The sequence below is a fragment of the Lucilia sericata genome, unplaced genomic scaffold (assembly GCF_015586225.1).
Source record: "Lucilia sericata isolate MDLA Ls3-8-SP2 unplaced genomic scaffold, ASM1558622v1 Contig000127F_arrow, whole genome shotgun sequence".
Taxonomy (NCBI): Eukaryota; Metazoa; Arthropoda; class Insecta; order Diptera; family Calliphoridae; genus Lucilia; species Lucilia sericata.
In genome coordinates, this window is record NW_023994159.1 from 1 (window position 1) to 576,716 (window position 576,716).

At 30.0% G+C, this 576,716-nt stretch overlaps 9 protein-coding genes, 1 long non-coding RNA gene and 4 other non-coding genes across 23 annotated transcripts; 4 read left to right on the top strand and 10 right to left on the bottom strand.

Annotated features, from left to right (window-relative positions):
* Positions 1-18: 18 nt before the first annotated feature.
* Positions 19-366,486, bottom strand: LOC119600907 (collagen alpha-1(XVIII) chain-like; the record flags this gene model as incomplete). The annotated part of the gene is made up of 11 exons (XM_037951492.1): positions 366,418-366,486; positions 365,723-366,127; positions 308,025-308,185; positions 256,483-256,571; positions 235,886-236,424; positions 32,695-32,772; positions 24,866-24,919; positions 24,739-24,783; positions 10,746-10,809; positions 7,992-8,149; positions 19-33 (listed from the first exon to the last, which is right to left on the bottom strand). Coding segments are annotated over exons 3-11 (1,074 nt in total), but the record flags the coding sequence as incomplete, so codon positions are not given.
* LOC119600909 lies at positions 130,864-131,964 on the top strand. The gene is made up of 4 exons (XR_005231168.1): positions 130,864-130,999; positions 131,060-131,104; positions 131,537-131,633; positions 131,702-131,964. It is a non-coding gene; the product is annotated as an uncharacterized LOC119600909 (long non-coding RNA).
* Positions 366,487-399,804: 33,318 nt separating the features above from the next.
* LOC119600908 (esterase B1-like) lies at positions 399,805-402,448 on the top strand. The gene is made up of 6 exons (XM_037951493.1): positions 399,805-399,944; positions 400,361-400,679; positions 400,737-400,887; positions 400,985-401,536; positions 401,610-401,779; positions 401,833-402,448. The coding sequence occupies exons 1-6, from the start codon at positions 399,898-399,900 to the stop codon at positions 402,352-402,354; spliced, it is 1,761 nt and encodes a 586-aa protein (XP_037807421.1). The 5' UTR covers positions 399,805-399,897; the 3' UTR covers positions 402,355-402,448.
* A 9,501-nt stretch (positions 402,449-411,949) lies between these two features.
* Positions 411,950-412,021, top strand: Trnaq-cug. Its single transcript has one exon. It is a non-coding gene; the product is annotated as a tRNA-Gln (tRNA).
* A 105-nt stretch (positions 412,022-412,126) lies between these two features.
* Positions 412,127-412,198, bottom strand: Trnaq-cug. Its single transcript has one exon. It is a non-coding gene; the product is annotated as a tRNA-Gln (tRNA).
* A 285-nt stretch (positions 412,199-412,483) lies between these two features.
* Positions 412,484-412,555, bottom strand: Trnaq-uug. The gene has a single exon. It is a non-coding gene; the product is annotated as a tRNA-Gln (tRNA).
* Positions 412,556-422,454: 9,899 nt separating this feature from the next.
* Trnaq-cug lies at positions 422,455-422,526 on the bottom strand. The gene has a single exon. It is a non-coding gene; the product is annotated as a tRNA-Gln (tRNA).
* A 265-nt stretch (positions 422,527-422,791) lies between these two features.
* On the bottom strand, positions 422,792-456,508 carry LOC119600906 (dynein heavy chain, cytoplasmic). 4 transcript variants are annotated; one of them, XM_037951487.1, is made up of 20 exons: positions 456,127-456,508; positions 447,908-448,482; positions 446,814-447,848; positions 446,329-446,732; positions 446,156-446,261; positions 442,665-442,820; positions 441,679-442,603; positions 441,055-441,619; positions 439,489-440,878; positions 439,305-439,427; positions 438,196-439,248; positions 437,918-437,944; positions 436,932-437,710; positions 436,495-436,868; positions 434,959-436,342; positions 434,059-434,783; positions 428,378-428,576; positions 427,732-427,849; positions 423,884-427,491; positions 422,792-423,175 (listed from the first exon to the last, which is right to left on the bottom strand). In XM_037951487.1, the coding sequence occupies exons 1-20, from the start codon at positions 456,368-456,370 to the stop codon at positions 423,010-423,012; spliced, it is 13,956 nt and encodes a 4,651-aa protein (XP_037807415.1). In that variant the 5' UTR covers positions 456,371-456,508; the 3' UTR covers positions 422,792-423,009. The 4 variants fall into 4 exon arrangements, with proteins under 4 accessions (XP_037807415.1, XP_037807416.1, XP_037807417.1 ...); XM_037951488.1 differs by lacking the exon at positions 428,378-428,576 and adding an exon at positions 433,714-433,909; XM_037951489.1 differs by lacking the exon at positions 437,918-437,944.
* A 1,790-nt stretch (positions 456,509-458,298) lies between these two features.
* LOC119600910 (probable leucine--tRNA ligase, mitochondrial) lies at positions 458,299-461,351 on the top strand. Its single transcript, XM_037951494.1, has 4 exons — positions 458,299-458,479; positions 458,546-460,346; positions 460,424-460,665; positions 460,731-461,351. The coding sequence occupies exons 1-4, from the start codon at positions 458,390-458,392 to the stop codon at positions 461,214-461,216; spliced, it is 2,619 nt and encodes an 872-aa protein (XP_037807422.1). The 5' UTR covers positions 458,299-458,389; the 3' UTR covers positions 461,217-461,351.
* A 4,824-nt stretch (positions 461,352-466,175) lies between these two features.
* On the bottom strand, positions 466,176-473,584 carry LOC119600912. Its single transcript, XM_037951497.1, is given in 8 exon segments — positions 466,176-466,256; positions 466,258-466,337; positions 466,340-466,414; positions 466,511-467,350; positions 467,615-467,909; positions 468,313-470,002; positions 470,078-470,786; positions 473,266-473,584. Coding segments are annotated over 8 exon segments (4,089 nt in total).
* Positions 473,585-482,262: 8,678 nt separating this feature from the next.
* Positions 482,263-490,906, bottom strand: LOC119600915 (hybrid signal transduction histidine kinase G). 7 transcript variants are annotated; one of them, XM_037951503.1, is made up of 3 exons: positions 490,609-490,906; positions 487,751-488,136; positions 482,263-482,677 (listed from the first exon to the last, which is right to left on the bottom strand). In XM_037951503.1, exons 2-3 carry the CDS (start codon positions 488,039-488,041, stop codon positions 482,471-482,473), a joined length of 498 nt encoding a protein of 165 aa, XP_037807431.1. In that variant the 5' UTR covers positions 488,042-488,136; positions 490,609-490,906; the 3' UTR covers positions 482,263-482,470. The 7 variants fall into 7 exon arrangements, with proteins under 7 accessions (XP_037807431.1, XP_037807430.1, XP_037807429.1 ...); XM_037951502.1 differs by having other exon boundaries at positions 487,751-488,166; XM_037951501.1 differs by having other exon boundaries at positions 487,751-488,178.
* Positions 490,907-504,055: 13,149 nt separating this feature from the next.
* Positions 504,056-549,301, bottom strand: LOC119600911 (ammonium transporter Rh type B). The gene is made up of 8 exons (XM_037951496.1): positions 548,587-549,301; positions 536,633-536,801; positions 531,826-531,991; positions 531,493-531,754; positions 514,257-514,447; positions 506,363-506,560; positions 504,814-504,907; positions 504,056-504,476 (listed from the first exon to the last, which is right to left on the bottom strand). The coding sequence occupies exons 1-8, from the start codon at positions 548,762-548,764 to the stop codon at positions 504,376-504,378; spliced, it is 1,359 nt and encodes a 452-aa protein (XP_037807424.1). The 5' UTR covers positions 548,765-549,301; the 3' UTR covers positions 504,056-504,375.
* Positions 549,302-564,789: 15,488 nt separating this feature from the next.
* On the bottom strand, positions 564,790-571,755 carry LOC119600914. The gene is made up of 3 exons (XM_037951499.1): positions 571,590-571,755; positions 568,372-568,455; positions 564,790-565,072 (listed from the first exon to the last, which is right to left on the bottom strand). Exons 1-3 carry the CDS (start codon positions 571,633-571,635, stop codon positions 564,906-564,908), a joined length of 297 nt encoding a protein of 98 aa, XP_037807427.1. The 5' UTR covers positions 571,636-571,755; the 3' UTR covers positions 564,790-564,905.
* Positions 571,650-574,641, bottom strand: LOC119600913 (titin). The gene is made up of 2 exons (XM_037951498.1): positions 574,565-574,641; positions 571,650-574,463 (listed from the first exon to the last, which is right to left on the bottom strand). Exons 1-2 carry the CDS (start codon positions 574,565-574,567, stop codon positions 572,025-572,027), a joined length of 2,442 nt encoding a protein of 813 aa, XP_037807426.1. The 5' UTR covers positions 574,568-574,641; the 3' UTR covers positions 571,650-572,024.
* Positions 574,642-576,716: the final 2,075 nt, after the last annotated feature.

The following is a 576,716-nucleotide window of genomic DNA, read 5'->3' on the forward strand; positions in this document are numbered from 1 at the left end:
CAGACGCATTGCATGTACATTGCCAGTGTATTTCTGTAAATGAAAAGAAGAACAAAAAATTGTAATAAAAGTTAATTTAATAAAAGGGTTAATACCGGTATTTGGGTACCTTTTTAGTACCTTCTATTTTTAAAGTAGTAATCATAACAATATAATTATATATTGGGTAAAGAAATTTTGACATTTAAGGAAAATGTTTTGACACAAATTTTAAAAATAATTCATTTAGCTACAGTGTCATTTGTAATTCTGTTGCTAAGGCCTAGAAAGTTTGGTACTTTTTCAAAATATATTTTTTTTTAACAGATTGGTATCGTTTAACTTTTATCATTGTTATAAAAATTTAAAAATTAATTTACTTTAAAAATCAAATCCTCGAATAAGTCTGTTCCTATGTGTAAAGGGGAAGTGGTACTTTTTTCATAGTACTTTCAACAGACTATAATAATTTAATCCTTGAATCAAAATTTTTCGAATTTCAACAAAATATATGAATGTTTAATGTACATGGTTTGATTAAATAGAATCATAAAGATGAAATTATATGGTACTTTTTCGTTATTCAGATGGTACGTAATGGATATTCTTGAACATGGTAAAAATATTTTGATTTTCTAGAAACCTAAAAGGGTCAAATAAGAATCTCTAAGAGAACTTGTTGGTACTTTTTCGTTCAAATGGTACTTTTTGATTTTCTTTTAATATGACACCAAAATGAAACCAAATGGCCATCATTGAGTAAGAGTTCTATTTAGGTAAAATTTTTGTTCTTCAAATTGTACTTTTCAATATTATAAAGATGTACAGTTCTGATGAAATTCTGATGAAATGATAATTAATAAGAAATGCATATTTTGGTACTTTTTTGGTCGAGAATTGTACTTTAAAATTTATCACAAAACAAGTATGAGAATACAGACGGGCGTGGCATACCTCATGGACCTACACCAGTTACGAATAATAAATGTGTTTTGTTTTTCATAATCAGGCATTTATCTTGAAATTATAGTTGGTTAGTTAGTTAGTTAATTAGTTTAGTTAGTTAGTTAGTTTAGTTAGTTAGTTAGTTAGTTAGTTAGTTAGTTAGGTAGGTAGTTAGTAGTTTAGTTAGTTAGTTAGTTAGTTAGTTAGTTAGTTAGTTAGTTAGTTAGTTAGTTAGTAGTTAGTTAGTTAGTTAGTTAGTTAGTTTAGTTAGTTAGTTAGTTAGTAGTTAGTTAGTTAGGTAGGTAGTTAGTTTTAGTTAGTTAGTAGTTAGGTAGTTAGTTAGTTAGTTAGTTGTTAGTTAGTAGTAGTTAGTTAGTTAGTTAGTTAGTTAGTTTAGTTAGTTAGTAGTTAGTTAGTTAGTTAGTTAGTTAGTTGTTAGTAGTTAGTTAGTTAGTTAGTTAGTTAGGTTAGTTAGTTAGTTATAGTTAGTTAGTTTTAGTTAGTTGTTAGTTATTTAGTTAGTTAGTTAGTTAGTTAGTTAGTTAGTTAGTTAGTTAGTTAGTTAGTTAGTTATTAGTTAGTAGTTAGTTAGTTAGTTAGTTAGTTAGGGGCTTAATCGATATCTGGCGAAATTCTATATTCTGCTGAACTATTTTTCTGTTTCAAAATTACTTTCTATATATAGAGAAATTTACAAATTTCAAACTTTACCAACAACATGTAAAACCATTACAAATTTTAGGAAAAACTAAACATGGTAAAACCAAACAATTTATTAAAAAAAATTTTGAGGCATATTTATAAACAAAATTTGAACAGATTACTTCAGCCATGGTATAATTTCGAAATGTTATTTAAACATTTGTCAGATAATTATTTCCATATATCAAAACTAAATGAACACAGAAGTATTAAAAAAACACATTGACATCAAACAAGAATGACATTTGAAGTTTGTTTTTTATTCACAAACAAAACCAAAAATTAAAAACATTCGTAAACCACTTTATGTTTTTTAACTTCAATTAGTAAAGCCACACACTACATCCTTTCAGTCTATTAGTCTATTTATTTTTCAAAAACTTTTACAAAACAATTTTAGACATGACACATTTTTTCTCTTATTTTGTTAAATTTAAACAAAATAAAACAGCAACAACAAAAAAAAAAAGCAAAATGACACTTTTGGAAAACATAGAAGAGACAAAAATGTATAACATTTACATTTCATGGAACGGAAGTGCTAATTTTAGCATATAGCAATCACATTACCACTACTAATGGAAAATGTAATTAAGCTGAGGTTCGTAGATGTTTTGTTTAATTTCCAAATAATAATTAAAAATAAATTATTGAAAATCATTTAAAATTTTTTTGATAAAAACATTTTCCTAAAATTTTATAATTAATTTTGGGGAAAATTACTTAAACAATAAGCAGAAAGGCAATATTTTCTAAAGCCTGCTGCTAAAAATAAATTTAAATTTAATTGTTACTAAACAACTACGTGTTGTAATTGATGTTTTAAATTTAAACATAATTTTAAAATATAAATTGTGCCTTTTTTTAAATAAATATTTTATTTATTCATGTCATGCCTGTTGTAAAAACTGCATGAAGTAACTCTGCTTGTTGGTTTAGTTAGCCTGCCTGCCTGCCATCTATTGTAATTATCGCTGTAGTCTAAAATCGTTTTCTAAACATCAATTCATTAATATTAAATAAATACATTGTCATGTCGTTGTTGTTGTTACTACATACACTAATAAATAGCTGCTTTAATAAAAATTTATGTTTCAGGATTTTGGTTTTAAGTTGTAAATACACGCCTCGCACCTAGTTCCCTTAGTAAATCTAGCTAAAGCTGTGGTAATTTGCTTTTATAAATCCTCTATAAATTGGGTGTCAGCGTTACGATGTGTGTTGTTAGTAATGTAAACGTGTTAATGAAATGTTTTAGAAATGTGCAGAAAAAAACGTACAATATTGTATTGAAAAAAGTATGTATGTATGTTTCAAATACAACAAACTAACTAAAGAAATCAGGTTGTTTTAAAAAATAGTAGAATATGGATGATTCCATTAGATGGATATGGAGTTTTTCAAGTGAAAATTTTCTAGAGAATTTTAGATTCTGGAGAAAATACCACATGAAACCCATTTTTTAGTGAAAACGCGATTTTCTGGCAACAATACGATTCCATTTCAAACTGATCATTATCATTTCAATCATTTTCAAATGGATCTGTTGCATTGAGTACAAGTTCCCTATGATGTTGAGTGCATATTTCAGCAGTTTGTAATTTGGAATACTTTTTGTTCCAACAAAAACGCACTATCTCCATAAGGCCGTTGATATATGACATTAATGTCGATTTAACTGTTTGGACCAGCTTATTTACCACCTCTAACGATTCGGGTTAGGGAATCCCTAATTATTCAAAAAATATGAAATCTCCATACGTAAATACAAAACATAAAAATAAATAAATGAATAAATGCTGACCTAAACACGATTACAAATGCATACACATATAAACAGCACACAAACATATACATATAATGATTTACACTCCACATGTGTTGGTAGTTAGTTGCAGTACCTACGTACTACCACAAACTAACTAACCTACCTCTAAAGTACTACACCTATGTATATATATTCAGTATACATATAGATATATGTATGTACTTAAGTGTGTGTGTCCTTAAGCCCACTTGAATAAATTGCTCTATAATCCTAACATATTATAGTGAATATAAACACACAACAGCACATAAACATGGTTTTAAATGTATTTGTACGAACAAATACACAAATACATAAACATATGTACATTCTAACATATACATAAATTGTATGTGAATTTAACAATTCATCTACTATAAATGGTCGTATTTATGTGTATGTGCACCTTGTTATGTTAAGCATCATTTGTACGTATTTATACTGAAACACAACAGGAGTATAAACAACAGTAGTAGCAGCAGCAGCAGCAACAACTAGTATAACGCAGCAACAACAACACTACAAAACTACAGTTTATGGTACTACTATTTCTAGTTTGTTTGTTAAAGTAAACATTAGCTCTTCAAACTATAGACTTCAAACCATTTTAACTCTGTAGGTTGCACATATTCCCATATACAACAACACAAGCATAAACCACTTGCACAAAACAAACTAAACAATAAATAACAAACAATAATTTAAAACTGATGTGTTGTAACGGTTGTTGTCGCTATTTGCTGTAGCTGTTACTACTGCTATTGGTAGTACTTTAGCATCATAGTTGGCGACATGAAAATAATATATAAAAACTACTAAAACATTAATTCTGATACATATAAATGTTGGTATGTAAGTATAAATAACGTTAGTGAAAATCCGTTAGTTCTTACACTTGTTATCTGGGGAAATCAGGTATTTGCTTCCGGCCATATGTCTGTCTAAACGCGTCAACAATACATGTGTTTACCCAAAACATACATAAGTACATATGTATGTATATACTGACACAAACCCACATACATACATTTAATGCGATCCGCTGGTAGTGCACTATGGTTTGGAAATTGTATTTATTTATGCCATGGCACTAATACCACAAGTATACAGAGGCTTATGTCTAGTCTATGTCTAGTCTATGTCTAGTCTATGTCTAGTCTATGTCTAGTCTATGTCTAGTCTATGTCTAGTCTATGTCTAGTCTATGTCTGTCTATGTCTAGTCTATGTCTAGTCTGTATAGTCTATGTCTAGTCTATGTCTAGTCTATGTCTAGTCTAGTCTAGTCTAGTCTATGTCTAGTCTATGTCTAGTCTATGTCTAGTCTATGTCTAGTCTATGTCTAGTCTATGTCTAGTCTATGTCTAGTCTATGTCTAGTCTATGTCTAGTCTATGTCTAGTCTATGTCTAGTCTATGTCTAGTCTATGTCTAGTCTATGTCTAGTCTATGTCTAGTCTATGTCTAGTCTATGTCTAGTCTATGTCTAGTCTATGTCTAGTCTATGTCTAGTCTATGTCTAGTCTATGTCTAGTCTATGTCTAGTCTATGTCTAGTCTATGTCTAGTCTATGTCTAGTCTATGTCTAGTCTATGTCTAGTCTATGTCTAGTCTATGTCTAGTCTATGTCTAGTCTATGTCTAGTCTATGTCTAGTCTATGTCTAGTCTATGTCTAGTCTATGTCTAGTCTATGTCTAGTCTATGTCTAGTCTATGTCTAGTCTATGTCTAGTCTATGTCTAGTCTATGTCTAGTCTATGTCTAGTCTATGTCTAGTCTATGTCTAGTCTATGTCTAGTCTATGTCTAGTCTATGTCTAGTCTATGTCTAGTCTATGTCTAGTCTATGTCTAGTCTATGTCTAGTCTATGTCTAGTCTATGTCTAGTCTATGTCTAGTCTATGTCTAGTCTATGTCTAGTCTATGTCTAGTCTATGTCTAGTCTATGTCTAGTCTATGTCTAGTCTATGTCTAGTCTATGTCTAGTCTATGTCTAGTCTATGTCTAGTCTATGTCTAGTCTATGTCTAGTCTATGTCTAGTCTATGTCTAGTCTATGTCTAGTCTATGTCTAGTCTATGTCTAGTCTATGTCTAGTCTAGTATAGTCTATGTAGTCTATGTCTAGTCTATGTCTAGTCTATGTCTAGTCTATGTCTAGTCTATGTCTAGTCTATGTCTAGTCTATGTCTAGTCTATGTCTAGTCTATGTCTAGTCTATGTCTAGTCTATGTCTAGTCTATGTCTAGTCTATGTCTAGTCTATGTCTAGTCTATGTCTAGTCTATGTCTAGTCTATGTCTAGTCTATGTCTAGTCTATGTCTAGTCTATGTCTAGTCTATGTCTAGTCTATGTCTAGTCTATGTCTAGTCTATGTCTAGTCTATGTCTAGTCTATGTCTAGTCTATGTCTAGTCTATGTCTAGTCTATGTCTAGTCTATGTCTAGTCTATGTCTAGTCTATGTCTAGTCTATGTCTAGTCTATGTCTAGTCTATGTCTAGTCTATGTCTAGTCTATGTCTAGTCTATGTCTAGTCTATGTCTAGTCTATGTCTAGTCTATGTCTAGTCTATGTCTAGTCTATGTCTAGTCTATGTCTAGTCTATGTCTAGTCTATGTCTAGTCTATGTCTAGTCTATGTCTAGTCTATGTCTAGTCTATGTCTAGTCTATGTCTAGTCTATGTCTAGTCTATGTCTAGTCTATGTCTAGTCTATGTCTAGTCTATGTCTAGTCTATGTCTAGTCTATGTCTAGTCTATGTCTAGTCTATGTCTAGTCTATGTCTAGTCTATGTCTAGTCTATGTCTAGTCTATGTCTAGTCTATGTCTAGTCTATGTCTAGTCTATGTCTAGTCTATGTCTAGTCTATGTCTAGTCTATGTCTAGTCTATGTCTAGTCTATGTAATTTTCTCTATATTTACCCATAGTGCACAACAACTTTCCTACAACTATAAAAAATCATGTAAGCTCTATAAATTACCAACACTTTTCTCTAACTAATACTAACAATGCACCCGCTGGAATTCCACGAAAACAAACACACATACATAAACACCTGATTAGAAATATGTTATTGTGAGGGTGTATATATTAATATGTATGTCTCTACATAACTATATATTTAACAAAAGTATGTTTAAATTATATGGTTGTATTATATTTGTTTTTCGCTAAATTCCCATTTATAGTTTTATTTTTCCCGAGTTAAAAAACTAAATTTGTATTTACAGACACAGATAGATTGTTGTTGGTATTTATGTTTTAGTGTTTGTTGCATTTTAATAACATCATCACTAATACAATAAACAAATTTAATAGAATTTTAGTTTCACCAAGCGGAAATGAAATAAATACACACACACACTCTTACTTTAGTTGAAACTGAAGAGTTGTTTGTGAGAGGAGTAAGAGTTAGGAGAAAAGACTAAATTGTATATATTGATTGCATTAATTTAACGTATAAATAATTTTAGTTTTTCTCTGTATTTTTGTTGGTTTTTAATATTTGTTGTTGAAAATGTTTTACAAATACATTAAATATGGGTGTGCATTTGTTATATGCTCTCTTTATTATTATATGTTATTTCATTTATAATTGAAAATTAACTTTTTTGCTATGTTTTATATGTGAATTATAAAATAAATCAATTTTCGAAATTAAAATTTTTGTTGTATGTAGTAAGTATGTACGAAATCCCTTTGTTAATGTATCTGTTTTTTGTTAGTTTGTAAATTAAACAGAATTGGAATGTTTTGTATATGCATGTGTGTATATTTATAGTATTTAGTTTAAGCTGTTTGTAATTCATTTATGATTTTACAAATATCCGTTCATGTTTCATTTTATTTTCAAAAACTATTTTATTATGTTGTATTTCAATTTTAGTTCGACAATTGTTTAGTAAACTTTAATTGATCTATATTAGTTGAGTGTTTTGTTGTGTTGTAAATATACAGAGATTTATTTAATTTTAAAATTTATTTTATAGATTTAAAGGTAAATTACATAGAAAAATATTGATGAAATATGTGTTAATACAGAGGAAATATTTTAATTTTAAGCGAAATTTCATGTTTGGAATGAATTAGTTAATTATAATTTAAAAATGTGGCAAATATGTTATCTTTTATAACTAATAAGTTTGTACAGACTGGAAGTATGATTAATAAATATTTAATATATATACATTGAGTATACGCAACCGAACCCTTTGAAAATGTTGAAGTTCAACAGAACAAAAGTTTAAATTTATAAATTTAATATTTTTCTATCTGCAGTTTGGCAACAAGTTGTGCCTTGTTTCTAAATCAATTCTCTTACTCTTGTCTATATGAAAAGTGAGTATGATTAACATATATCTTAAAAATATAACGTATACGCAACCGAACTAATTTGATTAGGACATTTGCAATGAAATTTAAAATATGAAATCAATAATCAATTATAATTGATTTTGAATTTCTTTTCTTGAGGAATATATCAGAAAACCAATTTATTTTAACAAAAATTTTATAAAAAAATCTTAAATTTATGTAAAAGTAAGTCAAAATTTTTACTTACCGCCTCAGGATTGCTAGCAAAATCAATAAAGGGAGGAAATGAACCTGGATCACCTTTAGGACCAGCAGGACCTGGTGGTCCAGGAGGACCACGTATACTATCACCAGGAGGACCTTTAGGGCCACGTTCACCTTTCTCGCCTTTGATGGTACGATATGCTAAAAAAAGAACAGAAAAATATATTGAATCAATTTTGAAATAGGAAAAGCTTTTAACATAACAAAATAAAATCTTCAAGAATACATCAATTAAAACTAAAAGACCATTTAAACACATTTGATAACTTATTATCGATTTTCTTTAATTTTCACTCCCTTTACTACAAATTCTTTAATAACTTCCTAACCTAAATAGGTGTTGGCTAGTACAAATAAACTATCTAACAAATAATTATCAAACACAATAAAAAACTCACAGAAAAAACGATTAATTTATTTCTTAAAACTTACAAAGCAAACCCCTGAGGTATTAACCAGGATATTTTCAACAAACAATTATTGCTGTGACACATCAATGACATGTCATTTGCAAGTTTTTTACAAAAACAAAATGAATGTTTTTATAAAAGACCAAACAGTTTTTGTATACTTAAAGATAACACATTCCCATCCAACCCCACTCAGAACTAAATTCCAAAAGTCCCCACAGAGTGTGCCTAGCACAAATGAAAATATATTTTTTCCTCATTTTAAAACTTTAAAGGGTCATCTTTATGTACATTTACCTAGATACTTACTAACACTCCTCATACATCGTTTGCATGTTTATTTGTATGCAAATCTATACATTGCGTTGCAAGTTTATGGATTTTTTTTGCTTTGGAATATTTCATAGCAATTTTTCAACTATACACACAAAATAATTACGTTTTTTGTTATAATAGTGTGTATATACAATGTACATATTATCTCTGTATGTAATATCACTAAATTTTATTCAATGTATGTGTTTACAAAATGCAAATCATAGCAATAACATATAATCGTTATAAATGCTGTCCTAGAATGTAAATAAATTTACTGGAAAAGGGTTCAGTAAAAATTTGGAATCAGGGGAATTGCCAATAACATATTACTTTGGATCTGATGTATCATACCTACTAAAACTAGAACTGAACTAAAACTGAACTAGCGTAAACTTGAACTAAATTAGATCTGAAGTAGAAATGAACTAGAACTGAACTAGAACTAAATTAGATCTGAAGTAGAAATGAACTAGAACTGAACTAGAACTGAACTAGAACTGAACTAGAACTGAACTAGAACTGAACTAGAACTGAACTAGAACTGAACTAGAACTGAACTAGAACTGAACTAGAACTGAACTAGAACTGAACTAGAACTGAACTAGAACTGAACTAGAACTGAACTAGAACTGAACTAGAACTGAACTAGAACTGAACTAGAACTGAACTAGAACTGAACTAGAACTGAACTAGAACTGAACTAGAACTGAACTAGAACTGAACTAGAACTGAACTAGAACTGAACTAGAACTGAACTAGAACTGAACTAGAACTGAACTAGAACTGAACTAGAACTGAACTAGAACTGAACTAGAACTGAACTAGAACTGAACTAGAACTGAACTAGAACTGAACTAGAACTGAACTAGAACTGAACTAGAACTGAACTAGAACTGAACTAGAACTGAACTAGAACTGAACTAGAACTGAACTAGAACTGAACTAGAACTGAACTAGAACTGAACTAGAACTGAACTAGAACTGAACTAGAACTGAACTAGAACTGAACTAGAACTGAACTAGAACTGAACTAGAACTGAACTAGAACTGAACTAGAACTGAACTAGAACTGAACTAGAACTGAACTAGAACTGAACTAGAACTGAACTAGAACTGAACTAGAACTGAACTAGAACTGAACTAGAACTGAACTAGAACTGAACTAGAACTGAACTAGAACTGAACTAGAACTGAACTAGAACTGAACTAGAACTGAACTAGAACTGAACTAGAACTGAACTAGAACTGAACTAGAACTGAACTAGAACTGACTACTGAACTAGAACTGAACTAGAACTGAACTACTGCTAGAACTACTAGAACTGTTCTAGTCACAGAACTCCTGATTTTAAATTTGCACCGTTTTGTATATTTGAACCCTGGTGCTGATATTTATAAGAATTAATATCGATGTGTTTAATTCTGAAATAATCACGCACAACAATATATTTGCAGTCGATTTAAAAATACTGTTTATAACATAAAAAATATATGAAATATTTACTTTAAACCAGTTATTTTTTTTTTTTTTTTTTTTTTTAATTTGTTTTAACAATTTTGATCTTGTGGGTTCTAAGCAAACCTATCATGTACATATATAGTTAGTAGGTATGTAGAATTTTGATGTGATGTAAATGATTGTGACCCTATCATATCAATAGTTTGTGGTGGAGGGTGTAACAATTTTCAGTACCTTTTGTTTTGAAATAACATTACAAATTTTTGTAAAAAAGTGAAATATTTTGCCTGAACAATTTTTAGTGAACTTTTCTAAAAAAAATTTAATTAATTTTTTTTTAAAGAATTTGGTAATAATAATGTTCTGGTGAAACAGTTGCACAAAATTTTCAAGTGAATTTGCTTTAAACATATACATTTTAACCTATTCCAGCATTTATTTTTTTATGAAACTGTTTTGGTAAATTAAACTTATTTTATAAACGTTTAATGAATTTCTGCTATTTACAGCATTTCTGCTTATTAATTGTTAATATTAAAAAAATACTTACGTCTTTCATGTGGGTATTGTGACTGTGGTGGCGGCATACCACTGCCATCGTAAATGCTTGTGGCCTGTAAATAAAAAGTTGATATAAAATAATTATTAAATTGAAAAACTTTTAAACTGTAGATAAAATTGTGTTTATATGAAATAAAAATTGATTTTATTTCAAAAAATGTTTTAATATTTTTTCAAAAAAATTTTTCAAAATAGTAAAATGTGATGCATACAAAGTTATAATCAAAATTATGACCTTTGTTATTTGCATTATTTTATTTTTAATTCTATTAAGTTTTTTGCTTAAAACTTCCTTAATGAAACTTTAAATAAACTTATATAATAATTTACGAAAATTTGAAAACTTTTCTATTAGTTTGTTTCCCTATTGGTCAAATAACTAAAAACACTTAATTGATGTTGCTGTAACATTAACAAGAGGTCAATAACTTGGCATAAAATAAATATAAATATTTTATTTTCATGTAAGTTCCTGTATAAAATGTAAACTTATACATATAAACAATTTTGTTTTCAAAGTACTAGAAAAATCCATTATTAAAACTTGGACAAGTTAAAGTACTCACTGTGTAACCACCAATCAATAATAAAAAAAAATAATAAAAATATATAAATAAATATAAAAACTAAAATGCAAAATAGCAGTTGTGTAAAAATATAATAACAACAGCAACAAAAAAAAACTATTTTATTATAAACAAATACAAATATAAATAAATATCAAAGTGTATCTGTTAGTAGATGTGTATGTACGTTCGTTTGCTACATATTTCTATATGTAGATGACGGCAACAAACTCAATTCAAACTCAAAATGCCAATAAAATCACTTATGCAAAAGTCGGTAAATCCTCAAATGACAGCACAATGGTTTTACTACAGCAATATTTCACATAATACAAAATGCCACAAAACTATCATTAGAGAATATAACAGTTACTGTTAGAGTAATAGGAAAACGAAGAGAGGAAAAAAGGGGGTTAGCAAAGGAGAGAGAGAGTGAGAGATGTATTGCGGAAAAAACTAAACTTTATTTGAAAGTGTGTGAGTGAAAGCTATAAATGTATTTGTATTCGATAGCATATTGAATGGATATTAAAATTACCTCCAGTGATTGAAAATATAAAATCTATGAAAATAGTAAAACAAACACTTAAAAACTCAGTCATACATGGTTATAGTAGATAGTTATACATATATGTATTTGGAAACAAGTGTATGCTCTGATGCACAGACGCAGATATATATTAAAATAGAAGGGAGGGTTAAAAAATTAAATATATTTCAATCAATATTCACAAACCCATATATAAGTCCAGAATAAAAATTCTCTGTTTAAGAGACATTTTTGGAAGATCTTAAATTGTTACTTAACACTAATTTAAAATCCAGTATATGGTCTGATATGCAGTAGAGAACATGGGTTGATCTACAGTCCTGTCCAGAGTCCATATACTAATCTATACTTCCGAATATTATATGATCTATAGTCAAGACATTGAGTGATCTACAGTCCAGAAAATAAAAACATAAAAAAAAGTTCAGACAATAAACTAATCGATTCTTTGTCGGGACTGTAGAATTATCTGCAGGGGATACTATATTATCCAGTATATAGACTGATCTATAAAGATTTATCTATAGAACAGATTATGGATTGAACTAAATACCTGCCTGTAAACTTTTATATTGACTAGAATTTTAGAACAGACTAAATACTGATCTATGTATACTGATCTGTATTCAATACTATAGATTGATCTATAGTCTTAACTGGATTGATCGGTAGCGTAAACTAAACTGATTTATAGATAAGGTTATAGATCGAACTTTAGTCCATATTATAGACTGATTTTTAGCCCGGACTAAACCCTGATATATAGTCCAGTCTATAGACTAGTATATAGACCCCACAATAGACTGATCCGCAATACAGATTATATGATCCGTTATCCTACAGTGATCTATAATCGAAATTAATAAATAAATAAACAAATAAAATAATCTTTAATCTAGAAATACAGATCAGATTAAACCCTGATCTATGTACACTCCATTTAGCAGACTAAACTGTCACCCTGATCTACAGTGATATGTATTCGAGACTATAAACTAATCTATAATTAAAACTAGACTGTCTGTATGATACAGATCTATAGATGAGGCTATAGATCGATCCTTAGTCCAGATAATAGACTGATTTATAGTTCGGACTGATCGATTATACAGACTATATACTAATATAAGGTACCGACAATAGAATGATCTACACTACAGAATATTGAGTGATCTTTAATACAGATTATAGATTGATCTATATTGCAGATTATAGTAACTGATCTGTTATATAGATCAATGATCTACAGTGATCTTTATTCTAGGCTATAGACTAATCTACAAATTATTGAGTGATCTATAGTAGTGACTGATCAGTCATCCTATCAGAGTGATCTACTATAGACTATCATCTGTAGTTTAATTTAGACTGATCTATAGATAATGCTAAAGACCAATCCTTAGTACAGATAGTCAAAACAATATACTGCTATATAGTGCCGACAATAGATATACAGATTATTAAGTGAACCATAATACATAATATAGAGTAATCTACAATACAAATAAAAGAGTGATCTATGGTCCAGTTTAAAGACTAATCTATATTTCAGAATATAGATTGATTATAGAGGGGACTCTGGACTAATCAATATTCCTGACTTTGTACTGAACTACAGTACAGACTATAGAGTGTTCCGTTGTGCAGACTGTAAACCGATCTTATGTCCAGATAATATGTTTATCTGTAGTCAAAAGCTTCGACTAATCTATAGCCCGTTCTATACTGATCTATATTTGAGACTATAGACTTATATGTACTTCAGGTTATAGACTGATTTATAGTATAGACTAAAATCTGTTTTAAAGTTGAGATTAGGGCATAATATATACACGAGACTACAATCTATAGATGAGAATATAGATTGGTTAATAACCCAGACCTTAGACTGTTCTAAAGAATGATCCAAAATCCAGATTATAAGTTGCTCTTAAAATATTTTAAAGTAATTATTGTTATACCCACCATCTAAAAGATGGGCGGTATATTGATTTTATCATTCCGTTTGTAACACTTTGAAATATTGGTTGTAGAACCACAAAAGTATATATATTCTGGATCCTTATTAAATTTTAAGACGATCTAGCCATGCCCGTCCGTCTGTCCGTCCGTCTATCTGTTGTAGACACGATAGCGCCTAAACAAAGAAGCTAGAGAGCTGAAATTTTGCACAAATACTTTTCATTGTTAGGCACTCTTTGGTATCGGTCCACGATTTGACCTAGCCCTCATATAAGAAAATGACTAAAACGCAGATAACTGGCTTAGAAAAGCTCGTATAGCAAAAAAATTCGACATAAGCAAGTTTTATGGGAACCAAAATATTTCTGTAAAATTTTATGAGGATCAATCGATTATTGACCCTATCGCCCCATATAAAGATTCCATCAGAATATCACTTTAACGTCCAAAACTCGACTAAAAAAACCATTATAGCCATTAAATTCGACATGAACAAGACTAATGGAAAGCTAAATCAGTCTGTCTAACTTTATGAGGATTGGTCACTAATTGACCCTATCCCCCCATTAAGGTCCCCTTCAGAAAATGACTACAACGCTCATAACTCCGTTCAAAATGCCAGTATAAAAACGAAATTTTACATTAACAAGTTATTATGGGATCTTAAATATCCCCGCTTAATTTTATAAGAATCGCACCATAATTGACCCTACCCTCCATATAAGGCCCTCATCAGCAAATGACTTTAACGCTCATAACTTGTAAAACAACTCCAGTATACCAATTTGATGGTGGGTATATAAGATACGGTATAGCCGAATATACACTCTTACTTGTTTTTAATTTAAAATTGTATTGTAACTAAACATTGTTCTTGTTCATATTTAAAATAATTTACAGACTTCCGCTTCTATATAAAACTCTGTTCATACATAGATATTTAGATATCTTTGAAATGCTCCTTCAAACATTACAGTTGAATACAATTCAAGTGTAGTTATATATTTATTTATATTTTCATTCTCTGTATTTTGTATGTGAAAGTTTAAACATGTATATAGAGTTAAAAATTTACACATACTGTTGTATTATGTTGAGATTTTTATTATATTTACTTAAAATTCCTCTTACACTGCATCATGAACAATATTGTGTAAAACTATTTGCATCACATTATTGATGCAATAGTACAAACAAGAATCATGGTTTTTCTGCTACAGTTGGAGGAGATATGTACATGTATGCCCTTTAGTTGTGAATGTGTCAATATGACTAATTTAAGCCATTTAGCAGGCTTGGGGGGTAATGACTACATTTTCAATTACAATTACATTTGAAGTAATTGTAATTGAAGCATTACCAATTACAATTACATGTAATTGTAATTGAAGCATTATCAATTACAATTACATGTAATTGTAATTGAAGCATTACCAATTACAATTACATGTAATTGTAATTGAATTTTTGCCAATTACAATTACTTGTAATTGAAGAAATTCCAATTACAATTACTTGTAATTGTGAATTTTGTTCCTTATAATTATATGTAATTTGTAATTAGTAATACCTAAATTACAATTACAAGTAATTACAAGTAATTGTAATTGAAAATTTCAATTACAAATACAAGTAATTGTAATTGGCAAACTTCAATAACAATTACAAATAATTGTAATTAGTTATTTGTCAATTACACATTACAAGTAATTGGAAAAATTTCAATTACAATTACAAGTAATTGTAATTGGTTATTTTTCAATTACACATTACAAGTAATTGTAATTGACCTTGTAATTAATTACTTTGTGTAATCATTACCCCCCATGCCTGCCATTTAGTTTTTTTTTCAAAATTATATAAACCTTATGTTAATTTGTGCTGCCATGGCAACTTTAGTCTCTTTATTAACCCTTTGTAGTGCACTAGGTAGTCAATGAGAAAATGAGAAAAGTTAAATTTCAAGTTTTATAGTATCAAACCGCCACTTAATCAGTCCCGTGTAGTGAATAGATTGTTAGAAAGTAATGAGTAAGTTGCAAAGAAAGCAATTTAAGGAGTTAGAGAATAGTCTATTTTTAATAGATAAAATACTATAAAAAGTTTGAGATCACATCAGCCTTTAAAATTGTTTACAAAAAATAACACCATGAAATTTTATTCTTACTAATTAATTTCGATCACATTTAAATAACAAATGCTGATAATTTATCATCAATAAAATATCGTCCGAAAAAAATAAACTTTGCAATTTTAATAAATGCATCTAAAAAAGTCAAATAAAACAATATTTATAGATTGAGTACATTGTCTATATGAAAAGTTATTTTTTTTACACATAGAATACGTCTGTATTTATTAAAAGTTTTTTATTAAAATATTTTTCATTTTTTTTCACAAAAAAAAGGGGAAAACATGCCTCAATATATAAACAAAAAAACAATGCCATGGACATACTGAAAAAAAAAATAAAACTCCAACATATTTTATTGTGAATATGGATATTGTTTAAATGTTTATGGGCCAGTGTGTAGAGAATGAGAAATATGTTTAAAAAAAAATTGTAATAAAAACAAGTAAGAAATTATAGTCGGCCGATCATATAATACCCTACACCTTTGACAAAAATATAATGTGATTTATTTGCCATAATAAAGCATTTAAATTGAATTTTACCTTGCCTCAGATATACATTAAGCCGTTTATTGTTGAATAAAATTGTGGACATTTAAGTGAAATTTTGATGGGGGCTTTTCATAGGGGCTAGGGTCATATGAGGACCTATTATTATGGAATTCGTGAGGGTCATCAAATCTTGTATAGAACTTGGTTTTTGCAGCTTTTTTTCGAGATATGAGTATATTAAACATAATTATGAACTTAAAAGCCCTATTCGGCGGGTTCAGTTGTATGGGGGCTAGGTGAAATAATGGACCGATGTAAACTATTTTCAACTGGCTTCGTTTACGGTACTATAAAAGATCATGTGCAAAATTTCATTGAATTATCTCCAAAATTGCGACTTGTAGTTTGATTACAAGGTTACAAGCCCTATTGGGGGGTTCAGTTGTATGGGGGCTAGGTGAAATAATGGAACGATCTTAACTATTTTCAATAGGCTTCGTCCCTGGGACAATAGAAGATCATGTACCAAATTTCATTGAATTATCTTCAAAATTGCGACCTGTAGTTTGATTACAAGGTTTACATGGACGGACAGACAGACAGACAGACAGACAGACAGACAGACGGACGGACGGACGGACAGACATAGCTAAATCGACTCAGAAAATGATTCTGAGCCGATTGGTATACATTAAAGTGGGTATAGGACCAATATTATTGTGCGTTACAAACATCAACACAAACCCAATATACCCTCCCCACTGAAGTGGTATAGGGTATAAAAACATCAATAGAAGCAATAAAACTGTAGAAAATTATACCAACTATAGAGAATTTTATATTTTTTATTTAAATTATAGCCATTTTGATAAATGGTTCCGTTATAAGAATGAAAAGATATATAAATGAACGTGATTGTTTTTTATGTTTTAGTGTTTTTTTGTAAAAAAAAACTTATTTTTTAATGGTGTTTAAGTTTAAGCTTATTCGATTAGGGGAAGATAGATATATTTCGTAATTGAATTGAACTTGTTTTAATATAATCGGAAAGATCCTCTCGACATTAATGATCAAGTTATACTCATTTTACATCAATACTGAATGGACATTAATATGAATATCAAGATGATTTTCATAAACAGCTTTTGCAAGACGGACGAGCAGAAACTGCTCACGATCCACAAGAATCAGTTACTTGACTAGTTTTATGTCGGTAGCATTTTCATGGTTAATATTACATTCGTTGCATTATTATTTTGCACTCAATTTAATTATTCAACTCAGACCTCTGACTTATAGCTATATATTGATATAAACAAGCAATAAATAAAGCAAACAAAATATTTATTAAAAAAAAAAACTTTTATCAAAGGTCATGGGCTTAAAAATTCATCAACAAATTGTTGATATTTCAATATAAACTTTATAAAAATAAAACAAAGATCACACAAAGGTATGTGACCTAGCAAAACATAAAGTGTCAAACGGAAATATTGAATTTTTCTGAACTTCCGCTCAGCAGCAGGATGGTTGAAACAACAGCATACCCTTCATCTGTAGCAGTGAAGGGATACACACATACTATCATATTAATGCTTGTGTGTTGCAACAGCAGTAAACAAAGTTGTTGTCGAAGAGTGAGAAGACACTTTTTAAACTTGATTTCATTTAGGAAAAAGCATTGAACGTATCGTTTTATTTTTAATACCACATAGTATGAAAGTCCCTCTAGGAAAACACTATAGTATTGCTTATAAACGTATACAACAAGTTTAAAGGAAATGGTCATGGCTGCCTCATAGTTAGTAAAAATAATACCTTATTTTTTCCATATAATATTCGTGTGTCAATAACATAAATTTTTCATATAAAGACCCTGCTGATTTTTTTATTAAACTATATAACTTTATCTGATGTTTATCCCAATCTTAAATACCTTTAGTTTATTTTATTGAACACAAAAATACAAAAATATTTAATCACTTTTATTTACAAGTATTTCCAATGAAAACAAACAAGAAACAAAAAAACACATACATATAACATCAAACAAAGTTTATGAAGAAAAAATTGGATAAACTTGAGAAAATCAAGAGAATATTTAACTTGTTGTAGTCGAAAAAAAAACATAAACTTATTTGTAAGAAAAGAAACATGTCAAAAAAACATGTCACCACTTACAAGGTTGTTTTGTTTTCACATCGTTTTTGTTTTTCTTAAATACAAATGTAGACGATTGCCTTTTAAAGAGAGAACACGAAAGAGTTGAGATATATATTTAACAGGGGCTAAACATAAATAACAACTCTCATAAAGAATATAAAATTGACTGAAATTTTTAAATTGCATTGGCACTTAAACTTCCATTAAGTGAAAAGGAGAGTAGTTTCATGAATTACGTAACATATCCTAGGTAATCTATGTAGTAGGTAGGTTGTAATTTGTATAGCTCACATAACCTGGTTGGTGTGTTACTACTACTAACTACTAACTAACTAACTAACTAACTAACTAACTAACTAACTAACTAACTAACTAACTAACTAACTAACTAACTACTAACTAACTAACTAACTAACTAACTAACTAACTACTAACTAACTAACTAACTAACTAACTAACTAACTAACTAACTAACTAACTACTAACTAACTAACTAACTAACTAACTAACTAACTAACTAACTAACTAACTAACTAACTAACTAACTAACTAACTAACTAACTAACTAACTACTACTAACTAACTAACTAACTAACTAACTAACTAACTAACTAACTAACTACTACTAACTAACTAACTAACTAACTAACTAACTAACTAACTAACTAACATAACTAACTAACTAACTAACCTAACTAACTAACTAACTAACTAACTAACTAACTAACTAACTAACTAACTAACTACTAACTAACTAACTAACTAACTAACTAACTAACTAACTAACTAACTACTAACTACTAACTAACTAACTAACTAACTAACTAACTAACTAACTAACTAACTAACTAACTAACTAACTAACTAACTAACTAACTAACTAACTAACTAACTAACTAACTAACTAACTAACTAACTAACTAACTAACTACTAAACTACTAACTAACTAACTAACTAACTAACTAACTAACTAACTAACTAACTAACTAACTAACTAACTAACTAACTACTAACTACTAACTAACTACTAACTAACTAACTAACTAACTAACTAACTAACTAACTAACTAACTAACTAACTAATAACTAACTAACTAACTAACGTAACTAACTACTACGAACTAACTACTAACTAACTAACTAACTAACTAACTAAGTAAGTAACTAACTAACTAAGTAAGTAAGTAACTAACTAACTAACTAACTAAGACTAACTAACTAACTACTAACTACTAACTAACTAACTAACTAACTTAACTAACTAACTAACTAACTAACTAACTAACTAAAGTAACTAACTAACTAACTAACTACTAACTACTAACTAACTACTAACTAACTAACTAACTAACTAACTAACTACTAACTAACTAACTAACTACGAACTAACTAACTAACTAACTAACTAACTAACTACTAACTAACTAAATAACTAACTAACTAACTAACTAACTAACTAACTAACTAACTAATTAACTAACTAACTAACTAACTAACTAACTAACTAACTAACTAACTAACTACTAACTAACTAACTAACTTAACTATACTATCTATCTAACTTTCTATCTATCTATCTATCTTATCTATCTATCTATCTACGATCGATCTATCTATCTATCTATCTATCTATCTATCTATCTATCTATCTATCTATCTATCTATCTATCTATCTATCTATCTATCTATCTATCTATCTATCTATCTATCTATCTATCTATCTATCTATCTATCTATCTATCTATATATCTATCTATCTATCTATCTATCTATCTATCTATCTATCTATCTATCTATCTATCTATCTACTATCTATCTATCTATCTATCTATCTATCTATCTATCTATCTATCTATCTATCTATCTATCTATCTATCTATCTATCTATCTATCTATCTATCTATCTATCTATCTATCTATCTATCTATCTATCTATCTATCTATCTATCTGTCTGTCTATCTATCTATCTATCTATCTATCTATCTATCTATCTATCTATCTGTCTGTCTATCTATCTATAAACACCACGCCACGTTTTGCGTCACTCAAGTGAAAGTAGCTAAATTAAAATACTTCGTTAAAACTACTTTAGGTACAATCCTTAACTACATAAGTTATTATGATTCCAATTTAAAAACAACAATGTATATTTTTTAAGGACAAACTTACAGAATTTTAATAATTAACAAATTCCTTTTGAAATCAAATTTAATATAATTCAAGTTTTTATAAAAGGTAAAACTTTCAAAAAATGACTAACATAACAGATTATTATTAATTGGATATGAAAATCAAAGTACAAGATAAATATATCAAGTACCACCCTAATACTTATTCCCCACACACACTTGCTTATGCATCTTTTGGTAAGTGTGTAAAAAGTTGAATTTTTTCTCTTTGCACACTCGTCTACAGAAAACACAAAAGTCAACCACAATGAAACTGTCAGTGCGTTGGGAAAAAATATATAATAAAGTTACAGAAAACAACAACAATAAAATACTATAAAAACATGTAGGAAAATTTTTGGTAGAGAAAAAATATTTTATTTAAGTTTTATTTGATAAAATGAAATGAGCATATTAAGGATTCATAAATGGGAAAGTTAAGGACGATTTTTAATGGAGCTACTTAGTAGTATTCGGGGATTTTTTTTGCACTGTTATTAGGCTATTGCCATGTTAAATGAATAATAAAAAGTGTTAAAATTATTACCTGTCCCTAGGCCTTGGTCAACAAACTTTAGCATGATACATTCTATAACAATTCTATTCAATTTATAGGTTACTGATATTGTGTAGTAAACTGCAATGTTTTGCTTTAAAAGCCTTTTTACTCTAAAAGATACCATTATCATCTTAAAATGTCATTGTTTGTAGTGATCTTTTTCTAAGGGCCTTGTAAACTGTTGGCAGTTTCTGATTAATATTTAAAGTCAAACAAAACATGTCAGATATTGTACGCACTTGAAATCTTTTGTAATGTCGAAGAATGTTTTATGTTTGAAAAAATATTTTACAATTTATATTTATTAAAAACTTTATAAAACATGAAACTTAAAATAAAACAGCAGAGACCATATGCTTCTCAAAATTACAAGTGTGTACATATACATACTTGCAATAAAAGCAAACACTAAAGTCAAACGTTCAGTTGTGTTGTGCCGAATCAAATAAACTCTTCAATAACTACAAGAAAAATACATTTAATCATATTTTTTATAAATTCTAGAGATAAAATATCTATTAGAATAAAAATCTTTGATGCCCTTGCAAACAAAATAAGTTTTATTTTTTAATACAAGCATTAATTTGAAAAGATTTGTAGAAAAATATGGATAATTTTTAAGTAAACATTTTATTTTTAAGTGAAAATTAAAATTTTTAGTGAAAGTTTGAGTTTTTAGTACAAATTTTAATTTTTAGTGAAAATTTTAATTATTAGTAAAAATTTTAATTTTTATTGAATATTTTATTTTTTAGTGAAAATTTTAATTTTTAGTGAAACTTTGAATTTTTAGAGAAAATTTAAATTTTTTGTGAAAAATTTTAATTTTTAGTGAAAAATTAGAATTTTTAGTGAAAATTTGAATTTTTAGTGAATATTTGGATTTTTAGTGAATATTTGAATTTTTAGTGAAAATCTTAATTTTTAGAGAAAATCTTGATTTTTAGTGATAATTTAAATTTTTAGTGAATATTTGAATTTTTAGTGAAAATCTTAATTTTTTGAGAAAATCTTAATTTTTTGAGAAAATCTTAATTTTTAGTGAAAAATTAGAATTTTTAGTGAAAATTTGAATTTTTAGTGAAACTTGGAATTTTTAGTGAAAATTTAAATTTTAGTGAATATTTAATTTTAGTGAATGTTTGATTTTTTAGTGAAAATTAAAATTTTTAGTGAAAATTTTATTTTTTTTTTTTTGAGAAAATCTTAATTTTTAGTGAAATTTTATATTTTGGTGAAAATTTTAATTTTAGTGAAAATTTAAATTTTAGTGAAAATTTAATTTTATGAAAATTTAATTTTTAGTGAACATTTTAATATTTTAGTGAAAATTTTAATATTTTAGTGAAATTTTAATATTTTAGTGAAAATTTTAATTATTAGTGAAAATTTTAATTTTTAGTGAAAATCAAAATTTTAGTAAAAATTGAATTTTTTGAGAAAATTTTGAATTTTTAGAGAAAATTTTAAATTTTAGTGAAAATTTAAATTTTTTAGTTTTTTTTGTAAAAACCTTAATGTTTAGTGAACATTGTTAGAGAATATTTACATTTTTGTGAAAATTTTTAGTGCATTATTACTATATCACATCCGAAGATATACCCTGCTTTCGGACCTGTAAGGGTTCTATGAAGGTACTACAAACTAATGTTCAGAAACCCAGTTTCCTGGAAGTAGTTCCTTAAAATTTTCTAATCAGCGTTTCTGAGGCTCAAAAGATATTTGGACCTAATATCGGGAAAAGTGTGGCAATGACACTTCAGTTGTGGTTCTACCCACAGTATCATTATTTCCCGTGATCGTAGGATTCTGTCTCGTCCATGTTTTGCATTCATCTGCTTAATTTACTCGAGTTCCCTTCAGTTTGTATTCTCTCTTTTGTTGCCGATTATTTATGAGAGTCCTGGTATACCTATTATTCAACGATAGACAGTATTTGGTTGAGGGACTTCTACGCTCCAAGACGTTCTTAGATTATATACATATGTATCTAATATTTTAACCTCTGCCCTGCCATATATAATTCCAATAGATTTTACATACGTTTCAAGGACTTTTTCCTCCCTAAGCCCGATGTCTCCCAGTTTAGAGGCAAATGTGCAGCAATGTAATTAATTTTGGGATCAAAGTTTCTGACAAATTCTATATCTAATGGCCTCTCCCCTTTAGAAAATGACTTCAATGTCCATAATTGAGTTAAAAATAATAGCATAATGACAAAGATCGACATTTCGAACGAACATTTCGATCGAACTTCATGAGGATGGGACTATTACTGAGGATTATATGTGGGTCAGTCCATTGCTAATGTTATGATATTAAGATTAAATTCAGTAAAATTTTTCATTTTACGAAATAAATCACGGTTGTATACATTTAATTCACATTTTGAAGAGGACTTTGTATAGGGGCTAGGGTCAAATGAGGCCCTCTCACCAAAATGATATCAGGGTCATCAAGGCTAGTATAAAACTTGGTTTTGCAGCTTCTTATCGAGATACGAGTATTAATATACATAACTATGAACTTAAAAGCCTTTTTCCGGGGGTTTAGTTGTATGTGGGCTAGATGAAATAATGAACCGATGTTAACCATTTTCAATAGGCCAAATTTCATTGAATTATTTTCAAAATTGCGACCTGTTGTTTGATTACAAGGTTTACAAGCCCTATTTGGGGGTTCAGTTGAACAGGGGCTAGGTGAAATAATGGACCGATCATAACCATTTTCAATAGGCTTTGTTCCTGAGACAATAGAAGATCATGTACCAAATTTCATTGAATTATCCTCGAAATTGCGACCTATAGTTTGATTACAAGGTTTACGTGGATGACAGTCAGACAGAGACGGACATAGCTAAATCTAAGCCGATTGGTATACTTTAAGGTGGGTATAGGACCAATATTATTGTGCGTTACAAACATCAGCACAAACCCAATATACCCTCCCCACTAAAGTGGTGTAGGGTATAAACACTTTTACCTGATTGCATTGAATTAATTCTGTTTAATTTTGTTTTACAGGCTACTTTAGAATGTTTGGCCTTAATATAAAATTTATGCCACAAATTGAAAAAAGGAGACAAATATTTTATTAATTGACATGTATATATACATGACAGCACAAAGATCAAATAAAAATTCACACAATTTTTGGAAACCAAATGTAAAACATTTCTCAGTAAATTCTGAGAAATTATATAAAAATATCAAACAAGAAAAGAGATGAACTAAAACAGTATTTTGGAACATAGTTTCAGCTTTTCCAAGAATTTAAAAGGTCTCAAAGAAAACGAACAATTCAAATAAAATTTAAAAAAAAATAATATGCATATGTATGTTTTTTGTTAGAAAAATTAAAATAATTTCTATTTTATATTTTACTTACATCGTCCCAATTAAAAGTGTCGCCGGAAGCATCTTCAGAGGAAAACTGTTACAATAGGGACCATAAAAGAACAGAAATTAAAAAAATAATAAAATAAAAATTTAAATAAAGAAAAATAAAAACATACCAGACCAGAACCACCTACATCGAAATCAATTTCATTATAATCAAAGGGTAAATCCTAAAAAAAATAATAAATAAAATAAAAAAAAATAAATTAATAAAAAATAAAATAAATCATAAAATTAAAATAAAATAAACACAAAAATAAAAAATTAAACTGTAAATAGGAAAAAATTAAGAAAATTCATAATAAAGTCATTAATAAACTACTTCTGTGTAATGCAAAAGGTAAGTGATGATACTAAGTCACTGTAATGCTGACGGTATGTACTAGTCATTGATAAGTAAGTTCTTGAGTAAGTACAAGCCATTACTATGATTATGATGGGTCAGTAAAGTAAACTGATCTTTACGGATTAAGTGAGTAAGTCACCATAGCCAATTCGTAAAGTGGTCGCTAATACAAATCTCCAGGAAAAACTTACATTGAAAAGTAATGAGTTAAAATGCTAATAATACCTTTTTTCACTACTTTATTAAGTCATTATTTTAGCACGATGATGTCATTGTAGGCAAGTACTTCCACGCTTGCTTACAAATAGGGAGTTAAAGAAGTACTTTCATTTTCTCTTATAAGGAAGTTGTTTAGTAAGTAAAGTACTTCTATATCAGATTTTAAGAAAGTCATTACTAGAGTACTTCTAGGTAATACAGACGGTAAGTAGTAGGCATTGAAAAGTAAGTGGTTATGGAAGTACATTACATAATGTATGTCCAATAACAAATAATTGTTACAAATTATCATAAATTGTTTTTGTATTTCAATACAAATTTGAAATATTTTTGTGAAAATTAGTAACAATTAGTAACAACTTTTAGTTATTGAACAGACCCATAGTTTTAGCAATACGTTTTAAATTTTAATAATTTCCACTTCACAAATACATACTAAATTTCCTTTTAAAAAAATCGATTACTATTGCTAGTATGGCTTTACATCAAAAATTTTCAATTTTCAAAAAAACTTCCATAGTCCACTAAAAATAGAATTTCTAAAAATTCCCTAAAAGTTATTGACATTTCTCTGAAAGAAATGTATTGACGGACGAGCACTTTACTTTAAAGAAAAAAAGCAACTGACGTTTTTAGATTGAGTATGTGAATGTGTGTATAAGTGTGTTTGGCAACCTAAAACACTTGACATGAGAAAGTCATTACAAAAAAAACCTAAGAATGGCTGGACATAGAACAATATTGAGAATGGGGGGAAAAAAGAGGCAAAATAAAGTGTGTAATATGAAACACTATTATATGAACATATAATGGTAAAAACCATTTGACGGTTTATGTGTGGTACATGATCATAGTTAATTTTCATCATCATCATCACCATCAACCAATGTCGTTAACACAGCTCGGTCGTATAGTCGTTATGGTCACTATACTATTTCATTTTTTATTAGTTTTATGTATGAAGGACGCTGAAAAAAAAAATAAATAATAATAAAAAAAGCTTATGTTCCACACTTTGTAGTTAGTACACGAGTAGAAAGAAATAGAAAGTTGTATATGAAAGCTAGTGTTTTATATAGACGAGCATAAGGTTGCTTAAATACAAACTGACTTTTTGTTTAATTTTTGGCTGGTATGTGAAAGGGGGACTGGTCTACCTAAGTAAGTGGATACATTGTAAATGGCTTGTAGTGACTTATAGAATTAATCATAAGGATATTTTGTTCCTACAAAAACTATTCGTTTTTGTCTTAACAATTGTAGGGAGATTTTAGTTAAAAACCCTAAGAACAGAATTAATCTACAAAATTCATTTTTAAGTAGTTTTAAAAACTTATTATATTTTAGACAGAAGCTGTTGAATACTAAAAATATATTATTTATTTTAGAACATTTTTGAATTATCACTCTTTGATGTAAAATGTTTAAATCATTTAGTTAGCACTTGTAGTTAAAAAGGCAAACATTTGGTTTCAGCTGTAATAAAATACGTTTAACTGCATTTTTATTTATAACACAGGAAAATTACCTCAAATAACCCAGCGAGTAATTTAGCATTATTACTATAAGTAATTACAATTTAAAATATATGAGAATTTTAAGTGATTAACTCCTCGAAATATGCTATATAAACAAAAACAAGTAAGAAGTCTAGATTCGCCTTTGACGAAACTTATGTACGCTACACCTAGTGTGCTTAAAAAATGTTAATTTTATAAAATTTCAATTCATTTCATTTTACCCGACTTTCCCATTGTTTGTTGTTGTTGCTGTTATGCCGAAGCATGCAAAACTTTGTCTTTTATAATGAAAGAGGTTGCCTCGGATTTATACTCATACCTCCGTTATTTATGGACGGATGTTGCTGATTTTAAATAGGAAACTTCTCGAAAGCATGCTTGACAGAATTATTGATCCGAAGTTACATATTTTGAGTCTTCAGAATATTGATTTCAATTGACACACTGCCGGACGGACAGACAGACGGACATGACCTAATCGGCTGTATTGTAGAAATTATAAAGGGAATGAGATACTTACATACACTCTTCACGAGAAGAATATAAGAAACTCAGTTATGACTTTCACTAACTAACTAACTAACTAACTAACTAACTAACTAACTAACTAACTAACTAACTAACTAACTAACTAACTAACTAACTAACTAACTAACTAACTAACTAACTAACTAACTAACTAACTAACTAACTAACTAACTAACTAACTAACTAACTAACTAACTAACTAACTAACTAACTAACTAACTAACTAACTAACTAACTAACTAACTAACTAACTAACTAACTAACTAACTAACTAACTAACTAACTAACTAACTAACTAACTAACTAACTAACTAACTAACTAACTAACTAACTAACTAACTAACTAACTAACTAACTAACTAACTAACTAACTAACTAACTAACTAACTACTAACTAACTAACTAACTAACTAACTAACTAACTAACTAACTAACTAACTAACTAACTAACTAACTAACTAACTAACTAACTAACTAACTAACTAACTAACTAACTACTAACTAACTAACTAACTAACTAACTACTAACTAACTAACTAACTAACTAACTAACTAACTAACTAAACTAACTAACTAACTAACTAACTAACTAACTAACTAACTAACTAACTAACTACTACTAACTAACTAACTAACTAACTAACTAACTAACTAACTAACTACTAACTAACTAACTACTAACTAACTAACTAACTACTAACTAACTAACTAACTAACTAACTACTAACTAACTAACTAACTACTAACTAACTACTAACTACTAACTAAACTAACTAACTAACTAACTAACTAACTAACTAACTAACTAACTAACTAACTAACTAACTAACTAACTAACTAACTAACTAACTAACTAACTATCAACTAACTAACTACTAACTAACTAACTAACTAAACTAACTAACTAACTAACTAAACTAACTAACTAACTAACTAACTAACTAACTAACTAACTTGGAGGAAAACTGAATTTTTTGTAAAAAATTTCATTTTAAGAGAATTTTGGCAAAAAATTTCATTTTAAGAGAATTTTTAGTAAAAAAAATTCATTTTTACTAAAAATTGGATTTTTTTAGTGAAAAATTAATTTTTAGTGAAAAATTTAATTTTTAGTGGAAAAGTGAATTGAATTTTTAGTAAAAAATGTAATTTTTGATGAAAATTTTAACTGGTAATTTAAATTATTTTTAAAAAAAGTTTTTTTTTGGTGAAAAATTAAATTGAATGAAAATATAAATTTTAATGAAAAATAAAATTTTTAGTTTGAGAACTCTGGCGGTTACAGTTTCACAGAGGTACGAATTTAGTTATTTACTTTATGTGGGTCCACCCATATTGCCTCAATATGTTAATATTACCCGTGAAAAATTTGAGGACTTTAGCAGTTATGGCTTCCCAGATAATTTTATATAGAAGGTGCCAAGCCAAGTATTGCTTGTCAGCCTATTTTGATCTAAAATATTATTATATGTTAAAGTTGCCGATCTTTTAATAGATAAATTTACGATTTATTTATGTTGGCATAGTAGTGGTCAAGGTTACAAACTCTCCTCTAATTAAACTAATTCCAACAAAAGTAACCAGTTGACCACCATAATAATATTTCTATGTTTATTGGGTATTTTATTTTAGTCCAGTAACAGGGGGAAAATTGAGAACTATTTGTAAACAACATTAAATTCACTTAAAACGTCTACTGACACGTTTATACATTTATATATTTTTTATATAAACTACATATATATTTACAAATTATAACCGCAGCACATACGATTACAGACATATAAGACCATATGTCTATTTGTATGTCGATTTACACGTTTTCCCCGTTTTTTTTTGTCGGTATGTCTGTATAACTAAAAGTATTCAACCACTTGTATAATACTTACAATTTATAGCAATAATTGTATAAAACGCCTATTATGGATATGAAAATGAAAGAAAATAAAACACACAACGAAAGCGACAAAAAACAAGAAAATGAGGACATTACTGATGAGGATGTTGATGCTGTTATAAACAATTTTTATCCTTTTAACTTTTTCACATATTTTTTTTTTATATATGTCTCTTTTTTTTGTATACCTTGTATAGTTTTTTTTTCTGGGCAAATAACAACAATCATTAGTCGCAGTAAAGTGTAAAGGGGGAGTGAGAAAATAAAAAAGGAAAAATATAATGTCCTTTTTTACTTGTATTTCTACAAAAATAATAAGTATAAAAACAAACTCAGGTATTAGTTTTGTTGGGGATGTAAAAACTAAATACAGATACATAGTATACATTTAGATTTGTAGGTAAAAATGTAATATATAGGAACAGTGGTGTCAAACGCTTAGCTCCCAAAGTATAACTTCTATTATCAAAAGGATAACTTTTTAGATTTGAAATTCTCTTGCAGCATACATATCAAAACATCTAGTACTTTTTTAACCATCTCCTTCCTTCTATCAATCCCACTGTTTTAAACACTATTAAATTACAATTTTAATCACTCTCCCTATATCTACATTAATTTCTTTTTATTTATTACCTTTCAGAACCACTGTCTGTGTTGTCGTTGTTAACAAAAACAAACGTAGGTGTGCTTAACCGTTTCCTTTCTTTTGATGTTTAAAAGGATGTCCGTCTCTCTCACTCTGTGTGTGTATTTGTTAGTGTCTCAATGTGTCTATGTTTGTAAATAGTTGTATTTGTTATAATTTATTGCTACAGACATGAAAAGGGATGTCGGTTGTTAAAAACTATATAGTATTTACGCAAACACAAATGAGAAAACAAATAATAGAAATTAAATAAAAGTGTCTTGTTAAAACAATTCCTTTTAAGTGTATTAAATTATGTCTAGTATTAGACAGGAAAATAAGTAAATAATGGCGACACTTTAATAGAAATTTAATCAAAATAAAAGTATTTCGAGAAAATTAATCAGAACTTTATATTTTGTTTTTTTATTTACAAATACTGTTGTTCCCTTAATATTAATAAATTTTCTAGAGGACAGCAAAAACATGCTTTAAATCCGCTTTTTGTACTACTGATTTAAAGTTAATTTTTAACTTAAAATATTTTGCCAAATTTAGCATCCGCTCAATAAAATGTTAAAAATTTAAATTTACTATACAAACATGGTATAATTTGACCTTATTCCAGTTAAAATCAGGTTCGACAGATTAACATGAATTAACAAACAGAAACCAAGAATGTTGTAAAAAATACGAAAATCATTTTAGTTCATGCTCATTTTTTCCTATTACTTTTTAATTAAAACTTAAACTATACATATGCACAATGTTTAATTAAGGAGGCCTTTATTAGTACAAATTCCACTAAAATTGAAACTGACTCAGTTCTAGTGAGTTTTAGTTCAGTTCTAGTTCAGTTCTAGTTCAGTTCTAGTTCAGTTCTAGTTCAGTTCTAGTTCAGTTCTAGTTCAGTTCTAGTTCAGTTCTAGTTCAGTTCTAGTTCAGTTCTAGTTCAGTTCTAGTCAGTTCTAGTTCAGTTCTAGTTCAGTTCTAGTTCAGTTCTAGTTCAGTTCTAGTTCAGTTCTAGTTCAGTTCTAGTTCAGTTTCTAGTTCAGTTCAGTTCGTCTAGTTCAGTTCTAGTTCAGTTCTAGTTCAGTTCTAGTTCAGTTAGTTCTAGTTCAGTTCTAGTTCAGTTCTAGTTCAGTTCTAGTTATTCTAGTTCAGTTCTAGTTCAGTTCTAGTTCAGTTCTAGTTCAGTTCTAGTTCAGTTCTAGTTCAGTTCTAGTTCAGTTCTAGTTCAGTTTCTAGTTCAGTTCTAGTTCAGTTCTAGTTCAGTTCTAGTTCAGTTCTAGTTCAGTTCTAGTTCAGTTCTAGTTCAGTTCTAGTTCAGTTCTAGAATTCAGTTCTAGTTCAGTTCTAGTTCAGTCTAGTTCAGTTCTAGTTCAGTTCTAGTTCAGTTCTAGTTCAGTTCTAGTTCAGTCTAGTTCAGTTCTAGTTCAGTTCTAGTTCAGTTCTAGTTCAGTTCTAGTTCAGTTTCTAGTTCAGTTCTAGTTCAGTTTCTAGTTCAGTTCTAGTTCAGTTCTAGTTCAGTTCTAGTTCAGTTCTAGTTCAGTTCTAGTTCAGTTCTAGTTCAGTTCTAGTTCAGTTCTAGTTCAGTTCTAGTTCAGTTCTAGTTCAGTTCTAGTTCAGTTCTAGTTCAGTTCTAGTTCAGTTCTAGTTTCAGTTCTAGTTCAGTTCTAGTTCAGTTCTAGTTCAGTTCTAGTTCAGTTCTAGTTCAGTTCTAGTTCAGTTCTAGTTCAGTTCTAGTTCAGTTCTAGTTCAGTTCTAGTTCAGTTCTAGTTCAGTTCTAGTTCAGTTCTAGTTCAGTTCTAGTTCAGTTCTAGTTCAGTTCTAGTTCAGTTCTAGTTCAGTTCTAGTTCAGTTCTAGTTCAGTTCTAGTTCAGTTCTAGTTCAGTTCTAGTTCAGTTCTAGTTCAGTTCTAGTTCAGTTCTAGTTCAGTTCTACTTCAGTTCTAGTTCAGTTCTATTTTAGTTCCAATTCCGTTCTAGTTCAGTTCATTTTGCTTTTTAGTCAATTAGTAAAATGTATTATACGTTTGGGCCACCCTAATATAAATAAATATATGAAAAATTTTCTGTTTCAAAAAGTATGTTGTGACCATGATAATGGTTTCATTGTCTGTTAATAATGGATCTAAGGGGTATTTCATTGCGAATAATAAAAAATTGTATATATTTTTTATAAAGCAGAATAAAGTGGAGACTGGAAACTTTTCCGAAATAAATTCTTAGCTCAAAAATCTCTTCAGTTTTTCTTATCTATGAAATACCCCATTTAACCATATTACGATTATACCCAAAAAAAGGAAACACATACTATGCTACTCAATATTAAGTTCTGTTTTTTTTTTTTGTAATTACAACTACTTTCATTATTTAATCACAGCTAAATGGTAACACTGATAGTGGCATTTGTATATGTAAATAAGTATATGTAAATTTTCACATATACAAACACATTATCATTGCCTTGTGAATTATTAATATCCTGGTTAGTTTTACATACAATGCGCTCCATTACACATATACAATAACACTTTCACACAAATATTAAAACCACAGTCATTATTGTTTTTCGTTCGTTTTTTCTCATTTGCTTTGCATTTTTCCACATAAATATTTGCTGATTTTAATATAAAATTGAAAAATATTTACAGTACAAAATTTGTTTTCCAGTAATTTAATAATTACCAATTTAAGCTTTAATTGTTTATAGTTAATTTTTAAATTCTTCCGTTGAACTTTTTTAAGGTTAAGAGCTTTGTTTTCGAATTTTCATTTAATTAGCCAGAATTGTTTTAAACTTACCGTATTTTTGGGAGGTGGAATACATGTTATGTCTAGAGCTTCTGGATTGCCATAAACATTAAGTTTTTGCAAATAACCCTGTTTGTTAGAAATTAAAAGAATAATAGATTTTTTAATAAAAAGTAACTTAAAAACAAATAATGAAAAACCAAACCGTTACGATAGAGGCTGCTGCGAAAATCTTATCATAAGATTTTTTAGGTAATTTAAAACAAATTTTCAACCCTCCTTTTCAGTTTAAATTATATTCAGTTTAAAACTCATTTGAAATGTTTTTGTTTAAGAAAATAAATAAATTCATAATCGTCTTCCTTAATCACTCACACCATTTTAGTTTCGGCTGTCTTAGAAACTTATTATTTCTTTTCACAGAAATAAACGTTGTGTAAATAAAGTATAATAAGTAATTTATATTTACTTTTAGAAACATTTAATGTTTTAGAAACTGAAAAGTTTTGGAGAAAAAGAGTTTAATTAAACCTTGACACATACCAAGTATTCTACACTCAAACGTTTATATAAATATTAAACAATAAATAAAGACAAATGTTGAACAAAAAGTTGTATATTTGTGTAAGAGATATTACATTCATTTCTAAGAAATTTAGAATTTAAGAAATTTAAATAAGAATTTTTCATTAAGTAAAACCAAGAATTTATCTCCTACAACTAAAAAGAGCTTCTTAGATGCTGTTATATAAGTGGTCAATTGTAAGCGACATAATACAGTTTTTAATTGGTTTAAGATAACACACATAAAGGAAACTCGTTAAACTATAGCTTCCTTTAGAGAGAGTGTTTTGCTTTTTTCTCTCTTTCTCTAGCTGAGACTAAAATGTTTATTTTCTTTCCAAAATTTATTTAAAATAATTCAAATTCCAAAAATTTTATAAATTTTCCTACAAATTTTTATCAAAACTAAAATTTTTTGATTTCATTTCTTTTTAGTTTTATTTTTAATCATTATAATTTTTCATTTTTACTTCATTCAACAGCACAACAAAACTGTCAACAAAAATTAAATAAATGACAATGTTTTCTCACTAAACTGTATAAGAGGGTGAAGAGAAGTTTTACGACGAAACCGAGTGCTAATGTTTGTATATGAATACTGATGATAATGGCAAAAATTTTGCAACTACTATAAAGAAAATTTTCCATAGAAAAGTCAGGTCGACCTAATAAATTCCTCTATAGGGGATCTTAAAGCTACTAAAGGTTTAAAAGGTAATTTTTAAAATTAACACTATAGCATATTTTAATTATATTTTCTGAAACTTATCCTAAATTTTATTTAATATTTGTTCGAAGAAAGTTGATATTCTATAAAGATAAAGATATTCTTAAAGTTACAAACCCTTTGTTGGACCAAAGTCTACCATTACGTTAGCTACCTATTTTTGGAGTATGCATGCCGAAGAAAAAACAAACTCATCAACAACCTTGTCATTTACACTGTAACGTTGTTTTTCATCATGTTTTTGAACTGAAACTACTATAAGTTGGAGCAAGGAGAAGAATTAAAAAGTCAACAAAATTTTAATGAACTATTAAATTATAACAATCCAACGTTAAATGAACGTCCAATTTTAATGAAAATTAAAATATGTACAAAAAACAAAAAGTAGTAGACTTTGGAAAACAAATTTCCTAATGCCAGAAACTCTTAAAGATATTCTATCTTGTTACATAAAAGAAAATTTTAAAAGTTAAAAATTTTATCGTTATAATCACATATAGATAAATATTCTATAAAAGCTACATATTCTATACTCCAGACTATAGTCCAGTCCAGTCCAGTCTCTCAATCACAAGACTATAGGATAGCATATAATCAAAACTATTGCAAAAGAAAGTTATTACTGGAGTTGACAGCCGATACTTTCCGGCCATACCGGTACATAGAACCAGCTGTCAGGGACCAGGAGACAAAACTGACGAGTAATTCCAGTCTGCACTGTCCGCACCAGAAGCAACGTTGGGGCATTGCATTCATGATACACAACACTGGGCTGTATAGAGCTCTTTCCCTCGATCTCAATGCTAGAGACGATTACTTTGAAGTTCAAGGTATTGCAGGCAGATCGGGGTAAACCGACCTAGAGCTCTATAATGTCTATATTCCCCCAGTTGCTGTTGCTGGAGTTGAAAGGCCTTGGACGATAATTACGGGTAATTCCGGTACGTAGAACCAGCTGTTGTGGTCCAGGAGACAAAACTGGCGAGTAATTCTAGTCTGCACTGTTGTCACGGATACAACGTTTTCCGAAAAGTCCGCACCAGAAGCAATATTGGGGCATTGCATTCATGATACACATGACAGTTTAGTATAGAGCTCTTTCCCAATACCTTGAAGTTCAGGGTATGGCAGTCATATCAGGGTAAACCGACCAAGAGCTCTATAATGTCTTTATTCCGCCAGTAGCCAGTTGTCCATCAGGCACCGTCCCGACATTAGGACCCTGTTAGACGGTGATATGCGTCTGATCCTTGGGAACTTCAACGCGCACCATTAGCTCTTGCACTCTAGCATAGGGAAGACCAGAGAGCCGAGTTACTAGCAGTCTATACCTCAAGACTATAGGATAGCATATACTATCGGGGTACAGGAGACAACACTGACAAGTAATTCCAGTCTGCGGTGTTGTAACTGATACAACGTTTTCCGAAAAGACCGCACCAGAAGTTACGTTAGGGCATTGCATTCATCATACACAACACAGTACGGTATAGAGCTCTTGAAGTTCAAGCTATTGCAGTCAGTTTGGGGTAAACCGACATAGAGCTCTATAATGCCTATATTCAGAAAGTAGCCAGTTGTCCATCAGGCCAATGTCCCGACATTAGGACCCTATTAGAATGCGATATAAGTCTGATCGTTGGGGACTTCAACGCGCACCATCAGCTCTTGCAATCTAACCTAGGGAAAGACCAGAGAGCCGAGTTACTGGCAGTCTATACCTCAAGGCTATAGGATAGCATATACAGTCGGGGTCCAGGAAACAAGCCTGACAAGTAATTCCAGTCTGCACTGTTGTAACAACGTTTTCCAAAAAGACCGAACCAGAAGTTACGGTGGGGCATTGCATTCATCATACAAAACACAGTGCAGTAAAGAGCTCTTTACATCGATCTCAATGCTAGAGACCAATACCTTGAAGTTCAAGGTATTGCAGTCAGATCGGGGAAAACCGACCTAGAGCTCTATAATGTCTATATTCCGCCAGTAGCCAGTTGCACCGTCCAGGCACCGTCCTGACATTAGGACCCTATTAGACGTCGATATGCGTCTGATCCTTAAGGACTTCAACGCGCACCATCAGCTCTGCCACTCTAGCCTACTTTAGTAATTCAGTTACTGTTCAATCTAACTACCATTTTATGAATACCTAAAACTAAAACATTAACTAGTTATATGTCATCATGTTGTTTTTGCGCTGCCATACAAAAACACTATACAGCAGCACTGCTACTTTTTTCCGAAAAACTGTGCAATTTTCAAAAGGAAGTTTTGCAATATTAATTCTATCTGTTGTTGTTTTTTTTTTTTTTTTTTTTTTAAGCTTTAAATTTTATACATATTTGTTGTTGTTTACATTACTATAACCAAAAGCATATATAACCAAAAAAAATTTAGCTACTCATCATCATGCAGTTTGATAAATGTTTCTAATGAAATTCTATGCACAAGACCAAAAATATTTGAAAACTGCTGTAAGTAGTATAGTTCAGTCACTCAACCTCTACCCGTTTTGGAAAGAATGACAGCATGTAATTTTCATTTTTAGTTATTTTTTCACTACTTTTCATTTTTATATGTTAGTAGTTATAAAAAAAACTATTTCTTTATTACCAACAATTTTAAATAAAATTTGTAGTAAAAAAAATAGTTGGCAACTGAAAAAAACAGCTTTGATTATTTTTTTATGTTGTTGATAAATAATCGTTTTCTTTGTCATAAATTGTTTATAACATAATCATCACACACTATGTGACAGGCAAAATATTACTTTAACGTTATACTGTGATGATGTGCATTAAAAAAATATGTAGTGAAAATTTTTATGGCAAAAATTCTATTAATTTTTTAATGAAAATGTGGTGATTTATGAACACAAAAAATTTAATGTTTATGTTTGTTTTATTAAGCATTTATTACCATTAGTTAGTGATTTGATGGGAAATCGTGCTGGTTGTGTAAAGGTAATTAATGTGAAATATGAATATAACTATTTTATAGGTATTCCTATTAAAAAAAATTTTATATTTGAAAAAAACTTTTTGCTATAATTTACTTTTTTATGGTATTTAATATCTAGTTTTTCTTTTAACATGTTAATTAAAAAGATAAATTTAACAAATTCATGATAATTTTCACAATAAAAACGTAAGTTAAAAAACGTACATACGTATACTTAATATATATAGCTTTTTAAAACTCATACGTACAGGTTTCTAAGGTAACACAAATATCACAAAAAAAAGAGAACCAGTACGTATGAGTGTTAAAATTATAATTGCAATAAGTATACGTACCAAGCTACTCATAAAGAAAGTAAATTTTTTATAAAAATTGCCTTAAAGTTTCTGAAAATTCGTATCTTTTTTTTCAAACTTACTAAGAATTGAAATAAATTTATTGTTGTCATTTTTCTCCTTTTTATAACTATCAATATGCATCCTACTTCCACACCTTTAGTTTTAAATCATTTGTTTATATTTGCACTTTAGCATTTACAAGCATCAAAGCTTTTTTTCCATTTGTTTTAATAGAACGACAACAATAAAGAGTTTTCCAACAGAATGTTGAAAAGAACGATTAAATCATTTGCAAATCCTTAACAATTTAATACAAATGTCAGCATCAAACAAACAAATTGAAACATAGACAAAGAAATCATACAAAACTACACAGCTATAGCAGTCAAGCAGCCAACCGACCGACCAACCAACTATCATTTATTCACTCAAAAACATTTATTCATGCTAAAATAAAGACACAAGCAGAGACAACGCACGGCCAGTGATGGCCAAAGTGATATAAGTCAGATTATATTAATTTAAAAAAAAAAATGGTGTAACTATCGTAAAACAGAAAAAATTAAAAATTTTACTTTAGATTCGGTATCTTCAGTAGTAGTTCATTTCTAGATCAGATCTAGTTCAGTTCTAGTTCAGTTCTAGTTCAGTTCTAGTTCAGTTCTAGTTCAGTTCTAGTTCAGTTCTAGTTCAGTTCTAGTTCAGTTCTAGTTCAGTTCTAGTTCAGTTCTAGTTCAGTTCTAGTTCAGTTCTAGTTCAGTTCTAGTTCAGTTCTAGTTCAGTTCTAGTTCAGTTCTAGTTCAGTTCTAGTTCAGTTCTAGTTCAGTTCTAGTTCAGTTCTAGTTCAGTTCTAGTTCAGTTCTAGTTCAGTTCTAGTTCAGTTCTAGTTCAGTTCTAGTTCAGTTCTAGTTCAGTTCTAGTTCAGTTCTAGTTCAGTTCTAGTTCAGTTCTAGTTCAGTTCTAGTTCAGTTCTAGTTCAGTTCTAGTTCAGTTCTAGTTCAGTTCTAGTTCAGTTCTAGTTCAGTTCTAGTTCAGTTCTAGTTCAGTTCTAGTTCAGTTCTAGTTCAGTTCTAGTTCAGTTCTAGTTCAGTTCTAGTTCAGTTCTAGTTCAGTTCTAGTTCAGTTCTAGTTCAGTTCTAGTTCAGTTCTAGTTCAGTTCTAGTTCAGTTCTAGTTCAGTTCTAGTTCAGTTCTAGTTCAGTTCTAGTTCATTCTAGTTCAATTTTAGTTCAGTTCTAGTTCAGTTCTAGTTCAGTTCTAGTTCAGTTCTAGTTCAGTTCTAGTTCAGTTCTAGTTCAGTTCTAGTTCAGTTCTAGTTCAGTTCTAGTTCAGTTCTAGTTCAGTTCTAGTTCAGTTCTAGTTCAGTTCTAGTTCAGTTCTAGTTCAGTTCTAGTTCAATTCTAGTTCAGTTCTAGTTCAGTTCTAGTTCAGTTCTAGTTCAGTTCTAGTTCAGTTCTAGTTCAGTTCTAGTTCAGTTCTAGTTCAGTTCTAGTTAAGTTCTAGTTCAGTTCTAGTTCAGTTCTAGTTCAATTCTAGTTCAGTTCTAGTTTAGTTCTACTTCAGGAATTAATATATATATTTCCCGACTTGTTTCATTTTCCCGACCACTGGCACACATTTGTCTCCAAACTATTGCATTTGTATGTGTTAATAGAATTGTTTTATTTGCAAATGTATGCGAGACCTTTTTTGTGAGACTAAGACTTCATTGTTCCAAATAATTCTATATAAACAGAACACAGTCCATTGATAATGACAGTTTCATGTCAGTTTTGTGGTTGGGTTTCATTTTAAAATTTTTTATTTAACTCATTTTTATTTTTCAATTTTCTATAAAGTTTATTTCTCATATTATTTGTCAGTGGTCACTTTAGAAACACATTGTATTGTACAAATAACTTCACGACGTCTATTATGTGAATTTTTATAAACATTTGTATATAAAATATAAAACTTTTTTTTTGCAACAAATATTTTTTGACAAATATTGAATGAATGTCAGAAATTTTGAAGTATTTTCATAGTACTTATTATATAAGTAAAAGTTAATATGTTTGTATATGTATGTGTAACTTGTATAATTTAAATATGTGTGTTTTATTTGTCTGCTTTTATTTGGAATATTTCAATAACCTCATTGATGCTACTGATAAGTATGTGCTTGTTTCTTTTTTGTTTAGTTTTTCTTTTAATATTTCTCTTTTCAAAAAGGTTTCAAGTCGGACAATTTTAATATGCTAACATATGGCCTTAACCATATTATTAACATCTAAAATATTTTAAATGAAAATACTAGGAATTTTTTTTTTGCTTTGTAATAATGTTTTTTTTTTTATAAAGAATTTTTAAGTTATTTCTATTATTTTTGTTTTAAAGTAACAATTTTAAAGATTTTATATCAAAAACACATGCTAAGACTTCATAAAAGTTGTTTAACACATAAGAAGTACACATTTCAAAAAATAATACTCTATTGTTATGCCTGAAACATACAACATACATATGTATGTTTTAGACTTTTGCTTTTCATATAGAAATATTCAATTTCCTGTCAAGGCCATTTATAACTAGTACAAAAGTCCACTGCATTCTCTAGCTTACCACACAGACTTACAGCAGCATCTATCGATTTTTCTTTAATCCTATATTTTATGACCAAAAAATATTTTCACTTGTTGACTTCATAACAACAACAAAATTCTAACAATGTTATTAACATGGCCTATAACAATAGCCAAGCAACACCAATTTAAGAAAATAACTAAACAAACAACAAACTTGAAAAATACAGTATTTGTTGTAAAACAAAAGTAAGTGTAGAAAAAAATACAAAAAGGAAAAGTATCACAAAAAAAAAAAAAAAAATAAAAAAAAAACTAAATAATAAAAAACAATTTCACACTACAAAATTCTAATTTAGCCTTTCTTTACACCAAGTACACACACACACACACTTTCTGTGACTATTTACGTACTTGTACTTTTAGTCATTTGTAGTACTTGTTCATTACAACATTGTTAGTTTATCGTTTGGCCCTAGAGACATTTTATAACTATTGCCAAACAATTTTAGTCCACTTAAAACAAAAAGAGCCTAAAGGCCTAAATGACTACCAAAACAAAAATTTGTTTTATTATTGTTAAACAAAACAAGAAATAATAGAAAGGAAAGACTTTTTGTAACAAAAATTTACACTGAAGAAAAGTAAATTTAGTTTACCCAACTCCCCTAAATATTGTTGAGAATTTAGCCAAAAAGTTTTAGTGAAACTTTAACTAAAGCTCTTTCTGTAGTCTCTACTTTGATGACACTTGACACACAAAGCCTTAATAACGCTTTAATTAATGTTTAATAGTGTTTGTCAAACTTTAATAAGAAGACGCAATTTCGTAGTTAAAGCTTTAATCTTAAATCGTTTTGTAGTCTTTCAGTCTTATAAAACCAGCTGAAAGTTCCATAAACTCACTTCTGGCTGCAAGAAACTTATTCTCTAAATTAAGCTTTCAACTTTTGTTTAAAACAATTTTATTTTCTAAATACATATGTATATGAAAATTGTTTTCTTTCGGTGCATTAAGAATTTTTCATTATTTACTTTTCATTTCATTATTTGTTTTATTATTTTCTTGTTTCACTCTTTACAGGCTCCTTATCTTGGCCTTGTTTTCAAAAGTTTCTTCGTAACAATAGAAGTTTAAAAAAAAAATCAAGACAAAACAAGCAACAATTTCGTGCGACAATTTCAAAAGAATACAAAAATATAAAATAACAAGATTGCTAAGGTGTTATGGCCAAAATTTGGGTAGCTTTACTTATAGCTTTTCGAAATATTTAAATTCTTCGTTTCTTTAAAGAAGTTATTTAAAACTTTTACATTTGCTGTTTAAAGTAGGATTAAAGTTCTCTGAAAAACAATTTTCCCTGCTACTTCTTGATTTAATTTTATGGGCAAGAGTAAGAAAATATGGATAGTCAAAGGTAACAGGGGTTGAAATTTTATAAATAGAATTTTAAATATAATTTTGGAAAAAATGGAAAGTTTTGCTTTTTGACCCAACCTCCGTTTTCTTGATGGAGTTACAAATATAAGGGTAAATGAAAATTAAATGTGAAATAATGAAGTTAGAGGTAAATTTCAGGTGAGATAATTTTGTTTAAACTGTTAACATTGTATTTAGCACAAAGTTTTAAATTATAAGATTTCAGGGAATTGGAACTGAACTAGAACTGAACTAGATCTGAACTAGAACTGAACTAGAACAGAACTAGAACAGAACTAGAACTGAACTAGAACTGAACTAGAACTGAACTAGAACTGAACTAGAACTGAACTAGAACTGAACTAGAACTGAACTAGAACTGAACTAGAACTGAACTAGAACTGAACTAGAACTGAACTAGAACTGAACTAGAACTGAACTAGAACTGAACTAGAACTGAACTAGAACTGAACTAGAACTGAACTAGAACTGAACTAGAACTGAACTAGAACTGAACTAGAACTGAACTAGAACTGAACTAGAACTGAACTAGAACTGAACGTGAACTGAACTAGAACTGAACTAGAACTGAACAAGAACTGTACTAGAACTGAACTAGAACTGAACTAGAACTGAACTAGAACTGAACTAGAACTGAACTAGAACTGAACTAGAACTGAACTAGAACTGAACTAGAACTGAACTAGAACTGAACTAGAACTGAACTAGAACTGAACTAGAACTGAACTAGAACTGAACTAGAACTGAACTAGAACTGAACTAGAACTGAACTAGAACTGAACTAGAACTGAACTAGAACTGAACTAGAACTGAACTAGAACTGAACTAGAACTGAACTAGAACTGAACTAGAACTGAACTAGAACTGAACTAGAACTGAACTAGAACTGAACTAGAACTGAACTAGAACTGAACTAGAACTGAACTAGAACTGAACTAGAACTGAACTAGAACTGAACTAGAACTGAACTAGAACTGAACTAGAACTGAACTAGAACTGAACTAGAACTAGAACTGAACTAGAACTAGAACTGAACTAGAACTAGAACTGAACTAGAACTAGAACTGAACTAGAACTAGAACTGAACTAGAACTAGAACTGAACTAGAACTGAACTAGAACTGAACTAGAACTGAACTAGAACTGAACTAGAACTGAACTAGAACTGAACTAGAACTGAACTAGACCTGAACTAGAACTGAACTAGAACTGAACTAGAACTGAACTAGAACTGAACTAGAACTGAAACTAGAACTGAACTAGAACTGAACTAGAACTGAACTAAAACTGAACTAGAACTGAACTAGAACTGAACTAGAACTGAACTAGAACTGAACTAGAACTGAACTAGAACTGAACTAGAACTGAACTAGAACTGAACTAGAACTGAACTAGAACTGAACTAGAAACTGAACTATAACTGGAACTAGAACTGAACTAGAACGGAACTAGAACTGAACTAGAAAAACTGACTAGAACTGAACTAGAACTGAACTAGAAACTGAACTAGAACTGAATAGAACTGGATAACTAGAAACTGAACTAGAAATGAAACTAGAACTGAACTAGAACTGAACTAGAAATAGAACTGAAACTGAACCTAGAACTGAACGAACTAAAAACTGAACTAGAACTGAACTAGAACTGAAACTAGAACTGAACTAGAAACTGAACTAGAACTGAATGACTAAGAACTGAACTAGAAACTGAACTAGAACTGAAACTAGAACTGAACTAGAACTGAACTAGAACTGAACGAGAACTGAACTAGAACTGAACTAGAACTGAACTAGAACTGAACTAGAACTGAACTAGAACTGAACTAGAACTGAACTAGAACTGAACTAGAACTGAACTAGAACTGAACTAGCTGAAAAACTGAACTAGAACTGAACTAGAACTGAACTAGAACTGAACTAGAACTGAACTAGAACTGAACTAGAACTGAACTAGAACTGAACTAGAACTGAACTAGAACTGAACTAGAACTGAACAACTAGAACTGAACTAGAACTGAACTAGAACTGAACTAGAACTGAACTAGAACTGAACTAGAACTGAACTAGAACTGAACTAGAACTGAACTAGAACTGAACTAGAACTGAACTAGAACTGAACTAGAACTGAACTAGAACTGAACTAGAACTGAACTAGAACTGAACTAGAACTGAACTAGAACTGAACTAGAACTAAACTAGAACTGAACTAGAACTGAACTAGAACTGAACTAGAACTGAACTAGAACTAGACTAGAACTGAACTAATATAAAACTGGACCATAAATATGAAAAGTAAAGTGTTTAAAGAGCTATACCTTTAGACAATAATTTGTATTGAAATATGAGAAGAGTGTAATCCAAAAACCTTTTAAGATCTTCTAGTGACTAACATCCTTCGAATCTGCTTTTATTTTTATCTCATTTGTATGCTTCTTATGTTATAAATAGTTACCAGCTTGTTAAATTAAGCCACATTTTTATGTTTATATGTGAAAGCGAAAAAAGTAGCTTTTACTTTTTACTAAACTAGAACTGAACTAGAACTGAACTAGAACTGAACTAGAACTGAACTAGAACTGAACTAGAACTAGACTAGAACTGAACTAATATAAAACTGGACCATAAATATGAAAAGTAAAGTGTTTAAAGAGCTATACCTTTATAACATTAATTTGTATTGAAATATGAGAAGAGTGTAATCCAAAAACCTTTTAAGATCTTCTAGTAACTAACATCCTTCGAATCTGCTTTTATTTTTAGCTCATTTGTATGCTTCTTATGTTATAAATAGTTACCAGCTTGTTAAATTAAGCCACATTTTTATGTTTATATGTGAAAGCGAAAAAAGTAGCTTTTTACTGACAATATTGTAAAAAATCTTTATTAGCTCCATAGGTATTATACACCTTATTCATCCATTCATATATTTTATGACAATCATAAAAAAATTATACACTATTTCAATATGAACAACTTTTGTCATATAATAATAATAGTGGGTTGTAGTACAAACAGTAATAATTCATAATTTGTGACTTATAACTCATAAAAATATAAAATCAAATAAAATGACACAAGTTTTTTTTATAACCCTCTATATATACATATATAGTTGAAGAAAAATGTAAAAAAGATAAACTATAAAACATCTATATTGTTATCTAGTCTATTGTAGGTTTTTTTTTTATGAGCCAAAGCTCCTTCAGCGCCCCTGACCTTTTTTTATGTAGTTGTTATTAAATTTATTAAATTAAAGATCATTGCCATCATCTTGATTATCATCATCATCAACATTACTTACTATTTCTGTTATGATTATTATTAACATCATAAATAGCATAATTTTATTACAAGTTATTTGTCAATATTCAATACAGATAAATTTTTTTGGTCTTTGGGTCTTGCTTTCAATCTAAATCAATAGAAAACATGCTTTGATAGATTTCAGGCAATTTACAGAGAATTTGATTTCGTTATTTTTGTAGTATGTTTTTTTTTTTTTTTTCTTTTTTTTCATTTTGATTCCTCACGGCGGGTGACTAAACAAAAAAATCTGTAGAAGAAAAATGAGTTTTGAAGGTTATGAACGGCAATAGTGGAATTTGTAAAGTAGCTACATTAGGAAAGTTAAAATTAATCATATCAAAAAATAGGTCTGAGAAAAGTTTTTGTAGTCCAAATTCCCTAACAAGTAGTTTTGTTATCAATCATATTCCTTAGTAAAACCAAGCAAATCACAATTGGGAAAATTCCATATATATATTCCGTTTAAAACTAATCCCTTAACCTGTCCTAAATACCTACCATAAATTCCCAATAGAAAGTGAAACCCTCACCTAGTCATCCAAACACAAAACAACATTCCCCAAATTACATACCCAACAGAAAAATGAAAAATTGTCTTTACAAAAAAAAAAAAAAAAAATGATTTTATGGTCTCACGTACATTTATGATGCGTTTAAGCAGGGGTTGGGTCAACAAAAAAAAACATACAAAACAAATGGAATATAAATAAATAGAGAAAAAAATAGCATAGAAAACAAGAAAAATGTTGGCTATAAAACTTATGAATGATTTTTCTATTGAGAAAGCTTTTTGGCGTGGTTGCTTAAACAAACATGAGGCTAGAAAATAAAAAGGGCAAAATGACAATTTATGCCCAAAAACCGTCATTTTGTCTTTTGTTATATTTTTTATGCTCTATTATGATCTTAAGGCCAAACAAAAATGAAGAACATAAAAGCGTTGAAGGGTATATGACAATAAAGCAAAGGCGGCAATACAATGATAAATCATCCCTTTTTTAGATAGGTAAGGGGTTAACGGGGGGTTTTTGGTTAAACTAACTAGAAAACATTAAATTTCTGTTTGTAATGAATTTAAAAAGAAAATCAATTTTAAAATTGAAATTTATACTTTGAAAAGAAATAATAATAAGGAAATTAAATGCTTTAAAGGAAAGTTGAAAAAAAAAAACAATTAAAAGAGTAAAACACGATTTTTGTTGAACTTTTTTTAAGATTTATAAATCGCCTGTGGAAGCTTTTAAAAATACCTTTCATTTGTTACACGTATTGTCTTTTACTTATATCCACAAAGATTTTATTAATGGAAGCTTTTACAGTCTAAATAAATCTTCACTTTACTTTAAGCTTTTTTAATCCAGAATAAGCTTTCATCGTAGGTAGTCTTTGTTTACTAAAAAGCATTAATTATTAAGCCATGTAGTCGAGGTAATGCGTTCATTTTGAGTGTAATAAGTAAAGCTTTCATTGTAGATCTTCTTTCTCTATACAAAACTTTCATTGTTAGCTTTTCTTTAAACCGTAAGATATGCTCCAATGCTTCAAGCGTAAGATATTTTTTAAGTTAAAATTAAACATCAACAATATGATCTTTTGTAGTCGAAGTAAATCGTAAGTTTTTTGCAGTCAAAGAACTATAAAGCTTTTATTGTAGTTATTGTAGAATTCTAAATAAATCGTTAATTAGTAAATGTTGTAGTCTTAGTAAAGCTTTTATTGTTAGAACTTTTTAATCAAGTATTTGAAGTAGATATTTTTCCCCTATTTAAAGCTTTAATTGTAAGTTTTTAGTTAGTGTAAAAAAGCTCCATCCTTAAAACTTTCCTTATTGAAATAAATATATCAATTATAGATCCTTTTGCAGTCCAAATAAAGCATTAATCGTAAGCTTTAACATAGTCATAGTAAAGAATTAATCGAATTTATTTTTGTTATCAATTTAAAGCTTTTAATGCTATAGCTTTTGAAGTCAAACTAAAGCTATGTTCGTCTTTTTGTAGTGCAAATAAAGCTTTACGTAAGTTGTTTTGTATTTTAAGCAAATCTTTTTTCGAAATTAGGCTTTTTATGAATGTAAAGCTTTCAACCGTAAGTCATTTTGTATTCTAATTATAGTTTTCGTAAAAATTAAGCTTTTGAAGTAAGTAAAGCTTTCATTGTAAGCACTTTTGTAGTATACGTAATTTTTACTCTTCATAAAGTTTAAGTAGTCTAAACAAAGTTTAAACCGAAAGACTTTATTAATCTAAACAAAGCTTTTATGTAAAAGTTTCCATTATAAGTTTTTTTACTGTGAAAAAGCTTTGAGCTTACATTTTCTTCATTTTGTATTCTAATTAAAGCTTTCGTCAAAATGGAGCTTTTGGCCAAAGTAAAGCTTTCATTTTAAGCACTTTTTTAGTATACTTAAAACTTTTGCCTTTGGTAATTTTTACACTTCATAAAGTTTAAGTAGTCTAAATAAAGTTTAAACCAAAAGTCTTCCATAATCTAAGTAAAGCTTTCATTTTAAGCACTTTTGTAGTAAAAGTAAAACTTTTTTCTCAGGTAATTTTTACGCTTCATAAAGTTTAATTAGTCTAAATTAAGTTTAAACCGAAAGTCTTCCATAATCTAAGCAAAGCTTTCATGTAAAAGTTTCCATGATTAGTTATTTTATTGTCAAAAAGCTTTGAGCTTAAATTTTCGTTTTCGTTTTGTATTCTAATGAAAGCTTTCGTCAAAATGAAACTTTTGACGTAAGTAAAGCTTTCATTTTAAGCACTTTTGTAGTAAACGTAAAACTTTTGTATTAGGTAATTTTTACTCTGCATAAAGTTTAATTAGTCTAAAAAAATTTAAACCGAAAGTCTTCATTAATCTAAGCAAAGCTTTTATGTAAAAGTTTCCATACTTTATTGTCAAAAAGATTTAAGCTTAAATTTTCTTATAATTAATGGAAAGCTCTCAACAAAAATCAGTAAGTGGTACATAAATAAAGCTTTAATTGTAAGAACTTTGTAGTCTAAAATTTATTTTACTTGTAAAAGTATAGATTTTATTATTGCAGTCAAAATTAAGCTTTAATTGCAGTTTAGTTACAAAGTGAAATTAAAGTCTTTAACAGAAGTACTTGATAGTTAATGTGAAGCTTTCATATTTCGTTTAATTTTAGTCTCTGTAAATGATAAATTTTAGTATTTTTGCAAAGAATATAAAGCTTTAAATGCGAGCTTTATCAAAAGCCATCAATTCTCTAAAGCGGTTTCGTCAAATGGCAAAAGGACATGTTTTAAAAGTCTACAAATATCCAGAAATTTTAAAAAATCAACTACAAATTGCTAAAGCTCTTGTATAATAAAAATACTATTTATCGGTATTTGCCAATTGGTCAAAGTTTCAGTTAATATCATTTTCATTTATTGCCTTAATCAGCATTTTACCCATTTAAACCTTAAGAACTAAAAATAAATCTTTTTATTTCTTTAAACAATTTCCTCTAAATCAAATATACTATTATTCTTATCACGTGATGTTGAAAGCTTAACTTAAATTTTATTTCCGCCTGGAAACTTACAACCGAAACAAGTTAGAAAAGTTTTTACTTTTTTTTTTACTAAATATTTCTTTTAGCAAAACAGACTTAAGCAGACAAACTATAAAGACATTTCAAGAATACTTATAACGTCAAAGACTCAATGTAGTCTGAGTGTGTGTGTGTGTGTGATATGACTTGTTTTGAAGTTTTCTTTTTTTACGCATAAATCCTTTTTTAAAGCTGTTTTCTTTGTAAACTTAAAGTTTAAGACAAACAATTTTAGTTTCGGAAAACAAACTAGCAGAAAAAAACCCTGTTACAGTTATTGGCTTAAAGAGAAAGTAACTTTTTTGAATAACTTTAGGCTTTTTTATGGAAAAAAAGGCTTTTTGGAACACTTTTGTTTGGTTCCTTTAAAACTATTAAATGGAAAAATGTATCACATTTTAATAGAAAGAAATAATTTAATAACTAAATTTATTATAACGTTTTAAATCCTCTTTAACAATTTCCTTTAATTTCTGAAATTTTTTAAATTTTTTTTACAAACAGTTCGTGTTAAAACTTAGAAGACATAAAACAAAAAAGAAATAAAATTGTTGGTGCGTTGTCAACAATGTTGACGTGTCGTATTTATGTCACTGTTGATTTCCGTTTGGACTGCAATTGCCAATGGTTTTTCACTGTCTAACTGCCTCTCTCCTACTCTCTCTCTCTCTACTGCTTAGTCACTTGTTTACTTTTTGTTACACTTCCGGTAAACATGAATAAAATGCTGGAATAAGAGTGTATGTGTGTCTAAAAAGTGTATATTTTCTTTATTTATATAGAAAAACTAACTAACTGTAAATAGTGAAAAACTACACATACTAAAGCAAAAGTGGAGTAATACATATACACATATATTCAGCGTTATATATTAAAAAAAATCACAAGTACTTTTATGAAAGTACAGGTATACGACATACATATTTTCAACTTTGAATCAAGAAATAAAGACAAATGGTTTGGTTTCCGTACAATAGATGAAAAAGAAAAAACAACAACAAGAACACTTTTATAAAAACAGCAAAATATCCTAATAGTAGTGTTAGCTTTATGTGCAAATCTGAAGGAGTATGAAGCAGGCAGCAGTTGCAAGATGGAAAAAAAAACTAATGTAGCATATCCATCAAAATGTCGTAAAAATTAAATCATGTACAATCAACACACGTTTCTATAGCTAAACACATGAACCTACACCCACTTGTTTCCATAAAAAACAGGTAGTAGTAGATAGATAGATATGTTTACCTTTGCTATAGTATGACTACAAATACATTCCATACTCTTGAATTCATGTTTTAGACTTAAACATGATTCGAAAATGTGGTAAAACAACAACCGGAAGTAAGTCATTGAAAGATAACCTGACATGTCACTCCATATACTACTACTACTACCACATTGGGTATATGTTAGATGATTCAAACTGCTGAGGTAAACTGAAAAATAAAATCCATAAAATTGCTTGATAGGGATGTAGGAAGTACAAATCCAAGAAGAAGAAAAAAACAATATTATTGAACATGATGTGAAAAAAATAAACAAACATTGAAGAACACAACTGGCAGCAAGACAAATGTAATGAAAAATATGACTAGAAGGCATATATGTACTACATACCTACAGTGATATTGAACAAACTAGATGATATAGAAAATTTTGCTGGAAGTTATGAACATATTCCTCTAAAATCTGTGTTTATTTAAAGGTATTTAGGAACTTAAGCTTTGAAGCAATTGTAGTTGTGTGTTAATTAGTGGTTATTTGAAAGCATTTCCTTAGATTAGCTTCTGTTTGAGAGGAAGATAGTGAATCCATTTAAATGTTTATTCCTATTAGCTTTACTACAAACTAAACAGATATCACAAACTGGTTATTATATTGAGAAAAAAATCTCTTTTAGTTTCTGTAACGTAAACTATAGAATGTTTGGCTGAGTGAGGGATGATCATTGGATAATATACTCCTTATATACAAAAGTATGTAAGAATAAAAATCATCAACTTGGCTTTAAGTAAAGCTTTCAGTGAAATACACTTTGCAGCACAAGTTAAGCTTCAATCGTAGGTCTGTTTGAAGTTTAAGTGAAGTTTTTATGGTAAGTTTTCTAACTTTAATTAAAGTTTTGTTGGATGTTTTTTTAGCATTCTAAGCTTTCAATATAGGCCATTTAAGTCTAGGCCATTTAGGTCTAAACAAAGCATTCATTGTCTGAACTTTTGAAGTCTATGTAAAACTTTTTTGCAGTCTGAAAAGATAGAAAACTTTATACATACAACAATTAAATAGTAGTCTAAACAAAGCTTCGTAAGTCTGTAAGAAGTTTAAGTGAAGTTTTAATCGTAAGTTTTCTCAACTCTAAGCTTTCAACATAAGACATTAAAGTAGTAGTCTAAATAAAGCAAACAATGAAGAACTTTAAAAGTCTGAGAAAAACTCATGCTGGAATCATTTTTGCCGTCTGAAAATATTCAACATTAAACTTTCTACATAAACCAGTTAAGTGCTTAGTTAAGCTTAAAAGTTTTCATCGTATTATTCTTAAGTAAAGCTTTTTTTTAATAATTATAGAAATTATTAATTGTAAGTAGAGAGCATGTTAGTAGTTAAAGTAAAGCTATCAACTTTTCATAACAATGAACTGCAACGATCTCCGAGAAGAATTGCACCTTATAATGTAGGGACTTCCTTCATCCCAAATCTTTTATCATAAGCCTTTTCGAAATCTAAGTAAAGCTTTCATTATTAGATTTTTTATAGGTTTAGCAAAGCTTTCGTTGCTTTATTTTTAGGACCTTTTTATTGATCTTTAATCTAAATTAAGCTTTCATCAGCTTTTCACCACAATAATTTAGAACTATCTCCGAGTAGCATTGCACCTTATGAAGTATAACACTTCTTTCTTTATGAAAATCATTTATCATTAGTATTTATTCTAGTAAAGCTTTCATGATTAGATTTTTTAAAAGTTTAGCAAAGCTTTCGTTATAATTTTTTTTTACTTTATGCAAAGCTCTTGTTGTAAGTATTTTTGTAGTTAAAATAATGGTTGTAGTATAAGTCTGTTTGTGGGTGAAATAAAGCTTTATTTTTAAGCTCTTCTGTAGTTCAAGACAATCGAAGTCTTTTTGTGTTCTAAATAAAGCTTTAAAGTTTTGTGATGGAAGTAAAGCATCAGTTATGGATTTTTTTGTGTTGCAGTTGCAGCTACTGCTAGGCATTGTACTTAATTACTTATCCTAAAAAATCAATATTTAAAAATATTTGTAGAAAATTTAATTTCATTCCATAATAAATACATACAGACGTACATATATACATACACAATATGGTGCCACTAATAGACATACAGATAATCAGACGGACAGGTAGACAGACGGACTTAGAAAGACTTACTTATCATATCTCGGACATCGGACGGACATCGCTTAATGGACTTCTCACTTTAAAATATATATAGATAGACAGACGGATAGATGTATGGATAGACATACATACTTTATTTTAAAAATTATGTTCAAAATATTAAATCTCTCTTTTATGGCCAGAAGATTAATTCATTAACTTCAAAAATATTCTACTAAAGCCGATTTCAATAACATACTTTACTATATGAAGAACAACCTGACCAAAACGAAAAAAGTAGTATATAGTACATATATATACTACTACACAGAGGGAAAAAACTAGTAGAAAAGTACCGAAATTTATACAATCCGTTGTCAAAAGTAGGCTTACCACGTTTGTTAACATTTCGACAATGGATGTGTATAAAATTTATATAACACCCAGTTATCATTTTTACAACCAAAGTTGTAATTTTGACAATGCATCGTTGTCATTGCAACATTGCATTGTTGTCATTCGATTACGCTTTGTGTCATTTCGACAATGCAACGTTCTGTTTGTCAACATAGCGTTGTCACATATTATTATTTATGGTTTGGTTTATATATATATTTATATTTTTTTTTATTGATTTGACAACTATCCGTACATACTTTGACAACGGATGTTATTAAAAAATTATAAACACTTTGGTGTCAATTTGGTACCAGATGGGTATAACTTTAAAATGCCTTTTTTCTTTTAATGTACTCATACATATGACATATGTGTATGTAATATATGTTTGTATGTGTGAAAATAAAGGAATTTTTTATTTTATATGATAAAATATAAAATAATAAGATTGCTACTTTGCAGATTAAAATGTTCAGTTTTATTTTATTTTTTTTACTGATATAGATTGCATTTAAAAGGTTTTCATTTCAAAACACACAAAAACTGATATAAAACCTATATAAGCTATTTATATGCCCTCAGATTTTTTTTCATTTTGTTGCCATTAAAGAACACAAAAAAAGAAGAAACTAATGATACACACATTGAAGTAAGAAAAAGAGTAAAATAAAACAGTGTCATTTTATTTTTATTTATATTTTTGTCAGTTGAAATCTAGAAACGAAGTAAAAAAGAATTAAATGTTGTTTTTGATGTTTATGTTTGTTAAAGATGTTATCCTTTTTGCAACTGTTTTGCTATAGAAGTTGGTGTGAAAAGAGTCGTTGTTTTTGATAATAGCTGAGTAATCGTTTGTATGTATGGATGCTAGAAAGCTTGGGTATTTAGGTAGTTTCTTTTGACGCTAAAACAATAAACTTTCTTTTCAAAGGAATGTTGTTTTTTTCCTGAGTAACATTATTTCGGTAAATGCTACTTTATCATTTTAATGTTTTAGCAAGATTACTTAGTATATATAGGCTGGAAACAAGTAGCTAATTTGAAAATTTAATAAACAATTTAAAATAATTTTCAAAATTGTTGTATATCTCGGAAAATATGAGTAATAACTCAAAATTGACCTACATTGTCCTAGATTCCATTCACAGTTAACTTGCCCCAATATACTTTTTAATATCCCTTAAATTTTCAATTCACCCACGTTGCTTGTTTTTGCCATATTAACTTTTAATGTGTATACATTTCTATTTTATGCCCAAATAAAACTCATATGCTTTTCGCCTAACAAAACAAAAAAAAAAAACCTAAAAGAAATATAATCTTTAAAATTCCAGTAAAAATAAAAGACAATGAGCTAAAATACAAAAAAAAAGGAAATCTTATCATTTGTTGTCTAACGTATTTTAGAGCCTAAATAAACACTAGCAGCTAGAAAAATCAACAATTATTTTTCCTTTTTAACTTTTCTAGAGATCCTTTAACACACAACAAACACTTACACTACCATAAGTATTTACATCCTTGTTTCTTTTCGCATACACGATAAGCTTTGATGTTTATTTAAGCTTTAACGTTTCAACCGCGCCATATTAAACGCGCCGCATTAAGTGCTTGGTATTCAATGAAAGTGATAAAAAAATCTTTATAGAAAAACGTTTTCTCTTTAATGTTTTTGAAATTTAATATTATGTTTTACACTTCCTTGCTACACAGAAAACTATTATATCTCTAGCATCTATGACGAATGCCGCCTACAAATAGGCAACATAGCAGTAACAAGATATTTCTAAAGAAGTTGGAGGTCAAATTAGTTCAAATAGAAAGCAATATATTATGTTAAGAGAATGGTGGTGAAATGACAAGGAATGAATGATAAAGGAAAGAGAGATTTTTTGGTTTAGATCTATTTGTAATTAGTTGAGGAGGTAAAAGAGAGATTGAGGGTTAGTAAATGTGTGTAAAAAAGATGTATGTAACGAGATTGTAGTTTAAACCATAGCTGAGACTAGAGTTCAGACTATAGACAAGACTATAGACCAAACTTTAGGCGAGACAATAGTTAAGACTATAGTCCAGACAATATTTCTGACTTTAGTCCAGGCAAAACTACAGCACAGAATACAATCAAGAGTACAGTAGCCGATACAACGGCCAAATATCTAGGCTATAGCTCCAACTTTAGTCCAGACAATAGTTGAGACTACAGTCAACCTTAGTTTAAATTATAGTCGAAACTTTAGCCCAGATTATAGCAGAGCCTATTGTTCTGACTATAGTGGAGACTATAATCAATATTGCAGCTCCGATTGCTACCAATAGTTTAGGCAATATAGTCCAGATTTTAGCAGAGTATAATTGGAACAGCTATACTCCAGACTGTAGTCAATTATAGACTAGACAATAGTCTTAACTAATTCAGAATATAATCGATAGTATAGTTCAGTCTATATCAAAGACTATAGTCCAGAATATTGTTGAGGCTACCTTACAGTTCTTATCCCATGTTATGGACCGGCTCTCGAAAGTCCACACTTTTCTCGAAACCATAGAAAATACTATAGTAATACTGCTGAGTATAAACCTGACTATTGACCAATTCAAAGTCCACGTTATAGTTATACTATAGTCTTAAACCAAAGTCATAGACCAGACTATACTTCAAACTCGAGGTCAGACTATAGTTTAGTCTATAGAACAGACAATAGTTTAGACTATAGAAAAGTCTGTAGTGCAGACTATTGCCCAAACTATAGACTTGTCAATAGTGCAGTGCATTGAAGTCTATAGTCCAGATAATAGTTCAAATTATAGAAAAGTGCAGTCTATTGCCCAGACTATAGACTTGTCAATAGTGCAGACTATATTAAAGGCTATAGAAGAGACTATAGAGCATACTATAAACCAGATTATAGACCAGATAATAGAAAAACTATAATTCAGACTACGGACCTGAGTATAGGCAGCAATTTAGTTTAGACTATAGACCCGGCTCAGTTCAAAGTCTTTATAGTCACTTTATTTTCAAAATAAAAGTGAAGTTTAGATGTCAGATTGAAATACAATTTATAGTATACACTGTAGTCTAGTTTTGTTTCGGTAATCAAATAAAATTGATTTCATTGAAACACAAATTCATCGAAATGAATGAATTCTATACCAACTTTCCTCCTTAAACCGTTATAATATTCATAGCCATTCCTTCAAGGACATTTTCATACTAATAACCTTTAAACTAAAACTAAAATTCTCGTAAATCTTTTTCACACCTTTAGCAAACAAAAAACAAAGAAAATTTTTTCTTATTCACTCAATAACAAATAATAATTAATACTCTTTCTTTCGAAATTATTAACTAATAAATTCATTTATTCAATACCAAAACCTTTCAAATACAAATCAATAAGATAAATACCACCGAATAACAAAAAAATTAATATTAAACTAATGACCTCCTTAGAACACAACTACAAAAAATACTCGTCTAACGCCTGAAGAAATGCATGTTTTTTTTGTCTTTATAAAAATAAATCTATTACTAATCATTTAATGACAATTTATTATTAGTTATAATTATTAATAATTTTTTTTGTTTGTGTTTCAATAAAAGACTTTTGTTTTTTTTTTTTCGTTTTCATAGATAAACTAAATTAATAATTTTCTTGCTGCTTTTTTGGAAATTATTTTTTCTCTAGTCTTAGTTCATTTTATTATCATAGTTCTTTGTTCTTTTATTAATAGCTTTTAATTCATATAATAGAGTTAATTAGAAATTTTTGTCATGTTTTATTAATTAGTATTATACTATTGAATTTAGTAGTTTTGGTTTCTTTTTCGCTTTTATAGTTTTGCTTAAAATATAATGATTTGTATTATTAAGCTAAAAATTAATTAGTTATCTCAAATACATTCTCATTATCCGTGTCTAAAGAAGTAATGCAGAATAATTATTAATATGATAATTAACTATTGGTAATTATAGCTGCTGGTTAATAATAGACAATATATGTATGTAAGACTTGGATACGACCGATTATCATAATGAATTCACGACTGTCTACATAAGTAACATACATATGATACGCCTAAAACTATCCATTTTTTTCTAATAATAAGTTCTTGAAATATTTTCGAAAAATATTGAGCTATAGCCTGGACTACTGTGTAGACTATTTTCTGGACTACAGTAACCACTACGGTCACTATTAGACTGCAATTTGAGCAACAGCCTTAAGTATTGTGTGAAATTTATTTGGAACTATTGTCGGTCTGTAGTTTAAACAATTGTCTGGGATATTGTTTAACTAAAATCTGAACAATAGTCAAGTATATGCTCTGAACTGAATTCATACAATTTGCTCTGAACTTCAATTTAAACAAAAGACTGAACTATAGTCTTGACTACATTCCGATTGTTTAGGCTACAGGTTTGACTATATTCGGAAAAAAGTTTATTGTATCTAAACAAGAGAATGGATTATTGTTGAGACCCTAGTCTGGAATATGATCTAGTCAATAACCTTGAGTATAATCTAAACAAGAGTCTAGAATATTGACTGGACTATAATCTAAGCAATAGTATCGACTATGAACTAGACAATTGTATGTTATATAGTACTGCTATATTGTAACCTAGACTATTGACAGAATTACAGTACAGAACTATTGTCTGGACTAAAATGTGAACAATAGTCCGGACTAGGCAAGGAAAACTCAGTACTTTTAACTTCGAAAAATACTGCAGAACTTTCAAGACATTTAGGTCTAGTCTATAGTCAAGTCTATAGTCTAGTCTACAGTCTAGTATATAGTCTACTATATAGTCTAGTCTATAGTCTAGTCTATAGTCTAGTCTATAGTCTAGTCTATAGTCTAGTCTATAGTCTAGTCTATAGTCTAGTCTATAGTCTAGTCTATAGTCTAGTCTATAGTCTAGTCTATAGTCTAGTCTATAGTCTAGTCTATAGTCTAGTCTATAGTCTAGTCTATAGTCTAGTCTATAGTCTAGTCTATAGTCTAGTCTATAGTCTAGTCTATAGTCTAGTCTATAGTCTAGTCTATAGTCTAGTCTAGTCTCTATAGTCTAGTCTATAGTCTAGTCTATAGTCTAGTCTATAGTCTAGTCTATAGTCTAGTCTATAGTCTAGTCTATAGTCTAGTCTATAGTCTAGTCTATAGTCTAGTCTATAGTCTAGTCTATAGTCTAGTCTATAGTCTAGTCTATAGTCTAGTCTATAGTCTAGTCTATAGTCTAGTCTATAGTATAGTCTATAAGTCTAGTCTATAGTCTAGTCTATAGTCTAGTCTATAGTCTAGTCTATAGTCCTAGTTCTATAGTCTAGTCTATAGTCTAGTCTATAGTCTAGTCTATAGTCTAGTCTATAGTCTAGTCTATAGTCTAGTCTATAGTCTAGTCTATAGTCTAGTCTATAGGCTAGTCTATAGGTCTAGTCTATAGTCTAGTCTATAGTCTAGTCTATAGTCTAGTCTAGAGTCTAGTCTATAGTCTAGTCTATAGTCTAGTCTATAGGCCTAGTCTATGTCTGTCTAGTCTATAGTCTAGTCTATAGTCTAGTCTATAGTCTAGTCTATAGTCTAGTCTATAGTCTAGTCTATAGTCTAGTCTATAGTCTAGTCTATAGTCTAGTCTATAGTCTAGTCTTATGTCTAGTCTATAGTCTAGTCTATAGTCTAGTCTATAGTCTAGCTATAGTCTAGTCTTATAGTCTAGTCTATAGTCTAGTCTATAGTCTAGTCTATAGTCTAGTCTATAGTCTAGTCTAGTCTAGTCTATAGTTAGTCTATAGTCTAGTCTATAGTCTAGTCTATAGTCTAGTCTATAGTCTAGTCTATAGTTTAGTCTAGTCTATAGTCTATAGTCTATAGTCTAGTCTATAGTCGAGTCTATAGTCGAGTCTATAGTCGAGTCTATAGTCTAGTCTAGTCTATACTCGAGTCTATAGTCTAGTCTATAGTCTAGTCTATAGTCTAGTCTATAGTCTAGTCTATAGTCTAGTCTATAGTCTAGTCTATGGTCTAGTCTATAGTCTGGTCTATAGTATAGTCTATAGTCTAGTATATAGTCTAGTCTATAGTCTAGTCTATAGTTTAGTTTTATAGTCTAGTCTATAGTCTAGTCTATAGTCTGGTCTATAGTCTGGTCTATAGTCTGGTCTATAGTCTAGCATATTGTCTAGTCTATAGTCTAGTCTATAGTCTAGTCTACAGTCTAGTCTATAGTCTTGTCTATAGTCTAGTCTATAGTCTAGTCTATAGTCTGGTCTATAGTCTAGTCTATAGTCTAGTCTATAGTCTAGTCTATAGTCTAGTCTATAGTCTAGTCTATAGTCTAGCGTATAGTCTAGTCTATAGTCTAGTCTATAGTCTAGTCTATAGTCTAGTCTATAGTCTAGTCTATAGTCTAGTCTATAGTCTAGTCTATAGTCTAGTCTATAGTCTAGTCTATAGTCTAGTCTATAGTCTAGTCTATAGTCTAGTCTATAGTCTAGTCTATAGTCTAGTCTATAGTCTAGTCTATAGTCTAGTCTATAGTCTAGTCTATAGTCTAGTCTATAGTCTAGTCTATAGTTTGGTCTATAGTCTAGTCTATAGTGTAGTTCATAGTCTATAGTCTAGTCTATAGTCTAGTCTATAGTCTAGTCTATAGTCTAGTCTATAGTCTAGTCTATAGTCTAGTCTATAGTCTAGTCTATAGTCTAGTCTATAGTCTAGTCTATAGTCTAGTCTATAGTCTAGTCTATATTCTAATCTATAATCTAGTCTATAGTCTAGTCTATAGTCTAGTCTATAGTCTAGTCTATAGTCTAGTCTATAGTCTAGTCTATAGTCTAGTCTATAGTCTAGTCTATAGTCTAGTCTATAGTCTAGTGTATAGTCTAGTCTATATTCTAGTCTATAGTCTAGTCTATAGTCTAGTCTATAGTCTAGTCTATAGTCTAGTCTATAGTCTAGTCTATACTTTAGTCTATAGTCTATTCTATACTCTTGTCTAGAGTATAATTTACAGTCTAGTCTATAGTCTATTACTTACTTATTTAGTGCAAAAAAAAAAACTACTCTATCCAGCATTTTGCAATTTAACATTCATATAGTAAAATATTTAAATATTTCTATATATTTTATTAACAAACTAACAGTGTTAATAAAAAAATTTAATACTTAATTATAGAAATCTACGCATATACGCGCTCTTCATTTTATTTCTTTTACTCCAACATTTGTTCACTTAAACGCTAAAACGTTATAAAAATATTAACAACCAGTACCGTTTTTTGAAAACAGGTGTTTGACCAACCCAAGCGAACCCCACCTATGTTGAAAATGGCTGCCATGTTCAAACATAAAAATTTAATATATTTTGTTGTAGTTGTGTTTTTTTATTTAACATTTCATTTGGATTTCATAAAAACCTGTGTTAACACTTAATCCTTTTACGAGTTTCAATTGGTAAAATGAATTTCTAGTTTGTTCCAACGAATACTGTTTTATTTTTCCTCAATTTTCTCTTTTTGGCATCAGATAACATGGAATTGTATGAGATGTTTTCGCTGCTATTTAAAAAATGAAATGTATTTGAAACATATGTTGTTGAAAATACATAATAAAAAAAAATCCATATATTTTGTTCATAGAGTTCACAGGTAAAATTTCAGCCATGTTTTAGTTTTGAATTAGAGCCAAAATTTGAAAAATATAGAAATGAAAAAACAAAAACTAGATTATTATTGAAATAAAAACGTTGTGTTGACTCAATGAAATTAAAAAAGGAAGAAACAGTAAGAACAGCTGAAAATTAAATCTGTTTCTATAGGATTCATAGAAACTGTAGTTTATATAGTGACAAATTTCATATTACATTTTTTGTTGTTTTTAAGCAAACTGCTTTTTATTTTATTTTCAAACTTTAGAAAACCTTATTAAATATGACCTTATAATTTTATTTGATGAAAGGGCAAATCCTTTGGGAGATTTCAAAAAGATTACATTTGAAAAAAGTAAAATCCTTTATCCAAAAGCTGGACAATTAAGCACAATATTGAATGAGGAATCTGCGAAAAATTTTTCATATACTAAATAAAAAGTACACATAAAAATTCTTCAATGTTAAAGTCTTCCAAAAAATTTTTTCCTTCCTTTTAATTACATCGTATTTGTGGTATTTTAATTGCTGGTTTAATACGAGAATTAACTAGCTATTTTTTCATTTTGTTTCACACTGTTATTAACACTTTAGCAAATTAAGGCGAACGTGAAAATCATCTCCCAAAAAAAACTATTAGAAAAACCAAACCTCACTGTTGAAATTCCCATTTAAATGACTCAACTTAACGCTCAATTTTAAAACCTTTCAATAACAAAAAAAAAAAAAAAAAACATCACCAAACAGTGAAATGGTAATTTACATTGGAAACTATAAGCCAAAAGTCATTAAAAACTACGACTACTTATAACTGCTACTAGAACTGATGCTGCCATCATACTACTACTTCTTGTAGTAAAAAAAAGGAATCCCAACCCAACAAATAGTAAAATAAACAGAAATCATGGATAGAAAAAAATTGTATTTTGCAATCATTCTCTTATATTTTTTGGCTTAAACCGCTTTTCGTGCATTGTGCCAAAGGAAGAATGCCATAAAAAAACACCAGAATCGAATGGTGGAGTATTTTAAAAGCTCGTAAATTTTTATTGTCAAACTATTTTAAAGCAATTAACAGTTATAAGGAGTTAAAGCACTGTAAATTATAGAGAGACTATAAAATAAAAGGGGTAATATGAAAAAAAAGCGAAATAGCACAAGAGTAATTGTGCGTGTTAAAAAATACAGGAAACAGAAAACTTTAATAAATGAACGAATTTCAAGTATACTTCAAGGGTTAACAGATTCCTCGAACAAAAAATTGATTACTAAACTGATTTTTAATCACCAAACATAGAAAACACAATAATCTAAAAATACTTGTGACACATGTACTAGAACTGAACTAGAACTGAACTAGAACTGAACTAGAACTGAACTAGAACTGAACTAGAACTGAACTAGAAACTGAACTAGAACTGAACTAGAACTGAACTAGAACTGAACTAGAACTGAACTAGAACTGAACTAGAACTGAACTAGAACTGAACTAGAACTGAACTAGAACTGAACTAGAACTGAACTAGAACTGAACTAGAACTGAACTAGAACTGAACTAGAACTGAACTAGAACTGAACTAGAACTGAACTAGAACTGAACTAGGAACTATGAACTGAAATAGAAACTGAACTAGAACTGAACTAGAACTGAACTAGAACTGAACTAGAACTGAACTAGAACTGAACTAGAACTGACTAGAACTGAACTAGAACTGAAACTAGAACTGAACTAGAACTGAAACTAGAACTGAACTAGAACTGAACTAGAACTGAACTAGAACTGAACTAGAACTGAACTAGAACTGAACTAGAACTGAACTAGAACTGAACTAGAACTGAACTAGAATTGAACTAGAACTGAACTAGAACTGAACTAGAAACTGAACTAGACTGAACTAGAACTGAACTAGAACTGAACTAGAACTGAACTAGAAATGACTAGAACTGAACTAGAACGAACTAGAACTGAACTAGAAACTGACTAGAACTGAACTAACTAGAACTGAACTAGAACTGAACTAGAACTGAACTAGAACTGAACTAGAACTGAACTAGAACTGAACTAGAACTGAACTAGAACTGAACTAGAACTGAACTAGAACTGAACTAGAACTGAACTAGAACTGAACTAGAACTGAACTAGAACTGAACTAGAACTGAACTAGAACTGAACTAGAACTGAACTAGAACTGAACTAGAACTGAACTAGAACTGAACTAGAACTGAACTAGAACTGAACTAGAACTGAACTAGAACTGAACTAGAACTGAACTAGAACTGAACTAGTACTGAACTCGAACTGAACTAGAACTGAACTAGAACTGAACTAGAACTGAACTAGAACTAGAACTGAACTAGAACTAGAACTGAACAAGTAAGAGTGTTATATTCGGCCATGCCGAATCTTATATACCCACCATCAAATCATCCTTATAAATAAACTTTGATATTATCGATCTATGTTGAATCATATGTCGATATTATTATGAACATCAGGGAAATATTTGGAAGAGGGAATTTAATAAAGGCTTAAGCATGGACCGTGCTCTTCCGAATTAAAAATATTAATTTTGTTTGATCCAATATTTATAACCATAAACTCATACAAAACTTGTTTATGTGAAATTTCATCGCTGTAGTCGCATTTGAGCGTTACAGCCAGTAACGAGCGTAGAATTTCACTGCTGTAATAGCATTTTTGAGTCAGTAATGAGCGTTAAAGTAATTTTCTGAAGGGGACCTTATAGGGGGTATGATCAATTTCAGACTGATTCTCATAAAATTTAGTGAGAGATTGTAGCTAATACGAAAATTGTTCATGTCGTACTCAGTACTCGCAGTTTTAAGCTAGTAATGAGCTTTAAAGTAATTTTCTGAAGGGGACCTTAAAAGGGGGATAGGGCTAATTAAGGACCGATCCTTATAAAATTTGACAAAGAACTTTTGGCTCACACAAAACTAGTTTGTACCTTAAAGTCATTTTCTGAAAGAGACCTTATATGGGGGGTAGGGTCAATTATGGACCCACCCTCATAAAATTTAAGAAAATGATTTTAGTTCCTATAAAAATTTTTTATGTCGAATTTTATTGCTATATATATGCATATATGTTTCTTAAGGTCAGATATGAGCATTAAAGTCATTTTCTGAAGGGGACCTTGTATTGGGGGTAGGGTCAATTATAAACCGATCCTTATAAAATTTTACGAAGAGATTTAAATTCTTATAAAACATGTTTGTGCCGAATTTCATCGCTATTGATGCTTTTCTTAGCCAGTCATGGGCGATAAAGTCATTTTCTGAAGGGGACTTTATATGGGAGGTAGGGTCAATTATGGACCGATTCTTATAAAATTATATGAAGAGATTTATGTTCCCATAAAACATGTTTGTGCCGAATTTCACCGCTATTGATGCTTCTCTTAGCCAGTTATGGGCGATAAAGTCATTTTCTGAAGGGGACTTTATATGGGTGGTAGGGTCAATTATGGGCCTATCCTTATAAATTTTTACAAAGAGATTTATGTTCCCATAGAACATGTCTGTGCCGAATTTCACCGCTATTGATGCTTCTCTTAGGCAGTTATGGGCGATAAAGTCATTTTCTGAAGGGGACTTTATATGGGTGGTAGGGTCAATTATGGACCGATCCTTATAAAATTCTACGAAGAGATTTATGTTCCCATAAAACATATTTGTGATAAATTTCACCGCTATTGGTTCTTCCCTTAGCAAGTTATGAGCGATAAAGTCATTTTCTGAAGGGGGCCTTATATGGGGGCTAGGCGAAATTGTGGACCGATATTGCCCATTTTCAATACCAAACAAACTGAATCAACTAGAAGTATCTGTGCAAAATTTCAGCTCGCTAGCTGCTTCCATTTGGACTCTATCGTGTTTTCAACAGACAGACAGACAGACGGACAGACGGACGGACATGGCTAGATCGTCTTAGAATCTTATAAGGACCCAGAATATATATACTTTTATGGGTCTTAGACGAATATTTCAATGTGTTACAAACGGAATGACAAAAACAATATACCCCCCATCTTTTTTGATGGTGGGTATAACTAGAACTGAACTAGAACTGAACTAGAACTGAACTAGAACTGAACTAGAACTGAACTAGAACTGAACTAGAACTGAACTAGAACTGAACTAGAACTGAACTAGAACTGAACTAGAACTGAACTAGAACTGAACTAGAACTGAACTAGAACTGAACTAGAACTGAACTAGAACTGAACTAGAACTGAACTAGAACTGAACTAGAACTGAACTAGAACTGAACTAGAACTGAACTAAACTGAACTAGAACTGAACTAGAACTGAACTAGAACTGAACTAGAACTGAACTAGAACTGAACTAGAACTGAACTAGAACTGAACTAGAACTGAACTAGAACTGAACTAGAACTGAACTAGAACTGAACTAGAACTGAACTAGAACTGAACTAGAACTGAACTAGAACTGAACTAGAACTGAACTAGAACTGAACTAGAACTGAACTAGAACTGAACTAGAACTGAACTAGAACTGAACTAGAACTGAACTAGAACTGAACTAAACTAGAACTAGAACTGAACTAGAACTGAACTAGAACTGAACTAGAACTGAACTAGAACTGAACTAAAACTGAACTAAACTGAACTAGAACTGAACTAGAACTGAACTAGAACTGAACTAGAACTGAACTAACTGAACTAACTGAACTAGAACTGAACTAGAACTGAACTGAACTTGAACTAGAACTAGAACGGAACTGAACTGAACTAGAACTAGAACTGAACTGGTTGGTATAACTAACTTGCTTTGCCTTTTTGTCACGTAGCGCAAATACAAATACATACACAATTTCGCAGTTTGGTTTTCACCAACAGCAACACCCTTATTTACACTCAAACTCCCAGGTATAGGTAATTAAGTTTAGAGGTGTAAGAGTATCTACGTTTTTGAAAGAACGAAAAAATTGGTTTAGAAAATTGGCTTTAAAATGCAGGTTATTAAGCCATTAAAAAAGGAACGTAAAACCGGAAGCTACGTACACACTATGTAGACAATCGAGCACTTTGAAGCAAGTGTATAAGTAAATGTTGTAAAAATGTTGAAAATGCTAAAGTTTAAACATTATTGCAGAGTTTTAAATATTTAATGATAATGATTAAGTAGTTTTTGCTTTTGTTAGAATAACTACTTACAAAATGTAAGTCAAATTAACAGAATGAAGTATTGACAATATTACAATATGATTATGTAAAATTAATGTTTTACAGCAAATGCTTTAAATAATTTAAGTTGAAATCGAAATATGACACATGCAACAAACTATAAGAGATTTTAATTTTAATATATTTAAAAAAGTGTCCCATTAATACCAATCTATACTTTAACAAGTAAGAAATTATAGTCGGGCGAGGCCGACCTTATAATACCCTACACCTTTGACAAAAATATAATGTGATTTATTTGCCATAATAAAGCATTTAAATTGAATTGCACCTTGCCTCAGATATACATACTTAAGCCGTTTATTGTTGAATAAAATTGTGGACATTTAAGTGAAATTTTGATGGGGGCTTTTCATAGGGGCTAGGGTCATATGAGGACCTATTATTATGGAATTCGTGAGGGTCATCAAATCTTGTATAGAACTTGGTTTTTGCAGCTTTTTGTCGAGATATGAGTATATTAAACATAATTGTGAACTTAAAAGCCCTATTCGGCGGGTTCAGTTGTATGGGGGCTAGGTGAAATAATGGACCGATGTTAACCATTTTCAATAGGCTTCATCTACGATACCATAAAAGATCATGTGCCAAATTTCATTGAATTATCTTCAAAATTGCGACCTGTAGTTTGATTACAAGGTTTACATGGACGGACAGACAGACAGACAGACAGATAGACAGACGGACGGACAGACGGACGGACATAGCTAAATCGACTCAGAAAATGATTCTGAGCCGATTGGTATACTTTAAGGTGGGTATATTAAGGTGGGTATATTATTCCAAAATAATCTTGTGTTTTCATAAACACTTGATAATCTTCTTGTTATTAGTGTTGTTGTTGATATTTTGTTGACAATGCTTTGTTTTTGTAAATGGTTCAATAAATTTTATTTATTTTTAATTCGCTTCTCTTGCTCTCTAGCATTGTTGTTTTTTTTTTTATCAAACAACAATGTGCGAGTATAAATATGTTTGAGCGAGGCATGTATGCAAATTTTTATTTACTTATTGCTGGTATTGTAATCTTCATTACAATTGTAATTTGTCTCATCTGATTGTTATATATTTTTAAATTGTCTCAGTATTTTGGTTATTTATTTTCCTCATTTAATGTTTTTATAATTAGTATCAATTTTATGTTTTTGTGTTTTCGAATCATTCTCTGTTTATTATTTAATATGATTAAATTAATATTTAAAAAGATTTTTTTTTTTTTTGAAATTATAAGAAAAACAAATTGATAAACAAATTAACTAATAAAAACTATTTTTATTTTTAAAGAAATCAGCACTCGTAAGAAAATTTTAATAATTCCTAAAAGATCAGAGATTATTTGAGAACATTTCCGAATTTTTCGAAACCAAAATATTAATACCACTTAAAAGATCAGGGTTCACTCACTTCAAATATAAAATTATAATATTTATTTATTATGCTAATATAATGTTTATCGCCACCTCTTTATCAATTGTTAATATGTACACCGACCCACTTCAAAAACGTTTTTAACCGCGCAACATTTACCGACAGACTGGTAATGCAAATTAGATATTTAGCATTTGATACTCATTGATTGATATTCTCTTATTTTGTCGTAGTTCTCTTTTCACTAAGTAAAGTGTTTTTGTTATCTAGTGATAAACAAAAGTTAAATGTGTTGGATACTACGAGAATAGCGATTAATTTCTCTCGCTTTATGTATATTAAATCAAACTGAATCAAAAATTTATAAAATCAATTAAATCAGAAAACAGAATTGATTGAAATTAAAAGCGATTTTTTTTTGTGAAAAATTTATTTTCGATGAAAAAGATATATTTTTCTAATCAAAATATTTATAATTTTTTTTTTAATTGTAGTTCATTTCTAGTTCAGTTCTAGTTAAGTTTTAGTTCAGTTCTAGTTCAGTTCTAGTTCAGTTCTAGTTAAATTCTAGTTCAATTCTAGTTCAGTTCTAGTTGAGTCTAGTTCAGTTCTAGTTCTGTTCTAGTTCAGTTCTAGTTCAGTTCTAGTTCAGTTTCTAGTTCAGTTCTAGTTCAGTTCTAGTTCAGTTCTAGTTCAGTTCTAGTTCAGTTCTAGTTCAGTTCTAGTTCAGTTCTAGTTCAGTTCTAGTTCAGTTCTAGTTCAGTTCTAGTTCAGTTCTAGCATTCAGTTCTAGTTCAGTTCTAGTTCAGTTCTAGTTCAGTTCTAGTTCAGTTCTAGTTCAGTTCTAGTTCAGTTCTAGTTCAGTTCTAGTTCAGTTCTAGTTCAGTTCTAGTTCAGTCTCTAGTTCAGTTCTAGTTCAGTTCTAGTTCAGTTCTAGTTCAGTTCTAGTTCAGTTCTAGTTCAGTTCTAGTTCAGTTCTAGTTCAGTTCTAGTTCAGTTCTAGTTCAGTTCTAGTTCAGTTCTAGTTCAGTTCTAGTTCAGTTCTAGTTCAGTTCTAGTTCAGTTCTAGTTCAGTTCTAGTTCAGTTCTAGTTCAGTTCTAGTTCAGTTCTAGTTCAGTTCTAGTTCAGTTCTAGTTCAGTTCTAGTTCAGTTCTAGTTCAGTTCTAGTTCAGTTCTAGTTCAGTTCTAGTTCAGTTCTAGTTCAGTTCTAGTTCAGTTCAGTTCAGTTCTAGTTCAGTTCTAGTTCAGTTCTAGTTCAGTTCTAGTTCAGTTCTAGTTCAGTTCTAGTTCAGTTCTAGTTCAGTTCTAGTTCAGTTCTAGTTCAGTTCTAGTTCAGTTCTAGTTCAGTTCTAGTTCAGTTCTAGTTCAGTTCTAGTTCAGTTCTAGTTCAGTTCTAGTTCAGTTCTAGGTCAGTTCTAGTTCAGTTCTAGTTCATCAGTCGAAAGTTAATTTAATTTTTTTACGCTTCAGCTACTTTTTTTATAATTTCCATCGTCATAATAATGCTTGGAAAATCTTGAGTGTTTTCGAAATACGTATAAAATATGCTTTTGTATAAGGAAATTATTTATTTTCTTTTGAAACTGGCGCAAAACAAAAGAACTTATTTTATATTTTAACTCTTTTTATTTAATATTTCCACTACAAACTACGTGGAAAAAATGCAGCAGAAAACTGCAATTATTTACGTAATTGCATTTTGTTTTAAGAAAAATACAAAAATATAATAAACTACTATTTCGTTAAAAAAATCTATGGAACAATAAGAACTAAGTAAATAAAAAGATTTTTTGTATTTCATTTTGATGTTGCAGTTTCTTGAGTTTAAAAAACTTAATTCCAAGAGGTGGAAACAAAAGAACTCGTTTATTATCGGGCATTACAAAAAAATATAATTTTGTTTTAGTATTTTCTTTATTCTGTAGAAAATAGAAACAAAATATTTATTTTATTATTTTAGTTTTACTTTTAAGAGCAAAGTAAATAACAATTGTTGTCACGTTTTGTTTAACGAAAATATTAAATTATTTATTTAAGTAAGAGGTTAATTTGAAAAAATTATAAGAATTATAAGTACTTAAGTATTTTGGTTCTCTAGCACTAAAAATTGGATCAGAAGTCAATTCTGTTCCCATTGACCTCTAACAAGATTACCACAAATAACAATATATATGCTTTCTTAACTTTTAAATCAAATTCCCTTTATTTTTAATGCAGCTATAATTTGAGTAAACTACATTAGTAACTCCTGCCACTGACCATTCAGTTATTATTGTTTGATTTTAATTTTTAATTAAGCTGATTCTTTTTCTTTTGCTGTTTATTTTATTCATTATAATTTTTCTACTCTAATATAGTCTTAGTGCCTGAGTTGTTTTAGTTTCCACTACACCGAACAAATAAGTTAAATTAAACCAAATATTTTTTCAACGAATACACTCATTCACTCACCCATGCACTGCCCCTTAACAACCAGCCCTTTAGTTAGTTACTTACAAATACTACTATTTGCTTTTCATCTCTAAAAATAATAGAAAAGTTAAAATGTTGGAATACAAAAAGGAAAAACTATTACTATAAAACAAGGAAAACTTATCAGTTCTTTTTTCAGCTGATTTTCTCAAGTTTTTGTTGTTTTAATTTTCCCCTATTGTTTAAACATTTTGTGTCTGTATTGGCGTTCCGTTTTATTGTTAAAAAAAACAGCAGTAGTAGTTAGTGCAACTCCCTTAATTCTTTTGGGTAAATGATAGTTACTATGAGCTTTTGATTGGTTTTAGATCTCTTGTATATTTATACCCCTTAGTATTGTATTCTGTGAAACGTCTGTAGTTTTTACTTCTCTATTTCTACGTTACTTTTTCATTCTTTTTGATTTTCTTTACTTTTCCATGTGTAATACAATGAGTTCAATGCAGCAATAATAATAACTTTTAGATAAACTTAGACAAGAAGTTCAAGATTTTTCACACAACTCAATGTTTTGTAACGAGAAAAAAGTTGAAGAAAAAATCCTTGCAAAGAAAATATAAAAAAACTGTTAAAAAGTCAAGTATAATTTGGAAACTTACACCTGCATTAGTTCATATAAAACAGTAGTAAACAAATTAAAAAAATTGATGCAAAAACTTTGAAATAAATGAAGCCAAGAACTATTGAAAGTTACTTTATTTGTTTTTTTTTTTCTTTTTGTGTAAAATTCAAGCGTTTTTATTACGCATATTTAGTATGAATATAAATAGTTTAAGATTATTTAAAAAAAAAATTTATCGTGAATATTATCTAGTTGGCGAAAAACAAATTTTCTGAAAAAGGCATTTTGGTAGCAAATAGAACTGAACTAGAACTAGAAATGAGTTACAACAGAACTAGAACTGAACTAGAACTGAACTAGAACTGAACTAGAACTGAACTGAACTACAAGAACTGAACAAGAACTGAACTAGAACTAAACTAGAACTGAACTAGAACTGAAGTAGAACTGAACTAGAACTGATCTAGAACTGATCTAGAGCTGAACTAGAGCTGAACTAGAACTGAACTAGAACTGAAACTAGAATTGAACTAGAACTGAACTAGAACTGAACTAGAACTGAACTAGAACTGAACTAGATCTGAACTAGAACTGAACTAGAACTGAACTAGAACTGAACGAGAACTGAACTAGAACTTGAACTAGAACTGAACTAGAACTGAACTAGAACTGAACTAGAACTGAACTAGAACTGAACTAGAACTGAACTAGAACTGAACTTAGAACTGAACTAGAACTGAACTAGAACTGAACTAGAACTGAACTAGACTGAAACTAGAACTGACTAGAACTAACTAGAAACTGAACTAGAACTGAACTAGAACTGAACTAGAACTGAACTAGAACTGAACTAGAACTGAACTGAACTGAACTAGAACTGACTGAACTAGAACTGAACTAGAACTGAACTAGAACTGAACTAGAACTGAACTAGAACTGAACTAGAACTGAACTAGAACTGAACTAGAACTGAACTAGAACTGAACTAGAACTGAACTAGAACTGAACTAGAACTGAACTAGAACTGAACTAGAACTGAACTAGAACTGAACTAGAACTGAACTAGAACTGAACTAGAACTGAACTAGAACTGAACTAGAAGAACTGAACTAGAACTGAACTAGAACTGAACTAGAACTGAACTAGAACTGAACTAGAACTGAACTGAACTAGAACTGAACTAGAACTGAACTAGAACTGAACTAGAACTGAACTAGAACTGAACTAGAACTGAACTAGAACTGAACTAGAACTGAACTAGAACTGAACTAGAACTGAACTAGAACTGAACTAGAACTGAACTAGAACTGAACTAGAACTGAACTAGAACTGAACTAGAACTGAACTGAACTGAACTAGAACTGAACTAGAACTGAACTAGAACTGAACTAGAACTGCACTAGAACTACTAGAACTGAACTAGAAGCTGAACTAGAACTGAACTAGAACTGAACTAGAACTGAACTAGAACTGAACTAGAACTGAACTAGAACTGAACTAGAACTGAACTAGAACTGAACTAGAACTGAACTAGAACTGAACTAGAACTGAACTAGAACTGAACTAGAACTGAACTAGAACTGAACTAGAACTGAACTAGAACTGAACTAGAACGGAACTAGAACTGAACTAGAACTGAACTAGAACTGAACTAGAACTGAACTAGAACTGAACTAGAACTGAACTAGAACTGAACTAGAACTGAACTAGAACTGAACTAGAACTGACTAGAACTGAACTAGAACTGAACTAAAGAACTGACTAGAACTGAACTAGAACTGAACTAGAACTGAACTAGAACTGAACTAGAACTGAACTAGAACTGAACTAGAACTGAACTAGAACTGAACTAGAACTGAACTAGAACTGAACTAGAACTGAACTAGAACTGAACTAGAACTGAACTAGAACTGAACTAGAACTGAACTAGAACTGAACTAGAACTGAACTAGAACTGAACTAGAACTGAACTAGAACTGACTAGAACTGAACTAGAACTGAACTAGAACTGAACTAGAACTGAGCTAGATATGAACTAGAACTGTACTAGAACTGAACTAGGACTGAACTATAACTGAACTTGAACTAGAACTGAAATAGAACGGAACTAGAATTTTATAAAATTTTTGATTTTTTATGTTGGATTTTTAAAAATTATTATGTTTTTAAATTAACTAGTGTTTTATTCAAAAGCCAGAAAAAGTTGTGCCTCTTTGATACAAAAAAAATTAATGAGCAAATGTTTCACTATGAAAAACACATAACCTTAAATCATAAGAAAATTTATTAATATTAATCATACGCTCCCAGTATATTAAATACATAGTATTTAGTATTTGATATTAATCATATGCGCTCCCTTTTTGTGCAATCATAAATTATTCCCCTTAGACTAGATTTAGCTAGAGATCATTATCATTAATTTGTAACAAATTATTATAATAAAGAGGAGAAAATTTATGTGGCGCTTTATTTCGAAATCAAATTATTCGTGTTTAATATACAATCAGATTATGGAAAAAATAACTCGAATACAATGTATTCAAATGCATTATTTAGAAAAGCGATTATAATCAAAACCACTTTAAAATTTTATTTATTTGCCTGTTAAAATTGCTGCTGTGTATTTTGTTTTGTTTCTTCTATTTTATAAAATTTAGAAATATTTATTATAAATCACGCTTTGTTTTTTTTTTCTCGTAGTATTAAATGCCCATGAATTTTATTAAATGTTGCTGTTTAAATACCATTAAATATATTTTAAACTTAGTGTAATGAGAGTAAAAGGTAGACAGTCAGGCAGCAGTTTTATTATATAAGGGGACTCATGTGTGGAGTAAATGTTAGAAGGCGGGGATACAGTAAAGTAAAAAATAGCCGAACAGACAAACTTGAACGTAGTTTTATCTGTTTGAGATTATTTTTTACGCTTTCGTTCAAATAATTTTTTCATTCAAAGATTTTTTTGAAAAAAAAAAAATCGTATTTTTACTTTTTTGCTTTACTGTTGTTTTTTGTTTTTGAGGCTCCTATTTGGTGCGTGTGTAAATATGTATTTAAATTCAAATTTTCAATTTATTAACATCACACACATGTGCGTGAGCATTTTCTCCTGGCAAAACAATTCAATTTTCTTAAATGTTTATATTGTATTTGCAAATTGTTTTATGCAGCAAAATTTATTTGATTTTTGCAAAATATGTTAATGTCGTGCTTCTTTTTGTTCATACATTTATTTGGTTAAATTTAGCAAAAATTTCATTTTTAATATTAAATTTGCTTGTAGAAAAATGTTGTGATATTTTTACCATTACATATTTTGTTAAGGCTTTAGCAATAAATTAAATGAACAGGTGATATATATATTTTTTTAATTTTAAAGATGAAATTTTATCCTATTTATTTCGGCGACTATTTGAAAGATACAAATTTAAAAACTCTATTCACTTCTAGTTCAGTTCTAGTTCAGTTCTAGTTCAGTTCAGTTCTAGTTCAGTTCTAGTTCAGTTCTAGTTCAGTTCTAGTTCGTTCTAGTTCAGTTCTAGTTCAGTTCTAGTTCAGTTCTAATTCAGTTCTAGTTCAGTTTAGTTCAGTTCTAGTTCAGTTCTAGTTCAGTTCTAGTTCAGTTCTAGTTCAGTTCTAGTTCAGTTCTAGTTCAGTTCTAGTTCAGTTCTAGTTCAGTTCTAGTTCAGTTCTAGTTCAGTTCTAGTTCAGTTCTAGTCAGTTCTAGTTCAGTTCTAGTTCAGTTCTAGTTCAGTTCTAGTTCAGTTCTAGTTCAGTTCTAGTTCAGTTCTAGTTCAGTTCTAGTTCAGTTCTAGTTCAGTTCTAGTTCAGTTCTAGTTCAGTTCTAGTTCAGTTCTAGTTCAGTTCTAGTTCAGTTCTAGTTCAGTTCTAGTTCAGTTCTAGTTCAGTTCTAGTTCAGTTCTAGTTCAGTTCTAGTTCAGTTCTAGTTCAGTTCTAGTTCAGTTCTAGTTCAGTTCTAGTTCAGTTCTAGTTCAGTTCTAGTTCAGTTCTAGTTCAGTTCTAGTTCAGTTCTAGTTCAGTTCTAGTTCAGTTCTAGTTCAGTTCTAGTTCAGTTCTAGTTCAGTTCTAGTTCAGTTTCTTTCAGTTCTAGTTCAGTTCTAGTTCAGTTCTAGTTCAGTTCTAGTTCAGTTCTAGTTCAGTTCTAGTTCAGTTCTAGTTCCGTTCTAGTTCAGTTCTAGTTCAGTTCTAGTTCAGTTCTAGTTCAGTTCTAGTTCAGTTCTAGTTCAGTTCTAGTTCAGTTCTAGTTCAGTTCTAGTTCAGTTCTAGTTCAGTTCTAGTTCAGTTCTAGTTCAGTTCTAGTTCAGTTCAAGTTCAGTTCTAGTTCAGTTCTAGTTCAGCTCTAGTTCAGCTCTAGTTCAGCTCTAGTTCAGTTCTAGTTCAGTTCTAGTTCAGTTCTAGTTCAGTTCTAGTTCAGTTCTAGTTCAGTTCTAGTTCAGTTCTAGTTCTAGTTCAGTTCTAGTTCAGTTCTAGTTCAGTTCTAGTTCAGTATAGTTCAGTTCTAGTTCAGTTCTAGTTCAGTTCTAGTTCAGTTCTAGTTCAGTTCTAGTTCAGTTCTAGTTCAGTTCTAGTTCAGTTCTAGTTCAGTTCTAGTTCAGTTCTAGTTCAGTTCTAGTTCAGTTCTAGTTCAGTTCTAGTTAGTTCAGTTCTAGTTCAGTTCTAGTTCAGTTCTAGTTCAGTTCTAGTTCAGTTCTAGTTCAGTTCTAGTTCAGTTCTAGTTCAGTTCTAGTTCAGTTCTAGTTCAGTTCTAGTTCAGTTCTAGTTCAGTTCTAGTTCAGTTCTAGTTCAGTTCTAGTTCAGTTCTAGTTCAGTTCTAGTTCAGTTCTAGTTCAGTTCTAGTTCAGTTCTAGTTCAGTTCTAGTTCAGTTCTAGTTCAGTTCTAGTTCAGTTCTAGTTCAGTTCTAGTTCAGTTCTAGTTCTAGTTCTGGTTCAGTTCTAGTTCAGTTCTAGTTTAGTTCTAGTTCAGTTCTAGTTCAGTTCGGTTCAGTTCTAGTTCAGTTCTAGTTCAGCTCTAGTTCAGCTCTAGTTCAGTTCTAGTTCAGTTCTAGTTCAGTTCTACATAGTTCAGTTCTAGTTCAGTTCTACATAGTTCAGTTCTAGTTCAGTTCTAGTTCAGTTCTAGTTCAGTTCTAGTTCAGTTCTAGTCAGTTCTAGTTCAGTTCTAGTTCAGTTCTAGTTCAGTCTAGTTCAGTTCTAGTTCAGTTCTAGTTCAGTTCTAGTTCAGTTCAGTTCTAGTAGTTCTAGTTCAGTTCTAGTTCAGTAGTTCAGTTCTAGTTCAGTTCTAGTTCAGTTCTAGTTCAGTTTCTAGTTCAGTTCTAGTTCAGTTTCTAGTTCAGTTCTAGTTCAGTTCTAGTTCAGTTCTAGTTCAGTTCTAGTCAGTTCTAGTTCAGTTCTAGTTCAGTTCTAGTTCAGTTCTAGTTCAGTTCTAGTTCAGTTCTAGTTCAGTTCTAGTTCAGTTCTAGTTCAGTTCTAGTTCAGTTCTAGTTCAGTTTGTTCAGTTCTAGTTCAGTTCTAGTTCAGTTCTAGTTCAGTTCAGTTCTAGTTCAGTTCTAGTTCAGTTCTAGTTCAGTTCTAGTTCAGTTCTAGTTCAGTTCTAGTTCAGTTCTAGTTCAGTTCTAGTTCAGTTCTAGTTCAGTTCTAGTTCAGTTCTAGTTCAGTTCTAGTTCAGTTCTAGTTCAGTTCTAGTTCAGTTCTAGTTCAGTTCTAGTTCAGTTCTAGTTCAGTTCTAGTTCAGTTCTACTTCAGTTCTAGTTCAGTTCTAGTTCAGTTCTAGTTCAGTTCTAGTTCAGTTCTAGTTCAGTTCCAGTTCACTTCTAGTTCAGTTCTAGTTCAGCTCTAGTGCAGTTCAAGTTCACTTCTAGTTCAGTTCTAGTTCACTTCTAGTTCAGTTCTAGTACACTTCTAGTTCAGTTCTAGTTCAGTCCTATTTCAGTTTAGTTCTGGTTGTTTTTAGTAAATTTGATTTGTATCAGAAAGTAAGTATAAAATGTTTTCTTTTTGTTCGCTTCATAACTTTGTAAGTTTTTTAAATTATATCCTTCATGTTATCCCTAGATACTAACTGGTCGCAAATTATGCATGTGTAAATTTTAAATCACTTTTGTACCCAGTATTATATGAATTGCTATTACTCCTTATAATTTGTCGCTATTTTTTTTTTTAATTTTATAATAACAGTTAATTTAAAAAATATCTAAACGGCCATTTCACGTAGCTTTAACGTTACATACTGCAGTGACACTTGTCCATCATTCGTGGCATTTACACATTTCGATTCGAACCATTCATGTGTATTTTCTAAACATATGCCTTATATTACACTAAAATGCCTTAAGTTAAAATTATTCATTCAATTTCCTAAAGTGATTTTATTCCCGCTTTCAACTAAAATAGAAATGTCAACTCTTTGCTATTTGTATACATGCATCTGTACTTAAGTGTATTCAACCATGATCCACTCCATGGACTGTGAATGTCACACGGCACTTTGGTTGTATTATTATTGAATTGTGTGTGTTGTGTATGTGTGTATTAGGTGAAACCTCTTAATATTCAAAATGGATACCTAATTTATAATCAAATGTTTAGGTTTGAATGACCGTTATGTTATAGGTCTGTATATTATTAGTTGTGTATTAGTATGAGTGTGTGTGGTAACAAATAACACTTATATAAAATAATTGTTTGCCACCGTTAGAGGTGGTGACTTGTAATTACAGCTCTTTGCCATCGCCGTATATAATGCATCACTTATTATAACAATTTCTCTAATCATGTATGCAAAAACCGTAACTATTTACAGTGCAGTACAATTTTTATAGATTAGGGGGAATGCTTTTTAATTTATTTTTGAATTTCAATTGGGAATATGAATTTGATCTAAAAGTTTTTCTAATTCATGTTTGTTTGCAAAAGATTACTAATTGAAAGATAACCGACTTCTCTAAGTTGACACATCGAAAAACTCTGAGAACATATTTGATATTTCTACTACATTGAATTGTCTATTTTAAATTCCAAAAAAAGCACAAAAAATCATCTGGTTTTTAACATTTATTTTTTTATATAACAAGCTTCTGCTAAATTAGCGCATGGTTGTGTATCTGGTGGTGGTTTACATTTTTTAACAAAATTTTTTATAATTTCTGCATGCTCTTTATAATTTTTTGTATATACCACATATTGTATGTGAATTCTTTTAAACAAATAGCTGAATAGTCTATCATGTACATATGTACGTATATACTATTATATATAATTTATAGCTACACATATATATATATTCCCTTGCAATTGGGGGTCCCGGATTTTTTTTAAAAGTCTGTTGATTACGTATGTTCGTTTTCAGTTCTAGTTCAGTTCTAGTTCAGTTCTAGTTCAGTTCTAGTTCAGTTCTAGTTCAGTTCTAGTTTAGTTCTAGTTCAGTTTAGTTCAGTTCTAGTTCAGTTCTGTTCAGTTCTAGTTCAGTTTCTAGTTCAGTTCTAGTTCAGTTCTAGTTCAGTTCTAGTTCAGTTCTAGTCAGTTCTAGTTCAGTTCTAGTTCTAGTTCTTATAGTTCAGTTCTAGTTGAGTTCTAGTTCAGTTCCTAGTTTCAGTTCTAGTTCAGTTCTAGTAGTTCTGTCAGTCGTTCATCTAGTTCAGTTCTAATTCAGTTCTAGTTCAGTTCTAGTTCAGTTCTAGTTCAGTTCTAGTTCAGTTCTAGTTCAGTTCTAGTTCAGTTCTAGTTCAGTTCTAGTTAGTTCTAGTTCAGTTCTAGTTCAGTTCTAGTTCAGTTCTAAGTTCAGTTCTAGTTCAGTTCTAGTTCAGTTCTAGTTCAGTTCTAGTTCAGTTCTAGTTCAGTTCTAGTTCAGTTCTAGTTCAGTTCTAGTTCAGTTCTAGTTCAGTTCTAGTTCAGTTCTAGTTCAGTTCTAGTTAGTTCTAGTTCAGTTCTAGTTCAGTTCTAGTTCAGTTCTAGTTCAGTTCTAGTTCAGTTCTAGTTCAGTTCTAGTTCAGTTCTAGTTCAGTTCTAGTTCAGTTCTAGTTCAGTTCTAGTCTAGTTCAGTTCTAGTTAGTTCTAGTTCAGTTCTAGTTCAGTTCTACTTCAGTTCTAGTTCAGTTCTAGTTCAGTTCTAGTTCAGTTCTAGTTCAGTTCTAGTTCAGTTCTAGTTCAGTTCTAGTTCAGTTCTAGTTCAGTTCTAGTTCAGTTCTAGTTCAGTTCTAGTTCAGTTCTAGTTCAGTTCTAGTTCAGTTCTAGTTCAGTTCTAGTTCAGTTCTAGTTCAGTTCTAGTTCAGTTCTAGTTCAGTTCTAGTTCAGTTCTAGTTCAGTTCTAGTTCAGTTCTAGTTCAGTTCTAGTTCAGTTAGTTCTAGTTCAGTTCTAGTTCAGTTCTAGTTCAGTTCTAGTTCAGTTCTAGTTCAGTTCTAGTTCAGTTATAGTTCAGTTCTAGTTCAGTTCTAGTTCAGTTCTAGTTCAGTTCTAGTTCAGTTCTAGTTCAGTTCTAGTTCAGTTCTAGTTCAGTTCTAGTTTCAGTTCAAATTCAGTTCTAGTTCAGTTCTAGCTCAGTTCTAGTTCAGTTCAAATTCAGTTCTAGTTCAGGTCTATTTCAGTTCTAATGCGTCAAATAATACGAATAGATTGAACTATAAGTCATAAAAGTACTGAGAAGTTTAGAATAAATTCTATCTGGAAAGGATAAATCAGCCACCTTTATAACTATATGGTTGTATGTACCCAGTCCTATCGGTTTGTGGTATTCTATGGAAATATATTGAATTGGTCAGTGCTGGTAGCCACCACGGTTGGATTGGTATGTGTGGCGGTAAGAAATTTTTTGTTTGAGTTTATATTTTATACAGATCGCTCGTTTACTGCAAGACTGGCATAAATTATTTTTTTCTTGAAAACGTCAAAACTAAAACCCAAAATTTCACGTATATTTTATAAGTAAAATTTATATCATGTTATGAGACAATAGCAAAATAATATAAAACAATTAATTCAATGCATTTAATTACTCAAAACGAAGTTTTTTGATTTATGGCGGTTTTGTAGTAAATGAGCGATATGTGTATGGACATATGTATGATGGCATTTAGGTTTTTGTTTTTGGTGTTAGCATGTTTACTAATTTTATGTTATTTTCAATTTTTTTTAAAATACCATTTAGGCTTTAGTTTTATTTTGTTTATAACTCTGCATTTTGTAGAACAGGAAATTTATGGTAATTTTCAAATGACTGCAGTTACAGTTATGATGGTGGTATAGCTAAGGAAATAGTTGTAGGTTGGTTGGATAAAACAATACCTTTGCATTTATATATAGAAATTAAGAAGATTGGCAATTAGATAAGTAAATGTTTGGGGCAGGTAACGTAAATAAGTAATAATTCGTTAAGAAAATTAAAAATTTCAGTAATTACCAAGTTAATGAATGTGTTGACACATAAGAAAAAAAAATTCAATAATTTGGATTTACAGTGGTTTGTAAAGTATAATATTTGAAAAATACTTACAAACAAAGCTGCTAACTTATTCTGTCTAACAAACTCCGTTTAACCAATTTTCTTAACATCATCCTTAGCATGTTACATATATGGATTTCTTTCCTTACATCCTTTAAGTGTTAATCTAACTATTAGCACTCTTTGTTAGAATCCGGAACAAAAAATAAAAATAATTAAGTAAATGAAACCTAAGATAGAACTCTTGCAAACATATTGTTTAAAAACATTTCAAAATAGAGAAATAATTAAATGCAATACATACATACATTTCAACATTCTAAATGAAATTTCAAACTATTTTTCTTTATTCTCTTCACTTGACTTTATTGCCCTTAAAGTATGCTACAGATATAAAAGATATATTTCAAATATTATTGTTCAAGTATTTTTTTTGTTGAAAAAGAAAATGCTTGAAACGAAACTTAGAAAATGAATGTCTAGAAAATAGAAAAGAAATGTAATACAAAACAATAATTACTAGGACTTAACAATTCCTTTCACTTCAAGACTCCCTTAAAACCACAGCAAGCAAAAAAACCTGAGAATATTTCACAAACAATTGCCATTGCATACCAGTTTCATTTTGCAATAGCAATTGATCACCCCCACTGCTATATTACATGTTGCAAGGGATTAAAATAGACACCAATTAAGTAACCGATAGAGCTTAAGAAACTAAAGTTAAGTTATTTGTGGCTTCTTAAAAAAAAATAGCTTTTTATAGTTTTCTTGGGTTTAATTTTTTTGCATTTTTTGCTTTAAGAAGATTAAGGTTTTTGGGTTTCTTTAGTTTGGCGGAAAATAGAAGGACGGAGAAGGGAGAGGGGGGGCAACAAAGGGGAAAGAGGAGGGGGAGGGGGAACAAGAGGAGAAGGAAGGGAAGCACGGGAAGAGACGAGGGGAAGGAAAAGGAGGCAAGAAGAGCGCAGGACGCGGACAGGAGACGAGAGGAAAGGAGGACCGAACCACGAACGAACGAACGAACAACGAACGAACGAACGAACGAACGAACGAACAACGAACGAAGAGACGAACGAACAAAACGAACGAACGAACGAACGAAAACGAACGAACGAACGAAACGAACGAACGAACGAACGAACGAACGAACGAAAAACGAACGAACGAACGAACGAACGAACGAACGAACGAACGAACGAACGAACGAACGAACGAACAAACGAACGAACAACGAACGAACGAACGAACGAAAAGAAAACGAACGAACGAAGAAACGAACGAACGAACGAACAAAAACGAACGAACGAACGAACGAACGAAAGAACGAACGAAGAACGAACGAACGAACGAACGAACGAACGAACGAACGAACGAACGAACGAACGAACAGAACGAACGAACGAACGAACGAAACGAAACGAACGAACGAACGAACGAAACGAACGAACGAACGAACGAACGAACGAACGAACGAAACGAACGAACGAAGAACGAACTAACGAACTAACGAAAACGAACGAACGAACGAACTAACGAAAGAACGAACGAACTAACGAACTAACTAACGAACTAACTAACTAACGAACGACTAACAACTAACTAACTAACGAACTAACTACTAACTAACTAACTAACTAACTACTAACCGAACTAACTTTTTTTCAAAAAATATTATTTTTCATTAAAAATCATTAAATTAAAAAAAAAAGATTTTTTGAAAAAAAATTTTAAGTTTTTTAAAAAATTTAAATTTTATTTTTGGAAAAAATTGGAGTTTAAGTGAAAAATCAGATTTTTAGTGAAAAATCAGATTTTAGTGAAAAATCAGATTTTTAGTGAAAAATCAGATTTTTAGTGAAAAATCAGATTTTTAGTGAAAAATCAGATTTTTAGTGAAAAATCAGATTTTTAGTGAAAAATCAGATTTTTAGTGAAAAATCAGATTTTTAGTGAAAAATCAGATTTTTAGCGAAAAATCAGATTTTTAGTGAAAAATCAGATTTTTTAGTGAAAAATCAGATTTTTTAGTGAAAAATCAGATTTTTAGTGAAAAAATCAGATTTTTAGTGAAAAAACAGATTTTTTAATAAAATTTTTAATGAATAATCAGATTTTCAGTGTAAAATATTATTTTTTTGGAAATATTTATTGTTAGTGAAAATTTTAGTAAAAAAATAAATTTTTGTAAAAAAGGTGAACTTTTGTGAAAAATAAAATTTTTGTTTGAAAATTCTTTTTAAATTATTTTTTTCAATTTTTTCTAATTTAAATTTTCCTTTAAATGTGTCTTTTAAAAATTATTGTAAATATATTAAATTTAAATAATCTCACATATCTTGATATTTTTCCTACACAACTTATACAAATTCTAAATAAAATTATTATTAATCTTAATAATTTAGCCTCCAGTGCGTATGATTGATATGTATTATGGTTTATTTATATTTTGCTCAATTATTAACTTAATTTCTGTACGATTTAAAAAGTTATTTTTGTTAATAATACTCCATGCCAAAAGATGATTTTTAAACTTTCAAATTTAACTTTAATTGAAATAAGTATGTGTTTTTATAAAATTTTAATAATTTGTCATACTGTACGTATGATTGATAACAATTTTAACTTAATTCAGGGCATTTTGATTTGTAGATACGATTTGAATAACAAACTTCTAAATTTTATTTTAATACAACTTAATTTTTGAAAAAAAAAATATTGCTAGGTCCTGTGTTTCATTTTATCCTTAAAATTGTTTTAAACACTATGATCGTTCTCCTTATTGTTCCTATTTTTAATTTTTTTAATTAGTACAAAACTCTATATATTGAACTTACAGGAAGTTATTGAAAATTTTACTTAAAAAATTTTTTTATTGCTGTTGCTGTTAGAAGTTGTTGTTGGATATTTCCTAAGCACCATAAAACAAAATGTTTATATCCGCTTTAAAGTAAGAAAAACAACAACAACTAAAATCCTTTTAAAACAGTAAACCTCTCTTTAACCACACAACAAATTGCCTTAAAAGATTGCAGTTGGTTGATGTTTTTTTGTTGGTGTTTTCCGTTATAGGTTTTAATGTTTTTTTTTGGATGCATAGAACTTATTTTGAAGTGTAGAGTGTGTGTAAATCTGAACATTTGTGTTGTTATGGTTGTGGTTGTTGTAGTTGTTTCCTTGATATTCAACAAAATGCTCAAATACTTGACTACCACTTGGAAACACATGCACGAACTGACGTCTATAATTAACAGCAATTGCTTTACGATAACATGACATGCAACAATATTATATGATGGTATGTATGTTTTGTTGTTCCAATAAACACATACTCAGACATACACTCATATATATATATATACTCTTAAGCCTGTGTTACACACATATCATACAAACCAACATGTCTGCTTAAATAAGAAGGAAAAAACCAAACAATAATATAGAGAGAGCAAAATAAAACATGAAGAAAATATGTTTATATATTTGTTAGAGTTTGTATTGTATGAAGAAAGAGAGCTATTGAATACGTTGTTGTAGTGCAAAAGTATACATGAATAACCATCATCATCTCCAGCACCTTTTTGTTATAAGTACTACAACAAAATCAACAACAAAAATGCAGCAGCAGCAACAGCAAAAATAACAATATAAAAACAAACTATAAAAAAGTAATTTCGACTTTAGTTACATTATGAAGAAAGAGAATAAGCAGAAATCATAAAGAAACAAATGTAGGAAGTGATCCTTATAATGACACATTAATCATCTTAACAGATCGCTCATGAATCAGATAAAGAGCTAGTCGAACTGTGCCTTTTAATACAGGCTAATCATTTTGCATTGAACGTATGATTAATATTAATGTCAACGTATGATTAATTTTATTTGCTTTTGATAATTATAATTATTTGAAAAAAATTCTCAGTTTTTCTAATTGAATTTACTACTTTAAATACTGAACTTTTCACAACTCTTCGACACAAGTAACCTTACAAAAAAAACTTTCCTATAAGTTTGTTTGTTTAAATGAAAATGTGCGGAAATTTTAAACGTTTCAGCAAAAAAAAAAACAGAACCCAAAACGTGGAGAAGGAAAACAAAATCATAACGCACGACTGCATACACTACACTTTACAAACTTATGGCAACATAACTACATGCAACATTATTCACATACGACAATATCAGTAGCGGCGGCAACGAAAATTGTGGCAGTAGCAATAAAAACATTGCATTTACCAAACAAAACAAAAACAGAGAAAAAACAACAAAAAGAAAAACAGTGTTATATAGCGGGAAAAAATTAAACTTTTTCACCATTCAATTTATGTTTTTGTTGTAGTAGTTGTTGCTGTTGCAAAACATAAAAACAACACATGAAAAGTAATATTAAAACTTACTTGCTGTTGTTGCCTTTTGTTTATTGTACAAAAAATATGAAAAACCACTCAAACTATGTTTGGAAAGTGTTGAATATTCAATACAGAAACAAATAAACAGAATTGTAATAGACGACAAAAGCAAGGAGGAGACTCTTGGCATAGAGACTGACTGCTTAAAAAATAATGAGCGTATGTTGATAAAGAAGAAGCAAGTGAACTAGAAGTGAACTTAATTAGAGGAAGAGCTGAATTAGAATTAAACTAGAACTGAATTAGAACTGAATAGAACTGAACTGGAACTGAACTGGAACTGAACTGGAACTGAACTGGAACTGAACTGGAACTGAACTGGAACTGAACTGGAACTGAACTGGAACTGAACTAGAACTGAACTAGAACTGAACTAGAACTGAACTAGAACTGAACTAGAACTGAACTAGAATGAACGAACTAGAACTGAACTAGAACTGAACTAGAACTGAACTAGAACTGAACTAGAACTGAACTAGAACTGAACTAGAACTGAACAGAACTGAATGAACTAGAACTGAACTAGAACTGAACTAGAACTGAACTAGAACTGAACTAGAACTGAACTAGAACTGAACTAGAACTGAACTAGAACTGAACTAGAACTGAACTAGAACTGAACTAGAACTGAACTAGAACTGAACTAGAAACTGAACTAGAACTGAACTAGAACTGAACTAGAACTGAACTAGAAACACTAGAACTGAACTAGAAATGAACTAGAACTGAACTAGAACTGAACTAGAACTGAACTAGAACTGAACTAGAATGAACTAGAACTGAACTAGAATGAACTAGAACTGAAACTAGAACTGAACTAGAAGAACGAACTAGAACTGAACTAGAACTGAACTAGAACTGAACTGAACTAGAACTGAACTAGAATGAACTAGAACTGAACTAGAACTGAACTAGAACTGAACTAGAACTGAACTAGAACTGAACTAGAACTGAACTAGAACTGAACTAGAACTGAACTAGAACTGAACTAGAACTGAACTAGAACTGAACTAGAACTGAACTAGAACTGAACTAGAACTGAACTAGAACTGAACGAAACTGAACTAGAACTGAACTAGAACTGAACTAGAACTAGAACTGAACTAGAACTGAACTAGAACTGAACTAGAACTGAACTAGAACTGAACTAGAACTGAACTAGAACTGAACTAGAACTGAACTAGAACTGAACTAGAACTGAACTAGAACTGAACTAAACTGAACTAGAACTGAACTAGAACTGAACTAGAACTGAACTAGAACTGAACTAGAACTGAACTAGAACAACTAGAACTGAACTAGAACTGAACTAGAACTGAACTAGAACTGAACTAGAACTGAACTAGAACTAGAACTGAACTAGAACTGAACTAGAACTGAACTAGAACTGAACTAGAACTGAACTAGAACTGAACTAGAACTGAACTAGAACTGAACTAGAACTGAACTAGAACTGAACTAGAACTGAACTAGAACTGAAGAACTAGAACTGAACTAGAACTGAACTAGAACTGAACTAGAACTGAACTAGAACTGAACTAGAACTGACTAGAACTGAACTAGAACTGAACTAGAACTGAACTAGAACTGAACTAGAACTGAACTAGAACTGAACTAGAACTGAACTAGAACTGAACTAGAACTGAACTAGAACTGAACTAGAACTGAACTAGAACTGAACTAGAACTGAACTAGAACTGAACTAGAACTGAACTAGAACTGAACTAAACTGAACTAGAACTGAACTAGAACTGAACTAGAACTGAACTAGAACTGAACTAGAACATTTGCATTTTTTTCTACGAAATATTTTTTAATATTTAAAATAATCCTTAAAAAAACACAACCAAAAGTCATCAACAAAATATTAAATATGAAATGAAATAACAGGAAAATATTATTTCCGCAACAACTGAATTTCATTTCCGTTTGTAGTTTCTGTACAGAAACAATAACAACAAAACATATATTAAACCAGCATTATATAGAAGTAAAACTGTGTATTGTGCAGCCAGGAACGTTTGTGTTTCTGAGTTGATTGGGGGTTTGGGGTTAAAGTCACAAAATTCATAAAAAAAACTAAAATTAAAATGAAAAAATAATGAACGTAATAAAATGTTTTAATTGGTAAAGAAAACTGCAAATAGGTTACAACATAATATGGAGCATTTTTATATTATTTGGTCGTAGCATTATTATTTTTAAGAAATATATGTACATTAGTTATATTCCATTTCAAAATATCCAAAACAGCAGTTTCATTATTCATTTACTTTTAGGAAAATCAGAAGAAAATTTAATTTCTAAATTATTTATTAAATATTAAAGTGAAATTGCGTTTTTTATTATTAATAATAATCTTTTACCTTTATTTACGTCCAATCATTATGCCCATTTAAGTATAAATCTTTCCCACAACCAATACACTCTCTATGATAATCATTAATTACAAATCAAATAACTATGACTAATCACTAAATAGATTATTTTAATAATTATTGACAATAACATAAACACATACGATGAAGTAAATAGTAGAGAAATATAATTATAATAATAAACTAAAATATAAAATATAATATAGAGAGATATTGTCAGCTAGGTATGTAGGCTGTAGACTTCTACACTATCTACAATTAAACCTACACAAATATTTGTATATAAATACATATGTCTGTAGATAATACCACTTGTTACCTCTCCAATACCTGCGAGGTGTTATTAGCTCGTGCTAAACATGCAATGTAAGTTGTGTTATAGTTCCGTTTTAGTTCTAGTTCAGTTCTAGTTCAGTTCTAGTTCAGTTCTAGTTCAGTTCTAGTTCAGTTCTAGTTCAGTTCTAGTTCAGTTCAGTTCTAGTTCAGTTCTAGTTCAGTTCTAGTTCAGTTCTAGTTCAGTTCTAGTTCAGTTCTAGTTCAGTTCTAGTTCAGTTCTAGTTCAGTTCTAGTTCAGTTCTAGTTCATTCTAGTTCAGTTCTAGTTCAGTTCTAGTTCAGTTTAGTTCAGTTCTAGTTCAGTTCTAGTTCAGTTCTAGTTCAGTTCTAGTTCAGTTCTAGTCAGTTCTAGTTCAGTTCTAGTTCTTCTAGTTCAGTTCTAGTTCAGTTCTAGTTCAGTTCTAGTTCAGTTCTAGTTCAGTTCTAGTTCATTAGTTCTTCTCAGTTCTAGTTCAGTTCTAGTTCAGTTCTAGTTCAGTTCTAGTCAGTTCTAGTTCAGTTCTAGTTCAGTTCTAGTTCAGTTCTAGTTCAGTTCTAGTTCAGTTCTAGTTCAGTTCTAGTTCAGTTTAGTTCAGTTTCTAGTTCAGTTCTAGTTCAGTTCTAGTTCAGTTCTAGTTCAGTTCTAGTTCAGTTCTAGTTCAGTTCTAGTTCAGTTCTAGTTCAGTTCTAGTTCAGTTCTAGTTCAGTTTAGTTCAGTTCTAGTTCAGTTCTAGTTCAGTTCTAGTTCAGTTCTAGTTCAGTTCTAGTTCAGTTCTAGTTCAGTTCTAGTTCAGTTCTAGTTCAGTTCTAGTTCAGTTCTAGTTCAGTTCTAGTTCAGTTCTAGTTCAGTTCTAGTTCAGTTCTAGTTCAGTTCTAGTTCAGTTCTAGTTCAGTTCTAGTTCAGTTCTAGTTCAGTTCTAGTTCAGTTCTAGTTCAGTTCTAGTTCAGTTCTAGTTCAGTTCTAGTTCAGTTCTAGTTCAGTTCTAGTTCAGTTCTAGTTCAGTTCTAGTTCAGTTCTAGTTCAGTTCTAGTTTTGTTCTAGTTTAGTTCTAATTAAGTACTAGTTAAGTTCTAGTTTAGTTCTAGTTAAGTTCTAGTTAGTTCCAGTTCAGTTCTAGTTCAGTTCTAGTTCAGTTCTAGTTCAGTTCTAGTTCAGTTCTAGTTCAGTTCTAGTTCAGTTCTAGTTCAGTTCTAGTTCAGTTCTAGTTCAGTTCTAGTTCAGTTCTAGTTCAGTTCTAGTTCAGTTCTAGTTCAGTTCTAGTTCAGTCTAGTTCAGTTCTAGTTCAGTTCTAGTTCAGTTCTAGTTCAGTTCTAGTTCAGTTCTAGTTCAGTTCTAGTTCAGTTCTAGTTCAGTTCTAGTTCAGTTCTAGTTCAGTTCTAGTTCAGTTCTAGTTCAGTTCTAGTTCAGTTCTAGTTCAGTTCTAGTTCAGTTCTAGTTCAGTTCTAGTTCAGTTCTAGTTCAGTTCTAGTTCAGTTCTAGTTCAGTTCTAGTTCAGTTCTAGTTCAGTTCTAGTCAGTTCTAGTTCAGTTCTAGTTCAGTTCTAGTTCAGTTCTAGTTCAGTTCTAGTTCAGTTCTAGTTCAGTTCTAGTTCAGTTCTAGTTCAGTTCTAGTTCAGTTCTAGTTCAGTTCTAGTTCGTTCAGTTCTAGTTCTAGTTCAGTTCTAGTTCAGTTCTAGTTCAGTTCTAGTTCAGTTCTAGTTCAGTTCTAGTTCAGTTCTAGTTCAGTTCTAGTTCAGTTCTAGTTCAGTTCTAGTTCAGTTCTAGTTCAGTTCTAGTTCAGTTCTAGTTCAGTTCTAGTTCAGTTCTAGTTCAGTTCTAGTTCAGTTCTAGTTCAGTTCTAGTTCAGTTCTAGTTCAGTTCTAGTTCAGTTCTAGTTCAGTTCTAGTTCAGTTCTAGTTCAGTTCAGTTCTAGTTCAGTTCAGTTCTAGTAGTTCAGTTCTAGTTCAGTTCTAGTTCAGTTCTAGTTCAGTTCTAGTTCAGTTCTAGTTCAGTTCTAGTTCAGTTCTAGTTCAGTTCTAGTTCAGTTCTAGTTCAGTTCTAGTTCAGTTCTAGTTCAGTTCTAGTTCAGTTCTAGTTCAGTTCTAGTTCAGTTCTAGTTCAGTTCTTTTTTGTTCTAGTTCAGTTCTAGTTCAGTTCTAGTTCAGTTCTAGTTCAGTTCTAGTTCAGTTCTAGTAGTTCTAGTTCAGTTCTAGTTCAGTTCTAGTTCAGTTCTAGTTCAGTTCTAGTTCAGTTCTAGTTCAGTTCTAGTTCAGTTCTAGTTCAGTTCTAGTTCAGTTTAGTTCAGTTCTAGTTCAGTTCTAGTTCAGTTCTACTTCAGTTCTAGTTCAGTTCTAGTTCAGTTCTAGTTCAGTTTCTAGTTCAGTTCTAGTTCAGTTCTAGTTCAGTTCTAATTCAGTTCTAGTTTCGTTCTAGTTCAGTTATAATTCAGTTCTAGTTTCGTTCTAGTTCATTTCTAGTCACACACATTCACAGAACCATACATGCGTCATAATTGCAAGGCAACAACAACTTTAATTACTATATGCTAATAATTATTAGAAAATTATTTAAAATTTACATTTAAAGAAAAAAAATCATGTAAACTTATTATGTACTTGTTTCTTAAAGCGACATGTGTACGTATACTTATAACACATATGTTTAAAAAATACTCATACGCACTGGTGTGTCTGTAGAAAAACGCATTAAGCTTAATAATTCATATATCATGTCAACACTATATACTTAATATTAAATAAAATATGAAATGAAGACAATGAAAAATGCCAAAATACAAGACAATACAACATTGAAAAAATAAAACTGTTGTCATACTTTTGTCTCATTAATTTGCTTTACATTCTTTACTTATTTTTATACTTCTTTTTGCTTTTCTTTCTTTCAAATAAAAAATAACCAAAAATTAAATATAAGTATATAAAGGAGAAAATGTTATATTCATGTGAATTTCATATTTAATTATTGTTTGACATTTAAGCAATTGCTCGTAGGAACATACATACATACATATGTATGTATGAACCAAAAAATGTCACCAACAAGTTTAACAAGTAAAATAAAGTAACCAACAAAAAGACATGTTTAATCATCATAATTCCTGCTTTAAGTTAATTGTCCTTTAAGCTTTCAAACACCCACCCATCCTCACAGACATAATTATGACAGCAAACAAAAGTAATAACTGAAGCATACAAACAGAACTCTCAAACCTAAATTTGTTTTCATACACAATAAACGTATATAGGAAGCTACACACATCTATCTGAATGTATGTATGTCAACAATAACTACTCGTTTAGGGTTTTTGTTTCTTTTTAATTTTTTTAATGTTACGTTTACCAACAAACAAAAAATTAATGTTTTTTGTTCTTTTTTATATGGGATTATAAATGTGCTTTTTCATTATTCCTTTTACTAATAAAAGACTCATTTAGTGAAAATTTTTACACAGGAAGAAACCAAAAGAATTTTTTAACAAATGAAGAATACAATGTGAACAGATATTACGCTATTTGCAAACAATTCAAATGGTGACAATAAGGCGGAACTAGATGAACTAGAACTGAACTAGAACTGAACTACTGAACTAGAACTGAACTAGAACTGAACTAGAACTGAACTAGAACTGACTAGAACTGAACTAGAACTGAACTAGAACTGAACTAGAACTGAACTAGAACTGAACTAGAACTGAACTAGAACTGAACTAGAACTGAACTAGAACTGAACTAGAACTGAACTAGAACTGAACTAGAACTGAACTAGAACTGAACTAGAACTGAACTAGAACTGAACTAGAACTGAACTAGAACTGAACTAGAACTGAACTAGAACTGAACTAGAACTGAACTAGAACTGAACTAGAACTGAACTAGAACTGAACTAGAACTGAACTAGAACTGAACTAGAACTGAACTAGAACTGAACTAGAACTGAACTAGAACTGAAATAGAACTGAAGTACAACTTTTTAAATATCACACTTTTATTTAAGAACAAAAAAAATTTTCAAAATAAAAATAATTGAAATAGAGACGGAGAAAAAATAGGAAATTAATATTACGGTTTTCTTTTGTGTTTGAAAGTTTGTTTGGTTTCTTTGTTGGCAAGTATGAGAATTACTTTGTGTGTGTGTGTTTTTTCTTTCTTTTTTATTTTTGGTTTTGTCATCATGCTTTTTGTGTAATATAGTCATGATCATTACTTTATATTCTCACACACTCATAGTTACGCATCTTATTTATATATAGACCAGGATAAGTATATAATTATACATATGTACATGTATGTAATTATACATATTTTCGCACATACATACATATGTTTGCAAGGTTATATGTGTTAGATATTATTTGCATACATATGAATAGCATATAAAAGAATATACATAGTTCCATATGCTGATTTATGATTTGTGAAGAAAATTCGCTGGAAAATTTATTTTCGTTACACTTACAGGGATATTGATTGTTTAATAGTGATAAATATTAAAATATATAGATAAAATTAAATTTGTGTGATCATGAAATACACACACTCTTATACAAAGTTATTATTATGTGCTCGTATTGTTTTATGCCAATATGCAAACACCCTATTATTACAGAATATAAGGTTTAATGAAACACCAACTTATCTACTTAAAATCTAGAAACTATAAACAAAAGCCCTTTTACTAAAAAGCAAGTGGGAAGCAATAAGCTACAATATTAAGTCCTAAGTATTTAATAAGACATAAATTAAGTAGTTTGTGCTCAAAATTCTGGCGCAAAGTAATTGACTCGAAAAAGGATTTTAGAACAAAATAGTAGCAATTAGTCAAGTGCAAATTGAAAAATACAACTACATATAACAAAAAAATTTCAGGAAGTTTGTAAATGTGAAATATTAGAGGGAAAATGAAATCAATTTATTTACAGGTGAAATTTAAAACTGATTTGAAATACAACTTGTTGGCATTTCATTTCAATTTACTTTTTTATTACTTAAGTTCCATGTCTCTATTATTATGTTAAAAAAATTAAAAAAAAAATAAAAATTATTATATTATATGCTTAAGCATTTTTTTCAACTTTTAGCCATATTATCCCTGTATATAAGTTTTCATATTTTGTTTTTTAAAGTACTTAAGTTTTTCTCTAATGATGTAATAACTTGTTTACATTATTGTTTTTTCATTGCATGAATTTTTCCGTTTCATTCTTGTATTATAAACAATTTTGTTTTCCGTACAATAATTTTGCTTATCATCCTGGATAACTATGTATTATTTACGAAAAATTTTTTTCTTTAACAAGTAGAAGAAAAAGTTCTAGTTCAGTTCTAGTTCAGTTCTAGTTCAGTTCTAGTTCAGTTCTAGTTCAGTTCTAGTTCAGTTCTAGTTCAGTCTAGTCAGTTCTAGTTCGTTCTAGTTCAGTTCTAGTTCAGTTCTAGTTCCGTTCTAGTTCAGTTCTAGTTCAGTTCAGTTCAGTTCTAGTTCAGTTCTAGTTCAGTTCTAGTTCAGTTCTAGTTCAGTTCTAGTTCAGTTCTAGTTCAGTTCTAGTTCAGTTCTAGTTCAGTTCTAGTTCAGTTCTAGTTCAGTTCTAGTTCAGTTCTAGTTCAGTTCTAGTTCGTTCTAGTTTCAGTTCTAGTTCAGTTCTAGTTTCAGTTCTAGTTCAGTTCTAGTTCAGTTCTAGTTCAGTTTCTAGTTCAGTTCTAGTTCAGTTCTAGTTAAGTTCTAGTTCAGTTCTAGTTCAGTTCTAGTTCAGTTCTAGTTCAGTTCTAGTCAGTTCTAGTTCAGTTCTAGTTCAGTTCTAGTTCAGTTCTAGTCAGTTCTAGTTCAGTTCTAGTTTCAGTTCTAGTTCAGTTCTAGTTCAGTTCTAGTTCAGTTCTCGTTCATTTCTAGTTCAGTTCTAGTTCAGTTCTAGTTCAGTTCTAGTTCAGTTCTAGTTCAGTTCTAGTCAGTTCTAGTTCAGTTCTAGTTCAGTTCTAGTTCAGTTCTAGTTCAGTTCTAGTTCAGTTCTAGTTCAGTTCAGTTCAGTTCTAGTTCAGTTCTAGTTCAGTTCTAGTTCAGTCTAGTTCAGTTCTAGTTCAGTTCTAGTTCAGTGTCTAGTAGTTCTAGTTCAGTTCTAGTTCAGTTCTAGTTCAGTTCTAGTTCAGTTCTAGTTCAGTTCTAGTTCAGTTCTAGTTCAGTTCTAGTTCAAGTTCTAGTTACATTCTAGTTCAGTTCTAGTCAGTTCTAGTTCAGTTCTTGCTCAGTTCCAGTTCAGCCTTGTTATCGGTTGCCTTAAAAATTTCAACTAAAGCTGAATTTTAAAAATCAATTTATTCTTATTTCCTTTAATATAAACGTGTAGTTTTAAATATGCTTGTGTGCAAAAAACACTTGATTGAAAATCTACATTTTTGTGTATTTCTTTAATGAAAGCAACATGTCAAATGCATACTTGTTGTCATGTTTCTTTTTTTTCTAATGGTTTACCTTAAAATGAAATTTTTCTAAATATAAAAATTCGTCATCGATAACTTGATATATTCCTCACAAAATATTAACAGTGGAAGAGAAATATTCCGTTTAATTTTTGTTGGCCACATTGTCAAACGTCGTCAATGTTTTGAATACAACAATCGATTGCTTTAAAATGTTAAATTAAAATAACAAAAAAGCATTAGATCGCCTGCACTTTTGAGTAAAGTTCATGTTTTATTGTATTTTGTAAGCGCACACATACATATGCAGCAAATAACAACAATTTGACGGACAAGCGAAACAACCGACAAATTTGAATGAATAGACAAACAATGGATTTGAATTTATTTTTCAAAAGAGAAACACTAAACAATAATTTGCATACAACAGCAGTGGCCAGCAACATATTTTTGTTTAGTTTTACAATTTGGCTGAATTTGTAAATTTTTGATGAATGGCTAGAAAAGCATGAACAAAAGACTGAAATACATTGTTTTGAAAAAGCTTTTGGAAATACATATATGTAGATTCATTCAACATTTTAACAAAAATATTAATTAAACCTCAATGTAGAATTTAATGTGAAATATTCTAGTGCCACGAAAAATATGTATCTTTAGCCTGTTGTCTGTCTGAGTATTTGTTTAAAATAAAATTTTGAAAATGTCCTGTGAGCTTTAAACACATTCCTTCTTGCTGTATTTTAAAATATTATCATTGACATCATGCAGACAACATTTCAATTAAGAGTTCCTGTAAATTATTTTCTCAAACTAAAATTCTTGATTTATTTTAAATACATAAACAGGTAAAATTTAAGTACTGTATATATGCATGTATATGGTACGTATTACTCTACTCACATTTTAATAGTAATATATACCGGAAACACTAGTTTAACGGAAAATTCCTAAAAAAAAATATCTCTTGAGATCAAATTGCTGCATTTTTGTTTTTAAGAAAGAGTTCCTACTAAGTAAGAAAATATTTCTTATACTGGAATTTTTGTATTTTCTGTAAACTTAAAAACAAAAGAGGAAATACTTTATACTGTTAACATATTTACTAAATCTACACAAGATTTTTTTGCAAGTCTTATACTATACACTAGGGATACATAATGGTACAAGGAAACTAAAAACACATTTTCATACATACACATGTAAGTGTGTATAGATGTCTGAAAGTCTGAGAAAATCCTTTATATACAATACATTTACTATGCTTCATGATTGCATTAAAAATCTTCTACACTTATTCTCTATCTTTATTTGGAGCTTGGGATGAAATTTTTGTTGTTTTAAAAGATTTCCTTTTTTATTTTATTTTATCTGCGTGCCACTTTTAGTTGAGGCAATAGTTGCTGGCAACACTTACAATCGTAATGTAAGAAAATATTTTTGGTATGAGTCAAGGAAGAAAAAAAAAATAGAGAGAATAAATGTTATAAAAATAAAAAATATATTAAACTGCTTTAAAATTTTCAGGTAAGACATAAAAAAACTAATATATAAAATTTAATTGTTTACTGGGACATTTTCAGTTCAGTTCTAGTTCAGTTCTAGTTCTGTTCTAGTTCAGTTCTAGTTCTGTTCTAGTTCTGTTTTAGTTCTGTTTTAGTTCTGTTCTAGTTCTGTTCTAGTTCTGTCTAGTTCTGTTCTAGTTCTGTTCTAGTTCTGTTCTAGTTCTGTTCTAGTTCTGTTCTAGTTCTGTTCTAGTTCAGTTCTAGTTCTGTTTTAGTTCTGTTTTAGTTCTGTACTAGTTCTGTTCTAGTTCTGCTCTAGTTCTGTTCTAGTTCTGTTCTAGTTCTGTTCTAGTTCTGTTCTAGTTCTGTTCCAGTTCTGTTCTAGTTCTGTTCTAGTTCTGTTCTAGTTCTGTTCTAGTTCTGTTCTAGTTCTGTTCTAGTTCTGTTCTAGTTCTGTTCTAGTTCAGTTCTAGTTCTGTTCTAGTTCTGTTCTAGTTCTGTTTAAGTTCTGTTTAAGTTCTGTTTAAGTTCTGTTTAAGTTCTGTTATGTTCTGTTTAAGTTCTGTTTAAGTTCTGTTCTAGGTCTGTTCTAGTTCTGTTCTAGTTCTGTTCTAGTCTGTTCTAGTTCTGTTCTAGTTCTGTTCTAGTTCTGTTCTAGTTCTGTTCTAGTTCTGTTCTAGTTCTGTTCTAGTTCTGTTCTAGTTCTGTTCTAGTTCTGTCTGTTCTAGTTCTGTTCTAGTTCTGTTCTAGTTCTGTTCTAGTTCTGTTCTAGTTCTGTTCTAGTTCTGTTCTAGTTCTGTTCTAGTTCTGTTCTAGTTCTGTTCTAGTTCTGTTCTAGTTCTGTTCTAGTTCTGTTCTAGTTCAGTTCTAGTTCTGTTCTAGTTCTGTTCTAGTTCTGTCCTAGTTCTGTTCTAGTTCTGTTCTAGTTCTGTTCTAGTTCTGTTCTAGCTCTGTTCTAGTTCTGTTCTAGTTCTGTTCTAGTTCTGTTCTAGTTCTGTTCTAGTTCTGTTCTAGTTCAGTTCTAGTTCAGTTCTAGTTCTGTTCTAGTTCTGTTCTAGTTCTGTTCTAGTTCTGTTCTAGTTCTAGTTCTAGTTCTGTTCTAGTTCTGTTCTAGTTCTTTTCTAGTTCTGTTCTAGTTCCGTTCTAGGTCTGTTCTAGTTCTGTTCTAGTTCTGTTCTAGTTCTGTTCTAGTTCTGTTCTAGTTCTGTTCTAGTTCTGTTCTAGTTCTGTTCTAGTTCTGTTCTAGTTCTGTTCTAGTTCTGTTCTAGTTCTGTTCTAGTTCTGTTCTAGTTCTGTTCTAGTTCACTTCTAGTTCAGGTCTAGCTCAGTTTTAGTTCTGTTCTTGCGTGCCTTAGTATAGGTTAACCATTTTATAAACTGTATTTTTTTGTTATATTTTAAATCAATACATTTGTTCTTATCTGTCTATAAGCTCGTTTGTACATTTGAGCAAAAAGATTTCGGGAAAATTGTTAGTGCTGTCAGTTACTTACAAAGTTAAATTGCTGTCAAAGTAGAAACGAGAACGTATGAAAAAAAGCAAAGAACAGATAAAATCAATGTTTGTTGTATGTGTGTATACGAATTTTTATTGCATCAATAACAAAAGTTAATTGAATTCCTTTTTTACATTTTTTTTTCATTCCCCAGAGATTAACAATTATCAATGCATAAATAATGGAGTAAAGTTCGATAAACAATTTAAAATAAAAATTTTAAAAATTGAAAAAATTAATAAAATGTTACAAAATTTCAATTGAAAGTTTTATTTTGTTCACACCAACCACATTGCTGGCTCTTGACTTTTTACCCTCATTTCAATAATACTTTCTACTTATAAATAAATGGCAACAAAAGTATACACTTTTTAAGGGGGATTAAAAATCATTTGAAAATGTTAAATGTTTAAATAACAATGTGTTTTATTTTCAACAGACAAAACAGCACGAAGAAAATTAAAATCCCACGTTAATGTTAAAGGTGTTGTAGCAACAACTAAATTTAATTAACTATTCCTTGTAAAAGTTCTAAGAGAATGCTAGAGACAAAAAATAAAGTTTCTTTCTGCACTTAAATTAATTAAAATTATTTGTTAGTTGTTTTTTTATTTCGCTCTACACTCTTATTACATTCATATATATGAATATTATTCTAGGTATTAACACTTTTTTTAGTAGAACATTGTTAAGAAAAAAAACTTAACATAGCTGCTTTAATAGTTTAATTAACACCAAAAAAGCTTTTAGTAACTTGTGTACTAGTTATTTAATTAAGCTTTAATTCCAAAAAAAAAAAAAAAAAAATGATTCATTACTTAAATAAAGAACTCGGATAACTGTATTAGATTAATATAAAATTATATCAATAAAATCTTGAAGACATATATGGAGTAAATAATAGGTAAATATTATTACGTGACAACAAATTTCAAGAACAGAACTCTAGTTAACTGAACTATAGCTGAACTAGAACTGAACTAGAACTGAAGTAAAACTGAACTAGAAATGAAGTAAAACTGAACTAGAACTGAAGTAAAACTGAACTAGAACTTAACTAGAACTGACTAGAACTGAACTAGAACTGAACTAGAACTGAACTAGAACTGAACTAGAACTGAACTAGAACTGAACTAGAACTGAACTAGAACTGAACTAGAACTGAACTGAACTAGAACTGAACTAGAAGGAACTGAACTGAACTAGAACTGAACTAGAACTGAACTAGAACTGAACTAGAACTGAACTAGAACTGAACTAGAACTGAACTAGAACTGAACTAGAACTGAACTAGAACTGAACTAGAACTGAACTAGAACTGAACTAGAACTGAACTAGAACTAAACTAGAACTGAACTAGAACTGAACTAGAACTGAACTAGAACTGAACTAGAACTGAACTAGAACTGAACTAGAACTGAACTAAACTGAACTAGAACTGAACTAAAACTGAACTAGAACTGAACTAGAACTGAACTAGAACTGAACTAGAACTGAACTAGAACTGAACTAGAACTGAACTAGAACTGAACTAGAACTGAACTAGAACTGAACTAGAACTGAACTAGAACTGAACTAGAACTGAACTAGAACTGAACTAGAACTGAACTAGAACTGAACTAGAACTGAACTAGAACTGAACTAGAACTGAACTAGAACTGAACTAGAACTGAACTAGAACTGAACTAGAACTGAACTAGAACTGAAACTAGAACTGAACTAGAACTGAACTAAGAACTAGAACTGAACTAGAACTGAACTAGAACTGAACTAGAACTGAACTAGAACTGAACTAGAACTGAACTAGAACTGAACTAGAACTGAACTAGAACTGAACTAGAACTGAACTAGAACTGAACTAGAACTGAACTAGAACTGAACTAGAACTGAACTAGAACTGAACTAGAACTGAACTAGAACTGAACTAGAACTGAACTAGAACTGAACTAGAACTGAACTAGAACTGAACTAGAACTGAACTAGAACTGAACTAGAACTGAACTAGAACTGAACTAGAACTGAACTAGAACTGAACTAGAACTGAACTAGAACTGAACTAGAACTGAACTAGAACTGAACTAGAACTGAACTAGAACTGAACTAGAACTGAACTAGAACTGAACTAGAACTGAACTAGAACTGAACTAGAACTGAACTAGAACTGAACTAGAACTGAACTAGAACTGAACTAGAACTGAACTAGAACTGAACTAGAACTAGAACTAACTAGAACCCTGACTAAACTAGAACTGAACTAGAACTGAACTAGAACTGAACTAGAACTGAACTAGAACTGAACTAGACTGAACTAGAACTGAACTAGAACTGAACTAGAACTGAACTAGAACTGAACTAGAACTGAACTAGAACTGAACTAGAACTGAACTAGAACTGAACTAGAACTGAACTAGAACTGAACTAGAACTGAACTAGAACTGAACTAGAACTGAACTAGAACTGAACTAGAACTGAACTAGAACTGAACTAGAACTGAACTAGAACTGAACTAGAACTGAACTAGAACTGAACTAGAACTGAACTAGAACTGAACTAGAACTGAACTAGAACTGAACTAGAACTGAACTAGAACTGAACTAGAACTGAACTAGAACTGAACTAGAACTGAACTAGAACTGAACTAGAACTGAACTAGAACTGAACTAGAACTGAACTAGAACTGAACTAGAACTGAACTAGAACTGAACTAGAACTGAACTAGAACTGAACTAGAACTGAACTAGAACTGAACTAGAACTGAACTAGAATGAACTAGAACTGAACTAGAACTGAACTAGAACTGAACTAGAACTGAACTAGAACTGAACTAGAACTGAACTAGAACTGAACTAGAACTGAACTAGAACTGAACTAGAACTGACTGAACTGAACTAAGAACTGAACTAGAACTGAACTAGAACTGAACTAGAACTGAACTAGAACTGAACTAGAACTGAACTAGAACTGAACTAGAACTGAACTAGAACTGAACTAGAACTGAACTAGAACTGAACTAGAACTGAACTAGAACTGAAACTAGAACTGAACTAGAACTGAACTAGAACTGAACTAGAACTGAACTAGAATGAACTGAAACTAGAACTTAACTAGAACTGAACTAGAACTGAACTAGAACTGAACTAGAATGAACTAGAACTGACTAGAACTGAACTAGAACTGAACTAAACTGAACTAGAACTAGCTAAACTTAATAGAACTGAACTAGAACTGAACTAGACTGAACTAGAAGAACTGAACTAGAGCTGAACTGGAACTGAACTAGAAATTTATATTTAATCCGAAAACAGATTTTTCACAAAAAAACTTTAGTTAATTTAAATACGTTTTAAGCCTTTAACTACTTTAGTTTTCATTGTAACGCACTGCTATCAACTTCCCTAGCTTTCTCCGAAATACTAATTTGTAAGCTAAAAATGCAATTGTTAATGATGATATTTGATTCTGATGAAATTGTATTATTACTCTTACTTATGTATTTAACAACTACAGGCACAGACATCGAATACATAGCTAGAAACGAACATAATTTAATGAAATTGCCCTGCGGGTTCCGTCTTGCTGCGGTCCTACCGTGGCTACTGTTACTGCACTAGCTCTTTATACAACACAGATAAAAGTATTAAAATGACTGCTCTAAAGATTAGAAGTTGGAAAAAAGAATACCGATACCATTTTATAAAACTATTGGGAAATGAAATTGCTTAATATGTAGAAATTATAGTTACAAACGGTAATGTATACATACGTGTGTAAATGATGGAGCAAGAGAAAAAAAGATTTATATAAATCTGATTAAAAATTAAGAGGATTTTCTAGGTACATGTTTTTTTTTTGTCTTTTTCCTACAATTTCGTAAAATAAGTTTGAAATGCGAGTTTATATGATGTATATAACTGTCTGTCTGTCTGTCTAACTAACTATCTATCTTCCTTCCTGACTAACTGTCTATTAGTCTGTCAGCTAATTAGGAATGTTGCAGTTAAAATAATTCTAGTACTAGTGAAGTGAAGTCATAGAAAAAACGTGTGAGTATGTTTGTGTGTAAGTAGTATGAAGGTATATGTGTTTTTCTTAATGAAGTAGGAGGTACAGAATAAAAAGAAGATTTTAATAAACTTAAACGTTAAGTTATGGCAAAATTAAGCTGAAATTTAAATGCTACTAGCAAATTTTAATTGATAGCATTTAAAATGAGTTCTAAAGAATATTTTTTTTTTGGAATTTATGTTTTAAACTGCAATAATTGGTGAATAATTGGCAAAGTCATAAAATACTTTTCCTAGTTTTTCATATATTTTGTGACAGAAAAAGTATTCCCTGAAAGTAGTTATAACCATAGAAAAATAAAAAAATACCTTTTCTATGGTTATAATGTTAATACTTAAAAGCCTAAAAGCTTTTTATAGAATTCTTTTGAAATAAATGTTCGTTTATTAAGGAAGTTTAAGCAATTAGAAAATATTTTCTAAATTTAAATAGCTTTATTAAAAGAAAGCTTTTTAAATGAAAACGCCATTTATATAATAAATTTTATAGCAAATTAAACTTTTTACCTCCCCCAACGATTTGCCAATGATTAAGAAATAAAAACACGTTTAATCATTTGATATGGTGTTAATTTAAACAAAAAAGACCCTTAAATCACACCTGATTTGAAACAGAGAAAAAAATTAAATGAAATGCGAGCGAAAAAAAGCAATGAAATTATAGAAAGAAAACTACACCTGGTATTTATTTTCATGTTTAAATGAAATACATTTAAAAATGAAATACATACACATGTATAAGAAAACATTAGGGTGTTTTCATTAGAGATTCACAATTTGAAAAATCCTATACAAAATTCAGAAAAACTAACCCCCTTACATGAACCACTGTAAGTTGCATTACTATTATACCTTTGAAAATCATGTACAGCAAGAATGTACAGGAAATAGTACACGCAACACAGAAAAAATAAGTTTAAATAAATACAAAAAATTCAATTTGTATTTGGCTACACAAATACACAAACAAAGGTACTTAAAAAAAATTAAAAATAAAAACAACATCTGAATAGCATATAAGGAAAGAGGGATTGAGCAACATAAAGGAAACTGAAAAAATACCAACACACTTTAACTACATTTAACACGCACAAAACAGCAGGACAAAAACAACAACAACATTATTTTGTAATTTTAGAGGTGGATACTAAGAGGCAAACAAAACCTCTAACAATTCAACAAACGTTTTGGCATTTTAGAATGTTAAGCGGTATTTCTGTTACCCAGTTTTTTCCCCAGTTTTCGCGAAAACAACAACAACAATAATTCCCCCAAAAATATCAAATCATATAAACATAAAACAGTCGTCGCAGCCGCTTGGCAAAAGTAAAAAGAAAGCAACACACCAAAAAAAAAAATAACGGAATTTACTCATATCCGTTTCCGTTTCCGCGGTTTTCAATTATTTTCTTTATTTTCATATTATACTGTTTTGTAAGGTTTCTCTTTTATGGCAAAACTGCTAAATTGATTTTCCAAATTTTGTGTGTAAAGTTTGAAAAGCTGTAATTTTATAAAATGAAATAAAGAAAAAAAAACAAAGAAAATTTTGAAATATTGAAACAACTAACAGTTTATATACACATACATAGATGTAAGTGGTGTGGAAATTATAGCCTCGAGTACAAAAGATTATAATGAAATTGAATTTGTAATGGATGTTAATTTTTGTGTAAGAAATATAAAATGTTTTTAGTTTTTTTTTTTTTTTTTTTTTTTGTTTCGGTATGAACGGAAACGTGTGGCAGATGCACTTACATAAAATCTTTAAATTTTAAATAATTTACAAAGTTTTTTTGTAAAGAATATGAGACTGTGAAGGCGTTTTCTTGGGAACATCTTTCTATGAAAAAGATCAGTAGACAACGATCTCTTCAATGAAAAAATATTATCGAAGTCTGACTATCTTTCCTTTCCCGAGTAGACGATCTGTGCTATGAAGATGATCATCTGAGTCTGACGATCTTTTAAAAGAAAAACTTCATGATATTTAATTTTAAAAAAAAGGAGTAAGTAAACATATACAATCTTTCTATGAAACTCTACTGGTGTACGATCGTTTCAATAAAAAAGTATTATCGGAGTCTGACTATCTTTCCCACCCGAGTAGACAATCTTTTCTATAAAGATGATCATCACAGTCTGACGATTTTTTCAAAGAAAAACTTCATAAGAGTCCCATGGTATTTAATATGAAAAAAGTCATCTGAGTTTGATCATCAGATTCTATGATTTGTTTTGTAAAATAAATATGTCAAGAAATATATGGGAACCTACGATATTTTCATAGAAAAATTTTATCAAAACCTGAAGATATTTCGTCATCAAAAACGTATGATCTTTCCTATGTAGAATATTGGTAAAATGTCTGTCTATATTTCCCATAAAAAAGTTAATCAGTTTCTGACGATCTTTTATATGAATATCATCGAAATCTTGTGATCCTTTCTATGTAAAAGATCATTAGATTTTGAGGATCTTTTCAAAGTAAAAAATCATTAAACTCTGACAATCTTTTCCATGAAGAAAATTGGCAGAATTTAGCTTTTTTTATGAAAACAACTATCAGAATCTAACGATCTTTCCTACGAAAAATATCATCCGATATTTTATATCAAAAAGTATATGGGTGTCTTATGAATTTTTCATCGAAAAATGTAATCAGAACCTGAAGATCTTTTATTATCAAAAACTGACAATCTTTCCTATATAGAAGATTGGTAGAATGTAACTTTTTTATGAAAAATACTATTAAAATCTAACGATCTTTCCTATGAAAAGGATCAAAAAGATCATGGGTATCGGTAAACATTTCTATAAAAAATATCATCAGAACTCTATGATCCTTTTTATGTAACATATCTTCAATATTTGATAATAGTTCATATGAAAAAGAATAGCAGAATCTGAAGAACTTTTCTTCTAATAGAAAATAAAAAGAAGATCTAATCATCTGACGATCTTTTCTATAAAAAATGACATTTTAATCTGGTAATTCATTTCAAAATGATCATCGGTTTCGAACAACCTTTTTTGGACAAAGATCATCAATGTCTAAGGATATTTTCTCTGGAACGTTCGTTTTCATCAAAATTTTTAGACGAAATTTTCTATGAAGAATATCATTAGAATCCAACGATCTTTCCTATTAACAAAATTCTCTGACGATCTATTACTTGAAGAAAATCAGCGGAATCTGAAATTATGAAAAAGATAATCGAAATCTGACTATTATTTAGTTCTAACGATCTTTGTTGTGAAAACAAGTCATCAAATTCTGACAACATGTTTTATGAATTAATATATGTTGCATATTTTAAGGCTTCAAAGTTTCTAAAAAGATCATCACTGTCAAAGGATATTTTCTCTGAAGAAGAGTAAGTGAAACCGAAGATCTTTTTCATATAAAAGATCATCATACTTAGACGATACTTTCTATAAAAAATATCATCCGATTCAGACAATCTTTCCTATAAACGAAATTCTGAAATCTCTTACGTGAAGACGATCAACGGAATCTAACGATATTGAAAAGATCATCGGAGTTTGACGATCTTCTGATTCTGACAATATTTTCGATAAAAAAGATCACTTAGTTCTCATGATCTTTGTTGTGAAAACAAGCCATCAGATTCTGACATGTTTTATGAATTTAATATATGTTGCATATTTTAAGGTTTCAATGTTTCTACGAAAAAGATCATTAGTGTCTGAGAATATTTTCTCTGAAGAAAATGATAATATTTTTCATCTAGAAGATCATGAGGTTTCAACAACATTTTCTATGAAAACCATCATCAGATTCAGATAATCTTTTTTAATAACAAAATTCTCAGAATCAGACGATCACTTAAATGAAGAAGATCAATGGAATCTGACGATATGGAAAAGATCATCGAAGTCTGACTATCTACAGATTCTGACAATATTTTCCATAAAAAAAGATAATTTAGTTCTCACGATCTTTGTTGTGAAAACAAGATTTAAGATTGTGATCTATGAATTTCATATGTGTTGCATATTTTCAGGCTTTAAAGTTCAAAACAATAATAATTAAGTCATATAATACCACAAACACTTAAGAAAAAATTATAATTTATACAATTTCTTCTCAAATATCAATAAAATATGAAAAAGAAAAACAATTTATTCATACAATTCAGACACAAGAAATAAAATACAAATGAAAATAGCAAAGAATATATAAATAAAAATAAAAAACTCTGTTATCTGCTTAACAAATAACCGAGAAATCTATAAGTATTAAAAACAACAAGAAGCAAAGAAAAAGTATAATCATAAATTTTAAATTTGAACGATGAAGAAAATAAATACAAAATGAATTATTGATTACTTTTTGTTTAAGAAAATGTTTATGTTTTATTTTTTATATTAAAAAAGAAAAGCCACAGAAAGAAAATTATTCACACAGCTGACAAAATGGCAAACCTTTGAAAAAGGAAAAATTCCAAGGATTTTTTTTAAAGGAATTTCATTAACATTTAAAACTTCATGCATGCCTTTATCTATAGCTACATATATATACATATGTATGTATGTATGTATGTATGTATGTATTAACGTAGGTGTTTCCTGTCTATATAACCACATCATTATTTAAAATGTATTTTTATTCTTCTGCTTCAAACAATTTCAAATTGATTAAAGCAAAATGTTTGTTTTTTTTTCTCTCTTTTCATTTTATTATAATGAATTTTTTATAACAAACACCTTCGAAAATTTCTTTTCTAAATCATTTAATAATCTTGATTGAATGCTTATTAAACTTCCAGCTAATCAAGAAGAGAAAAAAAGATTGTTTTAGGAAAATATTTCTAAAAACCACTTTACCCTCAGAACAGTAACTTAGTGGGTTTGAAACAAAGCTGAAAATAAAGGTTAGTAGTCTAATATTATGCATGATTTGTTTTTATTGCCACAGGAATTTTTCCATCAACATTGTTGTGAGGCAGTGCAGCCAAAGTTATTAGCATAAAATTAAATGTATTTTATATATTTATACATATTTTTATCATTTGTAAACTTTTATTTTTAGATAAAAGTTCTGTCAGAGAACAAAAAAAATCTTACAAGAGCCTCTTTCTTTGGAAAGAAATTGATTTTTTTTTATAAATTTTCAATTACTTTTTATAAGATTGTTTAAGAAAATTTTATTTTTTATTTAAATTTTATTAGGATATATTTAGGTGTGTTACTTAATATGTTGTTTGTTTTGTTTTTAAATAATTTAAATACTATAAAAAAATTTGTTTAAATTTAAAGCTGGGGAAGGAGAAATTTTTAAAGTTAAACATTTTTATTAAAAATCCAAATTTTTACTGAACATTTTTACTGAAATTGAATATATTTCCAAAATATCGAAATGTCTTTTATAAAGCTTCACTTTACTTTCACTTTTTTAGAAATAAATTTGAAGGCTTTTGATATCAAAGAAGATTATCAGACTCAGATATATTTTTCCATTAATATAATCATCAGAATCTAATGATTTTTTTTATAAAAAAAGATCATTAGATCACCTTAAGGAAAGATCATCAAACCATCAAAAACTTAATCAGACTTTGAAGACCTTTTCATGAAAATAAATATAAAATGACTTTTACTATGAATAACGATTATAGGGCTCTGATGAAATACCTTTTGATAAAAGATCATCAGACTGAGCAAACTTTTCCATGATCATCAGATTCTAATGTCTTTTTCTTAATAAAAATCATAAGATTCTAATGATCTTTTCTATGAAATGGATGAGTCTGAAGATTTATAAAAAGATCTTCAGAATATTAAAGCCTTCTCATAAAAGAGTTTATCTGAAGCTTTTTCCTGTAAAAAAGATCATCAGCTTTAAGCGAACTTTTCTATGAAAATGATCAACAATTCAGATTTATTTTTTTATATGAAATAAAGTCTGACGATCCTTTCCACAAATTTAGGGTTTTTTTCATCAGATTTTTAAGATAGTTTTGATGAAGCAGATCATCAGCTTTAAGCGATCTTATCTATGGAAATGATCAACAATTCAGACGATATTTAAAAAAAAAAAAATTTACGATATTTTCTGCAAATTCAGTGAACTTCAGATTGTTACGATCAGTTGAAAGTTCAACAATGGACGATGACAAAAAGTCTGATGATCTTTTCTAAAAATTCAGATGATCTTTCTATAAATTGTTACGGTCTTTTCTATAAGAATCAGATTCTTCCCATCTTCTCTATAGAAATGTCATCTTAGGGCGACCTTTTCTACAGTTGAAACGATTTTTTCAACGAAAAAAGTGTGACGAGATTTTCTATAAATTCAGATGATTTTTAGATTGTTACGATCTTTAGACGACGATTTTTTTTCTATGAAAAAAGTCTGACGAGATTTTCTACAAATTTAGATGATCATCAGATTGTTACGATCTTTTGACAACGATTTTTTTCTATGAAAAAATTCTGACGAGATTTTCTACAAATTCAGATAATCAATCTGATGATTGATGAAAAAGATCATGGGCAAACTTTTCTATGAAAATTATCAACAATTCAGTCACATTTTTCCATGAAAAAGTCTGACAATAATTTCTACAAATTCAGATGATCTTCTCATCACTGATGGATTGTTACGATTATTTCTGTAGACAAAATTTTTCGATGAAGAAGATCATCAGCTTTTGACGACCTTTTATATGAAAATGATCAATATATTAGACGAATTTTGGCATAAAATTTCTGACGATATTTTCTACAAATGTGCAGGTAATCATCAGATTTTTACGATATTTTCTGTAGAAGACAAATTTTCGATAAAAAAGATCATCAGACTTGGGCGGACCTTTTCAAAGAAAAATTCGCAATTCTGACGATTTTTTTGATGATCTTTCCTACAAGTTCGGAAAATATTTTCATCGGATTCTAACGATCTTTTCTATAGAAAAAATCATCGTATTTTGACGATCTTTTGACGAAAATGATCATCAGGCTCAGATTATCGAATTTTATATCTACAAAGAGCAACATTGGTTTCTAATGATGTTTTCTATGACAAAAATAATTGTTAATCTATTTTATTTTAAATTATCATCGCAAAAGTACTGGAAGCTTCCTAACTAAGTTATGTTGCCTACTTTAAGGCTTAATTTCTTATTAGAATATGTTGTATATTTCAAGGATTTAAAAAAATAATAATATTTTAGTCTTTTAATGCCACAAACATATTAATTTGATTTTTCAACGAAAAACTTATTTTTCACGGAAAAACAGTTTTTTTGACTAAAAATTATTCGTTTCATGTTAAAACTTTTTTTTCGCTGAAAACTGTTTTTTTTTCAATGAAAACTATTTTTAACTATAAAACCAGGATTTTACTGAAAAACTTTTTATTTTTGTTAGGTTTGTCCGTTTAATTACTTTTAACTAAACATTTTCCTTATTAAATTTCAAAAAAATTATTTATTAAATTTTAATTTCTGCAAAAACAAAGTTCAGAACTTTACACAAATTTAACAAACATAAATTTTATTTAAAGTTAATATTATCTTAATGTTTTTGTGTGTATTTTATTTAACCCTATTTTTTTCTTTCTTTCAGTTTTGATTTGTGGCCTAGAGACCAAAAAAGCAATGGGCAGTAGAATGTAAGTGATAAAACCACAATAATAACTTTGTTAAACAATTAATAATCTTGAAATATTTACACACAATGCATAAACATTTACATAATTTAATATTAAACTCAATGCATAAATTTATATTACAGCAAAACTATAAATATGAACAATAGGCTAGCGCATATAAAGTAAATTTGTAACCAATCAGGGAATGATTTGTTTTTATTTCGGTTTGTGTATAATCTATTTGTAGGGGCAGTTTTAATATTGAAATATTTATTATGGAAATAATTTTACATTAATATTTATATAACATTTAAACTTGCATTTTACTCATTTTATGTTATCAATTTTTATACATAAAAATATTTGTGTAAAGAATTTTCATATTTATGTATTAATTACAGAGTTATAGACCAAAATATGTACATGTATTAGTGTCAATGTGTATATCATTATTTTATATATAATCGTTATGTTAGAAAATAATTTGAAAAGTTTTTCCAACTAATTGTTTCATAAATTCGATTACACACATACATATACTTACAAAATGTTGCCAACTATTATTGAATTAATATTGATATTTTCATCATGTCTAACATAAATATATGGACAAAATTAATAACAATTTGTAAGGGAATGTTTCATTAGTAGAATAATGATAGAGAAAAAGTAAACTGTTGCTTTTCTTCTTCTCACCAAACGCTTTAGGTATATTGGGAATCTCTCAAAGATTTCTTCTAAAAATCGTTAACAAATGCCTAAAACTATACAGCTATTAATGCAGCTTATAACGAATATATATAAATTAATCTCTTGGAATATTCTAGAAGAAAATTTAATTTATAGATATTTCAACTTTTTAACTTTAACCGATATCATCGCTATATTATATCGTATCGAAATTGTTTAATATTTAGGACGCGAATATAGCTCCTAGAATATTCTTGAAAAATCTTGAAAAGAATTCACCCTAAAGTAGGCTTCAATAAATAATTTAAGAAAAAACAAACACACTCCTGGAATATTCTCGAAAAAATATAAATTAATCTTTTGGAATATTCTAGAAGAAAATTTAATCTAAAGGTTTTTCAACTTTTTTACTTTAAGTAAATAAGCATGATATCGCGCTTCCTGTCTGAAAACCTGCTTTGATTCGCAGTTAGAACAGCACAATCCTTGAGATAAGTGTACTTTGGTTTCTGACCCATTAACTACAATACAATTCTACAAAATATCTAAATATAAAATACACCATATGTATATAAATTATGTCTGAAATTTATAAAAATCTAAACATAAAAGCAGAAATACAAATGAATATATTCGCCAAACGTTTGCCATATAATTTACAATCGTTAGTATAAGATATCTTCTAACAGGATTTGACTTCATTTTCACTCTCAATACAATTACTAAAACAATATCCTTTTCTCTTAAACACAATTAGTTTTTAAATACATTAATCTAACAAAAACTTAATCAACAATTCATACCTTTAATTAATAATACTATTTATTTATATATGCAAATATATTTCTATATATACATACATACATACATATCTGTTACAACGACTAAATTATACATTGTGGGTTTTTTGTGTAAGTGCTGTGCCGGTAAGCGAGTAAATAAGTACTTACAAACATAAGCTTATTCAGCTACACATACAGGTAAAGACCTGCTCAAATTCCTTTTTAGTCCACACTCCCACAATATATGTATATTTTATATTAAACTATAAATAATTTTATGTGAAAAATAATATATGTAAGTACCTACATGTAAAATGTAATAACAATCATTAAAGATTTATGTCATACTTAGTATTTACAAGAGATGTTAAATATATAAATACACAAACGAATATTTGTTTATTAAACATTAGGAGAAACAAATAATAAAATATCAAATTCTTTGACTCGAACAAAAGTCTGTTTCTGTAGCTGTAGTTGATAATTAAGAGTCATCCTAATGTTCAAAAATAGATGGGTTATTGAACAAATTCCTTATGCGTTCTTGATATATTTCTTATAAGGAATTTTTATATGTTTATGTTATTGTGTATTCGAATAACATTTGTTACCAGTGATTTATAGATATTTTAAATTAAAGCTTTTTTCGCAAGACAAAAGTATTGAAAGTTAAGAAACAATAACAATTTTTTTTTAAATTTAACTAAAAATATTTTCATGATAACTTATACAAACGCTTTAAAGTATGCAACAATTGTACTCAAATATCATAAACACCGATTCGTCGATGATTAGCTCTTGGAGTATTCTTCAAGAGTATTAACTTAATAAATTTTTTGAAAATTTAAACATTGTAAAGAAGCTCAGTTTTTCACTATAAAACTGCCTTTTTACAGAACAAACTGAACAACAACAAACTGAACTAGAACTGAACTAGAACTGAACTAGAACTGAACTAGAACTGAACTAGAACTGAACTAGAACTGAACTAGAACTGAACTAGAACTGAACTAGAACTGAACTAGAACTGAACTAGAACTGAACTAGAACTGAACTAGAACTGAACTAGAACTGAACTAGAACTGAACTAGAACTGAACTAGAACTGAACTAGAACTGAACTAGAACTGAACTAGAACTGAACTAGAACTGAACTAGAACTGAACTGAACTAGAACTGAACTAGAACTGAACTAGAACTGAACTAGAACTGAACTAGAACTGAACTAGAACTGAACTAGAACTGAACTAGAACTGAACTAGAACTGAACTAGAACTGAACTAAAACTGAGCTAGACCTGAACTACTACTAGATCTGAACTTTTTCCAATTTTCTGAAAAGCTCTATTTAAAAAGTTTAATTTTTATTACTCTTTTTAAATAAGTTTTTTCATATTTCATCTGTTAAACCAGTATTTCAACACTTAAATTATTGAATTTTTTCTTAGAAGTTAACATTTGAATTTTTAGAATTTATCAGCTTGAAAACAACATTTTAATTGCTATGTTGTTGTTGCTCTTTATTTTATAGAAAACATAAATTTCGATAACTATTTGTAGATTAACAACAATACAAAGACTTAAGGCAAAAACTACGAAGGTAAATTTTGTAATATTAAATCTTTAAGTTTAAACAGTGTGAAAGGAAATTGTGGAAACAAAATTGCAAAGATGTCAGTATGTTTGTTTAATGCACAGTATTAAATTTATTTAATATGTTGCAAAGAGGAAAGCTAATTCATAATATTAGATTAATATTTCTTATATTATGAAATTCTGACAACCCTTGTCATACATATTTACTTAAAAACAACTTAACAATTAATTTCTTCAATAGAACCCAACTCAATCCAATGACGATTGTTTTCTTTAAATATTTTGTTTAAAAATTAATAACTTAAAAGGCAACAAATATTTAAAGTCCTAGTAAATATTTGCATTTAGTTTTCACTTCCTCTGCTTTGTTTTGTTATTATTTGGGACTCACTGTATCCTAAACAAATAAAATCTTTTAGAATTTACAAAGAAGCACACACTCAAACCCAAACAAATAAGCAAAACATTTACTTATGCACAGTTACTTGTAAAATATTTAATAGAAATATAGTTTGTTATTGTTTATGGTTTATATTGTTGTAAATATAAATAAAAATTATAAAATTGTAACAATTTCATTGTGTTGGAAATAACTACATATATGAGAGAGAATGTATATGTATTCTAAAGAAAATAATAATTGAATCTCATACATACACACAGGCATACATATAACAACATTTTGGTTCATATGTTTACATCAACACCTACATACATATTATACACACATGCATACGTAAGTAAACATTGCTTTAAAAGTAAATAAAACAATTTATTTTCTAAAAACAAAACCAACCCAACACCCATACAAAAATATACATATGTATATTTTCTATTTCTATACCAGCAATTGGTATATTTTGGCAATGTAAACATGAAGACTTGCAAAAAACAAAATTTTAATATTACTTAAAGAGTTTAGTTTGAATAGAATTTTCTAATAAAATTTTTAAATTTATTTTTTAACTTAAATATTTGTTTAGTTATTCTAGTTTAAGTAAAAGGATCAAAACATTTTGATCAGTTTATCTTGCAAAGAAAGCTTTTATAATTAAAATAGTAGTGTAAATGTTAAACTTAAATAAAATTTTAACCAAAAATTTTAGTTCCTGTAGTAAAAATTATTAACAAAAAATTAAAAAAGAACTGAATTAGTTTTCAGTTCAGTTCTAGTTCAGTTCTAGTTCAGTTCTAAGTCAGTTCCAGTTCTAATCTAATTTTACTTATAAATAGTTTGAAATCTTTTTTATTATTCGTTAAAAACCTATTTTTTAACCTTAAATTTTCTTTAAAAAATAATTTTTCACAAGGTTTTAAAAACTGAGTTTTCGTTGAAAAACTGTTTCACCGAATGATTTTCATTTTTACTAAAAACCTTTTAAAGAGAAGCAATTAGCGCAAAAGTCAATCACCTGATTTTACATTTAACTTTATAAATTATGCACGTATTTGTATACATTTTTGTGTTTTTGCATATTAAACTATAATAACCTGAAGCAACAATAATTAAATAATCCGAAAACCAAATGGAACCAATATAAATGTGTGGGTGTGTTTGAGAAAGCAAGATGTGGTTGTGTGTTTGAATGTTTGTGTTTGTTTTAATATTAAATTTCAAAATAACAAAGAGCCGCGAAATGCTACTTTTTTATAAATTTGCCAATAACTGTTTTTGAGTTGTTGCCAAAAACCGCACACAGACACAGTTATCCAAACTCACACTCCACAGCCACAGTCATAACAATGCTACACAAAGAAAAACAAATGTATAATTTTAAATAGTAAATTTTGGTTTAAGTACTTAAAATTTAGTATAATAATTGTATTCATTTATTTACATTAAATTGAAAACTTCTATTGATTTAGTTTGTTGCAACCGAAATTATGCAACTTTTCTCTGTGTAGTCTCTATATGCACAAAAATGTAGCAACAAATATATGAACTTCATTTGTAACAGCTTATAAAAAAAAAAAAAAACAAAAATTAAATAAAAAGAGAACAATAAAAGAGAATGTGGTACATTGATGATTGGGGAATTAATTAAAATCTACAAAAAAAATAGAAAAGTGAATTATAATTAAAACACAATAATCAATAACAAAAAAACTAGAGAGAATTTTAATGGGTGATGTAGAAATAAATTAAAAAAAAAATTTCCCGGGAAAGAAAGAGCTGAAAAGTTTGATATGAGTGTAGACAACTGGTAGGCAGAGTGAAGTAAAAATTTAATTAATTGATTGTTCGATACAATGAAAATTACATGAACGAGAGGTGATTTACCAAACAATAAGAACACTTTAGCAAAGAGTAAAATTCAGTTAATTGTATTCTAGTACAAGTTAGTAAATAAATAACTATTATAATATTATACGAAAATGTTTGGATTTTATGTGTAAATTAATTAATTTTAATTTCTTAATTATTCTTAATAATTAGTAATTTACCATTTTCTTGATTTTCCTTATAATGCGCGAATATTGGAATATTTAACTAGTTTTGGTTCCAAAATCATTGTGGTTACTTAACATACTTATATGTAATTTTATAAATCCAGGCTTAGTAAATTTACTATATTAATATAATTTCATTTTAGTGTTTCTTGTACAAAATTTTTTGTTTAATATTATAAAAAATGCATTAGCACAATTCAACCACAAAAATTTATTATTGTACATTTTCATTATTTATACAAAATTATATACACATAATGGATTTTAATACAGTTAACTATGCCCTTTATTTAAATGTAGTAAAAAAATAGTTGGTAATGTTGCACTAAAACTGAAATAACTAGAACTGAACTAGAACTGAACTAGAACTGAACTAGAACTGAACTAGAACTGAACTAGAACTGAACTAGAACTGAACTAGAACTGAACTAGAACTGAACTAGAAACTAGAACTGAACTAGAACTGAACTAGAACTGAACTAGAACTGAACTAGAACTGAACTAGAACTGAACTAGAACTGAACTAGAACTGAACTAGAACTGAACTAGAACTGAACTAGAACTGAACTAGAACTGAACTAGAACTGAACTAGAACTGAACTAGAACTGAACTAGAACTGAAACTAGAACTGAACTAGAACTGAACTAGAACTGAACTAGAACTGAACTAGAACTGAACTAGAACTGAACTAGAACTGAACTAGAACTGAACTAGAACTGAACTAGAACTGAACTAGAACTGAACTAGAACTTAATTAGAACTGAACTAGAACTGAACTAGAACTGAACTAGAACTGAACTAGAACTGAACTAGAACTGAACTAGAACTGAACTAGAACTGAACTAGAACTGAACTAGAACTGAACTAGAACTGAACTAGAACTGAACTAGAACTGAACTAGAACTGAACTAGAACTGAACTAGAACTGAACTAGAACTGAACTAGAACTGAACTAGAACTGAACTAGAACTGAACTAGAACTGAACTAGAACTGAACTAGAACTGAACTAGAACTGAACTAGAACTGAACTAGAACTGAACTAGAACTGAACTAGAACTGAACTAGAACTGAACTAGAACTGAACTAGAACTGAACTAGAACTGAACTAGAACTGAACTAGAACTGAACTAGAACTGAACTAGAACTGAACTAGAACTGAACTAGAACTGAACTAGAACTGAACTAGAACTGAACTAGAACTGAACTAGAACTGAACTAGAACTGAACTAGAACTGAACTAGAACTGAACTAGAACTGAACTAGAACTGAACTAGAACTGAACTAGAACTGAACTAGAACTGAACTAGAACTGAACTAGAACTGAACTAGAACTGAACTAGAACTGAACTAGAACTGAACTAGAACTGAACTGAATTTTATCTGTGAAAAGAGATTGGTTTTTGTTATAAATCAGTTTTTGCTGTAGGGTGTACTAAAAACCCCAATAGGTGATATGTGTATGTATATAAAGTCTTTCAAACTAGAACTGAACTAGAACTGAACTAGAACTGAACTAGAACTGAACTAGAACTGAACTAGAACTGAACTAGAACTGAACTAGAACTGAACTAGAACTGAACTAGAACTGAACTAGAACTGAACTGAATTTTATCTGTGAAAAGAGATTGGTTTTTGTTATAAATCAGTTTTTGCTGTAGGGTGTACTAAAAACCCCAATAGGTGATATGTGTATGTATATAAAGTCTTTCAAAAATTTAATTTATATTTTTACATTATTATTATTAGCATAAATTAATAATTATTTTATAATATACAGCAAAACTAAACCACACACATATACATTATATTTGCCAGGACATTAATATTTAATACAACAAAAGAATTTATAATTATAACAAATCTCATTTATAAATATTTATACGTAAAATATTTAGCAAAAATTGTTTTTGGAAGCAGAGTAAAATATTGTATGTGTGATTATAAAATATTAATAAATATTAAAACCAAAATAAGCTTAAAAATTATATACAAAATCTACATAATCTATTAACTCTATAGAGCAAGCAGAGGAATTTTGAAAACATAGAGAGATAAAGAGATTGGCTACGAAAACTATTTAATAAATATTGACTTTTTTAGAAAATAATTAAATTATAAAATAGTTGATGTTATACACCATGCTGAAGTGGTTTAAAACTCATTTTTTGGCTCAAAATTGTTTAACGTTGTACAGTGGGTGTGATTAAAACATTTCCATGAAAGCTAAAGACAGAACTGGTGCATTTGCATTTTTATTCGTAGCACTACTGTGCACACCTCTGAAGAAACAGATAACTATTCATTATTTTAAATTATCATCTTCGTCATTGCTTGGGAAAATGTTAAGAAGATATGTATGCTATACAAACGTATTGTGCAATTTACGTACTGCAGGCTGACAGGAGCAAATGTAAAAGTTATATAAAAAAAACTTTCTGTAGTTGAGAATTGTATTATGAAACTACTTTCGCGATTTCCGTTTTAACAATTGAAGTATTTACGTATAAGCTTACAACAGCAGGTGTTGTTACTACTTACTTGTAAACGCACTCATAAGTGAATGGCATAAGATGAAGTTATATTAGGGTAGTACATTTTTTTTTAATTTTAGTTTAATTTTAAATAAGCATGAATGAATACCTTAACCCCTTATAGCGGCGCTATAGAATAGCAAATTTTCAAAAAAAAAAAAACGAACCACCTTATTATACAGACTCCTGGAAACAAGTAAGAAATACATGCAAATTAAGCCAACGAAATGTGAACATAGCTAAAGTATTGAAAAAGAAGAAAATGTAAAACTTACATTAACATTTTTCTATAATCTCCTGTACAACAACTTTGCTACTTAACAGTAACAGCGAAATTTTCATAAAACCAATTTCAAAACCTTTTGCAGTAAAAAATTTGCAAAATAAGGAAATTTTGAGAAATTACCAAATTATTAACAAAAAAATGTTTTTCTTTTTTCTTGACGAATCGGTTAAATGGGTTAAAACTTTTTTATAAAAAGTATTTTACTTTCAACTGTATTACAATACGCATATCATCTACATACTTTTTTACTACTTATAGTATTTTGAAATGTTTTTTTGTTGTTTATAATGTATGTGTGTTTATCCCAGTTTTCTGCAGAAAAAAACACATTGTAGGGAAGAAATGTCTTTATTCAAATTCTTTATTGTTCCTTTTCTATTAATCTTAGCAAAAAAGGAGCTAAAAGAAATTGTTGGAAATAATTATTTTATGTAAAAATATTGGCAAATAAAACTTGTTGTTCAAAATAAATAACTACTATTCCAAGAAGAGGTATGATTTCTGAATTTAGCGGAAACAGATTTTAAATGAAAGTTCCGTTTTTCAGTGGAAATTCAGTTTTTAAGTGAAAAAAAAAAATTTTTAATGAAAAATTAGTTTCAGAGTAAAAAATCTATTTTCAGTGATTTTTTTTTTTTAAATTTCAGTTTTTCATTGGAACACCACTTCTTTAGTTTTTCATTGAATATTCAGTTTTCACAAGAAAATCTCTTTTTCAATGACAACTACACAAAATCAGATTTTTATTCAAAATATATTTTTGCTCTGGTATTTAAAACAAGTTTTCAGTGGAAAAACGGACATTTAAATAAATTTTACAACAAAAATTTGGAAACGTACAACTAAATTTAAATGATTTATTAAAAAAAAATATGATCTTACTCATTGAATTATTCTCTTTCTTTTTCCCTTCTTTAAAATCCTCAATTTTCAAGTCCAGTTTCTCTGTCTAATTCTCTCTATCTTCAGCCATCTCACTATGTTTTTATATGGACAAAACTTTATTGTTGCTTTTATTTTTTTCCCTGCTAATTAGTATTCTTAATTACAACTTTAGAAAACTTACTTGTTTTTATTTTGTTGTTTTATTTCATATATATTATTTTCTTTTCTAGTTAAAAGAAAATAAAAAAAATAAAAAAAAAACAAACTACACTAAAAATTAAGTTGATAATTACGTTGTTTATACGAAAACAAAATAAACAAGTAAGAGTGTTATATTCGGCCATGCCGAATCTTATATACCCACCATCAAATCATCCTTAAAAATAAACTTTGATATTATCGATCTATGTTGAATCATATGTCGATATTAATATGAACATCGGGGAAATATTTGGTAGAGGGAATTTAATAAGGGCTTAAGCATGGACCGTGTTCTTCCGAATTAAAAATATTAATTTTGTTTGATCTAATATTTATAACCATAAACTGTATTTTTGTAAGAGTGGTTATATGGAGGGTAGAGTCAATTATGGACCTATCCTTGTCGGTTTATACAATAATTATTTGTATCTAATGTAGCTGTACTTGTATCTTTAATTCAGTCATGAGGTTTAAAATATTTATCTGAAGGGAACCGAAAATGTGTATTTGATTACTTATTCTCATCAAATTCAGTTGAAAACTTCCAGTCCTAAAAAACTACCGTAATTTGGAATTTGGCCTATCCTTATAAAATTTTACAAATAGATTTAGGTTCTCATAGAACATGTTTTTGCCAAATTTCACCGCAATTGATGCTTTTCTTAGCCAGTTATGGGCGATAAAGTCATCTTCTGAAGGGGACTTTATATGGGGGGTAGGGTCTATTATGGGCCTATCCTTATAAAATTTTACAAAGAGATTTATGTTCCCATAAAACATGCTTTTGCCGAATTTCACCGCTATTGATGCTTCTCTTAGCCAGTTATGGGCCATAAAGTCATTTTCTGAAGGGGACTTTATATGGGGGGTAGGGTCAATTATGGACCGATCCTTATAAAATTCTACGAAGAGATTAAGGTTCCCATAAAACATGTTTGTGCCGAATTTCACCGCAATTGATGCTTCTCTTAGCCAGTTATGGGCGATAAAGTCATTTTCTGAAGGGGGCTTTATATGGGGGGTACGGTCAATTATGGGCCTATCCTTATAAAATTTTACAAAGAGATTTATGTTCCCATAAAACATGTTTGTGCCGAATTTCACTGCTATTAACGCTTCTCTTATCCAGTTATGGGCGATAAAGTCTTTTTCTGAAGGGGGCTTTATATGGGGGGTAGGGTCAATTATGGACCGATCCTTATAAAATTCTACGAAGAGATTTATGTTCCCATAAAACACGTTTGTACCGAATTTTACCGCTATTGATGCTTCTCTTAGCCAGTTATGGGCGATAAAGTAATTTTCTGAAGGGGACTTTATATGGGGGGTAGGGTCAATTATGGACCGATCCTTATAAAATTCTACGAAGAGATTAAGGTTCCCATAAAACATGTTTGTGCCGAATTTCACCGCAATTGATGCTTCTCTTAGCCAGTTATGGGCGATAAAGTCATTTTCTGAAGGGGGCTTTATATGGGGGGTAGGGTCAATTATGGGCCTATCCTTATAAAATTTTACAAAGAGATTTATGTTCCCATAAAACATGTTTGTGCCGAATTTCACTGCTATTAACGCTTCTCTTATCCAGTTATGGGCGATAAAGTCTTTTTCTGAAGGGGACTTTATATGGGGGGTAGGGTCAATTATGGACCGATCCTTATAAAATACTACGAAGAGATTTGTGTTCCCATAAAACATGTTTGTGCCGAATTTCAGCGCTATTGATGCTTCCCTTAGCATGTTATGAGCGATAAAGTAATTTTCTGAAGGGGGCCTTATATGGGGGCTAGGCGAAATCGTGGACCGATGTTGCCCATTTTCAATACCAAACAAACTGCATCAACTAGAAGTATCTGTGCAAAATTTCAGCTCGCTAGCTACTTCCGTTTGGACTCTATCGTGTTTTCAACAGACAGACAGACAGACGGACAGACGGACGGACATGGCTAGATCGTCTTAGAATCTAATAAGGACCCAGAATATATATACTTTTATGGGTCTTAGACGAATATTTCAATGTGTTACAAACGGAATGACAAAAACAATATACCCCCCATCTTTTTTGATGGTGGGTATAAAAAAATCAGATATTACCAAAAAAAAACTATCTAAAATGTTTATATAGAATAACAACGAACGTAAATTAAGTTAAAAAAAAATAAAACTTGTATATGTTTTGTTTAACGATAAGTTCAGCGAGTTTTATAGTTACAACGCAGTTTTTTGCCAGGCTATATATGTATATAAATGTTAATAAAGTTATTGCAATAGTAGAGGCAAAAATATGTAATAGTTTAAACAATAAACTAAAACTTTATTTATTCAGAAATATATTATTAAAAATAATAAATATGAATAGTATATATGTTACTTAATAAAAAACAACTTTTTCTAAGAAGAACTTTAATATTTTATTTAAATATTTAACCTTTAATTTACTATAAATATTATAATTCTAAATTAAAGAATCTCACAAAAACGAACGTATTACGTATGATTGTTATTATATAAATCATACGCCCCACGAACATTATTAAAAAAATATATTTTGGGCATTTGTAAAAGGAACGCTTAGCGTATGATTTATATTAAATAAATCATACGCCCCATGCTGAGAAATGTTATATTTGAGGGGCTGAACTGAACTAGAATTGAACTAGAACTGAACTAGAACTGAACTAGAACTGAACTAGAACTGAACCAGAACTGAACTAGAACAGAACTGAACTAGAACTGAACTAGAACTGAACTAGAACTGAACTAGAACTGAACTAGAACTGAACTAGAACTGAACTAGAACTGAACTAGAACTGAACTAGAACTGAACTAGAACTGAACTAGAAACTGAACTAGAACTGAACTAGAACTTAAACTACTAGAACTGAACTAGAACTGAACTAGAACTGAACTAGAACTGAACTAGAACTGAACTAGAACTGAACTAGAACTGAACTAGAACTGACTAGAACTGAACTAGAACTGAACTAGAACTGAACTAGACTGAACTAGAACTGAACTAGAACTGAACTAGAACTGAACTAGAACTGAACTAGAACTGAACTAGAACTGAACTAGAACTGAACTAGAACTGAACTAGAACTGAACTAGAACTGAACTAGAACTGAACTAGAACGAACTAGAACTGAACTAGAACTGAACTAGAACTGAACTAGCTAGAACTGAACTAGAACTGAACTAGAACTGAACTAGAACTGAACTAGAACTGAACTAGAACTGAACTAGAACTGAACTAGAACTGAACTAGAACTGAACTAGAACTGAACTAGAACTGAAGTAGAACTGAACTAGAACTGAACTAGAACTGAACTAGAACTGAACTAGAAACTGAACTAGAACTGAAACTAGAACTGAACTAGAAACTGAACTAGAACTGAACTAGAACTGAACTAGAACTGAACTAGAACTGAACTAGAACTGAACTAGAACTGAACTAGAACTGAACTAGAACTGAACTAGAACTGAACTAGAACTGAACTAGAACTGAACTAGAACTGAACTAGAACTGAACTAGAACTGAACTAGAACTGAACTAGAACTGAACTAGAACTGAACTAGAACTGAACTAGAACTGAACTAGAACTGAACTAGAACTGAACTAGAACTGAACTAGAACTGAACTAGAACTGAACTAGAACTGAACTAGAACTGAACTAGAACGGAACTAGAACTGAACTAGAAACTAGAACCTAGAACTGAACTAGAACTGAACTAGAAACTGAACTAGAACTGAACTAGAACTGAACTAGAACTGAAACTAGAACTGAACATATAACTGAACTAGAACTGACTAGAACTGAACTAGAACCTGAACTAGAACGGAACTAAACTGGAACAGAACGAACTAGAACTGAACTAAAACTGAACTAGAACTGACGAAACGGAAACTAGAACTGAAACTAGAACTGAACTAGAACTGCACTAGAACTGAACTAGAACTGAACTAAACTTGAACTAACTGAACTAGAAATGAACTAGACTGAACTAGAACTGAACTAGAACTGAACTAGAAACTGAACTAGAACTGAACTAGAACGGAACTAGAACTGAACTAGAACTGAACTAAGAACTGAAACTGAGCGAACTAGAACTAGAACTGAACTAGAACTGAACTAGAACTGAACTAGAACTGAACTAGAACTGAACTAGAACTGAACTAGAACTGAACTAGAACTGAACTAGAACTGAACTAGAACTGAACTAGAAACTGAACTAGAACTGAACTAGAAACTGAACTAGAACTGAACTAGAACTGAACTAGAACTGAACTAGAACTGAACTAGAACTGAACTAGAGCTGAACTAGAACTGAACTACTGAACTAAACTAGAATTTAGCTCGACAATAGTACCACAAATTCCTTTAATATTAAATACACGTATTTAAGCCAAAAATATATGTATAAACAAAATTGTTAATTTTCACCTTAATGTTAATGCCAGTCTTTTGCAGTTGTGATTTCGTGTTATATTTTTTATTTATTCTTATTGAAATAAAAAAAAACAAATTTTCTTTAGCTTATTAAAAATTCGCAGAAAAAAGGTGAGCTGTAAAAAAAACAACCAGCCCCCTTTTGCAAAGGAAAAGGAAATGGAGCAAAAGTCGTCTAGACTAATTAAAGAACACAAACATCATGCTCATTGCAAAAGTTATAAATATATTTATATAAAGTATATATTTTTTTTGATAAATAGGTTCTGGCAGAAAGAGTTGTTAAGGAGTAGAATAAGAAAACAATACGTACATATTTATAAATATAATAATAATTATCATACGCCGCCGCATATAATAGTTTAATTGTGCAAAGCTTAAAAAATTGTCTATTTTTAAAGCATTTAGTTTAATTTATAACTTTTTGATTTTATACTCAAGAATTTACATTATTTTGTCTGTGGTATTTATTACCTCTAAAGCAAAAAACTGTTACAGTTTTATTTCAGTATTTAAAGGCAGATATAAATATTTTCCTTTGAATTTCTTTTTCTGCAGATTCTACAATTTGCTATCGTAACTGAGTTCATTGTTTGTGAATTGCAGTTTAACTTAAGAATTTATTTGTGTATATATGTATATATGTAGTTACCGAGTTAAAGATGAAATTAAATTTAAAATACTTTTCTTTTTTTCTCTTATTCCATGAAATGCACATAAAGAGCAGCATTTGCTTGCAGCACGAGGACATGAACTTTGTATTTGCATTAAAGAGGAAAAATATGAGTATTTTTCCAGGAAATGAGAGTAGTGTAAGATCAAGCGATTATTCGAAAAAGTAATTCTGAAATTATCAATTTAAGTATCTAGCTTTATTCAAAATATAGAATGTAAATACTCCTTAACCTATTTTCCAACTTTCAAAATTTCTACACATTTTTAGTTTTTTTTCTCCGTTAAACATTTTCTTCTTGATAAAGAAATTTATGGGGAAAAATGTAACTTATACCTTTTACTATATACACATAAAATGAAAATATTTGAGGTAGATTTAAGCAGTAGAAAAAAACGTAAAACATTCCCACATCAGTATAAATCCTTAAGTTTTATTTTCTCTCTCTCAAGCACCAAGAAGAAAATGCATATCTTTTTTCCTAGTCAAGGTTACGAATTTAAGTTAAAACATTAAAAATAATATTATGCTAGAGTAGAAAAAAAGTTAAGCTAAAAATGCTCTCTAAAGAAAATTGCTGAACAAATATTTGTAGGATTTTTATATTTTTTTTATTTTTTGTTAAATATTTTCTTGTTAACATACATAAATATAGACCTTGACTTAAATAAGAATGTATAAATTTTGTTTTTAGGATTATTAGTACAAAAAAGGAAAAAAAATTGAAATTTTAAAAAATTCTTCCAAAAGTATTTAATGAACTTTTGTTTAAACAACATGTAAAGCATACATTCCAAAACTAGACTATAGACTAGTCTATTCTATAGTCTAGTCCATAGTCTAGTCTATAGTCTAGTCTATAGTCTAGCCTATAGTCTAGGCTATAGTCTAGTCCATAGTCTAGTCAATAGTCTAGTCTATAGTCTAGTCCATAGTCTAGTCTGTAGTCTAGTCTATAGTCTAGTCCATAGTCTAGTCTATAGTCTAGTCAATAGTCCAGTCTATAGTCTAGTCTATAGTCTAGTCTATAGTTTGGTCTATAGTCTAGTCTATAGTCTAGTCTATAGTCTAGTCTATAGTCTAGTCTATAGTCTAGTCTATAGTCTATAGAATAGACTATAGACTAGTCTATAGTCTAATCTATAGTCTAATCTATAGTCTAGTCTATAGTCTAGTCTATAGTCTAGTCTATAGTCTAGTCTATATTCTAGTCTATAGTCTAGTCTATAGTCTAGTCTATAGTCTATAGTCTAGTCTATAGTCTATAGAATAGACTATAGACTAGTCTATAGTCTAATCTATATAGACTAGTCTATAGTCTAATCTATAGTCTAGTCTATAGTCTAGTCTAGTCTAGTCTATAGTCTAATCTATAGTCTAGTCTATAGTCTAGTCTATAGTCTAGTCTATAGTCTATAGAATAGACTATAGACTAGTCTATAGTCTACTATAGTCTAGTCTATAGTCTAGTCTATAGTCTAGTCTATAGTCTAGTCTATAGTCTAGTCTATAGTCTAGTCTATAGTCTAGTCTAGTCTAGTCTATAGTCTAGTCTATAGTCTAGTCTATAGTCTAGTCTATAGTCTAGTCTATAGTCTAGTCTATAGTCTAGTCTATAGTCTAGTCTATAGTCTAGTCTATAGTCTAGTCTATAGTCTAGTCTATAGTCTAGTCTATAGTCTAGTCTATAGTCTAGTCTATAGTCTAGTCTATAGTCTAGTCTATAGTCTAGTCTATAGTCTAGTCTATAGTCTAGTCTATAGTCTAGTCTAGTCTATAGTCTAGTCTATAGTCTAGTCTATAGTCTAGTCTATAGTCTAGTCTATAGTCTAGTCTATAGTCTAGTCTATAGTCTAGTCTATAGTCTAGTCTATAGTCTAGTCTATAGTCTAGTCTATAGTCTAGTCTATAGTCTAGTCTATAGTCTAGTCTATAGTCTAGTCTATAGTCTAGTCTATAGTCTAGTCTATAGTCTAGTCTATAGTCTAGTCTATAGTCTAGTCTATAGTCTAGTCTATAGTCTAGTCTATAGTCTAGTCTAGTAGCTATAGTATCTAGTCTAGTCTATAGTCTAGTCTATAGTCTAGTCTATAGTCTAGTCTATATTCTAGTCTATAGTCTAGTCTATAGTCTAGTCTATAGTCTATAGTCTAGTCTATAGTCTAGTCTATAGTCTATAGAATAGACTATAGACTAGTCTATATAGACTAGTCTATAGTCTAATCTATAGTCTAGTCTATAGTCTAGTCTAGTCTAGTCTATAGTCTAATCTATAGTCTAGTCTACAGTCTAGTCTATAGTCTAGTCTATAGTCTATAGAATAGACTATAGACTAGTCTATAGTCTAATCTATAGTCTAGTCTATAGTCTAGTCTATAGTCTAGTCTATAGTCTAGTCTATAGTCTAGTCTATAGTCTAGTCTATAGACTAGTCTATAGTCTAGTCTATAGACTAGTCTATAGTCTAGTCTATAGTCTAGTCTATAGTCTAGTCTATAGTCTAGTCTATAGTCTAGTCTATAGTCTAGTCTATAGTCTAGTCTATAGTCTAGTCTATAGTCTAGTCTATAGTCTAGTCTATAGTCTAGTCTATAGTCTAGTCTATAGTCTAGTCTATAGTCCTAGTCTATAGTCTAGTCTATAGTCTAGTCTATAGTCTAGTCTATAGTCTAGTCTATAGTCTAGTCTATAGTCTAGTCTATAGTCTAGTCTATAGTCTAGTCTATAGTCTAGTCTATAGTCTAGTCTATAGTCTAGTCTATAGTCTAGTCTATAGGCTAGTCTATAGTCTAGTCTATAGTCTAGTCTATAGTCTAGTCTATAGTCTAGTCTATAGTCTAGTCTATAGTCTAGTCTATAGTCTAGTCTATAGTCTAGTCTATAGTCTAGTCTATAGTTAGTCTATAGTCTAGTCTATAGTCTAGTCTATAGTCTAGTCTAGTCTAGTCTAGTCTATAGTCTAGTCTAGTCCTATAGTCTAGTCTATAGTCTAGTCTATAGTCTAGTCTATAGTCTAGTCTATAGTCTAGTCTATAGTCTAGTCTATAGTCTAGTCTATAGTCTAGTCTATAGTCTAGTCTATAGTCTAGTCTATAGTCTAGTCTATTAGTCTATAGTCTAGTCTATAGTCTAGTCTATAGTCTAGTCTATAGTCTAGTCTATAGTCTAGTCTATAGTCTAGTCTATAGTCTAGTCTATAGTCTAGTCTATAGTCTAGTCTATAGTCTAGTCTATAGTCTAGTCTATAGTCTAGTCTATAGTCTAGTCTATAGTCTAGTCTATAGTCTAGTCTATAGTCTAGTCTAGTCATAGTCTAGTCTATAGTCTAGTCTATAGTCTAGTCTATAGTCTAGTCTATAGTCTAGTCTATAGTCTAGTCTATAGTCTAGTCTATAGTCTAGTCTATAGTCTAGTCTATAGTCTAGTCTATAGTCTAGTCTATAGTCTAGTCTATAGTCAGTCTATTAGTCCTAGTCCTATAGTCTAGTCTATAGTCTAGTCTATAGTCTAGTCTATAGTCTAGTCTATAGTCTAGTCTATAGTCTAGTCTATAGTCTAGTCTATAGTCTATAGTCTGTCATCTTGTATATAGTCTAGTATGTGGTCTAGTCTATAATATAGTATATGGTTTAGTGTATAACCTAGTATATACATAGTCTAAGCTGTTTTCTTTCTTATAGGCTAACTTCACTCTTCAACTTTAACCTCTATTTTAACCTGAAAGCTAATCTACTGACAAGCTTTCTAAGAAAATAACATTATGTTGACAATCTCTTCATTTCAATGAACTTTCTATTTGAAAAATTCCGCTAAATATTTTAATAATTTGCTGTTTTTCTACCTCTTGTAATGTAATAAATAATTTTATATTTAAAACTTTACATTAGTTTTGTAAAAGAAATGTCAACATTATATCTAAACAAAAACAACAATAGGAACTGGAATAACAATGACATCTGCAACATGCAACATTGTTAAGAAACAAACAAAAAAACACACACACTTTATGGCTCCTCAACAGTTTGCAGCCACTTCTTGGAGTGCTGCTAGCAAAAGGAGTTTGCTATAAAAAAAAAAATAAATAAATAAATGAATAGTACAAAAAGGATAAAAGAAACAGAAGTTGTAGTTTTAGTAGAAGTTTGCTTAAGTGGCACACTTTAAACGATGCCAATTTCCGTGTTTATTTAAGAATTTATACATATTTTATCATAAGAATTTAGTTGGAGCTTAGACAAAATATAACGAAGCAAAGGGAAGAAGAAGTAAAGAACATTTGAATTTAGGAATAATTTTATTGTTAGTTGAGCTGCATTCTTTAGCATTTGACAAGTTTAAGGATATAAAATATAAGACTAATTACATTATTTACTTATGTAGAGTTAGATCGAAGCTTATGAGTTTTATCTGTGAAAATAACATATGAATTACTTAAGGGTGTGAAGTTAAATTCGTCGGCCAGATACGTCCCACACCACATATGTCAAATACGTTCCACATACTTTCAATTTGTCTTTTAATTAAAAATTTCAATATTTGCTAAATAAATTTTCCATTTAAAAAAATTTGAAAAATTCCTTATGAAAATAAGGATAAGTGTATAGTTCAATTAAAATTATGATTATATATGAATAAATAAACAATTATTTCTATTAAAATTCATTTTACTTCTACATTTGCAATTTTACTCAATGTTATTACATAAAAGAAAAATATAAGAAAAACAAATTTGTACTAAATACCATAATGTTATACAATTTTGCTACAAGCTTTATTGAAATTACTTAATTATACTTTCAAATTAAACTTAATCTTAGCAAAAAAACATTATATTTCATAAATTCATATGAAAAAAGAAAAAAAACACTCACACATACAGAAATAAATACATATACATACATTTACACAGCCCTGAGGTTCGGATCTGATTACAGAATTAGAAAATTAGATATGTATTTTAGCAAGTATTCAGTTCAGGTAAGGAATTTTAGCTTCTTGTTATAGTTGGAAAACTTATTCGGCAAACGATTACTTGTAATGAGTTAAATAACTGCTTACTATGGTACAATGAAAAAAGTAATAATTTAACTTGTAGATTCAATAGATTTGCTCCTTTTTTAATAAATATAGCCTAAATATAGATTTAAGTGTTGCTTATTTTCTTCCCAGTACTAACAAGAATAAAAATATATAAACTTGATCCAACCTAAGCACTCTGGGAATGATACACATAGACTTCTTTCAAAACTGTAGGGTACTGGCAAACAATATACATAGAAACTAAAATTACATTTGTAATTTTAGCATATACCCCATGTAAACAAACCCACACATATACAAACATGTACACATATACAATTTTCAATGTATATTTGTCTAATCAGTATGTTTTTGTACTCACATATACAAAAATCTACACAAAATAGAAAAAAAAAAAGTTTTTAACAAAAATCCTTCTTATTTCATTGTATGAATAAAAATTGAATATTTTTGTTGGACAAATAGTATTTTGCAGTAGATGTATATGAATACTAATCATTGTTGCTTTGTAAGAAAAGGACATCCATACACACACACACATATATATACACACTCAAACAAATATCCAGAGGTATATACACAAATTTCCATATAATGAGTTGTAGTGGACATGTATGTATGTTGTATGGAAAAAGTTTAACATCAAATGCCGTTTAATGAAAAATCTGAGATGAAGACATGTTTAATTTTAATTAAAACACATACTAGTATACAAAAACATACATAGACAAACAAACTAAGTGAAATTTATTAGACAATGATGGATTGTGTGTAGATACTATTGTTGGTCAGTGGGAAAAACAAGAATAGATTTAATGTATAAAATGTTTCCAAAAACTTTTCTAACTATTAAGTAATAGTTTTAAGGATTTGTTTTTATCTGTCCATCACAGAGGGTTAAAAAGAGGGTTTCCTCTATCATAAGTAAATTGAATACTATTAAAGGTATTTTTAGACTACAATACTGAGTATTAATACTTGTCAAAAATGTTTGTATCATAATACAATTTACTAGTCTAAATATAATTTGTAATTTGATTTTCAAAAATATTACTGATTTTTTTGGCATACGGTCGGTATTCATAAATTTTTTAAAACAATTCAAAAACTTTTTTTTTTCAAACGTATTCGGTATGTATTTTATAAATACAATAAAAAACAAACAAAAAGTGTAAAATACATTAAAAATAAGAACGAAAAGTGCATAAATAATTAAAAATTGGATAAAAAATATTACAAATATTATAGTGTAAACATAAAATGTATTTTTCGGATTGATGTTTTGAAAATGCGAATTATTTTCATAATATTTTTAATTTGAAGTGTGTTAATACTCAGTATTGTAGTCTGAAAATACCTTTAATAAATAACATTTAGCTTCAAAATATTTTAGAATTCATTAGAAAGCTTTTATTTTCAAGAATATTCCAAGAATTTGTTTATTTAATGTCTATATTTAGGCTTAGTTTGTATAACAAGGCATACTTTAAGGCTGTAATGAAAATAAATACAAAGGGAATTAGGCTAGTTTTGGAATTACTTGAAGTAGTACTACTATATATCTCCACGTATTACAAAACATTAAAAAATTCCATTTCGAATAACTTTGTACAAATCATTTCACTCATTAATAATCTTTACACACATTCCTAAATCTCAAACATAACAAACTTATACCGAAATTAAAATAAATATAATTCCTACAATCAGTGATACCTAAATACTTTGGCAGTAAAAGTGTAATTACAAACTTTTACAACTAATTCATATTAGTCAAACAGACAAAATTCTTCTACCACCTACTACACAACATTAACAACATACTCCTACCACCTTCTCCACCATCAAGCAGACAGCCAACACTTTATCCCAACTACAGCGTTACATCAAAAACATTTTAATGTTTTTAAGCTATTTACAAATTATCTTTTAATTGAGTGTAAATATTTAGCAAGAACATGCGTTGAGTCAGAGAGAGAGAAAGAGACAAGACAAAATGAATCAAAAAAGCAAGAAATAAAAAGCAAAAAAAAAAATTACACAAATTACGCCCAAAAAAATTCTAATTGTTTTCATCTTACATATGTTCTGTATGCCTTTGGGAGTTATGTAGAAGAGTTTGGGACTTCTTAAGTAAAATGCAAAATGGTAATAAACACTTGGAAAGAAACACTCAAACACATAGAAATATAGACATTTGAAAATATTTAGACAAAATTGGAGACATACATACATAAGTCTTTACATGTATGTATGTTTGTATGTATATATAAAGGAAGTAAGTTTTTATGTGCATATTATATCTAAGTCTGGATATGTGTGTTTGTGTTCACAATCATCTTTTCATTAAGTCATAGTCTTAAAAACTCACAAGTTTTACTAATTCACACTCACGTAAAATACTTGTAAAAGTAAGAGTAAAAAACAACAACAGCAACAAAAACGTTTCATTTCATTTATGATGTTGATAATGATGCGACTGTTTGCATATATGAATACTTATGCTATTTACTCTTACTACATCTGAGCCTCCTGCGCCAAAGATATAAAATATAATCTTAGCCTATAGTCAAGGCAATATAATATACAAGATTATACTATAGACGTAGTCCATTCCAGTCTAGTCAATAATGTAGCCAATTGTCTAGTCAATAGTCTAGTAGAGTAAATAGTCTAGGCCATAGTCTAGTTTATAGAGTAGCCTGTAATATAGTCTATGGTTTACAGTCATGGTTATAGTATAGTCTGTAGCTTAGTCCATAGTCTGGATTATAGCCCAGATAATTGTGTGTTGTGGAGTAGAGTTGATCGTTTAGTTTGTAGTCTAGATTTAGTTTAAAGTTCAGTTTATAGTTATAGACTAGTCAATGTATAGTATGTAGTGTAATATATAGATCTGATGGAGGCATAGGTGTATTTCACCATCAACTAACTAACTACTAACTAACTAACTAACTAACTACTAACTAACTAACTAACTAACTAACTAACTAACTAACTAACTAACTAACTAACTAACTAACTAACTAACTAACTAACTAACTAACTAACTAACTAACTAACTAACTAACTAACTAACTAACTAACTAACTAACTAACTAACTAACTAACTAACTAACTAACTAACTAACTAACTAACTAACTAACTAACTAACTAACTAACTAACTAACTAACTAACTAACTAACTAACTAACTAACTAACTAACTAACTAACTAACTACGACTAACTAACTAACTAACTAACTAACTAACTAACTAACTAACTAACTAACTAACTAACTAACTAACTAACTAACTAACTAACTAACTACTAACTAACTAACTAACTAACTAACTAACTAACTAACTAACTAACTAACTAACTAACTAACTAACTAACTACTAACTAACTAACTAACTAACTAACTAACTAACTAACTAACTAACTTCTAACTAACTAACTAACTAACTTTCTAACTAACTAACTAACTTACTAACTAGTTTAGTCTATAGTGTAGTCTATAGCGTAGTCTATAGTGTAGTCTATAGTATAGTCTATAGTGTAGTCTATAGTGTAGTCTATAGTGTAGTCTATAGTGTAGTCTATAGTGTAGTCTATAGTGTAGTCTATAGTGTAGTCTATAGTGTAGTCTATAGTGTAGTCTATAGTGTAGTCTATAGTGTAGTCTATAGTGTAGTCTATAGTGTAGTCTATAGTGTAGTCTATAGTGTAGTCTATAGTCTAGATTATAGTCTAGTCTATAGTCTAGGCTATAGTCTAGTCAATAGTCTAGTCTAGTAGTCTATAGTCTAGTCTATAGTCTAGTCTATAGTCTAGTCTATAGTCTAGTCTATAGTCTAGTCTATAGTCTAGTCTATAGTCTAGTCTATAGTCTAGTCTATAGTCTAGTCTTAGTCTAGTCTATAGTCTAGTCTATAGTCTAGTCTATAGTCTAGTCTATAGTCTAGTCTATAGTCTAGTCTAGTCTAGTCTATAGTCTAGTCTATAGTCTAGTCTATAGTCTAGTCTATAGTCTAGTCTATAGTCTAGTCTATAGTCTAGTCTATAGTCTAGTCTATAGTCTAGTCTATAGTCTAGTCTATAGTCTAGTCTATAGTCTAGTCTATAATCTAGTTTATATTCTAGTCCATCGACTATAGTCTACTCTATAGTCTAGTCTACAGTACAGTCCATAGTAGAATTTATAGTTCAGTCGAAGGTCATATCTTGGCCTTTTGAAGACTCTATAGTCTGGTTTATATTCTTATCTACATTTTGGTCCATATTGTGGAATATAATCTACACTTAAAAAAGTTTTACATTAACTGATTGTAGTTTATCCAAAAAGTTTTCTGTAAAGTTAAAAATCAATGAAAATTCATTTATTTTATTGAAAATAATATTTTTTAACCTTTTGGATATGTTGTTTAAACAACAAACTACAGAAAAAAATGTTTTTTTCTTTACAGTTAATATTATTGGTAATTGTTTTTGTTTTTAAAAAATTAAAAAAAAACATTTCCGGTAAAAGTTTTAAATGCCAAAGAAAATAATACAATAATTTTAAAAAACACAATTTGTTATTTTTTTATATAAAATACAGATTTATGTATATTTTAAATTGGCGTAATAATAGCGATATAAATGGTAAGTTAGCATTAAGAGTGCATTTTATTAAAAATATTTTATAAAAAACGCCTGTTTTAGTTTCATCAAAGTCGTGAGTTCCTTATAATTGCATGTTATTTAAAGGTAAGATTTCTACATACTAATTCTTAATCCAATTAGAATATCTTAAGATTTTATTATACCCTGGACTATTTTACTGAAAAGTGTTAATGTTGGTGTTGATGTTTGCAATGCATCGACGTGGATTGTTTACTACATTCGTCCATCCGTCCGTCCGAGTGTCTATGTCACAAGATATTTTTATAAAATTTGCCAAAAGAGGTTTTCTTTGGTGTAAGGACTAAGATTATAAAAACTGTTTAAAATCGGGCTACCATCTCCATAAAAAGTCGTCCGAAACTGGAAATTAGAATTAACAATTTGACCCTCATAAAATCTGCAAAAATAAATTTATATAACCAGAACCAATCGGCTTCATTTAGTCGATCTAGACCGGTTATGCTTTTTTAAAACTTTGTTAATAGTACATTTTGATAAATATTCTTTATTTTTTAGATCTAGAAATCTTCTATATTCCTTTTTAAAATACAAGGTGAATGTCCAAAAACTTGCTGCCAAATATAGAGGCTGGTGCATTGACAGCTATTAAATCGTAAGTATGCATTTGTCACAAATTTTACATAATATACATATTTTATAAAAAAAATTTCTTCTTTTTAGTTTCTTCAGATTCTTGTGCTATTTGTGTGCAATTTCACGTTGTTCAAGTACTAGAACTATCAATGGCCAAAAACTTGCTGTTAAAACGTTTCGGGATATCGGAGTAATAATATCATTTTAATCGATTTTTTTAAATTGTTATTAGTCATTTGATGTGTTACCATATTGTATGTAAATCTGTTATATTTATCATAATAATCGATTTTCTAAATAGTTAAGATATTTCTTATATCACTATAATTAAATAAATACATATGTGCATAAATCCAAAAAAAAAGCAGTTAGTTTAACTTTACTGGGAGTTTGTTTTTTGTCATTAAAAACAACAGAAAATACAGTAGAAATTACTTTTTTGTAGGTAATTTTTTGTAAGTTAAAATAACTGAAATTTTTTTCATTTTTACTGTTTTTGTAGGTAAAAAATTGTATGTTGAAATTACTGAAAAAAACATTTCTTTCTACATAATTTGTTAGTTATAAAAATAACATTCAAAAATAATTGAAAAATTCTTTTGATTTAAATGAAAAGTTTGTAGTCCGTTTTTTAAATGATATTTCATTTGTTTAAAATGGCTTTTCAGTTGAATTTACGTACAAAATATTTTGAGTGTATGTATATATTTTTCTTATAATTTGCAAACACATCATAAGATGCTTATGTTTTCCTATTAACTTTTTTTCTTCTTTCCAACATCATAACATATTTTCATTTTATTGTGGCAATTTAGAAGAAACATTTTAATAATAAAGTTATGATGTTTTATTTCTTTACATTCTAACAGACATACATATGTAAATAAAAGTGTAAAAATTTGCCTTTCATTACAGGCAAATATATACAGAATTGTAAACTTTGATGTAAAAGTTTTTCGCTTTACAAAGTTGTTATTTAAATTGTTATATGTTTAAAAATGTTATTTATAATAGAAAACTTTTCAGAAATACATACATATTTCTGGAAATATGTGAGAATATAGCAAAAAAATTTTTACTTAAGATTGGTATAAGTCTGATAGCTGGAAATATGACACTTTATACTAGGTTGATTGGTAAAATCTGTGGATATTTAAAAGAGTCATAGTGATCCAAAAACGATTTGCAATGTTGAGGTAAGGAAAGGGTTTGATCACTAGTAAGTCAAGTTATTTACTACATTTTCAGCTTTCTATTACCTCAAACAGTTGTATAAATAATTGTTTTTCTACACACATTTGCTGCAATTTATATACACATATGTAGATATGTGTGTAACACGAAATAAATTCTCTAACCATACTTTGTTGGTTTCTACTTCATCTGCTCTTAATACATAAAATACTTTGGACACTTAAAACCATAAAACCTTACATTTCCTAATACTTTTTGATTATAAAGCTTTTTTTGTTTTTTTAATGCCACACTTCCTTTCTTTTGCTCTCATTCAGAGCATTTTAGTATTTTGATTTTATTTTATATAATTTTTGCCCTCTCCTCAGGCTTTTCCGTTTGGTTTACACGCAATTCTGTAGAGGGACCATTAAACTACATTAAGAGAAAAAATAGTGTCACATTGAAACCTTTCATTTCATTCCCAAATCACCAAAACAATTGTAATATACTACATTCAGATTCTTAAAACCAAAGTTAAACTACAGCAAAATATAGTACATATTTTAACAATACATTGCTATGTATAGTTATTTTGTATGTAAAAGTAGGGAATACTTTTAGTAGAGTTTAGATTTAGTATTATTTTACATTTTGTTTTTCGCACCCTCTTCTGTTCTTATTTTTTTGTTTCGGTTTAAATCTATTATTTTTACCGATTTGCTGTTGATTTTTTTTCTAGTTGCTTTCATTTAGCTTAATGTAACTATTGGTGCAAGTAATAAAATTGCATTAGATTTGAGTAGTAGTTCTTTTGTTTGCTTTTTAACACTTATATTTAATCTTTTTGTTATTTTCAATTTTCATGCAATTTGAAAATCTCTAATGAAAAATTGAAATCCCCCCCAAAAAAAAAAAAAGAAAAATAGTGGAAAAAAGAACTTAAATAAAAAGAGGTTAAACAACGTATCACAATACTAAAGGAAACAAAGTGTATAAAATACCATTAAACTTCAAAATATATAGAGGAAAAAAATTATACACTTTCACCTGCAGATGTAAAATTTCGAAAAAATTTAGAATTTTTTTATTGAAGGAAGTTATAAAAACTTAATGTTTTGTAAATATGCAATGTTGTGAAAAAACACCAAATATGTTGTGTTGTTTTTTTGTAATGGCATGTCTGCATTTGTATTTGTTAAAAATGCATTGGTATGTATTTAAACATTTGCCGCATACGTGTAAAACATAAAATTTGTGGTTAAACTTAAATTGTTGACATACATATGAACATATAAACTTAAACAGTTATTTAAAATGTAAAGCCTACTTTTGGGTATAATTACAGTTATTAAATTTGTGGTAAAATTTGACAGGATAAATAAGTAATACTATAAACTTTTTACAAAAGTATATTACATATTTACATACTTTTTGGAATCTTATTTTTAATGCACAAAATTTTATTGGAGTTATTAAAGTGTAAGGATTTCTTAAAAAATAACGTAAACCATTAGGAGAATATATTTTTAAAATGGCTGCATACTTTTAGGAGTTGGCTTTCCAAATATCACTAGCCTATTTTAGGCCCTCAAAACGGCAGACAGGTTATAGAATAGACTACAGACTAGACTATAGACTAGACTATAGACTAGACTATAGACTAGACTATATACTAGACTATAGACTAGACTATAGACTAGACGATAGACTAGACTATAGACTAGACTATAGACTAGACTATAGACTAGACTATAGACTAGACTATAGACTAGACTATAGACTAGACTATAGACTAGACTATAGACTAGACTATAGACTAGACTATAGACTAGACTATAGACTAGACTATAGACTAGACTATAGACTAGACTATAGACTAGACTATAGACTAGACTATAGACTAGACTATAGACTAGACTATAGACTAGACTATAGACTAGACTAAGACTAGACTATAGACTAGACTATAGACTAGACTATAGACTAGACTATAGACTAGACTATAGACTAGACTATAGACTAGACTATAGACTAGACTATAGACTAGACTATAGACTAGACTATAGACTAGACTATAGACTAGACTATAGACTAGACTATAGTAGACTAGACTATAGACTAGACTATAGACTAGACTATAGACTAGACTATAGACTAGACTATAGACTAGACTATAACTAGACTATAGACTACTAGACTAGACTATAGACTAGACTATAGACTAGACTATAGACTAGACTATAGACTAGACTAGACTAGACTATAGACTAGACTATAGACTAGACTATAGACTAGACTATAGACTAGACTATAGACTAGACTACAGACTAGACTATAGACTAGTCTAGAAGACTAAACTCTTGCAACATGAACTATATTCCAGTGAATTGTCTGAACTCTAGTCTATTATACAGTCTGCTCATTTAGGAAGAATTTTCCTAAATTCTATAACCTACTTTTAGGCTCTTAAATAGCTACAAAATTTCCAAATTAATATCTTTCTAAAATTTCCAACAATTCCCATTTACTTTAATTATATTAATTACAACAAATGTACATTTTCTTTTCTAGCAAGTCGTAGTTACTAAAGAAAAAAACTTAATTAAACAAAATGCTTGTAAATGTAAATGGCACTTTAAGTAACCACAAAAATTTCGCGCTAATAAAAATTTAGGTCAAACTGAGAGAACAAATTCTTGTAATACTTTCACAATACAATAAACACAAAATAGCAAAATGAAAAGTAAAACCAAATAAATGTGTATAAAAAATTGTTACAGAAATAAATAAAACTTTAGAAATGAAAATTCTAAATAAAAAAAAAACCAAAAAATTCAAGATGTGCTATTTTTTAGACTTGGTCCTTGCAACACATCCATACTATTTTAACATGCGTCACTTCAATAGCATTTGAATTGGAAATAAAACAACAAAAAAATTAAAAAAAAACAAGATAAGAATTAAAACCGTAACAGAAACTAATATAAGCAGACATGCATATTAACAGTGGAATCATTAAAAAGAGGACAACTCGTTTCTGAAAAAAAGGAAGAAATATACAAATATTGCTATTTGGTTACCACTGTATGTAAGTTGAAATTATTTTTTTTTCCTACAATAGGCTTAGACATATTGCAAGAGTATTTGTTTTTTATGCTTCTATATAGTTGTTAGAAAAGTTTTCCTTTTATAAAATAGTAAAAAGGGAGGAAAACTCTCACTCATATAACAAACAAAAAATTTAAACAATGTTGTTTAAAACACAATGAATTTATACATACTTACATACATACGCAAATACCAACACATTTACTCTTACTGAAACTGCCACATAGACAGACAAAAAGACAGACAGATACTGACAGTATGTAGAAAAATAAAAAACAAGAACCAAGAGAAAGTAAAAAACAATGTTCTGCTCTAAATCTAGAACAACATGCCGACAGTAGTTACGAACAACTGAAGGATTTAGAGGACGAAAAATACAAATAAAACAGCAGCAGCAACAAAAAACCCAACAAAACAAAAATTTAAAGGAAAAAAAAAAAAAACAATTGGAAAATACAATTTTGGTCAACCATACGGATTTATAATAAAATGTTTAGCTCGTTTCAGTTTTTTTCACATTGTTGCTATTGACCGGCTTTGCTGTTTGTTTGTCTGTCTATGTGACTAGCTAAACTCAACGACTGTTCTAGCTTGGTTTGGCTTGACTTGGCAGCATTGGTTAGGTTCGGTTTTTGGAATTGTTTTGTTGTTTAATGACAACACAAAATTCTATTTGGTTGGCCCTTAGAGAATACAATTTATTTTTTTTAGAATTTTACCTTTATCTACACACATACCAAAAAAATAGAATTATTTGTATATAAAGTGAATTTTTATTTTTCGAAAAAATTTTGTTCGTTATTTTTTTGTTCGGAATTCTATAAATGTGGTTAAGTATGTTTATAAACGGTTAAATAAAGTTGATTTTTAGATATGGCAAGAAAATTGTTGTTAACTAAAGTTGAGTTTATTAAATTATGCAGAAAAAAAGAGACAGAATACTTTATAAATATTTATTGTTTTGCAATTGTAAGAGTTTAAAAAGTGAAAGTTTTTGAAGGTTAATAAAGCGATATTGTTTAAAAAAAAACAGGTAAGCAATTGAAGCATAAATGTGTCACTGTATGAAACCATAAGAACTGAACTAGAACTAGAACTGAACAAAAACTGAACTAGAACTGAACTAGAACTGAACTAAAACTGAACTAGAACTGAACTAGAACTGAACTAGAACTGAACTAGAACTGAACTAGAACTGAAACTAGAACTGAACTAGAACCTGAACTAGAATGAACTAGAACTGAACTAGAACTGAACTAGAACTGCACTAGAACTGAACTAGACCTGAACTAGAACTGAACTAGAACTGAACTAGAACTGAACAGAACTGAACTAGAACGAACTAGAACTGAACTAGAACTTGAACTAGAAACTAGAAACTGACTAGAATGAACTAGAACTGAACTAGAACTGAACTAGAACTGAACTAGAACTGAACTAGAACTGAACTAGAACTGAACTAGAACTGAACTAGAACTGAACTAGAACTGAACTAGAACTGAACTAGAACTGAACTAGAACTGAACTAGAACTGAACTAGAACTGAACTAGAACTGAACTAGAACTGAACTAAAACTGAACTAGAACTCAACTAGAACTGAACTAGAACTGAACTAGAACTGAACTAGAACTGAACTAGAACTGAACTAGAACTGAACTAGAACTGAACTAGAACTGAACTAGAACTGAACTAGAACTGAACAAGAACTGAACTAGAACTGAACTAGAACTGAACTAGAACTGAACTAGAACTGAACTAGAACTGAACTAGAACTGAACTAGAACTGAACTAGAACTGAACTAGAACTGAACTAGAACTGAACTAGAACTGAACTAGAACTGAACTAGAACTGAACTAGAACTGAACTAGAACTGAACTAGAACTGAACTAGAACTGAACTAGAACTGAACTAGAACTGAACTAGAACTGAACTAGAAACTGAACTAGAACTGAACTAGAACTGAACTAGAACTGAACTAGAACTGAACTAGAACTGAACTAGAACTGAACTAGAACTGAACTAGAACTGAACTAGAACTGAACTAGAACTGAACTAGAACTGAACTAGAACTGAACTAGAACTGAACTAGAACTGAACTAGAACTGAACTAGAACTGAACTAGAACTGAACTAGAACTGAACTAGAACTGAACTAGAAATGAACTAGAACTGAACTAGAACTGAACTAGAACTGAACTAGAACTGAACTAGAACTGAACTAGAACTGAACTAGAACTGAACTAGAACTGAACTAGAACTGAACTAGAACTGAACTAGAACTGAACTAGAACTGAACTAGAAACTGAACTAGAACTGAACTAGAACTGAACTAGAACTGAACTAGAACTGAACTAGAACTGAACTAGAACTGAACTAGAACTGAACTAGAACTGAACTAGAACTGAACTAGAACTGAACTAGAACTGAACTAGAACTGAACTAGAACTGAACTAGAACTGAACTAGAACTGAACTAGAACTGAACTAGAACTGAACTAGAACTGAACTAGAACTGAACTAGAACTGAACTAGAACTGAACTAGAACTGAACTAGAACTGAACTAGAACTGAACTAGAACTGAACTAGAACTGAACTAGAACTGAACTAGAACTGAACTAGAACTGAACTAGAACTGAAACTAGAACTGAACTAGAACTGAACTAGAACTGAACTAGAACTGAACTAGAACTGAACTAGAACTGAACTAGAACTGAACTAGAACTGAACTAGAACTGAACTAGAACTGAACTAGAACTGAACTAGAACTGAACTAGAACTGAACTAGAACTGAACTAGAACTGAACTAGAACTGAACTAGAACTGAACTAGAACTGAACTAGAACTGAACTAGAACTGAACTAGAACTGAACTAGAACTGAACTAGAACTGAACTAGAACTGAACTAGAACTGAACTAGAACTGAACTAGAACTGAACTAGAACTGAACTAGAACTGAACTAGAACTGAACTAGAACTGAACTAGAACTGAACTAGAACTGAACTAGAACTGAACTACAACTGAACTAGAACTGAACTACTGAACTAGAACTGAACTAGAACTGAACTAGAACTGAACTACAACTGAACTAGAACTGAACTAGAACTGAACTAGAACTGAACTAGAAGAACTAGAACTGAACTAGAACTGAACTAGAACTGAACTAGAACTGAACTAGAACTGAACTAGAACTGAACTAGAACTGAACTAGAACTGAAAGAGAACTGAACTGAATTGAACTGAACTAGAACTGAACTAGAAACTGAACTAGAACTGAACTAGAACTGAACTAGAACTGAACTAGAACTGAACTAGAACTGAACTAGAACTGAACTAGAACTGAACTAGAACTGAACTAGAACTGAACTACAACTGAACTAGAACTGAACTACAACTGAACTAGAACTGAACTAGAACTGAACTGAAACTAGAACTGAACTAGAACTGAACTAGAACTGAACTACAACTGAACTAGAACTGAACTACAACTGAACTAGAACTGAACTAGACTGAACTACAACTGAACTAGAACTGAACTACAACTGAACTAGAACTGAACTAGAAGAACTACTAGAACTGAACTAGAACTGAACTAGAACTGAATACAAGAACTAGAACTGAACGAGAAACTGAACTAGAACTGAACTAGAACTGAACTAGAACTGAACTAGAACTGAACTAGAACTGAACTAGAACTGAACTAGAACTGAACTAGAACTGAACTAGAACTGAACTAGAACTGAACTAGAACTGAACTAGAACTGAACTAGAACTGAACTACAACTGAACTAGAACTGAACTACAACTGAACTAGAACTGAACTAGAACTGAACTACAACTGAACTAGAACTGAACTACAACTGAACTAGAACTGAACTAGAACTGAACTACAACTGAACTAGAACTGAACTAGAACTGAACTAGAACTGAACTAGAACTGAACTAGAACTGAACTAGAACTGAACTAGAACTGAACTAGAACTGAACTAGAACTGAACTAGAACTGAACTAGAACTGAACTAGAACGAATTTGAATCCATGTGTATACAATTCATGAAATTTTCCAATAAAAATATACTTGTTAAATCTTCCTTTTCCAAAATACCACCAAATTACAACCCCTTTGCATTGCAATTCTAAATAAAAGAAAACTCCCAACAAATCCACAAAACTCAACATTTTTACCCCAACAACAACTCAAACACAACACCTGCGTAATTACAAAACCTCATCATCTAAAAAGCGTTGATTGTTTAAATATCACAAACAAGAGAGAGTAAATTAAGAATGAAACGAAATTTAAAACATCTTACGCGTACAAAATCTCATTTTGCCTGCTGGGTACAATTAATTTATTTATTTGCATGTATTTTTGCTTTTGTTGCACTGTTTATATTTATTTTAGTTGGTTGTTGTTACTGTTGCCGTTTTCCGTGTGTTTTATCATTTTCTTATTCAAAACGAAATCTTAAACAAATAATACAAAATAATACTTTTAATCGAAAAAGTTTTGCATTACAGGAGAAAAAGTTTTACATTAAAGGTTTGCACAACACAAAAACTAAATAAAATACTAAATAGAAATAAAAATAAAAATAAACAAAAAGAAAAATATGCATGAGAAACTGAATAAAATACAAATAAAAAAAATACAAACAGCAAATAAAAAGTTAGTTGTCAGTATTTAAGGCAAATAGGTCGAATAGACTGGGGGAACTACAAGAAGAGTTATTTGTATAAATAAAGGGATACCTTAAAACTTAAGGTTTTAAATCTCTTAAAAAATTTTAAAAAAATTAAAGAAACAATTTTCAATAAATTTTCTTTTTATAGAAAATTTTTAACAAATTTTCCTGTTATAGGAAATTTTTAATAAATTTTCTTTATTTAGAGCATTATAAGTGCATTTTTGCCGATTGCAATTGTTTTGCTAACTTTATCATCTAGTTTTTGTTGCCTCTCCTATAATAAAGCTGTGTTCGGTAACAAATGATGCCACTGTCAGTTTTCTGAAAGAATGTAGAATTAAACAGCAACAAAAACTGGGAGAGAAAAAAACATCCACGTCAACAACAAGAGGTGCTTATTGTCACTTAAAACTTGTACAAGTTGTTGGTGGTGTTAACAAAACAAACATGCAACCAACAAAAAAAATACAGATAAATTTTATTAAAGAAAAAAACTTTAAAAAATGCAATAGGAATTCAACAAACAAGAAAAAACATTTTAAGCTTATTTTTCAAACAGAAAACTAACTTCATAAGTATTAAAAACTAAAGGTGTCATAGCAAAATTGTGTTTGTCATACTCCCCCCGCCCTTTTCCATGAAATCGAAAAGACATAAAATACTTAAAAATATATCTGGAAAAAAGCCACATATTATTTACATACAGCAGTAAAATTTGTTTAAAAAAGGATTTAAAGAAAGAAAAAGTGTTAAGTAAATGCAAAACTTAAATAAAAACCATAGAAAGCTTGAAAAAAACACAAATAATATTCTACAAATGTTAAAGATAAAAGGGGAAAGAAAAAAAATATTTAAGATCGCTTAAACAACCAAGGTATGGGTGAAGGTAAAACTGCTTAAAGGTTTCTTTGCTCACACACACAGTCACAAACACACACAAAGAAGCATAATAAACGGATGAAAAATTATATTTTTTTCCATTGCCAAATGCAATCCAATGCACTTTTCAACAAAGACACCAACCGCAAGAGAAAGAATGAAAAAATGGGAAAATGTTGTTGACAGTATTATGCCTAGAAGTATGTTGAAGGATTTTTAGTGTTGTATTACAAATACTACAGGGACACGAATGATAATAGAGATTTGTAAGAAAAGAATGTAACAGATTTTATTTAAAAAATTAATTTTAATAAAAATATTAATAAATTTTCTTTTAATAAGAAATTTTCGATTAATTTTTTATAGGAAATTTTCTTTTTATAGAAAATTTTTGTATGAATTATCTTTTTATAGGAAATTTTCGATAAATTTTCTTTATATAGGAAATTTTCGATGAATTTTCCTTCTATAGGAAACTTTCGATGAATTTTCTTTTTATGGGAAATTTTCGAAAAATTTTCTTTTTATAGCAAATTTTCCGATAAATTTTCTTTTTATAGGAAATTTTCCGATAAATTTTCTTTTTATAGCAAATTTTCCGATAAATTTTCTTTTTATAGGAAGTTTTCCGATAAATTTTCTTTTTATAGGAAATTTTCCATCAATTTTCTTTTTATAGGAAATTTTCCATCAATTTTCTTTTTATAGGAAATTTTCGATAAATTTTCTTTCTATAGGAAATTTTCGATAAATTTTCTTTTTATAGAAAACTTTCGATAAATTTTCTTTTTATAGAAAACTTTCGATAAATTTTCTTTTTATAGAAAACTTTCGATAAATTTTCTTTTTATAGAAAACTTTCGATAAATTTTCTTTTTATAAGAAATTTTCGATAAATTTTCTTTCTATAGGAAATTTTCGATAATTTTCTTTTTATAGGAAATTTTCGATAAATTTTCTTTTTATAGGAAATTTTCGATAAATTTTCTTTCTATAGAAAACTTTCGATAAATTTTCTTTTTTTATAAGAAATTTTTGATAAATTTTCTTTTTATAGGAAATTTTTTATAAATTTTTATTTTTATAGGAAATTTTTATAGGATATTTCCGATAAAGTTTCTTTCTATAGGAAATTTTCGATAAATTTTCTTTTTATAGGAAATTTTCGATAAATTTTCTTTCTATAGGAAATTTTCGATAATTTTCTTTTTATAGGAAATTTTCGATAACTTTTCTTTTTATAGGAATTTTTCGATATATTTTCTTTTTATAGGAAATTTTCGATAAATTTTCTTTTTTTAGAAAATTTTCGATAAATTTTCTTTTTATAGGAAATTTTCGATAAATATTCTTTTTATAGGAAATTTTCGATAAATATTCTTTTTATAGGAAATTTTCGATAAATTTTCTTTTTATAGGAAATTCTCGATAAATTTTCGATAAATTTTCTTTTTATAGGAAATTTTCGATAAATTTTCTTTCTATAGAAAACTTTCGATAAATTTTCTTTTTATAAGAAATTTTTGATAAATTTTCTTTTTATAGGAAATTTTTTATAAATTTTTATTTTTATAGGAAATTTTTATAGGATATTTCCGATAAAGTTTCTTTCTATAGGAAATTTTCGATAAATTTTCTTTTTATAGGAAATTTTCGATAAATTTTCTTTCTATAGGAAATTTTCGATAATTTTCTTTTTATAGGAAATTTTCGATAACTTTTCTTTTTATAGGAATTTTTCGATATATTTTCTTTTTATAGGAAATTTTCGATAAATTTTCTTTTTTTAGAAAATTTTCGATAAATTTTCTTTTTATAGGAAATTTTCGATAAATATTCTTTTTATAGGAAATTTTCGATAAATTTTCTTTTTATAGGAAATTTTCGATAAATTTTCTTTCTATAGGAAATTTTCGATAAATTTCTTTTTTATAAAAAATGTTCACAAAATTTCCTTTTTATAAAAAATGTTCACAAAATTTCCTTTTTATAAAAAATTTTCACAAAATTTCCTTTTTATAGAAAATTTTCACATTTTTCCTTTTTATAGAAAGTTTTCACAAAATTTCCTTTTTTAGAAAATTTTCACAAAATTTCCTTTTTTAGAAAATTTTCACAAAATTCCCTTTTTATAGAAAATTTTCACTAAATTTTCTTTTTATAGAAAATTTTCAATAAATTTTCTTTTTATAGAAAATTTTCAATAAATTTTCTTTTTATAGAAAATTTTCACTAAATTTTCTTTTTATAGAAAATTTTCACTAAATTTTCTTTTTATAGAAAATTTTCACTAAATTTTCTTTTTATAGAAAATTTTCACTAAATTTTCTTTTTATAGAAAATTTTCACTAAATTTTCTTTTTATAGAAAATTTTCACTAAATTTTCTTTTTATAGAAAATTTTCACTAAATTTTCTTTTTATAGAAAATTTTCACTAAATTTTCTTTTTATAGAAAATTTTCACTAAATTTTCTTTTTATAGAAAATTTTCACTAAATTTTCTTTTTATAGAAAATGTTCACTAAATTTTCTTTTTATAGAAAATTTTCACTAAATTTTCTTTTATAGAAAATTTTCACTAAATTTTCTTTTTATAGAAAATTTTCACTAAATTTTCTTCTTATAGAAAATTTTCACTAAATTTTCTTTTTATAGAAAATTTTCACTAAATTTTCTTTTTATAGAAAATTTTCACTAAATTTTCTTTTTATAGAAAATGTTCACTAAATTTTCTTTTTATAGAAAATGTTCACTAAATTTTCTTCTTATAGAAAATGTTCACTAAATTTTCTTTTTATAGAAAATGTTTACTAAATTTTCTTTTTATAGAAAATGTTTACTAAATTTTCTTTTTATAGAAAATTTTCACAAAATTTCCATTTTAAAGAAATTTTTCACAAAATTTCCTTTTTAAAGAAAATTTTCACAAAATTTCCTTTTTATACAAAATTTTCACAAAATTTCCTTTTTATAAAAAACTTTCACAAAATTTCCATTTTATAGAATATTTTCACTAAATTTAATTTTTATAGAAATTTTTCACAAAATTTCCTTTTTATAAAAAATTTTCACAAAATTTCCTTTTTATGGAAAATTTTCACAAAATTTCCTTTTTATAAAAAACTTTCACAAAATTTCCTTTTTATACAAAATTTTCACAAAATTTCCTTTTTATAGAAAATTTTCACAAAATTTCCTTTTTATAGAAAATGTTCATAAAATTTTATTTTCCAAAATATAACAGTTTAATGCCCATAATCTCATTCTCCGGTTATCGTTTAACTGGTAGATATTCCGCGGGTTAAAATATATTTTGTATGAAAACTGTCAAAATATCGTTTCGGTAAAAAATAACAAGACATTGAGAAAATGGGGGTTAATATTTAAAAAAATCTTTTTTTTTTTTTAATTTCGTTACAATAAACAATTTTAAAGCAAAACATTAACCCTTACTTGATCACACAAAAAATCCCTTAAATACTTATCAAACTATAGCTTACAAAATAAATCCTCGTACTAAATACTTACAACAATTTTATACAATTCCTGTTTAAATCCATTTGTTTTATAAAATCACTTCATTTACAATTTGTCAAACAAACGGTTCGTTAAGACCAATGAACAGATTTTCCTCTCTCGTATTTATTTTTTGTTAACAATTTAGATCATATAGCTTTTGCACATAATGTTTTTTAGTTTTATTTTTTTATTAGAAACGCTGGATGTCTATACCTGGAAAACAGATACTACATCAAGCGTTTTAAACGTATTTGTTTACATTTTACCCCCTTATTTAGTTTTTGTTTTCCACAGCGGGTTTTATTTTCATTTTCAAACTTTATCCGGGATTTATGTGTCTGTCTAGAAAAAAATGTATAGGGGAGAGGATTGGCGGTTTTGTGTAAACGGGAAATGAGAAGTTTAGCTGGTTACTAACAACAACAAAAAAAGTATAAATACATAAATGAAAAAAAGTAAATAAAATTCATAAGAAATTTTGCCTAAAGGTGTTTAAGTTTTGTAAGTCATTCGTTGTTATTGTATTTGTAGTTGTTATTTGCTGCGTTGTAGTTGTTGTTTTTATTTAAAACAGCGGAAATCAGAAGTCTGTTCTTGTAACAGTGAGAGACAAACAACTGGCAAATAACTGCCTGTTCACACAACCCGGTTGGTGTTCAGTTATTTTTTATTCTTCCCCTAAGTTTTCTTTGCTTTTTAGCTTGTTTGTGTGTGTTTCTATGTAGTTGTTGTTAACATACAGCAGGAAGGTGACAATTTTTAAAGTTTATTCACATTTTAGTTTTATAATTTATCTTTGCAAATATGAAATATGATATGCAAGTTTAATATTACTAACTGTTAGGAAAAATTGTCAATACTTAGGGTGAAATGAATAGAGAAAAATATGATAACAGCAGCGAAAAATTATCTCTCGAAAACTGCTTCGGCTTACTTTATATTAAAAACGATATCTTCATTCTAGAGAAGAAATCGGCAAAGAGCTCTCTCGCTTCTGTAGTTGACTATAATCAAGAGGTATCAAACAGTACCTCGACATTCTTGAAATAATACCGTGAGTAAACTTTCAATTCAATAATTGTTTTTCCCTGATGATCATCCTTTAACCTCAACTTAATATGCTCTCCATATTTTTGAGCAGATGTTGGCAAAGAGCTCTTTCGTTAGCTATCTTATAAAGTTAACATTCATTGTGTTCTACAGATGACTCAAGATGACTCTCAACTCCATGGTGAAGACGACTCTAAACTTTAAGGTAGACATTGAGACAATAGTATTCTCACTCTCATAGTCTAATTTCTATACCTGTGAAAAAGTTGAATAAGTGACCAGCAAAAAATCGGTCATTAAACATATTCTTTGAAGATTGCTTTTTAAATTATTCAATAGCAATCTTTGCTCTCAATTTCAACGTAGTTGCACATGTCGTTGTGGTATTCGTTAAAATAAACCAACAAAGAGATCTTCATAATTGTGACTCAGTTAGACTGTTTATATTCGAATAGAAGTCTCTTTAAAAAATGGGAAGGGTAACCATTCAAGATCATTTTAAGATCAAAATTTGCTCAATCAAAATGCATAGAGAGTCATTTGCACACCTATACAGAATGTTCTGGTACTCTTTATAAAAAAAAGAGAGAGAGAAACAAAACTTTCAATCAGTCACTTTTAACTCATGCAGAAGGCTATGGAGAAACATTCGCACACATGTGAAATGGGTGAGGATCTTTATTTCCTCTTGAATAGCAGAACTTTTGTACTTGTCTGGTACTTTAAAAAAAAAACAATACAGAGAGAAACAAACTCTCAATCAGACTCTTTATACTTATGCGGAAGGCTCTGGTGCTCTTTGAAAAAGAGAGAGAGAGATAGAATCAAAACTCTAAAGTCTTTTGGGTGTAACAGACATCTTTGAAATGGGTGAGGATCAAAACTTTATTGCCTCGTGAATATCAGAACTTTTGTACTTGTCTGGTTACTCTTTATAAAAAAACCAAGACAAAGAGAAACAAGCTCTCAATCAGACTCTTTATACTTACGCAGAAGGCTCTGGTGCTCTTTGAAAAAAGGGGATTAACCATTCTCTAGACTCTTTTTTCGTAAGAGAGAAATTTAAAATAAAAATTGACTCAATCAGATCACTTGTGCAGAATGCTCTCTCTTTCTAAAGATAGAGAGAGAAACTCTCTAGTCTCTTGGATATGTCAGACTTCTTTGAAATGGATGAGGATCAAAACTTTATTGGCTCTTGGATATTTATGACACATTCAGAGCTCTTGTACTTGTGCAGAATGCTCTTTGGAATGTATTTTGGATGAGTCAGACTTCTTTGAAGTGTTTGAGGATCAAAACTTTATTGGCTCTTGGATATGACTTGATCATAACTCATGCCCATGTGCAGAATGTTTTGACCAATTTTATACATTTAGCTTTTGAAAGAAATTTTATCGAATATAGATTCCTAAATGGATGAACATACAGTTGTAGTCTATATATTCTAAACTTCCAGTAACTTCCACCTTCTACGCCTAAATAACCAATTACGGAGCTAGTTATCTGACAATTTATTACATTACAAATTACGAATACTTTTTACAAGACTAATTCGTAACCTTATTCAAATAGCAGCGTATAAAATCCGAGTTTTCTCTTTTTTCATCTATTTACATACATTTTAGAATTGTGTTCGCATAGTTTTTGTGTATGACTTGGTATTTATATTGGTTGGAGTACAAAAACAAAAGTTTTGCAACATAAAGTATAAAGCTTGGCATGTCATTTGTTTTAAAATACAATCACACACACATATATATACCCATATCATAAGTATAAACATAAAAACATACTTTATACATAAAAATATATATATATTTTTCAATAAGTCTATGTTAAAGTATTTGTAAGTATATGTGTGGTACCTTGCATGTTTAATACAATGTTTAAATAAAAATGTCTATAAAATGCAAGAAAATTCTATTATTCTTTATATTTTCAACTTCTTGCCTTTTATTTTGTCAACACGAATACATGCAATTTAAACATTTATTATATGTTTACATTTCATTAAAAAAGTAAAAAGTTGAGAAAAATAAATAAATAGAATTATTGTCACATGTTGTGTGCTTATCAATATGTTAACCCATTTCCGTTTCCAGGAAACAAACTTTAAAATATCGAAAAGTGTTAGAAGTTATACATGAATTTTGATAAATATGTAAGAAAAAAAACACTAATAATAACATTAATTAGTAACAATTATAAGAAAAAGGTGAGGTCAATTCCTTTAAGGTAGCCAAATTTTTAACCTTAAAAAAGGGGTTAAACAAAATTTTTAGTATTTAGTATGTGTTGCCTATTTTTAGGCCTGGCTATGCTTAACATATTAAAATTTCCTAAAATACATGTGTTAAACATGTAGTAGTATATTGTAAATATGTTTTTTTTGCTTATAATATTGTTAGTTTTTGCTACTCCCCCTTCACAACTCGTATTTCATATTTTATATTCCTCTCCAATTTCATTATATGTGTCGTTTTTTTTCTCTACTTTTTACTGTTACTAAAATTTCATTATGTCTTTTTCATATATTCATTTTATACAAATGTTTATACATTTTACGTGAGAATTTTAACAATTGTTTAAGATGCATGTCTGTCTACCTATGACAGGATATGGTTTTTCAAAATAAAACTCTAGCTGGTTATACAGCAAAATAGCAAAAATGTATGTGAATTTTGTAAATGTAAATGTATAAAACATATGAATGAATTTAACAATAGTTAACATGTAAATTATTTGGTTAACCAATATGTAGACATTTATATATGGAACAATGATGATGGAGATGGAACATGGCAGGAGGTATACACACATACATATGTACGATAGAATGCAAAAATTACAACTAAAACTTAATTAATATTTGTGGCATTCGTGGAAATAGCAAATTAAAAATAAAAACTTTTGAGAATAACTAGTAGAAAAATATGTTTAAATGGAAAAAAATTAATTTAAATTTGCGTTAAGGGAATTGTAAATGTTTGAAACTTTGTTCTCAATGTTCTCAAAAGTTTGAATATCCTAAAAATGGAACATTGAAAGTGGGATCTAATTTATATCAAATCCAACAAAAACCATAGACGCTATCAGGCCTGTTGTGCGCTCTTTTAAGGTAAAGATGTTGTTACATAGTGATTTATGGTAGAAATTATTGCCCCAGTTTCCAGATCTTAGTTTCCTGTACATAGCTCCTTTAATCAGTAATCTAGAGTATTGTAGTATCTAGAATAATATCGCAGACAATGACATAGAAAGTTTTTCCGAAGTTCAATGTTCTCTTCGCATGCATCCCCCGGGTCATATTACCTTAATGAAAGATCCTCATCATGGTGTATTGCAATCCCGGGGTAAAAAGGTGCTACCAGTACCTCTAGTCTACCGGGACTATAAACTGATGATGTCATTTCACTCCTCAGCTAGTCCTTGGAATGATTTGACATGGGGTCTAACCAGAGAACCACATAATCTGGTACTACGGGTGGCTAGTTGCCCGCAGGACTTGTCCTGTCTGGTTAGTTGGTTGAGGTTTCTTCGGGATCCACGTAGTGGCTGTGGTTTAAAACCAAATTCGCGGGAATAGTAAGTTGCGGTTAAATGAATGATGCACGGTTAAATCTATATTTCGGGATAAGTTCGGTACTGTTGCCGATTGACAACAAATACCCCACAGAGGAGTGACTGTAAGCGTGGGAAATGAGTTGGTGTTAATTGTATATGATACAGGATGAATGTAGGGGAATACGGAACTCATCCGCCCGTATACCTAGAGTGAGTCTGAGTGTCTGTATGTTGTTCTCTTATAGTGTCTGTCAGATAAATGAGAAGTGTGATGGGATGATGGATGAAAGGTATCTTATACAAGTGATACCATTGAATTCTCCTTCCATGTCCAGGTATGTTCAGAGTAAACTATGGTCATACCCAGAATTACCACAGTTTGTCACTGTGAGTAAGAACAAAGTCTCGGCTTATTTTGATGGTTTCGTATCTACCGGTTACATCTCTACATGCTGTTGCCGACTCAACAGAGACAATCCCATCTGCGTGGTTGTAAACGGAAGTGATGTTTTTGCATCTCGGAAATTAAGCAACGGGGCAGAAATGGTGAGAGATTAGATAGCTCAAGTACTTGAGCAATCAAGCAAGTATACAGGACCGGAACTTCTATATACGTAAATTGCCACCTGGGTGTAAGAAGCACAATGGGGCGGTGGTGAGTCGTCACAAAAGCTCACCCAGTGGTTGAGGGTTCTCGACCTCTTGCATTCAGGTTATCGAGTCGCCCATGATTTTACTGCAGTCCACGTTGTGTCAAACGGTTTTGCATTAACCTGTTTATCTTTCTGATGTTCACTCAGTTACTCTATTAGTAAGTACATACGCTATTTTATACTTTAAAAAATAATCAAGGATCTTCATGAAATCAATACTCTCAATTCCAACCTGGTATGTTAGCTTTAAGTTGACCAGGATGCGATCGTGCAATTATATATATTCAGTATATTTGGACCTTCGTTGACAGTCTTTGATAAAACATTACAAATTGTCTCTTAATAGAAACACGATCGATTACATTCTGCGAATTTGCTCTAATTTATTTAATCGAACTGGTATCCTTCCATTCCTGGGATATTCAATTGTAGAAGATTCAACTATTTCCGATTGATGCTTATTAACTTTTCAGTTCTATTTGGTTTTCTTTGCAGATTTGAAAACTAACTCTCTCTCTTTATCTCTCTCTTCTCTATATCTCCTCTCTCACTCGCGTATTAGAATCAAAAAACGTAGTTTTAATTTTTCCTAATTTCAAGTGAAAAGTTTTACATTGTGAAATTGCACTGTTTTTATTAACGACAACTGTACGTATACGTGTTAATAATTTGTCGACACAACAAATATTAAGTATACGCCTAATTTAGAGAAGTTTTTGAGATATTTTTTAACATGTAAAAAATCTAATTTTATTAAATATTTTGCAATTTTGATCTTGAAGATGAAACATTTTAACAAATTCTGTGAGAATTGCTAATTTTGGATCTAGTGCCTTTCGAATACCATTGGTTGAGGGTATCATATATTCGGAATGCCGGACTATAATTTTCCACTTTTTTAGTACAGATTTTAAAGAATCAAAAGTTAGCCTTTTTCTAGTTTTATTTTTTAAACGTATAACCCTTTTCTGGACTTTTTTAAAGTCCAATTTGGTCCTTTTTTCCTAAAGCTCCCGGCAACACTGCTCAGAATGCTTCCACATTATTTTACAAGGAAAATAATGTAGACTCTCTTGACTCCCGGAAACTTGATTTGAGATTTCCAAAAATCTTACGATCAGAGAGTTTAACAAATGTCGGCAATCTAAAACCAAGGACCAAGTGGAGCCCGATCATTAAGACAAATATAAAACAAAGTTGTGCCGTTTTTCTCTAGATACGAGTATATTAAACAAAATCCCTATTCAGGAGACACAGTTGTATGGGATACCTTTAAAATACTACTTATATATTCATATAACTCTAAATATATCAAATTACAATTCTGGCAGACTTTTAGGCGTTTAACCATTTATCAAGAAAAAACTTTCATGTTGCCTTTTTTAATAAAAAAAATTTTGATTCCCTTAAAAAAACTATTAAAAACTAAAAGAAAACACTTTGCCTGTTGTTATATTCATAAATTTTTAATATAAACAATTTAAAATTAAGTTTACGCCTACATAAATCATAATTGAATTTTCTTTCAATAACTTCTTATTTTATTTCAAATCATAAAAAAAAACTTACAGAAAACGAAACAACATGAAGCCAACAAATCAAATCCTTGAAATATTTATTTATATATCGATCGATTTTCTAGCACCATATAACAACAGACAAAAAAAAAAATAATATGAAAACACACGCAACAAACCGATGAAATCTTAAACATTTAATATAAAACAATTTTTCTTCAAATACAAATTGACTGCCTTCCTGTGAATACAACAAGGTTTCTTTTACAGACAGTTTCGTGTTTCATTTTATTTTTTTTTTTTGTACTCGTAAGCTATTTTTATATTCATAGACCTACAAGTTGTTGTGTAAAAATTCAATATACATATTTATAACAAAAATTTTATATATTTTGTTTAAAAAAGAACACATGTTTAGTATATTTTTTTCAATTTGCTTATTTCTCAACTAGGCCTAACAGCTAAAATAAAGGACTTCAAATTGTGTAAAATTTTTATATATGCACAAGAAATATGTGTGAAATTTTTAGATTTGTTTTCTAGTTGTAGGCGAGAGAAGGTATGACTGCAGCTAAGAAGTTTAAAATATTCAAAAAACTTTTTAATATTTAAAGAATTACCTCAGTAATGTATGTAAGGTAAACTTCCCATTTTAGGTTTTTGTCAAAAAAAGGAATTTTACCCAGAAACCCAAAGACAATAAATGCTTTACACCCTCAGGGCCAGTTATTGAATAAAAAAAATAAGAGAAAATTGTAAGTATTGTAGATATTGATATTCATTTTTGGGTTGAAAAAAAAAAAAACAACACACAACACATTTGAATGAGTTCATAAAATTCACAGGTGTGGAAATAACTTGTAATATGGCTACAGGTGATTTTACTAATAAAATTCGTATTGCTGGTTTGAAGGCACAAACTATACAGCCAACAAAAACACCTACAACATTTACATATTATAGTCAGTTAATCTCAAGAGCAAGAGCAAGCATAAACATAGTAAACACCCAAATATATCCAACTATTGCCCAGCAGTTTTACAAGGAGCCATAATTAGTCGAAATTTGTGTGTCTTGAATGACTTCCTTTTGCAGTTCTTTTGTCTTTCGTCTACTTATAGTCTTGTCTTTCGCTTAGTTTATAGTATAGTCTTTTGACTAGTCTAGTAATTCGACTAGTCTACAGTTTAGACTTTCGACTAGTTTATAGTCTTGTCTTTTTACTATTCTATCGTCTTGTCATTCGCCTACTCTATAGTCTAGTCTTTCGACCAGTTTATAGTCTTGTCATTTTACTATTCTATCGTCCTATCATTCGACTAGTCTATAGTCTATAATCCAATCTTTCTAAAGTCTAGTCGTTCGACAAGTCTAAAGTCTAGCATTTCAACTAGCCCAAATTTTCTATAGCCTAGTCTTTTAGTTATAGTCTAATATATCCACTAGTCTATATAGTCTTGTTAATAGATTAGTATCTAGTCTAGTCTTTAGGATAGTATATAATCTAGTCTTTAGACTAGTCTATAGTTTTGACTTTCGATTAGTCAAGTCTTTCGACCTCTATAGTCTATCTGTATTCTAGACTTTCGATAAGTCAATAGTCTAGTCTTTCGACTAGTTTATAGTCTTGTCTGTCAACTAGTCTATAGTCTAGTCTTGCGATAAGTCAATTATCTAGTATTTCGACTAGTTTATGGTCTATTTCGAGTAGTCTATAGTTTAGACTTTCGACTAATCTATAGTCTAGTATTTCGACTAGACTATAGTCTAGTTTTTTGACTAATCTATAGTTTAGTATTACTATAGTCAATAGTTCGGTGTTTTCACTAGTTGGTAGTCTAGTCTTTTGAATAGTGGATTTCAACTAGCGTATAGTGTTGTTTTTTGGCTAGCCTTTAGTCCAATCTTTTGACTAGTTTATTGTCTTGTATCTCTACAATCTGTATTCTGGTCTTTCATCTACTCAATTGTCTATCCATTTGACTAGTCTATCGTCTAATCTTTTTACTAGTCTATCAAATTATTCGTCAATTCTGTAGTCAGTTATCCTGACCAGTCAAGTCTAGTCTTCCGACAAGTATCTGCTAATCTATAATATAGTCTCTCGACTATACTATAATGCCGTTCTTTGAATAGTTAGAGTATAATCTATAGCGTCTCGACTATTCCAACTTTTTTCAGTGCTATACTTTTAGAAATAATTACAGTTATTGCAAACTGCAGGGTATAACACCAAAATATCCCCATAATTATGCTACAGTTTGTATAAACTACGTGATGAAAACATCGCTCACAAAAAAATCTTTGTTTAGATAAAACTAAATTATTGATTTATAGCCTAAAGGAAAATAGGTAATGATATTGATTTGCACAAAATAAAAAAATAAACAAAATTCAAGAAACCCAAACATTTAACACAAAATTTTAAGCGAAATTTAAAAATTTATTACATTTTCCCTAACTTTTTTTAAAAAACATTTTAAATTTATATTTTTATATCTACATTAAATTTAATATTCAATTACTTTATTATATTTCTTATATAAAATTTGTTTTGTTTAAACTTTATGGTACCTTAAAGTGTAATAACTGTATTCAAAATGACACTCTATATAAATTTATAAAATCATGGCCACATTTGAGTAGTTTTTTTTTTCTTTCTACCAGCATAAAAGGGTATTGTGATTGGTTTGTTTTTTTTTAATCCTCTCGCTCCTGTAAATATTATTCTACCCGTATTGTGTAATTTTCACATTTTTACGCCAAGTTCGTATTTTTTTATTACATATTATTTTACACTTATGTTGTGTGTGTGAAAGTGTGATATTTGTCTGCTTAAGAGTATATTATTACAAGGTTATTATATGTGTAATATAAAAAGAACATTTATATAGAAGTTTTTTTTGTGAAATGGGAGATATTTTTTATTGTTAGCAGACAAATCGGAAAAACGTTAAAGTATAAATTAATAGATAACAAAAAACTGATACAGCTTTTTCAGCGGACTGATCTTCAGCGGACTACTAACTAACTAACTAACTAACTAACTAACTACTAACTAACTAACTAACTAACTAACTAACTAACTAACTAACTAACTAACTAACTAACTAACTAACTAACTAACTAACTAACTACTAACTAACTAACTAACTAACTAACTAACTAACTAACTAACTAACTAACTACTAACTAACTAACTAACTAACTAACTACTAACTAACTAACTAACTAACTACTAACTAACTACTAACTACTAACTAACTACTAACTACTAACTAACTAACTAACTAACTAACTAACTAACTAACTAACTAACTAACTAACTAACTAACTAACTAACTAACTAACTAACTAACTAACTAACTAACTAACTAACTAACTAACTAACTAACTAACTAACTAACTAACTAACTAACTAACTAACTAACTAACTAACTAACTAACTAACTACTAACTAACTAACTAACTAACTAACTAACTAACTAACTAACTAACTAACTAACTAACTAACTAACTAACTAACTAACTAACTAACTAACTAACTAACTAACTAACTAACTAACTAACTAACTAACTAACTACTAACTAACTAACTAACTAACTAACTAACTAACTAACTAACTAACTAACTAACTAACTAACTACTAACTAACTAACTAACTAACTACTAACTAACTAACTAACTAACTAACTAACTAACTAACTAACTAACTAACTAACTAACTAACTAACTAACTAACTAACTAACTAACTAACTAACTAACTAACTAACTAACTAACTAACTAACTAACTAACTAACTAACTAACTAACTACTAACTAACTAACTAACTAACTAACTAACTAACTAACTAACTAACTAACTAACTAACTAACTAACTAACTAACTAACTAACTAACTAACTAACTAACTACTAACTAACTAACTAACTAACTAACTAACTAACTAACTAACTAACTAACTAACTAACTAACTAACTAACTAACTAACTAACTAACTAACTAACTAACTACTAACTAACTAACTAACTAACTAACTAACTAACTAACTAACTAACTAACTAACTAACTAACTAACTAACTAACTAACTACTAACTAACTAACTAACTAACTAACTAACTACTAACTAACTAACTAACTAACTAACTAACTAACTAACTAACTAACTAACTAACTAACTAACTACTAACTAACTAACTAACTAACTACTAACTAACTACTAACTAACTAACTAACTAACTAACTAACTAACTAACTAACTAACTAACTAACTAACTAACTAACTAACTAACTAACTAACTAACTAACTAACTACTAACTAACTAACTAACTAACTAACTAACTAACTAAAACTAACTAACTAACTAACTAACTAACTAACTAACTAACTAACTACTAACTAACTAACTAACTAACTAACTAACTAACTAACTAACTAACTAACTACTAACTAACTAACTAACTACTAACTAACTAACTAACTAACTAACTAACTAACTACTACTAACTACTAACTAACTAACTACTAACTAACTAACTAACTAACTAACTAACTAACTAACTAACTAACTAACTAACTACTACTAACTAACTAACTAACTAACTAACTAACTAACTAACTAACTAACTAACTAACTAACTAACTAACTAACTAACTAACTAACTAACTAACTAACTAACTAACTAACTACTAACTAACTACTAACTACTAACTAACTAACTAACTAACTAACTAACTAACTAACTAACTAACTAACTAACTAACTACTAACTAACTAACTAACTAACTAACTAACTAAGTAACTAACTTACTAACTAACTAAATATATGGTTATACAGATGAAATTGTCTAGAATGTCGAATCAGAGATCAACTTTCTCTAAATAAGAGAGAAATTCTCTAAGCAATTTATCTTCTCTCTTACCACCGAATAAATATATTCGTTCATCTCTTCCATGATTTTATCGAAAATTATTCAGTGCAGATAATGGACACACCAACTAATCTATCTTCTTAAGACTGAACACATTTCAATTGCTATCCAATGGGTAAAAAATAGTATAACATATATTTAAATATTCAACTATTGTTTGTAACTGGTGTAACATTCCTATAAATATCTCTTACATAACATAACACTTGTTACTACAATTTCATAAAATATTTACTCACTGTGAGAATTTCAAACGGAAACAGGAAATGAAAATTATTTAATAAATATTTACACACACAAATGGAAAAACATCCCCTAAAGTATACTAACAACAAATGACTTTAACGTACAATTACACCTAACAAAACAACAAAAAAGTTCACACACAAAGATATTAAGTCCTGTCTTTATTACAAAGATATTTTCCTCTTTTTTGTTCTCTTTCCAAATAAAAATCAGTTGGTAACATTCCTTTAACTTCAGTTCATAAAATAATAATATAAAGACTGACTACTGACTGTACAATCGTAAAAAAAGAATATTAAATTAAAAGAATATTTAACAAAAAAAAAAAAAAGCCTTAAAGGTAACCAATAATGAAGTAGTAGAATGACTCTGAAAACAAAACAATTTAACCTAAATGTAGGCAACAGTTATACTTTAAATTTATTTGATATGCTTTCATTTAAATTTTATAGATTGTTGTTTTTCTTCTTCGCTCAATTACTGGGGGTATTAAATTTAATTTGTTTAAATTAATTTTATATTAAAATTATGTATATAATGCACGTGGATTATAAAATTCATAAGGGATTTCTGCTTTCTTTAAGGTGTATAGTATTACTTAACTTTTGTTTGGTTGTGGAGTTTGTTTAACGTTAAAAAAAGTTGGAAAATTGTGTTTTTTTCAGGGTCACAGATTTTGACAAAAAAAATTGTTGTTGTAAGGAGGCTTTAATTTTTACATTTTATTTAAATTTTTTTAAACTTTTTCAAAAGATTCATTAAATTTAAATAAAATTTTCCCTTATTCGTTTTTAATTTCAAATTTTTTTACATATTTTTTCCTTCAATTAATTTATTTCATCAATTCAATCAAAATTCTTCGTTTGTGTAATTTAAATATTTAACTATTATTTGCTTAATAATAAAAACATGGCGTAATAAAAAAAAAACAATTCTAACAAATTGCTTTAAAGATAAATTAAGAAAATATTTATTAAATAAAAATAGGTGGTAATAAATTAACCTTGACCTTTTTGTTGTCGGAAATTTAAAATGAAAAAAATAAAATAAAAGAAAATCACATGTCGACAAACATGTTTAAACATTTATTTAAGTATAGACATAATCAAACCCGGCAGTTTTTTGAGACTTCCAAGTCTAACTTTTAGATGGAGCTTATACATATAACTACCGAGTTGACTGACTAATGTAGAAACGAAGATCTGAATGTCAATCTTTACTTTAATATCCCTACGTAATACATATTGAGAGTTTTCTCTTGGAAACACTTTGCAAATTCTTTAACCAGTTGAGGGCAGATACCCGAATCTCTGGGTATTTTGTGTATGTGAATGAGAGTAATTGTATATTAAACTAATCTACATACAAGCTTACACAAATTTACAAAATACACATACTAGCTTAAATATGTATGTACATACATATGTATATAAACATACCTACATACACATATAAATAAATATATACATGAGTTTAATGGATTTGTAAGGATTTGTCTGCACGCTATGTTTTCTAAAACATGAAATTTTAAATAAATATACACACATACATATTTACAAAAACATTTAAATATAGACATACATACCTACACACCCACTATATTGACTCCTGCAGTAGAATACAATTCTCTCTTTTTGCTTAAACATTTATCCTTGTGTATTTGTATGTTTTCTTTCGTGTGCGTATGTGTATGTGTGCTTATATTTGCGTGCACATAACAACAAAACTCTTCATTTTAAAATGTCAATGCATATTGACAGATGAGAGATAAATATGCTTTAACAAAAACAAAATTTTTTTCGGTTTTAAACCACATACTAATACAGAAAATGTAAAAATTTTTATATTTTGTTGGAGAAAAAACTGTAACCTTAGTTATGCACACATATCCACTCACTTTTTCTGGTTGCCATAAAATCCCAAATGTATATTAGCTATGAAAATATATCTGCTACCAACGCTGTGCTTAATGTTGTTTTTGGGGGCAGAACAGGGTTTTAAAATAGTTTATTCATTAGTTTGTAATCTGATATTAACTAACTACATATTAATGTTATGAATTAAAAGCTTCTAAAAAAGGAAGTTCAGTTTTCTGGAACTAAATAGAACAGAACTAGAACTAAACTAGAACTGAACTAGAACTGAACTAGAACGAACTAGAACTAGAACTAGAACTGAACTAGAACTGAACTAGAACTGAACTAGAACTGAACTAGAACTGAACTAGAACTGAACTAGAACTGAACTAGAACTGAACTAGAACTGAACTAGAACTGAACTAGAACTGAACTAGAACTGAACTAGAACTGAACTAGAACTGAACTAGAACTGAACTAGAACTGAACTAGAACTGAACTAGAACTGAACTAGAACTGAACTAGAACTGAACTAGAACTGAACTAGAACTGAACTAGAACTGAACTAGAACTGAACTAGAACTGAACTAGAACTGAACTAGAACTGAACTAGAACTGAACTAGAACTGAACTAGAACTGAACTAGAACTGAACTAGAACTGAACTAGAACTGAACTAGAACTGAACTAGAACTGAACTAGAACTGAACTAGAACTGAACTAGAACTGAACTAGAACTGAACTGGAACTGAACTAGAACTGAACTAGAACTGAACTAGAACTAGAACTGAACTAGAACTGAACTAGAACTGAACTAGACTGAACTAGAACTGAACTAGAACTGAACTAGACTGAACTAGAACTGACTAGAACTGAACTAGAACTGAACTAGAACTGAACTAGAACTGAACTAGAACTGAACTAGAACTGAACTAGAACTGAACTAAAACTGAACTAGAACTGAACTAGAACTGAACTAGAACTGAACTAAACTGAACTAGAACCTGAACTAGAACTGAACTAGAACTGAACTAGAACTGACTATAACTGAACTAGAACTGAACTAGACGAACTAGAACTGAACTAGAACTGAACTAGACTGAACTAGAACTGAACTAGAACTGAACTAGAACTGAACTAGAACTGAACTAGAACTGAACTAGAACTGAACTAACTGAACTAGAACGAAACTAGAACTGAACTAGAACTGAAACTAGAACTGAACTAGAACTGACTAGAACTGAACTAGAACTGAACTAGAACTGAACTGAACTAACTAGAAACTGAAAACTAGAACTGAACTAGAACTGACTAGAACTGAACTAGAACTGAACTAGAACTGAACTAGAAATGAACTAGAACTGAACTAGAACTGAACTAGAACTGAACTAGAACTGAACTAGAACTGAACTAGAACTGAACTAGAACTGAACTAGAACTGAACTAGAACTGAACTAGAACTGAACTAGAACTGAACTAGAACTGAACTAGAACTGAACTAGAACTGAACTAGAACTGAACTAGAACTGAACTAGAACTGAACTAGAACTGAACTAGAACTGAACTAGAACTGAACTAGAACTGAACTAGAACTGAACTAGAACTGAACTAGAACTGAACTAGAACTGAACTAGAACTGAACTAGAACTGAACTAAACTGAACTAGAACTGAACTAGAACTGAACTAGAACTGAACTAGAACTGAACTAGAACTGAACTAGAACTGAGCTAGAACTGAACTAGAACTGAACTAGAACTGAACTAGAACTGAACTAAACTGAAGAACTGAACTAGAACTGAACTAGAACTGAACTAGAACTGAACTAGAACTGAACTAGAACTGAACTAGAACTGAACTAGAACTGAACTAGAACTGAACTAGAACTGAACTAGAACTGAACTAGAACTGAACTAGAACTGAACTAGAACTGAACTAGAACTGAACTAGAACTGAACTAGAACTGAACTAGAACTGAACTAGAACTGAACTAGAACTGAACTAGAACTGAACTAGAACTGAACTAGAACTGAACTAGAACTGAACTAGAACTGAACTAGAACTGAACTAGAACTGAACTAGAACTGAACTAGAACTGAACTAGAACTGAACTAGAACTGAACTAGAACTGAACTAGAACTGAACTAGAACTGAACTAGAACTGAACTAGAACTGAACTAGAACTGAACTAGAACTGAACTAGAACTGAACTAGAACTGAACTAGAACTGAACTAGAACTGAACTAGAACTGAACTAGAACTGAACTAGAACTGAACTAGAACTGAACTAGAACTGAACTAGAACTGAACTAGAACTGAACTAGAACTGAACTAGAACTGAACTAGAACTGAACTAGAACTGAACTAGAACTGAACTAGAACTGAACTAGAACTGAACTAGAACTGAACTAGAACTGAACTAGAACTGAACTAGAACTGAACTAGAACTAGAACTGAACTAGAACTGAACTAGAACTAGAACTGAACTGAGCCTATTCTATTATATTAATTTTATGATCCTAAACATTTTCAAATTGATTTGCATTAAATGTTTTCTTTAAAAGTTTTTTTTAACACATCTCTTATCGTTATTTTTTAGTAAATTTTTCTTGGTTTTTTTAATCGTGGTTAAAAACATTTGTACGTTTTTCAGTTCAGTTCATAAACACATGTATTTGCTGGTATGTACATATAAGTGTATGCTTTATGTCTGTTTGATTATTTGACTGACAAATATTTGTGGGTGAACAATGTATTTAAATGACAACCGCCATTTCCCCACCTCTCTATCAATATAGATTTCCTTGTGGTTCCTTTTTTTGTTGCCATATTTTCATTTCTGTTATGGAAATGTTGTTTGAGGTAGATTGTGTTCATTTCGTCGATGTGTCTTCACACACACTGAGAATTTTCATTTGCTCAGCTTAAGCTGTGATATTCTGTAAGATGGGGCAAGAATCGAAAACTCGTATCGAAGGTTAGGGGTGTTTAAATCAAACATGTATGTTTATGTTTGTTTGCTTGTTGATGTGTGTGGATGCATAGCCCGACAGTATTGCAAGGAATTAATGTATCCCTTTTAGGTAGCATTTAGCATGTAAGGAGTCACTTTAGTGTCCCTAAGTAATGGAAGGGGTAAATAAATCGCCTTATTAATATGAATTAGTAATTTTACGACAAGGCAAACGTCACTTTAGTGTCCTTCATTAAACCAGAGAGCAATAACTGTTTACCCAAACTGCTGGGGTGTGTGTTTCTCTGTTTCAACATGTAGCAAATGTAATCAAATCAAAATTTATCGTTGTGTTGTAATATTCGTGTAAAATGTAAATTCCCATTAGTTATTTTTTGCAATCTTTTTTCCATTCTCTTTCTCTCGTTTATATATATTTTGTCGATTTATATGATAATTGGATTTTTTATGAAATAAATTTGTTAAAGTTTGAAAAAAAAAATTGTGTGCATATAAACGTATATCGGAAAAAAGTAATTTTTTGATGATCAATTTTATTTTTCATTGTTATATATTAAACAAAATAATTTTATGTAGATTTTTTTGCGGTATACAAATTAAAATAAAATAACATACATATTCAAAAATTGTGTGTTGTATAAAGTTTTTTTTTTTAAGATTTAAATGAATTGAATTTTATTTTATATAGGTGGCACTAGAGGGAATTTCAATTCAATAAATTGTTTTATGTAGAGTTTAATAGGAAAATTGGTCAAAAGATTAAAGAAGGCTAAAAAAATATTCGTTGAGGAAAAATATAAAAAGATGAAATCGGTAATAGAAGTTAAAATAAAGTTTCAGTAATTACGGTCGGCTTTATATCCTTATCCTTACTTAATGAGAATTGTATTGATTCTCAACCCACATTGACAATTAAGGTCCGCTTTAAGGCAATTCATTACTCCTCTACATCAAAGTAAGGCTAGCTGTATGCAATAGTCCTTACATATAAGATCAAATTTAAAAAATATCAAATAAGCAAATTCTTTGAAATTAACTACTATAAATTTATGAACATTTTTAACATTCCAATAAGTACGATTTTGTAAATAAAAAAGAAAGTATAAAGAAAACATAAAATAAACTTCAAAGATGACGCGCTGCTAAGCAACAAATCACTTTTAGTTATAAAAAACATTAATCTAAATTAAATGACTGTCAAACCACAAGAAAATTGAACACTTAAACTGTAAAGGAACAAGTAAAACAGGGCTTAATTGAGGGCCTTTTTAAGTTCAGTTCCAGTTCTAGTTCAGTTCTAGTTCAGTTCTAGTTCAGTTCTGGTTCAGTTCTAGTTCAGTTCTAGTTCAGTTCTAGTTCAGTTCTAGTTCAGTTCTAGTTCAGTTCTAGTTCAGTTCAGTTCGTTCTAGTTCAGTTCTAGTTCTAGTTCAGTTCTAGTTCAGTTCTAGTTCAGTTCTAGTTCAGTTCTAGTTCAGTTCTAGTTCAGTTCTAGTTCAGTTCTAGTTCAGTTCTAGTTCAGTTCTAGTTCAGTTCTAGTTCAGTTCTAGTTCAGTTCTAGTTCAGTTCTAGTTCAGTTCTATTCAGTTCTAGTTCAGTTCTAGTTCAGTTCTAGTTCAGTTCTAGTTCAGTTCTAGTTCAGTTCTAGTTCAGTTCTAGTTCAGTTCTAGTTCAGTTCTAGTTCAGTTCTAGTTCAGTTCTAGTTCAGTTCTAGTTCAGTTCTAGTTCAGTTCTAGTTCAGTTCTAGTTCAGTTCTAGTTCAGTTCTAGTTCAGTTCTAGTTCAGTTCTAGTTCAGTTCTAGTTCAGTTCTAGTTCAGTTCTAGTTCAGTTCTAGTTCAGTTCTAGTTCAGTTGCTAGTTCAGTTCTAGTTCAGTTCTAGTTCAGTTCTAGTTCAGTTCTAGTCAGTTCTAGTTCAGTTCTTCAGTTCTAGTTCAGTTCTAGTTCAGTTAGTTCTAGTTCAGTTCAGTTCAGTTCTAGTTCAGTTCTAGTTTAGTTCTAGTTCAGTTCTAGTTCAGTTCTAGTTCAGTTCTAGTTCATTTCTAGTTCAGTTCTAGTTCAGTTCTAGTTAAGTTCTAGTTCATTTCTAGTTCATTTCTAGTTCAGTTCTAGTTCAGTTCTAGTTCAGTTCTAGTTCAGTTCTAGTTCAGTTCTAGTTCAGTTCTAGTTCAGTTCTAGTTCAGTTCTAGTTCAGTTCTAGTTCAGTTCTAGTTCAGTTCTAGTTCAGTTCTAGTTCAGTTCTAGTTCAGTTCTAGTTCAGTTCTAGTTCAGTTCTAGTTCAGTTCTAGTTCAGTTTCTAGTTCAGTTCTAGTTCAGTTCTAGTTCAGTTCTAGTTCAGTTCTAGTTCAGTTCTAGTTCAGTTCTAGTTCAGTTCTAGTTCAGTTCTAGTTCAGTTCTAGTTCAGTTCTAGTTCTAGTTCAGTTCTATTTCAGTTCTAGTTCAGTTCTTAAATCTGTCACTTTTTCGAAGTCGCGTTTCAAATTTTTAAAATTTAGTTGTTTTAGGTTTTCGACACAACGTTATAAATATGCCTAAACAAGCCCCTCAAAAAGGCCTTCTTGATTGAAAAATTTCCCCTTTAAAAAGTCTATATATTTTCTTTCGAGTGTGATTTTGCACTTGGGCAAATAAACCATCTATACTTCTACACTTTAACGAAAATAAAATCGTACTTATAAATACAGACATAAACAAAATGATTATAGACGGTCATTTTATACACATTAATCTTGTAAATGAGCAATGAACTCAAGCATTTATGATTTAAATGTACTCGTGCAACCTCCACATACTCCTACATAAAAAAGCACACAAATATTTACCAACAACTTATGTTTGTAAATTTACAACAGTGATGGGCAACTAAGAAATATATACTGGCATTAGAAACAGCATAGAAAGAAACTCTTCTATTTAGGATTTTTAAAATGTGTTTTGCTTTAATTAAAGAAAGCGCCCATGGCTGCTACATATATACAAATGCCTATGAGTATTAATATCCCTTCTTCCCTATGTTCTGTCTGTGTGTGTGCGTGAGCTTTTGTTAATGTTACCAACTTTACTCGTATTTTGCATTAAATTTTCTTTTGCTAATTTACTGTTATGTTTGTTCTTTAGTTATTTTCTTTTTATTTGAGAAATTCCTTTTCTCAAAGGATATACGAATATTTCATCGTTAGTAGACATTTTGATGCGTTTACGTTTCATTACATTTGAGAGTGTATTAATCAAATTAATCTGTAGTTTTTTGTTGTGGAAACTGTTTTTGTGGTTTTGATATTTAGTTACAACTAACAAATCAAATACAAACTTGTGTGTTATCGATAAAGTAGTTGTCAATGGGGGAAATGAAAAGGGAAAGATAAATAGATCTATAGATGCTATGAATGTGTTCAGTGAAAGTTTAAGAAATTCCTTATGGAATTGTCTAGTAACTAGTTTGTAATATTGTGCTTTAATTTAAAGCTAAGGGATTTCAATTATTTAAAAATGCTAAAGAATTTAGCTTTAAAACATATGCTGTAATAATTTAGCAAAAAAATATTTAAGTGCAAAAATTATCGAAAACATTTTTGAAACTCTAAAGAAAGTCAGAGAATTATCTATCAAAATTAGTTAATTTTATTTCAATTAAAATCATTGCAACAAAATCTCCTTTCTTCATATTTCTAAAGTTTTCTAACTAATTATCTTACCAAAACCTGACAATTTCTTCTAACTAATCATCATTTTTTCATACAATGCAAAGTCCTACAAAACAAAATTATGGTAATTATATTGATAGAATACTAGGTACTCCTCATTTATACCAATAACAAAAAAAACCCTAAAGTACTATTTATATTATTCCATCAAAACAGGTTCACAGTTGTTCGAATTCCCCAAACACTATAGGCTTAATAGCTTCATTAGTCAGACACATGCAAGTGACAAAAATATTGTCCTAATGTTTTTCTAATTCATGCATGTATATGAGTTGTTATCGAAAATAGAACTCATACATAAGAGACAAAAACACATAGACATTGTTCTAATTTCCATTTGTATAAAATTACTTTATTGTTTGGCAACTACAACTACTACACTTCGACTACTGTCCATCGGGATTTTGTTTCTCATTAATTATCTCGAGTAGTCCAACACCTTGTTAGATCCTCTTTTTACTGAGAGTTGTTGTTTTTCTATTGTTTTGTTTGTGGTATTTCAGTACTTGTTTCTTTCATTATACTAAATTATGTTGAGTGCAGCAGCAATTGTATATTAGATGGGTCCTAAACGAGTCCTAACAAAAATGAGGAAAAATTCTAAAACATCTTTAAAACTTGACAAGAAATATTTATATTTTTATTTTTAATTCTATACAAACAGCAGCCCTCCTATTACACATACGTACATAAGTATAACTAATACGACTACAATAGTAGAGAATCCTTCGCCTTTTGTTAGATTCTGCATTGCATACGCACAGGCAAACTAACACACATACGGCCATTTATACATACTTTTTTTAGAGAAGTTTTATTTAAATCCTTCTTTTGTATTATTGTTATCTTACAGTAAAATGTATGTCAGTACTGATGAGATTTCCACAACAACATGAGAGAAAGAAGAAGAAAAATATTGTGTGGTAACAAAAAATAGAAAACAAGAAGTGTTTTTAGAAAATTGAAAAAAATGTACATTTGGGAAAAAGACAGGCAAAAAAATAGTCACCAAAGAATAAACAAAAAACTGTCTAAGAAAAGAACATGATGAGAAAATGTTATTGTTTTTTTTCAAATACTATAGTTTTCATAAATATTATAAAATTTTCAACTGAAATAACCATATCGGACTGAACTAGAACTGAACAAGAACTGAACTAAAACTGAACTAGAACTGAACTAGAACTGAACTAGAACTGAACTAGAACTGAACTAAAACTGAACTAAAACTGAACTAGAACTGAACTGAACTAGAACTGAACTAGAACTGAACTAGAACTGAACTAGAACTGAACTAGAACTGAACTAGAACTGAACTAGAACTGAACTAGAACTGAACTAGAACTGAACTAGAACTGAACTGAACTAGAACTGAACTAGAACTGACTAGAACTGAACTAGAACTGAACTAGAACTGAACTAGAACTGAACTAGAACTGAACTAGAACTGAACTAGAACTGAACTAGAACTGAACTAGAACTGAACTAGAACTGAACTAGAACTGAACTAGAACTGACTAGAACTGAACTAGAATGAACTAGAACTGAACTAGAACTGAACTAGAACTGAACTAGAACTGAACTAGAACTGAACTAGAACTGACTAACTGAACTGAACTGAACTGAACTAGAACTGAACTAGAACTGAACTAGAACTGAACTAGAACTGAACTAGAACTGAACTAGAACTGAACTAGAACTGAACTAGAACTGAACTAGAACTGAACTAGAACTGAACTAGAACTGAACTAGAATGAACTAGAACTGAACTAGAACTGAACTAGAACTGAACTAGAACTGAACTAGAACTGAACTAGAACTGAACTAGAACTGAACTAGAACTGAACTAGAACTGAACTAGAACTGAACTAGAACTGAACTAGAACTGACTAGAACTGAACTAGAACTGAACTAGAACTGAACTAGAACTGAACTAGAACTGAACTAGAACTGAACTAGAACTGAGCTAGAACTGAGCTAGAACTGAACTAGAACTGAACTAGAACTGAACTAGAACTGAACTAGAACTGAACTAGAACTGAACTAGAACTGAACTAGAACTGAACTAGAACTGAACTAGAACTGAACTAGAACTGAACTAGAACTGAACTAGAACTGAACTAGAACTGAACTAGAACTGAACTAGAACTGAACTAGAACTGAACTAGAACTGAACTAGAACTGAACTAGAACTGAACTAGAACTGAACTAGAACTGAACTAGAACTGAACTAGAACTGAACTAGAACTGAACTAGAACTGAACTAGCACTAAACTAGCACTAAATTAGCACTAAACTAGAACCGAACTTGAACTGATATAAAATGACAGATGCTAGACTTATATTTTCTACAAAATTATCACTACTTACTGCAGTAAATATATTCGTGACTCAGTTTAAATTTAATATAAAATAATGATATTATTTGGTTTCTTCTTTTGGCTGCCAAAAAAGATTGTTTAACTTTTGTGCAAATAGTTAAAAGCAAACAATTCATTACAAGTCAAAGTTATTGAGAGAAAGAGAAAAAATAAAACTGCAAAAAAGTACAGAAAATTAAGCTGATTTGTCAAAAAAAAAAATTGTTAAAGAAAACTGCAAAAAATTCACTAACTATACGAGTTTCGCACAGAAAACTAATACTGTAATTCAAAGATAGACGAAAACACGCATACAAACGACATTACTTACTCGTACTGTAAGATACTTACTCTAGACAAGACAATTTATCTAGCAAATACTACAAACACATGGCATTTACTTAGATAGATTTTTATATAAAGCTCAATGTGTTGAAAAGTTTTCACTGAAATCCGTCACTAATTCAACTTTTATATACGTGCCAGGGAAAATAATCTGGAAAAATACGACATAGCAAAAAAAAAACAGAAATAGTACCCCCAAAAGAAGATGGAGCATTTAAAGCTGGTTTATACGATACATTGAGTTTTTTACCATACACACAGATAGTCGACGCTCAAATACATAAACATTTACACACTAAAATATCCTTTATCCTTGTGACGTACTCGTATGTATGATTGTATGTATATAGTTTTATGCATTATAAAAAATTTAAGGAAAAAATCTACAGGGATTATATATTAGCACTGGCATCATTTCTTAGATTATATTTCTCTTTCTCTCACATACACAACCACTCTCTTGCTGGTATTATCCTTAATTTTTGTAGAATTGAAGTAAAATTTTAAAGCTCTATTTGTATGAACGCGTTTGTGTGTGTGTGTGTGTGCCTGAGTCTTAAGATTGATAACCCATTGACAGTGTCATTTTACTATTCAGTAATGCTGCCATGCATGCATGTTACATATACATATATATTCCATTGCATTTTTCCGGTTGTATCTTACGATGGGCTAAGTGGAACCACAAATCGTTTTTCTGCTAGTTTTTCCTTTCCATTTTTCGCAGTTATTTATTTGGTTGGTTCTTTTCTTGCTTTTTTAAGATTTTTCAATTTGTTTCAGTATGTGCTCTATTTGGTCTGATGGCAAGTGTTGATTTTCTTAAAGTGTTAAGATAATCAATTTGAGTTGCAGTTATATAGATATACATATGTACTATATATTTCTTCTCAGCTTGTCTTTTTAACAATTTCAGAGATTTTTAAATGGAATCTATAAATATTATTTAAGGAAATATTTGTGAAAAAATTGGGATATTTATAAAATGAAATTCGTTGGTTAATTTAGTAAAAGAGGGAAACTCAGAAATTTGGAACCTTTAGAAGAAACTTTGTATAAAAAAGAGATATCCCAAATTACAATGGACAAATTGTGTATTTTTTAAAAATAAAAATTTATCCGAAATGTATTCTCTTTTTATACTAATTAAGCTTGCTTACCACCATTCTATTGTTTCCTAACACCTGACATCAACATATTGAAATTAAAAACAAGTAAGAAATTATAGTCGGGCGAGGCCGCCATATAATACCCTACACCTTTGACAAAAATATAATGTGATTTAGTTGCCATAATAAAGCATTTAAGTTGAATTGTACCTTGCCTTAGATATACATACTTAAGCCGTTTATTGTTGAATAAAATTGTGGACATTTTAGTAAAATTTTGATGGGGGCTTTTCATAGGGGCTAGGGTCATATGAGAACCTATTATTATGGAATTCGTGGGGGTCATCAAGTCTTGTATACAACTTGGTTATTGCAGCTTTTTGTCGAGATATGAGTATATTAAACATAATTATGAACTTAAAATCCCTATTCGGCGGGTTCAGTTGTGTGGGGGCTAGGTACCATAAAAGATCATGTGCCAAATTTCATTGAATTATCTCCAAAATTGCGACCTGTAGTTTGATTACAAGTTTTAAAAGCCCTATTCGTGGGTTCAGTTGTATGGGGGCTAGGTGAAATAATGGACCGATGTTAACCATTTTCAATAGCCTTCGTCTACGATACCATAAAAGATCATGTGCCAAATTTCATTGAATTATCTCCAAAATTGCGACCTGTAGTTTGATTACAAGGATTACAAGCCCTATTGGGGGGTTCAGTTGTATGGGGGCTAGGTGAAATAATGGACCGATCTTAACCATTTTCAATAGGCTTCGTCCCTGGGACAATAGAAGATCATGTACCAAATTCCATTGAATTATCTTCAAAATTGCGACCTGTAGTTTGATTACAAGGTTTACATGGACGGACGGACGGACATATCTAAATCGACTCAGAAAATGATTCTGAGCCGATTGGTATACTTTAAGGTGGGTATAGGACCTCAGCTTAAGAAATCATTTTCATTTCCCACCCAATAATACCAAACATAGATTTTATTTTCGAAATTTTTTTTTTTCAACTTTTTTACTCAAACAAATAAAACTTATTTTAATTTTGCTTAGAGATTTTTCATTTTTTATCTTTCTCTAACTGTGTGCGTGCGTGTGTGTATTTGAAAAGTTTCTGGTTTGAAAAACAAGCAATTAATTCTAACAAGAGTTTGTTTTTCTCTGGTATTCAGTTTTATATTTGTTAGTATTTAATATGAGTTTACTGCTGTTAGAGTTGGTCAACTGGAATTGGCCAATAAGGTAAATATTTAAAACAAAGTAAAATTTACAAATACTTTTGCTGTTAACAAAACAAAGTTTTGAAAACCAATATGTTGAAAAAAAAGAGACAAAAAGGTGGCTAATGTTTTGGGAAAATACCACGAATTTAATTAACCTTTAGGGGGTATATTTAGAAAGGCATCATCACTTTATATATCTATATATTTTAGGGTTAAACTTTTATACAATTTTTTAAATTTCAAATCGTTCCCTAAGCGTTCAAATAGAGGCGCTATTAGAACAAAGTAAATTGTAGCTTATTAATAATTTAGTTCTAGTTCAGTTCATCTTCATATCTGGTTCAATTCTAATTCAGTTCTAGTTCAGTTCTAGTTCAGTTCTAGTTCAGTTCTAGTTCAGTTCTAGTTCAGTTCTAGTTCAGTTCTAGTTCAGTTCTAGTTCAGTTCTAGTTCAGTTCTAGTTCAGTTCTAGTTCAGTTCTAGTTCAGTTCTAGTTCAGTTCTAGTTCAGTTTCTAGTTCAGTTCTAGTTCAGTTCTAGTTCAGTTCTAGTTCAGTTCTAGTTCAGTTTCTAGTTCAGTTCTAGTTCAGTTCTAGTTCAGTTACCTCTAGTTCAGTTTCTAGTTCAGTTCTAGTTCAGTTCTAGTTCAGTTCTAGTTCAGTTCTAGTTCAATTCTAGTTCAGTTCTAGTTCAGTTCTAGTTCAGTTCTAGTTCAGTTCTAGTTCAGTTCTAGTTCAGTTCTAGTTCAGTTCTAGTTCAGTTCTAGTTCAGTTCTAGTTTGTTCAGTTCTAGTTCAGTTCTAGTTCAGTTCTAGTTCAGTTCTAGTTCAGTTCTAGTTCAGTTCTAGTTCAGTTCTAGTTCAGTTCTAGTTCAGTTCTAGTTCAGTTCTAGTTCAGTTCTAGTTCAGTTCTAGTTCAGTTCTAGTTCAGTTCTAGTTCAGTTCTAGTTCAGTTCTAGTTCAGTTCTAGTTCAGTTCTAGTTCAGTTCTAGTTCAGTTCTAGTTCAGTTCTAGTTCAGTTCTAGTTCAGTTCTAGTTCAGTTCTAGTTCAGTTCTAGTTCAGTTCTAGTTCAGTTCTAGTTCAGTTCTAGTTCAGTTCTAGTTCAGTTCTAGTTCAGTTCTAGTTCAGTTCTAGTTCAGTTCTAGTTCAGTTCTAGTTCAGTTCTAGTTCAGTTCTAGTTCAGTTCTAGTTCAGTTCTAGTTCAGTTCTAGTTCAGTTTAGTTCAGTTCTAGTTCAGTTCTAGTTCAGTTCTAGTTCAGTTCTAGTTCAGTTCTAGTTCAGTTCTAGTTCAGTTCTAGTTCAGTTCTAGTTCAGTTTAGTTCAGTTCTAGTTCAGTCCTAGTTCAGTTCTAGTTCAGTTCTAGTTCAGTTCTAGTTCAGTTCTAGTTCAGTTCTAGTTCAGTTCTAGTTCAGTTCTAGTTCAGTTCTAGTTCAGTTCTAGTTCAGTTCTAGTTCAGTTCTAGTTCAGTTCTAGTTCAGTTCTAGTTCAGTTCTAGTTCAGTTCTAGTTCAGTTCTAGTTCAGTTCTAGTTCAGTTCTAGTTCAGTTCTAGTTCAGTTCTAGTTCAGTTCTAGTTCTAGTTCAGTTCTAGTTCAGTTCTAGTTCAGTTCTAGTTCAGTTCTAGTTCAGTTCTAGTTCATTTCTAGTTCAGTTCTAGTTCAGTTCCAGTTCAGTTCTAGTTCAGTTCTAGTTCAGTTCTAGTTCAGTTCTAGTTCAGTCCTAGTTCAGTTCCAGTTCAGTTCTAGTTCAGTTCTAGTTCAGTTTCTAGTTCAGTTCTAGTTCAGTTCTAGTTCAGTTCTAGTTCAGTTCTAGTTCAGTTCTAGTTCAGTTCTAGTTCAGTTTTAGTTCAGTTCTAGTTCAGTTCTAGTTCAGTTCTAGTTCAGTTCTAGTTCAGTTCTAGTTCAGTTCTAGTTCAGTTCTAGTTCAGTTCTAGTTCAGTTCTAGTTCAGTTCTAGTTCAGTTCTAGTTCAGTTCTAGTTCAGTTCTACTTCAGTTCTAGTTCAGTTCGAGAGGTCCATGTTTTAAAAACTTGCATTAGTATGGAAAAAACTTTTTTATGTTTCAAATCAAATCAATTTTATGTAGAACAAAATATATTTTAATCATTATTTGTACTACGAACTGTTTCATTGCACCCCCTTTGAAACAGATATACTGAAAGCTTCACTATTTTTCTATTCTTAAATTTAGATTCATACAAATCAGTATTTTCTTTATTGTTCTTTTCTCATATTACTGCTTACTTTAATCCCGTATTACTTTTCAATCTTTCCGTCTGGTCTTTTTCTCTAATAAAAGATACAATTGCAATAATATTTCCTACAACTTCTTTTTAACAGTGCAATGACTTCCAAATGCAATAAAATATTTGCCAAAATACTAAGACATCATGATTTTATGAAATTTATTTGTTCTTTTTATGTAAACAAATATTTTGCATACAAATAATCCTCCCAGAAAATAAATGCACAATTTTTACTTTTTATTTAATTTTGGTTTAATAAGGCTTTGGGAACATTTAAGTAGAAAAACAGAGAAATATAAAGTCTTGCAAATAATAAATATTTTATGTAGAATTCAATAAAAATATAAAAATGTACATGTATTTGTTATAAATTAAACGAAGAGGTCAATATTTAAATCCTCTGTCAAAAGACTATAAATACCCAAAAAAAAAAAAAAATTATTGACAAACAGAAGTTGTTCGTATAACAAAAAAACTCAGCATATATATTAATAAAATTTTTTGCAATCTAAAAAATAAAAGAAAAACAACTTTATATTTTTATTTTCCAACATATTTTTTGTGAGTATGTATGTTGTTTTTCATATCAGCAAAAATTCATACTTGAATGCACAAATGTTCAGGATAAAAATATTACTTTTCCAAAGAACGAAAAAAACACATGAAATGCTTTGATATTAAAACTGATGCTATCTGAAGCTAGAAAAAATATAAAGTATTAAAAAAATACAAGGAAATAATAAAAAACGATATAACCAATTATTAAGCTGAAATATAAAAAAAGGAAGTATTGCATACATAAATATTTAGATCTTGTATTTCTTAGAAAAAATTGCATTAAATAATCCAATACAATCTTAACGTTAATCTTTTAAAAAAAAATAATGTTTATATAAAATCTAAAATAAATTTTTAAACATAAACATTTTTAAATCATAATTTTATTACTCCAACATAAATTCATTTAATTTTTTTAAGTTTAATGGCAAATAGAGATAAAGTCTATAAAAAAGCTATTTGTTTGCTGTTAAAAATTTTATTAGAATAAAAAAGTTTTGAAGAGCAATCGAATATAACAATTGTGAGTTTTTAACTGTAAAATCAAATTATTATCAATCATACGCATAGTTAACTCGTAAAGAAATATAAATCATACGTTCAATAAAATTTTAACTAAAAAGAAAATTTTTTTTCTATTTAATCGTTGCCAAGTACTTTTAAATTTACATGAAATCATAAAATAAAAAAATATTTTTGGTGATATTGTAATATTAACCGAAATACGCTTTGTAGATATCAACGTTTAAAAGTGAAATAGAACTGAAATAGAACTGAACTAGAACTGAACTAGAACTGAACTAGAACTGAACTAGAACTGAACTAGAACTGAACTAGAACTGAACTAGAACTGAACTAGAACTGAACTAGAACTGAACTAGAACTGAACTAGAACTGAACTAGAACTGAACTAGAACTGAACTAGAACTGAACTAGAACTGAACTAGAACTGAACTAGAACTGAACTAGAACTGAACTAGAACTGAACTAGAACTGAACTAGAACTGAACTAGAACTGAACTAGAACTGACTAGAACTGACTAGAACTGAACTAGAACTGAACTAGAACTGAACTAACTGAACTAGAACTAACTAGAACTGACTAGAACTGAACTAGAACTGAACTAGAACTGAACTAGAACTGAACTAGAACTGAACTAGAACTGAACTAGAACTGAACTAGAACTGAACTAGAACTGAACTAGAACTGAACTAGAACTGAACTAGAACTGAACTAGAACTAGAATAACTAGAAATAGAACTGATCATATAAACCATATTACTCTTAAGGAGTAAATATAAGCGTTGCTTGATAGCCTCCTCAATCGCTATTACCCTATTACATACTACCCACTAAAACTATTGAACCCTTTTTCCACTTCATATAGATTTCCTCTTCTTCTGCTTCCTTTTAACACTTTTTCTTCCCCTTTACCTTGTATAAGTGTGTGTATTCTAGTTAAGTGTTAGTCTATAACTTCAATAACGATTTGTTCTATTTAAATTTTTTGTGTTCTACCTATTTTCATATTGAATGGTTACAATAGTTACAGCAAAAAAAACACATAAAGAAAGGAAGGAAATCTAGTTTGCATAGAAAATTTAAGCAGCAGTTTTGCTCGTTTAGACAAGAACAGTTTAAAGCTAGAAAAAATCTAGTTCGTTATAAGATGAACAAGGAACATTTAAATTTATACATAAGTGTAAAGGTTCAATATGTACAAAAAATGGAGTATTAAATTTATTGAAAAACTGAACTAAGAAAAGGGAGATATTGAATATAATAGTGAAAAAAGGGAATTATGAAATAGAGTTAGTAAAAAGCTATGTTATAATGTTAAAACAACATAAGTGATAAAAAATTTTGAACATGAAATTAAAATACCAGTAATGATTGATCCAATACAGAAAACGATTGAAATTATTATTTTCTGCTTAAAAATATTTTAAGTTATGTAGAGACAAATTTTAACCATCTTAACAGAAATACATATGTACAACAAATTTATGATATAATTTTTCAATTTTCACTCTCCCTTTGGCTCCGTTAATGTTATTAAACAAACCATTTAAATTTTTTTTTTTGCTGCCTTAAAATTACGTAAAGTTTTTCCAGGAAAATAGTGTCAACAATTTATTTTTTTCACTTATTTTGACTACTAAATGTCAGTTTTTCGTAACGTTTTCATTTTGTTAACATTAGTTTCAGTTTTTTTTATCGTCATGCTGAAACGCTGATGATGTCTAAATGTCACAAAATAAACTTAAAATTAATGATGGTTTAACTGAAGCTATTTGTGTAGTTACTATGGGAAGAGGAAGAAATTTACACAAATATTTAATTAATCAACAAATAAGTATTTGCATGTTTCATTTGCCAAAAAAATACTAAATGTCTTAATAAGATACTTAGATGCTAGTAAGGATTTGAGAAAATTAAAAGTTAAATTTATTTGGGGGTTTTCCTGAAACTTTTTATAATATAAAAGAAGTTAATTAATTTTCTTATTAAAAAGAACTGAGATCAATCAAATTGCTTTAAGATATAAAAATAGACTAGAGATGAACAAGAGCTAAACTAGAACTGAACTAGAATGAACTAGAACTGAACTAGAACTGAACTAGAACTGAACTAGAACTGAACTAGAACTGAACTAGAACTGAACTAGAACTGAACTAGAACTGAACTAGAACTGAACTAGAACTGAACTAGAACTGAACTAGAACTGAACTAGAACTGAACTAGAACTGAACTAGAACTGAACTAGAACTGAACTAGAACTGAACTAGAACTGAACTAGAACTGAACTAGAACTGAACTAGAACTGAACTAGAACTGAACTAGAACTGAACTAGAACTGAACTAGAACTGAACTAGAACTGAACTAGAACTGAACTAGAACTGAACTAGAACTGAACTAGAACTGAACTAGAACTGAACTAGAACTGAACTAGAACTGAACTAGAACTGAACTAGAACTGAACTAGAACTGAACTAGAACTGAACTAGAACTGAACCTAGAACTGAACTAGAACTGAACTAGAAGCTGAACTAGAACTGAACTAGAACTGAACTAGAACGGGAACTAGAACTGAACTAGAACTGAACTAGAAATGAACTAGAACTGAACTAGAACTGAACTAGAACTGAACTAGAACGAACTAGAACTGAACTAGAACTGAACTAGAACTGAACTAGAACGACTAGAACTGAACTAGAACTGAACTAGAACTGAAACTAGAACTGAACTAGATACTGAACTAGAACTGAACTAGAACTGAACTAGAACTGAACCTAGAACTGAACTAGAACTGAACTAGAACTGAACTAGAACTGAACTAGAAACTGAACTACTGAACTGAACTAGAACTGAACTAGAACTGAACTAGAACTGAACTAGAACTGAACTAGAACTGAACTAGAACTGAACTAGAACTGAACTAGAACTGAACTAGAACTGAACTAGAACTGAACTAGAACTGAACTAGAACTGAACTAGAACTGAACTAGAACTGAACTAGAACTGAACTAGAACTGAACTAGAACTGAACTAGAACTGAACTAGAACTGAACTAGAACTGAACTAGAACTGAACTAGAACTGAACTAGAACTGAACTAGAACTGAACTAGAACTGAACTAGAACTGAACTAGACTGAACTGAACTAACTGAACTAGAACTGAACTAGAACTGAACTAGAACTGAACTAGAACTGAACTAGAACTGAACTAGAACTGAACTAGAACTGAACTAGAACTGAACTAGAACTGAACTAGAACTGAACTAGAACTGAACTAGAACTGAACTACTGAACTAGAACTGAACTAGAACTGAACTAGAACTGAACTAGAACTGAACTAGAACTGAACTAGAACTGAACTAGAACTGAACTAGAACTGAACTAGAACTGAACTAGAACTGAACTAGAACTGACTAGAACTGAACTAGAACTGAACTAGAACTGAACTAGAACTGAACTATAACTGAACTAGAACTGAACTAGAACTGAACTAGAACTGAACTAGAACTGAACTAGAACTGAACTAGAACTGAACTAGAACTGAACTAGAACTGAACTAGAACGAACTAGAACTGAATAGAACTAGAATGAACTAGAACTGAAACTAGAACTGAACTAGAACTGAACTAGAACTGAACTAGAACTGAACTAGAACTGAACTAGAACTGAACTAGAAACTGAACTAGAACTGAACTAGAACTGAACTAGACTGAACTAGAACTGAACTAGAACTGAACTAGAACTGAACTAGAACTGAACTAGAACTGAACTAGAACTGAACTAGAACGAACTAGAACTGAACTAGAACTGAACTAGAACTGAACTAGAACTGAACTAGAACTGAACTAGAACTGAACTAGAACTGAACTAGAACTGAACAGAACTGAACTAGAACTGAACTAGAACTGAACTAGAACTGAACTAGACTGAACTAGAACTGAACTAGAACTGAAACTAGAACTGAACTAGAACTGAACTAGAACTGAACTAGAACTGAACTAGAACTGAACTAGAACTGAACTAGAACTGAACTAGAACTGAACTAGAACTGAACTAGAACTGAACTAGAACTGAACTAGAACTGAACTAGAACTGAACTAGAACTGAACTAGAACTGAACTAGAACTGAACTAGAACTGAACTAGAACTGAACTAGAACTGAACTAGAACTGAACTAGAACTGAACTAGAACTGAACTAGAACTGAACTAGAACTGAACTAGAACTGAACTAGAACTGAACTAGAACTGAACTAGAACTGAACTAGAACTGAACTAGAACTGAACTAGAACTGAACTAGAACTGAACTAGAACTGAACTAGAACTGAACTAACTAGAACTGAACTAGAACTGAACTAGAACTGAACTAGAACTGAACTAGAACTGAACTAGAACTGAACTAGAACTGAACTAGAACTGAACTAGAACTGAACTAGAACTGAACTAGAACTGAACTAGAACTGAACTAGAACTGAACTAGAACTGAACTAGAACCGAACTAGAACTGAACTAGAACTGAACTAGAACTGAACTAGAACTGAACTAGAACTGAACTAGAACTGAACTAGAACTGAACTAGAACTGAACTAGAACTGAACTAGAACTGAACTAGAACTGAACTAGAACTGAACTAGAACTGACTAGGAACTGAACTAGAACTGAACTAGAACTGAACTAGAATGACTAGAACTGAACTAGAACTGAACTAGAACTGAACTAGAACTGAACTAGAACTGAACTAGAACTGACTAGAACCTGAACTAGAACGAACTAGAAACTAGAACTGAACTAGAACTGACTGAACTGGAACCGAACTAGAACTGAACTGAACTTGAACTGAATCCATAGAATATTCCATGTACGAGTAGGCTAGAGGTGTATTCAGAGTAACACCAATTTCCAGCAATTCAGTCCTTACAAATATACTTGATAATGAACTCGTCTAAAGCAACGCCTACACCCCCGTAGACCTAACAACTTAACATTAACAAAACCAAAGCTCCACATGCAAACAGTCAATAGTTAGAAGGTAACAAGGTATACAAATATATTAACAAAAAAAAAAATTGTGCTAATGTTTTAATCAACAGTCAACAGTCGTCATTTAACACAACACCCCAACCCTCACCTCTTAATGCCACCAATAGTCCTTGAAGAGGTGCTACTAATAGTAATGGTAACAAAAAAATAAAAACAACTACTACTAGGTCTGCTGCTTAATGTTGTTGATGGTTGTAATAGGAAACAACAAACAACAAATAAATAAACATCATTAGTATACTAGTGTTACGAAAAAAAGCAGCAACAACAGAAAACGAAAGAAAGGTACAACAACTCCAATATTACTACAACAAGGTGTCGTGTTACATTGAGACGCCTATTTGTCTGAGGGGTGCAACTTTTAAATAAAATATGTATGGACGTGCAAAACAAAATGAAAAAAAAAAAACACCCAGAAAAAACAAGAAAACATTTCTTTCTAGATCTGTAGGCGTCATTTACGCGTGACATTTGTAATTTTATGCAGGTTTTACTTTAACAGAAACCAACACCAAAGCATTCACACTTATTAACTCTGCTTCCCAACACTAGTAACTAAACATATTTTTCTAGAATTTTTATAAAAAAAAAAAAAATCTCACTTTCCTCTCCCTCTCTTTCTTCTTTACAATTCCCCTTTTAAATTAGTTTAGGCAACACAAAAGAGGTCTATTTTGTACAAAAACCAAATGATTCAAGACTTTTTGCCAAATGCAAAACACAGCTACAACCTGTGTATGTATGTGGGTGTGTGTGTGTTAAAGAGAAAAATTGTGTGAAATGCTCTTATGCCAATTAAGGTTCCAAATAAAGTTATTTTTCCTAAACGTTTTAGTCATAGACCCCGACAAGTTCAAAACAAATATAAATAAAAGGAAATATAGAAAATAGAAACGAAAGAGCAGGTGTTGGGTAATTGTGTTTAGCAATGTCAATTGTTAAATATTTTTATTAAAGTTTGTAGAACAACAAGGTCATTGAGAGAGTGACAAAAAATAAATAGTTTTTAAAATATAGGTTGATTCTGATGACAGTAGCGTGAATTTAGGTGGATTTTTGTTTAATTAACAAATTTCAAGGTTAATATGTGAACCTTGAACCTTCAGATGCCGACCATTACCTGTCTAAACTTCCGAATTTCATCAGCTTTCAATTAAACTCTAGTATAGATAATAGACTATTCAAAAGACAATGGAATAATCTATTCAAAAGCCAACGTAAACATCAAATCAAAAGCGAAACAATTTCAATGCTCAATGTTAAACAAGTAAATTTTTTTTACAAACAATATTGTGGTCTATTTATATGGTTTGTCTCTGTTTGTAAAAGATTATTGTATGAACGTAAAATATATGTGTATGTATTTATATACACATACCTGTAAATTACAAAATTGAAATTAACTTAAGTCAAATAATTGTGGTCAACCACATACTGACTATAGTTAAAACTTACACACACAGCAATATACAGCCAAACACACAAAACTAGACCACAAACATATGTATGTAATTGTAAATACAATTCATACAAATATCTACTTACATATATGTTTATAATTTCAGTTAAGTTATGATGTCTTTAACTAGAAAACACTTTATTTATGTTATAGATACTAACTTGTAAAATAATATGTATTAGTGTCTGTATACTTGTAAAACACTTATGTTTATACATACATACTTGTTTGCTAATGTATTAATATGTTTACTTTAAATACTTGTGTATGTTTGGTTATGTATGAAAGTGTGATTTTCGATGGCTTCCACTAATGAATACAATTATCATAATCAATTTACTTAAATGCTTTCTAACTTTATAAACAAAATTGTATACTACAAAATGTGTATATACTTACACATATACATATCTACAGATACACATGTAAGTATGTATATACATATAAACAAATGTTTCAAGTATGTATCTTCAATTAACATTGTGTAAGTATTTGCCTATTTTATTAAACGACACAAAACATACATACATACATATGTACATTATATACACACACATATGTATTTTTATATGTAATTATGTGGTATTCAGATTTGTGGTCATTAACTGAATAGATTTTCTTCTTTTCCAAGAACCATAGACAGATTGCTAAATATTTTAACTATTTAAGTATTTAAGAAAAACTTATCTGACAAAAAAAGGTTTTTGTCTTCAATGAAATTTGTGTTATACATTAACAGAAGAACTTAACAATCCGTATATAAGGCAATCCGGATCGGCGACAGTAGTACAAACAGTACGAATTTATTTCAATGAGATTCAAGTTTGGATCAGTACTAGAACTGAACTAGAACCGAACTAGAACTGAACTAGAACTGAACTAGAACTGAACTAGAACTGAACTAGAACTGAATTAGAACTGAACTAGAACTGGACTAAAACTGAACTAGAACTGAGCTAGAACTGAACTAGATCTGAACTAGATCTGAACTAGAACTGAACTTGAACTGAACTAGAACTGAACTAGTACTGAACTAGAACTGAACTAGAACTGAACTAGAACTGAACTAGAACTGAACTAGAACTGAACTAGAACTGAACTAGAACTGAACTAGAACTGAACTAGAACTGACTAGAACTGAACTAGAACTGAACTAGAACTGAACTAGAACTAGAACTGAACTAGAACTGAACTAGAACTGAACTAGAACTGAACTAGAACTGAACTAGAACTGAACTAGAACTGAACTAACTGAACTAGAACTGAACTAGAACTGAACTAGAACTGAACTAGAACTGAACTAGAACTGAACTAGAACTGAGCTAGAACTGAACTAGAACTGAACTAGAACTGAACTAGAACTGAACTAGAACTGAACTAGAACTGAACTAGAACTGAACTAGAACTGAACTAGAACTGAACTAGAACTGAACTAGAACTGAACTAGAACTGAACTAGAACTGAACTAGAACTGAACTAGAACTGAACTAGAACTGAACTAGAACTGAACTAGAACTGAACTAGAACTGAACTAGAGCTTAACTAGAATATTTAACAAAAACGAAACGATATTTAAAATACTATATACATTGTCTTCGTAGCCAGATATTTGCTTTATATTAAAGACTTTTGTATTTTTAACAAATTAAATTTATATCCTTTCTTTGTTCTTATATGTATAAAGCAACCTTTTAATTTTACATATGGATTAAAACGAAAAAAACTTGTAGAAATTATAATAATAAATTTAATTTCTTTCCTTTTATTAACCTAATTACTTATATCCTTTATCTCTTTACATCAGACTCCATCTATGGTTTACGTATTGAAACCATTACTTTGTCTTAAAAATTTATTAACTTGGCTCTGCACGCACAACAACATGGTCAAACACACATACACACACGTACAAATATGGTTGACCAAAGTAGCAGAAAAACTTTATCAACCAGAACATTATAAATGAAAATGGTAAAACTATATTTTATAACCTAAAAAAAAAGAAAGAAAGAAAGAAAGAAAGAGGTAATGTAAAATAAAAATGAATTATATTATAAATATAAAAGCATATCCTGTAAAATAAAAATGAATTATATTATAAATATAAAAGCATATCCTTTTTGCCAACTTGTAAAATATACATATATAATTTTTTTTGTTAAACTTTATAAAAGGATACACATAAAAAGGATAATGTTAAATAAATCTTATATTTTCTTTAACAAAGTAACACACACACACAAAAATCGAGAGGAAAGAAAAAAGTCAAGGCAAATGTGAGAACATATTTATGTGTGTGAAAGTTTATATAAAAATATTATACAAAAAATCTAAAAAATAAATCATATTTTATGATAAAATATTAAGAAGATTAAAAATAATGCATAAAACAAATAAATGATATTTTATCGTCGGTTTAGAACAGTTTCAATAGTTTAATCTTTATTTAAATTAGGGATAAATAAATGAATAAAATGTATTTGTTTAAAGGGATAATGTTTAAGTACCCTACATTAAGTAATAAACCTTTCCAATATGATTCAAAAATTGTACCTCAATATTTTATAAGGAAATAATTTAGTGAAAGTTTTCTAGAAAAAGAAAATTTAGTGAAAGTTTTCTAGAAAAAGAAAATTTAGTGAAAGTATTCTAGAAAAAGAAAATATGGTGAAAGTTTTCTAGAAAAAGAAAATTTAGTGAAAGTATTCTAGAAAAAGAAAATATGGTGAAAGTATTCTAGAAAAAGAAAATATGGTGAAAGTTTTCTAGAAAAAGAAAATTTAGTGAAAGTTCTCTAGAAAAAGAAAATTAAGTGAAACTTTTCTAGAAAAAGAAAATTTAGTGAAAGTTTTCTAGAAAAAGAAAATTTAGTGAAAGTTTTCTAGAAAAAGAAAATTTAGTGAAAGTTTTCTAGAAAAAGAAAATTTAGTGAAAGTTTTCTAGAAAAAGAAAATTTAGTGAAAATTTTCTATAAAAAGAAAATTTTGTGAAAATTTTCTAGAAAAAGAAAATTTAGTGAAAATTTTCTAGAAAAAGAAAATTTAGTGAAAGTTTTCTAGAAAAAGAAAATTTAGTGAAAGTTCTCTAGAAAAAGAAAATTTAGTGAAACTTTTCTAGAAAAAGAAAATTTTGTGAAAGTTTTCTAGAAAAAGAAAATTTAGTGAAAGTTTTCTAGAAAAATAATATTTAGTGAAAGTTTTCTAGAAAAAGAAAATTTAGTGAAAGTTTTCTAGAAAAAGAAAATTTAGTGACAGTTTTCTAGAAAAAGAAAATTTAGTGAAAGTTTTCTAGAAAAAGAAAATTTAGTGAAAGTTTTCTAGAAAAAGAAAATTTAGTGAAAGTTTTCTAGAAAAAGAAAATTTAGTGAAGGTTTTCTAGAAAAAGAAAATTTAGTGAAAGTTTTCTAGAAAAAGAAAATTTTGTGAAAATTTTCTATAAAAAGAAAATTTTGTGAAAATTTTCTATAAAAAGAAAATTTAGTGAAAATTTTCTATAAAAAGAAAATTTTGTGAAAATTTTCTATAAAAAGAAAATTTAGTGAAAATTTTCTATAAAAAGAAAATTTAGTGAAAATTTTCTATAAAAAGAAAATTTAGTGAAAATTTTCTATATAAAGAAAATTTAGTGAAAATTTTCTATAGAAAGGAAATTTAGTGAAAATTTTCTATAGAAAGGAAATTTAGTGAAAATTTTCTATAGAAAGGAAATTTAGTGAAAATTTTCTATATATAAAACTTAAGAAATCGGACTATATTTCAAATTGTGCGCAGATTAATCCATGCTGGGTGAAAAGTAAAGTCTTAAAACTTTTCAGAAATGTACTCTTTGTATTCAGAATGCATTTCAGAAGTGATTTTGAACATTCTGAAAATTGCAAAACTTAACATTTTTATAAATGATACCTATATAAAACTTAAGAAATCGGACTATATTTCAAATTGTGCGCAGATTAATCCATGCTGGGCGAAAAGTAAAGTCTTAAAACTTTTCAGAAATGTACTCTTTGTATTCAGAATGCATTTCAGAAGTGAGTTTGAACATTCTGAAAATTGCAAAACTTAACATTTTTATAAATGATACCTATATAAAACTTAAGAAATCGGACTATATTTCAAATTGTGCGCAGATTAATCCATGCTGGGCGAAAAGTAAAGTCTTAAAACTTTTCAGAAATGTACTCTTTGTATTCAGAATGCATTTCAGAAGTGAGTTTGAACATTCTGAAAATTGCAAAACTTAACATTTTTATAAATGATACCTATATAAAACTTAAGAAATCGGACTATATTTCAAATTGTGCGCAGATTAATCCATGCTGGGCGAAAAGTTAATCCTTAAAATTTTTCAGAAATGTACTTTTCGTATTCAGAATGCATTTCAGAAGTGAGTTTGAACATTCTGAGAATTGCTAAACTTAACATTTTTATAAATGAGACCTATATAAAACTTAAGAAATCGGACTATATTTCAAATTGTGCGCAGATTAATCCATGCTGGGCGAAAAGTAAAGTCTTAAAACTTTTCAGAAATGTACTCTTTGTATTCAGAATGCATTTCAGAAGTGAGTTTGAACATTCTGAAAATTGCAAAACTTAACATTTTTATAAATGATACCTATATAAAACTTAAGAAATCGGACTATATTTCAAATTGTGCGCAGATTAATCCATGCTGGGCGAAAAGTAAAGTCTTAAAACTTTTCAGAAATGTACTCTTTGTATTCAGAATGCATTTCAGAAGTGAGTTTGAACATTCTGAAAATTGCAAAATTTAACATTTTTATAAATGATACCTATATAAAACTTAAGAAATCGGACTATATTTCAAATTGTGCGCAGATTAGTCCATGCTGGGCGAAAAGTAAAGTCTTAAAAGTTTTCAGAAGTGTACTTTTCTTATTCAGAATGCATTTTAGAAGTGAGTTTGAACATTCTAAAAATTCCAAAATTAAAATATTTTATACATGAGACCGTTATAAATTTTAAAAAATCTATCTCTATTAAATTCAACCTATATACAATTTAAGAAATCGGACTATATTTCAAATTTAAAAAAATAATATTAAAAACGCTCTTTTTCTTTATAATTATTATAACAGAAACATTTTGCGCGGGGCTCGAACCCCGAACACCGCGCTTGCAAGGCAGGTATTCTATCCACAAGACCGTTGCTTAATCTTTATTTAAGGTAATGATTTTGACATAGAATTACTATTTTGTTTTCTGTTTGTGTAGAAAAAAACAAAGTTCTTGCTAACAGATTAAAAGCGCAAATTATGAAAAAAAAATACGAGTGATTTTTATATTCAGTTGAAAACAAAAGAGTTGAGCGTGTTACGATACGTAGCAATGAGCGAAATATAACGGATCGTCCAGAGAGTGTTTATTTGTATTATGAGTCACAACAGAAAATGAAAAGAGAACGAGTTTAACAAGTGCATACTGCGACCACTGTTGACAAATTTGACGATTTGGCATCATTTTGACGATTTTTAGTGTAAAAATTATCTATTCTAATATTCGTATATTTTTCATAATTTTGTTTATTATTGCACAGAAAATCGACTCATATTCAGAATTGATCAAGGAAACGTAACCAGAAATTTGTAATATAAATGACTTTTTCGAATGAAAATATTCGTCTATAATATAGACTCTATATTAATAAAAGCGTTATACAATAGTTTTCCGATTTAACGAACATATATGTTGTCAGTAGGGATGCCAAACGGGAATTCCCGATTCCCGAAAATCCCGGGATTTTCGGGATTTGAAAGTACCGAAAACCGGGATTTTAAAAAATGAAATACCGGGAAATTTGGGGATTTTAAAATCCCGAATTTTTAAGTGTTTTTCCGCTATTTTATACATTATAAACTATTAAATAAGAGAATTTTAAAAGTTTTTGGACTTAAGATGACTATACTAACTTACAAGCTGAAATATCAAAAATAAAAAGGGCAACAAATAAGCATAGATACTATCGGATATATAAAAATAACAAGTAAGAAATTATTGGCGGGCGAGGACGACCATATAACCCCCTGCACCAGTTATGAGAGTAAAATGTGATTTAGTTTTCATAATAAATCATTTAAGTTGATTTATACCTCGCCTCCGATATATTTTAGCAATTTATTGTTAAAAAACTATTTTCTGAAATATGCTTGGGGGAAGCCTTAACATGAGTCAATCCTCATAAAATTTGGAGGAAGAATTTACGGTTACATAAAATTTATTTATGCTGAATTTCATTACGGCACTTCTCTTTTTAAGCGAAATGTGGACACTAGGCTAGGATGAGAAGAAGCCCGATAACTTCAAAATTCATCAGGGTATTTAAGGACAGTATAAAACAAAAGCAATACTCCGAAGATACCCAATATACCTTCCCCACTAAGGTGGTATAGGGTATAAAAAGGGCAATAATCGGATATCTAATGGGTGTATTAGAATCTATAATGGATGTCAATAAGATGGCGAGATGATAATTCCCTTATTTGGGATAGAGAACACGGCAAAAGCTGGAATTACTATGGAATTACTATTTCTCTACTGACCATTAAAAACCATATATCCGATATTCATCTCAAGACGAATGGTCTCATGAGTACATAGGTGCAGTACAGGAGCTCTATGTAGCCTCGTATGGATCCTCATTACGCATACTATCTAAATATTAGGTTTCATCAAATTGTAAATTTAGAAACCATTGTAAATTTGGATATCATGGGTATTATTTTATATTTATAAGATATAAGAAGCTTTTGCTCAAAAGTAGGTTTTTATTCTACTATTCAGTACCTGGGATGGAAAGATTTTTATTATAAGTACTTTGAATTAATTTGTTTTTCTTTTCACAAAATGCTTATTGGAAAGTAAACACCTTCTAAGTGTATTCATATTGCAATATGAAATAGAAAATGTTATTTTTGTCGGTGAATTATTAAGATTTTTTGAATTTTTTTATATTTTTCGGGATTTTGAAATCCCGAAAATCCCGGGATCCCGATATCGGGATTCCGGGATTTATTTAAAAATCCCGAATCCCGGGATTTCTAAATATCAGTCCCGATTGGCATCCCTAGTTGTCAGGCCTGTTCGTAAAATTGAAAAGTTCGTTATATGCAGTACTAACTAAAACGTGGGTTTTTGGTAGGAAAATAAATAAAAATAGGTACATAAAATATTTTTTAAATGTGTTTTATAAAAATTAATTCTTTTTTATAAAAATAGCACAAAACACAAAATTAAGAATCTTATATACCCAACTTCAAACCATATTTGTGTGGAATTTCATCGCTGTATTTTTAATTCATTCATGAGCGTTAAAGTTATTTCTCCAAGTTCATCGCTATACTCGTATTTTTAAGCGAGTAATGAGCGTTGAAGTAATTTTCTGAAGGGGGCCTGATATGGGGTAGGGTCAATTATAGACTCCCATAAAATTTGTTAGAGATTTCGGTTAGTATAGAACATGTTTGTATCGAATTTCATCGTCGTACTCGTATTGTTAAGTGTGTAATGAGCGTTAAAGTCATTATGTGAAGGACGGATGGACATGGCTACATCGTCTTAGAATTTAATAAGGACCCAGAATGTGTTACCATTTTGGGTATTAAAACAACGGTATAGTTTTTTGCTACAACTTAGGTTATTTGTTATTTTTGATAAATGTCATTTTATCTTCATTTAAATAATTATATTTTTATTAGTTCGTTAAACAGAGTACAAAAAACAATTTTTGTTCGTTATTTAAGGTACTCAATAGCAAAAATTTGCTTGTTCGTTAAATGCGATGTTCGTAGATTGAATGGTCGTTAAATCGGAAAACTACTGTAGTTGTTCGAATTAACAAATGTACGTACTTCTACAACAAATTGAACAAATGTGGAATGTATGTATACTATACATTGTATAGTATATCTTGTATACGTAAAAGTTTTCAGAATTGTTCTTTTCATATTCAGAATACTTTTCAGAAGTGAGTTTGAACATTCTGAAAATTGCAAAACTTAACATTTTTATAAATGATACCTATATAAAACTTAAGAAATCGGACTATATTTAAAATTGTGTGAAAATAAATCCATCCTGGATGAAAAGTTAATCCTTGAAAGTTTTCAGAAATGTACTCTTTATATTCAGAATACATATCAGTAGTGAAAATTGCAAAACTTAACATTTTTATAAATGAGACCTATATAAAACTTAAAAAACGAAGAGTTGAGTCCTAGAGGTTTTCAAGTATGTACTATTCATATTCAGAATATATTTCAGAAGTGAGTTTGAACATTCTGGAAATTGCAAAATTAAAATATTTTATAAATGAGACGTATATAGAACTTAAGAAATCGGACTATATTTAAAATTATGCGTAACCCAGCAAAAAATAATTGATGTCATACTTTACAAACGACGTCTTAATCACATCTAAAAATGTGATTGCATACTTTTCGCTTTTATAAACCAAACATATACTTACAAATTAGAACACAGTTAAAAATGAGAAAAGAAATGTAGGAAAGTCACTACAAACAACATATTCGAAGTACTTCAAATTTTGATGAAATTTACATAAGCGTTTCATTAAAAGAATGTGGTTTATTTTTGACATACAAATATCGGATTTTTACAGCTTCTAAAGATAAGATTAGATGTAGTTCAAAGTTGTCAGAAATGAACAACATCCCTCCAATGACACGCTAATGTAAAATTCATAGGTTTTTCACCTGAATTTGAAGCACTTCGGGTTACTAGTTGTGATGAAAATTCTACATCTTTTTCCACACTTTTTTTGCTGGGAAATTAATCCATCCTGACTGTAGAGACAAATCTTAAAAAATTTGAGAAATGTACTTTTCATATTCAGAATATACTTATTTCAGAACAGACTTATATTAAACTTAAGAAATCGGACTGTATTTAAAATTGTGCGCAAATTAATCCATCATGGGTGAAAAGTTAATCCTTAAAAGTTTTCAAAAATGTACATTTCATTTCAGAACAAGGGTTGAAAATTGCAAAATTAAAATATTTTAAAAATAAGACCTATATAAAATTTAAAAAATTGAACTTGATAAAATTCGACCTACAGTTAATCTCAAAAATAAGTATACAGAAATACAGATTAAAAGCGCAAATTAAAAGAAACGAGTGATTTTTATATTCAGTTGAAAACAAAAGAGTTGAGCGTGTTACGATACGTAGCAATGAGCGTAATGTAACGGATCGGTCAGAGAGTATTAATTTAATTAAGAGTGACAACAGAAAAACAAGTAAGAGTGCTATATTCGGCTTTGCCGAATCTTATATACCCTTCACCTTTACTCTTTAATAAATATCAATTTCATGAAATTTATATTTATTTCATTTTCCCGACTATATCATTATTAGAGCAATAGCAAAACAAAATGAACAACAACAACGCTAAACGAAATAACCACCCAAAAAAACAAAATACGCAAGGCAGTAAAACCAACAGCATCCAAACATACGAAACTGAATACACCAAGAAACAAAAAAATATACACAAGGCAATGAAACATAAGAAACGAAATACTCAAAAAAAAACAAATTCACAACGAAAACCAACAGACATCCAAACATGCGAAACTGAATGCACCAAGAAACAAAAACAATATACAGAATACAATGAAACACACAGGCATCCAAACATATGAAACGAAGTACTCAATGAATAAGCAGTGTTTTTGTTGCTTATATGTATATCAACACATAGAAAAATTTGTCTTTTTTATGAAATTGACAGAGGATACAATATGTGGTCAGTGGATTAGTGGGTGTAACATTCGACTGGCAGTCAATGGTTTGTGGGTTCGACTCACGCTTGGGACTTATTTATATTTTTATTTTATTTTTTTTTTGTAAATTAAAATAACTCGAGTAAGACAACCTTAAAAAATTTTATTATTAAGACGGAATAGGTAGTTTTGTGCTATTTGTACGTTTATAGTTACAAAAAGTCGTATTACGTGAAAATTTATAGAACTAGCAAAAAAAAAAGAAAAAGAAGAACACAAACTCGAGTCGAACCCACGACCATCCGATAGCTAGTCAACTCTAGTTCCCACTATACCACTGATCACCTGCTACATCCTGCGTTAAAAACTTGATTTCACACAGGAATAATATTTTCGTTTCGTTTCTCCAAAAACATTTCATAAAAAATGAGCGATTTCAAATAACTGTTTATTTTTTGTTGCTTAATATACAAAAAAATTTCATGCTTTTTTGCTTATGTGTTTTTTGAGTATAAGTTTTTAACGGGAAAATCCTATGTTGAGAATAGGTTTATATGAGTTTTGAAAAGTTTACACTTTTTTTATATTGCATAATAGATGAATTTTTGAAATCGGTGTGGTTCCTAGTCATTTAGTTTTGAAACCCTAAGTTAAGTTACAGTTTTTGGTCGAAGAAACCAGTACCAATATTTGAATTGTGTTTTTTTAAAAAAAAAAAAAAAAGTGCAACAGTATACATTCTGAATCGGTGTAAATAAAAAGTTATTAAAAATGAACAAAGACATTTATAATCTTATTATAAAAATTTTTTATTTAAAATTTAAACAAGTTTTTATGTCCAATCATTCATATAGTCATAAGGTTTTTTATGCAAAAAATGGTTTATTTCTTAAGTTTTATATAGGTATCATTTATAAAAATGTTAAGTTTTGCAATTTTCAGAATGTTCAAACTCACTTCTGAAATGCATTCTGAATACAAAGAGTACATTTCTGAAAAGTTTTAAGACTTTACTTTTCGCCCAGCATGGATTAATCTGCACACAATTTGAAATATAGTCCGATTTCTTAAGTTTTTTATAGGTATCATTTATAAAAATGTTAAGTTTTGCAATTTTCAGAATGTTCAAACTCACTTCTGAAATGCATTCTGAATATAAAGAGTACATTTCTGAAAAGTTTTAAGACTTTACTTTTCGCCCAGCATGGAATAATCTGCGCACAATTTGAAATATAGTCCGATTTCTTAAGTTTTATATAGGTATCATTTATAAAAATGTTAAATTTTGCAATTTTCAGAATGTTCAAACTCACTTCTGAAATGCATTCTGAATACAAAGAGTACATTTCTGAAAAGTTTTAAGACTTTACTTTTCGCCCAGCATGGATTAATCTGCGCACAATTTGAAATATAGTCCGATTTCTTAAGTTTTATATAGGTATCATTTATAAAAATGTTAAGTTTTGCAATTTTCAGAATGTTCAAACTCACTTCTGAAATGCATTCTGAATACAAAGAGTACATTTCTGAAAAGTTTTAAGACTTTACTTTTCGCCCAGCATGGACTAATCTGCGCACAATTTGAAATATAGTCCGATTTCTTAAGTTTTATATAGGTATCATTTATAAAAATGTTAAATTTTGCAATTTTCAGAATGTTCAAACTCACTTCTGAAATGCATTCTGAATACAAAGAGTACATTTCTGAAAAGTTTTAAGACTTTACTTTTCGCCCAGCATGGATTAATCTGCGCACAATTTGAAATATAGTCCGATTTCTTAAGTTTTATATAGGTATCATTTATAAAAATGTTAAGTTTTGCAATTTTCAGAATGTTCAAACTCACTTCTGAAATGCATTCTGAATACAAAGAGTACATTTCTGAAAAGTTTTAAGACTTTACTTTTCGCCCAGCATGGATTAATCTGCGCACAATTTGAAATATAGTCCGATTTCTTAAGTTTTATATAGGTCTCATTTATAAAAATGTTAAGTTTAGCAATTCTCAGAATGTTCAAACTCACTTCTGAAATGCATTCTGAATACGAAAAGTACATTTCTGAAAAATTTTAAGGATTAACTTTTCACCCAGGATGGATTTATTTGCGCACAATTTTAAATATAGTCCGATTTCTTAAGTTTTATATAGGTCTCATTTATAAAAAAGTTAAGTTTTGCAATTTTCAGAATGTTCAAACTCACTTCTGAAATGCATTTTGAATACAAAGAGTACATTTCTGAAAAGTTTTAAGACTTTACTTTTCGCCCAGCATGGATTAATCTGCGCACAATTTGAAATATAGTCCGATTTCTTAAGTTTTATATAGGTATCATTTATAAAAATGTTAAGTTTTGCAATTTTCAGAATGTTCAAACTCACTTCTGAAATGCATTCTGAATACAAAGAGTACATTTCTGAAAAGTTTTAAGACTTTACTTTTCGCCCAGCATGGACTAATCTGCGCACACTTCTGAAATGCATTCTGAATACAAAGAGTACATTTCTGAAAAGTTTTAAGACTTTACTTTTTGCCCAGCATGGACTAATCTGCGCACAATTTGAAATATAGTCCGATTTCTTAAGTTTTATATAGGTATCATTTATAAAAATGTTAAGTTTTGCAATTTTCAGAATGTTCAAACTCACTTCTGAAATGCATTCTGAATATAAAGAGTACATTTCTGAAAAGTTTTAAGACTTTACTTTTCGCCCAGCATGGATTAATCTGCGCACAATTTGAAATATAGTCCGATTTCTTAAGTTTTATATAGGTATCATTTATAAAAATGTTAAGTTTTGCAATTTTCAGAATGTTCAAACTCACTTCTGAAATGCATTCTGAATGCAAAGGAGTACATTTCTGAAAAGTTTTAAGACTTTACTTTTCGCCCAGCATGGATTAATCTGCGCACAATTTTGAATATATTCCGATTTCTTATGTTTTATATATGTAGGCCTCATTTATAAAAAATTTAAATTTTTAAATTTTCCGATTATCTCAGTTTTTAAATAAATTCTGAATATTAATACACATCGTTGGAAATTTTTGAGATTAATTGATTCTCAAATTTTTGTATATGCCCGATTTTTTAATTTTTATATCATATTTGATGAATAATATTTTTTTGTTAAAATTGTCTTAAAATTTACCAATTTAATCTTAAAAATGTTTAATTTTTGTTTAGGAATAATTTAGTATTATATATTTATGTTCAATCTGAAAAATCGGTTATACTATTTTTTGACTTTTTTTATGCATGAAACGTTAATTAAGCTGAAATAACTCAGCTATGTTAACCTAGCACTCTCTGAGCGAGATTTATGTTATTAACATAACAGACTTGTTAACATTGAAAAACGGAGCTAACTTTCGGAGCTAACTTCACACGCATAGAAAATTTTCGTTAAATTTTCTTTTTATAGAAAATTTTCGTTAAATTTTCTTTTTATAGAAAATTTTTGTTAAGATTTCTATTAAATTTTCCTTAAATTTTCTTTTTATAGAAAATTTTCCTTAAATTTTCTTTTTATAGAACATTTTCCTTAAATTTTCTTTTTATAAAACATTTTCCTTAAATTTTCTTTTTATAAAATTTTCTTTTTATAGAAAATTTCCGTTAAATTTTCTTTTTATAGAAAATTTTCGTAAAATTTTCTTTTTATAGAAAATTTTCGTTAAATTTTCTTTTTATAGAAAATTTTCGTTAAATTTTCTTTTTATAGAAAATTTTCCTTAAATTTTCTTTTTATAGAAAATTTTCGTTAAATTTTCTTTTTATAGAATTTTTTTGGTAAGTTTTCTTCTTTTTTTAAATTTCGTTAAATTTTCTTTTTATAGAAAATTTTCGTTAAATTTTCTTTTTTTAGAAAATTTTCGTTAAATTTTCTTTTTTTAGAAAATTTTCGTTAAATTTTTTTCGTTTTTTCGTTAAATTTTCTTTTTATAGAAAATTTTCATTAAATTTTCTTTTTATAGAAAATTTTCGTTAAATTTTCTTTTTATAGAAAATTTTCGTTACATTTTCTTTTTATAGAAAATTTTCGTTACATTTTCTTTTTATAGAAAATTTTCGTTAAATTTTCTTTTTATAGAAAATTTTTGTTAAATTTCCTTTTTATAGAAAATTTTCCTTAAATTTATTTTTATAGAAAATTTTCCTTAAATTTTCTTTTTTAGTTAAATTTTCCTTTTTTCGTTAAATTTTCTCTTTAGAAAAAAATGTAAATGTGTATCAACTACTAGCGAAGAAGTAATAACTACCGCTGACGATAATGAGGACCTCCACCCTCCTAAAAAATGTTCTATTGCTGTCTCTAACAGAAACCTCGAAATCGAATGGTTTTGGATGAATATTTATGTTGGCATAAGCGTAAGTGTATTAAAACTACATATCGATACCAAAAACCAAATCAAACCAAACTTCACAAAATGTATCTGTAAAATTTTCATTTTCATTTTTGCAGCACAGGAACGAACGACCATATTATCTACAACATGCAGAGAGTTTATAACCAAAATTTAACATTATTGCTATGATATTGTTGCCTACTTTTAAGGGGGGATGATAAGGAAAAGCTTTAAAGAATTTAGCACCAACAGATGATAAGTATTATAATTAAAGTGGTACGGGCAGGACTGAAAGAGTATTTTTATTGCCAACAATTAACAATTCAGAGAAATATTTTATTTTTGAAATTTTAAAACATTATTTTTTTATGGAAAGAAATGTAAAATTTAAAAGTATTTTTGATAGAATAACCTTTCTAAAACCAACATTGAAAGTAAGATTCTTGATATTATCTATTTAATAATTTAATTTTAAATAATCTATATTAGGTTTTAGATGACCTTACTTTGAATTTTATTGATTTAATAGTTTCAATTTAGAGATTTAAATTAATAACAAAAGTATTTATTTTACAATTTAAAATAAATAACATTTATTAACAAATATTTAAATATTTTAATGGCTTTCTATTAGCCTTCAACCAAAATGTCTGTGTATATGTACCCAGCAAAAACTGGATAATGGCTTTCAATTGTAATTACTTACCTAACAACATACTTTTCAACGATTACTACATATCGTCTGGATTACATAGAAGTAGTCTAATAAGGTCTTACTAATAATGTGTTATATAAATACTTTCTAATTCATTAGTCATCTTGGCAGTCAAGATATAGAAGCTGTATACGTTTTTTTATGCGATTTACAATGACTACTTTTTCTAATTACTTGTAATTGTTTGTGGTAAGTACTTGCCTCCAATGACATCACCGTGTTAAAATAATGACTTAAAATGCTATTATGTAAGTAAATTTTAGCATTTTAACCCCTTACATGGTAATGAAAGTTTTTACTGGGTACGTATGTCTATACAAAATCTACACAAAAATATTTATTTTTTTAGCTTTTTCACAATTATTGATTTTGTGATTTATATACGCTCAATTTGCCAATACTAAAGGCGATTTTTATCTAAAGTCGATTGTAAAATTTTTAACAAATAAAACTTAAAAACTAGAAAAAATATTTAATTTATCATACAATTTCTGTCAAAAGAAAACTTACGAAAATTTCCTACAAAACGAACATTTAACGGAAATATTCCATAAAAAGAACATTTGACGAAAATGATCCACAAAAAGAACATTTAAAGAAAAATTTCTATAAAAGGAAAATTTATCAAAATTTGTCTATTAAAACAAATTATAGATATTTTTCTACTAAATAGAAAATTTATTGAAAGTTTTCTATAAAAAGAAAATTTATTGAAATTTTTCTATAAAAAGAAAATTTATTGAAAATTTTCTACTAAAAATAAAATATATTGAAAATTTTCTATAAAAAGAAAATTTATTGAAAATTTTCTTTAAAAAGAAATTTTATTGAAAATTTTCAATAGAAAGAAAATTTTTCGAAAATTTTCTATAGAAAGAAATTTGGTTATCGAAAATTTTCTATAGAAAGAAATTTGGTTATCGAAAATTTTCTATAGAAAGAAAATTGGTTATCGAAGATTTTCTATAGAAAGAAAATTGGTTATCGAAGATTTTCTATAGAAAGAAAATTGGTTATCGAAGATTTTCTATAGAAAGAAAATTGGTTATCGAAGATTTTCTATAGAAAGAAAATTGGTTATCGAAGATTTTCTATAGAAAGAAAATTGGTTATCGAAGATTTTCTATAGAATGAAAATTGGTTATCGAAAATTTTCTATAGAAAGAAAATTGGTTATCGAAAATTTTCTATAGAAAGAAAATTTATCGAAAATTTTCTATAGAAAGAAAATTTATCGAAAATTTTCTATAGAAAGAAAATTTATCGAAAATTTTCTATGGAAAGAGAATTTATCGAAAATTTTCTATAGAAAGAAAATTTATTGAAAATCTGTATTATAGATCACTCATTAATTTATAGATTAGTCTATAGGCTCGAATATAGATCACTGTTGATCAGCGATTTATACATATAAGATAACACTTACTATAATCTGTATAGATCACTCAATAATCCGTAGTATAGATCATTCTATTGTCGGGACCTTATATAGTCTGTACAGTTGATCAGTCTGAACTATAAATAAGTCTATAATCTGGACTAAGGATCGGTCTATAGCCTCATCTATAGATGCGTATAATTTAGGATATCAATCGATAAGTCTAGCTTAAATTATAGATTAGTTTATAGTCTCGAATACATATCACTGTAGATCAGAGTGACAGATCAGTCTGATAAATGGAGTATTAAGTTAAAATTAAATTTTAATTTAATTTTTCTCTGTTCAGACAACAACCTAGTTAAAATGTTTTGAACAGCAAGATAGTTTAACTAAATGAATTTAAATAATAACCTAAAATATAAATATTTCATTGTGATCTATCTGAAAATTACAAATGATTTGAAATTTGATGTAAAATTTGCACTCTTAAAGAGAAATTTACCTGTATCCTAGCAGCTACACGTTCGCCGTTATAACGATTGGGTATAAACCAACCTTTCGTAGAACCGGTTACCAGGACTACGCCGAGTAAAAAGAACACTATTAAAGCAGTTATTAAAAGTTTAGCACGTGTCGATATAACCATTGCCATTTTGTCTAAATTTGTTTAATTTTTTTATTTATTTATTTTATTAGGTAACACTTAATTATAATTTAAAATTTTTTTTTTTTATATTTAAAGATATTTTTTAAATATGATATGTTGACGTTTTTTTTGATAATATGTTATAAATTAGAACACTGCAAGAGAAAAGAAATAAATAAATTTAAAAATTTGTTTAGGGTTTTAAAAGATATGGAACTGTGTTAAATATTCTCAAATGTTGAAGGTGACGGAAGGCATCAGATCATTAAGTAGACCACAAAATTTAAGTTTTTCGAAAGCTTAGTTTTGGTTCCACAATTTGTAGTAAAAAAATATATGTATAATAAACTATTCATAAGATTAGTACTTATAATAATTCACTACTAATAAAAGTACGATTTAAACACAACAATTAAATAATGTTTTATTTAAATTTAAATGCTTCGTAATTCCTCCTACAAGTTGAATGACTCCTAAGGTTTTCTATAAATTTTTTAACACTTTTTCTATTTTTCTTAATAAATAGTTTTCATAATTCTAGTTTATGTTGTTTTCATCTTCCGTCTGCTGCATTATGAATTTTTTTATTTATTTTTCTCTATATTTTCATTGTTCCCCCAAGTATACTTATGTTTTATTTCTATGTGAACCCCCTAAAGTATGCTTTAATTTGTATTTACATATTTTAAACTACATAAGCTTTTTATATAATTATTTTAAATTAGTCTAAGCTAACCACTTGATTTTTAAGACTACTAAAAGACAAGAAAATCTTTAAAAGAAATATAAAATATTAAAAAAACTAGACAAGTGTTAATTAAATCTAGCTATATTAACTTATTTTTAGTAGATTTTTAAGAACATTCTTAAGAAATTTTACATTTTTCAATGCTCACTGTTAATTCGCTTCAACCAACTGCTTAACTTCATTTGCCTTTTACTTTTATTTTTCATGTTTATTTAACTCATTTGTTTTTCTTTTCTCTGTGTTTGTTTTTCTCCGAACAATAAAAATTATCTAGTCCTGTTATTAGTTTGTTTAAACTTAAAACCCTTTTTATTGCATGTTAATTTCTCTCTTGAAATTTAACCCAATTCAATGTGTAAAACTTTCATTTGTTTGCATATTAGAAAATATAGAATAACTGTTACGTACATGTGTTTATTCTCGCTTTTTTATCTACTTTTATTCCACATCTGCTTTCGTTTTTTTTTTTAACTTTTTTTACTTACAATATGGCAACCTTTTGATTTTGTTTGTCTAAGAGGAGGAGTAAAGGGTTACAAAACCAACATTTATTTTCGACGTAGAGGGAAAACCAAAAACAAAAAAGAGAAAAGTTTAGCTTTAACTTTCCGTTTTTCAGTTCCTCCTTTTCAAACATATTCCCAGAGCTATAATATATTTTTTACATGCAAAAGGGTAAAACGTTCAAAATAAACAAAATTGTTGGAATTTAAAAAGTTACAAATAGAAGACGAATTGTGAAGTTTAGCTACAGGATTAAGTAATCTATTATGACAAACAGAGCTAGAACAGAGCTAGAACAGAGCTAGAACAGAGCTAGAACAGAGCTAGAACAGAACTAGAACAGAACTAGAACTGAACTAGAACTGAACTAGAACTGAACTAGAACTGAACTAGAAAACTAGAACTGAACTAGAACTGAACTAGAACTGACTAGAACTGAACTAGAACTGAACTAGAACTGAACTAGAACTGAACTAGAACTGAACTAGAACTGAACTAGAACTGAACTAGAACTGAACTAGAACTGAACTAGAACTGAACTAGAACTGAACTAGAACTGAACTAGAACTGAACTAGAACTGAACTAGAACTGAACTAGAACTGAACTAGAACTGAACTAGAACTGAACTAGAACTGAACTAGAACTGAACTAGAACTGAACTAGAACTGAACTAGAACTGAACTAGAACTGAACTAGAACTGAACTAGAACTGAACTAGAACTGAACTAGAACTGAACTAGAACTGAACTAGAACTGAACTAGAACTGAACTAGAACTGAACTAGAACTGAACTAGAACTGAACTAGAACTGAACTAGAACTGAACTAGAACTGAACTAGAACTGAACTAGAACTGAACTAGAACTGAACTAGAACTGAACTAGAACTGAACTAGAACTGAACTAGAACTGAACTAGAACTGAACTAGAACTGAACTAGAACTGAACTAGAACTGAACTAGAACTGAACTAGAACTGAACTAGAACTGAACTAGAACTGAACTAGAACTGAACTAGAACTGAACTAGAACTGAACTAGAACTGAACTAGAACTGAACTAGAACTGAACTAGAACTGAACTAGAACTGAACTAGAACTGAACTAGAACTGAACTAGAACTGAACTAGAACTGAACTGAACTAGAACTGAACTACAACTGAACTAGAACTGAACTAGAACTGAACTAGAACTGAACTAGAACTGAACTAGAACTGAACTAGAACTGAACTAGAACTGAACTAGAACTGAACTAGAACTGAACTAGAACTGAACTAGAACTGAACTAGAACTGTACTAGAACTGAACTAGAACTGAACTAGAACTGAACTAGAACTGAACTAGAACTGAACTAGAACTGAACTAGAACTGAACTAGAACTGAACTAGAACTAAACTAGAACTGAACTAGAACTGAACTAAAACTGAACTAGAACTGAACTAGAACTGAACTAGAACTGAACTAGAACTGAACTAGAACTGAACTAGAACTGAACTAGAACTGAACTGAACTAGAACTGAACTAGAACTGAACTAGAACTGAACTGAACTGAACTAGAACTGAACTAGAACTGAACTAGAACTGAACTATGAACTATGTTTTTGGAAAAATTTCCTCTTTTATAAAATTTCTCGAAAACATTTTTCTTTACAAGCATAATTTCGCTAAATTATTAATTTTTCGAAATTATGCACTCTTAAATCGTTTCCTTAATTGTATACAGTTTTTGCATAATGTAGGGCACCTCATTAGTTTTAGGTATGTAAATATGTACTTATGTATGTATGTTAGTTACTTTTTTAATGTAAATGGAACATCGGCAACTTATTAACCTTTTAAACTTTATTTAACCCATTTTACAAGGTGAACAGCATGTTCGAGTTCTCTTCACTCAGGCAAGCATTAAACGCAAATGTCTAGAATTTAAAATATAGATTTTAATGCATCCATACATTTTTAATGTTAATATGTAATTATCAATTTTACAAAATATTTTCAAAAAAGAAAGAAATATTGACTTGAAATTTAGTTAGTTAAGGCCATAAAGGAAAAGCTATTTATTTGCCTACTGTTCTGTCGATTGGCTAATATTTTGTTTTTAAATTTTTAAAATTAAAATATTTTATATGAATTTTTAGCTGTTTGACTACACCCATAAACAGCAGAGATCCATTATATTTAAATTAAATTTTAATCACTTCATAATACCATTTAGCTAAATGACTTAAAATTTCTTTTTTTTTTTGGTTTAAATGTTTCGCTTATTCCCTGTAAATAACCCTAAAAAATAAAGTTTGACACCATGGCAGCCAAATCAAAGTCTGCCACATTATGAACAATTAAAAGTAGACGAAAAAAATCACTTAATTTTTTACACCAACAAATACACGCAGATTTTGGTTGGACCAAAAGCAAACAGGACAATTTTTAACCTAAATCATCTCAAAAGACGAAAAGAAACTTGAGAAATAAAATAAAAAGTAGTTGTAAAGATTATTGTTTTGAGAAGAAAAAAACACAATTTTAAAAAGCACAATATAAAACAAAATGAAATAAAGACATGAAAACTTTGTCATACATATTCTCTAATAAAGTCATTTAAATATGTATATAACATACCGAAATGTATGTTTGTCAATTCTGAAAGCTGAATTAGAACTGAACTAGAACTGAACCAGAACTGGAAAAGAACTGAACTAGAACTGAAAAAGAACTGAACTAGAACTGATATAGAACTGAACTAGAACTGAACTAGAACTGAACTAGAACTGAACTAGAACTGAACTAGAACTGAACTAGAACTGAACTAGAACTGAACTAGAACTGAACTAGAACTGAACTAGAACTGAACTAGAACTGAACTAGAACTGAACTAGAACTGAACTAGAACTGAGCAAGAACTGAACAAGAACTGAACAAGAACTGAACAAGAACTGAACAAGAACTGAACTAGAACTGAACTAAAACTGAACTAGAACTGAACTAGAACTGAACTAGAACTGAACTAGAACTGAACTAGAACTGAACTAGAACTGAACTAGAACTGAACTAGAACTGAACTAGAACTGAACTAGAACTGAACTAGAACTGAACTAGAACTGAACTAGAACTGAACTAGAACTGAACTAGAACTGAACTAGAACTGAACTAGAACTGAACTAGAACTGAACTAGAACTGAACTAGAACTGAACTAGAACTGAACTAGAACTGAACTAGAACTGAACTAGAACTAAACTAGAACTGAACTAGAACTGAACTAGAACTGAACTAGAACTGAACTAGAACTGAACTAGAACTGAACTAGAACTGAACTAGAACTGAACTAGAACTGAACTAGAACTGAACTAGAACTGAACTAGAACTGAACTAGAACTGAACTAGAACTGAACTAGAACTGAACTAGAACTGAACTAGAACTGAACTAGAACTGAACTAGAACTGAACTAGAACTGAACTAGAACTGAACTAGAACTGAACTAGAACTGAACTAGAACTGAACTAGAACTGAACTAGAACTGAACTAGAACTGAACTAGAACTGAACTAGAACTGAACTAGAACTGAACTAGAACTGAACTAGAACTGAACTAGAACTGAACTAGAACTGAACTAGAACTGAACTAGAACTGAACTAGAACTGAACTAGAAACTGAACTAGAACTGAACTAGAACTGAAACTAGAACTGAACTAGAACTGAACTAGAACTGAACTAGAACTGAACTAGAACTGAACTAGAACTGAACTAGAACTGAACTAGAACTGAACTAGAACTGAACTAGAACTGAACTAGAACTGAACTAAAATGAACTAGAACTGAACTAGAACTGAACTAGAACTGGAACTAGAACTGAACTAGAAACTGAACTAGAACTGAACTAGAACTGAACTAGAACTGAACTAGAACTGAACTAGAACTGAACTAGAACTGAACTAGAACTGAACTAAGAACCTGAACTAGAACGAACTAGAACTGAACTAGAACTGAACTAGAACTGAACTAGAACTGAACTAGAAACTGAACTAGAACTGAACTAGAACTGAACTAGAACTGAACTAGAACTGAACTAGAACTGAACTAGAACTGAACTAGAACTGAACTAGAACTGAACTAAGAACTTAACTAGAACTGAACTAGAACTGAACTAGAACTGAACTAGAACTGAACTAGAACCCTGAACTTAATTAGAACTGAACTACAACTAAACTAGAACTTAACTAGAACTGAACTACAACTGAACTAGAACTGAACTATATCTTTATCAAAAAAATTTTGAATGTTTTTGGAAAAATTTACTCTTTTATAAAATTTCTCGAAAACATTTTTCTTTACAAGCAAATTTCGCTACATTATTAATTTTTCAAAAATATGCACTCTTAAATCGTTGCCTTAATTGTATACAGTTTTAGCATAATGTAGGGCACCTCATTAGTTTTAGGTATGTAAATATGTACTTATGAATGTATGTTAGTTACTTTTTTAATGTAAATAGAACATCGGCAACTTATTAACCTTTTAAACTTTATTTAACCCATTTTACAAGGTGAACAGCATGTTCCAGTACTTTTCACCAAGCATTAAACGCAAATGTCTAGAATTTAAAATATAGATTTTAATGCACCCATACATTTTTAATGGTAATAATTATCAATTTTACAAAATATTTTCCAAAAAAGAAAGAAATACTGACTTGAAATTTAGTTAGTTAAGGCCATAAAGAAAAAGCTATTTATTTGCCTACTGTTCTGTCCATTGGCTAATATTTTGTTTTTAAATTTTTATAATTAAAATATTTTATATGAATTTTTAGCTGTTTGACTACACCCATAAACAGCAGAGAACAATCCATTATATTTAAATTAAATTTTAATCACTTCATAATACCATTTAGCAAAATGACTTAAAATTTCTTTTTTTTTTTTTTTTTTGGTTTAAATGTTTCGCTTATTCCCTGTAAATAACCCTAAAAAATAAAGTTTGACACCATGGCAGCCAAATCAAAGTCTCCCACATTATGAACAATTAAAAGTAGACGAAAAAAATCACTTAATTTTTTACACCAACAAATATACGCAGATCTTGGTTGGACAAAAAGCAAACAGGACAATTTTTAACCTAAATCATCTCAAAAGACGAAAAGAAACTTGAGAAATAAAATAAAAAGTTGTTGTAAAGATTATTGTTTTGAGAAGAAAAAAACACAATTTTAAAAAGCACAATATAAAACAAAATGAAATAACGACATGAAAACTTTGTCATACATATTCTTTAAGAAAGTCATTTAAATATGTAAATAACATACCGAAATGTATGTTTGTCAATTCTTAAAGCTAGAACTGAATTCAAAGTAGAATTGAGACCTGAACTGAACTTGAACTGAACTAGAACTGAACTAGAACTGAACTAGAACTGAACTAGAACTGAACTAGAACTGAACTAGAACTGAACTAGAACTGAACTAGAACTGAACTAGAACTGAACTAGAACTGAACTAGAACTGAACTAGAACTGAACTAGAACTGAACTAGAACTGAACTAGAACTGAACTAGAACTGAACTAGAACTGAACTAGAACTGAACTAGAACTGAACTAGAACTTAACTAGAACTGAACTAGAACTGTACTAGAACTGAACTAGAACTAGAACTGAACTAGAACTGAACTGAACTAGAACTGAACTAGAACTGAACTAGAACTGAACTAGAACTGAACTAGAACTGAACTAGAACTGAACTAGAACTGAACTAGAACTGAACTAGAACTGAACTAGAACTGAACTAGAACTGAACTAGAACTGAACTAGAACTGAACTAGAACTGAACTGAACTAGAACTGAACTAGAACTGAACTAGAACTGAACTAGAACTGAACTAGAATTGAACTAGAATTGAACTAGAACTGAACTAGAACTGAACTGAACTAGAACTAGAACTGAACTAGAACTGAACTAGAACTGAACTAGAACTGAACTAGAACTGAACTAGAACTGAACTAGAACTGAACTAGAACTGAACTAGAACTGAACTAGAACTGAACTAGAACTGAACTAGAACTGAACTAGAACTGAACTAGAACTGAACTAGAACTGAACTAGAACTGAACTAGAACTGAACTAGAACTGAACTAGAACTGAAGTAGAACTGAAGTAGAACTGAACTAGAACTGAACTAGAACTGAACTAGAACTGAACTAGAACTGAACTAGAACTGAACTAGAACTGACTAGAACTGAACTAGAACTGAACTAGAACTGAACTAGAACTGAACTAGAACTGAACTAGAACTGAACTAGAACTGAACTAGAACTGAACTAGAACTGAACTAACGGAACTAGAACTGAACTAGAGACTGAACTAGAACTGAACTAGAACTGAACTAGAACTGAACTAGAACTGAACTAGAACTGAACTAGAACTGAACTAACTAGAACTGAACTAGAACTGAACTAGAACTGAACTAGAACTGAACTAGAACTGAACTAGAACTGAACTAGAACTGAACTAGAACTGAACTAGAACTGAACTAGAACTGAACTAGAACTGAACTAGAACTGAACTAGAACTGAACTAGAACTGAACTAGAACTGAACTAGAACTGAACTAGAACTGAACTAGAACTGAACTAGAACTGAACTAGAACTGAACTAGAACTGAACTAGAACTGAAACTAGAACTGAACTAGAACTGAACTAGAACTGAAACTAGAACTAGAACTGAACTAGAACTGAACTAGAACTGAACTAGAACTGAACTAGAACTGAACTAGAACTGAACTAGAACTGAACTGAACGAAGAACTGAACTAGAACTGAACTAGAACTGAACTAGAACTGAACTAGAACTGAACTAGAACTGAACTAGAACTGAACTAGAACTGTACTAGAACTGAACTAGAACTGAACTAGAACTGAACTAGAACTGAACTAGAACTGAACTAGAACTGAACTAGAACTGAACTAGAACTGAACTAGAACTGAACTAGAACTGAACTAGAACTGAACTAGAACTGAACTAGAACTGAACTAGAACTGAACTAGAACTGAACTAGAACTGAACTAGAACTGAACTAGAACTGAACTAGAACTGAACTAGAACTGAACTAGAACTGAACTAGAACTGAACTAGAACTGAACTAGAACTGAACTAGAACTGAACTAGAACTGAACTAGAACTGAACTAGAACTGAACTAGAACTGAACTAGAACTGAACTAGAACTGAACTAGAACTGAACTAGAACTGAACTAGAACTGAACTAGAACTGAACTAGAACTGAACTAGAACTGAACTAGAACTGAACTAGAACTGAACTAGAACTGAACTAACTAGAACTGAACTAGAACTGAACTAGAACTGAACTAGATCTGAACTAGAACTGAACTGAACTAGAACTGAACTAGAACTGAACTAGAACTGAACTAGAACTGAACTAGAACTGAACTAGAACTGAACTAGAACTGAACTAGAACTGAACTAGAACTGAACTAGAACTGAACTAGAACTGAACTAGAACTGAACTAGGACTGAACTAGGACTGAACTAGAACTGAACTAGAACTGAACTAGAACTGAACTAGAACTGAACTAGAACTGAACTAGAACTGAACTAGAACTGAACTAGAACTGAACTAGAACTGAACTAGAACTGAACTAGAACTGAACTAGGACTGAACTAGAACTGAACTAGAACTGAACTAGAACTGAACTAGAACTGAACTAGAACTGAACTAGAACTGAACTAGAACTGAACTAGAACTGAACTAGAACTGAACTAGAACTGGAACTAGAACTGAACTAGAACTGAACTAGAACTGAACTAGAACTGAACTAGAACTGAACTAGAACTGAACTAGAACTGAAACTAGAACTGAACTAGAACTGAACTAGAACTGAACTAGAACTGAACTAGAACTGAACTAGAACTGAACTAGAACTGAACTAGAACTGAAAGAACTGAACTAGAACTGAACTAGAACTGAACTAGAACTGAACTAGAACTGAACTAGAACTGAACTAGAACTGAACTAGAACCTGAACCAGAATTGAACTGGAAACTGAGTTTGTATCTTAAATGAACATTATTATCATCTTAAATTTAAAAATTTTTTCTTTTCCTGAACCCGTCTATTACTCACACATACAGATATACATTCATATAGAAAATTTTCACATCATCTTTATGCTTTTCTTTTTTATCCTTGTTATATTCTTCTTTAATTTCCTCTACGAAAAGAGAAATAAAAAGTAAAGTCGGAAGTAAGCAATTAGTTGGTAATATATTTAAAAAGGGCAAAATACAAAAAAGAACAATATATGTAAAAATGTTTGAATGAAAAAAAAAAAAAAATATTAGCATAATGTCTTGTAACACCAAGATGACAGTTTTGGCTTTATAACAATAAAAAAGAAAAACACTTTTTTCTCATATTAAAATTTTATTAAAAAAATATACAGTAAAAACTCCCAACATTGGTTAAACATCTAGATAAAAAATCCAATTGCTAAGGGAAATGTGGATAGAAAAATTAGATAAAAATTCAAATTAAAATAAAATTTTTTAATATTATCGAGAAAAAACCTTTCCTTGTAAAAGATACGCAACAATTTACATATGAGATTATGTTAATCAGCAAACAAAAATGATAACCACACACTACCAAACACATTACCATATGTCAAAATCGTTTAAACAACTGTCAACTTTTTTACCAAAAAAAAAGTTTAAAAAAGTATTGGGGTACTGAACTGAAACAAATAAAAAAACGAACAGCAACAACAAAAGCAAAAACTAACAAATCCCTTAAGACTTTGGCAGAAGCGGTATAAGCAACAAAATATGAGAAAAAACTTTCAGAGACATTTGAGAAAGATATAAAAGGGATGTGAAAATATTACAAAAAAAATAGTATTTTTTTTTTGTTTTTTTTTATTTCTCATTTTTCCGTAAGTCATTTCTTAAATGCCTTTATTATCCCTAAAAGCATGCTATATGTACTAATTTTTATTATTAACGTCATTAAAAAATTATAAAGTAATGGAATGATGATTTCATACAATTTTGTAAATTGAAAGAAAAAAACAAAAACTGGAGACAATATTATATTCATACTTTCTTCCTTTATCTGTCTTCATTAGAAATGTATACAATATTAATTAGGATTTTGCTTGAGCATTAAGATGATGACTTAATTTATGTTGATTGAGAAAAAAGCCATTTGAAGTTGTTAAATTTAGAAGTATGAGTAATTTAAAAGACAGAATTCTAAATTTAGATTTAAGATTTAATTTATCAAAAAATTACAATAACAAGAAAATTAAAGAGAAACTGAAGCAGAACTGAACTGAACTAGAACTGTACTAGAACTGAACTAGAACTGAACTAGAACTAGAACTGAACTAGAACTGAACTCGAACTGAACTCGAACTGAACTAGAACTAGAACTGAACTAGAACTGAACTAGAACTGAACTAGAACTGAACTAGAACTGAACTAGAACTGAACTAGAACTGAACTAGAACTGAACTAGAACTGAACTAGAACTGAACTAGAACTGAACTAGAACTGAACTAGAACTGAACTAGAACTGAACTAGAACTGAACTAGAACTGAACTAGAACTGAACTAGAACTGAACTAGAACTGAACTAGAACTGAACTAGAACTGAACTAGAACTGAACTAGAACTAAACTAGAACTAAACTAGAACTGAACTAGAACTGAACTAGAACTGAACTAGAACTAAACTAGAACTAAACTAGAACTGAACTAGAACTGAACTAGAACTGAACTAGAACTGAACTAGAACTGAACTAGAACCGAACTAGAACTGAACTAGAACTTAACTAGAACTGAACTAGAAATGATCTAAAACTGAAGTAGAACTATACTAAAACTGAACCAGAACGTTACTAGGTCTTACCTAGAACTGAACAAAGAAGAATTCAATAAAAAATGTCATATAATCTTTCTTTTCAGCATTTATGAAATCTTCATCAAACAAAACTATCCAAAGTGATTATAAAACTTATAGAAAATAACCATAAATGTCTACTTAAAGGAATAATACTATAATTTACCAAAATTTTTAATAAAATATTCCATAAAATTTTGGAAATAAAATAACGGCAAACAACTACTACAAAAAAGAGAGCACAAAACTGATTTAATTCAGTTAACAAAAAAAAAAAGAAGAAATAAATGACGATGTCTACCAAAAACAACTACCGAAACAAACACAACAACTCTGTGATGAAAATGGAAAAAGTTTTAAACTTAAAGTACATAATTTCATTATAAAAATTTAAGACTCTTAAAAAATAAAAACGGCAGCAGCCAACTTTTAGCTAAAAAGCTGAAAATGAAAACAAACTGTTTTTTTTGTGTTTTTGGTTTCGGTCTGACTTGTCTCATGATTACTAGGGGGGGTGATGAGGATTAAAGTATAAAAAAGCAAAGTTTGTAAAAATAAACAAACAAAAATTGGTGTTATGGACAAAATTTTGAAATAAATTTTTCAATCTAAGAAAACATCAAAGATGAGAAGAAATTAATAAAAATTTTTGGATATATTAATAATTGGAAATCGTATTCAAATAATTGTAGCAGCAGAAGTTACAGGACGTTTTTCATTAGACAGCAATTTAAAGTTGTTTAGTTCAATACTCAAGTCTAAGTATCTTGACTAGATCTAATATTTTATATAATATTATTGGTTTTCTAAGAAATTTCAAATCCTAAACTTTGAGGCTTTAGCATGTCTGCGTTTTATTTAAAAAATATCTTTATTAAGCAAACCCTTTATCTTAAAGTAATCTAAAAAGTAAAGTCATGTCTGACTGTAGGGTATGGTTTGCAAACAAATAGAGTAAGAAAAGGACTTAATAAAACAACATATAAGCGTTAAGAAAGTCAAAACAAAGGTTTTGGTTTTACTTTGCAATTTTTTTTTTTTTTTTTGTATTTTCTCCTCTTTCTTTATATTATTTTAAAGACAAGCTAAAAAGACAAGAAAAGAAAAAACTTTTCTGTTAAAGCCAACTTTTTCTTTTAGTCTCTATAAAAAAATACTGAACAAGAACAAGTATCTCTATATAAAACCCCAAAAGAGGAGTCTACCAAATATATATGTTTACTGCAGTAACCTTGCACGTTTATTGTAATTATGCCCAGAATAAAATGTTAAACGCCTTGTGCTATGCTTTACATTTTACTACAAGAAAATTGCGTATGTATTTACTTTTTCCCATGGCTATGTTCTTCGTGCTCATGTTTTCAGTGGCATTTGCTGTTTTTTACTAGACTTTATTTTTCATTTCTTTCGTGTTTTATATTCGTTTATTTTTGTCTTTGTTTGCTCTCGTTAAGGCAAGATAAGCTACTTTTGGTGTGAAGATGTTGTTGGTAAAAGTTTTCTGCTTTTTAACTATTAAGGCAAGAGTTTTAATATCCTTTTCTTGTGTATTTTTGCTTTTGTTGAAAAAGGCAAAAAAAAAAAATTTAAGAGAAAATCACGTAAATAAGTTAAAATCAAGTTAATTTTTTCTTTGTCTTTTTCCTATATATTCCTCCGCGCTCGTTAATGTAATGATGATGTTGTTGACAATAATGATCAGTTAAATTACTTTCTCCTTTAATACATATTCCTCTTTTCTTAAGTTAAAATAAAAACAATATATAGCTTAAGGTTCAAGCTTATATTTTTTTATCCTTTTTAAAGAAAATTTTTTGAAATTTTTTTTCCCTTTTCCTAAAAAAAATTTAATTTTATTCTAACCATTTTTCCTTACTTTTTTATTCGTTTCCTTTTCTTGTCATTTTGTTGTATTGAAATTAAATTATATGTAAATTTGTTTTATTGCTGTTAAATGAGTTTTATATTAGTTGCTTTATTTAAAATGTAATTTAAATAAAACTTCTCTTTCTTGTCTCTCTTTCTCTTTATTGTATTCCTTTAGCTACGCCTAATGGTATGCTATAAAAAGTGTCATAAAGTTGACAATAGTTAATGAGCTAAAGAATACGGTTCGTTTTGTGCAGTTTTTTTAGTTCATCTTAAATGACCTTTTTTTTATTTGCTAGCTAAAATGTTTTTGTGTAATTTTATTAGACCAAAAGCAGTGTTTTTTAACACTAGTACCAGTGGGCGTATACTATATAATTTAATTTTAAAATTAATCATACGTCTAGTGTTCATTATTATTATATTTTTTTTTTTGCTAAACAATTTATTTTACTTGTTTGCGGATTTAAAGCCAATTCAATTTAAAGTTATTTTAATTGAATGTATTAAGCAAACAATTTATTGAAGCGTAGTTTAGTCAATTCATTTAACTTTATAATTATTTTATTTTAAATAGTTGTAGTAAATAATCAGATTATAATTAAATTTACTACATGCTTTGTATAATTTAATAATAATATCTGTAGATAATTTACATAAAATATTGAGGATATACAGCTTTTTATAATAAAGTTAATAAAATGCCAATTCATCTTTAAATAACGATATATTTAACAGTCAAAATTAAAAAAATATATATAAAAACTATAATTAACCAGAACTAAGTTAAATTTTTGTTCAGTTCTAGTTCAGTTCCAGTTCAGTTCTAGTTCAGTTCTAATTCAGTTCTAGTTCAGTTCTAGTTCAGTTCTAGTTCAGTTCTAGTTCAGTTCTAGTTCAGTTCAGTTCAGTTCTAGTTCAGTTCTAGTTCAGTTCTAGTCAGTTCTAGTTCAGTTCTAGTTCAGTTCTAGTTCAGTTCTAGTTCAGTTCTAGTTCAGTTCTAGTTCAGTTCTAGTTCAGTTCTAGTTCAGTTCTAGTTCAGTGCTAGTTCAGTTCTAGTTCAGTTCTAGTTCAGTTTCTAGTTCAGTTCTAGTTCAGTTCTAGTTCAGTTCTAGTTCAGTTCTAGTTCAGTTCTAGTTCAGTTCTAGTTTCAGTTCTAGTTCAGTTCTAGTTCAGTTGTAGTTCAGTTCTAGTTCAGTTTCTAGTTCAGTTCTAGTTCAGTTCTAGTTCAGTTCTAGTTCAGTCTAGTTCAGTTCTAGTTCAGTTCTAGTTCGTTCTAGTTCAGTTCTAGTTCAGTTCTAGTTCAGTGCTAGTTCAGTTCTAGTTCAGTTCTAATTCAGTTCAGTTCAGTTCTAGTTCAGTTCTAGTTCAGTTCTAGTTCAGTTCTAGTTCAGTTCTAGTTCAGTTCTAGTTCAGTTCTAGTTCAGTTCTAGTTCAGTGCTAGTTCAGTTCAGTTCTAGTTCAGTTCTAGTTCAGTTCTAGTTCAGTTCTAGTTCAGTTCTAGTTCAGTTCTAGTTCAGTTCTAGTTCAGTTCTAGTTCAGTTCTAGTTCAGTTCTAGTTCAGTTCTAGTTCAGTTCTAGTTCAGTTCTAGTTCAGTTCTAGTTCAGTTCTAGTTCAGTTCTAGTTCAGTTCTAGTTCAGTTCTAGTTCAGTTCTAGTTCAGTTCTAGTTCAGTTCTAGTTCAGTTCTAGTTCAGTTCTAGTTCAGTTCTAGTTCAGTTCTAGTTCAGTTCTAGTTCAGTTCTAGTTCAGTTCTAGTTCAGTTCTAGTTCAGTTCTAGTTCAGTTCTAGTTCAGTTCTAGTTCAGTTCTAGTTCAGTTCTAGTTCAGTTCTAGTTCAGTTCTAGTTCAGTTCTAGTTCAGTTCTAGTTCAGTTCTAGTTCATGTTAGTTCTAGTTCAATTGAACATTTTCTATATGAAGTATATTTGTGCAATAATTAGTTATAATCTGGCAATATGTTTTCAAACTTTTTTGACAATAAAACTAATTAGCTGTCATACATAGTTAGCAAAATATAATAATTGGATATTGTACAAAAGTGTTGTTTTCTTAAACGTTAGCAGTTAAAATTATGAAATTTCTAATATATTTTGTTAAAAATTGTTTTTTTACATGAACACATCAACAATTTTAATTTTCCCAAATGCGTATATAAAGAATTATAATTAATCATACAGGATTTTTTACTAAATTCTACAACTACTACCAAATAATACAGGTGAAAAAAGGTATAAATAGACAAAAAAAGTGATAAACATACATACATATGAATATTAACAGAGATATGAAAAAAATATAAATGTCTAATGTTTAATAAGGGTACTTAAATTGAAAAAAAAAAATCTACAGTTATTTTAAAATATTTTAGTGTACAATGGGAACTACCCTAATAAGCACTTTTATTTATTTAAAAAATCCTCACATATTCCTTTCATATTTACATATAAACATTTCTATATTTATTACTTTGTTTGTATTCTAATGAATATCATTTATATTATGTTTAAAATACAGAATAACGCACATTCATACATAAACCCTTTTTTTCTAAAATTAATGCTATGTATATATATGGAAGTATAAACTCATTTGTTCGCATTCCTTAAAACGGGAGTTAAGAATTATTAATGTTTTTTCCTCTTCTACAAAAGAAACGTTAATGTTGCATTATTAACCTTTTTATGAATTCCCTCCATATGAATAATATTTTGCCTGAACATGTTTGTTACTCATTGAGTTTATGAGTAGTTCATGAAGGAAATTGTATTTATAGAAAGTAATAAAAGGTGAAATAAATTAAAAAAAGCTTATGTTTTATGAGGGAGCTAAAAATATATTTCAAATAATGATAACAATAATAACAATGAGTAATTACATGTACATATGTATACACATATATTTACATCGATATGCTTATTAAAATGGCCATAAACAAGCAAGTTGTCAATGTTGCTAAGGGAAATGAAAGATTCGTTTATTTTTGAAAAGATATACATACAAATTAAGTGTTTAAAACAGTTACTAATTAAATCCAAATAATTTGGTAAATAAAAATTTAATGGAAAACCAATTTGTTGGACTAAAACTGCATCCTAAATTTGTAGTTTTAAATTAAAACAAATCGTATTATATGTGAAAATAACGAATTTTTAGAATTAAACTAGAACTGAACTAGAACTGAACTAGAACTGAACTAGAACTGAACTAGAACTGAACTAGAACTGAACTAGAACTGAACTAGAACTGAACTAGAACTGAACTTGAACTGAACTAGAACTGAACTAGAACTGAACTAGAACTGAACTAGAACTGAACTAGAACTGAACTAGAACTGAACTAGAACTGAACTAGAACTGAACTAGAACTGAACTAGAACTGAACTAGAAGTGAACTAACTGAACTAGAACTGAACTAGAACTGAACTAGAACTGAACTAGAACTGAACTAGAACTGAACTAGAACTGAACTAGAACTGAACTAGAACTGAACTAGAACTGAACTAGAACTGAACTAGAACTGAACTAGAACTGAACTAGAACTGAACTAGAACTGAACTAGAACTGAACTAGAACTGAACTAGAACTGAACTAGAACACACCTTTACTTTAAATAACCGCTTCATTTCCATACTGACATAAATATAAAAAATTATACATATGTATTATATGTATGTAAGTTTACTGGTATATGTAAATGAACCGTTAAATCGTTTTCTTGCAGATTATATTCACTACCCAACATTTCTGGGGGATTGTCTTGTTAACTGAACACATTATTGGTTATGTAGCCATTTACATTGACATAAATATACGTAGAACTGTATGTATGAGGATACATAACGACTCATATGAACCAACAGATATGTATATGAATTTTAGTTAACCAAGTTGCTAATTACTAAAGTTACCGCCACCATTAGAACTATAGGAACATAAATAAATACCTTTCTCTCGTATATTTTTTAAATATGTCAATAATTGTTATAAATATAAAACTTGAAAAACATAAAAGAAGAGTTTAATTATTATGCATGAGTACATAAATGAGTCTTATAAAACAAAAATAAGTTAAGGTTAATTTAAACAAGAAATAATAACAACAACAGCAGTAATCATATGGTTTATGTTTATGACTTTTGTTATTAAAACCATAATTGCTCATACGAGTATTAACATGCTTCAACGTGTATGAAAGTGTATTGTCATGCATCATTTATATATACTTTTCTCTTAACTCTTATGTTATAACCCAGCAGTTTTAAAAGGAGTCAAGTTAGGAAAATTTGTTCTTCACTTTCTGTTTACACGAATTTAAGTTAGTTCCCAAGAAGTCCGATCAATCTTCATTTATTTTCCACAAATAATATAAGAACAGGCTCTTGAAAGTAATTGCTGCGTAATGCAGTGAGGCTGAATTCATGCGTCACTTTGGTATCCTTAAGTAAACTAACAAAAAGTCAGTCGTCACTTTAGATTCTCCAAATAATCGAGACAATTTAATCTCGATTCTTTTGTAATAGAAATAAAGTCCTAGATTATATAATTGTCCTAGACTACCATCATGTTAAAATTGTTCGAGAAAATCACCCCAAACTGCAGGGTTATGCTAGTACGCCCACATACATATGTACGTATAATTTTCAAATTTATATGATTTTGTGTGATTATGTGAGTATATTACCATAATTTTATTTGTTTATAAGTTAAGGCTAATTTATGTCTATTTTTTTTTGTATAATTTTTATTTTGTTTTACATTTATAGTCAATTGTTTTTATTATTTTGTATAATTTATTAGCATTTTTTATTATTGCCATTTTATTTACATATGACTGTATGAAAAAAAGCAAAGGTATTTAAAAGGGTTATTTTTGTAAAAACTCATAAACAAACAAAATGTTACTAATTGCAAGGACTTTTCTTTTTATGGCTTTTTTTAAGTGGCAGGAAAGGGGGAAAAGGTCCATAAATTATTATTCTTAAAAAAATCTTATTAAAGTTTAAGTCAAATACTATAAGAAATCTTAAACTATGTTAAAGTGATCGTAAAATTTTACACCAAGTAACTAATGTTTTTAACGAACATGAGATCATAATTAACAATTTTAATAATTTTTTTCTAATAAAATGTTTCCTAAAATATACTTATTTCTGCTGAATTCCCGGAGTTTTAGTAAATTTTATTTGCCATATTAACTTATTATAATTATATTATCATTTGAACTTAATCCATTATGAAAAATATTAAAAATCATATTTTAATAATTTCCAACAATGCGCAGATAACAGAAATTATATTTTTTTTCTGCTAAATATTAAATTTCTGTAAATAATATGCTTTAGGTACATATCGACCGTTATGGAAGTTAAACGTTGTAGAGATAAACAATACACGCATGTTGTAAATGTATTATCTCGTATATATAAAAATTCACAGAAATATACATACAAACATAAAGTTAAATCCCAGTAGATCATAAAGTGATAATGTATGCCCATTATAACAACAAAAAAATATATTGTTTATTTTGTTTTTAGAACACTTTAAAGCAATTCAATGGATGTTTATAAGTCGCTAATATCGGTTTACTTCCTAACAAGTATAACCTCTTAATAGTCGTAATATACAATTGCAAATTGTTTTAATTTACTTGTTTCCCAGGCAACAACATAAATAACAATAACAACAATACTGGCAGCAGAAATATAACACTTAATTTAAATTATAATAATTATTATTTGCAACATTTAAAATTAAAATGCAAAGAAAGTATGGAAAACAAAATTTTCTTAACGAAATACAAAACAATCGATCCCTCATTAAAATCGAAAAGTTTAGTCTATAACCGATACTATAGTCCAGTTAGAGTTCTACTGTAGGCCATAGCTTTGTACATAGTCGAGGTAATGGACTAGTCTATAGTCAAAACTAATGTCAAATTTATAAATAAACTTATAGTCCTGGCTATAGTTAAGACTATAGTCGAGACTATAGTTAGAACTACTGTCAAGACTACAGTCGAAACTGTAGTCTAGTCTATAGTCGAGACTATAGTCCACTCTATAGTCGAGACCACAGTACAGTTTATAGTAGAACCTATAGTCTAGTTTACAAAAAAACTTATAGTCCTAACTATAATTAAGACTACAGTCAATACTATAGTTCAGTCTATAGTCGAGACTATAGTCCAGTTTATAGCCCAGACTATAGTCCAGTCTATAGTACAGTCTATAGTCGAGACTATAGTCGACACTATAGTACAGTCTATAGTCGAGACTATAGTACAGTCTATAGTCGAGGCTTTAGTACAATCTATAGTCGAGACTATAGTACAGTCTATAGACGAGACTATAGTACAGTCTATAGACGAGACTATAGTACAGTCTATAGACGAGACTATAGTACAGTCTATAGACGAGACTATAGTACAGTCTATAGTCGCGACTATAGTACAGTCTATAGTCGAGACTATAGTACAGACTATAGTACAGACTAGAGTCGAGACTATAGTACAGACTATAGTCCAGTTTATAGTCAAGACTAAAGGCCAGTCTATAGTCGATACTTTATTCTAGTCTATAGTCGAGACTATAGTCCAGTCTGTAGTCTAGTTTATAAATAAACTTATAATCCTCGCTATAGTTAAGACTACAGTCAATACTATAGTTCAGTCTATAGTCGGTAATATAGTTCAATCTGTAGTCGGTATTATAGTTCAGTTTATAGTCAAAACTATAGTCCAGTCAATAGTCCAGTGTATAGTCGAGACTATAGTCCAGTCTAAAGTCGATACCATAGTCCATTCTGTAGCTGAGACTGCAGTCCTATCTACATATACTTGAGATGATAGAACAATATGTAGTTGAGACAATAGCACAATATATGGTCATATATAATTCAGTCTATATTAGAAAGTTCAGTCCAGCATATAATCGAGACTATAATCAAGTCTTTTGTTGAAACTATAAACCAGTCCATAGTCTAATCTAGCCTATAGTCGAAACTACAGTAGTACAGTATGTAGTTGAGACTGCAGTCCTATCTATAGTTGGGATGATATACCAATATATAGTCAGAACTATAGTGCAGTCAAAAGTATCGTTCAACATATAATAGAGAATATAATCCAGTCTTTAGTAGAAAGTATAGTCCAATCTATAGATGAGACTCTGGGCCAGTCTATATACGACTATAGTCCAGTCCATAAACTCTTGCGTTGATCAGTTCAGTCTATAAACTCTTGCATTCAAGTCCATAGTTGACTTTATGGTTTCGTTTATAGTACAGCCTATACTTTTTTAAACAAGTCCAAATTCTTAATTGTAGTACAGTCTTAAGGAGTGGAAAAAGTTTATAGTTTAGTCTAAAATCGAAACTATAGTCCAGTTTATAGTTAAAGTCCACAGCCTAGTCTATGAATTAGTCCACTGACCTGTCTATATACTAATCTAATAACAACTCTCAGTACTAGTTTATGGACTAATCGATTGTCGCAATTGTAATTTCTCATAATCGTAGAACTTTCCTTACGTACATACAAAATATTGTTCAAATCTTTTAAATTTAAAATTGAATTCCTCTAACATAGGGTTTAATACTGGAGAAAATTTCTAAGAACATTTAATACTTTTTAACAGCAGGTATTGTAGATTACAAAGGCTTAAAGCAATTTCCTATGGATTTTAAAAGTGATATTAAATTAATCCAGCGGTTAATTAAAATAAATTGATTACTTGGGCAAATAAGCGACGAAGTTCAAAGGCTAATGAAATAATGAAAGTAAACTAATTTAAAACACAGCTACTTTTTCATATGAACAAAACATAATAAAAAATCATGATCCCAATCTCTATTTAAATTAAAATACAACTTTAATTTTATTCAACTAAATTAGGCCAATTGTTAAAATTTAATATCTTGCCAAACACCAAAAAAAATTACACCTTTATCTTTACAAAGTTAGCGACTACAAAAAAAAAAAAAAAACAATTTATCGATTTGCTTAAAGTCTCTAATCTAACTACACCTAAAAGTATACTAAGAAAGTTTGATTTTATTACACCCTTAAGATATGCAATATAACGTGGCGTTGGTACATTATTGTTTAAGAACACGTACTTATTTTAAAACTCAATAACAAACAAAAAAAAACAGAAGAACAAAAAATAACAATGTTTAACTTTTTTGTTTGTAATAAACGTTTAAATATTTAAAATTGAAGACTATGATGGCAGAGAGTTAGTCAGACTGTTTATTATTAACTTGAGGTTGTAAATACTTATTATTAAGGGGCGTTTGAAGCTGAAAAATAAAACTTTTCAAATTGTAATAATAAGGTGTTGAGCATGGAGGAGTTTATTGAACTTTTAAGCGGTATATATGTACATATATAAAAAAATTTAATTTGTTTTTACATAATTTAATAAAGTTGAAAAAAGTAGGTTGATCGCAGACTGAGAGTAGACAAAGGAAGAAAAAAAACAAGAAAAGTTTGTTAGAAAAGACGGATATAAATAGAAAAAGAAATCAAAATTGTTTAAAAGCAATCATAACATTATATCATATTTATAATCAAAATGTGTTACTTCTCTTGGTTTAACGAATAAAAATTTGATTAAAATTAAACATAGCAATACATACTAAGACGTTCTAACCATAGATTAGTCTGCAGACTAGTTCAGTGAATAGTATTAGACAAGACACTAATGCAATAAATCCGTCACTTTTTAAAATTGTATCACAATTGGCTCAATGAGTTTGAATTAATTTAAAATTCCCATTTTTACCCCTCTTTGGTACTTCCCTCTTTTTTTATTCGAAAAATTTTGCAACATCATAGTGACGGCCTATTAATAAATATTCATATGTAGAAACCAATAAATAGAAATCCATATTTTTTAAAAAAAAGTACCTCAAATAGTACAATTTTAGTACCCCTTAAATGTGCGAATTTCCAAAAAGTACCATACTTATATTCGTAAATTTTCAATAAGGCATGAAAGTGATAGAAATTTTACTTCTATGTTCTCTGGATTAAAAGATAGACGAGGTCCAAAAAAAGTACCAAAATACAGTTTTTACCCGTTTACTCCTTAAAGAGACCGAATTTCGTAAAAGTAGCAGACAACTATCCGCTTATATTTTGAATAAACAACAATAAATGTAATATTCCTATTGTATCTGTTTTAGTTTATGATATATGAGGTTATAAAATTTACCTCTTAAGACATCGAATTTTCAAAAACCCCCTCTTAGTAGATCTTGACTTGACTAAAACTGCATTAACTGTCAAAATATCATGATTCTAGATTCAGTCGTTAGGCTATGCGTTGACCAGTCAGCCAGTTAACCCTTTAACGCAGAAAACTAAACCGCTGGACTTTATTTTGACGTTTATTGATAATTTTTGATGAAAAATGGAAAAAAGTGTTTTCGAAGGATATCGTATGATATGATCCTTTTAGTATGCATTGATATCAAATTCTAAAAACTAACTTATTATACCCTACACCACTTTAGTGGGGAGGGTATATTGGGTTTGTGCTGATGTTTGTAACGTACAATAATATTGGTCCTATCATTCTGAGTCGATTTAGCTATGTCCGTCCGTCCATCCATGTAAACCTTGTAATCAAACTACAGGTAGAAATTTTGAAGATAATTCAATGAAATTTGGAACATGTCCCAGGAACGAAGCCTATTGGAAATGGTTAAGATCGGTTCATTATCTCACATAGCCCCCATAAAACTGAACCCCCGAATAGGGCTTGTAAACCTTGTAATCAAACTACAGGTCGCAATTTTGAAGATAATTCAATGAAATTTGGCAGATGATTTTCTATGGTACCGGACACAAAGCCTATTGAAAATATTTAACATCGGTCCATTACCTAGCCCCAACTGAACAACAACTGAACCCGACGAATAGGGCTTTTAAGTTCATAATTATGTTCTATATACTAGTAACTCGACAAAAAGCTGTAAAATCAAGTTCTATACTAGCCTTAATGACCCTTATGAATTATATAATCATAGGATTTCATTTGACCATAGCCCCTACACAAAGACCCCTTCAAAATTTGACTTCAAAATGGCTTAAGTATATCTGAAACAAGGTACAATTCAACTTAAATGCTTTATTATGAAAACTAAATCACATTTTATTTTTTTAACAGGTGTAGGGTATTATATGGTCGGCCTCGCCATACTATAATTTCTTACTTGTTTTTTTTTATGGACCGATCCTCTTAGAATTTGGTAGAGAAATTTTGTCTCGCACAAAACTTATTCATGTCGATTTTCGTCGCTATACTCTCATTTTTAAGCCAGTAATGAGCGTTTAAGTCTGAAGGGGATCTTATATGGGGGGTAGGGTCTATTATGGACCGATCATCATAGAATTGGTAGAGAAATTTTGGCTCAGATAAAACTTATTCATGTCGAATTTCATCGCTATGCTCGCATTTTTAAGCCAGTAATGAGCGTTAAAGTCTTAAGGGGATCTTATATGGGCGGTAGGGTCAATTATGAACCGATTTTTATTAAAATTAGAAAAAATATAAAAGTTCCTATAAAATATATTCATGTCGAATTTCATCGCTATAGATGCTTCTATTAGTCTGTTATGAGCGGTTAAGTCATTTTCTGAGGGGGACCTTATATAGGGTGTAGGGTCAATTATGGGCCGATTCTTTTAAAATTGTACAAAGAAATTAAGGTTCCTATAAGACATGCTTGTGCCGAATATTACCGCTTAGATACTTCTTTTAGCCAGTTAGGGTCTATTATGGACCGATCATCATAGAATTGGTAGAGAAATTTTGGCTCAGATAAAACTTATTCATGTCGAATTTCATCGCTATGCTCGCATTTTTAAGCCAGTAATGAGCGTTAAAGTCTTAAGGGGATCTTATGTGGGCGGTAGGGTCAATTATGAACCGATTTTTATTAAAATTAGAAAAAATATAAAAGTTCCTATAAAATATATTTATGTCGATTTTCATCGCTATAAATGCTTCTATTAGTCTGTTATGAGCGTTTAAGTCATTTTCTAAGGGGGACCTTATATAGGGTGTAGGGTCAATTATGGGCCGATTCTTTTAAAATTGTACAAAGAAAATAAGGTTCCTATAAGACATGCTTGTGCCGTATATTACCGCTTAGATACTTCTTTTAGCCAGTTAGGAGCGTTAAAGTCACTTTTTGGGTGGACTCTATATGGGGTTAGGCGAAATCGTGCGCCAATATTGCCTATTTTCAATACCAAAAAAACTGCATCAATATAAAATATCTATGTAAAATTTCAGCTTGCTAGTTACTTCCATTTGGACAGTATTGTGTTTTCAACAGACAGATGGACGGATATGGATAGATCGTCTTAGTATTTAATAAGGATCCAGAATATATACTTATACTTTATTGGGTCTTCGATGAATATTTCGATGTGTTGTAAACGGAATGATGGTGTGTACAGATATGCAAAAAAAAATCTAGGGACACCGGTGTCCCGTTTACGTGAAAGAGTTAAGTGACTCTTTTATATATATGTATATGGATGGAGATAGGTATTATAACCAAATACAACACCCTTACTGGTCAATTACAAAATTGTTTTTAATATAATTAAATTGTTTATTATTTTTTTATTTATTTTTTTCTTTTTTGTTTATTTAATAATAAATACCTAGAATAATTGCAATTTGATTCTTTCAACATATTAAATATGCTAAAATTACAAAATTTTTCCCTTAATCGTAATAATAATTAATATGTTTTTAATTATATAATAACAAACAAAAATACTTAATAATTAAAATATTTAGGTTTTTATGACATAGAGAAACAAAAAACTAACAACCATATATTTTCCTCAATTAACATGCCAATTCAATGAGCATTTTAAATAATTTTATGTGGAAAAAAATTAAAAATTTATAATAGGTGTGCTAATATAAATTTATTAATTAAAATTACTTTTGCACATTTATAAACATATAATTTATATTTATTTTTCATTTTTTTTTTTTGCATTAACATTATATCTAATTATATCCTGACATGTTATTTATTTGCCCAACTAAACTGTCCTACAGTTGATTTGTCTACATGGAATTCCATAAAAACTAAATATTATTTTTATTCAAAAAAAAAAAAAAAACGCAATCCTTATTTAAAACTAAATTGACAAATAGTAATTAGCACAGAAGTGTGAACTATGACAATTTATGTGATTTTTGCTTATTTCGAATATTTATTATGAAAGGTTGTTATTATACAACTAACATAATTTTTTTCGTATATGAAATCACACCTATTACCTTTTTTATTACTGATAACTTTCTTCACTACATTAACTTTAGTTAAAAAAAACTTTTTAGTTATGCTACAACAACTTTTCATCATACATATTTTCATAGGTTGTTATTTACTATATATATAATTAAATAAACATTTTACTAACTTTATATAAAATGATTTTTTTTCGTTGTTTTTGGTTTTGTGGTTTTAATAGCCCGGGGAATCTGTTTTGTATTTTTTGTTTGCATATAAATAAAGTTGATTAAATATTTGCAAAAACAATGTTGTTGTTTTTTTTTTTTTTTTTTTCATTATTTAAATATGAAATTTTGAAAATTTTTTGTTATATGTTGTCACACAAAATGTACATAAATATTTTTGGTACATGTTGCAAGTGGCATTTTAAGTGAAATGGCATTTTTTTTAGTTGTTGTCATAAAAAATTTTCGCTGGTTTTTTTAGAGAGTGAGAGAGAGGCACTTAATATGAGTGAAGTGGAATGGTTTGATACAACAATTACAATTTTAGATAAGTGCTAATAAGTTGGCACTGATTATAGAGTGGAAACATATAATCTGCTTACTAATGGCCACAAGTAATGTATAAATAATGTGCTGTGCTATAAGGTGGCAAGAAAGCAGTTACTCAAAAGAGAAGAGAACATAATTGCCATATAGAAGAGAAAATCAGCTACATTATTAAGTCATACATTAAACGATTTTGTATCTATGTAATGGACCGATTTCAACCATTTTCAATATACATGGATTAAGAAAAGAGCATGGTAAAATTTTCTCAAATTATCTTGAAAATTGTGAACTGTAGAGTGCACATGAACACCCAGATGGACGGACATATCTTCATCGACTCAGAAAGTTATTCTGAGCCGATTTTACACTTTAAGGTGGGTGTAGGATCAATACTTTTGGGTGCTACAAACATCAGCACAATATCCACCCCACTACAGTGGCACAGGGTATAAACATTAATACAGATTTACACTCAATGACACACGAACTCATGAATGATCTTATTTTAAGAAATCGGTTCAATTTTTCAATTCAAACCTTTCTAATCAAACAAAAAGAAGTGAAATTTTTGTCAGTTATTCTGGTTCATATATACACAGAGGGAAAAAGAAATATATACGCCTGGTATCAAATTGACACCAAATTTTTCAATAACATCCGTTGTCAAGTATATACATACGTGCAACAACATTGTAACAATTCGTTGTCGCAATCTAAATTGTATGCACATCCGTTGTCTACAAGTTAACAAACGTGGTAAGCTCAAAATCCGTTGTCAATAGTGAGCTTACCACGTTTGTTAACATTTAGACTACGGATGTGCATAAAATGTAGATTCTTAAACAGACTAAAGGAGCATGTGTATACATCAAATCTTAAGAAATATAACTAGGCCTCTATCGGACCTGTTGTGCGCTCCTTTACCAGTGCCTCAGGTGGGAATAGAACCCACCAACTCCGGCCTACCAGACTGGAACACTAACCACTACCGGATCTTCTATCTTAATCAAACAGGTGTAAGAATGAATGGTCCATTACATGACATCAGTGTGACATCATCCTAATTGGCTCCGCAAACAATTAAGCGGACACTATGCAATAGAAATATTAAATCCAAGGTAGTCAACCGTTGTCTCAGAGAAACCGGACCATTGTGTTTCTCTAAGGACTTATTTTATATCGGCTGTTAGTCTTGTGAATATACACATACCTGTGTAGTCGTCCTTTAAACCTAAACCTATTCAGGCTGTTGAGATGACGCTGTCTAGGCAATTGAAAACTTAATAGAACGACTTTTTAAATATCGGTTCAACGATCAGTGTTTAATAACAAGATAAATATTTATTTTAACAATCTATAACAAACAAAAACTATTTTCACATTTAGTTTCATTGATTTAAACTTAACAAAGTCATATTGATGCTAAAGTCATAACAATGATGTAGTAAAATCCCTACCTTAATCAATCTAGAACTGTGTCAATAGAAACGAATGTACGAATTTTCTAAAACGATGTATTAAGTATTAAGTTGATTCAAATCTTTTAAGACTTTTTCGGTTCAAAGTCATTTTACAATGTATTTGTGTATTTAGGATCTTCTGTTTAACTGTGAGTGCAACTCCTTTTAAACTTTTTATACCCACCATCAAAAAAGATCTGATTTTGATTTTGTCGTTCCGTTTGTAATACATCGAAATATTGATCATAGACCCACCAAAGTGGGTCTGTCCGTCCGTTCGTCCGTCTGTATGTCTGTTGAAAGCACGATAGAGTCCGAACGAAAAGAGCTAGAGAGTTAAAATTATCCAAAAATATTTCCTATACGTAAGGTTTGTTTGGTATGGAAAATGGGCAATATCGGTCTACGTTTTCGCATAGCCCCCATACAAGTGGCCCCCTAAAAAATAGCTTTAATAGTCATAACTGTTTTTAAATGCAAGTATAGCGAAGAAATTCGATATAAATAACTTTCTTATGAGTTAAAATCTTTCTACCCAATTTTATGAGGATCTGTCCACAATTGACTTTACTCCCCATATAAGGTCGCCTTCAGAAAATGTCTTTAACGTTCATTACTGGCTTAAAAATACGAGCATAGCGCTGAAATTAGACATAAGTAAGATTCTTACGAGCATAAATATATCTAACGAATTTTATGAGAATCGTTCCATAATTGACCCTACCCCCCATTTAAGGCCCCCTTCAGAAAATGACTTTAACGCACATTACTGGCTTAAATATGGGAGTATAGCTATGAAATTCGATATACATAAGTAAGTTTCTTACAAGCCAAAATTTATCAAAACTTAATCTCGAATAAAATTAACGAATTCACCTAAAAGTATGCAACATTTTGTGCTTAAGCATAAAAATTCTTGGAATATTCTCGAAAATTCATTACTATTCAACAACATTTTTAGAAATACTATTATAATTTATAGTTTTATTTAAGCTTGAGCATACTACATATTACAATCTAAATTAAAAAATTAACACTTTCAAAAATTTATTTTTTTCCCCAAAACACCTTCAACATTTTGAAAATATTTAACACTTTTATTAACTAACAAATAACTAAATATTAAAAATTATTTAAAATAATAATTTAAAACAAATATTTACCTTATTTCATTTATTTATTTTAATTCCATTTGAAAATATTGCTGCTGTATGTAAAAATTTTTACTACAAAGACACTTAAAACCGAAAAAAAAGAAAACTGTTTATTTTAAAATTTATTTATTTAATTTTTTAAATATATCAACTTTATTTTTATTTATTTAATTTATATATTTAACACACTTCAATTAAAATTTTATATTTTTCTAAATAATTTAAAATCAACTTTATTTTCACTTTTTTTTGTAATAGCTTTTTTTATTTATTTTATATTTATTTATTGCTCTATTTAGTTGAAAAATTACTTTTTTTGTTAAATGGAAAACACTTTATTTAATATTTAATAATATGTATATTTTTAAGGAAAAATAAATTGACATGTAGTAGTATTGGATATGGAAAATTATTACAAATATTATAAACAATTAATTTTAAAATATTTATTTATTTACAAAACACTTTTGAATTTTATTTAGGTGAATATTTTGGTTTCATTTTTTTGAATTGATTTTTTTTTTTTAATTTTAATTAAATGTTAAAAAATAATTTTAAGAAGTTTGTTTAATTTGGGGGTAATTTTTCATTAATTTATTTGGAATAATTTTTTCTGTTTTCAGCAGCATTTTTTCAATTTGTTAAGAGATTTTTTATTATTTTTTATATTTTAAGCTATTAAGTCATGTTTTATTTTTTAATTGATATTTTTTGTTGATTTGATGAATTTTCCTTTTTTTAACGATATGTTATTGTTTTGTAACCAGATTTTTTTATTAAGTGATATGATTTTTGTTTTTTTAATTTATTTAATACTTTGCAAGATATGTATTTAGTTTATTTAATTCCTTTAATATTATTAAATTAGTTATTAATTTCTATAAAAAATTTTTAATTTTTTTAATGCTTGATGATTTCAAAACAATCATTTAATATTATCCACATATTATTTTTAAAACATCCACCTAAAAGTATGCAATTTTTTCTCAAACAAATTCTTGGAATATTCTCGAATAGTAACAAAATGAGTTAATTCTAATCAAAGTTTGAAGATTATTTTTAAAAAGATATTTTTTGCAACTGAAATAACCGCATCAAACTATAGCGATTACAATCGCTGGGGTATGTTGTGCGAATGGATGATACTGATCCGGCAAGAAAGTCCTTCGAATATGTTACAAAAGAAAAATGCAGCAGAGGACGGTAAAATCTTCTATGAAAAGTTTAATTAGAGAGATAACTTTGGAAGAAGAAGTGCTTAAGATCGAAGTGAATGGAAATCTTTATATCGTACGGCTTAAGACCCAAATGGGTTGAAATATTTGCCAATAAAGAAGAAGAATCTAATAACATAAAGTGATTCATCTTTTGATATCCATCTCCAAAGCCATTCCAGACGAATGGAAGCTGCATACTCTAGTTAAAATGTGTATTATGTGTATTAGATAATGCTGGACTGTATATCGGATAAGATTGATGCCACAGCCTAAATCTTACTGTGAGGATCACATTGAACCCTTAAAATAATTATGGAAAAAGTTAACGAATTCCAGCAACAATTACATATAGTCTTCATTTTTAAATGACCTTTGACTAATCAAATGATCAAAGAATTTGGTAATTCCTTATCAGAAAATGAACAATTCCAGGCACATTCTTGGAGGATATTGAAGCCGGTGTTCAGCAAAGACTTTTCAAGTAAATAAACACTTAGTTAACCTACGACAAACATAAAATCAACATAACATCCTAAAAATATGCAATTATAAATATAATTATATAATTAAAAAAACTCTAGGAATATTCTCGATAATTGTTATTCTCAGAAATTGAGTAGGATTTTTAAACAAATATTTATGTTGAATATTTGAAATTTGTGTGAAGCAAACTCGTTTTTTATTTTTATAAACTCTCTTGTAAAAACTCTAGGAATATTCTCGATAAGTGTTATTCTCTGGAATTAATTAGGAATTTTTAAAGAAATGTTTTCTTTGAATATTATACAAATGTTTATGTGGCAAAATTACCTATAAATAAGCGACATTATAAATAAAGTTATATAATTAAAAAAACTCTAGGAATATTCTCGATAATTGCTATTCTCAGAAATTGAGTAGGATTTTTAAACAAATATTTATATTGAACATTTTAGAAATGTTTATGAAGCAAATTTGTTTTATTATTTTTATAAACTCTTTTGTACCTAAAAATATGCAACATTATAAAAACAATTATACAATTTATAAAAACTCTAGGAATATTCTCGATAATTGTAATTCTTAGAAATTTATTAGAATTTTAAAACAAATATTTATACTGAATATTATACAAACATTTTTGTAGCAAAGTTTTTTAATATTTTTATAAACTCTATTTTAAAGACTCTAAGAATATTCTCGATAAGTGTTTTTCTTTGATAGAAATTAGAATTTTTAACAAATGTTTTAATTAAATATTATACAAATGTTTATGTAGCAAAATTACAAACTGTGAATAGAAAGGGTTATTTCAATTCCATTTTATACATTTTATGTGGTTTCAATTAAACAAAAATTAACCGCTGATGTGTTAATGTCAAAGAGAAAATTTGCGGTAATGATTTTACAAAAAAGAAATCATAAATAGAAACAATAAAAAAAGTAAGTAGATTTAAATTTAGAAGACAAGGACAGGAAACATACGATAAATTTGTTACCGTAATTTTTATAAGATTTTATTGAACATTTTGTTGGTAATATTTAACATTAAGTTGGTATTTTGGAAAAACCTCACGGATGGAAATAAAACTGCAATAAATTAAGTTTCATGGAAATCGAATTTGAAATACTAATGGAGAATATAAAATGATTTATTTCAATATCAAGTTTTGTCATAGAATTTTTTAAATCATTATTTATGAATTATTTTTTGATATTAATTTTTTTATCAAAGCAGTTTAATTATGTAAAATTATTTCGTTTTGTAAATGTTGTAATTATATTTAAATTATTTAAAATTATTATAAACTTTTAAACATTATGGAAATAGTTAATTTTAGATAACACTGTGCTCTACGTAGTTGTTTGAAAAATAATGTTAACACGATAATTAGCATAATACTTTTGCTTAAAACTATCTCAACCTAATGTATTAACGTCTAAAAACAAGAAATAATTGGTGATTTCAGATATGAAATAGTTCGGTGTGTGCGATTCGTACCCATATTTTTGGGACTTTACAAAATACTAATAAAATCAGCAAAATAATTAAAACAGCATTTCGACGACTTTCTAAATTCGTAGAAAATTTTTGGATAATTTTCTTTTGCGAATGCAATATCTAATACTTTTCATAGTAATATTACCGCCTAAAAATATGCCGCATTTATATGTGACCACAATTCTATGAGTTCCTAGAATAATTCTCGAATAAACATCTATTGAAAAGTTAACTTTTTTATTATTTAAAAACAAATTGTTTTGGATTGTTGTTGGATTGATTTGATGTATAATTTATAATATTATTGAATATTATACATATGGGAATAGTTTGTTTTATTGAAATTTTCTTTAGTCTGCCTAAAAGTATGCAAACTAAAGCCAACAAATTCTAGGAATTTTCTTGAAAAATATGTTTAGCAAAGGAAATTCTTCTTTTGTTTGGAAATTAAAAGTAATAAGTATTTTAATATATTGTGTAAACAATAAATTAATGGGTTTATATTATAGAAGGTCAATTCGGTGACTATTAGCTCAATTATTTTGTAAACAGTTTGTATTTGGCTTTCACAATTTTGGAATAGGTGTTAAATTAAGTTTGCTATTCTTTCACAATTTGAAACACAAATCTATGTCATTTAATCAAGGAAAGATAAATCATATTAGAACGAACGTATGGTTTAACATCTTTAGAATGTTGGTCTTTGTCAAAAATTTTGGCTATTTTTGATTTTTGTACAAGAGTAGTAGAAATAAGTTTATCGAACCATAATTTGCCGTCATAGTCAAGCACTTTTAATGAATTTATAATACAACAACAAGATGTTCCTTTAAAAAAAGAAATAGTAAATAATTTTTTAAACCGCCTAAAAGTATACCACAATTTTCAAATATAAACTACTAGAAAACGAATTCTGGGAATATTCTCGATAGTAATTGAAAAGATTGATTTGTCAACGATTAATGTAAAGAACAAGTTGCGTTAACTTAGAAAACAATATGAAACTTTATTAGATATGTCACTTTAAGCCTATTCTTGCCAAGAGGGGAGATCTATTCGATTACATCTGCATAGAATTTATCTTTAACATTTTACACACAAGGATGGCCAATTTTCGCGATTTTCTTGGATGCGAGAAACTCATTGTTTTGGTGGTTGACATGCTATGTTGAAACCCCAGTGATAGTGATATTTCTATCGTCCATAAAGGAAACTATTTAGTTTTTAACATTTCCTAAAAAGCATGATCCAAAGATAAAGCATTCGTAGACGATTTCGGATCGAAGAAAAAATCGCTTTTTGTAAGTTTTTCCATATACAAGTTTTATTTAAATTGTTTACAATCACCATTAAATACATGGAGGATCTTTTTTAGATTCTAAGACGATATAGCCATGTCTGTCCATCCGTCTGTTTTTATGTCTGTCTTACTGTTTGTTAAAACTACGAAAGAGAGAGAAATTTGGAAATTTAAGGTTTTCCAAAAATATTTCCTATTGTTTGTTTGGTATTAAAAATAGGCAAAATCGGTCACCATATGACCCTAGTCCACCTATAGGGTCCCCTTCAGAATAATACTTTAATGTCCATAACTATCTCATGTCCACATATACATATATTTGTAGAAAGATGAATCAAAATCTCTATATCTTTTTTTGGAATCTAAGACAATCTAGTCATGTCTGTCCATCCGTTCGTCTATTATTCCGTCCGTCCGTCCTTTCTTCTTTCCTTCCGTCCGTCCGTCTGTCTGTCTTACTGTCTGTTGGAAGCTCGATATAGAGCTGTAATTTTCCACATCTATCTTATATTGCTACAGTTTGTTTTGTATTGAAAATTAAAAAAAAAATCGGTTCACATTTGACCCTAAACCCCATAGAAAACTCAAAAATACAAATAATAAATAATTGGTTTGTAATTGACTCTACTCCTATTAGACAAAATCATTTATATTAGAAATTAATCACTCTCTTAAGTTCTAAAGTCTTCAGTTCATAATTGACCTAAGTACCCATAGAAAACATTTTTCCGAAAATCTTCCTGAAACTCATATTAATATCGATATAAGACCATGTTATCTTTAATTCCATTCTTTATAAATTTTCACAAGATTTTCCCAAGTAAAACAATCTTCCTTATGCTCATATTAATATCGATATAAAACAAAGTTGTCTTTAATTTCATTCTTTATAAATTTTTAAAAAATTTTCCTGTTATCCTTTTATATCTTTAAAACACACATTAAATTTTCTTTAAGTGTTTAAAGTTTTAAATCGATTTCCTGGAATTTCGCTACAACAACAGCAACATGTGAATATATTTAATTGCGTTAACACATGAAATTACTTAAAATTTATGCTTTAATTAGTTTATTTATTTTAACATAAATATTATCCAAATTACATGTTTTCATTAAACACTTTAATGGTCATCAGCCGAATTATAATTATAAAATGTTAAATGGTCATCACACTTGTATTACTGCTACAACAAATCCTTTTATGAAACCAACAAAAGCACACACACTCACACACATACATGTTCACTTGGAAAAATTATGATGAAAACACTTTTGTAAATATGCGTGTTAGGAATTATGTTTAATTAACTAGAAAATAATAACACGCGATGAAGAGAATAAAAACAACAACAACAACAACAAAAATATGATGACAATTTTTGTGGTTGCAAAAAAAATAATAATGTAAACAAAGTTCTCGAGTTCTATAAATTTAAACAAATTTAATTTAATTTTAGACAGTTTTATTATAGACATTTCTTTTTTTTTTCTTAGTTGGGACACTGTACTGTATGCATTAAGTAAATATTACACATACACAATGGGTCAACATGACGTATGAGTGTTATTATTATACTTTTCCTAAACACTTGTAATTTCTCTATGTTTTTTTTTTTTTTCTAAAAGCATAACTTAGGGCTGTATTTAAAATTTGTAGAAATATGTTTGGTTTGCTTTTTATCGCATGTGTATATGTTATAATTTTGTTAATTTTATTTGCATGTTAGAACATGTAAATATTTTGCATGTTAATATGCACTTTTTTTAAATGCTTTTCTCTTTATTTTTGTAACATTACTTTATATAAGCATACTTTTAGGTGTATGAGTTTAAAGTGTAAGAAACCAATAAACTGAAAAAACCGCGCGCGTTTAAAAATCGACACATTTGTAAGTCGTGAAAAAAAAAAAAACAAAACATACTAACACGTGCCTAAACGTGTAAGTGAGTGATTGTTAAGCGGAAGAAAGCAAATTACAAAACAGGTAAATAACAATTTAATTTATATTAATATTTATGAACTTTGTATATTTTTAACAAAACACTTTATATTTATTAGATATTTTTTTTAAATTTATTTTAACAACTTTATTAATTTTATTTCATTTGATATTTCTTTAAATTTTATAAATTTTTAATAATTTTTTTTATATATTACATTTTGTAAAATTTCTTCTATTTTGCCTTTTTGCTCTTTATATACATTTTTTCTTGCTAAAAGAAAATTTTTGCTACCGTATTATAAAACGTACTGTTGTTGTATTAAACGTATTTTCTTTAACATTGTACCCGTCTTAATACATCTTTACCGGTTAAGATATAAAACACGACTGAGGTAAATGTACTCGTTGCATGAATTTCTTTTTTTCTTCTTATGCTTCTTTTATTACACATTTTCTTTTAGGCAACTAAAATACATACACATTCATATACACAGAAAAATCATTCAACAAGATATATTTGAAAAAATTCCACAAAAAAAAAACGAAGTAAAAACCTTTAATTTAAAACCAGAGCATAAACGTAAAAAATTCCCAACAATAGCTTAACAAATGAGAAAAATAACTCTCTGAGAGTCGACACAAAAAGGTAAATATTTAGCTTAAACAAGGATATATAAAGTTTTTAGCTTAATACAAACTATTAAGCTCTCTCTCTCTCCCTAAACAAAATAAATTACTCTCCTAACAAACTTCTCTAAAAAAAAACCAAACCAATGTAAAGGAATTTTTTTGTTTTAAACCGCACACACACAAACAATTTCTCATTATCCTTATTATTTAGCACACTTGTCCTCTCTCTCTACTTGCTCTCTGCTAAATAGTTTAAGTAAATAAAACAAGTGTTTCTAACGCCCTCTATATTTGCTATCTAACTCTCAAAAAAAAAAAACGAAGCACACATTATAAACTTCGTGTTATTTTATTAGCTTAGGTCAGTTATACGAATACTTACACATACACACACACACAAATATATAACTAAAATATTTGTAAGCAAATTTTTCTGCCTTTCATAAGGGTGAGTTTACGCATACTCTTAAACTTGATTTTATTAACAAGAGTTTTACGTAAAAGTATAAGAGTTTTAGCTAAAAGAGAAAATAATATAATATTTAAACAGTTGAGTGTAAAAGAGCGCTGTTAACAGTAAATTCTAAGCTTTTTTTGTTGATGCCATAAGCAGGAAATAAAAATAAAAGCTTTTTTGTTAACAGAGAACATTGGAAAATTCGACGAGTTATAACACAATTTTTATTTGTTATACTTATGCGAAAAACTAGATAACGTAGAACAGTTGTTTTTATATTCTAAAAAATATTGACTTATATATAAAAGCCCCCATAGATTTTAAAACTTTTGATTAATCATTAAACACCCGTTTTACTCTTATTCCTATATATTGGGTCATTCATACCACTGCACGCTTTGTAATGCAGAGCGAAGACAATCGACCCTATAGTGTCCCTAAAGGGGCTGGACCGATTTATAGGGAAAATGGGTGGACAGGCAATAGTGGGCGTGGCACCTCTCACATAAAGAAAATATTAAATTGGTGTATTTGAGAAAATATAACAATTAAAGTTCTCAAATTTGACGGAGCTGCTTTAGTATGGATTTAAATATTTAGTATAAAAATGGGAAGACAAGCAATAGGAGGCGTGGCATATCTAAGAAACTATTAAAGCTAGAACACTTAAGTTTTGCATGAACAACTTTGAAATCTATATGAACTTGGAAAAAAGTCGACGGACTAAAATCGGGGGATTTAAATATTTAGTATAAAAATGGGAAGACAAGCAATAGGAGGCGTGGCATATCAAAGAAACTATTAAAGCTAGAACACTTAAGTTTTTCATGAACAACTTTGAAATCTATATGAACTTGAAACTAAAATCGGGGGGCGTAGCACCTCCCATTCATACATCTGGGAAACTGTTCAAGCTAGAATCCTCGAAATAATCATGAAAAAGGGGGCGTGGCACCTCTCATATAAATTAAATACAAAACAATCATATATCTAAGAAATTATTAAAACTATAATCCTTAAATTTTGTACGATTAACTTTGAAATACATATGAACTTTTGGGAATAAAATGGACAGACTATTAAAAAGGGGCGTGGAGCCACCTATATTAACTATATACCAAAAACTCGTATATCTGGGAAACTGTTAGAGCTAGAATTCTAAAATTTAGCATGAACAAGTTAGAATCCTTAAATTTTGCACGAATCAGAATATTAACTTTTGGCAATAATATGGAGAGACTATCAATAGAGGGCGTGGCAAAAATTCGTATATCTGGGAAACTATTAAAACTAGATTCCTCAAATTTTGCATGAATAATTCTGACATTCATGTGATCATTTTGGTAGCAAATTGTCGAATAAGCAAATAGGCTAGGAATCTCCCATTTGAATGTAAAACAAAAATTCGCATATCCGGAAAACCACTAGAGCTGGGATCTTCAAATTTTGCTCGAGCAACTTTGAAATTAATTTAAACATTTAGAAAAAAATAGTATAAAATTGTAAAGAGTTTTTTAATTCTATTGTTTTAAAAATATATAGCTAATCTTTCATATTTATGGAGCGGTTTTGTAAATTTTAAATAGGAAACTTTTCGAAAGCATATGCAATTATAAAATTTAGAACCCAGAGTTATCTAAGCTCTTTAGAAAATATATTTTAACGTAAAGATTGACAAACAGTCGAGCATACATAAATCGTCTTCGCCATATATAGGGTATGAAAAGTATATTACAAAATTATATATAAGGAGTCAAGTGAACCAACTTTTGAAATTTGCACCAATGTTAGTCGTATTCAACGACATCGTTCAAGAACTCTCAGACTTACAGTGGTACAAAGTTTGATATTTTTGCAAAACATGTGATTCTTCTCATTCTTATTACCTATTCGTCATAGCAAAATTTGTTCCAAATGTTTCAGATAGCTATTTCTTCAATATTTCGGAAAAAATATTTAAAGAAATTAAAGCAAAATTGGACTCTAAATCAGCGTTAGTTTCGTATGATCATACAAACCCTATGGACACTAGAGTTTTATAGAGGAGATATCTCGTCTCCTAAGTAATATCCATTATTACTATGAACTTTCTCTCTCAATGTGGAACCGCGAACAGTCATCATAACCAGGATAATATGGACAATCTTTAAAAAATAATACACGATATACATATGTTCCACTCATCTCAAAAGCTTTATTGCTGTCATTGCCGGGCACTGCTGACCATGCATGACCCGGTTTGGACTAAAACACCTTTTGTTGTCATTTTGGGGACAAAATTCGCAAAAATAATATTTTCTAAAGCGGGTTATGTGATCAATTTTCTTGTATTATTTGATTAAAAATACCAAAAAAAATCTATTAGAAAGATTAATATATTTTTCTTTAATTTCTTTAATTTCTTTAAATTTTTCAAATAAGACAAATTTTATCGCTCAGATAAAATTAAAATTAAAATAAAAATTTTAATAACGCTCAACAAACATTTATAAAAAGCCACATGGTTTAATCATAACCCAAACTAAATTAGAAAACTATAAAACTTTATAGCATTGACCTGTAAATGGAACGCAACAATAAAGATATGAACCCCCTTTTCAAATTCGAAGCACTCTATCATTACGTATTTGGTTTTTCATTAAAAAAAGTAAAATAATAATAATTTAAATTTGAATAATTAGAAAACTGAGTACTTACCTCAAAATTACCACCCATCTTAGCGCCAGCTTGTGCTAAATATAAAGTTGATGATGAAGCAAACACCAACTCCATGGGATCTCTTATCAACGGTGTCGTTTCAGTCTCTTCACAATTATAATAGTACACTACCTTATCACTTAACACTTTAAAGGCTAGAGTAACCCATTTCTTGGGTTCATATGGCAATTGATAACTAACCAAACGCTTACTAACTGGACTAACACTGGCATCTGTATAGATTAACGACACATTCCAGCAATCTTTGATGACAGGGGAAAAGTGTAAACCAAACTGCACCACTGTATCCAAGGGATCAACAACACTAAACAAGTAACCACCTTTGGCTGAGGTGGGTTGCAGCGTAGTTTGCAATGCAAAATCATTGAGTTTTTCTGGCAAAACCATACGATAGGGAGATTTTATATCGGCAATTTGTAATATTTTATAGGCAGGAAAACCATCTTCAGCAAAATCGAATTCAATGCCATTAAAATTTTCATTTATAATTTCCAGCATATTATACTCGGCAATGGCATCTAAAGGGGAAATGGAGAGCAAAAAACAGAAGAAAAACATTAAATGATAATATTATGCTAATTTTGGGATAGTAAGTGAAATGAAGACTGAAAGGGTTAAAGATAAATTAGAATAAACTACACATATGCCCCTCCTTCCAACCACAAAACTATCGCCTTAAGTTTCTTTATTTTCAAAATTAAAGCGTTATTTAAGGAACTAGAGCCGATTTTAGTTTTTTCATATTAAAATCGATCTTTAAAGGAAAATTGAAGTGATCACAGATTTTCTTTATTTTCTCGATTAAAGCGTTATTTAAGGAACTAGAGCCGATTTTAGTTTTTTCATATAAAAATCGATTTTTGAAGGAAAATTGAAGTGATCACAGACTTTCTTTATTTTCTCGATTAAAGCGTTATTTAAGGAACTAGAGCCGATTTTACTTTTTTCATATAAAAATCGATTTTTGGATGGAAAATTGAAGTGATCACAGATTTTCTTTATTTACTCGATTAAAGCGTTATTTAAAGAACTAGAGCCGATTTTAGTTTTTTCATATAAAAATTGATTTTTAATGGAAAATTGAAGACTAGAGTCGATTTTAGTTTTTTCAAATAAAAATCGATTTTTGATGGAAAATTGAAGTGATCACAGATTTCCTTTATTTTCTCGATTTAAGCGATATCTAAGGAACTAGAGCCGATTTTAGTTTTTTCATGTGAAAATCGATTTTCGAAGGAAAATTGAAGTGATCACAGATTTTCTTTATTTTCTCGATTAAAGCGTTATTTAAGGAGCTAGAGCCGATTTTAGTTTTTTCATATAAAAATCGATTTTTGAAGGAAAATTGAAGTGATCACAGATTTTCTTTATTTTCTCGATTTAAGCGTTATTTAAGGAGCTAGAGCCGATTTTATTTTTTTCATACAAAAATTCATTTTTGATGGAAAATTGAAGTGATCGCAGATTTTCTTTATTTTCTCGATTTAAGCGTTATTTAAGGAACTAGAGCCGATTTTAGTTTTTTCATATAAAAATCGATTTTTGAAGGAAAATTGAAGTGATCACAGATTTTCTTTATTTTCTCGATTTAAGCGTTATTTAAGGAACTACAGCCGATTTTAGTTTTTTCATATAAAAGTCGATGTTTAGCGGAAAATTGAAGTGATCACAGATTTTCTTTATTTTCTCGATTAAAGCGTTATTTAAGGAGCTAGAGCCGATTTTAGTTTTTTCATATAAAAATCGATTTTTGATGGAAAATTTAACTGATCACAGATTTTCTTTATTTTCTCGATTTAAGCGTTATTTAAGGAACTAGATCCGATTTTAGTTTTTTCATATAAAAATCGATTTTTGAAGGAAAATTGAAGTGATCACAGATTTTCTTTATTTTCTCGATTTAAGCGTTATTTAAGGAACTACAGCCGATTTTAGTTTTTTTATATAAAAATCGATTTTGGATGGAAAATTGAAGTGATCACAGATTTTCTTTATTTTCTCGATTTAAGCGTTTTTTAAGGAGCTAGAGCCGATTTTAGTTTTTTCATATAAAAATCGATTTTTGATGGAAAATTGAAGTGATCACAGATTTTCTTTATTTTCTCGATTAAAGCGTTATTTAAGGAACTAGAGCCGATTTTAGTTTTTTCATATAAAAATCGATTTTTAATGGAAAATTGAAGTGATCGCAGATTTTCTTTATTTTCTCGATTAAAGCGTTATTTAAGGAACTAGAACCGATTTTAGTTTTTTCATATTAAAATCGATTTTTAAAGGAAAATTTAAGTGATCACAGATTTTCTTTATTTTCTCGATTTAAGCGTTATTTAAGGAACTAGAGCCGATTTTAGTTTTTTCATATAAAAATCGATTTTTGAAGGAAAATTGAAGTGATCACAGATTTTCTTTATTTTCTCGATTTAAGCGTTATTTAAGGAACTACAGCCGATTTTAGTTTTTTTATATAAAAATCGATTTTGGATGGAAAATTGAAGTGATCACAGATTTTCTTTATTTTCTCGATTTAAGCGTTTTTTAAGGAGCTAGAGCCGATTTTAGTTTTTTCATATAAAAATCGATTTTTGATGGAAAATTGAAGTGATCACAGATTTTCTTTATTTTCTCGATTAAAGCGTTATTTAAGGAACTAGATCCGATTTTAGTTTTTTCATATAAAAATCGATTTTTGAAGGAAAATTGAACTGATCACAGATTTTCTTTATTTTCTCGATTTAAGCGTTATTTAAGGAACTAGAGCCGATTTTAGTTTTTTCATATAAAAATCGATTTTTGAAGGAAAATTGAAGTGATCACAGATTTTCTTTATTTTCTCGATTTAAGCGTTATTTAAGGAACTACAGCCGATTTTATTTTTTTCATACAAAAATTCATTTTTGATGGAAAATTGAAGTGATCACAGATTTTCTTTATTTTCTCGATTTAAGCGTTATTTAAGGAACTAGAGCCGATTTTAGTTTTTTCATATAAAAATCGATTTTTGATGGAAAATTGAAGTGATCACAGATTTTCTTTATTTTCTCGATTAAAGCGTTATTTAAGGAACTACAGCCGATTTCAGTTTTTTCATATAAAAATCGATTTTTGATGGAAAATTGAAGTGATCACAGATTTTCTTTATTTTCTCGATTTAAGCGTTATTTAAGGAGCTAGAGCCGATTTTAGTTTTTTCATATAAAAATCGATTTTTGATGGAAAATTGAAGTGATCACAGATTTTCTTTATTTTCTCGATTAAAGTGTTATTTAACGAACTAGAGCCGATTTTAGTTTTTTCATATAAAAATCGATTTTTAATGGAAAATTTAAGTGATCGCAGATTTTCTTTATTTTCTCGATTAAAGCGTTATTTAAGGAACTACAGCCGATTTTAGTTTTTTCATATAAAAATCGATTTTTGATGGAAAATTGAAGTGATCACAGATTTTCTTTATTTTCTCGATTAAAGCGTTATTTAAGGAACTACAGCCGATTTTAGTTTTTTCATATAAAAATCGATTTTTGATGGAAAATTGAAGTGATCGATTTTTAATGGAAAATTGAAGTGGTCGCAGATTTTCTTTATTTTCTCGATTAAAGCATTATTTAAGGAACTACAGCCGATTTTAGTTTTTTCACATAAAAATCGATTTTTAATGGAAAATTGAAGTGATCGCAGATTTTCTTTATTTTCTCGATTTAAGCGTTATTTAAGGAACTAGAGCAGATTTTATTTTTTTCATATAAAAATCGATTTTTGATGGAAAATTGAAGTGATCACAGATTTTCTTTATTTTCTCGATTTAAGCGTTATTTAAGGAACTAGAGCCGATTTTAATTTTTTCATATAAAAATCGATTTTTGGAAAATTGAAGTGATCACAGATTTTCTTTATTTTCTCGATTTAAGCGTTATTTAAGGAGCTAGAGCCGATTTTAGTTTTTTCATATAAAAATCGATTTTTGATGGAAAATTGAAGTGATCACAGATTTTCTTTATTTCTCGATTAAAGTGTTATTTAACGAACTAGAGCCGATTTTAGTTTTTTCATATAAAAATCGATTTTTAATGGAAAATTTAAGTGATCGCAGATTTTCTTTATTTTCTCGATTAAAGCGTTATTTAAGGAACTACAGCCGATTTTAGTTTTTTTCATATAAAAATCGATTTTTGATGGAAAATTGAAGTGATCACAGATTTTCTTTATTTTCTCGATTAAAGCGTTATTTAAGGAACTACAGCCGATTTTAGTTTTTTCATATAAAAATCGATTTTTGATGGAAAATTGAAGTGATCGATTTTTAATGGAAAATTGAAGTGGTCGCAGATTTTCTTTATTTTCTCGATTAAAGCATTATTTAAGGAACTACAGCCGATTTTATTTTTTTCATATAAAAATCGATTTTTAATGGAAAATTGAAGTGATCGCAGATTTTCTTTATTTTCTCGATTTAAGCGTTATTTAAGGAACTAGAGCAGATTTTATTTTTTTCATATAAAAATCGATTTTTGATGGAAAATTGAAGTGATCACAGATTTTCTTTATTTTCTCGATTTAAGCGTTTTTTAAGGAACTAGAGCCGATTTTAATTTTTTCATATAAAAATCGATTTTTAATGGAAAATTGAAGTGATCACAGATTTTCTTTATATTCTCGATTTAAGCGTTATTTAAGGAACTAGAGCAGATTTTATTTTTTTCATATAAAAATCGATTTTTGATGGAAAATTGAAGTGATCACAGATTTTCTTTATTTTCTCGATTTAAGCGTTATTTAAGGAACTAGAGCCGATTTTAATTTTTTCATATAAAAATCGATTTTTAATGGAAAATTGAAGTGATCACAGATTTTCTTTACTTTCTCGATTTAAGCGTTATTTAAGGAACTAGAGCCGATTTTAGTTTTTTCATGTAAAAATCGATGTTTAGTGGAAAATTGAAGTGATCACAGATTTTCTTTATTTTCTCGATTTAAGCGTTATTTAAGGAGCTAGAGCCGATTTTAGTTTTTTCATGTGAAAATCGATTTTCGAAGGAAAATTGAAGTGATCACAGATTTTCTTTATTTTCTCGATTAAAGTGTTATTTAACGAACTAGAGCCGATTTTAGTTTTTTCATATAAAAATCGATTTTTAATGGAAAATTTAAGTGATCGCAGATTTTCTTTATTTTCTCGATTAAAGCGTTATTTAAGGAACTACAGCCGATTTTAGTTTTTTCATATAAAAATCGATTTTTGATGGAAAATTGAAGTGATCACAGATTTTCTTTATTTTCTCGATTTAAGCGTTATTTAAGGAACTAGAGCCGATTTTAGTTTTTTCATATAAAAATCGATTTTGAAGGAAATTTGAAGTGATCACAGATTTTCTTTATTTTCTCGATTTAAGCATTATTTAAGGAACTAGAGCCGATTTTATTTTCTTTATTTTCTCGATTAAAGCGTTATTTAAGGAACTACAGCCGATTTTAGTTTTTTCGTTTAAAAATCGATTTTTAATGGAAAATTGAAGTGATCACAGATTTTTTTTATTTTCCCGATTTAAGCGTTATTTAAGGAACTAGAGCCGATTTTAGTTTTTTCATATAAAATCGATTTTGGAGGAAAATTGAAGTGATCACAGATTTTCTTTATTTTAGCGTTTTAAGCCTTATTTAAGGAGCTAGAGCCGATTTTATTTTTTTCATATAAAAATCGATTTTTGATGGAAAATTGAAGTGATCACAGATTTTCTTTATTTTCTCGATTAAAGCGTTATTTAAGGAACTAGAGCCGATTTTACTTTTTTCATATAAAAGTCTTTGTTTAGTGGAAAATTGAAGTGATCACAGATTTTCTTTATTTTCTCGATTTAAGCGTTATTTAAGGAACTAGAGCCGATTTTAATTTTTTCATATAAAAATCGATTTTTTGATGCAAAATTGAAGTGATCACAGATTTTCTTTATTTTGTCGATTTAAGCGTTATTTAAGAAACTAGAGCCGATTTAAGTTTTTTCATATAAAAATTGATTTTTGATGGAAAATTGAAGTGATCACAGATTTTCTTTATTTTCTCGATTAAAGCGTTATTTAAGGAACTAGAGCCGATTTTAATTTTTTCATATAAAAATTGATTTTTGATGGAAAATTGAAGTGATCACAGATTTTCTTTATTTTCTCGATTTAAGCGTTATTTAAAGAACTAGAGCCGATTTTATTTTTTTCATACAAAAATTGATTTTTGATGGAAAATTGAAGTGATCACAGATTTTCTTTATTTTCTCGATTTAAGCGTTATTTAAGGAACTAGAGCCGATTTTAGTTTTTTCATATAAAAGTCGATGTTTAGTGGAAAATTGAAGTGATCACAGATTTTCTTTATTTTCTCGATTAAAGCGTTATTTAAGGAACTAGAGCCGATTTTAGTTTTTTCATATAAAAGTCGATGTTTAGTGGAAAATTGAAGTGATCACAGATTTTCTTTATTTTCTCGATTTAAGCGTTATTTAAGGAGCTAGAGCCGATTTTATTTTTTTCATACAAAAATTGATTTTTGATGGAAAATTGAAGTGATCACAGATTTTCTTTATTTTCTCGATTTAAGCGTTATTTAAGGAACTAGAGCCGATTTTAGTTTTTTCATACAAAAGTCGATGTTTAGTGGAAAATTGAAGTGATCACAGATTTTCTTTATTTTCTCGATTTAAGCGTTATTTAAGGAGCTAGAGCCGATTTTATTTTTTTCATACAAAAATTGATTTTTGATGGAAAATTGAAGTGATCACAGATTTTCTTTATTTTCTCGATTTAAGCGTTATTTAAGGAACTAGAGCCGATTTTATTTTTTTCATATAAAAATCACAGATTTTCTTTATTTTATCGATTTAAGCGTTATTTAAGGAACTAGAGCCGATTTTAGTTTTTTCATATAAAAATCGATTTTTGATGGAAAATTGAAGTGATCACAGATTTTCTTTATTTTCTCGATTAAAGCGTTATTTAAGGAACTAGAGCCGATTTTAATTTTTTCATATAAAAGTCGATGTTTAGTGGAAAATTGAAGTGATCACAGATTTTCTTTATTTTCTCGATTTAAGCGTTATTTAAGGAGCTAGAGCCGATTTTATTTTTTTCATACAAAAATTGATTTTTGATGGAAAATTGAAGTGATCACAGATTTTCTTTATTTTCTCAATTAAAGCGTTATTTAAGGAACTAGAGCCGATTTTAGTTTTTTCATACAAAAGTCGATGTTTAGTGGAAAATTGAAGTGATCACAGATTTTCTTTATTTTCTCGATTTAAGCGTTATTTAAGGAGCTAGAGCCGATTTTATTTTTTTCATACAAAAATTGATTTTTGATGGAAAATTGAAGTGATCACAGATTTTCTTTATTTTCTCGATTTAAGCGTTATTTAAGGAACTAGAGCCGATTTTATTTTTTTCATATAAAAATCACAGATTTTCTTTATTTTATCGATTTAAGCGTTATTTAAGGAACTAGAGCCGATTTTAGTTTTTTCATATAAAAATCGATTTTTGATGGAAAATTGAAGTGATCACAGATTTTCTTTATTTTCTCGATTAAAGCGTTATTTAAGGAACTAGAGCCGATTTTAATTTTTTCATATAAAAGTCGATGTTTAGTGGAAAATTGAAGTGATCACAGATTTTCTTTATTTTCTCGATTTAAGCGTTATTTAAGGAGCTAGAGCCGATTTTATTTTTTTCATACAAAAATTGATTTTTGATGGAAAATTGAAGTGATCACAGATTTTCTTTATTTTCTCAATTAAAGCGTTATTTAAGGAACTAGAGCCGATTTTAATTTTTTCATATAAAAGAGCCGATTTTAATTTTTTCATATAAAAGTCGATGTTTAGTGGAAAATTGAAGTGATCACAGATTTTCTTTATTTTCTCGATTTAAGCGTTATTTAAAGAACTAGAGCCGATTTTAGTTTTTTCATATAAAAATTGATTTTTGATGGAAAATTGAAGTGATTACAGATTTTCTTTATTTTCTCGATTTAAGCGTTATTTAAGGAGCTAGAGCCGATTTTATTTTTTTTCATACAAAAATTGATTTTTGATGGAAAATTGAAGTGATCACAGATTTTCTTTATTTTCTCGATTTAAGCGTTATTTAAGGAACTAGAGCCGATTTTATTTTTTTCATATAAAAATCACAGATTTTCTTTATTTTATCGATTTAAGCGTTATTTAAGGAACTAGAGCCGATTTTATTTTTTTCATATAAAAATCGATTTTTGATGGAAAATTGAAGTGATCACAGATTTTCTTTATTTTCTCGATTAAAGCGTTATTTAAGGAACTAGAGCCGATTTTAATTTTTTCATATAAAAGTCGATGTTTAGTGGAAAATTGAAGTAATCACAGATTTTCTTTATTTTCTCGATTTAAACGTTATTTAAGGAGCTAGAGCCGATTTTATTTTTTTCATATAAAAATCGATTTTTTATGGAAAATTGAAGTGATCACAGATTTTCTTTATTTTCTCGATTAAAGCGTTATTTAAGGAACTAGAGCCGATTTTAATTTTTTCATATAAAAGTCGATGTTTAGTGGAAAATTGAAGTGATCACAGATTTTCTTTATTTTTTTCGATTTAAGCGTTATTTAAGGAACTAGAGCCGATTTTATTTTTTTCATATAAAAGTCGATGTTTAGTGGAAAATTGAAGTGATCACAGATTTTCTTTATTTTATCGATTTAAGCGTTATTTAAGGAACTAGAGACGATTTTAGTTTTTTCATATAAAAATCGATTTTTGAAGGAAAATTGAAGTGATCACAGATTTTCTTTATTTTCTCGATTAAAGCGTTATTTAAGGAACTACAGCCGATTTTAGTTTTTTCATATAAAAATCGATTTTTAATGGAAAATTAAGGAACTAGAGCCGATTTTAATTTTTTCATATAAAAGTCGATGTTTAGTGGAAAATTGAAGTGATCACAGATTTTCTTTATTTTCTCGATTTAAGCGTTATTTAAAGAACTAGAGCCGATTTTAGTTTTTTCATATAAAAGTCGATGTTTAGTGGAAAATTGGAGTGATCACAGATTTTCTTTATTTTCTCGATTTAAGCGTTATTTAAGGAACTAGAGCCGATTTTAGTTCATATAAAAATCGATTTTTGAAGGAAAATTGAAGTGATCACAGATTTTCTTTATTTTCTCGATTTAAGCGTTATTTAAGGAACTAGAGCCGATTTAGTTTTTTCATATAAAAATCGATTTTAATGGAAAATTGAAGTGATCACAGATTTTCTTTATTTTCTCGATTTAAGCGTTATTTAAGGAACTAGAGCCGATTTTAGTTTTTTCATATAAAAATCGATTTTTAATGGAAAATTGAAGTGATCACAGATTTTCTTTATTTTCTCGATTTAAGCGTTATTTAAAGAACTAGAGCCGATTTTAGTTTTTTCATATAAAAGTCGATGTTTAGTGGAAAATTGAAGTGATCACAGATTTTCTTTATTTTCTCGATTTAAGCGTTATTTAAGGAACTACAGCCGATTTTAGTTTTTTTCATATAAAAATCGATTTTTGAAGGAAAATTGAAGTGATCACAGATTTTCTTTATTTTCTCGATTTAAGCGTTATTTAAAGAACTAGAGCCGATTTTAGTTTTTTCATATAAAAGTCGATGTTTAGTGGAAAATTAAAGTGATCACAGATTTTCTTTATTTTCTCGATTTAAGCGTTATTTAAGGAACTAGAGCCGATTTTAGTTTTTTCATATAAAAATCGATTTTTAATGGAAAATTGAAGTGATCACAGATTTTCTTTATTTTCTCGATTTAAGCGTTATTTAAGGAACTAGAGCCGATTTAGTTTTTTCATATAAAAATCGATTTTTAATGGAAAATTGAAGTGATCACAGATTTTCTTTATTTTCTCGATTTAAGCGTTATTTAAGGAACTAGAGCCGATTTTAGTTTTTTCATATAAAAGTCGATGTTTAGTGGAAAATTGAAGTGATCACAGATTTTCTTTATTTTCTCGATTTAAGCGTTATTTAAGGAACTACAGCCGATTTTAGTTTTTTTTCATATAAAAATCGATTTTTGAAGGAAAATTTAAGTGATCACAGATTTTCTTTATTTTCTCGATTTAAGCGTTATTTAAGGAACTAGAGCCGATTTTATTTTATCATATAAAAATCGATTTTTGATGGAAAATTGAAGTGATCACAGATTTTCTTTATTTCTCGATTAAAGCGTTATTTAAGGAACTACAGCCGATTTTAGTTTTTTCATATAAAAGTCGATTTTTGATGGAAAATTGAAGTGATCACAGATTTTCTTTATTTTCTCGATTTAAGCGTTATTTAAGGAACTAGAGCCGATTTTAATTTTTTAATATAAAAGTCGATGTTTAGTGGAAAATTGAAGTGATCACAGATTTTCTTTATTTTCTCGATTTAAGCGTTATTTAAGGAACTAGAGCCGATTTTAGTTTTTTCATATAAAAATCGATTTTTGAAGGAAAATTTAAGTGATCACAGATTTTCTTTATTTTCTCGATTTAAAGCGTTATTTAAGGAACTAGAGCCGATTTTAATTTTTTCATATAAAAGTCGATGTTTAGTGGAAAATTGAAGTGATCACAGATTTTCTTTATTTTCTCGATTAAAGCGTTATTTAAGGAACTAGAGCCGATTTTAATTTTTTCATATAAAAGTCGATGTTTAGTGGAAAATTGAAGTGATCACAGATTTTCTTTATTTTCTCGATTAAAGCGTTATTTAAGGAACTAGAGCCGATTTTAATTTTTTCATATAAAAGTCGATGTTTAGTGGAAAATTGAAGTGATCACAGATTTTCTTTATTTCTCGATTTAAGCGTTATTTAAGGAACTAGAGCCGATTTTAGTTTTTTCATATAAAAATCGATTTTTGAAGGAAAATTTAAGTGATCACAGATTTTCTTTATTTTCTCGATTTAAGCGTTATTTAAGGAACTTGAGCCGATTTTATTTTATCATATAAAAATCGATTTTTGATGGAAAATTGAAGTGATCACAGATTTTCTTTATTTTCTCGATTTAAGCGTTATTTAAGGAACTAGAGCCGATTTTAGTTTTTTCATATAAAAATCGATGTTTAGTGAAAATTGAAGTGATCACAGATTTTCTTTATATTCTCGATTTAAGCGTTATTTAAGGAACTAGAGCCGATTTTAGTTTTTCATATAAAAGTCGATGTTTAGTGGAAAATTGAAGTGATCACAGATTTTCTTTATTTTCTCGATTTAAGCGTTATTTAAGGAACTAGAGCCGATTTAAATTTTTTCATATAAAAGTCGATGTTTAGTGGAAAATTGAAAGTGATCACAGATTTCTTTATTTTCTCGATTTAAGCGTTATTTAAGGAGCTAGAGCCGATTTTATTTTTTTCATATAAAAATCGATTTTTTATGGAAAATTGAAGTGATCACAGATTTTCTTTTCTTTATTTTTCGATTTAAAGCGTTATTTAAGGAACTAGAGCCCGATTTTATTTTTTTCATATAAAAGTCGAGGTTTAGTGGAAAATTGAAGTGATCACAGATTTTCTTTATTTTCTCGATTTAAGCGTATTTAAGGAACTAGAGCCGATTTTTAGTTTTTCATATAAAAGTCGATGTTTAGTGGAAAATTGAAAGTGATCACAGATTTTCTTTATTTTTCTCGATTTAAGCGTTATTTAAGGAACTAGAGCCGATTTAAATTTTTTCATATAAAAGTCGATGTTTAGTGGAAAATTGAAGTGATCACAGATTTTCTTTATTTCCTCGATTTAAGCGTTATTTAAGGAGCTAGAGCCGATTTTATTTTTTTCATATAAAAATCGATTTTTTATGGAAAATTGAAGTGATCACAGATTTTCTTTATTTTTTCGATTTAAGCGTTATTTAAGGAACTAGAGCCGAATTTTATTTTTTCATATAAAAGTCGATGTTTAGTGGAAAATTGAAGTGATCACAGATTTTCCTTATTTTTTCGATTTAAGCGTTATTTAAGGAACTAGAGACGATTTTAGTTTTTTCATATAAAAATCGATTTTTAATGGAAAATTAAGGAACTAGAGCCGATTTAATTTTTTCATATAAAAGTCGATGTTTAGTGGAAAATTGAAGTGATCACAGATTTTCTTTATTTCTCGATTTAAGCGTTATTTAAAGAACTAGAGCCGATTTTAGTTTTTTCATATAAAAGTCGATGTTTAGGGAAAATTGAAGTGATCACAGATTTTCTTTATTTTCTCGATTTAAGCGTTATTTAAGGAACTACAGCCGATTTTAGTTTTTTTCATATAAAATCGATTTTTGAAGGAAAAATTGAAGTGATCACAGATTTTCCTTTATTTTCTCGATTAAGCGTTATTTAAGGAACTAGAGCCGATTTTAGTTTTTCATATAAAAATCGATTTTTAATGGAAAATTGAAGTGATCACAGATTTTCTTTATTTTCTCGATTTAAGCGTTTATTTAAGGAACTAGAGCCGATTTAGTTTTTTCAAATAAAAGTCGATGTTTAGTGGAAAATTGAAGTGATCACAGATTTTCTTATTTTCCTCGATTTAAGCGTTATTTAAGGAACTACAGCCGATTTTAGTTTTTTTCATATAAAATCGATTTTTGAAGGAAAATTGAAGTGATTCACAGATTTTCTTTATTTTCTCGATTTAAGCGTTATTTAAGGAACCTAGAGCCGATTTTAGTTTTTTCATATAAAATCGATTTTTAATGGAAAATTGAAGTGATCACAGATTTTCTTTATTTTCTCGATTTAAGCGTTATTTAAGGAACTAGAGCCGATTTTAGTTTTTTCATATAAGGTCGATGTTTAGTGAAAAATTGAAGTGATCACAGATTTTCTTTATTTTCTCGATTTAAGCGTTATTTAAGGAACTACAGCCGATTTTAGTTTTTTTTCATATAAAAATCGATTTTTGAAGGAAAATTTAAGTGATCACAGTTTTCTTTATTTTCTCGATTTAAGCGCTATTTAAGGAACAAGAGCCGATTTTAGTTTTTTCATATAAAAGTCGATTTTTGATGGAAAATTGAAGTGATCACAGATTTTCTTTATTTTCTCGATTTAAAGCGCTATTTAAGGAACAAGAGCCGATTTAGTTTTTTCATATAAAAATCGATTTTTAATGGAAAATTGAAGTGATCACAGATTTTCTTTATTTTCTCGATTTAAGCGTTATTTAAGGAACTAGAGCCGATTTTAGTTTTTTCATATAAAGGTCGATGTTTAGTGAAAAATTGAAGTGATCACAGATTTTCTTTATTTTCTCGATTTAAGCGTTATTTAAGGAACTACAGCCCGATTTTAGTTTTTTTTCATATAAAAATCGATTTTTGAAGGAAATTGAAGTGATCACAGATTTTCTTTATTTTCTCGATTTAAGCGTTATTTAAGGAACTAGAGCCGATTTTAGTTTTTTCATATAAAAATCGATTTTTGATGGAAAATTGAAGTGATCACAGATTTTCTTTATTTTCTCGATTTAAGCGTTATTTAAGGAACTAGAGCCGATTTTAGTTTTTTTATATAAAAATCGATTTTTAAGGAAAATTGAAGTGATCACAGATTTTCTTTATTTTCTCGATTTAAGCGTTATTTAAGGAACTAGAGCCGATTTTAGTTTTTTCATATAAAAATCGATTTTTAATGGAAATTGAAGTGATCACAGATTTTCTTTATTTTCTCGATTTAAGCGTTATTTAAGGAACTAGAGCCGATTTTAGTTTTTTCATATAAAATCGATTTTTGAAGGAAAATTAAGTGATCACAGATTTTCTTTATTTTCTCGATTTAAGCGTTATTTAAGGAACTAGAGCCGATTTTAGTTTTTTCATATAAAAATCGATTTTTAAGGAAATTAAGTGATCACAGATTTTCTTTATTCTCGATTTAAGCGTTATTTAAGGAACTAGAGCCGATTTAGTTTTTTTCATATAAAAATCGATTTTGGATGGTAAATTGAAGTGATCACAGATTTTCTTTATTTTCCTGATATAAGCGTTATTTAAGGAACTTGAGCCGATTTAGTTTTTTCATATAAAAATCGATTTTTGAAGGAAAATTTAAGTGATCGCAGATTTTCTTTATATTCTCGATTTAAGCGTTATTTAAGGAACTAGAGCCGATTTTAGTTTTTTTCATATAAAAATAGATTTTGGATGGTAATTGAAGTGATCACAGATTTTCTTTATTTTTCCTGATTTAAGCGTTATTTAAGGAACTTGAGGACCGATTTTAGTTTTTTCATATAAAAATCGATTTTCGAAGGGAAAATTAAAGTGATCACAGATTTTCTTTATCTTGTCGATTTAAGCGTTATTTAGGAGCTAGAGCCGATTTTATTTTTTTTCATATAAAAATCAATTTTGATGGAAAATTGAAGTGCTCTCGATTTAAGCGTTACTTAAGGAACTAGAGCCGATTTTTTTTTTTTTTTTTTTTTTCATATAAAAGTCGATGTTTAGTGGAAAATTGAAGTGATCACAGATTTTCTTATTTCTCGATTTAAGCGTTATTTAAGGAACTACAGCCGATTTTAATTTTTCATATAAAAGTCGAGGTTTAGTGGAAAATTGAAGTGATTACAGATTTTTCTTTATTTTCTCGATTTAAGCGTTATTTAAGGAACTAGAGCCGATTTTAGTTTTTTTCATATAAAAATCGATTTTTGAAGGAAAATTGAAGTGATCACAGATTTTCTTTATTTTCTCGATTTAAGCGTTATTTAAGGAACTAGAGCCGATTTTAGTTTTTTCATATAAAAATCGATGTTTAGTGGAAAATTGAAGTGATCACAGATTTTCTTTATTTTCTCGATTTAAGCGTTATTTAAGGAACTAGAGCCGATTTTATTTTTTCATATAAAAATCGATGTTTAGTGGAAAATTGAAGTGATCACAGATTTTCTTTATTTTCTCGATTTAAGCGTTATTTAAGGAACTAGAGCCGATTTTAGTTTTTTCATATAAAAATCGATTTTTGATGGAAATTGAAGTGATCACAGATTTTCTTTATTTTCTCGATTTAAGCGTTATTTAAGGAACTAGAGCCGATTTTAGTTTTTCATATAAAATCGATTTTTGATGGAAAATTGAAGTGATCACAGATTTTCTTTATTTTCTCGATTTAAGCGTTATTTAAGGAGCTAGAGCCGATTTAGTTTTTTCATATAAAAATCGATTTTGATGGAAAATTGAAGTGATCACAGATTTTCTTTATTTTTCGATTTAAGCGTTATTTAAGGAACTAGAGCCGATTTTAGTTTTTTCATATAAAATCGATTTTATGGAAAATTGAAGTGATCACAGATTTTCTTTATTTTCTCGATTTAAGCGTTATTTAAGGAGCTAGAGCCGATTTTATTTTTTTCATATAAAAATCGATTTTTGATGGAAAATTGAAGTGATCACAGATTTTCTTTATTTTCTCGATTTAAGCGTTATTTAAGGAGCTAGAGCCGATTTTATTTTTTTCATATAAAAATCGATTTTTGATGGAAATTGAAGTGATCACAGATTTTCTTTATTTTCTCGATTTAAGCGTTATTTAAGGAACTAGAGCCGATTTTAGTTTTTTCATATAAAAATCGATTTTTGATGGAAAATTGAAGTGATCACAGATTTTCTTTATTTTCTCGATTTAAGCGTTATTAAGGAACTAAGCCGATTTTAGTTTTTTTCATATAAAAATCGATTTTTGATGGAAAATTGAAGTGATCACAGATTTTCTTTATTTTCTCGATTTAAGCGTTATTTAAGGAACTAGAGCCGATTTTAGTTTTTTCATATAAAAATCGATTTTGAAGGAAATTGAAGTGATCACAGATTTTCTTTATTTTCTCGATTTAAGCGTTATTTAAGGAACTAGAGCCGATTTTAGTTTTTTCATATAAAATCGATTTTTGGAAAATTGAAGTGATCACAGATTTTCTTTATTTTCTCGATTTAAGCGTTATTTAAGGAACTAGAGCCGATTTTAGTTTTTTCATATAAAAATCGATTTTTGAAGGAAAATTGAAGTGATCACAGATTTTCTTTATTTTCTCGATTTAAGCGTTATTTAAGGAACTAGAGCCGATTTTAGTTTTTTCATATAAAAATCGATTTTATGGAAAATTGAAGTGATCACAGATTTTCTTTATTTTCTCGATTTAAGCGTTATTTAAGGAACTAGAGCCGATTTTAGTTTTTTCATATAAAAATCGATTTTATGGAAATTGAAGTGATCACAGATTTTCTTTATTTTCTCGATTTAAGCGTTATTTAAGGAACTAGAGCCGATTTTATTTTTTCATATAAAAATCGATTTTTGATGGAAAATTGAAGTGATCACAGATTTTCTTTTTTTATTTCTCGATTTAAGCGTTATTTAAGGAACTAGAGCCGATTTTTTTTTTCATATAAAAATCGATTTTTGAAGGAAAATTGAAGTGATCACAGATTTTCTTTATTTTCTCGATTTAAGCGTTATTTAAGGAACTAGAGCCGATTTTAGTTTTTTTCATATAAAAATCGATTTTTGAAGGAAAATTGAAGTGATCACAGATTTTCTTTATTTTCTCGATTTAAGCGTTATTTAAGGAACTAGAGCCGATTTTAGTTTTTTCATATAAAAATCGATTTTAGTGGAAAATTGAAGTGATCACAGATTTTCTTTATTTTCTCGATTTAAGCGTTATTTAAGGAACTAGAGCCGATTTTAGTTTTTTCATATAAAATCGATTTTATGGAAAATTGAAGTGATCACAGATTTTCTTTATTTTCTCGATTTAAGCGTTATTTAAGGAACTAGAGCCGATTTTAGTTTTTTCTATAAAAATCGATTTTTGAAGGAAAATTGAAGTGATCACAGATTTTCTTTATTTTCTCGATTTAAGCGTTATTTAAGGAACTAGAGCCGATTTTAGTTTTTTCATATAAAAATCGATTTTGAAGGAAAATTGAAGTGATCACAGATTTTCTTTATTTTCTCGATTTAAGCGTTATTTAAGGAACTAGAGCCGATTTTAGTTTTTTCATATAAAAATCGATTTTATGGAAAATTGAAGTGATCACAGATTTCTTTATTTTCTCGATTTAAGCGTTATTTAAAGAACTAGAGCCGATTTTAGTTTTTTCATATAAAAGTCGATGTATTAGTGGAAATTGAAGTGATCACAGATTTTCTTTATTTTCTCGATTTAAGCGTTATTAAGGAACTACAGCCGATTTTAGTTTTTTTTCATATAAAATCGATTTTTGAAGGAAAATTTAAGTGATCACAGATTTTCTTTATTTTCTCGATTTAAGCGCTATTTAAGGAACAAGAGCCGATTTTAGTTTTTCAATATAAAATCGATTTTTGAAGGAAAAATTTAAGTGATCGCAGATTTTTCTTTATATTCTCGATTTAAGCGTTATTTAAGGAACTAGAGCCGATTTTAGTTTTTTTCATATAAAAATCGATTTTGGATGGTAAATTGAAGTGATCACAGATTTTCTTTATTTTCCTGATTTAAGCGTTATTTAAGGAACTTGAGCCGATTTAGTTTTTTCATAATAAAAATCGATTTTCGAAGGAAAATTAAAGTGATCACAGATTTCTTTATCTTGTCGATTTAAGCGTTATTTAAGGAGCTAGAGCCGATTTTATTTTTTTTTCATATAAAAATCAATTTTTGATGGTAAAATTGAAGTGATCTCGATTTAAGCGTTACGTTAAGGAACTAGAGCCGATTTTAGTTTTTTCATATAAAAGTCGATGTTTAGTGGAAAATTGAAGTGATCACAGATTTTCTTTAATTTTCTCGATTTAAGTGTTATTTAAGGAGCGAGAGCCGATTTTAGTTTTTCATATAAAAGTCGATGTTTAGTGGAAAATTGAAGTGATCACAGATTTTCTTTATTTTCTCGATTTAAGTGTTATTTAAGGAGCTAGAGCCGATTTTATTTTTTCATATAAAAATCGATTTTTGATGGAAAATTGAAGTGATCACAGATTTTCTTTATTTTCTCGATTTAAGCGTTATTTAAGGAGCTAGAGCCGATTTTATTTTTTTTCATATAAAAGTCGATTTTTGATGGAAAATTGAAGTGACCACAGATTTTCTTTATTTTCTCGATTTAAGTGTTATTTAAGGAGCTAGAGCCGATTTTAGTTTTTTCATATAAAAGTCGATGTTTAGTGGAAAATTGAAGTGATCACAGATTTTCTTTATTTTCTCGATTTAAGTGTTATTTAAGGAACTAGAGCCGATTTTACTTTTTTTCATATAAAAATCAATTTTTGATGGAACATTGAAGTGATCACAGATTTTCTTTATTTTCTCGATTAAGCGTTATTTAAGGAACTAGATCCGATTTTAGTTTTTTCATATAAAAATCGATTTTTTGATGGAAATTGAAGTGATCCCAGATTTTCTTTATTTTGTCGATTTAAGCGTTATTTAAGGAACTAGAGCCGATTTTTAGTTTTTTTCATATAAAAGTCGATGTTTAGTGGAAAATTGAAGTGATCACAAATTTTCTTTATTTTCTCGATTTAAGTGTTATTTAAGGAGCTAGAGCCCGATTTTATTTTTTTCATATAAAAATCGATTTTTGATGGAAAATTTGAAGTGATCACAGATTTTCTTTATTTTCTCGATTTAAGCGTTATTTAAGGAGCTAGAGCCGATTTTATTTTTTTCATATAAAAATCGATTTTTGATGGAAAATTGAAGTTACCACAGATTTCTTTATTTTCTCGATTTAAGTGCTATTTAAGGAGCTAGAGCCGATTTTAGTTTTTTCATATAAAAGTCGATGTTTAGTGGAAAATTGAAGTGATACAGATTTTCTTTATTTTCTCGATTTAAGCGTTATTTAAGGAGCTAGAGCCGATTTTATTTTTTTCATATAAAAATCGATTTTTAATGGAAAATTGAAGTGATCACAGATTTTCTTTATTTTCTCGATTTAAGCGTTATTTAAGGAGCTAGAGCCGATTTTAGTTTTCATATAAAAATGGAGTTTTGATTGGAACATTGAAGTGATCACAGAATTTCTTTATTTTCTCGATTTAAGCGTTATTTAAGGAGCTAGATCCGATTTTAGTTTTTTCATATAAAAATCGATTTTTTGATGGAAAATTGAAGTGATCACAGATTTTCTTTATTTTCTCGATTTAAGCGTTATTTAAGGAACTAGAGCCGATTTTAGTTTTTTCAGATAAAAGTCGATGTTTAGTGGAAAATTGAAGTGATCAGAGATTTTCTTTATTTTCTCGATTTAAGCGTTATTTAGGGAATACAGCCGATTTTAGTTTTTTCATATAAAAATCGATTTTTGATGGAAAATTGAAAGTGATCACAGATTTTCTTTATTTCTCGATTTAAGCGTTGTTTAAGAACTAGAGCCGATTTTAGTTTTTTCATATAAAATCGATTTTTTGATGGAAAATTGAAGTGATCACAGATTTTCTTTATTTTCTCGATTAAAGCGTTATTTAAGGAACTAGAGCCAATTTTAGTTTTTTTCATATAAAATCGATTTTTAATGGAAATTGAAGTGATCACAGATTTTCTTTATTTCTCGATTAAAGCGCTATTTAAGGAATTAGAGCCTATTTTAGTTTTTTCATATAAAAATCAATTTTTGATGGTTTATATTTTTTAATGTAAACATTTTGTTGATCGATTAGTTTATCTTTTTTGCACCTTTACACATTGAAGTGATCACAGAATTTCTTATTTTCTCGATTTAAGCGTTATTTAAGGAGCTAGATCCGATTTTAGTTTTTTCATATAAAAATCGATTTTTTGATGGAAAATTGAAGTGATCACAGATTTTCTTTATTTTCTCGATTTAAGCGTTATTTAAGGAACTAGAGCCGATTTTAGTTTTTTCAGATAAAAGTCGATGTTTAGTGGAAAATTGAAGTGATCAGAGATTTTCTTTATTTTCTCGATTTAAGCGTTATTTAGGGAACTACAGCCGATTTTAGTTTTTTCATATAAAAATCGATTTTTGATGGAAAATTGAAGTGATCACAGATTTTCTTTATTTTCTCGATTTAAGCGTTGTTTAAGGAACTAGAGCCGATTTTAGTTTTTCATATAAAAATCGATTTTTTGATGGAAAATTGAAGTGATCACAGATTTTCTTTATTTTCTCGATTAAAGCGTTATTTAAGGAACTAGAGCCAATTTTAGTTTTTTCATATAAAAATCGATTTTTAATGGAAAATTGAAGTGATCACAGATTTTCTTTATTTTCTCGATTAAAGCGCTATTTAAGGAATTAGAGCCTATTTTAGTTTTTTCATATAAAAATCAATTTTGATGGTTTATATTTTTTAATGTAAACATTTTGTTGATCGATTAGTTTATCTTTTTTGCACCTTACTTGCCATTTTTTGGTAAATGCCTAAGGGTATGTTGTAGATTTGTTTGTTATTAATTTTTCCTTGTACTACAAATATAAAGTGTTGGCAAGTAGGAAAGACTAATGGATTTTCATTATCAATTTCGATGTTTATTTATTATTTTAGTAATTTGTATACTTATTCTAATATCATGTAAGTATTATACAATTACCTTTAATTCCTTGTCCTGTTAATTCAACCGATTGTGAACGTCCAATGGCCAAAAGTAATACTAGTGTTAGCAGCATTTTTCTCCACGAACTATAAAGAATAAGGACAAAGAATTGTTTTTTAAATAAAATTGAAATTTTTCTCAACAGTTAGGGTTATAATATTAATGCTTAAAACGAGTCAAATTTTATAGCATAATTTTAGTTTTAGTACTAAAAATAAAATATATGTATTTTCCTAAACAAACATCCCAAAGGGTTAACTATTTTTATAGACACCTCAACTTAACAATCCTTAATGCACATTTACATTACAACATTGTCTACTTATTTATAACGATGTTATGTTGAATATTGACTCCTTCGTAAAATCGATTAGATATATAAAAAAATATTCATAAAATCTTTGTATTACACTAAAAAGTCGCATGATGCCAATGGTGGTAATATTAACACTGAATTGAACAATATCCGGCAAACTACTTCCAAAAATAAATTAACTAAATCACGAACAACTAGAGAAAAAAGACTTGGAAGTATAAAAGAACACTAATAGTTCAATATTATGCTTAACGTACTAAAGGGGGGAAGGTATTCTAAGGATTATGTATGAAAAATTTTAAAATTTGATTTTCGTTTAAATTATCACCAGTTTTTGAGTTAAAAATATTTGTGTAAATAGTACAATTAATCTTTAGGTACTACTGTTGGTAAGTTATACTTCCCTACAGGAATGTCATGATAAAATATAGATTCAAAAAAGCTTAAACCCCTTAACTACAGGGTTATTTCAATATAAAGGAGGTGGCCGACAAAATGTTGAGTAAAGGAATGAATATGTTGCCAAAGAATTGGCCATGGCCATGGTACTAAATTTTGGAACACAAAATAAATGATCAATTAAATTTGCAACAAAAACAAGAACTAAGATTACAGCGATGGGCTGTAATCTTAGTTCTTGCAACTGAAACTGTTTTTAGTTGTGTTCTTATTAAATTGTTAATTTATATAAATGGAAATATTTTATGAAAACATGTTAATACATCAAAGAACTTATATGTACGTGCTAGGGTGATCGACTCAGGTTTTCAACCGGTTTTAAAACCGATTTTTTTCTGCTTTACCAGTGACGAGTTTTTCTAAATGTTGATTTTCGAATATCGAATAACCCAGTTTTTTTACTTTTTAAAATTCGGTTTTGAATACTTTTACTTGTCAACCGGTTTTTTCAAATGTTAACTATTCGAAAACCGGTTTTTGGAAAACGTCGAATAATCGACATGCATACCATGTTTGCATACGTCTCGAAGTACCAACAAACACAAACATACACTCGCATGTTTCAATCATACGGAAGTATTTACAAGGCCTTCACAATACGGGATTTTTAAAATCCTAACTAACTAACTAACTAACTACTAACTAACTAACTAACTAACTAACTAACTACTACTAACTAACTAACTAACTAACTAACTAACTAACTAACTAACTAACTAACTAACTAACTAACTAACTAACTAACTAACTAACTAACTAACTAACTAACTAACTAACTAACTAACTAACTAACTAACTAACTAACTAACTAACTAACTAACTAACTAACTAACTAACTAACTAACTAACTAACTAACTAACTAACTAACTAACTAACTAACTAACTAACTAACTAACTAACTAACTAACTAACTAACTAACTAACTAACTAACTAACTAACTAACTAACTAACTAACTAACTACTAACTAACTAACTACTAACTAACTACCTAACTAACTAACTAACTAACTAACTCACTAACTATGATGTCCACCCTATTGACGTCAAGCGTTTGCCTTTTTATAGCAGGAGAGATCGCAAAATTATTGATAGCTGATCCTTTGCTTAACAACAGCAATGATCATCAACCGATTTCGTCCTTATAAGTTAGCTTTTGGTGGAGCATCAGTAATGATAGATCGATGATTGAAGTGGAACCCTTTATTATGTATTGAATATATCATCACCAACATCTGACGAGTATTAGCAATAATACACAAATAAAATACGACATTTAATGAAACTTTCACACATATTCAGTCAGCTTTGAAAGGCATCTTGGATCATGAGAATTACATGACCAATTGGCGCGATCATTCACTCTTGAATGTTATTCTAAATATTGCATGATCAGTTGAAGCGATCATTCGCATTAGGCAGCCACACTTTTTATACTTGAATCATATTCCAAATTGTTTCCTTGGGAACACAAACCTTACCATATTGGCACGATCAAAGTTTTTTAAAAGGAGCAAGCAATTGTAAGAGTAATTTTTTAGATATTATCTTTTCCTTTATGATTTCAATTATCTCTTCTAGAGGTTATAAAGTCAGACTAATATTTCATACTTTTGGCTTATATAGAAGGCCCTTTAAAAGGCATATCTCATGGTATAAACTTGTTCAGGAGTAGACGTATATACCACAAAGTACTACATAATACAAAAACACTACAAAATACAGACGATATACACACACAAGAACGAAAAACAATTATATTAATTGCAAAAAATAAAAATTATGTGAGTATGTCGTCTAACTTATACATACATATGTATATATAGAATATCTAAGTAAGTGTCTATATAGTATATTGTGGCCAAAAAAATATAAACAAGTGTCAAACCGTAATAAAGATCAAATAATTCTAAGCAACAACTAGAAATAGAAATGAGGGGTAAAAACATTGCTTCTTCCCCCTTTCGACATTTTGGAGACTTAACTTCTCAATGAACCACACACAATGACACTCAAACATACTTTCACTAAAACACGAAAAGACGGGGAAAAAAGAAGAAAAATCACAAACCGTACAAAGTACTAAAACAAAACACAAAAAAGTTAGCAAAAGAACAAAAACAAGTAAAAGTACAAGTATAATTAAATGCCATGTAATGTTATATCCGTGTAGTGGGTAACACACACACACATTTAGTTACACAAGTAACATATATACATACGTAACAGTTTGGAGTACAAATTATGGATTTTGATTATAAAAACGTTACAATGGCCACCACACAACCAACAATAATAAAAAAAGCACCAAAACCAAACTAACAAGAAATATGAAAATATGTATACAATATAACACCCTCATAACATAAATATGTTTTAAGTTTATGTGTATGTATGTCATGTCTACCCGAAAGTACTATCATACATACCAACTAAAAGCAAAACTGAGTAAATCCTTCGGAAAAAAACCGCAATACACTTGTGTGTCTGTGATTAAAATGAAAGCGCAAATGAGAAAAAAACTATACAGCAGAACTAAATTTTAGACGATTTTTTTGTGGGTTTTAATAATTTATTTAAGGTTCTTAGAGAAGCCACATAATAAATACCATTTGTGGTTTTACATTTACGAGTTTAGAATCATAAATGCCCTACACCAAGGCACACGCAAGTGGTTATTTATTTATCTGTTTATAATGTAGGCGCATTAATGGTAAGCAAGTTTTACTTTAAGTATATGTTTAAGAAAATTGAGAAGGACATTTTATGAATAGCACTTAATTATTATTAGGGATAGAGGATCCCAAAGGCTATAGGATAAATTACGATTTTATTCTCACTTTATTTCTTAAGACTTATTGAAAGTTATTTTAGTTATTACTGTTCCCATTACGAATTATTCAGATATTTTGTATCTTTATAAACTACTTTTACTCCTATTCGATAAAAAGCAAATATAATATGCCTCACAAACCTAGGACTGAACTAGAACTGAATTAGATCTGAATTAGAACTGACTAGAACTGAACTAGAACTGAACTAAAACTGAACTAGAACTGAACTAGAACTGAACTAGAACTGAACTAGAACTGAACTAGAACTGAACTAGAACTGAACTAGAACTGAACTAGAACTGAACTAGAAACTGAACTAGAACTGAACTAGAACTGAACTAGAACTGAACTAGAACTGAACTAGAACCGAACTAGAACTGAACTAGAACTGAACTAGAACTGAACTAGAACTAGAAACTAGAACTGAACTAGAACTGAACTAGAACTGAACTAGAACTGAACTAGAACTGAACTAGAACTGAACTAGAACTGAACTAGAACTGAACTAGAACTGAACTAGAACTGAACTAGAACTGAACTAGAACTGAACTAGAACTGAACTAGAACTGAACTAGAACTGAACTAGAACTGAACTAGAACTGAACTAGAACTGAACTAGAACTGAACTAGAACTGAACTAGAACTGAACTAGAACTGAACTAGAACTGAACTAGAACTGAACTAGAACTGAACTAGAACTGAACTAGAACTGAACTAGAACTGAACTAGAACTGAACTAGAACTGAACTAGAACTGAACTAGAACTGAACTAGAACTGAACTAGAACTGAACTAGAACTGAACTAGAACTGAACTAGAACTGAACTAGAACTGAACTAGACTGAACTAGAACTGAACTAGAAACTGAACTAGAACTGAACTAGAACTGAACTAGAACTGAACTAGAACTGAACTAGAACTGAACTAGAACTGACTAGAAATACCAGAACTGAAGTAGACTGAAATAGAACTGAACTAGAACTGAACTAGAACTGAACTAGAACTGAACTAGAACTGAACTAGAACTGAACTAGAACTGAACTAGAACTGAACTAGAACTGAACTAGAACTGAACTAGAACTGAACTAGAACTGAACTAGAACTGAACTAGAACTGAACTAGAACTGAACTAGAACTGAAACTAGAACTGAACTAGAACTGAACTAGACCTGAACTAGAACTGAACTAGAACTGAACTAGAACTGAACTAGAACTAAACTAGAACTGAACTAGTACTGAACTTGAACTAGAACTAGAACTAAACTAGAACTAAACTAGAACTGAACTAGAACTGAACTAGTACTGAACTTGAACTAGAACTAGAACTGAACTAGAACTAAACTAGAACTGAACTAGAACTGAACTAGAAACTGAACTAGAACTGAACTAGAACTGAACTAGAACTGAACTAGAACTGAACTAGAACTGAACTCGAACTGAACTAAAAAGGTAAATGTTTTGAAAGTAGATTCATAGGCCCAAATTGTCTAAGTAGCAGATGGAAGCGACGTACTTGAACTTAATATCACTAACATACATATGAAATTTTAACCAATAATTTAAGAGCGTTACTATAACACTACCTTTAGCAATATTTACTAAGTTATACCTTCATAATTACCTTTATACTTTATTCCCATGATTCATTTTCACTTTTTTTTTTTTTGCTGTAAAACCACTTACAAATTCAATTAAGTATCAATACTTTTTAAACAGAAGTTTTCCCTCAAAAAAATTAATTGCAACGTTTTTTGCAACACATATCTATTACAATACGAGTAAACAACCATTAGATTTACTACTAAAATTTATTTATTTGTTGTGTTATTTTTACAACCATAAAAATATAATTTAGTGGTCAATTTATGGGAATTTTTAGTATCTTTTTGTAGATATTCCTCCATCCCAGGTTGTTTTTATTGAAATTTGTTCATTTGCAAATTGTGTGTGATTTTCACTTATAAATGCTTAAATACTATACTTTTTATAACAACAGTTTATTTCATGACCAGTAAATGTAGTATAATCGGTGGTAAATTTAGTTTGTTGCAATTAAAGTACACAAAAACAAATTGAAGGGTTAAAAACTAAAAAAATACACACCTTTAAAACTTTGTTAATGACTTAATAAATTCTCAGTAAAACATTTACATCAATTTCAATGAAAATATTTATGCTTTTTTCAATTCTCATATTGGTATTTAACAAAATTTTAATTTGACTAAGTATTTATTACGTCTACAAATTTAGAAAACTATATACATAACACATAAATCTTACCAAACTAATAATGCTCTTTAAACAATATTGCTTTTGAAATGTGTTCTGCTTCGATACGCACACAAAAGTGTTTAATTTAAAACAATTTGTAACGCTTGACCGACCAATCAAATCAATACGGAATCAAAAAAATTTCTCAAATTTAAAAATAAAGAACCACACACAAACACACACACTTTCCAATAACGCATTATGAATTATTTTATTTGAAATTTAAAAGAAAATATACTACATTTAAAAGGGTTTACAGTAGATATTTATTTTTTTATTCAAGTAAAATGGGTTTGGAAAAAGGGTGCTGCTTCTAAGAAATATACCGGAAAATTTATAAGATTTAAGTATTTTTTAAATAAATACTAGTCCGTCAACGATCTGTAAATAACTGTGGAACATTTTTGGCAAAATCTAAATTAGAACTGAACCAGAACTGAACTAGAACTGAACTAGAACTGAACTAGAACTGAACTAGAACTGAACTAGAACTGAACTAGAACTGAACTAGAACTGAACTAGAACTGAACTAGAACTGAACTAGAACTGAACTAGAACGAACTAGAACTAACTAGAACTGAACTAGAACTGAACTAGAACTGAACTAGAACTGAACTAGAACTGAACTAGAACTGAACTAGAACTGAACTAGAACTGAACTAGAACTGAACTACTGAACTAGAACTGAACTAGAACTGAACTAGAACTGAACTAGACTGAACTAGACTGAACTAGAACTGAACTAGAACTGAACTAGAACTGAACTAGAACTGAACTAGAACTGAACTAGAACTGAACTAGAACTGAACTAGAACTGAACTAGAACTGAACTAGAACTGAACTAGAACTGAACTAGAACTGAACTAGAACTGAACTAGAACTGAACTAGAACTGAACTAGAACTGAACTAGAACTGAACTAGAACTGAACTAGAACCGAACTAGAACTGAACTAGAACTGAACTAGAACTGAACTAGAACTGAACTAGAACTGAACTAGAACTGAACTAGAACTGAACTAGAACTGAACTAGAACTGAACTAGAACTGAACTAGAACTGAACTAGAACTGAACTGAACTAGAACTGAACTAGAACTGAACTAGAACTGAACTAGAACTGAACTAGAACTGAACTAGAACTGAACTAGAACTGAACTAGAACTGAACTAGAACTGAACTAGAACTGAACTAGAACTGAACTAGAACTGAACTAGAACTGAACTAGAACTGAACTAGAACTGAACTAGAACTGAACTAAACTAAACTGAACTAGAACTGAACTAGAACTGAACTAGAACTGAACTAGAACTGAACTGAACTAGAACTGAACTAGAACTGAACTAGAACTGAACTAGAACTGAACTAGGACTGAACTAGAACTGAACTAGAACTGAACTAGAACTGAACTAGAACTGAACTAGAACTGAACTAGAACTGAACTAGAACTGAACTAGAACTGAACTAGAACTGAACTAGAACTGAACTAGAACTGAACTAGAACTGAACTAGAATTGAACTAGAACTGAACTAGAACTGAACTAGAACTGAACTAGAACTGAACTAGAACTGAACTAGAACTGAATGACTAGAACTGAACTAGAACTGAACTAGAACTGAACTAGAAACTGAACTAGAACTGAACTAGAACTGAACTAGAACTGAACTAGAACTGAACTAGAACTTTACTAGAACTGAACTAGAACTGAACTAGAACTGAACTAGAACTGAACTAGAACTGAACTAGAACTGAACTAGAACTGAACTAGAACTGAACTAGGACTGAACTAGAACTGAACTAGAACTGAACTAGAACCGAACTAGAACTGAACTAGAACTGAACTAGAACTGAACTAGGACTGAACTAGAACTGAACTAGAACTGAACTAGAACTGAACTAGAATTGAACTAGAACTGAACTAGAACTGAACTAGAACTGAACTAGAACTGAACTAGAACTGAACTAGAACTGAACTAGAACTGAACTAGAACTGAAAAACTGAACTAGAACTGAACTAGAACTGAACTAGAACTGAACTAGAACTGAACTAGAACTGAACTAGAACTGAACTAGAACTGAACTAGAACTGAACTAGAACTGAACTAGAACTGAACTAGAACTGAACTAGAACTGAACTAGGACTGAACTAGAACTGAACTAGAACTGAACTAGAACTGAACTAGAACTGAACTAGAACTGAACTAGAACTGAACTAGAACTGAACTAGGACTGAACTAGAACTGAACTAGAACTGAACTAGAACTGAACTAGAACTGAACTAGAACTGAACTACTGAACTAGAACTGAACTAGAACTGAACTAGAACTGAACTAGAACTGAACTAGAACTAGAACTGAACTAGAACTGAACTAGAACTGAACTAGAACTGAACTAGAACTGAACTAGAATTGAACTAGAACTGAACTAGAACTGAACTAGAACTGAACTAGAACTGAACTAGAACTGAACTAGAACTGAACTAGAACTGAACTAGAACTGAACTAGAACTGAACTAGAACTTTACTAGAATTGAACTAGAACTGAACTAGAACTGAACTAGAACTGAACTAGAACTGAACTAGAACTGAACTAGAACTGAACTAGAACTGAACTAGAACTGAACTAGAACTGAACTAGAACTGAACTAGAACTGAACTAGAACTGAACTAGAACTGAACTAGAACTGAACTAGAACTGAACTAGAACTGAACTAGAACTGAACTAGAACTGAACTAGAACTGAACTAGAACTGAACTAGAACTGAACTAGACTGAACTAGAACTTTACTAGAATTGAACTAGAACTGAACTAGAACTGAACTAGAACTGAACTAGAACTGAACTAGAACTGAACTAGAACTGAACTAGAACTGAACTAGAACTGAACTAGAACTGAACTAGAACTGAACTAGAACTGAACTAGAACTGAACTAGAACTGAACTAGAACTGAACTAGAACTGAACTAGAACTGAACTAGAACTGAACTAGAACTGAACTAGAACTGAACTAGAACTGAACTAGAACTGAACTAGAACTGAACTAGAACTGAACTAGAACTGAACTAGAACTGAACTAGAACTGAACTAGAACTGAACTAGAACTGAACTAGAACTGACTAGAACTGAACTAGAACTGAACTAGAACTGAACTAGAACTGAACTAGAACTTAACTAGAACTGAACTAGAACTGAACTAGAACTTTACTAGAATTGAACTAGAACTGAACTAGAACTGAACTAGAACTAAGTAAAACTACACTACAACTTTGTAATTTGTTCATCATATGAAATTATTTTAATTCCCATAGATATTATTTACTCTTGTCATACTTAATATCTAGTTATCAAAAGATTTTTAATGTTGTTATTTATAGCATTTGTTTTTTTTTTTTATAAGCAATACATGTCCACCCTTAAATGCTTAACTTCTGTCAACACTTCGATAAAGTTACAATTAAAAAAAATAAATAAAGTTAAACGATTTTTCTATTGTAATTATAACACATACAGATGGTGCTGAACAATTTTTGTGGTCATAAATTATTTACTATAGGGCTTAAATATTATTAACATAAATAAGCAATATAAATTATACATTTAGCATATCTTTATACATATGTAGGTATGTACTTTAGTACATATCAATGTATGTATATATTATGTAGTTATATGTCAATTTAGTTTATTAATAAAATATTTAAATTATTTATGTATATTTACAAATGTGACAATTATTTTCAAATTTCAATAGTTTTTGGAAATATACTTATGGAAAACACTAACCTAAATTGCTGTTATATGTATTTGAAATTTGTTGCAGAATATTTTAATTTTCTTTTCTGGATTGCTACTTCTAGTTATGTCATGTCAAACTTATTATCCTAATTTTCATGGTAAATCTTCTCTGTCTAAATATGATTTAAACTAGTTGTAATGTTATCATTATCACTTCTCCATATATACTCCCACTGTATTAACTATAACATTTAAAATGCCCATTATACTACCATTCTCAGGCACATAAAAAATCAATAATAGCCTATACAAATTTTCCTCACTTAGTGTGCAGATGTTGTTTATGTGGGTTAATTTAAAACCAATAATTATTTCAAAATTAATTTGACAAGTCAATTAGTTTCAAAAGAATATTTGAACACATTTTGACAAATGCCCAAATTATGCAAATTATGTATGTTAGTGTGTGTCTGTCAACGCAATAGTGTTTGTTTACTAAGGAAAACACAGCAAGATACGATTTTCCATTCAAAGACATTGGTAGTGAATGATGTTAATGACACAGTCGTCAAAGAATGTTTAAACATTTAAGTTCAATTGTATTTTTTACAACAGTAATAACATTAACAAGTGTGGAAAACATATATTTCGTCACTCATTAAATAAAAAAAACCGAATATTTAGACACAAGCCAACAATTACTAGGCTACTTAATACTCCAACTGTCATGATATCCCAGCAGAAAATTTAATTGCAGCCTTTTTTAAACATTTACAGTTCTGTTCTAGTTCTGCTCTAGTTCTGTTCTAGTTCTGTTCTAGTTCTGCTCTAGTTCTGTCTAGTTCTGTTCTAGTTCTGTTCTAGTTCTGTTCTAGTTCTGTTCTAGTTCTGTTCTAGTTCTGTTCTAGTTCTGTTCTAGTTCTGTCTAGTTATGTTCTAGTTATGTTCTAGTTCTGTTCTAGTTCTGTTCTAGTTCTGTTCTAGTTCTGTTCTAGTTCTGTTCTAGTTCTGTTCTAGTTCTGTTCTAGTTCTGTTCTAGTTCTGTTCTAGTTCTGTTCTAGTTCTGTTCTAGTTCTGTTCTAGTTCTGTTCTAGTTCTGTTCTAGTTCTGTTCTAGTTCTGTTCTAGTTCTGTTCTAGTTCTGTTCTAGTTCTGTTCTAGTTCTGTTCTAGTTCTGTTCTAGTTCTGTTCTAGTTCTGTTCTAGTTCTGTTCTAGTTCTGTTCTAGTTCTGTTCTAGTTCTGTTCTAGTTCTGTTCTAGTTCTGTTCTAGTTCTATTCTAGTTCTATTCTAGTTCTATTCTATTCTAGTTCTGTTCTAGTTCTGTTCTAGTTCTGTTCTAGTTCTTTCTAGTTCTGTTCTAGTTCTGTTCTAGTTCTGTTCTAGTTCTGTTCTAGTTCTGTTCTGTTCTAGTTCTGTTCTAGTTCTGTCTAGTTCTGAGTCTGTTCTAGTTCTGTTCTAGTTCTGTTCTAGTTCTGTTTCTAGTTCTGTTCTAGTTCTGTTCTAGTTCTGTCTAGTTCTTTCTAAGTTCTGTTCTAGTTCTGTTCTAGTTCTGTTCTAGTTCTGTTCTAGTTCTGTTCTAGTTCTGTTCTAGTTCTGTTCTAGTTCTGTTCTAGTTCTGTTCTAGTTCTGTTCTAGTTTCGTTCTAGTTCTGTTCTAGTTCTGTTCTAGTTCTGTTCTAGTTCTGTTCTAGTTCTGTTCTAGTTCTGTTCTAGTCTGGTTCTAGTTCTGTTCTAGTTCTGTTCTAAGTTCTGTTCTAGGTCTGTTCTAGTTCTGTTCTAGTTCTGTTCTAGTTCTGTTCTAGTTCTGTTCTAGTTCTGTTCTAGTTCTGTTCTAGTTCTGTTCTAGTTCTGTTCGAGTTCTGGTTCTTAGTTCTGTTCTAGTTCTGTTCTAGTTCTGTTCTAGTTCTGTTCTAGTTCTGTTCTAGTTCTGTTCTAGTTCTGTCTAGTTCTGTTCTAGTTCTGTTCTAGTTCTGTTCTAGTTCTGTTCTAGTCTGTTCTAGTTCTGTTCTAGTTCGTTCTAGTTCCGTTCTAGTTCTGTTCTAGTTCTGTTCTAGTTCTGTTCTAGTTCTGTTCTAGTTCTGTTCTAGTTCTGTTCTAGTTCTGTTCTAGTTCTGTTCTAGTTCTGTTCTAGTTCTGTTCTAGTTCTGTTCTAGTTCTGTTCTAGTTCTGTTCTAGTTCTGTTCTTAGTTCTGTTCTAGTTCTGTTCTAGTTCTGTTCTAGTTCTGTTCTAGTTCTGTTCTAGTTCTGGTTCTAGTGCTGTTCTAGTTCTGTTCTAGTTCTGTTCTAGTTCTGTTCTAGTTCTGTTTCTAGTTCTGTTCTAGTTCTGTTCTAGTTCTGTTCTAGTTCTGTTCTAGTTCTGTTCTAGTTCTGTTCTAGTTCTGTTCTAGTTCTGTTCTAGTTCTGTTCTAGTTCTGTTCTAGTTCTGTTCTAGTTCTGTTCTAGTTCTGTTCTAGTTCTGTCTATTCTGTTCTAGTTCTGTTCTAGTTCTGTTCTAGTTCTGTTCTAGTTCTGTTTCTAGTTCTGTTCTAGTTCTGTTCTAGTTCTGTTCTAGTTCTGTTCTAGTTCTGTTCTAGTTCTGTTCTAGTTCTGTTCTAGTTCTGTTCTAGTTCTGTTCTAGTTCTGTTCTAGTTCTGTTTTAGTTCTGTTCTAGTTCTGTTCTAGTTCTGTTCTAGTTCTGTTCTAGTTCTGTTCTAGTTCTGTTCTTGTTCTGTTCTAGTTCTGTTCTAGTTCTGTTCTAGTTCTGTTCAAGTTCTGTTCTAGTTTTGTTCTAGTTCTGTTTTAGTTCTGTTTTAGTTCTGTCTAGTTCTGTTCTTGTTCTGTTCTAGTTTAATTAATACTCTTTTATTTCGTCAACGAAAAGAAAATATGGTAATACTTAATTATAAAAATTTCGCTGGGTTTCTGACCATACCCACCACCATCGATTGCCTAGATTAACCACAATTTTGACAAGACAAGACCATATACATTCATAAAAAAGATTTACAACTGTTTGCACAAAGTCTTGAAAATAATTGTTTGTACGTGAAATTCATTGATAAATATAGAAAAATATTACACTCATACTCGTACTGTATTCATTTGCATATATTTATTTGCTTCAAAAACAATTGTAAATTTTCTGCCAACTGTTTAACTTCTTGCGAATATTTTGTCACCACAATTGAAATGTAATTGAATAAAAAACCGAACAGTAGCTGGTGGCAGAAAAAATGTCTAATGATCAGTACAAAAATGTTTGCTATATATGAGGGTGTGTCACATAATTTTGGCAAAATGAAAAGCTACAATTTATTTAAAATATAAGACCATATAATTCTTATAGACTATTAACGGATACAGGTAATAAATATTATAAATTGACACCAATTAAGAGTGTTTTGAAACAAAATACATTTGAAAAGGAATATTTAACTTTGAAAAAAAAAAAAAAAAATAGACAATTTTACGAAAATTAGTACTAGCAGTGGATACTATTTTTTTAATCTATATTTTAAATTGACACTTTTTAGCAAAATTAAACAAATATTTTTACATTTTTTTTTTTTAAATTGCCTGTTTACTTTTCATGAATTTATATAAAGTAAAATGTAAAATTCAAATAAATTTGGCATTATTTGTATTTATTTGAATTTACAGAAAACAGTTCATTGTCCACATCAATATGTCAATATTAACTCTTCAGATGACAACAGACAACATAAGTTTAACTACTTGCACACACTGTATGCTTTCAATATTTGAAAGATTTATTTGCATTTTTTTGTAAATATATATTTTTATTCCATACAAGTATTTGGTAAGTAAATCATGTACAAGTTTTCATTTTTTCAACAAGTGACAGCAAACTGCAGACAAGTGTAAAATTTTGTAGTTTGTGATCTTATTTTTTTTAAATATTTATAAAAAAATTCAAAAGTAATGTTATTGAATGCATTGTTTTGGATTATGAGAAAAATTAGTTGGATTTTTAGGGAAATTATTATTATACTCTTCACCATCGTGAAAAGAGTGTATATGAGTTTGTCATTATTTTTGTAATTTCAACAATGTAGTAGTATTTTTTATCCTTATGTCTTTCTGTCTTTCTTTCTGTCTGTCTGGCTGTCTGTCTGTCTGTCTGTCTGTCTGTCTGTCTGTCTGTCTGTCTGTCTGTCTGTCTGTCTGTCTGTCTGTCTGTCTATCTCCCTGTATGTCTGTCTGTCTGTTTTTCTGTGTGTACGTTTATCTATCAGTCCGTCCGACTGTTATCTATCAGTCTGTCGGACTGTTTATATGTCTGTCTGTCTGTCTGTCTGTCTGTCTGTCTGTCTGTCTGTCTTTCTTTCTTTCTTTCTGTCTATCTGCCTGTATGTCTGTCTGTCTGTCTGTTTTTCTGTGTGTACGTTTATCTATCAGTCCGTCCGCATGCTTATCTGTCTTTCTGACTGTTTATATGGCTCTATGTCTGTCTATCTATCTGTCTGTCTGTCTGTCTGTCTGTCTGTCTGTCTGTCTTTCTGTCCGTCTGACTATCATTATATTTGCAAATAGAATAGTGATTGTTTAGCCAAACATGGTCTTGATTAAAAATTACCAAATTTTATAAGTCTTCGTTTGAGGGCAAATTTTCCTCTTAGAGTGCTCCTTATATAGCGGAGCCCATTATGCTATTTGCATCCGTCCTTCTGTCCCACTGTCCGTCTGTCTGTACGTTTATTTGCAACTAAAAATAAGATTATTTAGCCAAATATTTGCTCACATTGCCCTGCAAACATGACCTTGATTAAAAATTGCTAAATTTTCATTATTTGGCGGGCTTCTTTTCCACCTTGAATTTGAACTAAAAAAATACAGACATTAATTGCAAATAAAGAAAAACTACATATCAAACAAATAGAAATTATAAAAGGTTTTTTGCCAATTGAAACCAAAAAAAAAAACTCCGCCAGACAGATTTTCAAACGACTGAAACCAGAAAGTCAAGACAAGTGATTGTATTTTACTCAAAAACATCTTTATTTTACTACATTTTGCCATAAGTTTAATTAAATCTATTTCTAATCATTTGATTTTTTTCTTTCTATTCAACAAACATCTGGTTACATTTTCACTAAAGTTTCTACAATAAAATATGAAAAAAAGAAAAATTGCTGAACAAAAGAAAAATCAAAGTTGGAAAAAAACTCATTATTATAGATTCTTTAGACTTTATTAGATTTTTCTTATTGGTGGTAATTGAACAGAATTACATCATTGATTCTGGCCTTCAAATGTAAAACATGAGAAGTTGTTTAAAAACTTTTTTGGTTTATGGTCAATTCTAGGTATTTTCTTTTTATTTTAGGAAAAAATCAATCAAAAGAAATCGAATATTAAATGTTTTTTGTTAATATGAAGCGAAAAAACACACAAAATAAAAACACAGGAATGAATCATAAAAGAGAAATACTGAGCCCTTTGATTACGCATGTAATTGGGAAAAACTACTCATATCTTTAACCAAACAATTTTTACACGGTGATGGCTACAAGTACTTAAATAACTCGCTTACAAAGAACTACTTAAATAAGCTCTTACACAGAAGGAAAAAGAAATATACACGCCTGGTACCAAATTGACACCAAACTGTTTATAATTGCAAGCTCACTATTGACAAACAATATGTTGCCTATAGTGAGCTTACCACGTTTGTTAACATTTAGACAACGGATGTGTATAAAATTTAGATTTCGACAACGAATTGTTGCAATGTTGACAACGTTGCATTGTCAACATTATATAGTGTTGTCGTACGTATGTATATACTTTGACAACGGATGTTATTGAATAATTATAAACAGTTTGGTGTCAATTTGGTTAACAGGCGTGTATATTTCCTTTTCCCTCTGTGTACTAATAAGGAATTAAAAACTGGTTTTGTTTTACACAAAAACAAATTGCTCTCACAGAATACGAACTTAGACTTCTTGTTCTTTATCTGATTGCATGTAAGTCATTATAAGATTACTTAAAAGTAATGCAGACGATAAATAGTAGTCATTGAAAAGTAAGTAATCCTGTAGGTACATTTCATTAGCAAGTTTTTTCTGTGTGTTAATGTCTTAAAGAACTATAACTAAAGATTTTAATGGAAATCCACCTAGAACTCTTTAATATGAACTCTTAGAACTAGGACTTGTTCCAATCATTAAATAACCTGTTAAAGGTCAAATTTCGTCTTCAGTTTCATCGTATCCATGGAAATTGTAATCGATTGTTTTTAATAATTTCTCATTTGATCCGCCTTTCAAGGCTCTAGTGTTCATTCAGTAATTTATTTCGAATATAATATTACAAATAAAATTTTAACACATCAAAATATTATTGAATAAAATCAGAACCTATAATTCATTATTTTATTGTTTTAATATTATGAATTTATTTTGTCTTGTAGTTCTAAAGCAAAAAAAAAAACTACGTGCTTTGTATTGAAAATATTTTATTTAAATGTTTGCAATACGCAGCAACATTACACACAATACTACAGTGGGTAAGATAAGTGGGCGTACAATTACAGAGAAAATTCATTCGTTAAACGCACTGTTCTTATGTATAACAAACTTTCTGCAGAAGTATTCAAGTCAAAAGTCCTAAAACAATACTCCCTCTATCATTATTATGAAAAAGTGTAGATAAGTTTTCGCCATCACTGTATTATGTTTAAATATGGTAGATATTTAAAAATGCATTAAATTTATATTTTCAACTCAGAAGCCAATTTTCTTAAAATTTAAATTAAATTTTATTTTTATATTCAATAAATTTGCTTTTCGTATGAAATTTTCCCAAAACTAAAAAAACTCATGTTTAACAATAGTTTGGTTTTATGTAAAACTGCATTTTATTTTTATTTAATTTAAATTTATTTATAATTTTTAAAATGAACTTTTCAAATGCTACTGTAGCATGTGTTAATATTTGTAATTATTTATAGTTCATTTCGCTATGTAAATAATTACAAAAAAAAAAAAAAAAACAACACTATAGAATATTTAGAATATTAAACCATTGGGCATTTCGCACAGATGTCATTCATTCATCATCCATGTGTAATGAATAAAATCTATCATTTGATAATAATTATGTATTATTTTTATTTATGTGTATTTTCATGTTAATAAATAAATATTCATACATATGTATGTATGTATGTATTTATTTACACATGTAAATATTAAAAGGAGATTTTATAAAGAAATTTATATTGAAATAAATGTTGTGGAATTAATTAATATTTTAGTAAAAATATTCAGTGTAGGAGTAGAAAACATCTGGCTGATTGCTTTTAGTTATATTTAGATGAAGTATTTTTAACAATATTAATGATTTTTTAAAAAGGATCAAAATTAAATATAAAGTCTAATTGTGTTAGTAAAGGCAAAATCACACTACTAAAGTTTGAGATCATCTAAACTTTAGAAAATCTTCGTTGTCAGAACAATACTAGCGCCGACGTCTGATCAAAAGTTATAAGAAATGGAGTGCTTTACCTTTAGTACCTTTTGGGTAGACGTCACTTAACAGCAGCTTATTATATACTCAGTGTGAGCTAGAGAGGACTCACCATACCCTCGAGAGGAAAAAGAAAGAAACTTTTTTGAAATATTATTCGGAAATACAATAATCTTAACTAATATCAGCAGTAGGTAGTACAGAACTGAGCCTGCAGGCCACTGAATAGTATCGGTTTAGATATGTATACGTGTTATTGAAAATTATGGATAAATTCGGAATAAATTTTCTTTTTATAGAAAATTTTCGGAAAAAATTTCTTTTTATAGAAAATTTTCGGATAAAGTTTCTTTTTATAGAAAATTTTGGAAAAAAATTTCGGATAAATTTATTTGGGATAAATTTTCTTTTTATAGAAAATTTTCAGATAAATTTTCTCTTTGTAGAAAATTTTGCGATAAACTTTCTTTTTTTTAGAAAATTTTCCGACAAATTTCTTTTTTATAGAAAACTTTGGGATAAATTTTCTTTTTTTCGTTAAAATTTTCTTTTTATAGAAAGATTTTTGGATAATTTTTTTATAGAAAGTTGTCGGAATAACTAACTAACTAACTAACTAACTAACTAACTAACTAACTACTAACTACTACTAACTAACTAACTAACTAACTAACTACTAACTAACTAACTAACTAACTAACTAACTAACTAACTAACTAACTAACTAACTAACTAACTAACTAACTACTAACTAACTAACTAACTAACTAACTAACTAACTAACTAACTAACTAACTAACTAACTAACTAACTAACTAACTAACTAACTAACTAACTAACTAACTAACTAACTAACTAACTAACTAACTAACTAACTAACTAACTAACTAACTAACTAACTAACTAACTAACTAACTAACTAACTAACTAACTAACTAACTAACTAACTAACTAACTAACTAACTACTAACTAACTACTACTAACTAACTAACTAACCTAACTACTAACTAACTAACTAACTAACTAACTAACTAACTAACTAACTAACTAACTAACTAACTAACTAACTAACTACTACTAACTACTAACTAACTACTAACTAACTAACTAACTAACTAACTAACAACTAACTAACTAACTAACTAACTAACTAACTACTAACTAACTAACTAACTAACTAACTAACTAACTAACTACTAACTAACTACTAACTAACTAACACTAACTAACTAACTAACTAGAAAATTTTCCATAAATATTCTTTTATAGAAATTTTTTGCTAAATTTTCTTTTTATAGAAAATGTTCCCAAAATTTTCTTTTTATAGAAAAATTTCTCAAAATTTTCTTTTATAGAAAATTTTCGCTATCTTTCCTTTTTAAGAAAATTTTCCATAAAATTTCTTTTGTAGTAAATTTTCCATAAATTTTTTGTAGAAAATTTTTTACAAATTTTTTTGTAGAAATTTTTTTATAAATTTTCTTTTATAGAAAACTTTCAATTTTTTTTGTTTTTATAGAAAACGTGCCATAAATTTTCCATAAAGTTCTTTTTATCGAAAATTTTCCATAAATTTTTATTTAATAGAAAATTTTACATAAATTTTCTTTTATAGAAAATTTTCTATAACTTTTTTTAATGATATTTTTTTATAAATTTTCTTTTATAGAAAATTTAACATTAATTTTCTTTTTATAGAAAATTTTACATAAATTTTCTTTTTATAGAAAAATTTACATAAATTTTCTTTTTATAGAAAACTTTACATATATTTTCTTTATATAGAAAACTCATATAAATTTTTTTGTTAAAGAAAATTTTCCATAAATTTTTTTTTATAGAAAATTTTCTCTTTGTATAAAATTTTCCATAAATGTAGAGGAAAGAACATTTTCAATAAATTTTCTTTTCATAGAAAAATTTCTTACAGTTTGCGAGGCCAGTTTTAAATCAACTTCAATAAACATTATAACAAAAGTCTAAAGTATAATTTATATTTATTAGATAAGAAAATTTCTTATCTTCTGTAAATCTTCTATTCTGTGCATTAATTTAAAATTAATACAAAAATCCTTCTACACAACCCCAACATGTTATCAAACAATCTATACATAATATATTCTTATCAAACTTGTTGATCTCTATTTGCAAAACAAAAAAAAAAACTGTAACTAAAAATTTAAATAAATAATAGACAAATCTGTACATTAATAATGAAAAATCCTCTACCACTAAATATACAATCATCCCACCCACAAGCATCAAATATAAATAACAACAAAATTTACATGTTTGAAGGCAATAACCAAGAGCTGGCAGCCAGCAAGTTAATCAACATGTAAATCCCTTTTAATAACAAAAACAAAAAATGAAAAACAAATTGTTTTTGTAACAAAAACAACACAGTGAATAAGGGGAAAACCTGCACACACAGAGTTAAATGGAAACATACTTTATAATAAAAGTCAAATTTGTAATTTTATTTATATTTTGATAAACTTTGACAGACTGGCTAAATGACAATAATGATGTACAGACACAGCTGGAACATGTAAACAGAGATTTGCTTATATTGCTTATATTAAGGCCAACACGAATTTAAAATACGCTTTAAGATACATTTTAAATATGCCTTAGAGGAAGTTACACTAAAAGTATGCTATAATTTTTAAAAACATTTGTAAGCTCCTACACATATCCGGTGTTAGGGAATTTATAGGAGGGAGTAAACAAGGTGGTTGGAAATATGATGTAATCATTAGACCGGTTCGTGATTTTACAAATATAATTTTCTGTTTATAGAAGATATTTAACAAATTTCCATCATCTGCTGAATGTAGTGTACAAAGTTCATAAAAAAATGCGAACGCAACGCCAAAAGCAACAACTAAATAAACTAAATCAATTGACAATGAAATTGTTAAACAAATTTGTTCGACATTTTGTTGTCAGTCAACAAATATTTAAATACAACAACAAAAACATAAAAAAACTCCAACAAAAAAGGAAAAAGTAAAAAACTTACACACACATTTGTTAATGTTAGAATATGTGGCAGATACATGTGGATTTGGGTGTAAGATACTTTGAAATCTGTATGTATGTGTGTGTGTGTTTTTCAGCAAATAGCAAATAAATGTTGTTTTCTTTTCAGTTGTTGTACAAATGTAATACAAAAATTTCATTTAACGCTATTTTATTTTGCATAAATAGAACACAGGAAACAGAAATACTAAAGAAGATGAAAAAGAAAAAAAAAAAAACATGACGATGACGACTCACAAATCCAACAACAATAACAACATCAATAAAGAAAACAAGAAAAACAAAAAAACGAGTAAAGTAAACAAATGATTTGGGGACTGAAGTTGGAAATTTTTTTGTTGTTACTTTTTCGTCTCCCATCTAACTCGTCTAAAAAACACTTGTTTGTTAAAGATGAGTTAACAGGAGACACATGTTGCAAGTGTGTTACATTATTTGTTTTTGTCTTTTTTTTTGTCGTGTTATTTTTTCGCTATTGACAATATTGCAAACAGCTAATAAGCTGTGTTCTTTTTTCGTGTTGGTGGTTGTTGCTTTTCATGATGATGATAATGATGAGGGTGATATTGCGTAGTCTTTATTTTTTTTTTTCCTGTAGCATCCTCAACATTTTCTGCATTATTAAGAGGAATAATGTATGATATTTTATGTGTGGCAAAGATTATTAACCTTTATGTAATACACTCAGCGAAAATGTTAATAAAGTTAAAACAACCAAGCAGTTTTATAAGTACTCAATGTGTCCCCTTATAATAAATATGTAAAAACTAAAGGGTAGACTATAGACTAGACTATCGACTAGACTATAGACCAGACTATAGACTAGACTATAGACTAGACTATAGACCAGACTATAGAGCAGACTAAACTAGACTATAGACTAGACCAGACTATATAGTAGACTGTAGACTAGACTATAGACTAGACTAAAGACTAGATTATAGACTAGACTGTAGACTAGACTAAACTATACTAGACTATATACTAGACTAAACTAAAGACTAAACTTAAGTATAGACTAGACTTAACTATAGACTAGACTAAACAATAGACTAGACTATAGACTAGACTATAGACTAGACTATAGACTAGACTATAGACTACACTATAGACTAGACTATAGACTAGACTATAGACTAGACTATAGACTAGACTATAGACTAGACTATAGACTAGACTATAGACTAGACTATAGACTAGACTATAGACTAGACTATAGACTAGACTATAGACTAGACTATAGACTAGACTATGGACTAGACTATGGACTAGACTATAGACCAGACTATAGACTAGACTATAGACTAGACTATAGACTAGACTATAGACCAGACTATAGACTAGACTATAGACTAGACTATAGACTAGACTATAGACTAGACTATAGACTAGACTATAGACTAGACTATAGACTAGACTATAGACTAGACTATAGACTAGACTAATAGACTAGACTATAGACTAGACTATAGACTAGACTATAGACTAGGACTATAGACTAGACTATAGACTAGACTATAGACTAGACTATAGACAGACTTAGACTAGAACTATAGACTAGACTATAGACTAGACTATAGACTAGACTATAGACTAGACTATAGACCTAGACTATAGACTGAACTAGACTAGACTATAGACTAGACTATAGACTAGACTATAGATCGACTATAGACTAGACTATAGACTAGACTATAGACTAGACTATAGACTAGACTATAGACAGACTATAGACTAGACTATAGACTAGACTATAGACTAGACTATAGACTAGACTATAGACTAGACTATAGACTACAATATAGACTAGAACTATAGATTAGACTATAGACTAGACTATAGACTAGACTATAGACTAGACTATAGACTAGACTATAGACTAGACTATAGACTAGACTATAGACTAGACTATAGACTAGACTATAGCCTAGACTATAGACTAGACTAGACTAGACTACAGACTAGACTAGAGACTAGACTATAGACTAGACTATAGACTAGACTATAGACTAGACTATAGACTAGACTATAGACTAGACTATAGACTAGACTATAGACTAGACTATAGACTAGACTATAGACTAAGACTATAACTAGACTATAGACTAGACTATAGACTGACTATAGACTAGACTATAGACTAGACTATAGACTACTATAGACTAGACTTATAGACTAGACTAAGACTAGACGATAGAAGACTATAGACTATACTATAGACTAGACTATAGACTAACTATAGACTAGACTATAGACTAGACGATAGACTAGACTATAGACTAGACTATAGACTAGACTTAGACTAGACTATGACTAGACTTAGACTAGACTATACACGAGACTAGACTATAGACTAGACTATAGACTAGACTATAGAACTAGCCTATAGACTACTATAGACTAGACTATAGACTAGACTATAGACTAGACTATAGACTAGACTATAGACTAGACTATAGACTAGACTATAGACTAGACTATAGACTAGACTATAGACTAGACTATAGACTAGACTATAGACGAGACATAGACTAGAACTATAGACTAGACTATAGACTAGACTATAGACTAAGCGATAGACTAGACTATAGACTAGACTATAGACTAGACGATAGACTAGACTATAGACTAGACTATAGACTAGACGATAGACTAGACTATAGACTAGACTATAGACTAGACTATAGACTAGACTATAGACTAGACTATAGACTAGACTATAGATAGACTAGACTATAGACTAGACTATAGACTAGACTATACTAGACTATAGACTAGACTATAGACTAGACTATAGACTAGACTATAGACTAGACTATAGACTAGACTATAGACTAGACTATAGACTAGACTATAGACTAGACTATAGACTAGACTATAGACTAGACTATAGACTAGACTATAGACTAGACTATAGACTAGACTATAGACTAGACTATAGACTAGACTATAGACTAGACTATAGACTAGACTATAGACTAGACTATAGACTAGACTATAGACTAGACTATAGACTAGACTATAGACTAGACTATAGACTAGACTATAGACTAGACTATAGACTAGACTATAGACTAGACTATAGACTAGACTATAGACTAGACTATAGACTAGACTATAGACTAGACTAGACTAGACTATAGACTAGACTATAGATAGACTATAGACTAGACTATAGACTAGACTATAGACTAGACTATAGACTAGACTATAGACTAGACTATAGACTAGACTATAGACTAGACTATAGACTAGACTATAGACTAGACTATAGACTAGACTATAGACTAGACTATAGACTAGACTATAGACTAGACTATAGACTAGACTATAGACTAGACTATAGACTAGACTATAGACTAGACTATAGACTAGACTATAGACTAGACTATAGACTAGACTATAGACTAGACTATAGACTAGACTATAGACTAGACTATAGACTAGACTATAGACTAGACTATGACTAGACTATAGACTAGACTATAGACTAGACTATAGACTAGACTATAGACTAGACTATAGACTAGACTATAGACTAGACTATAGACTAGACTATAGACTAGACTATAGACTAGACTATAGACTAGACTGACTATACTAGACTAGACTAGACTAGACTATAGACTAGACTATAGACTAGACTATAGACTAGACTATAGACTAGACTATAGACTAGACTATAGACTAGACTATAGACTAGACTATAGACTAGACTATAGACTAGACTATAGACTAGACTATAGACTAGACTATAGACTAGACTATAGACTAGACTATAGACTAGACTATAGACTAGACTATAGACTAGACTATAGACTAGACTATAGACTAGACTATAGACTAGACTATAGACTAGACTATAGACTAGACTATAGACTAGACTATAGACTAGACTATAGACTAGACTATAGACTAGACTATAGACTAGACTATAGACTAGACTATAGACTAGACTATAGACTAGACTATAGACTAGACTATAGACTAGACTATACTGACTATAGACTACTATAGACGACTATAGACTAGACTATAGACTAGACTATAGACTAGACTATAGACTAGACTATAGACTAGACTATAGACTAGACTATAGACTATAGACTATAGACTAGTCTATAGACTAATCTATGGAGGTTAAAAGTCCCGAAATCTGAAATTTAGTTTTTTCTCCAAGTGCATATATGTTATCTGAATTATATTGACTTTTTGTATGACTTAAAAAATAAGATTTGTTGGCGAATAATAAAATTTAAATTTTCTTTAATACACAGACAGTATGTTTATCTGCATACTACGTAAGTAAGTAAGTACAAATAAAAATATTTCGAACATGTAGATTTATATTCGTATTAGTTTTATGTGCCATTTTTTCCAGCATCTGTAACTAAAACTCAATGAAAATTCCCATAAAAACTCCCCATGGTTTTTGCTTTAGATTTGTAGTGAAGTTTTTCTTTAAATAAAAAGTTTATGTATATAGAAAAGTTAACTCCGCATAACTGACATGTTTTCTTAATATAAGTTAACAATGTCAATTGATTTGTTTATAATTTCGTAAATTATTGATAACATTATTTTATGTTTGGAAACACATGTTAGTTAGCTGGTGTAAACCTTTCACCATCGTTATGTATTGCTGTTTCTTTTGGGTGCGTTAAGGAAACATAAAAATGCTTTCTAAATAAATATATTTTTTGCAATTTTATTTTGTAGCAGCAAATTTAAAAATAATTTATGGACAGGATGGCCTATAAACAAAAGTGTATTAATAGATTTTTTTTTCAGAATGTTTAAAAGGAATGGTAACATAAGTAATTTCAAAAATTGTAAAATGAAATTTCAAAGATTATATTTGTTTTTGTATTAAAGTGGGTTATGATGCTTATAATAGATCAATATTTTACGGTGGTTAGTAATACAAATAGAATTTAATGGGTTACTCAAGATATTCCAGAATATATGTATGTATATTTTAGCTTTCAATTAGATTTTTAAAAAAACTAGTTAAAGATAAATAGCCAATAAAAGAGTAAAGAGTAAATTAACTCTTACTAATCTATTGCATACCATATTCATTACTTGGAAGTAGTTAAGTCATCAGCTTCGTCTACAATTTTCAAAAATATTTTTTTTCCAAATTTGAATATTAACAAATAAATACCATCCTAATATTTTCATACTACTTAATCTACTGCAATCTACTTGTTTTTTTTAAACCACACTTGCCAGCTTCTCAGTTTTAATTTACAAAATTTTTGACAAGCTCCAGTCCATGTACCAACACTAACTTAAAATATTGCATATCATTAATGTTGTGATTTAACAATTTATTACGAGAATATATTTTAAAAATTTATTTTTATCTTGTTTGCAAAAACTTAAACGTAGTACATAATGTCCCAACTAGGTCATAATTACTGGATTTCATTGGCAAATGTAAATAAATATTTTTTTATTTAAACATTAAAGACTTACAACCTTAAAGATATGTGTACTGTTTTTGACAGACAAACTTTAAGAAATATACATAATTAAAGAAAAATATTTTGCATAAACTTCTACAACACGACCTCTAAATGAATATAATGCGAGAAAAAATAAATCTTAAATAAGCAGCTTATTAACCTTCAAATGCTCCAATTATTTCTAATGACAAAAATAAATATTTTTAGCAAAAAAATTTAATCATAATTAATAAGCAGCCAAAGAAAATTTAAAATGAAAAATGGTTTTGAGTATACTCTACAAAGTTTTTCTAAATAAAATATCTATTTAATAAGAATATATTAAAAATTTATGAAAGTTTATATATTTTATATATTTAATATATCCACTTAGGCTAGCTTTGTCTTACTCTCAAAAACCATTCACATAACTCGTTATTAGTAGGCTATTGTAGTATGTACTTATCTAACTTCCTATTAGTAAGAGAGTGTGGTAAGTACTTGACACAAGTGTCAGCGCCGTGTTAAATTAATGACCTTAAATACTACTGTAAGTATAAGTAAATGGGAATTTAATGAAAAAATCTGGTGTAAGGTCTAGTTCCATGGTCTAGGTCTAGTTAGTCTAGTCTATAGTCTAGTCTATAGTCTAGTCTAATAGTCCAGTCTATAGTCCTATAGTCTAGTCTATAGCTAGTCTAGAGTCTAGTCTATAGTCTAGTTATAGTCTAGTCTAGTCTAGTCTAGTCTATAGTCTAGTCTATAGTCTAGTCTATAGTCTAGTCTATAGTCTAGTCTATAGTCTAGTCTATAGTCTAGTCTATAGTCTAGTCTATAGTCTAGTCTATAGTCTAGTCTATAGTCTAGTCTATAGTCTAGTCTATAGTCTAGTCTATAGTCTAGTCTATAGTCTAGTCTATAGTCTAGTCTATAGTCTAGTCTATAGTCTAGTCTATAGTCTAGTCTATAGTCTAGTCTATAGTCTAGTCTATAGTCTAGTCTATAGTCTAGTCTATAGTCTAGTCTATAGTCTAGTCTATAGTCTAGTCTATAGTCTAGTCTATAGTCTAGTCTATAGTCTAGTCTATAGTCTAGTCTATAGTCTAGTCTATAGTCTAGTCTATAGTCTAGTCTATAGTCTAGTCTATAGTCTAGTCTATAGTCTAGTCTATAGTCTAGTCTATAGTCTAGTCTATAGTCTAGTCTATAGTCTAGTCTATAGTCTAGTCTATAGTCTAGTCTATAGTCTAGTCTATAGTCTAGTCTATAGTCTAGTCTATAGTCTAGTCTATAGTCTAGTCTATAGTCTAGTCTATAGTCTAGTCTATAGTCTAGTCTATAGTCTAGTCTATAGTCTAGTCTATAGTCTAGTCTATAGTCTAGTCTATAGTCTAGTCTATAGTCTATAGTCTAGTCTAGAGTCTAGTCTATAGTCTAGTCTATAGTCTAGTCTATAGTCTAGTCTATAGTCTATTCAATAGTCTAGTCAATAGTCTAGTCTACAGTCTAGTCTATAGTCCTAGTCTACAGTCTAGTCTATAGTCTAGGTCTATTGCCTAGTCTATAGCCTAGTCTATAGTCTAGTCTATAGTCTAGGTCTATAGTCTAGTCTAAAGTCTAATATATAGTCTAGTCTATAGTCTAGTCTATAGTCAAAGTCTACAGTCTAGTCTATAGTCTAGTCTATAGTCTAGTCTATAGGTCTAGTCTATAGTCTAGTCTAGTAGTCTAGTCTATAGTCTAGTCTATAGTCTAGTTTATAGTCTAGTCTATAGTCTAGTCTATAGTCTAGTCTATAGTCTAGTCTATAGTCTAGTCTATAGTCTAGTCTATAGTCTAGTCATAGTCTAGTCATAGTCTAGTCTATAGTCTAGTCTATAGTCTAGTCTATAGTCTAGTCTATAGTCTAGTCTATAGTCTAGTCTATAGTCTAGTCTATAGTCTAGTCTATAGTCTAGTCTATAGTCTAGTCATAGTCTAGTCTATAGTCTAGTCTATAGTCTAGTCTATAGTCTAGTCTATAGTCTAGTCTATAGTCTAGTCTATAGTCTAGTCTATAGTCTAGTCTATAGTCTAGTCTATAGTCTAGTCTATAGTCTAGTCTATAGTCTAGTCTATAGTCTAGTCTATAGTCTAGTCTATAGTCTAGTCTATAGTCTAGTCTATAGTCTAGTCTATAGTCTAGTCTATAGTCTAGTCTATAGTCTAGTCTATAGTCTAGTCTATAGTCTAGTCTATAGTCTAGTCTATAGTCTAGTCTATAGTCTAGTCTATAGTCTAGTCTATAGTCTAGTCTATAGTCTATTCAATAGTTTAGTCAATAGTCTAGTCTACAGTCTAGTCTATAGTCTAGTCTACAGTCTAGTCTATAGTCTAGTCTATAGCCTAGTCTATAGCCTAGTCTATAGTCTAGTCTATAGTCTAGTCTATAGTCTAGTCTAAAGTCTAATATATAGTCTAGTCTATAGTCTAGTCTATAGTCAAGTCTATAGTCTAGTCTATAGTCTAGTCTATAGTCTAGTCTATAGTCTAGTCTATAGTCTAGTCTATAGTCTAGTCTATAGTCTAGTCTATAGTCTAGTCTATAGTCTAGTCTATAGTCTAGTCTATAGTCTAGTCTAGTCTAGTCTATAGTCTAGTCTATAGTCTAGTCTATAGTCTAGTCTATAGTCTAGTCTATAGTCTAGTCTATAGTCTAGTCTATAGTCTAGTCATAGTCTAGTCATAGTCTAGTCTAGTCTAGTCTATAGTCTAGTCTATAGTCTAGTCTATAGTCTAGTCTATAGTCTAGTCTATAGTCTAGTCTATAGTCTAGTCTATAGTCTAGTCTATAGTCTAGTCATAGTCTAGTCATAGTCTAGTCATAGTCTAGTCATAGTCTAGTCATAGTCTAGTCATAGTCTAGTCATAGTCTAGTCATAGTCTAGTCATAGTCTAGTCATAGTCTAGTCATAGTCTAGTCATATCTAGTCATAGTCTAGTCATAGTCTAGTCATAGTCTAGTCATAGTCTAGTCATAGTCTAGTCATAGTCTAGTCATAGTCTAGTCATAGTCTAGTCATAGTCTAGTCATAGTCTAGTCAGTCTAGTCATAGTCTAGTCATAGTCTAGTCTAGTCTAGTCATAGTCTAGTCATAGTCTAGTCATAGTCTAGTCGTAGTCTAGTCGTACTAGTCATAGTCTAGTCATAGTCTAGTCATAGTCTAGTCATAGTCTAGTCATAGTCTAGTCATAGTCTAGTCATAGTCTAGTCATAGTCTAGTCATAGTCTAGTCATAGTCTAGTCATAGTCTAGTCATAGTCTAGTCATAGTCTAGTCATAGTCTAGTCATAGTCTAGTCATAGTCTAGTCATAGTCTAGTCATAGTCTAGTCATAGTCTAGTCATAGTCTAGTCATAGTCTAGTCATAGTCTAGTCATAGTCTAGTCATAGTCTAGTCATAGTCTAGTCATAGTCTAGTCATAGTCTAGTCATAGTCTAGTCATAGTCTAGTCATAGTCTAGTCATAGTCTAGTCATAGTCTAGTCATAGTCTAGTCATAGTCTAGTCATAGTCTAGTCATAGTCTAGTCATAGTCTAGTCATAGTCTAGTCATAGTCTAGTCATAGTCTAGTCTAGTCTAGTCATAGTCTAGTCATAGTCTAGTCATAGTCTGGTCATAGTCTAGTCATAGTCTAGTCATAGTCGAGTCATAGTCTAGTCATAGTCTAGTCATAGTCTAGTCTAGTCTAGTCATAGTCTAGTCATAGTCTAGTCATAGTCTAGTCATAGTCGAGTCATAGTCTAGTCATAGTCTAGTCAGTCTAGTCATAGTCTAGTCTTAGTCTAGTCATAGTCTAGTCGTAGTCTAGTCATAGTCTACACATAGTAGCAGCATAAAAACTCTACATTCTATAACAAATTATTTTATGTCTTAATTTCAAAGAATTATTTTTGAAATAAAGTGCCATTAAATTTTCGAAACATCTCCTTTTATAATTCCCATGAAACGTACAATATAAATAAACTTACTCCCCTTTAGAAGCATCGTAATTTTATAGCTGTCATACTAAAATTTTCTACAGTATATAAAATTAACTAAAAACAGCAAAAACTCATAATTCTTAATTTAAATCTAAAACTGAAGTTTAAGCAAAACCAGAACTAAATAGTTACTCTAGAAATTTGAAACCATATAGAAAAAAAAAATTAAATCATTTACATATGTTACATTACTTTTTCAGTCATCATGATGATGATGATGATGTTCATCATCACAACCGATCATGTATCATAAATATGTAGTTTAAAAACATACTATGACGACATTTGCAACAAATTCTATATTTATATAAACAAACAGCGGAGGCAGTAAACTGAAATTGTTGCTTTAACAAACAAATGATCCGAAAAAAAACTACTACAAGGAATTCCCCCCTTTTTATACTGTTAAGTATTCAAATTAAAAATGCAAGTGCATGCTGACTAGAAGCTATAAAGTCATGATGATTACTCAATGACTTAATGTAATAGAAGGCAATATTTATACAACAACAACAACAACATCACAAGCCGCAACAAACACTAGACATCAACACTACATACTAAAATGCTTATGCCAGACATCACTTTTAAATAGAAAATATAAAAAAAACACAACGTACACGAGTTTTTAGAGGAGGCAATTAAAGTGGCACCAACAACAACAACAGTAGGCAAACTGCAACACACGCTTACTGCAACAAAACTATTCAAATAATGTGCAACTCAAACTAATGTATGAACATGACTGACTACACATTTCTATACACTACATGCAAACTTGAGCCTGTAAGCATATTATTTGATTACTGCGTGTTTAAGCGGGGAGGTATGTATGGTACAAAAGTACTTTTTGTACATGGTACTATTTGAAGTGCCCAAAATTTTAATTCGAATAAATGAGTTTTCATTTACCACTAAATAGATAAATTGAATAATCTTAAATTATCCGGTTTAATTTAAAGTAAACAAATATTACTTTAAATTAAACCGGATAATTTTTCGTTATAATTCTCATTTAGTTTCTATAAGACGTTTTGTAGATAAAAACCTCAATCAAAGTAATCCTTCGAATAGTGTAATAGTTTAAATATATTTAGTCCATTTAGATACATACCATTCCTGTTCCATATCTATTATATCTACTAGCTAGACAATTTCCTACCTCTTTATTCTTAATGTTTTCTGATTCTGTGATTTTCTGCAAACATTCGATACTTTTAGGCCTCAAAAAAGTACCAACTTCAATTTATTTAGAACTTTCAATAACCCCTTAGCCGCATTCCTGTTTCCAAAAAAAATCACTAAAATTATCAGCAACAGTAGTAGCTGTCCAACATACACTTTACACACTACAATTTGACAGAGAGAAGCATTCAAATTGTCAATTGTGTTTGTAACACTCTATTTTATTTTTTACATTTTTCTTACTTTTACAATGAAAGGGGAAAAATTGAAGAAGTAATGAGTATGACTACATTTGTTTGCATTAAATAATCGATGAATTCTTTTAGACATAATAAAAAATATGAAAAATTCTTTTGGTTTTCCATTAATTTTGTTATGACAGATGATTTTTTACATTTGTTTGTAATGGTTTTTTTGTTTGTCTTTTTCATTTTTTTTAACAATGACTTCACCACATTCTAAAGAAGAGAAAATTGTCATGGACCAACTATAAAGTTCATTAATAATAGTTTAATGCTTGTCATTGCAAGCTGTCAAAAGCATGCTGTCAAAATAACAGCTGTCAGTTTTTGATATTTCCTCAGTCAAATGGAAATTACTTAAGGAAAATTTGACGGGAATTGTCAGGCAGTAGTTTTTGGTGGACTAAATATGTCACAAAATTACTTAGCGGAAATTTTCTTTCCCTAGAGTTAAACTCCTAAGCGTTTTAAATTTTTTAGTAAGAAACCATAATGTAACTTTAAATTTTATTTGTGTAATTTTTCAAACATTTCCATTCAAATCACAGCCATTAACATATCTTGTGCAATTTAAAAATGCTAAATCATCTTTCAAACATGAATCTATTTAATCAGCTTGTTATCTGTTGCAGTACATATAAAATTCGACCTACACTGGCAAACGCCTTCACTTCATTATACCAGTGACATGTTTTTAACTCCAAACATATAAATAAATAAAATCAAACAAACCTAAACTTAATATAAATGGCGGTTAAGTCGAATATGAATACCCAACAACAAAGCCTTAGTTGTTGCTGTTGTTCAATGCAAACGGATTTAGAATTCAGTTCTAGTTCGTTTCTAGTTTAGTCCTAGGTTAGTTGTAGTTTAGTTCTAGTTCATTTTCAGTTCTAGTTCAGTTCTAGTTCAGTTCTAGTTCAGTCATCTAGTCCAGTTCTAGTCCAGTTCTAGTCAGTTCTAGTTCAGTTCTAGTTCGTTCTAGTTCAGTTCTAGTTCAGTTCTAGTTCAGTTCTAGTTCAGTTCTAGTTCAGTTCTAGTTCAGTTCTAGTTAGTTCAGTTCTAGTTCTAGTTTAGTTCCTAGTTACAGTTCTAGTTCAGTTCTAGTCAGGTTCTAGTTCAGTTCTAGTTCAGTTCTAGTTCAGTTCTAGTTCAGTTCTAGGTTCAGTTCTAGTTCAGTTCTAGTTCAGTCTAGTTCAGTTCTAGTTCGTTTAGTTCAGTTCTAGTTCAGTTCTAGTTCAGTTCTATTCTGTTCAGTTCTAGTTCTAGTTTTCTAGTTCAGTTCTAGTTCAGTTTCTAGTTCAGTTCTAGTTCAGTTCTAGTTCAGTTCTAGTTCAGTTCTAGTTCAGTTCTAGTTCAGTTCAGTTCAGTTCTAGTTCAGTTCTAGTTCAGTTCTAGTTCAGTCTAGTTCAGTTCTAGTTCTAGTTCTAGTTCTAGTTAGTTCTAGTTCAGTTCTAGTTCAGTTCTAGTTCAGTTCTAGTTCAGTTCTAGTTCAGTTCTAGTTCAGTTCTAGTTCAGTTCTAGTTCAGTTCTAGTTCAGTTCTAGTTCTAGTTCAGTTCTAGTTCAGTTCTAGTTCAGTTCTAGTTCAGTTCTAGTTCAGTTCTAGTTCAGTTCTAGTTCAGTTTCTAGTTCAGTTCTAGTTCAGTTCTAGTTCAGTTCTAGTTCAGTTCTAGTTTCAGTTCTAGTTCAGTTCTAGTTCAGTTCTAGTTCCGTTCTAGTTCAGTTCTAGTTCAGTTCTAGTTCAGTTCTAGTTCAGTTTCTAGTTCATTCTAGTTCAGTTCTAGTTCAGTTCTAGTTCAGTTCTAGTTCAGTTCTAGGTCAGTTCTAGTTCAGTTCTAGTTCAGTTCTTAGTTCAGTTCTAGTTCAGTTCTAGTACAGTTCTAGTTCAGTTCTTGTTCAGTTCTTGTTCAGTTCTAGTTCAGTTCTAGTTCTAGTTCAGTTCTAGTTCAGTTCTAGTTCAGTTCTAGTTCAGTTCTGGTTCAGTTCTAGTTCAGTTCTAGTTCAGTTCTAGTTCAGTTCTAGTTCAGTTCTAGTTCAGTTCTAGTTCAGTTCTAGTTCAGTTCTAGTTCAGTACTAGTTCAGTTCTAGTTCAGTTCTAGTTCAGTTCTAGTTCAGTTCTAGTTCAGTTCTAGTTCAGTTCTAGTTCAGTTCTAGTTCAGTTCTAGTTCAGTTCTAGTTCAGTTCTAGTTCAGTTCTAGTTCAGTTCTAGTTCAGTTCTAGTTCAGTTCTAGTTCAGTTCTAGTTCAGTTCTAGTTCAGTTCTAGTTCAGTTCTAGTTCAGTTCTAGTTCAGTTCTAGTTCAGTTCTAGTTCAGTTCTAGTTCAGTTCTAGTTCAGTTCTAGTTCAGTTCTAGTGCAGTTCTAGTTCAGTCTAGTTCAGTTCTAGTTCAGTTCTAGTTCAGTTCTAGTTCAGTTCTAGTTCAGTTCTAGTTCAGTTCTAGTTCAGTTCTAGTTCAGTTCTAGTTCAGTTCTAGTTCAGTTCTAGTTCAGTTCTAGTTCAGTCTAGTTCAGTTCTAGTTCAGTTCTAGTTCAGTTCTTAGTTCAGTTCTAGTTCAGTTCTAGTTCAGTTCTAGTTCAGTTTCTAGTTCGTTCTAGTTCAGTTCTAGTTCAGTTTTAGGTTCAGTTCTAGTTTGGTTCTAGTTCAGTACTATTTCAGTTCTAGTTTAGTTCTATTTCTGGTCTAGTTCTAGAACCTGAGACAACACATAAGGTCGACCCCATGTACTCTTAAAGGGCAACTATCTATGTATATTTTGTTAAGTTACAAACATAATGACAAAGTCAACATACCTTCCGAACTATTTTAATGGGGACTTTAAAAAAAATTACGGCGCGCATGAGCAAACGTTAAATAATATTGACTTCAAAACAATTTAACACAACATAAAACAAGTCTTTAAAGTTGTAAATTAAATAAAATAAAAAATTAACAAATAAATATTTGATTTTCGTTTTTGGTTTGTTTTTTGTCTGTATAATAATTGCAGAATGCAATTAAATTATAAACTACAACCAGTATATTCGTACTATAAATAAAGGCAAATTAATAAACTTTGCCGCTGTTATTTAGCATTCAGATGTTTTATTTTTTTTTTTTTAATTTGTCAGATTAAATTTCTTTGTTAATTACTTAAGAATTTTCAAAAACTAGAGCTTTAGAGTTAGAAAAAAGCGAAAGGAAATTTTTTTCAAAAAACTTCATTCCAACTAGTAGACTATTAAAATCAGATCTTAAGGAATGTAGTGCCAATAAACTATTGAATTTGGTAGGGTGAGCTGTTAAAATCAGATCAGGGTTAAGCAATATTAGGAACCCAATATTTTGAAATTAAAAAGAGATATAAAAATGTTATCTAAATGACACATCATCATATAAATATACAATACGGAAAATAGGAAAATCTAACTTCAACAACTATAATAAACAAAGTCAATATAACAAAACTCTGGCCCCCTTCAAAGCAAAGTTTGTTCTCCCCGTTCCCTACTCCAAACATACTTATTAAAACGGCAACATTTTTCTGATTTTTTGCTATAAAACAACATTACAATCACGGAAAAGACGCAGTAACAAACTATTTTAACAACAACTCCTACTGAGAGCAAAAACTAAAAAAAAACATGTCTTTGCCACACAATGATATGCGGGCGATACCAGTCATGCAACCCGATTGCAGACACAATAAAAAGTAAAATTATAACAATGATCCACAAACTGAGAGAAGGAAAAGGAACAAGCACAAAAAATAAAACTAAATAAAATTAAAATGCATTCCCACAACTGCTGCTCTAAAACAGCCACCGCGCGCTATTGTAAAGTAGTCGTTTGAAATCTTAGAAAGCAAATGGAAAAAAAAAAACCCTCGCACAATACAAAAGGTTTTGAACTTGAGTTATAGTGAGGAGGAGGATTTAAAAATAATTTTATAAAATAATCAAGATGAGATGTGAAGACGTAGCCAAATTGATAACGTTAAATTGAAGCTGTATTTTTTGGTGGATTTCGTAATTTATACAAAAATGTTAAATTGTATGGAAATACAAGAAAAATTGCACAACACAAAGATCAATGTTAAATTATGATTTTAATCGCAGATTTGTTTTCAATTGTTTCGACTAAATTTGACTTAAAGAGATATAAATATTGAATTTAGTTATAAAGTAATGTTTGAATTATGTGTTTATTTAAAGCTGTAGACAGTGATCTTAATAATTCAAGTATATAAAGCAGTGATTACCAAGCAGAGAATGTTAGAAATAAGTTTTAGATTAAAACGACAATGTATTGTTACAAGTAACACTGCAACAACAACTCAATGTTGTTGTTAATTTTTTGGACTGTTCAGCCCCTGAAGGTATGTTTAGTTTGATTGATTTAAAGGCGACACCAGTAACTAACTAACTAACTAACTAACTAACTAACTAACTAACTAACTAACTAACTAACTAACTAACTAACTAACTAACTAACTAACTAACTAACTAACTAACTAACTAACTAACTAACTAACTAACTAACTAACTAACTAACTAACTAACTAACTAACTAACTAACTAACTAACTAACTAACTAACTACTAACTAACTAACTAACTAACTACTAACTAACTAACTAACTAACTAACTAACTAACTAACTAACTACTACTAACTAACTAACTAACTAACTAACTAACTAACTAACTAACTAACTAACTAACTAACTAACTACTAACTAACTAACTAACTAACTAACTAACTACTAACTAACTAACTAACTAACTACTAACTAACTAACTAACTAACTAACTAACTAACTAACTAACTAACTAACTAACTAACTAACTAACTAACTAACTAACTAACTAACTAACTAACTAACTAACTAACTAACTAACTAACTAACTACTAACTAACTAACTAACTAACTAACTAACTAACTAACTAACTAACTAACTAACTAACTAACTAACTAACTAACTAACTAACTAACTAACTAACTAACTAACTAACTAACTAACTAACTAACTAACTACTAACTAACTAACTACTACTAACTAACTAACTAACTAACTAACTAACTAACTAACTAACTAACTACTAACTAACTAACTAACTAACTAACTACTACTAACTAACTAACTAACTAACTAACTAACTAACTAACTAACTAACTAACTACTAACTAACTAACTAACTAACTAACTAACTAACTAACTAACTAACTAACTAACTAACTAACTAACTAACTAACTAACTAACTAACTAACTAACTAACTAACTAACTAACTAACTAACTAACTAACTACTAACTAACTAACTAACTAACTAACTAACTACTAACTAACTAACTAACTAACTAACTAACTAACTAACTAACTAACTAACTAACTAACTAACTAACTAACTACTAACTAACTAACTAACTAACTAACTAACTAACTAACTAACTAACTAACTAACTAACTAACTAACTAACTAACTACTAACTAACTAACTAACTAACTAACTAACTAACTAACTAACTAACTAACTAACTAACTAACTAACTAACTAACTACTAACTAACTAACTAACTAACTAACTAACTAACTAACTAACTAACTAACTAACTAACTAACTAACTAACTAACTACTAACTAACTAACTAACTAACTAACTAACTAACTAACTAACTAACTAACTAACTAACTAACTAACTAACTAACTAACTAACTAACTAACTAACTAACTAACTAACTAACTAACTAACTAACTAACTAACTAACTAACTAACTAACTAACTAACTAACTACTAACTAACTAACTAACTACTAACTAACTAACTAACTAACTAACTAACTAACTAACTAACTAACTAACTAACTAACTAACTAACTAACTAACTAACTACTAACTACTAACTAACTAACTAACTAACTAACTAACTAACTAACTAACTAACTAACTAACTAACTAACTAACTAACTAACTAACTAACTAACTAACTAACTAACTAACTAACTAACTAACTAACTAACTAACTAACTAACTACAACTAACTACTAACTAACTAACTAACTAACTAACTAACTACTAACTAACTAACTAACTAACTAACTAACTAACTAACTAACTAACTAACTACTAACTACTAACTAACTACTACTAACTAACTAACTAACTACCTAACTAACTATAACTAACTAACTAACTAACTAACTAACTAACTACTAACTAACTACTAACTACTACTAACTAACTAACTAACTAACTAACTAACTAACTAACTAACTAACTAACTAACTAACTAACTAACTAACTAACTAACTAACTAACTAACTAACTACTAACTAACTAACTAACTAACTAACTAACTACTAACTAACTAACTAACTACTAACGAACTAACTAACTAACTAACTAACTAACTAACTAACTAACTAACTACCAACTAACTAACTAACTAACTAACTAACAACTAACTAACTAACTAACTAACATCTAACTAACTAACTAACTAACAACATACTGCAGATCTTAACCCCAGAACTTTATTGATCTTCCCTCGAGCGTCGGCTGAAACTTTTTATTTCAAATACATATATTTCGAGACTAGAATTAGAGAATATTCTTCCTCATCGATCTTTCCAGAACTGTAGCCGATCAAGAACTCAAATATCGGTATATGTAACAGGCATACAATTACATTTAAAGTGATTGTAATTGATGCTTTAATTGAAGGTATATCTTTTACAACTGTTACCGGAACGAAAAGGAGACTGGTTAATATCGGAGATCTTTTGATCTTTAAGAAGTAATCCTTCCTTCGTGTAAATTTAAGATATAATTTTTCCATATGCTTTCTTCTGAAATACCATAATAAACTATCATTGTAAAGTTCTATACTAAATATACAAGATTCGACTTCTGTAATCCAATATTGTGATGTATATGGATAGTAGTATATTTCTAAATCAAAAAAGTTAAATTGAATCCATGAAAGCCTAACAAGCAATTCTTCTTTTAATATAAAATGTATGGAAATGTAAATTTTTCTTTTATTTATAAATATATGTTTATCCAAAAAACTTTCCTTATTGTAGTTCCCAAACAATTGATTACCTCTAATGCCCTGTGTGTATTGATGTAACTGTATTTTCTTTAAAATTAAATTTTCCATACTCGATTTTTGGTATTTCTGTGTCCAGCTTCTGCTATAGTAATACACTTTTATTGTGGCCTTTTATAGTTTTTTTCCAACTATTTTTCTTTTATTTCTTTCGGCACTGAGTTTGATACCAATTTTAGATACACAACAACAATGAAACAAGTGCTTGAAAGATGAATAGGAAGGAGAAAAAAAAAACTACAAAAACTAATTTCGCTGCAGGCTAGACCAAGTAGGGGTTGCGCTAAAGGCTATAAGTAAATATCAGGAGTGTTATGTATTAAGGGAAACTTTTACATCATGACAAAATTCCAGATAGTATCTATCCCTGTAACTGACAAGTTTTTTCATCATACATGAAAGACAGGAATTGTTTGATATGGTTGTCAGTTTCGATGTCTTATCTTGTTTAATTTGGTATATTATTTGGGGAGATTTCCTGTAGAAACACGAAACCCCTAAACAAATATTTACTATATTTGTATAAATTCAATGTTTGTACTCGTATGGATGACTTTAACAATTCTTTACAATTTCTTTGCAAAATCTATTTGAAAAGTTTTAAATTTTTTTTGCCTGCAATTTTGGTTTGATTTCAATTCTTTTTTTGGTTCAGAGCTAGAAGAATACACAATGGAGATTAAACAGACTGTAAAGAAACAAGTGTTATTCTAAATTATTTAGGTTAGTTAAATATTTAAATTCGATGTGAAAAACAGATAGGAAGTTCTTGTAGAAGCAAATAAAAATGTTAATGAAAATTTTATTAAAGAATACACATATATAGAGAAAACACAGTAATTGAACTGTTATTGTAAGGATGACCTAAAAATAGGCAAGCAAGTGCTAGTAAGGTAATTTTTGGAATTATTTTATATATATTTTGCGAAACATTTCCTTTTTAAGGGAAAAAATTATAGAAAATTTATGAGAAATTTTCTTTTTATAGAAAATTTACGATAAATCTTCTTTTTATAGAAAATTTACAATAAATTTTCTTTTTATAGAAAATTTACGATAAATTTTCTTTTTATAGAAAATTTACGAAAAATTTACGAAAAATGTTATCTTTATAGAAAATTTACGAGATATGTTCTTTTTATAGAAAATTTACGATAAATTTTCTTTTTATAGAAAATTTACGATAAATTTTCTTTTTATAGAAAATTTACGACAAATTTTCTTTTTATAGAAAATTTACGACAAATTTTCTTTTTATAGAAAACTTACGATAAATTTTCTTTCCACAGAAAATTTACGATAAATTTTCATTTTCTATAGAAAATTTACAATAAATTTTCTTTTCCTATAGAAAATTTACGATAAATTTTCTTTTTCTATGGAAAATTTACAATAAATTTTCTTTTTATAGAAAATTTACGATACATTTTCATTTTATAGAAAATTTACGATAAATTTTATTTTTATATAAAATTTACGATAAATTTTCTTTTATAGAAAATTTACGATAAATTTTCTTTTTATAGAAAATTTACGATAAATTTTCTTTTTCTATGGAAAATTTACAATAAATTTTCTTTTTCTATGGAAAATTTACAATAAATTTTCTTTTTATAGAAAATTTACGATACATTTTCATTTTATAGAAAATTTACGATAAATTTTATTTTTATATAAAATTTACGATAAATTTTCTTTTTATAGAAAATTTACGATAAATTTTCTTTTTATAGAAAATTTACGATAAATTTTCTTTTTATAGAAAATTTACGATAAATTTTCTTTTTATAGAAAATTTACGATAATTTTTCTTTTGATAGAAAATTTACGATAAATTTTCTTCTTATAGAAAATTTACGATAAATTTTATTTTTATAGAAAATTTACGATAAATTTTCTTTTTATAGAAATTTTACGATAAATTTTCTTTTATAGAAAATTTACGATAAATTTTCATTTTATAAAAACTTTACCAAAAAATTTCTTTTTATAGAAAATTTACGATAAATTTTCTTTTTATAGAAAATTTACGATAAATTTTCTTTTTATAGAAAATTTACGATAAATTTTCTTTTTATAGAAAATTTACGATAAATTTTCTTTTTATAGAAAATTTACGATAAATTTTCTTTTATAGAAAATTTACGATAAATTATCTTTTTATAGAAAATTTACTATAAATTTTCTTTTTATAGAAAATTTTCGATAAATTTTCTTTTTTTATAGAAAATTTTCGATAAATTTTCTTTTTTTTATAGAAAATTTTCGATAAATTTTCTTTTTTTATAGAAAATTTTCGATAAATTTTCTTTTTTTTATAGAAAATTTTCGATAAATTTTCTTTTTTTTATAGAAAATTTTCGATAAATTTTCTTTTTTATAGAAAATTTTAGATAAATTTTCTTTTTTTATAGAAAATTTTAGATAAATTTTCTTTTTTATAGAAAATTTTAGATAAATTTTTAGATAAATTTTAGATAAATTTTCTTTTTTTTTAGAAAATTTTAGATAAATTTTCTTTTTTATAAAAAATTTTTGATAAATTTTCATTTTTATAGAAAATTTTCGATAAATTTTCTATTTTATAGAAAATTTTCGATAAATTTCTTATTTATTCTGCATTTCCTTTTAATTTTGATGAAAAAAAACCACAATGGATCACAGTGGTATCCGATATATTGCAGCTTATACTGCATTAGAAGTTCACAATATAGATTTTTTTGTTAAATTTCCCGTTATGACAGGTATTTAATGGATTTCCTTTTTACAGAAAATTTTCGATAAATTTCCGCTTTAAACTAATCCATTGATTACTATTAGGTTTAGGCTATTAATTGATCGTTTTTATACAACCATATTTTCCAATCTATTTTAACTCCATAAACGTTTACAAAACCAACTTTAACGCCATGTCCTCAAAAACTAACTTTCCAATACAAGAGACTAATAAAAATGCCGCAAAAACATAAAGGCCATAAAACCAAGTACAAACTATTTAACTCCAGCTATTTTAAAACGTTAATAGTACAAAAGACAAATAGATATTCATTCGAACACAAACACCAGAAGCTAAACGGAGAAAAAAAATGAAAAAAAAATCCAGTAAAAGAAGAACGCGCTAGCAGCAAAATATGATGTGAACATGTAAGTTGAAGTGGAAAACAGAAATGATTGGCAATAACAATAACATCAATGTGACAGGAGCTTGACTGTTCAGCTCCATTGGGCGCCGGGCAGACACTTAATGCCAGCCAGTCTACATACAAATAAATACGACAAAAAAAAGTTACAAAACACTATTATAGTGCAACCGCAAAGTATAGAATAGAAAGGGAAGGCTAGCAAAACATTACCATTTCTATTTTTTTTTTACTAATTCTTCTTTCTTCTAGCAATTTTACAATTTCTAACGTACAAATTTTGCTGTAAACTTTTACTACAAAAATAGAGGAAAAAACGTCCATTGTGAGTGTTAAAGCAGGCATATTACTACCATTATGGAGTCACTCAGCCAAAGATTCTTTTTACTTTTTTCTATTTTGTTTTTTTTTTTTTGGTCTATAACCTCTTACTCTAGAGATTCTTCTATGTCATTCATGCATATTATTGGCTTCGAGACAATTTAAAGTGGTCAATAGAAAAGAAACCAAAAATAAGAAAAGAAAATAAAGTGTAAAAATGAAAGAAAGATAAAAAGAATTGCTAGGAAAAGTATAATCGTTAAAATGAAAATTGCATAATAGTTGTTAGAAATGGATAAATGTATATAAACAAGAGTTTTTGTATGAATAGCAAATTGCTAATTTTTAGTTAGTTGAAGAAGAAAACTATTTGTATGTTTGTAACAAATGAGAAGAAATATGTTAAAAAGTGAAATTTTTACGAAATAGAGAAATTATTTTTCTAGCGATTCTTGTATTCTCTGATGGCAGTGAAAAAATATAAAAAATAAAAGTTTTAGAACAGATGTTGAAGAAACATTTGATACACACATTTCATGGAAATTTTTCTGTTAAAAAAGAAAATTAATTTTCTATAAAAAGAAAATTTATCGAAAATTTTCTACAAAAAAAAAAATATCGAAAATTTTCTATAAAAATAATATTTATCGAAAATTTTCTACAAAAAGAAAATTTATCGAAAATTTTCTACAAAAAGAAAATTTATCGAAAATTTTCTACAAAAAGAAAATTTATCGAAAATTTTCTACAAAAAGAAAATTTATCGAAAATTTTCTATTAAAAAAGAAAATTTATCGAAATTTTTTTTCTATTAAAAAAGAAAATTTATCGAAATTTTTTTTCTATTAAAAAAGAAAATTTATCGAAAATTTTCTATAAAAAAGAAAATTTATCGAAATTTTTCTATTAAAAAAGAAAATTTATCGAAATTTTTCTATTAAAAAAGAAAGTTTATCGAAATATTTCTATTAAAAAAGAAAATTTATCGAAATTTTTCTATTAAAAAGAAAATTTATCGAAATTTTTCTATTAAAAAAGAAAATATATCGAAATTTTTCTATTAAAAAACAAAATATATCGAAAATTTTCTATAAAAAGAAAATTTATCGAAATTTTCTATAGAAAAGAAAATTTATCGAAAATTTTCTATAGAAAAGAAAATTTATCGAAAATTTTCTATAAAAAAGAAAATTTATCGAAAATTTTCTATACAAAAGAAAATTTATCAAAAATTTTCTATAGAAAAGAAAATTTATCAAAAATGTTCTATAGAAAAGAAAATTTATCGAAAATTTTCTATAGAAAAGAAATTTATCGAAAATTTTCTATAGAAAAGAAAATTTATCGAAAATTTTCTATAGAAAAGAAAATTTATCGAAAATTTTCTATAGAAAAGAAAATTTATCGAAAATTTTCTATAGAAAAGAAAATTTATCGAAAATTTTCTATAGAAAAGAAATTTATCGAAAATTTTCTATAGAAAAGAAAATTTATCGAAAATTTTCTATAGAAAAGAAAATTTATCGAAAATTTTCTATAGAAAAGAAAATTTATCGAAAATTTTCTATAGAAAAGAAAATTTATCGAAAATTTTCTATAGAAAAGAAAATTTATCGAAAATTTTCTTTAAAAGAAAATTTGATCGAAAAAAAAATAGAATTTATGGAAAATTTTCTCTAAAAGGAGAATTTATCGAACATTTTCCGTAAAAAGAAAATTTATCGAACATTTTTTATAAAAGGAAAATTTCTCGAAACTTTTCTATAAAAGGAAAATTTCTCGAAACTTTTCTATTAAAAGAAAATGTATCGAAACTTTTCTATAAAAAGGAAATTTATCGAAACTTTTCTATAAAAAGAAAATTTATCGTAAATTTTCTTTAAAAAAAATGTTCGATTTTCCCTCAAAAGAAAATCTATCGAAAATTTTCTCTGAAAAGAAAATTTATCGAACATTTTCTCTAAAAAGAAATTTTAGCGAACATTTTTTATAAAAGGAAAATTTATCGAAACTTTTCTATAAAAAGAAAATTTATCGTAAATTTTCTTTAAAAAAATGTTCGATTTTCTCTAGAAAGAAAATTTATTGAACATTTTCTGAAAAAAGAAAATTTATCGAACATTTTCTTTAAAAAGAAAATTTATAGAATATTTTCTTTCTTCTCTCTTTAGAAAGAAAATTTATTGAACATTTTCTCTAGAAAGAAAATTTATCGAAATTTTTCTATAAAACGAAAATTTATCGAAAATTTCCTATAAACAGAAAATTTAACGAAAATTATCAAACATTTTCTACAAAAAGAAAATTTATCGAATATTTTCTATAAAAAGAAAATTTATCGAGCATTTTCTCTAGAAAGAAAATTTATCGAACATTTTCTCTAGAAAATACATTTATTGAATATTTTCTCTAAAAAGAAAATTTATCGAACATTTTCTCTAGAAAGAAAATTTATTGAAAATGTTCTCTAAAAGGCTAATTAATGGAGCACTTTCTCTAAAAAAAAAATTATTGAAAATTTTCTATAAAAAGAAAATTTATTAAAAATTTTCTATAAAAAGAAAATTTATTAAAAATTTTCTATAAAAAGAAAATTTATTGAAAATTTTCTGTAAAAAGAAAATTTATCGAAAATTCCCTATAAAAAAATAAAATTTATTGAAAATTTTCTATAAAAATAAAATTTTTCGAAAATATTCTACAAAAATAAAATTTATCGAAAATTTTGTACAAAATGAAAACTTTCTACAAAAAGAAAATTTAACAAAAATTTTCCATTAATTAATTGCATGAAATATGAAAAAACCTATAAAAAGGACATTTGTATCCTTTGATCCAGCTCACCAAATATTAATATTACAGAAAAAAATTAGAAACGTTTTCTCGGCCTTAGGGGCCACCCTAATGTTTATCATTATAAATTAGTTCCACGAGTCATACATAGCTCTTGACAATTCCATGAACTCCTTCTTCAACCAGGAAATATAATACTCAACATTTTCAAATCTCTGTCAAACATTTTATAATTAATCAACTACCATTTAAAGTAGATTAATTATTTCCAACAACAAGAATTATGGAAATAATTTTCAACACACATTAATCAACTAAATGCACTTACAAATTTTGAAGTGTGTATGTATGTGCCATTCTAAAAATATTTGTGAAAAATCAACACCATACGAAAAACAAATAAATAAGCAAGAAAAACTCTAAAAGAAAAAAATCCTAAAACTGAGTCACTAGTTTATACAACTTAAAAATAATTTTTAGTTTAATTTTTCATTTTCTTAAAAAAACAACAAACATTTGGCGGCACCCACTAACTCAAGCATGGTTGCAACATACATACATATGTATGCAGTATGACATGATCATACAACATTATTGCAGCAAACGTCATCATCGTCATTATGCAAACACTTTACTCTTAGATTGTTTTCCACTTAAAATTCAAATAGAAAAAAATCTAAAAATATTGTAGAATGAACGAATGAATTATAAAGTGAAATATGTACTTTCAATAATACTGCTACTTAAATCGAACAACACTCTTCTTCATTAAATATTCCTTCTGTCATGAATTGTGCCACAAAATGGGGCAGGAAAATAAAAATTACTCAAACTGTAGGCAGAGTAGAGTAGAATTAAGAAATTATGACAACTCGTATAAACTCCAAGCAAAAAAGTAAGAAAGTATAGTGATGACATGGCCGACCATATGATCCCCTATAACAGTAGCTATTTATACGAAATCAAGATTATTAATAGATTTATGATTATTTTTTATGGAAAAATAAAATTATTTAGAAATATTCCATTAAATTCCAAAGTATTGTATCAAAAGACTAGTGGATGAATGTCCTCCCACTAGCCTAATGTAAGGTATAAAGAAACCACATTATGAAAGCTGAACAAGACCCCTAAGGAAATTGAAAAAAGAAAAAACTCAAAGTGTCATTTAAAGAAAAAAATTTACTTGGCTGCTGTATTATTAAATATTTCATTATTTAATTTAGGGGAAAAGTAAAATAATGTTTAAAAAACTCCACATGTTTTCATGTATATTTTCTACGTTTTATGACTAATGTTTTGTTGCAACTTCATTGGTGACATTGTTGTCATCATAGTATTATTGTTGTTGCTAAGTGAATTTTTCTTTACCAATACACAATAAAGTTCAATGATACCGTAATGCTTCATTACACTTCAGCACTTGAGTATGGCAATACATACAATTTTCTTGCATTCTAGTGAAGTGTCTATTAAAAGAACAATGTTTCTTACTTTGTTTGCAGCAAGAGTGGAGGTGTTTAAATTTTAATTGTCATATTATAAACAACATCCTTGATTTGACATTTCAATGTCTGCCATTATTAATTAAAATGGGGAGAAAAGTAAATCATTTAAAAATAAGTTGAAGAAATGATGTCGATCGATTGACATCCAACTCAAGAATTAGCTCATCTTAAATGAACAGCTTTTTGAGGAATTTATAAATGTTTTTGAGACATTTACTCTGAATTCCAGAAGGAGAAGTGGATTTAGCGATGTCCGTCTATCTGACCGTATGTTTGTTGCAATCAATCATAGAGTTTTTGCCAAAGTTGCAACTAACAAACAAACTAACGATCGAACTAACTAACTAACTAACTAACTAACTAACTAACTAACTAACTAACTAACTAACTAACTAACTAACTAACTAACTAACTAACTAACTAACTAACTAACTACTACTAACTAACTAACTAACTAACTAACTAACTAACTAACGACTAACTAACTAACTAACTAACTAACTAACTAACTAACTAACTAACTAACTAACTAACTAACTAACTAACTAACTAACTACTAACTAACTAACTAACTACTAACTAACTACTACTACTAACTAACTAACTAACTAACTAACTAACTACTAACTAACTACTAACTAACTAACTAACTACTAACTACTAACTAACTAACTAACTACTAACTAACTAACTACTAACTAACTAACTAACTAACTAACTAACTAACTAACTAACTAACTAACTAACTAACTAACTAACTAACTAACTAACTAACTAACTAACTAACTAACTAACTAACTAACTAACTAACTAACTAACTAACTACTAACTAACTAACTAACTAACTAACTAACTAACTAACTAACTAACTAACTAACTAACTAACTAACTAACTAACTAACTAACTAACTAACTAACTAACTAACTAACTAACTAACTAACTAACTAACTAACTAACTAACTAACTAACTAACTAACTAACTAACTAACTACTAACTAACTAACTAACTAACTAACTAACTAACTAACTAACTAACTAACTAACTAACTAACTAACTACTAACTAACTAACTAACTAACTAACTAACTAACTAACTAACTAACTAACTAACTAACTAACTAACTAACTAACTAACTAACTAACTAACTAACTAACTAACTAACTAACTAACTACTAACTAACTAACTAACTAACTAACTAACTAACTAACTAACTAACTAACTAACTAACTAACTAACTAACTAACTAACTAACTAACTAACTAACTAACTAACTAACTAACTAACTAACTAACTACTAACTAACTAACTAACTAACTAACTAACTAACTAACTAACTAACTAACTAACTAACTACTAACTAACTAACTACTAACTAACTAACTAACTAACTAACTACTAACTAACTAACTAACTAACTAACTAACTAACTAACTAACTAACTAACTAACTAACTAACTAACTAACTAACTAACTAACTAACTAACTAACTAACTACTAACTAACTAACTAACTACTAACTAACTAACTAACTAACTAACTAACTAACTAACTATCTAACTAACTAACTAACTAACTAACTAACTAACTAACTAACTAACTAACTAACTAACTAACTAACTAACTAACTAACTAACTAACTAACTAACTAACTAACTAACTAACTAACTAACTAACTAACTAACTAACTAACTAACTAACTAACTAATAACTAACTAACTAACTATGAAGAATATGAAGTTGGGCTCTTTAGTAATTTCATTGACAAACAATAGTTTTCAACCAGAACAAGTAAGAATTTGTAGTCGGGCATAGTCAACCATATGATACCCTATACCTATGTTGATTATTTTTTGTAATAATAAAGTATTTAATTTTTACTTTAATTCAGAATTATTTCATCTGTTGACAGAAAAAAATGGGTTAATATGGTCCTATCCTTATAAATTCTGTTATACGTATTTACTCCTACATTAAAGTTATTTAACAACACGAAGAGACTCACTACGAAAATCTGCAGTATCATTAATACTTATATAAAACTATGTTTCGCATAATAATGTACCGGTTTTAAACCATTTTGAATTCTATGGGTCAAAAGATGAATATGTGCCAAATTTCATGCGAACAGACAGACAGACGGACATAGCTAAATCGATTCGTAAATACAAAATAAAATAAGAGTACCTAATAGTAATGCAGATGGTATGCAGTACTCATTGAAAAGTAAGTTCATGTATAAGTACAAATCATTACCGAGTTTTTGTTGGTCTGTTTGCTTTATTGCAATTTCACTGAGATCCACTAATTTGTATTTTGACACAATATTCAATGATTTGTGTTTGAACATTATTTTTACTTTCTTCTTTTAATAGATCAATAAAATTTTAACAAGAAATATACAAACAAATTTTTAAAATTTTTAAAGAATAATATACATTAAAGTACTGTATAAGTAAAAAATTATATTTTGCAAAAAAACAAACACACACAAACATCAAAATTATTCTAGTTGGCCCGCAGCCAACTCATTAAATAAAATCTACAAAAAAAAATAAACAAAAAATGTCACTTCCATAATCTTTAAGGCCTAAAAATATTTGGGATTTAATCGGCTAAATCATGGGAGAGGAAAAAGTATGTATGATTAGTTCAAGATGTCATAGGTAACACATAGAGACTAACAGGAATATTAAAATTATATAAAAATTTAATATAGTTCAAGTTTTAATTATATTGTTCAAATGGATAAGGTCCACATTTTAGGAATTGAAAATTAAATAGAAATTACTGGATTGTTTTTATCACCTCTGCCAAGTTCAACCCCTTAACATCTGTTGAAAATTTTAAAAATATTACTCATAAAAATTTAATAAATTTTCCTAATAAATTATTTCTTTTTATGTGCAAAAGTAATATAATTTCTTTAAATAAAATTATAATTAATATTTCGTTTGCAACAATGATGCAAGCACATCTTTAAGGCAGCTGTATAAATACTGTAGTCATTAATTATTGCGAAAATTCAAAAAATTATCTTAAATGCCCAAATTTTAAAACCAAAATAAATTCCTTTAAAACTTTATTCAAAAAATTCCTTTATTTTCCCCATTAACTCCGGTCATTGCTCCTTTTTTTTTTTTGAAGAATAAATCCAAAAAAGTTGTTGAAATAAATGTCATCTCAACTGCATGAACACAACATCCTATAAAACTGCCACCTACATGTGTGCGGCGGCAGTGCATATTATACCAACAGTCAGTTGTTGAACTGGTGTTTTTGACTTTTATATGAGTTTTTTTTTGGTTTTGTTTGCCACTAAAAATAAATTTAAATATATATTTGCCACAAAGTTTGTTTTGTTGTTCCGCCCGCCACATGCAACAAAAAATAAACAACAACAAAAACTAATTGTTTAGGTTAGTTTTATATTATTTATAATGTTTACTTATTTACACGTACTGTTTGTAAAAAAACAACGACAACAAACAACAAGTGTAATAATTTTTTATTTAAAAGCAAAAAAAAATACAGACACTTACAGTCACCAACACTCAACACATGATTTTAATGGTTGTTCACCCAGCAAACATTTTAATAAGATAATATACCTAGTCTATGTCTAGTCTATAGTCTAGTCTATAGTCTAGTCTATAGTATCTATAGTCTAGTCTATAGTCTAGCTAGTCTAGTCTATAGTCTAGTCTATAGTCTAGTCTATAGTCTATAGTCTATAGTCTAGTCTATAGTCTAGTCTATAGTCTAGTCTATAGTCTAGTCTAGTCTAGTCTATAGTCTAGTCTATAGTCTAGTCTATAGTCTAGTCTATAGTCTAGTCTATAGTCTAGTCTATAGTCTAGTCTATAGTCTAGTCTATAGTCTATAGTCTAGTCTATAGTCTAGTCTATAGTCTAGTCTATAGTCTAGTCTATAGTCTAGTCTATAGTCTAGTCTATAGTCTAGTCTATAGTCTAGTCTATAGTCTAGTCTATAGTCTAGTCTATAGTCTAGTCTATAGTCTAGTCTATAGTCTAGTCTATAGTCTAGTCTATAGTCTAGTCTATAGTCTAGTCTATAGTCTAGTCTATAGTCTAGTCTATAGTCTAGTCTATAGTCTAGTCTATAGTCTAGTCTATAGTCTAGTCTATAGTCTAGTCTATAGTCTAGTCTATAGTCTAGTCTATAGTCTAGTCTATAGTCTAGTCTATAGTCTAGTCTATAGTCTAGTCTATAGTCTAGTCTATAGTCTATCTATAGTCTAGTCTATAGTCTAGTCTATAGTCTAGTCTATCAGTCTAGTCTATAGTCTAGTCTATAGTCTAGTCTATAGTCTAGTCTATAGTCTAGTCTATAGTCTAGTCTATAGTCTAGTCTATGTCTAGTCTATAGTCTAGTCCTATAGTCTAGTCTATAGTCTAGTCTATAGTCTAGGCTATAGTCTAGTCTATAGTCTAGTCCTAGTCTATAGTCTAGTCTAGTCTAGTCTATATCTAGTCTATAGTCTAGTCTAGTCTATAGTCTAGTCTAGTCTATAGTCTAGTCTAGTCTATAGTCTAGTCTAGTCTATAGTCTAGTCTAGTCTAGTCTAATAGTCTAGTCTAGTCTATAGTCTAGTCTAGTCTAGTCTATAGTCTAGTCTAAGCCTATAGTCTAGTCTAGTCTATAGGCTAAGTCTAGTCTATAGAGTCCCTATCTATAGTCTAGTCTATCCTATAGTCTAGTCTATAGTCTAGTCTATAGTCTAGTCTTAGTCTAGTCTATAGTCTAGTCTATAGTCTAGTCTATAGTCTAGTCTATAGTCTAGTCTATAGTTTAGTCTATAGTCTAGTTTAGTCTATAGTCTAGTCTATAGTCTAGTCTATAGTCTAGTCTATAGTCTAGTCTATAGTCTAGTTTATAGTCTAGTCTATAGTCTAGTCTATAGTCTAGTCTATAGTCTAGTCTATAGTCTAGTCTATAGTCTAGTCTATAATCTAGTCTGTAGTCTAGTCTATAGTCTAGACTATATAAGATCACATTTTAATATTATATTTGAAAGTAAAATATCGAAATATTAAATTTCTGATTTCCCTTTGAAAATGTTTGCTGGGAATTTCAATGTTTTCATTTGAGAGTGTGTAATTCTTTTCACGCACTTTACTTTAATTAACCTGAATTTATTTTTCACTGCATGGAGTATTTCCTCGAAAGAGTCAAGTGAGAATTTTGCATTCTATGCCAAAACTTATATAAATATTTCATCTCCCTCATAAAAATAAGAAAATTATGAAATTATATAAAATATATGTATAATTTCCTGGTAGGAACACTAAATTTTCTAGAAACTGGAACAAAAAGTGTTATAAAGGGAAAGAACGGGAATTATTGTGGGTTTTTCTTTAAAAAGACGAAATTAACGTTAAATGCTTTTTTAAGCTCAAAAGAGATAAAGAAGATAATCAAAATCTACCCTACTGTAAATCAACTTTAAAAAATTAACTTTATTCCCTTACATTATCAGAATATATTATTAACAATTTGACTACAATTGTTATGAAGTTGCTCATAAACAAACAACTAAGCTCATTCAATTTAATTAAAAATGTTAAATTCCAACACAAAATTTATAAAAATATAAATAAAAAAAATCAAATAAATTGCCAAATAAAATTGTCACTTACCACATTATTTGTATTTTAAATGCTAAATCCATTTGTTGATTTAACCAATATAATTGGTTAAAATTAGTTGGAATTTTAATTTTAAAATTCGTTAAATTTATTTTTTTTAGGAGAAAATGCCAAATAAATTACTCTTTTGGGGGGGGGAGAAATTATTACAACTGTAAATAAAATAACAAAAATTAAATATAATTAAAATTTTTAAAAAGTTATTAGGAATTTTATGTAATTAATTTGTCAAAACTTAATTAAAAATTTAATGACACCTAATTAAATGTATAACCGAGCATATGAATATATTTAGAGTAAAAGCTATCCCTTGCACATTTGGTAAAAGATAATAGAATATTCATATATAAAAGTATCACTACTTGAAGAATTTATTAGATTCATTCAGACCATTTAACTATTTCTAATGCATGTATTCCAAACAAGGACGAATATGTTATCAGTTTTCTATTTCTGACCATTGACACACCATTTTGAATACATATGTATATATTTTCAAATATTAAACGTATTTATTATTGATTTATGAACCATTTCAATAATTCATTGTACACATTTAGCCAAAAAAACATTCTTGTTCTAAATATGTGTGTTGTCTGTTAGTACAACAAACACACTATAATAATGTATTTTATATGTTTGTGTATTTAAAATGTGGTTGAACACATAATTTACATTATCTACTAAATAACACTCATAGACACTCAAAACAACAACTACTATAATGCAGACAACAAACGTGGTTATAATACAAGGAAAACTTTTATCCTTTCATTCTGTTAGCCAACCAGCCAGCTAAATAGGCATCCTGCGAACAACCACTTTCAACCACTTAATAGTGAAACCGTAACATTTACAGGAACGAATTAAAAACTAGTCACACGTACTTATCGCACACATTTTAACTATTAAAAGAAACAACAATAACACAACAGATAAACAGTTGGGTTATAATATTGCGTTTAGCACAAAGGATAGGTTTCTAAGTGTGATAAATGTTAGTTTTAGTTAAAGGTTTAATTCTTTTCGATTGGCTTTTTGGATTGGAACACACATACTAGATTCAAATACTCTTAAGTTGCTTAGTTATTGATATTATGTTTATAAATATTGTAAAAAAATGGGACATATATTTTTGTTAAATATAGATTTCTAAAATTTATATAATTATGCAGTCCTGCTTCTAAATATGAGGATAAAAGTATAACCCAGCAAAAAATTAAAATAAACAACAATTTTCACTGTGCTTTATTAAGTAGAATATAAAAAGGCTATAGTCCAGTCTATCCTACAGTCTATAGACTAGTCTATTGTACAGTCTAGTCTATAAAATAGTCTATAATACAGTCTATAGTCTAGTATATAGACAAGTTTATAGTCCAGTCTATAGCATTTTCTATGAACTATTCCAGTCTATAGTCTAGCCTATAGACTAGTCTACAGTTCGGTCTATAGTCTAGTCTATAGTCTAGTCTATAGTCTAGTCTATAGTCTAGTCTATAGTCTAGTCTATAGTCTAGTCTATAGTCTAGTCTATAGTCTAGTCTATAGTCTAGTCTATAGTCTAGTCTATAGTCTAGTCTATAGTCTAGGTCTATAGTCTAGTCTATAGTCTAGTCTATAGTCTAGTCTATAGTCTAGTCTATAGTCTAGTCTATAGTCTAGTCTATAGTCTAGTCTATAGTCTAGTCTATAGTCTAGTCTATAGTCTAGTCTATAGTCTAGTCTATAGTCTAGTCTATAGTCTAGTCTATAGTCGTCTCTAATCCAGTCTATAGTCTAGTCTATAGTCTAGTCTATAGTCTAGTCTATAGTCTAGTCTATAGTCTAGGTCTTAGTCTAGTCTATAGTCTAGTCTATAGTCTAGTCTATAGTCTAGTCTATAGTCTAGTCTATAGTCTAGTCTATAGTCTAGTCTATAGTCTAGTCTATAGTCTAGTTCTATAGTCTAGTCTATAGTCTAGTCTATAGTCTAGTCTATAGTCTAGTCTATAGTCTAGTCTATAGTAGTAGTCTATCTAGAGTAGTCTATAGTCTAGTCTATAGTCTATTCTATAGTCTAGTCTAGTCTAGTCTATAATCTAGTATATAGTCTATATAGTCTAGTCTGTAGTCTAGACTAGTCTATAGTCTAGTCTATAGTCTAGTCTATAGTCTAGTCTATAGTCTAGTCTATAGTCTAGTCTATAGTCTAGTCTATAGTCTAGTCTATAGTCTAGTCTATAGTCTAGTCTATAGTCTAGTCCATAGTCTAGTATATAGTCTAGTCTATAGTCTAGTCTATAGTCTAGTCTATAGTCTAGTCTATAGTCTAGTCCATAGTCTAGTCTATAGTCTAGTCTATAGTCTAGTCTATTAGTCTAGTCTATAGTCTAGTCTATAGTCTAGTTTATGGTCTAGTCTATAGTCTAGTCTATAGTCTAGTCTATAGTCTAGTCTATAGTCTAGTCTATAGTCTAGTCTATAGTCTAGTCTATAGTCTAGTCTATAGTCTAGTCTATAGTCTAGTCTATAGTCTAGTCTATAGTCTCGTCTATAGTCTAGTCTATAGTCTAGTCTATAGTCTAGTCTATAGTCTAGTCTATAGTCTAGTCTATAGTCTAGTCTATAGTCTAGTCTATAGTCTAGTCTATAGTCTAGTCTATAGTCTAGTCTATAGTCTAGTCTATAGTTAGTCTATAGTCTAGTCTATAGTCTAGTCTATAGTCTAGTCTATAGTCTAGTCTATAGTCTAGTCTATAGTCTTAGTCTAGTCTATAGTCTAGTCTATAGTCTAGTCTGTAGTCTAGTCTATAGTCTAGTCTATAGTCTAGTCTATAGTCTAGTCTATAGTCTAGTCTAAGAGTAGTCTATAGTCTAGTCTATAGAGTAGTCTATAGTCTAGTCTATAGAGTAGTCTATAGTCCAGTCTATAGTCTATTCTATAGTCTAGTCTAGTCTATAATCTAGTATATAGTCTATAGTCTTGTCTATAATCTAGTCTATAGTCTAGTCTATATTCTAGTTTATGTCTAGTCTATAATCTAGTCTATAGTCTAGTCTATATTCTAGTTTATTGTCTAGTCTATTGTCTAGTCTATAGTCTAGTATATAGTCTAGTCTATAGTCTAGTCTATAGTCTAGTCTATGGTCTAGTCTATGGTCTAGTATAAAGTCTAGTCCATAGTCTAGTCTATAGTCTAGTCTACAGTCTATTCTACAGTCTAGTCTACAGTCTATTCTACAGTCTAGTCTTTAGTCTAGTCTAAAGTCTAGTCTAAAGTCTAGTCTAAAGTCTAGTCTATAGTCTAGTCTATAGCCTAGTCCCAGGCCTTAGTCTTTGGGTATATCAAATCACCCCCTTTATCTAGCATATTTTACCGTATTTCCTTTTAATCTCATTTCTAAAGAAGATTTTCAATAAAAAACATTTAACCAAATACTATTAATAATTCCTTTTATTATACAGGAAGAGTTGCGTATTAATATCACTCTGGGCCAAGCAATTCCTTATACCCTCAAGAAAATACCAAAAATATATTAAGTGAATTAGACCTTTAAAGGGTTATTTTGGCAAATTTTCTGCCAAAAAATTAATATGTTGTGTCAGTAACACATGTTTTTTTAGAATCAAATTTAAGAAATCGTATTGATTTTTAAAGATTATTTTGAAAAAAATACACAACCAGGATTTTATTAATGAATTATGCATGCAATTTTTGATATGTGTCAATAAATCATGGATAGATTTTTTTTAAACCTTTTTTTCAAATAACCTTTGAAATAAATGCAGGATTTTGTTTTTAGGGTTTTGGGGTGGTTCACACATATTTTATGCTCTGCTTAAGATATTTTGCCTCAATTATGGAATTTTTTGTTAGTAGCATATGTTTTATTAATCCAAAGGGAAATGTTAAAGAAAAAAACTTCTTTTTAGGAACACTTTAATAGAAGAATGAAAATGGTTTGTGTTAAAAACTTTAAATGGGAGAAGCTAGAAGCTGAGGTCTATATCTATAAGCTGAAAATTAACACTAGTATCCAAATTTACTTATCATAATTTCAAAGTTAATTACATGTATTCACCTTGTTTTCATTTCACTTTGACAGGCTTTAATATAAATTATTTCCAATATATATGTATGCTCAACAAAAATAAACCAACAAGGAGGCAAAATAAAGAAAAACTTTCAACTCAATATCCGTTAAACGTGTTCTGTTAAGTCGTCGTGTTATGACTTTATTTACCTGACTTATCATTACATCAACATGGTTGGTTTACTACAAAAATACTTCCGTTTCCGTTTTCATAATATTGGCCATACAATATAATAATGAACACACAAATACAAATATCAACAGAGCCAACAACAACAATCACAAAAATGGTAGATTGGGAGAGAGAGAGAGGAAAAAACTGCTAAAAGGCATTCGAAGTTAAAACAACAAAACAATAGAAGTAGAAGATAGTATGTAGGGTGGAGATCAGGGATGGACAAAGAGATTTTATCGCAGAATCAAATCAATATCCATATTCTAGACAGTAGAGTTAGGGTCTGGCCAGTATACTCGTTTATAGTCTAGATTGTAGAGTTGCGTTATGTTGGGTTTGTAAACTGTTCTAAAGTCTTCTCAGTACTCGTCTACTATATAGACTATAGACTCGTTTATAATTGGGATAATGTGCTTAGTATATAGCGTGGGCTACAGACTCATCTAAGTCAGGCCTATGAACTCACCTATAGTCTGATATGTAATACTTTTTAGTCTGGACTGTAGAGTAATATGTAGTATTTACCTCAAACAATAGATTAGTCTAAAGTCTGCACTATAGACTCCTTTACAGTTTGGACTATATACCATTTTAGAGTCTGGACTTCAGGACTAGAGCATAAATATTTTCACTTCTAGAGTCTGAATTTTAAAATCATCTTTTGGCTCAACTATAGACTTGTCTGAAGTCTACACTATAGACTCATCTAAAATTTGCACTGCTGAGTCTTTATCCTTCACTATAGGTCCGTCTGTAGTCTGGACTTCAGACACATTTAAAGTCTAAACTCTGACTAGTCTACAATCTGCACTAGAAGCTCGCTTAAAAGCTGGTCTATGGACTCGTATATAATCCGATATAGACTTGACTATTGTATATAACGTCTACTAGACTGCAGACAAGCCTATAGTCCACACTATATATTGTAAACTCCATATTAATCTATAGAATTGTAAACTTTAGGCCGGCATCTATCTATCTATCTATCTATCTATCTATCGATCTATCTATCTATCGATCTAGCGAGCTAGCGAGCGGCGAGCGAGCGAGCGAGCGAGCGAGCGAGCAGCGAGCGAGCGAGCGAGCGAGCGAGCGAGCGAGCGAGCGAGCGAGCGAGCGAGCGAGCGAGCGAGCGAGCGAGCGAGCGAGCGAGCGAGGAGAGAGCGAGCGAGCGAGCGAGCGAGCTACGAGCGAGCTAGCGAGAGCGATCGAGCTAGCGAGCGAGAGAGCGAGAGCGATCTAGTCGAGCGAGCGAGCGATCGCATATCTAGCTATCGATCGAGCTAGCTATCTAGCTATAGATCTATCGATATATCTATATCTAGCTATCTAGCTATCTATCTATCTATCGAATCTATCTATCTATCTATCTATCTTGTTAATAGTCTGAACTAAAGATTTTTCAACATGTTGGACCGTAGACTCTGTCTCTAGTCTGGACTGTAAGCTCATCAATGTTATGGATATTTCAAATACCATCAACAGTATAAACTTTCCCACTTCTGGAGGAAAAATCTACGTGTGTTTAGCAACAATGATACGACTGATGATGATGATATTATTCTCTTTATTATCTTTGTTTTCTTCCTTGTTACTCATATATATTTTCTTTATTTAGCTGCGAATATGTATCCTTAAGTATCATCAAGTTTGTTTTTTTTTTTTTTTTTTTCTTAACGTTTTGTATTTTTATTTTATCCTCATAATACTTAACCTTTCAAGATGTTTGATGAATAAAAGTTCGAGCGAAAGCAACAATCTACATCATCATATCATTCACTATAAAACATACAAACTAACTACTGGTCATACTTGCTACAAAAAAAAAGCAGTTAAAAGGTTCAAAAAGTGTTACCTGTTAAATGCCTGCCAATATTCATATAGAGCAGGGGATAGAAACTTAAGAGCCAAAAAGAAAAAAAAAACATATAAACAAACTACTTAAGAAATCCTTCCCTCAAAGGATACGGGCATCCAGCACGCACATGTTTTCATTATTATCATTCCTCTTATTATAACAACAAAAAGACGTTTGTTATTATTTATTCCTGATATGGATCATGATGCTGCTGATGATTCTACTGATACTTTTGATGTATTTGAACTTTTGCTATAGAAATTAAAACCTCAGGTTATAAGAAAATCACTCGCACAAAATTGTAATGAAATTGAGTAGAAGTATAAAGAAAATAATGGTAGGTATGTAGAAAATGTTTTGCTACTTAATACAAAAAAATATATATCTGCTGTTTGAAAAAAAAATAATCTGACATCAAAAAGTTAACCAACAATTTAATTCTTATTTTTATTTTTTGGATTATATTTAGCCCAAAATGTGGGAGTAAAGAGTTTATTTAGGCAGCATTAAGCGAATTTTAAATGCCCTTCATTATTTTAGAAATGTGCAGTAAGCTGCAAATACCAATAGCCTAGTCTATATACTCTTTCGTCGTCTAGTCTATAGAGTCGTCTATAGTCTAGTCCACAGAATAGTTCGTCCATAGAATGGTCTACAGTTTGCCCTATAGACTCGTCTATAGACTATAATATTGTCTATAGCCTGGTATATAGTCTGGTCTATAGTCTGATCTATAGTATGGTCTTTAGTCTGGTCTATACTCTGGTCTATAGTCTGATCTATAGTCTGGTCTATAGTCTGGTCTATAGTCTGGTCTATAGTCTGATCTATAGTCTGGCCTATTATCTGCTCTATAGTCTGGTCTGTAGTCTGAGCTATAGTGTGGTCTATAGTCTGGTTTATAGTCTGATCTATAGTCTGGTCTATAGTCTGAGCTATAGTGTGGTCTATAGTGTGGTCTATAGTGTGGTCTATATTCTGGTCTATAATCTGGTCTATAGTCTGGTCTATAGTCTGGTCTATAGTCTGAGCTATAGTCTATTCTATAGTCTGGTCTATATTCTAGTCTATAGTCTGGTCTATAGTCTGGCATATAGTCTGGTCTATAGTCTGGTTTATAGTCTGATCTATAGTCTGGTCTATAGTCTGGTCTATAGTCTGGTCTATAGTCAGGTCTATAGCCTGAGCTATAATGTGGTCTATAGTCTGGTTTATAGTCTGATCTATAGTCTGATCTATACTCTGGTCTATAGTCTGGTCTATAGTCTTGTTTATAGTCTGAGCTATAGTCTGGTCTATAGTCTGGTTTATAGTCTGATCTATAGTCTGGTCAATGGTCTGGTCTATAGTCTGGCCTATTGTCTGCTCTATAGTCTGGTCTATAGTCTGAGCTATAGTGTGGTCTATATTCTGGTCTATAATCTGGTCTATAGTCTGGTCTATAGTCTGAGCTTAAGTCAGGTCAATAGTCTGGTCTATATTCAGGTCTATAGTCTAGTCTATAGTCTGGTCTATAGTCTAGTCTCTAGTCTGGTCTATAGTCTAAGCTATAGTGTGGTCTATACTCTGGTCTATAGTGTGATCTATAGTCTGGTTTATAGTCTGACTTAAAGTCTGATCTATAGTCTGGTCTGTAGTCTGGTCTATAGTCTGAGCTATAGTGTGTTCTATAGTCTGATCTATAGTCTGGTCTATAGTATGGTTTATAGTCTGAGCTATAGTCTGGTTTATAGTCTGATCTATAGTCTGGTCTTTACTCTGGTCTATAGTCTGGTCTATAGTCTGGTATATAGTCTGGTCTATAGTCTGGTCTATAGTCTGATCTATAGTCTGGTTTATAGTCTGGTCTATAGTCTGGTCTGTAGTCTGGTCTATAGTCTGGTCTATAGTCTGGTCTATAGTCTGGTCTATAGTCTGGTCTATAGTCTGGTCTATAGTCTGGTCTATAGTCACGTCTATAGACTGATCTTATAGGAAATTCTGGACAGTAGACTTGCCTATAGTCTAAGCACTAGATTGTTCTATAATTTTGACTGCACTTCGCACTCTAAAGATTAGTAGAAGTTATGATAAACTAAATATGCCATCACGTATCTGGAAGTGTTATTGAGAAAATATTTGAAGAATTTCTTTTCATTTAATCGCTCCACCAAAAAAATCTTTACTAGTAAGCTTCTTAAAGTATTTGTGGAAATTAACATGAATTTAGTAAGATTTTTATTAACAAAAGATTACACAAACATTTACAATATTAGTTTGATATTATTTCCCTTTTTTAAAAATATTTAATAAATACCATTTTGATTAATTAGCAAATTTCCCAACAGAAATTTTAATTAAATTTAATACAACTACAAAAATGTTATTAACAGTGTATAACACCCATATAACATTTTCATTATAAATTGTATTTATTAAGAAAAAAAAATATTACCTCAGACATTTACATGTCATCGTGTAATTAATTTTAAGTATTTAAAAATGAATTTAAATTAATTATTAGAAAAAGTAATTGTGCAAAACAAAATATACATTTTATTAAATTGCCGGTCCAAATGGCGCTATTTTGTTCTAATTTTAATTTATTAAGAAAAAAAAAAACAACAACTTGTTAGAAAAACGTTTTGTATAAAATGATTAATTTGTTTGTATACTTACATCTATGATGAATTCATTTAGTATTTTTGTAGTGTTTAAATAAATTTTATAAAAAATTGTTTAATACAAAAAAAAAAATATATTAAAATAAACACTTGCATGTGATTGATTGTATGTTTTTGTATTTCCAGTAAAAAAAATATGTCTTATCAATTTAATTGTCGAATAAATTGTATTGTTAAAGTTATTTTAAATAAATAATAAAAATAATTTATACAAATTATTACAGCATCGCGTTGCATCGTTTGAGCAGCTCAGGAGGAAAAGAAGGAATTGTGGTAGAAAATTTATTACAGAATTGAGGTTTTCGCTGCTTCTGTTGTTGTTGTTGTCTTGTCTAGTTGTTGTCATTTTGACAATGAACTATATTTTGACAACAGCAGCAACAACAACAATATCAACAGAACAATATATTAATTTATAAAAAAAGTTAATTTTATTATAAAGTATGTCAATATATTTTGAAATATAAGTAAAAAAAAGTATAGTTGGTCATGTTCAAATATTTTATACCCTACACTAGAGATTTTTGGAAAGTTAATCCATAAGAAACTTGGGTTATTCCTACGATTTACATATTAATATCAAGATTTTATAGATATTTAAAAAAGGTATAGAAAGGGTTCAGTCCAGTTTATAAATGCGTTTACGGTGCAGACTATAGACCAATCTAAAGTCCAGACTATAAACAATCATTCACACCACACTATTTATAAGTTTACAGGTCAGGTTATACTAACATTATAATTCGAGTCGCAATTCAGACTATACACGTCCAGACCATATTTAAGTAAATAGTCAAGATTTTAGGAGAGTCTGCAGTCGATAAACATGCAGTCCATACTATAGACGAGTCTACAACATGGGATTTAGAAAAGTATACAGTCCAGACTATTGACCAAGTAGTATACTGTACGGAATACAGACTAGTCCAGATTATAAACAAGTCTGGAATCCAGAATTTAGACAAATTTACACTCCCCATCATATATAGTCAAGATTAGAGGTTAGTCCAGTCCAGAATATAGATAAGTCTGTAATCCAGACTATAGCCGATTCTACTGTACAGAATTTACAAAACTTTTAGTCCCGGTTTTAGACAAATTTTCAGTTCAAACTGTAAATAACCTACAGTTCAGATTATAAATTAATACTCTCCAGACTAGAGACAAGTCTAGAGTCCAGAATATCAGAAGGAAGTGTTAACAGTTCAGATTTAAGACAAATTTACAAACCAGTACATAGATAAGACTATAGTCGATACTCTAGAATATTCTATAGTCCAGATTATAGACTTGCCTTCATTGCAGATTATAGATGAGGTTACAGTCTAGACTAAATATATAAGAATTTAAATTCCAGACTTTATATAAATATACATACATCCAATCTATAGACAAGATCACAGTCCAGACTATAGACGAATCTACTGTACAGACTATAGACGAGTCTACAGTTCATACTGTAGACACGTTTACAATCCAAACTACAGACGAGTTTATAGTCCAGACTATAAACAAATCTGTTGTCCAAACTATAGACAATATTACAACTCAGGCAATACTAGATCGGCGGCTATAGCCAACTCTATAATTCTAACGAGTCTACAGTCCATACTATAGAGATGTCTACAATCCAGACAATAGAGAAATCTACAATAGAGACTATAGTTGAACCTACAGTCCAAACTACAGTGCATGCTTTAATTATATTACGAAAAAGTTTCATTAATACAATGAAAAGTTTTGTTAATTGAACAAATTCTCTATTTTCTTTAAAGTTCTATTTAAACTCTCGCAAATTTCACACATTTATTGTTGTTCTTCTGATAATTTCTACAGTCCATACTACAATCTGATGTCAAAACTATAGACAATATTACCGCTCAGACTATAGACAATACTAGATCGGCGGCTATAGCTAACTCTATAATTCTCAAGAGTCTACAGTCCATACTATAAATAAGTCTACAATCCAGTCAATACACAAATCTACAATTCAGACTATAGTCGACCCTACAGTCCAGACTACAGTACATGCTTTAATTATATTATGAAAAAGTTTCATTAATACAATGAAAATTTTTGTTAATTAAACAAATTTTCTTTAAAGTTCTATTTAAACTCTCGCCAATTTCATTCATTTCTTGTCTACAGTCCAGACTACAATCCTATAGACGATACTACTGCCGATACTATAGACAACTCTACAGTCCTAACTAAGCCAAAAAACTTTTCTAAGAAAAACTTAATTGTACATATTATGAAAAATCTTCATTAATACAATGAAAAATTGTTGTTCAATTAACTAAATTCTCTATCTCCTTTAATATTCTCTTTAAACTCTCTGCAATTTTGCTCATTTCTAGTTGTTCTTCTATTTTTTCATTTTAAGACCACTTATATAAGTCATCTTCTCAACATTGCAATATTTTTGTAATAAATATTTTCTGATAATTTCTTTTTTACTCTTAAAACATAGTTTTCATTTCTTCTAAAGTTCAAGCACTTTAAAGGTTTCTTCTATGTTCCAGTTAGATTATTTTGCTTCCATTTTCAACAAATAAACATAAAAATATGAAATAATAATTGATTATTATGAAAAAAAAATAGTAATAATAAAGCAAACTAAATAATAAATAAATCTTTTAAAATTAGACAGAAAATGTACAATATTATTGATTATTATTAGTATTTATTGTTATCAGTTTTAATGTGTGTGTGTGTGTGTGTGTGTGTATGTGAACTGAAGAAACGAGGAGAAAAATCTTATTTAATACACAATGAAAAGGAAAGTATTTTAGCTGTCATAACAATTGACAGATATGGGGTTTAAATAAAAAATAAACTTTAGGAAATGTATAATTGAATTAAAAAAAATAAATATTTATTACAATTATATTTGATTTATTTTATATGTGTTAATAATATAATATTTAGGAAGAAATAAACCATGCATCTGTCATTTAGTTTAAACTGAAAAGAAATTATTCATTTGAAATTGTGCAACTAAATTACTGATATGACCTTAATGACTTCATATGTTAAATAAACGGAGATTTTCTAGGAATTATTGTGAGTTTTTAAGAATTTAGGATTCATTTATTATTTGTAATTATTTGGATTTCTTAATTGAATTTTAGTTTTAAATTTTGAAAGTAGGTCAGTATATAACATCAAAATATGTCAGAAAATATATTTCCAAGAAAAGTATCTAAATATTTCTTCTGTTGTAAAAACATGATGTCAGAAAAATAATAATTTTAGAATATATTTTATTTTTTAGAAAACAATTACATTTTGGTGAAAAATCTGAATTTAAAAGATCATTTTATATTGTTCTCTAGATTGGTCTAAAATATGGACTATGGACTCTTCTATAGTCTAGCCTGTAGACTCGCCTCTATTGTAGATAGTAAATTTGACTGCGTTGTGAATTCTGATCTGTAGAGCCGCCATTGCTCTCGACTATATTTTAGTCTACAGTCTGCATTGTGGACTTGACAATAGTCTGGTCTGTTGACTCGTCTATAGTATTGTTGTGTACAGTGAGCATTTCCTTATTCTGTTAAGAAACGTTTCATTTTGACTACAAAATACAATATAAACCAAAAAAATCTCTTCTATTGCATTTAATAATTTTCTATTAGTTAAAAAAAGTTTTAAAAATATATTTATGCTTAAACTTTATTCTATCATCCCCTCCCCTCCCTCACTCACAACAACACAAAGTAAAACTAAATTTTTTTATATTTAGTACAATAGCAGGTGTCTTGTATGGTAGACAACATCAAAAAAGTTCTATAAATAAATTGAAGACTTCCCGACTGACGATAGATCATGATGAAGATGATGCTACTAATGCCATTTTCAATTAGACACAAGAACATCATAATTTGTCTAAAAAACTTTTAAATGTTTTTTATTTGTATTTGTTTTAGTTCAGAACATGTTTATTTTCAAAATATTTATATATTAAATTCTATAAACATTTTATGTTATTTTTTGTTTTTGGAAAATATTTTTATGTGATTTAAATTAAACGAAAAAGTTCAGTTCAGTTCTTTTTTATTAGTGTTTGGCGCTTATTGAAAGTGGGAAGGTACATATTTTCAACATACACTGTGACGAAAAGGAAAAAGTGCGTCATATATGTAGATAGAGAAAATATTTGACGAGCAAAACCACAAGTTTTTTTGTATTCTTGACAAGATCAGAGAATATTGTTTTGTCAAAGAGGCTGGTCTATAGTATTGACTCATTTGATGATCTACAATCTTGACTATTGAGTGACCTATAGTTTTGACTATAGACTTGACAATTAACTAATTTATAGTCTTGACTATAAGCAGATCTATAATCTTTTCTTTAGACCGATCTATAGTCTTGACTATGATCGACTGGTGAGTGATACATAGTTTTGATTATACACTTGATAATTGACTAATTTATAATCTTGGCCATAGACTGATCTATAATCTTTTTATAGACTGATCTGTAGTCTTGACTATAGACCGATCTGTTGTTTTGACTATAGACTTATCAATAGTATTGGCTATAGACTAATCTATAGTCTTGACTATAGACTGATCTGTAGTTTTGACTATAAACTGATCTGTAGTCTTGACCATACACTGATCTATAGTCTTGACTAAAGACTGATCATTAATATTGTTTATAGACTGATCTATAGTCTTGATTAAAGACTGATCATTAATATTGTTTATAGACTGATCTATAGCCTTGACTATAGACTGATCTATAGTCTTGACTATAGACTGATCTATAGTCTTGACTATATACTGATCTATAGTCTTGACTATAGACTGATCTATAGTCTTGACTATATACTGACCCATAGTCTTGACCATATACTGATCTATAGTCTTGACTAAAGACTGGTCATTAATATTGTTTATAGACTGATCTATAGTCTTGACTAAAGAGTGATCATTAATTTTGTTTATAGACTGATCTATAGTCTTGACTATAGACTGATCTATAGTCTTGACTATATACTGATCTATAGTCTTGACTATATAATGATCTATAGTCTTGACTATAGACTGATCTATAGTCTTGACTATATACTGATCTATAGTCTTTACTATATACTGATCTATAGTCTTGACTATAGACTGATCTATTGTCTTGACTATAGACTGATCTATAGTCATGACAATAGACTGATCTATAGTATTGACTATAGACTGACCTATAGTATTGACTATAGACTGATCAATAGTATATACTATAGACAGATCTTTATTGTTGACTATAGACTAATCTTTAGTGTTGACTATAGACTGATCCATAGTCTTATTATAGATTGATCTATAGTCTTGACTTTACACCTATTTAAAGGCATGACTTAATCGATATTAGTGACTTAAAATTAATCTGTAATCTTCCAAATATATATCCTATAATAAATATATTTATTACAGGATGTTCCATATTCTTTATTATCAAGAGGTCATGTATGTATATATATATTGATCACTCACCTAGTTTGGTGTAGCAAAGCTGTTTTTTTTTAAATATTAATAAAATATATTATCACCTCTCTGAAGTGTTCATATATCCATGTACCGTTTCAAAATATTCTCCTATGCCCCACATCTAAAAAAAACTCTCACTTTTATTTATTTCCTATTAAATATTTTTTTCCAATTTGCCATTGAGTTTATGAAATTTATGCCCCTACTAACGTCTGTTTTGCCATATGTTTTCCTAAGAAATTTTTCTTCTAAACTTTTGCGATAAAAAAACACAAACTTTAGAAGTCTTATTATAGTAGTGTACTCGAACACAGAGCGAGCATTGCTTTTTTAAAGATAAATAAAAAATACTATTTAAAAGACAAACAAAATGTTTAAATTATTATATAATGGCCAATACTCATATGGCTAAAATATTGTTGGCTAAATAAATTCCAGTGTTTATATGTGAACAAAAGTTGGCCATTAGCAACATGAGTCGTTTTCCTTTAAATTTTCTTATACAAGGAATTTATTTCTGTTTTTTAGGAAAATAAATGTATCATATCAACACAAATGCACACAACAAGAGCAAAAATTAAGTTAAATTATTTATGTGGAAATTATTTATTCTTGAAGTGATTTTATTCCCAGATTTCAGTTTATGCTTTAAAGCACTTAATTAATGTTTTTTCGAATGTGTATGCGGGGATCTGGGCAATTTAAAGATGATTGCTGGTGGTTCGAATATCAATATTTTGAAATATGTAATAGTTTATGTGCTTTCAAATAACTGTAAATTAATTGACGGCAATAATAAGGAATTATGTTAATGATAATGGATGGGTAGAGATACGTAATTAATTTAATTCCGCTATAGGCTGATATATAAACTGATCTAAAGAGTTATATACAGACTGATCTATAGTCTTGACCATAGAGTGGTGTATAGTCTTGATTATAGACTGATCTATATCTATCTGATCTGGCTATAGACTGATCTACATTCTTGACTATAGAATGATCTATAATATAGACTAGTCTATAGTCTATATTATTTTCTTTAGACTGATCTACTTTCTTGACCATAGACTGATCTATATTCTTGACTATATACTATAGTCTTGGCTACTTACTGATCTATAGTCATGATCTATAGTTTTGATTATCAACTGATCTATAGTCTTGAATACGAACTAATATTCTTTACTATGGATTACCTACAGACTTTAAAGATTAATTTATAGACTTGACTATGCACTGATCTATAGACTTGACTGTTAACAACAAACTTATCTATAGTCCCAAGTCTATATGCTAAACCATAGACTGATCTACTTATGTATAGTCCTAAGTCTACGTCCTAAACCATAGACTGATCTATAGTCTTGACTATAGACTTATCTTTAGAATTGGCTTTATACTGATCTATAGTCTTGACTATAGACTGATAGTCTTCACTATGGATTACCTACAAACTTTAAACATTAATCTCTAGACTTCATTATGCACTGATCAATAGACTTGACTGTCATGACTATATACTAACCTATAGACTTGACTACAAACTGATCTATAGTCCTACGTCCTTCTTGGCTATCGACTGATCTATAGTTTTGATTATCGACTATAGATCGACTATGTACTGATCTATAGACTTCACTGTAGACTGATCTATTGTCTTGACTACACATATCACTAAAGAAGGTCTTTAAATTATAAAAATTATCAACTTATTCTCCTTACTTGTTTAACAATTTAATCAAAACTTAAAACATCTCTATAACTAACTACATAAACAGCAAAAACTACTTACTAACAAATTAATAACAAATCACTCCTACCAATTACAGTTCAATTAACTTATTTTTATATTCACCAAATTAATTAGAAACAAATAGTAGAAAATACATGAAAACAACAACAGAAAAAATGCTTATTTTAATTAAAATCTAAAAAATTACACCAAACAACAGTGTAAAAGACAAATTGTTGCAATTTTCATTCAACCGCGAAAACGTCCATCTATCCAATTCATTCATTTATCCATCCGAGTTGCCTGTAGTGGTTAGTGGTTGGGTTTATCTACAACAAACAGTTTAGTATAGAAATAAAAGAGTAGAAAACAAGAAATACTTAAACACCTGAACTTTAGTGTATTAAATAAATATAAACATATGGGTGTGTATGAGTGTGCGACTCTTATTGGAAAGCACCTGTATCTACACCCTGCAGTAAAGAGTGACTGTCCTCAGAATGGCATCTTAGAAGTCAAGTGACTTTGATTCATTTCGATTATAAATGGACAATTATTAACTTTAAGCATAGAAATACTTGAATACTTAGGAGACACTAAAGTGGCACATATCCAGCCAAAAAGATACATTGATTCCATACAAAACTGTTGGGCTACATACAACTTGCTCTATCAATGAATGAAAAACTAAAAACTTAATGAATAAACCATTAGTTCAACAGAATACTTTTGGAGACACACACTCATAGTTATAATACAAACCAGTAAATAAATGGCATTATTACCACAATCTACAGGAAAATGAAAAAAAAACTAACAGACAAAATCAACAAATAATAAACTTGTATTTTATTAAAATAATGATGCATCAGCTAACAAGATATAAATTATATTTTTACTATCATCTTTAGATATTTGTACATTACGTACTCATGTGTATGTAAATGGAATTTTATGGTAAAATTAAATTGAAAATCATTAACCCTTTTGAGGAATTAATGGTTTTGCATTAATATTGATGCGATAAATTATTTTGATTTGAAAAACTAATAATGTCATACTAACTGTAAAGGAAATGAATTCTTCAATATTTGTTGTAGCAACGCTATTATGAGCTTATCGTTCCCACTACACACGATCTGCATTTAAAACTAACAAAATGAAAAAGAACTGAACTAGAACTAACTAGAACTGAACTAGAACTGAACTAGAACTGAACTAGAACTGAACTAGAACTGAACTAGAACTGAACTAGAACTGAACTAGAACTGAACTAGAACTGAACTAGAACTGAACTAGAACTGAACTAGAACTGAACTAGAACTGAACTAGAACTGAACTGAACTAGAACTGAACTAAACTAGAACTGAACTAGAACTGAACTAGAACTGAACTAGAACTGAACTAGAACTGAACTAGAAACTGAACTAGAACTGAACTAGAACTGAACTAGAACTGAACTAGAACTGAACTAGAACTGAACTAGAACTGAACTAGAACTGAACTAGAACTGAACTAGAACTGAACTAGAACTGAACTAGAACTAGAACTGAACTAGAACTGAACTAGAACTGAACTAGAACTGAACTAGAACTGAACTAGAACTGAACTAGAACTGAACTAGAACTGAACTAGAACTGAACTAGAACTGAACTAGAACTGAACTAGAACTGAACTAGAACTGAACTAGAACTGAACTAGAACTGAACTAGAACTGAACTAGAACTGAACTAGAACTGAACTAGAACTGAACTAGAACTGAACTAGAACTGAACTAGAACTGAACTAGAACTGAACTAGAACTGAACTAGAACTGAACTAGAACTGAACTAGAACTGAACTAGAACTGAACTAGAACTGAACTAGAACTGAACTAGAACTGAAGAACTGAACTAAACTGAACTAGAACTGAACTAGAACTGAACTAGAACTGAACTAGAACTGAACTAGAACTGAACTAGAACTGAACTAGAACTGAACTAGAACTGAACTAGAACTGAACTAGAACTGAACTAGAACTGAACTAGAACTGAACTAGAACTGAACTAGAACTGAACTAGAACTGAACTAGAACTGAACTAGAACTGAACTAGAACTGAACTAGAACTGAACTAGAACTGAACTAGAACTGAACTAGAACTGACTAAACTAACTAGAACTGAACTAGAACTGAACTAGAACTGAACTAGAACTGAACTAGAACTGAACTAGAACTGAACTAGAACTGAACTAGAACTGAACTAGAACTGAACTAGAACTGAACTAGAACTGAACTAGAACTGAACTAGAACTGAACTAGAACTGAACTAGAACTGAACTAGAACTGAACTAGAACTGAACTAGAACTGAACTAGAACTGAACTAGAACTGAACTAGAACTGAACTAGAACTGAACTAGAACTGAACTAGAACTGAACTAAACTGAACTAGAACTGAACTAGAACTGAACTAGAACTGAACTAGAACTGAACTAGAACTGAACTAGAACTGAACTAGAACTGAACTAGAACTGAACTAGAACTGAACTAGAACTGAACTAGAACTGAACTAGAACTGAACTAGAACTGAACTAGAACTGAACTAAACTGAACTAGAACTGAACTAGAACTGAACTAGAACTGAACTAGAACTGAACTAGAAACTGAACTAGAACTGAACTAGAACTGAACTAGAACTGAACTAGAACTGAACTAGAACTGAACTAGAACTGAACTAGAACTGAACTAGAACTGAACTAGAACTGAACTAGAACTGAACTAGAAACTGAACTAGAACTGAACTAGAACTGAACTAGAACTGAACTAGAACTGAACTAGAACTGAACTAGAACTGAACTAGAACTGAACTAGAACTGAACTAGAACTAGAACTGAACTAGAACTGAACTAGAACTGAACTAGAACTGAACTAGAAACTAGAACTGAACTAGAACTGAACTAGAACTGAACTAGAACTGAACTAGAACTGAACTAGAACTGAACTAGAACTGAACTAGAACTGAACTAGAACTGAACTAAACTGAACTGACTAGAACTGAACTAGAACTGAACTAGAACTGAACTAGAAACTGAACTAGAACTGAACTAGAACTGAACTAGAACTGAACTAGAACTGAACTAGAACTGAACTAGAACTGAACTAGAACTGAACTAGAACTGAACTAGAACTGAACTAGAACTGAACTAGAACTGAACTAGAACTGAACTAGAACTGAACTAGAACTGAACTAGAACTGAACTGAACTAGAACTGAACTAGAACTGAACTAGAACTGAACTGAACTAGAACTGAAACTAGAACTGAACTAGAACTGAACTAGAACTGAACTAGAACTGAACTAGAACTGAACTAGAACTGAACTAGAACTGAACTAGAACTGAACTAGAACTGAACGAACTGAACTAGAACTGAACTAGAACTGAACTAGAACTGAACTAGAACTGAACTAGAACTGAACTAGAACTGAACTAGAACTGAACTAGAACTGAACTAGAACTGAACTAGAACTGAACTAGAACTGAACTAGAACTGAACTAGAACTGAACTAAACTGAACTATAACTGAACACTGAACTAGAACTGAACTAGAACTGAACTAGAACTGAAAACACAATAATGCAATGTATATTTAGAAGACCTTCCTTTATCGCTCAGAAGTCATTACTCTTGCTAGCAGCTATCACCAGAAAATCTTCTAACATTTTTATGTTGCCTATCAGTTAACGTAACCATAAACGTTTATAATTCATGGTTTGACAATTAATATTACACCACTATCAATTTATCATAATATTATCTAGTCGTGTAGTTGTTGCAGTTTAACAGCAATTCTCGTTAAAACAACAACAACAGTAAAGTAGTATAAACTCTGCTAATATAGCGTTAAAAACACACAGGCATTCAAACATATTTGCAGCTATTTTGGCCACTGTAATACTCGAACAATCGACACTCTACAAACCATTTAAGTCATAATATTACGGCCCAGCATTGTAATTATATTATAAAGCTGCTGAGCTGCAGTATAAAAGCTGTACTATCGAAACACAAGAAGGCGGATACACAATCAAAGTGATTCTCTTCATAACACAGAGCTAGTGCTAGTCAGTCAATCAGACTGCCTGCCAGCCAGTTAAACACCCCAACCAAGTTATTTTCATTCATATTCTGCTAGTCAGCTAAGTCATTATTTTATGACTTTACTACTCATTTATTAAATACATGGATTGGAAATATTTTTATTATACACGTATTGCTATCCATGTTTCTATCTATCTAAGTAAGTAACGTTGTTGTTTATTGTACATCATTGCTCCCAGCTGCCACCACCACCACCACCTTCTACATTAAACTCATACATAGTAGTAAATAGTAGTTGCAGTAGCCTTAGTTCAAACATGGTCTTAATTTAAGCGGCCAGTCCATAGTACCAGTAGAAGTGAGTAAAAATTATTTGTTTGCATATTTATTCAATACTCGTTCGTATCGCTGCTGTTGCTGGTGTGATTTTTTTTTCCAATAGATATGTAAATTATATTAAAGCGGTTTAGATTGTAATATTGAAGTTAAATGATTTTTTTGTCTCCTTTCCACGAGTGTTTATTAAAATATTCAAAAATGTCTTTGGCATTTAGCGATTTTTAAATGCCCTGCAATAAACAAAATCAAATCAAATTGACAGTTTACAAACTAATGCTTGACAAGTTTGGTTTAGAATAAAGTCATTAATTATTCTATATTTAAACAAATGTTAGCAAGGTGTTCACTTTGAATTCGTTAGATTTAATGTGAAAAAAGAAATTCAAATAAATAAAAATGGAATTTCTTGCTTTCTCAATCTTGTCCGCTAGTCCTACTAGTCTATATCTATAGTCTAGTCTATAGTCTAGTCTATAGTCTAGTCTATAGTCTAGTCTATAGTCTAGTCTATAGTCTAGTCTATAGTCTAGTCTATAGTCTAGTCTATAGTCTAGTCTATAGTCTAGTCTATAGTCTAGTCTATAGTCTAGTCTATAGTCTAGTCTATAGTCTAGTCTATAGTCTAGTCTAGTCTAGTCTATAGTCTAGTCTATAGTCTAGTCTAGTCTAGTCTATAGTCTAGTCTATAGTCTATCTATAGTCTAGTCTATAGTCTAGTCTATAGTCTAGTCTATAGTCTAGTCTCTAGTCTAGTCTATAGTCTAGTCTATAGTCTAGTCTATAGTCTAGTCTATAGTCTATCTATAGTCTAGTCTATAGTCGTCTATAGTCTAGTCTATAGTCTAGTCTATAGTCTAGTCTATAGTCTAGTCTATAGTCTAGTCTATAGTCTAGTCTATAGTCTAGTCTATAGTCTAGTCTATAGTCTAGTCTATAGTCTAGTCTATAGTCTAGTCTATAGTCTAGTCTATAGTCTAGTCTATAGTCTACTCTATAGTCTAGTCTATAGTCTAGTCTATAGTCTAGTCTATAGTCTAGTCTATAGTCTAGTCTATAGTCTAGTCTATAGTCTAGTCTATAGTCTAGTCTATAGTCTAGTCTAGTCTATAGTCTAGTCTATAGTCTAGTCTATAGTCTAGTCTATAGTCTAGTCTATAGTCTAGTCTATAGTCTAGTCTATAGTCTAGTCTATAGTCTAGTCTATAGTCTAGTCTATAGTCTAGTCTATAGTCTAGTCTATAGTCTAGTCTATAGTCTAGTCTATAGTCTAGTCTATAGTCTAGTCTATAGTCTAGTCTATAGTCTAGTCTATAGTCTAGTCTATAGTCTAGTCTATAGTCTAGTCTATAGTCTAGTCTATAGTCTAGTCTATAGTCTAGTCTATAGTCTAGTCTATAGTCTAGTCTATAGTCTAGTCTATAGTCTAGTCTATAGTCTAGTCTATAGTCTAGTCTATAGTCTAGTCTATAGTCTACAGTCTAGTCTATAGTCTAGTCTATAGTCTAGTCTATAGTCTAGTCTATAGTCTAGTCTATAGTCTAGTCTATAGTCTAGTCTAGAGTCTAGTCTATAGTCTAGTCTATAGTCTAGTCTAGAGTCTAGTCTATAGTCTAGTCTATAGTCTAGTCTAGAGTCTAGTCTATAGTCTAGTCTATAGTCTAGTCTATAGTCTAGTCTATAGTCTAGTCTATAGTCTAGTCTATAGTCTAGTCTATAGTCTAGTCTATAGTCTAGTCTATAGTCTATAGTCTAGTCTAGTCTAGTCTAGTCTATAGTCTAGTCTAGTCTATAGTCTAGTCTATAGTCTAGTCTAGTCTATAGTCTAGTCTATAGTCTAGTCTATAGTCTAGTCTAGTCTACAGTCTAGTCTATAGTCTAGTCTAGTCTAGTCTATAGTCTAGTCTAGTCTATAGTCTAGTCTATAGTCTAGTCTATAGTCTAGTCTATAGTCTAGTCTAGTCTAGTATAGTCTATAGTCTAGTCTAGTCTATAGTCTAGTCTATAGTCTAGTTTAGTCTAGTCTATAGTCTAGTCTATAGTCTAGTCTATAGTCTAGTCTATAGTCTAGTCTATAGTCTAATCTATAGTCTAATCTATAGTCTAGTCTATAGTCTAGTCTATAGTCTAGTCTATAGTCTAGTCTATAGTCTAGTCTATAGTCTAGTCAATAGTCTAGTCTATAGTCTAGTCTATAGTCTAGTCTATAGCCTAGTCTATAGCCTAGTCTATAGCCTAGTCTATAGCCCAGTCTATAGTCTAGTCTCTAGTCTAGTCTATAGTCTAGTCTATAGCCCAGTCTATAGTCTAGTCTCTAGTCTAGTCTATAGTTTAGTCTATAGTCTAGTCTATAGTCTAGTCTATAGTCTAGTATAGTCTAGTCTATAGTCTAGTCTATAGTCTAGTCTATAGTCTAGTCTATAGTCTAGTCTATAGTCTAGTCTATAGTCTAGTCTATAGTCTAGTCTATAGTCTAGTCTATAGTCTAGTCTATAGTCTAGTCTAGTCTAGTCTATAGTCTAGTCTATAGTCTAGTCTATAGTCTAGTCTATAGTCTAGTCTATAGTCTAGTCTATAGTCTAGTCTATAGTCTAGTCTATAGTCTAGTCTATAGTCTAGTCTATAGTCTAGTCTATAGTCTAGTCTATAGTCTAGTCTATAGTCTAGTCTATAGTCTAGTCTATAGTCTAGTCTATAGTCTGGTCTATAGTCTAGTCTATAGTCTAGTCTATAGTCTAGTATATAGTCTAGTCTATATTCTAGTCTATATTCTAGTCTATAGTCTAGTCTATAGTCTAGTCTATAGTCTAGTCTATAGTCTAGTCTATAGTCTAGTCTATAGTCTAGTCTATAGTCTAGTCTATAGTCTAGTCTATAGTCTAGTCTAGTAGTCTATAGTCTAGTCTATAGTCTAGTCTATAGTCTAGTCTCTAGTATAGTCTATAGTCTAGTCTATAGTCTACTCTATAGTCTAGTCTATAGTCTAGTCTATAGTCTAGTCTATAGTCTAGTCTATAGTCTAGTCTATAGTCTAGTCTATAGTCTAGTCTATAGTCTAGTCTATAGTCTAGTCTATAGTCTAGTCTATAGTCTAGTCTATAGTCTAGTCTATAGTCTATAGTCTAGTCTATAGTCTAGTCTATAGTCTAGTCTATAGTCTAGTCTATAGTCTAGTCTATAGTCTAGTCTATAGTCGTCTATAGTCTAGTCTATAGTCTAGTCTATAGTCTAGTCTATAGTCTAGTCTATAGTCTAGTCTATAGTCTAGTCTATAGTCTAGTCTATAGTCTAGTCTATAGTCTAGTCTATAGTCTAGTCTAGTCTAGTCTAGTCTATAGTCTAGTCTATAGTCTAGTCTATAGTCTAGTCTATAGTCTAGTCTATAGTCTAGTCTATAGTCTAGTCTATAGTCTAGTCTATAGTCTAGTCTATAGTCTAGTCTATAGTCTAGTCTATAGTCTAGTCTATAGTCTAGTCTATAGTCTAGTCTATAGTCTAGTCTATAGTCTAGTCTATAGCCTAGTCTATAGTCTAGTCTATAGTCTAGTCTATAGTCTAGTCTATAGTCTAGTCTATAGTCTAGTCTATAGTCTAGTCTATAGTCTAGTATATAGTCTAGTCTATATTCTAGTCTATAGTCTAGTCTATAGTCTGGTCTATAGTCTAGTCTATAGTCTAGTCTATAGCCTAGTCTATAGTCTAGTCTATATTCTAGTCTATAGTCTAGTCTATAGTCTAGTCCATAGTCTAGTCTATAGTCTAGTATATAGTCTAGTATATAGTCTAGTCTATAGTCTAGTCTATAGTCTAGTCTATAGTCTAGTCTATAGTCTGGTCTATAGTCTAGTCTATAGTCTAGTCTATAGTCCAGTCTATAGTCTAGTCTATAGTCTAGTCTATAGTCTAGTCTATAGTCTAGTCTATAGTCTGGTCTATAGTCTAGTCTATAGTCTAGTCTATAGCCTAGTCTATAGTCCAGTCTATAGTCTAGTCTATAGTCTAGTCTATAGACTAGTCTATAGTCTAGTCTATAGTCTAGTCTATAGTCTAGTCTAGTCTATAGTCTAGTCTAGTCTATAGTCTAGTCTATAGTCTAGTCTATAGTCTAGTCTAGTCTAGTCTAGTCTAGTCTATAGTCTAGTCTAGTCTATAGTCTAGTCTATAGTCTAGTCTATAGTCTAATCTATAGTCTAATCTATAGTCTAATCTATAGTCTAGTCTATAGTCTAGTCTATAGTCTAGTCTATAGTCTAGTCTATAGTCTAGTCTATAGTCTAGTCTATAGTCCAGTCTATAGTCTAGTCTATAGTCCAGTCTATAGTCTAGTCTATAGTCTAGTCTATAGTCTAGTCTATAGTCTAGTCTATAGTCTAGTCTATAGTCTAGTCTATAGTCTAGTCTATAGTCTAGTCTATAGTCTAGTCTATAGTCTAGTCTATAGTCTAGTCTATAGTCTAGTCTATAGTCTAGTCTATAGTCTAGTCTAGTCTATAGTCTAGTCTATAGTCTAGTCTAGTCTAGTCTATAGTCTAGTCTAGTCTATAGTCTAGTCTATAGTCTAGTCTATAGTCTAGTTTAGTCTAGTCTATAGTCTAGTCTATAGTCTAGTCTATAGTCTAGTCTATAGTCTAGTCTATAGTCTAGTCTATAGTCTAGTCTATAGTCTAGTCTATAGTCTAGTCTATAGTCTAGTCTATAGTCTAGTCTATAGTCTAGTCTATAGTCTAATCTATAGTCTAATCTATAGTCTAGTCTATAGTCTAGTCTATAGTCTAGTCTATAGTCTAGTCTAGTCTAGTCTATAGTCTAGTCTATAGTCTAGTCTATAGTCTAGTCTATAGTCTAGTCTATAGTCTAGTCTATAGTCTAGTCTATAGCCTAGTCTATAGCCTAGTCTATAGCCTAGTCTATAGCCCAGTCTATAGTCTAGTCTCTAGTCTAGTCTATAGTCTAGTCTATAGTCTAGTCTATAGTCTAGTCTATAGTCTAGTCTATAGCCCAGTCTATAGTCTAGTCTCTAGTCTAGTCTCTAGTCTAGTCTATAGTTTAGTCTATAGTCTAGTCTATAGTCTAGTCTGTAGTCTAGTCTATAGTCTAGTCTATAGTCTAGTCTATAGTCTAGTCTATAGTCTAGTCTATAGTCTAGTCTATAGTCTAGTCTATAGTCTAGTCTATAGTCTAGTCTATAGTCTAGTCTATAGTCTAGTCTATAGTCTAGTCTATAGTCTAGTCTATAGTCTAGTCTATAGTCTAGTCTATAGTCTAGTCTATAGTCTAGTCTATAGTCTAGTCTATAGTCTAGTCTATAGTCTAGTCTATAGTCTAGTCTATAGTCTAGTCTATAGTCGTCTATAGTCTAGTCTATAGTCTAGTCTATAGTCTAGTCTATAGTCTAGTCTATAGTCTAGTCTATAGTCTAGTCTATAGTCTAGTCTATAGTCTAGTATAGTCTAGTCTATAGTCTAGTCTATAGTCTAGTCTATAGTCTAGTCTATAGTCTAGTCTATAGTCTAGTCTATAGTCTAGTCTATAGTCTAGTCTATAGTCTAGTCTATAGTCTAGTCTATAGTCTAGTCTATAGTCTAGTCTAGTCTATAGTCTAGTCTAGTCTATAGTCTAGTCTAGTCTATAGTCTAGTCTAGTCTATAGTCTAGTCTATAGTCTAGTCTAGTCTATAGTCTAGTCTAGTCTATAGTCTAGTCTATAGTCTAGTCTATAGTCTAGTTTAGTCTAGTCTATAGTCTAGTCTATAGTCTAGTCTATAGTCTAGTCTATAGTCTAGTCTATAGTCTAGTCTATAGTCTAGTCTATAGTCTAGTCTATAGTCTAGTCTATAGTCTAATCTATAGTCTAATCTATAGTCTAGTCTATAGTCAGGTCTATAGTCTAGTCTATAGTCTAGTCTATAGTCTAGTCTATAGTCTAGTCAATAGTCTAGTCTATAGTCTAGTCTATAGTCTAGTCTATAGCCTAGTCTATAGCCTAGTCTATAGCCTCTATAGCCCAGTCTATAGTCTAGTCTCTAGTCTAGTCTATAGTCTAGTCTATAGTCTAGTCTATAGTCTAGTCTATAGTCTAGTCTATAGTCTAGTCTATAGTCTAGTCTATAGTCTAGTCTATAGTCTAGTCTATAGTCTAGTCTATAGTCTAGTCTATAGTCTAGTCTATAGTCTAGTCTATAGTCTAGTCTATAGTCTAGTCTATAGTCTAGTCTATAGTCTAGTCTATAGTCTAGTCTATAGTCTAGTCTATAGTCTAGTCTCTAGTCTAGTCTATAGTCTAGTCTATAGTCTAGTCTATAGTCTAGTCTATAGTCTAGTCTATAGTCTAGTCTATAGTCTAGTCTATAGTCTAGTCTATAGTCTAGTCTATAGTCTAGTCTAAGTATAGTCTATAGTCTAGTCTATAGTCTAGTCTATAGTCTAGTCTATAGTCTAGTCTATAGTAGTCTATAGTCTAGTCTATAGTCTAGTCTATAGTCTAGTCTATAGTCTAGTCTATAGTCTAGTCTATAGTCTAGTCTATAGTCTAGTCTATAGTCTAGTCTATAGTCTAGTCTATAGTCTAGTCTATAGTCTAGTCTATAGTCTAGTCTATAGCCTAGTCTATAGTCTAGTCTATAGTCTAGTCTATAGTCTAGTCTATAGTCTAGTCTATAGTCTAGTCTATAGTCTAGTCTATAGTCTAGTCTATAGTCTAGTCTATAGTCTAGTCTATAGTCTAGTCTATAGTCTAGTCTATAGTCTAGTCTATAGTCTAGTCTATAGTCTAGTCTATAGTCTAGTCTATAGTCTAGTCTATAGTCTAGTCTATAGTCTAGTCTATAGTCTAGTCTATAGTCTAGTCTATAGTCTAGTTATAGTCTAGTCTATAGTCTAGTCTATAGTCTAGTCTATAGTCTAGTCTATATTCTAGTCTATATTCTAGTCTATAGTCTAGTCTATAGTCTGGTCTATAGTCTAGTCTATAGTCTAGTCTATAGCCTAGTCTATAGTCTAGTCTATATTCTAGTCTATAGTCTAGTCTATAGTCTAGTCCTAGTCTAGTCTATAGTCTAGTATAGTCTAGTATATAGTCTAGTCTATAGTCTAGTCTATAGTCTAGTCTATAGTCTGGTCTATAGTCTAGTCTATAGTCTAGTCTATAGTCCAGTCTATAGTCTAGTCTATAGTCTAGTCTATAGTCTAGTCTATAGTCTAGTCTATAGTCTGGTCTATAGTCTAGTCTATAGTCTAGTCTATAGCCTAGTCTATAGTCCAGTCTATAGTCTAGTCTATAGTCTAGTCTATAGACTAGTCTATAGTCTAGTCTATAGTCTAGTCTATAGTCTAGTCTAGTCTATAGTCTAGTCTAGTCTATAGTCTAGTCTAGTCTATAGTCTAGTCTATAGTCTAGTCTATATCTAGTCTAGTCTAGTCTAGTCTAGTCTAGTCTAGTCTAGTCTAGTCTAGTCTAGTCTAGTCTATAGTCTAGTCTAGTCTATAGTCTAGTCTAGTCTATAGTCTAGTCTATAGTCTAGTCATAGTCTAGTCTATAGTCTAGTCTATAGTCTAGTCTATAGTCTAGTCTATAGTCTAGTCTATAGTCTAGTCTATAGTCTAGTCTATAGTCTAATCTATAGTCTAATCTATAGTCTAATCTATAGTCTAGTCTATAGTCTAGTCTATAGTCTAGTCTATAGTCTAGTCTATAGTCTAGTCTATAGTCTAGTCTATAGTCTAGTCTATAGTCTAGTCTATAGTCTAGTCTATAGTCTAGTCTATAGTCTAGTCTATAGTCCAGTCTATAGTCTAGTCTATAGTCTAGTCTATAGTCTAGTCTATAGTCTAGTCTATAGTCTAGTCTATAGTCTAGTCTATAGTCTAGTCTATAGTCTAGTCTATAGTCTAGTCTATAGTCTAGTCTATAGTCTAGTCTATAGTCTAGTCTATAGTCTAGTCTATAGTCTAGTCTATAGTCTAGTCTATAGTCTAGTCTATAGTCTAGTCTAGTCTATAGTCTAGTCTATAGTCTAGTCTAGTCTAGTCTATAGTCTAGTCTAGTCTATAGTCTAGTCTATAGTCTAGTCTATAGTCTAGTTTAGTCTAGTCTATAGTCTAGTCTATAGTCTAGTCTATAGTCTAGTCTATAGTCTAGTCTATAGTCTAGTCTATAGTCTAGTCTATAGTCTAGTCTATAGTCTAGTCTATAGTCTAATCTATAGTCTAATCTATAGTCTAGTCTATAGTCTAGTCTATAGTCTAGTCTATAGTCTAGTCTATAGTCTAGTCTATAGTCTAGTCTATAGTCTAGTCAATAGTCTAGTCTATAGTCTAGTCTATAGTCTAGTCTACAGCCTAGTCTATAGCCTAGTCTATAGCCTAGTCTATAGCCCAGTCTATAGTCTAGTCTCTAGTCTAGTCTATAGTCTAGTCTATAGTCTAGTCTATAGTCTAGTCTATAGTCTAGTCTATAGTCTAGTCTATAGTCTAGTCTGTAGTCTAGTCTATAGTCTAGTCTATAGTCTAGTCTATAGTCTAGTCTATAGTCTAGTCTATAGTCTAGTCTATAGTCTAGTCTATAGTCTAGTCTATAGTCTAGTCTATAGTCTAGTCTATAGTCTAGTCTATAGTCTAGTCTATAGTCTAGTCTATAGTCTAGTCTATAGTCTAGTCTATAGTCTAGTCTATAGTCTAGTCTATAGTCTAGTCTATAGTCTAGTCTATAGTCTAGTCTATAGTCTAGTCTATAGTCTAGTCTATAGTCTAGTCTATAGTCTAGTCTATAGTCTAGTCTATAGTCTAGTCTATAGTCTAGTCTATAGTCTAGTCTATAGTCTAGTCTATAGTCTAGTCTATAGTCTAGTCTATAGTCTAGTCTATCTAGTCTATAGTCTAGTATATAGTCTAGTCTATATTCTAGTCTATATTCTAGTCTATAGTCTAGTCTATAGTCTGGTCTATAGTCTAGTCTATAGTCTAGTCTATAGCCTAGTCTATAGTCTAGTCTATAGTCTAGTCTATAGTCTAGTCTATAGTCTCGTCTATAGTCTAGTCTATAGTCTAGTCTATAGTCTAGTCTATAGTCTAGTCTATAGTCTAGTCTATAGTCTAGTCTATAGTCTAGTCTATAGTCTAGTCTATAGTCTAGTCTATAGTCTAGTCTATAGTCTAGTCTATAGTCTAGTCTATAGTCTAGTCTATAGTCTAGTCTATAGTCTAGTCTATAGTCTAGTCTATAGTCTAGTCTATAGTCTAGTCTATAGTCTAGTCTATAGTCTAGTCTATAGTCTAGTCTATAGTCTAGTCTATAGTCTAGTCTATAGTCTAGTCTATAGTCTAGTCTATAGTCTAGTCTATAGTCTAGTCTATAGTCTAGTCTATAGTCTAGTCTATAGTCTAGTCTATAGTCTAGTCTATAGTCTAGTCTATAGTCTAGTCTATAGTCTAGTCTATAGTCTAGTCTATAGTCTAGTCTATAGTCTAGTCTATAGTCTAGTCTATAGTCTAGTCTATAGTCTAGTCTATAGTCTAGTCTATAGCCTAGTCTATAGTCTAGTCTATAGTCTAGTCTATAGTCTAGTCTATAGTCTAGTCTATAGTCTAGTCTATAGTCTAGTCTATAGTCTAGTCTATAGTCTAGTCTATAGTCTAGTCTATAGTCTAGTCTATAGTCTAGTCTATAGTCTAGTCTATAGTCTAGTCTATAGTCTAGTCTATAGTCTAGTCTATAGTCTAGTCTATAGTCTAGTCTATAGTCTAGTCTATAGTCTAGTCTATAGTCTAGTCTATAGCCTAGTCTATAGTCTAGTCTATAGTCTAGTCTATAGTCTAGTCTATAGTCTAGTCTATAGTCTAGTATATAGTCTAGTCTATATTCTAGTCTATAGTCTAGTCTATAGTCTGGTCTATAGTCTAGTCTATAGTCTAGTCTATAGTCTAGTCTATATTCTAGTCTATAGTCTAGTCTATAGTCTAGTCTATAGTCTAGTCTATAGTCTAGTCTATAGTCTAGTATATAGTCTAGTCTATAGTCTAGTCTATAGTCTAGTCTATAGTCTAGTCTATAGTCTGGTCTATAGTCTAGTCTATAGTCTAGTCTATAGCCTAGTCTATAGTCTAGTCTATAGTCTAGTCTATAGTCTAGTCTATAGTCTAGTCTATAGTCTAGTCTATAGTCTAGTCTATAGTCTATATTCTAGTCTATAGTCTAGTCTATAGTCTAGTCTATAGTCTAGTCTATAGTCTAGTCTATATTCTAGTCTATAGTCTAGTGTATAGTCTAGTCTATATTCTAGTCTATAGTCTAGTCTATATTCTAGTCTATAGTATAGTCTATAGTCTATATTCTAGTCTATAGTCTAGTCTATAGTCTAGTCTATAGTCTAGTCTATATTCTAGTCTATAGTCTAGTGTATAGTCTAGTCTATAGTCTAGTGTATAGTCTAGTCTATATTCTAGTCTATAGTCTAGTCTATATTCTAGTCTATAGTCTAGTCTATAGTCTAGTCTATAGTCTAGTCTATAGTCTAGTCTATAGTCTAGTCTATAGTCTAGTCTATAGTCTAGTCTATAGTCTAGTCTATAGTCTAGTCTATAGTCTAGTCTAGTCTATAGTCTAGTCTATAGTCTAGTCTATAATCTAGTCTATAGTCTAGTCTATAGTCTAGTCTATAGTCTAGTCTATAGTCTAGTCTATAGTCTAGTCTATAGTCTAGTCTATAGTCTAGTCTATAGTCTAGTCTATAGTCTAGTCTATAGTCTAGTCTATAGTCTAGTCTATAGTCTAGTCTATAGTCTAGTCTATAGTCTAGTCTATAGTCTAGTCTATAGTCTAGTCTATAGTCTAGTCTATAGTCTAGTCTATAGTCTAGTCTATAGTCTAGTCTATAGTCTAGTCTATAGTCTAGTCTACAGTCTAGTCTATAGTCTAGTCTATAGCCTAGTCTATAGTCTAGTCTATAGTCTAGTCTATAGTCTAGTCTATAGTCTAGTCTATAGTCTAGTCTATAGCCTAGTCTATAGTCTAGTCTATCTAGTCTATCTATAGTCTAGTCTATAGTCTAGTCTATAGTCTAGTCTATAGTCTAGTCTATAGCCTAGTCTATAGTCTAGTCTATAGTCTAGTCTATAGTCTAGTCTATAGTCTAGTCTATAGTCTAGTCTATAGTCTAGTCTATAGTCTAGTCTATAGTCTAGTCTATAGTCTAGTCTATAGTCTAGTATATAGTCTAGTCTATATTCTAGTCTATAGTCTAGTCTATAGTCTGGTCTATAGTCTAGTCTATAGTCTAGTCTATAGTCTAGTCTATATTCTAGTCTATAGTCTAGTCTATAGTCTAGTCTATAGTCTAGTCTATAGTCTAGTCTATAGTCTAGTATATAGTCTAGTCTATAGTCTAGTCTATAGTCTAGTCTATAGTCTGGTCTATAGTTTTCTATAGTCTAGTCTATAGCCTAGTCTATAGTCTAGTCTATAGTCTAGTCTATAGTCTAGTCTATAGTCTAGTCTAGTCTAGCTATAGTCTAGTCTATAGTCTAAGTCTATAGTCTATTCTAGTCTATAGTCTAGTCTATAGTCTAGTCTATAGTCTAGTCTATAGTCTAGTCTATAGTCTAGTCTATATTCTAGTCTATAGTCTAGGTATAGGTCTAGTCTATATTCTAGTCTATAGTCTAGTCTATATTCTAGTCTATAGTATAGTCTATAGTCTATATTCTAGTCTATAGTCTAGTCTATAGTCTAGTCTATAGTCTAGTCTATATTCTAGTCTATAGTCTAGGTATAGTCTAGTCTATAGTCTAGTGTATAGTCTAGTCTATATTCTAGTCTATAGTTAGTCTATATTCTAGTCTATAGTATAGTCTATAGTCTAGTCTATAGTCTAGTCTATAGTCTAGTCTATAGTCTAGTCTATAGTCTAGTCTATAGTCTAGTCTATAGTCTAGTCTATAGTCTAGTCTATAGTCTAGTCTATAGTCTAGTCTATAGTCTAGTCTATAGTCTAGTCTATAGTCTAGTCTATAGTCTAGTCTATAGTCTAGTCTATAGTCTAGTCTATAGTCTAGTCTATAGTCTAGTCTATAGTCTAGTCTATAGTCTAGTCTATAGTCTAGTCTATAGTCTAGTCTATAGTCTAGTCTATAGTCTAGTCTATAGTCTAGTCTATAGTCTAGTCTATAGTCCTAGTCTATAGTCTAGTCTATAGTCTAGTCTATAGTCTAGCCTATTGTCCAGTCTATAGTCTAGTCTATAGTAGTCTATAGTCTAGTCTATTGTCTAGTCTATATTCTAGTCTATAGTCTAGTCTATAGTCTAGTCTATAATCTAGTCTGTAGTCTAGTCTATAGTCTAGTCTATAGTCTAGTCTATAGTCTAGGCTATAGTCTAGTCTAAAGTCTAGTCTATAGTCTAGTCTTTGGTCTAGTCTATAATCTGTAGTAGGAAGTCTATTCAGTAGATATTTTGAAGTTTAAACTAATAATACTGCCAAAATATATAGTAGCAATCAAAATTGCAAAAACAAAAAAAAACTATTGCCACCAATATCGATTGTGAGAGTAGTACATTATAATGAAAATCTGATAAAGATACCAACTTGTTCATACGTACAGCATACTACAGTATATAGTTGTATAAAGTGTCAAATTTAGTTTCAGGCTAAATTAATAAAATGCCTTAATTTATGTATGTTGGTTAGTGGCAAATGTAGATACATATATGTATGTGTGCCCCCTTTCAAACCCATGGATGCTATTCATACAACTAGTTCCAGTCATGTAACTTGTACCTACTTGCAAAAGTATTTATGAACTGAAAATATGGACTTTTGAGACGTTGACGTTGCTGTGGGAATTTCTTTTGTAAACTAAGCACAAATATTTGTTTGTTAGAAATGTTTGAATGTATGTATGTATTTTATGACGTCTATTATTTGTAGGTTTTATATTTTTTCGTTTTTTAGATATTGTTTTTATCGACAATTGTAACTAATGCTATAATTTTTATTGCAAGCACTTGTTATTGTTATTTAATACAACATCCGTTTAACAGAAAAATCAAGTGATTTTTAAGTTTGAAGTAAATAAAATTTTTTTGCATATGAATAATGTGAATAATATTAATTATTCTTAAGAAATTGAAAAACAATAATTTATGCTGGAATTTAGAGGAAGTAATTTTTGCACGTGTATAAAGCAGAGAGGACAGAAATCAAATATTGTTTAAAACCTAAAAATAAAGGAAAATTTATTCAAATATGTTCGATTAATAGCAAACGATTTAAAATTTTTCCAAGAAACATAAAATTCTTAGAAAATATTTAATATAAAATTTTTTTCAAAATTTTTAATAACAATCTAATTTTTCAAAAATTTACGGAAAATGTAAAATTTTCCGATTAAATAGAAGATAACTGCCAAATAATTGCCTTGTCACTAACATTTTTTTTAAGTAATGTTAATCCATTTCCCCCTTAAAGGATCCAATCAAAAGCATTATTGTTTACAATAAATAATTGTTTAGTTGAGTTAAATGAAAAGACTATAACAGATAAAAAAACGAATGAAAGAATGTTAATAAAATATACATACATAGATACAAGTACAAGCAAAAAATGTCATAATAAATTTATTTTACCAACAAATTGCAATATAAAACAATGTATTATTGTATGCATGTCTCTATGTATGTATGTAAATCAACATCAAGTTAACAAAAGCTAAACTAGACACAACAAAAACTTATTTTATTTATGTATATGAAAGAAAAGAAGCATAATAAAAAATCGTATAAATAAATACATATGACTATATGACAGTCGACAAAACATTTGGTTTTAATAAACGCCATGGAATAGAAAAAATGCATACAACTAAAGTGGTGAATGCAACAAATCATTGTAGAGAAGATGACTCAGGAATCACACTTTTTTTAGTTGAATGAATACACACAATAGATGTCAAAGAATTAAAATTATAATAAATCTTCGAATAAATGGCTTAATTAAGAAAATATTAGAAATATTTGCTTTTTATAAAAAAAAAATATTTTAAAGAAATTTTCGAAAAGTTTACTTTTTATAGGAAAATTTCGAAAAATTTGCTTTTTATAGGAAATTTTCGAAAAATTTGCTTTCTATAGGAAATTTTCGAAAAATTTTCTTTCTATAGGAAATTTTCGAAAAATTTTCTTTCTATAGGAAATTTTCGAAAAATTTGCGTTCTATAGGAAATTTTCGAAAAATTTGCGTTCTATAGGAAATTTTCGAAAAATTTGCGTTCTATAGGAAATTTTCGAAAAATTTGCTTTCTATGGGAAATTTTCGAAAAATTTGCTTTCTATGGGAAATTTTCGAAAAATTTGCGTTCAGTAGGAAATTCTATAGGAAATTTTGAAAAATTTGCTTTCTATAGGAAATTTTTGAAAAATTTGCTTTCTATGGGAAATTTTTGAAAAATTTGTTTTCTATGGGAAATTTTCGAAAAATTTGGTTTCTATGGGAAATTTTCGAAAAATTTGTTTTCTATGGGAAATTTTCGAAAAATTTGTTTTCTATGGGAAATTTTCGAAATTTTTTTTCTATGGGATATTTTCGAAAAATTTGTTTTCTATGGGATATTTTCGAAAAATTTGTTTTCTATGGGATATTTTCGAAAAATTTGTTTTCTATAGGACATTTTCGAAAAATTAGCTTTTTCAACGAAAATTTTCAAAATGTTGTTTTTATAGGAAATTTTCCGAAAGTCTACAGTCTAGTTCATAATCTAGTCTATAGTCTCGTTAACAGTTTAGTCTGTAATCTAGCCTATAGTCTAGCCTATTGTTTAGTCCATAGTCTAGTCTTTAGTCTAGTCTATAGTCTAGTCCATAGTATAGCCTCTAGTCTAGAATACAGTCTATTCAATAGTCTAGTTTATAGTTTAGTCTATAGTCTAGTCTCTAGTACACAGTCTAGTCAATATTCTAGTCTATAGTCTAGTATATAGTCAATAGTCAATATAACTATAGTCTATTCTATAGTCTAGTCGACAGTTTAGTCTATAATCTTTCCTATAGTAAATTCTATTGTCTAGTCTATAGTCTAGTTTACGGTCTATTCTATAATCTAGTCTATATTCTAGTCTATAGTCTAGTCTCCAGTCTAGTCTAAAGTCTAGTCTATAGTGTAGTCTATAGTCTAGTCTATAGTTTGGTATATGTTCTAGTCTCCAGTCTAGTGTAAAGCTTAGTCTAAAGCCTAGTCTATAGTATAGTCTATAGTCTAGTCAATAGTCTACTCTATAGTCTGGATTAGTCTAGTCCATAGTCTAGTTTATAGTCTAGTCTGTAGTCTAGTTTATAATCAAGTCTATAGTCTAGTCTATAGTATAGTCTAATCTATAGTATAGTATATAGGCCGGTCTATAATGTAGTCTATAGTCTAGTCTATAGTCCGATATATAGTCTATTCTGTTGTCTTGTCTATAGTCCAGTCTAGTGTATTGTGTAATCTATAGTCTAGTTAATAGTACAGTCTCGTCTAGTTCAGTCTATAGTCCAGTCTATAGATCAGTCTATAGTCTATTTTACTGTCTAGTCTATTGTCTAGTTTATTGTCTAGTCTATAGTCCAGGTTATAGTCTAGTCTGTAGTCTAGTCTAGTTTGTTAGTTTAGTCTATGATCTATTTAGTATTCTAGAGTACATATAGTCCAGTCTGCAAACTTTAAACAAGTTAGCTTTTTATCAAAATTAAATTGACCGATTGCAGGGCACTAAAATAACCAACACGATTCAATGTTTACAAAACAAAAGTTGCAGCAAATCCTACAAAACCAAATAAGAAAACATAAAAACAACACGAACTAAAACTATGCACGCATTATAAATCAATTAAAAATGCAAAACAAGAAAAATCAACTAGATAAAAAGTCTACTACTGTAGTGAATCCCAACATACCCCTCATACTCCAAAGCCCACTGCGTATGAGCATTATTTGCAAAAACAAAAGAGAAAAAAACTATATATGCAGACTAGCAGAAACTGGACAAGAATTTTAATTAAAATGTGTAAAAAAAACAATAGCAACAAAAAAAATTACATTAGTAAACAAAGACACTTTTTTTTAGACATTTTCAAAACAATGATGATTAAAAACGTATGGATTTGTTGTAACCCAGCGCTCTTGTAAATTTACAATAGATTTACAATATGACAGCTTTAATTATAAAATAGTGTTAGTAGTCTCATGGATGTAAGTAAGTAAAATATGACAGCAGTTGTATGTAAAAAAGTTTAAAATAAAAATATGTATTTTCTTTGTTTTTTTGTTTAATAATGTCATAAAAAAACTAGATAAAGGACAAATTTATTATATGTGTGTTAAGGAAAACAAAAACTAAACGTAACAAAACAAGTACAATCACATCAAGGCATGCTGACGTTGTTGACAGCGTGTTAAATCTGATGTGTCAGTAATGTGTCAACAAATAAATATGACATGTTTCCTAGTAAATACCATCACCAATGGTAAGACCACATACCATTTGCTTTTAGCAAAATAGTATCACACTTCAAAGAAAACTTTGTCGTCGTCCTCGTCTGACTGTTTAGAGAGAATTTTGCAAATCATACATATTAGTAGCAGAAAGGTATGAATGTACGAATGTATTACGTTGGTTGTATTGACAAATTACTCTTCACATTTAATTAGTTATTACGTTTAACTGACAGCCTCAGCTTCAGCAAGAGGACATAAGCAGCAAACTAGTATAAGGATTTCAACAAGAGATCGGAAAGAAATGTTTTGTTTAATAAATATTAACAAAATTTTATTAAAAAAAATATATAAGAGGAAATTTGTGGAAAATTTTCTATAAAAGGAAAATTTGTGGAAAATTTTATGTAAAAAGAAAATTTAACCAAAACTTTTTATAAAAAAAATTTAAGAAAATTTTCTGTGAAAAGAAAATTTAACGAAAATGTTCTATAAAAAGAAAATCATTGAAAACTTTCTTTAAAGAAAAATTTATATAAAAACAAAATTATTGAAAATTGTCTATAAAAAGAAAATTATTGAAAATTTTCTATAAAAAGAAAATTTATTGAAAATGTTCTATAAAAAGAAAATTTATTGAAAATGTTCTATAAAAAGAAAATTTATTGAAAATGTTCTATAAAAAGAAAATTTATTGAAAATGTTCTATAAAAAGAAAATTTATTGAAAATGTTCTATAAAAAGAAAATTTATTGAAAATTTTCAATAAAAGAAAATTTATTGAAAATTTTCTATAAAAAGAAAATTATTAAGAATTGTCTATAAAAAGAAAATTATTAAGAATTGTCTATAAAAAGAAAATTATTGAAAATTGTTTATAAAAAGAAAATTATTGAAAATTGTCTATAAAAAGAAAATTATTGAAAATTGTCTATAAAAAGAAATTATTGAAAATTTTCTATAAAAAGAAAATTATTGAAAATTTTCTATAAAAAGAAAATTATTGAAAATTTTCTATAAAAAGAAAATTATTGAAAATTTTCTAAAAAAAGAAAATTATTGAGAATTTTCTATAAAAAGAATATTATTGAAAATTTTCTATAAAAAAAATTATTCAAAATTTTCCTTAAAGAAAATCTTCAATAAACAAAATATTTATGGAAAATTTTCTATAAAAAGAAAATTTATTGAAAATTCTCTATAAAAAGAAAATTTATTGAAAATTCTCTATAAAAAGAAAATTTATTGAAAATTCTCTATAAAAGAAAATTTATTGAAAATTCTCTATAAAAAGAAAATTTATTGAAAATTCTCTATAAAAAGAAAATTTATTGAAAATTCTCTATAAAAAGAAAATTTATTGAAAATTCTCTATAAAAAGAAAATTTATTGAAAATTTTCTATAAAAAGAAAATTTATTGAAAATTTTCTATAAAAAGAAAATTTATTGAAAATTTTCTATAAAAAGAAAATTAATTGAAAATTTTCTATAAAAAGAAAATTTATTGAAAATTTTCTATAAAAAGAAAATTTATTGAAAATTTTCTATAAAAAGAAAATTTATTGAAAATTTTCTATAAAAAGAAAATTTATTGAAAATTTTCTATAAAAAGAAAATTTATTGAAAATTTTCTATAAAAAGAAAATTTATCGAAAATTTTCTATAAAAAGAAAATTTATATAAAATTTTTTATAAAAAGAAAATTAAATAAATTTGAATATTGTGTTGAAATTTACATTTTTATGAGGATTTTTTTTATTTATTTTTAAGGTTTTGGTGTGGAATGCGAAATTTTTGTTTTTTTTCTTTAGAGGGAGTAGAATGGCGCCTTCTTTTAGAAGGAAAACTTTAAAGTGTTTGCAGCAGAATTTAAGTTTTAAAAAATTCATCAACAGCACACCAAAGCCAACAATTTGTTCTTGTAAAATTATTCTCATTAGTTAGGATTCTTTGAAAGTCACAAAATAAAGATTTTTCTTTCTTTTTATAGAAAATTTTCAATAAATTTTCTTTTTATAGAAAATTTTCAATAAATTTTCTTTTTATAGAAAATTTTCAATAAATTTTCTTTTTATAGAAAATTTTCAATAAATTTTCTTTTATAGAAAATTTTCAATAAATTTTCTTTTTATAGAAAATATTCAATAAATTTTCTTTTTATAGAAAACTTTTTTTTTAAAAAAGAAAATTTATTGTAAATTTTCTAAAAAAAGAAAATTTATTGAACATTTTATTTAAAAAGAAAATTTATGAAAATTTTCTATAGAAGAAAATTTATGAAAAATTTTCTATAGAAGAAAATTTATGAAAATTTTCAATAGAAGAAAATTTATGAAAAATTTTCAATAGAAGAAAATTTATGAAAAATTTTCTATAGAAGAAAATTTATTGAAAAATATTCTACAAAAAGAAAATTTATAGTAAATTTTCTAAAAAAATACAAATTTTAAGGAAAATTTCCTATAAAACAAACATTTTTGGAAAATTTTCTCTAAAAAAAAAAGAAAAATCTTTGTTTTGTGACTTTCAAAGAATCCTAACTAATGACAATAATTTTACAAGAACAAATTGTTGGCTTTGGTTTGCAGTTGATGAATTTTTTAAAACTTAAATTCTGCTGCAAATACTTTAAAGTCTTCTTTCTAAAAGAAGGCGCCATTCTACTCCCTCTAAAGAAAAAAAAAAACAAAAATTTCGCATTCCACACCAAAACCTTAAAAATAAATGAAAAAAAAATCCTCATAAAAATGTAAATTTCAACACAATATTCTATCTGTTTAAGTACAAGTTGCTGTCGTTGTAGTACGTTTGTGTGATTATATCTTTTTAATAATAAATATGAAAATAATACAAAAGTATTGTACTGTATTTTTCAGTCACTCCGTCAGTTTTCATTGTCATCAGTATTGTTGTATGATGGTGGTACAAATAATGCATGCATATATGTCTTTTTTTCCATTTTTTACTGTATTTGCACCATGTCTCTGTTAGTGTTGACAACATGTTAATGTTGCTACTTATTACTATTGCCAGTTGTTCTACCAGTATGTGGGTAAGATAGAGAGCTTTAGCAAACGAGTACAAGTTATATACTAGTACAAGTTGTATTGAAATACAAATATATTTGTGACAGTGAATACTTGTAGTTGCTCTTATTTTTTTTGTTTGCAACAGGAATAAAAAGGAACATTTATTTATATTTGTCGGCAGATATTTAAGGGAATTCGTTCGTAAAGTTTTAAATTTCGAGAATGAATAATAAAACATTCAAAACTTTGTCAAACGTGTTCTATGATAAGCCAATGATTAGAAAGCGATATTAGTAAGTACTTATTTAAATCATGATTTGTAAGCGAGCGAGGTAAGTACTTGACTCTAACGTAGTAATCTCACGATATTGTAGGCTCGCAAGCGAGCTTATGAAGTACTTGCCTCCAATGTCACATTGGAAGCTCGCTTCGAAATCATGAGTTAAATAAGAGCTTACCAAGATCGCTTTCTAATAAGAAGTTAAGTAAGTAGTTTAGTAAAAATGTAAACATGGGTGGCGAGGATGCGTCCACTGCGTCTACTAATAATTTTCACAGAAAAATACTATTCTTTCAGTTTATGTAAAAAATAAAATTCGAAAACAAAATGTTAAAGTTATTTATAATTCATTACTATACCCTTTCTTAGTAATGCAGACTGTATGTAATAGTCATTGACAAGTAAGTTGTTAGGTAAGTACAAGGCACTACCATGTTTTATGCTAGGTAACTATTACATGAATGACTTCTATTTAACTGCCTTTGAATGACCACTATTTGAGTTTCCTTGAATGCCCTAATCCTCAAAAATTCATATACACAATATTAGAATTAGAAAAGATATCTGTTTATATAATGAAGAATATATTATTTTCCTTAACTGCAAAATATCAACTATTGTTTTTGGCAAATTCAACATGTTTTTTCATGTACGGTTCCTTAATGTTTTTTTTTTTTAACACATTTGTTCTTTTTTTAAACGCGGCTCTGAAATAGTGCGGTATATATAGAATTGTATTTGCCAATTGTTATACATTTCAAATATTAGGCTTTTTGTCAATTAATTGAGGTAAGAAGCTCATCATATTAATACTTTTTAGAATCAGCAAGTACATATCTTTTGCATTACTAATGTCTAGTCCAGTATAGCACATCTGTTCGACTCTTCTATGATTATCTTAGTGTAAACTTTCTGTGACGTTCAACTTAAATATATAAACACATTTGTGCATATAATTCTCATATAGTTAATAAAATTTTATGCATAAAGATTAGAAGCAGTGATCAGCAAACAGTGATCAGCGACCGTATGCTAACGACTATTTGCAAAGGACTCAATATATAGCACAACAAAATGTGAAGAAAGAATTAAATTCTAAAGAAATATCAGTAATCTTGTAGCTTTTTAGAAGACGACCTAGTTATTATTTGACGATCACTTTAAGACTATTTACAAGAACTCTATTAAAGCTCAAGAAAATGTATGTAAAGAATCCAATTCGAAAGACATTTACATATAGAAAAAGTGATCAGCAAACTTAGTTACCAGTGATCATATGCTATCGTCTATTTGCAAAGGCTTCAATATATAGCGCAACAAAATGTAAAGATAAAATTAAATTCTAAGATCTTTGATTTGCAGACGTTAAAATAAGTAAGATCATATTATATCGACTCTATATACATAATTCTTAGCAAAATGTATAGAAAAAAACACAATTCTTAAGTTATTTACTTATAGAAGCAGTGATCAGCAACTGTACACAGAGGGAAAAGGAAATATACACGCCTGGTAGCAAATTGACACCAAACTTTTGATAATTCTTCAATAACATCCGTTGTCAAAGTATATACATACGTACGGCAGCACTATTTAATGTTGACAACATTGCAACAATTAGTTGTCGAAATCTAAATTTTATACACATCCGTTGTCTAATAGTTGCCAATAGTGAGATTACCACGTTTGTTAACATTTAGACAACGGATGTGTATGAAATTTAGTTTTCGACAACGAATTGTTACAATGTTGACAACGTTGCGTTTTCAACATTACATAGTGTTGTCGTAGGTATGGATATACTTTTACAACGGATGTTATTGAAAAATTATAAACTCTTAGGTGTCATTTTGGTACCATTCGTTTATATTTCTTTTTCCCTCTGTGTAGTAACCAGTGATCGTATGCGATCAATTATTTGCAAAGAACTCAATTTATAGAAAGAATGAAACTCTGAAGAAATATCAATAATTTTCTAACTTTCTAGAAGACAAGCTGGTTTATATTTGGCGATCACTAATTAACAGACATTAAGATGAGTACGATCGTATGATATCTAATACTTATAAGAACTCTATAAAATGTCAAAATCTAAAGACATTTACATGTAGAAAAAGTGATCAGTAAACATGGTTACCAGTGATCGTATGATATCGACTATTTGTAAGAACTTAATAAATAGCTTTCAATATAAGTAGCTTGTTCCCTAAATGGCGATCACTGATGTGATTTACAGACTTTAAAGTATGAACTTAATATAAAGTTTGACAAAATGTAAAGAAAGAATTACAGAAAGATTTATAGTCTTTTAGTCCAGAAGAGCCCTATAATATGCCCAACAATATGAATAGAAATAATCTACTTCTAAGGACATTTACATATAGAAGAAGTGGCCACCAACCATGGTTACCAGTGATACAATATAAGGGTTTTTATATAAGGAGCTTGTTCCCTAAATGGCGATCACAGATGTGACTTACAGACATTAAAGTATGTAAGTGTAGCGAAGATCGGTTGAAATCGATAAGAACCCAATATATAAAATTAATAAAATTCTAATTAAATTAAAACCAGCAATACTTAAGCTTTCAAGAGAACAAGAAGCTTGTTCTCATTTTGTCGATCACTGATTTGATTTATATAAACATTAAGGTAAGTGTAGGTATTGTATATAGTATAAAATAATTCGTCCTTTACCAACATAAAGAAATGCTTTCCTCTTGCATTTAAATATTTTATCGGATGTTCATTGTTAGCAGAACGATTCAGTAACTGACATAAAACAGCATTTTGGTTGACACCATCAGGATGAGCTGTCATTATAATAATAATAATAAATATGATGTTTCAATATTCCATAGCACATTAGCACTCACTTTTATAAGACAATTTAAACAAATTTAATAAATAGAAAAAAAAATAAAGACAATGTTTGAAATACAAAAAATGGGCGGCAGCTTTAAACTTTTTCAAAAATTAACCATAAAAAGTCGTGGTTAATTAGTTATATTTAAACAATTAGATGACTTTAATCCTCTTAAAGTTAAATTTTCTATATTTCAATTCTTCACACTTTTTAAGCTCGCTTAATTAATATGTATTTGTAACACTAAATTGAGATCACCAATTTCCATTGATCATCTTGCAACTAAAATTGAACAGCTTTCATAGCAGCCATACCGTAGATAATTTGATGAATAATACATTGAATGATGCTATTTTACTAAGCGTTACAAATCTTTTGATATTTTGTTTTGTTTTTTTCTAAACAATTTGACAACAATTAAAAGTGTGATTGAATGCCACTTAAGTAGGTTATCAAAAACTTGACATATAAAATGAATTATTAATCTAAAACAATAACTAACAACAACAGCATTTACATATTTATTAGTCAGTCGTCGGTCACATTTTACTTATTATTAAAATGTTGACGCATTTCTTCTAAAAGTGAGATAATTCATCCCCCTCCCGGAATGACTAGAACATTTCAACAACATGTGCAATTTGCATAGTCTTTTAGCTTTAGTTGAATAATAATTTCTAGACATGTTGTAAGAATGTTGTAACATTTGGCGGCGGCGACGATGACATAAAGACGTTTGAGCATGATTTTTTGTCAGCGTGATTTTGTTGAAGGTTGTATGTAGTCAGATATATAGAAAATTATTAAAAGTTGGTGGGGTCCTTGTTATTGAAAATGTTAAGCTAATTAAATGTAAATTAATATGTGGTGCTATACATTTTAAAACAATTTTAAAAGTCATCACTTTTAAACCAAGTAGTTATTAAGATTAAACTTAATTTTCAGGCTTAAATACAAAACAAATCCGATTACTTTTCAATGACTACTACATACAACCTGTAGTACATAGAATGAGTCTAGTAATGACTTATATATAACTTCATATGTAAGTACTAGTATTTTCTTAAGAAAACTATTAGTATACAAAAACTAAACATACGTAACTCCTTATTAGCAAGCGATTATGGTAAGTACTTAATTGACTCCCTATTTATAAGCTAGCATAGTAAGTAGTTGTCATTACCGTGATGGAAGTTTTTACTGGATTCATACTATAGACCTGTACTTTATACTAAAGCTATAACTAAATTTGGATCAATTATTTGTGATTTCATTAAATCATTCAAAAGTCCAATGTGCTTTAAGGATAATAAAGTTTTGGAATGTGATAGAAACACAACCAAATTTTAACTTTTCAATCGTAAATGTTGAAATCATAAAACATCTGCTTCGTAATTGGATTATAATGCGTATAAATTTCAAAAATTAATCAATTGACCTATAACTTCCTTCATAGAAAAATGTTTAAATAATACATTTTTAAATTGTCCTTTTATGACAAGCAATCGATAATTTTTCATTTAACGAATGCAAAAATTTTAAATGAAAAATGATTTTTTTGTATTTATAGAATTGTTGCATACATATACATATTTTTCTAAAATAAGACATATGGATATGACCTAATTACAAGCAATTTTGTTATTTTTTTAACCAATTCCATAAACAATTTCTTTTCAGTTTAATTTTAATATGAATTCTTTGGTTATGTGCACTATGAACGACAGAGAAACATATTTCTTAAAAAAACTGAATTAATCTGATGGAAATGTTTAAGTATTTAATATCCAATAAAAATGTATAATTTTAGTAGCAGTATTTGGTTTTATCAGGAGGGAAGAGCTTTAAACTGAAAATATGCATTAAAATTTGAAAAAGAAAGCATGTAGTTTAAAAATTATCCTGAAGTAGTCTTTCAATCCGAACTTTACTTTATAATAGATTATAGGTGCCCTAAAGTGAAATGTTGAAAGTGGATACTCTGTAGCTTAGATAGAGATAAAAAAGCGACTGACTACCTAGCAGATTACTAAGGACACATTGAAACCAAACATTGAAACCAATCTTCTTGTTACTGCATTACGAAGAGTAGGTAGGTAGGTAAATGGGTAGTGTAATAGTCTGGTAGACCGGAGGTCAAGATTTGTTTTTTCTAACCAACCAACCAACCAACCAACCAACCAACCAACCAACCAACCAACCAACCAACCAACCAACCAACCAACCAACCAACCAACCAACCAACCAACCAACCAACCAACTAACTAACTAACTAACTAACTAACTAACTAACTAACTAACTAACTAACTAACTACTAACTAACTAACTACTAACTAACTAACTACTAACTAACTACTAACTAACTAACTAACTAACTAACTAACTAACTAACTAACTAACTAACTAACTAACTAACTAACTAACTAACTAACTAACTAACTAACTAACTAACTAACTAACTAACTAACTAACTAACTAACTAACTAACTAACTAACTAACTAACTAACTAACTAACTAACTAACTAACTACTAACTAACTAACTAACTAACTAACTAACTAACTAACTAACTAACTAACTAACTAACTAACTAACTAACTAACTAACTAACTAACTAACTAACTAACTAACTAACTAACTAACTAACTAACTAACTAACTAACTAACTAACTAACTAACTAACTAACTAACTAACTAACTAACTAACTAACTAACTAACTAACTAACTAACTAACTAACTACTACTAACTAACTAACTACTAACTAACTAACTAACTAACTAACTAACTAAACTACTAACTAAACTAACTAACTCTAACTAACTACTAACTAACTAACTAACTAACTAACTAACTAACTAACTAACTAACTAACTAACTAACTAACTAACTAACTAACTACTAACTAACTAACTAACTAACTAACTAACTAACTAACTCCTAACTAACTAACTAACTACTAACTACTACTAACTAACTACCTAACTAACTAACTAACTAACTAACTAACTAACTAACTAAACTAACTACTAACTAACTAACTAACTACTAACTAACTAACTAACTAACACTAACTAACTAACTAACTAACTACTACTAACTACTAACTAACTAACTAACTAACTAACTAACTAACTAACTAACTAACTAACTACTACAACTAACTAACTAACTAACTAACTAACTAACTAACTAACTAACTAACTAACTAACTAACTACTAACTAACTAACTAACTAACTAACTAACTAACTAACTAACTAACTACTAACTAACTAACTAACTAACTAACTAACTACTAACTAACTAACTAACTAACTAACTAACTAACTAACTAACTAACTAACTAACTAACTAACTACTAACTAACTAACTAACTAACTAACTAACTAACTAACTAACTAACTAACTAACTACTAACTAACTAACTAACTAACTAACTAACTAACTAACTAACTAACTAACTAACTAACTAACTAACTAACTAACTAACTAACTAACTAACTAACTAACTAACTAACTAACTAACTAACTAACTAACTAACTAACTAACTAACTAACTAACTAACTACTAACTAACTAACTAACTAACTAACTAACTACTAACTAACTAACTAACTAACTAACTAACTAACTAACTAACTAACTAACTAACTAACTAACTAACTAACTAACTAACTAACTAACTAACTAACTAACTAACTAACTAACTAACTAACTAACTAACTAACTAACTAACTAACTAACTAACTAACTAACTAACTAACTAACTAACTAACTAACTAACTAACTAACTAACTAACTAACTAACTAACTAACTAACTAACTAACTAACTAACTAACTAACTAACTAACTACTAACTAACTAACTAACTAACTAACTAACTAACTAACTAACTAACTAACTAACTAACTAACTAACTAACTAACTAACTAACTAACTAACTACTAACTAACTAACTAACTAACTAACTAACTAACTAACTAACTAACTAACTAACTAACTAACTAACTAACTAACTAACTAACTAACTAACTAACTAACTAACTAACTAACTACTAACTAACTAACTAACTAACTAACTAACTAACTAACTACTAACTAACTAACTAACTAACTAACTAACTAACTAACTAACTAACTAACTAACTACTAACTAACTAACTAACTAACTAACTACTAACTAACTAACTAACTAACTAACTAACTAACTAACTTAACTAACTAACTAACTAACTAACTAACTACTAACTAACACTAACTAACTAACTAACTAACTAACTAACTAACTAACTAACTAACTAACTAACTAACTAACTAACTAACTAACTAACTCTAACTAACTAACTAACTAACTAACTAACTAACTAACTAACTAACTAACTACTAACTAACTAACTAACTAACTACTACTAACTAACTAGGTAGGTAGGTAGGTAAGGTAGGTAGGTTGATAGGAGGATGTATACTACATCAAATCCGAAGAAATACACCTAGGCCACTATCGGGCCTGTTGTGCGCTCCAATTCAAGAAAAAAAAAAAAAAAAAAAAAAAAAAAAAAAAAATTGTTCACTGAATGTATTATTTTCCATGTTCAGAAACTCAGTTTCCTGGACGTAATTCCTAAGAATCTTCCAATCGGTGTTGGTTAAGAATGTTATTTCTGGAATAACATCACTTCCAAGATACTTGGATCTAACTTCGACGAATGCCTGACAATGGCAAAGAAAGTGCTCCAGAGTTTCACTGTCCTCTCCACATGCTCTACATTCGTCTGAATTCGCACGTCCAATTTTGTATAGATGTGCTCGTAATCCTGTGTGTCCACTGAGAATACGTACCATCATACTAACCTCAGACTTGCTCATTTTGAGAAGATTTCTCGTCTTGCTCTCATCAGGGTCACCCCATAGAATCTTTGTGGTTCTACCCACCGTTTCATTATTCCAAGAGGCCTTATGGGATTCTCTCATCCATATTTTTAATTCAGCTTTTGTTGCGTCGAATGGTTTTGCGTTTGTCAGGTTAACTACATCGAGCTCCCTTCCCTTTAAAGCTATTACATTCGCCCTTTCGTTGCCGGCTACTCCCGAGTGGCCTGGTACCCATATGATGTGAACCTTACCTCTGGGAGAGTATTCAGTTAAAGCTTTCTTACAATCCAATACGGTCTTAGATTTAATTCTATCACCTGATATCGCACAAATTGCCTTCTGGCTGTCGGTAAATATATTAAGCCCTGTGGGCGCCATATTTATTCTAATCCAATTTACACATTCCGTTATTGCTCGTACTTCTGCCTGGAAGCTTGTGTTATGATTAGGTAAACGGTGGTATATTTCTGTTTCTGGGTCTTCAATATAGAACCCCAGACCCACTTTGTCCCCTAATTTAGAGCCATCCGTGTAGCAACGGATTCCTACTGGTATTTGCTCTAATGTTCCGCTTGACCAAGACATTCTATCTGGGATTAGCGTTTCAAAGTTTCCGACATATTCAGTGTCTGGTATGCGATCAGGCACGTCCGATGAATGTGTATAACCTTATATTCACCAAGTTTATTACGATACTCATCCCAGTATACTGCGGTCTTTTTACGCCGTGCCCGGTTAAATAGTTTGCGAAGAGTCTTCCCAAGGTTCCGGATCTCCCCAGTTACCCAGGGTTTTTCCTGGGCAGATCTCCGCTCTCGCAGAGGGCAGCTGTCCTCGAACGATTCAACCAGGGCACTTGTGAACGTTTCCACTTTGGCATCTATATCCTCTTTATTTCGACATTGAAAAGTGTCCTGACCTAAACGGTTCTTTAGTAAGGCCCCGAACATTGTCCAATTAGTTTTAGACTTATTCCGAAACTTTATCGGCTTTGGTGGTGGCCTTAGTATTTTGAATCTTATGTACCGATGATCAGAAAAGGAGTGCTCGTCCGAAACTCTCCAATCCTGAATTTCGTTTATAAGCTCTTCTGAACATATAGTTATATCTAATACTTCTTCTCTGATTCTATTGACGAAGGTAGCTTTATTACCTAAGTTCAATGTTATCAAGTCTTTAGTATTAAAGAAATCCATGAGGGCTTGTCCCCTGCGATTGGTGTTTGTACTACCCCAAGCTACATGATGCGAGTTGGCATCACAACCTATTACAATTTTCTTATTTTTCCTTTGTGCCTCTTCAACCAGTTTCATCAGATCCGACGTTGGTGGTAGGGTCGGAGAATCGAAAGGCAGGTAAATAGATGCAAGGTATATGTTGCCTCGACCTTGCTTCAGCACCGTTGCATCCGATGTTGATAATCCTGTTGAGAGGAGAAAACATAAGTTCTTGTGACATAAGATACATGTTCTCGGGCGAGATCCTGTATCAGCGTAGAAAAGTTGGAAATTTACGTGATTTAATCCAGAAACCTTGTTGCGAATCGTCCAAGGTTCCTGGATTAAAGCTATATGTATTTTACCTGTGTTGATTTTAGCCATCAGAGCGTTGGTAGCTGTCTCGCTCCGATGGAGGTTTATTTGGATAACCTCAATCATGGTCATCCATTAAACTGTCTTCCAGCGAGTTGGTGGTCACCTCCTCGCTCTTTGGATTTGACTCCTCCGGATAGCCTGAAGTGGCTATTAATGCAGTGAGTACTGTTGATGGCACTGCGGTGTCCTTATCAGGCATAGGAATAGCAGTATTTTTAATAGACACATTCCCAATTCTGGAGAGCATTGCTGTTCTGTCTTCTGGCGGGTGAGTGATTTCCTCCTCGCTTTTAGGATTTGACTCCTCAACATTGCTAGTACTTGCTAATGATGCTTTGGGTACTGTCTTAGGTGTTTTAGTGTCCTTGTCGGGGCCGGTTTTGACAGCCCTTTCAATCGGCGCCTTCCCAATTTTGGAAAGGGCAACTACACTTTCTTCTGGCGAGTTAATGGTAAATTCCTCGATTTTAGGATTTGACTCCTCAACGTTATCAGTAGTGGATACTGTGGTCTTAGGTTTTTTAGTGTCCTTTTCGAGGCTAACTAACTAACTAACTAACTAATTAACTAACTAACTAACTAACTAACTAACTAACTAACTAACTAACTAACTAACTAACTAACTAATAACTAACTAACTAACTAACTAACTAACTAACTAACTAACTAACTAACTATCTAACTAACTAACTAACTTACTTACTTACTTACTAACTAACTAACTAACTAACTACCTAACTAACTAACTAACTAACTAACTAACTAACTAGCTAACTGAGCTAACTAACTTCTCTGTTGACTTATGACATAACAATTTCAATTAAAATATTTAGAACTTAAGAGTCTCTTAAGTTTACCACTTAATAAACTATTAAATTATTACCAAACCCTTAACTTTAATGCATAGTCTAGCCCCCTCCCACTACATATACCAATTTAGTAATACTTCATTTCTCTCTAATTAACTTCAGCAACAACTTAATTTTTCCTATAAAACAATTTCTAAAGAACCCATCAAAATTTTAATCCTTCATTTATGCAGGGGGCTTTAAAAAAAATAATTTTTATTTTACGACTTGACAATTATAATTCATTTACAACAATTAAAATAAACAAAAAAATAAATGGAAAAAAAAGTAATAAAATCACAAGACTAAAACAAAAATCTACCCACACATAAATTCCTTTCAAGGGAATACAATTTGTATAGACTTTACAGTTTAAAATAAAAATTTAACATCTTCAAAGTTCGTTTAATAAACATTTTTGTAGTCAATTAAAAGTAAATAAATTATTATTTTTAATACTCTTTAATTAAAACAATGGTTTCAGTATTCAGCCAGCTACACAGTACTTTGTAATGATGAGGAATCAAAGAGTAATCTCGTAGGACTATGTTTATGTCCATGTCGAAGACTAAAAACTATAGATTTTTTCGTAAAATGTCTGTGTGATTCTCTAGAGGAGAGTATAAAGACTGTGTCTGTTTAATTTGTTAAAAAAACATAAACAAAAAGAAGGAATTAAAAAATTTTCTTTTAACATACGAAAAAAGTAATAATTTTTAAATGCACAATCATAAATTACAAACAATAAGTAGATGGATGAATCAAAAATTAAAGGAGGGTCGAGTGACTATGTTTACTTAGTTTTATCATATCAACATCAAATAAAGAACGGACTGGTAGTCTTAAGTTAATAGACCTTTAAGCAGAACATATCTGAATACTTGTACATTATTAACTAAATGAGAATTATATTGAAATTGACAATTTTTAAACTGTTCATCGTATTTATTAAAATAATATAAATAATTAAAAACCTTATTAAATTTAAAATCAAAATAATGTACCTATATATTTAATTATATATACATCATTTCTTATATTTTGCTAATTAATCCCAAATGTATATAAATAACAAAATTTGTCAGTTTTTTTTTTTTTTAATTTTATTTTTGAAATACAAATCACCCACAAACAATTAAATAAAAATTAAACAAAAAAAGACTTAAGCCATTTTAATTAAAACAAGTTGACACAATAAATAAAAACCATAAAAAATATATCAAGCAAATTAAAAAAAAAACAAATATATGTAAACGAACATAACATCAACAAGGTCATAGCGACTCATAAGATAGGCTACAGCTGTTAAAGGAGAAAAATAATTCGAAACATAAACATTTTAGATAAAATTAATCAGAATTTTCTTTTAATGGAAAAAAGTTGGAGCTCATGAGTTTAACAACTTGATATAACCAATAGAAAGGCACTCTTTTTTATACCCTTCACCTTCGTGAGAAGGGTATATATAAGTGTGTCATTCCGTTTGTAATTTCCACAATATAATTTTCCGACCCTATAAAGTATATATATTCTGGATCCTTATAGATAGCGGAGTCGATTAAGCCATGTCTGTCTGTCTGTTGAAATCAATTTTCTGAAGACCCCAGATATCTTCGGCATCCAAATCTTCAATTATTCTGTCAGACATGCTTTCGAGAAGTTTCCTATTGAAAATCAGCAAAATCGGTCCATAAATAACTGAGATATGGGCAAAAATCTGAGACTACCTCTGAAAATTTATTTGTTATTGTTATTTTTACTTACTTTGATGCAGATATAAAATGTAAAATTATAATAAAATACAAAAATTAATTGAAATTTTATAAAATTAAACTCTAAAAATAAGTATAAACTGATTTTTTTAAACATACTTGGTGAAGGGTATATAAGATTCGGCACAGCCGAATATAGAAATCTGACTTGTTGATATTCTGTTCTCTTTTTTCCTTTCCATCCTTCGAAGAATTTCCAAATCCTGCCTAAAGTAATTTGTGTTGATCAGCTTGGAAGATACATGGAAAAATCCTCTTCTCAGGTCTTGTTCAAATTCAACACTTTCATAACAAAGTCATAATCCGAATGTAAATTGGACTGGCTGGACTATGACTAGACTATGACTAGAATGTGGCTAGACTATGACTAGACTATGACTAGACTATGACTAGACTATGACTAGACTATGACTAGACTATGACTAGACTATGACTAGACTATGACTAGACTAATGACTAGACTATGACTAGACTATGACTAGACTATGACTAGACTATGACTAGACTATGACTAGACTATGACTAGACTATGACTAGACTATGACTAGACTATGACTAGACTATGACTAGACTATGACTAGACTATGACTAGACTATGACTAGACTATGACTAGACTATGACTAGACTATGACTAGACTATGACTAGACTATGACTAGACTATGACTAGACTATGACTAGACTATGACTAGACTATGACTAGACTATGACTAGACTATGACTAGACTATGACTAGACTATGACTAGACTATGACTAGACTATGACTAGACTATGACTAGACTATGACTAGACTATGACTAGACTATGACTAGACTATGACTAGACTATGACTAGACTATGACTAGACTATGACTAGACTATGACTAGACTATGACTAGACTATGACTAGACTATGACTAGACTATGACTAGACTATGACTAGACTATGACTAGACTATGACTAGACTATGACTAGACTATGAATACACTATGACTAGACTATGACTAGACTATGACTAGACTATGACTAGACTATGACTAGACTATGACTAGACTATGACTAGACTATGACTAGACTATGACTAGACTATGACTAGACTATGACTAGACTATGAATACACTATGACTAGACTATGACTAGACTATGACTACACTATGACTACACTATGAATACACTATGACTACTCTATGACTACACTATGACTACACTATGACTACTCTATGACTACTCTATGACTACACTATGACTAGACTATAACTACACTATGACTACACTATGACTAGACTATGATTAGACTATGACTAGACTATAACTACACTATGAGTGCACTATGACTACACTATGACTACTCTATGACTACACTATGACTACTCTAATACTAGACTCTGACTACACTATGACTACTCTATGACTAGACTATGACTAGACTATAACTACACTATGACTACACTATGACTACACTATGACTACACTATGACTAAACTAAGAGTACACTGTGACTAGACTATCACTACAATTTGGTAAGAATAAAGCCCTAAAAATGTTGCTACTCTCTTTGCATTTAAGATCTTCTCTGATATGATAACAACCTGTATAATGCAAATGAACCCGTAAACGCATCATGTTGCCACTCAAAACGAGCTCCAGCAAGACTTGTCAACTATAATATACAGAGCAGATGATAAACGTTCTGAAATTGTGTCTTATTAGAGATACACAGTAACCGCTCTTAACAGACGAAACTAAATCCCGATCACGTTAGGAAATCGAAAACCCCTCTTGATATAGAAAATTAACACAGTTAGGAGGTTAAGGAAGGCATTATTCCATTAAAATTCATACATAGTTTAAATTAAGATATTGACTTAATTTTGGCAATTTATTGTCAAATTAATGAAACCTTTAATCAAAGCAATTACCACATCTCATTATCTATAATAGTCCATGTAGGGTGTATTTTTTAAATTAACGATAAAAATGTCTATTTGTTGGACATCTATTATATTACAAACCAAAATCTCAATTAAAGAACATTTATAGACATATATGTAAATCGAGTTTTTTCGGTTTCAATTTTATTTTATATATTTAAATCTACGTAAACGTAAATAAATTAAAAATTCAAATGTCCATAGATAATGAAACGAGTTGGCTAAAATACACAACAGAATAAAACCTCCCAGAACACAAATTTATGGAATAAAATAAAAAGCCGGTAAAATTGGAAACAATTTCAAACATTTACTGTGCAAAATCAACAAACACACAAATATTACCAATAAATAGTTTAGTATAAATAATATTTTTTTTAGAAAATATATTTATATTACAGCAACAAATAGTTTAGTAAACAAACAACAACAAAAAAAAAAGATGATAAGAGAAAATAAAGCCAATCGAATTATAAAAACAAAACAGAAAACTAAAAATATGCTAATCAAAAACAATTATTTAAATTCTTTTTTTTTTTACAAAACTAGCAAGAGAGTAAAACAAAACTATTTAACTAAAAAATTTTAAACTCTAGATAGTCGTTATGAAAAGAATTTTTAAAAAATACAGAAGTATCAAATTTTTTATTTACATTTGAATATTTTGTTTTATTTTAGATTCCACATCAATTGAATTGATTTTGTGATTAATGACTTATATATAGACAATGATGGAAGGTAAAATAGTAGTTTTTGTAAATACCAGAAACATATTAGTAGTTGTAGTAGTTTAGTAGGATAACCTAGTTTATTTACGAGGTGCTTTGTAGAAAATAAGATAAATAGGTCAATGACCAATTGAATAAAACTAAATTGTTACATAAATTACTATAAAAACGAACTGTTAATTTAACAATATTTGTGTTTACTTTTCTATATCATACCTATTATTATGCTCTCGACTGTTAAATACTTTTTACCAAAAGCCGTTTTGCAAAAGCTTTAAAAATGCCACAACAACAAAATGAATCCAACAAGTGGTCTTATTCAATTTATTTTCTCTACACAATTAATTGAATAATTTCATTTTAAATGTTTAATTAAATTATTCAAAATTTTTTTTCGCACAAATTTACTATGACATGTTAAAGCAAGCATGAATGAACTACGGATATCCACACTTTGATATGAATGATGCGTATTAATGTTTAAAAGGACCTTAAGTGTGAAGGACATAATACAAATGTAGTTTAAAAAAATGTCCAATAACACCTTTTGTTTAATCTTATATGAAATGAAATTGAAGTTTATATAAAATGTATGTTATTCTGTTTGTAACATCTAGAGGTACTATTTTTGTGTGACCCTGAAAAGTACTCACACTCACATACATACATGGGAATTTTTAAACAGTGTGTACATTTTAAATTTTCACAATATTCATTGGTAAATAACATGCCTTTTATTTATGAAACTAGTTGGCTTTCAACAAATTTTGATAGTTCCAGAAGCCAACAAGAGATTTTAGAACTGCAAGTTCTACCCTTCGAGACAATTCAGTTACAATTGGTAGAATCTGTTACACAAAATACTGATTATAACATTACATTTGCAGCCAATTAACATCGGCAAGATAGCTGATAACACGATTACGTAACTAAAGTGAAAAAAAAATCTATAAGCTGTGTGGCAGATTCCCGGACAGCTTTACGTGTCCGCCTTCCTTGACGGCCTAAGCTCACGGTAGATTTTTTCAACGACAGTTTGAGCTAGATTGCTTTTTGTCTTGCTTACTATGATCCACTTACAAGCACTTTGCTTAAGTACTTGAGCTATCTAATACCTGACTGTTACAGTTCCGTTGTGGTCCCATTTTTGACAACCATATTACTAGGAAAATCTTTGTTGTTTCGTCAACACAACGAAGAGAAGTCTTTAGTAAACCGATGCACGATCTCTATCAATTAGCCAAGACATCGTTTCCTACAAGATAAGTTGGTAGGAACAGCTTAAACATACTCTAACATAGCAGGCAACTTTATCATTACAAGATCAGGATTTCATGTCCATCCATCACCATTCAACCCCTCACAAAATTCTTTCATCCTACATATTCAAGAGAAAACTCTTCCAACATATTTATTCATTCCACTCAACCTGTGCAACCATTTCCTGTGGCATCAACAAAATTTTGTCCCCAGCCACTCCTATGTGATTAGGCAACAGCACCGAAGAGTTCGCCCCGAGGGAAACACTCAATTAACCGGTACAAGACGAAGTCCGAAAGAAAATGCTATGGGCCAATGGTTCCCAAGATACTAGACAGATTAGTTCTCTCAGGTCAGACCACGAATCAAATGACTCCACCTGGTAATAGTCTCAGGCGACCATATGTACTAGAAGCACCTTCCTGGACAACAATAACACCAAGGTGAGGGCAGTTTACCGAAGTATATATCTTCATTTTAGTACATAAAAACTCCCGTAACGTTCTTCTTTAGCCGCAATTTCTTTTCCAGCGGCCGCACACTTTCAATCACATTCTTCTCTGTAAACACCGTACGATGAACGGTATCATAAGTAATCACTGAAAAGTTAGGAGAAACAAAAGGAGAATGGGTGCACGTCCAAAGTTAGTTTCATGGTAAATATCCTAACTGGACACATAGGACTATGGGAACAACATATTGTGGGGATATATTCATAATATAATTATGGTATCAACCTAACCTAACCTATTCGTGTACATCACTTGTAAAGTGACTGGATCTTTATGTACATTGTGAGATCGATTACAGATTACTCAATACTATAATGAGAAACTCATCGGACTTACGATCCTAACTCACTTTGAAAACAAATTGTAGCATTTCGAGCGATTTCAGTTCACAATCATTGTGGGTGAATAATACATATGTATATGATAAAGTCATTCCTTAATTATGCCTTGTAAGCATCAACAGTTGCGGAATATACACGAATAGTCCCCCGAAAGGCTAGATGGTAGTGTGCTATTCTGTCTGTGGGTTCGATTCCCAGAGAGATTCTGGACTTTTTTACTACAATAAATAATATTCCTAAAGAGACTAAGGACTGGCGCAAAAACTAGTGCTGCAATCTTGGGTATAGAAACCCTATACATATATACATACATATGTATGTATATAGTGTTAACACTTTATATAAAGCAGGTCAATGATATAATGATCGTGTTCTAGAAGGTGATCAAATCATAGTTTTTAAGCATTCTGTGTGTCAAATACCAAAGCTAAACCCTTTTGTTTCAAATAGGGATTATACAACTTTATTATCCTTAACCAATTTCACTAAATTCTTTTTCCTTTTTAACCACATAATTACATTAGGACTATTACGTTTACACTAGCCACAAAATTTTCTGCTGGTATAATTCTTATTGGAAAATGATAAAATTTTTTTAAGAAACAAAGATTTTTTGAAGCCCTACTGGTATAATTTTTAATTCAAATAAGAATTTAAAAACAAAATTAACCAATAACCTTAAATAGCTGTTTTAGAGTTTAAGATAAAAAAATATATTAACAAAATGTATGAAAAACTTTCCACTAAAATTAAAAATTAATTTCTTTTTGCCTCTCACTGTAAACATAAATAAAATTACCTCAGATATGTAGCTGCAGTTTTAAAACAAAATTGTTTGGCTTAATACCTTTGATTAAACTGATGCACAAAATATGTATTACAAATAAATTTATTTTTTTTTTAAATTTTTAAACACTTATTTGTTATGACGAGGACAAAAACTTATTTTTTTTTTAGTTGTATATATTTATTTTATATAAATTTTAGCTTTTTTATTTTTTACACTGGTAATATATTGTTTTGGCAACAATTGGTGCACAACAATTATCAAGAAAAAATGGCCAAAAACAATATAATTTTTTTCTTTCTTACTTTTATATGGTTGGATTTTTATAGCCTTTGGACTGTTGAAGTTTTGTATGAAAATTCATATAAAATTTATATTTTCACAAATATTTATTTTTTTATATATTTTTATTTTTTGCTGAAAATAACAACAAATAAAATTTCACTAGATTTTCTTAGCACAAAAAATAATTAAAAATGCGCCTTTTTCGAAAAAAATACAAATAAAAATAATAACAAAAAATGAACTTTTCATTCATTAATATAAACTACAACAAAATATTTTTTATATATTATTTTAAATATTAACAACATAAAAACACGGTGTATTTCAAAAATACGTATGTTGGGGATACAATAACAGAAAAAAAAACAAGAAACACAGAACAACAACAGAAACTATAGAGAGTTGAATGACAAAAAACGCACGTTTTATTGTTAAGATACGAAAAAAATTGTATATTCACGCCTGCACAATGTATGCTTCTGTGAACGCCAAACGACAGACTGAAGCAGGCTTTTTACTTTTAGAACGATGATACCCTCCAAACAAACACCAACACACACACACACAGCCACACAAACACACTCACTCAAACACAGCAGAACAACAATAAAAAATACACAGCCAACCAAGCTGGCATTCAGACACACAGATACACAACAACAACAATACAGCAACACAAAATCCAACTGAGAAGGAGGCCGACACACAGATACATACAATCACACAAACTCACTTTTAGATAGATGAAGGCAAAGTCAAATCAAACTACATATACGAAGCAAAAGTTGTTGACTACTGCTGCTGCTACTGAGCAGTAGAGCAGTAGCAACCGCAGCAGCCACAGCAACTAACAAGGCAGAGGCATGGCACAACAAAAGAAAAGAAAATGCAAATGCCAACGAGAAAGCAAATGATCCAGAAAAAATCAACAAACATATTTACATTACAACAAATATTAAGTAGTAAAAGTTACAACAGCGAACAACAACAAGAAAAACTTAATCAAATGTAGAGGCAATTGTAAAAAAACACAAGCAAAAAATCAAAAGTTAAGAGAACCAAAACAGAGCAACTTGTCGTACGTTAGCGCCAACGTTCTGCACTTGGGAGAGAAGGCTTTTCTGTGAGACAGAAAAAAAAAACAATAACAAAAGAATATAAACAAATACAAGACAATATAAGAAAACCCGGCATTTTTTATTTGCTTAAATAAAAGCGAAATTGTTAATAAAATAAAAATTAAATACATACATATTAAGTCTATTTATTGTCTACTCGTAATACTATACTAGCAGCATGTATGTATGTTGCACCATTGCAACAGCAGCATCATCATAATTATTATCACTGTCATTGTTATCTTTAACATTTGCCTACTTCTGGTGTCGGCATCATGTGTTATGCTGCACAGTGGGATGGAATCAAACTTCATGTTGTTAAAATGAAACGCTAAAAAGTTTTGACTTTCACAAAATGTAACTAGCAGTTCCCGCCCGGGATATAATACCTGAACTTCTTCATCTTGATAAGATTGCAACCCCGGAATGGAAGATGTTCCTTTACTATGCCTGCACTATAAACTGGTCGAGAATTCCTTGGAATAATTTGACTTGAGATCAAACCAAAGAACATATATTATCGGATATCAATGGAACTGGTGGAACAGTTATGAGTTTGTTCTAACTTTGCCTTCTGTCGGATATTTGAGATATTGGAGAGGCCCCTTCTGTATGCGCGAGTTTGGACACAAATTGCGGAAAGAGAATTTTGATTTCTGGACTGATACACTGAGAAATCAATATTTCGGAATAACCCTCATAGAAGTGACAGTGGAACTAATGTTGGGAATGAGTTGATGTCAAATAAATGAGATACATGATGATTGATTCATCTTGAATGTATTAGAGAAGTGTGTAAAGTTAAATGGTGATTGATTTACGGTATCTTATAAGCAAGTGACACCATCCAATTTCCCTTCCACGTCAAGGAGTGTTCAAGGATTGCTCTGTTCATATCAAAATTACCAAAGTATATTCTCACTCATTTGCTATCAACTCATTCACAACATTTAGCTCTACAGTCTCTTCACTGAGGTGTATGCGTTGTCTTCTTCGGCAACAGTACTGATCTCACCTCATCAATATCCGGTTTATTTGTGTGCCTTATAATTGGCAATTTTTGAACATGATTCCAACGGTCTATGTACAAGCTCGATTACTTGAGTTATCTAATATCTGACCATTGCTCCCCTATTGCTTAACTTCAGAAATGCAAAAAACATCACTTCTGTTTACAACCACGCCTCTGTTCATTCATTAGACACATAATCGGTAGATCTAAGTACGAATCCATTAAATAAGACAAAGACAAGAAAGAGGCATATACAGACCTCGTCACTGTGTTCATACCAGACTTACCACAGTTTGTTCACTGTGCCACTAAAGAGGTTTGCCAAATACGAAAGAAGAGCTATGTTTTCATTTGACAAGAGTGATTTCATCGACAGCACTGGAATATCTAATATCGTGGGTGTTTAACTTAAAAATGTTGGATTCGCAAAACATATTCATACATGCGAAATTTTGAAGTGTAGTCGAACATACTTTGAAAATGTCGAATTTTGAGACAAGAAAACGTCATATGTGGGAAATTTTGCTTCACTTTTTAATATGAAAAATTGCCGCTAAAGCACAACCATCTCTAACCGAAGCTACGGTAAATCAATCGGTTTCGAGAGATGGTTTTTACTTTTAAGATGTGGTTATTTTGACACGTAAGTCATAAATTGCCCGATTATTATCACATTCAACAAGATCTTGCAAAATCATTGAAAGCTGTTCAAGCAATAACATAAAAATATTTGCGAACAGTGATTTTGCGCCGATTCGTTATTTTCTTTGTAACATCAATACAACGTAAAAGAACGTATGTGAAGTTTCAGTCAACTAGCCAAAACGACACCAAAGTCAAATATTCCAATAGCTAAGGAAATACTCTATATATGGGAATAAATGGGTTTCTATATGTTACTTACTAGTTGTTAAAATCTCTCATTACAGGGAAACTGTACTGGATGCAAATTCGATTCTAGCATTTGCCGAAAATATGCCGCCAGATATGAAAGCCTAATATTTCACTTTGACAACCCTCTGCCTCATGTTACAATACCTGTTAAAAACTTTGTATAAGGTACTTGTTGGAAAGTTTTACCTCATCAGCCTTATAGACCAGATTTTGACCCATCCGACTACTTTTTCACAAAAGCCATTCAAATTGAGAGCTATACAAACAGCAACATGTGCGAGCAATACGATTTGATGCCAAGAGACTTTAAATGACAACTTTGCATGTTCGGAACCTGTAGCGTTAAAGATCGTATCTGAAATATCTTCCTTAGAGGTTTTGCCTCGTTCGACCAATATTTGTTTTAATCGAAGCAGAATGTTTCCTCCGGGATACGCTTCACTTCAAAAAAGAGTTTGTGAAATTGGCTTGATTCGTACTTAGTCTCAAAAGATTAGACAACGTTTTGGCGCTGGTTCCAAGGGTCAACAATTTGAATAAATTGATATTGTAAAAATGTTGATTTGTCATTGCACTGTGACAAGTCAACAGAAAAGCATCCTGGACGCAATTGTTAAGTTTTCAAAATTAGATTCTGTACTGGAACTTCAAAAACTAGAACTGTACTTTTCTCACATAACCAATCACGGCATATGATATGTTTTAAGAGATCATAGCACTGAAATAAGAGTTCACATACAAAGGGGAGTTTTTGTTGTAAGCCTCCAAACTAAATATATCCCACTGAGTCAAGAAATCATTCTAGTTGATTACGGAAGCGTTGCACAAAGTCCCCTCCTACAAAGTTCCACAATTTGGAAATAGAAAATTATTGCTTGTGCAATACAAGTTGCTCGAAGATTTAAACCCGCAAAGGAAAAATCATATGCAGTCGAATCCTTTCCTTACATGCAGAGATATACATATCTAAATGCCTAATTGGAATCCGCCTTTTACATAATATTCCACTTTTTCCTTAAAAGTCTGTTAAGAATTGAATTTTTGCTAGTTTTTATGTTTGATATATTTCATGCCACGCCTATTATACCTATAAGAAACATTTCTCAGATTTAGAAACCCCATAAAAAATATTTGTACGACTAGACAAAACCCAAATGACTATTTGGATAAAAATTTGTTATAAAAGACTTGTATGGAGTACATTCGTTAACACATATCCATTAAAGCTTAAAACATACATAGTATATGAATTTTTCTATATGTCTAGTATGAATAGTGACAAACAAAATTATACAACAACTTGTTTCAACTTCCAATACTATTTGCAGTTTTAGTCACAGTTATAAAGCAATATTTCTCCTATAGGCATTTAACATTAAGGTGGTAACAATAAACATTTTCTGCAATCCATATTAAACTATAATTATTTTTTTTTTGCTAACAATTTATGTAAATATTGCAATAAAATCAAACCTGGAAATCGTAATTTCTTATTAAACTGATGATAGGTTAACGATTTTAATGTACCGCCACTACCCTAATTAAAATATCTACAACATAGTCTACATATATACTTTATACACAAGAAGTACTCCTCTTGCGCACAGTAGACGACATCAGTCGTCGTGTTAAACCAACATGCTGACAAACTACTTTACAAGAAAATATGACTTTTTTATAGAAATTATTATTTTTCGTTTTTTGTTTTTAACACAATGCTTGCGCCTACAACAACTTTATGAGTTGTAAGATGTCTACAACTGATGTTCGCTTGTTCCTTCGTTATACTCATTCATATATAAATGCATTTTGTAGTTGCTGTTGTTAGTGTTTCTTTAATAAATGTTTTGTTGGATTGAACATGGATACTGTAAAGAAAGGAACTTAACCAAACAGTAGCTGTTTGTGGGCAGTAAAAGTGTTATAATGTTTTGTAGGGTTCTATAAATCGACTTTCGAATAATCGAAAAATCGACTTTTTGTCGAAAAAAGTCGAAAAGTCGAAGTCGACTATTTTGTTCCAAAAAAGTCGATAACTCGACTATCGTCTATGAAAAAAGTCGACTTTGTAAATAAAAGTCGAAAAGTCAAAAAAATCGGAAAGTCGAAAAAAGTCGAAAAAAGTCGATAAGTCGAAAAGAGTCGAATATTTTAAAAAAGTGGAAAAGAGGTCAAAAACTCTAAAATAGTCGGAAAAACTCGAAAAAAGTAAAAAATAGTCGAAAATAGTCGAAAAAAAGTCGAAATAAATCGAAGTAGTCAAAAAGTCGTAAAAAATCAAAAAGTCGAAAAGTCGGAAAAAGTCGAAAAGTCGGAAAAAGTCGAAAAAAGTCGATAAAAGTCGAAAAGTCGAAAAAAGTCGAAAAGTCGAAAAAAGTCGAAAAAAGTCGGAAAAAGTCGAAAAAAGTCGAAAAGTCGGAAAAAGTCGAAAAAAGTCGAAAAGTCGGAAAAAGTCGAAAAGTCGACCATTTATAAAATACTAAAAGTCGAAAAGTCTAAAAGTCGACTTTTAAATAAATGAAAAAGGTCGAAAAGTCGACTTTTAACTAAATGAAAAAGGTCGAAAAGTCGACTTTTAACTAAATGCAAAAAGTCGAAAAGTCGACTTTTCGTTTCAACTATAAAACCCTAATGTTTTGTTACGTTCGATATGTACAGATAATTGTAGATAATAATAATTGTAGATGAACAAAATTGTAGGTGCGTTTTTAAATGTAGTGATGGAAATTGGAAACCTTTTTAATGAACCTAAGTGGAGTACTTTCAGTTGGTAATACTTGTACTTTTATTATTGATCCTTAAGCTATGATTAAGTCTGCAGCCGATTTTATTTTTGGTGGGAAATATGAGTGACTGCACATTTTCACTATTTTCACAATATTCCGTTATTTAAAGATATGCCGCGATTTTTTGAGGGATCATAGATTTTCACTATTTTCTCAATTAGAGAAATAAGAGCAGATTTTGGATTTTTAACAACGATAGTTTACAATCATTCCTTTATTGTTAAATATTAGGGATTAAAGACCAATAGTATCAAAGGCCCCTAGAATTTTGAAGACAAATCAACATTTCACAAAGCCTCTGTTGGTCTCAGATCTTTAAAATGTGAGTGTTAATGTTGAGGTGAAACTGAGAATTTTTAAGAATCTAATCTGTTCTTAGGAATATCGACTTGTATAGTTGTGTCGTGGTTTTGTCCATCCTTTCTTTGTGTATCAGAATGAATATTTTCCATTTTAAAGGAAAAGACACGTTGTCAGGGAATATGACTTTAGCGACTTCAGTCGTGATGTGTCCGAGACTGAAATTTGCAAACAAAATCTTATTGCATTCATGGTCAGATATAATGATGTCTGAAAACTGAATACTTTACAATCGAATAAGGCAGAGAATAGGTTCTGAACCACTCATTGTCTGTTTGGACCGAACTCAAGTAGCAGCAGTTCTTGAAATATTTTATGTTATTATTCTTATTGGTCAAGAGGTTCCACCAAGTATTGCTGGATTAAAAATTTGAGTTTTTAATTCCCGACTTACCAGAAATACTATCTAGTGCCTCGAGAATTTTGTCTTTAACTGGAACATCTTAAGACAAATAATATTGATTGATTGATTGATTGATTTATGTCTCTGCTAGTTACTTATGCTGATTGATGCCTGGAAACCGAAGATGCCAGCTTAACTTCGGTTTCGAAGATCGTTTTGACGGAATTTTTGTCTTAACAGTATGGCTTCTGGAAAATGCTCATACTTAGGTTAGTAAACAATGTAAAATAAAAGCTGGTATTCAGAGCTAATGACTGTGGAAATATCACTATGTACGCAAATCATATGGATTCAGCTTCATATTGAACACTGAGAAATATACTTGTGTTCGAAGCTTCACTAATTACTGGATAACTTCTCGGTGGTGTATAAAAGTCATGAAAGGTAACTTGATTAAACTAAAAACAGTGTTGGTTTTCAGATGATGCGCTAAATGCTATAAATGCAAATAAAACTAAATAGAAATAATGATTTGAGAGTAAAAATCTTCATTTGCTCATACATTTTTCAACAAAATAAGTTTGAGTCGCATTTTCGGCCACTCAATACTTATTTAGTTAAGTTTAGTTTATGTGTAAGTAATTACAAAGACAGATAAGTAATAGCACTTTACGCATAGTTGCTGCTGCCATTTATTCCCATCATCTAACATGTTGTTCTAATTAATCCGATTTCTCATTAATGACTTCTGTAAGTCCTTATGATCAACGTACTGTAACTAATTATCAAAGTAATCTGTTATTGATGTCTGTATTCGAAAGTAGTTGCCATAAATGACATTAATGGTTTTAAATAATGAGTAAGCATTGGAATGGTAAAGTAAATTATAAGTCAATACTTGGTAATGAAAGTTTTGGCTGGGTGAGTCTTTCATTTAATTCCTTTAAATAATTTATATTGTAAATATAATATGTACGTTAATTAAAATGCTGACATACATATATTGTGTAGTGGAGAAATTTCGTACATCAGAAATGTCTTGAAATATGTTTCTGTTTATTATATTCTCATTTTTGTCCCTGCAACAATAACAGTTTACCCTGAACTTAAAAAAAAAGGTGATTTTCTTGTCTTCCCTTCTTCTCTCTACTATAATTACCAAATTTAATGGTTAAAGTACGTACAAAAATGCTTCTTAAATTAAAAATGTTATGTATTTTATACCTTAATATGGCACACAGTGAAAACATTATTACGAAAACAAAAAAAAAAAAACTTCTCATACACTAATTACAGCATCACTTTATCTTCCAGCTATGAGTTCTTTCATTCATTTTTAATTATATGAAATTAAACTGAGCAATCACACTTTAAAGGGTATTTTTATATTCGGTCAAGTAGTAAATGCATATTTGATTGTTTTTAAGAAATTTTCTCTTTCGATTAAGTTACTGAAAAATTAAAGTGAATTTTTTACTTTTCATGTCAGACTTGATTTGCTGAAACATGTTTAGGTATGGGAGTCAGTTAGACATTTTGCATGTACACAGTACATCTGTATGTCATATTTTGGTGTATGACATACCACATTACAGCATGTGCGAATGATGGCCCAATAGCAACAGCAACAACAAAACATTAAAACTTTTCTAATATGTGAGAGTTTGTTGGATTATAAAAGGAAACACCTTTATGTGTAGAAAAGCTGTAGAAAAGTTACACTAACTAGATGTAGTGACAGAAAGATGTAGACAATTTATTTGCACTATGGGTTGAAATCCGATTATTCTTGATAGGTACCTTGTAGGTACCTATGGAAATACCTTGTAGGGAATTGAACTAAAAAAGTATATGTATTAATGTTGGGTGGTATATAGGAGATCTATATGCTAGAAGTGGGTTATTAGTCCCACTATAATATATTAGCTTTACGCTTCAATAGTCGCATGTATTTCTTTAGATAACAAGTGTAATATAACACTACTATAAGTGGGGCAAATGTTTGATACTCCCCCAATAGAAACCCAAGCTCGCAACCGTCCTACTGTTATCAATAGGTTAATTAATTTAAGGCAATAGGTCACGTCATCAGTTATATACAAACATCAGACTTACTCTACCGAAAAAAAATCAAATTCCAATGGAACATTCAAGCTAACTTCTTTCGGAATTTGCTGCTACAGGGACGGCTCTAAGCTGTGAGATCGAACGGCAATCCAGTAACCGAAATACATTATCGTCTTCTAGATCACAACACCAGGTTCCTGACAATATTACTGAATGTATAACACCAAAAGCGTTAAGTCGAGAGCTAATTCACTTGCAATTAGAGACAGGGAACTTAAGGAAGTTGACGTGATAAATGCAAAGGAATAGGCAACAGAATTCTACTCAACAACATAGAATAATGGAAAACGGTTGATAAGACAACAAAAATCTAAATGAAAGGAGAACGAGAAGTTTCATAAGTGGGAGTCTGAAGTTAGACCTGAAAAACTTCACAAATTGGACGAATGGAATATGACGAATAAAGAGCATGTGGTGAGGATAGTGAGATACTTTTGGAGCTTTACGCCAAATATAAATATATTGACAGAGTTTTTAAATCATCGGAGGTTAATTCCACCTGAAGACTAATTCACTTACCAAAAAATATATGTAAAGGATCATGCAACGGTCTGGTAACGGTCTAGATGTTTATGGTTATAACATCCGCCTCTTTAACCTAACCCGACTTAAGCATCGGATGAAAACCTATATGTAACCTAACCCGACTTAACCATCGGTTAAAAACCTATATGTATATAGACATTAATTATTTTTTCGTTATTTTAAAGTCCTCATCCCATAGTGCAATTTATGTCAAACTACTCATACTAGTAACTAAATGTTTGTCTAAAATTTTTCTTTTCGTTTTCACAGCAACTAACTCTTCATTATGATGTATTTATGTTTATATGTACATATGTATGCATGTATGTATGTAGGAAGTGAAGCAGATAGACATAAATATACTGCAAAATGCTCCCTAAGTTTTCATTGTCATAAATGTATAACTTCATCTTTAAACAAGAATGCATTTTACTTGATGATGTGTTGATTTAAAAGAAAGGAAAATATTTGCATTCAAGCAAACCTATTAGACTGTCCAGAGAACGAAGAAATTTTGGACACCCCCTCAAAATGAATAAACATTTCTTTAGAGGAAATATAAATGTGTTTAAGTTGATGTTTTTGAAATTTTATTATTTTATGAACATAATGTTCTGGGGGTGACTGACAATTTATTTTCAGTTACAGCTCTAATATTTATTTGTAGGCATAAAGTATAAATTAAATTTGTTAGCAAAACTGATTCTCTTCGATGCCACCTATTAAACAAATAATGAAAAATGTGCAAATAAAGTTCGATTCTAAATTTATTATAAAAGTAATAAACTTCTGACAATTTTAAGTCATACAAACGGATATGGAAGCCTTAATAAATCAATGTTATCCTACAGCAGTTCCGAATATAATTATAGTTATTTTTAGAAGTATTAGTTTTATAGAGTTGGAATAATTAGAAACCGATCAAAATGTTGAAATAGACCGAACCAGACAAAAAATTGGCATAATGTTATGAAACTTACTTCATCAATTATATTGAGTTTATCCTAACTATAAAGCTTTTAGGTATATATTAGCGATGAACGATTTTTCTTAATATGGTGTAGGATCTGGAATATGGTGTCGGATCTGGACCCTCATTACCTTTGGTAGAGAGATTAAAATTTGAAAGATTTTAGACCTGAATAGTACGATTCTCTTAGCATTTCCTAATACATATGTGAGAGTCTGGAAACACGTAATAGAAAACTCGAGAAGAGATTATTTGGCGTTATCATCGACCGAGAATGTTGAAAAAATTGGTAGAGATGTTATGAATGTTATGAAATTTACTTCATCAATGGAGTTTATCCTAACTATATAGCTCTGAGGTATTTATTAACGATGAACGATTTTTCTTAATTTGATGTCGGATGTTCAGAGGTATAGCCAATTGTGCTCTCATTCTCATAAACTTTGGTAGGGAGATTTAAGTTTGAAAGATTTTAGACCTGAATAGCACAATTCCCATTGCATTTCCTAATATGTGAGAGTCTGGAAAAACGTAATAGAAAACTCGAGAAGAGATCATTTGGCGTTATCATCAACCTCCAGCATTAAATTAATCCCAATTTTGAATAGATAAACCATTTTGTTATTTACAAAATAATTGCTAGAGGTTTTTATTAAATAAATTTATGTATTTTAAAGTGTTATTTCACTCAATCTTTTTATTATTGGTTGTATTAAATATTAACATAAATAAATATGCACAAATGAGTCATATAATTTATATTCTACAGCCTTAAGGGTGACAATGACAATTTTCTTATTTAACCACACATGCACACACACACACAGCTTCAAATGCAATTGTGAATTGTTTATTAAATCAATTATATATAAATGCATATGTTATAGAATAATTTTAACATTAAAATGGTTCCAAGAAAACAAATTATGTATACATATTTCTTAAATTGTTAAGCTTTGCCCTCTGCTTCAAATTCAATTTTCTATAAGAATAAATTAATATAGATTTTTGAAACCACCCTAATAACTATTTACAAAATAGTCTGTATTAGTTTCCGTCATAAGATTTATTATAATTTAAACAGCTGTTTAATAATCAAACTTAATTAAAACTTTTAATTCAATAAATTTTTACTCCTAAACATTAAATATACATATGTCCCTGTTCCAAAAAAAAAAACAGATATGAAAGCCTATGTTCGTAACATTCTCCGATGGCAAGTAAATATTAGATTTATATTCTAAGACTTATTGCAATACCAGCGAGTTGATTTTACGTTTGTTCCAATTTATCAGATGAACTTCATTTGGGATTCCATTCTATATCCATACTTCCTCGATAATAGGAAGAACTAGTTCCGCATTCGTTACCATGAATATATAGCAATTCTAGGGCTTCTGTTGTCCTTAATGATTTCACAGCTTCAACAATCTCGGGGACAAGAGTAGGTATAGTACTGAGTTGGTTGTTGTGAGTCGGACAGTTACATATTACAGAAAGAATATTATAGAATTTTATAAGACCAAGTGATTGCATCCCAAAGTCTTCTAATCCGAACCAAAGTAACATCGGATAAAAAATTAAGGTTTTTCATTAAGAAAACTTCATTTCACTAATGTTACGTACATACAAATCCATATACATACAGATATCGACTATAAATTTATATGAATGTAATTTGTATCTGTGTATATTTTACCGGTCGTTTGCAATCAAACAAGTTGTTGTGCGTAAAAATCTAACAGCATAAAAAAGCGCAAAAACCAACTACAACGAGGGGATTATACGCAAAACAACAAAATGTGAATGAAGCCCCAACAAGAAAAAAAATGTAAACAAACCAAATGAGTGTGAGCACATGCAACGATTTTAACAGTGTGTTTGTGTGAGTATCTGTGAGAGAGACCCCAACTAACGTTGACGTTGAAGTTACGTCAACAGCAAAGTTGACTTTAACTGCTAATAAAGCAGTGAAGCCAACAGAATAGATATTATTGTTATTATTTCTTTTGTTGGAGTAATTTTTAATGTTTGCTACTGTTATGCCATTAGACTTATAGACATACAAAAGTAGAAACATCTACATTTTACAAACCTTTTTAAACATGCATACATATTAGAGGATGTAAAATGTATGTAAGTAGTTGTATATGAACGAATAAATGTTGGTGTATCATCATCATCAACATCGTTATCAAGCGATTAGGAATTGTATTATCACAAAGAACAGAAGAGTCTCCTCTACAAATAGAAGTCAAAGCTAAAACGTAAATGATGTTAAAAATATATGTATGTATGTATGTATATGGTTACAGTGTAGGTGCTGCCTTCAGACATAGTACATTCATACATATGTACGTTTGGGTAATATGGAGTTGCATTCTAGTGTTCAGAGGTTTATACAGATGATGATGATGATGATACAATAGTGATGAAAATTTTCAAGTGTAAAAGTACCAACAAACAGTTACATACATAAAATATGTTACATTTATAATATGTGTGTGCGTGTGTGTCAGAGTATGAGATAATAACAAGCACATAATGCAATCAGCATTGTGTCGTTTGGTTTTTCTGCATATCTGTCCTTTGCTTGAGCATGAGCCCTGTGATAGTCCCCATACATTTTACTACTGTTCTGTAATAAGTTAGTGTAGGTAGACCAAAAAGGAAGTTAAAGTGTTTGCATGTTTACTGCGACAATCGGTGTTTGGCGTGTTACTTTTATATTATATTTATTATGCACTGATATACATAGTACATTCAAATGTTTGTACGTTTATGTTGAAAGGGACAAACAAGTTTTGTTAAAATTAACAAGTATGAACTGAATCAACTTTAAAAGTTTGCAATTTTATTAAATGTTATATAGACAAAATGATTCCATAAAAAGTTTTTTCCAGTTCGATAATCTGTCAGATCAATGATCGTGCAAATCATTCCTATGCAAGAATATACAAATCCTTTTTCCGATAGATCCGTTAGGTGGTCCATAAGCACAAAAAGAACTTTTCTTGAAAGATTACTCCTCTTTCATTTTCAACATTTTCCCATTCCACTTGAATTATCCAAATGATCAAATAAAAATCACAACATTCAATACAAAAACTTATTATCAAGTGTTTAAAATGTAATAGTGTAGGGTGTACAAATGCTTGATAAAAATTAAATAGCTGTTAATACATCATCGAAATGAAAATTCAAAAGAGGGAACAAATTTTAATTTAACTTTTTTAAGTGTATGCTCATTAGCGGGGCTTATACCGAATGAAGCCAACAAAGTTATCAGTACTAGAAACTAAAAAAGAAGTTATAAACACTTTTTAAGGAACATTATGTAATTATAATATCATTATTTACAACTGATATTTGAAAAAGTATTTTCACTTCAAAAAAGAAAAAATTACGAATTATTTTTAATAAAATTTCAAATCCTTGATGACTTTCAGTTTGATTACATTCATAAAAATAAATATTTTTTTAATTTTTTTTCGAAATTTAATACATTCACCCTAATACATACATGTATGTATGTAGGTGTGAGCATGTATATTTTGGCATGTGTATTAGAACAGTAGCCCAACATAATAATAAGTAGATTTCGGAAAGTTTTGAAAACTAAAATCGGGGGTGTATTCTCGAAAGTTCTTAAACTATACATATATTTAAAAATATCCCTAGAGATCAAAAAGAACTGCAAAAAGAAGAACATTTTCTAAGGCGAAGAACGAAAAGAGCTAATTTCGAATACCCTGTTCTAATGTAGTGTTCTAGGATTGAAACAAATACTAGTCGGGCGAGGCAAAGTCTTTGATATAAAACCTATAGCTTTACAATCACTTATTTCTAAAGAAATTTTAACAGGTATTGCAACATGTTGCCGAACGTTATCATGATAGAATATCATCCTTTCATATCTAGTCGCATATTATCGGCATTTTTAGCTCACTTCAAACGAAACAGTTATATTCGGTACAGGTAATGAAATGTGTGCCTCCGGAAGGTTAGTAGTTAATATTCTAGTCTGTCAGAGCGAAGATCTTGGGTTCCATTCCCACCACACTGGTTAAGGAACGCACTACAGGCCCAATAGAGGCCTAGGTGTATTACTTTGGAATTGATATAACATTCATCATTTTTTCAAACAAACTATCTAATGGAATGATTTTCTTTTATAGACTTCAAAAAACATTTACGACATGCAAGTTCGCCTTTCAAGGCCTCTCGGCCTCAATTCGTGTGGAAGAGACCTGCTGCTAGTAAACGAGCTTTCTGCATAAGTAGACCCCAATGATTTTGCAAACTCGTAAAATAAACCCTCCAATTCTAGGTGTTTTGACATATCATTACTTTGGCATTTCCTCTTGCTCTAAGATTATTATTAACCAGAATAGGGTGTATATCAGTAATACATAGATATGCATAAACTTTTTCTATGCCAATAAGTCAATATTATTATATCGATTTTATAAGACTTCGAAAGCAATCTTAGAGTTAAGAGTTGTTAGGTTTCAGGGGACGTTAAGCTTGGAGGATTGAATGGTTGTGTAAAAGAGGAACCTTCTTCCTAATGTGACAACTGGATCTAAGTATATTTCATAGGGTATACTACGGCATACTCCAGCGTTTTCTCTATTTGTCAAAGACCGCTAAATGGTAACACATGAGTCCAAAGTTCGCTAATAAGTTTTCCAAACCTATGATGCATCCATAGGAACGGTGGAGTCCTTAAAATTGGGGACATTTAAGTGAAATTTTGACGGGGGCTTTTCATAGGAGCTAGGATCATATGAGGACCTATTATTATGGAATTCGTGAGGGTCATCAAATCTTGTATAGAACTTGGTTTTTGCAGCCTTTTGTCGAGATATGAGTATATTAAACATAATTATGAACTTAAAAGGCCTATTCGGCGGGTTCAGTTGTATGATGGCTAGGTGAAATAATGGACCGATGTAAACCATTTTCAACAGGCTTCATCTACGATACCATAAAAGATCATGTGCCATATTTCATTGAATTATCTCCAAAATTGCGACCTGTAGTTTGATTACAAAGTTTAAAAGCCCTATTCGGGGGTTCAGTTGTATGGGGGCTAGGTAAAATAATGGACCGATGTTAACCATTTTCAATAGGCTTTGTCTACGGTACCATAAAAGATCATGTGCCAAATTTCATTGAATTATCTCCAAAATTGCGACTTGTAATTTGATTACAAGGTTTACAAGCCCTACTAGGAGGTTCAGTTCTATGGGGGCTAGGTGAAATAATGGAACGATCTTAACCATTTTCAATAGGCTTCGTCCCTGGGACAATAGAAGATCATGTACCAAATTTCATTGAGTTATCTTCAAAATTGCGACCTGTAATTTGATTACAAGGTTTACATGGACGGACGGACGGATATAGCTAAATCGACTCAGAAAATGATTCTGAACCGATTGGTATACTTTAAGGTGGGTATAGGACATTATTGTGCGTTACAAACATCAGCACAAACACAATATACCCTCCCCACTGAAGTGGTGTAGGGTATAAAAACTGTTTGCATATGAACCTTAACTATGACTATTTCTTCAATATCACTCGATTAACCATATAGCAAATCGGTGAGGAATTACGTAATGTAGCTTATAAGCCGATGAACTAAGATTTATATATCATAAACATATAAAAATTCCTAGACAGTGATAACTTCCATTTTTAGTCTCATTTCAACCTGCCCATTTCACTGTGCGCACAAATTTTCATTCAATTTTGTTCTTGTTTATTTTAAGTCTACCACTTAAGCACAATTGTTGCGCTTTCTCATAGAGTGTTGCAAGTTTGTATTGTTTTGGGTGCAAAAATAGAGAAATGGGAAGAAAAGGCGACAAGTAAAATTGTCTGTAGTAAGTAGTCGCATATGAATGGAGTGGTCTAACAAAAGTTATAGTGTGTGTGTGTATGTCTGTTTGAGGAAAGTTGTTTTCCTTTTGTTTTCTCTGCGTTGTGTGTTGTAAATAGTTTGATATTGTATGGATGTGTGTGTATAATTTATATTGTTGGTAGTTGTCAAGTTCTTTAATTTTTTTTTCGTATTTCTGATTTCTATACACAACATTGTCGTTGTTGTTCTTTGATATTGTTTGGCATACATGCTACATGTTGCAGAATTGAGAATCGAGTCAATGCATTTAATGGTTAAAATACTTGGCTGTGCATATGTGTGTATGTGTATAGGTGTACATGTGTTTAACTATGAATATATGTAGCTGCATGCGTTATAGCTTGGTAGAAAAATAATTTGATTTTGTATGCTAAAAATATGTATACACTTGCCTTCGAACACCCACCTACATATATATGTGCAACTATCCGACAACACATGCACGCACAATATTCCTGATAGTAGTAAGTCTAGTAGTATTTTTGCAACACCCTTAACCAAAAAAAATATTAATGAAAAAAATTCACCCTCACTTTAAAAACGTGTTGGCAATATTTTTTGCAATAAAAACTAACCCTCTGCTATGTTGCACATACATAGTGGCTGCAACCAGAACGTTTTGTACACCCCTCACTTAAAGTTTTGCGTTATTATTGTTGTTTTTGTCATGTATTATAGCGGCTTAAAAGCCACTCAATTGCCACAAGGGCGTGTAATCTTTTTAATGGAAGTTTAACATCGATATTGCTTTTGTATTGTTGTTTTTGTTGCTGCTTTTGTTTTGTTGCATGTGTGTTTTGCAGCAAACTTTTCCGAAAGCGTAGGTAGAAGTTTGTTTTCCTGTATTCATATCATGTGAATACAATTAAAATTTATTCTACTAATACACTTAAAATAAAAAATGTTGCAAGTATATCAGACTTTATCATTCTTCTAAATAGGTTGGCTTTGATCAGCTCTTGTTTTGCTTTGTTTGTTGTTATTAAAGTTTAAACTAAATTTTTTCTCTCCGTGTATTTACCCTCCAAAATTCTTAAACGAAAATCATTACATTGAATCAAACAATTTAACGTTAAAATTTCTCTATTTGTACGTGTATGTTGCAGTTCTTTTTGTATAAATGTGTTTGAATATCCGTGCCTCCACACCACACTAAATATTCTGCAGTAAACATTATGAGAGGGTTATATTTTTCTGGCAAACGAAAAGATTTTCTTTTCTCGCAATGTCTGTGTTAAATCGAGATGAAATAATGTTCGAAAATTTATTTTCCACAGATTACGATTAATTTTATACAAGTGTGTGAATGATACTTTTTTTTTTTTTGCTGTAAACATGAATTCGTTACAATTTTCTATTTAATTTTTTCGGCATTTTGCAATTACTACTAATTGTTATTTAATGGCTGTAACGTAAAAAATGCTGAAGTGCAAAAAAAAAAAAAGCAAAAAATCACCCAACCTCTTAAATGGCCAAACGAATTTGGCCAACATATGTCAAAGAAAAACATAAGCACCTGTTGCCTTAACGACGATTTTGTGTTAAAATGTTGACTGGACATGATTTTTTTAATCGGTATTAAGTGGTAATAAAGAAAAGAAAAATTAAGAAACATTATTTTGAATAAGCAAAATGTGAACTTTGGGTGTTTGTGTTGGGTGTTTAGATCTGAACTTGAACTGAACTAGAACTGAACTAGAACTGAACCAGAACTGAACTAGAACTGAAGTAGAACTGAACCAGAACTGAACTAGAACTGAACTAGTACTGAACTAGAACTGAACTAGAACTGAACTAGAACTGAACTAGAACTGAACTAGAACTGAACTAGTACTGAACTAGAACTGAACTAGAACTGAACTAGAACTGAACTAGAACTGAACTAGAACTGAACTAGAACTGAACTAGAACTGAACTAGAACTGAACTAGAACTGAACTAGAACTGAACTAGAACTGAACTAGAACTGAACTAGAACTGAACTAGAACTGAACTAGAACTGAACTAGAACTGAACTAGAACTGAACTAGAACTGAACTAGAACTGAACTAGAACTGAACTAGAACTGAACTAGAACTGAACTAGAACTGAACTAGAGCTGAACAAGAACTGAACTAGAACTGAACTAGAACTAGAACTGAACTAGAACTGAACTAACTGAACTAGAACTGAACTAGAACTGAACTAGAACTGAACTAGAAACTGAACTAGAACTGAACTAGAACTGAACTAGAACTGAACTAGAACTGAACTAGAACTGAACTAGAACTGAACTAGAACTGAACTAGAACTGAACTAGAACTGAACTAGAACTGAACTAGAACTAGAACTGAACTAGAACTAGAACTGAACTAGAACTAGAACTGAACTAGAACTGAACTAGAACTGAACTAGAACTGAACTAGAACTGAACTAGAACTGAACTAGAACTGAACTAGAACTGAACTAGAACTGAACTAGAACTGAACTAGAACTGAACTAGAACTGAACTAGAACTGAACTAGAACTGAACTAGAACTGAACTAGAACTGAACTAGAACTGAACTAGAACTGAACTAGAACTGAACTAGAACTGAACTAGAACTGAACTAGAACTGAACTAGAACTGAACTAGAACTGAACTAGAACTGAACTAGAACTGAACTAGAACTGAACTAGAACTGAACTAGAACTGAACTAGAACTGAACTAGAACTGAACTAGAACTGAACTAGAACTGAACTAGAACTGAACTAGAACTGAACTAGAACTGAACTAGAACTGAAACTAGACTGAACTAGAACTGAACTAGAACTGAACTAGAACTGAACTAGAACTGAACTAGAACTGAACTAGAACTGAACTAGAACTGACTAGAACTGAACTAGAACTGAACTAGAACTGAACGAGAACTGAACTAGAACTGAACTAGAACTGAACGAGAACTGAACTAGAACTGAACTAGAAAACTAGAACTAGAACTAGAACTGAACTAGAACTAGAACTAGAACTAGAACTAGAACTAGAACTGAACTAGAACTGAACTAGAACTGAACTAAACTGAACTAGAACTGACTAGAACTGACTAACTGAACTAGAACTGACTAGAACGGAACTAGAACTGAACTAGAAACTGAACTAGAACTGAACTAGAAACTGAACTGAACTAGACTACTGAACTAGATCTGACTAACTGAACTAGCACTGAACTAGAACTGAAATCATTTTATCAGTGTATTACATACATATTTCCTTAATACCCATAGCAAAGGGTAAAAAATGATACCCCTACATTCAATGACCGCTATAGAACAAATAAATAAATTCTGTCATTACGTGTCATCACATTTGTAGACCTGATGCTTGGCCAATTTAATTTATTTATATCGAGAAGACAACAACAACAGCCATAAAGCAATATAAACAAATATTTAAAATATATATAAAAAAACACATAATTTATGAGAAATACAAAAATATATCTTTCTTTTTGTTTTTTGGACTAAAAACAGAGCAAAAAATAAACATTATTTTAAGATGAATGGATTTTCTTTAACAATATATTGACCTTGTAAACAAATAGATTAAATGTATAAAAAGAAGAATTGTTTAAAAAAATTTATGAGAGGATAAGCTGGTATTAAAATCTTTTAGAAACTGTAAAAATGCTATTACATTTCTTGACTTTATTATTTTTAAATATTTTTCTATAAAACATAAAAACAATGTATTTTACGCATTGCCATTCAATAGCTTTTATAGAGTAGATTGTGTTAATTTTAAACAAGTTTTTAAATTTATGTACAATTAAATTTTAGAATTTAATAAATTAATGTCAGCCTACAACAACATTTCATTTTGAACGGTCTGCTTTGTATCAAAAACCCCTTTGGGGAGAAATAAGACCAAACGGCAAAGAATTGTTACACTTTTTTTTGTAACCAGTTGTTGGTTTGGGTCGAAAAAAGAACTGTTCGCAAAAACTTCAATAAATTAGCATTTAATATATTTGAAAAAAATCAATATAATACAATTGTTTTAAAGTACACGGAGAAAATAGAGAAAACTTGGCTCAGTTTTTGTCATTACAAAGTTTTCTTTAGGAAGTGACATCAGCTTCTGACATTGCAATGTTTTATGTAGAAAACAAGTAAGAAAGTATAGTCGGGCGTGGCCGACCATATGATACCCTACACCAGTTATGAATATTAAATGTGATTTATTTTTCATAATAAAGCATTTATCTTCAATATTCCATTGTTCCGATACATTTAAGCAATTTACTGATTTTCTGAAAGAGGCTTTATATGGGGGCTGGGGGCAAATATGGACCAAGCCCGATAAAATTTTGTGAATATATTTATATTTACATAATATTTTTTTGTGCTGAATTTCATCGCGATATTTGTGTTTATAAGTTAATTTGGGACATTCAAGTAATTTTCTGAAGGGGACTTTGTATGGGAGCTAGGGTCAAATGAGGCCCGATCTTTATGAAATTTGGCAGGGTCATCAAGACTTCTATAAAACTTAGTTGTGCCGCATTTTATCGATTTATCTGTATATTTAACATAATTATGAGCTCAGAAGCCCTTTTCTGGGGGTTCGGTTCTATGGGGGCTAGGTGAAATAATGGACCGATTTTAACCATTTTCAATAGGCTTCGTCCTTGGGTCAAATAAAACGTGCGTGCCAAATTTCATCCAATTATCTTGAAAATTGCGACCTGTACCTTGCGCATAAGGTTTACATGGACAGCCAGCCAGCCAGACGGACGGACGGACATAGCTTAATCGACTCAGAAAACTAAGCCGATTGGTATACTTTAAGGTGGGTCTAGGACGAATATTTTTGTATGTTACAAACATCAGCACAAATCCAATATACCCTCCCCACTAAAGTGGTGTAATTAATGTCTATTTCTGACATCGAGAAGTTTTCTATAGAAAACTGATGTCAGCTTCTGTGATGTTTCTGACATTGCAATGTTTCTGACATTAATGTCAGTTTCTGACATAGTGAAATTTTCTATAGAAAACTGATGTTAGCTTCTGATATCGAGAATTTTTCTATAGAGAACTGATGTCACTTTCTGACATCGATAAGTTGTTTATAGAAAACTAATGTCAACTTCTGGCATCGAGAAGTTTTCTATAAAAAACTGATGTCAGTTTCGAGTATTTTAATTTTTATGGAGAAAACGAATGCCATTATCTGGCATTGTAAAGTCATACATATATAGAAAACTAATGTCAGTTTCTCACTTGAAGTCAGAGAATATTTTCTTTAATTTATACATTTAATTTCTTTAAGTGTATATTTGAATAATGTGGTGCCAGTTGAAACTCCTTAGATATTTGTGTTCTTTAACAAAAAATCGACTGAACTTTGAAAATTGTAAAATAAATATATTTTTATTTTTCTTAACAACAACAACTGAATTCTTAAAGCAAAAAAAAATTTTTCATTTGTTTATAAAACCACACAGATGGTCATTTATTTAATGTTTTTTCTTTTTTTTTTTTTTTTGCATTAAAAGTGTTGTATTCGTACTGTATAAAAATGCCGTATAAAATGTGCATTGAAGCTTAACGCAATGTAATCAAAATAATTAAATTTATTATTCAACTTCATTAATCTTCTGGAGAAAAGCAAAAAAAAAAGGAGACACAAAAAAAACCAAAGAATACACATGTGAACATTCAAATACAAGTTGATGACAACTTAAAATACTTACAGCCATCCACTCTGGACTTTAGTGGAGCCACTTGTAGTTGTTCATTGGAAATGCATACAAGTAGATCGACTAACCAGGAGACAGGCAAGGCAGACAGTCTCATGATTCGAGAATCATATAGAGTGAATGATAGTCATATTTATGTTATACAGGAAAGTGTGTGAAACGATAGACAGTCGGACAATGTAAAATAGTTTAATGTCGATTGTAAATGTTTGTTAAATTAAAATAACCTTAAGACAAATAGGTCTTTATTGAAAAAATAACAATTGAAGCTTAAGGAAGAGAAACTATTTAAATTATTGGTTATTTTTAGCTTTAGAGGCACTTTATGGATATTTTATATGGATATTCAATGTCATGTGGAAAAATGTTATCGTATTGTACATAATTAATTTTTCAATGAAGGAATAAGATCTATAAATAAGCTTCCAGTCTTGTGCAATGTCTGTAAAGTCCTATAAAACAAAAAAATTTCAGAAATTGCAAACGCCCAAAGTTCCGTCTTTATTGAAATTAATCCCTTACATGTTTTTCTCAATATTTTATTAAAACATTTTAATGTATGTAAGTATATCAACGACATCTACAACATATACCACCCACTTTAAAGCCTATCAGCTGTGGCACAATGTTAAGTATTTACGCATTAATGTTCGTGTCGAGTGAACACATCTTGTCTTTTCATTTATTCAACCAATAATTTATTTAATTTTTCATATATGTATTGATATTTACATTCATTCATAACACTTTAATACCATTCAAGTTATTACTACAAGTATTTCAACATGATTTCTTGCTTTTTGTCTGTTGATCGTTGTTGTAAGTGTTATTAATTAATGAAAATATTTTGACATTTAAATGATTTATTAAATCCTTTTCAATGAGTAATAACGTTTGTCTAGAGAGGGGATTTATTCTAAATAAATATTAAAATTTAAAGCGTTTTTTATTAAATTGAATAAATTTTTCGAAATTTCACAAAAAATACAACTTTCGTTCAAAATTAAATTTTTCAAATAAAAAACCAATTTTTTTAATACACGAACTAGCTGAACTAAAACCGAACTAGAACTGAAATGGAAATGAACTAGAACTGAGCTAGAACTGAGCTAGAACTGAGCTAGAACTGTACTAGAACTGAACTAGAACTGAACTAGAACTGAACTAGAACTGAACCAGAACTGAACTAGAACTGAACTAGATCTGAACTAGAACTGAACTAGAACTGAACTAGAACTGAACTAGAACTAGAACTGAACTAGAACTGAACTAGAACTGAACTAGAACTGAACTAGAACTGAACTAGAACTGAACTAGAACTGAACTAGAACTGAACTAGAACTGAACTAGAACTGAACTAGAACTGAACTAGAACTGAACAAGAACTGAACAAGAACTGAACAAGAACTGAACTAGAACTGAACTAGAACTGAACTAGAACTGAACTACAACTGAACTAGAACTGAACTAGAACTGAACTAGAACTGAACTCGAACTGAACTAGAACTGAACTAGAACTGAACTAGAACTGAATTAGAGCTGAACTAGGACTGAACTAGAACTGAACTAGAACTGAACTAGAACTGAACTAGAACTGAACTAGAACTGAACTAGAACTGAACTAGAACTGAACTAGAACTGAACTAGAACTGAACTAAAACTGAACTAGAACTGAACTAGAACTGAACTAGAACTGAACTAGAACTGAACTAGAACTGAACTAGAACTGAACTAGAACTGAACTAGAACTGAACTAGAACTGAACTAGAACTGAACTATAACTGAACGAGAACTGAACTAGAACTGAACTAGAACTGAACTAGAACTGAACTTGAACTGAACTAGAACTGAACTAGAACTGAACTAGAACTGAACTAGAACTAAACTAGAACTGAACCAGAACTGAACTAGAACTGAACTAGAACTGAACTAGAACTGAACTAGAACTGAACTAGAACTGAACTAGAACTGAACTAGAACTGAACTAGAACTGAACTAGAACTGAACTAGAACTGAACTAGAACTGAACTAGAACTGAACTAGAACTGAACTAGAACTGAACTAGAACTGAACTAGAACTGAACTAGAACTGAACTAGAACTGAACTAGAACTGAACTAGAACTGAACTAGAACTGAACTAGAACTGAACTAGAACTGAACTAGAACTGAACTAGAACTGAACTAGAACTGAACTAGAACTGAACTAGAACTGAACTAGAACTGAACTAGTACTGAACTAGAACTGAACTAGAACTGAACTAGAACTGAACTAGAACTGAACTAGAACTGAACTAGAACTGAACTAGAACTGAACTAGAACTGAACTAGAACTGAACTAGAACTGAACTAGAACTGAACTAGAACTGAACTAGAACTGAACTAGAACTGAACTAGAACTGAACTAGAACTGAACTAGAACTGAACTAGAACTGACATAGAACTGAACTAGAACTGAACTAGAACTGAACTAGAACTGAACTAGAACTGAACTAGAACTGAACTAGAACTGAACTAGAACTGAACTAGAACTGAACTAGAACTGAACTAGAACTGAACTAGAACTGAACTAGAACTGAACTAGAACTGAACTAGAACTGAACTAGAACTGAACTAAAACTGAACTAAAACTGAACTAGAACTGAACTAGAACTGAACTAGAACTGAACTAGAACTGAACTAGAACTGAACTAGAACTGAACTAGAACTGAACTAGAACTGAACTAGAACTGAACTAGAACTGAACTAGAACTGAACTAGAACTGAACTAGAACTGAACTCGAACTGAACTAGAACTGAACTAAAACTACACTAGAGCTGAACTGGAAAAAATGCAATAAATATTGGATTTTTACAAAAAAAAAAAACATTAGATTTTAAATCTGCAACAAAAGTTCTACTATTGCATAACAGTCAATATTTTTATATGATATCTACAACACAGATAATTTCCATGTATATTAAACAACTAGGAAAAACGAGAAAAAACTTTAATCTTACATTTTACACAACAACCAAATATGAATGCGCATTTACTTCCTTTTATTCTAACAACATCCTTTTTAATATCCTTGGCTAGACATTTGACTTTTACTTAACTTGTTTTCCCAGTCTATAGACACTCTATTCATACAAATAGAGATTTTAACGTTTATGTGTTTTTATACATTTTTTTTTATAAAATGTTTACATTTCTTTTTAACACTGCACTGGTAAATATTAATATGAAAAAGAAAATATTAAATTTATATGCAAATCTTTAAATAAACTATCAGTTATAAGAGGAACACATAGACATACTCTTGCACACCTATAAGTGCATAAATGTTGGATTTATTACATTTTATATAGTCATATTCAGGGCTTTTGTATTTTTAGAAAAGAGTATGGATAATAGCAAGTGGAGTGGAAAAAGGGACTAAGTGTAATTTTTAAGAAAAATTTATATATATTGAAAGTTTTATTTGTATGCATATTGATCAATTTCTTTTACCATGAGTGAAAATTGGGTCCAAAATGGCACATAGGTTATTTTGCATTTAAACTTTTAGGTTATAGCGTAAATGCGTGTTTTGTAAAGAATGAAATAAATCGAGTTCTTGTAGAAGTATATTGTGTTTAAATTCCTTGTAAATCCTTAGAAATTGTAAAAAGAAAATAACTTTTGGCAAATAATATGAATATGATAGGCAAATGCGAATACATGGGAATAAATGTGAATAAGCAGGAAGTTATATAAAGGAGGTTCCAAAATAAAAGAGCTTTTTTTAATTGAACAACACTTTTAATGAAAACTTGCGTGAATTTTGGAATACCCTTTAGATTTAGTAGAGCGAATTTGAATGCAATGTTACAAAGCTTTTCTAATATGCATCGTTTCATTAACAAATCAGTATAATTCATAGTTTTGTTACATTAACGAAATTTTACGTAAATATAACAAATTTGTACTAGCTCAATTAAAATTACTGTTAATAAAGGATTCATTATAATTAAAACTTATAGTTCAGTTAGGTAAAAAAAATATATAAAAGAAATACTCCTAGGCCACTATTAGGCCGGGTTTTCCCTGCTTTATATGGAAAATGTTGGTGGAAAAAAACTTCTATAGTGATTTGTGAAGGTATTCATTCGCCGAATGTTTGGAAACTCAGTTTCCTTGATGTAGTTTCTTAGAATCAGTGTTCCTAAGGGATTTAATATCTGGATAACCTTGCTCCAAAGATATTTGGATAATAACATCCGACTTGTTTAAAATGTTTGTTGTATTGACGAAATATTACATAAATACAACAAAAAATCATTGTCTTTATGCGGTAAAATCATTCATACAATGAAGACAGCTTAGCACGCCATGCTCTAAATATGTATAAACTTTGAATAGATACTTTAGTTGTAATCATTAATCACTTCTCAATAACTTCTTGTAATAAATGTTACATTCGAACATCTCTTATAGAAATCATCGATGTCTTTACAGAAATGGAACTAATGCTAAGCTTATGCATTTCCCGCAAAGAACTAATTCCTTTAAAGGTCAAATCCGAAAAAAAACAAATCATCAATTATACTTATGCATGTTCACATCGCACACACATCCCAGTTTAACATTCGCATTCTGGCTGGCTGTGACTAAATGGGACAACATAAATTTCAATATTTACCAACTGTCAAATTGTAAATGAATGCTATTGAACTTAGAAATGCACAGCAACAAAAAAAAGTAAAAAAAATCAATATTGAAAACCACTCATTCACTACACTCACCTTATAAATTACAAAGCCATATGAACGAAACACAAAAATCGTAAAGCTTAAGTAAAGTGAGTCATTTGAATACAACAGAACAGAAATGTCAAAAACTTTTTTTTTTTGTCAAGACATCAAGACACAATAAACGTTAAATGCTTTTAAAAATTTTAATTTTTACTCATATTGTTTTCTTTTGTATTGCATCCAACATTTATTTATTCATTCATTCATTGAGTAGACACACCTAAATGGAGGGTTTTCTGTTGCAAAGAAAACAACAGAAAATTTGTTTAATTTTTTGTAACGAAAAAAAATAAATAAAGAATGTCAATTGTATTAAGTAACTAAACGTTTGTGTTAAATACAAAAACAAAAAACTTAATATTGTAATCGATTGAAGCCAAAAAATTTAATTTCATTACTAACACGTTGTGTAAATTATTAATAGAATAAAAAAAACACTTTAACAGTTTATATTGTATGAAATTGAGAATAATTTTTTCAAGTGGGGAATTCAAACCCCCTTTGGAAATTTAGCAAAATGATTTTTTTGGATTTTTTTGATGAACATTTTAGAGGTTGTCTCGGATTTTTGCTTATATCTCCGTTATTTATGGACGGATTTTGCTGATTTTAAATAAGAAACTTTTCGAAAGCATATCTGACAGAATTATTGAAGATTTGGATCCCGAAGATATATGAGGTCTTCAGAAAACTGATTTCAACAACCACACAGACTGACAGACAGAGAGACTGACAGAAAGACGGACAGACAGACATATGTACATGGCTTAATCGACTCCACTATCTATAAGGATTCAGAATATACATATATACTTTATAGGGTCGGAAAATTATATTTTGGAAATTACAAACGGAATGACAAACTTATATATATCCTTCTCACGAAGGTGAAGGTTATAAATATGGTGTTCATTGTTAATCACATGTAAATCAAATCAATTCCTTAACATGACTATTAATAAAATCAAACTTATAACTATAAATAAGGCCTTGAATGTCATCAAGGTACGAAATATTTCAGTGGCCATAGTCTGGACTGACTGCCGTCATTTCCAAAAATTGACAAAAGATTTCGTTATTAAGGGCCAGAGTTAATTAGAACTTAGACATGTCATATATTGTTACTCATAATCACCTAGAATGAAGATGTCTTTCGTTATGAATCAGTTTAGACATTAATTTTGCTGCGGTATTTCCAGTTGGGTTGCTTCGGAACGTTAATTCAATTGCACAATTTATTCAATACAATACTTTATTCTGTATTGATTTTTTTCCTCACTTTTATGTAGGTGTTTTATATATTTTTTTAGCAAACTTAAATTGTCAAAAGAAATGTGTTATTGCAAAGTAGAGACCCTACAGAAAAATAGATACACATAATACATACGATATTGTTTCGAGGACGTAGTTCCTTAGAATTTTCCAATAAGTCTTCCTGGCGAATGCAATATCTCGATTCAAATCGCTCTCTAGATACTTGGATCTAATTTCGATGAAAGCTTGACAATAACAAAGGACGTGTCCTAGCATTTCACTGTCCTCTCTGCATGCTCTACATTTGTCTAAATCCCACTAAGAATGCATATATCATACTAACCTCGTAATTATTCAATATCAGGAGACTTTCCATTCCACTCTCGTTGGTCCTTCCCACCGTTCCAATAACTAGATTAACTTTTTCAAGCTCTTTTTCCTCTATAGCCACAATAATCGCTCTTTCATTGCCGAGTAGCCTAGTATCCATTTGATGCTGGGCTTACCAATGGAATAGTATTCATTTATGGCTCTCTTATAATCCAGTATGATCTTAGATTTAGAAAATATCGTCCTGATTTCATTCTGTTGACTCAATCCATTTTACACATTCCGTGATAACACCCACTTCAACCTGGGAGATAGTGCTGCGATTAGGAAGACCGGTTTCATTCATCATTCCAAACACGTTTTATGTCCCTGAGACATCCGTGTAGCAACAGATTTACATAGGAGGTTGACTTAATGTTCCGCTTGACCACACAGAGGGAAAAGGAAATATACACGCCTGGTACCAAATTGACACCAAAGAGTTTATAATTTTTTAATAACATCCGTTGTCAAAGTATATACGATAACACTATGTAATGTTGACAACACAATTGTCTAAATGTTACCACGTTTGTTAACATTTAGACAACGGATGTGTATAAAATTTAGATTTCAACAGCGAATTGTTGCAATGTTGTCAAAATTACATAGTGTTGTCGTACGTATGTATATACTTTGACAACAGATGGTATTGAAAAATTATAAACAGTTTGGTGTCAATTTGGTACCAGGCGTGTATATTTCTTTTTCCCTCTGTGCACAATCTTCTATCTGAGAACAATGTCTAAGAGTCTTACAATTTATGTTTCCGTAATGCGATAAGTTACTTCTAGTGTTTGTGTATAACAATATGTCCAGTATATGATGAAATGTCCTCTAACCGACTTTTGACAATACGTATAGAGATGTATGTATCTTTTGTTAGATTTCAATAGTAAAATAGAAAACCTTGAAAAAGTGAAAGTACAAGTTTTCTTGTGAAAATATGATTTTTTTTTGGAATATGCGGGATTCAATTGGAATTTCTAGTAAATATGCGATTTTCTGGTTAAAAATTCAAGTTTTAATTAAAAAAAAAATAGTGAAAATAAGAATTTTAATTGAAACGATATTTAGGTGAATATTGGAATTTGTGAAAAGATTTTTAAGTGAAAATATTATTTTCAATTGGACAAACGATTTTTAAGAGATTTTCTTTCTAGTGAAAATAAAATTTTTTATTAAAAATACGATCTCGTAGTAAAAATACTACTTTTTTTCTAAAAAGTATTTACTATTCGTTCTAGATCAACTAATTTGTCTACATGATTTTTACATTATTTTTCTTGCATTTTTTTATTCTATAAAAAATTTATATATTTTTTGCGCTAATAAAAGTACTTTAGAAAATTTGCCAGCATTAAACAAACACACCTTGAAAATCAATACGTTCATTTAATAATGTAATGCCAATAACAAAAAAAAAATTACTATAAATAGGAAATTGTTTGAATATAAAATTTCAACGAAAAAACCTACAAAGGTTGAGATTTCAAAACTGGGTTAAAGAATTAACAAGTGTTTTTTGTTTGTTTCTAGACATCACTTAACATAACTATTTTTTAAATTTTTTTTATTACCTTTTAATGATCATGTTATCTCTTTATTAATATTAAACAATTTCTATTTGTATGCAAAATATATACGAATTTTTTTATTAACTAGTATTTTCATCTTATAGAAAAAACTGACAAGTTTGTTTATAATACTTGGTAGCCAAAAAGATCAAAGATTGTCCCAGAAATCAAATAAATTTAAATAAAGTATAAACAAATTCACGATCATTAAAAATCGAACAGGAATTAATTAATAGTTTCAAATTCTTAATGGCAAAGGAATTAATTTAATAACCATAAAATCTATTTAAATTTTTATGACTATTGCATGATACACATACTCAAACACAGTGGATTATATGTGTGTGTGTATGTGTTTTTTTTATGCAAATGATGTTAATTTTTCTAATTAAGTGGCTTTTAATTTTTTAAAATATAAATTTCAAATCAAAAGCAAATATAAGGAATTTGTAATAGTAATAAACTTGAGTTAAGCTTTTCTTTTGTTTGATTTACGGTTGAATTCCTGGTCAAAACAAGTTCCTCAATATTGCGTCCCAAAAAATAATGTTTCCAAATTCATGATTTGTGAATCAAAATTTAAGAGTTGAATAACGAAAATTATTGTAAAAGTGTCAGCAAATTGCAATTTACTTGTAGTCTTTGACTATATTAAATTGATATTATAATTTTGTGTCTACAATACTCACGTAGTCCTATACATATTTATATTTACAGTTGTAGTAGTATTAAATAATCATACATACATAATTATATATGTGAAAATATTTTTTTTAAGTTTCATTACACTTTTATTGGAAATAAAAGGTATATTAGGAACACGTCCCTCATTCCAAGGAGTTTCCTTGTGCTCTATTTCAATTTCAATAATGGATAATTAAAGATTTCATTCTACAGACGAAATTGATCATTATACTAATGAAATGTTTCATATATTTAATGAAGAACATCTGATGAACGCATTTATCCTAGTTTACCCAACGTTTCATTTACCCAAGCGGCCGTATGATATTCTCTCGCCATATTTTAATTCAAATAAACTTCGCCAAGTTCTCGTCGCTCTTTAGCAAGAACATTCGCTCTTTCATTGCCAATTATCAGTGTATTTTTTTGACCCGTCCCCTTAATGGTTTAGATGTGTATATTTACACCATTTTCCCGCCAGCTACTATTTTCCTTATTCAATGTAGTTTTTAGCATTTAAATATTAAAGTGTACCTATAATTTCAACCCCCAATGTATTTAAGTACATAAATACTGCTTATATTATTCACAATATGTAAATAAATGTTTGTAGTTTTTTTTTACAACCATAATGCGGTATTTTCATTTCAAAAACTACAATATTATTATGTATTATTATTTTATATGCACTTTACTATTTAACCAAACATTTGCAACGACATAAGTACATATGTATGTACATACTACATATTCACAATATATGCATGTACATACAATAAAGTTAAATATGCGCGAATATGTCCGCTTATATGGTCAAATACAACATATTAATTTCATTTTGATTTTCCACTTGTCTATAGTTTATTATACGTATTGTTGTCGTTTTATTGTTGATTAAATTTTGTATTTTTTAAAATATAAATAAAAATTATTTATTGTATGAATGTACCCTACGGTAAAGGTACTTGTGCTTATTTTAAATATAACAGCCCCAGTATTAAATGTTTTACAACTGTAGGGGGTTTAACATCACTTGATGTAATTTAAAACAGATTGTGTAACTGGAATTGGGGTGAAATGGCATTTACGAAAATGTTTAAAAACATTGATTGTATTGCAGTCTGTAAGGGCAATAAATATCAATAAATTTGAGAACAATTTTGTATTCAGGAAGAATTTTGTATCAGTCTGAAAGGTAGTCTGTCACAGAATGAAATATCAAGGATCGGGTTTGAGTAAATAGTAGAAGTAAGGGACGAGCGAGAGAGCAGCGAGCGAGCGAGCGAGCGAGGAGCGAGCGAGCGAGCGAGCGAGCGAGCGAGCGAGCGAGCGAGCGAGCGAGCGAGCGAGCGAGCGAGCGAGAGAGCGAGCGAGCGAGCGAGCGAGCGAGCGAGCGAGCGAGGAGCGAGCGAGCGAGCGAGCGAGCGAGCGAGCGAGCGAGAGCGAGCGAGCGAGCGAGCGAGCGAGCGAGCGAGCAGAGCGAGCGAGCGAGCGAGCGAGCGAGGAGCGAGCGAGCGAGCGAGCGAGCGAGCGAGCGAGCGAGCGAGCGAGCGAGCGAGCGAGCGAGAGAGCGAGCGAGCGAGAGCGAGCGGAGCAGCGAGCGAGCGAGCGAGCGAGCGAGCGAGCGAGCGAGCGAGCGAGCGAGCGAGCGAGCGAGCGAGCGAGCGAGCGAGCGAGCGAGCGAGAGAGCGAGCGAGCGAGCGAGCGAGCGAGCGAGCGAGCGAGCGAGCAGCGAGAGCGAGCGAGCGAGCGAGCGAGCGAGCGAGCGAGCGAGCGAGCGAGCGAGCGAGCGAGCGAGCGAGCGAGCGAGCGAGCGAGCGAGCGAGCGAGCGAGCGAGAGGAGCGAGCGAGCGAGCGAGCGAGCGAGCGAGCGAGCGAGCGAGCGAGCGAGCGAGGAGCGAGCGAGCGAGCGAGCGAGCGAGCGAGCGAGCGAGCGAGCGAGCGAGCGAGCGAGCGAGCGAGCGAGCGAGGAGCGAGCGAGCGAGCGAGCGAGCGAGCGAGCGAGCGAGCGAGCGAGCGAGCGAGCGAGCGAGCGAGCGAGCGAGCGAGCGAGCGAGCGATGCGAGCGAGCGAGCGAGCGAGCGAGCGAGCGAGCGAGCGAGCAGAGCGAGCGAGCGAGCGAGCGAGCGAGCGAGCGAGCGAGCGAGCGAGCGAGGAGCGAGCGAGCGAGCGAGCGAGCGAGCGAGCGAGCGAGGAGCTAGCGAGCGAGCGAGCGAGTAGCGAGCGAGCGAGCGAGCGAGCGAGGCGAGCGAGCGAGCGAGCGAGCGAGCGAGCGAGGAGCGAGCGAGCGAGAGAGGCGATCGAGGAGCGAGCGAGCGAGCGAGGCGAGCGAGCGAGCGAGAGCGAGCGAGCGAGCGAGCGAGCGAGCGATGCGAGCGAGCTGAGCGAGCGAGCGAGCGAGCGAGCGAGCGAGCGAGAGCGAGCGAGCGAGCGAGCGAGCGAGCGAGCGAGCGAGCGAGCGAGCGAGCGAGCGAGCGAGCGAGCGAGCGAGCGAGCGAGCGAGCGAGCGAGCGAGCGAGCGAGCGAGCGAGCGAGCGAGCGAGCGAGCGAGCGAGCTGAGCGAGCGAGCGAGCGAGCGAGCGAGCGAGCGAGCGAGCGAGCGAGCGAGGAGAGCGAGCGAGCGAGCGAGCGAGCGAGCGAGCGAGCGAGCGAGCGAGCGAGCGGAGCGAGCGAGCGAGCGAGCGAGCGAGCGAGCGAGCGAGCGAGCGAGCGAGCGAGCGAGCTAGCGAGCGAGCGAGCGAGAGCGAGCGAGAGAGCGAGCGAGCGAGCGAGCGAGCGAGAGAGCGAGCGAGCGAGCGAGCGAGCGAGCGAGCGAGCGAGCGAGGAGCGAGCGAGCGAGCGAGCGAGCGAGCGAGCAGCGAGCGAGCGAGCGAGCGAGCGAGCGAGCGAGCGAGCGAGCGAGCGAGAGCGAGCGAGAGCGAGCGAGCGAGCAGCTAGCGAGCGAGCGAGCGAGCGAGCGCGAGCGAGCTAGCGAGCGAGCGATCGATCGAGATCGATCGATCTATCTAGCTATCTATCTATCTATCTATCCTATCTATCTATCTATCATCATCACTATCTATCTATCTATCTATCTATCTATCTATCTATCTATCTAAGAATAAGTTACGCAAAAGTTCCACCCGATTTTTCTTGTCTACTTTTAAAAATATTTGTAAATGCAAAGTCTAGTCAAACCAATGTCAAACATAATTCTTTAATTTGTTTCAAAGACCATCTATCAAGGTTTCACTGTACTCTATTATGGTTATCAATTGAAATGATAAGACATTGTAAATCTAATGTATGAGCGAGTACAATTACTCTATTATCAAATCAAATTCATGGGTCTAGCACAAGCTCACTTTACTTGTCACAAAATGCATTTAGTATTAGAATAAATTTCGAATGAAAAACATTTACTCGATCTACGAATAAATCGAAAAAAAAATATTATTACTACTGCTTAAAAACACAAAAAATGGTTTTTGAATTAAGTGAAAAAGATAAAATATTCTATAAAATAAAGTAATAAAAATGTTGTTTATAAAGAATACAAATTGTTTACAAAAACAATAAACAAATACGTATTATGGATATTCTTTTAAATCATTTAAATACATAGACAAATGGAGCTTAAATAAGTTATTAATTTGAGACTTAATTAATATCAAATGAGATGGAAACTGTAAAAAATGCTTGAACACCTTTTCAAATGTGACTCACACCCTTAAAAATGTGTAACAGACACTTAGACCGTGGCCGAGTCTCATAAGACAAAATACGAAATTCTTATAAAAATACGCTTTAAATAAAACTTTGCACGTTTAAATGAATACCCTTACTTTGGCTTATCATTTAAAACAACTTAACCAAATTAGCAATAAATATATTTATAACTTTTAAAAAACAATATTATTATCACCTGCATTTGTTTTTTACAGAACTTTGGAATTCAAAATAAATCAAAATCAAAAACCGGTCGACAATGAAAAAGTGGAAATTAATATTCATACCGGCAAAATAAGAGGTTGCAAACGATATACACTTTACAAAAAGATCTACTATAGCTTTGAACGCATACCCTATGCTCTGCCCCCCATGGGCGATTTAAGATTTAGAGCTCCCAAACCAATGACAGCATGGAAAGATGTGAAAGATTGTACCATGTATGGTGAAAAGCCAATGCAATGTTCTCCTATGGATCCGCAGACAATAGAAGGTTCTGAGGATTGTTTATTTCTTAATGTTTATACAAATAATGTGGGTTTTATAATAAATTATTTTGAAATTGTTTATTGATTTTAAAACTTTTTGTAGCTTAAACCCCTTAAACCTAGACCTATTATGGTATGGATATATGGTGGTGGTTTTCAATTTGGCGAAGCGAATCGTGAATGGTATGGACCGGATTATTTTATGCACAAGGATGTCATTTTGATTACAGTGCAATATCGATTGGGAGCTTTAGGTAGGTTTAATTTTTTAAGAAACCGAGGCCTATTATTCCCTTCAAAGTATTGAACCCCCTAATTGTATTATAAATTGGTATATTTATTTTCTTTTAGGTTTCCTTAGCCTAGAAGACCCTGTCCTACATACCCCCGGTAATGCCGGTTTAAAAGATATTATATTAGCCTTGAATTGGATTAAAAAGAATGCAACCAGTTTCGGAGGTAACCCGGAGTGTGTAACACTGTTTGGTGAAAGTGCCGGCGGAGCAGCTGTACAATTCCTTATGTTAAGTGAACATGCCAGAGGTTTGTTTCAACGTGCAATTTTACAATCAGGAGTGGCTACTGCTGATTGGGCCACCACTGAATGCACTAGCCGTGCTTATGATTTGGCCTTAGCAGCAGGTTATGAAGGAAAACAAAAAGATAAGCACATTCTTAAATACCTGCGAAGTTTAACAGCTGCTGAAATCTTAGAAGCGGAAAGAAAAATTGTACAGACAAATGAAAGAGAAATGTTTCTATTTGGTCCAAATGTGGAACCATACTTTACGGCTCACACGGTGTTTTGTAAGCCTGTGGAGGAGCTACTAGATAATGCCTGGGGTAATAGAATACCTATAATTTTGGGAGCCAACTCTATGGAGGGTCTGTTCTTTCAAAAGAGTACGTAACGCTAAAAATATTTACTTTTAATTTTTAAAGCTAATTATTTAATTTACACATTCCATACACCTAGGTGCTGTTAAAAATATGCCGGATAGTTTGAAAGTTTTAGAAACCTGCACTAAATATGTTCCTAAAGCGGCAGCACATCAAATTGGCAGCCTAGAGTGTCAGGAAAAGGGTTTAAAATTGCGAGAAATTCATGTCAAAGGAGAAGAACCCACTTTGGAAGACCTATATGAAGTTAGTATTAACACTAAATTAACTTTATGATTTTAATAATTAACTTTTTTTAGATCATTAGTTATGCATATAACTGGCATCCCATACAAAAAACCATTGATGCACGTTTAAAGTATGCCCGTAAAACTTCCACCTTTCTATATCGTTTCGATTTTAATTCAAACAAACTTATTAATCCCTTTCGTTTAATGCGTTCCCTTGATAATGAATCAGCAGAAACTACTGCTGTTACTGGCGTAGCACACACCGATGAACTTTCATATCTTTTTAGCAGTGTTTTGGCCAAACCAATGGAAGGACAAAGCCGCGAATATCGCTGTATGAAACGCATGATTTCATTGTGGACAATATTTGCGGATACTGGAAAAATCCCTGGTATAGATGGTGTTAAATGGCGTTCATTACAACGCCACGATAAAAATTCATTTAAATGTTTGAATATTGATGATGATTTAAAATTTATTGATTTGCCAGAAATGGAGAAACTAATGGTATGGAAAAGTTTATATGAGCTGCATCGTACACTGCCAAAGAGTACAAAACCCATTGAAACGAGTGCTAAATCATCGTTGTAAGCAAAATAAAAACAAGTTTCTTGTTTCATTTTTTGTAGCACATCTTTTGGTTTTGGTTATCAAGTAATAAAAATGTGTTTTTATAAACTGTTAATTTTATTGTATCACTATCTAAAAACATAAGTGATGAGATTTTTAACCATGCATGCAGATTGATAAAAATTGTTTGGAAATTTGCATATGTAGTTACGAGGATTAATGGGAAAGCTTTTAGCATTTCTGGAGAAGGCATTGCCAAAAAAAGTTTTGTGGTATTAAGGGAATTTAGCAATATTTATATAACCATATCTGCAATCCATAATCCTCCACTTTCGAAATATGCATGTACATAAGTAGTTGTCACTCGCTGTTATGGAAAAAATTCCTTACTGTTTTGGTTCATAATAAATCCCGTGTTTTAATATGATTTACAAATCATTTGTACTAAGAACGATGGTCTTTAGAAATAAAGCTCCAATTAAGAAAATAGTGAAAATCTGTGATCACTCATATTTTCCATCAAAAATCAATTTTTATATAGAAAACTTAAAATCGGCCGTAGATTCTTAAATAACACTCCAATTAAGAAAATAGTGAAAATCTGTGATTACTCATATTTCCCACCAAATATCAGTTTTTATATAGAAAACTTCAAATCGGCCGTAGATCCTTAAATAACGCTCCAATTAAGAAAATAGTGAAAATCTGTGATCACTCATATTTTCCATCAAAAATCAATTTTTATATTGAAAACTTAAAATCGGCCGTAGATCCTTAAATAACGCTCCAATTAAGAAAATAGTGAAAATCTGTGATCACTCATATTTCCCACCAAAAATTACTTTTTTTATATAGAAAACTTAAAATTGGCCGTAGATCCTTAAATAACGCTCCAATTAAGAAAATAGTGAAAATCGGTGATCACTCATATTTCCCACCAAAAATCAGTTTTTGTATGCAAAACTTAAAATCGGTCGTAGATCCTTAAATAACGCTCCAAATAAGAAAATAGTGAAAATCTGTGATCACTCATATTTCCCACCAAAAATCAGTTTTTGTATGGAAAACGAAAAATCGGCCGTAGATCCTTAAATAACGCTCCAATTAAGAAAATAGTGAAAATCTGTGATCACTCATATTTCCCACCAAAAATCAGTTTTTGTATGGAAAACTTAAAATCGGCCGTAGATCCTTAAATAAAGCTCCAATTAAGAAAATATTGAAAATCTGTGATCACTCTTATTTCAAGCAAAAAATCAGTTTTGTATAAAAAACTTAAAAATAGTGAAAATCTGTGATCACTCATACTTCCCACCAAAATCAATTTTTATATAGAAAACTTAAAATCGGCAGTAGATCCTTAAATAACGCTCCAATTAAGAAAATAGTGAAAATCTGTGATCACTCATATTTCCCACCAAAAATCAGTTTGTGTATGAAAAACCTAAAATCAGCCGTAGATCCTCAAATAACGCTTCAATAGTGAAAATCTGTGATCACTCATATTTCCCACCAAAAATCATTTTTTGTATGAAAAACCTAAAATCGACCGCATATCCTTAAATAACGCTCCAATTAAGAAAATAGTGAAAATCTGTGATCACTCATTTTTCCCACCAAAAATCTATTTTTATATAGAAAACTTAAAATCGGCCGTAGATCCTTAAATAACGCTCCAATTAAGAAAATAGTGAAAATCCGTGATCACTCATATTTCCCACCCAAAAATCAATTTTTATATAGAAAACTTTAAATCGGCCGTAGATCCTTAAATAACGCTCCAATTAAGAAAATAGTGAAAATCTGTAATCACTCATATTTCCAACCACAAATCAATTTTTATATAGAAAACTTAAAACCGGCCGTAGATCCTTAAATAACGCTCCAATTAAGAAAATATTGAAAATCTGTGATCACTCATATATTCCACCAAAAATCAATTTTTATATAGAAAACTTTAAATCGGCCGTAGATCCTTAAATAACGCTCCAATTAAGAAAATTGTGTAAATCTGTGATCACTCATATTTCCCATCAAAAATCTATTTTTATATGGAAAACTTTAAATCGGCCGTAGATCATTAAATAACTCTCCAATTAAGAAAATAGTGAAAATCTGTGATCACTCATATTTTCCATCAAAAATCCATTTTTATATGGAAAACTTTAAATTGGCCGTAGATCCTTCACTAACGCTCCAATTAAGAAAATAGTATAAATCAGTGATCACTCATATTTCCCACCAAAAATCTATTTTTATATGGAAAACTTTAAATCGGCCGTAGATCCTTAAATAATGCTCCAATTAAGAAAATAGTGAAAATCTGTAATCACTCATATTTCCAACCACAAATCAATTTTTATATAGAAAACTTAAAACCGGCCGTAGATCCTTAAATAACGCTCCAATTAAGAAAATATTGAAAATCTGTGATCACTCATATATTCCACCAAAAATCAATTTTTATATAGAAAACTTTAAATCGGCCGTAGATCCTTAAATAACGCTCCAATTAAGAAAATAGTGTAAATCTGTGATCACTCATATTTCCCATCAAAAATCTATTTTTATATGGAAAACTTTAAATCGGCCGTAGATCATTAAATAACGCTCCAATTAAGAAAATTGTGAAAATCTGTGATCACCCATATTTCCAACAGAAATTAAGAAAATAGTGAAAATCTGTGATCACTCATATTTCCCACCAAAAATCAATTTTTATATAGAAAACATAAAATCGGCCGCAGATTCTTAAATAACGCTCCAATTAAGAAAAGAGTAAAAATCACTCATATTTCCCACCAAAAATCAGTTTGTGTATGAAAAACATAAAATCGGCCGTAGATCTTTAAATAACGCTCCATTTAAGAAAATAGAGAAAATCTGTGATCATTCCCACCAAAAATCAGTTTTGTATGAAAAAATTTAAATCGGCCGTAGATCCTTAAATAACGCTCCAATTAAGAAAATAGTGAAAATTTGTGATCACTCATATTTCCCACCAAAAATCAATTTTTATATAGAAAATGTAAATCGGCCGTAGATCCTTAAATAACGCTCCGATTAAGAAAATACTGAAAATCTGTGATCACTCTTATGTCCCATCAAAAATCAGTTTTTATATAGAAAACTTCAAATCGGCCGTAGATCCTTAAATAACGCTCCAATTAAGAAAATAGTGAAAATCTGTGATCACTCTTATGTCCCATCAAAAATCAGTTTTTATATAGAAAACTTAAAATCGGCCGTAGATCCTTAAATAACGCTCCAATTAAGAAAATAGTGAAAATCTGTGATCACTCTTATGTCCCATCAAAAATCAGATTTTATATAGAAAACTTAAAATCGGCCGTAGATCCTTAAATAACGCTCCAATTAAGAAAATAGTGAAAATCTGTGATCACTCTTATGTCCCATCAAAAATCAGTTTTTATATAGAAAACTTAAAATCGGCCGTAGATCCTTAAATAACGCTCCAATTAAGAAAACAGTGAAAATCTGTGATCACTCTTATGTCCCATCAAAAATCAGTTTTTATATAGAAAACCTAAAATCGGGCGTAGATCCTTAAATAACGCTCCAATTAAGAAAATAGTGAAAATCTGTGATCACTCATATTTCCCACCAAAAATCAATTTTTATAAAGAAAACATAAAATCGGCCGTAGATCCTTAAATAACGCTCCAATTAAGAAAATAGTGAAAATCTGTGATCACTCATATTTCCCACCAAATATCAGTTTTTGTATGAAAAACTTAAAATCCTTAAATAACGCTCCAATTAAGAAAATAGTGAAAATCTGTGATCACTCATATTTCCACCAAAAATCAATTTTTATATAGAAAATTTACAATCGGCCGTAGAACCTTAAATAACGCTTCAATTAAGAAAATTGTGAAAATCTGTGATCACCCATATTTCCAACAGAAATCAATTTTTATATAGAAAACTTAAAATCGGCCGTAGATCCTTAAATAACGCTCCAATTAAGAAAATAGTGAAAATCTGTGATCATTCATATTTCCCACCAAAAATCAGTTTTTGTATGGAAAACTTAAAATCGGCCGTAGATCCTTAAATAACGCTCCAATTAAGAAAATAGTGAAAATCTGTGATCACTCATATTTCCCACCAAAAACCAGTTTTTGAATGAAAACTTAAAATCGGCCATAGATCCTTAAATAACGCCCCAATTAAGAAAATAGTGAAAATCTGTGATCACTCCCTCCAAAAATCAGTTTTTGTATGAAAAACCTAAAATCGGCCGTATATACTTCAATAACGCTCCAATAAAGAAAATAGTGAAAATCTGTGATCACTCCCACCAAAAATCAGTTTGTTTAAATAACGCTCCATTTAGTGAAAATCTGTGATCACTCATATTTCCCAACTAAAATCTATTTTTATATAGAAAACTTAAATCGGCCGTAGATCCTTAAATAACGCTCCAATTAAGAAAATAGTGAAAATCTGTGATCACTCATATTCCTCACCAAAAATCAGTTTTTGTATGAAAACTTAAAATCGGCCATAGATCCTTAAATAACGCCCCAATTAAGAAAATAGTGAAAATCTGTGATCACTCCCTCCAAAAATCAGTTTTTGTATGAAAAACCTAAAATCGGCCGTATATACTTCAATAACGCTCCAATAAAGAAAATAGTGAAAATCTGTGATCACTCCCACCAAAAATCAGTTTGTTTAAATAACGCTCCATTTAGTGAAAATCTGTGATCAGTCATATTTCCCAACTAAAATCTATTTTTATATAGAAAACTTAAATCGGCCGTAGATCCTTAAATAACGCTCCTATTAAGAAAATAGTGAAAATCTGTGATCACTCATATTTCCAACCAAAAATCAATTTTTATATAGAAAACTTAAAATCGGCCTTAAATAACGCTCCAATTAAGAAAATAGTGAAAATCTGTGATCACTCATATTTCCCATTAAAAATCAATTTTTATATAGAAAACTTAAAATCGGCCGTAGATCCTTAAATAACTCTCCAATTAAGAAAATAGTGAAAATCTGTGATCACTAATATTTCCCACCAATAATCAGTTTTTGTATGGAAAATTTAAAATCGGCCATAGATCCTCAAATAACGCTCCAATTAAGAAAATAGTGAAAATCTGTGATCACTCATGTTTCCCACCAAAAATCAGTTTTTGTATGAAAAACCTAAGATCGGCCGTAGATCCTTAAATAATGCTCCAATTAAGAAAATAGTGAAAATCTGTGATCACTCATACTTCTCACCAAAAATCAGTTTTTGTATGAAAAACTTAAAATCGGCCGTAGATCCTTTAATAACGCTCCAATTAAAAAAATAGTGAAAATCTGTGATCACTCATACTTCTCACCAAAAATCTGTTTTTGTATGAAAAACCTAAGATCGGCCGTAGATCCTTAAATAACGCTCCAATTAAGAAAATAGTGAAAATCTGTGATCACTCATATTTCCCACCAAAAATCAGTTTTTATATAGAAAACTTCAAATCGGCCGTAGATCCTTAAATAACGCTCCAATTAAAAAAATAGTGAATATCCGTGATCACTCATTTTTCCCACCAAAAATCAGTTTTTGTACAGAACACTTAAAATCGGCCGTATATCCTTAAATAATGCTCCAATTAAGAAAATAGTGAAAATCTGTGATCACTCCCACCAAAAATCAGATCTTCTTGAAAAACCTTAAATCGGCCGTAGATCCTTAAATAACGCTCCAATTAAGAATATAGTGAAAATCTGTGATCACTCATATTTTCCACCAAAAATCAATTAAGAAAATAGTGAAAATCTGTGATCACTTATATTTCCCACCAAAAATCTATTTTTATATAGAAAACCTAAAATTGCCCGTAGATCCTTAAATAACGCTCCATTTGAGAAAATAGTGAAAATCTGTGATCACTCCCACCAAATGTATGAAAAACCTTAATTCGGCCGTAGATCCTTAAATAACGCTCCAATTAAGAAAATAGTGAAAATCTGTGATCACTCATACTTCCCAACAAAAATCAATTTTTATATAGAAAATTTAAAATCGGCCGTAGATCCTGCCGTAGATCCTTAAATAACTCTCCAATTAAGAAAATAGTGAAAATCTGTGATCACTCATATTTCCCACCAAAAATCAGTTTTTGTATGAAAAAAGTAAAATCGGCCGTAGATCCTTAAATAACGCTCCAATTAAGAAAATATTGAAAATCTGTGATCACTCATATTTCCCACCAAAAATCAATTTTTATATAGAAAACTTAAAATCGGCCGTAGATCCTTAAATAACCCTCCAATTAAGAAAAAAGTGAAAATCTGTGATCACTCATATTTCCCACCAAAAATCAATGTTTTTATGAAAAACTTAAAATCGGCCGTAGATCCTTAAATAACGCTCCAATTAAGAAAATAGTGAAAATCTGTGATCACTCATAACATCGGCCGTAGAACATCTAAAACTAGATTTTTTTTTGCTGGCAATACAATTATCACTCTAAAAAATATTAAAATTGTGATTAATTTTAAAATTCCTTACAATAATTAGTTTAAGCTTTACGAAACCAAAACCATTAAATCAACTAGCTTTATAACATTTGTCAAGGAAAGCGGCCTGTCAAGTGTCCAATTTAAAAATAGTTGCCAGGATAGAGACATTATAAATATGGGTTTCTCTTTAAAACAAAATGAAAAAATCTTTACAAGTGTTTTTGTTTTTCTCGTATGCAGTATTAAGAAAAAAAATAGTAAATTTATAGTTTGTTGATTGAATCAACTGTCAAACATACAAGTTGCTAAAACTTGTTTGAATATTTAATTGTCTAACTTAAAAATTAAGACATAAATCAAAGAAATATATCAAAATATATTGTATATGCTTAAGCATAGACTATTTATTTAATAAATAGCACTTTTAATTGGCATAATGGTTTTAATTTTCTAAGACAAATATAGAATTAAAATGACAAAATAAATAAAACGCCAGCGCCAGACATCTTAAGTGTTGTTTAGAAGGAATAGTGGGCATGTATTTAAATTATAATTTATAAACTATAAATTAAATAGTTAATAGCCAACATTTAAGCAACAAACCACATATTCATAAAGTTATCAATGGTTTATTAAGCACCTTTTCTACACAAATTTATTCTAATAAAAGTTTAACTATTTTTTTAATCGTTTAAATGAATGATTTGAGGTATATGGAGAATCGCAGAACACCCCCGGGGGTCAACATATTCGAACATTTTGAAATAGTGTCTATTACTGTTATCTTGCACAAGTGGTTGTTTGTATTTGACGAGTTTGTTTAATTAACTAATAAATATTTCTTGTTTTTTATACCCTACACCACTTCAGTGGGGAGGGTATATTGGGTTTGTGCTGATGTTTGTAACGCACAATAATATTGGTCCTATACCCACCTTAAAGTATACCAATCGGCTCAGAATCATTTTCTGAGTCGATTTAGCTATGTCCATCCGTCTGTCCGTCCATGTAAACCTTGTAATCAAACTACAGGACGCAATTTTGGAGATAATTCAATGAAATTTGGCACATGATCTTTTATAGTACCGTAGACGAAGCCTATTGAAAATGGTTAACATCGGTCCATTATTTCACCTAGCCCCCATACAACTGAACCCCCGAATAGGGCTTTTAAACTTTGTAATCAAACTACAGGTCGCAATTTTGGAGATAATTCAATGAAATTTGGCACATGATCTTTTATGGTACCATAAACGAAGCCAGTTGAAAATGGTTTACATCGGTTCATTATTTCACCTAGCCCCCATACAATTGAACCCGCCGAATAGGGCTTTTAAGTTCATAATTATGTTTAATATACTCATATCTCGAAAAAAAGCTGCAAAAACCAAGTTCTATACAAGATTTGATGACCCTCACGAATTCCATAATAATAGATCCTCATATGACCCTAGCCCCTATGAAAAGCCCCCATCAAAATTTTACTTAAATGTCCACAATTTTATTCAACAATAAACGGCTTAAGTATGTATGTATATCTGAGGCAAGGTAAAATTCAATTTAAATGCTTTATTATGGCAAATAAATCACATTATATTTTTGTCAAAGGTGTAGGGTATTATATGGTCGGCCTCGCCCGACTATAATTTCTTACTTGTTTTTTTAATAAAATTATTTGAAATGTTATCAAAAATTAGTAGATTTTTTATTATTTGTATTGATTTAAAAGTGTTGCATAAATTAAATAATGAAAATTAAAATATTTGATTTGTTTTTCAAGCATTAAAGATTTTATTAATGTGTGTTTAAATAATGGCATTTTAAAGTAGATGAAATGTTTAAAAATTTTTCTTGATATGTAAACAACGACTGTGAAAATGCTCTATAAAAATGAAGCTAAATTAAATATATAATAATATTTACATATGTAAATATTTGTAAAAACAAGTTTAACAAAAGCGGGTAGCTTTTTGAAAAAAAAAAAAAAAACGTTTAATTAATTATAACAACGTCAACGCTATTATGTCTTAAAGCGCCAGAATTAACAAATCAATAAAATTTAATAAGCAAATTAATAAGCGTAGCAATTAAAAATTAACATAATCGGTAAAACAGGAGAAGTTGAAATGTTAGAAAATAAATTATATAATTAGTCACTTAGGTAATTAAAAAAATATATACAAATAATTGATTTAAAAAAAATATTCCAAAAATACACAAATTGTTTTGATGTTGAGGAATGATAAAAAGTTAAATTTAATCTGATTAACAAATTGTTAATTAAAGTAAAACATCTACGATTTTTTTATTAATGCCCATAAGCCGCTCATGTTGTGTTCTTAGAAAGCTTTAGCAGCATTTGTTCTTGGCTGAGCTATTAAAAGTCACTATTGTGAATGCATATTGTGTGGTGTATGTCTTAGCTAATATTCGAATTATTCGAAAAGTAACTGCTTTTAGTTTTCGAAGTAGAAAATTTTCGATTTTAGATAAATTAACGGGAAAATTAAATAAAACTATTCGCATATGTATAACCTTTTTCGAAAATATATAAGAACTTATTCGAACATTTAGAGATGAGTCTAGACAAAAACCAATTTCCAATTTTTAATTAAATTTAAAAATTTTATTAAAAATTAAATTTTTCACTAAAAAATCTAATTTACACTAAAAATTAAAATTTTCACTAAAAATTTAAGAGATGGAGCAAAAAATCCAAAATTCATTTTTTGATAGAAAACATAAGAATCACTTCTAAATCCCATCAAAAATCGAAATCATCAAATTGACCATCACTAACTAGTACATATATAGTTCCGGCAGACAGGTAGTGGTAGTACATCCTTTTACCGGGATTGTAATACCACCAATGTAGGGGCCCCTTATTTAGGTAACATGACCCCAGGGATCGATTCTTGAACAGATTGATATTAGTAATCCTTGAACCAACAAAGAATATCAATGCTGGGTGCTATATACCAGATTATATACTCGATATGAGATCTCAGTGCAACTACTTCTGACACACTGGCTTTATAAAAAATTCATTGTGAATGAAAAACTCTACAATACTTTTAACAACCATTTCATATCTACAAAATCACAATTGGTCGACCTTCAAACAGCTGGTTCCATGGTGTAATGGTTAGCACTCTGGACTCTGAATCCAGCGATCCGAGTTCAAATCTCGGTGGAACCTTGAATTAGTATTTTTTTTTAATTTATTTTCAAAAATCTATTAATAAATTACGTTTTTTGCTAGATGCTGTGAAAATAAAATTCAAAATAAAATTCTTAGTAATTCAGGTTCCACCGAGATTTGAACTCGGATCGCTGGATTCAGAGTCCAGAGTGCTAACCATTACACCATGGAACCACTTGCTTTACGCGGTTATAATTGCAATGTTGAATAAGCGGTATTCGCAGTGCGCATGTGAGAAAATACAATCCACAGTAAAAATATTTCGTTATTTATGCTTCAGCCCTAAAGTATACTACAAATATATACCTGGTTTATTGGGTCGTTGTTAAATTTTATTTAAATAATAAGGATTTTTTTATGTTTTGTTAATTTTATTTATGTATGTATATTTTTATTTCTTGCAATTAAATTTATATTTGAAAAAGAATTTATTTACAAAAAAATTGCCTTATTTTGACCAGGTTCTACCGAGATTTGAACTCGGATCGCTGGATTCAAAGTCCAGAGTGCTAACCATTACACCATAGAACCGCTTGAAAAAAATTGAGTCAATCAATAGTTTTCTATTTTAGCTCAAAAGATGATCCTCTTTTGTATCAATTAAGCAAATCCCTACGTGTTAAAATTGGTCATAAGTTACCCAGAATTATTTCTTATTTAGGAAAATAAATGCTAGAGATTAGAATGGTTGGAATAATAAACTCAATACATACATCCATACCTACATATACATTAATATGTATGTATAATAACATATGTATTTATGTGGATATTATAAAGAGTACATTATTCTTGAGTTTTTGGTTCAGTTTTGACTGACTTGTAATACGATCTATAAAATATTAGAGTGCTAGTTATGACATCATATTAAAAAAAATATCGAGGGACTAAAGTCAATAGTCTCTATCTAAAATAATACAAGTTTTCAGGAGAGCAAAAAAAACTGTTTATTTTGATAGTTCCTGAAGAGTTTTGAATTTTTTCTTCTACAATATATTTTAACGACCATATTCTAAACCGTTATATAAAAAGAATTTAAAATTTTGCATAATTTGCAAAATTATTTACAAATTTATATCAGATAGAGCTTTTTTCTACAAAATTTTTTTTACAACCTTCAGATAGAGAGTTTTTCAGAGAAATAGAAATTTTTTATTTCAGCAATAAATATTATATTTTATGCAATTTAATGAAGTAATAAAAACCAAATTGTTAAAAAAGCAACAGATTATAAGGTTTTTTCAAATATGATACTAATGAGCGATATCTCGAAAACTATTAAACCGATTTTAAATATTTTATTAGTAAACACACTTGGTTTTGCAGCAAAAAAATTATCCAAAATAATAGAGTTTGAAGCAATTTTTGGATAAAATAGAGAGTTTTGCATTCAGATTTTTTCTTTTTTTTAAGAGAGAAAAATCTAAAAATTTTTATAAAATTGCCAAAAAATAATTTTTTTCTTTGAATTTTTGATATTTTGGCATCAAAATCTTATTTTCGTGAAAATGATAGATAGAAACTATTGAATATAGTCCGATATGAATTTAAAACTAGCTATACCCAGTGTGCTTTTCTACCCTAAAAGCAATATGAATAAAAAAACCCACTTAACGATTTGGAAGATTCTTACTGCAGCCCCCATTGAAAGTCCGCCCGTTATTCTCAAAATGTTCGCATGAATATCAAAGTTCTTCATGTAAAATTTTAATATTCTAGCTCTAATAGTTTCTCAGAAATACTAATTTTTCTATTTAAAGTGGTTAAAGTTCATCGTGCAAAATGTTGAGATTCTAGTTGTAATAGTTTCCAAGATAAACGAATTTGTGTATTTGATTTATATGGGAGGTGCCATGCCCTGTGCTGTTAGTCCGCCCACTTTTTATCCTAAATAATTATATTGACTCTAAAGTGGCTTTGACAAAATTTGAGGACTCTAACTGTTATATTATCTCAGATATACTGATTTAATATTTTCTTAATATGGGCGTGGCTCCTCGCCCACTTGAAATTTCAAAATAAAAAGTAGTCTATAAACTCTTCCAGATATACAGGAATACACTGTTTCAAGAAAGTCGGTTCAGCCGTTTAGTAGTCTATAAGCTTCAGATATACAAACATATAAACATACAAACACACATTCATTTTTATATATATAGATAAAGATAATAGGGTGGGCCGAAAATTCCTTTTTCGCTAGGATCACCTTTTAATAGTGGAATTATGTTTTACATATTTAAACTTTAAATAGAAGTATTTATAAAAGTTTTTATAAAATAGCTTTCAATTATTTTTAGAGCTCACGCATCGCTAAAAATGTTAATTCAGATAGAAATTTTGCATACATACATATTAGGGTGTCCCACTTGTAGGATTACCGCTCAAACGATGCGTACTAATGTACTCAATACGAGAAAAAAATTTTCAAAGAGCCTAAGTTCCCTTCCAGCGATTGAAAATCCTGATCTCAGTACAATATATTAAATACAATTTTAGTCTGTAATCTTTTCGAAATGGGCTAAAAAAATTCCGTTGCTTTTACCCACTAATCATTTTGTGGACCAAAAACTATTATACAATTTATTTTCCCGTAATCAAGACTTTAAAATTATATAAATACATATTTTAGATGTATATTAGGGTGGTCCCAAAATGGAAGTTGCTGATGTTCCCACCGAAAATTAAAATTTAGTTTATTCTAAGATACCATTTCTCAAAATTTGAGTCTTGACGTCAATATTTGGTGAGCTCGATCAAAGGATAAAAAGGTCCTTTTTTAAGGTTTTTATGATTTTTTTTCACATTTCTGACAAATAAACCATATGCAAATTGAGTATCATATGAAAGGTCTTTGGGAGACGATTTCAATGACACAACACAATTTTGTATACAACACCAAAATTATTACAAATGTCGTCATTTTTTGGAAAATTTTTAGGATTTTTATATTAATACATAGAATTATTTAATGTAATTTATTGAAATTATTACATTATAAACCTCATACAATTTCACCCAAAAGGTTTTTTTCTGTTTTTTGAAATTCGCTCTATTTTGTCCCAGGTTTTCTGCTACCTATATCGAGGGACTATATTCAATAGTCGCTATCTCTCATTTTTATGAAAATGAGATTTTGATGGCAAAATATTCAGCAAACTATCGCGCATCAGTGATATAAATTTCAAAGAAAAAACATATTTTTTGGCAATTTTATAGCATTTTTTAAATTTCTCTATCTTAAAAAAAGAAAAATTCTAAATGCAAAACTCTCTATCTTATCCAAAAATTGCTTCAAACTCGATCCCTTTGGATAATTTTCTGTTGCAAAACAAGTCTTCTTAATAATTTGGACATGCTGAACACAAATCCGTCAAAATATTTAAAATCGGTCTAATAGTTTTTGAGATATCGCTCATTATGATACTAATTAAATCAATTTTATTGTTGTGTTTAACCATATAACATTGATTTTGGACCAAAACATTATAATCTGTTGCTTTTTCAACAATTTGGTTTCTTTTCCTCCATTAAATTGTATAAAATATAATATTTATTGATTTTAATTCAAATAAAAATTTTATGTTTCCATGAAAAACTCTCTATCTGTTGGTTGAATGAACATTTTCGTAGAAAAATAAGCTCTATCTGATATAAATTTGTGAATAATTTTGTAAATAATACAAAAATTAAAATTCTTTTTATATAATGGTTTAGAATATGGTCGTAAAAATATATTGTAAATGAAAAAATTAAAAAATCTTCACGAACAAGCGAAATAAACAGTTTTTTTGCTCTCCTGAAAACGTGTATTATTTTAGATAGAGACTATTGAATATAGTCCCTCGATATTTATCTAATACATATCAGCATACGCTTAATTTCATTAGCTCTACAATGGTATATAACACTTTATGGTTTCATTCTATTATAAATCAAATTTTTCAGTGTATGTACCAAAGTATAACAAGTAGTCCGACTCTTTGACAGCAGTACCTAACTCTAAGCATGTGTTAGTGAAAAAGTACCTAACTCTAAATTTGTATTAGTAACAAAAATGTACATGTATTTGAGCATTTAAAATTTTCACCAGACATACAGAGTTTTATAAAAATTCATAAAATTTTATTTGTTTGAATTTTCAATACAAAAAAATGTAACTCTGCTTCTAAATTAAAATTCTACCACAACAAAAAATAAATGTCAATAATAAATAAAAAATAAAATTTTCAGTTTGCTCAAAATAAACGGAATTTTAAAGAAAAAATTTCGTAAAAGTATTTTAAAAAATTGTACTTTTTATGTGGATAGGTGAAATTTCGCGTAGAACCCGCTATTAATTCGAAAATGTAAGTAGAGATTTGAAGTATTTTGACACAATAATATTTCTCACCAAGGTGTTGAATTCACACAGCACCCGTAAATGTGGAGGTGGAATTTCGTGTACGTGAGAGTCGGACTACTTGTTATACTTTGGTATGTACTATGTACTAATAACTAGCGGAACTGAAAAGAAATACATATCAATAGAGAGAGAGAGAGGAAACCAGCAAACGTAATAGAATATAGTCATTTGCTAATAACAAGCGGAACTGAAAGGAAATACATATCAATAGAGAGAGAGGAAACCGACAAACGTAGTAGAATAAATTATTTGCAAGTAATAGAATAAATTTATTTGCTCTGCAAAGCAGAGAGCAGAACAGCGACAGAATATCAAAATGTAATAGAAGTAAAGAGAAGTGATTTTTTTGTTTATTTTTTTAAAGGGAGAAGTTGCAAAAATTGGAAATAGAATATCACGGCTACGCAAACTTAAAAGAGTGAAATGATTTGTAATATATATATGTATGTATTTTTAATATAAAAAAGAAAGAATATTATGTATTTTGAAAAAAATATTAAAAAACAGTTAAAAAAAGTGTAGTTGATCTTGATCGACCCTATGATACCCTACACCAGATATAAGAATATTTAAAATGTGATTTATTTATTTTTATATTATAGTAATTGTATTTGAATTGTATCTACATTTGAATATTATTTACAAATTGATATCAGATAGATGTTTTTTTCTACGAAAACTTTCATACAACCAACAGTTAGAGAGTTTTTCACAGAAACATAAAATTTTTATTTGATTTAATATCAAAAAATATTATATTTTATCCAATTTAATTTAGTAAAAGAAACCAAATTGTTAAAAAAAACACCATTTTATAATGTTTTGGTCTAAAATCAACGTTATATAGTTAAACACGACAGTAAAATTAAACTAATTACTGTCATTATGAGCGATATCTCGAAAGCTATTAGGCCGATTTTTTACTTATTTGTGTTCAGCAATTCCAAATTAGTAAGAAAACTTGTTTTGCAACAAAAAATTATTCAAATTTCCAATTTATCTAGAGTTTAAAGCAATTTTTGGAATAGATAGACGATTTTGCATTCAGAATTTTTTCTTTCTTTAAGATTGAAAAAATTTCAAAATGCTATAAAATTGTCAAAAATATGTTTTTGTCTTTCAAATTCATATCACTTTTGCCATCATTTTCATGCAAATTACAAATAGCGAATATTGAATATAGTCCCTCGATATATTTAAACATTTGAATAATGAAAACCGAAAAAATAGTCAGTACGAATTTTATAAAAAAAATAAAAAAATACCAGTTATAAAACGAAAAAGTACCAAAAAGTCCCATTTTATAAGTTCTCACTTACTCCGGGCTTTACATGAATAATTTTATACTTCTAGGTTCAGTATTACAGAAAATTTAAAAAGTACCTTTTGAAGAACGAAAAAGTACCAAAAAGTCCTATTTTATATGTTCTCACATACCCCGGTCTCTACATGCTTAATTTCATGTTTCTAGATTTAATATTATGGAAAATTAAAAAAGTACCTTTTGAAGAATGAAAAAGTATCAAAAAGTTCCCTTTTATAGGTTCTCACTTAATCCGGGCTCTACATACTGAATTTCATGTTTCTAGGTTCAAGATTATAGAAAATTCAAAAAGTTCCTTTTTGAGAACGAAAAAGTACCAAAAAGTCCCCTTTTATGGGTTCTCACTTAATCCGGGTTCTACATTTCATGTTATAGGTTCAATACCATATAAAATTAAAAAAGTACCTTTTGAAGAACGAAAAAGTACCAAAAAGTGCCATTTTATACATGCTTAATTTCAAGTTTATATGTTCAATACTATAGAAAATTCAAAAAGTACCTTTTGAAGAACGAAAAAGTATCAAAAAGTCCAATTTTATAGGTTCTATTATCTTCTCCTTCGTAAAAACTACTAAAAAATATTTAAAAAGTGGTCGGAGTTTTTGTAAAAAATCTAGTTTATAGTAAAAATGACGATTTCTAAAAGAGTTTAGAAAAAAAAACTAAAAATTCAAAATTTTTTTCAAAATTTGATTTTCAGTAAAAAATCAAGTTTTTGTTAATAAAAAAAAGAAATTAAAAAATAATATTAAAAATATAAAGATTTTTAACGATTATTTTTATATTATTTTGCCTTTTAAAACAAATTTTTTAATCTTAAAAATATTTAGAAAGAAAAATTATGATTACATACCTTTAACTTTCTGATATTGACGTCACAAACAATACGCTTTCCAACAAGAAATATTTTTTTAATAACACACTAATAAAATAACACTACACTTTTATTTAATTTTCACTAATAAGCAACTACTTTTAATAAATATAAAAGGCCATAATGCTAAAGGAAGCATTTTAATTTTTTTCTTATTTTCTTTTTTTTTAATTTTCTTCATTTTTTTATTTAACACTTTTTTACACATAAAAATAGTAGCTGCTTTTTTCAACAAAAACAAATACACCGACACGAAGGCAATCGACGTCGATATTACAACAACCGTAACCGTTTTATTTAGCCACCGGTTTTTAAATAAATTGTTTACTTTTATTAAAAAACATTTAAATAACACTTTTAAACACATTTTATCAAATATAAACACTTGTTACTAAAAAATTTAAAAAAACGAAGAGCGATCTCACAATTGCAACCGACTTCAACGACAACCAGAGTAAAACTAAATGAAAATGTCATAAATTAAGAGCAAACTACCGGCAAAATTGATTGTAATTGTAAAAGATTAAAGGAATTGTTATTGTAATGAGAAAAAACTTTTGTTTATTTACATATTTTAATGAGATGTTTTTGCAAGTTAATGAAATGATATTTTTGAATTTTAAAGAAATTGTTATTATTTGTCTATTTAATAGATTATGAAGATGATTTTTGTTGTTGTATTATCCTTAAGGGGAATAAAAATGTGCTGGCGACTCTTCCAGCTTTCCTAGGAACAATTTTGAGATTGTTGGAAGCTGCTGGGAAGCGTCTGCCGGATAAATGGTTTATGGGTATTGGAATAAGCGTTAAAGCTAAAACTCAGGTTGTGGTTACCACTCATTTAGTACATTGTTTTGTTATAATGGAAACAAGTTGTGGACATTTTGTTTGTCTTGTATTTGGTGATCTCCAAAAGTCTGCCAGATAAATGGTTTATGGGGTTTGGGCTATCTGTTAAAGCTAAAACTCGTTAAAATATATTATGAAAGTGATTTTTGTTGTTAAAATATCCTTAAGGGAAATAAAAATGTGCTGGCGACTCTTCCGGCTTTCCTAGAAACAATTCCGAGATTGTTGAAAGCTGCTGAGAAAGCGTCTGCCGGATAAATAGTTTATGGGTATTGGAATAAGCGTTAAAGCTAAAACTCAGGTTGTGGTTACCACTCATTTAGTACATTGTTTTGTTATAATGGAAACAAGTTGTGGACATTTCGCTTGTCTTGTATTTGGTGATCTCAAAAAGTCTGGTGGATGAATGGTTTATGGAGTTTGGGCTATGTGTTAAAGCTAAAACTCGCTAAAATAGAATGTGAAGGTGATTTTTTTGTTATAAAATCCTTAAGGGACATTAAAAATGTGATTGCGATTCTTCCGGCAAACTTAGGAACAATTCCGAGATTGTTAGAAGCTGCTGGAAAAGCGTCTGCCGGTTAAATGGTTTATGGGGTTTGCAACAAGCGTTAAAGCTAAAACTCAGGTTGTGATTACCACTTATTTAGTACATTGTTTTAATATAATGGAAACAAGTTGTGGACATGTTGTTTGTCTTGTATTTGATGATCTCCAAAAGTCTGCCGGATAAATGGTTTCTGTGGTTTGGGCTATGTGTTAAAGCTAAAACTCGTTAAAATATATTATGAAAGTGATTTTTGTTGTTAAAACATCTTTAGGGGAAATAAAAATGTGCTGGCGACTCTTCCGGCTTTTCTAAAAACAATTCTGAGATTGTTGGAAGCTGCTGGGAAGCGTCTGCCGGATAAATGGATTATGGGTATTGGAATAAGCGTTAAAGCTAAAACTCAGGTTGTGATTACCACTTATTTAGTACATTGTTTTGTTATAATGGAAACAAGTTGTGGACATTTTGTTTGTCTTGTATGTGATGATCTCCAAAAGTTTGCCGGATAAATGGTTTTTGGGGTTTAAGCGTTAAAGTTAAAACTCAATAAAATATATTATGAAAGTGATATTTGTTGTTATAATATCTTTAAGGAAAATAAAAATGTGCTGGCGACTCTTCCGGCTAACCTAGGAACATTTCCGCGATTGTTGGAAGCTGTTGAGAAAGCGTCTGCCGGATAAATGGTTTATGGGTATTGGAATAAGCGTTAAAGCTAATACTCAGGTTGTGATTACCACTTATTTAGTACATTGTTTTGTTATAATGGAAACAAGTTGTGGACATTTTGTTTGTCTTGTATTTGATGATCTCCAAAAGTCTGCCGGATAAATGTTTTCTGTGGTTTGGGCTATGTGTTAAAGCTAAAACTCGCTAAAATAGATTATGAAAGTGATATTTGTTGTTATAATATCCTTAAGGGAAATACAAATGTGCTGGCGACTCTTCCGGCTAACTTAGGAACATTACCGCGATTGTTGGAAGCTGTTGAGAAAGCGTCTGCCGGATAAATGGTTTATGGGGTTTGCAACAAGCGTTAAAGCTAAAACTCAGGTTGTGGTTACCTCCCGTTTAGTACATTGTTTTGTTATAATGGAAACAAGTGGAGGACATTTTGTTTGTCAAGTATTTGATGATCTCCAAAAGTCTGGCGGATAAATGGTTTATCGGGTTTGGGCTAAGAGTTAGAGTTAAAACTCGCTAAAACAGATTATGAAAGTGAATTTTGTTGTTATAATATCTTTAAGGGAAATAAAAATGTGTTGGCGACTCTTCCGGCTAACCTAGGAACATTACCGCGATTGTTGGAAGCTGTTGAGAAAGCGTCTGCCGGATAAATGGTTTATGGGTATTGGAATAAGCGTTAAAGCTAAAACTCAGGTTGTGGTTACCACTCATTTAGTACATTGTTTTGTTATAATGGACACGATTTGAGGACATTTTGTTTGTCTTGTATTTGATGATCTCCAAAAGTCTGCCGAATAAATGGTTTCTGGGGTTTGGGCTAAGCGTTAAAGATAAACCGCTAAAATAGATCATGAAAGTCATTTTGTTAATATAATATCTTTAAGAGAAATAAAAATGTGCTGGCGACTCTTTCGGGCTAACCTAGCAACTATTCCGCGATTGTTAGAAGCTATTGAGAAAGCGTCTGCAGGATAAATGGTATGGGGTTTGGAATAAGCGTTAAAGCTAAAACTGAGGTTGTGATTACCACTCATTTAGTACATTGTTTTGCTATAATGGAAACAAGTTTTGGACGGGTTTCTCCATCTGTCATGCTAGGATAAAATGCTTCCAACTAGACGTTAAGGTACAGAACCATTCGGTTTCAGTATGCAAATAGAAACTGACACAAAAGGAACAACTACAATCAATGGAGATTATTGTCACACATGATATATTAAACATTTTTTTTTAGAATTAGAGTAAAGTTAGAGTCCAGTTATAGATCTGAATTAGAAAAGAACTAGAAATTACCTAGCACTTACGTAGAACTGAACTTTAAAGAAACTTGAACTGAGCTAGAGCTAAACTAGAACGGAATTAGAACTGAACAAGAACTGAAGTATAACTGAACTAGAACTGAGTTAGTAATAACCAAGAACTACACTAGAACTAAAATAGAAGTTAAGTAGAACTAGAATTGAACTAGAACAAAAGTACGTGAACTAGAACTAAATTAGATCAGAATTGGAACTAACTAAGCAAGAATTGAACTGATTGGAATTAAAGTTAGGGTAGAGTTAGAATAGAATTAGAAATGATTTTTGAAAGATCCTTGAACTTTTAATATTAATAAAACTTAATACTTTTGGCATCCTTAACATATCATTTAAAAAACGGAATCATATAACTCTTCGAAAATATCCGAAATACTATATTCTATATAAAAATCCATGAAAAAAAACCATAAAAAAGTTAATTTCTTAGGTCCCACCGAGATTTGAACTCGGATCGCTGGATTCAGAGTCCAGAGTGCTAACCATTACACCATGGAACCCGTTAAGGATACAATGTTGCAACCAGTAATAAAAAGGATGTTTTCACGTAATGCACAAATACAGATACACTACCACACACACACAAACACAATATTAAAAACTATCTAAGTTCAAACACCCCTATTAACAGACAATGCGCATGTCAAAGATAAAATCTAAACAATAAAAAGGATATTTTTATCCTTTTCAGTAACACTTCGAAAACCTCTAATATTTCTAATAGAAAACAAGTTTTGTTAGGGGTTTGAAAAGAAAAATTCATAATTTTTTTATTGAAATAAGAATGTATTAAAGAAATTATTTAAAAAAATTTATAATGTTAGACATTGGAATAGTTAATTTAATTAGATTAAGTAAATAATAGGGAATAGGTTAACAAAATTTAAAGGGAATTAGTTTTAAATTCAAGCATAATATTAAGTTTCTAATTATTTTGAATATTTAGTTTTTTTAATTATTTTTTTAAGCAATATTTATTAAATTTAATTCAATGCTGTTGAAGTTAATACAGCTACACCACGCTCATAGAAACTGTGAGGATCTTGTCCTGCGGCTACAGCCAAATCAACAGTAAACAAAAGTTCTGTGCGTGTGGAATTCAAGTAGACAGGCAAAGTCAATTTGCTGACACGATGTTCGCTGGTTAATCTAAAAAGAAAGGAAAAAAGTAGAGAATCACAAAATTACAAATCTTTTAAATAATTAACTAAACTAGAACTGAACTATAACTGAACCAGAACTGAAGTAGAACTGAACTAGAACTGAACTACAACTGAACTAGAACTGAACTAGAACTGAACTAGAACTGAACTAGAACTGAACTAGAACTGAACTAGAACTGAACTAGAACTGAACTAGAACTGAACTAGAACTGAACTAGAACTGAACTAGAACTGAACTAGAACTGAACTAGAACTGAACTAGAACTGAACTAGAACTGAACTAGAACTGAACTAGAACTGAACTAGAACTGAACTAGAACTGAACTAGAACTGAACTAGAACTGAACTAGAACTGAACTAGAACTGAACTAGAACTGAAATAGAACTGAACTAGAACTGAACTAGAACTGAACTAGAACTGAACTAGAACTGAACTAGAACTGAACTAGTACTGAACTAGAACTGAACTAGAACTGAACTAGAACTGAACTAGAACTGAACTGAACTAGAACTGAACTAGAACTGAACTAGAACTGAACTAGACTGAACTAGAACTGAACTAGAACTGAACTAGAACTGAACTAGAACTGAACTAGAACTGAACTAGAACTGAACTAGAACTGAACTAGAACAGTTCTAGAACTTAAATAGAAATACAACTTAGCTAAACCGCTTTCTTAAAAATATTACTTACTTCACCCATTTCAGCACCGTTACTGGTAGATCCATCATTATAGTCGAGGCCAGCAACAATTCATTGTTCTTGCACTGAGCTCCTTGCAATTTCAAGCCCGTAACACCAAAACTGCTATCCTTAGATTCTGCATTTGCTCCCGTTTCGGTAATGGTAACTTCCAAAGCCAATTCTTCCAAAGACCAGCTATTAGCTTGAGCTACACACTGTCTAGTGGCGGTAATATAAGCTTCAGGATTCAAAAGACCACCCAACCAAACATGGAAACCTTGCAATTCCTTAGCACCTGCTTGTGACACCAATTGTGAGACCTTTTGCAATTGTTTAATACGGTTACTGAAATCGGTAATCCATTGTATAACAGTGCAGCCAGCTGGCACTGTATAACGTTTCCAGCCCTTGGGGATAATACCACGCACTAACTCTGACAACATGGAACGATGATGATTAGTTTGTTTCTTTTCACCTTGACAGATGAGCACAACATCTTGTAAATCAGAAATGACAGTTTGCAGCAATTTAGCGCCCATGGTAACTTCACGTTCAAAGTAGCGATACAAAGGATCTTTGATGTTCTCCACAGTTCTCTTGAGAGTGGCCAAATTCTTGGGCAACAATTCCAACCAAGCGGTGGCGGAATTGTGCAATACCTTCATCCAGGAAGGACGGCCATCTTCTTGACGTTGAGCGGCAGCAGCAGCGGCCTGTTCATTGGTTTCCTCTATGGTGTAGGCCAATTCTTCATCATCCTCTAGCTGCTGCATCTTCAGCAACTTACTGACCAAGTCAGTACCACGAGTGGTGAGCAACACTTTTTCAGCATTATTGGGTAGACCCAGCCAGGAAGGTGTTTGTCTATCCGTGAGATTTTCAATCCATTTAAGGAAATGATCTCTTCTGGTGCCATCGGGCATGGTAATATGACGCTGACCTCCACTGGCTCCATCCACATTAGCGACCAAAGCAAAGTCAGCCTCAAACGATCTGGCGGTAAAGAGTTTCTTCAAGAACGAAGTCAATAGACGTTGATCGAAATCGTTATCGATTTTACCGCCATAGATCGATTGCGATAGTAGAGTAACTAAAGCATCCCATGGTACCTTCTCTGGTGGCAAATTAGTTCTGCCCATGGCGGTAGTATCAATCCAAGTGTCGAGCGTATCACAAGCTACTCTCAAATCACTTTCATTGAATTCGTATTTCTTGGCCCAACCCAGAGGAACGTAACGCAAACGTTCTTGTACGATGGCGTGGAACCAGGCCAACAGGAAGTATAATCTGGCTCTTTCACTGGGTGTCTTCATCATGCGGCCTGGTGGCACGGTATTGAAGGTTCTCAACAAATTGGCTCTGATGCCTGGTGGTGGTTCAAAGACAAAGATTCTGCCAGCTCTCAAGAGATTAACTGGTACTTTAGGATTAATTTCCATGGTTAAGAAGAGACGGAAACCGGAATGTGGTTGCAAAGAATGCAATTTCTTTTCGAGTTGTACCAACCATTGAGGAGCTAAATGCACGTTCTTAAGCAATACCCAACGTCCGGTCTTGCAAGCCATATTAATGGCACTTTCTGCTTGATTGAAACCTTCAGCAGAACCAATAGCAATGCTGGAGATTTGTTTATTCAATTCAGCAGCTAAATCATCCACACGGCCTGAAGCATCGAAACCAGGCACAGAACACAACAAAGCTGGAGTATTGGCATTCAATTGTTTCTCCACAACAGCAGCAAAATCTAATTCATCTTCAGCCGTCTGCATAAAGTCTTCTCCCAATACGGCATTGACCACATTGTGGGCAGCAGCAATAACACGATCTGGTCTAAAGGCCTGGATCAACAGCAATTGATGTACAGAAGTGGCAATGGGTGTCAAAGCCTTAGACTCATCCCACAGCTGAGGTACACACTGTTCGGGTGAACTCTGTTGCAACCAGGCTCCTAATTCGGGAATGGAACGTAGTTTGTCAATCAATTTACGGAATATGGGAACTCTTGTTGCCAAACGATTTACACCATCTATTTGTTCATGAGTCAAGCCCTCCACTGGAGTAGGATTAGCCAAAAGACCTTCTTTGCTTCTCAAGAAGAAGCTGAATTCAGGATCTAGATTCATTTCAGAAGTACCCTTCAAGTGAATCTTGCACATCAGGAGAGCAAAGGTCAATCTATCGTTGTGCAACATACCACGAGCCACACGATCATAGCACACCTGGAATAGATCGCGCGTAATAATGCCCAAACGTTCAGTATTATCGGACTTGCCCTCCAATTTCTTATTGTTATACAAAACAGTGGAGAAAATATCCAAGAACATTTTCAATGAGTATTGATACAAGAAGTGAACTTGATTCAAACTGTCCATGGTAAAGTAAATGTTACTGCAAGCCACCGACAAAGGCAAATATTGTTGTGATACCGTTTCAATTTCCGCTATAACCTTATCAGTTTCATCCACCTTCTGGTTGATGTCGTAAGCCTCCTTCTTTAAGGTCTCCAAAGTAGCAATAACAGAATCATCATCCAAAATCTTACCCTTGGCATCGTTCAAAGCCTGCAACAGACTCTTTTCCAATTGACGCAAACGTAAACGGAATTCGCCTTGTAATTTCAACAAATCCGATCTCTTCTCATCGATATCGGGACGTTCGGCCTTTAATACTTGATTCAAACACTGAGATTGCAATGAGCTTCTGGTCACAGTGAAGTTGACGAATGTTACACGAGAACAAATGTCGGGTGGAAATTCGACAGTAGGATCACGTGTAGACAAGAAGATAACAAATGAGGGTGACAAATCAATATCTTGATCGCCCAATGTTATCAAAACTCTGCCGCCACTTCTTCTCAATTCACGATTCAAAACCGGATTCAAAATGGGATCGTAATTTTCAACATCCTGCACTAATAGCGGATTACCGAAACGCAAGGCTGATTCCAAATTCTTACGGAACGAATCATCCAAGAACGAAGTTTTGGTAATCTTTTTGCCAGCATATTCATTCAACAAGAAAGTGGTTGCCTGACCAGAAGGATCAATGATCAATGGATATCTGTTGAATCTCTTCAACATTATGGCATTCTCAGTGCAAAGATCATCAGTGGGTAAAGCATTGGCCTGCCATCTTAAACGTTCATCGGGATTCGAGAGATATTCGGTGCGTGCTATATCACCTCTATATTGTATATTGGCCGATTGTAAATGTTGTGACCAGGTGGTAAAGAGATTGGTACGATAATGTTGATCGAAATAACCACCATAGGCTATAAAGGCAGCCGATAGTAGAACATCACCAATAATGGTGGACATTTGTGATTTAAAGGTTTCGCTAGTACATTCCCAACGTTCACGTTCAATGTTCAAACTCTTGAGTAAAGCAATCGAACGATCGACCTTGGCTTGTACATTCTCCAAATCGGTTTTAATAGCCTGAGCTTGGGAAATCAATTGAGCGTATTCCTCCTTATAGGCAGAAATACTTTGCTCCAATTGCTCTACAAGTGATTTAGTTTCATCAGCGTTTTTCTTGTTGACTTCAGCTTGATCTTCGAGAGAACGTAATTCATCACGTAGCGGCTCAACACGTTTCAACATGTCGGCGTATTCGATCTAGGTAGAGGAGAAAAGATTAGGAGAAAGATTAGATGTGGAAAGACTAAACTCTAGGCTGATATATAATATCATAAAGTTTTTAATTAAGAATGATTTGAGAATAACATTTGTTATCAAATTAAGAAACAAATTGTAATTGAAAAATCCCAATCTCTGTTATTATTTCAGAAAATGTCGAGAATAACATGGGAATATATATTTTTGTAATCTGACAGATTAGAAAATTTAAAAACTTACCTGAGCAATAGCCCATTTAACCATAGGACCGCAAGCCAAAGAAGCACGATTAACCTTTTCAAAGTTATAGTCAGGATTGCTTAAATATTTTGATTTCATCTTTTCACGAACATCATCGCTATTTTTCAAAAAAGTTAGTAATTAAAAAGAAAACATTGAAAGAAATATATTAATACATTTTATATCAAATCAATAGCTTAACAAACATTTAGTATTTCTTTAACAAGCAGGTGAATGAAATGCAATTAAAAGCAAAAAGCAACATAACCAGAAGCCATTAAAAAGATATTATTAGAAATGAACAAAAAAATAAAATAAATAGAAAAACTAAAACATACAAAAGAAAATGTTAATTACAGTTATAAAACAATTAGTTGGTTAATAAAACAAAATACTGGGGGTTAAAAAAAAAACTACACAAAATCATAAACTCAATTAAAAACAAAATAAAAAAATAATAAAACTCAAATCACAACATTACTGGAAAATCAACAAATCAAAACTACAACAACTCAAAAATCATAAAAAAGAGGAATTGAATTCAGAAGTTTGAATTTAAAAAAGTAAAAAAAAAACATGAACAAAATGTTTTTTGTTTTGTTTTTTTTTTTCTGATTTTTTTTTGGTAAAGAATCTTCATGCTTACGTTATCATTTCAGTACTGAAGTTAGATACAATTGAATTTATAAAATTTTCACGCATTATAACAGCACGAATCGATTTCCAATCGTTGGCATTTTCACCCAGCAACAAACAGATCGATTCAAGTGCCAATTTAACCACGGAAGGTGGATTTGCCATAGTTCTCACTTCAACAAGTTGTTGTTTGCGTATCGATTTTACAGCTGATTTTGGGGGGAAGGATGTATTTTTTTTTTATATTCGTGTTCCAGAAATTTTGTTTTTTTCGGGTTTTGTTGGTGAGTAGAATTAATATATAATATAGAGATTTATTTTGTTGGTTATTTAAATATTATACAATTATATGTATTAGACAAATTTGTTAAAAAAATTAGACATTAATTACTAAAATTCATTCGGTCTAATAAAACTTAATTTAATCTCACACACTATACTGTTTGCTGGTTTTAATAGTTTAACTTAATTTTAGTAAATTAATTTTCCTAAGTTTCTCAATTTATTCAACCGACATTGGTGATATTTTTGGGTACTAATTTGTCTATAGTCTAGTCAATAGTCTAGTCTTAGTCTAGTCTATAATCTAGTCTATAGTCTAGTCTATAGTCTAGTCTATAGTCTAGTCTAGTCTAGTCTATAGTCTAGTCTATAGTCTAGTCTATAGTCTAGTCTATAGTCTAGTCTATAGTCTAGTCTATAGTCTAGTCTATAGTCTAGTCTATAGTCTAGTCTATAGTCTAGTCTATAGTCTAGTCTATAGTCTAGTCTATAGTCTAGTCTATAGTCTAGTCTATAGTCTAGTCTATAGTCTAGTCTATAGTCTAGTCTATAGTCTAGTCTATAGTCTAGTCTATAATCTAGTCTATAGTCTAGTCTATAGTCTAGTATTAGGCTAGTCTATAGTCTAGTCTATAGGCTAGTCTATAGTCTAGTCTATAGTCTAGTCTATAGTCTAGTCTATAGTCTAGTCTATAGTCTAGTCTATAGTCTAGTCTATAGTCTAGTCTATAGTCTAGTCTATAGTCTAGTCTATAGTCTAGTCTATAGTCTAGTCTAGTCTAGTCTATAGTCTAGTCTATAGTCGAGTCTATAGTCTAGTCTATAGTCTAGTCTATAGTCTAGTCTATAGTCTAGTCTATAGTCTAGTCTATAGTCTAGTCTATAGTCTAGTCTATAGTCTAGTCTATAGTCTATAGTCTAGTCTATAGTCTAGTCTATAGTCAAGTCTATAGTATAGTCTATAGTCTAGTCTATAGTCTAGTCTATAGTCTAGTCTATAGTCTAGTCTATAGTCTAGTCTATAGTCTAGTCTATAGTCTAGTCTATAGTCTAGTCTATAGTCTAGTCTATAGTCTAGTCTATAGTCTAGTCTATAGTCTAGTCTATAGTCTAGTCTATAGTCTAGTCTATAGTCTAGTCTATAGTCTAGTCTATAGTCTAGTCTATAGTCTAGTCTATAGTCTAGTCTATAGTCTAGTCTATAGTCTAGTCTATAGTCTAGTCTATAGTCTAGTCTATAGTCTAGTCTATAGTCTAGTCTATAATCTAGTCTATAATCTAGTCTATAGTCTAGTCTATAGTCTAGTATATAGGCTAGTCTATAGGCTAGTCTATAGTCTAGTCTATAGGCTAGTCTATAGTCTAGTCTATAGTCTAGTCTATAGTCTAGTCTATAGTCTAGTCTATAGTCTAGTCTAGTCTATAGTCTAGTCTAGTCTAGTCTATAGTCTAGTCTATAGTCTAGTCTATAGTCTAGTCTATAGTCTAGTCTATAGTCTAGTCTATAGTCTAGTCTATAGTCTAGTCTATAGTCTAGTCTATAGTCTAGTCTATAGTCTAGTCTATAGTCTAGTCTATAATCTAGTCTATAGTCTAGTCTATAGTCTAGTCTATAGTCTAGTCTATAGTCTAGTCTATAGTCTAGTCTATAGTCTAGTCTATAGTCTAGTCTATAGTCTAGTCTATAGTCTAGTCTATAGTCTAGTCTATAGTCTAGTCTATAGTCTAGTCTATAGTCTAGTCTATAGTCTAGTCTATAGTCTAGTCTATAGTCTAGTCTATAGTCTAGTCTATAGTCTAGTCTATAGTCTAGTCTATAGTCTAGTCTATAGTCTAGTCTTATAGTCTAGTCTATAGTCTAGTCTATAGTCTAGTCTATAGTCTAGTCTATAGTCTAGTCTATAGTCTAGTCTATAGTCTAGTCTATAGTCTAGTCTATAGTCTAGTCTATAAGTCATAGTCTATAGTCTAGTCTATAGTCTAGTCTATAGTCTAGTCTATAGTCTAGTCTATAGTCTAGTCTATAGTCTAGTCTATAGTCTAGTCTATAGTCTAGTCTATAGTCTAGTCTATAGTCTAGTCTATAGTCTAGTCTATAGTCTAGTCTATAGTCTAGTCTATAGTCTAGTCTATAGTCTAGTCTATAGTCTAGTCTATAGTCTAGTCTATAGTCTAGTCTATAGTCTAGTCTATAGTCTAGTCTATAGTCTAGTCTATAGTCTAGTCTATAGTCTAGTCTATAGTCTAGTCTATAGTCTAGTCTATAGTCTAGTCTATAGTCTAGTCTATAGTCTAGTCTATAGTCCTAGTCTATAGTCTAGTCTATAGTCTAGTCTATAGTCTAGTCTATAGTCTAGTCTATAGTCTAGTCTATAGTCTAGTCTATAGTCTAGCTATAGTCTAGTCTATAGTCTAGTCTATAGTCTAGTCTATAGTCTAGTCTATAGTCTAGTCTATAGTCTAGTCTATAGTCTAGTCTATAGTCTAGTCTATAGTCTAGTCTATAGTCTAGTCTATAGTCTAGTCTATAGTCTAGTCTATAGTCTAGTCTATAGTCTAGTCTATAGTCTAGTCTATAGTCTAGTCTATAGTCTAGTCTATAGTCTAGTCTATAGTCTAGTCTATAGTCTAGTCTATAGTCTAGTCTATAGTCTAGTCTATAGTCTAGTCTATAGTCTATAGTCTATAGTCTAGTCTATAGTCTAGTCTATAGTCTAGTCTATAGTCTAGTCTATAGTCTAGTCTATAGTCTAGTCTATAGTCTAGTCTATAATCTAGTCTATAATCTAGTCTAGTCTAGTCTATAGTCTAGTATATAGGCTAGTCTATAGGCTAGTCTATAGTCTAGTCTATAGTCTAGTCTATAGTCTAGTCTATAGTCTAGTCTATAGTCTAGTCTATAGTCTAGTCTATAGTCTAGTCTATAGTCTAGTCTATAGTCTAGTCTATAGTCTAGTCTATAGTCTAGTCTATAGTCTAGTCTATAGTCTAGTATATAGTCTAGTCTATAGTCTAGTCTATAGTCTAGTCTATAGTCTAGTCTATAGTCTAGTCTATAGTCTAGTCTATAGTCTAGTCTATAGTCTAGTCTATAGTCTAGTCTAGTCTATAGTCTAGTCTATAGTCTAGTCTATAATCTAGTCTATAATCTAGTCTAGTCTAGTCTATAGTCTAGTATATAGGCTAGTCTATAGTCTAGTCTATAGTCTAGTCTATAGTCTAGTCTATAGTCTAGTCTATAGTCTAGTATATAGTCTAGTCTATAGTCTAGTCTATAGTCTAGTCTATAGTCTAGTCTATAGTCTAGTATATAGTCTAGTCTATAGTCTAGTCTATAGTCTAGTCTATAGTCTAGTCTATAGTCTAGTCTATAGTCTAGTCTATAGTCTAGTCTAGTCTAGTCTATAGTCTAGTCTATAGTCTAGTCTATAGTCTAGTCTATAGTCTAGTCTATAGTCTAGTCTAGTCTATAGTCTAGTCTATAGTCTAGTCTATAATCTAGTCTATAATCTAGTCTAGTCTAGTCTATAGTCTAGTATATAGGCTAGTCTATAGTCTAGTCTATAGTCTAGTCTATAGTCTAGTCTATAGTCTAGTATATAGTCTAGTCTATAGTCTAGTCTATAGTCTAGTCTATAGTCTAGTCTATAGTCTAGTATATAGTCTAGTCTATAGTCTAGTCTATAGTCTAGTCTATAGTCTAGTCTATAGTCTAGTCTATAGTCTAGTCTATAGTCTAGTCTATAGTCTAGTCTATAGTCTAGTCTAGTCTAGTCTAGTCTATAGTCTAGTCTATAGTCTAGTCTATAGTCTAGTCTATAGTCTATTCTATAGTCTAGTCTATAGTCTAGTCTATAGTCTAGTCTGTAGTCTAGTCTATAGTCTAATCTATAGTCTACTCATAGTCATAGCAATAGTTCAATTTACAGTCTAATCCATAGCCTAGTCTAATCTGTAGTTTAGCCCTTCGTATATAGCCTTGTCCATTGTCTAGTTCAGACGAAGAATGTACGCAATCTGCTACCTTCACATTGCAGTAGAATTCTGATAGTTGGTATGGAGTCTAGGTGAAATAACCGACTGAAAGAAGTACACGTTTTGTAATGATTCCATACCAATCGCTTTAAATAGGATGTAGAATAATCATTTTGGGTGTTAAAACCCCACAGGAGTATTTTAGGATATCAAAACAAAAACGCAGTAATTTTCTAATTATAAACAATTCCAATTGTTAGGTAGGGTCTGGAAAATTCTTTCTTAAGAAAGCTTTTAAACTAAAGTATTAGCAAACAGTTTAATTTTCTGATTTAAAGGGAAGAAAAAACTTCAAAGCCATAAACTAACCATCTAAAAGTAGTTTAAGGGAATTATTTACTTAAAACAATGGTTTCAATATACTAAAACTGATTTAAATTGAATTTTTAAAAATAAACTTAATTTTGTTTTTATAAGTATATTAAAAAAAAAGAAAATGCATCTAAAAAATATAATTAATAAATACTTAAATCTTAATAAATTAAAATAGTATTCAGAGTGCGCGGCATTTTGCATATGGTGGTGGTGGTTGGAGGTGGTTTGTTTGGTGGTAGTTGTAGTTGTTGTTGTAGGATAAGTGGGAGAAATAATTCGTGTCTTTTCAACAAAATAAAGACCAAATTTTTTCCAATTAGAATTTAGACTTAGAAAAATTAAGACAAAATCAAGATAAAAAAAATTATATACAAAAGCCCTAACAGAAAAACTTGATCAATTCCTTATAAAATTTTAATTGTGAAAAAAATCTAGAAAAATATTGAAAATTTTGATAAAATATTTTAGCAAAAATTTATAAAATTTCAATGAATTGTTATAAAAAGAAAGACAATAAAAATTAGAACAACTATTTGTTTTAAGATTAAATATAAATGAGTAGAATGGATTTTGAGATTAGGACAATAGTTAGGAAATATAGTAGAGTTAAATAATATATATGGAGGTATGTAATTACGTTTGATTATATGGATTTTTTTTAATATATATTTTTGTTTATAATATAGAGAGAAAAAAATTAAAAGTGGGTCGTACGTGATCTGTTCAGTTTGGAAGTTAACAATGGACGATATAAAAGTATCTTTAACAATGATGCCACGCATTGCCTTCCAGTCGGGTGCACTCTCATTGAGTAAATCACACACCGATTCCAAAGCCAATTTAACAGGTGGCGGTGGATTTGCCATGGAACGTATTTCAGCCAATTGTTTCTTTTTAATGCCGCTAACAGCTAAAGTTTTCATATTTTAAGGGGGAGGTGGTAATAATTTTTAATTAAACTTATTCTTAAATTCTTTGTTTGAAATCTTAATATTAACTTAAGTTGTTTAAACAAAAACTTATTTAGTGTTAGAGTAAATGGGTTATAACTGGACTTACCTTGTTGTGCTTCAATAACAGCAGGTTCTACTTGAGCCAAATCGGCCATGACATATTTACGTTTCTCCTCAATCTTGACGGTTTGTTCGGCCAATTTATTTTGCAATTCTTGAGATTGTATCTTCTTAATTTCGGCCTCTTGTTGGTCCTTGAACATTTGTTTAAGTTTAGCATTGGCTGCCTCATTCTTGGCCTGTAGTTCTTGTTTCTTAACAGCCAATGACTTTTGCATTTCCTCGACTTGTTCCACAGTTTCGGCAATCTTATTAAGACCGACATTCAAATGCAATTGTTGTTCTTCTAAATCACTGCGTTTTTCATTGTAGAGTTTGACGAAGTGATGAATGAAATCTAGATAATGACGTGGTGTAACGGCCATGGTGCGTCCGCCACGTTTAGCCAAACGTGCATTGGCTTGATGCAAAGTCTGATGTACATAGACACAACTGTTGATGACAGCATCACGGTGAGTGGGCTGAGTTGGTACGAGGGGACAGACTGCTGGGAAGAAATCGGGTGGTGTCCAAGATGGTTTTTCCAAATCAACACGTGTGGTGAATTCTTTGCCGACTTGGAAGAGGGCAGAATCGGACCAGTCTCCAAACCAATTGAGTACACAACGATTGAACAAGGCTGGTGAGGTGGCAGCACGATCTTTAAGGCCGTCAGTAGAGGGATTCATGGTGAAGACAACGTGCAAATTACGCATGACTTGTTGAGTGAACCTGGAAGAAGTAAAATTTTACATTTTTAAATTTTCTTTAATTTTTAGAAAATTAAAAAATCTCATCTATTAAAAATTTCGAAATTTTGAAAAATTGTAGGAACTTTTGAAAATTTAAAATAATTAACATAATTTCGAATTAAAATTGTTAAAAAAAATGCAACATTTCCTCTTACCATTTATACAATTCATCACTGGAATCCAACATAAGACCCTCACGTTGAGCACCCTCCTTACACTGAGTCATCAGAGTAGTGTACTCATCACCCTCGAACAGACCGGGTACCTCACCGTTAGCCAGCAAAGTGTTCATACGTTCCAAGAAGCCAGAATCCAAAACGTTCGATTCATCCAAAATGAAAGCAATCTTTTCATCTCTGCAACCGGAACGACGCAATACCGAACGTAAATCTTCATCGAAATCTTCACCGGTATATTTATTATGGACCTTAATTTGGAATATCGAGAGACCATTCATCCAAGCAACAAAACGCGAGAGTGTAGTTTTACCAGCACCCGAAACACCAATCAATAGCAAGTGACCTTGTGGTTGACGGAAAATACGATCGATACGTAGAACATGTTCTAAAACTTCGTCGAAAAGTACCAGGGGAACATCCAATTCTTCCTCGTAGAAGACCTTAAGACGAGCACGTACATAATCACGCAATTCTTCACGATTAACCGGCATATAATCCTTAGACAACCAGTTACTGTACAAAATGGGACGAGCCAAAGCTTCTTCGGAGTTAATGCCGGGGAAGTGTTTTAAGGCTACAGTATCAATATTCTCATTCGTCCATCTACGTTCGGTGTCGTCAACCAAACGATCTTGGAATAGACGTAAAGCTTCATGAGCCCAAATACGTACTAGACCTTCAACTGGTAGTGAATCAAGAGGACGTATAGCTTCACAAATACCACGTACCCAGCGAGTCATTTCACGAGGAGAGTACACATAATGCGGTTGCATATCTTGAGTGAAGCGATCTTGAGAGGCCAAATAGAATTCTACCATAGCATTGGTCAAAGGTTCGGCATAACCTCGAAGAGTGGGCATTAAGCGTAACATGGCTCTCGAGAATGTGCCATAAATTTGTTTCAATGAAGTCTCTCCAGGGTAATCGACATAAATGATGGGCACATGTCTCAAGAAACGATGAGAAAGAGGTTTACGACCTGGATCAGTGGGTGGATTACAAGCTCCCACAAATTGTATACGTTCCAAAGAAACCCAAGCTTGATCGCTGGCTCTATAGAAACCTTTGTGTTCGACCAGCTGACGCAAGAAGGAGATAACACGCTGAGTGCCATAGGAGTCCATATCGGGCAAATTGATTTCATCACAGAACAATACCAACCATTTGCCAATCTGTACGGGTGATAGAACAACACCATTGGGTGTCTTACGGTACTCGCAGTAATGATCGAAAGTCTTGAGTAAAAGTTCGGGTGTAGTGGCCGAAGAGAAATTCAAGCCAACCACTTCCATATCGGGAAGAGCTCTCAGGGCTGAGAACAAGGTCATAGTCTTACCAGAACCAGGAGGACCGCACAATACTAGAAAAGGAACAATTGAATATGTTAGAAAATGTTTCAAAGAAACTGAACTGGAAATGAATCTAATCTAGAACTAAACTAGAACTGACCGAGATCTAAACTAGACTTGACCAGAACCATTAAACAATCGTTTTATTTTCATTTTCACTTACCCAAAGGTTTGTGTTCAGCCAACCAAGTGTACAACAAAGATTCATGACGCACAGTATCCAATGTTGGTACCACAATATCAGGCGAAGCCACTTTATGAGTTTCCACTTCAATAACGGGCACTTTGTTGGACCAAGGCACCCATTCACCGTTCATGCTAACTTCGAAATCAATAATTGGTACACCAGAAGAACCGGGTAGTGGTACGGTAGTAACACTACGTACAAAATCACCCAAATCAGTGCGTACCTTAAGTTTAGCATCACCAGCAAAGGACCACAATACTGAGTAAATCAAGGCCTTGGGTATATAATGCTCTAACTGATCAGCAGAGCAAGGGAAATCGGGATGAGTCGAATTGTAGTTTAAGACATTTCTAAGGGAAAAAATATTAAAATATATAAAAAAAGAATATAAAAGTTCGAAAACTTTTGCTTACCTTGCTGCTTGATTCAACATAGAGAACAAAGAACTTAAAGCTCTTAGACGTGTAAAGTCCATGATGTGCTCTTGATCCATGGCATACTCCAAACTGCGTACCACAATGCCATCGGCCGAGAAGAAGGGTTGCAATAGTAAAGCAATATCCCGTTGCACTTGCAAAGAGGGAGAGACTTCATCTTCTTTATCTTTAACCGGCTTAACAATGCCCACAAAGTCATCATCATTATCCTCCAAGGGTATGGAGCGCAAACGTGATAAGTAATTTTCAAAGATCATCTCAGTCGAGAGAACATCCTCAGAGAACCAAACCATACCACAACGAGAAACAGTGGCCAAGGTGGCAAATTTCAAATCTTGAACCTCAAACATAATGCGTACATTTGGTGGCAAAGACAAACGTTCACCATTGGGTAGAGTCAAAAGTTTATTGTCATCCAAAACGGAATTCAAATTTTCAACCCATTCAGGATCGACATCACCATCGAAAATAATCCATTGGCGTTTATTGATTTCACCACGAACATTATCGATGATTTTACGCAAGACATGAGTAAACAAACCATCAGTCCATTCACGAGTATTGGGATCCATAACACCATAAAGAGCTTCTTTAGAAATGGCTTTGGGATCAATGACATGAGCCACGCCCTCTACGCCCTCAAAACGTTCAAGAGCCTTAAGCAAAGTACGCCAGGCGGTAGATTTACCTGAACCGGAGGGACCCACCATCATAAGACCATGATTGAGACGGGAAATTTGATAAAGTTGTAAAACCTAAGCAGAAATTGTTGTTGAAAGTAAATAAAATTATTAAAATTAAATATTTTGTATTTTATTAGAAAAATAAATTGCGTTTTTTAAACAAGTTTAAAAGAGGATTTTATATTATTGGTTTGTTATTTTTTTTTTTTTTTTTTTTCAAAAACCGTTTTTAAACTTGTCTTAAGTGTAGAAAGCAAAAAGGCTTAAAAAATTTCTTACTTTATCAACCCAAGTTTCACCAAATCCCTGTTTTTCATTTTATATACAATTATGTGTTAATATTTTTTTACAGGTTATCATTTAGTTTTGTGTAAGTTTGTGTTATTTTTTATGATTTTAAGAGAAATTTGAAATTAATAAGGAAGAAATTTAATAAAAAAAACAAATTGGGAAAATAGTTAAAAAAATCTAAGAAAATAGAAAAGGCAAAGGTGTTTGTAAAACATACACACCATAACAAACCCCTTCGCCATACCCTTAAAGAGAATAAAACTTACTTTTTCCATCCAAGCGGCTCCCTGTTCATCACCTTCACCACAAACCAAATAATCCTCTTGGCAAACTTTACGGATTTCATCCTTCAAGCCCTTCATTTCAGCGCGAGTATAGCCTACATTGGGGAACACATCACTCAAGAGAGAGAATAGTAAAGGAATATCTTCAGCCACCAATTTGGGTACCATGGTTTCGCACACCGATTGTATGAGAATTTCTTGTTCTGGTAGATTTTCAGCCACTTGAGCCTCATCAATGTTTTCTTCGCCTCTAGCTCTTAAGGTCTCCTTGATTTTCTGTATACGATCACGTTTAACATTACCAGCAGAAATGAGCACAGATTTCAAGGCACGCAAGCCGAAATCATAATGAGATTGATTGGATAATTGTTCGTCACACAACTTAAAGAAGGGTACAATCTTACAGGCCAATTTTTCAGCCGAACGGAAACCTTGTGAGAACAACATCACCTCGGCAATAAGTTGACGATCAGGTTTGGTCATAGCCAATGAACGGAAGAGTTTCTTCAAGTTATCGGGTAAATTAGAACGTCCAGCATAACCAGGATTCATGGTAATGAATATAGCCATATCGGAAGATACACGCACTTGTTTGCCCACCAATTCCACGGTGATACTTTCCTTGTTGGTGTCCATTTCGTATTTCAAAGCCTCCTGTATAGTTTGAATTTGTTGCGAACAGGCGGAAAGCATACGCTCTTCCAAACGATTGAATTCATCGAAACAACCCCAAGCGCCTACTTGACAAAGACCCACGAAAATACGACCCATAGCTTGGAAATCAAATGTTTCATCACAATTGAATACCAAGACAAAGCGACCCAATTGGTTGCCCAAAGCTTTAACGGATTCAGTTTTACCCGTACCGGCAGGACCGAAAGGAGAACCACCCAAACGTGATTCCAAAGCTTGAGTCATAGTCAAATAGCAACGATCGGTCAAAGGAGTTTGGACCAAACGATCTTGTACGCCCAAATACTCGAAGCCATAGAAGAAGCGAGCATTGGCCATGTGAATAGTAAGTTGTTGTAAAACCTAAGGAAAAGAACAACATAAATATTAAAGGTGAAAATATATAACAAAACACATACCTCAGTTTGTCTAGGATCAAAATAGAATCTCATTTCACATAACCATTGGAAGGATTTGGGACTGGTGACACCATTGGTAATCAAACGTCGTGTAACCGTACGTTTGTGTACAAATTCATTAATCTATAAAACCATGTCAAAGTTAATTTAATTCATCATTACTTGACTTCGTATTAAAACCTACCAAATGTTCTAGTTTCTTTCTGCGCAAAGCAGGCTGTTCTTGCAATACCGAATCAGCTAAAACATTAAGAGTAGACTCCACAGTGCCCAAGACTCGTTGCAAAGGTTTGGTGCTATTAGCCTCAGAGGCCTGTTGCAAACCAGCTTCTACATCCTCTGACCAGAGAATTTGAGCAGCTAAAACTACGATTTGGGCTTGATATTTGTCACACCATTCCATATATTTTTGAGGTTCAATTTGTCCCTCACGGAATTGCTTAATATCCTGAACAGCTTGAGCCAATAGAGAAGCCAAAGTGAAACGCATTTGTTTTTCCACCAAAGACAACCATTCATTGATCTTAGGATGTTCCACCGTGGATACAGGATTAATGAATTTAACTTCTTCTCCCTCGCGTGAAGAAATACCCAAGATGACGGTGTTGTCTTCATTCAAAAGTATGGCAGCAATACCGGCAAACATTTTCTTGAAATGTTTTTGTAAACGGGCAATATTTTTGCTGTTGCCAATAATTTCCAAAAGATCTTCATCACCCACAAAGTAGAAACGTGGGAAGGAAGTACGTTCACGTTCCAAATATTCACCCAGGGCCTTTTGTATTTTACCCAAAAGATCAGCCAAACGTTCGAGCGAACGCTGAACAGCTGGAATGTTCAAAACATCCATTACCTTGGGCGACTTGGCCACCTTTTTCATAAGACCCAAAAATTCGGAGCTAATACTTTGGAATCTAGAAGTTTCTTGAGGCAACAAAGACTTAATATCAGCACTGCCTGAGAAAATACCCTCTAAATAAACCCAGCGACGTTGTACATCAATCCAAACATCAAAGAGAGCATTAATACGATTCAATTTCTCTTCCCAGGTTATGGTTTCCTCTTCGAAGACCTTATAGAAAGGTGATAATTTCATGGCAGCCACCGAGTTAATGTGTTCCTTAACCTTATTAAACAAATCATCCCAGCCGCGTATGATGCGACATTTGTTTTGATAATTAATCAAATCCAATTCATAACTTTGCCAAGTATCACGGACTTGTTTCAAGAATTCTTCCAAGGCCATTTCACCCTGGGCAACACGCATTATATCCTTGACAATATTCTCATTCTTTTGTAAGTTGACATCCCAAACTTGGCCAAGAGTAAGATCAGATATTACCCAATTAACACGTAATTCTTTAGTCAATTGTTTCCAGTGACGTTCTTTGAGGGCATCGGATTTAAGTTCAACAATCAACATGTTAACCTTGATGTAACTTTGAATCAATTTCTTAACATACTCGTAAGACTCGTACATACGCAAACGAGCGGGCAATTCTTTGAGTTGAGACATTAAAGCCTCCAACTGTTGACGCAATTTGCGTGGTTGTACAGATAACCAAGGTTTTTCACTGGAAAAATAGAGAGAAGAGAATAATGAGAGAAGGTAGAGGTCTATTTTATGGCACCCTTGAGAGTTTCAGAGCTCCTCAAAGTCAGCCACTTTGGCAACACCGATGTAGAATGATTAGAATCATTTTCTTTCTTCGTAAACTTGACTTGAGTTAATAAAATGTATCTAACTTACCGAGTTTCATCAATTTGAGTCCAAACTTTAGACAATTCACTCCAGACTCCACGCAAATCTTGCAATTCTTCCAAAGCTACATTCATGCGTTCCGAACTGTTGTTGGGCACCGCCGACTCTTGCAATTCTAAAGCTTCCTTGGCCTTGGCAACATTATCACGTTCCTCCTTCAAACGAGAATATTTACTCTCGAACATTTGCAATTGTTGTAGAGCATCATCAGGACGTATTTTACCGCCAGTGGGTTTATTATCTTCCCAATCTTTAAGGAAGTCAATAGTACGAGTTTCGACGGCCTTATCTTCAGCAACAATTTTAGCTTGCAAACTGGCCACTTGAGTTTGTATAGCAGTGTCTTTGCGTTTAATGATTTCATTGAAGGCAGACCATTCTCCTTCGATATTATCGACATGCAACCAATTGTTGGGGAATTGGAAACGTTGACGTTCCAAAATGCGTTGAGCCTCACGGAAGACCTCGACTTGTTTGTCCCAGACCAGCATTTCCTTTTTGAGGGATTGAACATAGGTAATGAAGCTAACGGCATCGGTAGTGCTGGCGGCCTCTGTGGGATAATAGATAAATCAAAATTTCTTTTTCCTTTTTGTCTTTTTGAAAACTTACCAATACTTTGCATTTCCAAATCAGTTCTAGACTTCGATACCTTGGTATGGAAGGTGGACATTTCATTGCCCAATAGAGTGCCAAATTTGCCTAAAGCCTCCTTATGCCAGGAGTCATATTTCAAAGTGACCTTAGCCTGAACCTTGGCATAATCAATAACAATAGGACCATAGGCCCGTCTAGTATCCGAAGTATCAAAGGTAGTTCTGGATTTCTTGATGTCATTCAAACATTTAATCCACAAGTTAACATCTTCACCCAAACGACCGTAAAGTGTATCAGCTTGGAGATCCCACAAGGACTGATAACGCAACCATTCATCAACATAGTTGCGTACCTCACCAATTTTACTCTCAATGGCATCGTAAGCATTTTCCAAAATCTTATTCTCTGGCAATTTAGTAAGAAGATTGCGGTAAGTTTGCGAGACGGGCTTATCCAAACCGACTTGATAGCGTGAGCTTTGCAAACGTACTTGAGATGTAACAATAGCTTGCCAGGCAAACAATTGTTGCATAATTTGGAATCTAGCCTCCTCGATGGAAGGATACAAATACATCTGCTGATTGGTAATGCGTATTTCATGAACAGCATTTTGTATTTGAGGTTCACCACCCAATTTATGGGTAGGCTGAGCTGGAGCATCGGTATCCATAGAAAGATCGACTTCTTTTTTATTGCCAGTCAAGGCTTCGGTCCAGGCCTGAATACCAGCCTGTAAACGTATGGCTAGCTTCTTCTCTACCTCTTCATCGAGACGAGATACCCAAACACTTAAGTTGGAGTACTGACGTAGAGACAAATCATCGACAGCATGTTGTATTTTCGATAAAATCTCTACAAAAGTGGCGGCACTATAAGGACATGTCTCCAAAGAGCGTACATCAACATCCAATTGTTCTTCCACCACCAAAAGATCTTCAACCTGATGATAAACAAATATTTAATTAAAAACTATCACTATACAGACACTCCTGGCAACTTACCTTCTCTTGAAATTGAGTAACACATTCCGATAAACGCAAGACATAAGGATCCAATTTATAGGATTCCCATACTAAACCAATACCTTCCGAAACTAGGTTCAAGACTTCCTTACGCAAGCCAGCTACCAAGGGTACAATACTGGCACGATCTTCAATCTAGTTTATGAAAAATAAAAGAACAGCTATTGTAATAGTAGAAACAATTGGATTGCAAAAATTTAGCATTAACTACTTTCAAGTGCCTTTAAAGAAAAGCATGCTTTATATGGATTTTTTATATAATTTTTGTTAAATAAAAAACTGAAAAACACTATTGTCTAACAATAATTTTGATAATGATAATTTTAGAACACTTTTTTGTTTGTTTTAATTTTCAATTACTACCTTGAAGACAGAATTTTGTGCTAAACTCCTATTATTTAGCTGCATGTAAGTAAAAAAGGATAATGATATTTGTTTGTAGGTTTTCGAGTAGAGGGGGTGTGAGAAAAGGGGTTTATAATTAATGTAAATTGTGTTGAAATAAAAAAAATTTTAATGAAAATTAAACTACAAATAATTATAAAAGTTAAGAGTGATTTTAAAACCAAAATTTCTTTAGACAATTTTGTTTATAAATCTCTATTAACTTTAATTGTTATTTGTTATCAAAAAGATAAAGTGTTTTCTTGTTGCAGTATATATTGTAAAAATTAAGTAAAAAATTACAAAAATACTAAAGCTTTTTTTCTGCTGCTGACCTTATGTTAAAGGTGCATGCATTTAAAGTTTAAAAAAAATGAGAAATAATTCTAAAATAAGGAAAAAAAATCTCAAAACATAAAACAAAACACAAAAATAAGGTGATTGTTATAAATATTTGAAAAATAATTTAAAGTTTGAATATTCAACTTAAAGTTTAGTGTTTATAATGTTTAAGGTATAAAAGTTTGAATAAAATGTAAATGAATTGCAAAAACAAATATTAAGCAAATTTTAAATATATTATTTGAGATTAATGAAAAATATTCGATTATTTTAACTTTAGATATGTTTATATATTCCGAGTCCTTAAAGGAAGCGAGTGCTACATATTTTCATGATCCAAACTTTTTAAAATTAGTATAATTGGTCCAAATATTGAATATATTAAAAAAAAAATATATATCGAAAATTTTTTATTAAAAAAAAAATTATTGATAATTTTGCTATATTTTTATATAAGTTTTATCGAAAATGTTCTATAAAAAGAAAATTTATCGAAAATTTTCTATAAAAAGAAAATTTATCGAAAATGTTCTATAAAAAGAAAATTTATCTAAAATGTTCTATAAAAAGAAAATTTATCGAAAATGTTCTATAAAAAGAAAATTTATCGAAAATGTTCTATAAAAAGAAAATTTATCGAAAATTTTCTATAAAAAGAAAATTTATCGAAAATGTTCTATAAAAAGAAAATTTATCGAAAATGTTCTATAAAAAGAAAATTTATCGAAAATGTTCTATAAAAAGAAAATTTATCGAAAATTTTCTATAAAAAGAAAATTTATCGAAAATTTTCTATAAAAAGAAAATTTATCGAAAATGTTCTATAAAAAGAAAATTTATCGAAAATGTTCTATAAAAAGAAAATTTATCGAAAATGTTCTATAAAAAGAAAATTTATCGAAAATGTTCTATAAAAAGAAAATTTATCGAAAATGTTCTATAAAAAGAAAATTTATCGAAAATGTTCTATAAAAGAAATTTATCAAAAATGTTCTATAAAAAGAAAATTTATCGAAAATGTTCTATAAAAAGAAAATTTATCGAAAATGTTCTGTAAAAAGAAAATTTATCGAAAATGTTCTATAAAAAGAAAATTTATCGAAAATTTCCTATAAAAAGAAAATTTATCGAAAATGTTCTATAAAAAGAAAATATATCGAAAATGTTCTATAAAAAGAAAATTTATCGAAAATGTTCTATAAAAAGAAAATTTATCGAAAATGTTCTATAAAAAGAAAATTTATCGAAAATGTTCTATAAAAAGAAAATTTATCGAAAATTTTCTATAAAAATTTTCTAAAAAAAGAAAATTTATCGAAAATGTTCTATAAAAAGAAAATTTATTGAACATTTTCTATAAAAAGAAAATTTATCGAAAATGTTCTATAAAAAGAAAATTTATCGAAAATGTTCTATAAAAAGAAAATTTATCGAAAATGTTCTATAAAAAGAAAATTTATCGAAAATGTTCTATAAAAAGAAAATATATCGAAAATGTTCTATAAAAAGAAAATATATCGAAAATGTTCTATAAAAAGAAAATTTATCGAAAATGTTCAATAAAAAGAAGATTTATTGAAAATATTCTATAAAAAAGAAAATTTATCGAAAATTTTCTATAAAAAGAGAATTTATCGAAAATTTTCTATAAAAAGAAAATTTATCGAAAGTATTCTATTAACAGAAAATTTATCGAAAGTTTTCTATAAAAAAAAAAATTTATCGAAAGTTTTCTATAAAATGAAAATTTATCGAAAGTTTTCTATAAAAGGAAAATGTATCGAAAGTTTTCTATAAAAAGAAAATTTATCGAAAGTTTTCTATAAAAAGAAAATTTATCGAAAGTTTTCTATAAAAAGAAAATTTATCGAAAGTTTTCTATAAAAAGAAAATTTATCGAAAGTTCTCTATAAAAAGAAAATTTATCGAAAGTTTTCTATAATTAAAGAAAATTTCCTATAAAAAGAAAATTTATCGAAAATTTCCTATAAAAAGAAAATTTATTGAAAATTTCCTATAAAAAGAAAATTTATTGAAAATTTCCTATAAAAAGAAAATTTATCGAAAATTTCCTATAAAAAGAAAATTTATTGAAAATTTCCTATAAAAAGAAAATTTATCGAAAATTTCCTATAAAAAGAAAATTTATCGAAAATTTCCTATAAAAAGAAAATTTATCGAAAATTTCCTATAAAAAGAAAATTTATCAAAAATTTCATATAAAAAAAAAAAAATTATCGAAAATTTCCTATAAAAAAAAAAATTTATCGTAATTTCCTTTCAAGGCTTGGAAAGTTTATTTTATTAAAAAGAAAATTTATCGAAAATTTTCTATAAAAAGAAAATTTATCTTAATTTCCTTTCAAGGTTTGGAAAGTTTATTTATTAGTTTATGACAGCTGTTTGATTACAGCTATATATAGCAAAATTGTATTATTTTTCCTCGATAGTATAGTGATCAGTATTCCCATCTTTCACAAAAGATTTAGCTTAAATTTCTTATGTAAAGCATCCATGACACACTAGACAACTGTTCCATGTTTTAAAGGTTAAACTTACAATGGAGCTTTCCTGGTATTTTCCTTCAATTGCAATTTTATAATTTTTCGCAAAATTTAACATTTAATTTTTTTCGAATTTTTCTCAACTTTCGTAAATCTATTATAGTTAATTTGCTTTATATTTGTTTTCGCACGCAAAAATTGCACAAATATCATATGAAAAAAAGTAAAACTAAAACTTACCTTTTCCAAAGTACGTTCATAAGTGCGAACACTTTCAATCAAGGAAATGGCATAAGGATAAATTTGATTAGCCTGATGAGCCTTATTAACAATTGTCAAAGGAACTCTGGAGATATAACAAATATTTTCTAGTTATGAATAGAATTGAAATTAATTGATTTTTTTCCACTCACCTAAAACTTAAGTTCTTTATATTTCTCACTTCCTTGGACAATGTTATGATTTCGGGTAAAAAGTTAACGCGTAACTTTAAGATATTACCTTTACCCGAACGAGAACGTGCCGAATCGATGGTGAATATACGGCCAGTACTACCGAAGTTACGTTCCTGTACTTTACGAGCCCATTCCTGGAATACTTCATCGATGTTGAGTTTAGCACGGAAGCTATCACCATCGGCTTTAAGTTTCTGGCCCTCAATGTGTGATTCCCAGCCTTTGCCCAAAACATCTTCGACACGTTTTAAGTACATGGTAAGTTGGTTGTTGATCTGACGAGCCCAGATAATAGAGCCAGCGACTGGGGGTAAATCGCGTACGGTAGATAAGCGACAGCTTTTAGATTGGGGATATTGGACCTATATAATATAAAAAAATATGTATGTAGTTTCCTCGATAGTATAGTGATCAGTATTTCCATCTGCAACGGAAATATTTACCTTAAATTTCTCATGTAAAGCCTCAATGTCATCCTTAACTCTCTGGATAAGTTGAGTTTGATATTCACGTATAGCTCCACGAATATGAGGTCTTACGAAGAGAGCATTGAATCTTGAGAAAATACGGAACATTTCATTGGCATTCTTGGCTGTGCCCAATTGATCACGTAAGTGAGCGGTAATACGTGTTTCTACACGATCAATACGTTCCTCATAGCGCTTGACAGCAGCCTCCCAAGCTTCGGAACCCTCCTTGGTAATGTCCAAGCAATCAACTTCCTTGACATTTTCATAAGCCAAGTTAACTTCCTCGATGGCATTGGCATCATCAGCTTCCAAGCTGTAGGGTTGTTTGGCCTCAATGGCATTGTTTTCATTTTGTTGTTGCTGCTTAGTGGGTCGCAATACACGCAAAATAACAGTGCGCAATTGTTCATGTTGTCTGCGGAATTTGCGCATATGTTCCATGCGTGTCTGCAGCTTCTTATGGGCAGGCGAAACACGCCATACCATTTTCAAATGTTCATCACGCTTCTTCTTGACAATGTCACGCAAAAGTCCTTGCAACTTATCGTACTCATCATCCCAGCAGCTAAAGATTTCGAAACATTGATTCATAACACGTTCGAATTCATCGAATGGAATGTGCATTAAACGGCGTGTACCCAACACCTTCAACAATTGTTGCGATAAGTCACGGGAAATGGCCTCAATAAGTTTAAGGCAACGTTGTATGGGATACTTGGTATTACGAACTTTACGCAAGTGGGAGAAAATCTGCTGGACAGCAGGTCTAATTTTCTCCAATTCAGTGGCGGATAGTAAGTCGTTAATGGGGAAATCTTTCATTAAAGGATTATAATCAGCCACCATGGCCAAAGCCTGCTTAAGGCCGGTGTCAGTATCAAACGACACAGTGGCATGGAAACGTTTACCATGCTTTAAAATATCCAAGGTTAAAGCTACCTCGGGACTCTCACGTTTCTCCTGGATACGATAGAGAGCCCTTTCCAAGTTTAACCAAAAGGAAATTTCCTATAAATAACAAAACCATTAAGATGAGTTTATAAGAAGTGACAATTGGAAAAACTAACCTGCAAAGCAGTACCGGAAGAAGGATCACGATCCAATTTGGTAACCTTTTTGATTTCCTTAATCCAGCGGTTAACACCATTCTGAAGTTGATTTAAAAACGAGGAATCCTCTACCTTATCGCCAAAGTCACCAACTTTAGCTTTACGATTCTCGTCGGAACACTTGCGTATAACAGAATTAACCATAGGATGAGCCGTTAAGGTAATTTCGGGTATATCAATATTTTGTTGCAAATGCAAGAGACCCATTTCAAGTTCAGCCAATTTTTTCTCAACCGAGGGAGCCATTTTATCGCCATCACGATCAGCACGGCCAGACTCTTTGACATAGGACTTGAAATAGGGTGCCAATGATTTGCTAATGAAAGCGTGTAAAGTTTCGTATGGAGAACCATCCGAAAAGTTAATTAGACGCAATTGGGAATGTATGGACTTGTCAGCCTCGATGACAGTACCACGTTTGATACAGGCCAAGGATGCCATACGACTGTTGGTGAAATGAACATCATTGCTGATTTGATAATTGACGAATTCCTTTTCCTCTTCGCCTTCAGCAGGTTGTTCATTTTCATCTTCTGGAAGGAAATGAACAATTTTTTTATTGAATTTTTAGTAATTATTCCAATTCTTGTAGAATAAGATTTTGGTAGAATATTTTTGTTGAAATTTTAACAAAAATGAAAAACTTCAATTTTATCGAAAACTTTCTATAAAAACACCTTTATCGAAAATTTTCGTTTAAAAAGAAAATTTATCGAAAATTTTCTATAAAAAAGAAAATTTATCGAAAATTTTCTATAAAAAAGAGAATTTATCGAAAATTTTCTATAAAGAAGAGAATTTATCGAAAATTTTCTATAAAAAAGAGAATTTATCGAAAATTTTCTATAAAAAAGAGAATTTATCGAAAATTTTCTATAAAAAAGAGAATTTATCGAAAATTTTCTATAAAGAAGAGAATTTATCGAAAATTTTCTATAAAGAAGAGAATTTATCGAAAATTTTCTATAAAAAAGAGAATTTATCGAAAATTTTCTATAAAAAAGAGAATTTATCGAAAATTTTCTATAAAAAAGAGAATTTATCGAAAATTTTCTATAAAAAAGAGAATTTATCGAAAATTTTCTATAAAAAAGAGAATTTATCGAAAATTTTCTATAAAAAAGAGAATTTATCGAAAATTTTCTATCAAAAAGAGAATTTATCGAAAATTTTCTATAAAGAAGAGAATTTATCGAAAATTTTCTATAAAAAAGAGAATTTATCGAAAATTTTCTATAAAAAAGAGAATTTATCGAAAATTTTCTATAAAAAAGAGAATTTATCGAAAATTTTCTATAAAAAAGAGAATTTATCGAAAATTTTCTATAAAAAAGAGAATTTATCGAAAATTTTCTATAGAAAGAAAATTTATCGAAAATTTTCTATAGAAAGAAAATTTATCGAAAATTTTCTATAGAAAGAAAATTTATCGAAAATTTTCTATAGAAAGAAAATTTATCGAAAATTTTCTATGGAAAGAAAATTTATCGAAAATTTTCTATAGAAAGAAAATTTATCGAAAATTTTCTATAGAAAGAAAATTTATCGAAAAATTTCTACAGAAAGAAAATTTATCCAAAATTTTCTATAGAAAGAAAATTTATCGAAAATTTTCTATAGAAAGAAAATTTATCGAAAATTTTCTATGGAAAGAAAATTTATCGAAAATTTTTCGAAAATTTTCTATAGAAAGAAAATTTATCGAAAATTTTCTATAGAAAGAAAATTTATCGAAAATTTTCTATAGAAAGAAAATTTATCGAAAATTTTCTATAGAAAGAAAATTTATCGAAAATTTTCTATAGAAAGAAAATTTATCGAAAATTTTCTATAGAAAGAAAATTTATCGAAAATTTTCTATAGAAAGAAAATTTATCGAAAATTTTCTATAGAAAGAAAATTTATCGAAAATTTTCTATAGAATGAAAATTTATCGAAGATTTTCTATAGAATGAAAATTTATCGAAAATTTTCTATAGAAAGAAAATTTAACGAAAATAGAAAGAAAATTTATCGAAAATTTTCTATAGAAAGAAAATTTATCGAAAATTTTCTATAGAAAGAAAATTTATCGAAAATTTTCTATAGAAAGAAAATTTATCGAAAATTTTCTATAGAAGGAAAATTTATCGAAAATTTTCTATAGAAGGAAAATTTATCGAAAATTTTCTATAGAAGGAAAATTTATCGAAAATTTTCTATAGAAGGAAAATTTATCGAAAATTTTCTATAGAAGGAAAATTTATCGAAAATTTATCGAAAATTTTCTATAGAAGGAAAATTTATCGAAAATTTTCTATAGAAGGAAAATTTATCGAAAATTTTCTATAGAAGGAAAATTTATCGAAAATTTTCTATAGAAGGAAAATTTATCGAAAATTTTCTATAAAAAGAAAATTTATCGAAAATTTTCTATAAAAAGAAAATTTATCGAAAATTTTCTATAAAAAGAAAATTTATCGAAAATTTTCTATAAAAAGAAAATTTATCGAAAATTTTCTATAAAAAGAAAATTTATCGAAAATTTTCTATAGAAAGAAAATTTATCGAAAATTTTCTATAGAAAGAAAATTTATCGAAAATTTTCTATAGAAAGAAAATTTATCGAAAATTTTCTATAGAAAGAAAATTTATCGAAAATTTTCTATAGAAAGAAAATTTATCGAAAATTTTCTATAGAAAGAAAATTTATCGAAAATTTTCTATAGAAAGAAAATTTATCGAAAATTTTCTATAGAAAGAAAATTTATCGAAAATTTTCTATAGAAAGAAAATTTATCGAAAATTTTCTATAGAAAGAAAATTTATCGAAAATTTTCTATAGAAAGAAAATTTATCGAAAATTTTCTATAGAAAGAAAATTTATCGAAAATTTTCTATAGAATGAAAATTTATCGAAGATTTTCTATAGAATGAAAATTTATCTATAGAAAGAAAATTTAACGAAAATAGAAAGAAAATTTAACGAAAATAGAAAGAAAATTTATCGAAAATTTTCTATAGAAAGAAAATTTATCGAAAATTTTCTATAGAAAGAAAATTTATCGAAAATTTTCTATAGAAAGAAAATTTATCGAAAATTTTCTATAGAAAGAAAATTTATCGAAAATTTTCTATAGAAAGAAAATTTATCGAAAATTTTCTATAGAAAGAAAATTTATCGAAAATTTTCTATAGAAAGAAAATTTATCGAAAATTTTCTATAGAAAGAAAATTTATCGAAAATTTTCTATAGAAAGAAAATTTATCGAAAATTTTCTATAGAAAGAAAATTTATCGAAAATTTTCTATAGAAAGAAAATTTATCGAAAATTTTCTATAGAAAGAAAATTTATCGAAAATTTTCTATAGAAAGAAAATTTATCGAAAATTTTCTATAGAAAGAAAATTTATCGAAAATTTTCTATAGAATGAAAATTTATCCAAGATTTTCTATAGAATGAAAATTTATCGAAAATTTTCTATAGAAAGAAAATTTAACGAAAATAGAAAGAAAATTTATCGAAAATTTTCTATAGAAAGAAAATTTATCGAAAATTTTCTATAGAAAGAAAATTTATCGAAAATTTTCTATAGAAAGAAAATTTATCGAAAATTTTCTATAGAAAGAAAATTTATCGAAAATTTTCTATAGAAAGAAAATTTATCGAAAATTTTCTATAGAAAGAAAATTTATCGAAAATTTTCTATAGAAAGAAAATTTATCGAAAATTTTCTATAGAAAGAAAATTTATCGAAAATTTTCTATAGAAAGAAAATTTATCGAAAATTTTCTATAGAAAGAAAATTTATCGAAAATTTTCTATAGAAAGAAAATTTATCGAAAATTTTCTATAGAAAGAAAATTTATCGAAAATTTTCTATAGAAAGAAAATTTATCGAAAATTTTCTATAGAAAGAAAATTTATCGAAAATTTTCTATAGAAAGAAAATTTATCGAAAATTTTCTATAGAAAGGAAATTTATCGAAAATATTCTATAGAAAGAAAATTTATGGAAAATTTTCTATAGAAAGAAAATTTATCGAAAATCTTCTATAGAAAGAAAATTTATCGAAAATTTTCTATAGAAAGAAAATTTATCGAAAATTTTCTATTGAAAGAAAATTTATCGAAAATTTTCTATAGAAAGAAAATTTATCGAAAATTTTCTATAGAAAGAAAATTTATCGAAAATTTTTTATAGAAAGAAAATTTATCGAAAATTTTCTATAGAAAGAAAATTTATCGAAAATTTTCTATAGAAGGAAAATTTATCGAAAATTTTCTATAGAAGGAAAATTTATCGAAAATTTTCTATAGAAGGAAAATTTATCGAAAATTTTCTATAGAAGGAAAATTTATCGAAAATTTTCTATAGAAGGAAAATTTATCGAAAATTTTCTATAGAAGGAAAATTTATCGAAAATTTTCTATAGAAGGAAAATTTATCGAAAATTTTCTATAGAAGGAAAATTTATCGAAAATTTTCTATAGAAGGAAAATTTATCGAAAATTTTCTATAGAAGGAAAATTTATCGAAAATTTTCTATAGAAGGAAAATTTATCGAAAATTTTCTATAGAAGGAAAATTTATCGAAAATTTTCTATAGAAGGAAAATTTATCGAAAATTTTCTATAGAAGGAAAATTTATCGAGAATTTTCTATAGAAGGAAAATTTATCGAAAATTTTCTATAGAAGGAAAATTTATCGAAAATTTTCTATAAAAGAAAATTTATCGAAAATTTTTTATAGAAAGAAAATTTATCGAAAATTTTCTATAGAAAGAAAATTTATCGAAAATTTTCTATAGAAGGAAAATTTATCGAAAATTTTCTATAGAAGGAAAATTTATCGAGAATTTTCTATAGAAGGAAAATTTATCGAAAATTTATCGAAAATTTATCGAAAATTTTCTATAGAAGGAAAATTTATCGAAAATTTTCTATAGAAGAAAATTTATCGAAACTTTTCTATAGAAGAAAATTTATCGAAAATTTTCTATAGAAGAAAATTTATCGAAAATTTTCTATAGAAGAAAATTTATCGAAAATTTTCTATAGAAGAAAATTTATCGAAAATTTTCTATAGAAGAAAATTTATCGAAAATTTTCTATAGAAAGAAAATTTATCGAAAATTTTCTATAGGAAATTTTCTATAAAAAGAAAATTTATCGTAATTTCCTTTCAAGGCTTGGAAAGTTTATTTTGTTAAAAAGAAAATTTATCGAAAATTTTCTATAAAAAGAAAATTTATCGAAAATGTTCTATAAAAATTTCTTAATTTCCTTTCAAGATTTGGAAAGTTTATTTATTAGTTTATGACAGCTGTTTGATTACAGCTATATATAGCAGAATTGTATTTTTTTTTCCTCGATAGTATAGTGATCAGTATTCCCATCTTTCACAAAATATTTTGCTTAAATTTCTTATGTAAAGCATCCATGACACACTAGACAACTGTTCCATGTTTTAAATGTTAAAGTAACAATGCGGTTTTCCTGGTATTTTCCTTCAATTACAATTTTATAATTTTTCGCAAAATTTAACATTTAACTTTTTTAGAATTTTTCTCAACATTCGTAAATCTATATAAAGAAAATTTATCGAAAATTTTCTATAGAAAGAAAATTTATCGAAAATTCTCCATAAATTGTCCAAATTTTCTTAAACTTTTTTATAAATGTTTTTAGAATAGAGCATATTTTTTAATAAAATTTGTCTTTTAAAAATTTATTTGCAATTAAATTCCCATAAAATTTTCAAATAAAACTCGTTTATTATTAAATTATTATTAAACATCTTCGTTAAGAACAAAAAATAATTACGAATAAATCAAAAAAACAAGAATTAAATAAAAAAATATTATAATAATAACCTTGATCTATATATTCCGAATATAAAAAATTTTCATTATCAAGGTAAACAAAATAAAAGCTAACACACACAATCACAACAGACATCGGATAGAATAATTCTTATGTCCTCGTCTCTATACACAACCTTCAAACATTTTATTCGTTTATACTGACTCAAGGTTTTCACCTTGATATCAAACGTTCTTACTCATTCAAGGTTTTCACCTTGATTATGAAGGTAATTTCAGTCCATTACTCCCTACAATATTTTAACCTTCGCATTCAATACGATGGCATTGAATCACAAAACGACAACCTTCAATTCAATGTCACGTTCATTGTCAATGTTTTTTTTTTTTTTAATTCTCAGCATTCAATGTGAAGTATAATAATTATTCAAGGTCATTCGATATTTTATTTCACGAACAGAAAGCAATTTTTAAAAGCTAATAAAAAAAGCTTTTTTTCAAATACCGAAATAAACACGGAAGAGAGTTTTTTTCAGTTTTATTATTTATTAAGCATTTATTTTTGCAAACACAGATACACACAAAGGGGAAGAAGAACTTTTCTTGTTATTAGAATAGAATTAATACAAAATTGTAAAAAACAATAAATGAGAATTGTTTTATAGAAAGGTATGGAGGTGTGTGTGTGATTATAATAAATTATTTAAAAAAATAATTGAATGATTAATTGTAAAAAAATTTAAAATGTGAATTTTTGAAGAATAGATCAATTGTTAATGAATTTTGTAACTTGCATAGATTGAATGGTTTAAAAAATGGGTTACTATTATTTTCACTTCCACTATTCATATAAGAGAATTTATCAAAAATTATTAAAGAACCTTCCGAATATGTTTGTTATATACATAATTTTTCGAATATTTTTATAAATTGTATATTTGTTGAAAACTTTCTCAGAATCATTTATTCGAAGCGAAAGTTATCAAAAACTTTTTCTAAACCGATTGTTTTCGAAAATTTTTAATAAACACGAAAATTTCTTTGAAAAGTAAACAATTTTACGAAAATTTTCTATGAAAAAAATTATCAAAAACTTTCTAAAAAATCAAATTTATTAAAATTTTTCTGCAAAAACGAAATTTAACGAAAATTTTCTATAAACTTAATTTTATAGATAATGTTCTATAAAAATAATATTTAATGAAAATGTTCTATAAAATGAAAATTTATAATAAATGTTCTATAAAAACGAAATTAGTGAAATTTTCTATAAAAACGAAATTTAGCGAAAATTTTCAATAAAAAAATTACGAAAATTTTCTATTAAAAGAAACACAATAATCGATAATTTTCTATAAAAACGAAATTTTTAGAAAAAACGAAATTCAATGAAAATTTTCTATAAAATTTTAATTTTAAAATTAAATTTTATGAAAATTGCCTATAAAACAACTAAATTAATCGAAAATTTTCTATAAAAACGAAATTTAATGAAAATTTTCGAATGAAAAATGAAATTTATCTGATTACAATTTATCAAAAATTTTCTATTAAAAAGAAATTTAACTTAAAAATTTAATTTAATGAAAATTTCTTACTAAAAAAGCAAAATTTATTTAATGCTTTAAAAAATTTATTTTATACAAAATTTTCTATAAACACGAAATTGATCTAACATCAGAAAGTAAATATTCTTTTAAAATTTTAAATTATGAAAATTAATGGAAATTTTTTATTGAAAATAGTTTACATCATAGCAGAAAAATATATCTACTATGATTTACATTATTACTATACTGTTGAAAAGGTCAAGTCAAATACATACATACTTCCTATAGTGACGTCATACTTATTGGCAGCACATGTTATTATTTGTTATCATTTTTTGTTTATAAACAACAACAAAAAACGTGCAGTTTGAAAAAAAATAAATAAAAACAATAAATTGTAAATGAATAGCCATAGGCATTTGTTTACAAACAAATAAACAGCTGTCTTTTATTTATACCGGCTTTTGACATGTTCGCAAAATTGTAATAGAAGAAAATTCATGTTTTAAAGTAATAGAAGGAAATGAGTCATCAAAATGAAAAAATGACGTCAATTTTTTCAGCAAAAAGAAAAAATTGCACAAAGATTGAATTTTCTCCAATGGGAAAACTTTAACATATAATATAGACAGAAAAAACATAATTATAGATTATATTTCACATTTTTGACACTTTGGATTATACATTTTTTAAATATATTCAATAATTTCTAGTTATTTAAAGCTAAAACTTTATACTTTGGCTAAAACAAAGGGCGTCACCACACCTTTGATTAATCAGCAGTCCCGTTAGCTAACTTTTTTGCTTTTCATTTACTAACCTTTTAAGCAATTTCTTTGTATGTACAAAGCTTGCACTTGAGGATCCGATAAGAATTTCTTAATCTTTTCCTGATTATCTACATCTTCAAGTGCAACATTCAAAGCCGGTGGCACTACATCTTCCTCCGGCAATAGAATGGTAACAGCTTTGCGTATGTAATTGGCGAAGGCTCCATAATCCACTATGGTTACATTCTGTACTGCCTCCACCGAAGTATCGGGATTTTCCAAAGAATCACCCATAAGGAAACTCTTATAATTTCACTATTTTAATGTTTTTGAGTATTTTTAAAAAGAATTAAATAAGATTTTTTTTCTTTTTGCAAATTTTTTCACGGAGCGTCGATTGATTACGTCCGCACTTCGGGTGAAAATTCAATCGACTGTGCAAAAAATGGCGTCGAGAGATGCCAGGTGAAATTTATTAATATAAAGTTGAATTGTACGGGGAAATGGTAGTTCATGTTTTTGGACTTTTCTTTATTTTATTAATTACAGACACTAATTTGATGAATTAAACTAATATTTATTTTATGTAGATGCCACATTTCCATATTTTGAATTTTTGAAACTTTGCAGTTTTCTAAATAAAATTAATTACAAAATTATTAGTTAAAATTTCCTGTAATGCGTACAACTGTAAGCAAAAGTATGGTAACATAATCTATTACTAGCTTGCAGAGTTGCATTATTTCATATGAAATTTGTAAGAGATTATAGGTAAATGTGGGTATTTTATGGATATTATAGCAACGAACTTTTTATTTTTAAATATAAATTTCTTTCTTAAAGTCTGTAGATACAAATGTTATATCTAGGACGTCGCATCTTACAAAATTGAAATTTTTATAAAAATTATAACAAATGTTAGAAAATCTCCTATTGGCTATTAGTTTTAAGAAAAAATTATATAGATTCCGTCTTTTCTAGAGAGTTTTCGATGAAATCTCTACACATTTATGAAATATTTCTTATAAATTCTCTATTTATAGACAATTTTTGATAAAGTTTATATTTTATTTTCGTGAGCTGAGTGGATATTTTCTAGTAAAAATAATACTGATATTAATTTAAAATAACTTGAACCGTATATTGGTTAATTTCGGTAACGTAATTTTAGCGTTAACGGTATTTTGGCTTATGCGGTAACGAGAAAAAGCTTATCGGTACCAATTCCCCTTCACCTATAAGCAAGTTTCTTTTATTAAAACGTCGAATATGTATTTACATTTTATAAATTTTTAAAGCTTAAATTTCCCGGAAAACATTTCGAATTGTTGCATTATTTGTTCCAAAGGCCTATTTTTATCCAAGCACGTAAAAACAAAATTCTCACCAATTTATATACATATACATATTAGGGTTCTATAGTTGAAACGAAAAGTCGACTTTTCGACTTTTTGCATTTAGTTAAAAGTCGACTTTTCGACCTTTCGACTTTTTCCATTATGTGAAAAGTCGATTTTTCGACTTTTCGACCTTTTTCATTTATTTAAAAGTCGACTTTTAGACTTTTCGACTTTTAGTATTTTATAAATGGTCGACTTTTCGACTTTTTTCGACTTTTCGACTTTTTTCGACTTTTTCCGACTTTTCGACTTTTTCCGACTTTTTTCGACAAAAAGTCGATTGTTCGATTATTCGAAAGTCGATTTATAGAACCCTAATACATATATAACAGATTTTCTTAATTATCTTATACAATATTAGTAATACAAAAAAAATTAAAATTCATCTATATTTTCTTTTGAAAAGAGCAGACAGATATCTGGTACTTTTTCAAAATGTGTAACAAAGGTGATTTTAGTACCTTTTTGGCCCTTTATAACTTTTCAACTAATAAACACAGTAATAATTTTGTACATACATTGGTTCGAAAAACATCAGACACCTGTTTCGTACTTTTTTTAAAATTAGTACGATTTAATTAAAGAACTCAAAAAGTTTATTTCAATCTGTTAATGGATCCATACATGTGAATATAAGCATTACTTTTTTATTTAATATTACACACTGCGTTTATTTTATAGCAAATAATTTAATTTCCTCTCAATCCTATTTTCATTATCAAAAAATTGGCAACCTTGTATTAACCCCAATCTGTTACAAAACATCAGTAAAACAGCTGCTTGCTGCAAAGTGAAAGCATCAGCTGTTTCATAGATTTTGTTGAAAACGCCGCTGCTCTGATATTTAACGTAGTTGAATTAGTTGAAAAATATTAAATTTTGTTAATAAATTCTAAATTAAAAATAAAATAAAATGCCAATCTTACTTAAGTCACGTTGGCTACAACATGTTGGCAGAATTTGTCAAAAAAGATGGTTGACACAGACATGTACCGGAGTCAAAGTAAGTTTACAATGATTTGCCACTAGATGATGCAACTTTAAAATGTGTTTTTTGTATTCCCGGCAGGATTTGGAATTGACTAATGATATCAAACATAAGATCGAGAAACATTGGCGAAATACGTTAAATGAGGGAAAATTCAATTACCAAAATTTGGATAAGAAATTCTATGTGTTGTCTATGTTTCCTTATCCCTCTGGTAATTTGCACATGGGTCATGTGAGGGTTTACACTATCAGTGATACAGTGGCACGTTTTCAACGGATGTGTGGTCTGAATGTTTTCCAACCCATAGGCTGGGATGCATTTGGCTTGCCGGCTGAAAATGCGGCCATACAAAGAGGCATTGCGCCCAAGGACTGGACTGAAAAGAATATACAACAAATGAAAACACAACTAGAAAATTTGGGTTGTTCATTCGATTGGAAACATGAATTGTCCACCTGTAGTCCTGAATACTATAAATGGACTCAGAAATTATTTTTAATGTTGCATAAAGAGGGATTGGCTTATCAGAATGAGGCTTTGGTCAATTGGGATCCGGTAGATAAAACGGTATTGGCTGATGAACAAGTGGATGCCAATGGCTGTTCCTGGCGTTCGGGAGCGAAAGTAGAAAAGAAGCTGCTAAAGCAATGGTTTATTAAGACTACCGCTTTTGCTCAACAGCTGTTAGAGGGTTTGGATGATCCCATTTTAAGAGATTGGCGTGATATTATAAATTTACAAAGACATTGGATAGGAGAATGTGATGGTTATGGTTTCCAGCTATTTACATCGCAAGCTAGTTCTCTAAGAGTATGGACTCAGCATCCTGAACATCTTAAGGATCCCAATGCTTTTGTGGTTTTAAAAACAAATCATTATTTAGCTAAAGCCAAAGATAATGCTTTCAATATGACTATAGAAAATCCTTTTACTGGCACCATAATGCCCGTCATTTTCAGTGATACACCCACCTTTGCTGATAAATGTGATGTTTATTTGGCAGCGCCTAGTTTTAGAGAGGAAGATAAAGAACTGCAAGAGTCTCTAAGTCTCTCGTTCTTTGCTGATGAAGAATTCAATGCCGACAATCACAATAAGGAAATGTTGAGAAAAGAAGTACTAGAGGCTGCTCAAAGATTAAAAATTGGTGGTTATAAAGTTTCCTCCAAATTAAACGATTGGCTAATATCACGCCAAAGATATTGGGGCACCCCTATACCCATGATAAATTGTGACAAATGTGGTGTAGTGCCAGTACCCGATGAACAGCTTCCTGTTATATTGCCCGAAAAATTGATACACGAAAAAAATCGTGAGGACTCGCTAAAATGTTCTTGTCCAAAATGTAACAATCCCAATGCCATAAGAGAATCGGATACTATGGATACTTTTGTCGACAGTTCCTGGTATTATTTACGCTACTTGGATCCTCACAATACAAAAGAGATTTTTGATAAAAATATTATAGCAGAATCAATGCCGGTCGATTTGTATATAGGCGGCAAAGAGCATGCTGTTTTGCATTTATACTACGCACGTTTTATGAATCATTTTCTACATTCTCTCGGCCTGGTATCTAGTTCAGAACCATTTTCTCGCTTACTTGTACAGGGTATGGTAATGGGACGATCTTTTCGAGTTAAAGGCAGTGGCCGTTATGTACAGGAACATGAGGTAGATATTGTTAATGCCAAGAAAAATCAAGCTGTTTTAAAGGAGACAAAAGAGCCAGTCGTTATGACTTGGGAGAAAATGTCGAAGTCAAAAATGAATGGTGTAGATCCGGGTGATATGTTTAAGGAATATGGTACCGATACAACAAGACTGATAATTTTAGCTGATGTAGCGCCGACTTCTCATAGAAATTGGTCCAGTGCAAGTAAGTATTAAGAGCTTTTATTCAGAAATTTATTTATAGTAATTTTTAATTTTTCCTTTTGTCTTCTTTCTTAAAAGCATTCCCTGGAATTCTTAATTGGCAAAAACGTTTGTGGCTGACGGTAAATGAGTTCTGCGAATTGCGTTCCTCCACAGATGATTCACAAATTGATATCAACTCAAATGAATTCCAAGCTGAAGATGAAAAATTATTTGATGCTAGAAATTTCTATGTAAAAGGAGCCACATTTAACTACAGACACACACATCAACTTAGTGTTGCTATCTCGAAAATGCAGGGATTAACTAATTCCTTAAGAGTAAGTTTACATAATTACGAAGCGAAAACGGAATTAATTTTGCTTTATTATTTTTTCCTACACAGCGAACTCCCAAACACATTATACGCTATGGCAAACATTACGAACGTGCCTTAGCCGCCCAAATCATTATGCTTGCACCCATGGCACCACACTTTGCCTCAGAATTATGGTCTAAATTTGCCTCTGCTCCACAACGTCTTAATACATCGGCTACCGAGCTGCAATGGGACAAAGATGTACTCTCGCAACAGTGGCCAGAAATCGATCAAAACTATCAATTGGATTTAGCCATTAAAGTAAATGGTTTTGAAAATTGTTGCATTAAAATACCACGTAGTCATATTGACAAAGTAACTCATAATGATGCATTAGATCTGGCATTTAATACGGATTCTGTAACGTCCTACTTAATCGATAAGAAAATACGTACAACTAATTTTGTATTGTATCCGGGCATTGAAGCGATTTTAAATATTTATGTTGATAAAGTTAAGCAGGAAAAACAATCAAATTCATCGAATACAAGTAATGAAGAAATTGTACATTAGAATAGAAGAACGTCTATTGTTGTTATTAAGTGGATTGATTAATTAATTTATAAGGTGTTGCATATTTAAATTTAAGTTAGTTTTATAAAATAAATAAATGAGCGCAAAATAAAGATGTTACTTTTAAAGAAGTAAGCGAAATGAGATGTTTTTATGAAAAGATTTTTTTTTATAACCGGTTCGTAGGATTGAATTAACTAGTTGGTCAGTACTAAGTTCAGGTTTTTCAAAAAGGCCCATTGTGGCAGAAAGTTCATTTCAGAGGGAAGAAACTTCTGGTTAAAGCAACTGCTTCGAATAGACAATCTGTTCCCGGGTCCGGTGTGCAGATCAGTTAAACATTAATAACACAACTACATTATAAGGAAACGTTCCTTCCCTGGGAAACAATTATCGGTTGCCGCTGCCTTGATTGCTGTTGCCAAAATGTTAAATTGAAAGCAACTGCCTTCGAATAGGCAATCTGTGTCCGGGGCTAAGCCGGTTGTGTCCGGAGTGCAGATCGGTTAAACATTCATAACACAACAACATTATAAATACAAATTTATATTATTTATTAGACATAGTTCTTTCCCGGGGAAACAATTATCGGTTGCCGCAGCCCTGACTGCTGTTGCCAAAATGTATAATGGAAATGTCCGGAAGAAAGATCACCTTTATAAAAACAACATTATTAATCTAATAATAATAAGAATGCAAAAATGTCTGTATGAATTCATCCCGATATCGTTAAAATTAAATTCATAATTTCTCATAAAAAAACAAAATATTTGTTGTGATTTTTTTTGTCATCATAATAAAAAATCTTTTACATTATATTAAAATTACACTAACAACTCCTTTAATCTTTTACAATATTTTCTAATTTTGCCGCTAATTTACTCATTTAATTTGACGTTTTCTTTTAGTTTTAGTTGAAATCGCGTTAGTAAAGACGCTTATTAAAGAATCTCGTTAAAATTATAAATTTTAATAGTTAATAACAAAATTTATTAACTAATTTTTGTTTTCAAGTGTTTTCTAAATGTTTTGTGATAAAAATAAAGTGTTTATTTGAAAATTTGTGAAAAGTTTAAAATTTTATAGTGGTTTAAAGTTTGAAGGTGTTAAAGTATGTATAGTGTTTTGTTGGAAAAGTAGCAACTACTATGTTAGTGCAAAATATAGGTAAAGAAAAAAAAAAAGAGAAAAGAAAAGAAATATGAGAATAAGAAAAAAAGTAAAATTTATTTAGTAAATTATTTAAAATATAAAAATAAAGAAATGCTTAAAGCATTATGGCCTTTTTATAATAAAATAAAAAAAATAGTAGTTGCTTAGAAGTTGTGGTGAAAATTAAAAGTGGTGAAAAATGAAAGTGTTGGAAATTGAATGCGTTACAATAGGCTGGAAGTAACGAAGGAGCTTTTAATGAAAGAGAATTAGAATCTTAGTGCAAAGAAGTAAAGAAAAAAGAGCAAATAAAAGAAATGTGAGAATAAGAAAAAAAAGTAAAATTTATTTAGTAAATTATTTAAAATATAATAAAAATAAAGAAATGCTTAAAGCATTATGGCCTTTTTTTAATAATAAAAATAATATTTGCTTAGAAGTTATGGTGAAAATAAAAAGTGTTGAAAGCTGAAATTGTTACCATAGGTTGAAAGTGCCTATTATTGAAAGAACTTTTAAAGAAAGAGAATTAAAGGTATGTAATGTTTATTTTTTAAGAAATTTACTGAAACACATATGTACATAATATTTAATTTAAGTTTTGGAACTAATATACATTGGGTATAACTCTCCAATTTTGACAAAAATGTTACCACTTATAGGCCTTTTAATTCTATGATTTATGATATATGTCTTTTGGTCAACAAATGTATAGTTATGGAGTTATATACCTTCGAAGTTAAATATATTTATTATCAATATCTTCTCTATTTAAGAACCCATCCGGATAATATATATGTATATCATTAGAAAGAGCTCTGAAATACCTTTTCAACGATATATAATATGATCCTTTTTATTAACCCTTTGAGGACCAATTCCACAAAAAGTATTTTTTATATAGAGTTTTTTGACAAAAATGCCGTTATTTCGTAAATCCATCGATATAACGTTACTGATATAAATTGGAAAAATCGCAGAAGAGATTTCAAGCTTTCATTTGATGTATGAATATATACTAATATCTTAATAAATATAGACGATATTGTAGTTGGAATAAGGTAAAGTAACTAAAATTAATGTTTTTTATTTGATTGTTGTTGTTTTGGCAGGAATTATAACTATATAAAGTACTAAACTAAATATACGTAAAGTATTGAAAATTACATCAAAATACCCTTCCAACGATATATAATAGAAGCTAATTTATTAGCCTATTGAGAAGGATTAATACAAACTGTGCTTTTTATATTAACCTTTGTTAATAAAAGTTCTGTTATATCAAAAATTCATTCATAAGAAGGTACCGATTTATGTTTATTGAGTAAATTGCGATTTTTCTGGGAAATACTCGGAAATGGGTATGTAGCGCCGGACCTGAACAATTTTTTTAAATTTTTTGGGTAATGAAATGTTGTATTTGTAAACCCCCCCAAAAAAAATACATTTTTTTGTGGGTAAACATTCGAAAATTAAATGATAGCGCCGCAGGCGAAAAATTATTTGAAAAAAATCGCGCGATTTTTTTCAAATGAAATTTTGGCACGTACGCATTTAAGTTAAGGACAAAAGGTTTTGAAAACAGTTAAAATTGGTCCATTATTTTACTTAGCCATTATACAACAGAACTGAAGCAGGTTAATTATAGACTTGAGTGTTCTCAATTCGGTTATAAACACTAATATCGAACATAAATTCATCTACCAAATTTTATGCCTCTAGGTCCATATACATACATACATATGTATATGTATATATGTAGCCTCTTTTAAAAATCACAAAAGGTCGTAAAGTCGACTATTCAGTAGTTGCAAAACACCCTAAAGTCGACTTTGAACTGAATTAATTGAAGAAATCATTCTTTTATTTACTCTTACTTTACTGAATTAATTGAAGAAATCATTCTTTTATTTACTCTTTATTTGAACTGTCAAAAGCTTTAGCTTTTGTTGCTTGATCTTCTCTTTCATTAATTCTGCCGCAGTTCTGTCACTTCATTTACACAGAAAATAATAAACAAATTTCTTTAATCTATTACAAATTTTGCATAAAAATCAACCATTTCCTCTTTAAATTCTATTTAAAACATTTCCTCCAGAGATATAAGCCAGTACAAAATGATCGGCGGCGGCGGTGCTACCATTTTTGGTCGGCGGCTTATTATAGAAAATACCGGCGGCGGTTAAATTGTTCAATTTAACTTTTTCTTCAGAAATTGCCCGTATTAACGTTTGTTATATTGAAAAATCTCTGTATAACAGTCTGTTATATACAAACCTGTCCCTATAAAAGTTTTTGCCTGCAGAAAATGCTCATTATTACAGTTATATCTATGAAAAATTTAATTTATAACAACATTTCACTATATGAATATTACCACAATATGATGTGGCAACTAATATGAGTGGCTACGTTTAATCCGGCATATCATAAGGATCAGTTATCTTAATTGAATTATTTAAAATTTTTTTTTCAAAAACAAAATTCACTTTATTTTTGGGTTTAAAAATCGCTCTAAATTTATTTTATCTACTAATTAATGTACTTATATATGTACGTACATATGTATGTAAATATTTGTTTTATAAATAAAAATTGTTATACATATAATTGGTCTATACTCATACTCTGATTATGAGGCTTTAAATTTTATGCATTTTGTCTGTTTTTTCTTTTCCTTCTTAACTTTTAACAAGCAATATGAACACTTTATTACGGTGAATGTAGTTGGATTGCACCAATTAGAAAAGTATAATACGTAATATTATCTGGAATGTATACGAGAGTGGGAAAATTATGTCAACCCTTGTGCTTAATACAGGGACAGATATTTAAAAGAATTTCTACGTTGTTATTTAGTACAAATGTCATTTAAAGAAAACATAACATCAGAAACTAAGTCAGATGTCGTCATCGGTTCATTTCTAGGGCAGTTCTAGATCCGTACTAGTTCATTTCTAGTACGGATCTAGTACGGTTCTAGATCAGTTCTAGTTCAGTTCTATTTCAGTCCTAGTTCAGTTCTAGTTCAGTTCAGTTCTAGTTCAGTTCTAGTTCAGTTCTAGTTCAGTTCTAGTTCAGTTCTAGTTCAGTTCTAGTTCAGTTCTAGTTCAGTTCTAGTTCAGTTCTAGTTCAGTTCTAGTTCAGTTCTAGTTCAGTTCTAGTTCAGTTCTAGTTCAGTTCTAGTTCAGTTCTAGTTCAGTTCTAGTTCAGTTCTAGTTCAGTTCTAGTTCAGTTCTAGTTCAGTTCTAGTTCAGTTCTAGTTCAGTTCTAGTTCAGTTCTAGTTCAGTTCTAGTTCAGTTCTAGTTCAGTTCTAGTTCAGTTCTAGTTCAGTTCTAGTTCAGTTCTAGTTCAGTTCTAGTTCAGTTCTAGTTCAGTTCTAGTTCAGTTCTAGTTCAGTTCTAGTTCAGTTCTAGTTCAGTTCTAGTTCAGTTCTAGTTCAGTTCTAGTTCAGTTCTAGTTCAGTTCTAGTTCAGTTCTAGTTCAGTTCTAGTTCAGTTCTAGTTCAGTTCTAGTTCGTTAGTTCAGTTCTAGTTCAGTTCTAGTTCAGTTCTAGTCAGTTCAGTTCTAGTTCAGTTCTAGTTCAGTTCTAGTTCAGTTCTAGTTCAGTTCTAGTTCAGTTCTAGTTCAGTTCTAGTTCAGTTCTAGTTCAGTTCTAGTTCAGTTCTAGTTCTGTTCTAGTTCAGTTCTAGTTCAGTTTTAGTACAGTTCAGTTCTAGTTCAAATATCTCCGTTTTCCTACCACTCCCACACAAATATCATGCAATTCTCTTAAATCTCTGCACGTATACGATATGCATTTAATATTACTTCATTATTTCCGCCATTAAATTACGTATGTAGACATCTAATTGTGAATAGTCTAATAAGGTATTGCGTACAATGTTTCAACAGCATGGTGGGCCATATTTGTTCCAATTTATGTAGCTTCTCAACCGCATTACATGTATTTTCCATCATTAAGGTAAATGTATTTTACCACGTTCACGTGTTGTTAGAGCAACATTTGGAGATGTCATTGCAGCGGCGGATGATGATGAGGATGCTAAAGTTTGGTTGTAGTAGTTTGTGTGTAAGGTGTCACCGCTATAGTATTGATTCTGTAGATGACGAACTTGCTGGGGTGTTGGCAGGTGCTGACATTCGGGATTATTAGATTTTTTCCACTGTAAAGCTTCTTTACCCACAACTAAACGTAAAGATTTATTATCAGGTTTACGCAGCCATTGTTTGGGTAACAATTTGCTAGCCGTACAAGATTCATCTAGACGTAAGCGGGTTAGTAAAGGCTGTAGCATAGCGTCTGGCATAGACCAGAGTATGAGATCGGAAAGACCGGCATAGATGGCATTTGCCTTTTCAATTTCCTGTACTGTAACCTCAATACCATTTAGGCTCTTAAGACCCCAATGCGATAAACGATATATGGCATATTGGCGCCACAAGTCCTTGTTGGTAATAGGATTTCCCTCTTCATCGATGTTAAGAGAACTAATGCCCTGTAGTTCCGCCAAAGCATTAAGTTGGCCCAAACAGTTAATGTTCGTTTCACGGAATACGAAATTCTCAGCATGTGCAAATCTGACCTTAATGCGTCCCAGTATGGAGGCAATATTATTGAAATTTATGTAGCTGAAATTTAAGGTATGAACATCATTAGCTTTTGTGGGATTCCATTGTTTGTCAATGAAACGTAAAGCACCCTGACCATAAATGTTTAAATAACGACCACAAATTTCGATCAAATAGTCGCCACCCTGCTCGCGTTCCCTTTCAATAGCTGTTAATTTAGTTGAAGTGGCACCACAGGGACCAGCTGTTGTGTTTGTTGCTGATGTTGTTGTGTGCGCTGCAATACCTGTAATACTATTAGAGGCTCCTGTAACCGAAGTCTTATTGGTATTCGATGTTAAGCTTGTATTGTTGCTATTCATAGATGATGCCATTAAGCTATTATTTGTGTAGTTGTTGTTGCTGCTAGCTATTGCACCAGCAATAGAATAACCTGTTGTCGTCGTCGTAGTCGTCATCATCATTGTCGTTGTTATTGTTGCTGCTGTTGTTATTGTTTGGTGAAGTGTGGTTATTGCAGCTGTTTGAGTGGTCGCATTAGGGTTCAGTTTACTTTGGTAACGTATGTTATTCGCTGTGGCAACGGTATTTGTTTTAACCGTATATCCGTTTGTATAACCTCCAATATTACCACCAACACCCACAGCAATACCACCAGCACCTGTTACTGTACCCACAATTGTTTGAGATCTCATTAAACTACCCGTCATATAGCGTTTAGTAAATGTTGCTGATGCTGGAGAAACAACTGCCATAGAAGATGATACCATTGCATTTGTTGCTGCTGTTTGTATGGAGGATATTGAAGATGATACGGATGTTACCGTTGATGTGACTGCTTGATTTTGTTGGTTAGCTGACACTTTGTTAGTTTCCATAGGAAATTGTAAATTTAATGTGGGTGCACAGTTGCTAGCTAACGCTATAGTTGGGGTGTTGCTTGTTTCTGTAGTGGTTGCGCTGTTGCACTGAAAGATGAGATTGTTTATTATTATAAATGTACTTAGTTGCAGATGCATGTAATGATTTTTATAATGTATCAAATTTATTTAGTAAAGGTTAAACGTACCGAGAAGTCTACATTATAGAGTCGCAATGAGGCGATAAGTTTGGATCATTTAAACTGATTAAAGGATCTGCAGTATTTAAGATGGATCCGATATTGAACCCATCACTGTTAAGTGCCGTACTTATGCGGTCAGTCTCCAGATTCTTTTTCTAATGAAGTTCAAGTTCAGTTCTATTTTAGTATCAGGTCAAGTTCAGTTCTAGTTTAATTCAGTTCTTATACAATTCAGTCTTTATATTCCCTTTTCAAATTAATTCAATTTTTAACCGTGTACTTAATCGTTACTAACATGATTGACTCACCTTAGACGATGAATGATGTTGATGCTGATGATTATTGTCAGTTGACGATGTATGATTTATAATATTTTCTATTTGTTTGGATTTCATCGATGACGACGACGATGGTGGTTTATCAATGTGATTTGATGGTTTCTCCGCTTTACTTGTAACCCCAGTGGCATCCAACTCATCTTGTGAACTATAACAGCTGGATGAAGAATTTACATTTGCTCCCAAACTAGAAGCGGAAGATGAACGTTCCTCAGTCTCCTCCTTATTTGTAGGCCCTTCGGTAATTTGTTGACTTTCAATGGGTGGCAATTTAATAAATTCTTCATAATTATTTTCATTGGTTTCCGTAATTTTTTCCAATTCCGTATTCGGTTTATTTATGGCCTTCTGTTGCTTTAAAGAGTTCTGCACCATTTGCTGTGACCTTAAGAGTTCCCAATTGGTACGTGCATTCGATATAATTTCTTCTCTACGTATAATATTGAATACCTCCCTGTTACTTAGGTTGCTATTAGCATCCGATAATTCCTTATTAGCACGCCAAGTCATAGCAGCTTTTCTCACCTGTTCGGTTATGGGCATTTGACTAAGTGTTTGCAATTTGGGTAAGTAACTGACTAGAAACGAAACACAATCACCAGCCAGTGTTAGGGGATTATTTTCTATGGTTATTTCAACTAAGTTTTGTGCCTTCGCTATTGATGCCATATCATCTACCTTGTGCAAATCGTTGTGACACAACCATAAGCGCTCTAATGCCAAAAGATGTTGAAAGCCATTGATACGTTTTAGTTTATTGCGTTTCAAATTCAATTCCTTGAGATTGTGCAGGCCCATAAAGTCATTGTGATTTATTTGTCTTATTTGATTGCCAGCCAAATTAAGTGATTTTAACTCCTTAAGACAATTGATTTTGTTCGAAATGGAACATAATTTATTACCATGCAGATCTAAAACACGTAAAGTTGATTTTAAAGACGCCAGGCCAGTAATGTCAGATATGCGATTTTTGCCCAGCAGAAGTACTGTTAAGGCAGGCAAACCGTCCAGATTTGAAACACGTTCTATTTGATTGTCATACAAATCCAAAAATACCAAATTTTGGAAGATATTGCCATAACTAATAATCAATTGTTTATTCTTAATTGCCAAAGGGGAATATGTGTTAGAACGCCTGTCTTCCTCTTCGTCATCTTCCACTAGAGATTCGTCAACTTCAGTTGTTAGTAAAGTAGATTGTGTAGAATCTGTTGTTATGTTGCTGGTGGAAGAATCAAAACTTTTTAAATTTCCCAAAGCGTCTGTCCTCTTCAAGAAAGCGGTCTTTTGATTTTGCATGGAACGTTTAGTTAAATTTAACTGCAAATTTAAATTACTAACAAAACTTTTCGATTTACGCATACCAAAACGTAATTGAGCCGGATGTTGCAAGTTGCTTTTGTGGTTATTCACTTGGCAATTGTTCATATTAATAGATCTGTGCAGCAGTTTGTTGCGTTGCAATATGTAACTACCAAAAGTCATGGGGTTTGTAAGGGGTGGTGGTGCATTCAAAGGCAACATCAACTGGCCAGGTACTTGTGGTTGCAATTGTTCTACATTTGGTTTGGCCACAGCTAAAGGTAATCTTTGTTTGTTATTGTAAAAATGTTGATGATGTTGATGAGTTTGGTTTCCTAAAATATTTAGTTCTGCATTCCTACAAGAAATACCATTAATTACTTGTTCTCTGGTGGCTGTTTCCGTTTCAGCTGTTACTTGCTCTTCCTCCGGCACTTCATCTTGTTCTTTGGGTATGTGAAATGTATTTATGAGATTATGCTGCAGGGATAACAATCTAAGATTTGTTTCATTTTCAAATATGGGTATCGCGGTCAGACCACGTTTATCGTAATTTATACGATCTGGTAGTTTTTCTAGTTCCTTGATATTGCGTTGTATGCGACAGATGCCATTTGACTGCTGTACTACAATGGCAGAGTATGGCGAGGCACATGGTGTGCCTCCTAAAGGCGTGGCACTTACAGCAACACCCGCTGTTATGGGACGATTTGAGTTGGAGTTTGATGATGAGGTCGATTTGGAACGTTGTCTATTTATTGGACCTCTTAAGGCCGGTCGTCTACGCAACGTTGTTGTGCTTATTGTAGTTGTTGGTTGTCTTAATACTTTAGGCAAACCGTTAATTACACTATTCATTCCCTTAATATTGCCTGCAACTCTTGCTCCAGCTAATGTTTTTGCATGTTTTTGTATTTCTAGTTGATTAACTAAGTTTTTATTTACATGTTGGATGTTGTGTTTTTTTAAAGTTGTATTCGATAAAGTACTATAAGAACGTCGTATAGTTTTTTGTGGTCGATTTGTAAGACTAGGAACAAATGGTTCTATTTTCAGCAAATTTGTTTGAGGTAATATTGTTGTTGGTGTTGTCGTTGATGTTATTGCTGTAGATGAAGATGATGGTACTGCTGCTGAGTGTACTGCGTAAAAAAATGGATTTTGAAATTACTACACCATTTCTACTTTATCGTATAAGATTTAGTTCAGTTCTAGTTCAGTTTTAGTTTAGTTCTAATTCAGTTCTAGTTCAGTTCTAGATCAGTACTAGTTCAGTTCTAGTTCTAGTTCAGTTCTAGTTCAGTTCTAGTTCAGTTCTAGTTCAGTTCTAGTTCAGTTCTAATTCAGTTCTAGTTCTGTTCTAGTTCTGTTCTAGTTCTGTTCTACTTCAGTTCTAGTTCAGTTCTAGTTCAGTTCTAGTTCAGTTCTAGTTCAGTTCTAGTTCAGTTCTAGTTCAGTTCTAGTTCAGTTCTAGTTCAGTTCTAGTTCAGTTCTAATTCAGTTCTAGTTCAGTTCTAGTTCAGTTCTAGTTCAGTTCTAGTTCAGTTCTAGTTCAGTTCTAGTTCAGTTCTAGTTCAGTTCTAGTTCAGTTCTAGTTCAGTTCTAGTTCAGTTCTAGTTCAGTTCTAGTTCAGTTCTAGTTCAGTTCTAGTTCAGTTCTAGTTCAGTTCTAGTTCAGTTCTAGTTCAGTTCTAGTTCAGTTCTAGTTCAGTTCTAGTTCAGTTCTAGTTCAGTTCTAGTTCAGTTCTAGTTCAGTTCTAGTTCAGTTCTAGTTCTAGTTCAGTTCTAGTTCAGTTCTAGTTCAGTTCTAGTTCAGTTCTAGTTCAGTTCTAGTTCAGTTCTAGTTCAGTTCTAGTTCAGTTCTAGTTCAGTTCTAGTTCAGTTCTAGTTCAGTTCTAGTTCAGTTCTAGTTCAGTTCTAGTTCAGTTCTAGTTCAGTTCTAGTTCAGTTCTAGTTCAGTTCTAGTTCAGTTCTAGTTCAGTTCTAGTTCAGTTCTAGTTCAGTTCTAGTTCAGTTCTAGTTCAGTTCTAGTTCAGTTCTAGTTCAGTTCTAGTTCTAGTTCAGTTCTAGTTCAGTTCTAGTTCAGTTCTAGTTCAGTTCTAGTTCTAGTTCAGTTCTAGTTCAGTTCTAGTTCAGTTCTAGTTCAGTTCTAGTTCAGTTCTAGTTCAGTTCTAGTTCAGTTCTAGTTCAGTTCTAGTTCAGTTCTAGTTCAGTTCTAGTTCAGTTCTAGTTCAGTTCTAGTTCAGTTCTAGTTCAGTTCTAGTTCAGTTCTAGTTCTAGTTCAGTTCTAGTTCAGTTCTAGTTCAGTTCTAGTTCAGTTCTAGTTCAGTTCTAGTTCAGTTCTAGTTCAGTTCTAGTTCAGTTCTAGTTCAGTTCTAGTTCAGTTCTAGTTCAGTTCTAGTTCAGTTCTAGTTCAGTTCTAGTTCAGTTCTAGTTCAGTTCTAGTTCAGTTCTAGTTCAGTTCTAGTTCAGTTCTAGTTCAGTTCTAGTTCAGTTCTAGTTCAGTTCTAGTTCAGTTCTAGTTCAGTTCTAGTTCAGTTCTAGTTCAGTTCTAGTTCAGTTCTAGTTCAGTTCTAGTTCAGTTCTAGTTCAGTTCTAGTTCAGTTCTAGTTCAGTTCTAGTTCAGTTCTAGTTCAGTTCTAGTTCAGTTCTAGTTCAGTTCTAGTTCAGTTCTAGTTCAGTTCTAGTTCAGTTCTAGTTCAGTTCTAGTTCAGTTCTAGTTCAGTTCTAGTTCAGTTCTAGTTCAGTTCTAGTTCAGTTCTAGTTCAGTTCTAGTTCAGTTCTAGTTCAGTTCTAGTTCAGTTCTAGTTCAGTTCTAGTTCAGTTCTAGTTCAGTTCTAGTTCAGTTCTAGTTCAGTTCTAGTTCAGTTCTAGTTCAGTTCTAGTTCAGTTCTAGTTCAGTTCTAGTTCAGTTCTAGTTCAGTTCTAGTTCAGTTCTAGTTCAGTTCTAGTTCAGTTCTAGTTCAGTTCTAGTTCAGTTCTAGTTCAGTTCTAGTTCAGTTCTAGTTCAGTTCTAGTTCAGTTCTAGTTCAGTTCTAGTTCAGTTCTAGTTTAGTTTTAGCTAAGTTCTAGTTCAGTTCTAGTTCAGTTCTAGTTCAGTTCTAGTTCAGTTCTAATTCAGTTCTAGTTCAGTTCTAGTTCAGTTCTAGTTCAGTTCAAGTTCAGTTCAAGTTCAGTTCAAGTTCAGTTCTAGTTCAGTTCTAGTTCAGTTCTAGTTCAGTTCTAGTTCAGTTCTTTCAGTTCTAGTTCAGTTCTAGTTCAGTTCTAGTTCAGTTCTAGTTTAGTTCTAGTTCAGTTCTAGTTCAGTTCTAGTTCAGTTCTAGTTCAGTTCTAGTTCAGTTCTAGTTCAGTTCTAGTTCAGTTCTAGTTCAGTTCTAGTTCAGTTCTAGTTCAGTTCTAGTTCAGTTCTAGTTCAGTTCTAGTTCAGTTCTAGTTCAGTTCTAGTTCAGTTCTAGTTCTGTTCTAGTTCTGTTCTAGTTCAGTTCTAGTTCAGTTCTAGTTCAGTTTTAGTTCAGTTCTAGTTAAGTTGTTATTGTTTTAGTTCAGTTTAAGTTAAGTTGTTTTTTGTTATAGTTCAGTTCTAGTTCTATTTTGATTATAAATAGAAATAGTGTAGTAGTACTTAAGGATGTCGTTGCTATTGCTGCTGTTGTAGTATTTAAAGCTTTTCCTTGCTTATTTGTTGTATTTGCTGATGATGACAATGGTAATATTTTGGCTTTATTTTGGTCATTCTGTTTGGGTGATCCTCTCATAAAGGACGATGATAAAGATGATGTTTCATATGGTGTTGCTGATGTTGAAGCTGTGGTAGTTGTTGTTGTTGTTGAATTTTTTGTTCCCTTAAGTGGTAGTGTTGTGGTTTTTGTTGCAGTTTCTTTAATAGTCTTGTCATTATGTTTTATTACGGCCGATTTTACTCGTATTTTCGAAATAGACATTTCATTAAAAATGACTTCTTTTGTCTTGTTTGTTTTTCGTTCTATAAATATTGGTTTTGGTTTATTCCTTTGTTGGTTTCATAATCCTTGCTGCTATTTGTTTATACATACATTTTTATCAACTGCAAATATTTTATTTTCATTTATTAGAGGAGTTTTTCTAAAAGTTTTAATATTTTATTTTTTTAGCTCTTACCTTTGTTGCTATTTTTATAGTTTCTTCTTTGTTAAACTTTGTAAATAAGTTATTAAATAAAACAATTGTATCCTTTTGCTTTTTATTTACAATTTATTTCATTTATTTGTTTGTTATCTAAACTCTATATAAAAGTATGTTTTATTTGAACACAACATTTCTTTAAACTATATTTATTTTATATTTCTTTAAAAATCATTTTTCTGTTGTTTAATATTTATTTCTTTCGTTGAAATACTTCTTGCTAGTATCTAGTATTTTTATTAGTTTGTTTATTCGGGTTATATGGTAGCATACGGTTGCTATAGTTTGAAATAGAGTTTATTTAATATTTCATTGTTGTTGTCTTCTTTTCTGTCAATTCGAATGAGTTTTTTTTCATTGTGTGTTGTTCTAATATGGAAAGTCTTGAGGAAAACTAAAGTAATCAAAAAGTATATCTAATAATACTGATACTAAGGATGTCATTAAATTAAAGACTTTAGACAGAAAACTGTAGCATTAAAATTCTATTAATGTTTTTTTATTTTCGAAATTTGCAATGTCAGCTGTTAGTTTAAGGTCTTTTAAATAAGATCACTTTCAATAAATTGCTTCTGTTTTGGTCTTTACTGTAAGGACATACATAAGTACGTAACTTGATGATTGAATTAGAAATTACTTAACAAATGTAAACAATTGAAGTTACACAAATATGTATGTATTTATGTACGTCAACTTTTGAAGACATCACTCAGTACATTTTTTCATATCAGCCGTAGTTCAGTTCTTGTTGAAAACTAGTTCATTTTTAGTTGAAAAGTAGCAGTTCCAGTTCAGTTTTAGTTCATTCCTAGTTCAGTTCTAGTTCAGCTCTAGTTCAGTTCTAGTTCAGTTCTATTTCAGTTCTCTTTCAGTTCTAGTTCAGTTCTAGTTCAGTTCTAGTTCAGTTCTAGTTCAGTTCTAGTTCAGTTCTAGTTCAGTTCTAGTTCAGTTCTAGTTCAGTTCTAGTTCAGTTCTAGTTCAGTTCTAGTTCAGTTCTAGTTCAGTTCTAGTTCAGTTCTAGTTCAGTTCTAGTTCAGTTCTAGTTCAGTTCTAGTTCAGTTCTAGTTCAGTTCTAGTTCAGTTCTAGTTCAGTTCTAGTTCAGTTCTAGTTCAGTCTAGTTCAGTTCTAGTTCAGTTCTAGTTCAGTTCTAGTTCAGTTCTAGTTCAGTTCTAGTTCAGTTCTAGTTCAGTTCCAGTTCAGTTCTAGTTCAGTTCTAGTTCAGCTCTAGTTCAGTTCTAGTTCAGTTCTAGTTCAGTTCTAGTTCAGTTCTAGTTCAGTTCTAGTTCAGTTCTAGTTCAGTTCTAGTTCAGTTCTAGTTCAGTTCTAGTTCAGTTCTAGTTCAGTTCTAGTTCAGTTCTAGTTCAGTTCTAGTTCAGTTCTAGTTCAGTTCTAGTTCAGTTCTAGTTCAGTTCTAGTTCAGTTCAGTTCAGTTCAGTTCTAGTTCAGTTCTAGTTCAGTTCTAGTTCAGTTCTAGTTTCTAGTTCGGTTCTAGTTCAGTTCAGTTCTAGTTCAGTTCAGTTCTAGTTCAGTTCTAGTTCAGTTCTAGTTCAGTTCTAGTTCAGTTCTAGTTCAGTTCTAGTTCAGTTCTAGTTCAGTTCTAGTTCAGTTCTAGTTCAGTTCTAGTTCAGTTCTAGTTCAGTTCTAGTTCAGTTCTAGTTCAGTTCTAGTTCAGTTCTAGTTCAGTTCTAGTTCAGTTCTCTAGTTCAGTTCTAGTTCAGTTCTAGTTCAGTTCTAGTTCAGTTCTAGTTCAGTTCTAGTTCAGTTCTAGTTCAGTTTCTAGTTCAGTTCTAGTTCAGTTCTAGTTCAGTTCTAGTTCAGTTCTAGTTCAGTTCTTTCTAGTTCAGTTCTAGTTCAGTTCTAGTTCAGTTCTAGTTCGGTTCTAGTTCAGTTCAGTTCTAGTTCAGTTCTAGTTCAGTTCTAGTTCAGTTCTAGTTCAGTTCTAGTTCAGTTCTAGTTCAGTTCTAGTTCAGTTCTAGTTCAGTTCTAGTTCAGTTCTAGTTCAGTTCTAGTTCAGTTCTAGTTCAGTTCTAGTTCAGTTCTAGTTCAGTTCTAGTTCAGTTCTAGTTCAGTTCTAGTTCAGTTCTAGTTCAGTTCTAGTTCAGTTCTAGTTCAAGTTCTAGTTCAGTTCTAGTTCAGTTCTAGTTCAGTTCTAGTTCAGTTCTAGTTCAGTTCTAGTTCAGTTCTAGTTCAGTTCTAGTTCAGTTCTAGTTCAGTTCTAGTTCAGTTCTAGTTCAGTTCTAGTTCAGTTCTAGTTCAGTTCTAGTTCAGTTCTAGTTCAGTTCTAGTTCAGTTCTAGTTCAGTTCTAGTTCAGTTCTAGTTCAGTTCTAGTTCAGTTCTAGTTCAGTTCTAGTTCAGTTCTAGTTCAGTTCTAGTTCAGTTCTAGTTCAGTTCTAGTTCAGTTCTAGTTCAGTTCTAGTTCAGTTCTAGTTCAGTTCTAGTTCAGTTCTAGTTCAGTTCTAGTTCAGTTCTAGTTCAGTTCTAGTTCAGTTCTAGTTCAGTTCTAGTTCAGTTCTAGTTCAGTTCTAGTTCAGTTCTAGTTCAGTTCTAGTTCAGTTCTAGTTCAGTTCTAGTTCAGTTCTAGTTCAGTTCTAGTTCAGTTCTAGTTCAGTTCTAGTTCAGTTCTAGTTCAGTTCTAGTTCAGTTCTAGTTCAGTTCTAGTTCAGTTCTAGTTCAGTCTAGTTCAGTTCTAGTTCAGTTCTAGTTCAGTTCTAGTTCAGTTCTAGTTCAGTTCTAGTTCAGTTCTAGTTCAGTTCTAGTTTCACGTTCTAGTTCCGTTCTAGTTCAGTTCTAGTTCAGTTCTAGTTCAGTTCTAGTCAGTTCTAGTTCAGTCTAGTTCAGCTCTAGTTCAGTTCTAGTTCAGTTCTAGGTCAGTTCTAGTTCAGTTCTAGTTCAGTTCTAGTTCAGTTCTAGTTCAGTTCTAGTTCAGTTCTAGTTCAGTTCTAGTTCAGTTCTAGTTCAGTTCTAGTTCAGTCTAGTTCATTCCAGTTTCAGTTTAGTTCAGTTCTAGTTCAGTTCTAGTTCAGGTCTAGTTCAGTCTATGTCAGTTCTAGTTCAGTTCTAGTTCAGTTCTAATTCTAGTTCTAGTTCAGTGCTAGTTTAGTTCTAGTCAGTTCTAGTTCAGTTCTAGTTCTTTTCTAGTTCTGTTCTAGTTCTGTTCTAGTTCTGTTGTAGTTCTGTTCTAGTTCAGTTCTGTTCTAGTTCTGTTCTAGTTCTGTTCTAGTTCTGTTCTAGTTCTGTTCTAGTTCTGTTCTAGTTCTGTTCTAGTTCTGTTCTAGTTCTGTTCTAGTTCTGTTCTAGTTCTGTTCTAGTTCTGTTCTAGTTCTGTTCTAGTTCTGTTCTAGTTCTGTTCTAGTTCTGTTCTAGTTCTGTTCTAGTTCTGTTCTAGTTCTGTTCTAGTTCTGTTCTAGTTCTGTTCTAGTTCTGTTCTAGTTCTAGTTCTGTTCTTGTTCTGTTCTATTTCTGTTCTAGTTCTGTTCTAGTTCTGTTCTAGTTCTGTTTCTAGTTCTGTTCTAGTTCTGTTCTAGTTCTGTTCTAGTTCTGTTCTAGTTCTGTTCTAGTTCTGTTCTAGTTCTGTTCTAGTTCTGTTCTAGTTCTGTTCTAGTTCTGTTCTAGTTCTGTTCTAGTTCTGTTCTAGTTCTGTTCTAGTTCAGTTCTAGTTCTTTCTAGTTCTGTTCTAGTTCTGTTCTAGTTCTAGTTCTAGTTCTTTCAGTTTTCTAGTTTTATTCTAGTTCAGTTCTGTTCTAGTTCTGTTCTAGTTCGTTCTAGTTCTGTTCTAGTTCTGTTCTTTCTGTTCTAGTTCATAGTCAGTTCTGTTCTTCTAGTCTTTCTAGTTCTGTTCTAGTTCTGTTCTAGTTCTGTCTAGTTCTGTTCTAGGTTCTGTTCTAGTTCTATTCTTAGTTCTAGTTCTAGTTACTGTATCTCGTTCTGGTCTAGTTCTGTGTTCTAGTGCTGTTCTAGTTCTGTTTCTAGTTCTGTTCTAGTTCTGTTCTATTTCTGTTCTAGTTCTGTTCTAGTTTCTGTTCTAGTTCTGTTCTAGTTCTGTTCTAGTTCGGTTCTAGTTCTGTTCTAGTTCTGTTCTAGTTCTGTTCTAGTTCTGTTCTAATTATCTGTTCTAGTTTCTGTTCTAGTTCTGTTCTAGTTCTGTTCTAGTTCTGCTTCTAGTTCGGTTCTAGTTCTGTTCTAGTTCTGTTCTAGTTCTGTTCAGTTCTGTTCTAGTTCTGTTCTAGTTCTGTTCTAGTTCTTGCTGTTCTAGTTCTGTTCTAGTTCTGTTCTAGTTCTGTTCTAGTTCTGTTCTAGTTCTGTTCTAGTTCTGTTCTAGTTCTGTTCTAGTTCTGTTCTAGTTCTGTTCTAGTTCTGTTCTAGTCTGTTCTAGTTTCTGTTCTAGTTCTGTTCTAGTTCTGTTAGTTCTTCTAGTTCTGTTCTAGTTCTGTTCTATTCTGTTCTAGTTCTGTTCTAGTTCTGTTCTAGTTCTGTTCTAGTTCTGTTCTAGTTTCATAGTTCTGTTCTAATTCTAGTTTTTTTTTTTTTTTTAATATCGACGCAATTGTTTTAGTTCAGTTCTAGTTCAGTTTTAGTTTAGGCTCTAGGTCAGTTCTAGTTCAGCTCTACTTCTAGTTGTTCATTAAATATTCGCCCAATTGTTAAAATAGTGATCACATATGGTATGTAGCTAAATATATTCTCTACATTAATCGAATTTTCTCAATGAACATACATAAATAAGTACATATAGGTTTAATCGCGAAAAAGGTGATAAACATCTACATACTTGTTTTTCCTCTAGTCCCTGAAACTTTGTAAAAAAATAGCTGGTATTTTTGCGAAATATTTCTACCATTTATCTTATTGGGTAAATAAAAATAATTCAAATTGACAATTATTCATATCAAGTAACTACCACCAGTTTATACATATTTATTTAAATGTTGATAAATATTTATTTATTTTGCTTTTACAAGATTAATAATTAATACGATTGCGAGTGAAGTACATCTTATTACTCATCGTACTTACTCTAGCCAATATTACTTGTTGTATTCAGTGAGTGGTCACTGGAAAACAAACCATAAAACATACAACATTCGTAAATAATTATGTATGTACTACGTTGGTTATTTGGTCCATACGATAATGAGACACTTTTCGTGTTACATGATGAATGGTATTTAAATTGTGGTTTTATGTCTTTACTTTCTCATTCAGTCGTACAGACATTAAATATTTTTGCCATCATCTTCCTTTCACTTTGACATTGAATGACTCATTATAAATAATTGCTATCAGTAAATAAATATATAGTACAGCTTTTGGGCAAGTTTTATTCTTTATCCCGTTGTCGGGTTTTTAATAATATATATATATATATGTATGTATACTTTTATTATGGACCTTCAACAATGTATGAGTATTTGCAAACATTTGCATGTAACATTTTAAGGGAAAAAAATTACAACAACTTATTGCCGGCGGTCTTTGTAAGCTTTAAAAGCATTGTCAATAAGGAAAGGAGAATTTACTCAGGACTAGTCAAGTTATAGGTTCCTAGGGCATAGTTCTAGTTTTTTTTTGGAAATCATGAACAAGTTGTAAGTGTTGCTAACATAATTTAAAAACTATAGGGTATTTGCAAGTCTTTCAGTTCACTCTGATTAACCAACTTCTTTTATTTCCGAAATGATATTGACATTGTTTAAAAATAAAAATTATTTAATATAAAAAACACAAATAATAATTAATATTCATATCAATATAGAACAAAAGAATGAAGGGTTTCGAACAGTGTTGATAATAAACAACAGAATGAAAATTTCTTTAAATATTAAATGTAGAGGAAATATTGATGCATTCAAGCGTTGTAAGTAATCTTCGCAAGCAGAGAAAAACCATTACCATATACATTATTATCATTAAAAATATATGTATGTACTTGGTAAAGAGTCCTATATTATGTTGCTTTTGGACATTTGTGCTTTTTTAAAAAGGAATGCAAATGCTATTCAGTATTCAGCCTTTTCTACAGGAAAAGTCATAGCATCTGTCCTAAAACTGAAATTTCAAGGACTTTATGTTGATTGAATATTGAGATCTTGAATATAAACTGGATTCTTATTGAACTGGAAAATATAGGGATAAAGGTTGTTATAATAATAATGTTTGTAGACCAGATTAGCGTCATTATGCCTAATGCTTAGTAGTTATGCCTTAGATAGTGGTCTAGAAGTATAATAAATCTAAGCAACACCAACTGGCACTATTCATATCCGGGACCAAAATTCCAAACTTCAACTCTAAACTATCATGGAAACTGAACATCAAGCAGCTACAGTGGCCTACTAATTTTGTCGTAAGATGTTCGTCCTATTCTTATACATAGATCTCTGGTACGGTGGACTTGAGCTAAAAAAAATATATTGGAATAACAGGTGAACTAGTCCTTATCTGCCTGCAGTTCCAGATGTTGGACATCGAGAACATAACAGAGATTTTTTCAACCTTTTTGACTACATATTTAGTAATTGAACAAAAAATGGGCGGAATCAATGGTGGGTGTGACAGTTCTGTTGACTGCAAAGTTCTATTGATTATTTCATGGAGTAATCTATTGATTAGACTGTGGTCCATATTATGGCTTGGTCTACTGAGTAGTCTGTAGAATAGTTCAGTGCTACTTTTGATTTATTTAAGAAACCTTAAAACATTTCTAAAAAAATGTAAGTGATCACACTTTATGATCATGTCGGCAACAGAGAAGTGTACATTGTCGTGATCACATGTTTATACATCGATCACAAGTTATATTTTGCTAATAAGACCTTTGAAAAAGTAGGGTGTAAAATGCTTGTTATCAATAGTTTCAGATGAAAGGGGACTCATTGCAATTGATCAGTATCCCCTAATATTGCCATGGAGGCTAGTTGTTAGTTGTTGCTTTAACAATTTCCACTTAGTATCATTAAAGCTTTACCAGCAGTAGTTTTAAATACCCAGCAAAAACTGGGTAATGGCTTTCAATTGTAATTACTTACCTAACAACATACTTTTCAATGACTACAATATATGGTCTGGATTACATAGAAGTAGTCTAATAAGGTCTTACTAATAATGTGTTATATAAATACTTTCTAACTCATTAGTCATCTTGCCAGTGAAGATACAGATGCTGCATACGTTTATTCATGTGATTTACAATGACTCCTTTTTCTAATTACTTGTAATAGTTTGTGGTAATTACTTGCCTCCAATGACATCACCGTGTTAAAATAATGACTTAAAATGGTATTGTGTAAGTAAAATTTTACATTTTAACTTCTTACATGGTAATGGAAGTTTTTACTGGGTATTAAACTAGTTCTATGTATTAAGAGATTTTCGTAAATTTCAATATTATTTGTTATCATTTTTAATTATAAATTTAAAATTACATATTATTTAAAGAACTTGCTACTTGTTTGGCTCAAAAATTAACCACTTAAAATGTTTATACTTATTTAAGTTTGATTTAATTTATTTTTGTTTTGATTTGAATTTATTTGATTTACTATTGCAACAAAACTATATTTAAATAAGTTAGTAGCAGGCAGCTAGTGGCACAATGTAAACAAAAAATTATGGACAGAAATAATTAAAAACTTCAAGATTTTGGTCTACTTTTATATATCCTTTTTCATAAATATTTTGAATGATAAAACTTTGACAGCAGAAACTTGTTAATGACTTCCAATAATTGTCTCTTACCTAATAACATACTTTTCGAAGAGTACTACTTACCGTCTACATTACACAGAAGTAGTTTAATAATTACTTAAAAATAACTTCAGTAAATGTTTCTACTTTCTTAATCATTTGGTATCTCCTTGGTAAATAATATGGGGTTACTATCTTGATTTCGATTTGTAATTAATTATTTTTGAGAAAAGTGATCTCGACTAATGATCTTGCTTATGTGTATATTTTGAATTTGCGTCCATATTTTATTGTCCACACAATATCATCACAATAAATCAGTTGAATTTTGTTTTCCCACAAATATTTAATTCAAAGGCACACACTAAAAAAACTTTGTTAGTTTTCCAATGATAAATTAAATAAAATAATGTTGAGTTTTAGTTGAGTGTTTATATAAATTCACATATTTCTATATACATATATAAGTACATATTTTTGTTTAAACTGCTTTTTGAACTCAACCTAATCTATATCATGTTAACGTTTAGAAGTTTTTAACCACAAACATCTGGTTTTTGTGTATGAGAGAGTACGGCAACGAATATTTCAAATGTAAATACTTACATTTCTAAATGTAAAAATGAAAATTAATGAAAAAAAAAAACTACAAACTCATTCATAGTAAAACTAAATTTTTAAAACAAAAAACATAATATAAATTTGCTAACTTTAAACTGTTAGTTTAGAAAAGAAAGTAAATAAATAAAAATAATTACAACATTTTGTTCTTTATTGTTTATTTAGAAAAAAAAGGGAACAAATAAACTAAATTTACATATTGTTAAAAATTACAAGTAAATTAATATTTTAATAAAAAAATATTATATAAATAACAGTCCATTGTATAATTAAATGCAGGAGCAGGCGAAAGGGGGGGGGATGATTTTAGAGTTATAACTGCGTCCGTTTAAATAAGTAGATAAATCTGTCGGCTAAACATCACGATGTTGTATTGAGAGTTTGTGCTAAATCAGCTTCATCTATAGTTGCTTGACATACTAAGGGAAATGGCCATTCATGATATATAGTTGGTCCACTGTAGTCTCTTAATGTCTCTATAAGATCATCTAATCTTTTGACTTCCATTAAATCGGCATTGAATTCTTTTACTTCATCTAATAGTTGATTGACATTCGATTCAAGGACCTGCAAGAGAAAAAAATTCTATTAGCGTTCTACGAAATTTCTATAATATATTTTTCTGGTTTGTTCATAGTTCCGATATTTTTTTATTGAATTTTAGTTTGTAAAAAAAATACCTAGTATGGCAATGACTTGTACATACCTAACAACTTACTTTTCAATGACTACTAAATACCATCTGCATTACATAGAAGGAGTCTAGTAATGACTTACAAATAACTATATATGTAAGTACTTAGATTTTAGCTTAGATATTTTGTTTTAATTTTTTTTTAAATTATACCATTTTAATCTCTTACTTGGCAATGAAAGTTTTAGCTGGGTAATTATTTATAAATTCTTAGAAAAAGCAGCAACATTTATGGACTCCATGGGCCTACATACATTCTCAATAAAACCACTAATCAAAGTGGTCCAGACCGTTGAAAATTTAAAGAATTCCGATATAAATTGGTGATAGTATGGAATATACATATGTGGAACAGTATGTATTGGTCCTGTTATCCCAGTTAGATTCATTCTCTGCCCTTTAATGCCGATCGGTTGAACGTAACTGACGAGGACTCAACTCTCACTATCAAAATGGAACTGTTGAATCAAATAGAGCTTACAGCGACAAGTTCTGACATTCGGTTCAAGTTTTTGAGTCTTTCTGTTTGTAACTGTCGACTAGATCTCAACTCACGTTTCCTTTACATTCATAAAGATATGTGGATAGAGTGCGATCCTATTCTTGTGATATTGTGAGTGTAGTACAGCTGACAGTGACAAGTTGGGACGTATTCACATAGGGGACAAGTTCTGGGGCATTCTGTATGTACCTGTGGACTAGATCTCAACTCACGATGGACTTTTTCAACCACTGGGTGAGCTAGAGGGGACTCAATACCGCCCCTTTGCTTTCATGATAAAATTTATCCGAAACATTAAAAAAGACATGTGGATGGAATATAGGACCGTATTCTTCAACATATAGTTCCCTCAGCCATCAATCTACGAAACCCTGTTGAGTAGGCTCCAGCACCGGAATTTTATTCCAAAATATTAATTGATATTATAGACCCCGGCATCACAATAACACCAAGCTGTGGGCGGTATACTAAGGGGACGTCCCGGGTACAGTAACACATTTTTTATATACTTTTTGAAATCGCCTACGTATGTAACTTTGACAATATTATAATTGACAGTCTTAGTTCATTTCCTGTTACAAAATTCTTCATAAATACCAATACCAGTTCACATTTAGTCAAATATCAATTTACTTTTAATTTCTATAATCTTTCCGCTGTCATCAATGTGATATTTTTTGTCGGAAAAACTATTTTTATGTATTCATTGTAAACGACGGCATCGTTTTTTTAAACATCTCCATTCATCTGTAGCCATGAGTAATAAATGAATCAAAACAAATCTAAAGATGCATAAAGATACAGGTATTCACCGGCCGGTGTTTGCCACATACAGTGGGAGAGAAAATTAAAACAATTTTTCTAAAAAAAATTCCGGGAAAAATTAAAATCCAGTTTTGGTCTAAAACAAGTTTAATCATATTAAAATTTTAATACATTTAAATACTCAGTAAGCACTTCTAGAACCTGTTCTGTGGAATTTTACCATATAAATTTCAATAACTAAGCTAGTAGTGTAATCTAGTTTCTCAAAGCTTCTTTAAAACTAATTCTGAAGGTATAAAATTCATTTAAACAAAGCTTGTTAAACTACGTCTTTTTTGCTCTTTACTGTATATGGTTTCATATTTCAAATCTGCTTAGTTTGTGCTCATGTTGTTGACTTTTCTCAGTCATTTCATTTTTTTAAACACCACATATCAACATATGACATTGACATAACGTTCTAGTTAGTAGAATTTATCGTTATTGTTAAAGTAGGCATTTCAAAAAACTAAAAGAAATAGTAGAAATTATAGAAAATGAATAAGTTTACCCCATAGACACCTAGAGATAGTTGAAGGGAAATGTGTTACAAAAATCAATTAATAGTAAGCAGATGTTAACAGAAGGGGGTTAAGGTTGAAAAAAGCATGTAATTTATGATTATATGTATTTATCAGAATTATGTTAATTACTATTTTAAGAGTGACTAATCGATTTTAAATAAATACGAAAGTTAGACCGGCCTCTTGCAGACTGTTCTATACTTAGTCTATAGTCAAGTCTTTCGACTGCACTATAATCAAGACTATCGACTGTACTATAGTTAAGACTATAGACTGATCTTTACCCAAAACTATGGACTGATCTTTAGTCAAGCCTGATCTTTAGTATAGAATTATGGTCAAGACTATTCTATAGTCATGACTATAAACTGTTCGATAGTCAAGACTATACACTGATCTTTAGTCAAGATTATAGACTGTTCTATAGTCAAGACTATAAAATCTTTTATTGTCAAGATTTTAGAATGATCTATAGTCAAGACTATATACTATTCTATAATCAAGACTGTAGACAGTTCTAAAATCAGGACTCTAGACTATTCTATAGTAATATAGACTATTCTGTAGTCAAGACTATAGACTATTCTATAGTCAAGACTATAGACTATTCTATTGTCTAGGCTATAGACTATTCTATTGTCCAGACTATAGAGTATTCTATAGTCCAGACTATAGACTATTCTATAGTACCGACTATAGACTATTCTATAGTCCAGACTATATACTATTCTATAATCCAGACTATAGACTATTCTATAGTCCAGACTATAGACTATTCTATAGTCCAGACTATAGACTATTCTATAGTCCAGACTATAGAGCATTCTATTGTCCAGACTAAAGACTATTCTATAGTCCAAACTATAGACTATTCTATAGTCTAGACTATAGACTATTCTATAGTCCAGACTATAAACTATTCTATAGTCCAGACTATAGACTATTCTATAGTCCAGACTATAGACATTTCTATAGTCCAGACTATAGGCTATTCTATTATCAAGGCTATAGAATATTCTATAGTCCAGAGTATAGACTATGCTATTGTCAAGGCTATAGACTATTCTATTGTCCAGACTATGGAGTATTCTATAGTCCAGACTATAGAGTATTCTATAGTCCAGACTATAGAGTATTCTATAGTCCAGACTATAGAGTATTCTATAGTCTAGACTATAGTGTATTCTATAGTCCAGACTATAGAGTATTCTATAGTCCAGACTATAGAGTATTCTATAGTCCAGACTATAGAGTATTCTATAGTCCAGACTATAGAGTATTCTATAGTCCAAACTATAGAGTATTCTATAGTCCAGACTATAGAGTATTCTATAGTCCAGACTATAGAGTATTCTATAGTCCAGACTATAGAGTATTCTATAGTCCAGACTATAGAGTATTCTATAGTCCAGTCTATAGAGTATTCTATAGTCCAGACTATAGAGTATTCTATAGTCCCGACTATAGAGTATTCTATAGTCCAGACTATAGAGTATTCTATAGTCCAGACTATAGAGTATTCTATAGTCCAGACTATAGAGTATTCTATAGTCCAGACTATAGAGTATTCTATAGTCCAGACTATAGAGTATCCTATAGTCCAGACTATAGAGTATTCTATAGTCCAGACTATAGAGTATTCTATAGTCCAGACTATAGAGTATTCTATAGGGCAGACTATAGTTTATTCTATAGTCCGGACTATAGAGTATTCTATAGTCCAGACTATAGAGTATTCTATAGTCCAGACTATAGAGTATTCTATAGTCCAGACTATAGTGTATTCTATAGTCCAGACTATAGAGTATTCTATAGTCCGGACTATAGAGTATTCTATAGTCTAGACTATAGAGTATTCTATAGTCAGACTATAGAGTATTCTATAGTCCAGACTATAGAGTATTCTATAGTCCAGACTATAGAGTATTCTATAGTCCAGACTATAGAGTATTCTATAGTCCAGACTATAGAGTATTCTATAGTCCAGACTATAGAGTATTCTATAGTCCAAACTATAGAGTATTCTATAGGGCAGACTATAGTGTATTCTATAGTCCAGACTATAGAGTATTCTATAGTCCGGACTGCAGAGTATTCTATAGTCTAGACTATAGAGTATTCTATAGTCCAGACTATAGAGTATTCTATAGTCCAGACTATAGAGTATCCTATAGTCCAGACTATAGAGTATTCTATAGTCCAGGCTATAGAGTATTCTATAGTCCAGACTATAGAGTATTCTATAGTCCAGAATATAGACCATAGGCTATTCTATTGTCCAGACTATAGACTATTCTATCATACAGACTATAGACTATTCTATAGTACAGACTATAGACTATTCTATAGTCCAGACTATTTACTATTCTATAATCCAGACTATAGACTATTATATAGTCCAGACTATATAGTAGACTATTCTACAGTCCAGACTATTGATTATTCTATTGTCAATGTTATAGACTATTCTATTGTCAATACTATAGACTATTCTATAGTCCAGACTATAGACTATTCTATAGTCAATAATATAGACTATTGTGTAGTCCAGAAAATAGACAATTCTATATAGTTTTATAGTCAAGACTATAAACTGTTATATAGTGAAGTATTTCATCAATAGTTAAAATTTTAAATTATTATGCCGAATAGAATATAACCACCATCAAAACATGTGTTGTAATTTTGGAAGTACGTTCTATATATGGATTTAGGAGTTTAATGGTCAGTTATGGATCAGGCTTTACAAAATTTTAAATGATGAATAATATCCTCCAAAAAGTAATGTTTGCAAACCGTATGTATATGGAATATCGTGATTTCAACAGACAGACGGGCATTGCTAGATCGTCTTAGAAATTAATGTGTACTTTTGTGGGTCTGCGACAAATATTTCGATGTGTTACAAACGGAATGACAAAAAAAAAATATGTATGACCACCCTCTCATTTATGATGGTGTTTATAAAAACAGTTAATAAAATAAGTTGGAAAAACTGTAAAACAAAAGGTAAAAGCCGATTGGGTATTGTTCATAAACTTATGCATGTATTAAAGTTTACCCTACATACATACATAGTTATGTATGTAGGTACATATTTATGTGTTTTTATTTACCAATATATCAATATGCAAATTAATTACACATTTCAATATTTGATGCACTCGATGTCGCAATTTTTCGATTGTTAATCGATGTCGTTGCACAATTGATGTTGTCGATGGTGATGTTGCTGATATTGTTGTTGTTCTCATTGGCGATGATGATGTCGTTGATAGTAATGATTTTGTTGCTGATGTTGTTGTTGTTGACGATGATACTGTATATATTGCTTTCGTTATAGTTGATGTTGTTGCTGTCGCTGTTAAAGCTGTCATTGTTGCTTTCGTTATAATATCTGGTGTCATTTTTAGTTATTGTTCAATTTTTTTTTATTTTTTGGTTTCTTTTTTGTTGCAGTTGCTGTATTGAAATTTCGTATTTTTCTTTTTTCAACTGTCATCTGCTTGTTAAATTTTTCTTTTGGTTTTTACTGTTAATTTCACTTTTTTTTTTTAAAGGTAAACAATAACAATGTATGTTTTTATTTGTAATGAAAACTGTTTTAATTAAATGTGGGTATGTTCTCGTTTTAATTAATTCGGAATAATTTAGGTTTTTGTATCTTTAAGGTGGTAAGCTAATTGTAAATTTTGCAAATTAATTGAAAACTATGAAAAACCAATTGAAAATCCAGACTTTTAGTAAAAAATTAGATTTATAATGCTGAACAATTTTTAGTAAACATTTTAATAAAAAATTCAATTTTTTACGAAAATTCGGCTTTTTACGATAAAATAGGAAAGTCAAGATTTTAGTGAATAAAATTAATTAAAAAAAGAGTTTTTTATCAGAACAAAGCTGAACTAGAACTGAACTAGAACTGAACTAGAACTGAACTAGAACTGAACTAGAACTGAACTAGAACTGAACTAGAACTGAACTAGAACTGAACTAGAACTGAACTAGAACTGAACTAGAACTGAACTAGAACTGAACTAGAACTGAACTAGAACTGAACTAGAACTGAACTAGAACTGAACTAGAACTGAACTAGAACTGAACTAGAACTGAACTAGAACTGAAGAAGAACTGAACTAGAACTGAACTAGAACTGAACTAGAACTGAACTAGAACTGAACTAGAACTGAACTAGAACTGAACTAGAACTGAACTAGAACTGAACTAGAACTGAACTAGAACTGAACTAGAACTGAACTAGAACAGAACTAGAACAGAACTAGAACTGAACTAGAACTGAACTAGAACTGAAATAGAAACTGAACTAGAACTGAACTAGAACTGAACTAGAACTGAACTAGAACTGAACTAGAACTGAACTAGAACTGAACTAGAACTGAACTAAAACTGAACTAAAACTGAACTAGAACTGAAATAGAATTGAACTAGAACTGAACTAGAAACTGAACTAGAACTGAACTAGAACTGAACTAGAACTGAACTAGAACTGAACTAGAACTGAACTAGAACTGAACTAGAACTGAACTAGAACTGAACTAGAACTGAACTAGAACTGAACTAGAACTGAACTAGAACTGAACTAGAACTGAACTAGAACTGAACTAGAATGAACTAGAACTGAATAGAACTGAAATAGAACTGAAACTAGAACTGAACTAGAACTGAACTAGAACTGAACTAGAACTGAACTAGAACTGAACTAAAATGAACTAAACTGAACTAGAATGAAATAGAATTGAACTAGAACTGAACTAGAACTGAACTAGAACTGAACTAGAACTGAACTAGAACTGAACTAGAACTGAACTAGAACTGAACTAGAACTGAACTAGAAACTGAACTAGAACTGAACTAGAACTGAACTAGAACTGAACTAGAACTGAACTAGAATGACACTAGAACCTGACTAGAACTGAACTAGAACTGAACTAAACTGAACTAGAACTGAACTAGAACCTGAACTAGAACTGCAACTAGAACTCTGAACTAGAACTGAACTAGAACTGAACTAGAACTGAACTTAGAACTGAACTAGAAACTGAACTAGACCTGAACTAGAACTGAAACTAGAAACTGAACTAGAAAAACAATGAACTCGACCTGAACTCGAACTGAACTAGAACTGACATAGAAACTGAACTAGAACTGAACTAGAACTGAAACTAGAAACTGAAACTAGAAACTGAACTAGAACTGGACTAGAACTGAACTAGAAACTGAAACTAGACACTGAACTTGAACTGAACTAGAAACTGCACACTAGAACCTGGAACTAGAACTGAACCTAGAACTGAACTAGAACTGAAATATTGAGAGAAATGCTAGAGCAAGTTGCATTTTTAAGTTGTTTCAGAAACTGCTCAAATTGGATTGCTATCTAATCTCTATTATTGTGCTGTGGGGTAAATTAGTCACGTCGGTAGAATGCCCTTATCTCTAGATTTACATACATATGTACATATGTATACATTTGTACATGCATATCTATATAATTATTCTAGTACGTCTATGTCAATACATATTAATTTTCCCATGATTTTGAATTTAATTGCACATAACATTGTGTAGTCACATACATACATAATTATATATTTTTTTCAGAAAAACCTACTAAAATATGTAATTGCTTTGATTAAAAATCATTTTGGCAATTTGATATTTTCACTGTTTTTATTATGGGACATGTATAGCATTTTTTGTATGAAATTGTGTTTAGCTGCATTTTTCATTTGCAAAATTAAAAAGCCAGAGTTAAGAATTAATGAAACAACTGTGACATAATGAAAATGTTAAACATTTTGCCATACAAAAGTAACATACATATGTATGTATATATCGATGTATGAATGTATGTATGTAAGAATGAAACTATGTAACAAAAGTGGTTTTATTTGCATTTTTGATAGATACAAACAAACAAATGTTTGCTAATTTAGAACACACACATACATACACTGCTAGTAGTAATTACATATTTTAAAATAAACACATTTTTGCACAAATTTGACGATTTTTTGCTTTTGTCTATTTGGTTTTATTTAGCACGGAATTTGCAACTATTTCGTTTATTTGTCACAGAATTAAATGCCTCCAAAAATTTTGTTGATAAATAAACAAACAAAAAACCATAAAGACAACAACCACCAATATAAAAAAAGTATTTTTCAAAAAGTAGAAAAACAAACGTATGGAAAAAATTAAAAAACAAACAAATGAAATCGAATTTAAATCACAGCAATGAAACCGTTCGCGTAAAATTAGCTTTTAAAACTAAAATTAAGAATCTCAGTGCAAATTATTTCAATTTCAAGTATTCAGTCAGTTTTGTGTTTTCGCTTGTAAAAAATGTTCTATCTACTCGTATTCGTATAGATTTTTTGCAGTTTTGTTGTTGTTTAAATCTCTCATTATCATTGCTTTTGTATGTATGTAGATATTTAGGGTTTCCCTTGACAAAAAAAAAAAAAAAAAAAATAAAATAAAATAAAATAAAAAAATAATTCTGTGGTTTATTAAGAATTTAAGTATGATATTTAGAATGTTTTTTTAATATGATTAAAGATTTTTTATATAAAAGTACCCATCTAAATTTTCACACAGGAATTTATGAATGAGTTTTTGTGATAACCTCTAGGTGCTCATATATGGTTTTTAATAAAAATAAATTTATTATTGAAATCTTTATAAGAATTTATTCAATATGTATTTGCATCGATAAATAGTCTCTTCGCTTTTAGTTCAGTTCCAGTACTAGTTCTAGTTCAGTTCTAGTTAAGTTCTAGTTCAGCTCTAGTTTAGTTCTAGATCAGTTCTAGTTCAGTTCTAGTTCAGTACTATTTCAGATCTAGTTCAGTTCTAGTTCAGTTCTAGTTCAGTACTATTTCAGATCTAGTTCAGTTCTAGTGCAGTTCTAGTTCAGTTCTATTTCAGTTCTTTTTCAGTTCTATTTCAGTTCTATTTCAGTTCTAGTTCAGTTCTAGTTCTAGTACAGTTCTAGTTCTAGTTCAGTTCTAGTTCAGTTCTAGTTTAGTTCTAGTTTAGTTCTAGTTTAGTTCTAGTTTAGTTCTAGTTTAGTTCTAGTTCTCTTCTAGTTCTGTTCTAGTTCAGTTCTGGTTCTGTTCTTTTCTAGTTCTCTTCTAGTTCTGTTCTAGTTCTGTTCTAGTTCTGTTCTAGTTCTGTTCTAGTTCTGTTCTAGTTCTGTTCTAGTTCTGTTCTAGTTTCTGTTCTAGTTCTGTTCTAGTTCTGTTCTAGTTCTGTTCTAGTTCTGTTCTAGTTCTGTTTCTAGTTCTGTTCTAGTTCGTTCTAGTTCTGTTCTAGTTCTGTTCTAGTTCTGTTCTAGTTCTGTTCTAGTTCTGTTCTAGTTCTGTGTTTCTAGTTTCTAGTTCTGTCTAGTTCTGTTCTAGTTCTGTTCTAGTTCTGTTCTAGTTCTGTTCTAGTTCTGTTCTAGTTCTGTTCTAGTTCTGTTCTAGTTCTGTTCTAGTTCTGTTCTAGTTCTGTTCTAGTTCTGTTCTAGTTCTGTTCTAGTTCTGTTCTAGTTCTGTTCTAGTTCTGTTCTAGTTCTGTTCTAGTTCTGTTCTAGTTCTGTTCTAGTTCTGTTCTAGTTCTGTTCTAGTTCTGTTCTAGTTCTGTTCTAGTTCTGTTCTAGTTCTGTTCTAGTTCTGTTCTAGTTCTGTTCTAGTTCTGTTCTAGTTCTGTTCTAGTTCTGTTCTAGTTCGGTTCTAGTTTCTGTTCTAGTTCTGTTCTAGTTCTGTTCTAGTTCTGTTCTAGTTCTGTTCTAGTTTCTGTTCTAGTTCTGTTCTAGTTCTGTTCTAGTTCTGTTCTAGTTCTGTTCTAGTTCTGTTCTAGTTCTGTTCTAGTTCTGTCTAGTTCTGTTCTAGTTCTGTTCTAGTTCTGTTCTAGTTCTGTTTCTAGTTTCTGTTGTTCTAGTTCTGTTCTAGTTCTGTTCTAGTTCTGTTCTAGTTCTGTTCTAGTTCTGTTCTAGTTCTGTTCTAGTTCTGTTCTAGTTCTGTTCTAGTTCTGTTCTAGTTCTGTTCTAGTTCTGTTCTAGTTCTGTTCTAGTTCTGTTCTAGTTCTGTTCTAGTTCTGTTCTAGTTCTGTTCTAGTTCTGTTCTAGTTCTGTTCTAGTTCTGTTCTAGTTCTGTTCTAGTTCTGTTCTAGTTCTGTTCTAGTTCTGTTCTAGTTCTGTTCTAGTTCTGTTCTAGTTCTGTTCTAGTTCTGTTCTAGTTCTGTTCTAGTTCTGTTCTAGTTCTGTTCTAGTTCTGTTCTAGTTCTGTTCTAGTTCTGTTCTAGTTCTGTTCTAGTTCTGTTCTAGTTCTGTTCTAGTTCTGTTCTAGTTCTGTCTAGTTCTGTTCTAGTTCTGTTCTAGTTCTGTTCTAGTTCTGTTCTAGTTCTGTTCTAGTTCTGTTCTAGTTCTGTTCTAGTTCTGTTCTAGTTCTGTTCTAGTTCTGTTCTAGTTCTGTTCTAGTTCTGTTGTAGTTCTGTTGTAGTTCTGTTCTAGTTCTGTTCTAGTTCTGTTCTAGTTCTGTTCTAGTTCTGTTCTAGTTCTGTTCTAGTTCTGTTCTAGTTCTGTTTAGTTCTGTTCTAGTTCTGTTCTAGTTCTCTTCTAGTTCTGTTCTATTCTGTTCTAGTTCTTTTCTAGTTCTGTTCTAGTCTGTTCTAATTCTGTTCTAGTTCTGTTCTAGTTCTGTTCTAGTTCTGTTCTAGTTCTGTTCTAGTTCTGTTCTAGTTCTGTTCTAGTTCTGTTCTAGTTCTGTTCTAGTTCTGTTCTAGTTCTGTTCTAGTTCTGTTCTAGTTCTGTTCTAGTTCTGTTCTAGTTCCGTTCTAGTTCTGTTCTAGTTCTGTTCTAGTTCTGTTCTAGTTCTGTTCTAGTTCTGTTCTAGTTCTGTTCTAGTTCTAGTTCTGTTCTAGTTCTGTTCTAGTTCAGTTCTAGTTCTGTTCTAGTTCTGTTCTAGTTCTGTTCTAGTTCTGTTCTAGTTCTGTTCTAGTTCTGTTCTAGTTCTGTTCTAGTTCTGTTGTAGTTCTGTTCTAGTTCTGTTCTAGTTCTGTTCTAGTTCTGTTCTAGTTCTGTTCTAGTTCTGTTCTAGTTCTGTTCTAGTTCTGTTCTAGTTCTGTTCTAGTTCTGTTCTAGATCTGTTCTAGTTCTGTTCTAGTTCTGTTCTAGTTCTGTTCTAGTTCTGTTCTAGTTCTGTTCTAGTTCTGTTCTAGTTCTGTTCTAGTTCTGTTCTAGTTCTGTTCTAGTTCTGTTCTAGTTCTGTTCTAGTTCTGTTCTATTTCTGTTCTAGTTCTGTTCTAGTTCTTTTCTAGTTCTGTTCTAGTCCTGTTCTAGTTCTGTTCTGTTCTAGTTCTGTTCTAGTTCTGTTCTAGTTCTGTTCTAGTTCTGTTTAGTTCTGTTCTAGTTCTGTTCTAGTTCTGTTCAAAAATTCAAAAACAAAATTCATTACAGTTATGTATTATTTCTATCCGTCTAATTATTTGTTGCGCCAAATTGTAATCTATAATTAACACCTGACATAAAAACAGACCTTACATGAACTTAATACTTAAATTAATTAAATGAGCTATAAAATATTGTAGGGTACCTGCACTTAACTTCTTACTGATTACCACTGTTACTTATTTATTTTATATCTCTTCACACTTTAGTAGAAGTATCTATTGCATTGTTTGGGAGACGAAAAATAAAAAATACAAAAGTAGAAAAGTGTAAAATAAAACATTTGTATCTGAAAGTTTTATTCAAACAAGAATGTTTATTTGTTTAAATAAAAAAACGCGGCTGCTTAACAATTGCACTACAACAAAACATTGTTTTACACGTGTCAATGAATGTAATGTAAATATTGTGCCATATATGATGTACTTAAACATATGTACATACATATGTGTAGATTACATATGTACGTATGTAAATAATTGTGTTTATATGTAAATATTTATAAAAATACTTTTCATACACATTTAAGTACTATACTCTTATTATTACAGTTATTCTCTTAAACTTTAAGTAGATTCTTTTTTTTTTCCACACTCATTGTTTCTTTTTTGTAAAATTGAGGGCTCTCATCATTGTTTAAATTTTATGTTCTTTATTACATCAAATAAATGAATAAACGGATGGTTGAATGGATGAATGGTTTGTGGATGTGTAATAAGCAAAAATTATATGGTAAAAAATTTATAAAAAAAGAAAATGCATTTAATTTGCATGTAGAATGTAGTAGTATGTGTAAAATGAGTTAAGTTCATTGACGGGCGGTCTTTGGTTAAAAAATACAATCTAGCAGAAAGAAAAATGTTTTAATATATGAGGGTGGTTTATAGAAAATTTAACGAAAAACAAATTCTCAATATTTTTCTAAAAAAAGATAATTTTGGAGAAATTTTTTATACAAAATGAAATTGAATTTAATTTAAAAAAAAATTTTATAAAAACAAAATTTTCGTTAAAATAATATTTTATGAACATTTTTTATAAAAGAACATTTTGCGAAAATTTTCTATAGAAAGAAAGTTTTGCGAAAATATTTTATAGAAGAAAGTTTTGCGAAAATTTTTTATAGAAGAAAGTTTTGCGAAAATTTTTTATAGAAAGAAAATTTTGCGAACATTTTCTATAGAAAGAAAATTTTGCGAACATTTTCTATAGAAAGAAAATTTTGCGAACATTTTCTATAGAAAGAAAATTTTGCGAACATTTTCTATAGAAAGAAAATTTTGCGAACATTTTCTATAGAAAGAAAATTTTGCGAACATTTTCTATAGAAAGAAAATTTTGCAAAAATTTTCTATAGAAAGAAAATTTTGCAAAAATTTTCTATAGAAAGAAAATTTTGCGAAAATTTTCTATAGAAAGAAAATTTTGCGGAAATTTTCTATAGAAAGAAAATTTTGCGGAAATTTTCTATAGAAAGAAAATTTTGCGGAAATTTTCTATAGAAAGAAAATTTTGCGAAAATTTTCTATAGAAAGAAAATTTTCTATAAATTTTTGTTAGACATAGCGTCTCTCTAACAAAATTTCATCTTATTTAAAATTATACAATCATGCTAATTTATTTATGGTATTATATCGATTTAATTTATTTGATAAATAAAAAATGCATACATAGTACATATTATTTTATTTATTTACTTATATTTACATACACGTTTAAGCCTAGTACTTCCAAAATTTTTAACAGAAATTTCATAAGAAAAATTTAAGAAATGCATAACATTCACTTCCATTGTTGAAAATGTTATTCACAGATAAGTGCTTCAATATTAGATTCTGGGTTAAACACCGGTTTTAGGGAAGAAAATCTGCGTGACGATCTCCTAAACTAAACAAACAGATTGACCTTCATATTTTTTAAACAAAAGTTACAAAACTTATGAAAATCCTAGGCAATCATTTACATTTGATTAAACTTCATTTCAATGTTAATTCATTTGTAATTTGTATAAATAAACACTTTCGATGAAAATTCTACTCACACTGGCGCATTGTTGGTAATACCAGCCAATATTATTCTCTGAGCCATTAATATGATTGACCCTTTTAATTTATATTAATGAAATTACAAAAAAATAATATATCCATCAATTGTTAAGTATTAAAAAAAGAAAATATTTATTTTTGTAAATAAATATCAGTTTCGTATTAAAATACGATAAACATACATTACACCTGCGATTCAGAATGTGAAATAATTGAGTGTGAAAATGTTCAATACATTTTCTATTTAGGTATAAAAATTTTTTTTGTCAAAAAATTTTCTTTCTATAGAAAATTTTCAATTAATTTTCTTTCTATAGAAGATTTTCAATAAATTTTCTTTTTATAGGAAATTTTCAATAAATTTTCTTTTTATAGGAAATTTTCAATAATTTTTTTTGTTGAAAATTTTTAATAAATTTTCTTTATATAGAAACTTTTTAATAAATTTTCTTTATATAGAAAATTTTTCATAAATTTTCTTTATATAGAAAATTTTCAATAAATTTTTTTCTATAGAAAATTGTTAATAAATTTCTTTCTATAGAAAATTGTTAATAAATTTTCTTTTTATAAAAAATTTTCAATAAATTTCTTTTAATAGAAAATTTTCAATAATTTTTTTTGTTGAAAATTTTTAATAAATTTTCTTTATATAGAAAATTTTCAAAAAATTTTTTTCTGTAGAAAATTTTCAATAATTTTTTTTCTGTAGAAAATTTTCAATAAATTTTTTTCTATAGAAAATTGTTAATAAATTTTTTTCTATAGAAAATTGTTGATAAAATTTCCTTTTATAGAAAATTTTCAATAAATTTCTTTTAATAGAAAATTTTCAATAATTTTTTTTTCTATAGAAAAGTGTTAATTTTTATAGACATTTTTCCATCAATTTTCTTTTTATAGAAAATTTTCCATAAATTTTCTTTTTTTAGAATATTTTCAATCAATTTTCTTTTTATAGGAAATTTTTCATGAATTTTCTTTATATAGGAAATTTTCAATGAATTTAATTTTTATAAAAAAAATTCGATAAATTTTCTTTCTATAGAAAATTTTCGATCAATTTTCTTTTTTTTAGAAAATTTTCAATAAATTTTCTTTTTTTAGAAAATTTTCAATAAATTTTCATTTTATAGGAAATTTTCAATAAATTTTCTTTTTATGGGAAATTTTCTTTTTATAGGAAATTTTCAATAAATTTTCTTTTATAGGAAATTTTCGATAAATTTTCTTTTATAGAAAATTTTCGATAAATTTTCTTTCATAGAAAATTTTCGATAAATTTTCTTTTATAGAAAATTTTCGATAAATTTTCTTTTATAGAAAATTTTCGATAAATTTTCTTTTATAGAAAATTTTCGATAAATTTTCTTTTATAGAAAATTTTCGATAAATTCATCTTTTTATAGAACATTTTCTATAAATTCATCTTTTTATAGAACATTTTCTATAAATTTTTCTTTTTATAGAAATTTTTCGATAAATTCTACTTTTTATAGAAATTTTTCGATAAATTCTACTTTTTATAGAAAATTTTCGATAAATTCTACTTTTTATAGAAAATTTTCGATAAATTCTACTCCTTATAGAAAATTTTCGATAAATTTTCTTTGAATTACATAAATTTTTCTTTTATAGGAAAATTTCCATGAATATCCTTCTTATGGAAAAATTTCGAAAAATTTCCTTTTATAGAAAAATTTCGATACATTTTTTTTAATAGAAAATTTTCAGTGAATTTTCTTTCTATAGAAAATCTTCGATACATTTTCTTTTTATAGAAAATTTTCGATAAATTTTCCTTTTATAGAAAATTTTCAATAAATTTTACTTTTATAGAAAATCTTCGATAAAGTTTCTTTTTGTAGAAAATTTTCGATAAAGTTTCTTTTTGTAGAAAAATTTCGATAAATTTTCTTTTTATAGAAAATTTTCGATAATTTTTTTTTTAATAGAACATTTTCGATAAATTTTTCTTTTAATAGAACATTTTCTATAAATTCTTCTTTTTACAGAAAATTTTCGATAAATTATTCGATAAATTTTCTTTTTATAGAAAATTTTCTAGAATTTTTTTTATAGAAAATTTTCGATAAATTTTCTTTTTATGGAAAATTTTCGAAAAATTTTCTTTTTTTTGGAAAATTTTCGAAAAATTTTCTTTTTATGGAAAATTTTCGATAAATTTTCTTTTTATGGAAAATAAATAAATTTTCTTTTTATAGAAAATTTTCGATAAATTTTTCTTTTAATAGAACATTTTTGATAAATTTTTCTTTAATTTTTATAGAAAATTTCGATAAATTCTTTTTATAGAAAATTTTCGATAAATTCTTTATATAGAAAATTTTCGACAAATTCTTTTTATAGAAAATTTTCGATAAATTCTTTTTATAGAACATTTTAGATAAATTCTTTTTATAGAAAATTTTCGATAAATTCTTTTTATAGAAAATTTTCGATAAATTCTTTTTATAGAAAATTTTCGATAAATTCTTTTTATAGAAAATTTTCGATAAATTCTTTTTATAGAAAATTTTCGATAAATTCTTCTTTTTATAGAACATTTTCGATAAATTCTTCTTTTTATAGAACATTTTCGATAAATTCTTCTTTTTTTATAGAAAATTTTGGATAATTTTTTTTATGATAAATTTCGATAAATTTTCCTTTTTTATAAAAATTTTCGATAACTTTTCCTTTTTATACTAAATTTTCGAAAAATGTGCATTTCATACAAAATTTTTTAAAATTTTTTTTTCGATAATTTTGCATTTTTTAGAAAATTTTCTTTTTATAGAACATTTTTTTTATTTCAAGTTAATATTCTATGGCTCAAGTGTAAATTTATTCATTATACTTAATAACTTGTTACATATTTAATTGTTACTTACAAAATTCACCATCCAACCACGTTATGCAACTAAATTAATATAATTACTGGTTTCTTTAGTGCTCAGACAAGTTTATTTAACCCAAAGTGTTTGTAGGAAAATCCAGGTATTAGTGTATTTAATTTGGCCTTAATCATTATTAAGGTAAAGTCAACATCAAAGAAGTCGTTAATTTGTGTGTTATACTCTTAATAATACACAATTGTAAATGGAAACACATACGCAGTATATTGAGTTTAATTAACACTGATTTGCGAATAATAAAAACATTTAAAGAAAAAGTAATAATATCGATTGGTTTTCCTTTATAAAATAAACAATTTAAATAACTGCGGTGGTGGCGGGTTTATCTTAAAGCTAAAGTACTCTGTAAAAAATGCCGAACATTTTAACTGAATACATATTAAAATGTATATTTAATTAAGCAATTGTTTTACAAAAAAAAAATAAATAAATAAAATATAATTAATTTAAAATAGTTACTACTGCAAGGGAACTAAATAAATAAATATGTATAATTAATTATTTTAATTTATAAATAAAATACAATTTGTTAATATTGTATTAATGAAAAGTTTGTGTGTGTAATCAATATATTTATGCATTTTAACGGAATTTTTAATTAGGTCTAATTAAAATTAAATAATTAAAAACAGATAATTTTATTGAAAGCAGTTTCAGTATTTTTTAGGAATTGTCATTTTAACATCAATAGAAGAGAATTATTTTATTTTCAGGGAAAGGTGTGTATTACAATAAAGGAACTAATTAACTTTTCTAGTTCAGTTCTAGTTCAGTTCTAGTTCAGTTCTAGTTCAGTTCAAGTTCAGTTCTAGTTCAGTTCTAGTTCAGTTCTAGTTCAGTTCTAGTTTAGTTCTAGTTCGTTCTAGTTCAGTTCTAGTTCAGTTCTAGTTCAGTTCTAGTTCAGTTCTAGTTCAGTTCTAGTTCAGTTCTAGTTCAGTTCTAGTTCAGTTCTAGTTCAGTTCTAGTTCAGTTCTAGTTCAGTTCTAGTTCAGTTCTAGTTCAGTTCTAGTTCAGTTCTAGTTCAGTTCTAGTTCAGTTCTAGTTCAGTTCTGTTCAGTTCTAGTTCAGTCTAGTTCAGTTCTAGTTCAGTTCTAGTTCAGTTCTAGTTCAGTTCTAGTTCAGTTCTAGTTCAGTTCTAGTTCAGTTCTAGTTCAGTTCTAGTTCAGTTCTAGTTCAGTTCTAGTTCAGTTCTATTTCAGTTCTAGTTCAGCTCTAGTTCAGTTCTAGTTCAGTTCTAGTTCAGTTCTAGTTCAGTTCTAGTTCAGTTTTAGTTCAGTTCTAGTTCAGTTCTAGTTCAGTTCTAGTTCAGTTCTAGTTCAGTTCTAGTTCAGTTCTAGTTCAGTTCTAGTTCAGTTCTAGTTCAGTTCTAGTTCAGTTCTAGTTCTTCAGTTCTAGTTCAGTTCTAGTTCAGTTCTAGTTCAGTTCTAGTTCAGTTCTAGTTCAGTTCTAGTTCAGTTCTATTTCAGTTCTAGTTCAGTTCTAGTTCAGTTCTAGTTCAGTTCTAGTTCAGTTCTAGTTCAGTTCTAGTTCAGTTCTAGTTCAGTTCTAGTTCAGTTCTAGTTCAGTTCTAGTTCAGTTCTAGTTCAGTTCTAGTTCAGTTCTAGTTCAGTTCTAGTTCAGTTTCAGTTCAGTTCTAGTTCAGTTCTAGTTCAGTTCTAGTTCAGTTCTAGTTCAGTTCTAGTTCAGTTCTAGTTCAGTTCTAGTTCAGTTCTAGTTCAGTTCTAGTTCAGTTCTAGTTCAGTTCTAGTTCAGTTCTAGTTCAGTTCTAGTTCAGTTCTAGTTCAGTTCTAGTTCAGTTCTAGTTCAGTTCTAGTTCAGTTCTAGTTCAGTTCTAGTTCAGTTCTAGTTCAGTTCTAGTTCAGTTCTAGTTCAGTTTTAGTTCAGTTCTAGTTCAGTTCTAGTTCAGTTCTAGTTCAGTTCTAGTTCAGTTCTTTCAGTTCTAGTTCAGTTCTAGTTCAGTTCTAGTTCAGTTTTAGTTCAGTCCTAGTTCAGTTCTAGTTCAGTTCTAGTTCAGTTCTAGTTCAGTTCTAGTTCAGTTCTAGTTCAGTTCTAGTTCAGTTCTAGTTCAGTTCTAGTTCAGTTCTAGTTCAGTTCTAGTTCAGTTCTAGTTCAGTTCTAGTTCAGTTCTAGTTCAGTTCTAGTTCAGTTCTAGCTCAGTTCTAGTTCAGTTCTAGTTCAGTTCTAGTTCAGTTCTAGTTTCTAGTTCAGTTCTAGTTCAGTTCTATTTCAGTTCTAGTTCAGTTCTAGTTCAGTTCTAGTTCAGTTCTAGTTCAGTTCTAGTTCAGTTCTAGTTCAGTTCTAGTTCAGTTCTAGTTCAGTTCTAGTTCAGTTCTAGTTCAGTTCTAGTTCAGTTCTAGTTCAGTTCTAGTTCAGTTCTAGTTCAGTTCTAGTTCAGTTCTAGTTCAGTTCTAGTTCAGTTCTAGTTCAGTTCTAGTTCAGTTCTAGTTCAGTTCTAGTTCAGTTCTAGTTCAGTTCTAGTTCAGTTCTAGTTCAGTTCGAGTTCAGTTCTAGTTCAGTTCTAGTTCAGTTCTATTTCAGTTCTATTTCAGTTCTAGTTCAGTTCTAGTTCAGTTCTAGTTCAGTTCTAGTTCAGTTCTAGTTCAGTTCTAGTTCAGTTTAGTTCAGTTCTAGTTCAGTTCTAGTTCAGTTCTAGTTCAGTTCTAGTTCAGTTCTAGTTCAGTTCTAGTTCAGTTCTAGTTCAGTTCTAGTTCAGTTCTAGTTCAGTTCTAGTTCAGTTCTAGTTCAGTTCTAGTTCAGTTCTAGTTCAGTTCTAGTTCAGTTCTAGTTCAGTTCTAGTTCAGTTCTAGTTCAGTTCTAGTTCAGTTCTAGTTCAGTTCTAGTTCAGTTCTAGTTCAGTTCTAGTTCAGTTCTAGTTCAGTTCTAGTTCAGTTCTAGTTCAGTTCTAGTTCAGTTCTAGTTCAGTTCTAGTTCAGTTCTAGTTCAGTTCTAGTTCAGTTCTAGTTCAGTTCTAGTTCAGTTCTAGTTCAGTTCTAGTTCAGTTCTAGTTTTCTAGTTCAGTTCTAGTTCAGTTCTAGTTTAGTTCTAGTTCAGTTCTAGTTCAGTTCTAGTTCAGTTCTAGTTCAGTTCTAGTTCTAGTCAGTTTCTAGTTCAGTTCTAGTTCAGTTCTAGTTCAGTTCTAGTTCAGTTCTAGTTCAGTTCTAGTCAGTTCTAGTTCAGTTCTAGTTCAGTTCTAGTTCAGTTCTAGTTCAGTTCTAGTTCAGTTCTAGTTCAGTTCTAGTTCAGTTCTAGTTCAGTTCTAGTTCAGTTCTAGTTCAGTTCTAGTTCAGTTCTAGTTCAGTTCTAGTTCAGTTCTAGTTCAGTTCTAGTTCAGTTCTAGTTCAGTTCTAGTTCAGTTCTAGTTCAGTTCTATTTCAGTTCTAGTTCAGTTCTAGTTCAGTAGTTCTAGTTTCAGTTCTAGTTCAGTTCTAGTTTCAGTTCTAGTTCAGTTCTAGTTCAGTTTCTAGTTCAGTTCTAGTTCAGTTTCTAGTTCAGTTCTAGTTCAGTTCTAGTTTCAGTTCTAGTTTCAGTTCTAGTTCTAGTTCTAGTTCAGTTCTAGTTCAGTTCTAGTTCAGTTCTAGTTCAGTTCTAGTTCATTCTAGTTCAGTTCTAGTTCATTTCTAGTTCAGTTCTAGTTCAGTACTAGTTCAGTTCTAGTTCAGTTCTAGTTCAATTCAGTGAACCAAATATTAATTTGACTGTACTAAACTTCTCTGAAGTCAAATACTTACGTCTTTTAAAATAAAAAGAAGAGAAAAATATCAATATGCACTTAATGATTCCGATATTATTGATAATGGTCAATTTGTAAATAACTTTCTTATATCCAAAATATGCAGTTGTTATTTCTTGAACCCAGATTTCATTCTTCATGTGGAAAAATAATGAAAAAAATTGTAACATGTTTTTAGTCTTAAATAAAAAGCTTTATTAACATATTTCCGTATTTATTACATCAAACACATTTAATTGGTTTAATTAAAATATTTCTCTTGTTGTGCCATATAATTTAACATTTTTCTTGTTGATTAACAGTTGCGTGTCCGTATTAAAGTTGGCTGCCAATTTATGGGTGAACCACAATTTGAATTCCATAGTTTAACCAGAGTTATAACATTGTTGTCACTGTGAATGATAGTTTGAAAATATATGTATGTATTTATATTAACAATTATATGGTTTGAATACTCCTACAACAGGGTTTATCAATTAATATTATTGTTTTAATTAAATAAAAAAAATGATAATAACTGGAACAATAAATTTGCTGAATTAAAAAAAAAAAGGACAAACACGCATGATTACTAGTGGGGCGTTGTTGCAAAGGAGATAAATTGAGAACGAATATGCAATTTATGTGTTTATGTTTCTAGTTTTATCACTTTATTAGAAGGGATAGTATTGCTCTACTATAGCGATGTCGAAGATTTGAGAAATGTACACCTTTTGCGAATTTGCAAACGATAAAAACAGCTAGTTTTACTGAAGATATTTCGGGAGGGACACTATTGCGGTCCCTTTCTAATTCGAGAGATTTTGTTCGTCCGTCCATCCGTCCGTCTTTCTGTCTTTCCATATGTCCGTTCATACATACATATGTCTCATGATAAAACAAAGGAAGAGGAAATAATGAAATTCTGTCAAAATGTTCATCATTGTACTAGGCAGCTTGGTGTTGAAAGTCGTCCAAATAGGTCGGTCCTCTACGTAAAAAGTTATGAACCCAATTTTGTAAAAAACTTCGAATAATTTAAGATTAGTATGTAAATTAAATTCATATTTAAAAAATGTCTATAAAAATTAAATGTCAAATAAATACTAAATAACTCTTTCTTTTCCATACAAGTAATGACACATTTATTTTAAGAAATATTGCTTTTTTTTACATAAAATATTTGAGATGATAATAAAATTAAATACATACATTAAATGAAATTTAATAAACAAGAAAAGTTTTACAACAAACTAAATAATAGTACAAAAACAAAAAACATTTTTTTTTGAAAATTTTCCAATGAACAAGTTAAAAAAAAAGTTAAAATATTTTATTGATTTAGGCAGCAACAGAAATAATAGAGAGAACAAAAAATATTTAAACAAACTAAATATTGTGCAAAATTAAAACTAATAAACAGTATATAGAGTAAATGTTTTCGGTGAGCAAATTGTATTAAATACAGTAAAACCTTTATAAAAGAAAAAAAATTAAAAAATTTTCTCAAATTTAAGAGAAATTTTTTAATAAAATTATTATTAAAATGGTTACTGTATATAATATTGTGTTGTTTTTATTGTTTTGTTATATAGTAGTTTCTATCTTCACTTTACTATTCATCCTTTTGTTCGTTGGGCACCTCCCAATAGAGTTCATCCTGATGATGTTCTTCCTTTTGTAACTTACGGAAGTTGGTGTATTTTAATGCCAGACCTATAGGTTATTTTGTTATATAAATAAATGTTAAACCATGTTGTTGTATGTACAAAAGGTTGGTTATAGTTGTTTTTGTTGTTTATTATGCCCAAAATATAGAAAAAAAAACACACAGTAATTGTGGGGGTTTGAGTCCAGTTTTGTTAACGTTAAAGTTTAGTTTTCAAAACAATTATTATGAACATGATGTTTAAAGTTGTTTGAGCATATACATATGTATATATATATAGACATACATAGGAATAGCATGAAAGTAAATAGAAATAAAAGAAAATAAAAATAATATTAGTTTTTTTTTTTGCTTAAATATTTTGTAGTTATGTTAACTACCCACCTGCTAAAATGCCACCCACAATAGCCACTAGAACAGTAACACCAATACCCAACAATTGATAACCAGCTTGGCTGCTGGCTTCACGACCATAGCCCTATAAAAATATAGATAATAAAATTAAATATTATAAAATATTAAATAAAAACTTAAAGCTTGTAAAAAATGCTGGAATTTTGTGCTTTTGTATGGAAGTATAAGGGTTCGGGAAAGCTATAAAGGAATGCAAGTATTTTTGGGTTTTTAATTAAAACCTAGAACAGATGTCGCTGTGAACGGCGTATTTATTATATATAGAAGTTTTGGTTGAAATAAAGCCCTTCGAAATTAATCCCTTTAGCCCTTTTAGAGTGCTATGAGAATAGCTCAGAAACGATCTACTTTTATGGTTATTATAGTTCGAGCTATGCGTGAGATAAATTCAAAAAGCATCATCGAAAGTTAGACTCACGATATAAGAAACTGTGGGCCCTTAGGCAGAGATACAAGCCGATGCGAAATGATCGGCGGCGGCGGCGCAACCATTTTGGGTCGGCGGCTTATTACAGATAATATCGGCGGCGGCTAAATTGTCGGCTCAATTTAACTTTTTCTTTAGAAATTGACCTTATAAGGTTTATTATATTGAAAAATCTTTGTATAATAGTCTGTTACATAGAAACCTGTCTCTATATAAGTTTTTTTCTGCAGAAAATGGACATTTATAGTAGTTTTCACTATTTTAATATTAGCACAATATTGTGTGGCAACTCTTTTCAATTTGCCATAAGAATTTAAAATAGTGGCAACTCCGTTCAATTTGGTGAAATTATGTTCTGAAATACATGTGTGATTCTAATCTTTATCAGCGGCTACGTTTAAGCCGGCTTAGCTTTTGAGCCGAAAGAAGTCGGCGGCGGCGCGGCTTGCAAAATATTACCGGCGGCCAGCCGCCGCCGATTTGAGCTGTCTCGGCTTGTATCTCTGCCCTTAGGCTTTTTATGTTGCTATGAGAATAATCATAAATGAAACCTCCATTAGGGCTAATCTGAGTTTTTTAAGGCAATGTCTAGGAAGATTGATCTGACAGCATAAGCTACTGCGAAGCTGCTGCAGCCACATTAATGATATCTTGCTACATAAATAAGCAAGATTGTAATCAGTGATCGAGACTTGGGGAAAGATAATATTCTTGGATGACATAAGATCGGTAAACTAATGGAAGAAGAACACGATCGCGTAGATCATTTAGGGCAAGCAATTCGTACTTGTGGTTCAAATTCTTTCATATCAAACCACAAATAACATCCTATATATCTAACATATAAAACAATCCTTTCCTTTATAGCTCTGCTGTCTGAGAATTTCTTCTTGATTTTTTTCCTCCATTATCATATTGTGTTTATATTATTGCTTAGACATTGCTTACAATATTTACTTTTTTTTCTATATCCTACACAATTTTTTTGGAAGTTTATATTCTTGCCGTTGGAATCCCTTAACCAAAGACTATTTTAATTCCTTGTTGTATGTACAATGTACATACCAGCCAGCATAAGCTCTTGTTACTTACCCCTAATATTATTGTTGTTTCGTTATTTGGTTGACTTAACATTGCCGGAAAGATATCACCCAAATCCGATTTGTATTGTTCTGGTTTTGCCAGAGATGCATAAATGACGGAGGCAATGGCTGAGATTACAGCTGGCATACCGTGTAGATTGTGCACGCCGCAGGTGTCGTGTATACGTAATTTGGCTGTTAAAAATGGCTATTGGTAATAAAGGAATAGAAAAAAAAAGAAGAACAAAACAATTTTAAAACAGTTAGTTAGTGATTTATTAAGTTTTAGGAAGTTTGGAAAACTAATATAAAAGCAAATAAAAATTGAAAATTGTCTGTTAAAAAATATTCAAAATTTTCTTTAAAATGCTTTTTTCATGTATCAATTATAAAGAGCCTAAGGAAAATTTAATTGCAAACAAGTTGTTTAGCAAAAACGTACAAGTACAACTTTATATACACATCTCACAAATTGCATAATTGTGTTGCAATTTCTTTAAAACATTATTCATTTCCTTCCTACAACTTTCATTTCCATTTCCACTTCCTCTTTCTAATATTAATATTCCATTAAATGTATAAAGTCTCTGGCGACACTATAAGGCATACATTTATAGATGAACATAAAATGAATGTCCTTTACTCATAAACTACTACATACAAAAATATCTACATACATACATGCTGCTTTATCAAGCCCCTATTATTGCTGACATAAAATACCTGAGGAATTAGTAGAGAAAAACAATTACCACAAAAAGGCTTTTTATGAAAATCTTCAATGTCTATTGAATGTTTATTGCATACAAATTGGAAACCCATATGGAAACAATAAACTACCATTAATAATACCTTTTAGTCATAAAAAAGTGTCTGTCTAAACAACAACAATCTAAAACTACTCGAATTACACAGAAAAAATAATGAAAAACAAACAAATAATGAAACAAAAAACTGGACGAAAAACGTAAAATAAAAAAAAAAGAAATATTGAAATTGGAATCGGCATTTGAAAATGTTATTAAATTGATGTGAGGCAATAAAAATCATAACGATTCCGGTGGAACAGAGACAATGGGGAATGAATTGTTTTTGTAGTTTTTGGAGAAAGTTGTATAATTTGAAGAAAATATTATATAATGCAGATTTAGTTCAGTTCAACTTCACTTGTAGTTCAGTTGAAGTTCAGTTCTAGTTCAGTTCTAGTTCAGTTCTAGTTCAGTTCTAGTTCAGTTCTAGTTCATTTCTAGTTCAGTTCTAATTCAGTTCTAGTTCAGTTCTAGTTCAGTTCTAGTTCAGTTCTAATTCAGTTCTAGTTCAGTTCTAGTTCAGTTCTAGTTCAGTTCTAGTTCAGTTCTAGTTCAGTTCTAGTTCAGTTCTAGTTCAGTTCTAGTTCAGTTCTAGTTCAGTGCTAGTTCAGTTCTAGTTCAGTTCTAGTTCAGTTCAGTTCTAGTTCAGTTCTAGTTCAGTTCTAGTTCAGTTCTAGTTCAGTTCTAGTTCAGTTCTAGTTCAGTTCTAGTTCAGTTCTAGTTCAGTTCTAGTTCAGTTCTAGTTCAGTTCTAGTTCAGTTCTAGTTCAGTTCTAGTTCAGTTCTAGTTCAGTTCTAGTTCAGTTCTAGTTCAGTTCTAGTTCAGTTCTAGTTCAGTTCTAGTTCAGTTCTAGTTCAGTTCTAGTTCAGTTCTAGTTCAGTTCTAGTTCAGTTCTAGTTCTTTAGTTCAGTTCTAGTTCAGTTCTAGTTCAGTTCTAGTTCAGTTCTAGTTCAGTTCTAGTTCAGTTCTAGTTCAGTTCTAGTTCAGTTCTAGTTCAGTTCTAGTTCAGTTCTAGTTCAGTTCTAGTTCAGTTCTAGTTCAGTTCTAGTTCAGTTCTAGTTCAGTTCTAGTTCAGTTCTAGTTCAGTTCTAGTTCAGTTCTAGTTCAGTTCTAGTTCAGTTCTAGTTCAGTTCTAGTTCAGTTCTAGTTCAGTTCTAGTTCAGTTCTAGTTCAGTTCTAGTTCAGTTCTAGTTCAGTTCTAGTTCAGTTCTAGTTCAGTTCTAGTTCAGTTCTAGTTCAGTTCTAGTTCAGTTCTAGTTCAGTTCTAGTTCAGTTCTAGTTCAGTTCTAGTTCAGTTCTAGTTCAGTTCTAGTTCAGTTCTAGTTCAGTTCTAGTTCAGTTCTAGTTCAGTTCTAGTTCAGTTCTAGTTCAGTTCTAGTTCAGTTCTAGTTCAGTTCTAGTTCAGTTCTAGTTCAGTTCTAGTTCAGTTCTAGTTCAGTTCTAGTTCAGTTCTAGTTCAGTTCTAGTTCAGTTCTAGTTCAGTTCTAGTTCAGTTCTAGTTCAGTTCTAGTTCAGTTCTAGTTCAGTTCTAGTTCAGTTCTAGTTCAGTTCTAGTTCAGTTCTAGTTCAGTTCTAGTTCAGTTCTAGTTCAGTTCTAGTTCAGTTCTAGTTCAGTTCTAGTTCAGTTCTAGTTCAGTTCTAGTTCAGTTCTAGTTCAGTTCTAGTTCAGTTCTAGTTCAGTTCTAGTTCAGTTCTAGTTCAGTTCTAGTTCAGTTCTAGTTCAGTTCTAGTTCAGTTCTAGTTCAGTTCTAGTTCAGTTCTAGTTCAGTTCTAGTTCAGTTCTAGTTCAGTTCTAGTTCAGTTCTAGTTCAGTTCTAGTTCAGTTCTAGTTCAGTTCTAGTTCAGTTCTAGTTCAGTTCTAGTTCAGTTTAGTTCAGTTCTAGTTCAGTTCTAGTTCAGTTCTAGTTCAGTTCTAGTTCAGTTCTAGTTCAGTTCTAGTTCAGTTCTAGTTCAGTTCTAGTTCAGTTCTAGTTCAGTTCTAGTTCAGTTCTAGTTCAGTTCTAGTTCAGTTCTAGTTCAGTTCTAGTTCAGTTCTAGTTCAGTTCTAGTTCAGTTCTAGTTCAGTTCTAGTTCAGTTCTAGTTCAGTTCTAGTTCAGTTCTAGTTCAGTTCTAGTTCAGTTCTAGTTCAGTTCTAGTTCAGTTCTAGTTCAGTTCTAGTTCAGTTCTAGTTCAGTTCTAGTTCAGTTCTAGTTCAGTTCTAGTTCAGTTCTAGTTCAGTTCTAGTTCAGTTCTAGTTCAGTTCTAGTTCAGTTCTAGTTCAGTTCTAGTTCAGTTCTAGTTCAGTTCTAGTTCAGTTCTAGTTCAGTTCTAGTTCAGTTCTAGTTCAGTTCTAGTTCAGTTCTAGTTCAGTTTCTAGTTCAGTTCTAGTTCAGTTCTAGTTCAGTTCTAGTTCAGTTCTAGTTCAGTTCTAGTTCAGTTCTAGTTCAGTTCTAGTTTTCTAGTTCAGTTCTAGTTCAGTTCTAGTTCAGTTCTAGTTCAGTTCTAGTTCAGTTCTAGTTCAGTTCTAGTTCAGTTCTAGTTCAGTTCTAGTTCAGTTCTAGTTCAGTTCTAGTTCAGTTCTAGTTCAGTTCTAGTTCAGTTTCTAGTTCAAGTTTCTAGTTTCAGTTCTAGTTCAGTTCTAGTTCAGTTCTAGTTCAGTTCTAGTCTCAGTTCTAGTTCAGTTCTAGTTCAGTTCTAAGTTCAGTTCTAGTTCAGTTCTAGTTCAGTTCTAGTTCAGTTCTAGTTCAGTTTCTAGTTCAGTTCTAGTTCAGTTCTAGTTCAAGGGTTCTAGTTTTCAGTTCTAAGTTTCAGTCTAGTTCAGTTCTAGTTCAGTTCTAGTTCAGTTCTAGTTCAGTTCTAGTTCAGTTCTAGTTCTTCAGTTCTAGTTCAGTTCTAGTTCAGTCTAGTTCAGTCTCGTTCAGTTCTAGTTCAGTTCTTAGTTCAGTTCTTCTAGTTTCAGTTCTAGTTCAGTTCTAGTTCGTTCTAGTTCAGTTCTAGTTCCGTTCTAGTTCAGTTCTAGTTCAGTTCTAGTTCAGTTCTAGTTCAGTTCTAGTTCGTTCTAGTTCAGTTCTGTTCAGTTCTAGTTTAGTTCTAGTTCAGTCTAGTTCAGTTCTAGTTCAGTTCTAGTTCAGTTCTAGTCAGTTCTAGTTCAGTTCTAGTTCAGTTCTTAGTTCAGTTCTAGTTCAGTTCTAGTCAGTTCTAGTCGTTCTAGTCAGTTCTAGTTCAGTTCTAGTTCAGTCTAGCTTCAGTTCTAGTTCAGTTCTCGTTCCCGTTCTAGTTCAGTTCTAGTTCAGTTCTAGTTCAGTTCTAGTTCAGTTCTAGTTCAGTTCTAGTTCAGTTCTAGTTCAGTTCTAGTTCAGTTCTAGTTCAGTTCTAGTCAGTTCTAGTTCAGTTCTAGTTCAGTTCTAGTTCAGTTCTAGTTCAGTTCTAGTTCAGTTCTAGTTCAGTTCTAGTTCAGTTCTAGTTCAGTTCTAGTTTAGTTCTAGTTCAGTTCTAGTTCAGTTCTAGTTCAGTTCTAGTTCAGTTCTAGGTAGTTATAGTTCAGTTCTAGTTCAGTTCTAGTTCAGTTCTAGTTCGTTCTAGCAAATTTTCAGTTCTAGTTCAGTTCTAGTTCAGTTCTAGTTCAGTTCTAGTTCAGTTCTAGTTCAGTTCTAGTTCAGTTCTAGTCAGTTCTAGTTCAGTTCTAGTTCAGTTCTAGTTCAGTTCTAGTTCAGTCTAGTTCAGTTCTAGTTCAGTTCTAGTTCAGTTCTAGTTCAGTTCTAGTTCAGTTCTAGTTCAGCTTCTAGTCAGTTCTAGTTCAGTTCTAGTTCAGTTCTAGTTCAGTTCTAGTTCAGTTCTAGTTTCATTCTAGTTCAGTTCTAGTTCAGTTCTAGTTCAGTTCTAGTTCTATTCAGTTCTAGTTCAGTTCTAGTTCAGTTCTAGTTCAGTTCTAGTTCAGTTCTAGTTCAGTTCTAGTTTCAGTTCTAGTTCTTCTAGTTCAGTCTAGTTCAGTTCTAGTTCAGTTCTAGTTCAGTTCTAGTTCAGTTATAGTTCAGTTCTAGTTCAGTTCTAGTTCAGTTCTAGTTCAGTTCTAGTTCAGTTCTAGTTCAGTTTGTTCAGTTCTAGTTCAGTTCTAGTTCAGTTCTAGTTCAGTTCTAGTTCAGTTCTAGTTCAGTTCTAGTTCAGTTCTAGTTCAGTTCTAGTTCAGTTCTAGTTCAGTTCTAGTTCAGTTCAGTTCAGTTCTAGTTCAGTTCTAGTTCAGTTCTAGTTCAGTTCTAGTTCAGTTCTAGTTCAGTTCTAGTTCAGTTCTAGTTCAGTTCTAGTTCAGTTCTAGTCAGTTCTAGTCAGTTCTAGTTCAGTTCTAGTTCAGTTCTAGTTCAGTTCTAGTTCAGTTCTAGTTCAGTTCTAGTTCAGTTCTAGTTCACTTCTAGTTCACTTCTAGTTCAGTTCTAGTTCAGTTCTAGTTCAGTTCTAGTTCAGTTTAGTTCAGTTCAATATCGAAACCAACTATATGAATTGATTTACGCCTTAAAAATTTTAATTATTATACTAATTTCAAATCTAAAGTTGTTTAATAATTTATTTCAGTGTAATTGCATAAGAAATAGTCTCCACACACAATACGTATTTTACTTTTCTATTAACAAATTTAGTCCAGCAAAAAGATAAACTGCTTTTTACAGAATCAGTTATTCATCACTTCACAAATATAAATCTTATCTTTTTCACAATTTTTTAAGGGACGAATTTTCGGTTCGATGAATATGAATCTTAAACACGATCAGTGATTGCATTATGTACTAAGTTCATCAATCTCAGCTCTTTTTAAAGTGGTTTTTCTTCACTGGGTTATATTTTTGCATTGATCATTTTCTGCCTAAAATACTTGTTACATTTATTAAAACTACTCATGTATTATCAAACATTTTTATTATTTCCGATACTCATAATATATTTCACTTTTGTACCAATAATGCCACATACCTCTTCAATATAAAATTTATTTAATAGACACATAAAATGTATACTGGTCCATATAAATGAGTAAATATAAATATTTGTATCGTTTAGTTTAAATCGTGTGTGTGTATGTGTTTATGTTATATTCATATTGAATATTATTTTTATATATTTTATTTATTGAAAAATTTTCATTTTCTTTATACAATATCATTTTTATGCTTAAAATATTTATAATTCTTCCTTTTTTATGCCCAAAATTTTTGTTGTGTAAATTTTGTTTTTACCAAAAAAGGAAAAAAAAAGGATCAAATGTTTTGTTGAACCTACATTTAGAGTAGAACCAAATATATGAAAGAATGTTTTGTGTGTACTTATGTATATATGTGTTTGTATGCTTCAATAAATTTGATTTTAATTAAAAAATATTTACTAAGAATAGAAATAATAATATTTTTTGGTATGAGTTTTAATTAAATATTTAATATAGTATTTAGTTTTGTAAGAATTTTCAAATAAAAACTAGGTAAACACATATACATACATACATATGTATATTTTCCTACATATACACGTATACACACATACATGTGTAAGATAAATAAATTATTTAAATGAAAAAGTTCAATGAAAATTAATACCAATAATGGTTGGTAAAAGATGAAGAAGGTCAATTTTGAGTGTAGTAGGCCAGTAAATGCAATTGGGTCATTTAAATTGATTTAGAATTTTGTAAACTGTAAAAGAAATATAAATATTTTTGTTTATACAAATATTTTTTTTCTTAAGGTTATCATTCAACATACTTAGAGGCAAGGAGTAGAGAAAATATTTAATAACTACATTTTCCTATTTAATAAATGGAATGTTTTGTAATAAATTTAGAAATAATATCAATTTATAATAATGAAAGGATAGGTTTGATAAAGCTTTCAGAAGTAAGTTAACCTTTAGGGTTTCTTGAAATTTATATAAATCAAACTGTTAGTGTATTGCTAATTGGAATACTAATATCAATATTTAGTTAGTGAATTGGTAATAATGTTTTAAAGGTTAATCGATTTGACCCTTCATTAAGTCGGCTTTTAATGAACTAGAATTTAGCAGATCTGAACTAGAACTGAACTAGAACTGAACTAGAACTGAACTAGAACTGAACTAGAACTGAACTAGAACTGAACTAGAACTGAACTAGAACTGAACTAGAACTGAACTAGAACTGAACTAGAACTGAACTAGAACTGAACTAGAACTGAACTAGAACTGAACTAGAACTGAACTAGAACTGAACTAGAACTGAACTAGAACTGAACTAGAACTGAACTAGAACTGAACTAGAACTGAACTAGAACTGAACTAGAACTGAACTAGAACTGAACTAGAACTGAACTAGAACTGACTTAGAACTGAATTAGAACGAACTAGAACTGAACTAGAACTGAACTAGAACTGAACTACTGAACTAGAACTGAACTAGAACTGACTAGAACTGAACTAGAACTGAACTGAACTGAACTAGAACTGAACTAGAACTGAACTAGAACTGAACTAGAACTGAACTAGAACTGAACTAGAACTGAACTAGAACTGAACTAGAACTGAACTAGAACTGAACTAGAACTGAACTAGAACTGAACTAGAACTGAACTAGAACCTGAACTAGAACTGAACTAGAACTGAACTAGAACTGAACTAGAACTGAACTAGAACTGAACTAGAACTGAACTAGAACTGAACTAGAACTGAACTAGAACTGAACTAGAACTGAACTAGAACTGAACTAGAACTGACTAGAACTGAACTAAACTGAACTAGAACTGAACTAGACTGAACTAGAACTGAACTAGAACTGAACTAGAACTGAACTAGAACTGAACTAGAACTGAACTAGAACTGAACTAGAACTGAACTAGAACTGAACTAGAACTGAACTAGAACTGAACTAGAACTGAACTAGAACTGAACTAGAACTGAACTAGAACTGAACTAGAACTGAACTAGATCTGAACTAGAACGACGAATTTAAGACTTATTTTTTGCTGCATTATGAGGCAAAATGCTCGAGATTCATATATGTATGAGTAATATATGTGTATATGTGTAACTATTCGTCTTAATTTTCATATACACACATCTCCTCTGTTGTTTTCTTTTAAATGTTTTTTTTTTACACTTACCGTAATAAAACGATAACCCAACACCGATACTGTGCCAGCAATAATACCAATTAATATTGCACCATGAGCACCAATCAGTAGATTACAAACAGTACCAACAGCAACACCTCCTGCCAGTGTAGAATTCTGTACATGAACCATGTCCAATTTATTCTCGTGGCTGACAAGTGCCGATAAAACAAATGTTGTAACTGTAACATAAAACAAACAGAAAAAAAAATTAAAAGAAAAATGTTATATGAGTTACGGGAAAGAAATAATAAAAAAGTAATTGTGTATTACATGAACACATAAGTTTACAAAGGAATTGTATAGGGACTGGTTATTGAAAAAATGCCCAAAAAAATTAAGAGGCGGAGGCATACCTCAGCTGGCGTTAAAGAAATATGTGGTTGACTATATTATGAATTTTAAAAGTGCATAAGTTTTATATTAATTTTTATTGTTAAAATTATTGAAATTTTGAAAATTTTATTTCAAATCTTCCTCTTTGGAATCCTTCCCTTAAAACCATGTTTTTCAATTCTGTTTATATGAATCTATTAATTAATTTGTTTGTGGTTGCAGATGTAGTTTTATTCCTGAGAGCAGAGTTCGAGTGGTAGTTGTACGAAATTAGTTTAACTAAACCACAACTAATCTGTAGATTGAATAATTTTGTTAAAATTGAAGTAAAATAATAAAAAAAATATGAAAATGCAATTGTTTAAAACCAATAATGAGAAAACTATTATTGTTTTAGAAATAGAGTTTGTTTCTGTTAAAAATATGTTTATACCCTACACCACTTTAGTGGGGAGGGTATATTGGATTTGTGCTGATGTTTGTAACATACAAAAATATTCGTCCTAGACCCACCTTAAAGTAATCGTTTTCTGAGTCGATTAAGTTATGTCCGTCCGTCCGTCTGGCTGGCTGGCTGGCTGTCCATGTAAACCTTGTGCGCAAGCTACAGGTCGCAATTTTTGATAATTGGATGAAATTTGGCACGCACGTTTTATTTGACCCAAGGACGAAGCCTATTGAAAATGGTTAAAATCGGTCCATTATTTCACCTAGCCCCCATACAACAGAACCCCCCGAAAAGGGCTTCTGAGCTCATAATTATGTTAAATATACAGATATATCGATAAAATACGGCACAACTAAGTTTTATAGAAGTCTTGATGACCCTGCCAAATTTCATAAAGATCGGGCCACATTTGACCCTAGCTCCCATACAAAGTCCCCTTCAGAAAATTACTTGAATGTCCCAAATTAGCTTATAAACACAAATATCGCGATGAAATTCAGCACAATAAAATATTATGTCAATATAAATATATTCACAAAATTTTATCGGGCTTGGTCCATATTTGCCCCTAGCCCCCAGATAAAGCCTCTTTCAGAAAATTAGTTTTTCATCCATAAATTGCTTAAATGTATCGGAACAAGGGAATATTGAAGATAAATGCTTTATTATGAAAAATAAATCACATTTAATATTCATAACTGGTGTAGGGTATCATATGGTCGGCCACGCTCGACTATAATTTCTTACTTGTTTTAATTTTATTTTATAAAATGCTTCAACATTTGCACTAATAGAAAATATGTATTGACTCTAGGGGTTTTTAAAGATTTTGTGATTGTTTTAGATAAATCAATTAGATTTTAGAGCAGACTAACGTCAGCTATAGAGACCATACTTTTGTCAGTCTATAGTTCAAACTATATAAGAGACAATAGATTCTATAACAAATTTTAGTTGTGACAAGTATATTCGAGGCTAAAGACTACACAATACGGAAGACTATAGATAAAAGTATAGTCGAAACAAGACTATATTTGAGACAGTTGAAAATAGAACATACTATAGTCAAGACAATAGACCAGTCTATAGTCGGGACTACAGACAAGAGGTGAGGCTATAGACCAGACAAAAGTTCTATAGTCGATACTACAGACAGTTCTACAGTCTACAGAGCAGGTTTATGTAAGTAGCGATTACACACGAGACTATAGAACATAATGTAATCGGGGCAATAGATCAGACTATAGTAGAGAATATATACCACATTATACTCGAGGCTATAAATCAGATCATAAGTAAAACTAAAGACCAAATTATAGTCGGGGCTATAAACAGACAACAGTGGAAGCTATATTCAGGACTAAAGACCAAAATACGATGTTAACACTAAAACTGTTTAAGTTAAAGGTAAAATGTGCGTAATTTAAACAATTTTTAAACATTTCTTTAAAATTATTCAATGACGCAAAAACAATAATAAAATTATATTTTCATGGCTAATTTGCTCATTTTCCCAAATATTTGTATTCGAAATTGAACAAAACTAAACTCATAATTTATGATCAATTTTCTAAATGCACGTACATACATAATATTTAGTTAAACATACAAAAACACATAAATACACACTCATACGTATAGAGGTCCGGTATTTGCTACAAAACAAGGAAACAAAACAAAATCATATTTAATACTAACACTAATGTAAACAATTACATAGACATATACAAGAACTCATACTCATATAGGAACAGGATATAGAACATACCAATTATTCACTTGTTCACCAAGCGAATTTAACAAATTGGTTGTAAATGTTTATAACTACAAATATAAAAATGTGTATATTTAAGTGTAAGTGTAGTAAGCAAACATGTATGCATATTTATTATTATTTTTTGGTGTAAAATTAAAACATATTTTCCTCAATTTATATTGTAAATAACAAATAGGAAATAATACACAATATTATCCTTTTTACAACTTGTTGGTTATTTATTTATTTTTTTTTGTTTGTTGTTGTATATGAGTGTCTATGTATGTATTTGTTTTTATTAAAAGGACGTTATTGAATGCAAATAACCAACAACAAGAATAAGAACAACAATATGTTTAATAGAGAAAAATATAAATAGATGAGGAAATCCAAAAATTGTTTTAATATAAACATGTATGTACTGTTAGTGTATGTGTATATGGGTGTGTTAATGTATATTTTTATTTGTATGAAAGTGGACACATTGAAACCACAGGAACCTCTAATAGTTGATACAACAGCAGTTGAGACTAAAATCATAGCTTAAATAATGACTTCGTAACAAAATGAAAATAAGTTGAAAAATATAATATTTTTCCACAACCATCTTTCATGACTAACATTAAGTTTATTATCCTTTTTTTTCTCGAAATCTTTGCTAATTCTATACTCTCTACTGTATCATGCTTTTGCATGCTACAAATATTTGTTTGTTTGTGTTTATTTCAAGTTACAGCAACAGTTACAATAATATTTTTATATTCCACTCACAAACTAATTAAATGTCAAATAGTTACGTTAACACATTTCGCAAAAAAAAAGAAAAACAACAACAACGTACCAAAAAAACACAACAAAATTATTTTAAACACGTACTTATTTTCATTCATTTATACGTTCATTCGTTCATCCATTGCTACCTTGAACAACAGCAACAGCATCCTAAAATCCATTAGTAGGTGTGAGTTAGTATGTGTGCGGTACTACACTTTTACATTTGGTTTACAAAATTACTACAATAATTTAACGCAGCTTGATAGACAGACTAACAAATACGGAGGCACAATAAACAAACAAATAATGCAAACATTGGTTGTATTTACATTGTCACACCAATAGCAACTAAACTGACATGCATACACTTTGTCTCTGAGACAGACGGACGAACAGACAGACACTTTTATACATATACATTAATTCCCGGCAAACAAGTTAAAGTTAAGCGTATGAATCTAGAAAATAGAATCTAATCGAGACTAATCGAGACCGAAGCCGACCGAAAACTATGGACTTGACTGTTTGTTACAACTATAGGCTTGACTATAGTCAAGACTATAGACTTGACAACGTACCAAAAACTACTCTATAGTCTAGTCTATAGACTAGACTATAGACTAGACTATAGACTAGACTATAGACTAGACTATAGACTAGACTATAGACTAGACTATAGACTAGACTATAGACTAGACTATAGACTAGACTATAGACTAGACTATAGACTAGACTATAGACTAGACTATAGACTAGACTATAGACTAGACTATAGGAACTAGACTATAGACTAGACTATAGACTAGACTATAGACTAGACTATAGACTAGACTATAGACTAGACTATAGACTAGACTATAGACTAGACTATAGACAGACTATAGACTAGACTATAGACTAGACTATAGACTAGACTATAGACTAGACTATAGACTAGACTATAGACTAGACTATAGACTAGACTATAGACTAGACTATAGACTAGACTATAGACTAGACTATAGACTAGACTATAGACTAGACTATAGCTAAGGACTAGACTATAGACTAGACTATAGATAGACTAGACTATAGACTAGACTATAGACTAGACTATAGACTAGACTATAGACTAGACTATAGACTAGACTATAGACTAGACTATAGACTAGACTATAGACTAGACTATAGACTAGACTATAGACTAGACTATAGACTAGACTATAGACTAGACTATAGACTAGACTATAGACTAGACTATAGACTAGACTATAGACTAGACTATAGACTAGACTATAGACTAGACTATAGACTAGACTATAGACTAGACTATAGACTAGACTATAGACTAGACTATAGACTAGACTATAGACTAGACTATAGACTAGACTATAGACTAGACTATAGACTAGACTATAGACTAGACTATAGACTAGACTATAGACTAGACTATAGACTAGACTATAGACTAGACTATAGACTAGACTATAGACTAGACTATAGACTAGACTATAGACTAGACTATAGACTAGACTATAGACTAGACTATAGACTAGACTATAGACTAGACTATAGACTAGACTATAGACTAGACTATAGACTAGACTATACTAGACTATAGACTAGACTATAGACTAGACTATAGACTAGACTAGAGACTAGACTATAGACTAGACTATAGACTAGACTATAGACTAGACTATAGACTAGACTAGACTAGACTATAGACTAGACTATAGACTAGACTATAGACTAGACTATAGACTAGACTATAGACTAGACTATAGACTAGACTATAGACTAGACTATAGACTAGACTATAGACTAGACTATAGACTAGACTATAGACTAGACTATAGACTAGACTATAGACTAGACTATAGACTAGACTATAGACTAGACTATAGACTAGACTATAGACTAGACTATAGACTATACTATAGACTAGACTATAGACTAGACTATAGACTAGACTATAGACTAGATTATAGACTAGACTATAGACTAGACTATAGACTAGACTATAGACTAGACTATAGACTAGACTATAGACTAGACTATAGACTAGACTATAGACTAGACTATAGACTAGACTATAGACTAGACTATAGACTAGACTATAGACTATATAGACTAGACTATAGACTAGACTATAGACTAGACTATAGACTAGACTATAGACTAGACTATAGACTAGACTATAGACTAGACTATAGACTAGACTATAGACTAGACTATAGACTAGACTATAGACTAGACTATAGACTAGACTATAGACTAGACTATAGACTAGACTATAGACTAGACTATAGACTAGACTATAGACTAGACTTTAGACTAGACTATAGACTAGACTATAGACTAGACTATAGACTAGACTATAGACTAGACTATAGACTAGACTATAGACTAGACTATAGACTAGACTATAGACTAGACTATAGACTAGACTATAGACTAGACTATAGACTAGACTATAGACTAGACTAGACTAGACTATAGACTAGACTATAGACTAGACTATAGACTAGAGTATAGACTAGACTATAGACTAGACTATAGACTAGAAGTAGCTAGACTAAGACTAAGATATAGACTAGACTATAGACTAGACTATAGACTAGACTATAGACTAGACTATAGACTAGACTATAGACTAGACTAATAGACTAGACTATAGACTAGACTACTAGAAGATAGACTAGACTATAGACTAGACTAATAGACTAGACTATAGACTAGACTATAGACTTGACTATAGACTAGACTATAGACTAGACTATAGACTAGACTATAGACTAGACTATAGACTAGACTATAGACTAGACTATAGACTAGACTATAGACTAGACTATAGACTAGACTATAGACTAGACTATAGACTAGACTATAGACTAGACTATAGACTAGACTATAGACTAGACTATAGACTAGACTATAGACTAGACTATAGACTAGACTATAGACTAGACTATAGACTAGACTATAGACTAGACTATAGACTAGACTATAGACTAGACTATAGACTAGACTATAGACTAGACTATAGACTAGACTAGACTAGACTAGACTATAGACTAGACTAGACTATAGACTAGACTATAGACTAGAGTTTAGACTAGATTATAGTAGAGACTATAGACAAGACTATAGCCAAGAATAGAATTAAGACTACAGAGTAGACTGTAGTCTTGACAATAGAATGGACTATAGTTTATACTAGACCATATTCGAGATGATAGACTAGACTATAACCATAATCGAGACTATAGATAAGAATATAAGCAATATTATACTATAAACCAAACTATAGTCAAAACCCTAGGACAAACTATAGACGAGACTGTAGACTAAACTATGTATTGTCGATACTATAGTTGATTCCGGCTATATATATATATATGAGGCCTTAACCCTAATTATATTATAACTATAACTATTATAATTATATTATAACTATAGACTATAGTATAGAAAATATTATGCTGGATAGAATTTATTTATTTTTTTTTAATTAAAATTAAATTTTTGTTATAAATTTTCCGATAAAAACAAACTGTAGACCTTGATTCTTATAATCTGCTCTAATATATGGTTACATTAATTGCTTAAAATTCATAAAGCTTTTCATCACAAATTCTAGTGATTTGTTAGCATACCTGTCTTCTATATAAAAAATACTATCGTCTGAACTATTTTAAGAATTGTTTTGCAGCATTCTAAACAACTTATATTATTATTATGTTGTGTTTATATTTTTTTACGATTTCTTATTAATCCCTTGTGTATGTGTTTCTGTACTTAAATTTTTTGATAGAAAATTTGTTAACACATAAATCTTATAACTAATAGTTTTGTTTATCACACCACATTCTTGTTAGGCAATTGAACTTTTGTTGTGTTCATTAAAATGAACATAAAATTGAAAAATTTATTGAGCTATATACATATATAGGTACACATAAATGCGATAAAAAAAATTTGTTCATCTGGAGAAAATTGAAAAGTTTTCAATTATTTGATTTTGTTGATTTCATAGAAATAGTTTTTTTTTGTTTTATGAAATGTTGTCTGGGTTATTTTACATTATTGAAAATCTAAATGTTAAATGTGTCACTGAGAGATGGCAAGTAGAACGAAATATCATACCAGTAACTAACTGATCAATGTTTATAATGATGGTTTGAATGAAACAACAAGGATACTCAATTACAATATGCTACAATATTTAAAAGATGATAGTTACGTGTAGAACAAATTATTCAGCTGAATCTAAAGGACTATAAAAATATTTAATTATAAAGAATTTTAAAGATATTGATTAAAAAAGGTGCAAACACAATTGATATTTCTGATCAGAGATATTGTAAATAGATTTGTCTAAGTTTATAGATATTTTTGAAAATGTTTATAGAAAATTAGAAACTAAAATTTAATGATTTTATTAAGTTTTTTATGGCAACAATTTTAAACATTGTAATTAATGAACATAATTAGTTTCATTATTATAAATATAGGTGCCTATTTTTCAACCCCTTTTTATAGACTTTTAAAAAATTTCATTGACATCACAGCAAAACCTTACTAAGTAAGGTTTAAAAATGCTTAAATTTACTTCCACAAACTTTACAAACAAAATGTCAATTGAAAATAGCATTATTAGTAAGTCATTACTAGACTCCTTCTAAGTAATGCTGACTATACGTAGTAGTCATTGAAATGTAAATTGTCGGGCAAGTACATATCTTAACATATTTTTGCTGGGTTGTCCATAATATTTAATAAATTTTTTGTTTATTAAAACCCTAAAAACCTTTACATAATTTATTGTTTATCATAATATTTGCCATCTTGTTTAATATTGGCATCTATAGAGTGCCAGCTGGTTCAGTAGTGGTAATCATCTGTAATTTACTAATATTTATATTAGTTTTAGTTATATTGTTGTCGCTGTTGAGTTTAAGGCATGATTATAGATTTAAACCTAAACATTAAACTTAGTTACACTATCAATGTTAATATAAATAACAAACTACAAATTAAATGTACACATGACAACCATAAACGATAAGTATTAGGGTGATTCTTGACTTTAGTCTGATCCATAAAATCCAAATTAAATTACAGTCGTGACTATAGACAGGGGTATAGTCGTGAGTATAGACCGGACTATATAAATAGACTAGAGAAGATGATAGTCTTGTTGATAGTGTAGACTGTAGTCTCACATATAGTTTGGCCTATAATTTGGTCTATAGTTTCTACTATAGTCTTGTATATAACCTTTACTATAGTCTTATCTAAGATCTCGACTATAATCTCGGCTATAGACTGGTCTCTATAACTATAGTCGTGACTATAGACTATAGTTTAGAAATAGACTAGAGAAGATGTTATTATTGTTAATAGTGTGGACTATATAGTCTGGTCTATTGTCTGGACTATAGTCTAGACAATATTACCGACTATAGTCTGATCTAACATATAGTTTGACCTATTGTTTGGTCTATAGTCTTGACCTGCTCTATAATCTTGGCTATAGTCTGGTCTATAATATCGCCTATAGTCTGATAAATAAACTCGGCTATAGTCTAGTGTTAAGTCAGTGAAATAGTTAGACCTTTAGTCTTTCATATAGGCTCGACTATATTCTGGTCTACAGTCTATAGTCTGTTAAATAGTCTCAACTTTAGCCTTATCTATAGTCTAGACTAAAGGTAAGTTTATATAGCATTAAGAAAACTGCTTTAAGAAATCCTCCCTAATATTGTCCAGAAGTTACTATAACGATATAGTCGAATGAAATACAATATTAAAAAAAAATACTTCAACTCAAAACCTTAAATCCCAACTAGTGTTGCTGTAGTTGCAGTTTATATCAGAGTTGTTGTTGTTGTTGCTGTTAACGTCGTAGTCAGTATCATATCTGGCCTTTTTACACATATACTAGTGTATACAGGATCTATTTACACTGGTATTTGTTCAAGTTGTTTTATAGCGTTACATTGTTGTTGCTGTTGTTTTATTGGTAATACTAACTAACTAGTGGTCATACTAAGGCAAACCAAACTACGATACAAACACTCTAATACACAAATAATATATAAACACAAATAAACAAGAGTTTACAGGAGTAGATGTTGTAGTACCCAGTAGCTTTAGGAGGATGCAATACATACATTTGACACGTATGAACACGAATTCAAAAAACATTTTATAGCCAATACATAATATAGAGAAATGATCCTTAAACCTTTGATCTGTACCGTTCTTTAAAAAGTAGATGTTGATCAAATAGAAACTACTATCTATAGCACATTCAATGACTCATTTGTACTCGAATTGAAATCTTAAGTTCGGTATCGGTCCATCCAAACAGCTGGTTAGTAATACGTCTACTATTAACATACATATAGGGATTCAAAGTGACCATGATAGGTATTATGCTGCTGTATGTAGTGTGTATCAGTGAGAGTTTGTGTAACAAGGATATTGGACTTTAAAAGACAATATCAACATATAAATTTGTATGTTCATACCGAAATACCAGACAGTCAGACATACAGATATACATAAAAGTATTTAACGTTTAGTATTTAGTAGTTTAGATAGATTTTTTTCGAAATAGTTATTCTATGTCCGTGTACATATAAGCCCCATGGATTTAACTATAACACCTACACTGAAATTTAAAGACTAAAATTACACATAGAGAAAAGTGAGATGTACTGTAAAATTTAAGACAATCTGTCTTGATTATAGACTGATCATTAAGCTCGACAATATTCTGGTCTCTAGTCTATTCTATAGTTTAGTCTATAGTTTAGCCAATAGTTTAGTCTATAGTTTAGTCAATAGTTTAGTCAATAGTTTAGTCTTGTAGTTTAATCTATAGTCTAGTTTATAGTCTAGTCTATAGTCTAGTCTATAGTCTAGTCTATAGTCTAGTCTATATTCTAGTCTATAGTCTAGTCTATAGTCTAGTCTATAGTCTAGTCTATAGTCTAGTCTATAGTCTAGTCTATAGTCTAGTCTATAGTCTAGTCTATAGTCTAGTCTATAGTCTAGTCTATAGTCTAGTCTAGTCTAGTCTATAGTCTAGTCTATAGTCTAGTCTATAGTCTAGTCTATAGTCTAGTCTATAGTCTAGTCTATAGTCTAGTCTATAGTCTAGTCTATAGTCTAGTCTATAGTCTAGTCTATAGTCTAGTCTATAGTCTAGTCTATAGTCTAGTCTATAGTCTAGTCTATAGTCTAGTCTATAGTCTAGTCTATAGTCTAGTCTATAGTCTAGTCTATAGTCTAGTCTATAGTCTAGTCTATAGTCTAGTCTATAGTCTAGTCTATAGTCTAGTCTATAGTCTAGTCTATAGTCTAGTCTATAGTCTAGTCTATAGTCTAGTCTATAGTCTAGTCTATAGTCTAGTCTATAGTCTAGTCTATAGTCTAGTCTATAGTCTAGTCTATAGTCTAGTCTATAGTCTAGTCTATAGTCTAGTCTAGTCTATATTCTAGTCTATAGTCTAGTCTATAGTCTAGTCTAGTCTATAGTCTAGTCTAGTCTATAGTCTAGTCTATAGTCTAGTCTATAGTCTAGTCTATAGTCTAGTCTATAGTCTAGTCTATAGTCTAGTCTATAGTCTAGTCTATAGTCTAGTCTATAGTCTAGTCTAGTCTATAGTCTAGTCTATAGTCTAGTCTATAGTCTAGTCTATAGTCTAGTCTATAGTCTAGTCTATAGTCTAGTCTATAGTCTAGTCTATAGTCTAGTCTATAGTCTAGTCTATAGTCTAGTCTATAGTCTAGTCTATAGTCTAGTCTATAGTCTAGTCTATAGTCTAGTCTATAGTCTAGTCTATAGTCTAGTCTATAGTCTAGTCTATAGTCTAGTCTATAGTCTAGTCTATAGTCTAGTCTATAGTCTAGTCTATAGTCTAGTCTATAGTCTAGTCTATAGTCTAGTCTATAGTCTAGTCTATAGTCTAGTCTATAGTCTAGTCTATAGTCTAGTCTATAGTCTAGTCTATAGTCTAGTCTATAGTCTAGTCTATAGTCTAGTCTATAGTCTAGTCTATAGTCTAGTCTATAGTCTAGTATAGTCTAGTCTATAGTCTAGTCTATAGTCTAGTCTATAGTCTGTCTATAGTCAAGCCGATAGTGTATTCTATAGTCAAGCCGATAGTGTAATCTATAGTCTAGTCTATAGTCAAGACTATATTTCTAGTCTAGGTTAAAGACTTTACTATAGTTGAAGCTGTTGAATGTATTATGTCTGGACTGGAATCTACCATTTATCCCTTTAACTAAACTTTTTCTCTCTCTGTAGTTTAGTTTCCAATTTATTTAGGTTGCTTTTCTCTTTTTCCAACAAATTTTATTTTGTAGCTGTTAGCGTCAATGTTGTAATTAACTAAGGCTGGATATTCTATTTTTTTTTTTTTAATTTTTAGGAGTTTTTGAAAACAAAAAACAAATCGTTATCGTGTGTGTAGTTACAACTATGTAAACTAAATGCAACATTATGTAGCGTTAACAAAATATTCTTCTTGTTGTTATAATGTTTATTTTCTGTACATTTTTGGATCAAGAGAAAAATTTTTAACAACCTACAAACAACATGAGGCTCATGTTGTTCTTTGTTAAACAAATATGTATTGTAAAGTTTAACCAGATTGTTTGTTTGTGCTACGTATAATATTGCAAAAACATTTTAGATCCAAGAATTATTTTTTTTTATTTTTTTTTTTTTTGGAAAAATAAACTCTAAATGCTAAAGAGTTGGTGTTTTTTTTTCTTCCTAAAAATAAAACGACACCTTTGGTGTTAATTTCAACAAACTATTCACATTAGTAACAATAAACAAACAACAACATTAACTAAATTTAACAATAACAACACCAACTGCTTCCTAACTACTATAATGTCAACAGGCATCATTAAAAATAGTTAAACCACACTGACTACTATTGTATTCGGAGAAGTTAAAATTTGAATAAAGGCGATTTTTATTTGGAAATTACACAAACTCTGGTTAAACCTACTAGTGAAATGTGTTATTAGTTTTTAGAAGTTTGTTTGACATACTTAGAGAAAATTGTTTTTATTTTTATGAAAAAAAAAATCGCTAAAATTCCAGAGCTTTTTGTATGAAAACACTAAATGTGACCAAGATATATTAAGACAGACAGACGGACGGATAGATGGACAAATTAAGGCCAACAAATTTAAATTGAATTTTTTTAGTACAAAATCGGCTTTTCTTAGTGAATAATTAACTTTTAGTAAAAATTTTAATATTTAGTGAAAAAATATGAATTTTTTTTTTTTTTGTAATTAAATTTGTTGGCCTTAATATGGAATACCCCTAATATATGAAATATTTAACGCAGCAGTAGATATTTGCCACATTAGTAAAAGTTGTAAAACTCTTTAGTTTTTAATTGATTTTTGTACGTTTGGTTTGTGTTTTCTCTTAACTATAATTTTTGTTGTTGTTCTAAAGGTTTTGAATTTAAAACTTCTTACGTATTGTTGTTGCTCTTATATATACATATATATGTATATCTGAACAGACTTTCAAACATGTGTTAAAATAAGTTACAATTGTCAATAGAGAGAAAGAAAGAGAGAGAGTGTGTGAGAGTGGGTGTTGTTGTATACTTGTGTGGGTAATTAAGTTTTAAGGATACTTAACTATAATTATGATTATGATTACGTATACATACATACATACAGTCATACTATATTTATATACATTTACTTACTACATTAAACACACTCACTTGTACATACACATACATACATATGAATATCTAATATAAAATATATTTACTACCCAATGGTGTTACAAGGAGTCAATGTATCCTTTTTAGACAGTACATATGTACGTACAAGTCCCAAATGACTAACAACTTGGTTGTCTCGAACATATACATATATTGTAGTTTAATATGTATGTACTGTTTGTAATAAATTTAGAGTTCTCATGTAATCTAGCACAACGTCAATTGCCACTCTATTGTCCCCAAGTAAACTGCAACAATGTCTCTTAATATGATCATCTTAAACTACAGGGTAATTCATTTAAGTGTATTATACATTAAAGCTAAAAGTAGGTAAATTTTAATTCTTCTCCACACAAACGACATACATACATATTTAAATGTTCTAATTTTCATAATGGTCTACATAAATTTAATAAACTTTTCTCAATTCTAGTGTTTGTATACGAAGTACAGAGTAGTATTTTATTATCCTTAGAACTGTGTATGACCACATTTAGGCACATGTTTATGAAATATAAATTAATTCTATAGAAGAAAATTAATATTTAAGTTATGTATAATTTTAATTATTACTTTATTTCTAGAAGATTTTAATTTTGTGGGAATTTTTTATTTTATTAATATCTGGAATATAAACATTTTGCTTAAAGAATTTTCTTAATAAATAAAAGAAATTGTTTAGTTTTAGGGAATTTAATTGAATTAGAAAATAGAAAGAAAAAATTTTAAGTCTTCAGAAATGTGTTACAATTATGAGGGAGAGTAAAACTCTATGGCGTTGGTCAGATTGGTATATTTAAAATTAATTACTCAGGGAATATCTTAAAAGAAATATCAGCCTTTTATTACTTAAAGTTTCGACGTAAACTGTTTTTTAGAATTCAGAGAATTTTTAAGAAAATTTTCTATAGAAAAGAGAATTTTTCAGAAAATTTTCTATAGAAAAGAGATATTTTCAGAAAATTGTCTATAAAAAAGAGAATTTTTCAGAAAATTTTCTATAGAAAGGGAATTTTTTGAAATTTTATATAAAAAGATAATTTTTTGAAAAATTTCTACAAAAAGATAATTTTTCGAAAATTTTCTATAAAAATATAATTTTTTGAAAATTTTCTATAAAAAGATAATTTTTTGAAAATTTTCTATAAAAAGAGATTTTTTTGAAAAATGTCTATAAAAAGAGAATTTTTCGAAAAATTTCTATAAAAAGAGAATTTTTCGAAAAATTTCTATAAAAAGAGAATTTTTCGAAAATTTTCTATGAAAACAGAATTTTTCGAAAAATGTCTATAAAAAGAGAATTTTTCGAAAAATGTCTATAAAAAGAGAATTTTTCGAAAATTTTCTACAAAAAAAGAGAATTTTTCGAAAATTTTCTACAAAAAAAGAGAATTTTTCAGAAAATTTTCTATAAAAAGAGAATTTTTCAGAAAATTTTCTATAAAAAGAGAATTTTTCAGAAAATTTTCTATAAAAAGAGAATTTTTCAGAAAATTTTCTATAAAAAGAGAATTTTTCAGAAAATTTTCTGTAAAAAAGAGAATTTTTCAGAAAATTTTCTATAAAAAAGAGAATTTTTCAGATAATTTTCTATAAAAAGAGAATTTTTCAGAAAATTTTCTATAAAAAGAGAATTTTTCAGAAAAATGTCTATAAAAAGAGAATTTTTCGAAAAATGTCTATAAAAAGAGAATTTTTCGAAAAATGTCTATAAAAAGAGAATTTTTCGAAAATTTTCTACAAAAAAAGAGAATTTTTTAGAAAATTTTCTATAAAAAGAGAATTTTTCAGAAAATTTTCTATAAAAAGAGAATTTTTCAGAAAATTTTCTATAAAAAGAGAATTTTTCAGAAAATTTTCTATAAAAAGAGAATTTTTCAAAAAATTTTCTGTAAAAAAGAGAATTTTTCAAAAAATTTTCTGTAAAAAAGAGAATTTTTCAAAAAATTTTCTGTAAAAAAGAGAATTTTTCAGAAAATTTTCTATAAAAAAGAGAATTTTTCAGAAAATTTTCTATAAAAAGAGAATTTTTCAGAAAATTTTCTATAAAAAGAGAATTTTTCGAAAATTTTCTATAAAAAAAGAATTTTTCGAAAATTTTCTATAAAAAAGAGAATTTTTCAGAAAATTTTCTATAAAAAAGAGAATTTTTCAGAAAATTTTCTATAAAAAAGAGAATTTTTCAGAAAATTTTCTATAAAAAAGAGAATTTTTCGAAAAATATCTATAAAAAGAGAATTTTTTTTAAAATTTTCTATAAAAAGGAAATTTTTCGAAAATTTTTTATAAAAAGGAAATTTTTCGAAAATTTTTTATAAAAAGAGAATTTTTCAGAAAATTTTCTATAAAAAAGAGAATTTTTCAGAAAATTTTCTATAAAAAAGAGAGTTTTTCAGAAAATTTTCTATAAAAAAGAGAATTTTTCAGAAAATTTTCTATAAAAAAGAGAATTTTTCAGAAAATTTTCTATATTAAAGAGAGTTTTTCAGAAAATTTTCTATAAAAAAGAGAATTTTTCAGAAAATTTTCTATAAAAAAGAGAATTTTTCAGAAAATTTTCTATAAAAAAGAGAATTTTTCAGAAAATTTTCTATAAAAAAGAGAATTTTTCAGAAAATTTTCTATAAAAAAGAGAATTTTTAAGAAAATTTTCTATAAAAAAGAGAATTTTTAAGAAAATTTTCTATAAAAAAGAGAATTTTTAAGAAAATTTTTTATAAAAAGAGAAATTTTCGAAAATTTTCTATGAAAAGAGAATTTTTCGAAAATTTTCTATGAAAAGAGAATTTTTCGAAAATTTTCTATGAAAAGAGAATTTTTCGAAAATTTTCTATGAAAAGAGAATTTTTCGAAAATTTTCTATGAAAAGAGAATTTTTCGAAAATTTTCTATGAAAAGAGAATTTTTCGAAAATTTTCTATGAAAAGAGAATTTTTCGAAAATTTTCTATGAAAAGAGAATTTTTCGAAAATTTTCTATGAAAAGAGAATTTTTCGAAAATTTTCTATGAAAAGAGAATTTTTCGAAAAATTTTTATGAAAAGAGAATTTTTCGAAAATTTTCTATGAAAAGAGAATTTTTCGAAAATTTTCTATGAAAAGAGAATTTTTCAAAAATTTCTATAAAAAGAGAATTTTTCGAAAATTTTCTATAAAAAGAGAATTTTTCGAAAATTTTCTATAAAAAGAGAATTTTTCGAAAATTTTCTATAAAAAGATAATTTTTCAGAAAATTTTCTATAAAAAGATAATTTTTCAGAAAATTTTCTATAAAAAGATAATTTTTTAGAAAATTTTCTATAAAAAGATAATTTTTCAGAAAATTTTCTATAAAAAGATAATTTTTCAGAAAATTTTCTATAAAAAGATAATTTTTCAAAAATTTTCTATAAAAAGAGAATTTTTCAAAAATTTTCTATAAAAAGAGAATTTTTCAAAAATTTTTTATAAAAAGAGAATTTTTCAAAAATTTTCTATAAAAAGAGAATTTTTCGAAAATTTTCTATAAAAAGAAAATTTTTCGAAAATTTTCTATAAATTTGGAATTTGGAAAAAATTTTCTTCGTAAAGAAAAATTTATAAAAACTTTGTTTATAAGGAGACACTTTTGAATATTTTCTAGAAAAGAAAAAATGTTCGGAAAATTTTCTATAAATTTTCAAATATTTTCTATTAAGATATAAATTTTCAAACATTTTCCTTAAAAGAGAAAATTTTGGAAATTTCTTGAGAAATTGAGCCATCATAACTCTTAATAACTACTATTCATAAACTTTTTCCACAACCATTCTAATTTAAGAATTTAAAAGTTTTTCCCCCTCCCTCTGACAAATATACTTCCTTAATATTTTCTCTCTAATTGATGTTGTGTAATGTATGTAGTTGCCGTAAACGACAACTATAATTGATACAAGTTAAATTCTTGTACAACTATGAATCAACAAATGTATCTGAGATACAATCTTATCATAGGTAATGGACATGTATTCTCATATACGACACACACGATTCTGTAGAATGTAATGTGTAACACACGCACGCATTTCGACAATAGTTTATTTATTTGTAAGTGTGTGTTTCCTCATCCTTACACATTTACAGAGGCATATGTGTGTGAGTGTGTCTGTAAATGTTTTTAATACGTGCTTACCTGTTGCAGCTGCTAATGATAAATACGTGTTCAAAATAGCACGCTCTTGGCCAGTACCATTGGCTAATACGGAATTAAAACTGGGCCAATAGATCCATAAGAATAATGTGCCAATCATAGCCAATATATCAGAGACATAATTTGCACCTTCATATTTGCCAGGCTCATTTTGATCTTTGCTGGGACGTAACATAAGACTTACAGCCAAACCGAAGTAAGCACCAAATGCGTGTACAGTAATGGAGCCACCAACATCACAGATCTGAGGAAAAAAGGAAGTAAATTTTTTAAACATACTTTTATTACATATTTTTCGGAAATTCTAAAACTTACGCTGAAAATATGCAAAGCTACATATTCATTGGCAGCGAATAGAGCCACTTCAAACAATGCCATGAACAATAATTGTATGGGTGTAGTGCGACCCAATAGAGCGCCCATACTAATTAAAGGTACAGCTGCAGCAATATCAGCATCAATTATGTTTTCCAAGGAAAGACTACAAGAAACAAAAGCAAAGACAAAACCAATATTAAGGCATGCAACACAACTCTAAAAGGGTTTTAACAATTAGTAGTTTAAAAGGTAATTACGGTTTTAAAGTAGATTTATTAATAAGACTAGTTAAGAAATTTTCATTTCAGGGAAAAATTTAAATTCTATTCTACTCAATTTTTTTAATAAAGTTATTTCTCTTGTTGTTGCTACTTTTTTCATTTTTCTTATTTTCTTTCCACTTAAACTCCATTCAATCATGAAAATATACAAGGTAGTTTACTTGAAGCCTTTTGTATTCCTTTTCCATAGCAAACTTTAACCAGAATATGAAAGGAGTTTTATTTTAAAACGAAAATTTCCGCAAATTTTCTTCAATTCCAATAAAATTCTCAGTTCAGTTCTAGTTCAGTTCTAGTTCAGTTCTAGTTCAGTTCTAGTTCAGTTCTAGTTCAGTTCTAGTTCAGTTCTAGTTCAGTTCTAGTTCAGTTCTAGTTCAGTTCTAGTTCAGTTCTAGTTCAGTTCTAGTTCAGTTCTAGTTCAGTTCTAGTTCAGTTCTAGTTCAGTTCTAGTTCAGTTCTAGTTCAGTTCTAGTTCAGTTCTAGTTCAGTTCTAGTTCAGTTCTAGTTCAGTCTAGTTCAGTTCTAGTTCAGTTCTAGTTCAGTTCTAGTTCAGTTCTAGTTCAGTTTCTAGGTTCAGTTCTAGTTCAGTTCTAGTTCAGTTCTAGTTCAGTTCTAGTTCAGTTCTAGTTTCAGTTCTAGTTCAGTTCTAGTTCAGTTCTAGTTCAGTTCTAGTTCAGTTCTAGTTCAGTTCTAGTTCAGTTCTAGTTCAGTTCTAGTTCAGTTCTAGTTCAGTTCTAGTTCAGTTCTAGTTCAGTTCTAGTTCAGTTCTAGTTCAGTTCTAGTTCAGTTCTAGTTCAGTTCTAGTTCAGTTCTAGTTCAGTTCTAGTTCAGTTCTAGTTCAGTTCTAGTTCAGTTCTAGTTCAGTTCTAGTTCAGTTCTAGTTCAGTTCTAGTTCAGTTCTAGTTCAGTTCTAGTTCAGTTCTAGTTCAGTTCTAGTTCAGTTCTAGTTCAGTTCTAGTTCAGTTCTAGTTCAGTTCTAGTTCAGTTCTAGTAGTTCTAGTTCAGTTCTAGTTCTAGTTCTAGTTCTAGTTCTAGTTCAGTTCTAGTTCAGTTCTAGTTCAGTTCTAGTTCAGTTCTAGTTCAGTTCTAGTTCAGTTCTAGTTCAGTTCTAGTTCAGTTTTAGTTCAGTTCTAGTTCAGTTCTAGTTCAGTTCTAGTTCAGTTCTATTCAGTTCTAGTTCAGTTCTAGTTTAGTTCTAAAATTGTAGTTGTATGTGCAACTTTTAATTCTATTACATCTCTGTTTTAATTTTTATTTTTGTTTTTTGTCTGCGTGTATAACTTCTAGATCTCAATGTTTTGTTTCGAAGAATTTCTTGCAATTTGTAGTCATCACAATCCTCATTATTTCAACTACAGCAGTTTGTCTTAAAAATGGGGAAGGTACACCAGCTAGCATAGAAAGCATACAGGATGCTCAATAATTTAAAGTGACAAAAGCGAAGTTTGTTTTTCAGAACCTTATAGAACAAATAGTTGAAAAATTATCTTTACAATTCCATGAACTGTAGAGCTATAACAACTATATAAGACTTGATTGTAAAAGAAGCTGATAATAAAAAAAGACTCATATAAGTGCTTCGGAAATATTTATATTATAACAATTATGGAAACCGACCAAAGGACCTCTCATTGTAAACTACTGAATTCACATTCATCCGATTTCTATATTCCCACTCTATGATAATTTCGCTTAAATAAAATGTCTTGTTGTTTCTTGTTGGTGTTGCATTGTCTAAATGAGTTTTTGATATTTTCTTCTATTGTTAACTTCTTAATGCCATGCACACGTTGCATAAACACATTCACATCCTTAAGCAAACGCATATGTATAACCTCATGGATTATCAGACAATCCTTGTAGACAGACGGACGGTTGAACACACACATATACACTAGACTAAATTGAAAGAAGTTGATTAGAATTCTTAATGTTGGTGTTTCTCTTACATTTTTTTTGCTTTTGTTTTTCATGGTTTAAAGCTGAAAGGAAAGCTTAAGTTTATATGTTTAAAGGTATTAGTTTTATTTATTGTTGTTGCTGTTGATATTGTGTTGCAACACACAAATATTTGTTGCAAATTATTACAAGTATGAGAGTAAATAGTGTCTTTAAGTGGAAAAGGTAGAAAGAAAATGAGGGTTTGTTTTGTAATTACTTTCGCTAATTAATGGCTAATTTATTAGGAGGTTACCAAGGCTTCAGGATAGAGGAATTGAATGTAGTGGAGAATAGGGTAAATATACTGTTCATTAGACACATATATATTATTAAATAGTAAGAGGTAAGTTTAAAGTTGTAAAATATTATAATTATATTACAAAATTTCCTGTACAAATGAAATATGTTTTCGCTCAAATAGCTGACAGTAGGAATTTGAGAAAATTTTATATAATTAAGAGAACAATTTTAAAAACTTCTTTAGAAAGAGAGAATTTTTTAAAATTTTTTTATCAATTTATAGAATTTTTTTTCAAAATTTTGTAAAAATTAAAATTTTTATAAAAATATAAATTTTGGAAAATTTTCTATCAAATGTAATACAATTTTTATAACATAACAATTTTCTATAAAAATAAAGAATAATTGTTCTACAAAAAGAAACATTTTCTTTAAAAAGAGAAATATTCGAAAATTTTTACAAGAGAAATTTTCTGAAAATTTTTGTATAAAAATTTTCTATAAAAAGAGAATTCTTTAGAACATTTTCTATAAAAGAGATTTTTTCGAATAATTTTCTATAAAGAGAGAATTCTTCTAAAAATTTTCTACTAAAAGAGAATTCTTCTAAAAATTTTATACTAAAAGAGAATTCTTCCGAAAATTTTCTATAAAAAGAGAAATTTTCAAAAATTTTCCATTAAAAGAGAAATTTTCAAAAATTTTCTATAAAAAGAGAAATTTTCAAAAATTTTCTATAAAAAAAGAGAAATTTTCAAAAATTTTCTATAAAAAAAGAAAAATTTTCAAAAAATTTTTATAAAAAAAGAGAAATTTTCAAAAATTTTCTATAAAAAAAGAGAAATTTTCAAACATTTTCTATAAAAAAAGAGAAATTTTCAAAAATTTTCTATAAAAAAAGAGAAATTTTCAAAAATTTTTTATAAAAAGTGACATTTTCAAAAATTTTCTATAAAAGAAGACATTTTTAAAAATTTTCTATAAAAAGAGAAATTTTCAAAAATTTTCTATGAAGAGAGAAACTTTCAAAAATTTTCTATAAAAAGAGAAATTTGCAAAAATTTTCTATAAAAGAAGACATTTTTAAAAATTTTCTATAAAAAGAGAAATTTTCAAAAATTTTTTATAAAAAGTGACATTTTCAAAAATTTTCTATAAAAGAAGACATTTTTAAAAATTTTCGATAAAAAGAGAAACTTTCAAAAATTTTCTATAAAAAGAGAAATTTGCAAAAATTTTCTATAAAAGAGAAATTCTCAAAAATTTTCTTTAAAAAGAAAAATTTTCAAAAATTTTCTTTAAAAAGAGAAATTTTCAAAAATTTTCTTTAAAAAGAGAAATTTTCACAAATTTTCTATAAAAAGAGAAATTTTCACAAATTTTCTATAAAAAGAGAAATTTTCTATAAAAAGAGAAATTTTCAAAAATTTTCCATAAAAAGAGAAATTTTTAAAAATTTTCCATAAAAAGAGAAATTTTCAATAATTTTCTATAAAAAGAGAAATTTTCAATAATTTTCTATAAAAAGAGAAATTTTCAATAATTTTCTATAAAAAGAGAAATTTTCAATAATTTTCTATAAAAAGAGAAATTTTCAATAATTTTCTATAAAAAGAGAAATTTTCAATAATTTTCTATAAAAAGAGAAATTTTCAATAATTTTCTATAAAAAGAGAAATTTTCAAAATTTTTCTATAAAAAGAGAAATTTTCAATAATTTTCTATAAAAAGAGAAATTTTAAAAAATTGTCTATAAAAAGAGAAATTTTAAAAAATTGTCTATAAAAAGAGAAATTTTCAAAAATTTTCTATAAAAAGAGAAATTTTCAAAATTTTCTATAAAAGAGAAATTTTCAAAAATTTTCTATAAAAAGAGAAATTTTCAAAAATTTTCTATAAAAAGAGAAATTTTCAAAATTTTTCTTTAAAAAGAGAAATTTTAAAAAATTTTCTATAAAAAGAGAAATTTTCAAAATTTTTTATAGAATTAGAAATGTTCAAAAATTTTCTATAAAAATATAAATTTTCAAAAAATTTTCTATAAGAAGAGAAAATTTCTCCAAATTTTCTTCAAAAAGAGAAATTTTTGCAAATTTTCTACAAAAAAGGAGACATTTCAGAAAATTCTCTTTAAAAGAAGAGATTTTCGCTGATATAGAAAAAGTATCAATTTTCGATTTTTTTTAAGAGAGAAGTTTAGAAAATGTTTCTATGAGGAAAGAGAAATTTTTTATAAAAGTTTTTATTTTAGAAAATTTTCTATAAAATAAAATTATGGAAGAATTATGGGAATATTGGACAAATTTCTAACATTTTACATATAATTGTTTATAAATACTTACTGTATTACACCATCTTCCATTTCGAAAAAGCCTTTAATCAAAACCGACCATTGTACCACCAATGAGGCCAAAAATAATGAATAACCTGTAGCACTATAACCGTATTTGCGTAAAAATGTCATCAAAAAACCAAAACCAACAAATATCATTACTTGGATATCTTGGAAATCTGTAAATAAAAAGGAAATGCAAACAAATTAAAAACGTTTTTATTGTAAAACAAAACTACTTAAACATTTTAAATGAATAAAATAATTTACTTAAGTAAACAGCATATTTTTATCAGATCAACCGTTAAACCCTCCCCCGTTCTTTAAACAACTATTAAATAAACAAACGTTTTAATGTGATCTTGATCTCTCTATTCTTTCAACAACGCAGCGCAACCGTTAAGATCACACTTTTGAGATAAAACTCAACTCGAGGAAACACTTATCAGTTTTATGGTATCGAAATATGTTTGGCCTCATATATTTTACACATGACTTAACCGGCTTAATTATGTAAAATTTAGTTCAGTTTTATGGTTAGGGGACTATTGTACATGCAATCGCATCAGCTTAGATAAGTCAGTGTATAAGCGTGATCGTTTACGATTTGTGTGACAATGTCAATATATATTTATATTGTTTACTCTAATTGTTTTTTTTGTATTCTGTTTAATCATGTGTAAAATGTTAAAAACACTTTTATTTTTCATTTACTGCATTTTATTTGTGTTTGTTTTATTTTAATAAAATTTAGGGTTTTGAAATTCCATCATAGAGATTTTAATGTGTTGCTTGTAAATAAGCTATCAGTTTTGACATTTATTAAATCCAACTGTCAAAGTTTGTCTGTCAATCAATGTTTTGTAAAACACAGCGGCATTACTTTTGTTTTACTGTTTATAAAGAAACAAATTTTAATGTCAGTAATAAATTTGATAGATTTAAAAATAGGTAATAATTAGATGGCAAATTTATAAATAAATTATATAAAGAAAAAAATGAAAAAAAAAAAATTAATCAGATACTTTGACAAGTAGTAGTTTCCATATTATTCTAAATAAAGATTAAAATGGCATTTATATAAACCAAGTAAATGTTAAATTTTATTATCAAATTTACTTACATAAGTAAGCATAGCAAATTATCTTTCTTTAAATTATAAACCGATAATTTGGTGATTTTAATCTGTTAAAAAAAAAAAAAAATAAATCTCTTTAAATTATTGCAACGCGATTTTACTGAAATCATTTCGACCAAGTGTGTACGTGCTGTGCACTCCTGTTTGCAAGTGCAACATACGGCTAAACGTATTTTAAAGTCATTAAATGGATTTTCTCCTTTTGAACATTAATTCTCATTTCGAACATGTTAATAATTATTCGACAATATAAATTTATTTGTATAAAATTAATGGATAAATAAATTACACTTTCAAATTGGGCTTGAATGGATATACTACAACAACAAACGCAGCTGACTTGCATGCACCTGCAGTTTCAGAGGATGTCAACGTATCCTTGTATGACTCGTATTTTTGCAGTACTGTGGAACTGAACTACTATAACTAAACTAGAACTGAACTAGAACTGAATTAGAACTGAACTAGAACTGAACTAGAACTGATCTAGAACTGAACTAGAACTGAACTAGAACTGAACTAGAACTGAACTAGAACTGAACTAGAATTGAACTAGAACTGAACTAGAACTGAACTAGAACTGAACTAGAACTGAACTAGAACTGAACTAGAACTGAACTAGAACTGAACTAGAACTGAACTAGAACTGAACTAGAACTGAACTAGAACTGAACTAGAACTGAACTAGAACTGAACTAGAACTAAACTAGAACTGAACTAGAACTGAACTAGAACTGAACTAGAACTGAACTAGAACTGAACTAGAACTGAACTAGAACTGAACTAGAACTGAACTAGAACTGAACTAGAACTGAACTAGAACTGAACTAGAACTGAACTAGAACTGAACTAGAACTGAACTAGAACTGAACTAGAACTGAACTAGAACTGAACTAAACTGACTAGAACTAGAACTAGAAACTGAAGTAGAACTGAACTAGAACTGAACTAGAACTGAACTAGAACTGAACTAGAACTGAACTAGAACTGAACTAGAACTGAACTAGAACTGAACTAGAACTGAACTAGAACTGAACTAGAACTGAACTAGAACTGAACTAGAACTGAACTAGAACTGAACTAGAACTGAACTAGAACTGAACTAGAACTGAACTAGAACTGAACTAGAACTGAACTAGAACTGAACTAGAACTGAACTAGAACTGAACTAGAACGAACTAGAACTGAACTAGAACTGAACTAGAACTGAACTAGAACTGAACTAGAACTGAACTAGAACTGAACTAGAACTGAACTAGAACTGAACTAGAACTGAACTAGAACTGAACTAGAACTGAACTAGAACTGAACTAGAACTGAACTAGAACTGAACTAAACTGAACTAGAACTGAACTAGAACTGAACTAGAAACTGAACTAGAACTGAACTAGAACTGAACTAGAACTGAACTAGAACTGAACTAGAACTGAACTAGAACTGAACTAGAACTGACTAGAACTGAACTAGAACTGAACTGAACTGAGAACTGAACTAGAACTGAACTAGAACTGAACTAGAACTGACTAGAACTGAACTAGAACTGAACTAGAACTGAACTAGAACTGAACTAGAACTGAACTGAACTGAACTAGAACTGAACTAGAACTGAACTAGAACTGAAACTAGGAACTGAACTAGAACTGAACTAGAACTGAACAAGAACTGAACTAGAACTGACTAGAACTGAACTAGAACTGAACCTAGAACTGAACTAGAACGACTTAACTGAACTAAGAACTGAACTAGAACTGAACTAGAAACTGAACTAGAACTGAACTAGAACTGAACTAGAACTGAACTAGAACTGAACTAGAACTGAACTAGAACTGAACTAGAACTGAACTAGAACTGAACTAGAACTAACTAGAACTGAACTAGAACTGACTAGAACTGAACTAGAACTGAACTAGAACTGAACTAGAACTGAACTAGAACTGAACTATAACTGAACTAGAACTGAACTAGAACTGAACTAGAACTAGAACTAGAACTGAACTAGAACTGAACGAACTGAACTAGAACTGAACTAGAACTGAACTAGAACTGAACTAGAACTGAACTAGAACTGAACTAGAACTGAACTAGAACTGAACTAGATCTGAACTAGAACTGAACTAGAACTGAACTAGAACTGAACTAGAACTGAACTAGAACTGAACTAGAACTGAACTAGAACTGAACTAGAACTGAACTAGAACTGAACTAGAACTGAACTAGAACTGAACTAGAACTGAACTAGAACTGAACTAGAACTGAAGTAGAACTGAACTAGAACTGAACTAGAACAGAACTAGAACAGAACTAGAACTGAATTAGAACTGAACTAGAACTGAACTAGAACTGAACTAGAACTGAACTAGAACTGAACTAGAACTGAACTAGAACTGAACTAGAACTGAACTAGAACTGAACTAGAACTGAACTAGAACTGAACTAGAACTGAACTAGAACTGAACTAGAACTGAACTAGAACTGAACTAGAACTGAACTAGAACTGAACTAGAACTGAACTAGAACTGAACTAGAACTGAACTAGAACTGAACTAGAACTGAACTAAACTGAACTAGAACTGAACTAGAACTGAACTAGAACTGAACTAGAACTAAACTGAACTAGAACTGAACTAGAACTGAACTAGAACTGAACTAGAACTGAACTAGAACTGAACTAGAACTGAACTAGAACTGAACTAGAACTGAACTAGAACTGAACTAGAACTGAACTAGAACTGAACTAGAACTGAACTAGAACTAGAACTCAACTAGAACTGAACAACTAGAACTGAACAACTAGAAATGGACAACTTGAACTGAACAACTAGAACTGAACAACTAGAACTGAACAACTAGAACTGAACAACTAGAACTAAACAACTAGAACTGAACAACTAGAACTGAACAACTAGAACTGAAAAACTAGAAATGGACAACTAGAACTGAACAACTAGAACTGAACAACTAGAACTGAACAACTAGAACTGAACAACTAGAACTGGACAACTAGAACTGAACAATTAGAACTGAACAACTAGAACTCAACAACTAGAACTGAACAACTAGAACTGAACACTAGAACTGAACAACTAGAACTGAACAACTAGAACTGAACAAACTAGAAATGGACAACAAGAACTGAACAACTAGAACTGAACAACTAGAACTGAACAACTAGAACTGAACAACTAGAACTGAACAACTAGATCTGAACAACTAGAACTGAACAACTAGAACTGAACAACTATAACTGAACAACTAGAACTGAACAACTAGAACTGAGCAACTAGAACTGAACAACTCGAACTAGACACAATTAGAACCGGAACTGAACTAAAACTGGAACAGAGTCATACCGAACTGCAGGAATCTGCGTAAATTTTTATGTGTATAAGTATATGTATATGAAAGTGTGTGCGTGTGTGTATTTATTTGTTTGTGCAATTGTAATAATGCAAAACATATAAATTAATTAATATCTCTTTTTGCATATATTCACACTTCATTAGACTTAATCATTATTGAACTCTCGATTTTTGTGAATGACTGTAAGGGGTGAGGTATCAGTATTGTAGAATTTATAGGATTACGAACATTTATAAATATGGATTTATAACAGTTAGGTTTAAAAAGTCGATAGACAAAGAAAATTTAATTTATTATCTATATACTAGGGGTGATCGATTATTAGACATTTTATTTTATTTATTACGCACATTCTAATACCCAAATACCTACAATAAACCATCAACAACTTTAGTAAGTATTTATGAATATGAGGGTAAATTGTTATCTATTTATCAAAGTATAATTAAGTATACGAATTTTATTAAACTGACTGTAAATGCCTATAGGCAAGTAAATGTATGTTAATGCATGCATATGCCTGCAATTATTTATTCTAATTTTCATTTATAATCTATATTATCTAAGGCAATCTAAAACATACACACTTCTTTATAATCCTGAAACAATACTCACCAAAACACCCTACTAACAGCAATAAAACTGTTTAAAAAATATAATTTTTTATATATTAAAAAAAAACACTTAAAACATTTTGTAATATAAACAATAATAAATTTTTGTGGAAATCATAAATTTTCCCATAATTAAATTTCAAATAATGAACACTTTTTGAAATTTTTATTTTATGTGAAAATCTCATTGAACCGGAAATAACAGTTTGTTTTTGTTCTATTTAAATATTTCTAATTAAGTGTTTAAGTGATTTGTTACAACATTATAAATTTAGTTATATGTATAATTTACTTCTATGTATATAAATTTGTTATTATAATTTATATATAATGCTTTTTTCCTTCGACTATGGTTTAGGGCGTTCAATAGTTTTTGTTGTTTTTTTTTGGTCTAAATTGTTTGCAATTAGACTAAATTAATATTATTTAATAAACAACATGTCACAAATGAAAATATATGGGATTTTTTTTGTTTTTTTTTTTTTCAGAACTAACATGCAATGTATAACAGACAAATTCACACAAAACCATTAATTTAGAGTGTTAAGTGTTTATTAATTTGTTATAAATTTGCTATTAATTTGTTATATAGTTTACATGTATTTATTTTTTAAATAAATATGTATTTTAGATAATATATAAATAGAATAAACCGCTCTAGTGGTTAGCACTCTTACAGTTTTTAATGAACTTGAACTGAAGTAGAACTGAACTAGAACTGAACTAGAACTGAACTAGAAATTAACTAGAACTGAACTAGAACTGAACTAGAACTGAACTAGAACTGAACTAGAACTGAACTAGAACTGAACTAGAACTGAACTAGAACTGAACTAGAACTGAACTAGAACTGAACTAGAACTGAACTAGAACTGAACTAGAACTGAACTAGAACTGAACTAGAACTGAACTAGAACTGAACTACTAGAACTGAACTAGAACTGAACTAGAACTGAACTAGAACTGAACTAGAACTGAACTAGAACTGAACTAGAACTGAACTAGAACTGAACTAGAACTGAACTAGAACTGAACTAGAACTGAACTAGACTGAACTAGAACTGAACTAGAACTGAACTAGAACTGAACTAGAACTGAACTAGAACTGAACTAGAACTGAACTAGAACTGAACTAGAACTGAACTAGAACTGAACTAGAACTGAACTAGAACTGAACTAGAACTGAACTAGAACTGAACTAGAACTGAACTAGAACTGAACTAGAACTGAACTAGAACTGAACTAGAACTGAACTAGAACTGAACTAGAACTGAACTAGAACTGAACTAGAACTGAACTAGAACTGAACTAGAACTGAACTAGAACTGAACTAGAACTGAACTAGAACTGAACTAGAACTGAACTAGAACTGAACTAGAACTGAACTAGAACTGAACTAGAACTGAACTAGAACTGAACTAGAACTGAACTAGAACTGAACTAGAACTGAACTAAAAATGAACTAGAACTGAACTAGAACTGAACTAGAACTGAACTAGAACTGAACTAGAACTGAACTAGAACTGAACTAGAACTGAACTAGAACTGAACTAGAACTGAACTAGAACTGAACTAGAACTGAACTAGAACTGAACTAGAACTGAACTGAACTAGAACTGAACTAGAACTGAACTAGAACTGAACTAGAACTGAACTAGAACTGAACTAGAACTGAACTAGAACTGAACTAGAACTGAACTAGAACTGAACTAGAACTGAACTAGAACTGAACTGAACTGAACTAGAACTGAACTAGAACTGAACTAGAACGAACTAGAACTGAACTAGAACTGAACTACGAACTGAGACTAGAACTGAACTAGAACTGAACTAGAACTGAACTAGAACTGAACTAGAACTGAACTAGAACGGAACTAGAACGGAACTAGAACTGAACTAGAACTGAACTAGACTGAACTAGAACTGAACTAGAACTGAACTAGAACTGAACTAGAACTGAACTAGAACTGACTAGAACTGAAACTAGAACTGAACTAGAACTGAACTAGAACTGAACTAGAACTGAACTAGAACTGAACTAGAACTGAACTAGAACTGAACTAGAACTGAACTAGAACTGAACTAGAACTGAACTAGAACTGAACTAGAACTGAACTAGAACTGAACTAGAACTGAACTAGAACTGAACTAGAACTGAACTAGAACTGAACTAGAACTGAACTAGAACTGAACTAGAACTGAACTAGAACTGAACTAGAACTGAACTAGAACTGAACTAGAACTGAACTAGAACTGAACTAGAACTGAACTAGAACTGAACTAGAACTGAACTAGAACTGAACTAGAACTGAACTAGAACTGAACTAGAACTGAACTAGAACTGAACTAGAACTGAACTAGAACTGAACTAGAACTGAACTAGAACTGAACTAGAACTGAACTAGAACTGAACTAGAACTGAACTAGAACTGAACTAGAACTGAACTAGAACTGAACTAGAACTGAACTAGAACTGAACTAGAACTGAACTAGAACTGAACTAGAACTGAACTAGAACTGAACTAAGACACTGAACTAGAACTGAACTAGAACTGAACTGACTGAACTATAACTGAACTAGAACTGAACTAGAACTGAACTAGAACTGAACTAGAACTGAACTAGAACTGAACTAGAACGGAACTAGAACTGAACTAGAACTGAACTAGAACGACTAGAACTGACTAGAACTGAACTACTGAACTAGAACTAGAACTGAATTAGAACTGAACTAGAACTGAGATATACTCAACTAGTTTGGATGAGGCAATTTAGTGATAGAAAAAAGGAAAGTTTTTGAATTAAATTTCAAAGTGTCTTTAAAAAGTAATTATTTTATCGAGAATAACGTTAATAGCATTTCAAGTGATACTTTACACAAATTGATTTTTTTCATTAAGTCCAATCAGAATTATTCTATCTATTGTATTCCTCACTTATACCACCTAATTAGTCATAATCTAGATAGATTATCCAGATTGTGGCTTTTTGACGTAAGTTTTTTTATAGGCCAAAATATTTTTTGTTGTTTTTTCATTTTCTGTTTATTAACAACAATTTATAAACACCTAATAAATTTTGTATTTATTTTAATTATTTATAACCCATTTTTTAAAGGTGATAAATGTTTATTTTTGTTTTTACTTTATTTTTTATTTCAAATTTATTTAAACAATTGCTGTCAAAACATTTTATTAAAAAACATACTGGCAACACATGTTTGTCGTAATTTTTTAAGATTTTTGTTGTCATAAAAACAAAATTTGTTAATGTTTTCAAAGAATTTTGTAAGAAAAAGTTTTTGGTTGCAAGTAAATTTTATTATATTTTTATAATTCAATTATAAACTATTTAGTTTAACTGAGGCTATCAAGGTCGCAAAACTAATTAGCCTATTCTTATCTTATCAGTAATGTTCTTATTTTGAAAAATTTCGGCGCTTTGATTTTTGTAACAAAAAAAAAAAAAAAAAAATTACAGATGACAAGATGTGAAGTCACAACAGCATCCTCTATTAGTGATTAAAACCCAACAAACCTTCTCATTCTCATTTTGTGACTGGAATTCGTCAAATTTATAATTGTTAAATAATGATTCGACAAATGCTCGATATAATAACTTCAAAAATGGGGAGTTTATTTTGCAATTTTATTAGAAATTATTTTAAATTTACTGAAAAAAAAATTTAATTCCATTAAGCACTTAGCATGCTTTATATACAATCACAGTGGCTCCAAAACCGTATATCTACATTCTAATTAATTCCCAAACATATCTAATAGTTTGTCTGTTATAAGTTTTTCACACCTTTAAAAATTCATTTCCACATCCATCTATATAAATTACACCTATACACATAATAGATCAACTGATGTTTTTGTTTTCTTGTTAAATATTATGCAATTAATGTTAAAAAATAATTTAATTTGGTTAAAAAGAATTATATTTCACGATAGGCTCTATTGTGATTACAATATTAATTATTTATCTGGAAATCGTTTTTCACAGCGATTAAAATGATTTATAACAATTTTTTCGGCTACAATTTGATAAAATTATATATTTTTGATTTTATTAAATTGCTATTGGTTTATATAATATACATATTCTTTATTTATGAAGCAGATAAACACATACAAATTGATGAGAGTGCAAATATGCAAAGTCCTAATTCTATAATATTGAGTAGGAGCAGTTCAAATGACGGAATGAACTCCAAGTATACTAGAACTGAACTGGAACAGAACTAGAACTTGAACTGAACTAGAACTGAACTGGAACTGAACTAGAACTGAACTAGAACTGAACTAGAACTGAACTAGAACTGAACTAGAACTGAACTAGAACTGAACTAGAACTGAACTAGAACTGAACTGAAACTGAACTAGAACTGAACTAGAACTGAACTGGAACAGAACTAGAACTGAACTAGAACTGAACTAGAACTGAACTAGAACTGAACTAGGACTGAACTAGGACCTGAACTAGAACTGAACTAGAACTGAACTAGAACTGAACTAGAATGAACTGAACTGAACTAGAACTGAACTGGAACTGAACTAGAACTAGAACTGAACTAGAACTGAACTAGAACTGAACTAGCACTGAACTAGAACTGAACTAGAACTGAACTAGAACTGAACTAGAACTGAACTAGAACTGAACTAGAACTGAACTAGAACTGAACTAGAACTGAACTAGAACTGAACTAGAGCTGAACTAGAACTGAACTAGAACTGAACTAGAACTGAACTAGAACTGAACTAGAACTGAACTAGAACTGAACTGAACTAGAACTGAACTAGACTGAACTAGAACTGAACTAGAACTGAACTAGAACTGAACTAGAACTGAACTAGAACTGAACTAGAACTGAACTAGAACTGAACTAGAACTGAACTAGAACTGAACTAGAACTGAACTAGAACTGAACTAGAACTGAACTAGAACTGAACTAGAACTGAACTAGAACTGAACTAGAACTGAACTAGAACTGAACTAGAACTGAACTAGAACTGACTAGAACTGAACTAGAACTAACTGAACTAGAACTGAACTAGAACTGAACTAGAACTGAACTAGAACTGAACTAGAACTGAACTAGAACTGAACTAGAACTGAACTAGAACTGAACTAGAACTGAACTAGAACTGAACTAGAACTGAACTAGAACTGAACTAGAACTGAACTAGAACTGAACTAGAACTGAACTAGAACTGAACTAGAACTGAACTAGAACTGAACTAGAACTGAACTAGAACTGAACTAGAAGTGAACTAGAACTGAACTAGAACTGAACTAGAACTGAACTAGAACTGAACTAGAACTGAACTAGAACTGAACTAGAACTGAACTAGAACTGAACTAGAACTGAACTAGAACTGAACTAGAACTGAACTAGAACTGAACTAGAACTGAACTAGAACTGAACTAGAACTGAACTAGAACTGAACTAGAACTGAACTAGAACTGAACTAGAACTGAACTAGAACTGAACTAGAACTGAACTAGAACTGAACTAGAACTGAACTAGAACTGAACTAGAACTGAACTAGAACTGAACTAGAACTGACTAGAACTGAACTAGAACTGAACTAGAACTGAACTAGAACTGAACTAGAACTGAACTAGAACTGAACTAGAACTGAACTAAACTGAACTAGAACTGAACTAGAACTGAACTAGAACTGAACTAGAACTGAACTAGAACTGAACTAGAACTGAACTAGAACTGAACTAGAACTGAACTAGAACTGAACTAGAACTGAACTAGAACTGAACTAGAACTGAACTAGAACTGAACTAGAACTGAACTAGAACTGAACTAGAACTGAACTAGAACTGAACTAGAACTGAACTAGAACTGAACTAGAACTGAACTAGAACTGAACTAGAACTGAACTAGAACTGAACTAGAACTGAACTAGAACTGAACTAGAACTGAACTAGAACTGAACTAGAACTGAACTAGAACTGAACTAGAACTGAACTAGAACTGAACTAGAACTGAACTAGAACTGAACTAGAACTGAACTAGAACTGAACTAAACTGAACTAGAACTGAACTAGAACTGGAACTAGAACTGAACTAGAACTGAACTAGAACTGAACTAGAACTGAACTAGAACTGAACTAGAACTGAACTAGAACTGAACTAGAGCTGAACTAGAACTGAACTAGAACTGAACAAGACTGAACAGAACTGAACTAGAACTAGAACTGAACTAGAACTGAACTAGAACTGAACTAGAACTGAACTAGAACTGAACTAGAACTGAACTAGAACTGAACTAGAACTGAACTAGAACTGAACTAGAACTGAACTAGAACTGAACTAGAACTGAACTAGAACTGAACTAGAACTGAACTAGAACTGAACTAGAACTGAACTAGAACTGAACTAGAACTGAACTAGAACTGAACTAAACTGAACTAGAACTGAACTAGAACTGAACTAGAACTGAACTAGAACTGAACTAGAACTGAACTAGAACTGAACTAGAACTGAAATAGACCCAAGTTAGAACTAAAACTATGCCTCAAAACCGTTGATATATATAATACTATTTTATAAAGAATAATTCGAAATATAAATATTTACGAAATAACAATATATACAATATAATTGAATTTTATATAAACAATATCCTTTAGAGTTATGTTACTCTTCATTATAAAAAGATGTATTTGTACAATAACATCCTTAAAATTGCTTAATGTCTTTTAAATCTATTTAAGAATATAAATCTTTTAAAATGGTGAAATCCATCAAAAATAAATGCAAGGAACCCCTTCAACAAATACATTTAAGACTTCTTATTTTCTTTTACCTTTCATTAAAATCATACTTACGAGGATATTTGGATGGTTCCTCTTCGTGTGTTTCAGGCTCATTTTCTCCTTCTGGATGGACATCAATGGGCATTGCACTTTTATCGTAACGCACGAACCACCAATATAGTGCCAAGAAAATGATTTGCACAACCATAAGGGACATGAAGCCCGTCTGTTTAGCAGCAGATGAATGCATTGTCACTGTTATTGTTGCTGACGTGGGAAGATGCTTTTAACGTCTTTAACAATTGAGATTTTTTTCTGGTTTATTTATTTTTTGAAAATGTATTTATTTATATTTATTAAAACACTATTTTCGTTTCGAGACAAGGAATGATTTTTTTTTGCACTTTATTTATTTGAAAAAGGATCTTAAGGAAACGAAAAGGACATGTTTTTCTTTGTATGCACTTGTATTTAAACTTTAAATGAACACTTTTAGTTAGAAGAACACGTTTTGGGAATTATTAACAGGATTTAAGTTTTGAGTGCACGGTTGCAAAACGTAAAAAGGAATTGATCCTGTAATGCAACATCATCAAATTCCTTATGCACGACACTATTTCTTTTTCGTTTAGAAACTATTTCTAGTTTCTATAACTTATTTTCACGTATTGGGGGTGTATATTTTTATTATGGCCGTCTTAAGTTTGAAATACGTCTGTTCTTAGCAGACGTTAAAAGCCTTTTAATTTTTTTACACATTCAATGTGAATTTATCGCAGCGTATGTGCGATTTATTTTTTTTAGCTGTTAATGTGAGTATGTGAAAATTTTCTTATTTCTATTTGAATGGATGAGCTTCTATTTGTTGTATCACATACAAAATTTTAAATTAAATCGTCACACTCGCTCTCTTAAAGTTTAAACGAGAAGACATTTAACAGCAAAAAAAAGTAGCAAAAAACATGCCAAAGTGGTCACTTCGTCATTTATACATTTTCAACACACTTTTCTGTTTATTATTTTCGTTGTTTTCAGCTTGATACGAAAAAGTGTTTTCGTCTATTTGACTACCGGTCTGTACGTCCATTAATTCATCCGTCATATACTCTATCCAGCCATTGGAAGTCTTTAGCGTGATGTGTGTTTTGTTTTAGTACAAACTGATTGTATTTGACATGATACCGAAGTACTCGTCATTCTATGAGGTGCGAGTATGAAAATATACTCTAGTCTAGATATGTAGCTGGTTGTATATCATTGTGTTTTTTGGTGCTGTTTTTATAACCTCCACTAGCTATACTAAATGTGGGCATGGTTAGTTGTTTATATAGTTTGTAATATATCAGAATGTTGCTGCAATTATGAATTGAAACAGATTAAATAAAAACTTAAATAAAACTAAAAAAAAACTAGAATTGAAGCAGAATCGAACTAGAACTGAGCTGAACTGAACTAGAACTGAACTAGAACTGGACTAGAACTGAACTAGAACTGAACTAGAACTGAACTAGAACTGAACTAGAACTGAACTAGAACTGAACTAGAACTGAACTAGAACTGAACTAGAACTATGAACTAGAACTGAACTAGAACTGAACTAGAACTGAACTAGAACTGAACTAGAACTGAACTAGAACTGAACTAGAACTGAACTAGAACTGAACTAGAACTGAAACTAGAACTGAACTAGAACTGAACTAGAACTGAACTAGAACTTAACTAGAACTGAAGCTAGGAAACTGAACTAGAAACTGAACTAGAATGAACTAGAACTGAACTAGAACTGAACTAGAACTGAACTGAACTAGAACTGAACTAGAACTGAACTAGAACTGAACTAGAACTGAACTAGAACTGAACTAGAACTGAACTAGAACTGAACTAGAACTGAACTAGAACTGAACTAGAACTGACTAGAACTGAACTAGAACTGAACTAGAACTGAACTAGAACTGAACTAGAACTGAACTAGAACTGAACTAGAACTGAACTAGAACTGAACTAGAACTGATCTAGAACTGAACTAGAACTGAACTAGAACTGAACTAGAACTGAACTAGAACTGAACTAGAACTGAACTAGAACTGAACTTGAACTGACTAGAACTGAACTAGAACTGAACTAGAACTGAACTAGAACTGAACTAGAACTGAACTAGAACTGAACTAGAACTGAACTAGAACTGAACTAGAACTGAACTAGAACTGAACAGAACTGAACTAGAACTGAACTAGAACTGAACTAGAACTGAACTAGAACTGAACTAGAACTGAACTAGAACTGAACTAGAACTGAACTAGAACTGAACTAGAACTGAACTAGAACTGAACTAGAACTGAACTAGAACTGAACTAGAACTGAACTAGAACTGAACTAGAACTAGAACTAGAACTGAACTAGAACTGAACTAGAACTGAACTAGAACTGAACTAGAACTGAACTAGAACTGAACTAGAACTGAACGAGAACTGAACTAGAACTGACTAGAACTGAACTAGAACTGAACTAGAACTGAACTAGAACTGAACTAGAACTGACTAGAACTGAACTAGAACTGAACTAGAACTGAACTAGAACTGAACTAGAACTGAACTAGAACTGAACTAGAACTAAACTAGAACTGAACTAGAACTGAACTAGAACTGAACTAGAACTGAACTAGAACTGAACTAGAACTGAACTAGAACTGAACTAGAACTGAACTAGAACTGAACTAGAACTGAACTAGAACTGAACTAGAACTGAACTAGAACTGAACTAGAACTGAACTAGAACTGAACTAGAACTGACTAGAACTGAGACTGAACTAGAACTAACTAAGAACTGAACTAGAACTGAACTAGAACTGAACTAGAACTGAACTAGAACTGAACTAGAACTGAACTAGAACTGAACTAGAACTGAACTAGAACTGAACTAGAACTGAACTAGAACTGAACTAGAACTGAAATAGAACTGAACTAGAACTGAACTAGAACTGAACTAGAACTGAACTAGAACTGAACTAGAACTGAACTAGAACTGAACTAGAACTGAACTAGAACTGAACTAGAACTGAACTAGAACTGAACTAGAACTGAACTAGAACTGAACTAGAACTGAACTAGAACTGAACTAGAACTGAACTAGAACTGAACTAGAACTAAACTAGAACTAAAAGAACTGAACTGAACTGAAATGAACTGAACTAGAACTGAACTAGAACTGAACTAGAACTGAACTAACTGAACTAGAACTGAACTAGAACTGAACTAGAACTGAACTAGAACTGAACTAGAACTGAACTAGAACTGAACTAGAACTGAACTAGAACTGAACTAGAACTGAACTAGAACTGAACTAGAACTGAACTAGAACTGAACTAGAACTGAACTAGAACTGAACTAGAACTGAACTAGAACTGAACTAGAACTGAACTAGAACTGAACTAGAACTGACTAGAACTGAACTAGAACTGAACTAGAACTGAACTAGAACTGAACTAGAACTGAACTAGAACTAAACTAGAACTAAACTAGAACTAAACTAGAACTGAACAGAACTGAACTAAAACTGAACTAGAACTAAACTAGAACTGAATTAGAATCGAACTGGAACAGAACTAGAACTGAACTAGAATCGAACTAAAACTGAACTAGAACTAATTTAGAACCGAACTAAAAGCGACCTAGGACTAATCTAAAACAGTACTAAGTAAGTAGATCTGATTTCATATCAACTGTAGAGTGTTTACTAAATTCTTTAAAACCTTTTAATTCCACATATTTTTCTAAAAATGCTTTTATTTGCGCTTCGCTTTAGTTTAGTTAAATTTATTTAGCAGATAATTTTATTTTAAATTTTAAAATTGCTGCTTGGTTTTAGTTTCGAGTTCATTTTATAAAATGTTTGTAGCTCTGCATAGCTGTGGCCAATTTGGCGTTAATATTAGTTTCTACCTCACATTTGTTCTACTGTTTTAATGCAATTTGTAAGTTTTTCATTAAAAGGGGTAGAAGAACAAAAAAATAAAATACTATATATAGGGTGCATTTATTTTCTTTAATTTAAATAATTTAATTTTATTTTAGTTTTAATATTTAATATCAATTGGTATTTTTCACTTGTATATGATAGTGAGAGAGAGTGAGAATATACTGTGAGAGAGAGCGGTTTGAAAAAGGTCAAGTTCGTAATGTACTTTTTAATGGTTCGAAAAAGATTAACAAGAATTAAGTGAACAATACAAGTTCCAAACTATTTTTCAATGTAAAAATATACACCTCTATATCAGTCACAGTTTAGTTTAATAGAGCTCATGACTACTATGTAGTAGTTTTATGGTAGCAAAATGTCTACATATCATTATTTGCGTTAATCTACTTGATGGCTTTAAAGATATTTTAGTTAATTAAACTCATCTAAATTCTGTATAACTATTCTACACTTACTTTACACTGCCACTCAGAAAAATCTTTTTGTAAGACTACAAAGTCCTCAAATGCCAAACTCTTCCCATATAAATTCTATTAAAAACTATTTCCAACTCTTCTTTGTCTCCACAGAAAAACTAAAAAAATAAAATTTTCCCATCATCATGTGAGTTTGTCTATTAACTCTTATGTTTATTATAACCGACATAATTTTAATTGTTATAAAATTATAAAAAAACATTAAGTTGAGATATAACATTTACATTGCAACTTTCAGCAAAAACTAATCCCATTAATCCGCAATATGAAAATAAACATTATTTTAAAATTAAAACTGCATACAGATTAAATAGAACAACTTTTAATTAAATTTTAAAATTGTGTTTTTCATCTTTTTGCTTTCAACAGAGTAAAACAGGCAAAAATTGTATTACAAAAAAAAAAAAAAAAAAAAAAAAATGCCGACAACTAAGTGCAATATGAAAAACAAACATTTTAATACAAGTATCTGAGATTTTGAATGATAAACTATCAATTACGATTAACAACAAGCTTAAATAAATTAAAAATTTAATAGTCTATAACTAAAGTACAAAAATAATGTTAAATAATAGTTAGCACTTTTCAATTGATGTTAAACACATATGAATGTGTTTTCTATAGCCAACTGGGCTTAATCGGACTGATTAATAATGTTTTAAATCAACAATTTATTTTCTGAATAACTACAGGGTATAGTTGCGAATGATACCCTATAATTGAGACTTTAGTTCTGGAACTTAACTATACTGAATTAGAATTGAACTAGAACTGAACGAACTAGAACAGAACAGAACTAGAACTGAAATAGAACTGAACTAGAACTGAACTAGAACTGAACTAGAACTGAACTAGAACTGAACTAGAACTGAACTAGAACTGAACTGAACTAGAACTGAACTAGAACTGAACTAGAACTGAACTAGAACTGAACTAGAACTGAACTAAAACTGAACTAGAACTGAACTAGAACTGAACTAAACACTGAACTAGAACTGAACTAGAACTGAACTAGAACTGAACTAGAACTGAACTAGAACTGAACTAGAACTGAACTATAACTGAACTATAACTGAACTAGAACTGAACTAGAACTGAACTAGAACTGAACTAGAACTGAACTAGAACTGAACTAGAACTGAACTAGAACTGAACTAGAACTGAACTAGAGCTGAACTAGACTGAACTAGAACTGAACTAGAACTGAACTAGAACTGAACTAGAACTGAACTAGAACTGAACTAGAACTGAACTAGAACTGAACTAGAACTGAACTAGAACTGAACTAGAACTGAACTAGAACTGAACTAGACTGAACTAGAACTGAACTAGAACTGAACTAGAACTGAACTAGAACTGAACTAGAACTGAACTAGACTGAACTAGAACTGAACTAGAACTGAACTAGAACTGAACTAGAACTGAACTAGAACTGAACTAGAACTGAACTAGAATGAACTAGAAACTGAACTAGAGCTGAACTAGAACTGAACTAGAACTGAACTAACTGAACTAGAACTGAACTAGAAACTGAACTAGACACTGAACTAGAAACTGAACTAGAACCTGAACTAGAACTGAACTAGAACTGAACTAGAACTGAACTAGAACTGAACTAGCACTGAACGAGAACTGAACTAGAACGGAACTAGAACTGAACTAGAACTGAAACGAAGAACTGAACTAGAACTGAACTAGAACTGAACTAGAACTGAACTAAACTGAACTAGAACTGAACTAGAACTGAACTAGAACTGAACTAGAACTGAATAGAACTGAACTAGAACTGAACTAGAACTGAACTAGAACTGATATAACTGAACTAGAACTGAAACTAGATACTGAACTAACTGAACTAGAACTGGACTAGAACTAACTAGAAACTGAACTGAACTAGAACTGAACTAGAACTGAACTAGACCTGAACTAGAACTGAACTAGAACTGAACTAGACTACTGAACTAGCACTGATATATTACTGAAATAGGGAAATATTTTTTCTAATGTTTTTCTAAGTAACTCCTGTCCGTGAAGTTTCATTATAAATATGCCTAACCAAATTTCACTCTGCTTTAATTGTCTGTTATTTAATATATAATAATTATGTAGATTTTCGTAGGGTATTTACCCTGTAGCTCTTTTTAATCTTAACCTAATTTTGTGTCTAACAAATCACAAGATTATATTGTATATAAAATTTCTAAACATATAACACAAAGTATACAGAGTTAATGGTAACCATTAACTCAACTTAAAAAATAAACATTCAAATTAAAAATAAAATATTAATAAACAATTAGCACTGTGGTAATGAAAAACTATGTAGAGCAGATAACAAAACAGTTGCAGGCAATCTCCCTGAAAACTCGTACAAAATTAAAATGTAGGCAAACAAAAATACCACAATGTAAATATAAATTCATTTTAAAATGGAAAATAAAACAAAAATTAAAATTTTATACCCTTCGGCTGTAAAGACAATTTTATAACAGAGGAAGACTGAAAAAGAAAAATCAATCTCAATTAATAAATTTGTCTTAAAAAAACAATGTAATTTTGAAAATAATTTTCTTGTTGAAATGGGTCAACTGTATTAGAAGTCGAAGTAGTAGAATTAGTGGTGGTTGGGGTACTTAATTTTCAATTACTTAAAATTGTGTTGTTTTTCCTAGCGGATAGAATGGTATGTAAACGAATAAATTAAATATGAGTTTGAAACGACAATGTAGGAGAATTTATTATGCCGGATATTATGGAAAGATGAACGAACATTTTCCTGAGGGGAGATATACAAAAGTTATTTGCGATGAAAACAATCTAAATTTCCCAATATGTTGTAACCTACCCAACGTCCAATCATCAGCCTTCTTTCTTTACGTCAACATATTTTATTTAATTTAATTTTTATTTATAAAAATGTTTACGTGTAGTATATACATCTTTTTGACTTTTAACTAGAAACTTTAAAAACAATATTTTTCACTCTAAATCCTAATTCTTATTAAAATACAATTTTTCACTAAAATACGATATTTTACTAACCAGTATTTATCAAAAAATATGTTTTAATTTTTTGTTAACTGAAAAAGTAGTCGAACAATCTTAAATTTTTTGTTTTTGTAAAGTTGTCATTCCGATTGTAACTTCTACAATATAATTTTCCGACACCATAAAGTATATATATTCTGGATTCTTATAGATTTCAGAGTAGATTAAGTCATGTCTGTCCATTTCTGTCTATCCTTCTGTCTGTTGAAATCAATTTTCTGAAGATCCCAGATATCTTGGGATCTAAATCTATTCCTATTTAAAATCAGCAAAATTAGTGAACGATATGAGCAAAATCCTTTGAAAATTACGTCAAAAATTAGTATTTGTTTACTTGCTCATGTCTACTTCAGTTCAGTATCAGTTCTAGTTCAGTTCTAGTTCAGTTCTAGTTCAGTTCTAGTCAGTTCTAGTTCAGTTCTAGTTCAGTTCTAGTTCAGTTCTAGTTCAGTTCTAGTTCAGTTCTAGTTCAGTTCTAGTTCAGTTCTAGTTCAGTTTTCTAGTTCAGTTCTAGTTCAGTTCTAGTTCAGTTCTAGTTCAGTTCTAGTTCAGTTCTAGTTCAGTTCTAGTTCAGTTCTAGTTCAGTTCTAGTTCAGTTCTAGTTCTAGTTCAGTTCTAGTTCAGTTCTAGTTCAGTTCTAGTTCAGTTCTAGTTCAGTTCTAGTTCATTCTAGTTCAGTTCTAGTTCAGTTCTAGTTCAGTTCTAGTTCAGTTCTAGTTCAGTTCTAGTTCAGTTCTAGTTCAGTTCTAGTTCAGTTCTAGTTCAGTTCTAGTTCAGTTCTAGTTCAGTTCTAGTTCAGTTCTAGTTCAGTTCTAGTTCAGTTCTAGTTCAGTTCTAGTTCAGTTCTAGTTCAGTTCTAGTTCAGTTCTGTTCAGTTCTAGTTCAGTTCTAGTTCAGTTCTAGTTCAGTTCTAGTTCAGTTCTAGTTCAGTTCTAGTTCAGTTCTAGTTCAGTTCTAGTTCAGTTCTAGTTCAGTTCTAGTTCAGTTCTAGTTCAGTTCTAGTTCATTCTAGTTCAGTTCTAGTTCAGTTCTAGTTCAGTTTCTAGTTCTAGTTCAGTTCTAGTTCAGTTCTAGTTCAGTTCTAGTTCAGTTCTAGTTCAGTTCTAGTTCAGTTCTAGTTCAGTTCTAGTTCAGTTCTAGTTCAGTTCTAGTTCATTTCTAGTTCAGTTCTAGTTCAGTTCTAGTTCAGTTCTAGTTCAGTTCTAGTTCAGTTCTAGTTCAGTTCTAGTTCAGTTCTAGTTCAGTTCTAGTTCAGTTCTAGTTCAGTTCTAGTTCAGTTCTAGTTCAGTTCTAGTTCAGTTCTAGTTCAGTTCTAGTTCAGTTCTAGTTCAGTTCTAGTTCAGTTCTAGTTATTTCAGTTCTAGTTCGTTCTAGTTCAGTTCTAGTTCAGTTCTAGTAGTTCTAGTTCATTCTAGTTCAGTTCTAGTCAGTTATGTCAGTTCTAGTTCAGTTCTAGTTCAGTTCTAGGTTCAGTTCTAGGTTCAGTTCTAGTTCAGTTCTGTCAGTTCTAGTTCGTTCTAGTTCAGTTCTAGTTCAGTTCTAGTTCAGTTCAGGTTCGTTTAGTTCAGTTCTAGTTCAGTTCTAGTTCAGTCTAGTTCAGTTCTAGTTCAGTTCTAGTTCGTTCTAGTTCAGTTTCTAGTTCAAGTCTAGTTCAGTTCTAGTTCAGTTCTAGTTCAGTTCTAGTTCAGTTCTAGTTCAGTTCTAGTTCAGTTCTAGTTCAGTTCTAGTCATTCTAGTTCAGTTCTAGTTCAGTTCTAGTTTCAGTTCTAGTTCAGTTCTAGTTCAGTTCTAGTTCAGTTCTAGTTCAGTTCTAGTTCAGTTCTAGTTCAGTTCTAGTTCAGTTCTAGTTCAGTTCTAGTTCAGTTCTAGTTCAGTTCTAGTTCAGTTCTAGTTCAGTTCTAGTTCAGTTCTAGTTCAGTTCTAGTTCAGTTCTAGTTCAGTTCTAGTTCAGTAGTTCGTTCTAGTTCAGTTCTAGTTCAGTTCTAGTTCTAGTTCAGTTCATTATTCTAGTTTTCAGTTCTAGTTCAGTTCTAGTTCAGTTCTAGTTCATTCTAGTTCAGTTCTAGTTCAGTTCTAGTTCAGTTCTAGTTCAGTTCTAGTTCAGTTCTAGTTCAGTTCTAGTTCAGTTCTAGTTCAGTTCTAGTTCAGTTCTAGTTCAGTTCTAGTTCAGTTCTAGTTCAGTTCTAGTTCAGTTCTAGTTCAGTTCTAGTTCAGTTCTAGTTCAGTTCTAGTTCAGTTCTAGTTCAGTTCTAGTTCAGTTCTAGTTCATTTCTAGTTCAGTTCTAGTTCAGTTCTAGTTCAGTTCTAGTTCAGTTCTAGTTCAGTTCTAGTTCAGTTTCTAGTTTCAGTTCTAGTTCAGTTCTAGTTCAGTTCTAGTTCAGTTCTAGTTCAGTTCTAGTTCAGTTCTAGTTTAGTTCTAGTTCAGTTCTAGTTTAGTTCTAGTTCAGTTCTAGTTCTAGTTCAGTTCTAGTTCTAGTTCTAGTTCAATTCTAGTTCAGTTCTAGTTCTAGTTCAGTTCTAGTTCAGTTCTAGTTCAGTTCTAGTTCAGTTCTAGTTCAGTTCTAGTTCAGATCTAGTTCAGTTCTAGTTCAGTTCTAGTTCAGTTCTAGTTCAGTTCTAGTTCTAGTTCAGTTCTAGTTCAGTTCTAGTTCAGTTCTAGTTCAGTTCTAGTTCAGTTCTAGTTCAGTTCTAGTTCAGTTCTAGTTCAGTTCTAGTTCTAGTTCAGTTCTAGTTCAGTTCTAGTTCAGTTCTTATACGCCATTCATCTTTTTTCATTCATGCTGTTAGTTTTTTTACATATTTTTTAGTTGTTTTGATTTGCATTTTCAAGATTAGCCCCTAAAGTATGCTAGTGAAAATAAAAATATAATTATAATTTACAAAAATAATGAAAGCACACAAATTTTTACCGGTATCTTGTGGGTATTGCCAGGTAAAAATAATAGCAAAAAATAATTGTATATTTCTTCTTCTAGACCATGTATCACATCCATCAGTTAGGTATATAGAAGTTGGTTAACAATGGCTAGATTTATCTAATATTTTACTTAGCATTATTAATGAAACGGAAATTAATTCTCATTAATTTAAGAAAATTAAACGCATAAGATGTGATTTGCAAATCCAAGTCAAATGTGTATTTCTATGTTTTTATCAGAATTGTGTTAAATTTTTTAATAGACTTTAAATTTCGCTTGTGTTTACAAATGTCTTTATATTAACTTTATTTGTTTCTCTTTTTTTAAATTTAATGGTTTTATCATTTGTTTGCTATTAGTTTTTCTCTTGTTTTTTTTTTTTTTGTACAAGTAAATAGTTCTTATGTATCTATGTCAACTTCTAAATATCTGAATATTTAGGATAAAATGTAAAATAAATTGTCTTGTATTGTTTGTTAGTCCGTCCGTCTTGTTAATGGGAAAATAAACTGAATTGAGTTGAGCTAAACCCTTTTCATACAAATCATATAAAGTAGCTGAGCAAAGAAATTTTTGTCTAAAAACGATCAGTGGTCGACTTGAAAAGGAATGTATATAAATTTGAGTAAATTGATGTAAAAAATATTAACCAATAGTGCGCAGGATTATGATAATCAAGTGCTAAGTAAAGATTAATGGAAAACTAACGATCAGACTTGCGTATGAAATTATTTTATTAAGATAATTTCGCTCCGAAATTTAAGACTAAGCAATTTTCGTAAAATTGTCCATCACAAACCTTACGATAAACTCTAATATCCTCTACGTGTTTTCACACAACTTGGACGTTTTAACGAGAATAAACTTCAAAACGGATGAACAACTAAAGAATAACAAACAACAGCAGCAGCAGCAGAAAAAAAAGCTGAAAGCAGTTTTGTCAATACAGCAGGGCGCCATTTAAGCCGATTTAAAATTGACATAAAGCAGACAAAAGCCATCGTTTAGATAAATCTAATACTTGAAGAAAGATTACAACTACAACATTTTTTGAGCAATCAAAAGTAAGATCAATTTGAATCAACCAGGGATGGATATACAAATACAAACAAGCAAACATTCATACTTTACACACACATACACATCCTCACATACTTGAAAGTTTTTGTAATAAATCCTTACAAATTTTTAACAATAAATCACTTTCTCTGCAAACTCTCTCCCACAGACACAGTTATGCATATTTTGTATGAGTATGCTTGTACGTGTGTATTTGTTTATATGGTTGACAAGGATTCATATATAGCTAGATATAAGGACTTAACTGTAACTATTGTTAGAATATTGCGCTTGAAAAAGGGGTATGGCTTATGTGGTTCCCCTTTCACTCATATAGTTTTTCTGGTTTTGGAATATGTGGTAAATGTTTTGACTTAAAAATATTTCCTTACTTATTCCTTGTTTTCATCCGCAATTGCAATACTTTTTTCTGATACAATTGTTGTGGAGCTCATCATCATCTCGAGAATGTAAAATTTTGCAAATGCGAGGATATGTTTGTGTGCGTTATGAATTGCATATTTCCAGTTTGTGCATGTGCATGAGATTTGTTTATTTATGTGTGTAAGTTGCATATTGCCACAAAAGATTTTTCCACTTATACACTTATTTGCATTTCTTTTTGTTGTTCTTGTTGTTATTGCTTTTGTGGGATCTACAGTGGTGGTTAAAATTAATATTCATTCTAAATATATGTACATTGTACTAGAACTGAGCTTTAACTGAACTAGAACTGAACTAGAACTGAACTAGAACTGAACTAGAACTGAACTAGAACTGAACTAGAACTGAACTAGAACTGAACTAGAACTGAACTAGAACTGAACTAGAACTGAACTAGAACTGAACTAGAACTGAACTAGAACTGAACTAGAACTGAACTAGAACTGAACTAGAACTGAACTAGAACTGAACTAGAACTGAACTAGAACTGAACTAGAACTGAACTAGAACTGAACTAGAACTGAACTAGAACTGAACTAGAACTGAACTAGAAACTGAACTAGAACTGAACTAGAACTGAACTAGAACTGAACTAGAACTGAACTAGAACTGAACTAGAACTGAACTAGAACTGAACTAGAACTGAACTAGAACTGAACTAGAACTGAACTAGAACTGAACTAGAACTGAACTAGAACTGAACTAGAACTGAACTAGAACTGAACTAGAACTGAACTAGAACTGAACTAGAACTGAACTAGAACTGAACTAGATTCATATTCAGCCCTCCAAAACCTGTTTTAAGGAAAAAATTCACTTAAATTTTACTTAATTGCTTGCCACTGTTCCGGTGTTGTCACTTTAGCAGACATTTTATCGCACTCTCGTTGACATTGTAGTCTAAACAATCAACAGTACTTGAGTAAGTAGAAGAAGTAGTAGTATCCTCTTCAATAACAATAATATTATATCCTTTTCTTGTATCCGCAATATGCACATTGTGTTGACACCCAAGAAAAAACTGTAAATTATATTCAAAGGTTGTAGGAAAACTTAAGTTTGGGTGTAAGCATTGGCTTTTCAACCAATAGTTGAACCTAAATAGAGGTCATTTAAATCAAGACATAAGAGGATTAAAGGCAAATACCCCTGATCATATGTTTAAATATGAATCTTAATATGTTTAACACTTTATACTTACACAGATAAATTATAGTTTAAACGAATATTACTTTTGCAATTTTTTGGGTGTAACCTGAGTAAAAAGAACAACAATATTAAGTGGTAGAAGTTATTGCAACTTCATTGGATTTGTTTTTTTTTTTTTGTAAACGGAAATGTTTCAATCGCTTATAAACATGTGTATAATTTTACTTTAAACTCCATAAACTTTCCTGTTTAGTCTTGTTATTTTATCGAAATGTTTTCTAGGTATTTTTTGTAAGATGTGGGATTTTATTGGATTTTTTTTTGAAAGTAATATGTTTGCCATGTAAATACTTAAAAGAAGTCTTACTTATATGCTGACCTACTAATAGATTTTGTGAATTATTTAGAAATCGTCTCAGAAAGTGGTTCTGAACAGATAATATACTAATCGGTATGGTGTTCTTAGTGGTTATCAGATACTATTTTTCAACATTTCCAAGTTCTGTCATCTCTTCCTTGGAACTATTTTTTTTTTCTATTAGTTCATTTCAAAATCTCTCAAACAAAAGATATAAACTAAAAAAAAATAATATAAAAACTAAAAAGATAAACAATATAATAGAAGATGTCTGTCCTTTTGTTTTTGTGCGCCACAAACTACAATCCATACATCCAACTCCATTGTTATGAACCCCCATAAGGTTAAGGGTTTCTTAATTAAACATTTACAAAGTGAAAAGTTTTGGGGCAAAAGAATATAAAAAACAAATTTAACAAAATTTAAAAAAAAATTAAATTAAGTTTTTTCTTTGTGTATTCGGGAAAGAGGGCAAAAATTAAAAACTAAATAAAGAGTTCAAATCTTGTTTGCCTTGTATTAAAAAAAAAAAAAAAAAACACTGAAACACTCTGTTTCGCAACATGTTTTTAACAATTATTATTTTTTGTGAAACTCGAAAAAACAAGTAGAAGGAATACGTATTTAAATTTACATACAAAAGTGTGTGAGAAAGTGCAATTGGGGGAGAAGGAAATAAAATAAAGGGTATGTTTCAAGAAAGTATGGACTTATCTTGATAGAAAACTTAGGTTTAAGTTTAGACGCTATATCAATGATAGACATTATATTGCTAATGTTCATCTAACATTTTCTACTTCAGTTTTAGATAAGTTCTAGTTCAGTTCTAGTGCAGTTCTAGTTCAGTTCTAGTTCAGTTCTTGTTCAGTTCTGGTTCAGTTCTAGTTCAGTTCTAGTTCAAAGAAATTTTTTCGAAAATTTTCTATAAAAGAAATTATTTCAGTTCTAGTTCAGTTCTAGTTCAAAGAAATTTTTTCGAAAATTTTCTATAAAAAGAAATTTTTTCGAAAATTTTCTATAAAAAGAAAATTTTTCGAAAATTTTCTATAAAAGAAAATAAAGAAAATTTTTCGAAAATTTTCTATAAAAAGAAAATTTTTCGAAAATTTTCTATAAAAGAAAATTTTCGAAAATTTTCTATGAAAAGAAAATTTTTCGAAAATTTTCTATGAAAAGAAAATTTTTCGAAAATTTTCTATGAAAAGAAAATTTTTCGAAAATTTTCTATGAAAAGAAAATTTTTCGAAAATTTTCTATGAAAAGAAAATTTTTCGAAAATTTTCTATGAAAAGAAAATTTTCGAAAATTTTCTATGAAAAGAAAATTTTTCGAAAATTTTCTATGAAAAGAAAATTTTTCGAAAATTTTCTATGAAAAGAAAATTTTTCGAAAATTTTCTATGAAAAGAAAATTTTTCGAAAATTTTCTATGAAAAGAAAATTTTCGAAAATTTCTATAAAAGAAATTTTTCGAAAAATTTTCTATAAAAAGAAAATTTTTCGCAAATTTTCTATAAAAAGAAAATTTTTCGAAAATTTTCTATAAAAAGAAAATTTTTCGAAAATTTTCTATAAAAAGAAAATTTTTCGAAAATTTTCTATAAAAAGAAAATTTTTCGAAAATTTTCTATAAAAGAAAATTTTTCGAAAATTTTCTATAAAAAGAAATTTTTCGAAAATTTTCTATAAAAAGAAAATTTTTCGAAAATTTTCTATAAAAGAAAATTTTTCGAAAATTTTCTATAAAAAGAAAATTTTTCGAAAATTTTCTATAAAAAGAAAATTTTTCGAAATTTCTATAAAAGAAAATTTTTCGAAAATTTTCTATAAAAGAAAATTTTTCGAAAATTTTCTATAAAAAGAAAATTTTTCGAAAATTTCTATAAAAAGAAATTTTTCGAAAATTTTCTATAAAAAGAAAATTTTTCTATAAAAAGAAAATTTTTCGAAAATTTTCTATAAAAGAAAATTTTTCGAAAATTTTCTATAAAAGAAAATTTTTCGAAAATTTTCTATAAAAGAAAATTTATGTAAAATGTTCTATAAAAGGAAATTTATGAAAATGTGGAATAAAAAGAAAATTTATGAAAATGTGGAATAAAAAGAAAATTTATCAAAAATTTTCTTTAAATAAGTGATTTTATATCCTCCATTGGTTTACGTACCTGACAATAAGAAATAAAATTAAAGCAAATTGATTGTGTTTTTTTATGTTTTCTTGTTTATGTTTTTTATTATTATTTAAACATTTTGTATGGAAAATGCTGCTATAGAATATAGGAAAAAATTGTAAAAAATTATATAAAGAAAAATTTCAAAACTTTTCTAGAGAAAGAATTAAAAAACAAAAAAAAAAAATAATAAAAATTAGATAAAATGTTGACAAAGTTTTGCTTATAGTTGTTGTTTTAATAAAAAATAATGGTGGAAGTAGTTTTTGTATTGTTGCACTTGTTGTTGTGGGAGTTTAGGTTAAGCTGCATTCATTTATATTGTAGTTGTAGTCTTAACATATATGTATTTTTATATTGGTGATGAAAGATTGACACTAAGTAACAGATATGTTTTTCGAACATAAAATATTTAATTCAATCACCTTCAGTACGAAACAGAAATCGATTCCCAATATTACCATATGTTTTTGAAAAAAAAAAAACATATTAGTTATGTGGTAACAAAATTTCATCATCAATATTTAGTTTTTTGTTGTTCTAGTTGTCTTTTGTGGGTTTGAATAATAGTTTTTTGTGTGCGTTTTTTAATATTGTTCGTTGTTGTTGGCAGGTTTTTTTATTTAACAACAACTACAACAAACAAGTTAAGGTTTAAACCACGGGATTTGTTATTATGTCGTTGTTTCTTTCCACTTTGTTTTTTTGCTTCTACTTCCATATCTAATTCACCAACATCTTCATCTTGTTCGGGTTCTTGGTTTACATAGTTGTTGTTGGCTGTTTGATTCATCTTAGACCTCATGTGACGTTGTTGCTGCTGGTGCATATGTATTTGTGGTCGGTTCAACATCTTTCGTTAGTATAAATTTATACATTACCAAATAGAGGATGGCACCGAGCAAAAGTTCACTAAGAGCAATCACTGTAACAAGTGCCCATCCGGGTATAGCTAAACCAGCTGCAAATTTTTTACGTTTTAGTAGAAATGGGTGGGAAGAAAAATAAAATAGTGAAAAAATACGAGATTTAGTTTATATGGTTAACAAATAAAATTAAATTAAGTATAATTGTCAAAAGGAACATTTAAAGGATTCTGTTTATTGTTACAGGCATGTTGTCTTTAGTTTTTGTATGTTAAAAACATACAAAATTCTCTTGAACGAAAATTAATAAATTTTTGTAAAAAATAAAATGTCAAAATAAAAATTTCAGATGAATAAGCAAATTAAGGGAACATTTTAAGAGATGGGCTTAATGGTACTTAGTCTCAAATTAATAAATAATAAAAGTGCAAAAGACTTGCCGCTCTACTTCAGTTCTAGTTCAGTTCTAGTTCAGTTCTAGTTCAGTTCTAGTTCAGTTCTAGTTCAGTTCTAGTTCAGCTCTAGTTCAGTTCTAGTTCAGTTCTAGTTCAGTTCTAGTTCAGTTCAGTTTCTAGTTCAGTTCTAGTTCAGTTCTAGTTCAGTTCTAGTTCAGTTCTAGTTCAGTTCTAGTTCAGTTCAGTTCTAGTTCAGTTCAGTTCTAGTTCAGTTCTAGTTCAGTTCTAGTTCAGTTCTAGTTCAGTTCTAGTTCAGTTCTAGTTCAGTTCTAGTTCAGTTCTAGTTCAGTTCTAGTTCAGTTCTAGTTCAGTTCTAGTTCAGTTCTAGTTCAGTTCTAGTTCAGTTTCTAGTTCAGTTCTAGTTCTAGTTCAGTTCTAGTTCAGTTCTAGTTCAGTTCTAGTTCAGTTCTAGTTCAGTTCTAGTTCAGTTCTAGTTCAGTTCTAGTTCAGTTCTAGTTCAGTTATAGTTCAGTTCTAGTTGAGTTCTAGTTCAGTTCTAGTTCAGTTCTAGTTCAGTTCTAGTTCAGTTCTAGTTCAGTTCTAGTTCAGTTCTAGTTCAGTTCTAGTTCAGTTCTAGTTCAGTTCTAGTTCAGTTCTAGTTCAGTTCTAGTTCAGTTCTAGTCAGTTCTAGTCAGTTCAGTTCAGTTAGTTCAGTTCTAGTTCAGTTCTAGTTCAGTTCTAGTTCAGTTCTAGTTCAGTTCTAGTTCAGTTCTAGTTCAGTTCTAGTTCAGTTCTAGTTCAGGTCTAGTTCAGTTCTAGTTCAGTTCTAGTTCAGTTCTAGTTCAGTTCTAGTTCAGTCTAGTTCAGTTCTAGTTCAGTTCTAGTTCAGTTCTAGTTCAGTTCTAGTTCATTTCTAGTTCAGTTCTAGTTCAGTTCTGTTCAGTTCTAGTTCAGTTCTAGTTCAGTTCTAGTTCAGTTCTAGTTCAGTTCTAGTCAGTTCTAGTTCAGTTCTAGTTCAGTGCTAGTTCAGTTCTAGTCAGTTCTAGTTCAGTTCTAGTTCAGTTCTAGTTCAGTTCTAGTTCAGTTCTAGTTCAGTTCTAGTTCCGTTCTAGTTCAGTTCTAGTTCAGTTCTAGTTCAGTTCTAGTTCAGTTCTAGTTCAGTTCTAGTTCAGTTCTAGTTCAGTTCTAGTTCAGTTCTAGTTCAGTTCTAGTTCCAGTTATAGTTCAGTCATTTCTAGTTCAGTTCTAGTTCAGTTCTAGTTCAGTTCTAGTTCAGTTCTAGTTCGTTCTAGTCAGTTCTAGTTCTAGTTCTAGTTCTGTTCTAGTTCTAGTTCTAGTTCAGTTCTAGTTCAGTTCTAGTTCAGTTCTAGTTCAGTTCTAGTTCAGTTCTAGTTCAGTTCTAGTTCAGTTCTAGTTCAGTTCTAGTTCCGTTCTAGTTCAGTTCTAGTTCAGTTCTAGCTTCAGTTCTACTTAAGTTCTAGTTAAGTTCTAGTACGTTCTAGTTCAGTTCTAGTTCAGTTCTAGTTTCAGTTCTAGTTCAGTTCTAGTTCAGTTCTAGTTAAGTTCTAGTTAAGTTCTAGTTCAGTTCTAGTTAAGTTCTAGTTCAGTTCTAGTTCAGTTCTAGTTCAGTTCTAGTTCAGTTCTAGTTCAGTTCTAGTTCAGTTCTAGTTCAGTTCTAGTTCAGTTCTAGTTCAGTTCTAGTTCAGTTCTAGTTCAGTTCTAGTTCAGTTCTAGTTCAGTTCTAGTTCAGTTCTAGTTCAGTTCTAGTTCAGTTCTAGTTCAGTTCTAGTTCAGTTCTAGTTCAGTTCTAGTTCAGTTCTAGTTCAGTTCTAGTTCAGTTCTAGTTCAGTTCTAGTTCAGTCTAGTTCAGTTCTAGTTCAGTTTCTAGTTCAGTTCTAGTTCAGTTCTAGTTCAGTTCTAGTTCAGTTCTAGTTTCAGTTCTAGTTCAGTTCTAGTTCAGTTCTAGTTCAGTTCTAGTTCAGTTCTAGTTCAGTTCTAGTTCAGTTCTAGTTCAGTTCTAGTTCAGTTCTAGTTCAGTTCTAGTTCAGTTCTAGTTCAGTTCTAGTTCAGTTCTAGTTCAGTTCTAGTTCAGTTAGTTCTAGTTCAGTTCTAGTTCAGTTCTAGTTCAGTTCTAGTTTCAGTTCTAGTTCAGTTCTAGTTCAGTTCTAGTTCAGTTCTAGTTCAGTTCTAGTTCAGTTCTAGTTCAGTTCTAGTTCAGTTCTAGTTCAGTTCTAGTTCAGTTCTAGTTCAGTTCTAGTTCAGTTCTAGTTCAGTTCTAGTTCAGTTCTAGTTCAGTTCTAGTTCAGTTCTAGTTCAGTTCTAGTTCAGTTCTAGTTCAGTTCTAGTTCAGTTCTAGTTCAGTTCTAGTTCAGTTCTAGTTCAGTTCTAGTTCAGTTCTAGTTCAGTTCTAGTTCAGTTCTAGTTCAGTTCTAGTTCAGTTCTAGTTCAGTTCTAGTTTAGATCTAGCTCAGTTCTAGTTCTTTTCTAGTTCTGTTCTTGTTCTGTTTAAGATGGAGCCCTTTTCAATTCATTCGTAATATTTTCGGTATGTTTAAGGCAACCAAAATTCGTCTTAAACCATTCTTTTAGCCATTTACTTTAAATGTGAAAAAATCTGTTTACTTTGAATGATTTTTGGTATTTTATAATTAAAATTATTATGCCAAATATATTGCTTACAGCATATTTGTTTGCTGTGCAAAAATTATTTTTCAATGCAAGTTAATATATTTATCTACAGGGGCTTTGTATTTAACGTAAATACATTTTTGTATTTATTTTAACTTGGCAACTGTAAATTCAAACAATGGCAACTGTAAATTCAAACAAAGGTGCAAAAAAAAACTATAGGAAAGTTTGCATTAAAAAACAATGATGAAACAGAATCCTTTATACCCAATCCTGTTGTTAGGGGCAAAAAAAACGAAAAAAGTATAAAATATAGAAAAAAGAAGAAAAAACATAAAATAATCATAATTAACATGTATTCGTATACTTACAAAAATAACTGCGTGTAAAAGTTCTACGGCCACGCAATACCCGACGTAATGCTTCCGTTTCCTGGGTGCAGCAGGCAAATAAAACTGGAAAAAAATTGAAAAATTATTAACACATATAGAAAAAATTGTAGAGATTTTATTTGTTTTTATGTTTTTTTTTTGTACCCAAATGAGTTAAAAAGTTTTTAATGATATTTAAATATAAGGTGCATACGATTTTAAGTAAATGTACGACGATATCATGCAACATCAACATAATGGGGTCCATATGGAATTTTTTTAGTGCAAACATAGAAACGAGAACATATTTTTCATTTTGTACGCATTCAACTGATGTTAGAGGGATTCTTTTTTTTTTATAGTTTGAAAAAATATGTAAAAGAGTGAATAGATAAAATATTTGAAATGATAGATAAGCTAAGTGGGAGATATAAAATCGTATTAAGAGAATAAACTAGAGTCGAAATTTTTAACTAGAAAGTGCTTTAAAACATACAAAGCGTTTTGCTTAATATTTGACTTTAATATTTTCAAAATTTTAAAAATTATGTGCTAGAATTTTTGAATATTTATCCGCTGTAATTAAAAATTGTAAATTGTTTGCACAATTGGATTTTTATATATTATGAACAAACAAAATCAATTTATTCCTTTACTTTATGGAGCGCAACACGTATTAAAAACCGACACTTGTGGCAATAAATATAGTTTGAATCAGATTGTTTTTTGGTGGTTTGGCTACAACTTCAATGACAAATAAAAATATCAATTCGTTTAAGTCGCTTTTCTCTTCAACAGTGGTTCTAGTTCAGTTCTAGTTCTTGTTCCAGTTCAGTTCTAGTTTCCGTTCTAGTTATTCTGGTTTAGCTCCAGTTCAGTTCTAGTTCAAGTTCTAGTTCAGTTCTAGTTCAGTTTCTAGTTCAGTTCTAGTTCAGTTCTAGGTCATTCTAGTGCAGTCTAGTTAAGTCTAGTTCAGTTCTAGTTCAGTTCTAGTTTCATTTCTAGTTCAGTTCTAGTTCTTCTAGTTCAGGTCTAGTTCAGTTCAGTTCTAGTTCAGTTCTAGTTCAGTTCTAGTTCAGTTCTAGTTCAGTTCTAGTTCAGTTCTAGTTCAGTTCTAGTTCAGTTCTAGTTCAGTTCTAGTTCAGTTCTAGTTCAGTTCTAGTTCAGTTCTAGTTCAGTTCTAGTTCAGTTCTAGTTCAGTTCTAGTTCAGTTCTAGTTCAGTTCTAGTTCAGTTCTAGTTCAGTTAGTCTAGTTCAGTTCTAGTTCAGTTTAGTTCCGTTCTAGTTCAGTTCTAGTTCAGTTCTAGTTCAGTTCTAGTTCAGTTCTAGTTCAGTTCTAGTTCAGTTCTAGTTCAGTTCTAGTTCAGTTCTAGTAGTTCAGTTCTAGTCAGTTCTGTTCCAGTTCTAGTTCAGTTCTAGTTCAGTTCTAGTTCAGTTCTAGTTCAGTTCTAGTTCAGTTCTAGTTCAGTTCTAGTTCAGTTCTAGTTCAGTTCTAGTTCAGTTCTAGTTCAGTTCTAGTTCAGTTCTAGTTCAGTTCTAGTTCAGTTCTAGTTCAGTTCTAGTTCAGTTCTAGTTCAGTTCTAGTTCAGTTCTAGTTCAGTTCTAGTTCAGTTCTAGTTCAGTTCTAGTTCGTTCTAGTTCAGTTCTAGTTCAGTTCTAGTCAGTTCTAGTTCAGTTCTAGTTCAGTTCTAGTTCAGTTCTAGTTCAGTTCTAGTTCAGTTCTAGTTCAGTTCTAGTTCAGTTCTAGTTCAGTTTAGTTCAGTTCTAGTTCAGTTCTAGTTCAGTTCCAGTTCAATTCTAGTTCAGTTCTAGTTTAGTTCTAGTTCAGTTCTAGTTCAATTCTAGTTCAGTTCTAGTTCAGTTCTAGTTCAGTTCTAGTTCAGTTCTAGTTCAGTTCTAGTTCAGTTCTAGTTCAGTTCTAGTTCAGTTCTAGTTCAGTTCTAGTTCAGTTCTAGTTCAGTTCTAGTTCAGTTCTAGTTCAGTTCTAGTTCAGTTCTAGTTAAGTTCTAGTTCAGTTCTAGTTCAGTTCTAGTTCAGTTCTAGTTCAGTTCCAGTTCAGTTCTAGTTCAGTTCTAGTTCAGTGCTAGTTCAGTGCTAGTTCAGTTCTAGTTTAGTTCTAGTTCAGTTCTAGTTCAGTTCTAGTTCAGTTCTAGTTCAGGTTAGTTAAGATCTCGTTCAGTCCTAGTTCTGTTTCAATTTTATAAACAGATACTTATTGCAAGTACTTCTTTTGGACTGATATTTTCAGCGAGTTACCAAATTCATTGTCATCATGTTTAGGACAAAGTAGAATAGTTTGTAGTTATAAATCTTTTGAAATCGGCTACTGTAACTTTGAGCAATTTTAGTGTATGGTAAATCTTAATTGACAAATCAAATAATCTCGCTAGTTTTCTAAACATATATATATTTTGGTTTTGTTTTTTTGTGTGGCTTGGTTGCTGTTATTAAAAAAATAAAAAAAGCCCTAATTAATCAAAACTTAATTAGTGGCTTGTTGCTGCACGTACTCTCATGATCCCACACATACGCACCGCATGCTTATTTAACCCGCAAAAAAATGCTGCGAAAACAAAAAAATCGCATACAAATTTATAAAAAGTTGAAAAAATAAAGAATTTATGCAAAGTTTTAATAACAAACTGGCAGTTATGACAAAGTATAAAATGTTGCAATAAAAACAATAAAATCGTTCTAATAGAAGATAGAAAAATATTGTTTTGAACGTAGAGTATCCAAGGAAACTATTTCTTTTTTTTTAATTTTGTTTTGCAACATTATTGTAGGTTGCAATTATATATGTTTCTTTATATTGTCTTCATTAATAGACTTAAGGAAACCAAATTGATATATTAAATGTTGACGCAAATATTGGATTTTTAGTTATTTTTATAAAAACTATAAAAATAAGCGTATTTATAATGATTTTATTACTTTTTTCAATTTTGAATCATCACAATACACCCTGATATACAACCTGTTGTTTAGCATGAGTAAGATTCTTATCTTATCTATTTACTCATATTTAGTTAGGCGTTTGAAAATAGCAGATATTTTTGTAATAAAGAAATATTTTCATTAAATATTTTTTTGGAGACTTTTTCTTATCTTTAACCCGATTTTGTAACGCACACACATATCACACACAATAATAATTTTTATCGGGAATTATTACTCATGTTTGGCAATAAAAACAAATTATTGTAACGTATTCTTACTTAAAAACATCACCAAATAAGTGGAGGTATTTTTCATTAATTTCATTTTCAAAAAAAAAAAGTTTATTTATTTTTATTAACAAAAAAATTCACAAAAAGTTCGTTCGTTATTTTCGTCGTTTTTAACCGTTTGCAAGTCGTTTAAATACTGATAGTGAAAATTGTTCACCTGAAATAATAGAATATTTTGTATAACAGTTTTTTGTATCTTATCTCAAAAAAATATGTTGCAATTCTTATCTCGACAATTTGTTAAAATCGAGCCAGATAAGATAACGAACATAAGTCTTTTTCTTTTAACATTAACTAACAGTAATTTTTAAAAGCTTTCCTTTGAAAGCTCTAGAATTAGTTACTAAAAAACGTTCATTTTAAAAGCGAGAACTTTTAAAATTAAGTTTTACCTTAAAGCTAATGTACCTAAATACAGATTATTTAGTTACGGTAACGGTATTTCAAGCGACGTACGGTCTTATAACGGTAACCATCTTCAGCCAATTCAGTTTTTTCCTCAGGGGCGGCTTCAACTGCAGCTACTTCTTCGACAACAGGTTCAGCAACAGCTACTTCTTCTTGGGCAACTTCAGTGGGAGGCAAGTATTGGCTAGCGGGCAATTCGTTGACATCACGACGATGACGGTATTTTAAGCGACGTACGGTTTTGTAACGGTAACCATCTTCGGCCAATTCAGTTTTTTCCTCAGGAGCAGCTTCAACAGCAACTTCCTCGACAACGGGTTCAGCAACAACTTCTTGAGCAACTTCTGTAGGAGGCAAGTATTCGTTGGCGGGCAATTCATTGACATCACGACGATGACGGTATTTCAAGCGACGTACGGTCTTGTAACGATAACCATCTTCAGCCAACTCAGTTTTTTCCTCAGGGGCGGCTTCAACAGTAGCAACTTCTTCGACAACGGGTTCAGCAACAGCTACTTCCTCTTGAGCAACTTCAGTGGGAGGCAAGTATTGGCTAGCGGGCAATTCGTTGACATCACGACGATGACGGTATTTCAAGCGACGTACAGTCTTGTAACGGTAACCATCTTCAGCCAACTCAGTTTTTTCTTCAGGGGCGGCTTCAACAGCAGCTACTTCTTCGACAACAGGTTCAGCAACAGCTACTTCTTCTTGAGCAACTTCAGTGGGAGGCAAGTATTGGCTAGATGGCAATTCGTTGACATCACGACGATGACGGTATTTCAAGCGACGTACAGTTTTGTAGCGGTAACCATCCTCAGCTAATTCAGTTTTTTCCTCAGGAGCAGCTTCAACAGCAGCAACTTCTTCAACAACGGGTTCAGCAGCAACTACTTCTTCTTGAGCAACTTCAGTGGGGGGCAAGTATTGGCTAGCGGGCAATTCATTAACATCACGGCGTTTGCGGTATTTTAAGCGACGTACGGTTTTGTAACGGTAACCATCCTCAGCCAATTCAGTTTTCTCTTCAGGGGCAGCTTCTTCGACAGCAACTTCTTCTACAACGGGTTCAGCAGCAACTACTTCTTCTTGGGCAACTTCAGTGGGAGGCAAGTATTGGCTGGAGGGCAATTCATTAACATCACGACGGTGACGGTATTTTAAGCGACGAACGGTTTTGTAACGATAACCATCTTCGGCTAATTCAGTTTTTTCTTCAGGGACGGCTTCAACAGCAGCTACTTCTTCGACAACGGGTTCAGCAACAATTACTTCTTCTTGAGCAACTTCAGTAGGAGGCAAGTATTCATTGGCGGGCAATTCGTTCACATCACGACGATGACGGTATTTCAAGCGACGTACAGTCTTGTAACGGTAACCATCTTCTGCCAATTCAGTTTTTTTCTCAGGGACGGCTTCAACAGCAGCTACTTCTTCGACTACGGGTTCAGCAACAGCTACTTCTTCTTGAGCAACTTCAGTGGGAGGCAAGTATTGGCTGGCAGGTAATTCATTAACATCACGGCGTTTACGATATTTCAAACGGCGCACGGTCTTGTAACGGTAACCATCTTCAGCCAATTCGGTTTTTTCTTCAGGGGCAGCTTCTTCAACAGCAACTTCCTCAACAGCTGGTTCAGCAACAACTACTTCTTCTTGAGCAACTTCAGTGGGAGGCAAGTATTGGCTAGAGGGCAATTCATTGACATCTCGACGTTGACGGTATTTCAAGCGACGTACGGTCTTATAACGGTAACCATCTTCAGCCAATTCAGTTTTTTCCTCAGGGACAGATTCAACAACAGCAACTTCCTCAACAACTGGTTCAGCAACAGCAACCTCTTCTTGAGCCACTTCAGTTGGAGGCAAGTATTGGCTAGAGGGCAATTCATTGACATCACGACGTTGACGGTATTTCAAGCGACGTACGGTTTTGTAACGGTAACCATCTTCGGCCAATTCAGTTTTCTCTTCAGGGACGGCTTCTTCTACAGGTTCAGCTACAACTGCTTCTTCTTGGGCAACTTCAGTAGGAGGCAAGTATTCGTTGGCAGGCAATTCGTTGACATCACGACGCTTACGGTATTTCAAGCGACGTACGGTCTTGTAACGGTAACCATCTTCAGCCAATTCAGTTTTTTCCTCCGGGGCTTCAACAGAGATTACTTCGGGAACAGGTTCGACGGCAACTTCTGGTTGAGCCTCAACGGCAGGAGGCAAGTATTCACTGGAAGGAAGTTCGCTAACATCACGACGAGATCTCAATTTTAATTTGCGTACAGTTTTATAACGATAACCATCATCGGCTAAGGTGGCAGCTTCTTCGCTGGTCTCCACGGGTGGGATATATTCCTGGCTGGGTAGGCTATTATCGGCCACCGGTGGTAAATATTCAACAGCTATGGAAGCTGCTGAAGCAGCTGCCACTACGGCAAACAATACGACAAAAACTCTCTGCAATTGCAAAAAATTAAAGATATTAAAAATATTAAAACTCCTTCATTGATTCTCAATAATATTTAAGTCCTTCTTCTAATTTCTCATCTCAAACTTACCATTGTTATTTCGAGATCTTTGCAGATGTTGTAGAGGAATTAAAGAAGATTTTGTGTTATGATTACTAGAATCAACAATGTTTAGTATTTATACTCTAATTTCAAATAAACATTTTTTGAACGAAATCAAATTGTAATTTAAACCGGTTGCCTGTTATTCTTCTATTAATAAAATAGTTCATCACAATACACGATACGATTTGAACAAGAATCATTTAACGAACATATTTAACATTATTGTGTGTTATGTTGTTGTTGTTTTCACGCTTGGGTCTTTAAACTATTGATATATTTGGTGTATTTGGTTGGTTTCTTGAAGTGTTCGCTTTTGACAGTTTCAATTGCTGCCGGAAATAAAGGTCTCTTGTATTCAAGCATCGACCGCTCTTCTATTGTTTTTAAAAAATTCAAGTTCAAGTACGGTCTTTATAGTTTTGAACCAAGATTAGCTATTAAATGTTTGTATTGCTGAAAGTATAAAGGGGAATTGATTGATTGAATATGGGGTTAACGACCAAATATCATGTAGAATAAAAAAATAGAAAGGTATCTTAAGAGAAAGGGATTGTCTTTCTCGATGTTATATATTCATATATGCAAAATCGATATTCTAGAAAGCGAACTAAAATATTTGAAGATGTACGTATGTACCTAGTTATGACAATTTATGTAAAAGCCGTAATTAAAAAATCTCGAATTTTCAATAAAGGTTGAAATTGAAAATGAAACGTTGAAATATTTTAATAAAAAAGAATTGTAACGAAAAGCAGGATTAACTAACTAACTACTAACTAACTAACTAACTAACTAACTAACTAACTACTACTAACTAACTAACTACTAACTAACTAACTAACTAACTAACTAACTAACTAACTAACTAACTAACTAACTAACTACTAACTAACTAACTACTAACTAACTAACTAACTAACTAACTACTAACTAACTAACTAACTAACTAACTAACTAACTAACTAACTAACTACTAACTACTACTAACTAACTAACTAACTAACTAACTAACTAACTAACTAACTAACTAACTAACTAACTAACTAACTACTAACTAACTAACTAACTAACTAACTAACTAACTAACTAACTAACTAACTAACTAACTAACTAACTAACTAACTAACTAACTAACTAACTACTAACTAACTAACTAACTAACTAACTAACTAACTAACTAACTAACTAACTAACTAACTAACTAACTAACTAACTAACTAACTAACTAACTAACTAACTAACTAACTAACTAACTAACTAACTAACTAACTAACTAACTAACTAACTAACTAACTAACTAACTAACTAACTAACTAACTAACTAACTAACTAACTAACTAACTAACTAACTACTAACTAACTAACTAACTAACTAACTAACTAACTAACTAACTAACTACTAACTAACTACTAACTAACTAACTAACTAACTAACTAACTAACTAACTAACTAACTAACTAACTAACTAACTAACTAACTAACTAACTAACTAACTAACTAACTAACTAACTAACTAACTAACTAACTAACTAACTAACTAACTAACTAACTAACTAACTAACTAACTACTAACTAACTAACTAACTAACTAACTAACTAACTAACTAACTAACTAACTAACTAACTAACTAACTAACTAACTAACTAACTAACTACTAACTAACTAACTAACTAACTAACTAACTAACTAACTAACTAACTAACTAACTAACTAACTAACTAACTAACTAACTAACTAACTAACTAACTAACTAACTAACTAACTAACTAACTAACTAACTAACTAACTAACTAACTAACTAACTAACTAACTAACTAACTAACTAACTAACTAACTAACTAACTAACTAACTAACTAACTAACTAACTAACTAACTAACTAACTAACTAACTAACTAACTAACTAACTAACTAACTAACTAACTAACTAACTAACTAACTAACTACTAACTAACTAACTAACTAACTAACTAACTAACTAACTAACTAACTAACTAACTAACTAACTAACTAACTAACTAACTAACTAACTAACTAACTAACTAACTAACTAACTAACTAACTAACTAACTAACTACTACTAACTAACTAACTAACTAACTAACTGACTAACTAACTAACTAACTAACTAACTAA

What these genes read in the sequence shown, in the direction of transcription:
- LOC119600908 (XM_037951493.1), top strand. Translation starts at nt 399,898, where the DNA reads ATGGTTTTTGAATTAAGTGAAAAAGATAAAATATTCTATAAAATAAA. An exon ending in TTAATGTTTATACAAATAAT is followed by an intron (nt 400,680 to 400,736) that starts GTGGGTTTTATA and finishes AACTTTTTGTAG; the next exon opens with CTTAAACCCCTTAAACCTAG. An exon ending in ATATCGATTGGGAGCTTTAG is followed by an intron (nt 400,888 to 400,984) that starts GTAGGTTTAATT and finishes ATTTTCTTTTAG; the next exon opens with GTTTCCTTAGCCTAGAAGAC.
- LOC119600911 (XM_037951496.1), bottom strand. Translation starts at nt 548,764, where the DNA reads ATGCATTCATCTGCTGCTAAACAGACGGGCTTCATGTCCCTTATGGTT. An exon ending in TGGGTTATCGTTTTATTACG is followed by an intron (nt 506,561 to 514,256) that starts GTAAGTGTAAAA and finishes TATTACCAATAG; the next exon opens with CCATTTTTAACAGCCAAATT. An exon ending in AAACAACAATAATATTAGGG is followed by an intron (nt 504,908 to 506,362) that starts GTAAGTAACAAG and finishes ATATTTTTATAG; the next exon opens with GGCTATGGTCGTGAAGCCAG.
- LOC119600915 (XM_037951503.1), bottom strand. Translation starts at nt 488,041, where the DNA reads ATGACACCAGATATTATAACGAAAGCAACAATGACAGCTTTAACAGCG. An exon ending in ATTTGCATATTGATATATTG is followed by an intron (nt 482,678 to 487,750) that starts GTAAATAAAAAC and finishes TTTCTCTTGCAG; the next exon opens with GTCCTTGAATCGAATGTCAA.
- LOC119600910 (XM_037951494.1), top strand. Translation starts at nt 458,390, where the DNA reads ATGCCAATCTTACTTAAGTCACGTTGGCTACAACATGTTGGCAGAATT. An exon ending in AGACATGTACCGGAGTCAAA is followed by an intron (nt 458,480 to 458,545) that starts GTAAGTTTACAA and finishes TATTCCCGGCAG; the next exon opens with GATTTGGAATTGACTAATGA. An exon ending in TAGAAATTGGTCCAGTGCAA is followed by an intron (nt 460,347 to 460,423) that starts GTAAGTATTAAG and finishes CTTTCTTAAAAG; the next exon opens with CATTCCCTGGAATTCTTAAT.
- LOC119600906 (XM_037951487.1), bottom strand. Translation starts at nt 456,370, where the DNA reads ATGGGTGATTCTTTGGAAAATCCCGATACTTCGGTGGAGGCAGTACAG. An exon ending in ATGAACGTACTTTGGAAAAG is followed by an intron (nt 442,821 to 446,155) that starts GTAAGTTTTAGT and finishes TTCATAAACTAG; the next exon opens with ATTGAAGATCGTGCCAGTAT. An exon ending in GAAAGAAACTAGAACATTTG is followed by an intron (nt 439,428 to 439,488) that starts GTAGGTTTTAAT and finishes ATGGTTTTATAG; the next exon opens with ATTAATGAATTTGTACACAA.
- LOC119600914 (XM_037951499.1), bottom strand. Translation starts at nt 571,635, where the DNA reads ATGAAATTAATGAAAAATACCTCCACTTATTTGGTGATGTTTTTAA. An exon ending in TTATTTGGTGATGTTTTTAA is followed by an intron (nt 568,456 to 571,589) that starts GTAAGAATACGT and finishes ATTTTTTTCCAG; the next exon opens with TTTTATTTGCCTGCTGCACC. An exon ending in TTTTACACGCAGTTATTTTT is followed by an intron (nt 565,073 to 568,371) that starts GTAAGTATACGA and finishes AAAAATTTGCAG; the next exon opens with CTGGTTTAGCTATACCCGGA.